Source organism: Mesoplodon densirostris, chromosome X (genome assembly GCF_025265405.1).
Source record: "Mesoplodon densirostris isolate mMesDen1 chromosome X, mMesDen1 primary haplotype, whole genome shotgun sequence".
In the NCBI taxonomy this organism is placed as follows: Eukaryota; Metazoa; Chordata; class Mammalia; order Artiodactyla; family Ziphiidae; genus Mesoplodon; species Mesoplodon densirostris.
The window spans coordinates 79,079,960-79,656,675 of NC_082681.1; the positions used below are offsets into that span (position 1 = coordinate 79,079,960).

The 576,716-nt window shown below is 43.8% G+C and overlaps 16 protein-coding genes, 1 non-coding gene and 2 pseudogenes across 21 annotated transcripts; 5 read left to right on the forward strand and 14 right to left on the reverse strand.

The window, feature by feature from the left end:
• Window positions 1–242: 242 nt before the first annotated feature.
• DLG3 (discs large MAGUK scaffold protein 3) lies at window positions 243–65,860 on the reverse strand. 2 transcript variants are annotated; one of them, XM_060086356.1, is made up of 22 exons: window positions 65,660–65,860; window positions 64,504–64,586; window positions 61,215–63,242; window positions 54,583–54,633; window positions 54,038–54,162; window positions 53,658–53,827; window positions 53,225–53,361; window positions 52,732–52,876; window positions 51,961–52,120; window positions 50,141–50,297; window positions 49,627–49,729; window positions 25,350–25,464; window positions 12,395–12,571; window positions 12,073–12,148; window positions 11,156–11,255; window positions 7,391–7,432; window positions 6,047–6,097; window positions 5,351–5,452; window positions 4,392–4,564; window positions 3,887–3,996; window positions 3,460–3,551; window positions 243–2,382 (listed from the first exon to the last, which is right to left on the reverse strand). In XM_060086356.1, exons 3-22 carry the CDS (start codon window positions 61,272–61,274, stop codon window positions 2,276–2,278), a joined length of 2,253 nt encoding a protein of 750 aa, XP_059942339.1. In that variant the 5' UTR covers window positions 61,275–63,242; window positions 64,504–64,586; window positions 65,660–65,860; the 3' UTR covers window positions 243–2,275. The 2 variants fall into 2 exon arrangements, with proteins under 2 accessions (XP_059942339.1, XP_059942340.1); XM_060086357.1 differs by lacking the exon at window positions 54,583–54,633.
• On the forward strand, window positions 35,467–46,930 carry LOC132482579 (chromobox protein homolog 3-like; annotated as a pseudogene).
• A 1,608-nt stretch (window positions 65,861–67,468) lies between the features above and the next one.
• GDPD2 (glycerophosphodiester phosphodiesterase domain containing 2) lies at window positions 67,469–74,623 on the reverse strand. 2 transcript variants are annotated; one of them, XM_060087548.1, is made up of 15 exons: window positions 74,519–74,623; window positions 74,130–74,233; window positions 73,756–73,849; window positions 73,537–73,596; window positions 73,208–73,306; window positions 72,932–73,025; window positions 72,641–72,786; window positions 72,440–72,522; window positions 72,182–72,332; window positions 70,209–70,430; window positions 69,853–70,001; window positions 68,137–68,284; window positions 67,888–67,970; window positions 67,603–67,631; window positions 67,469–67,521 (listed from the first exon to the last, which is right to left on the reverse strand). In XM_060087548.1, exons 1-15 carry the CDS (start codon window positions 74,621–74,623, stop codon window positions 67,469–67,471), a joined length of 1,620 nt encoding a protein of 539 aa, XP_059943531.1. The 2 variants fall into 2 exon arrangements, with proteins under 2 accessions (XP_059943531.1, XP_059943530.1); XM_060087547.1 differs by having other exon boundaries at window positions 74,067–74,233.
• A 3,754-nt stretch (window positions 74,624–78,377) lies between these two features.
• Window positions 78,378–207,490, reverse strand: KIF4A (kinesin family member 4A). 2 transcript variants are annotated; one of them, XM_060086773.1, is made up of 31 exons: window positions 207,406–207,490; window positions 206,905–207,301; window positions 206,679–206,793; window positions 202,837–203,027; window positions 201,347–201,439; window positions 197,891–198,057; window positions 197,561–197,655; window positions 155,270–155,386; window positions 154,464–154,639; window positions 148,246–148,307; window positions 134,834–134,966; window positions 133,071–133,129; window positions 132,851–132,956; window positions 127,759–127,815; window positions 126,333–126,518; window positions 119,774–119,877; window positions 118,680–118,824; window positions 117,842–117,952; window positions 114,077–114,160; window positions 112,751–112,864; window positions 103,895–104,050; window positions 103,670–103,770; window positions 99,135–99,264; window positions 97,850–98,020; window positions 97,350–97,457; window positions 96,270–96,347; window positions 95,610–95,708; window positions 94,892–95,074; window positions 81,171–81,287; window positions 79,420–79,542; window positions 78,378–79,145 (listed from the first exon to the last, which is right to left on the reverse strand). In XM_060086773.1, exons 2-31 carry the CDS (start codon window positions 207,022–207,024, stop codon window positions 78,942–78,944), a joined length of 3,705 nt encoding a protein of 1,234 aa, XP_059942756.1. In that variant the 5' UTR covers window positions 207,025–207,301; window positions 207,406–207,490; the 3' UTR covers window positions 78,378–78,941. The 2 variants fall into 2 exon arrangements, with proteins under 2 accessions (XP_059942756.1, XP_059942757.1); XM_060086774.1 differs by having other exon boundaries at window positions 206,905–207,045; window positions 207,406–207,423.
• LOC132482826 (U6 spliceosomal RNA) lies at window positions 98,831–98,937 on the reverse strand. The gene has a single exon (XR_009530990.1). It is a non-coding gene; the product is annotated as a U6 spliceosomal RNA (small nuclear RNA).
• A 117-nt stretch (window positions 207,491–207,607) lies between the features above and the next one.
• Window positions 207,608–210,601, forward strand: PDZD11 (PDZ domain containing 11). 2 transcript variants are annotated; one of them, XM_060087063.1, is made up of 7 exons: window positions 207,608–207,691; window positions 208,205–208,304; window positions 208,724–208,807; window positions 209,074–209,130; window positions 209,426–209,524; window positions 209,753–209,813; window positions 209,964–210,601. In XM_060087063.1, exons 2-7 carry the CDS (start codon window positions 208,218–208,220, stop codon window positions 209,996–209,998), a joined length of 423 nt encoding a protein of 140 aa, XP_059943046.1. In that variant the 5' UTR covers window positions 207,608–207,691; window positions 208,205–208,217; the 3' UTR covers window positions 209,999–210,601. The 2 variants fall into 2 exon arrangements, with proteins under 2 accessions (XP_059943046.1, XP_059943045.1); XM_060087062.1 differs by having other exon boundaries at window positions 207,622–207,734.
• A 4,747-nt stretch (window positions 210,602–215,348) lies between these two features.
• On the reverse strand, window positions 215,349–227,080 carry ARR3 (arrestin 3). Its single transcript, XM_060086960.1, has 16 exons — window positions 227,064–227,080; window positions 226,340–226,370; window positions 226,129–226,189; window positions 225,883–225,927; window positions 220,738–220,937; window positions 220,557–220,616; window positions 220,331–220,398; window positions 219,557–219,692; window positions 219,288–219,372; window positions 218,962–219,034; window positions 218,430–218,567; window positions 216,846–216,929; window positions 216,557–216,580; window positions 216,333–216,385; window positions 216,013–216,022; window positions 215,349–215,445 (listed from the first exon to the last, which is right to left on the reverse strand). Exons 1-16 carry the CDS (start codon window positions 227,078–227,080, stop codon window positions 215,349–215,351), a joined length of 1,182 nt encoding a protein of 393 aa, XP_059942943.1.
• An 8,353-nt stretch (window positions 227,081–235,433) lies between these two features.
• P2RY4 (pyrimidinergic receptor P2Y4) lies at window positions 235,434–236,513 on the forward strand. The gene has a single exon (XM_060086497.1). The coding sequence runs from the start codon at window positions 235,434–235,436 to the stop codon at window positions 236,511–236,513; it is 1,080 nt and encodes a 359-aa protein (XP_059942480.1).
• Window positions 236,514–274,439: 37,926 nt separating this feature from the next.
• LOC132482425 (diacylglycerol O-acyltransferase 2-like protein 6) lies at window positions 274,440–286,592 on the reverse strand. Its single transcript, XM_060087737.1, is given in 10 exon segments — window positions 274,440–274,541; window positions 274,727–274,776; window positions 275,225–275,342; window positions 275,344–275,437; window positions 277,727–277,901; window positions 279,315–279,519; window positions 279,888–279,907; window positions 279,910–279,957; window positions 280,491–280,601; window positions 286,502–286,592. Coding segments are annotated over 10 exon segments (1,014 nt in total).
• Window positions 286,593–297,820: 11,228 nt separating this feature from the next.
• LOC132482029 (immunoglobulin-binding protein 1-like) lies at window positions 297,821–339,911 on the reverse strand. Its single transcript, XM_060087048.1, is given in 7 exon segments — window positions 297,821–298,051; window positions 327,469–327,581; window positions 328,294–328,373; window positions 330,166–330,361; window positions 338,762–339,055; window positions 339,447–339,663; window positions 339,666–339,911. Coding segments are annotated over 7 exon segments (1,185 nt in total). The 5' UTR covers window positions 339,811–339,911; the 3' UTR covers window positions 297,821–297,911.
• LOC132481943 (ferritin heavy chain-like) lies at window positions 325,881–326,643 on the forward strand. Its single transcript, XM_060086878.1, has one exon. It carries the CDS (start codon window positions 325,952–325,954, stop codon window positions 326,474–326,476), a length of 525 nt encoding a protein of 174 aa, XP_059942861.1. The 5' UTR covers window positions 325,881–325,951; the 3' UTR covers window positions 326,477–326,643.
• A 55,625-nt stretch (window positions 339,912–395,536) lies between the features above and the next one.
• On the reverse strand, window positions 395,537–407,690 carry LOC132482546 (diacylglycerol O-acyltransferase 2-like protein 6). Its single transcript, XM_060087862.1, is given in 10 exon segments — window positions 395,537–395,638; window positions 395,825–395,874; window positions 396,323–396,440; window positions 396,442–396,535; window positions 398,825–398,999; window positions 400,413–400,617; window positions 400,986–401,005; window positions 401,008–401,055; window positions 401,589–401,699; window positions 407,600–407,690. Coding segments are annotated over 10 exon segments (1,014 nt in total).
• Window positions 407,691–419,142: 11,452 nt separating this feature from the next.
• On the reverse strand, window positions 419,143–461,019 carry LOC132482026 (immunoglobulin-binding protein 1-like). Its single transcript, XM_060087026.1, has 6 exons — window positions 460,771–461,019; window positions 460,080–460,373; window positions 451,488–451,683; window positions 449,616–449,695; window positions 448,791–448,903; window positions 419,143–419,373 (listed from the first exon to the last, which is right to left on the reverse strand). Exons 1-6 carry the CDS (start codon window positions 460,959–460,961, stop codon window positions 419,234–419,236), a joined length of 1,014 nt encoding a protein of 337 aa, XP_059943009.1. The 5' UTR covers window positions 460,962–461,019; the 3' UTR covers window positions 419,143–419,233.
• LOC132481938 (ferritin heavy chain-like) lies at window positions 447,204–447,843 on the forward strand (annotated as a pseudogene).
• A 38,034-nt stretch (window positions 461,020–499,053) lies between the features above and the next one.
• Window positions 499,054–499,926, reverse strand: LOC132481661 (OTU domain-containing protein 6A-like). Its single transcript, XM_060086498.1, has one exon. The coding sequence runs from the start codon at window positions 499,924–499,926 to the stop codon at window positions 499,054–499,056; it is 873 nt and encodes a 290-aa protein (XP_059942481.1).
• A 15,868-nt stretch (window positions 499,927–515,794) lies between these two features.
• Window positions 515,795–516,667, reverse strand: LOC132481662 (OTU domain-containing protein 6A-like). Its single transcript, XM_060086499.1, has one exon. It carries the CDS (start codon window positions 516,665–516,667, stop codon window positions 515,795–515,797), a length of 873 nt encoding a protein of 290 aa, XP_059942482.1.
• Window positions 516,668–532,527: 15,860 nt separating this feature from the next.
• On the reverse strand, window positions 532,528–533,400 carry LOC132481664 (OTU domain-containing protein 6A-like). Its single transcript, XM_060086500.1, has one exon. The coding sequence runs from the start codon at window positions 533,398–533,400 to the stop codon at window positions 532,528–532,530; it is 873 nt and encodes a 290-aa protein (XP_059942483.1).
• A 15,889-nt stretch (window positions 533,401–549,289) lies between these two features.
• On the reverse strand, window positions 549,290–550,162 carry LOC132481665 (OTU domain-containing protein 6A-like). The gene has a single exon (XM_060086501.1). It carries the CDS (start codon window positions 550,160–550,162, stop codon window positions 549,290–549,292), a length of 873 nt encoding a protein of 290 aa, XP_059942484.1.
• Window positions 550,163–566,030: 15,868 nt separating this feature from the next.
• Window positions 566,031–566,903, reverse strand: LOC132481666 (OTU domain-containing protein 6A-like). The gene has a single exon (XM_060086502.1). The coding sequence runs from the start codon at window positions 566,901–566,903 to the stop codon at window positions 566,031–566,033; it is 873 nt and encodes a 290-aa protein (XP_059942485.1).
• Between the last annotated feature and the right edge of the window lie 9,813 nt (window positions 566,904–576,716).

Sequence of the window (576,716 nt, forward strand, 5' to 3'; positions counted from 1 at the left end):
ACTCGGTCAGCCGATGGCCACTAAGCAGAGAGTCTTTTGTCCCCCAAAGGTTTGGGACATGTTTCCCACCGCTGTGCCCCCACCCGCCCCTCTCAACTACTTCAAGAAGGTCTCTGAGCCACAGTTCATTGCAACTATCATTTATTAAAAAATATATGTCTCCTTGGAAGGAACACTGGTAAACCAACTAGCGTCATGCTTGCTTTGAATCTCTGCTTTTCTTCCCCGGGAGGGGTAGAGGGTTGAGCGTCACTTAACATCAGAGAAATCAAAACACCCCCAGCTCACCCCCTCCTCCCCAGAGTCATAATCGGACACCACTTTACCCCTCTTGCCTCCGATCCAGTGTACTGTGCAGGTAAAGCTGCTGCCCTTTCTTTACCCACATTCTGGGCCCCACACTTTACAGTTAGCCTCATCATGCTGGTAGGAGAACTGTTAACAGACTTCCTAAATCTGGCTAGTAGCGCTCAAAGCATCTTCGACGTGTATGCTTTGCACCGGTTGTAACACAGTGGGCTAGGAAACAACAGGCTCAACCCTGGGGCCAAGCATGTCCACGCTCTTCTCCCCTGGGTCGTGCCTCCAGCGTGGAGCTGAGGGAGGCATGGTGGCTTCAAAGGAGCATGGTGGGGTGGGGTGCGGCGGGGCGGGGCCCGGGCCACACCTGCCGCCTGCATTTCTGGTCAGAGAAAAAACCCCTTGACCACAGTCACTGCCGTCTGACTCTGGGAAAAAGCAACAAGGTCTCACATCTCAACAGTAAGTGAATTGTAGCTCTACAGCTCAAATTGACACCATGAAAGTCTACTTTCTTCTTGAAGAAACGGTAAGCTACCAGCTGTTGGTGAGGGATCGGGGTAGGTAGGGCATATGAAGCAGCTGCGAAAAAAACCCAAATCAAACTTTTCACTACGCGGCTGGCCAAGCTCAGGGCCGTCCCACTGTCCCAGCGCAGAGCTGGAAGGCAAGTGACTCCCCGTCCCTGCCAGTGGGCCCCATGACAGGGCCTCGGCTGAGCCCAGCATGTCCCTGGCAGGTGAGTGAAGGGACACGTTACAGTAGGAGGCCCAGCTCCTGTCGGTTCTCACCTGCCCCCACTTCCCTTTCCGCTGACGGGGTGGCCAAGCCCGGGTCGCCTAGTCTATCACGAGGCCTGGCTCCTCCAGAACATCATGAGCCTTTAGAACACGGTCCAATTGGATTCTACACGTTCACTTAAATAGTAAAAGTAAAATTTGGAAGAATGAAAAGGCTGACACAGTAGCACAACATGGTTTTGGTTTAACAGCAGCTTAAAAATGAACAAAAAGGAAACCTCTCATGCAGACACATCAGGTGGCATAAAACAATCGGCAATTTAATACGTTGGGAGCACCGTTAGCCATTCTCTCACTCCCCGCACGCGGGCCTAACTGTGCCCCAAGGGCAGTACTGGCTCTAGGGTCACAGCTCCAAGCCTCTGGCCCCCGGGCCAAAGCCCTTTCTCACCGTTCTCTGGCTGACCCCTCCTGAAGGAAAGCCCAGCTCTCAAGAGAATGACCGACGCGGGTGCCCTCGGTACAGCACTTACTACCACTTTCACCCCCTCCCCAACCAGTTGGGATATAAGATGCCATCTGATTGGAATATGAAAATTAAAGCATTTCTCTAATAACACAGTACCATTGATGAAGTCTCCATAGATTTTCTAGTCCAAATGCGTGTGAATATATATATATATTATATGAGAGTGTATAATATATATATATATAATAATTTCTATATATTTTATATAAATTACATATATATATCTGTATATAAATAAGATACTTTCTGTCGCCATGACCGCGCTGTCCCAAGCCGCGAGGCAGTGCACAGATCGTAGCAAAGCCTGGGAGCCTCTCCTCACGGGGTGCGCGGGGCTCGCTTCATAAGCCGCACAGCTGTCCAGTCTTGTCTTTCCATCAGTCCTCCTCTCTTCGCTTCTGCTTGGTTTTATGAAAACAATGACTCTGATGGATTTGCACCTGTGCTAGTGCTTGGGAAAGGTCCATGCAGGAATGGGCGCAGTCACATGATGAGTGAGATGGCATCATCCCCCAAAATAAACTAAAACAAAACAAAAATTTAAAAAAACAGAACAGGACTAGAAAACTCAATTTTTTGGACATATCTAAAAAAGGGGACAAGAACAGTAGTCATCTGTTCTCCCCATAGGGACAGGAATGAAGAGGGAGGAGGGAAGAGGGACTTGATTTCTTCTGTTCACAATAGAATGGTTGGAGGGGATTCTTCAGAGTTTTTCAGGGGATGGGACCCAAATGTAGTGCCCAGACTGGTCCTCAATGATTTGTTTGATTTTGTTATAAATCTCTTCCAGTGAGTCACCCTGTACAATGGCTGAAGAAGAAAACAGAATTATTACCGTGGTCCACAGCAACCCCCTGCCCCAAACCCTGACAGTCTGGCCCATCCCAACCGTCCCACAGCTCAGCCCCACTCATTCACTAGGCAGCCATCTGGGAGCCCAGGTCGCTGGGGAAACTGGCGGGCACTGCAGGCCCGGGGCTTGAAGTCAACTTGCTAAGACAGTGAGAGTGAGCAGCAATTAGTAGGAAAATGTGTTCTTCAAAAATGTTTATTGAGCACCCATTAGATGCCAGACCTTGTAGATCATGCCCCTCTTGGCTGCCATGAGGCCGGCAGCTGGTAATTCTAACGCAGCCTTACCAGAAGATGTGGAAAATCCTGGGTATCCAGAGCAAGAGCTGAAAAAGCCACAATTTCTGGCAAGGTGCCGTGCTCCTGGGGCTGTCACATCTGCTCCATGTCAGAGGTCAACCCGACAAACAAGGACATGGATGCTAACAGAAAAGGGAGCTCCAAGACCCAAGGTATGCGAGGACAGTTATGAATCCTGTCCCCTGGTAACCCTGTAGCACCACCAGCTAGCGTTTACTCAGCACCACCTTGCACGCATATGTCCCTGTACTTCAAAAGGTAAGCAACATATTACACAGAAACCTTCCCAACCTTTTAGGAACTGACCCTTCTAAAGTAGGTGACCATATAAACACACACACATGCGTGCGTGTGCACACACTGACAGACAGCCTGAACACCACGCCAGGGAATCATCATCAGCGACAAACGTTCACTCAGTACGTAAAACATGCAAAGACAAGTGCTGGATGGGGGAGCCTGGGAAGGAGGGAAACAAACTAAAACAGGGAGCCTACAATCTAGGAGGGACATGAAGACGAACAAAAACGATCAAAGGCAGCATTTGGTGATGGTGGTCGATACCAGAAACTGGCTAAACTCCTCTGGCTGGAGGGCACTTGAGTACTTTGGCAATGCTTGAGCTCAAAAGCACCAAGAAACTCTGTGCAAGGTGTCTGGGCCTCTTGGAAACACTCACAGAATAGGTGTCCAGTTGCTCCCGTGTTACCCCAGCTGTGCCACGGGGAGACTTACCTGTGAAGTATTCTCCAAACTCCTGCTCCAGTTTCATGGCTTTGTCATAGATCTTATTTGCTTGTTCATATGTCTGCCGTCGGTTCATTTCCCTGCCAAAGACACGGAAGAAAACAGTACCCAAAACTAGGTTCTATGTTTTGATTAACATAAAAGGATTGTTCCAGGCTCCCTGAAAAGCTGCTCAGCTGCCCTCTGAGAGCAGCAGCGGCCCAAGGCTCAACATTCCTCAAACCTTCCAGGTTTAAAAGCTCAACCAGGAATACACGCAAGTGCACTCGAATCCAAAGGAGCCCCCAGTGAACAGGGTGGGGCACAGACACTCCACTGAGCAACCATTGGGTCTTACCCCTGCCCAACAAAGCACCTGAGTTTTCATTTCCTTTCCAGGGCCCTCTCCTAGCCGAGAGTCTCAGCAAATACTCACATAAGCGCTTCGATGGACTTGGGCTTGATGAAAATGGCAATGGGGTAAAGTTGTGATTGCTGCAGCCTCTTGATAGCATTGCCAGAAACATCTAAGATGCAGTGCTTGCCCTGAAAAAGCAAAGACTGGCATCAGTCCACCCAGTCCCTGTCTACGCCCTGTGCTAACCCGAACATCCACCTGCGGGAAACACGGGACCACCCAGAGAGGCCTGGAAGATTCTACTTCTGAGGTACCCAGCCTCCACGCTTTGCTCCTACTACCCAGACAAGGCCACATCTGCAGCTGCAGGTGGGTGACGCTCTGGGGTGAGTTGCGCAGAGGAGACAGATGCCTCCAACCCGGGGCTGGGAACACGCGGAGCGGGCGTGGCGTTGGTCAGCACTGCCACTGGGTAGGCCACGTGCTGGAAGGATGAGGATCCACGCAGCACTTTGGCTGGAGCATTTCTGTGCTCCCTTTGAGGGTAATTTCGTAGGGCCACTGCCTCCGCCTCCCTCCTTACCCTCTCTGCAACTGCCCTCACTGACTGGATGCTGGTCCCATAGAGATTATCGTTGAATTGGCCTGCCTCGATGAACTTGTTGTCCTGAATATCCTTCTCCATCTGTTCTCGGGAGACCACAAAGTGGTAGTCTTGCCCATCCACTTCATTATCACGCCGAGGCCGGGTAGTATCTGCAGGAAGAGAGGAAACGCTCTGTGGTGCAAGGACAACGACCTGCCCCAAGCCCCCGAGAGCGGACTTGTTCCCCCCAACCACCGCTGGGCCCCAGGGCCACTCCAGTGCTTTTCAGATGAGTCGGGGGAAAGAGGCTGGGAGGAAGTTTGTCTTGCCTACATCTCTTCTAACCGCCAGGTTAGAAGCTGGGAGCTATCTGCTTTAGCTTCAACTGGACCAGAAAGGTGGGGTTTCCCGGGCCAAGGTCTGGCAGACAGAGGGTGCCAAACGTGGTACAGGAGCCAGCGAGCCTCACAAGCCGACCAGCGGGCCGCACCCACACCTCATGGGCTGGGCACCCCCAAGCGCCCAATCGTTCCCAACCACCACCGCTCAAACTCCTCTCCAAGGGAGTGAGCAGGCCGGCCTGATGTCTTAATCCTCCCCACATCAGCTTTGGGGGAATGCGTTGCTACCTAATCTCTTCCAGGGTGGGTTTTTTTCTTTTTACATTTTTTAAAACTATTTTTTCAGCTGTGCCGGGTCTTACTTGCGGCATGTGGCATCTTCGTGGCAGCATGTGGGATCTAGTTCCCTCACCAGGGATCGAACCTGGGCTCCCTGCCTTGGGAGCGTGGAGTTTTAGCCACTGGACCACCAGGGAACTCCCTCTTCCAGGGTGTTAGATGCACCCTGTTCCCAGAGAACCCTAGAACCTGGCCGCAGGCCCTTTCCATAAAACATCAGAGCAACAATTCCCAGGGCACCAACACCTCCCTCCCAAAGACGCCCTGGGCTTTTACGTGGTACACAGGATCCAAATTTATGCGGGAACTCCGAAATCAGGTCATCGTTGACTCTGTCCTTCATTGGGCCCAGGATGATGACAGGCCTTGCATAGTGAACTGGAGAGCAAGCACGGAGACAGTCAGTGAGGTCCCCACCAGACGGCCTGTTGTCCCCCCCCGTATGCCTGGAGCACTGAGGCTCTGGAGCCACCGCTCAGACGGGAGAGCACATCTTCAGCCATTCTGCCTTTTAACTACAAAGACATCAAAGAGCCTTTAATTTGAGAATATCTAAGTCCAAGGCAAGTATGAAACCAGAAGCATCTCCCTTTCCAACAGATTCCGGAGAAATCTCTGCATGGGCACCAACAGCTGAGCAAGGGTTTTCAGAGCAGCCACGGAAGGGGGGACCGGAGCCTCTCTTCTAGCAGTGGCCGCATCCGCTGAAATCGACCTTTGCTATCCTTGTCAATCTGTCCTATCCTTCGGAAAGCATCCCAGCAGCAAGCAAAGGTATAGTGAGGGGTGCACACTGGGTGGCCTTCCCTGTTCTCTCTGACGCTAGGAAGAAGTAGATGAGAAGGAGGCACCCAGGGGCTGGCTGCCCTCCTACTCCCCCACCTTTACCCCCTGCCGCCACGGCCAACCACTGGGCCGGGCCCCATGACCACCAGACTGGCTCAAAGGCAAGGCTCTCAGAAGGGGGCTTACTTTCTTGCCGTGTCACTGGCTCATATGACAAAATAGCATCCTCTTGTCCTTCTGCAACAAAAAAGGGAGACATGTTAGCACTTTATAATCTGCCTCCCTGTGTCCTCATCTCCCTACAAACCTTCACTTCACCCCCACCTCTGCCAGAAAACAGCCTTGTCAGCTGGTACCTGCTAACACCTGCCCCTGGGCCTGTCTACTTCCCATTGGCAAGAAAGCACAGGAAAACCTTCACCGCCCCTGGGACAGGAGTCAGGAGTCCTCTTGTTCAGTGAGATATAGCTGAGCAAAGGGACATGACCCAGAAGCCATGAAGCCTCCACCAAAAGCCACCTCAATTTCTCAGAACTCTTCTTATAGGTAACAGTCTACTGTGTTCAGCTGCCTTCTTGCTCTGGTGAGAATCACAGGAAAGCGTCAACTGGTCGAGACACACTGCCTGTGTCTCCTCATCTGTGGGCAAGGGAGTCAGGGCACTCATGCAGGTCCCCAGAGATGCAGCTAAACTTTGCCCCTTTTAAGGGTCTACCTATCTCCCCTTCACTGGAAGAAGCAACCAGAAAAGTGGCACAAGGCTGGGCTAAGGTCCTCAGTGCCCTTCAAGAGCAGTGCTGAGCACTGCTCTCCCCTCACGGCAGAGCTCCATCTATCCTAGCAGTGATGAGCTCTTCCTAAAACAGTCACCAAGCGACGTGGTGCTGGGTGCTAGGAGGTCCCAAAGTGGCCGACGGCAGTGCTGGGGGGAGGCAGCGATATGGGCATCAAGCCCCAGGATGCATTCTCAGGGCCTCCAGCCACAACTCCTGAGAGGCCAGTACGCCCAAAGTTCATGCGGCTTGAATTGTGGCTTCTCTGGCCTGGTCCCAGGATCTCTGAAGGAAAACTGGGCAGTCATCTGGTCATTTAGCCCAGCTAAAAGGTAAGGACACCAAGCCTTAACCCAGGAAGTACTAGTGACCTGGAAAGGCAATCGAGAACAATATCCCACAGGAGCCATTCTTCTTTTGGTCTCTGAGCAAATCTGTGAAACTGGCAGCACCTACAGCCCACAGTGGCTATGGCAGGGATTTGCTCACTGGCTGCTCAGCCTTCCCAGGGCCCAGGGAAGCTTTTAAGTCAGGTCCTGGCCGGAACTGCAGGGCTTATGCTCTCCCCTTTAACCCACAGCCTAAACCCCATCCCATAAGGACAAAATGGCCACAGCATTTCCAGGATCTCCAAGTGTACATGGCTAAAAGAAGCACTAGCCTCTGAACAGAAACGGCAGCTGTGCAACGCTGGAATGAGGATGGCTGGGACACGTGGTAGAGCTACATGACATGGGGGAGAATGACACACACTTACTGGAACTGCTTTCGCTGTCACTGGTGTTGGATGTCACTCCCTCTGCAAGCCAACAAGAAAGAGACTCCGATTCAGAACACACCACTGAGAGGTCACACGCGGCACAAAACTCAAATGCTCCAAGAGCCAGACACTGAGCTGCCAACCAAGTCAGGCCACGGGAGGCCTGCCACATCAGGCTACCAGCTGGGAAGCACAGCTCCAATCCTGAGCCCCGGCCACCTCGCACTTGTCCCCAGGGCCCTCTGGGGCTGCCAAGGCCCTCCCTACAGACTACCAGCTTCCAATCTTTGGCAGCATCCTCTTCATCTGAATCAGAAGAACTGACTTGGATGGTCTCCAAATCCTATCCCAAAATGCACCTCCCAATGCTAGACAGGCAGTGACAGTAGCAAAGAGAAGCCCAGCGACCAGGCCGCTCTTGAATTTCCTCCCCACGTAGACCCCCTGAAGTACAGAATTGTGCAGGACTAAGAGGCTAAGCACTGGGTTGGTTGAGCAGTCAGCAGGGAATGACGTGTTGGCCAATGGGTGGAACCAAGAGCCCTCCTGCTGCTGCTACCTGGAAAGAGGGCTTGGCCCCAGCGGTGAAAGGGGATGCTCCTCCGTCCAGGAGAAGACAGACACGTCACAACACAGAGACAAAAAATGAAGAAGAACACTGGGAAGACAAGACGATCCTCCTGTCTCAGACTACTGGGGCCTCCCCGCATCTGAGCGGGCACAGCAGCCGCACTCGCAGGAGGCAGAGAGCACAGTTTGGCCCAAAGAAAGCCCATCGCTCCCAAGACGACAGGCGAATGAAGATGAAACACGGAAACAACGAACTATGGAGTGAGACACTGCTCGTTTCAGCCAAGATGACACTGTTCCAGACCGTGATATGCTGTGGCCCCCAGGAAGGACTGGCTGAGTCACCGCCCATGCTAGTTCCTGAGCAACCCCCCGATGAAGCTCCTTTACCCTCATGCCTTTATTACTTATGGAAGCAGAGTATCCACTAACAGAACCTGCCCGGCACGGCCGCATGTGTGTGCACGTGCCTGTGTGCACAGCAGGGAGGCTAAGGCCCTGTCACCTAGGTCCCTTCCTTTTTCAAGTCTAGGATTATTTTCCAGAGGGGAGAGGTTGGTCAGGTTTTCCCAAGCTAAAGCACTGAATATATATAGTCCAGAAAACGCTGTCGAGGCTCCCACCCGCTCAGCCCCTTAGAGATGCTCTGTGGGGAGCCAGCCCACAGCCACCTGCTGAGGCCCCTGGACCTTCTGGGACATCCCAGATGTACGCTGGGTAAAGGGCTTCACGGTACTCTTACCCCCTGTTTAGAGAGGCTGAAACAGCTAATTCTTAAGTGCAATTCTTTAGTGCTGCGCCACTGGAAGAAGAATACAACAGGCGGGCACCCCTCACCTCAACAATAGGTTAGAGATGAGCTGAGTGCTCACCTCTGGAGAAGCACTTCTTGCCCCCCCTCACTTATAAGGTGGGATGCCAAGACGGCTCCACACCATTTCAAGGTACAAAAGGAAAAGAGACATGAACGATAAGGCTTTTATTATGGTACCAGGGATCCAGAGCAAAAGTGTGACATTCAGAGCCACTTCTAATTCACCCTGCTGTGGTACCAGTTCTCACAAATTCTCTCACTGCCCTCCCCTCCGCCCTTTGCCCTCACCCAGGTCCCCTATACCCCAACCCCAGCAACTCCACTCATGCCAGAAATAGTTAACGGTATGTAAGTTTGACTTACTCAGGTTCTTTGCTCCATAATAATCGTCACTTAACCCAGGGAAGTCCTAATTTCACAGACAGCAGGACAAAGTGGGAAGGAGGGAGGGAGGGAGGGAGGGAGGGAGGGAAGGAGGGAGGGAGGGAGGGAGGGAGGGAAAGAATTGGGGAGAAGACAGAAAATAGAGAAAAAAGACAAGGGGAAGGAAGAATACAGAGCCAGGTGAGCATAAGTGACAGAAGTATGAAATACTATGAAGACCTATAAACATAGCCAGGTTAAGAACTTTGCTACAGAAAGAACATCCCAGGTCATATATGATACCTGGACTTCATGCTGCCCAATTTGCTGCCAAAAGGGCCTGGAGTGGATGACCTTTTTGAGGTGGTCTATATATAGCCTACAGGCCGACAGGACAGACAGGTGACTTACCAAGGCTTGGAGCACCTGCTTTGACTAAATGTGTAGTTACACAGCCATCTCTGCTTTGCCCCTGAAATCACCATTTCCCTCTGAGGGTGAATGAAAAATCAAACATCTACGTGTGGCAGACAGGCCGGCAGAATTATCATCAAGGAGCTTTCGTCCAATACTGACTCACTGTGTGCAAACCCTTCAGGGAAAGCTTCATGCAGTCTGAGGTGTGGGCTTCCAAGCTGACCTGAGTTGTGCAGACCACAGGGCATGAGCTCAGCTTCTGGAGAATAAGCACTAGGCAGTTTCAACTCTTATCCAGCAGCCAATCCCCTCCCCCGTTCAGCTGGGCCACCCAACAGCAAAGCCTCCCCAGGCTGGGCTCAGCACGGAAGTTCTGGAACTTGTCTGGTGAACGAACCATGGTGACCTCACCTCAGGCCTCTGTCTCAGACCGCCTCCTACTGCACCTAGTGCTTCTTATTGAGCTACCCAGAAGTGTGAGCCCTAACCTGCATCTGGATGAGGGCACCCTTGTGATCTACTAGCTGCCACCCCAGACACTGATGACCTATGTATCCCATGACCATGAAACATGCTGGCCTAGAAAAAGGACATTCCCTATCGGAACTAGTCAGTCTCCTGCTGTCCCAACAGCTCGGGACCCCGAGACCCCTCGTTGCGAGGCAGAAGAGGAGAGGTTTACAATTCACCATGAGCCATGTGAGAAATACTTTAGCAGCCTGACCTGGTATTTAAGGTTAGGGTGAGAGCAGTTAATTGCTGAGGCACATGGTAGAAAGAGAATATTTCTCAGGATGGCAAGTTCATTTAGCCCAGCTTTATGGCCTTTTCTATCAAACCAGCTTTGTGTTGCTCAATAAACCTTTATTTGGACAATGTTTAGTAAACCCCGTTTGGTGTCAATTCCTTTCAGCAAGAAGGATTTTATTTTGAAAGCTGGCTCTGTAACACTCTGGGAAGACAGTGAGTCTGTTAGAGCTGTGTGAACATCCCTATGCATTACACGCATATGCACGTGCATGTAATTCAAGAAGTAGGCCCGACTCCAGGTGTCCAGGGAAGAAAAGGTTCTTCTCTTGACATAGATGAGAGAAGATAAGGGAAAGAAAACACAAGAGGGAGAAGCCAGGAGAGCAACACTGAGTCCCTAGACTTGGTTTTCTTGAAAAACCATTTTTCTGAACTTGACACTGTAGCTGATAATTGCTCATCACCACCACAGCAGAGCTCAGCCAGTCACTCCCAATGCCAGTGCCAGCGACTTTCTGGTGGGCAAGCCCTGGAACCAGTTCTACCTCAGAGCCTCCAACATTCTTTCAGAGCGAGGAGCTGGACAAAATAGACCCAGTGTCTCCCTGTGCAGACCAATTTCTACCCTGACTCTGCAAATAAGCAGGTACACACACACACACACACACACACACTCACACACACACTCACACGCATGCACACATGGCGGATAGATGGGGGGACCGACACACACGGACACATACACACCCACGCCCATACCAACACACACTTTCCCAGTCTTCGGTGCAAATGAGGAAGAGAGGGCGGGGCTGTGGGTGGCCTGCTCTCTGTTCCCTGCTGCTACTTACGTTCCTGTACGCTGCTCTCCTGGGCCATGTTTTCTTTGCTCTTGTAAAATGGAAACTTTCGAGAGAGGCGGAAACTCTTTTTACGTTTCGTTTTGATCGACTGTGAAAGAACATGAACATGGAGGGGAAGGACAGAAGGAAAAAAAAAAAAACAGAACAATGGATTTTAAAGCAAGAAAAACGAAAATGGAGACAATGGTGAGCTAAACAAAAGACCATCTCTCACAAATGGAGTCTATGAGATTAAATGAAAGTTGATGTAAGAGGAAAATTATGTTTACAGGAAAATGTTGTAGGGATGTTAGAGGTTTCTACCTAATCCAGACTCACAGCACTCACTGGTACTTCCTAAAGGGTAAAGGTCACTGTAGCCTCCTGGACACATGCCCTAAGGCGCCACTGATACACACACAGTCATCTACCCCGTGTCTCTCTTCCCTCTACTGCTCCGGAAGTTCTTTGGCCTGTGAAGCTCACAGAAGAAAAGGGGTGAATGGAGAGAGCCCTCATGCCTCGTTCGGTCTGAAGGGCGGTCGGAGCTCTGGGGCTGGCCTTGCCGGCTGGAGGACGAGGCCAGGCTCTGTTCAGGGTCCCCACAGCTCCGAAAGGGTCTACAGCCAGGGAGACACCCACAAGTGGTTTCATGTGCCCCAAGAAAGTCAGCCTTCCAAACAGTCCAACTCCAACACATCTTCAAGAGCCAGTTACCCAGGGGGGAGGAGTATACACTGGCTGTAGAGGTTGGGTGCCCGCTCTCTCTGCTTTGTGAAAAGCAGTCAGTATTCTGATAGGACAGAGCCAGCGCCCTGAAAAAGAGAGATTCTTTTGTGCTCGCCAGTTCTCTTATCCACCAGACAGACTTCAAGCTTCTTATGCCTCTTCACATATGGCTGACTTCCTTGGGGATCCCCACTTACCCTGTTAGACTCAATCATCCCCGTCCTGGCATGAAACTTCACGGTTTTCAATCGAGCCCTTTCTTTCTTTTCCACCCTGTTTTGGAGTCAGAAAGAAGTCCTGTTACTGCCAGTGCATGGTCTCAGCAGTGGGTTGCAGTGGGCACAGCAGCTATCTTTGACTCACTGAATCGTAACCATGTCCTGAGCACCAGCTCTCTACCAAAAAGGAGTAATAAAGCACATCCACTGCTCTCAAGCGACTTATAGTATAATAGGTAAAAAAGAAATCAATACCAGGAACAGGGTAAGGAAAACCTCTCTCATGATCATGACGACTCACCTCTTCTTACTGGGGATCACACCAATTTGCTCACTTTCTCCATGGGGGGTCACCAGTCTCGCCTGCCACCACTCATCATCAGAGGCGTTAATGACATGTAGAATGTCACCATAGGAGAAGCTGAGGCCTTGGCTCGGCAGGCAGCTGTCCCGAGTCCGGTCATAATCAAACAAGGCCCTGGAAACAAACAGTGCAAGATGAAATGGTCATCTCAACCCTAAGTAGGTGGAAGGATGGCAGAGGAAGGTCAACCCAAAGAGTCAGCACACACCCAGCAGCCTTACAGCAGACCAGAAGGAATTCTGTGGGAGACTGCAACCTTCTTTCAGTCTTGCCATTGTAAATATCCCATTCTCCCAACAAGGGGCGTGAGGGAAAAAAATCTTTCACGAGTCCCATCTCCTCCCAGCTTCTGGACATGAAGTGTGAGTCCAAAGCAGAACACCCTCGCTAGTCTTCTCCCTCAGCCACATCCTAGGGAAACAAGTTAGCTCTGCCAATGGGCTGTTTCAGTTTACAACAAATCTTTAAAAAGTAGTTGAAGATAGGACACAAAAATGTTAACTACAATCCCAAACAATGAATGGTAAATGCTGTAGAAATACAAAAGAGAAAAGGGCCGTGCATCCTGGGGCAGCAAAAGAAAAGGCTAAGGCTGATGTTGACCCGCACAAGGATAAAGTTGAAGGGGCCCCTCTAAAGAAGTCTCCCAGTTCAGTCTCTCCCTCTCATATACGGGGAAACGGAGGCTCAAGGAGGAAGAATAATTTGACTGAGGTCACACACCAAACTAACTGGGACAGAAGCCAGGTCCTCTGATAAGACATGCAGAGTAAAGATTAAAGGGGAGGGTAGGAGAAGGTGGGGAGAGAGCTATTCCATCTAGGCTTGAAAAAACGGAGGAGACCAGCTTGGTTGCAGCTGAGAGTCATGGAAAATGAGGCTGGAAATAAAGGTCTGGCGCCAATTTTGGAAGGTCTTGAATAGACCTGATCTAGTGACCCCTGAAGATTTGGGATTAAGGAAGTGACACATCAAAAGAGACTTAGGAACATTAATCTGACCTCATATATGATGAGATAGCAGGGAAAGGGGGTGGATTTGAAGGAACATTTAAACCAAAGCTACAAGCTCAATCCTTCAGGATACACCACTGACTTCGGCTCTGGTGAAGCTGGTACTTGACAGCAGAGCTCCCCTGCTCAGGGAACAAACACATCTACATGAAAGTGTCTACTTTTCTCATCCACTGGATCTCTCCTCATACGCAGTCACCACAAATGGGTGATTTCAGTGAGAAGTCTGTATTTTTCTACTTGCAATCTAAGCTCTGTCTTCTTCATATTCTTTGCTAACACCTTTGCACATACAGCCCAGCAGATTTCCCAGAACTAGTTCCAAGACTTAGACTTCTACCTGCAATACAGTGGTCTGTGGCTCAGAGGGAAGCTGCAAAGTAAAACATACTATTTTCCCATGTGCAGGCCGGCCCAAATGAAATGCAGAAGGTCATAAAACTGTGGAGCGTGAAACACCCATCTACATCTTAAACTTCTTAAAATGGAATCCTTAGGAAGTCACTGTCAGAGTATTTGAAAATGAAAATACCCAAATTCTGACAAAAAGCCCTTTATCTCCCTCAATTTACACACTCAAAGCAATAAGGAGAGAGGCTGAGGTCAGCAGATTAAGGAGGCCCTCCATCCCCAAGGTTCTTTCTGGGCTTTGTGTGATAGAATCAAATCTGAACACGTCTGCACTGCATTCGAAACTGAGTGTCCTAAAGCAAGGAAGCTATTCTGTCAGAGCTTCCTACGAACACGTGCACGGTGAAGACCTTATCTAAGTGACAATGAGAAACACTAAATGTCATTATGGGCTTCAAAGATTAAAACAAATGCATTAAGGAAAGGAACAGAGCTTGGATTCTGCACAAATTAGTTTGGGGAGAGAAGGAAGAAGATGTTGAAATGAGTTAGGAGAGATTAGGATGAGGTTGTAGAAGATTAGAAGGGAGAGTTTACTGGTTACAAGTTTAAAACATAAAAGGGACAATCCAATATATATTTTAGCACCTCACAGAACCATATTGACCTTTGGCAACAGCAGTAAGAAGCTGGAGTACATACAGGAAAGTTGATGTAAACATTTTCTGGATGAGGAATCCAATTATTGGTAATTGATTAAACATCTGAGATTTAAATAAAACTAATAGGTCAGTTTGCTTCCAAGATGAATTTTGGATACTTTACAATATTAAAACACATAATACTAGCTAAGTAAAAACAAAATAAGCACAGATCCAAGGCAACAAGAATGCCAGCAGTTCCCACTGCCTGTCAGGAATGGAACTGTTGGGTTTGTTTTTAAACCACAGGCATGTGTTCCTTTTACGACTTTCAAAAAATGTAACTCAATTTAAAAAGGAACTGCTCTCAAATATTTTAGCTGTTTCTTTTTCTTTTCTAACATATTTCTAAACAACTGCTTCTTCTTGCTTTGTTTTTTACATTTTAGACATTATGTATCAGTCTTCTATAGCACTCACCCATTCTTTTTCCCCTGCCCTCCCAATTTAGTTACATCACATTTTTTTGGTTAAACAATATTTAATTTTACATCACTATGTAAGTGGTGTTCATAGATGACTACCCCTCCTTTCCTATAAACTTTTTCTATTGTTGTTTTTTTTAAACAAATTTATTTGTTTATTTATTTTTTGGCTGCGTTGGGTCTTCGTTGCTGTGCATGGGCTTTCTCTAGTTGCCGCGAGAGGGGGGCTACCCTTTGTGGTGGTATGTGGGCTCCTCATTGCGGTGGCTTCTCTTGTTGCGGAGCACGAGCTCTAGGCGCGCGGGCTTCAGTAGCCGTGGCACACGGGCTCAGTAGTTGTGGCTCACAGGCTCTAGAGCGCAGGCTCAGTAGCTGTGGCGCACAGGCTTAGTTGCGCCGCAGTATGTGGGATCTTCCCAGACCAGAGCTTGAACCCGTGCTCCCTGCATTGGCAGGCGGATTCTTAACCACTGCACCACCAGGGAAGTCCTCTATGGTTTTTTTTCCCGGTGGAAATAAATGCCTGATTTTTCATTTGACTATATTTCTACATCCCTATTATTTTGTAACTCCCTTATTTAACACATAGGCTATTTAGATTTACTATTTCTTTTTGTTACAGTTAAAATATTTGAAAGCAGTTACCTTTGTGTAGCAAGAAAGGGGGTGAATAGGCAAGGGATTAAATTTTTTGCATATGCTATTGTAATATTTGACATTTTAAACTATCCATATGCATTAATTTCATTAAAAATTAAATTAAAATAATATAAGCTCATTATAGAATATTTGAAAAATATAAAGCCTAAAAATAGAAAAATCACATTTAATGTAACTTAGAAGTAACTCTTCATACTGTTGTGGTATTGTATAATATTGCATAATAAACACACAAATCAAAAAATACATATTTCTCTAAGTTACAAACATGGTGTGTATACACAATTTTGCAACCTTACTTGTCACTTGAAATTGTATCATTAATATTTCCCATATCATTGACTACTCTTCAAAACTAATATTTTAAATGATGATACAATAGTCTATTCTTAAGGATATTCATTAATTAAGCAAATATTTATCAGCATCTAATATGAACAGACACCACTCTTCTAGGCACTTTAAAAAAAGAAAATAAAAAGGGCTGGGGGAGTCAATAAACCAGGCACCTGACTTGAGTCATTTACTTCAGATGAGGAACCTGTTTGGCTCTAAGTTCCCTGGCAAAAAAGGTAAAAAAGGCAATTTCCCAATAAAATGTAGTACCTAAGTTTACCTACATTCTATCTGATGAATTTGTGAATGAGCAATAGTGAACAACAGAATGGACAACGCCTTTTTTAAACCATGATTTTGTTAAAAACATAGCAGCCTCAAATTTGAATCTGAAATTCTGAACTACAGTATCATTCTCAGTTGAGAGCATAAAAGGTGAATCGACAAGAATTTCCTTTTCTATCAACCGGAACAGCAAATGAGAAGAGCTCTGCAGAACACTGAAACCTCAAGGGTCATTTCACCCCACTTCCTATCTAATAAAGGAAATTCCTTTGATATTCTCTAAATTTCTTTCCAGTGCAAACATTTAATGAGTCTGAGTCCTTCCTAGGTCTTCTCTACCAGGCTAAACATTCCTAATTCCTTCAACAGTCCTTCCATTGTCATGATCATGATTTGTTTTCCAAATCTCTTCCTGCTGAAATTTTGTCTGACTAAGAGCTTGAAAAGTGCCTCATAGACAATGAAAACCAGTCCCAGAGATCCACAGGGCCTCATCTTAGAGTTGTATGATGGTTAACTCTCAGACCAGGGCTCTTAAATCTCAGAAAAATTTTGTGAGGTCTAAGTCACAGTCACATTTTTAAAAAAGAAAAAAAAAAGCTAACTGTCCACTTGGCTATGTCTGGAAAACATCTTTCTTCCATTATTTACATACTCACTGAGTCTACTTTGGGGCACTGTGTTTGACAGAAGGGAGACACAGAAGCAAAATGAGTCTTGGCCTTGTGGAGTGTGCTAGCTGACAGAGTGTGTCATAGAGAGAGGCACAAGGGCAGGACAAACCAAGGCCTAAAAGCCTTCAGAGGGCGCATAGGTCATAGCGAGCTTGGGGAATCTATGGGGAGGTGTTAACTTTGAACTGGGCCTCGATGACGGTTCAGATTTCAAAGACAGAGATGGGGAGAGAGGCCCTTCCGGCTAGAAGGAACAGCATGAGCAGAAGCTAGGAGGCAAGCAGCCCAGGGTGTGTACTGGGGTCATCAGCACCCACGTTTGGCCTCACCGCAGGGCACTCGGGAGAGCGGTTGGCCAGGTCCTGCCTGTGGACAGCCTGGAGTCCAGCTAAGGAGTGTGGCATTCATTTAGGAGGCCTTGTGTGACGGACTTCATTGCCTCGCCTTTTTTTTTTTTTAAATCATTACCAGGCTGGTGGCGCAGTGGTTAAGACTCCACGCTCCCAATGCAGGGGGCCCGGTTTGATCCCTGGTCAGGGAACTAGATCCCACACACATGCTGCAACTAAGAGTTCCCGTGCCACGACTAAGAAGCCCATGTGCCGCAACTAAGGAGCCCATGAGCCGCAACTAAGGAGCCCACGTGCTGCAACTAAGACCTGGTGCAACCAAATAAATTTTTTAAAAAACCATTACCAGGCTAAACTTTCACGTGGGAAGTAATCCAGTGAAAGAGAACAGGCCTGAGTAGTAAAGTCAAACCACCTTTCAAATGACATGTATTTCATGTAATAGGAAAAACTATGCAAATTAGACCTTAATAAATTTTGAAAAAATACTGACTACCTACCTAAGATCTTCAAGAGGCATGCTAAACTGTGGCCTTCTAGCAATAACAGTCTCTCTTAGGAACAGCCTAGAAGCCTAAGGAAGTGACAGGGGTTGGCACCTTGCTACAAATGCCTCTGGTCAGGCTTGGTAAGAGGATCAAAGAACACCTTTCTCCACAACATGAATATATCCTCCTGCCCACCCCTTTTTATCCTTAGGGCAAGCACTAAGGAAAGTCAAGGCAGTAACATATCGCTCCTTTTAAATCAGACTGAACAACTGTCCTGGAGCCAAAATCCTACACATGCAGGGCCCAGATGACACAGCAACCAACCTTTTCAACCTCTGATTCAAACCAAGGGTGAGCAGGAAAAAAAGCAATACCTATTTTCTCCGGACACCTAAAGAAAGACCATAATTAACTACTCTGTCACCTTGGTTCCATCTCATGTGTGTGAGCTTATTGACAAGATGGTGTGTTGGGAGACTAGAAGCCTCAGAAACTCCTTATCCTTCCTGGGTGTAAATATAAAGAATCTCATGGGGGCCTCCAAGTTAAGGACTGGTCAGGTCAGAAGGAAACACTGTCGGGAAAGAACAAAGCTTATGGAAATGTTACCATCCACAGCCTAAGATCACAGTGAGTGGTCTACATAAAAGATTATTGACTTCAACCCTGAATATGTTCTCCTTGGTTATGGCCATGTACCTCTGTGAAGCAAAGGAGAGCCAGATCTTGGGTTTTCCCACATCTCAAACATCATGGCCAGGCCAGAAAATACTGATTTATCTTGAGAGCAGGGTAAAGAGCATGTCCCAGGTAAAATGTGGCATGTAAAAACAGAAAGTGGGCGATGAAGCCACCTTCCAGAGCCAAGTCACAGCAGCACAAAAAGCAGGTGCCTCACTTCCCAGGGTCTGCGGGTTGGAGTTCCCAAGCTAAGTTTCAGCGCGGCAGCTTTAAATGCCGCTGCCTGTCTTTCTTAAGGAGAAAGCGTTGTCAAAGGTCTTGAAAGATATGTTGTTTAAGTGGTGACCTTTCAAATAGTATCCCCTAAGAGCTGCCCACAGGGATGATGCACCCGCTCCAGAGGACTTTGCCTAATCTTCCTTTCAGCTGGGACCTCGCTGCCAAGTGGGAAAGCAGGAATATAATCAGTTCAAAGTAAACAGATTACCAGGCCTAAAGTCTCTGCAGTTCAGATCCTAAATTTTAAAGTTTAGGGTCTGAAAGATTCAGAGAAATCATATGCATCTGGCCCAGACACCCTGGTGTCTTAGTGAACAGGAATGCAAAGAAAATGGCAAATACCGAGGAAACTGGTCAGGCAGGTTTTTCAAAGCAAAGTAAACAACAGCACTTCAGCACTACAGCCTCAAAGGCAAGTAGCTGCTTCCATGTGCTCACCTAGTAGTGTGCCCACCTCTTTGCCTGTGGACCCAGCCATCTGTCTGGCCTGGGAGGCTCTGCCTGTCCCCTTGCGCCATCAGCAGCTCCTCTGAGGCCCAACCCAAGTCCCACCCTTCTCTGTGACCCTGCCCACTCCAAATTTCCTTCTTCCAAATTCATACTACGTATTTAGCAGTGATCTTTCTTTATATTTTCCGTTTAGTGCTATTTAACTCTTGCAGTTTTCTAATCTTTCATATTATATCCCTTTGGGGAAAGCCCTTTGAGGACTGAGACCACGTATGAGGCTCGTGAATGGTGGATGAGACCAAGCTGGGGCAGGGAGCACAGAACACCCTCCCAGTTACTATCCTGCAGTGTTCTTCCACTGTATATCCCTCCCATACCAGTTGGGAGACATTGATTTCTTCCTTTGGTCAGTGTTATGGGCTGAATGTTTGGGTTCCCCCCTCCCAAGTTCGTTTGTTGGAGCCCTGACCCCCAATGTAATGGTAATTGGAGGTGGGGCCTTTGGGAGGCAATTAGGTTTAGATTAGGTCATGAGGGAGGGGCCCTCATCCTAACATTAGTCCTTTATGAGAAGAGGAAGAGACAGAGACCTGTCTCTCCTCAGAACACACCCAGGAAAGGCCACATGAGGACACAGCAAGAAGGTGGTCATCTACAAGCCAGGAAGGGGGGAGGGGGCTCACCATAACCTGAATTTGCCAGCACCTAGAGCTTGGACTTCCCAGCCTCCAGAACTGTGAGGAATAAATGTCTACTGTTCAAGCCACTCAGCCTACAGTATTTTGTTACAGCAGCCCAAGCTGCCTGAGACAGAAAGTACCAGATAAAGGGCATATATTACTTAAGAATTCAGCAGCCCCTCCCTTGCCTGGTCCATCTAAAGGATGCACAGAGAGCTGTAAAGCAGCAGTCATTCATCGGCCCTTGACCTTTGTGCGAGAGTTAAAATTTCTAGCAGCTCCTGAAGAGCAACTCAAAAGTCCAAACTTGAGTACTCAGATAGACACAAGGTGAGTCATCACAGGAGGAGCAAGTGCAGCTGGCAGCAAGTCAGGAGTCCCTTGCACACCTTGAAGAAGGGAACATGGAGAACAGGGGAGGGCACTCTTCTCCTTAGTCTACCTCAGAGTCTCAGGCCTTAGAGAGCAATTATGAAGTTAGAGGGGCATTCACAGACCCACAATGTGTGAATATTCGGGGTTCACAGCACCTGTTGGATCAGCTGAGGGGATTACAAGTCCAGGACTGGTGTCTGTATATGATCTAGCAACAGGCAGTTCCAGAATCACTGATACAGGAAACTGTCCCATCCTCTGGTAGCCGTGAACACTACATAAATTGTGGTTGCTTTTTAAGATGCGGATTATCATCACTCCCAGCTTCTGTCAGATAGTGAAGCCTGCCAACATTACCTCATTGGCATCTTAATCCACTACTGAAACTCACTAATGAGCAAGACAAAGTTGGGCTCCCCCGAGCACCACCCTGGGCTAAGCACAGAGCAGTGTACAATTAATGTCTGCTTGTTAAGAAGGAGGAGCACCTTCCAGCCTTCTTTGATGACCAAGCCAATATTTCTGACATTTTTTTTGACATGGTTTCTTGAATCGTGACTACAGATGGGGCATGATTTCCTTCCTAGAGTGGGAAGAAAACTGGGATGGCAGATGGCCAGCCAGAAGGCCAGGACTCCCAAAATGCCTGATGCTGCCCTGTGACTGCAAAGAATGTAGCCAGGCTAGCCGGAACAGACTTTCAAAAGCTATTTCTACAAATGTACTATCAAGCCTCTTGGCAAGCTTTGGAGGATAAGGTCTTTTGTTCATTCATGAAATAAATAAATAAATAAACTAAATACAAGTGTAGAACTTGGTGGTCTCTGGAACTCTAACCTACCCTGTGTCTTTTTACTACCTTCACATCAGAATGGCCTGAGTTAAACATCTAATCACCCTGACCCTGAGCAAAAGGCTCAAGAGAGGCATATTTTGTGGACTTTTCTAGTGTGGAAGGCAAATTAACCAGCAGAGCAAAGGCCCTAGACTGGGCAGAAAGAGGGGCTCTGTTCACCCTGCCTATACTATTTACGAGATGTTTCTATGGTATGGTGAAGGGTGGGGAAGGCCTTTCCATTAAGTCACTAGTGACTTTAAAACCAAGTTTCATTTTCCAAACACTGTTATCTTTCCTTCTTCCTCCTGCTCCCCGCTCCACAAATCCCATCTCTCCTGTGGTTAGTGCGGCTGCAGCTTCCTAAGGCTTCACCTGCTACAGCCTCGGTGCAGCTGCAAGAGGGTGTTATTTGCTTCAAAACAGCTTTGCAACCCCATGCACACCAGAGGAGGATAGAGATTCAGGAGCAGGGAAGGGAGGAGGAGCATGTCAGAAGGGGAAACAACAGCAAACAGAATTAGAGGTGAAATCCCACTGTAAAGGGTTCCTTCACTTTAACCACCTGCTGCGCACTATCTTCTGTGTGGATGCCAAGCTGCTGGAGGGCGGGAACCACGTCTACCGCTTCCTGGAATCTACTGCCACAACCACACACAATTTCTCAGGCCCGTGCTTTACTGCTTTCCACGTGGCAGGAGCTAAAGTAAGTGTAATGTTCAGTTGTTTGAGTGAAAATGAAATAAATGTCTATTGTGACAAACAAGTGGTCATTCCAAAGCATTATGACTGCTTGTTAAAAACATACATTTCCCCAAACCTGGTGAATGTAAATTGATAGAAGAGGAGCCTGGGAATCTGTACTTTTACTAGCATGCCAGCTGATTCCTATCAGCAAGTTTGGGAAATGATGAGAGAGCCACACTCTAGTCAGAACCAGGTTCAAATTCCAGTTTTGGAACTTCTTAGCTGTCTAACTGGAATCTCAGTTTTCTCACCTGAAAAATAAGAATAATAATGCCTACTTCGTAGCATTATTAAAAGGATTTTAAAAGCAATTTAAAGAGAATGTTTAAATGTTTGTTCCCCTAAATGTTTGTTTAAAATGTTTGTTTGTTCCCCTTCATCCTGAAGACACTGGAACTACTAAAAGCCTCTGAGCAGATCTTTAGCCTCAACCCGCTCTGCAACACTCAGACAAATGGCTGCCCAGCCTCGTGTCGGTAACACCTCCAGTGACAAAGAATCAAATTTACTATCTCCAGAAACAGTTCATTCCACTTTCAGACAGTTTTAATCATGAGCTCTTTCTTCCTTATGTTGAGTTGAGATCTGCCTTGGGTGACAGAACAAATCTAATCCCTTTTCCACATGATAGGGTGACACAATTAGTTTAGATAAGGAAAGTAAGGAGGAGGAGGAGTAGGTGTGGGGGTCCATTTGGAACACACTGCTTGTTTGAGGCACTGGGAGGGCAGTTCCAGTCACGTGTGCAACAAGTGGTTGATATGGGGGTCTGGAGTTCAGTAAAGAGATCAGAGTTGTCATTTACACAACATGATTTGAAGCTGTGAACATAAATGACATTGCCATTTATGGGGCAGAGCTAATGAAACGTATTGAGGAATGGTCAGCAAGGTAGAAAGAGAGCCTTTACAGAAGGAAGCCGGTAATTCATGTAAACAAATGTGAAGAGGTCAGACCAATGGCAGAGAATCAGCGAACCAGTCACTACTGACAGAGTTGGGCTTCTGCCCCTCTGGAGCCTTCCAGAGTTGCTTGGAACCATACCACCATGCTGACAAGCAGATGCACACTTCCTTTCCTACTGAAAGAGAAGCAATTTGAAGAAATAGCAGCAGCAAGTACAGACAACTGCAATATTTCCCAGCCTGGATGCTAAGACCAATTTCTCCAAATAAGGCTCCCATGCTCCTATCTTTGGGGGAAACACTGCCTAGTACAGTCCCTCCTGGAGATTGATCACAGTAAAGAACCCTATTTTCCTCTGTTTAATCCTGCATTTGCCCAACTTACTGAACCACTGATTTTTCACACAATACTTAACATCTTGAGGAGCTAGTGTTTCCTGGCACATAATGTGGCAAATGTGGTGAGAAGAAGAAGAGAAACAAGACAATAGTTTAAGGGACTATTGGTAATCAAAGGAATTTTTTTTCTTTCCTTTTTAAGAATGGAAGAACCTTGAATATACTTAAATGCTGAACAAAAGGAAGCTACTGTAGAGTAAAAAAAGGCCAAAAACAGGCACAAAAAGCAATAGAGCGAGCCAGGCTTCAGGCTTTGGTAGAGGGTTAGCTTAGCGAAATACCTCAGCTCGCTAATCTAGCCATAAAATATTATTTCCCTTGATGAACTCTAGTGATTACAAATGTTCACTATTCTAAACCATATTTACTTTCCTGTGAGGATACAGATGTTATCTACATAAGGTTATGGGCAGATGATATAAACTGTATAAACTGATTCACTAGAAACAAGAGTGCAGTCTCCACCCTCCTCCCCAGAGTCAGACGGAATGCGTCCCTTGCCAGGACCAGACAAGGGTGTTCCAGGTCTTCCAGGTTGAGAGCTGATGCCCCACTCCCCCTGCCCAGGCAGGGAGAGCTCTAGCACAGGATAGGCGGAGAGGGGAAATTTAGAAATAAAGCTCTCCAAAGAAACTGTCTTGCCTAAAGATCAGCTTCCCACACACACTGGAGTGCCACATCTGCGGGGGCTGGAAGCACGGGAATGGAACAATCCTGACCAAGTCACGTAACTATTACCCTTTTGCGGGAGGCGACAGCATATTTCTGAGTCCCCCCATCGGCACCCCAGTGTCTAGGCTGCAGATCCAGAGCAAGGGATTAGGGACAGAAAACAGGAGACTGAAAAGATCACCAGTGACTAGTCCAGCCTTCCTCCCGCTCTCCTCTCTTCACAACCAATGTGAAGAAAGCTGCTCTCAACACAGAGGGAGTTGAACTGAGGGTTCATTTTAGAAAAGAACCACGAAGGGTTCTAGTGGGCTTGAGGGTCAAATCTGGGCTCCCTTGGCTCTTCTCCCTGCAGGAGGGCCAGGAACTAGCTACTGAGGAAAAAAAAATCAAGCACCGAGAGAAAAACTGCAATTAGCATTTATATCGGTTGGCTATCAGTCATCTCAAACCCCAAGGACAGAGTAGATGTCACATTGCCAGGCAACTAGCAACTGTAGCCTCCCCTCCCCACCCTCCAGCTGGTATCAGAGGCCACTAGAAAAAGTTTAACCCAAGAGTCTGATACAAGCATTCACACACACACACACACACACACACACACACACACACACACACACACACACACACACACACACACACACACACACACACACACACACACACACACACACACACACACACACACACACACACACACACACACACACGGCTCAGAGGAGTAATCCTATCCTACCACCTCTTTCTCTGAGGATTTTACCCTTGGAGAGGTACAATGTACTTGCCCCAGACCGTTGGGAGTTTTGCCAAGAAGCCCAAGCAGGAAGAAGGAAACTATCCCTAATTCTAGGAGGAGTCCATAGTGTTCATTTAGCAATCCAACTCTCTAAGAGGTTTGTACTTTGACCTGACAAAGTATTATAATGTGACTCAAGGGTCAAAAGCTCAGCCTTGGACAGTATCTCAGAACAGCTTTCAGCAGCAATACACTCAATGCTATATATCCGTTCCACCCACCCTTCCTGTGGAAGATACACCATCCCATCCCATGTCCCATGATTCAGATACAGCAGACCAGTGCACAGGGAGTGAGGGAACACAATTTAAAAAAAAAAAAAAAAACCAGAAAGCAGCAACCTGTCAGTTCTTTGGTTTCTTAAAAGAGACCCTGTACCAGAACACAGTGATAGCTGATATGCTCGCATACAAATTCTGATGTCTATTATGCATATGTAGAAGGGGGGAATGCCAAGTTTCCCCTCAAATCACAGATTGCAAGCAAAGTACTTTGAACATTTGAGTGCTCTCTGAATGCTGACTAGCAACAATCACCCAACAGTCTTTTACAATTAGAGCAAAATGAAAATTTCCCATACTGAGTCATTCAGGAGCAAAAAGGAAGAAGCCAGCTCACAAAAGGGAGGAGATACTGACCATAAAGTACGCAACCTGAGCATACAGTGCAAAGTGTTGTTTTAGTACTGGGAGTACACACTCCCTACCCCACTAGTTAAACAAGAAGGGCTGGGTTGGCACAGAGCTCCCCTCGTGCAGCACAAGGCCTGGTGCTCAGAGGTGAGACTTACCTGACGTACAAGGACCTCTTCTCACTCGTTCGCAGGGACCCAGACCCAGAGCTCATACTGCTGTTCATCATTTGTTCTCGCAAGTCATGTATCTTCGATTCAAAGCGACTGTATTCTGTCAGAGAGACAAGGGAAAGGACAAGAAAAGAATGAACCCAAGGAGTTGCACCAAGCCTGTGTGCCAGCGGCCAAACAGCCAGGAGGACCCTTGGCTTCAAAGCAGCCAGAGCCAGCCCAGTCAATCTTTGCTTTGATAAGCAGAGTACCTCCTCCACGCACAGAAAGATTTCTCTCCACCCCCAGACTAGTAGAATGAAAGAATACACCTGAAAAAGGAGTAACATTTGGACATATCGAATGGAAAAAGCTCACTGATCCTTAAAAAAAATAACAACTGGAAAGAGGTTCCAGTGCAGCCTTCATTAATCTTTACAGCAGGCACTAAGGCCCAAGGAGAGCAGATGGGAAAAGAGACTTTCCCGAAAAGTGGATTGCAGAGAACAGATGGCCCTGAGATGCAGGGTGGTGGGGCAGGGAAGGACCTGAGGCCATTATATCACTGTTAGGCAAAGAAGATGATCTGTTTCTAGATGACTTTTTTTTTTGAGGGGGGACGTTGGAATGCAGTACAAAGGTAAAAACAAACCTCACAATCAGAAGAGAAGATCACAAAGCTCTCCTGAATTATTTCCCTTTTAACAAACAGGGTCTTTGGCTTCAGTAACAACTGAACATTACAATAGAAATTCTCCCAAACCCAGAAGTCTGCTGACATCTCTCCCCCAAAACCATCTAGCCAGGGGGGTCATAAGTCCATGCCCAACTTTGTAGCCCACTGACACCATTACAACAGTCTGAAAAAAAAAGCCTCATCATTCTGGAAAGGTGACTACAGGTTTACACCCGATTTAAGAAAACCTGACATAGGAAAATTAACTCTATCCATACAATTATTATAAAAGGCTTTTTACAGGGCTACTTTGCTGTGACACTCTCCTAGCACGTTTTAAATATGATTCACATTTACCACACACACACACACACACACACACACACACACACACAACACATTTTTCAGGTCTATAATTGCCAGTCTATAATTGCCACATAAAATGGGATAAATCTAAGGCACAGACTATGAAAACGGTAGAAAACAGGCATACTTCACTATGACAAGCTGATTTTAAAGGAAGTCACAATTTATACTGGGGGTTGAAGGTTGGGGAACTGCTTTAAAAAACAAACACATTTCCAGGAAAACAGAATTCCACAAAAGCATTTTCATGCACCACAGAGGGCTGGCAAGAAGCATCCCCATCTAGTCTGTATGACTCTACAGGCAGAAAACAAAACACCTGTTCTAACACCTGACACTCCCCTTCCCTCAGCAAAGCAACCTGACCTTCAGCTGGGTATAAAGGGAAACAGTAAAAAGCCTAAACAGGAGGGAATAGAGTTCTAACTCATACAAATATCCTCTTCTCAACAAAGTTTCTTTTTCTTCACTCTGGTACCAATGAAGCCAACTGGTTAAACTCATGTGCTCTTTCATTCATCACGCACTGGTGTTATGGTGATTTGTCCTCATTACTTACTCCTGTCCCTGAAATCCTGCAGGAAGCAGTTAAGTCACTGACTCACCCATTAAATATTGGGGAAAGAAACAAAGAGAGACAGCAGCTGGACAACGTCCCTATTCTGAGGGTTAGAAGGCAACACATCAATATCAATGAGGCTTCCCAATCTAAAGGCAGAAGGTGGTGACCGATCTGTCATGGCAGCCCTGGACGGCCCAAGTGCGCAGCAGCAGGGCTATCTACCTCTAGAGCCGCCCAGGCGCGGGTCCCATCCCAAGGCTCAGCCCTCCGGCCCAGCCCTCTCCAGTTGGCTCCTTTCTGGCCCTCCTCCCCACTCACCGGCTAAAAGGAGACTGGGTGAGACAAAGAGATTTCTGACCAAGCAACCCCTTCTTGAGCAAGATAAGTAAAAGGCAGATATATGCACTGAACACAGAAAAAAAAAAGAAAAAAAACCCACCACCCAATCATCCTTAAGCCATTTTCCCCCTCTCCCAACTTGTTTATATATTCTCTTCTTTGGAATTGGCTTGCCCACTGAACTCCAACTTAGCAGCCAGTCATGGCAGTTGCTTAGTAACTACATTTCTTAAAAAACCATTTAAAAACAACCACCAAACCACTATTTCCTCAAAGCTCCTAATCCAAGGTTGATAACGCTGGGCCAGAGGGCCCACTTAAAATAGACTATAGAAATAGAACCAGGCTATTGCTTTGAGGAAGCCACTTTCTGTTTTCTCTGTGCTACTAAGCTTTCAAGTCTAAGAAATAGTGTTTTATTCACTTTTTCCCCATTCAGATGATACCCTTGGAGTTCTAGCTGCTCATCGGTCTCTGCCTTTTATTTGTAGAGTTATCTAATGTCCAGGAGGCACAAAGTAGGCTCTGAATAAATGATTGTTGGGTAAATGAGGAGCAGATTAAAAAACTCTGCCCAAGTCGATGCTTCTGTTCTCACACTAATAAAGCTAATGGTTTATTTAACTGATGGCTGCCAGCTTCACTGAGGGCTTGGAAAAGTAGTTGAGAAGTATTCCCATTTGCTTTTGTTCCCAAGGTTAAAATTGTTGGGAGCAACTGGAGTATATGTTTTTTAAACACCTTTTTGAGATGTTAATAACCCACAGTGGGCATCTGATTAACAAACTTTGTGTATAACAAAGAAAAAAATAATTCTAACAAAAAGCTGTTTAGAATAGTCTTTAGATAGTACCTCATCTTAGTATTGAGGCCTCATTTTCCAAGGACAAAAGCTTCACCTAAAAAGCATCTGAATTCTAAGACCTTACAATTTGCCAAGGTCCCTCTTTTTCCCTTCCACTCATAACAAAGCTGTTGCTGGAAGGCATCTCCTAGGCCTAAGTCTTTGCCTAAGAAGCCCACCAGACCAGCCTCTATAATCCAAAAGGCCTACTTCAAACAGGTTATTTTAAAGAAACAACACTTATTACTAAAATCTCAAGTCTACTAAACTGTGTTATATTCCTTTTCTTCCCATTCATATGAACCCAACCATTTGTGATCCACAAAGATATCCATGGTGAGTCAGTCATTGCTCCCTCATTCTCTTTACTAATCACAGAGAGAAAAGGGGATGGGGTAGGGGACAATCAGACATCATTCCCCGAAACAGGATTTCTCACTGACCATCTGGGGTGCCTCTGAAAGATCAGGATTTGGGACCCTACCCCCTGATACACTGACTCAGAACCTACTGAGTGGGCCCAGGAATCTGTATTTTTAACAAGCATCAAGGTAATTCTGATGCCAAATAAAATTGGAAACTGCTGGTCTTGATTACAAAATTGAGTTTTGTTTTATTTTGTTTTGTTAGTTCAGGGAAAAAATAAGGTAAGTATCCTGCAGCCTGTCTCAAAAGGAAGTTAGGACAAGAGGGTTGGAAAGCTCTCCAAAAAAAAAAAAAAAAAAAAAAAAAAGGCAATACAACTGCAAATTCCACAGGAAAGGAAAGTGCTAAAGAAGCCTCTGTCCAATATATACACTACCAAACGTAAAATACATAGCTAGTGGGAAGCAGCCACATAGCACAGGGAGATCAGCTCAGTGCTTCGTGACCACCTAGAGGGGTGGGATAGGGAGGGTGGGAGGGAGGGAGACGCAAGAGGGAAGAGATATGGGGACATATGTATATGTATAACTGATTCACTTTGTTATAAAGCAGAAACTAACACACCATTGTAAAGCAATTATACTCCAATAAAGATGTTTAAAAAGAAAAAAGAGGGCTTCCCTGGTGGCGCAGCGGTTGAGAGTCCGCCTGCCGACGCAGGGGACAAGGGTTCGTGCCCCGGTCTGGGAAGATCCCACATGCCGCGGAGCGGCTAGGCCCGTAAGCCATGGCCGTTGAGCCTGTGCGTCCGGAGCCTGTGCTCTGCAATGGGAGAGGCCACAACAGTGAGAGGCCCACATACCGCAAAAAAAAAAAAAAAAAAAAAAAGAAAGAAAACAAAGAAACCTCTGTCCAATGTGCCTGCAAAGAAATCTAATGAGTTTACACTTTTTTAAATTATAAAAGTAGCACATGATTTTTAAAAATCTTTAACTTTTTTCTTTGGACATTCCTGTATCATTTCCCCATCCCACTACCCAGAAGTAACCAGTTAGGATTTTTAATATGTATCCTTCCAGACTTACTTCCATGTATATATCGTTTATATACATACACTCACAACTCACATTGATTCACATGCTTTTTTCATTCTCTGATATATAATGGAAACCTATTCATGTCAGTACACAGTGATCTACCTCGTCCTTTATAATAGCTGCACAGTATTGCATATTTTGGACAGACCATAATTTATTCAGTCATATCCCAACAGACCTACATTTAAATTGTTTATAATTTTTTTGTATTACAATCAATGCTGCTCTGTATATTTGTATGAGCATTTCGATAGCATAGATTCCTAGAAGTGAAAATGCAGGGTCAAATTACATGCACATGAAAAAATTTGATTGGCACTACGAAACTGAACCCCAGTATTCTGAAACCTTCATGACTGGAAGTGAGGATAAACTGCTAGTCTAAAGCTTCCAGCAGCTCTTCTGTTCCTGAAGAAGTAGAGGCAGAATTTACCTTTAAGGACAGATTGATCTTTTTGTTTGGGGGAAAAAACTCTAACAAGCCTTTTGGTTATGAAAAAGTAAAGCCAAGACTGCATTCTGGAATAGACAAAGAGGAACCTCAAAAGTTCTCTCTGCATAACCACAGAAAAGGTCCTCCTGTGGGTGGAGCTGCTGATTGAAAGGACTTGTCCTACCACCTATATGATACTTTATCTACCTCTGGAAATATCTACCTCTAGACTTCACCACTCTGCCTCCCCCTACTTAGTAATTTCATGCCAAACCTCCCTGGTACAGTAAATGACAGCCCCCTTCCTCCTGTGCACAACCAGTGTTTCCTCCCGTGCACAACCAGTGTTTGTTTCCTCAGTGTTTTGCTGATGTTCTTCCTAATTGCTTCCTCAATCCACCTCTTTCTTTCTAACTTCCATTGTCATTGCCTTTTCCTTTTCTCATGATTATTTTTATCTCTTGCCTGGATTTAGGTCACACTGTGTTATCTCTTCTCTGGACCACTGATGTATTGCTCTAGCTGGTGGTCTGCCCCCAGGCTCTCCAAACTCCAATCCAGCTTAAGATTCTTATTTGAAAAGCCTTCCTAAAATGCCAACTTGTAGCCCTCTGTCCAGGTATCTATAATAACTCAACAGCAACTAAAGAACTTTAATATCTCAACTAAAATTTCAAAGACTGCTAAAACCATCATCTTGTCACTCTCAGCCAATCTATCCCATGTCTCATTAGACAGATCCTCTTTTGATCTAACCTGCCTGGAACTCTTGAACACAATTTGTTCATTCATACCTATTATTCCCTTGTCCTGAAATTTTCCTCCCTGCCTGACACTGAACATCCTTTATGTCCTTCACCACCCAGAAGTTTTATTCATTCATTTATTTATTCAAATATTAACTAAATGTCTACAGTGTGCCAGGCATTATGAGAGCTGATGGGGATATAATGGTAATCAGTTCCTAGAAATTACAATAATGAAAAAAACAACTATTTAATTACAATTTTAATTACGATTGTGACAACTGCTATGAAGAAAATGCTACAGGGTGACCGAATCTACTGAGTGGGGGATGGGAGGTTAACAAAAGGTTTCCATGAGGAAGTGACATTTAAGCTGAGCCTTTAAGGATGAAGAGTTAGCCCGGGGAAAAGGGGTAGATAAAGAAAGCATTCCAGACAGAAGGAACAGCATATGTGAGAGTACAAAATATCTGGATCACAGGGAAGTAAGGGAATACTGGCAGGAGATCAGACTTGTAAGGTAGACAGAGGTCAGATTATACATGACCTTGTGGACTACAGTAAAGATTTCTGCTTTCATCCTAAGAGTAACAGAAAGAAGTCACTGAAAGATTTTAAGTAAAGGAATGACATGAACATGTGTGTATGTGTATCACTATGGCTATTGTGGGGAGAATAAGTGTGGTGCCTCACATGTAGATTTAAGTTTCTTGACAGCAGAGGACCATGCTTTCTCTTTTTGTCTAGGCCCTACAGCCCCTAGGGAGGCCGGCTTTACAGCATCCAAACCAGCTAGCCCCCTAGCCTCTGCTCAAAAATATCCAATGTTGGGAAGCTCTGTATTCCTTAATTATTAGACAACACTATTCAAGAGAAAATTCTTGGATTGAGGGCCATCTCTTTTGCTAGCTGGTCCTACTTTGGTGTCTAAAACAGTATAAAACATGATGGATTCCCTTCTGCATAACTGTATGAAGGAACAGTTTAAAGAAAATCAAAGAGCTGGGAAAGCCTGGAGCAGGTTCCAAGACTACTGAATAAGACGGCCAACAAACACAGGAAAGAATGCTCAACATCACTAATCATTAGAGAAATGAAAATCAAAACTACAATGAGATATCATCTCACACCAGTCAGAATGGCCATCATCAAAAAATCTAGAAACAATGAATGCTGGAGAGGGTGTGGAGAAAAGGGAACCCTCTTGCACTGCTGGTGGGAATGTGAATTGGTACAGCCACTATGGAGAACAGTATGGAGGTTCCTTAAAAAACTACAAATAGAACTACCATATGACCCAGCAATCCCACTACTGGGCATATACCCTGAGAAAACCATAATTCAAAAAGAGACATGTACCAAAATGTTCATTGCAGCTCTATTTACAATAGCCCGGAGATGGAAACAACCTAAGTGTCCATCATCGGATGAATGGATAAAGAAGATGTGGCACATATATACAATGGAATATTACTCAGCCATAAAAAGAAACGAAACTGAGCTATTTGTAATGAGGTGGATGGACTTAAGGTCTGTCATACAGAGTGAAGTAAGTCAGAAAGAGAAAGACAAATACCGTATGCTAACACATGTATATGGAATTTAAGGGAAAAAAAAGTCATGAAGAATGGGGTAAGACAGGAATAAAGACACAGACCTACTAGAGAATGGACTTGAGGATGTGGGGAGGGGGGAGGGTAAGCTGTGACAAAGCGAGAGAGTGGCATGGACATATATACACTACCAAACGTAAAATAGATAGCTAGTGGGAAGCAGCCACAGAGCACAGGGAGATCAGCTCGGTGCTTTGTGACCACCTAGAAGGGTGGGATGTGGAGGGTGGGAAGGAGGGAGACGCAAGAGGGAAGAGATATGGGAACATATGTATACGTATAACTGATTCACTTTGTTATAAAGCAGAAACTAACACACCATTGTAAAGCAACTATACTCCAATAAAGATGTTTAAAAAAAAAAAGACTGGGGCCTCCCTGGTGGCGCAGTGGTTAAGAGTCCGCCTGCCGATGCAGGGGATACGGGTTCGTGCCCCGGTCTGGGAGGATCCCATATGCCGCGGAGCGGCTGGGCCCGTGAGCCATGGCCGCTGGGCCTGCGCATCCGGAGCCTGTGCTCCGCAACGGGAGAGGCCACAACAGTGAGAGGCCCGCATACCGCAAAAAGAAAAAAAAAAAAAAGAAAAAAAAAAAAAAAAAGACTGAAGAGAAGGTGGAGTGTGAACAGGGGAAGGGGAAGTGATGGAAGGTTAGGGGGCCAGATTATAAGAGTTTGAGATAGGACTTTTCTTACTAGGCTTTGGGAACTACTGTTAAGTGTTTAAATAGGAAAGTGATACAATTAGAACTAGGTTTGGGGGAAGATTATTCTGAGAACATAATACAGAAGGGAAAACAGCGACAAAGATAACAGAGACCTGTTCTACTAGTATAGACAATGACTTGAAAGGCTTGACATAGTGTGGGGGCAACTGAGGACAGAAAGAAGAGGCAAGAATCAGGAAATACGCTGGAGCTAGAGGAGAGAAAATCTGACATCTGACTGGATGTAGGGTGAGAAAGGATCCAAGGCAGCTTCTGAGTTTCTCCCTGAAAGACCAGGAAAAGGTGGGATAATATCAGCCATAATAGAAAATGGCCATCATGTACTCCAAGTAAGTTCTCTATTCTCCAGGCTAAATATTGTTACTTCCTTAACCATTCTTCATCTAACATGGTTTCCAGGCCCTCCACTACCTCTCCCTTTTTAAAATCTAGTGCCCAGAATTTGTGGTGATGTCATTTTCTTTACAAAACTGTAAGCTCCTTGATGTGGTTTTTGTTTCCTTCTCAAAGTTTAGCATGGCAATCTGCACCCTTGTTGAGTCAACGATCTTTACTGAATGTGCTAACTCACTATAAAGATCCAACAAGACAAACCTGGACACTGTAATTATCAAATTCTGACTCCTCAGGAACTAATGTAAGAAAAAAGAATACAAAACTTTCTCCTTCCACTGACCCCAAAATGGTAAAAACTGAACAACAAAACCACAAACCAGTTCTGCAAAACACTAACATATCAGAGGTTTCAAGACCCACTTAATAGCCCAATAAAGCATCAAAGAGGACTGAAACTACAATATTCACTAATATGAAATGGACACATAACCAAGCCTCCAAATCCATCTCCCCTATAAGACTTTGATCTCAAATGCATCTACGTTCCTAATGACAGAAAAACTGTCTTCTCAGGATAAAAAAGGACATTTGTCAGTAATTTGGAAAAGCAGAAAGGGGCTCAGTTTCTCAACCCATAGAAGACTTATGTGGTTCTATTTAACTATGGGTAGGAAAATGTTGTAGAGACAGGAAACAATGGGAAGCAAAAAAGGGTACTTACTCTGCATGAAGCACTGACTACCTATGGTTTGAATGAAGATATAAAAGGTAAATGCTCCAAAATAAAATAAAAACCATGCCTACCAAATTTGGAAGTGACAATGAAGCTGGGGAGACAACTGGATGACAGACTTCAGACACACAGATTGTGACAGGTAGGAACAATGGAAAGATGGGAATACAAATAGAATGCAAAAGAGAAATGTAACTTCCTGACCTTGAGTCCCCACACAAATACTGAGTAGGGAAGACAGGGCTGAATAACAGCATGTGTCTTGGTTGGCTATCAACACAAAACAAGTCAATAGCTGCCCAAAGGTTCGTTTGTTCCTATGGAAGTGAAGGTGTTCCAATCTCAAACTCATACAGCCCTCATTTGCCATTGCTGAGCTGCCCTGAGCTCAGAGGAATCACCCGTTGCGCAAATGTACAGAACTCATGAGAGAGTCACAGATTTTGATGAGTATGAATTGTGTTTTAGGTTTCTACAGTTACCTTTGGAGTGCAAACCCTCAGGATTTGTATGAATTACAAGCATCTGTCCCAACAACATAGCTCATGTTTTCAAAAGAAATGGATGGAGCCCAAAGTAAAATAAGCCCATCAAGAAGATACCTGGGGCCTCCCTGGTGGCGCAAGTGGTTGAGAGTCCGCCTGCCGATGCAGGGGATACGGGTTCGTGCCCCGGTCTGGGAGGATCCCATATGCCGCGGAGCGGCTGGGCCCGTGAGCCATGGCCGCTGAGCCTGCGCGTCCGGAGCCTGTGCTCCGCAACGGGGGAGGCCACAACAGTGAGAGGCCCGCATACCGCAAAAAAAAAAAAAAAAAGAAGATACCTGTCAGTGTGGTGATAAGTACATGAATCGTCAAACAGCACAACATTTCTTGGAATCACAAACTTGTCTCTATAAAATAATATGAAGCCTATTACTTGGGTTAGTTTCTAATTATGGGGCCTACTATTTAAAGAATCTGACACCTCTAAGAGAAGCCGCAGACCCGGACTGGAGCAGCTCGGAGGTGGTGAATAATAGCTCTTCAAGTCTGCAATAAAAAATGGCCTCCAGGGCTTTCCTGGTGGCGCAGTGGTTGAGAGTCCGCCTGCCGATGCAGGGGACACGGGTTCGTGCCCCGGTCTGGGAGGATCCCACATGCCGCAGAGCGGCTGGGCCCGTGAGCCATGGCCGCTGAGCCTGCGTGTCCGGAGCCTGTGCTCCGCAACGGGAGAGGCCACAACAGTGAGAGGCCCGCGTATCGCAAAAAAAAAAAAAAAAAAAAAAAAAAAAAAAAAAGGCCTCCAATAAAACTACATTGCAAAATATGGGAAACAAACAGAATGGAAAGAGTAAAAAAGTCGAAGAGGCAGAACCTGAAGAATTTGTGGTAGAAAAAGTACCGGACCGACGTGAAGTGAATGGGAAGGTGGAGTATTTCCTGAAGTGGAAGGGATTTACAGATGCAGACAATACTTGGGAACCGGAAGAAAATTTAGATTGTCCAGAGTTAATTGAAGCATTTCTTAATTCTCAAAAAGCTGGTAAAGAAAAAGATGGAACAAAAAGAAAATCTTTTATCTGACAGTGAATCTGATGATAGCAAATCAAGGAAGAAAAGAGATGCTGCTGATAAACCAAGAGGTTTTGCCAGAGGTCTCAACCCAGAGCGAATAATTGGTGCCACAGACAGCAGTGGAGAATTAATGTTTCTCATGAAATGGAAATATTCAGACTTGGTGCTGGCAAAAGAGGCAAATATGAAGTGTCCTCAAATTGTAATTGCTTTTGTGTGTGTGTGGGGGGGTTGTGTGTGATTTGTGTGTGTGTGTGTGTGTGTGTGGTTTTTATTTGTAATTGCTTTTTATGAAGAGAGACTAACTTGGCATTCTTGTCCAGAAGATGAAGCTCAATAATTGTTTGCATTGCTTTTTACATATATATTTTTTTATCAAAAATCTGGGTCTTGGTTTTTTTGATTTATTAGTGTGAAGAAATAACTACATTCTAATGAAAATCAAGTTTGATATGTTCGTTTTGAAGTAGTATTGGGGAAGTTGTTGGGTTTTGGGGGGGATTTTTGGTTTTTTTGTTTTTGCTTTTTTTTGCATCTGTAGCACTGGTTACTTTGAACAAATAAAAGCTTTCTGTAGTTGCTTCCTTTAGCAGAAAAGAACGTTTGATACCACGGTATATTATTTCCTCTGCATTAGAGAACAGCTTTTCTAAATGTTGGGGAAAATCTCCATAGTCATTACTCAATCAGAATTTAGAATTTGCATTTAACTCATATATGCCTAAGGACCATTCTGGGTTTTTTGTATGTGTATACATATGTAAATGGTTTGGGGATTTTCTGGTTATTGTTTAAATACATTTACCAAAACAAAAACAGCCTTTCACAACCATGGATAAGCCCATGTTTCTGGGATTCTATCATTTTGAGCAATATAAGAAATCACTTCAACTTAAATTGAAAATTTAAGTCTTAACCTTTCAAATTAAATAATTTTGTAATTAATTAGACAAATTAATGTAAACAATTTAAATTGGGTAATTTTTTAAAGCAGCCCTACCAGAATCTGCATCCATATCTACCATCATATAAATGCAGTTTTATATGTAAAACCCCTGAAAGTAAAATTTTATCTCTGTCAACCCAAATGAAAAAACTAGAAAAATTCTGGTATGTTTTAATTAGCCAAGCAAGACTTAGTTAAATGGAGATTTAAAGCTTCCTTTTGGCAAACCATTCTTTTATAAGAAGTTGAAATCCCTGTGCTGTATTTACTGAAAGACTGTGATACATGGAATGTCTCAGACTTGTTAATGGAAACCTAATCAGATGGTTAGAGATGTTGGCAATTTAGGATCTGCAGGAATAAATGAGTGAACAAACTTTACTAATCTAAACTTGACCTGCATGTTTTTTCAAACTTTACCCCAACCCATTTCTTACATGTAGGCTCAATCTTCTCACTATTTTGGGTTACTGGTTCAGCAGAAGCCAGGAAAAACAATAACTCTGTAGTAATCAGAATGTTATTCAACTGTATATTGTTTATTTTATTGTAAATACTGGTGAACAGTGGTCAATAGTTTTATATTCAAAAAAAGAATCTGACACCTCTAAAACTAGACAATTTCTCAGTTCCCTTCTAATTTTGACATAATTATGATTTTAGAACCAAATCAATGAGGTCCATAAGAAATCAAACCTAGGACTAGTCTAATAAAAATTTTTAATATGATCTACAAGAAGGAAATCTTCACATCTGCAAATAATCCTAAACTCTTTGGGTCAAAAAAAATACCAATTTAAGGAGTATAAACTGCAAGAAAAAGAATTTAAGGCTATATGAGGGGGCAGAAAAGTTGCAAACAGACCTCCATATGGGCAAATGCTGCTTGAAGAAAAATAATTTCAGCTCTACTTTTAGAACAATGGGCTTGGAACTATGACTAACCCAGAACAGAAACTTCAGTGTCATTGTATTCTGGTCCCTGCACTGTCACAATGTGCTTCCTCATCCATACACACACATTACCAGGGTCCTGATACTGGGAATAAAACAGAAAACAAGATATGCCATAAAAAAAAATCCAGATTATCCCTACTGACTGGATGTTTCTGTCCCCTAAAGAGCTTAGTGAGGATGCAGGAGGGGCCACTGAGCAAAAGTGCTATACTATAAAAAGGTGCTATGACATTCAGCCACCTGGCCTGAAATGAGTAGAATGAAAAATGCTTTGATCTCACATCAAGCTAAGAAAAAGTTTTTCATAGGACCTGGCCATTGGCTCTCCTCACCCTGTTCTGGATCACCCAACAGATCAGGGTAAAAGCTTCAAATAGGGCCTTTTCTCTAATTCAAAAGAATTTCATATAGCATATTCAAATGCAAGATTAACAAAGCCTTTAGCTCCTTTAACCCATAAGTCAAAGTCTATGTAAGAACCACCCCAAGACAAAACACCTCATCTAGAAAACATGAGAATGAATACCTTGCCCTGAAGGTAGCAGGTACTCTTGTTCACAACAATCTTTTCCACTTAACAGAAATGCTGCAACACAGTGTCCGAAACACACAACATTTTATGACTAAGCTTGCTAACTTGAGATAATGTAACTGATTTCTATGTTTTGTTTTGTTTTTTGTGTTTTTTTTGGCCGCAGCCGGCGGCTTTCCCCCAACCAGGGATCGAACCCGGGCCCCCTGCAGTGGAAGCACAGAAACATAACCACTGGACCACCAGGGAATTCCCTGATTTCTATGTTTTACTATGTCAATTGAGAATCTAGATTCAAATGTTCTTCACAGTAGTCACTCCAATAGGATCACAAATTCTCTCACAATAGTTATTGGGGTATCAACTGAATCTCTTTTGGGTCAAGTTTCTGTGGAAGGAACCCAGAAACTGAGACCTAGAGAAAGACCCTTCTGGTTATTTGTCAAAACATCTGCGGTCATTTTTCATATTTTACTCTGATAATCCCAGAGTAAAATATTACAGAACAGAATTAAGAAACCCCAAATCCAAATTATGAGCATGTGCGTGTGGTTGTGTGTGTGCGTGCGTTAATAAAGGTGGCACGTCAAAACAGAAGGAAAATGATGGATTATCTAATAAATGGTACCAAGGTATTCCTTAAATATTTGGAGCAAAAATAAGGTAGTGTCCTATCTTACATCATAAATAAAGTCCAGGCAGGTTAAAGTTTTAAATGCAAAAAGAAAAACATTAAATAACTACAGTAAAACAAAGGCAGACATTTATTTTCTCTCAGGGTAGGAAAGGCCCTTCCAAACCTAGGGGCAGAGGTGAAATACACAAAAGAAAACACTGATAGATTTGACTACATAAAAACAAAACATCTGTACATCAAAATAAAATAATAAAGCAAAATGGGAAAAACCACTGCAATATATATGACAAAGAACTAATATTCTAACTACTTTAAAGCTTTTACGTATCAGTAAGAACTAATAAACATACGTCAACAGGGAAATGGGGAAAGGATATGAACAGGCAATCCACACACACAAAAAGAAAATGATGGACAAACACACACACAAATGTTCAATTCTATTATGAAAAAGAAATACAAATTAAGATATGAATTAAGTAACATTTTTACCTACCCAATTTGCAGAGATTTTGAATTAAGTAACATTTTTACCTATCCAATTTGCAGAGATTTTTTAAAAATAATACTCCATGTTAGCAAGGTTGGTGGAGGTGGAGAAATATACCAAAATATATCAAATATATCAAAAGTCTTAAACATGTTCATATCCTTTGGCCCAATAATTCCACTCCAAAGAATTCATTCTGAAGACACAATCACAGATTCACAAAAAGCCTCATACAAGGATATCCATCAAAGTGTTATTTATAAGATCAAAAAATTTGCAAACAACCTACAAGTCCTCCAATAAGGGAATGATTACATGAATTATGGCACACACATGATGGAATATTGTTAAATTATTAAAAACCATTTTAATAAAATATGCATGACATATGCTAAGTTAAAAGAATGGATATAAGACTGCTTAAATACAATGATCCGAGTCTCGAAAGAGATGCATACATACTATATGATATATAAAAGTTTAGAGGGATGGGCTTCCCTGGTGGCGCAGTGGTTGAGAATCTGCCTGCAAATGCAGGGGACACGGGTTCGAGCCCCGGTCTGGGAAGATCCCACATGCCGCGGAGCAACTGGGCCTGTGAGCCACAATTACTGAGCCTGCGCGTCTGGAGCCTGTGCTCCGCAACAGGAGAGGCCGCGATAGTGAGAGGCCCGCGCACCGCAATGAAGAGTGGCCCCCGCTTGCCACAACTAGAGAAAGCCCTCGCACAGAAACGAAGACCCAACACAGCCATAAATAAATAAATAAATAAAGCAAACTGTCAACAAGTAAAAGTAAACACTAAAAAAAAAAAAAAAAGTTTAGAGGGAAATATACACAAACACAAGGTTATTTCTGGAGGTAGTTTTACAGGTGATTTGAACTTTTTTTACTTTGTATTTTGTTATGTTCCAATTTTCTACAAATCTGAATGTAATATTTATATATCCAGGAAAAATATAATTTTAAAAATTATATATTTTAAAATTATATATATTATAATATAAAATATAATTTGAGGGGGATGGGGAGGCAGACTGAAAAAGACAGGCCCAAGGATGAAGCCAGGACACATGTGCACTAGAAATTCCCCTCTTCACTGCTCTTGACTCCTTCATCATTTGCCTCTGGGACGGATCACCCAACCAGTTGCAGACAAATCCACTTAAATGTATTATCACTATTATCACCTTGCCATCTTATCCAAGAGTAGACCAAAGAAGCTCTGCCAATGCATTGCTAAAATCTAGATATACCACATTTAACCTATTTCCTTGGTCTACCAGTCCAGTAACCCTGTCCATCAAGGCCATTTGGCAGTCTGACATGATTCGTTTGACTTTGGTGAACCAATACTGGTTCCAGTGCTCACCACTTCTTTTTTCTGAGTGTTTATAAAACAACCCTTGGGCCTCCCTGGTGGCGCAGTAGTTGAGAAGCTGCCTGCTAATGCAGGGGACATGGGTTCAAGCCCTGGTCTGGGAAGATCCCACATGCCACGGAGCAACTAGGCCCGTGAGGCACAACTACTGAGCCTGCGCGTGTGGAGCCTGTGCTCCGCAACAAGAGAGGCCACAATAGTGAGAGGCCCGCGCACCACGATGAAGAGTGGCCCCCGCTTGCCACAACTAGAGAAAGCCCTTGCACAGAAACAAAGACCCAACACAGCCAAAAATAAAAATAAATAAATTAAAAGAAGGCTCAACATTAAAAAAAAAAAAACAACTCTTAATAATCTAGCTTGGAATTTAACCCAAGATTTACAAAATTCTCTTTCTCCTTTTTGAAAATCTGAAGGACACCTGTGTATCCAGATCCCCAATGCACATATTTATACAAAATGTGTTAATTTCATCGTTGAAAAATCCCCAAATCTCTAGGGTCTTTGTTTTTTTAAGATATCTAAATTCAGTGAAAAGTAAACAAAGATCTATTTCAAGAGGATGAAAGCCTTATCACAGGAAAGAAGAGGGGAAGACAAGACCTTTATTAAAGCAAGACCATTATTAACTCAAGACTGTGATTCAACAACAGTCTAGGTACAAACAGGAACTTGTGAATTGAATTCACAACTCACTTACACTTACCTAACACAGAATTTGAGTTAGAAGAAACATGTGAGATCATTTTGCACAGTCCCCTCATTTTACAGATCAGAAAACTGGGGCCCATGGGGACTTCCCTGGTGGCACAGTGATTGAGAATCCACCTGCCAATGCAGGGGACAAGGGTTCAAGCCCTGGTCCGGGAAGACCCCACATGCCACAGAGCAACTAAGCCTGTGCACCACAACTACTGAAGCCCGTGCTCCATAACAAGGGAAGCCACTGCAATGAGAAGCCCGTGCACCACAATGAAGACTAGCACCGCCCCCCACCGCTGCAACCAGAGAAAGCCCACATGCAGTAACGAAAACCCAACACACCCAAAAAGAAAATATAATAAAGTAAGTTTTTAAAAAACCAATAAAACCATTACCCTATGGTGGAATATAAGTCTAAAGCTTCAAACAAACAAAGCAACAGTGTAAATACCAGGGTCAAGATCTCAACAAGCAACACATTAAATTAAAAAGAAATCCTAAAAAGCTATAAATAAATAAGAAATAATTCATTCTCTATATCATTCTAATCACTCTACCCCATCAGAAGAACCGATGTTTTACAGACACCAAAGCTCCTAGGATTTTGCCTCAAACCATGTAACAAGGACAAGAAAGCACCTGTCTAGCTAGGTTCAGAATTCTTTGCCAACTCTAGCTACCATGTCCTTAGGCTACATGCAAGACAAAAAAGCACAGTGCACACGAGTACACACACAAACACACACACACAAACACCTGTATATAAAGTTCAGCCCCAGGAGGCAAAACTGAAAAGAAAGCTAACATATTTCTCTCTTCTAAGTTTGCAAAACAGGGTGGGCCTAAAAGGGTGCAGCCACTTTGGGAAAGTCTGGCAGTTCCTCAAAAATGTTCAATGTTGTTACCTTATGACCCAGCAATTCCACTCCTAGGCATATATACCCAAAAGAATTGAGAACATATGACCACACAAAAACCTCCCATGAGGTTCATAGCAGCAGTATTCACCATAGTTGAAAGGTGGAAACAACCCAAAAGTCCATCAACAGAAGAATGGATAAACAACTTGTGGTATAACCATAGGATGGAATATCATTCAGCCTTAAAAAGGAATGAAGTGTTACATGCTACAACATGATGAACCTTGAAAGCACTATGCTGCAAGAAAGAAGACAGACACAAAAGACTACATGTTGTATGATTCCATTTATATGAACCAGCCAGAAAAGGACACTTTACAGAAACAGAAAGTAGATCAGTGGTTGCCTTGGGTGAGGGGAGGCGAGGGGAGGAGTTTGGGGGAAATGGGCAGTGACTGCTAATGGGACAGGACTTCTTTTTGGGGTGAGGAAAATGTTCTAAAATTGACTGTTGCACCACTCTGAACACTCTAAAAACCACTGAGTTGTACACTTTAAATGGGTGAATTGTACGGTATGTGAATAAGCTGGAGGGTTTTCTGTTTTGTTTTTTTTTAAAGGTGGGCCCTATCATTTTTATCAGGTCAGCATTCCTAGATAAAATGATCAGTACCCACACCCTCCAGCACACAGTGATAAGAGTGGAAAGGTAGTCCCTTATCCTCCTGGTTCCCTCTAATCACCTGAGTAATAACAGTTGGCTTGCTCTGGTCTCAAGTCAATTTATAAACAACGTGAGAATCATGGGACTAAGCAAAGCAAAACAATAAGCACATGAAAAGATGCTCAACATCATTAGCCATTGGGTAAAATGCAAATGAAAAGCACAATGAGGACTTCCCTGCTGGCGCAGTGGTTAAGAATCCGCCTGCCAATGCAGGGGACACGGGTTTGAGCCCTGGTCCAGGAAGACTCCACGTGCGGCGGAGCAGCTAGGCCCGTGTGCCACAACCACTGAGCCTGCGTGCCACAACTACTGAAGCCCGCGTGCCTAGGGCCCATGCTCCACAACAAGGGAAGCCACCGCAATGAGAAGCCCGTGCACCGCAATGAAGAGTAGCCCCCACTCGCCGTAACTAGAGAAAGCCTGCGCGCAGCAACAAAGACCCGATGCAGCCAAAAGTAAATAAATAAATAAATAAATAAATAAATAAAAATTAAAAAAGAAAGAAAGAAAAGAAAACCACAATGAGATATCGCTTCACACCCACCAGAATGGCTAGAATCAAAAAAACTGACATTAACAAGGGTTGGTGAGGATGTGGAGAAAACTGTAACCCTCACACTGCTGGTGGGAATGTGAAATGGTGCAGCCACAATGGAAAACAGCCTGGCCATTCCTCAAAAGGTTAAATATAGAGTTGCCATATGATCCAGTAGGTATATATATAACCAAAAGAAATAAAAACACATGCCCATGCAGAAAACTGCATACAGATGTTCAAAGATAGTATTCATAATAGCCAAAAGAGTGGAAATAACCCAAATGCCCATCAACTCATGAATGGATAAACAAAATGGGATATATTCATATAATAGAATAGTATTCAGTCCTGAAAAGAAATAAAGTACTGATACATGCTACAACACAGATGAACCTTGAAAACACTATGTCAAGTGAGAGCAGCCAGTCATAAAAGACCATATATGAATCCAGTTATACAAAATGTCCAGAACAGGCAAATCCATAGAAGCAGGAAGTAGATTAGTAGAACTGAGGGGGATGGGGAGGTTGGTGGGGCAGTGGGGTGGGGAGGGGGCTGGGGGGACAGCTAGAAGATTTTTCTTTTTGAGGTGGTGAAATGTTCTAAAATTGACTGCTGTAATGGTTGCACAACTCTGTGAATTTTACACCATTGAATTACACCCTTAAATGAGTGAACTGTAAGTTCATAAAAAAATGAATGACAAATACAACTCTATTTCACTTGAAGAAATGGGAAATTCCTATTTACTGCATTAGTATTCTGAGGCCTGCACACATTTGCTGTTAAGTCAAGCCAACCAATTCCCATCTTTTGGCTCCTCCTGAGGTTCCCCCCACAATATCATTCTATGGTAGTCTTCCCAAGTCCACGTTCCTTTTGCAGGAGAGGGGGCGTCTCCTTCAGGCTTCCAGCAGCCCCTCTACCCCCAGGTTACCTCCTCCTTTGGTACAGGAGTTTGTGGTCATCAAGACTTAAAAAGCTGACATTTGGGGCCTTACCTGCTGGCGCAGTGGTTAAGAATCCGCCTGCCAATGCAGGGGACACGGGTTCAATCCCTGGTCCAGGAAGGTCCAGGAAGTTGCTGCGGAGCAACTAAGCCCGTATTCCTCAACAAGAGAAGCCACTGCAATGAGAAGCCCGCGCACCGTAACGAAGAGTAGCCCCTGCTCGCCGCAACTAGAGAAAGCCTGCACACAGCAACGAAGACCCGACGCAGCGAAAAATAAATAAATAAATAAAATAAATTTATTTAAAAAAAAAAAAAGCTGACATTTGGGAGTTGGCTTTAGTCCATCTGTTAACAGCTTCTGGCACCTGAAGAGTCTCAGAGGAGTATCTTCTGGGTAGAGAGAGGGGGCTCACAGCTTCTCTGCTGTGGAGAGAGGTCGTTGTGGTCTCTTGGCAAAAGCCCTGGACACGAAGTTCTCAGGAAATCTGACTTCAAATTGTGATTATGCCCCTTACTGGCTGTGGGACCTTTAGCAGGTCACTCAACCTCTCTGATCCTCACTTTCCTCATCTGTAAAATAGGGATGATACCGCCTATCCCACAGGGATATCCTGAAGATTAATGCTTACAAAGCCATCTAGAACATAGACATACTCAATAATTCAACAAAACATGTGCCAGGCTCTGGACTAGGTGCTGGGGCACAAAGAAAAATACAGTAGTAGCTGCCTTCAAATTGTTCAGTGTAGAAATGCTGTTAACAGGAATTCATTTTCTTCCCTCCCTACATTAGCCTTCTTTTAGGATGGCAACAGGAGTTTCAGAACTTTGATTCTTTGCCTTGATAAACTTTCACCTCTGTGCTCTCAAAAGAGATCATGCTGATAGGGTGGCACCTATGTTTACATCCCTCATTCTCAAACAGGGGAGATGGGGTGGTAAACTTAAATGTTATGGGGAAAATATCCCCTTTATGCTTTCAAGTTATTACCAACACTGATCCTTACACTCTTCCAGGCCTTACCTGAAGGCGTTTCCATGGTGAAAAGTGTGCTTCTTCAGCACTTTAAAATAAGTATGGAAAACCCTAGTTCTTTCTCATTCCCTGTACCCCCAGCCTGTATGGATTTATATTCCAGTTGAAAAGACTAGTCACAAAGGATCAGTTAGTTCCCAGTTTAGCTACCTTAGTGACCAATTTCTGGCTCACTTCCTGATTTGGGGTTCAGAATCTATGCTAAAAACAAAAGGGCTTTCCAGAAAAATACTAGCTGAGTTTATAAACAGAGGCTGACACAAAGCAACTAGGGAGGAAAATGTAGGAGATAGTTTCTAAATCAAAATGTTACAACATGAAAACCATCCTTCCCTTGGTGGAGCAACTCCACAAGTCACAGAAAAATATTTTTCATTTTAGAATAGATTGGAAGAGAGCCTCTGCCAAGAGCCAGTTGTTTCAATTTTCAATTCGAATTTTAAGCAGGATTATACATGCCCAAGAACATCATGCTATTTTTAGCTAAATAGGTAGGATTGCTGTGTCCACAACAGTTTGGAGCAATCAGGAGTGAAACTATTAAACAGCATCTCTCACTGTAGTAGCTTATCATTTGGCACTTCTATATCTCTTTTAATATTTTCCAAAGCTTCATCATACAAATATTTGTAAAGCACCCATGCTTAGGCACAATACAAAGTTTAAATAGATAGACAAGGTTCCTATCTTCAGTATGGGTTCAACCCATTAAGCAACCAGATATATGAAAGAATCTCACAGTTAGAGCAAAGTCAGAGCTGCCATCCAGCCCCTAACTGCCCAGATGAGATACATCAGGAAGCAACTGTCCTACACCTATCACCCTTCCAATGCTTGCACCATCTCTATGTATTCAAAAGAGAGGGGTAATGAAAATGTTCTAAAATCGACTGTGATGATGAATGCACAATTCTGTGAATACACTAAAAAGCCACTGAATTGTACACCTAAATGGATGCATTGTATGGTGTATGAATCATATCTCAATTAAGCCGTTAAAAAAAGGAGAAAAATTGTTCTGACTCTGATTGTTCTAATTAGTCAAAGCTATCTTTTTTTAAGCTCTCGTACTAAAGGATATCTAGCTAAAGGCTGCACTGGTTTGGCAATGGTGCCTCAAGGGCCACCATGGAGACCACTCTAATCTTTCCCTCACCCTCTCTTCTATTATTTTCCCAGTTCCTTTCCTCTGCTCCAACTAGGTCTTAGGTTTCTCAGGTATTCCCAAGCACGATTTGTCCCAGCTGGTGGACTTCAGGATTAAACTGATTGCTGACCCTCAGCAACTTTCCCTTCATGACCTTAGGCAAGTCATGTCCCTGCTCTCCTATCGCTGTTCTGGTTTGCACAGTGAGGGGTTGGACTGCGTGATCCTTTCCAGCTCCCACATTCCATGTGAAAAAGATACAAATGATGAACACTTACTTGGCCAATAACATACAAAGTCTCTGCCATTTTAGCGAACAAACATATATTTGGATTATTCATTTTGTAAATGCCTATGTGATGCAATCCTCCAAAGAACAGTATTTAACATAATTATAAAATGATCAACATGGAGTCCTTATTCTTAAAACTATCACTTTATCAAAGAAAATTCAGAGCCCAACACGGAATGCTTGATAGTCTCTCCGGACCTGTTTCCAAGGGTCCATTTTTGAATGGAAAAAAAAAAAAAGCTTTTGCATGTTGGGGCCCTGTTGGATTTTCCAAACCAAAGGAAGAAATGAGACTGGGGTGGCAGAGCCTTAACAACAGTAGTTCAACTAAATCCTGAGAGAAGAAAGGCTTTGTTTGGCAAATGGTAGAGAGACCTAGCATAAGACAGCACCTCGACAAACATCAAAAATGCTCAGAAATATGCCCAGAGAGCAACGAACACTGAAGGAATCCCTTTAGCCAGGACAACTTGCAGCTTCTTATGCAAATCAATTACATTCTCCTAACAAAACTCGGAGAAACATGTAGTCACCAGTTTCCAACATACTACCACCAAATTCACAGTATTGTTTCCATGTGCCCAGCATCAGTGAGCAAAACCGAAAGAAACACATCAATTTCTCCTTCACACACACACACACACAAATATGCAAGAGAAACCATTTTCTTTGCAGAACCTACGTTGCCTAAGTTGTGGGCATGAAATGGATAAATATTGGTTGCTAATAAAAATCAGATGGTGAGCTCTACACTGAGAAGCAAACAGCACGCGCAGGCATCATAAAAACAATAACCCTAATGTGTGTTTCTTGTCATTAAGCGGGACACCCAACATGGAAAGAAATGACTCAAAGTGTCCATTTGCATCCCTCTTTCCCACTACCTCAGACCAACAAGCTCTCCTGTTAGTCACCTCCCTACACTTGTCCCCATCAAAAGGGCCTAGTGCATAAGGTTGCAGGCCCCTCTCTTGTTGGCCTTCAGGCTCCTGGCTTGAGGCGCTGAACGAGGGGTAGGGGGGCGGCGGAAAGGACAAAGGTAGGCGCTTTCGATCCCTCACGGCTTTGCAGCAGGGCTGCCGGCCTCTCCCCATTCTCATCACCGAACAGAGCACCTGCCCTAAGGGACAAAGGCCGGCCTTACAAAGAGGAGGGGGAGGCGAAAAGGAGTCGGCGACAGTCGCAAACGCTGGCAAACAAAAGCGGGCATGGGGCGGCCCGAGAACACCAAGCCCACCTCGGGGGTTCCCAGAGGTCGCCAGGTCGGGGTGGGGGGGAAAGGAGGCGTAGTAACGGATGTGGGGGAGGGGAAGACGGAGAAAATTCCTCTGAGGACCGAGATTAGGTAGCTGCTGGGGGCGCAGCCGCCGGCAGGAAGGAGACTGGGGGGCGGACAGAGGTCCCAGGCGAGAAGGGGCAGAGTTCGCGGGTGGGGAGAGGTGATGGCCAAGAGGTGGAGGCCGGCCGAGGCTCAGCCGCGCGCACTGCTCCGCGGGGCCGCGAGGGACCCTCGGGAGGGGCTCCAAAGCCGCGCGCCGCGCGGGGCTGGGGACACGCGGCCCAGGGATTCCGGGGAGAGCTCAGAGTTGGGGGCGCAGTGTGGGAAAAGAGAGAGTCTGAGAACAGAACCGTAGAGAGGCTAGGGGGGACTGTGAGGGGGCCTGACCCCCGTCCGCCCCACCTCACCTGGCGCCGGGTCGGAGTCCAGGTCTAGTGCTGAGAAAGCGCCAGCTCCGGCCGGCCCCTCTGTCCCGCGCGGGAGACCACGGACACAAAGCGGGGCACGCGGGAGGAGGGGGGGAGGAGGGGGAAGAGGAGGAGGAGGAGGAGGAGGAGGAGGGGGGGGGAGGGGGAGGGGAGAGGAGGAGGAGACGCCTGAGGCGCGCGAGGCAGGGAGGGGGGGAAGGAGGGGCGCCCGCCGCCCTCCGCCTGGGTCAGGGGGCGGGGCGTGAGGCTGGAGGCCGCGCTCGGCCGGCCAATGGCCACCCCGCCGGCCGGCTGGCTCAGGCGCGCTATCCCGCAGCTCACCTCGGCACCTGGGCCTTGGCTGGCCCCAGCCAATCAAACGCTTTCATTTGCATAACCGGCCCCTCCCACTCGCCCAAGCCGGGGGACTGCTCCCGCAGAACACAAAGGCGGCCCCCAGCAGGGAAAGGGGGGTCCACTTCCGATTCCCTACCTGGAGAGCCTAGCATCACCTTTTCTGCGCGTTTATGGCTGTTTCACGGTCACCCTGATGAGGGGAGAAGTGGGGGTCATAGAGGTTTGGCCCAAGCACTCTTAAGAGGTCGGTACTCTTCTCCCTCAAGTCCTTCTAACCGAGGACTACCCTCCTGTTCCAGGGAACACAGTTATGTTCTTCGCCTCTTGAGCCCTCCGCCTCTGCCTCCCTCCCCCTCCCCTTTTTCCAGTCGCCCCAATCTCTGCGCTTCCTCCCGTAAACTGCTGCCCACTACTGGCCTTCAGCTGCATTGCAGTCCTATTCACCAGGCTCTGAGCACAGCCTTGATTGATGCTCCCAAGCTGTCCAAACCTACCCCAGTCCAGAAGGAAAACGAGAGAGGAAGAGGTTACTGTACCAGTGTAAGAAAGGACCTACTCAAGTGGCTTTGTTACCTATGATGGCAAAAAGCCAGCAGTTAGTAATAAGTCTAATCTCCCCAAATCATCTTGTTCCACCTTCCTTCTCCTACCTTCAGGTCTGTACTGGGCCACAATAGTGACTGACTGGCCAGCCCGTTTCAGAGCAGCTGCAGCCTGCTCATGAGTTGCATTCCTCAGGTTCACGCCATTCACCTGTCCAAAGAGAGGAGTTATGAGCCACCCCAAAAGCAAGAAAGGAGCCCTCTGTTGTAGCAATTAGGAGAGGGAGATGGGTAGCCCATCTCTAAGCCTACTTGGATGCCTTTCTCAATATCCCATCCTTGCCCCTAGGATGAGACCTAAAGGATATATCTCTAGCATAATAATATCTTTGTGGGGGTCAAATGCCAGCCAGGGTTAAGATCCAAGAGATACTCACTTTCTCCTTAAGTATAAGTCTGGTTCCCTGTCCCTCACTAAGGACATCTATAAAGAGAATATGTTTTCTCCAGCTCTTAGCCTTCCCCCACTTCAAGAAGCATTCCTTGGAGACAGCCAGGTCTTCCCTCCTCCCTTTCAGACTGGCATAGCTCCCATCCTCCCACCTTGCCTTTGTCTCCTCACCGATAAGATCCGGTCTCCTCTGCGCAGCTCCCCACTCAGGTCAGCTGGGCCTCCTGCCAGGATGAAGGAGACGAAAATGCCTTCTCCATCCTCTCCTCCCACGATGTTGAAGCCCAGGCCTGTGGAGCCCTTGTGCAGGATGATCTTGCGGGGCTCTCTGGTGGGAAAGGAGTGGAAGGGTCAGGACAAAGTAGGTATAAACTGTTGTCCCTGTGAGGGCCAGCCTGGAACAAGGCCCATATGGCTGTAGAAGGACTTAGGTTCCTAGGTATGATACTCTGTTGCTCCATTTCTCTCCTGAAACCTGCTTAGCTGCTGTTTGCTGCCAGGTGCCAAGTTTCAGTTGTTCTTCCTCCCTTCTTCCTGAGGGCTTGGAGTCAACTTCCCAGTGGACAGTCCCCGACTCTCTCTGGTCAACAAACCCCTACCCTGGGCTCTACAGACCATATCTCAGAGCCCACTCACTGGTCCTCTTCTTCCCCAGATTCTCCCATCCTACCAACTGGTGTGATGTGAACCCTGGGCCACAAGAAGGGGAATCAGTTAGGGGCTGTGGGATGGCCCTGGTGTTGATTGCACTCACCACCCACAAACTGTGCATACTTACTTTATACATGCTTCTCCACAGTCTCAAAAATCCACCGACCAACTATGACCCCTCCTACTTTCCCCAACAACAGATTTAGTCCACAGCTAGCACTATGTACCCTTGCTGGGTGATGTGTGAGACAGAGATAAAGAAATCCCAGGTCCCCAGAAGAAGCTTAGGAGACTAACTGAAGAGAGGAGACAAACACATGAAAACTCCGACTCCAACTAACCGTGTCTAAGGAATCCCTCTGTAAATGGTCAGTGTCATCAAGTGAGAGCAGCTGCGGCTCCTGTATATCCATACAACCTGACTCAGCACACTTGCCCAGCCCACTGCCTTCACTTTAAGCATCTTTCATCCGAGAAGCCCCAGGTCCGAGGCTCTACCTTTCTTGCTCCCAGTCCCAGGTGCGAGGCTCCTTCCCTGAGACCCGGATGCTCTTGCTAAAGCCCTCCTCTCCTCCTACCTGGCATCCCCTCCAGGCCGCAGGGAGCGGAGCGGCCAGGCCCACCTCTGCGAAGCCCTCCTCCGCGAAGCCCTCCTCCAGGCCGAGGCCGAAGCCGAAGCCGAGCCCAAGCCCAGGGGCAAGCCGGAGCCTGAGAACTTGCGTGCCCTCTCCATGGCTCCTCCAGCTCTCCCCCCCTCCAACTCCGTCCGCCTACCCTTCCGGCTCTACTGCAGCCAGCCCAGCAGCCTCCCAGGCCCCACCCTGCAGCAAACCTGTCCCCCGGAACCCCTGCCGGCCCAACCAGTTCCGCGGCGGCAGCAGCCGCCAGAGTGGGGCGGGGCCGTTCCCTGCGTGCGAGGCCACCTGGCCCGCCAGCCTCCCAGCATCCCGGACCAACCCCACCGGCTGAACTGCTCTCTTCTCTAACGTGGAATGGTTGCAGCAGAGGGGGCTGCAACTGTCTCGGGGCAGGAAATCCCGCAGCCTCCACCTCCTCAGCCCCCTAAACACTCCCTTCTACCCTTTCTCTGCACTTTCGAACGGGGGCCACGCACTTGGCACTCCCCCTGATGGTAGAACTTGTCCCTGCAGCCACCTCTGTCTCTCCTTAGGGCCCCAAGGGCCTGAGAGGGGGCCTCAGACCCCAAAGACAGGAGCGATGAGGGCTTTATCCTCTTCTTTGCCGTACTACGAGGAGGCCTGTGGCCAGCCAGAAGCGATTCCTCTCCGCCCCATCCCTAGGTAGGATGCGGAGGGGCGGGGCGGGGGAGGGGGTCTTACCTGGTGAAGTCCTCCTCAGCCAGCATGTGCCTGGGGATAGGAGAGTAGCGGGCGGGGGGAACCTGAGGAGGAGCAGGGTAGCTGACCTTGCTCTCCACAGCCCCGAGATAACCCAGGCTGGAGTTATGGCTTATGTGGTTGTCAGCCAAGGCAGTAAAAGCTGGAATCGAGAAAGGGAGAGAAAAGTTCCGAGACCACTCCCCAGTGGTACCCTACTCCACCCGCCACCAAGGGCTGACCACCCCACCCCCACCTCAGATGTAAAGAGACCAGACCGAGGGATGCAGATTCCTCAGGCATCTCCTCCCCACTCCACCCCCTAGGGTTCCTCCTCCACAGTCCCTTTCTGAATCCTGAGCTCACTCCTGTGAGTCTTAGAAAGAGCTAAAGTCAAGGCAATCTACAAAGAAAGGCATGACTAGAGGTGTGACTAATAATAATCCCTCACATCTCTATAGCCTGATACAGTTTTCCAAGGGTTTTCTCGTCCGTGATCTCATTTGATCCTTGCAGCAGTCCTATGAGGAGGGCAGCACATATATCATTAGCTCCTTTTTGCCAAAGAGGAAACTAAAGACAGGTGAAAGGGACTTGTCCAAAGACACCCAGGTATAAGGGACAGGGCTGGGATTTGGACTCAGCTTTCCTGAGCACCAATCTTATTCTCTCTCTCTCTCCTTCTCTCTCTCTTAACAAGGAGCATAAACTTCTTCCCCTCCAGAAACCAGGGGGCAGGGCTTCAGGACAGGGACAGGGCAGACTGGTACGTACTGCTGGCGTAGTCGGGGGGTGCATACATGTCGTTGAGGTGGAGGCTGCCTGGCTTGGCCACCTTCAGATAGACCATGTCAGATGTGTTCTTCAGCGAGGCCACAGCTTCCTCGTGCCTCACATCCTGCAGATTGGTGTTGTTCACCTAGGAGAGGAGAGGCCTTAGGGCTAGCACCGGGGAGAAGAAGGGAGGGCCTCCCCAGGGAACACTGAGGGGTGCCCTTTCAGTGAAATTCAACAGTGCTCTGTCTAACAGAGGTCCAAATACGGTGCTGTGAGGGGCAGAGAAGCGGGGGGTAGGGGGGGACAGGTGAGGGAGTTCCAGCCACGAAGAGGACTAGGGCCTTGCTATCTGGGGACACACAACTCAGATGATGCTCTTGAAACTTCCCGTGATGCCTAGTCCCCGAGTGAGGTTCAGGTGGAGGGAGAGGCTACTAGAGCTCCACCTCGCCACCCCGCCATTTGGGCATCCCCAGGAAGGCTGTCTCACCGCCAGCAGCCGATCCCCGATCTGTAGGCGTCCATCCTTCTGAGCAGCACCCCCCTCAATGATCTTGGTGATGTAGATGCTGTTGTCTCCTGGGATGTGCTGGTTGCCAATCCCCCCAGCAATGCTGAAACCCAGGCCTGGGCGGGAGCCAGCAGGGAGTGGGAGAGGGACACAAGGAGAAGTTAGAGCACGCAGTCAATCCCAACCCCAATCCCCCGCACCCAGCCAAGCCACCAGCCCCATAGGAGCTCCCCCCAGGGATCCCAAACACCAGGCTGCCATCCCGGGGTCAGTACAGGTGAGATGTGAGATCAAGAAAGAAGGCTGTGAGCTGCACCGGGGAGTCAGGAAGGAAGTGAGGGTATTCCCTTCCAATTCCTACAGGGCCAACCAGGGGCCTCTGGCCAGAGCACGAGAACCCAGAGGGCCGCACCTTTGGGCCCTTTGAGCAGGTTGACCTCCATGATGGTCTCTGGTGGGGGCTGTCGCCTCCGTACCACCAACCGCACCACAGGGCCGGCCTCCTTCAGCGCCTCCACCGCCCGGCTGTGCACCACCTCTGACACATCCACCTCATTCACCCGCAGCACACAGTCATTCACCCTGTGGGGGAAGCCCAAGAGGCATGACACCCTGCCACCGCCCCTCCACCCCCTCTCCCGCCTCCTCCTCTTCCTCTCCCCTCCCCTCCCCCTCCCTCCTCACCCCTCCCCATCTCAGATCTAATGCAAGGGTCATCCTGCCAGGCGGCCCTCCTCCCCTCACCTCCATCCTGCCCCTGCCGTCCCCAGCCCTGCTTCCAGGCCACCTCACCCCAGCCTCCCGTCCATGGCAGCTGCTCCACCAGGGATAATCTTGGTAATAAAGATGCCAGGGTCATCGGGGACATGGGGGTTGTCGATGCCACCAGCAATGCTGAAGCCCAGGCCAGAATTGCCCTGCAGAAGGAAGTGGAGGGGCACAGTTTGCTCATGCAGAAGGCATGGGGGAGGGTTTCCGGGGCCCCATCTACCCCTGCCGCCAAAGAGCAGCTTCTCCAGGCCTCAGAAGGGGTCACGGCAGGCTGGGGCACATTCGTCACGAATGTGGCAGATTCCCATCCTGTGCTGACCATTCTGGCGTGGAGGCCTCAGCGAAGCCATCCCCTCCCCAATTCCCCAGGCCTCAGCGAGCAAGGTCAATGAATATTTGTTAGTCAGTTGGTTGACTGATGCAGTGATGCAGCCTCTGAGGGCCGCCGTTTCCCCATTCTCTCAATGCAGGTCCCCCACGAGTCTTGACACCAAGGTCCAGGGCCCTCCCCTCTCCCCGTTCTAACCCTGCCCTCCCATTTCGTCCTGCCCCACCTCCAGACTCACCCGCTCAAGGACTATCTCCTCATACTTGAACATGCCATCACTTCCATTCACCTAGGGGAAGACACAGGCAGGGTCCTAAGTGCCTCCTGCGCCGTTCCCCGCCCCCCGCCCCCTGGTCAGCCTGCTTGTCCCCCAGCTCCCCACGGAGTAGTAGTAGGAGAGCCCAAATTCACCCTGAGACATCCGTTGGCCACAGATGGGACAGGCTGACCCTGAGGAGGCCCCCCTCCCCTTGCTTCCAGCCATATCAGGCCCAACCCAGCTGCTCATTTAGCCCAGATCAATTGTCTGGGACCGAGCCAGCCAGTGGCGCACTGACCAAGAGGCTGGGCTCCAGGGCCTTGGGGTTCACTAGGAGGGGTGCAGGGCTGGTCTGAGGGGGATGGCACAAATGGAACATGGCAGGCCAACCATGCCACGCTCAGCATCCGTGGGGGCACCCAGTGGCCTGGACAGGGACCTGCACCCCTTCTGAACAACAGCTCTCCCTGACTTGGGATCACAGACTCCCACCATGTCAGAGCAGGAAGGTCAGCAGACACCATCTTGTTCAACCTCTCCCGTGTGACAGATAGTGACACCGAGGCCCAGAGAGGGCACAGGTTGCGCCTAAGGGCACACTGGGAGTTAGTGGCAGAGCAGGGGCTAGAACCTGGATCTCCGCACGCTCTTTTGAGTAAAGCAAGCTGCCAAGGCCATTGATGTTCTGGCCACTCATCACCTTGCCCAGCAAAGCTCATGGGAAAAAGAAAAGTTACCCCCTTCAGAGTACCTCGTGAACCCTCATTCTATCTCCTGTGTCCCCAAGAACCCAATTCCTCAAATGGGCAGAAGTCAATCCATTTTCTATCAAGGGGCTTTTGATCCCAAACCCTTTGTGTTTCCCAGCAGAGAGGGATCTGCTCGGGAGTCAGAGGCAAAGCCAGGGGTGGGACAGGAGCAGAATGGACAAGATGCCCCATGAGGAAGAAGCTGATGACCCACGGACTGACTGGCAGCAGAGTCCACAGCCTTCAACATGCAATAGCCACAGGAGGAGAAGCAAGGGAAAGGGATGGAAACACAGGGTTGGTCTGACCAACCCACAGAGATGGCCTCTCAGACGGGACTTACTTGTGGCCACTGTCAAGTGGAAATGTGATTCTGGACAGACAAGTAGCACCTGCTCCCTGGCTTTCACTCTTATCCCCAAGAATGGAGGAGCCCTCTTGCCTCTCTCCCCAGATAGCCTGGTGCCCCTCCCCCATCCTTCTCTGGCTGTGTTGCCCCTTTCCTGACCCCTGGTCTCCTCATCTGAAGAGGGAAGCTGCAAACCCAGGGTGAGGGCTCCTCTGCATGCCCTGCTCTGCTTCCCCTCCCACCTACACCCCACACAGCTTTGGCTTCGAAAAGCAGAGAGGAGGAGAGGAGGAGAGCGCTGGCTAGTCATGCCTCCACCTTTTCTGAGCCTGGCCCCAGGGCTTTTCGCCCTGCAGCCCTAGGAGTTGGTGGCAGGATTCTCGCTGCAGCCCTACTCCTGTCCCTGATCCCAGGAGGAAGAACCGATGGCTCTTAAGAGCCCTCAAACCAACACCACTGCCTGAAGTACCATGCAACAGACACATAGGCAAAAGGATTTCCATGTAGCTCTTGTATGCATCTGGTACACCATGTGTGCCCACATGTGATAGCCACGCTTCAAGTCCAGCTCTGGTGAGACCCAGCAGCTCCCAGCTTCCACTGGTCCACCCTCCAGCCTCCCACCACCCCCCTCAGGGAAACTGCTCCCAGGGCCAGGAGCCAGCCAGGGGTCAGCCCTGGCAAAGAAACCTTGACCAACTGGCCCAGCCTTGGGACTGGCACCTATCTACCAGTTGAGCAGGACAAGCACAAGAGAGTGCTTACAAGGGTAGGGCCCCAGGATGGAGGGGAATCCGCTGGAGAGGGCAAGGGGCCAAGGCAAGGGACACAGGAAACAGTCAGTGTGGACAGACAGAAGGCCTGAACCGAGGACTCCTCTCCCCAGGAAGTCCCCAACCTTTGCTTCTGAGTGAGAGCACATCTGATCCCCAGAGGGGGACGGAGGTGGCCAGAACGGTCACCAGCTTGGGGCAGCCAGCACCTGCCCTCCACAACAAAGCCTCCTCCTCCCCTCTCCCTACCCTGGGGGCTGCAGAGCCGAATAACCAGACAGGCCCTCCGCCATGCATGCCAGGGACCTGGCTCTGCCGGCCCAGCCTCCATTTTGCTGCTTCTCCCACAGATGCTCCTTCCATTTTCTAAGCTGGCGGTTTATTTAGGCTGGGAGTGGAAGCCGGAGTTGTGCCCAGCACCCAGGGGTTCCCAAGCTGTGCCAAGTCAGGACTGGGGGGCCAAGTTCTCCCACATCTTGCGGTACCCAAGGGGAAGATGCCCCACCGGGGCCAGTCCCTGCACCAGAGCAGCTGCCCCTTGCCTGGCTCCAGGCATCATGCCTGTTCTGGAGCAAGGAAGCTGGCTTCAGTCCCCCCCCCTCGCCCCCTGAGTACACATACACACTTCAGAGCTGCTTGGACAAAAGAGTCCATCCTTCTCAGCAGCCTCTCAGCCTTGCTTGGGACGTGTCTCTCGCCTCCTCCCCCTCCCCTCCCTTGCCTGTCAAGCGCCTCTCACCAGGGACACCACACACGCACGCGCACGCGCGCACACACGCACACACACACAGAGGCACACGCGTGCACACACTTGCAGCCACATGCTCACACACATATACATGTAGCCACACACACACAGGCAAACACAGCCAAACGTGCAGCCTCATCTACAGAGACACCTCCACATTCAGAGAGGCATCCCCACATGTCCATGTGCACATTCACACACAAAGGGACTAGGACGGAGAGGGACTCATGGCATCAAGGGATGAAGCTCAGCAAGCTGGGCACATGGGCTCCTCGACATAGATTCACAGGAGCTCCACTGCCTTCCTCCACACACCTCAACACACACACACACACACACACACACACACACACACACATGTCCCCCCTACACAGAGCACCATGCCCCCTCCTCCCCTCCTGTGGAGACACACACCGCACACAGCCCCCGCAGAACCTCCCGCCCCCTGCCAGACACAGAGACACTGCTAAACCCCCCCGCCCACGCTGAGGCGAACCCAATCCCCCCACACGGGAGAATGTGCCCCTCCGCCATGCCTTCGCCTCCTGACACACAGCTCCTCCCAATCCCCTCCAAATGGAGACCCCCAAACAGACACACTGGGAAGCACACGTTTCCAACCGCCTCTCTTGGCCCAGCTGCAATGCTAGGGCTCAGGGTCTGCGGGCTGGGAGCCCCGGGAACCCGTGCTGCACCCCAGGCCTCCAGGCGCCCACTCCCCAGCCCCCGTGGGTTGCCCCACCACCACCCCCTCTGCTGATCCATACCTGCTCGTACCAATCCCGGTTGGTACAGGTGCACTCGGGCCACCAGCTGGGGCCGCTGCCGTTGAGTTTGGGGGTGCTCTTGCCCGGGACTGGCTTAGGGGGCACTGGCCCCACATCCCGGCCGGTGGGGATGAGCTTGGCCTTGGTGCGGGGGGTGGGGGTGGCCCCCGCCTGCGAGGGCAGGGTCTGCGAGCTGTAGCCCCCGTAACCGGCGCTGGCTCCATTGCCCCCACCTGGCCCGTAGGGGTCGGGTACCTGCCAGTCCCCGTAGCCGGGAGGCTCGAGGCGCCGCAGGGCGGCCAGGCGGGTCACCTCGTAGCACTCGGGGCACTTACAGCAGTGCTGGTGCTTGTGCATGGCACTGCCCCCCGCGGCCCGGACCCCCCAGCCCACGCCGGTTTCCACACCGCCGCTGCCGCCGCCGCCGCTGCCGCCAGGCTCCCGGGCACACTCACACTGCTCGGACCAGGAAGGGGGGGGCACCCGTGGGGGCGCCCGGGCGGAGCGGGGCCTGGGGCCGGGCGGGCGTCCCGGGGCCTCTGCCCCCACGCTGCCCCGCACCCACGGCTCCCCCTCCAGCACTGGCGGCTCCGTGTCGCCCGTCGTGGCTCCTGGGCCGAGGCCCAGCGGCAAAGAAGAAGCGGGAGCCTGGGCAGAAGCTGGGCGCTGCGAGGACCGCTCCCGCACTGGTCCCCAGGATGGCTCTGAGTGGAGTCAAGAGCATCTCTCCCTGGCTCCCTTCTCAGTTGATTCCAGCCAATCAGCGTGCAGAGTCAGGCAGCGGCAGCGGCAGCGGCAGGAATGCTAAACAGAGGCTCCTTAAAGGAACAGAGGCAGTGGCGCCCCCAGGCTCAGCCCCAGCTCCCCAGATATCGGGGGTAGGGCCAACCCTAGGGCAGGGACAGGGGACTTGTGCCACGGGTGAGCTCAGCCCCCACTCTCGTGCCCCCTCATCTCCAATTTCAGCCTGTCCTCGGCCCACTCCACCCCACCCCACTACCAAGAGGGAGTTGCAGGGAGATGCTCAATGGGTCCCCGGGCTTGCTCTGAGCTGGGGCCACCAGAAGTAAAGACTTGAGGCGGCAGAACAGATCGAAGGGACGTTAGAGCAGGGCAAGGGAGGTGCTCTCTCCTAACGGGACCAAGGGAGAGGGCAGCTTAGGAGGCTACTCTCTTGTCAGGGCCTCTTCCTCAGGACTATTGTTCTCTCAACCTCTAGGCCCCGAAATGACTGCAACCTCACACTTGACCTGCTTCCATCACCAATGAGGGACTCAAGCCTAGAACAGAAGGAAAGGAAAGCTCTAAGCTTCTGTCCCTGGTGCACAGATTCCTGTCTCTTCAACTCCACTCCTGCATGGTTATGATGGCAGGAAGAGCTGCAGGATGCCAAGAGAGTAAAGAAAGTCCAGGGCAGAAGGAAAGGTAAGAAGAGATCTGAAGTGAAAGAAATCCGGGTGTCTGGAGAAGAAGTTGGGAATACTTATCCAAGGACATTTCCTTAGCCTCTCCTGGCTCAGTCTGTTGGCGGATGGAGGAAGGATGACATGCTGGGAAAACTCTTATCTTTCTGCTGTTCTTTTTGTCATTAGCTACCAATTATTGAGTCTTCACAAAGTCCTAAGTGCTTTACATGCAAACAAAACCCCTACCAAGGTGCTACTATTATTATCTGACTTTTACCGAGAAATTGAGGCTCAGAGGTGTTAATACAGCTAGGTTACACAGGTGGAAGTGACAGAATCAGGATGCAGATCCTGGCCATTTGACTCCAGAGTCCACGCTCTGAACCACTCAAGTCCAACAGGTCTATTCTAAGTTCTCCTGCAGATCTCAGATCTCAGTTCAACGAACATTCATTGCACACCTACTCTGTGCAAGACCTTGACCTAGGCCCTAGGGCTACAGAAATTCATTCTTAAGTCAACAAGTATTCACTGAGCACCTGCTATGTGCCAGACACTGTTCTAGGATTTGAGGATATAGCAGCAAACAGAACAAAACACAGTAAATCCCCGCCCTTGGGGTGCTCACATTCTAGTGAAAGGGCACAGACAAAAAATAGCACAATAAATAAATGAAGTATATACTACGATATATGGTGATAAGTGCTATGGGAAAAAAGAAAAAGAGCAGAGAAAGCAGGATTGGGAGTACTAGGGAAGGACATGAGGTTGTGATCATTTTTCTTCAACTTTTTTACCCCTGCATTTTAACATGAGAATTTTCAAACATACAGAAAAATTGAAGGAATTTTACAGGGAACAAACATCCAGGTGCCACCTAGATTCTCATTAACATTCTACTATACTTGCTTTATCACATGTATATCCTCCACATATCCTCTCCAACTTTTTAAAAAATGACAATTTGCAAACATACAGAAATGTTGAAAGAATAGTACAAGGGACACCTATATATCTTCCTCATAGAGCCAACAACTGGCAATGTCTTGTTACATTTGCTTTATCAATCTGTCTACAATTCCTTCTGAACCGTTCAAATGTACGTTACAGATTTCATTACACTCCTCCCCTAAATATTTCAGCATTCATCTTGTGGGAATAAAGACATTCTCCCACATAACCACAATATGATTATGACATCTAAGAAAATTAACAATAATTTCATATCATCTAATATCCAGTCTATATTCAAATTTCTCCAAACTTGCCTTTTATCTTTTTTAACATCAGAACCTAATCAAGGCTGTCACATTGCATTCGTGTCTTTAGCTACTAGAACAGCCCCAATCTTAAAAGAAAAACTTTTTATTTTGAGATAATTATAGATTTACAAGGAAGTTGCAGATAGCACAGAGAGAGCCCGTGTACCCTTCACCCAGTTTTCCTCAATGATTGCATCTTACATAATTATAGTACAATATCAAAACCAGGAAATTGACATTGGTACAGTGTGTGTATAGTTCTATACCATTTTACCACATGCGGAGATTTCTGTAACAACCACTGCAATCAAAATACAAAACTATTTCATCACCACAAAGACCTACTGGTGTCGTCATTTTAAAAGGTTGAGGAAAGTGTAAAAAAATTACCTCCCTTTAGGTCTCTTTACCATGTCTTATTTATAGTATGGTTGTCTTAAATATTTCCTCTACATATACTGAGCTTCACATCAGATGATGTTTTACTTATTGCTTCAACCATCAAACATTATTTAGACAACTCAAGAGAAGAAGGAAAGTCTGTTGTACGTACTTACGTTTTTACTCATTCTATTCTTTCTTCCTTCCCGATGTTCCAAGATTTCTTCTTTTATCATTTCCTTTCTGTTTTGAGAACTGCCTTTAACCACTCTTTTAGGGTGGGTCTGCTGGTGTCATGGTCTCGTAGCTTTCCTTTTTCTGAGGATATCTTGATTTCTCCCTCATTTCTGAAGGATATTTTCACTAGATATAGCATCCAGGCTTGGCAGTTCTTTTAACACTTGAAATATGTTGTTGCCACTTCCTTCTGGCCACCACGGTTTCTGGTGAGAAATCGCTGATACTTGAATTGTTTTTCCCCTGTTGGTAAAGTGGTGTTTCTCTCTTACTGCTTTCAAGATTGTCTCTTTGTCTCGTTTTTAAAAGTTTGATTATAACGTGTCTTGGCATGGATTTGACTTTATCCTGTGTTGGGGGTTTGTTCAGCTTCTTGAATCTGTAGGTTTATGTCTTTTGCCAGATTTGGGGGATTTTCAGCCATCATTTCTTGAGGACATTTTCGCCCCCACCCTTTCTCTTCTCCTTCTGGGACTCTGATGACATGAATGTTAGGCATTTTGTTATAGCCCCACATGTCTCTGAGGCTCTGTTCATGTTTTTGTTTTTAGTCAAGTCATCTAGTCAAGTCTGTCCTTTCCTCCTTCTTTTAGCATCTTCCTATGTTTGTTTGATATATCACATACAGAGTTTTAGCTGTCCTTAGTGGGAGAAATAGGGAGAAGCAGGTCTACTCCACTTGGGTCCAGAATTAGAAGTCTCCCATCTTTATTTTTTTTTTAATTAATGACATCGGCTTTTTGAAAAGTACAACTCAGTTGTTTTGTAGAATATCCTACTTCTGGATTTGTCTGTTGTTGTTTTTTTTTTTCCCCTCGTGGTGTCGTTTATCTTGTTCCTCTATACCCTGTATTTACTGTAAACTGGAAATTAGAATAGAGGCAATCTTAAACAGGCTGGTCAAGGTAGGCCTCACTGAGAAAGTGACATTTGAACAAAGACTTGAGGGAGGTGAGGAAGGGAGCCATGCAGAAGAGTATACCTAGCAAGGGAAGAGCCAGTGCAAAGGTCATGGGTAAGAAGTGCATCTGGCTTGTTCAAGAAACAGCAAGGAGGACCAAGTAGCTGGAGCAGAGTGAGAGGGAGAACGTACTAGGAGATACAATCAGAGATTTAGTAGGAGACCAGATTGTATAGGGCCTGTAGGCCATTGAAGGATTTTGGCTTTACCCTGAGAGAGATGGGGAGCCATTGGAGAGTTTTTGTGCTGAGAACTGACATGATCTGACTTGCGTTTAGCAGGATCACTCTGGCTTCCGTGTGGAGAATAGGCCACAGGGGACAAGGGTGAAGCAGTGAGACCAGTCAGGAGGCTACTGAGGTGATGCCAGAGAGACGTGAGTGATGGTGGTTTGGACCAGGGTGGTAGCACTGGAGGTGGTAAGTGATTGGATTCTGGATGTATTTCGAAGAGAGAGTCAACAGGATTTGCTGACAGATTGAATATGAGGTGTGGTTCCAAGGTTTTTTGGCCACAGCAACTGGAGAGGTGAAACTGCCATCGACTGAGATGAGGACCGCTTTAGGGGAGGGGTCATTTGGGCGAAAAAGATCAGGTGTCCAGATTTGGACATGTTGAGTTTGAGATGTCTATCAGACATCCAAGTGGCAATGAATAGTAAACAGACCCTGTCGCCAAGGTGCTCAAAGTTAGAGAAATGGACATATAAGAAGCATTTCATTACAGTAACTGTGAAAAGTGCTATTTCAGAGGGGGATACAAAAAAGTAAGTTATCAACTCTACTTGTGGGTGGCGAGGGGCTTACGAAAAGTTTCATAAGAGATGACATTTTGCGTTTGCTTCTGAAGGGTGACTAGGTGTTCATTAGGTAGAGAAAAGAGAGGAGTGTCTTGTTTCCTGTATTCTTAGACCCTGGCACACAGTGGTTGCTCAGTCACACCCAACCCAGTCACTAGTTGTGTGACCTTGGCCATTACTTTACTTCTTGAGCTTCAGTTTCTTTATCTGTGAAATGGAAATAATCATAGGGTTTTTGTGAGGATTAAATGTAAAACATTTAGCACATTACCTTGTAACAGTGGGTTAAGGTTAATTATTATTGTTGAATGAACAAATGAATGAATATCTTCCTTCATGACCAAGTCTAGGCTAGGCTGGTAACTCAGGAAGGACCTTAAAGTCTTTTATATGCTCAGCAGTTTGCCAATACAATAGAGTGTTAGACTCTTTTCCTACATCCTAAAACTAGCTCAGGAAAAACAAAAAACAGAAAACACCCTATAGTCTGAGCCTCTGAACTGCTCTGATTGAGGAATAAACATTGCTAAGCCTGGAGTGAATGGAGAGGTTCAAACTGCCTTCCCCACACCCCGTCCCCATTGACTGCTCTCTCCTCTCTCTCGCTCTCGCTCTCTCGCTCTCTCTCTCTCTCTCTCTCTCTCTCTCTCTCTCTCACATACACACACACACACACACACACACACGCACACGCACACACACACATTTTCATTTTTAATGAATGAGTTACATCCCTTTACATTCATAGTGAGCTTCTCCCCACTCTACAGGCTCTCTGATGCTGACTGGACTTGGTTGGCAAGTCAGCAACCTTGAGATGCTTTGACACTTGGAATCCCCTCCCAACTGCTAGAGTTCCAGCCCGAGGCCCCAGGGAGACAGGCGCCCCCTACAGGTCGAAAACAGCCCACGCCCCTGCAGGCGGTTGTGGTTGCTAGGCAACCGGGAGGCCCGCACAGAGACTGAAGTCACAGAGGAGCCTGAAGCCACAGAGGAGCCTGAGAAGGGATTTGGGAGAAGAGGAACTGTTTCTCACTCCTATCCACCGTTTCTCCAGCACCCTCCCTCAGCAAACTGATGGGGTTAGGGCAGTGCGGCCCGCTGCTGTCTGATAATCTGGGCTCATTCTTGAAAGTACAGCTTCACTGGGTGACCCCAATCTTTTTGTGTGGAGAAATAATCACCCTTGCCCCAAAGCCCTCGGGTTTCACCTGGGAGCCAGAGACTGGGATTGCTGAAAGCAGGAAGTTTCTGGTTTGCGAGTAAGGGGCATTGCTGTGGGTGTGCATCCTTGGTGGATGGTAATTCTAGCACATTGGGCGTGGGTAGGAATAATTTTGGTGATCAGTCTACTGAGGTATCAAGATTTCCCCACCATTCCCAAGGTATGGATTAGGGAACTCCTACTTTCGCCCATTAAAATAAAAAGGCCCCATAGGAACGACAATATATAAAGGATCATTCATACCTTGGTGGAGACAAGTTTCTCAGTGGCTTTCCTGAATTAGAGTTCTCTATGGAGTAGGGAGAGATCCTGAGGTCTGTTGACCCCTGTGAGTAGGGACAGAGCCCAACAAGAGGGAAAGAAACAAAAAGAAGAATGGCAGGGTGGTAACACAGAATTCGGCAGCTTCCTAGTGCTGTCTGGTTTGGGGCTAGCAAATCCTGTCAGCTCTGTGCCCTCTCTGTTAGGACCATGCTGAAGTATTCCGTCCTTATGAGGGCCTTTGGGGACCAGAAATCCACAGCTTTTCCTCCTAGTAACCTAGCATTCTGGCCCAGGAGTAGGTCCAAGCAGGCCGAAGCCGTGGGCACAATAATCCCTCCACTTGGGGGACTCATCTCTTCACTCTCAGTACAGCAGGAGCTTCACTGTGGCAGAGGCCCAAGCCATGGCAAACTTAGGGGAGAGCTGTGCCCAGAGTCTCGTCGTGGGCTTTCCCTCAAGAGTTCCAAGGTAGAGATACCAGGCTGAGGTACAGGCAGCCAGAGAGGTCCTGGTCCAGCCACTGCCCCCGTCCACATCTCCACAGCCGCACGATGGCAGGGGGAGGCTCCTTGCTCCCTGTGCTTCTAAACTGAACTGGGTCGGGGCTGTGCCTTAGCTCTATTAATAGCCCCCTAGCCCAGCCTGCTAGCCCCAAACCCGGATGCCAGAAGCTGTGAGTCAGCAGCTAAAAATAACGAGAGCAACTGCACCCAAACCCCAATGAGCAGCGCCCCTTGGTCCTCCACCCTCAAGTTTTTGTCAGTCTCAGCCTCCAGTCCAGGACCTTATAAAGGTTAAGTGCGCCATAGCTGTCCAGTCCTCCTGGGAAGAGAGGAAGGATGGACGGTGGCAGGCTCAGGGCTGAGTGCTCAAGGCTAGGGGCTAGGGGCAAGGGCTTGGGGCATTCCGGCCGAGAGTCTAGACTCTGAGGCTAGAGGACTGCGGCTGACAGCCTGGGAGCTGAGAGGTGGAGGCTGCGGGGGCTGGAGACCCTGGATGTGGTCAGGGTCAGTTCGGAATGGGAGGCGAGGAAGAGGCTGCGGGGCTGCGAGGCTGGGCGACTGGGAGGGGACAGAAAAGTAGGGATGGGGGTGGGGGGGGAGGTCCATGCTGAGAGGTGAGAGCCCGGCAGTACCTGGGCGCCCCAGAGCTGAGGCCGGCAGTCGGTCTGAGGGGCGGGATCGGGAACAGGGAAAACTACGGAAATGCAGCTTGAAAAGGTAGTGTGTGGAAGAGGCGGTCCAAGGCGGCGTGGACCCCCGAGAAGACTGGGACCAGGCAGCAGCCGCGGCGTGGGCTCCCGGCGCTCCTCCCACCTCCCAGCCCGTCGCACGCCGATGCCACCGCCCACCGCGCCTGCTGCAGGCCAGGTATGTTGGCGTGGACGGCGGCCTGTGTGTGTATGTGCATGTGTGTGCATGGCGAGGGCGGGGTGGCGAGAAGGGAAGGGGCGGGGTCTGGGAGGAGGAGGGGGCGGGAACACAAAGTCAAATTCGCTTCGGTCCATCCCGAGACCGGAAGTGGCCGTGGGGCATCCTGGGAGTTGTAGTTCCCGGGGCTGCCCTGCAACCGAGGAGGGTCTTGTCCCTAGGTGCCAGTGCCGCCCCCGGGTCCCAGGCTGGCGAGAGAGGAGGAATTGAGAACCGAACCTCCTGACCTCGTCAGACCCTTAGTTCGATTTCCCTTCGTGTGGAGACATGAACCGGGGTGAATGTGGGTGCGGTGAGGACTGAAGGGTCAGCCAGAGCCCCCTCCTGTCCTTGTGTTTGCCTTAGCCCCTCCCCCACTTCTACCAGACTCCTTATCCTAGGCCAGCTCCGCGCTGGTCATCTTAGCTGTTTATCCCAGGGACTCACGAGCAGCAAACATACCGGGGAACTTGCTCCTCGAGGGTAAGGTGGGCCCGGCAACCTGACCCTGCGCGCAGCCCAGAGAAGCGAAAACTTGTGGAAATCGGACCATGCCCTCGGGGTACGGAGTCAAGGACACAGGTCCCCAACGGGCACAAGAAACAGGTAGCATTCAGCAAATTACGTCACGGCTGACGACGGCGCGGCCCTCCTCTTGGGGCAGGTGACCACAAGGTGGAGCTACAGCGCAACTCTGCACAGCGCGCCTGGGCCACCCGGAACGCTCCCTGTGGCGGCTGCTCTCCTGCTTCCCACCTGCAGCCCTTCATTGCCCCAGGTGGACCTCTTGCCACCTCCATCCCAAGATTCTCCTCATGATGACCCCTCAATGTCATGTCACATACAACCCTAGATGGAAGGTGCATCCTCCACCCAGCCCCAGTGCTGAAAAGATTAGACTGTGCCAAATGGGCATTCAATTCATTGAATAACCGATTAACGGACAAGATTCAGGAACGAATGTGTCTTGAAGAAAAGACTGTGCACAGCAAAAAGCCACCTGTAGGCACAGAATTACATGGCTAGATGGGCTCTTTGGCCCCCAGCCTCTAGGCAGGAAATCAGATAAATTGCATATGTTAGGGGAGACAGTGAATGAAGCCAGGTCGATGTCTCCATCATCTTATCGTTCTCCAGGAAAGGCCGTTTTGTCATCTCCTTCAGTCACTGTTCCAAGCTGTCCCGTCCCTGACACCCTGTGCCTTCTACACAAGAACACGTGCACACAGATCAGAAACATTCTCTTGGCAATCTTGTCTCTTCCTCTGTTCTAGTTTCATTTGGGGAGAAATTTCTGGTGACTCAGTGTCTTCCTAACCACTTCAGGTCAAAATCCCAAGGGGAACGGATTCCATGGAAGCTTGGGGCATGCCACCATCTGGGCAGAGGGCCCTCATAGTTCAAAACCTCCTGTTGGCAAAGTTCACCCCACGCCAACCCCACCAACATTCCACCTCAGCCATTCTCTCTTCCTTGCTGTTGGCCAATGCAGACAGGCCTCAGACTTTGGCTGGTGGGGGTCCAGGACAAGGCATTCACTCCGTTATGAAAGCGTTGATCCTGGTCAGCAGCACTGCTGTTTCTAAGCCTGGGGAGAGGGGCATATAGGAAGTGAGCAAGGGGAAGGCTAGAGGAGGAGAAAAATGAGGTGAGGGGAGAAAGTTCTTACCGGTTCTCTCTCTCTCCTTAGCACATCTCCTATAGGGAGAAAAGCTTCTCATTATGAGTTCACCCAGCTTCAAGCACGACCTTTTGACCCCGAGTTCCCCCAGACTGCCTTTCCCAAAAGGTTCAAGCCAATTGGATATATAAGGAAGGGTCTAAGAATCTCCGAGGAACCAAACAGACCAAACCCCAAGCCAGCCCCAGGCAGCATTTATGAGTCTGAATCAGCCCTATCACCAGGACCCTAGGGAGAATAAAGACCCAGAAAGCTGGGGCACCAAACACTCACCGTTGGAGGAGGAAGGTCCACAAAAGCAGCAGGATGGAGACACAATTGGTAATGATCCACATCATTAGGTAGGTTTGAGGGGGCTATGGGAATAGAAAAAAGCCCCTGTCAGTGGCCAGAGCGACCCATATACAGACACAGGTAGTATATGGGCGGAGGAGGGGCAATAAGTAAGGAAGAGAGGGATAGGGTTAAGGAGAAGCAGGGATGGGAAAAGAGGAGGAGGGGTGAGAGTCCCAGAGCCCTTACAATAAGCCAGACAGGGTAACGCATCTGCTGCAGCAGCTGGCAGTCATTGGTGGTGACCGAATCCACCCCTGCACACCAGAGTAGGGAGAAGAGCCAGGGCTTGTTCACTACAAATAGGTTCACCGAGACATTATCTTGGTGCAGTGCTCTGCGGAGGAGGGGAAGAAATAGGGAACATCCAGAATCATGGCGTCCCAGGCATGGGAGGGAGACAGCCCCTCTCTGTGCTTGAATCTCCAGTGTCACTGCCCTAGAGTCATCAGTTCTGCCTTTGCATAGCAGCCCCTGACCAACTCTGTCTCCTGGTGGATTCCACCTATGGGTCCTAGCTTTGCTGTCTGGGGCCACACAAATGTGTCTCTCCTCTTTGTCTCATGACATCCCTTCAGAGGTCTGAGGGGCAGTGACCACATTCCCCTGAGTCTTCTCTTCTCCAGACCCAACAGCCCCAGTCACTTCAACTGGGGCTGGGGACCTGGCTTATAATTCCCTTCCCCATACAAACCTCTCTAATCTGATCTTACTCCAATTTACCTATGTTCCTCTTGAAGTTTGGAGCCTGCATCTGAAGGTGATATCCCGGGTGGGCTGGGACCAGCTTCGAGGAGAGCAAAACTCCTTCTGCCTTCTGGGCACTATGCCCATGTGAAGGCAGCCCAGGGTCAGGCTAGTTTTTGGCAGTGTCATTCATTATTCACAGTGTTCAATCAAAGCCCTGGTCTTTTTCACACATGCTCCTGCTAATGCCAGCGTCTCCCTCTCTTGTTTTTGTGCAGTTGGGCTTCTTTTGGACCCCAAATATAGGTCTTTACATGTATCTCTGTTGCATTTCATCCTGGTACATTTGGCCCGTCATCTTGGAGTGCTTAGACCTTTCAGGGCCTCCATTTTCCCATCAGTGTTTTCATTACCAATTCATGCCTTCTGGAAACATGATCAGCAGTCGATGTTGACCAGGACAAGACTAAGGGGAGGGCCAAACCTGATATCGTGTCTCCTCCCATGGTGACAACTTGGGGAAAGGTCCTTGAAATACTTAATATGATAACTGAGCTATCATTCAGTCCACATTTTTTTCTGTCTGACCACAAGGATATTATAAGAGACCTTGGCAACTGCATGTTTTTAAGCCTATCATGTTTCCTGGCTGGGTCAGCTTCTGGGGCCCAGCTCACATCTGGGACTCTCGCCTCTCTCCCCTGGATCCATCCTCTCTTGCACCAATCTCTTTGGTGTAGAATGAAAGCTAAAATCCTTCTGGTGGCCTACAAGGTCCTACCCAATTTGGCCCCTGCCTACCTCTCCAGCCTTGCCTTCCCCTCGCTCACAAGGCTGCTGTTCCTGTTCTTCTGCAGCTCTTCCCATTGTCCTCTCTTTGTGACCTGTCAGGTCTCAGCCCAGACACTGCCTCTTTAACCACTCTTCCTACTGTGACCCTCCCTAGCCCCTCTCTCCCAATCTCTACTACATCTTCCCAATTTTTTTGTCTTCAGATCACTTATCACTATCCAATATGCATATGTTTTGTGCCGTGGTTTATTGTCTGTCTCTTTCACCCCCAAAGCCTGCAATAAACAGTGCCTGACACATAGCAGGTGTTCAATAAATATGCGTTGTATGAGCGAATGAATGAATGGCTTTTGCCTTCCTAGCCTCGGCTCTTCCCCGCCATTAAGCCTCATGTGATCCCCTCAGCTCCTTTCCTCTGGCACTCACTTGATATCCAACAGTGGCAGGTCTTGATAGGGGAGGTTGAGAAACTGGGGCCTCTCAGTGCTGTGGCCTCCCAGATGTCCATATATCTGGCGCATTTGGGGGGCCCGTTGTTGGACATAAGCCCGATCTTCATCCGGTAGCCAGAGGACCTGTGGTTCAGGGTGGATGGGCATGAAGCTGGGGAAGGCCTAGGGATTCCGGGGGTGGGGACAGGGGCAGAGAGGTCTGACTGCGGATGGGCTGTATGAGCTGGGGTGGGGCCCTAGGGCGGGGGGAAGCCTCAGCATTATCATCATGGCCTAGGGAAGGCAGGGGAGAGGGGCACTAGGGAGCACTTGGGGTCCTGGCAACATCACCATGGCTTGGGGCACCCCTGAACTCAGCACAGTCTCCAACGTCTGGTTCACAAAAGTGTCATGGTATGTATGGTTTCGTGGGGGGCGGCGCAGGTCAAACATGACAGAAAGGTTGCGGACTTCAGCTTCTTTCAGTAGTTCTTCCAGGGCTGGCACTGTCTGATTCTCAGCGTCTTTCCGATCAGGGCCTGACAGCTGCTTAGCCCCCCAGAAGGGTCGCCTCTATAAGAAGAAGAAAATTGTTTCAAGACCAGAAGAAGCCTCCAGGCCATCCTCCCATCCTCATTATCTTCACTCATTACCCCTACTTGGTGTACAGCTTCGACCCACTGCTGAGCCAGGGTTTTTCCTTTCTCCAAACTGTGGCCTTTTCTAGACCCTCTAACGCCTTACTCTGGCCCCAACCTCCTATCCTCCCGGTTTCCTAACTTCCTCACTCTCACCACACTTTCCCTTGGGTCTCACGGAGACCTCTGGGATCTTGACCCCTTGGTTTCCTCCCAATCCATCAGCCCCTTTCTGGCCACACCTACATCCCCTACCCATGGTCCATCCGCAGCTTGAACTACTTTTCCACAGCCCCGTCAACTCCTTTCCTGCCCCACAAATCCCAGACTCTGATTGAATTCTGCAGTTGTCCGCCCCCTCCACCCCTAGAATCGGGGGGCAGAGCACACCACGTGGGCTGTTGGCATTTTAGTCCGATTTTTTGCTCTCAGTGCCACTTAGCCATCCTTTTACTTGTTCTTGATTCGCTCCCTCTCCCATTCCTCCTGGTGGCTGTTCCAAACCTCTGCCACTCTCCTCTCCTCCCCTTGAAATCAACAGATGACCTTACCTCCTAGTCACTGGCATGGAGAAAGTGAGCTATCAACACTTATTAAATGTTTGCTATGTGCCAGGCGGTATTAGAAGCACTTATGTGTATTAATTTATTTAGTCCTCCCGATAATCCTACAAGGTAGGTATTGTTATTATTCCCATGTTATAGATGAGGAAAATGAAGCACAGAGACCCTAAGGAATGTTGCCTAGGCTCACACAGCTAGGAAGTGGTGAAGTCAAGATTCAAACTCAGACGTCCTTTACTCTTAAATGCTCAGATATGTCTTAATCCCTCAGAATATGTATCCAACTGATGGGTTGGATTACGGGAGATTTTTCAATTTTAGGTTATTTCTCTGACATTTTACTTTTTAAAAAAATTTTTTATGAGGAATTACTTTGGTAATCAAGAAAAGAAAAACTAAACAAATTAAGTATCCTTTTAAATAATTTCCATCACCTGCAGGATTGAAGTCCACACTTCTAGGCCTGGCATTCAAAGTCCCCAGAGACCAAGCCTCTGCTTCCCCGGCCCCCGGCCAGTCTCATCTCCCACGACTCCCATGCATTTTTGTCTCCCACTTCCACTGAGCCACTTTTTCATTGTCTTTTTTTTTTTTTTTTGGCCTTGCCGCACGGCTTCCAGGATCTTAGTTCCTCAACCAGGAATTGAAACCGGTCCCAGGCAGTGAAAGCACCAAATCCTAACCACTGGACCGCCAGGGAATTCCCACTGAGCCACTTTTTGTTCCCTGGAAAGGCTCCTTCATATTTCTGGGCTTTACACACACTCTTCCCTCTGACCAGAATTCCCGTTCCCTGCCTTGTCCATCTTAAAAACTACCCTCACTTCATATGCTGCTCAGGCATCCTCTCCTGTGAAACCACTCCTGATCCTCTCCCGCACTCCCCCTGCCCAACAGTGACCTCTCTCTCCTCTCTACCCAGTAAAGACCTTGCTCTTGCTGGAGGTTTCATATTCTGATAGCCTGTTGCCTAGGTGCTTTCCTTACTAGGAGGGAATGACCTGAGTGCAGAGACTGTATACCTGTCGCCCAACACGGGGCTCAGCAGATGCTTATCAATGAGTGAACTCCACCCCTGAGTGCCCCTGCCCGTGGGCTGCCTCTTCCAGAAGGCTGTCCTCACCTGTAGGAACCAGGCCCCGGCATTGAGTCTCTTCAGCTCAGTCCAGGAGAAGTTGCTACTGTGGCTGTTGACTCGGTGTGGGAACACAGAGGCCACATCTGTGGTCCTGGTCAGGCGCTCATCATGCATGAGGAAGGGAATCCCGTTGGAGCTGAAGGCACAAGGGGAGTCAGAGGGCCAAGCTCTGGGGCTGGTCATCATTTCCGGAGCTTCCCTGCTGTGTCCCTCGGGTCAGGAGGGGGCCCCGGCTTCCCTCACCTGACCATCACGTCGGTCTCAAACACAGCAGCTCCACATTCAGCTGTCTTCCGCAGGGACATCAGGGTGTTCTCGGGGGCCAGCTGGGAAAGGTGAGGAGGTGGCAGGGAAGGGTTGGAGCCTGGGAACCCACAGGCCTGGTCACAGCAGCCTAGAGGAGCAGACCCTCCCTGCCCTGCCAGCATTCTGCCCAGCACTCACCATGGGGGCCCCTCGGTGTCCCATCAGCTCAGGCTTGGGGGGTAAGTCTTTGGGTTCCATGATACAGGCTGAGGAGATGAATAGGGGCACCGGGTAGATGGCCAGGGCAACTCCAAAAAATAGGAGCAGTAGCAGAATCTTGGGACCTGTGAGGAGTGGGGGACAGGCTATAGAGAAAGGACAGTGGTGGGCCCTGGGGACAGAAAGCAGAGTGCAGGTGCAGGAAACGGAGCAGCAGGAGGCAGAAGCATTGATGGCCAGTGAGGGTGTGTGGGAGGGTAGAGTTGGCACCTCTTCTGTGGATACGGTAGAAGGTATCAGCCACAGGCCAGGCCAGGAGAGTGATGCCAGCAACTGCTCCAATGTGAAGGAATGGGGCTGTGGCCTGTGGACGAGAGCTGTTGAGGAGGGCTCTTCTCCCTAGAAGCCCTCCCCTTTTCCTCCTAGGACCTGACTTTTGAGGTTGAGAGCTACCTGGAGTCTCGGGGCACCAGGGAGCAAGCTGTGTCCTGGGGTTGGCCACAGGCGAAGGTTTCCCCCGCTAAGCCCTGGATATCAGCCACTCACCTGCAGTGACAGACGTAAGCTATGCCACTCCTGCCGCCATTGGACCTCCAGCCCCACAAGGCCAGCGGCCACAAGAAGTATAATGAGGAGCAGCAGCACCTGGGGGACCAGGGATCTTCATGTCATCCTGGGCTTGTGGCTGCCTGGGCTGCCCCTCACTCTATGAAAACAGGACCATTCTCTTCTCCTGACTCAACCACTGTCCTTCTTTCACTCAGCACATATTTACTGGGCTTCAGGTACTGAGCTCGTGCCCAGGGATAGAAGAACTGGCTAAGCGCCGGGCCCAGTGTACCCCTCTCCCGCTTGCTCCCATACGCCCACTCTACCTTGTGGGTGGTGTGCAGGCACAGAGGCTGGCCACAGAGCCGCAGGAGCAGGGCCAGGAGCTGGGGGCAGAGGTGGTGGGAGTCATGAGGTGCCGAGAGGGGGGCTTTCCAGGCTGACACCTCCCTCCTCCCCTCCCCTCAGTGGCCGGGGTGAGAATGACAGGGTAGAGCTGAGAGGGAAGGAAGGGCTAAGGTTAGACCAGCTGCCCCGGGACCCACCAAGAGCAGGGATGCGTATGTGACCAGTAGAGAGATGACCAGTAGGAATGCCGGGGACCAGTCCATCCAGTGTCCCCAGTGCTGGAACAGGAATCTGTGGGAGGGGAGAGGGAGGTGTCCGAGTGGGGAAAAGGCAGCGATAGTGGCCTGAGGGGAGCTGGGCTGGGTGGCTCTAGGATGGGGGCTAGAAGGGAGTGAGGGGAAGCCCTTCAGGGGGTCAGGGGCTCCACGGACTGGGGAGACTTCACGGAGGGGTTTTCAAGGAGGCTGGGTAGGGGGCAAGCCAGGCAGGGCTGGGGATGACCGAGCACCCTGGAGTCCCGGGGTGGGGAGTAGGTTGACATGTCTGCTGAGGAAGGGGGTCCGTGACACACTCATTGAAGTTGTGCAGGTCATTGAGAAGGACGAACACGACGTACAGCCAGCCCAGGGAGAGGAGAAAGGTGAGGAAGAGCAGGCCAAACCAGATGCATTCACACTGCAAAGGGGCAGGAGAGAAGCTCACAGCCCATCCCCACTTCAGCTCAGAGTCCCCAACAGAGGGCAGCTCAAGGGGGCTTCCTGCCAGGCATGGGGGTACTCTGCTTTTGCAGGTAGTTCTCTCCATGTTTGAGGGGATTTTCCTCCTGGGGAGAGAAAGCCCCTTCCTTCCCTATCCCCTCCCCTCCGCTGTCTCTGAACACACCTGGCCTTCTTATCCCCTCCGAGTGGCCTCTGCCTTGGACTTCCGCACCAACCCCCCGACACCCCATCCGTACTTCACCTGGTTGGTTTGTGTCCTGTCTTTGGGGCATTTCTTCCAGTGGCAGCTATACAGGCAGTGGAGGCAGTGGGCCCAGACCGAGCAGCAGCCGGGAGACTCGCCCATGGTGAGGGCCTGGGGGAAGGGAAACTTGGCTATCAGGGACCCTGGCAGAAGGCAGATCCCAGCCTCCCTCCCAGTATATGTGAGGAGCCCCGGGGAGGAGCAGAGGTCACAGGGCAGGTCCCAAGTGCCAGACTGGATGAGGAGGTGAGCAAAGGGGACAGTTTCCGGGGTCTTTCTTTCCCTTTCATCTGCATACGTGGAAAGTCAGTGGGACACCCCGGAGGTCTAGCCTCCTGGCAGGCTATACACCCACTCTCTCCATCTCCTCCCCTTTCAACAGCATCCCTATCTGGGAATGGAGAGGTTGCCTGGGGTGGGGACTCAGGAGAAACTTCCCTGGGGTGGGGCAAACACGGTTTAGCAAGTTGAGGCAGATCTGGCCAAACTTCAGGCGGCCCCGTGTTGAGGCTTCCACCATAGGAACCAGGAGGAACCTGAAGGAGAGGCACCAGGCCTGACCTGGGGCTGAGGGAGGCCTGGCTAGTGGCTAGTTGGTCAGTTGCTATGGTTACAGAGATTGCACACATCGCAAAGCCCTGAACTGAAAGATTCTCTGTCTCCATCTCCCAGGGGCAAGGGGGTACTACCAATAAGAGGAAATCTTGAGAGGAACAGGTTGCCTGGGTCACTCCCTACCTTCTGAAGGAAACTTTTTCCTGCCCGCACACATCTGGAACATCTAAGCCCTCTCACCCCAGTCCTGTCGCTTCTTGCCTAGTCATCCCCCAACCTCAGCCAGGAACCCAGTCCCCGCCTTTTCCTTCTCAGGGGCCCCACCCTCTGAGGACACTGGTGAAAGTGCAACAAATACAGGGCAAAGGTGTGTATGGGGGCTGTGGTTGTCTTGGGGCAGGGGATCCCTGGACCTTGCGCTTTGAGGTCAAGCTGAGACCAAGCTGGCTTACTGATCCCCAGACTAGGCTGGGTGTGTGATTCTGATTCTATATGAGAAGGTGTGGGATTTGTGTCAGCATTTGTATGTGCATGTGCATTAGTGGCTGTCAGTAAAATGGGTTTCTAGGTGACTTGGAGTATGTAAAGGAGCCCCTGGATACACCCAAAGTGGGTGTGGTCTGAGGAACACGACCCCTTGCCTTGTCATCTGGGCTCCCCTGAAGCTGTGGAGTCTTTAGGGGGTGCACAGTGGCTGAAAGGAGGGTGTGGCTGCTCCTGAAACAGCCCTTCTTACCCTCTGCTTGCCTTGGGAAAGGAGGGTTGGGGTAGGGATGGAAGTTAGGGGGCTGAAGCTGGGGTGTGGGGGGGAAACCTCTCCCCACCCTGACACCCCTCCCAGGAAAAAGCCAACCCAGAGGGAGGTCCGCTGCCTCTTCCCATGCTGGGACAGAGCGGTCGTAGCCTGCCTCGGGCTCCAGCCGTAACTCCTGCCGTCCGGGTCCCACCTCCCTCCAGAAGCTGTCTGTAGGATGGGGTCAGGATCTGAGCAGCCAGAAAACTCCAATCAGGGGAGCTGACCAGGGGTGCTGCTCAATCCCTGGGCCCAATCCCTGCCGGCAGGAGCCGGTCTTGGCCCTGCCACTCCCGCCTGTGGCCCCCAGCCTTCCCGAGCCCTCACACCTTTTCTCAGCAGCAGGTCCGCTCTGCTCTCCGCCCTCTGCTGTGCACTGCACTGTTTCCCAGGTCCTCTCCGAGTTGTCAGCCTCCTCCCTCTTCCAGGCTCAGCCCCACCAGTCAAACAGGTGGCACTGTTGCCACCTACAGGAGGCTGTGCGGGTCCTCTCCCAGGGCCTGCAGCTGCTCTGTGGCCTGTGGTGTCCGTGCCTGGTCGGGTGGGAAGATGGGAGGGGGGCAGTGGGAGGGCGAGCAGATCTGCTTCTTTACTCGCTGCCGGTCAGGGGGCTTGGGGTGAGGAATTCCTTTGTGCAGCTTTCCCCATCCCTCTGTCCCTCCTCCTGTTCTCTTAGTCACTGCTGGGGCTTTGTCCCGGCTCAGGGAGGCGAGGGCTGAGGGCGCGGGCGGGCGGGAAGCTGGGGGGAGGTGACCACACAACTTTGCAACTTGGCAGTGAGGAGAAGGGGCCCAGCCAGCCCCCTGGAAAGGGGTGTGTACGTGTGCGAGGAAGTCTAGCATCCAGTCTCAAGCTCCCTGGGAGGATAGCCTTAATTCATCAGCCTCCCTTCCCTCTTGGGATCTTGCTTCCGCTTCTGCAAGGTGCATCTAGAAGGGAACTCAGATTTGCACGCCACTTCGTTTCACCCAGTTTCTGGACCAGGGGTCTCCGTGGGCCTTATGGGGCCTGGGTGGTACTAGCAGCCCTTCCCTTTCGCCCTCACCCCAGAAAGGAGATGCTCATTCAAGATGTGCTGAGATTTGTATCTTTTTCGCTGCTTTGACCCCAAGGCATCTACCGTCTCTTTCCAAGAATCATTTGAGGAGTGTATAGTGGTATGGTCACTGGCTTTTGGAAGATGAACACATATAAAAGGCACTTTTACCACACCATCAGAAGGGGAGGGATGGCCAGCAGGCCGTAGAGTCAGCTTAGTGCTAAAGCACAGGGCTCTGGGTGGGCCAGGGACTGGGGGCTGGCTTGATTGACCTTCCCTCTCAACCTTTTGGCTGAGACAGTGACTCGATGCCTGGGGGCTAGTGCAGTGTTGGTGGGAAAGAATGTCTTCTCTGGGGATAAGCTCATTTACCCCTCCCCCCAAACGCACTGGATTTGGAACAGTGAGAAGGAAGACCTGCTCTCTTAGGCCAAGAGCCTGCCCCCTCCTTCTCTGCCTTCCCATTGTATCCAGAGGCTCTAGTTGGCAAGGGCAAAGGCTCCCTTGCTCCCTCGGCATTAAAATGCAAAGAGAAGCAGGGCTGCTTGCTGGCAGGAGGCCAGAAAGGGCTGCAGGGTCACCTAGTCCCAAAGGCTTCGCTCTAGGCAGGTTGTCCTTCAGTTTCCTTTGCTTGGACTCTGTTGGATTCTGGAGGAGTCTCGGCTTTCATGTGCCAAATTCTGGGGTGTACTTTGGGAGCTTTGTTCGGGGCAGGGGGCTGGGATTCAGAATGCACGGATATGACGCTCAGGGCCTGTGAACTCCTGAGAAGCCTGCAGGGCCAGGGCTGGCTCCCTTTTCGCCTTAAGCAGAGATGAAGAACCCAGATGCAGAGTGAGGAGTAAGCCACGCCCATCCTCTTCCCTTTCAAAGGAGGAAGCAGGGTGTAAGTGCAGTGCTGTCCGGGGGCTGGGCAGCAGTACGATCCCATGCCCAGGCGACTCCAAATCAGGCCGCAGGCTGTCAGTAATGGCCATCACTGCCGATCTAGAGTCAGCTAAGAACTTTTGGTGTCAGACCTGGGTTCAAGTCCTAGCTCGATTACTCGTTAACTTTGTGACTTTAGTGAAGTGACTCAACGTCTTTGTATCTCAGTTTTCTCATCTGCAAAATGAGACCTATTCACCCTGAACTTTTTTGTGAGGAGCAAATAAAATTGCGGCAAGCACATGGAGATGCTTGGTAAGTATGGTTCCTTCCTCCTAGATCTGGAGGTCAGGCAGCCTCTACAGTGAAGGTCAGGCCACTGGCCTTACTAGCATTATTCTAACCTCCTGAGATAACAGAGCAACATGAAGACACATGAGTTGCTGCTCCATACTCCCCTCAGGGGATGAGGGCTGCTACAAGGCAGTGGGGGGCTTGGGCCCTTGCACTGACTTTCCTTAATAGCGTTCCCAGGGGCAGAGGAACACAGGTTGAAACTGTATTTCTCCCTCTAGCACAGAAGACTCTTTCCAAACAGCAGATGGACTAAGATTTATTTATTTACTTAACATTAACATTTAAAAAGATTTCAATTACCTCAGCAACTTGAAAGACGATGAGTGCACTATTAAAACACTTGAAATCCAGAGACAAGAAAGATCCCAGCGCCATTCTGGAGGTGGCATGAAGATCTGTGCCAGGCCTCCGACCTAGGCTAGGCTCTGCCATGAAACTGAGACAACCTAAAGATAAGACAGCCTTGGCCTCCTTCCCACTGGGAGACAGCCCTAACTGCTCATGAGTAAGAGGGAGCTAGATTGTACTGAGGACTGGTTCCTCATGAGTCATCAGGAAGGTCAGTTGGTTCTCTCTTCAGCAGGTAGCTTAGCACCCTTCTGGAGAGGAGAGTAGTCGTCAGGGGCTGGGGGGCTGGACACGAAGTTGCCAACATCCAACAAAGGTTCCCTCTTTTTCAGTAACATGCTGTTCCTTTTTTCAACAGCAAGAAACCTGAAATCAAGAGGAATCATGAAAAAAAAACCCTTTTGGCTGCAACCTGAAGGCATCTCCCAAGCCAGACCAGGGCGGATATGATGAGTCCAACTTCAGTGGGCCTCTTCTTCAATGGGGGAGCAGCCAGAGAAGAAGCTGATATTGTTGGCCAGAGCTCGTTTCTTTTTCTTCCCTGGAGCTTTATTTTCTTGGGATTCTGGTGCTGCATGTTTTGACTCTGGGAGGCCAAGGAAGGAGGCACCTGGAGCCGTGTTGTTTAATAGCACCTGCTCCACATCACACATGTCTTTCAGGATCTAGGAAGGACAGAGAGCTATATGACTAGATCTGGGGTAGGGACAGAGGCTGATGCAGCCTAGCCACTACAGATGTTTAGCACACTCCCAGTGGTATGAGGTGACCCCCCAAATAGCTCTGTTGAAAAAAACCAGACTCTAGCAGATGCCCGGTTCCCAGTTCCCAGCAAGCTGATTGTACTTTTACCTCCTTTTCTCCCACAGCTCTCTGTCAGCGCTAATGCAGAGACGGACGCTGATACATTTGGAAACACCTGGCTTTTAGGCCACCTACCTTGCTGTTGGGAGTGGCACAGACAGGGTTAAAGAAGCTCAATCCTGGGGTCACCTCTGTGGGATCCTCCAGTTTGAAGGAGCCTTCAGAATCCCGAGTCCACTCAACAGTGCCCAAGCTATCCTGAGAATCAAGCAGACAAGGATATTAGAAATTCACCTACTAGGGTTACACGATCAGTCTGCTCCTCTTCAGCCAGTGAGGTACCAGCTCTGAGGGCCTCATCAGTCAGTGTAAGCAGGTCTTAGGGTGACCCTGCTTGGGGAGATCACAGTGCTCAAAGGTAGCCTCTGAAGGCAAAGGACTGGGTAGGAGAGTGGCACAGGAGACATCATGAGGCAAGGTTTAAAACAAGGCTGAGCCCTGGTCATTTCTTTGATTAATCCTCTCCCCTCCCCAATCTACAATATACTTTTTAGCATTTCTACAGAGCGTTGCCTGTATTGGTCTTCCTTTCAGAGAGGAAGCTGAGGCCAAGAGAGAGAAGTTGCTTAGGTAACAAGGCGACTCTGTGGTAGAGCTTGGATTAGAATTATAGCCTGTTGTCATGGAAACTGAACTGGATTAAGAGTCAGGAAGCCTGAGGTCTAATCTTAGCCGCCATGACCAGCTGTATAATATCACACCGAGTCACTTAAGCTTATCTCTGGGCCTTAGTTTCCTTCTCTGTAAAATGGCAGTATTGGACTAGATCAGTGGTTTTCCAACTGAAATTCTAAGAGGAAACTCGATATATAAACAACTAAAGAGGAAGTTGCTTTGGTTGGCACCGGGTCAAACTGAGCTGAGCCACAAGCACAAGCTGTGCCTGGAAGCACTTCCATGGAGCCACTATAAGACTCTAGAACCCAAACTGAGAAAAGCATGGGCACAGAGAATCCTGAAGGTCCTTCTGCAATGCTACTTCTACAGTTCTTAGCCTGACCTCTAGCTTGCCACTTTAGTCCTCTAATGATTACCTACCTCAGAAGTTTTTTTAATGGAAGACCCAGGGCAAAACTGTGCCCATATAGATGGTTAAGAAATGCACGGTGAACTAGTCTTGTTAACATTCCTGTGTATCACACAGAGAGCAGTAGGAATGAGCTTTTGCCGTGGGCACAGGTAGGCATAAGGCAAGTTCGGGCATCTGACCTGCTTGGTGCTGCACTCCTCAGTACACATTTTGTTTCCCTGAGTTTGCTATCCCTGGGAGCAATATAAGAACGGCTACAGTTAACTTGGCTCAGAACAGTGAATATCAGAAAGACCAAGTTCCCGTGGGTCTTTTCCTAGAGCCACGGAATAGCTGGTTCCCATGGAGAAGGTCTAAGTAACTAATGTCTCAAGATGTCAGGAGGATTAACTTCCTTCCTGGAAGCTGCTACCTCAGCACGTGGCCCTTACAATTCCAGCTAAGCCTCTGGACTAGTTTGATCCTGCACGGCTGTATGCCTGTAAATGCTTGCTCTGCTGTTCCTTGCTTGTGCCTTAGACACTGTACAGAAATTTCACAGCCAAGGCTAGGGGTGGGGAATTGCATATCTGGGAATCTCCTGGGAGAGGCTGTGGCTTCTGAAGGGGTTGTGTGGACAGGCTAGCAGCAAGGAAGAAGGACTGAGAAGCGAAATGTCTTTTTCTGGTTGCAGAGGGAAGAAGGGTAGGAAGGGCTGTGCAGGAGACTCTGGCTTTCAGGAAGGAAGGTAGAAGAAAAGGGCAGAAACTGCTGGGAGATCTGAAAGGATGGTGAGGGACGATAGCACCGATCCTACCTTGCGTTGCTGACGGTTCCTACACTTTGTGGGGTCACAGCTGCAGTCCGCGCCACAGTCCAACTTCTGTCTCCTGCACCCACACTGCTTGTTCCCACACCAGCCCTTGCAGGAACACTGCAAAGCAGGTTTGTAGAAAGACACATTACTGAGTCAGAAGACTAGGTTTGAAGTACCTTCCCTTCATTCTCAGGCCATTCTAGAAAAACTGGAAAGTACCATCAACTTTACTAAGCTTCTATCTCCTCAGTCCTTTCTTTAGTGAAACAATGATCACTAAGAACCCCCATAGGTTTTCTAAGAACAAGTCATGCCACACTTTTGGGATAGTGTACTTGAAAGATGGATTGGATGGATACCATAATAATGAAGGGTAACTGACAAAGATCCTCATGGTGATTTTATGGCCAAAGTGAAGAACTATGAGGTGAATGGGAGTAGAATTAGGCATATTTAAGGACTGAGTATAATTGCTCAGTATCTTTGGATCTACCTAGCTGTACTTTCATCCAACTCACATTTCTACAGTTTGTTTAGTGTCAGCCTGGGCTTTGTCCTCAGCAGTTTAATCATTCAACATTTTAATAAATCACTGATGATATGAAATAAAATCATTTACATTTGTATAGCACTTTACAGTTTTCTGAGTACTTTCATATATAGAAATGAAAAATCTCATTTGAATCTCATAGCCAGTCTACAAGGTAGGCATATTTATCAGCTGTAACAATGACACAAAGCTGGAAGGATGATGAATATGTAAGATAATAGAATCACAATTCAAAAATATTTTGACTGGCTGGAATTATGGGCTGGAAGTAGACAGAAAAGTTATAACAGGGATAAATGTAAGTCTGGCATTAAGTTCCCCCCAAATCAGCCATATAAATATAATGTTGGGGGGGGAGATCTGGCTTAAAAGTAGTTTGGTGCAGGGAATTCCCTGGCGGTCCAGTGTTAGGACCCGGAGCTTTCACTGCCGATGGTCCAAGGGCCCAGGTTCAATCCCTGGTCGGGGAACTAAGATCCCACAAGCAAGAATGGAGCCCGCCTTTCCACAGAGCTGGAACTCCTGGCTTACGGTCTCTTCCCTCCGCCGTCACTGAACTGCCCCGGAGCCCAAGCGGAGGGTGGCCTCACTGAGGCTGCTGGCTCTACAGGGGCCTCAGCAGCCGAAGCCACGACAGTCCTGGGGACCGAGGGCCAGATCACTCATCCTGGGGTAAGCCAGCTGCCATGTCATGAGGACACTCAAGCAGCCCTAAGGAGAGATCCATGTGGCAAGGAACTGAGGCCTCCTACCTATAGCCACATGACCGTGTGGATGACAGGCTCTTGGTGCTCCAGCCAGGCATCAGGGCTGTGCCTCTGAGGTGGGAGAGGCAAGTTCAGGACACTGGTCCACAAGAGACCTCGCAGCTCCACGTAATACCAAATGGCAAAAATCTCCCAGAGATCTCCAACTCAACACTAGCACCCAGCTTCACTCAATGACCAGCAAGCTACAGTGCTGGACACCCTATGCCAAGCAACTAGAAAGACAGGAACACAACTCCACCCATTAGCAGAGAGGCTGCCTAAAATCATAAAAAGGCCACAGACATCCCAAAACACACCACCAGATGTGGACCTGCCCACCAGAAAGACAAGATTCAGCCTCATCCACCAGAAAACAAGCACTAGTCGCCTCCACCAGGAAGCCTACACAACCCACTGAACCAACCTTAGCCACTGGGGACAGACACCAAAAACAACGGGAACTACGAACCTGCAGCCTGCGAAAAGGAGACCCCAAACACAGTAAGTTAAGCAAAATGAGAAGAGAGAGAAACACACAGCAGATGAAGGAGCAAGGCAAAAAGACGAATTAGGCAGTCTACCTGAAAAAGAATTCAGAAAAATGATAGTAAAGATGATCCAAAATCTTGGAAATAGAATGGAGAAAATACAAGAAACATTTAACAAGGACCTAGAAGAACTAAAGAGCAAACAAACAGTGATGACCAACACAATAAATGAAATTAAAAATTCTCTAGAAGGATCAATAGCAGAATAACTGAGGCAGAAGAACGGATAAGTGACCTGGAAGATAAAATAGTGGAAATAACTACTGCAGAGCAGAATAAAGAAAAAACAATGAACAGAACTGAGGACAGTCTCAGAGACCTCTGGGACAACATTAAACGCACCAGCATTAGAATTATAGGGGTCCCAGAAGAAGATAAGAAAAAGAAAGGGACTGAGAAAATATTTCAAGAGATTATAGTTGAAAACTTCCCTAATATGGGAAAGGAAATAGTTAATCAAGTCCAGGAAGAACAAAGAGTTCCATACAGGATAAATCCAAAGAGAAACACGCCAGGACACATATTAATCAAACTATCAAAAATTAAATACAGGGCTTCCCTGGTGGTGCAGTGGTTAAGAATCCGCCTGCCAATGCAGGGGACATGGGTTCTAGCCCTGTTCTGGGAAGATCCCACATGCCGCTGAGCAACTAAGCCCGTGAGCCACAACTACTGAGCCCACGTGACACAACTACTGAAGCCTGCATGCCTAGAGCCCATGCTCCACAGCAAAAGAAGCCACCAAAACAAGAGGCCCGTGCACTGCAACGAAGAGTAGCCCCTGCTCGCCACAACGAGAGAAAGCCCACTCACAGCAATGAAGACCTAATGCAGCCAAAATAAATAAATAAAATAATTAATTAATAAAAAGTACTTCTTTTTAAAAAAAGAAAAAAAATTAAATACAAAGGAAAAGTATTAAAAGCAGCAAGGGAAAACCAACAAATAACACGAAGGGAATCCCCATAAGGTTAACAGCTGATCGCTCAGCAGAAACTCTGCAAGCCAGAAGGGAGTGGCAGGACATATTTAAAGTGATGAAGGAGAAAAACCTACAACCAAGATTACTCTACCCAGCAAGGATCTCATTCAGATTTGACAGAGAAATTAAAACCTTTACAGACAAGCAAAAGCTAAGAGAATTCAGCACCACCCAACTAGCTTTACAACAAATGCTAAAGGAACTTCTCTAGGCAGGAAACACAAGAGAAGGAAACGACCTACAATAACAAACCCAAAACAATTAAGAAGATGGTAATAGGAACATACATATCAATAATTACCTTAAATGTAAATGGATTAAATGCTCCAACCAAAAGACACAGACTGGCTGAATGGATACAAAAACAAGACCCGTGTATATGCTGTCTACAAGAGACCTCCTTCAGACCTAGGGACACATACAGACTGAAAGTGAGGGGATGGAAAAAGATATTCCATGCAAAGGGAAATCAAAAGAAAGCTGGAGTAGCAATTCTCATATCAGACAAAATAGACTTTAAAATAAAGACTATTAGAAGAGACAAAGAAGGACACTACATAATGATCAAGGGATCAATCCAAGAAGAAGATATAACAATTGTAAATATTTATGCACCCAACAAAGGAGCACCTCAATACATAAGGCAAATACTAACAGCCATAAAAGGGGAAATCGACAGTAATACCATCATAGTAGGGGATTTTAACACCCCACTTTCACCAATGGACAGATCATCCAAAATGAAAATAAATAAGGAAACACAAGCTTTAAATCATACATTAAAGAAGATGGACTTAATTGATATTTAAAGGACATTCCATCCAAAATCAACAGAATACACATTCTTCTCAAGTGCTCATGAAACATTCTCCAGGATGGATCATATCTTGGGTCACAAATCAAGCCTTGGTAGATTTAAGATAATTGAAATCGTATCAAGTATCTTTTCTGACCACAACACTATGAGACTAGATGTCAGTTGCAGGAAAAGATCTGTAAAAAATACAGACACATGGAGGCTAAACAATACACTACTTAATAACCAAGAGATCAGTGAAGAAATCAAAGAGGAAATCAAAAAATACCTAGAAACAAATGACAATGAAAACACGATGACCCAAAACCTATGGGATGCAGCAACAGCAGTTCTAAGAGGGAAGTTTATAGCAATACAATCCCACCTTAAGAAACAGGAAACATCTCGAGTAAACAACCTGACCCTGCACCTAAAGCAATTAGAGAAAGAAGAACAAAAAAAACCCAAAGCTAGCAGAAGGAAAGAAATCATAAAGATCAGATCAGAACGAAATGAAAAAGAAATGAAGGACACGATAGCAAAGATCAGTAAAACTAAAAGCTGGTTCTTTGAGAAGATAAACAAAACTGATAAACCATTAGCCAGACTCATCAAGAAAAAAAGGCAGAAGACTCAAATCAATAGAATTAGAAATGAAAAAGGAGAAGTAACAACTGACCCAGCAGAAATAAAAAGGATCAGAAGAGATTACTACAAGCAACTATACACCAATAAAATGGACAACCTGGAAGAAATGGACAAATTCTTAGAAATGCACAACCTTCTGAGACTTAACCAGGAAAAAACAGAGAATATGAACAGACCAATCACAAGCACTGAAATTGAAACTGTGATAAATAATCTTCCAACAAACAAAAGCCCAGGACCAGATGGCTTCACAGGCGAATTGTAGCAAACATTTAGAGAAGAGCTAACACCTATCCTTCTCAAAATCTTCCAAAATATAGCAGAGGGAGGAACACTCCCAAAGTCATTCTACGAGGCCACCATCATCCTGATACCAAAACCAGACAAAGATGTCACAAAGAAAACTACAGGCCAATATCACTGATGAACATAGATGCAAGAATCCTCAACAAAATACTAGCAAACAGAATCCAACAGCACATTAAAAGGATCATACACCATGATCAAGTGCGGTTTATCCCAGGAATGCAAGCATTTTTCAATATATGCAAGTCAATCAATGTGATACACCATATTAACACATTGAAGGAGAAAAACCATATGATCATCTCAATAGACGCAGAGAAAGCTTTCGACAAAATTCAACACCCATTTATGATAAAAATGCTGCAGAAAGTAGGCATAGAGAGAACTTTCCTCAACATAATAAAGGCCATATATGACAAACCCACAGTCAACATTGGCCTCAATGGTGAAAAACTGAAACCATTTCCACTAAGATCAGGAACAAGACAAGGTTGCCCACTCTCACCACTATTATTCAACATAGTTTTGGAAGTTTTAGTCACAGCAATCAGAGAAGAAACAGAAATAAAAGGAGGGCTTCCCTGGTGGCGCAGTGGTTGAGAGTCCGCCTGCCGATGCAGGGGACACGGGTTCGTGCTCAGGTCCGGGAAGATCCCACATACCGCGGAGCGGCTGGGCCCGTGAGCCATGGCTGCTGAGCCTGCGCGTCCGGAGCCTGTGCTCCGCAGCGGGAGAGACCACAACAGTGAGAGGCCCGCGTACCGCAAAAAAAAAAAAAAAGAAATAAAAGGAATCCAAATGGGAAAAGAGGAAGTAAAGCTGTCACTGTTTGCAGATGACATGATACTATACATAGAGAATCCTAAAGATGCTACCAGAAAACTACTGGAGCTAATCAATGAATTTGGTAAAGTAGCAGGATACAAAATTAATGCACAGAAATCTCTTGCATTCCTATGCACTAATGATGAAAAATCTGAAAGAGAAATTAAGGAAACACTCTCATTTACCATTGCAACAAAAAGAATAAAATACCTAGGAATAAACCTACCTAAGGAGACAAAAGACCTGTATGCAGAAAACTATAAGACACTGATGAAAGAAATTAAAGATGATACAAACAGATGGAGAGATATACGATGTTCTTGGATTGGAAGAATCAACATTGTGAAAATGACTCTACTACCCAAAGCAATCTACAGATTCAATGCAATCCCTATCAAGCTACCAATGGCATTTTTCAGAGAACTAGAACAAAAAATTTCACAATTTGCATGGAAACACAAAAGACCCCGAATAGCCAAAGCAATCTTGAGAAAGAAAAACAGAGCTGGAGGAATCAGGCTCCCTGACTTCAGACTATACTACAAAGCTACAGTAATCAAGACAGTATGGTACTGGCACAAAAACAGAAACATAGATCAATGGAACAGGATAGAAAGCCCAGAGATAAACTGACGCACATATGGTCACCTTATCTTTGATAAAGGAGGCAGGAATGTACAGTGGAGAAAGGACAGCCTCTTCAATAAGTAGTGCTGGGAAAACTGGACAGGGATGTGTAAAAGTATGAGATTAGATCATTCCCTAACACCATACACAAAAATAAGCTCAAAATGGATTAAAGACCTCAATGTAAGGCCAGAAACTATCAAACTCTTAGAGGAAAACATAGGCAGAACACTCTATGACATAAATCACAGCAAGATGCTTTTGGACCCACCTCCTAGAGAAATGGAAATAAAAACAAAAATAAACAAATGGGACCTAATGAAACTTCAAAGCTTTTGCACAGCAAAGGAAACCATTAACAAGACCAAAAGACAACCCTCAAAATGGGAGAAAATATTTGCAAATGAAGCAACTGACAAAGGATTAATCTCCAAAATTTATAAACAGCTCATTCAGCTCAATAGCAAAAAAACAAACAACCCAATCCGAAAATGGGCCGAAGACATAAATAGGCATTTCTCCAAAGAAGATATACAGACTGCCAACAAACACATGAAAGAATGCTCAACAGCATTCATCATTAGAGAAATGCAAATCAAAACTACAATGAGATATCATCTCACACCAGTCAGAATGGCCAGCATCAAGAAATCTAGAAACAATAAATGCTGGAGAGGGTGTGGAGAAAAGGGAACACTCTTGCACTGCTGGTGGGAATGTGAATTGGTACAGCCACTATGGAGAACAGTATGGAGGTTCCTTAAAAAACTACAAATAGAACTACCATATGACCCAGCAATCCCACTACTGGGCATATACCCTGAGAAAACCATAATTCAAAAAGAGTCATGTACCACAATGTTCATTGCAGCTCTATTTACAATAGCCCGGAGATGGAAACAACCTAAGTGTCCATCATCGGATGAATGGATAAAGAAGATGTGGCACATATATACAGTGGAATATTACTCAGCCATAAAAAGAAATGAAATTGAGCTATTTGTAATGAGGTGGATGGACCTAGGGTCTGTCATACAGAGTGAAGTAAGTCAGAAAGAGAAAAACAAATACCATATGCTAACACATACATATGGAATCTAAAAAAAAAAAAAAAAGGTCATGAAGAACCTAGGGGCAAGACAGGAATAAAGACGCAGACCTACTAGAGAATGGACTTGAGGATACGGGGAGGAGGAAGGGTAAGCTGGGACGAAGTGAGAGAGTGGCATGGACATATATACACTACCAAACATAAAATACATAGCTAGTGGGAAGCAGCCGCATAGCACAGGGAGATCAGCTCGGTGCTTTGTGACCACCTAGAGGGGTGGGATAGGGATGGTGGGAGGGAGGGAGACGCAAGAGGGAAGAGATATGGGGACATATGTATATGTATAACTGATTCACTTTGTTATAAAGCAGAAACTAACAAACCATTGTAAAGCAACTATACTCCAATAAAGATCTCAAAAAAAAAAATAAAAGATCCCACAAGCTGTGCGGTAAAGCCAAAAAAACAGTAGTTTGTGCAAAAAGGGACTATGGATTTGAGGTGTCAGCAAGCTTCATGAGTCAACAGTGTGAAATGGCTGTCAAAAGCAAGTCAGTCAGGCAGAAATTTGGAGTTCAGAAATCATAGGGAGAGTGTTTCAGTAAACTCTGGGTCAGTCAGAGTCAATTTGAAATGATATATCCTATTTTAGGGCCCCATAATTTTTTTTAGGCATATAAAAAGCATAGACAAGAAAAAAACCCCACTCATGTCCCCAACCCTCCCTTGATGAGTAAAATACAGATAGAACTGAAGCCTCCTGTCTACGCTTTCCTGATCCCATTTGCCTCCCTCCCTCCCAGGGGCAGTCTCTTGAATTAGGTGCTTATTATCCCATGCATGTCTTTTTACCACATATGAGTTCTTATTTAAAATATATGAGGAATTATCTTACACACTTTTAAACTTTATATAAATGGTATTTTATCATCCATCGATGCATGTAGCTCCTGTTCCATTCATTTTCACACTATGAGTATGCCACAATTTACCCATACTCCTCATAGTGCCATATTTCACACTTACAACAAGGCTGCAGTAGTAATAGCTGACATCACTGTGTGCCAGGCAGTGTTAAGTGCTTTCCATATATTAAGCCCATTTTATCAATAAGTATGTTTCCTTGTGCACACATTCAGGAGTCCACTGTGTGTATGTGCTTCATAAAGAGGGAATTAGGGGCTTCCCTGGTGGCGCAGTGGTTGAGAGTCCGCCTGCCGATGCAGGGGACATGGGTTCGTGCCCCGGTCCAGGAATATCCCACATGCCACGGAGCGGCTAGGCCCGCGAGCCATGGCCGCTGAGCCTGCGCGTCCGGAGCCTGTGCTCCGCAACGGGAGAGGCCACAGCAGTGAGAGGCCTGCGTACCGAAAAAAAAAAAAAAAAAAAAAAGGAATTAAACAAAAAGGGGGCGGGTGACCAGCATTATAGGAAGTGATGTTGTAAGAGAAATGGTGGAAGAAAGTGAGGATAGTTTGGCTTGGAACAAATACAGGTGACAGAGCTCACAGAATGATGGATTAGAGTCAGAGGAGACCTCAGTGACCATCTAAAGCCTGATTTGATGTATGAAGCCCCACTCAAACATCCCTGGTCTTATTATCCAATGCTCTATTTATCCTGAGATGATAACAGTTTCTATATAACTTCTGACCTCAGGACCAAATTCTGCCATCTGGAATGACATGGAATCAATTTAACCCCACTTTCACAGCATATATGTTCAAACCTTGAGCATCGTTTTCAATCCCCAGTCCCACTCTGTCCAAATCCTCTCAAAGCTAAATATACCTAGCTCCCTCAATGATTCACCACGTGACATGGTTTCCAAGAATTCTCACCACCTTGGCTAGATACCAATTTGTCCAAGTTCATCTTTAATTGTGACATCCAGAAATGAGCATAACTTTCTAAATGTGGTGTGACCATTGTGAAGCAGATTGAGACAAACACCTCCCTTGTTATGAACTCCATAGTTCTGCTAATGAGTCCTAAATCACAGTAGCTTTTTTCCCCTTGTCATATCTTTGTGGATTCATATTGCATTTACAGTTAAACTCAAGCCCTCGAGTCTGTTTCATATGGACAACCATCACCATTGTTGTGTAGTTGTGAGGGTAAAAGAAACCATTAAAACATCTTCCCCCTCGCCCCCATTATGAGAATAATATATAGTACTTTTTAAAATCTGAAAATCAAAACCATGATTTTTAATATTTAACAATTCTATATAGTCTTTCATCATGTGGAAATGTCAATTTACTTAACTAGTCACCTAACGTTAGATATTAAGATTGTTCTGAAAGAAATTGTTTGCCATTATAAATCATGTTGCAGCAAATATCCTGGTACATAAATACAATCCAAATCTTACCATGATTGACAAGGCCTCTGATTACCCCTCTGACCCGGCCTTGTACTGCACTCTCCCACTTCTCAGTATCCTCCAGCCTCACTGGCCTCTTCAGCTGTTCCTTGATAAGCCAAGCTCATTCCTGCCCTGAGGCCTTTGCATTTACTCTTTCCTTTTCCTGAAATGTTCTGATTTTTTTCTTGACTTGCTCCTTCACTTTGTTCAGATCTCAGCTTAAATATCTCCTCTTCAGAGAGGCCTCTCCCAAACACTCGTCCAAAGTACTCTTTTCCTACCCCATCATTCTCTATGATTTGACTATATTTTCTTTTTATCTCTTATCATCTAAATTTATTTTATTTGTTTTTATGGTCACTATAAGTCTCTCTCCACAAGAATGTGTTCAGTTTCATGAGGCCAAGGATTTTACCTGTCTTGTTTATTGCATCCTCAGCACCTAGAAGCAGTGCCTGATACATAGTTTGATGCTCAAAAAAGATTTATAAATCTTTTTACATATCAATGACTGTTTCCTTAGCATAAATACCTATGTGTATAATTATTGAGCCAAAGGATAGGAACATTTTTAAGGCTTTTGATGCATATTTTCAAGTTGCTTTCCAGAAAGGTATGCCAAACTATACTCCTAACAACAACAGACAGGAATGCCCACCTTAGTCACCTTTGCCAACACTGGACATAACAAAAAAAAAACCCTAACTTTGCTTCTTTGAATAAGACAGAGCAAAAGACAGAGTTCTATGACATGTCCTAGAGACACCTCGCCAGGATGACATTGATCCATTGATTGTTACAGGCTGGGTATGGTCCTCTGACCATTTACACATTTATCTATATTATATGCCTCAAAAACACTCTATTACCCTGTCCATGTGTCTTTATTTTATCCAAAGTACAAGAGTGGCATCTGAAGGGCTATCATAAGGAAGAACAATTAGACTTTACATAGCCAGGACTCATGGGGATGATTTATAGGACAGCTCAACAAGGAACAACTTTCCAACACCTACTTGGAATACAATGGGCTGCCCTGTCTCACGACTGTGAACCTCCCCCTACTAGATTGCTTGTTTTCAAGCAAGCAGAGGCTAGATAAACACCTGGGAGTGCTATTATAGAACAGTCATGACGTACATGACAGATGTATTCACACGAATGCCATGTGCACTAGCTTTAGCTTCATCCTATTTTCTCTCACACCAGGACGCAGATCAGAATATAAGAGAGGGAGCAAGATCTTGCCACAGACAAAATCTCAAATATGATGTATGTGGGGTGTGTGTGTATACGTGTGTGTGTATCACAACTGCTAGCAACCCACCAGCATGTCCCAACACCATAGCTGAGAACCACTATAATAGAGAGATTCTTTATATAAAAGAAGTGGGAAGTCGAGATGAAAGACCTCTGGGGTTCCTTTAAGCCGGTGGTTCTCAACCCTGGCTGCATATAAGAAATCTCTGGGGAGCTTTTCAAAAAGGCCAGGTCCCACCTCAGACCAATTAAATCAGAATATCTGGGGGTGGGGTCCCAGGCAACCTGTGTTTAAAAGCTCCCTGGGGGATTCTAACGTGCAGCCAGGGTTGAGAATTATTTCTTTAGAGTCTATAATTCTTCTAGCACTGATTTCAGTGTTATATTATATCCAGAATGATAAGATCTGGTAAAAATTGTAACATAAAGGATACCAGGCTAGGAATTAGGAGCCTTGGTCTCTAGTCTTATATTTAATACTTGGCATGACCTTGGACAAGTCACTCCATCCAAGTTTATCTATCTCCATTCTTCCATTACTAGAGACCAGAATACCTCCTCCCTCTTTTCTGCCAAAGGGGACAAATGGGAATATTTGTAAAAATGCTTACAGTGCTTTAATAACAATACCTGCATGATATTTTATCCTTCACAAGGTGCTCTTGCATATATTCCTTCTTTTAACTTCTCAGATACCATATAACCCCATATAAAGGTAGTATTATTAAAACCCATTTATTAAAAACAACAACAACAAAACCCATTTATACAACTTTGACTGTTACTTTGACTCAGGATATTAGTGCTGGAAGGGACCCTATATATCACTATTCTAGCCTCATCCCTTTATTACATAAATAAGGAATCTGAGGTTCAGAGAGATTAAGTGACTTGCTTAAGGCCATCCAACTAAACAGTGGCAAACTCAAGACTACAACTCATGTTTACCTGGCTTCTAAGCTATCACTTCTTTACTACAGCACATGGCCTATCCTTCCGCATCTCCTTAGTACAAATAGGAAATATGGCTGAATGAGGAAAACTAGTTTTTTCAGCATTAGCTTTGGACAAGTCATCATTTTGGTACCTGCTGCAGTCTCCTTTGCAGATACCTAGTGATTCATACCAGCCGGCTTCAGCTGGGTTGAAACAATAATAATCAGGATGGCCTTCATGCAAAGCATCAAGGTCTACAGCTGATGTGTCTACAAGCAGTCTGATCAAAGAGCAGTCCATGTACTTTGAGGCCTCCAAAAGGGAGAAACTAGATTGTATGTCAACTTGCTCCCCTTAAAGCCCAGTTATATTCTCAAGTTATAAAATCAGGGGAAAAGCCTAGAAAAGAATCATCTCTCAGTGTTTTAGAGATAGGATTTATCATTGATAGCAAATATCACTTACTTGCATTTTTGGCTATACTTCTATATTTCCTTTTTAAGCTAACAGCAACAGTGCTATTATATCTATGCTTGTGTGTGTGTGTGTGTGTGTGTGTGTGTGTGTGTATGATAAGCTTTCCTCAAGGACAAGTATACCCATATTTGCTTGCCATTTGGAAACTCCTTCCCCAGAGTTTTAGGTCCTCTACCATTTGTTTCTGTGTGTACTTCTCACCTGTGCTTCCTATTACTGACCTTTTCATCAACAATCAGCTCATGCTTACCACTTCAACCACAGTAGAGAGCATAAATGTTTGCTGAGTAAGTGAATCAAAGTCAGACATGTTCTGCCCCATTTTCTCTCAGTGTCCTAGCTCTGTGTCCTGCTACCTCTACTATCAAGTCTTTGCAATATGCTATTCATTGTGCCAGAAAATGGCTTCCCAGGTGCTCCCAAGACTGTATTTCCCTTTCTGTCTTATAATGAAGCAAGAGTCGTCTCTTTCATGGCATGTTCATAAACTATATCTATTTGGTTTGGCTTTACAGTCACTCTTAAAAGCCCCTCAGTCCATCTCCCTGAGATGAGTATGCTGAGGTCCTGTGATGTGTTCCTATTTCTTTGGCTTGTTTTCCCATTAGATTATAAGCTCTCTGAGGCTAAGGATGAGCTCTTAGTCCCACTAAGAGCACATGGTATGTTGCATGCCTGATGACTTTCCAAATGACTTAAGGCCACCACGGCTGTCTATTCCTCATGACTTGCTTCTCTCTGGTGTTGTGGCTTTACAAGGCTCAGTTCCCCATGTGGTGCACTATCAGCTAATGAAATTGGATAACCTTCCAGGAATCCAGCTAGGGTAATTTGTGAGCTGTTCTCTTTAAGAGGAATGTGGCTGCAGGCCACAGTTGGGGTAGTGATGAACTGTAATGCCTGGGAAGTTAATGTTTCAACATAGAACACCTAGGTTTGATAAATACGTAGGATTATCATTGTGTAAGTAAATAGAGCATGCCTCAAAGTCAGATTGTTTCTAACTAGCCTTAACTTTGGTGTGTTCAATCTTAAAGTTCCCACTCAGCTTCTGGTCTACAATTTTTACTGACATGACCATGATGTGGTAGAAACAAACTGGACTTGGAGTCAGAACATTTGATTTCAAGTCCTGACTGTCACTTTGTTTTATGTCCCTGGGCAAGGTCATTTCCCTCTTGTGGGTCTCAGATCCAGCTGTAAAATACAAATAATAAACACCTCACTGGATTTTCTTTGGTGACAATGAAAAGAGGTAACATATATGAGAATGGTTTATAAACTGTAAAGTGCTTTAAAAATGTGAAAGATTATTATGGTCACACTGGAACCAGTTTCAATGAGATGGTATAGAACACTACTACTTGTTCATACTGGTCAGAACTTGAAAACATGAAAAGAGCCTCCCTGTGCACCCAGGCAGCCCTCTCAACTAGCCCCCGGTTCCATACAGAGCTGGCCCAACAAGCACCCCTCAGCAGAGCCAGTGCCTCTGAACACGATCGAGGGACTGAGGTGTAGGGTCTGGGGCTGGCACACCCTCACTGTCAGTGAAAACTAATGACTAGAACCCCTGAAAGAGATGAGCTGCCTCCTACCCCTTGGATGTTCTTCTTGGACACCTTAACTAATTTTGTTGGCTTCCATTCCTCATCATCCCCATCACCACCATCACCATCACTGTCCTCAGGCTCATTCACAGAATATTCTGGACAATACTTTATATCTTTGATGTCCATGCTTTGCTCCAGGAACTTTTCTTTAAACCGGGAAGGTTTGGGCTAAGAAAAAAAGTTTGGAATGGTTATTTAATTAAAAACAACAACAACAACATGTGGATTATATCTTCCCAGTAGCTGCTGCCAGCTATATTCTCAGAGCAGAGATTTCAGATGCCCTCAAATATACCCCACTTGGCTTTACCAATCAGAAGAAATTCTGCTTTAGCCTTTGGCCTCACAGAGTCTTTGAAGGGAGAGAAACTGAAGGGATAGAGGCTGAGCAATCTGAGGGAGGAGGGAAGAACTCATGATATGATAAATATCTTTGGATGGACAGCCGAACACTGCTCTTTTCTATGTGCCTCCTCCTCAGTTGTGTTGCATAATGCCTGTACATGGTCCAAAGTCAGCCGTCTACGGAGGCAGAATGCCTATTTTCCTCAAGATTTTACTGTAGTTTTATTTGGGACTCCATAGAAAATTGAGATGCTGGAATGTGGGAATTTTAACGCTCAACCACTTCTGAAAGGTGATTTTAGTACACTCACCCCAAACCTTGGCTATGCGAAGGTATCACAGGCCCTGAGCAGTTTACCTTAGGTGGGATATATTCGAAAGAAGAGTCTGGAGATAGAAGTGTATCCTTAGGAAGATGAGATTTCTGTCTGCTGGCTACTTGGAGGAGGTTCAGTTTCTATTTGAAAAGAAGAGACAAAGTGTACATTGCAGGGCAGCTTCTGAGAGTGTTCATGGCTAAAACATAAAGATTCCTAAGTTAGCTTAATCTTAAGCCATGGTAAAGTGAGGCAGGGTAAGAGCAAAGTAGGTTGAAGGACTCCCACTTTACAAGATCAGTATTAGATTCAGAAAAGAGCAAATTAAAAAATGTGTGGGCTCCCCTGGTGGCGCAGTGGTTGAGAGTCCGCCTGCCGATGCAGGGGACACGGGTTCGTACCCCGGTCCGGGAAGATCCCACATGCTGCGGAGCGGCTAGGCCCATGAGCCATGGCCACTGAGCCTGCGCGTCCGGAGCCTGTGCTCTGCAACGGGAGAGGCCACAGCAGTGAGAGGCCCGCGTACCGCAAAAAAAAAGTGTTTATACCATCTGAAATGCACATGACTATACCACATGGAAACTAGATGTAGACCTCATAAAATTGAGCCAAGTCATTATACTCAGGGTTGTTCCCACGAGCTGGCCTCAGTTGCAAGAGGGTCTCCCAGGGCTTATTAAATGGGTGGGAAGCTGTACTACCTGCTTCATGATTTTGTTCTCTTGGAGAAGTTGCTGATTTTGCTCACACACTTCCTGCATCTTCTCAAGTTCTTCATCCTATTTCCAGATAATGCAGTGATAGGTGGGGTTATTTTGGGCACTACATGTGGGTTACCAAACAACTCACAGGGATGAAAACATACTACTGCCAAGTTGCTGGCAGCAGGTGGTTTTTGCACAGCAGGCACTGGCGCCCAGAGAAATGCCTGATCCCCGCCAACTCCTAGGTGTCCTGAGTGCCACCTCTATTCCAACACTTCCAAGCAGCCACGACCGCACTTGCAGGAACCATGGGCTCTGCTCTACATGCCTTCCTCATTCTTTTCTATTTTCTAGCCTGATATCCCTTATTCACATCAGGATGCTGATGAAGAAACCCACCCAGAGAGTCAGCTGTTTCTTTAAAGTCTACAGATGCTTTTGCCCATGCTTCTCAACACAGATTAGGCAGTTTATTTGCTACACTAATAAGCCTGATTAAATTTCCTTGGCACTTACGATAATTGGATTCATGCCTACGACCTTAACACGTTTGGTTATGTCTTTGATGGGCGGTGCCAAGGAAGCTGTAGAGACTGGTGGTTCAGGAAAAAGACTCTAAGTTGGATAAAATAGTGCTCCAACATGCTACTAAAGGGTGTGGTGTTCCCAGCCTCTGGAAGAAATGTAGACCCCAGGCATTTTACAAACAGGTCAGGTCTTAACTCAGAACAGGCACAGGAAGAGACAGCTAAATGCCCCTAGGATTCTACTGGATGATTTAACTTTCTCAACTCTTTAGAGCTCAGCGTTGAGGCAAAGAAGCAGGAGGCCTCAAAATCTGGTATGGGGTATGTACTGTCATTTCTGTACCAAAACGGAGGTTATCCTACGTGTGGCTACATCCTAAACACCCCAAAATTGATCAAACAGGGCAACAAGGCAATAGAGGCTACCATTATAAAGCTTTTTTTCAGTAGGTAATTACTCTTTCCTGCAGGTACAGTCATGTAAATCAGACAGGATTCTCAGTCAGGCCTGGGGAGCCCATCTCTGGAGACCTTTGCCTCATCTCCATACCTGACACTTCAGGATGCTCAGCAGCTGTTGTTCCTTTTCGCTGACGGACTCCTCTAGCTGCTTCTCCACCATTTGGCTTTGCTGCAGCTGGCTGAGGAGGTATAGCACCTAGAGAAAGATACAACCCAAAGGTACCAAAGGAATGAGAGGAAAAAGGAATTCTGGTTTAGTCCAAGCAGTGATCCAGTTACTCCTTTGTGATTTCAAAGTAAATTGTTCTCTTTGGCTCTCATGGCTTGAAGTATCATCATGTTCATCTTGGTATTAAAGTTGGAGGCTAAGAGCCATTGTCACTGGTATGTGTAAACTTATTAGATAAGTCGTTTTTCTCTATTTCTGATTTCTTATTTGCAAAAATTGGAAAAGACTACATGGTCTTTTGAAGGAAACTTCATACCCCCATTATTATTATTATTATTATTATTATTATTATTTTTAACTAACAACAAAGAGCAACAATGGTTTGTTTTTCAGTATAGCTTCTTGGCTTGCCAGCTTACCTTCTCTTGGTGCTGTTGCTCCACTCTCACCAGCTCTGCCTGTAACTCTGTCTCTATTTCAGCAAAATGATTTCGTTCCTCAAACAGCATCTTCTGCATATCAGCACAGCTGGCCTTGTTCTGTTTCAGGCTACTTTCAAGCTTGCTGACCTGTATTTTGGAGGAGACCAGCTGGAAGGGATAAAAGAAGATCAGTTTATTTGGAGAATGGCCACCTTTCCCCATTCATTAGGCAGGAAAGTGTCAGCTTTCTTGAAATGGACTGAGAAAAGTTCTTCAATGTCCAAGTCCATTCTTATGTTGTCATGTCATATGGATTCTACCATTGAATAGAATCACCACCACCCAAACCAAGAGCCGAGATAGATATCTGTTGAGATATGTATCTTAGAGCTGGAAGCCACTGCTGAGGTCATTTAATCTCTTGTTTTACCTCAAGGAAGAATAAATCTAACACAAACAGTATCTGACAATTTCAAATTCTGATACTCAAGTTCTTCCATAATTTTAAAGAGAAATCCATAGCACACAGCCTTATGGCTAATTATGTCCCATTTCAGAATGTCTGTTGTGGCCTCTCCCGTTGCGGAGCACAGGCTCCGGACGCGCAGGCACAGCGGCCATGGCTCACGGGCCCAGCCGCTCCGCGGCACGTGGGATCTTCCCGGACCGGGGCACGAACTCACATCCCCTGCATCGGCAGGCGGACTCTCAACCACTGCGTCACCAGGGAAGCCCTAAACTTTCTGAATATAATACATGTCAGAGGTGTTTTAAAAAGTAGTATAGTATAATATTTTACATTTGACCTGTGGCCTACTATGGCATTCTGATCTTTTCATAATAACAGTGAACATTTATTGAGCACCTGCTATGTACCAGGCATGGGTATCAACTTGCAACTCATATATATATATACATATATATATATATATATATATATATACACACATATATATATGTATATATATTTATTTTTTTTAAAATATGGAATGCTTCACAAATTTGTGTGTCATCCTTGTGCAGGGGCCATGCTAATCTTCTTTGTATCATTCCAATTTTAGTATATGTGCTGCCGAAGAGAGCACTCATATATATTTTTAAGTGACTGGCTTGTACTTGCCCACACCAACCTTTACCCATAAAACTATTTCTCTAATGTTTGTGTCATCGTGGCTTCTACCACGAACAGTGGCAATAACACTATGATAGTATTCTAGGCTAACATCTTACTTCAACCCACCAAGCCAGACCCCGAATTGCTGAGAGGAAGAGAGATGTTTACCTCTCCAATCAAGTATTTCAGGGCACACTTGGCTTCCAGAATGGTAGCAATATTCTCCCAGCGGTGTTTTGGCCTGTCTTCACTTTCTGCATCCAGCAGCTTCTGCTGTAGGTCAGCAATCTGAGCACTCCTTCAGGGAAAGAAACAGTGAGCCTTATTTGTAGTAGCCTCAACACCAAGGAGAGGGGAAGAGCTCTGAGGAGAAACTTCAAATAGTTTCACGGACAGAGGTGTCAGTTAAATACCATTTAAATAATGATTGAGTCATCTGGTTAGGGTTTTTTTTCTTTTTTTGCGGTACGCGGGCCTCTCACTGCTGTGGCCTCTCCCGTTGCGGAGCTCAGGCTCCGGACGCGCAGGCTCAGCAGCCATGGCTCACGGGTCCAGCTGCTCTGCGGCATGTGGGATCTTCCTGGACCGGGGCACGAACCCGTGTCCCCTGCATCGGCAGGCGGACTCTCAACCACTGCGCCACCAGGGAAGCCCTGGTTAGGGTTTTATACAGTATCTCAATTCTTGTTACAAAGGGATGCTAAGACTAACCAAATGGTTTTATTTTATTAAATACTGGTTGAAATAAGTGGGTCATATAGTGGGACTTGGAAAGATTTGTTTTAGTGAGGCTTTTGTTGTAGCACATTGACCATAATGTGACTTTGTCTTGAGGCCACATAAGCTGGAACTGTGACGTGGTGGCTCACCTATGCAAGGACAAGATTCAGGTTAGAGACCTTAAGGAAAAAAATCTCAGAAGAACAAACAGGTAGATGCTCTTTGCTGGAATCTAAAACCAAACTGATACCTATGGCTGGTGTCGTGAGAGGTTATCTTGGAGTACCTGTCACAGGACTGAGAAGTTTCTATGAAAACTAGATACCATGACCCTGGTTATAGCTTCCAGATACTTTACGGTCAAGTATGGCCTGAGACTGAGATGTATACAACATTTCAGTTTTGTCAATAGCTTCCTTCTCAAATTTGCTAGGTGTCCAGTAAGAGGGAGCATACCGGCATGTGTGTAACATGCAGTGCTATGTAAGGTACTATAAAGAAGATGGGTACTAAAATAATCTAAGATAGCAGTTCTAAACTTTTTGGGTCTTAGGACCCCTTTACACTCTTAAAAATTATTGAGGACCTCTAAGAAATTCTGCTCATGTATGTTATACCTATAGATATTTACAGTATTAGAAAGTAAAACTGAGAAAAACATTTATTAATTCACTTAAAATCATAACAATCCATTATACATTAACAATTACACCTGCAATGACACTATTTCCAAATAAAGTCACATTCTAAGGTCCGGAAAGGACATGAATGCAGGGTGGGGGAGTGTGTGTGTCACACACACACACAACAACATTTTCTAACACAAAAAATAATGTAGTGAGAAGAGTGGGATTGTTTTACATTTTTACAAATCTCTGTAATGTTTGGTTTAGTAGAAGATAGCTGGATTCTCATATCTCCCTCTGCGTTTAATCTTTTGTGACATGTTCTGGTTGATGTAAATGAAGGTAATCTGGCCGCACATGGATATGTAGCTGGACAAGGGAGGAGCATTTTATTTTATTTTATTGTGGCGGTGCCATGCGACTTGCGGGATCTTAGTTCCCCGACCAAGGACTGAACCCAGGCCACTGCAGTGAAAGCGCTGAGTCCTAACCACTGGACTGCCAGGGAATTCCTGGGAGAAGCTGTTTTTTTTTTAAATTTTATTTATTTTTGGCTGCGTTGGGTCTTCGTTGCTGTGCATGGGCTTTCTCTAGTTGCGGCGAGTGGGGGTTACTCTTCATTGCGGTGGCTTCTCTTTGTTGAGGAACAGGGGCTCTAGGCGCACGGACTTCAATAGTTGTGGCACTTGGGCTCGGTAGTTGTGGCTCGCGAGCTCTAGAGTGCAGGCTCAGTAGTTGTGCACAGGCTTAGTTGCTCCACGGCATGAGGGATCTTCCCGGACCAGGGCTCGAACCCGTGTCCCTTGCATTGGCAGGCGGATTCTTAACCACTGTGCCACCAGGAAAGTCCCCAGGAGGAGCTTTTTTTTTTTTTTTTGCTGTGTGCGGGCCTCTCACTGTTGTGGTCTCTCCTGTTGCGGAGCACAGGCTCCGGATGCACAGGCTCAGCGGCCATGGCTCACGGGCCCAGCTGCTCCATGGCATGTGGGATCTTCCCAGACCGGGGCACGAACCCGCGTCCCCTGCATCGGCAGGCGGACTCTCAACCACTGCGCCACCAGGGAAGCCCAGGAGGAGCATTTTAATAGTCTTTTCAGATAATTGTGGATATTCTTCTTTGAGGCTACACCACAACCCAACAAGTTCCTTAAAAGTTAGTTGAAATGTGGTTACTTGCAATCTGAATGGATCTTTTACTGAAACGTGATTTTGTATCATGTCCTTTGGACAGTCATACAGAGCCTTCAAATCAACACATTTCATTACACAATATAAAAAAGACCATAATTGTTAATATCACTACTGGTCTCATTAGAAAAGTTATGAAAAACTGTCAAGTTTACAGTGGCAGATACACATTATCCAAAATTCTAAGTTTTGCTTGAAAGCTCAAATTTTATTTTTGGTGATAAACACTGTCATTTGTTTTCCTTGACTTGACAGGCTCACTTGGTTCATTTTTGAGAAAATGTCTGTCAAGTACCCAAGTCTGAGTAACCATAGTTTGTCAGTCGTTCTTTCAAGTAAAAATGATGTCCCATGAAAAAAGAGGCCTGTTAAACTCACACCTCAAACAATTGCACAAGTGCTTTTCCTCGAGAGAAACATCATCCTTCGGCATCAGCACAAGTGGTTTATGTGTTCTTCCCATTCTGTCACACAGAATATTAAAAAGATCTGAACTCAAGGGTTGAGATTTAATAAAATTAATAATTTTTATTGCTTTATCAAAGCCAAAAGTAAAACTGACTTTTAAGTAAAACCAAGAGTGTGTGGTGGTGAAGTATTCAATGAGTGCTAGTACAGGTTTGTGCCACTGCTTTGATTCAAGCTAAGGTTTTAGCAGTTTTGTCCACTGTTGCTTTTGCAGTATCATGGCAAATGTCAGTGTAGTAAAAACAGCAAACAATGTCTTAATATTATTATAAAAACAGGGAGTCACCTAGACTCCCTGAAAGGGTCTCAGAGACCCCCCAGGAGTTTGTAGACCTCACTTTGAGAACCCTGGTCTAATATATAGTCCTTTCCTTTAACAAGCTTACAATCTGTCTAGATTGACAAGACTAATCCATGTAAAATAATTAATAAATATAAAGATAACATACATCATCTATACTACATGACCGAGTACTGTAAGTTCTGAAGGAGTTTAGAGAAGAGGAAAATTAGTGAGGGATGAAGAGTCAGGGAAGGCTTCTTGGAAGAGGTGGGCTAGAACACTTCAGAGTTGTTTTATCTATCAAATGCCCTTTCTTGTCCTTAGAGAAATTCCCTTGATTAAAGTCACCTCTGTCTAACTGCCCTCTACCTGGCACCTGCCCTACATTTAAATAATCATTTACTTATGCACAATGGTGTGCAGGTAAATGTTTAACAAACAGTACCTAAAAAACCAGATCTGATTTGTAGCTTTTGCTTGTTTCTGTAGTGTGAATACTCTCACCAAAGGAATTGTAAGCTCTCAACAGTTTACAACCGTCTTAAAATTTTAACAAACAATTCCAACACACCACTGTCAGTCATTATACTGTTTCTACTCGAGAGCGAGGACAATGTCATCTATTCTTTCTATATATCCCAACTGCATCCAGTGCAGCACAAAGCAGAAACTCAAATGTTGAGCAACTTAAAGACGTATCCAAAGATAAACAGCTAGTATGTGTTGCTAAAAACAAATTAAATGGTCTCCAAGGTCTTCTGGGCAATAAAATTCTATTACCCTAAGACACTATAAAATATCTGTCAAAGTTCTGTTTCTTCTAGATTTCACAGATACTTAAAAAGAAAGTAACAGTGATTAAAGAGAAGAGCATTCATTGAGCACTTCTAATATGCCAAGTACTGTGCTATGTACTTTACTTTCTAATCTCATTTAATGGTCATGATACTTTACTTATGCATTATATTATATCTACTTTGCTGATTATCTCTAATTCTCCTTCTCCCAGGTTGTTGATCTTCTGGTATCATTTCTTGGGTTCCTCTAAAGTTTTGTTTTTAGTCAGTTCTTGTGGTATATGATAAAGACCATAGGCTTTGGAATTAGATAAACTGAGTTTTGAATCCCAGTTCTGTATAAACTTTAGCAAATTTTTTAAGATCTTTGAACTTTAGCTTAGATCTCTAAAGTGAGAAGAATGATACTTACCTCACAAGGTATACCTCATAGGGAGAGACTGAATGAGAAAATGTATCTAACATGTCTAGTGAAGTGTATAGCTCAAAAAATCGTTACTTTCTCTTGTATCTCCTACATCACAAAGCTTCTGAAAAACAAGCTTTTGAATAACTGATTGATAGGTTCTATTTTGATTCAAGGCATAAATTTTTATAATGCCTTAGACATAGTCCCATTACCTGAGTTCCATTTCAGTCTCTAGGCTTTCAATCTGCTTTGTAATGGAATCCTCTGACTCAGAAACTTGACCACGCAGTTCAGCAAGTGAGAATGTACGCCTCTGTAAAGAAGAACATTGGGGATGAGGGTGAAGTACTACTTGGAAAGTAATTCTCCAAAGTAGTGAGGGCTTCTGGGGAGTGTGGAGTCTGATCATTGGTAACATATTTCCATAGGGCACTTACGCGGAGTTTAGGAGGTGGATTCTCCCCAGATTCCACTTTTTCTTTGAGTTGAGCCACATCCTGAGCCAGGATCTTTCTGTCTTCAAGAAGGTCACTCAGATGGCGTTTGGCTTCCTCAGTACTGACCATAACCTCAATTTCATTTCCAAGCCAACTCTAGAAGATAAATCAGTGATGTTGGGTTAGGGATGAGGAATCTCTGGCCCATGGGCTATATTCAGCTCCAGATTTAATTTCACTTGGACCAGAGCCCAAGTGACTAGAAGTGAGATTTCCATTTGTGCCTATACTGACCAAAAATCCCAATAATGCTCTAAGAGCCTTTAACAGCAATATCCCAAAAGGTCACAAGAAAAGTTTTCTGCAGAAAATCTTTCTCCAGATATCCTAGCATTTCTATGTATTCTGTCTTTACCGTCTCCACTTTCTCCTTAACCTCTGTCCTTAACAAGTCATAATATAGAACTGAAGTATATTTAGATTATCTGTTCTATTTAATAAATAGATAACTATTATTAATCTTTAAAATAGATGAATGGAATTTTTTTAAAAAGCAAACAAAATTAACTAAATTCAGTTTTTAAAAAAGTAACCATCCCTGAGAAACCTTTCACTTTTGGATGAAGATATACCATGCTAAGAGTAATCAAAGAAAGCTGGAGTGGATATATTAATATCAAATAATATAGAATTTACTTCAAAGAATATTATTAAGAAGAACAAAGACTGGAGGTATCATGCTCCTTGATTTCAAACTATACTACAATGCCACAGTAATCAAAACAGTATGGTACTGGCACAAAAACAGACACATGGATAAATGGAACAGAATAGAGGGCCCAGAAATGAACCCACACTTATATGGGTAATAAATCTATGACAATGGAGGCAAGAATACACCAATGGGGAAAAGACAGCCTCTTCAATAAATGGTGATGGGAAAACTGGATAGCTAGATGCAAAAGAATCAAACTGGACTACTCTCTCACACCATGCACAAAAATAGATTCAAAATGGATCAAAGACCTAAATGTAAGACCCAAAACGATAAATCTTTTTAGAAGAAAACATAGGCAGTAAGCTCTTTGACATCAGTCTTAGTAATATTTTGGGGGCTATGTCTCCTCAGGCAAGGGAAGAAAAGCAAAAATAAACAAATGGGATTATATCAAACTAAAAGCTCTTGCACAGTGAAGGAAACTACCAACGAAAGGCCACCTACTGAAGGGGAGAAGATATTTGCAAACGATATATCTGATATGGGTTAATATCCAAAATACACAAAGAACTCATACAATTCAACATCAAAAACAAACAAACAAACAAACAAAAATGAACAACCAGGTTTAAAAGTGGATAGAGGATCTGAATAGACATTTTTCCAAAGAAGACATACAGATGGCCAACAGGCACATGAAAAGATGTTCAACATGGCTAATCATCAGGGAAATGCAAATCAAAACCACAGTGAGGGGCTTCCCTGGTGGCGCAGTGGTTGAGAGTCCGCCTGCCGATGCAGGGGACACGGGTTCGTGCCCCGATCCTGGAAGATCCCACATGCCGCGGAGCGGCTGGGCCAGCGAGCCATGGCCGCGGAGCCTGTGTGTCCGGAGCCTGTGCTCCGCAACGGGAGAGGCCACAGCAGTGAGAGGCCCGCGTACAGCAAAAAAAAAAAAAAAAAAAAACACAGTGAGATATCACCTCACACCTGTCAGAATGGCTATTATCAAAAAGACAACAAATAACAAGTGTTGGTTATCCATTTTAAATACAGCAGTGTGTATACCTGAAACTGTCACAACATTGTTAATCAACTGTATTCTAATATAAAATAAAAAGTAAAAAAACAAAAACAAGTGTTGGTGAGGATGTGGAGAAAAGGGAACCCTCATGCACTGTTGGTGGGAAGGTAAACTGGTGCAGCCACTATGGAAAACAGTATGGAGATTCTCAAAAAATTAAAAATAGAACTTCCATATGATCCAGCAATTCCACTCCTGGGTATTTATCCAAAGAAAACAAAAACACTAATTAGAAAAGACATATGTACCTCTATGTTCATTGCAGCATTATTTACAATAGCCAAGATACGGAAGCAGCCTAAGTGCCACCAATAGATGAATGGATAAAGAAGATGTGAGATATATATATGTATATATGATGGAATATTACTCAGCCATAAGAATGAAATCTTGCCATTTGTGACAACATGAATGTACCTAGAGGATATTATGCTTAGTGAAATAAGTCAGACAGAGAAAGACAAAAACTGCATGATTTCACTTATAAGTGGAATCTAAAAAACAAAACAAATGAACATAACAAAACAGAAACAGTTATAGATATAGGGAACAAACAGGTGATTGCCAGGGGGAGGGGCATAGAGGGAGGAAAGAAATAGGTGAGGGAGATTAAGAGGTACAAACTTCCAGTTGCAAAATAAAGGAGTCAGGGGTATGAAATGTACAGTGTGGGGAATATAGTCAATAACTATATAATATCTTTGCATGGTGACATACTGCAACTAGACTTATCATGGTGATCATTTAAAAATGTATAGAAATATTGAATCACTGCTGTGTAATAGGAACTAACATAGTGCTGTAGGTCAATTATACTTCAAAAATAAACAAACTAACAAACTCATAGAAAAAAAGATCAGATTTGTGGTTACCAGAGAGGCAGTCAGAGAGGCAGTCAAAGGTACAAACTTCCAGTTATAAGATTAAGTAAGTACTAGGGATGTAATGTACAACATGATAAATATAATTAACACTGCTGTATGCTATATATAAAAGTTGTTAAAAGACTAAATCCTAAGAGTTCTCATCACAAGAAAAAGAATTCTTTTCTATTTCTCTCTCTTTTTTTTTTTTTTTTTTTTTTGCGGTACGCGGGCCTCTCACTGTTGTGGCCTCTCCTGTTGTGGAGCACAGGCTCCGGACGCGCAGGCTCAGTGGCCACAGCTCACGGGCCCAGCCACTCCGCGGCATGTGGGATCTTCCTGGACCGGGGCACGAACCCATGTCCCCTGCATCGGCAGGCGGACTCTCAACCACTGTGCCACCAGGGAAGCTCTATTTCTTTAATTTTGTATCTATATGAATGATGGATGCTCACTAAACTTATTGTGATAATCATTTCAAGATGTATATAAGTCAAATCACTATGCTGTACACCTTAAACTTTTGCAGTGCTGTTTATCAATTTATCTCAGTAAAACTGAAAGAAAAAAGAGGAATATTATCAAGGATAAAGAAAAGATAATTTCATAATGGTAAGGGAGTCAATTATTCAAGAGAACTTAATCCTTAATGTTTATGCCCCTAATATACAAAGCACCAAAATATCTGAAACAAAATCATATATAAGCCAACAAAGGAGATAATATGGAATCATAAAAATACTCAATTGATCCAAAAGAAGCCAGAAAACAAGGAAAAGGGAATGAAGAACAGATGGGACAAATAGAAAACAAATAGCAATATGATAGATTCAAATCAACCCATATCAATAATCACATTAAATGTAAATGGTCTAAATACCCCAATTAAAATGCAGATTGTCAGACTGGATTAAAAAAGCTAGACTCAACTGTATACTGCCTACAAGAAAACCACTTTAAAAACGCACAAAGGCACAAAGAGGTTAAAGCTAAAAGGATTTTAAAAAATATACCATGCGAACATTAAAAGAAAGCTGGAGGGACTATATTATTATCAGAAAAAGTAGATTTCAGAACAAAGAATATTGCTAGGGATAAAAATGATCATAATAATAAACTTTTTTTTTTTTTTTTTTAGCGGTACGTGGGCCTCTCACTGTTGTGGCCTCTCCCGTTGCAGAGCACTGGCTCCGGACGCACAGGCTCAGTAGCCATGGCTCACGGGCCCAGCCGCTCCACGGCATGTGGGATCTTCCCAGACCGGGGCACGAACCTGTGTCCCCTGCATCGGCAGGAGGACTCTCAACCACTGCGCCACCAAGGAAGCCCTAAACTTATTATTATTATAATAAACGGATCAATTAATCTTATATGTTTATGCCTCTAAAAACAGAGCTTCAAAATATATGGAGCAAAACCAGAACTATAATAAGAAAAAGACAAATCCATAATTCTAATTGAAGATTTCAATACCCATCTCTAAGTAACCGATAGAACAAGTAGGCAGAAAATCAGCAAGAATACAGTAGAAATGAATGGCACAATCAATCAAATTAACATGATTGACATTTATAGAACACTCTATCCAACAATAGCAGAATATACATTCTTCTCAAGTACACACAGTTTGAACATTTGCCAAGACCATATTCTAGGCCGTAATAAGTCTCAATAAATTCAAAGGATTCAAGTTATATAAAGGATACTCTCTAACCATAATGAAATTAAATTATAAATCATAACAGAAAGATATTTGGAAAAATCCCCTAATACTTGGAAACTAAATAACATCATTTTAAATAACTGTGGATCAAAGAAGAAATCAACAGGGAAATTAGAATGTATTTTGAATTGAATGAAAACATAACTATCAAAATTTGTGGGATGTCATTAAAGGAGTATTGAAGGGGAAATTTATAGCACTAAATGTTTATATTAGAAAAGAAAAGAACTCAAATCAATGACCTCAGGTTCCACTTTTAAGAAACTTAAAAAAAAAGCCAATTAAATCCAAAGCAGAAATAAGGAAATAATAAAGGTCAGATTGGAAATTAATGAGCTAGGGTTCTGGGGGTATTGTTTTTAATTGTGGTAAAATATACATAACATAAAATTTACTTTTTTTTTTTGCGGTACACGGGCCTCTCACTGTTGTGGCCTCTCCCGTTGTGGAGCACAGGCTCCAGACACGCAGGCTCAGCGGCCATGGCTCAGGGACCCAGCTGCTCTGCGGCATGTGGGATCTTCCCAGACCAGGGCACGAACCCGTGTCCCCTGCATCGGCAGGCGGACTCTCAACCACTGCACCACCAGGGAAGCCCTAAAATTTACTATTTTAACCATTTGTAAGAATGAGCTGGTTCCTTGATAAACCTTAGCCAAACTGATCAAGAAAAAGGAGAGGGCTTCCCTGGTGGCGCAGTGGTTGGAAGTCCGCCTGCCGATGCAGGGGATGTGAGTTTGTGCCCCGGTCCGGGAGGATCCCACGTGCTGCGGGGTGGCTGGGCCCATGAGCCATGGCCGCTGGGCCTGCGTGTCTGGAGCCTGTGCTCCGCAGCGGGAGAGGCCACGGTGGTGAGAGGTCCGCATACTGCAAAAAAAAAAAAAAAAAAAAAAGGAGAAAAGACACAAAATATCAATAACAGGAAGGAGATAGAGGACATTACTAGAGTTTTTACACACATTAGAAGGATAATAAAAGAATATTATGAATAACTTCACACCAATAAATTTGACAATTTAGACAAAACACACAAACTACCAAAGCTCACTCAAGAGGAAATATATAACCCGAACAGCCCTATATCTATTTAGAAAACTAAATTACAGTTAACCCCTCCTCCCCACCAAAAGCAACAACTAACAAAAACATCCTTCAGTTCCAGATGGCTTAACTTGTGAACTGTACTAAACTTCCTCTTCTTTTTTTTTTTAAGGATTTTTATTTTTATTTTTTAAAATATTTATTTATTTATTTATGGCGGCATCGGGTCTTAGTTGCGGCATGCCGGATCTTTTGTTGCAGCATGTGGGCTCCGTAGTTGTGGCGCATGGGCTCCAGAGCGTGTGGGCTCTGTAGTTGCGGCACGCGGGCTCAGTAGTTGCGGTGCGTGGGCTTAGCTGCCCCATGGTGTGCGGGATCTTAGTTCCCTTACCAGGGATGGAACCCGCAATCCCCTGCATTGGAAGGCGGATTCTTAACCACTGGACCACCAGGGAAGTCCCCATACCAAACTTTTAAGGAAAAAATAATATTAGCTCTATACAAACTCTTACAGACAATTGAAGAGGGGGCAATAGTTTCTAACGTATTCTAAGAGGCCTTGATACCAAAATCAGACAAAGACACTACAAGAAAACAACAGACCAATATCCCTCATGAACACAGATGCAAAAATTTCACACGAAATTTTTATTTTAGCAAAATTTTAATTTTATGTATTGTTGAATTCAACAATACATAAAAAGGATGATATATCACAACCAAGTGGAATTTATTCAAAGAATGCAAGGCTGGTTCCATATGTGAACATCAAAGTCATTCACCAAATCAACAAACTAGAGACAAAAAGTATTTGACAAAATTTATATACACTCATTGGAAATTCCCTGGTGGTCCAGTGGTTAGGACTCGGCACTTTCACTGCTGGGGGCCTGGGTTTGATCCCTGGTCAGGGAAGTAAGATCCTACAAACTGCGCGGCATGGCCAAAAAAAGAAAATTATATCCACTCAGGATAAAAACTCACAGCAAACTAAGAATAGATAAGAACTTCCTTAAGCTGATAAAGAGCCTCTATGAAAAACCTATAGCTAATGTCATACTTAATGGTAAAGACTGAATACTATTCCCCTGAGATCAGGAATAGCAGAAGGGTTTCTACTGTCACTACTCCTATTCAACATCATCCTGAATGTCCTAGCCAGTGCAACAGGGCAAGTAAAATAAATAAAAGACATATAGATTATAAAGGAAGAAATAAAACTATTTATAGATGGCATGATTGTCTATGTAGAGAGTCCCAAAGAACCTACAAAATAGCCACTAAACTAATAAAACCAGAAGATAAAAGTTAATATACAAAAATCAGTTGTATTTCTACATACCAGCACTGAACAACTAGATAAATAATTTGGCAGTTTTTCTTTTTTTTTAACTTTTTATTGTTTTGATATTATTAGATTTTTAAAAATTTTATTTTTGGCTGTGTCAGGTCTTAGTTGTGGCACGTGGGATCTTTGTTGCGGCATGTGGGATCTTTAGTTGCAGCTCTCGGGCTCTTTGTTGAGGCACAAGGGCTTCTCCCTAGTTGTGGCACATGGGCTCTGTAGTTTGCAGCACTCGGGCTCTCTAGGTGAGGTGCGCACACTCAGTAGTTGTGGTGTGCAGGCTTAGTTGCCCCGCGGCGTGTGGGATCTTAGTTCCCCTACCAGGGATCGAACCTGCGTCCTCTGCATTGGAAGGTGGATTCTTTACCACTGGACCACTAGGGAAGTCCCTTGGCAGTTTCTTATAAAGTTAAACATACACTTACCATATGACCGAGCAATCCCACTCCTAGGTATTTACCCAAGTGAAATGACTACCTTTGTTATACAGAAACCTGTATGTGAATGTCTTTATAGTGGCCTTATTCATGATCACCAAAAACTAGGAAAAAAAAAAAAGACTCCAAGATAACCTTTAACAGGCGAATAGATAAACTGTGGAACATCCATACGATGGAATAATACAGGCAACAACATGGATGAATATCAAATGCCTTATGCTAAGTGAAAGAAGCCATACTGTATGTTTCCAATTATATGACACTGATGCAATGCAAAGTGAAAATAATAATGACAGAATACAGATCAGTGTTTGTGAAGGGCCAGCATATGGATGTGGGAGAAACTGACTACAAAGTGTTATAGGGGAATATAGAACTATTCTATATTTTTATTGTGGTGGTGGTTATACACCTATATATGATGTTAAAACTTGCAGAACTACAGTAAAAAGGGTAGATCTTACTGTACATCAGTTATACCTTAATAAAATAAATTGGAAGAAAATCAATGTCATTTGCCATACTGAAGAAAAACAAACAAACCAACTATAAGATCATAAGATCACCTCAAGAAGATTATCTCAAAAAGATCAGAAACCATAAGGTCATCTCAAGAAGATTCAGAAAAAACTTTTGAAAAAACCCAACATCTATTCATCATAAAAACTTTCAGCAGGGCCTCCCTGGTGGCGCAGTGGTTGAGAGTCCGCCTGCCGATGCAGGGGATACAGGTTCGTGCCCCGGTCTGGGAGGATCCCATATGCCGCGGAGCGGCTGGGCCCATGAGCCATGGCCGCTGGGCCTGCGCATCCGGAGCCTGTGCTCCGCAACGGGAGAGGCCACAACAGTGAGAGGCCCACATAACGCAAAAAAAAAAAAAAAAAAAAGGAAAAAAAAAAAAAAAAAAACTTTCAGCAAACTAGGAATAGACAAGAACTTCTTCAACCTGATAAAGAACATATATAGAAAACCTATAGCTAATATCGTACTTAATGGTGAAAGGCTGAATGCTTTCTCTCTAAGATTGGGAACAAAGCAAGGATGCCCTCTTTTCACCTATTCTATTCGATATTTTATTGGAGGTTCTAGCAAGTACAATAAGGCAAGAAAGTTTTTTTTTTAAGGCATACAGAATGGGTAAGGATAAATAAAATTGTCCCTATGTGCAGATGATGTGATCGTCTATGTAGAAAATCCAGTGACAGAAAGCAGATTAATGGCTGCCTGGAGATGGGGCATAGAGGGATAGACTGGGGAGGGGAGGGAGGGATTACAAAGGGGTACGAAGAAAGTTTTGGTCCTGATGGACATTGACTTTATCTTGATTGTGGTGATGATTTAATGGGTGCATATCTGTGTCAAAACTTATTAAACTGTACACTTTAAATATGTATAACTTATTGTAGGTAAAGTATACCTCAATAAAACTTAAAAAATTAACTGAACAGGGGCAGGGATAGAAAGGGTTCACTACTCATGGTCTTTAACAACCGTTCAGAGACAATCATATCTTTAGGAAATAACGCTTTCAGGTAGAACTCCAGATTTTGTAGTGTTTACTTCTAAACGAAAAGACAGCTACTTCCCATTTTTTCCTATCCCCAATGTACATAAGACAAATGGCAGTTCAAGTTGTCCATACCTTCACTCGAGCTGTAGTGCCTTCCATTCCACGGCTCTGAGTCTCCTTCCGCTTTTCTGCGACCTCTCGTTGTTTTTGGAGAGCATCCTTGAGACGCTTGTTGGCAGCTGCTGCCTAAATAAAAATGGCTCATAGTAATGTTGAATTGAAGGGTAGAAAGAACATTCTTCATTAATTATGTATCTGATGATTCATACAGCTAATCACCTGAGAAATACAAATTAGAACCCAGTGAGATGCTTTTACTCAAACCCTGGAGTGGCTACGATGAAAAATAAAATGACTGACAATCCCCAGGTTAGTGAGGGTATGGAGCAACTGAAACTCTTATCCATGGCTGGTGTGAGTAAACTTTGGTACAAATACCATGGAAGATGGTTTGTCATTATTAACTAAACTTGAACATACACAATCCCTGCGATTCATCATTTCCCCACTAGGTATAACTCACCAGAAATGCTCACGTACCTGTGCCAAAAGATACTGAAATGCAAGTTCAGAGCAAACCACCCCTACGTGCAACAGCATTGGTGTTTATTACAATCCTACTACCAAATGAAAGAAACAAGATGCACTTCATTCTCTGTAATTCCCTTCAAAACCAGGAAAAATAATTTGTAGTGTTAGAAGTCAGGACAGTCGTTACCTCTGAGGAAGAGGGAAGGACTCGTCATTTGGAGAGAGAACAGGTGGGGGGTGGGGATGAAGTTCTAAGGTTCTAGTAGTGACTTGTTTGTCTTAGGTTGATGGTTGTGCAGGTTTTTTCACTTTGGAATAACTCGTGGAGATGTACACAATATTTGTGCCCTTTTTAGGTATATATATTCTACTTCAATAAAAGAATTTATATTAACATAATAAAAATAAAGACATTCTAATTTCTAGCATATTAGTCAAGAAAAATAAAAAATTCTATGGGTTTGAATTCTTATAGGAACGACATTTATAAGTCTCCATGTACATAACACTGGTGAACAGCTACTGCTTTAAAGTCTAGGGGAGGCACACAATTTCAAGGAAGCACTGCAGATTGAAAGCGTCTGGAAATGTCATATATCAGAATTACTCTGCTTTTTGTTTTGTTTTGTTTTGTTTGGAAAGAAGCAAGCCCAATTAGAAAAAAATCCTTATTTGAATAGTGCCATTTTCATCAGGTTTTTATCTGCTCACAGTTCATGACAAACAGGGATCAATACTTAGGAACTGCTGGTCAAGACTGTTATCCCTGGTTTCTCAGGACACTGGCTCATTTAAGGGATACTACTCTGCCATCATCCAAGCCTGAAAGTGATAATACACTTGACCTAGCAGATTGGATTTTCTTACCTCCTCAGTTTTACGTCTGAGCACATTAGACTGTTTCTGGAAGCATCTTTCAAGTTTGAGCAGTTCATATTGCCTCTTACGGTCCTGAGAAGAAAAGAGTCAGACTTTTCATTGCTATTCAGCTAGCTAAAATAAAACCTTATAATGTAACTGAAGAGTCTTTCAATGGTATAGTCATTATGGAAATCAGTATGGAGGTTCCTTAAAAAATTAAAAATAGAAAGACCATATGATCTGACAATCTCACTACTGGGTATATATATATCCAAAGGAAATGAAATCAGTATCTTGAAGAGATATCTGCATTCCCATATTCATTGCAGCATTATTCACAATAACCAAGATATGGAAACAACCTAAGTTGACAACCTAAGTTGACCTAAGTTGTTGACAAATGAATGGATAAAGAAAATGTGGTACGTGTGTACAGTTGATGCCTGAACAACGTGGGGTTAGGGGTGCCAACCCCCATGCAGTCGAAAATTCGTGTGTAGCTTTACAGTTGGCCCTCCATATCTGTGGTTCTGCATCCATGGATTCAACCAGCTGCGGATAGTATAGTAGTGTAGTATTTACTATTGAAAAAAATACATGTATAAGTTGACCCACGCAGTTGAAACCCGTGTTGTTCAAGGGTCAACTGTATATACAATGGAATATCATTCAGTCACATACAAGGAAATCCTGCCATTTGCAACAACATGGATGAACCTGGAGGTCACTGTGGTAAGTGAAATAAACCAGACTGAGAAAGACAAATACTATATGATCTCACTTATATGTGAAATCTAAAAAAGTCAAACTCATATAACCAGACAGTAGAATGATAGTTACCAGGTACTGGGGAGGGGATGGGGGCAGTGAGGAAAATGGGGAAAGGTTGGTCAAAGGGTACAAACTTTTAGTTATAAAATGAATAAGTTCTGGGGATCTATGTATAGCATAGTAACTATAGTTAATAATACTATACTATATACTTGAAATTTGTTAGGAGGGTAGATCTTAAGTGTTCTCCCTACACTGAAAAGAAGGGGTAACTATGTGAGGTGATGGATGTGTTGCAATCAGGAAATGTGATATCTCCAAATTTATTATTCTCTTTAAAGATTGTTATAACTATTCTGGGTCACCTGCATCTCCACATGACTTCTAGGATCAGCATGTGAATTTCTACCAATAAGCTAGAGGAAATTTGGTTGGGATTGTGTTGAATCTGTAGATCAATCTGAGGGGGTATTCCAACTTAAGAATATTAAGTCTTCCCATCCATGAGCATGGATTATTGTTCCATGTATTTAGATCTTTTTTTAAAATTAATTAATTTATTTTTTGGCTGTGTTGGGTCTTCATTGCTGCGTGTAGGCTTTCTCTAATTGCGGCGAGTGGGGGCTACTCTTCATTGTGGTGCGTGGGCTTCTCATTGTGGAGGCTTCTCTTGTTGTGGAGCACAGACTCTACGCATGCGGGCTTCAGTAGTTGTGGCGCACGGGCTTAGTTGCTCCGCAGCATGTGGGATCTTCCCAGACCAGGGCTCAAACCCATGTCCCTTGCATTGGCAGGCGGATTCTTAACCACTGCGCCAGCAGGGAAGCCCTATTTTGATCTTTAGTTAATTCAATGATGTAGTTTTTAGTGTATAAGTCTTACACCTGTTAAGCTTATTCCTAAGTATTTTATTCTTATTGATGTTATTATAAAAGGAACTTTCTTAATTTCATTTTCAAATTGTTAGTGAATAGAAACACAACCAAATTTTGTGCATTGAACTTATGTCCTGCAACCCTGCTGAACACATGTATTAGTTCTAATAGTTTTCAGTTGATTCTCTAGGATTTTCCACATACAAGATCATGTCATCTCTAATAGAGATAGTTTTGCTTTTTCCTTTCCAATCTGGATGCCTTTCATATATTTTACTTGCCTAAGGGTTCTGGCTAGAACCTCCAGGACAATGTTGAATAGAAGTGGTGAGAGTGGATACCCTTGTCTTGTTCCTGATCTGATGAGGATTCAGCTGTTAATTTTATTGGGATTTCTTTGTATGTGAGGAGTCATTTTATCTTGTTGCTTTTAAGTTTTTTGTCTTTGTCTTTCAACCATTGGACATGATGTGTCTTGGGTGTTGATCTCTTTGCATTTATCCTACTTGTAGTTGATTGAGCTTCTTATGTGTAGATTAATGTTTTTCATCAAATTTAGAAAGTTTTCAGTCATTAGAGCTTTGAATATTTTGACTGCTGTTTCATTTATTGTTCTCATGGAGCTACCAGTCTCCTCTTAATTGCTCACCACCAAAATTTCCATTGTTTTTGACAGCACCTTTAGGTTTTAACTTCCCCAGACTCTGTCCCCAAATAAAGTCAGTCCCCTTAGGGAGAGCTGTATTCCTATGGCCTGCCCCTCCCCCTGGGCAGAACCCTCTGCACCACTGCTTAGGACCTGGGGGTGGGGACAGAAGCCCACTTCTCTGAGTGACATCTCTGTTCTATGAGTAGGCTGCTGGCCAGTGGCAGCATACCCTATTTTTCTTGGCTGGTCTCCTGACATGGAACCTACATCCTATGATTAGATGGGTTATGGTAGTCAGACCCCAGTAGTCCTGGTCTTTTGCAGCATGGATACAGCTTCCACCCTCTGCATGGAGGCTAGGTGGAAGAAGGGATCCCCAGATCTCTTGGCTTCTCTTGCCTGAAACAAAGCTTCAGCAACATGGAGCTGAGGGGGATGAAGGGAGAGAGTTGGTCGTGGCTCATATGCCACAGACTATTGTTGTTCTTACTCAGATTTAGCAGATTTCCTTGAATAATTGTTTCCTTGCTGTATGCCCTTAGGACAATACATTTCACCAGTTGTGCTCCTTTTGCTGGGAAGAGAGTCCACAAAGCTCCTCATGTCACCATTCCTGAAGTACTTCTCTCATTTCTTGACCCAACATATCACATTCTGGCCAATTCTTAAAATTACCCCAAATTAATGTCCTTTCCAGTGTGCTTTCCAAGAACATTGTTACTACTCTAATTCAGGCCCTTATTATCTTTCTGGATGATGCAATATCTGCTTAACTTGTGTTCTGGCCTCCAGTTTCTCAATACTTCAGTTTGTTCTACACCTGACTCCCAGATGTATCTTTGGAAAGCAGTATTTTGCTGATAGCACTTTGTTTCTCAAAAACCTTAAAAATCTTTACACTGCTAACAAAATACAGTTCAAACTTCCTAGATCTTTAACAATCCAGATTCAACTTGTCTTTCCAATGGAATCTTCTCCTACTGTCTTTCATCCCACCTGGATCATTCGCTATTCCTTGAATATTCCTACAAAGTTGTCATCTCTGTATCTTTGTTCCTGCTCTTCCATTTATCTGGAATGCCTGCATTTATCTCTTCAAAATCCTCCCTATTCTTCAAGGTCTTTTCAGTCCAACTGGAAGTGTGCTTCCCTTTCTTAATTACATTGGTATTTTAGACTATTTGTAAAGCACAAGTCTCTTTATTTCTTGTATTGAAGAAAATCATGCTTATGTCTCATTTTCCCCTTTAGACAAGACAGTCTTCAAGAGCAAAACACATATACTACTCATCTTTCTATTTTCCATGGTATCTAGTGGATAGTATCTTGCACGTAGTAGACGTTTAATAAATAGTTGTTAAATTCATGAATGTATCATATATTTAGAGATACCAGCTGTTTGAAGAGAAGCTTTAATGTTAGTCAGCCCAGAAAAGGGTTCATTAGGTAGGACTTTGAGAAATTGTAGTTACTTACCCGTTCTTTTAACTGGATTACTTCTTTGTCTTTTTGTTGCTTCCACTGTCTAAACCTCTCAGCATCCTCTTTCATCTGACGCATTAACTGTACCCGCTGGTTCTTCATCACCTGTAGCAACAAAAACCAGCACGAATAGTAGTCATCTGCACTTATTCTGGGCTGATGTACAGATGGATAGACTAACCATTAAGAAGAGAGAAAAAAATCCAGAGCTGAGCTGAGAAGCCTGCCAACAGATTTTCTGATTACGTTTGCAATACCACTTGCTATGCTTGCATAGACTATACAAATGAATGCTCTGAATAATAGAAAAAATGTACCTACAAGCTAAATCCAGCCCTAAATTCACTGCATATAAATGAAATTTCAAGGAAGTATCTACTAAGTCTCAAGGACAAATCTACCTAGCAACCACTGTATTCGAATAGTTTCAGTACAATGACCTGTAACCACCACTTTGTACATGCCAGAAGTTGAACATTCAATGACTGAAAATTTTCTCCGTGTGTCTGTTGTTTTGCAACCACTTTGCAAAATTGTTCCACATGATCATGGAAAGTGGTCAGAATGTCACCACTAAACATTAAGGTATCCTTGCCTTTTGGTTTCAGAGAATCTAACATTAAAACTCTGAATGTCAGAGTTTTGTTATTCAGATTCTAGATGGCTAACACAATGTCCTACAAAAGGGACTTTTGTAGAGATTCAAACACTTGAAATGATGGGCCCTGCCTGCTACTTTCTCACCTGCAAACACCTCTGTAGTATAATTCTAAATAAAACACCTATGTTTGTAAGTTTCTATAGGGTAAATGCAAGGATGAGAGTTTATTACCCGTATTTCCTGGTTCAGTTTGGAGACGGTATGCTCTGTGGATTCTTTCAGCTTCAGAAGTTTAGACTGCTCGTTCAGTTTCTTCTTCAGATCAGCTATTTGACCCTCTAGCTCCTGGAGACGTTTCCGGCGGCGTTCACTCAACCTAAACACAGATGTTGTAGGAATGAGGACTAGCAGCAGCAAAGTCTGACTCCAAAAGACATAATATTAGACTCCCAGGCTCACACCCCTTATATATATAAAATAGGCGACCAGTCACATAGCCATCTTTAAATAATGAATCCCACCCAAACAACCAAAACCATCTCAACGCTGGGAGCTAAAGAGTAAAGGAAATTTTTTGCGTAAGTAACAATGTAGCTACCTCAATACACTACTCTCTCACAACTCTGCATTAAAAGGATGGTTCTTTGAAGGCATTTCACTTCACTTGAGCGTAAGGAATAATTCCGATGATTGTTACACAAGTCTGAGATAGAAAGTAAACATTCAACTTTTAAGAACATGAACTTTAGATACTATAGAGATATAACAGAATCACTAAGTAAAAAGAAGGTAGAATAGCCAATAAAGACAAAGGTCTAAGGGAGTGTAGGATATTCTGGTAATTTGTCTTGGTTTTATTCTTAACTGGCTAAGGGATGGCTAGATTGATTTTTCATTTGCTAGTCTGAATATTAATTCTATTCACAAACGAATTTACCATCAGCACAGGGACAAAGAAACTGTTGCTGTCTGGTAGGTCTGATAATCTTTCAAAATACAGCCCAAATGCTAACTTCTTATAAAGCTTTCCTTGATCATGCCAGCCTGAACTGATATCTCCTGCCTCTGAACTCTTAAAGCCATTACTGCCTAAGAAATTTATTTGGCTGCTAATCATATGCTGTGTTATGGCATTCTTTTACTGTCATCATGAGATGTTATTTAAAATCTCAGTTCCTTAGCTTTTCTTTTGTTTTAGGTCTCCTCTGCATAATTAGGTTTAAATCCTGTAGGGGCAGGAAATGGCTCTTTCACTTCTCTGTTTGGTCTATGGCTCTTCATACACGGTTTGGGACTTGAAATAATAGTATTGACTTTTTTCTTACTTGGCTTGGTTGACATCCTTCTTTGTTGTCTGAAGTTCAAGAACCAATTCTTCTTTTTCCTTTTGCAGATTGATGACTTCCAATTCTAGATTTTTTATGTTATCCTAGAAATGTTATAGGTCGAGAGAAAGAAAGCATTACAAGGCAAAGCAAGAAAATCACTTCAACATCTCATGTCTTAAGGAACTAGGCATTCAACTTTACCACTTCGATTGCACACTAAAAGCATTTGTACTTGATTTGATGGAGAATGAATTTATATAGTGGGAAAAGTACGAACTTGGAATCCAAAGGCCTGGGTTTAAACCTTGAGTCCAGCACATCCTACCTAAACAACTTAAGGAAAGCCATTTCATCTCTTTTAGCCTTAGTTTCTATGCAAACAAGAGTTAGTGTGGCAGGCCTGAGACTGATATCCTAAAAACAGACCTGGCTTGCAAGTTGGACCTCGGCTCATGTCTGGGATCTTGGATTTTGGTAGGATTCCCACCATCTCCTAACTGATAAGAGTGGCTCATTATGCATAAACTGTGTAAACAGTATGATTTATCCTGAACACATGCTTTCCTTCTGGGAGTCTAGATTTTTTTTATGTGCTAGGCAGAGAATGCCTACATGAATTACTGCTGCTAACAATCCTGGACTCCTAGGCTCAGGGGAGCTTCCCTGATAGACAACATTTCACACATGTTGTCAAAACCCATTGCTGGAGGAATTAAGTAAATACTATGTGACTCCATCGGAAGAAGACTCTTGGAAGCTTGCACCTGGTTTCCTTCAGACCTTGCCCCATGTGCTATTTCCCTTTGCTGATTTTGTTTTGTATACTTCCACTGTAATAAACCTTACACTGAGTCCTGTGAGTCCTCCTGGTGAATCATTGAACCTGGGGGTGGTCTTGGGGACCCCCGAGAGTTTTCCTATCTATGTAAACAACTAACACCACCTACCTCACAGGGTTGTTGGGAAGACTGAATAAGATAAAAAGTAAAGATATTTTGTAAACTGTAAAGAGCTGCACAAACATTCTTATATTCTGAACTTTCAAACGTATGCATTCAATAGCAACTGCAGTTCTGCATGCACTTAGAAAACAAATTCTAGAAACTGAAGTTTGGTAGTTTTTCCAAGGTTGGGAAAACTCAATGAACAGATTCCTTCTTGTTCTCATAACCAAAAGAAGATGAAAGGAAACTGGCTGAATGAGTGGTTGGTAGCCAAGAAGATTATACGAGGGCCTTAGACCAGTACTGAAATGACAAAAAGAAGCAGAGGCAGGTTAGGTGGGGCTGTATCTAAATAGGCAAGAGCTATTTTCCATGAAGTATACTTTTAGTCCTTTCAATCTAATCAATGAAGACCAATCTCACTGCTTTATATACCCTGTATATTTAAACTGGTAATAACGTGTGTGTGTGTGTGTGTGTGTGTACTTATAGAAGTAACACATGAAAACATTCTTGTAAAAAATAATCCAGATAATACATATAAAGGGCAAGTCCCCTTGACTGCCCCACCCCTGCCAAAATTCCAGTCCTCTCTCCAGAAGTAACCATTGTCATCAGCTTGGTTCAGATCTTCCAGACATTTTCTTCCTAGACACTTACATACTATGTATATGGACATGTACATATTCTAGACATTTACATAGAAATGTAAATGCCGTGTGTGTGTGTGTATTTACTAAATATATTGTGGTAAATGCCTAGAATATATAATAATATACGTAAATAAATAGATTTTAAAATAATATATATACACACGTGTGCATATATGTATGTGTATGTGTGTACTTACTGAAATATGTTAAAGACAAACAGTTACATTATATGTAGATAATATTCTGTAACTTGCCTTTTTTTTTTAAAACTTTGTCTTGGAGATTTATTTATATCAGTGCACACAGATCTATCTCATTCTTTTTGTTGCCATAATGAAACATTATTGTACATGCCTTCTGTGCACACGTGCAAGGTTTTTCTAGGGTAGAGACAAGTGGAATTACAGGGTCATGGGGGTACACATTTTCAATTTGAATAGATACTGCCAAATTGTCCCCCAAAGTGGTTATTCCAATTTACACTCTCGCTAGCTATGTATGAGAGTACTTATTTCCCTGCACCCCTGTCAACATTTGATATTGCTACACTTCAAAATTTTTACCAATGGGATGGGTAAAAAAATATTATCTTGGGCTTCCCTGGTGGCGCAGTGGTTGAGAGTCCGCCTGCCGATGCAGGGGACACGGGTTCGTGCCCCGGTCCGGGAAGATCCCACATGCCGTGGAGCGGCTGGGCCCGTGAGCCATGGCCGCTGAGCCTGCGCGTCCGGAGCCTGTGCTCCGCAACGGGAGAGGTCACAACAGTGAGAGGCCCGCGTTGACTCCTGGGCTATTATAATTCATGGTAGTCTTCACTAACAAGAACTTATACCTCCTCAGATTTTTCTATAGCAATTCTTTACAGTGACAGGAAAAATATTGTTTAGAACAAAAAACTACCTTTATTTCTTAGAAAAAGAGAGACATTTACATGTGATTAAAAGGTACTGTTAACATTAAGAATTTATTTCCTTTTAACTTTAAGGTTTGGAAGCTCAAGCATATTTGATTCCAAGGGAATAAAAGGACAAGTTATCCTACTACAGCTATAGCTATAGATCATTACTAGCACCCCCTCATAGGGTTAGAAATACACTGGGGGAACATATGTTCCTGCGTTTCTAGGCAAGAGTACAAGAAGAGAGGAATAATTTCTCAGCCTTATTGTTAATCCTTCGTTTATCCTGGAAAGGCCAAAATACGTTCAACCTAAAAAAGGCTGCATGTTATGTCCTGTTAGTATGGAGGATTGAGCTATGTATTTAACTTGCTCTCTCCTAAAACCCACTAAAATGACCTCCCAAAAGGGTATAAATCAACATGGATGAAGAGAGCAGTCAAGAGATATAAACAAACTTTTTTGGATGAGGAAAATAGTTGGGTAAGTGGTAACTGAATTAGAGTAGAAAAAACTAAACCATGACTCCTATAGGACAAATGTCAAGAAGTAACAAGCCAATTTGTACCATAGCACCACAAAGAGAAGAGGTTTCCTCTCTGGAGAGGCTGAACCTGACAGGCTGGACTCATAGGCAGCAGACACAGCAAAAGGCAGGGATAAAGTAACATACTACTGATAGGGGATTAAATAAAAGTCTGTATAGAACTGGAGAGACTTCAACTCCCTTATTTCCTCTGAGTTACCAGAAATAGGGCATATTGCTACTCTCCCCACACAACTCCAGGCAGGAGAATGAAAGATTTCTTTATTGGAAACTGACCAGCCCAGAGAAACCTATGCATACAGAACTTCCTATTGGCTATTAGTGTCTCACTGTTAAATATGAATGGACAACCAAAGATCACTGGAAATTTGAAGAAAGCTTCTTACATGAAAGACCAAATCAAACACACTAAAGAAAGGAATTTGAATGAAACAGAGGCAAGGCAGGAAGAAGAAAACTTCAACAAAATTTAATTTCTATCCTTAGAGATGAGCACTGCATCCATGAAAAAAAAGAAGAGAAGGCTATAAAAAGGAACAATTAGAGGATTTTAAAAAATCTTAGAAATAGGCAAATAAAAAAATTCACCAGAAGGAGTGCAAGGAAATCTCCCAGAGAATGGAATAAAAAGACAGAGAAATAGAAAATAGGAGAGAGGAGATAAGAAAAGCAGAGACTAAATCAAAGAGATCCAATATCTGACTAAGAGGAGTGCAAGAAAAGAAAAAAACAGGGACTTCCTGGTGGCATAGTGGTTAAGAATCTGCCTGCCAATGCAGGGGACAGGGGTTCGATCCCTGGTCCAGGAAGATCCCACATGCCATGGAACAACTAAGCCCGTGCGCCACAACTACTGAGACTGCACTCTAGAGCCCATGAGTCACAACTACTGAGCCCGCGTGCACAACTACTGAAGCCTGTGCACCTAGAGTCTGTGCTCCACAACAAGAGAAGCCACCACAATGAGAAGCCCGCACACCACAGTGAAGAGTAGCCTCCACTCGCCGCAACTATAGAGAAAGCCCATGTGCAGCAACGAAGACCCAATGTAGCCCAAAAAATAAATAAAAATAAATAAATTTACTAAAAAAAAGAAAAGAAAAAACAAAGAAAATAGAGAGATGGGCATTATTAAAGAAATAATAGAAGAAAACTTCCCACTAAAGAAGAATACAAATTTCTAGATTGAAAGGACCCACCAAGCACCAAGCACAATAAGTGAGAACAGATCCACACCAAGGCACATGATTGTGAAATTAAAGAATACTTGGGGACAAAGAAAAGATCCTGAAAGTTGCCAGAGGGGAGGAAAATACAGGTCAAATAAAAAGAATCAGGAATTATAATGGACTTCTAAACAGCAACATTGGAAATAGAAGACCATGGAGCAAAGCCTTCAAAATTCTGAAAAACGATTCCACTGTAGAATTCTAAACCCAGCCAAACTAACAAGTGTAAGAAACACCACCATCACCACCACCACCACCACAACAACAAAGAGCTATTTTCAGGCATGCAATGGTTTAAAAGATTTTCCTTTCATGTACACTTTCTCAGAAAGTTGTTTGGGTTGTACTCCACCAACACAAAGGAGTAGCCCAAGAATGAGGAAGACATGGAATCGGTTTCAACACAGAGACGAGAAGTGAAGCAGGTTCCCAGGACGACGGTCCGAGGCTGATGGCTGGGCAGTAGGCCTAGAGAAAGCAAACCAGAACAAAAGATTCCAAGAGGGTTGTCTTCAAGAAAGAAATGGATTGATAAATTACCTGGTATGTTTGACTACTGAGAGGAGCTTTATAATTCTGTTAAGAAGTTTGGAGATAAATTATTGACAGGTAAATAGCAGACTAAGTAAATGAAAAAATGAGATTATTATTACTATTGTGATTATTATTATTATTATTGGCCATGTTACGTGGCTTGAGGGATCTTAGTTCCCTGACCAGGGACTGGACCCGGGCCCACAGCAGTAAAAGCCCCCAGTCCCAACCACTGGACTGCCAGGGAACTCCCAAAATTAACTTCAGGAAATGCAAAAGGCTGTATAAGAAAGGAAATGGAATCATAGTACACTATGTGGCTCAGTTATAAAACTTACGTAATCATAAAATTTAAACACTAAATATTCATTTAATCAAAAAGTGTGATATAACCATTTTGAAAGATAGAGGTGAGGCAGTGTGCATGGGGGGATGTATAAGAGAGCTATATTCCCATCTCCCATAGTGGGAAGTCAATTGAAAATGTCCAAAAATTTTAAAGTGACATAATTATACTACCAACTCTTATCTAGAAATCTGGAGGTAAATGCCAGAAGAAACAGCTTAAAGAACTTAAACTATAAGCCTAGGGAATACGGGAGAAGGTAGTAGGGCAGGATATTGCTTTTATTTTTCTGAGCATTGTACTATTTGACCTGTAAAAATGATATACATGCATTTGTGTGACATAAATAAAAAATAAGTTTCAAAAAAGTTAAGACTGTGATAACAAAAAGGAAATAACACCTCTATTGGCAACTCAGTTATTATTTTGTGAGCAACTTCTGCCCTATGGAAAAAAAAGTGGTGAAAATGATTTAGGAGAAACACTTTTCTTGTTTTTACTCTGAAAACTTAGGGGAACTGGTGGTAGAAATGTATGAGTAATACAGGGATTTGTCGAGAACAGCATATAGGACTTTGGGGATGATAGGATATAGCTGAATGGGAAAGCAATCCACCCTTCCCCCTACCAGTTCTGCTAACATCCCTTTGTGGATGGGAAATACCGGGCTACAGGGGAAAATAAGGTCTGGAGCAAGAGTAACCTTGTGGACAACCTAAAAGCCCAAGACTTGTCTTTAAGTAAAGACCTGATTATTAATTAGCAAGGGCCACTTAGGACTACCACTAGGAAAAGCAGTTTAGCCATTTGCCAAGTCATGTGACATCCACTACAAGTGTCTTCATAATTCTCACTATAACCCAGACCGTCTACTAAGAGATGTACCTTTCTTAGAATCCCAGCATAGTTATTAGAACAAAATTTCTCTACAAGTAGGGACCACATTTATTATAACATTATCTAACTATTTATTAAATACTTGTTGCATAAGTAAGGTATTAAATGAAAGAAAATTACAGTTTCTTTATACTGAATGTATCCTTTTTTTTTTTTTTTTTGCGGTACGCGGGCCTCTCACGGTTGTGGCCTCCCCCGCTGCAGAGCACAGGCTCCGGACGCGCAGGCTCAGCGGCCATGGCTCACGGGCCCAGCCGCTCTGCGGCATGTGGGATCTTTCCAGACCAGGGCATGACCCCGTGTCCCCCGCATCGGCAGGAAGACTCCCAACCACTGCGCCACCAGGGAAGCCCGAATGTATCCTTTTTTTAACCAGCAGTACAACTCCGGTTGTACTATGCACATTATGTTGCCTTGTCATCATCAAAAACGGTGTGCCTGTTTTCTTCCCATACTACTAAAGAGAGATGGTAGACATGAACATTACGTGCCCTAGTAAATATTGTACCTGGTACTGGAACTCGATAGGCTGTAGTTGGCTGTCATTCTGAGTCATTTTCTTGGCTAGGGCCTCTTTCAGTGCAAGGGCTTTATTCAACTCAACCAGCTCCTTAGACATCTGAGCTTGACGTAGAGCATGCTGAGTGGTGAAAGCATCAGAAGACCTGCTGCTCTCTGGACTGATTTCCACTTGCTGGAAAAGATCAGGATAATGATTTGTGAGAGGAACAAGCAATTGGAGTTCCTTAGGCACTGTTTCATCAAGTCTCACAGCCACTTCTCCATTATCAGTACCTCTGTTCTTTTTTTTTTTTTAAGTACCTCTATTCTTTTAAAACTGTAGCTTCTCAAACATTTGCTTTAAACATCAGAAGTAAATTGAGCTAACCTATTTCTCTGCTCTCACAAGAACCTTATTTCTTATATCCTTTAACTGATTCTTTTAGAGTGAACCAAGTTTCTTGCTCTTTCCTTTATGCGTCTGGCCAACACTTTTTTTGTGTGTGTGGTACGCGGGCCTCTCACTGTTGTGGCCTCTCCCGTTGCGGAGCACAGGCTCCGGACGCAGAGGCTCAGCGGCCATGGCTCACGGGCCTAGCCGCTCTGCGGCATGTAGGATCTTCCCGGACCGGGGCACAAACCCGTGTCCCCTGCATCAGCAGGCGGACTCTCAACCACTGGGCCACCAGGGAAGCCCTGGCCAACACTTCTTACTTTCACCTTATTAGAGGAGAGAGGGCTCTGGAAATGGCACTTTGGTAATGGTGGAAATGGAGAAGAGGCTTCATTTATTCTCACAGAGCTGACCTCTGGCACCTGATTTACCTCCTATCTTTCTTCTTTCAGAATATAAAAAATACCAACATATATTTGTTTTAGGGAGAAAAAGCTGTCTCAAGCAAACCACTGTCATTCCTTTCATTCTGACTCTACTCTATAGCCTTCAGCAAATATCTAACACATTTTATCTATTCTTGCAACTTGAATGCTCAAAATATTTTCCTTGGTTCTTTTAGCCCTTAACCACTGCATCCACAGAAACGTATGCCGAGAAAAAATTTTCTTCCATTTCTTCTCTAATGCTTTTTTGACTTTGCCATAATTTGCTAATTTGTTTCCTTCTTTGTCTTAACGTGCTAGACAGTTGATGCAGAATACTAGCAACTAATAAGAAATCAGTAAGCCAGACTGCAAATATGGAAAGTGGCATCCCTGAGCAGCTCTGCTTAGCAGTTATACTATTAGAGAGAGATACTATCCAAGTTAGGGATTTTATAGTTAACTGAGGTTTACACTCAAGATTTCTGGATTTCCAAGGCATTCTATATTGAGGATGGTAGCAATCAGGGAGTCTCTTCCTCAGTTGAGTGATAAATCATAAGAAATGGCACAGTTAAAGTTCCTGGTTCTACACAAAGGGGCCAATTACTTACCGCTTCTGGTTCCACTGCAGTATCAATGGCTGCAGCCACACAAGCAACAGTTTCATCCTGCAATGAGAAATGATGTCTCAGTTTAGGAGCTTGCTAGTGGGTTTTATATGGGTTATTTAGTTGTTTTCAAGTGTATATAGAGACCATTTAAGGTGTTAGACCAATTCTGTAGTCACATATACCCCAAGAACCACGTTTCTACTTCCCATCTCGCAAGGGTCTGTCTTCTTTATAAAGGTTGATTGTGCAGTCTTCGTAAAAATAGGGTCATGTGGCCACTGACATATTTATTGCAGCTCTCCTGCTCTGCCAGAGTTCACTGGGCTAGAGTGAAACAGCCATTCCAGCAGGCCAAAGTTTAATCCACTTTATAGACTCTACCCTTTCTTTTTCTGTTTTTTACCACTAAGTCTACCTCTATAATGTATAGGTCTAGCCAGTTCCATAGACATACCATCCTAAGACCAGACATAGCAAATAAAGGCAATGCAGCAGAAAAGTGAATAGGATGAAGGATTATTTTTGATTTTTATCTTATATCCAGTCAAGGTAGCAAGAGCCCACTCTACAAGGAAATAAACGCCACAGGTGAATGCCCCAGAAAAATGTGCTCATGAAGTCAGACACACTTCAGACTCTGTCCCTCATATACATAGGAACCAATCATATACAGCTACTCCAGGTTGTGGTTAGTTGAAGGGAAAGGGTAAGCACTGATTCCCTCCCAGAGACGGGCACATTCCTTTTTTGGTCATTAGAACAACAACCACCTAAAAGGGAAACCTAAAACCACTTATTAGGACTAATTTATTTATAGGCTCTCATATGAGCAAGCTCTGTTCTCCCCACTGGAATTTAGGCTTTATTTGGCATTGCAACATAAAGATTACCACTTCTGTTTAAGTGATTCTGCAAAGCCCTGGGAAGAAAGGATTATTTCCAGGATGTCACATGATTAAGGTCATAGATGAAAGAGCTATTGGCTCAATAGCAAGGAAAGAATTTAGAGTTAGCACAGGGAGTCTCGGCACCAGCCCAGTGAAACATTACATAGTTGTTGAAACTTGAATCTTAGTACCTTTAAGGCAAGAAGTGAAAGAGGCCCTTAACGGGACCTCCCTGGTGGTCCAGTGGTTAAGACTCCATGCTCCCAGTGCAGGGGGCACGGGTTCAATCTCTGGCTGGGGAACTAAGATCCCGCATGCCACACAGTGTGGCAAAAAAAAAAAAAAAAAAGGCCCTTAGTAAATGCTGTTTGTAAAGCATTTCCCTTATTCTGCCCAGAAATTCCTAACCGTGAGACTCAAAGAGAATTCAAAGGAAGCCCCAGTATTCCTACATCCTTTCTCATCATGATTTACACTACTGGTGATTCTCCAAGGGCAGGACATACTAAATCCTTCTTAAAAAACAGAGCACTTCAATGTATTATAGGTTAATGGTTACCCTTTTCTCCCTCCCAGTAAGTCTCAGTAAAAGGACTAGTTATAGGCCTATCCTACATTAGTAGGGCCTATGACACTGGCTTTTGGAGACTTTTTCTAGGACCTTCCAGAGGATCAGGATCCAAGTAGATCCGATTCAACATGCCCTGAAGAAGACATGTTGTTACTGTGGGTTTACCTTTTGGCCCAGTGAAATTTCACAATGCTAAGGTTTAAGCTTTGGTGACACGTTCTACATGAACATGGCAGGATTATGCCTTTATAATCCTAAATGTAAATATATAACAATATAGGATTTATTTCAATCTAACAGCCTCTTTCTCCCTCATTCTACAGCTACTGAGAACCTCTTGTAATAAAAAGACATGATTTGCTGAAGGTGATGGTCAGGGGAATAGGACTACTACGGGAGCAGGTACGTTGAGCTACATTAACCAGTAATACCCTCCAAAATGAAGTTTGTGCTTGTAGGCTGTAGGCAATAGCATTACTGGGCATGCAAAAAGCTTTTTATGGAACTGGTCTTGGAGGAAGGGGTAAAAACAGAAAAAATTTGATTTTGTGGGAACTGAAAGGACTGCATGAATTTCCTCACAGGTAACTGCAACAAGGTTTGCCTGAATTATATTTTAAAGGAAGAAATAGTACAGTTTAGCACTTAAAGCCCTAGGAGAAAGGTCCAGGGACAATGGTTGCCTTCATAACTGAAAAGAGGGTGTTCAACCATCACTTATAATAAAAATAGTTTTAATCCAGAATGAAGGGCACAAGCACTTACATTTAAAACATTCTGCTTTCACTGTAGTGAGTCTCAATAAAAGCCACAGGATACACTGTTGTGTATTTCCAAAAAAAAAAAAATATGTAGGGCTTCCCTGGTGGCTCAGTGGTTGAGAGTCCGCCTGCCGATGCAGGGGACACGGGTTCGTGTCCCGGTCGGGGAAGATCCCACATGCCGCGCAGCGGCTGGGCCCATGAGCCATAGCCGCTGAGCCTGCGCGTCCGGAGCCTGTGCCCCGCAACGGGAGAGGCCACAACAATGAGAGGCCCGTGTACTGCAAAAAAAAAAAAAAATATGTAGCTGGGAGGGTCTCCAAACAATAGACACAGAGAACTCTGATTCAAGAGTCCAGCAGGAGCCCAGGGTAAAAGGGTTTACTCTACCTGACCATGACAGTGGATGGAAGCCAGGGACTTTATCAGCTTGTGGCAATCTTTAGCACCCTCCTGCTACGCATGCCAAGTGAATTTTAGTGACAGACACAGCAATTCTCTAGAGTTCCTCTGAGCCAGCCACCACTAGCAACTTCCTCCACAGTCATGCCAGGCACCAGTCATACTGCCAGATCCTCACTGAAGATATGCCTTCTCTTATATTGTTAACTTGGTTCCATTAGTTTCCTTCTTCATCTTTCCCACGTGACTCAAAGAGGTGGTGTGGAATCCTTTAAGATCGGTGTGGTGGCCACGAACAATGGTGCCCTGGATTACTCTTTTCTGATCTTATAAACTTTGGCTCCAGTAGGGCTCTGCAGTCTAGATTATCTGAATTCTGAGGCAGTTCACACAAAGTTTTCATATATAAGATGCTTCACCTCGATTACAGATGGTGAAATTTAACCTTGTGATAGCCATTCTCTAGCACATATTCTATACTTCAGCCACAATGAAGTTCTTACCATGTTCTAAACATTCATACCTCTTTGCTTTTGCATATACCTTTTCCTCTATATAGATCGTCCTTTCCCCTCTGTCTGTGTGGCAAACTCCTATTCATTTTTTAGGACCCAGTTTTTTCTTCCTGAATTTTCTAGGCAGTTAATCACTCCTTCCTTTGGGCTCCCACCACACTTTGCTCATATTGCTAATGTAAGAGGATTAAAACAGATATGAGAGAGGGTTTTTGCCACCTCTCCCACCTGTGAACCTTGGCAAACTGACAAACAACAAGGCTTGGAAGAACAACTCTTGAAAATAATTGGACATTTATCAGGATGGGATTGTACCAGTGTTCTTGAGCAAGAAGCATGAAAACTGGAGCACCCTCCAACCAAAAGATTCACAGCAATTAACAACAAAAGCTGCCAACTGAGACAAACCACAAGGAATCACACCCCTCCCTTCTCACTGTATGAAACTCCAATCCTATTTCAACTCGGGGAGTTATTTGGAGTTCAGGTGATCCCTGAGTACATCAGCTGAATAATGCCTTTAACCTCGATTTGAGTCACTTGGATTATTTTCTTTCAATATCAATATAGTACTTAGCAAGGTTACACAGCTAGTGAGTAGCAGAATGGGCTTCAAACCAGGGTTTGTCTGGCTTTGGAGCTCAGATTCTCAATTACTATGGCCTGTTTGTTAGGAAAATGAACTGTCATCTTGGACTACCTGTAATAATTTTGTACAGTACTACTTATTCTAAAACACTGCTTTCTAGTCTTTTGGAAGTTTACTCATTTAATTTCTTGAACTGGCCATCCTAACCATTCCCCCTACAATATTGTATGGTATGTTTTTCACTGACTCTTTAAGAGTAAAATAGAGGTGCGGATGATTTTCTGATACCCTTTTCACAACTCTAGAAAACACTGGGCAAGACCCGGGGTAGAGAATCACTGTTCTGGTAAAATTAAAACCTCTGTTTCAGACCTAGGAATTACTACCAGGCACTTCTTACATACACATTACTGCTTCAGAATAATAAACAAGAGGGTATAGATGGAACAAAACAAACCATAACCCATTTACCAACCATGACCCCATAACATAATATGATTTCAATTTTTCAAAAAAATATCTATGCTTAAGTACTAGGATAGAGAAGGAACACCAAAAATAAAAAGAGGCTTTTAGGATGGTAGGACTGTAAGAATGTTTCTTCTGGGAAAAACAACAAACAACCACCCTCCCAACAAAACCCACCCACAACTACTATACTAGTTCTATAAATAAAAATGGGAACTTAGGGCTTCCCTGGTGGCGCAGTGGTTGAGAGTCCGCCTACTGATGCAGGGGACACAGGTTCGTGTCCCAGTCCGGGAAGATCCCACGTGCCGCAGAGCGGCTGGGCCTGTGAGCCATGGCCGCTGAGCCTGAGCGTCTGGAGCCTGTGCTCTGCAACAGGAGAGGCCACAACAGTGAGAGGCCCACGTACCAAAAAAAAAAAAAAAAAAAAAAAAGGGAGGGGGGACTTATAGCGGAATGATCATTCAAACTAATTTATTACTGGTTATAAAAGAGTGCTACGGTATTCCCTGGAGGCTCTATGCTATCTGTCAGAACCCAGCTTATTTAAAATTGGGGTATGGTATAAGGCCTCTTATTAAGTTAGCCTACACCAAAAGGACAGCAAATCAATGACTGCTGCTCATGCTACCCAGGCAATTTTGCACCACTGTGTTGCTGCTTCCAGTGTTTGATTAGAATACTGAAATATTAATGTGCCATTGCACGTGTAATCTATGAGTGTTTTTGATTTAACTAATTCAATATTCAGATCATATCCAACGATCCATGATCTTTGTCCTCAAACAGCTCACAATCTAGTTGTTTCAGGAAAAGGTGCAGAGTTAGACATGTTTATATGCATCAAGAGAAACAAACGAAAGCAATATGCCTATTTACACTGCCCCTACTTGGCTTACCGATAGCTGGGTAATCACTTGCTGCAGGTTACGAATCATCTCTACATTTTCTTTTAATTCTTGGTCTTCCAAAGTCTCCACTAGCTTTTGAAGATCCACTTTGCAGCTGAAAATTCAAGCAAAGGAACCTAAGGGTTAATCATACTGCAAAGGCCAGTGGGTCCGTGATTATGTACTAAGGTGGTATAGGTCACTAACAAACATCTGGTAGGAAACTTACGCTGCATGCTTCCTGAGCTCTTCTAGCTTGGCGTTCATTTTTTCATTCGCTTGTTCTGTCTGCAACAAAGACCCAGGAGATCATCAGTGGCACTGCCTGACAGCCTCACCTAATTAGGCCCTCTCTTCTGCTCCTATGGATTAAAACCTAGGTAGAGAGGCTAACTCTTTTGCTGTAATAAAGGATTTAGTGGGCTTTGGTTATTTAGCGAGAAATGTGTTTTTTAACAGTCATGGAAATTAGCCCTTCAGTCAACATGAGCTACTAAAAATAGCATCCAAGCAGCTGGGTCTTATGCTTGCCATGAAGCTCAGACTATAGGGTGGAGCGTGAAGCCTTAATTCCATAGAGAACTTTGCAACTAGGGGAAAAAGCAATACTTCCTGGCATGCTACGCCCTGCTGCTTGCAAAAAAACCCATTTGCTTTAAAACTGCCTCCTACACTACACTGTTCCCTAGCCCCACCATAAGGACATTTAAAACATAAAAGGGCCTCACACTGAATATGAGCTGAGGGTTTTTTCAAGTTACACTATGTGATATGGTAGACTAGTTTTAGCAAAAGAAAGCAAGAAAAAGATGAGGCATAAGAATGATGGCAAAGAAGAAGAAATGGCAGAGAAGCAGCTACATTTTGGGAAGGGTTACTGATATTTTCCATTTTATTTCAGTCACAGTATCTGTAACATGCTAGATGCTGCAACAGATTTGGGAAGGACGGTTTATATAGGACAAAACTGTTGTGCTCGTTATGAAGTTCTGACAAGACATCAAACAATAAACCTATTGGGCAGCCATTGTAACAACCTTATAAAGGTCAGATGGGTACATGGCTAGAATAACAAGTACTGTCTGTTATGTGAGCCACACTGACATGTGAAGCACAGCTTCTAGAGTTACTTCAAAGACATAAAATGTAGCACTGGAGATAGAAAACTGTATATAAAAAATCCCCTAGATCCCATTTTCACCCTTCTGCTAGTAATGGACATTACAATGGACCTAGGATTTGGCCCTCTTTAAAGAAATCTTTAAGCAGCTTACCCTTCCTTGACTGGAGTACACTGATGCGTGAAGGTGTATAAATTACAGATGTTCAATTACATTTTGGTGGAAACTCATTTTCACTTCTGGCAATTGCTGTGCTATCAAAGATTGAGTTGTATTTAGACTAGTAGAACAATGTTAGTGACAAAGCCAGCACACATTGATCCAGGAGGGTACTATCACACATGTAGTAGGACACAGAACTGGTGTAGTCAGTTACATAGTGATCCACTATTTGAAAATTAACCATATGTAAAAGGAGTTAAAATTAATTTTCCAGATGTTTTCTCTCTCCATGGCAGCTGTTAGGATGGGATATGAAATATGACATTAGGGGAAGGGAGACAGAAAGGAACTAAAATCTTAGTGAGGAGAATTACTTGGTATTATGGATGATTAGGCAGAACTTAAGGTGACAGAAGGACCTGGTTCTTTCCTCTCTGATATTTTAGAATGAATCCATTTTAAAATGGGCTTCACGTAGATTCTTTGTGGTAGATATATAGGTGTTCACAGTATAAGTCTTTTAATTTTTCTGTATGTTTGATTAAACGTTCTTGGATTTTCCCTGGAGGGGGCTCCAGGGAGGATATGGTAATATTAATTCATTTCTTTCCATGTAACTTGTCTCTCATAATGAGAAGCATGTTAAGTATTTCAGAAACTAAAGTTAGTAAATGTCCAGACTGGTAGTAGTTTAGTCTTGAAGCCTCACCAAAATGATCCTCTCCAACATCTGGGCTGTCTGACCAGCAGCCTCACTTAGACCACGACTTAATTTTTCATTCTCCTCTACCAGTGACTGATTCTTCTCCATGAGGGATTGTAGATTCTCTGATGGTTCCACACTAAGACAAGGAAAGTAACATATTAGAAAAGTACTTGTGGTCTTCCCTGGTAGCACAGTGGTTAAGAATATGCCTGCCAATGCAGGGGATGCAGGTTCGATCCCTGGTCCGGGAAGATCCCACATGCCGCGGAGCAACTAAGCCAATGCGCCACAACTACTGAGTCTGCACTCTAGAGCCTGCGAGCCACAACTACTGAGCCCGCGTGCCACAACTACTAAAGCCTGCATGCCCTAGAGCCCACGTGCCACAACCACTGAGCCCACGCACTGCAACTATTGAAGCCCGCGTGCTTTAGGGCCTGTGTGCCGCAACTACTGAGCCTGTGTGCTGCAACTACTGAAGCCTGCGTGCCTAGAGTCCGTGCTCCACAACAAGAGAAGCCACCGCAATGAGAAGCCCATGCACTGCAATGAACAGTAGCCCTCGCTTGTCGCACTAGAGAAAAGCCCATGCACAGCAGTGAAGACCCAATGCAGCCAAAAAAAAAAAAAAGTACCCGATTGATAACAGTTATATCAAAGGTGGATAAAAATATATATCCCATAGGCCTTTGGGTGGGATTGGTTTAAAATTACCCCCCAGAAGTCTAGAAAAAGTGTTCATTCCAATATATACTTCCAGCCAGGTAGTATATTGGATAAATAAAAATGTATGTCTGAACTACTTTAAATTAATGGTTTAGAGGAAGGTAATAATTCAGAGCAAGAAATGGTTGCAACTAGAATGACTAACCTCTAGGTTTAGGATCTTGGTTTAAGATCTTTCTATTTATGCTATGTAGGTAAGAAGTAAAGGTTAACTAATTGCTAAGATACATGTTCTCTCCTTCTTCTCATTCTCAATCCTTCATTAAAGATTAGGGAACTAGAGAAGGAAGAGGTATGGGGGAGGTAGAAGTGACACTGCTAAGGGTCAAAATTTAAGCTAATCAACATAAGTCAATTACCTATTTGCTGTAAAGTTTAGGGAAATAGCATTTAGGAGTGAAAAAGTTGAAATGATGACCTGTGGCCACTAAGAACACATTTCACAACTCTCCATAAACAAGTACTCCCTTCTAAATGCTTGCCTCCCTTCAAACTGATGACCCACAGCCTCCTGTTCATTTGTCTATCAATTTTTAATGGTTTAGAGTGGGTGGTGGCAACAATAGTATTCATTTCAAATAGGAGTGGAAGGGACAGAAATAGCTTCAAAGAACGTTTGGCATTTATGCAGATTACTTGCTATCAGTTCCAGACTACTGAAACAGATCAATAAGAAGCAGTTTTGATTTGCTCTTTTTGTAATCCACTGGGATTAATTGCTCAAAAGAGTAGAAAATTGGACTGGCAAAAAAAGATCAGAAGAAACATGAAGATTTGATCTGAAGGAAACGGAAGGGGAAAATGAATAGTTGTCAAGGATATAATAAAGAGAAAAAAAGGAAAGGGAACAGCTGTTCTCAATCTCAAGAAAGAATAGAAAAGGATTTCAGGAATAGATGCCCTCTCACCCAGTTTAAGATTTCCATGAAGTCTTATAGAAGATCTTAGCATGTTCTTTATCAAAAAGTTAAGAGCAAGGCCACACCATAGGGTTTCATTACACTCTTGAGAATTTACTAGAACTCTTATGAAGGAATGTTCAATTAAAATGTGGATTATAAAAATAAACTATGGGTAAATTTAGTGTTAGTTTAGATTGCTCTGATTTCTTTATTGTTATTAAACTGAAAACTTCCATGCATCATTCATGCAAGTTGACAAGCTCCAAAGTAATGATATTTTTAACTCAATTGTGTTTTCCTCTAAAAATTTCCAAGGTTTCTCTAAACGGGGGAAAATACAATGTAAACCAATGTTTCCTCTTTCAGATGCTATTTAATTGCCAATGCTAGTAGGATTCCTCAGTTGAGCACGTGAAAATTGACAAACACATGCAGAAAATCTATACAAAAGCTTCAGTGACACACATTCACAAATAAAAGAATATAACCTAAGGAAAACAGCAAAAAAAAAATCATGTATATAAACTGTACATTTTGTAAAAAGCCTTAAGAAATGTCTCTAAAGATATAAATATACATTTTTTTTTTTTTTTTTTTTTTGTGGTACGCAGGCCTCTCACTGTTGTGGCCTCTCTCGTTGCAGAGCAGGCTCCGGACACGCAGGCTCAGCGGCCATGGCTCACGGGCCCAGGTGCTCCGCGGCATGTGGCATCTTCCCGGACCGGGGCACGAGCCTGTGTACCCTGCATTAGCAGGTGGACTCTCAACCACTGCGCCACCAGGGAAGCCCCTAAATATACATTTTTGAGAAAAGTAGCATCTTTATTTCTCTGTAAAACATTGAACAATTGAGTTACATTATTTCATTCATCAACTGTTTCTTAGAATCTGTTACTTTTGTAGCTAAAACTATATCCTATAGGATATTCTAGGTAGTTGGAAGTCTGGAATGGTTTTCATTAGTTTTGTCTTACATGAAACAGGTCTGTGCTAAATTGAAAGGAAAGATGGGTCAATTGCTTCTAAACTGGGTATATTAGAACAGGTCTTTAGGAGACCCTTTAAGAGATCCAAGCTTTCCTCAGTTCCTTTATCCAACATTTTAAAAATATTATCAGGAAACCAAGATTAAATGACCCAAAGAGGGAGAGTTACAAAGAGAAGGGCAGTCATTTCTGGGTGATAAAACTATGGCAAATTTTAAGATTTATTCTTTATACTTTTCTAAATGTTCTACAAGAAGCAAGGTATCACTTTTATAATCAGAAAAAATGATTGAGTCATTGAAAATAAGGATATTAAAAGAAAATAGGTCCACACCAAACACAAGTATAAACTCCAAATGGAAAAATGAAATGTAAAAAATAAAACCAACATAAGTACTAGAAGAAAACGTGGGTGATTTCCTCTTTAATCTTGGCATAGAGAAAGCTTCTTAACTATGAAGTAAAATCCAGAAACATGAGGAGAATGTAAACAGTGTAGCGACTTTGGAAAACAGTTTGGTGGTTTCTTTAAAAGTTAAACATAAGACCCAGAAATTCCACTTCTAGGTATCTACCCAATAAAAAACATATGTCCATACAAAAACTTACAAGTGAATATTCATGGAAGCATAATTCATAACAGTCCCAAAGTTGAAACAACCCAAAAGTCCATCAATTGGTAAATGGATAGACAAAATGTGGTATATCCAGACAATGGAATAGTATTTAGCAATGAAAAGGAATGAATTACTGATAATCTCAGAAACATTATAGATGAAAGAAGCCAGACAAAAAGTCCACATACTGCAAGATTCCACATATATGAAATGTCCACAATAGGCAAATCTTGTAGAAAAAGACAGCAGATTAGTGATTGCCTGGGGCTGGGAGTGGGAACAGGAGTGAGTGCAAATGGGCACGAGGGATCTTTCTGGGGTGACGGAAACGTTCCAAAATTGGATTGTGGTGATAGTTGTACAACTCTGTAAGTTTACTAAAAACCACTGAATTGTACACTTAAAATTAGTTAATTTAATGGTATGTAAATTACATCTCAATAAATCTAGAGGCTAAAAAATCTGGAGGCAATAAAAAAATGATGGATAAACTTTTTACTACATAAAAACTAATTTTTTGGCCCGCCTGAGCTGAGGTGTTGGCGGCAGCCATTCCGCACTAGGAACTCCAGTCAGAAGAGCCAGGTGAGAGGCCTCTGCACATGGCCCCTGTGAGCAAGTGAATCCCAACTAAGCACACAAAAAAAGTCAACTCAGAGCTGTGACTATTTCCAAGGCCACTGTTTTTCCCTGTGGAACACTGCCTTTGGGGCAAAACAAGGAAGGAGCAGGTGATTCTAATGTGCAGTGTAGAAGGAGAGCTATTGCAGGCCAGCTTCCCCAATTCTAAAGGCACTCCAGCCGTGTGGCTGACAGGGTCTGGGTGCTCCGGCCGGGTGTCAGGCCTGAGCCTCTGATGTGGGAGAGCTGAGTTTAGGACATTGGACCACCAGATACCTCGTAATATCAATTGGCACGAGCTCTCCCAGACATCTCCGTCTCAATGCTAAGACCCAGCTCCACTCAACAACCAGCAAGCTCCAGTGCTGGACACCCCATGCCAAACAACTAGCAAGACAGGAACACAACCTCACCCATTAGCAGAGAGGTTGCCTAAAATCATACTAAGTTCACAGACACTCCAAAACACAACACAAGATGCAGTCCTGCCCACCAGAAAGACAAGATCCAGCCTCATCCACCAGAACACAGGCACCAGTCCCTTCCACCAGGAAACCTACACAACCCACTGAACCAACCTTAACCACTGGGGGCAGACACCAAAAACAACGGAAACTACGAACCGACAGCCTGCAAAAAGGGGACCCCAAACACAGTAAGTTAAGAAAAACGAGAAGACAGAGAACACGCAGCAGATGAAGGAGCAAGGTAAAAACCCACCAGACCAAAAAAATGAAGAGGAAAAAGACAGCCTACCTGAAAAAGAATTCAGAGTAAGGATAGTAAAGATCATCCCAAATCATGGAAACAGAATGGAGAAAATACAAGAAACGTTTAACAAGGACGTAGAAGAACTAAAAAGCAAACAAATGATGATGAACAACACAAAAAATGAAATTAAAAATTCTCTAGGGGCTTCCCTGATGGCGCAGTGGTTAAGAATCCGCCTGCCAAGGCAGGGGACACAGGTTCGAGCCCTGGTCTGGGAAGATCCCACATGCTGCGGAGCAACTAAGCCCGTGCACCACAACTACTGAGCATGCGCTCTAGAGCCCACAAGCCACAACTACTGAGCCTGCGTGCCACAACTACTGAAGCCCGTGCGCCTAGAGCCTGTGCTCTGCAACAAGAGAAGCCACCGACATGAGAAGCCTGTGCACCGCAACAAAGAGTAGCCCCTGCGTGCCACAACTAGAGAAAGCCCAGGTGCAGCAACGAAGACCCAAGGCAGCCAAAAATAAATAAATAAAGAAATTTATATTAAAAAAATCTCTAGAAGGAATCAAGAGCAGAATAACTGAGGTAGAAGAACAGATAAGTGACCTGGAAGATAAAATAGTGGAAATAACTACCACAGAGCAGAATAAAGAAAAAAGAACAAAAAGAATTGAGGACAGTCTTAGAGACCGCTGGGACAACATTAAACACACCAACATTCAAATTATAGGGGTCCCAGAAGAAGAAGAGAAAAAGAAAGGGATTGAGAAAATATTTGAAGAGATTATAGTTGAAAAGTTCCCTAATATGCGAAAGGAAATAGTCAATCAAATCCAGGAAGCATAGAGAGTCCCACACAGGAAAAATCCAACGAGAAACATGCCAAGGCACATATTAACCAAACTATCAAATATTAAATACAAAGAAAAAATATTAAAAGCAGCAAGGGAAAAGTAACAAATAACATACAAGGGAATCCCCATAAGGTTAACAGCTGATCTTTCAGCAGAAACTCTGCAAGCCAGAAGGGAGTGGCAGGACATATTTAAAGTGATAAAAGGGAAAAACCTACAACCAAGATTACTCTACCCAGCAAGGATCTAATTCACATTCGACAGAGAAATTAAAACCTTTACAGACAAGCAAAAGCTAAGAGAATTCAGCACCACCAAACCAGCTTTACAACAAATCCTAAAGGAACATCTCTAGGCAGGAACCACAAGAGAAGGAAAAGACCTACAATAACAAACCCAAAACAATTAAGAAGATGGTAATAGGAACATACATATCAATAATTACCTTAAATGTAAATGGATTAAATGCTCCAACCAAAAGACATAGACTGGGGGAATGGATACAAAAACAAGACCCGTGTATATGCTGTCTACAAGAGACCTCCTTCAGACCTAGGGACACATACAGACTGAAAGTGAGGGGATGGAAAAAGATATTCCATGCAAAGGGAAATCAAAAGAAAGCTGGAGTAGCAATTCTCATATCAGACAAAATAGACTTTAAAATAAAGACTATTACAAGAGACAAAGAAGGATGCTACATAATGTTCAAGGGATCAATCCAAGAAGAAGATATAACAAGTGTAAATATTTATGCACACAACATAGGAGCACCTCAATACATAAGGCAAATGCTAACAGCCATAAAAGGGGAAATCGACAGTAACACAATAATAGTAGGGGACTTTAACACCCCACTTTCACCAATGGACAGAACAACCAAAATGAAAATTAATAAGGAAACACAGCTTTAAATGACACAATAAACCAGATAGATTTAATTGATATTTATAGGACATTCCATCTGAAAACAGCAGACTACACTTTCTTCTCAATTGCACATGGAACATTTTCCAAGATAAAGCACATCTTGGGTCACAAATCAAGCCTTGGTAAATGTAAGAAAACTGAAATCATATTAGAAATAAATTACAGAGGAAAATGTAAAAAACACAAACACATGGAGGCTAAACGATACGTTACTACATAACCAAGAGATCACTGAAGAAATCAAAGAGGAAATCAAAAAATACCTAGAGAAAAATGACAATGAAAAAAAAGACAATCCAAAGCCTATGGAATGCAGCAAAATCAGTTCTAAGAGGGAAGCTTATAGCAATACAATCCTACCTGAAGAAACAAGAAAAACCTCAAATAATCAATGTAACGTTACTCCTAAAGGAACTAGATAAATAGAAAACAAAACCCGAAGTTAGAAGGAAAGAAATCATAAAGATCAGAGCAGAAATAAATGAAATAGAAACAAAGAAAACAATAGCAAAGATCAATAAAATTAAAAGCTGATTTTTTGAGAAGATAAACAAAATTGATAAACCTTTAGCCAGACTCATCAAGAAAAAGAGGGAGAGGACTCAAATCAATAAAATTAGAAATGAAAAAGGAGAAGTTACAATAGACACCACAGAAATACAAAGCATCCTAAGAGACTACTACAAGCAACTCTATGCCAATAAAATGGGCAACCTGGAAGAAATGGACAAATTCTTAGAAAGGTATAACCTTCTGAGACTGAACCAGGAAGAAATAGAAAACATGAACAGACCAATCACAAGTAATGAAATTGAAACTGTGATTAAAAATCTTCCAAGAAACAAAAGTCTAGGACCAGATGGCTTCACAAGTGAATCCTATCAAACATTTAGAGAAGAGCTAACACCTATCCTTCTCGAACTCTTCGAAAAATTGCAGAGGAAGGAAGACTCCCAAACTCATTCTATGAGGCCAGCAACAGCCTGATACCAAAACCAGACAAAGATGTCACAAAGAAAGAAAATTACAGACCAATATCACTGATGAAGATAGATGCAAAAATCCTCAACAAAATACTAGCAGACAGAATCCAACAACACATTAAAAGGACCATACACCATGACCAAGTGGGATTTATCCCAGGATGCAAGGATTCTTCAATATACCAAATCAGTCAACGTGATACACCATATTAACAAATTGAAGAATAAAAACCATTTGATCATCTCAATAGATGCAGAAAAAGCTTTGACAAAATTCAACAGCCATTTATCATAAAAACTCTCCAGAGACTGGGCCTAGAGGGAACTTACCTCAATATAATAAAGGCCATATATGACAAACCCACAGCAAACATCATTCTCAACGCTGAAAAACTGAAAGCATTTCCTCTAATTTCAGAAACAAGACAAGGATGTCCACTCTCGCCACTATTATTCAACATAGTTTCAGAAGTCCTAGCCATGGCAATCAGAGAGAAAAAGAAAAAAAAGGAATACAAATTGGAAAAGAAGTAAAACTGTCAATGTTTGCAGATAACATGATACTATACATAGAGTATCCTAAAGATGCCACCAGAAAACTACTAGAGCTAATCAATGAATTTGGTAAAGTTGCAGGATATAAAATTAATGCACAGAAATCCCTTGCATTCCTATACACTAACAACGAAAGATCAGAAAGAGAAATTAAGGAAACAATCCCATTAACCATTGCAACAAAACATACCTAGGAATAAACCTACCTAAGGAGGTAAAAGACCTGTACTCAGAAAACTATAAGACACTGTTGAAAGAAATTAAAGACAAAACAAACAGATGGAGAGATATACCATGTTCTTGGATTGAAAGAATCAATATTGTGAAAATGACTACACTACCCAAAGCAATCTACAGATTCAATGCAATCCCTATCAAACTACCACTGTCATTTCTCACAGAACTAGAACAAAAAATTTCACAATTTGTATGGAAACACAAAAGACCCCGAATAGCCAAAGAAGTCTTGAGGGAAAAAAACTGGAGCTGGAGGAATCAGACTCCCTGACTTCAGACTGCACTACAAAGCTACAGTAATCAAGACAATATGGTACCGGCACAAAAACAGAAATACAGATCAATGGAACAGGTTAGAAAGCCCAGTGATAAACCCACGCACCTATGGTCAACTAATCTATGACAAAGGAGGCAAGGATATACAATGGAGAAAAGACAGTCTCTTCAATAAGTAGTGCTGGGAAAACTGGACAGCTACATGTAAAAGAACGCAATTAGAACACTCCCTAACACCATACACAAAAATAAACTCCAAGTGGATTAAAGACCTAAATGTAAGACCTGACACTATAAAACTCTTAGATGAAAACATAGGAAGAACACTCTTTGACATAAATCACAGCAAGATCTTTTCTGACCCACTTCCTAGAGTAATGAAAATAAAAACAAAAACAAACAGGGCCTAATGAAACTTAAAAGCTTTTGCACAGCAAAGGAAACTATAAACGAGAGGAAAAGACAACCCTCAGAATGGGAGAAAATATTTGGGAATGAATCAATGGACAAAGGATTAATCTCCAAAGTATATAAATAGCTCATGAAGCTCAATATTAAAAAAAACTAACAACCCAATCAAAACATGGGCAGAAGACCTAAGTAGGCATTTCTCCAAAGAAGACATACAGATGGCCAAGAGGCACATGAAAAGCTGCTCAACATCACTTATCATTAGAGAAATGCAAATCAAAATTACGAGGTATCACCTCACACCAGTTAGAATGGGCATTATCAGAAAATCTACAAACAACAAATGCTGGAAACGGGCTGGAGAAACGGGAACCCTCTTGCACTGTTGGTGGGGATGTAAATTGATACAGCCACTATGGAGAACAGTAATGGAGGTTCCTTAAAAAACTAAAAATAGAATTACCATATGATCCAGCAATCTTACTACTGGGCATATACCCAGAGAAAACCATAATTCAAAACGACACGTGCACCCCAATGTTCACTGTAGCACTATTTACAGTAGCCAGGTCATGGAAGCAACCTAAATGCCCATTGACACATGAATGGATAAAGAAGATGTGGCACATATATACAATGGAATATTACTCAGCCATAAAAAGGAATGACATTGGGTCACTTGTAGAGACATGGATGGACCTAGAGACTGTCATACAGAATGAAGTAAGTCAGAAAGAGAAAAACAAATATCGTATATTAACGCATATATGTGGAATCTAGAAAAATGGTACAGATGAACCGGTTTGCAAGGCAGAAATAGAGACATAGATGTGGAGAACAGACGTATGGACACCAAGGGGGGAAAACGGTGGTGGGGTGGGGATGGTGGTGTGCTGAATTGGGTGATTGGGATTGACATGTATACACTGATGTGTATAAAATTGATGACTAATAAGAACCTGCTGTTTAAAAAAAATAAATACAATAAAATTTAAAAAATATTGTGGTAAAAAGCATAATATAGGGCTTCCCTGGTGGCGCAGTGGTTGAGAGTCCGCCTGCCGATGCAGGGGACACGGGTTCGTGCCCCGGTCCGGGAAGATCCCACATGCCGCGGAGCGGCTGGGCCCGTGAGCCATGGCCGCTGAGCCTGCGCGTCCGGAGCCTGTGCTCCACAACGGGAGAGGCCACGACAGTGAGAGGCCCGCGTACCACAAAAAAAAAATAAAAATAAAACAAAAGCACTAAAGCTACAAAAAAAAAAAAAAAAAAAAGCATAATATAAAATTTACCATCTTAACCAGTAAATTTTAAGTGTACAGTTCAACAGTGTTAAGTATGTTCACATTGTTGTGCAATGGATCTCCAAAAGTTTTTCACCTTGTAAAACTGAAATTCCATACCCATTATACAACAACTCTCCACACCCACCCCCCCAGTCTATTATTTTAGTTTTCTGCCACTGCTTTTATTCATAGAATGCTCTTTAGCTTCACCTATGTGCACACAGAACTTTGCCTATATTTTCTTCTAGTTCTCTTGTAGGTTTTTTCTTTCTTAAAAATTGTGGGGACTTCCCTGTGGGCGCAGTGGTTAAAAATACGCCTGCCAATGCAGTGGACATGGGTTTGATCCCTGGTCTGGGAATATTCCCACATGCCATGGAGGAACTAAGGCCGTGCGCCACAACTCCTGAGCCTGTGCTCTAGAGCCCGTGAGCCACAACTACTGAGCCCGCATGCCACAACTACTGAAGCCCGTGCGCCTAGAGCCCGTGCTCCACAACAAGAGAAGCCACCGCAATGAGAAGCCCATGCAACGCAAGGAAGAGTAGCCCCCGCTTGCCGCAACTAGAGAAAGCCTGCATGCAGCTGTGAAGACCCAATGCAGGAAAATAAATTAATTAATTAATTTACATGAAAAAAATGTGGTAAAAAACATATAACATAAAACTTAACATCCTAACCATTTTTAAGTGCACAGTTGAGTAGCATTAAGTATATTTACATTGCTGTGAAATAGATCTCCAGAACTTTTTCATCTTGTAAAACTCAAATTATATACCCATTAAATAACAACTCCCTTTTTCCCCCCTCCCCTAGCCCCTGGTAACCACCATGCTAGTTTCCATTTCTATGAATTCAAATACTTTAAATTTCTTATATAAGTGGAATCATACAGTATTTGTCTTTTTGTGACTGGCTTATTTCACTTACATAACGCCCTCAAGTTTCATTCATGTTGTAACATGTGATAGGATTTCCTTCCTTTTTAAGGCTGAATAATATTCTGTTGTATGTATATACCACATTTTATTTATCCATTCATACACTGATGGACATCTGTATTGCTTCCGCTTCTTAGCTACTTTTTATTTTATTTATTTATTTAGTTAGTTAGTTTTTATAGAATATACGAAGGTGTTTAAGCCCTTCCTATATTCTGTTTTTAACAAATTTATTTATTTATTTATTTATTTTTGGCTCCGTTGGGTCTTCATTGCTGCATGCGGGCTTTCTTTAGTTGCAGCAAGCAGGGGCTACTCTTCATTGCAGTGCACAGGCTTCTCATTGTGGTGGCTTCTCTTGTTGTGGAGCACAGGCTCTAGGCGCACGGGCTTCAGTAATTGCAGCATGCGGGCTCAGTAGTTGTGGCTCGCAGGCTCTAGAGCACAGGCACAGTAGTTGTGGCACACGGGCTTAGTTGCTCCTCGGCATATGGGATCTTCCTGGATCAGGGCATGAACCCATGTGCCCTGCATTGGCAGGCGGATTCTTAACCACTGTGCCACCAGGGAAGCTGTTAGCTACTTTAAAAAAAATCTTTATTTACTTATTTGGCTGCATCAGATCTTAGTTGTGGCATGTGGGATCTTTTGTTGCAGCACGTGGGCTCTTTGTTGTGGTGTGCGGGCTTGTCTCTGGTTGAGGCGTGTGGGCTCCAGAGTGCAGGGGCTCAGCAGCTGCTGTGCACGGGCTTTCTAGCTGTGGCACACAGGCTCTAGAGTGTGCGGGCTTAGTTGCCCCACAGCATGTGGGATCTTAGTTCCCTAACCAGCGATTGAACTCATGTCTCCTGCATTGGAAGGCAGATTCTTAACCAGTGAACCACCAGGGAAATCCCTCTTAGCTATTATGAATAGTGCTGTTATGAACATGGGTATGCAAATATCTCTTTCAGACCTTGTTTTCAATTCTTTTGGATATATACCCAGAAGTGGGATTGCTGGATCATATGGTAGTTCTATTTTTAATTTTCTGAGGAACCTCCATACTGTTTTCCATAGCAGTTACACCATTTTACAGTCCTTTCAACAGTGCACAAAGGTTCTAATTTCTCCACATCCTCCTCATATCCTTTCCAACATTTGTTACTTTTTGTTATTTTTTGTTTTTGATAGTAGCCATCCTGACAGGTATATAGTGATATCTCATTTTGGTTTTGATTTGCATTTCTCTGCTCTGAGTATATCTTTTTGTAAAACGCTGACTCTTAGACCATGATAATGTTTCACATACCCTTCGTATACCCAAAATATAAACAAACAATTAAAACTAACCAGGCAAGATGTAGTGGGAACCCACAATGGAATACAAACAGTAACTCTGGGAAACAATATCTTGCCTGGATACTCTAAGCCTAAAGACAAAAGAATTATACATATATGCTGTAATCTAGTTCTTAAAAGTATTTCTCACAGGGGTATGGGCTAGCAATCCAAAATTATTTTACGTGTATACTAGAACTGAACAAGTAAGTAAATAGAATGCAGATAATGAGAGCTGGTTTTTCACTGCTGGAGAATGAAGTTATAAATAAGGAGAGTGGGAGGATTAGAATAAACCCTGTAGTGTTGGACTGGAATCAGAGGTATCAGTCTAAAATCATGGTTTTTAATATATACACAGTTAGACAGACATAAAAATATAGATATATGTGTGGATTACTATACATACAGATATTTCCTAGCTCTACTCACTGAGAGGGCCTAGAAGTAATGACTTCTCAGTAACAATGAGCACACCTAGCACCCAGATCTGGTTTCTAAACACCATTTTCCAAAAAAAAAAAAAAAACCCATGGCTCCTTGGACATATGGTTGATTCCAGAATTGGGGCAGGGAAAATAGAAGACGGGTGTGGAACATCTGGTGGAAATGCTTAAAAACTTGATAGCATGTTAAAGAGTACAACAGCCACCCTGAAGGAGCTCCTAGTGGACAAAGCAGAAACAACAAATAAAACAAGCAATAAAACATAATGCTAGTATTGGATGCTAATGCATAGAATAAAATAAATACCCATGAGTCTATATGGCTATAAATACATAATCAAATAAATAAATAGTGGGAGGGGAGAGACAGCTCTTCCTCATAGTAGAATTCTAATTAATAAACTTCTGAGGCCAGAACCTATGCTCTTTCTATTATACCAGGTTGTCTCAAAGCTAACTAGCTAGTCCTAAATAGACAGCAAGTTTGTTAGGTTCCCTACCTTGACACCAAGTGCTACCAGAAACTTTAGAACATCAGGGGAAAACAATCATAAGGAGAAACAGGCTCTGTTAGAATATACATTTAAAATTAGTCTATGACTCTTACTTTATAGATCCAGGCAGGGTACCTCCATGGGCTTGCAGCAACAAGACCTGTAGCTGTTGTACCTGGAAAAGGCAGAGAAAAATAGTTAGCTAGTTACCAATCAAAAGTTACTTATCGGGCTTCCCTGGTGGCACAGTGGTTGGGAGTCCGCCTGCTGATGCAGGGGACACGGGTTCGTGCCTCGGTCCGGGAGGATCCCACATGCCGCGGAGCGGTTGGGCCCGTGGGCCATGGCCGCTGGGTCTGCGCGTCCGGAGCCTGTGCTCTGCAATGGGAGAGGCCACAGCAGTGAGCCACCCGCGTACCGCAAAAAAAAAAAAAAAAAAAAAAAAAAAGTTACTTATCCCTTATCAGCAAAATTACCACGATTAGTAGTTGGGTAATTTTACTTGATACCTATGAAATCTAAGGCATATCTTAGGTATTACAGAAAGCAACATGGTAGATGATTCAATGATAAAAGGACAATCAGTATTACATGAATAACTAGTACTTAGAAGATGAGTTGTCTCTTTTACCTAAGCATCTTCATGAGTTTTTATTGAGAATCTATTTTTTAAAATTTATTTTTATTATTATTATTTTTTAAAATATTTACTTATTTTGGCTGCACCGGGTCTTAGCTGTGGCACACGGGATCTTCGCTGTGGCATGTTTAGTTGCAGCACACCGACTTATTAGTTGTGGCATGCACGTGGGATCTAGTTCCCTGACCAGGGATCGAACCCGGGCCCCCTGCATTGGGAGCACAGAGTCTTACCCACTGGACCACCAGGGAAGTTCCAGAGAACCTACTGTTTTTAAAAAAATCAAACTTAGGGACTTCCCTGGGGGCGCAGTGGTTAAGAATCTGCCTGCCAGTGTAGGGGCCATGGGTTCGAGCCCTGGTCCGGTAGGATCCCACATGCCACGGAGCAGCTAAGCCCGTGTGCCACAACTACTGAGCCTGTGCTTGAGAGCCTGCAAGCCACAACTACTGAGCCTGTGTGCCACAACTACGGAAATCCACGCGCCTAGAGCCCATGCTCTGCAACAAGAGAAGCCACCACGATGAGAAGCCTGTGTGCCACAACAAAGAGTAGCCCCTGCTCACTGCAACTAGAGAAAGCCCGTGCAGCAACAAAGACCCAACACAGCCATAAGTAAGTAAGTAAGTAAATAAATAACTTAATTAATTAATTTTAAAAAATCAAACTTAGCATTGGGCTATGCAATGTGGGGGGGGTACAAGAATAAACTCTTGTGGTTTATTATCCAGTTTACAATCTAGTTGATGAAGACAAGGCTAAGGCCTGAAAATGTAAGAAATAACACAAGATAGAAGATGCTAGTCATCAAGTATAGTTAAGTACTTTAGGGTACTGAGAAGAAGCAAATTAATGAAATTCCAAAATAGTCCAAAGGAGGCTTCATGGAGACGGATCTTAAACCAAAGTGAATGTGTAATCAACCTCTCCATTCCCTCTTATGATAAAAGAGGAGCTGTTCTCCTTGAGCTTTGGATCCCAACTCTTCTTGCCTTCTGATAAATCCTATTCTAGGGACTTCCCTGGTGGTCCAGTGGTTAAGACGCCACGCTCCCATTGCAAGGGGCCCAGGTTCAATTCCTGGTCAGGGAACTAGATCCCACATGCCACAACTAAAAGCCTGCATGCCGCAACTAAGACGTGGTGCGGCCAAATAAATAAATAAATAAACAAAAATTTTTAAAAAATCTTATTCTATTTGTTATCCGTTCTCTCTTCTATATCTTTGACTTCTCCCTTTTTACAGAATCCTTCCTACTAAGATTAAAACATGTTCAAATCTCTCCCATCTTAAAATAAAACAAAACAAAAGCACCTTTCCCAATCCCACTTCCTATCTTTTTTGCCCAATTTCTCTCCTTCACAAAGTTTGACAGAATAGTCTACACCCACTGCCTCCATTTCCTTTTGCTCTTCTCTCACTTGCTCTTTAACCTATTCTCACCTGATTTGTGCCCACAACATTCCTCTGAAATAACTCTTGATAACGTCACCAATGACCGGCGTGTCACTACATCCCATGGGCATTTTTCAGTCTTCATTTTGTTTGACTGTTTGGTAGCATTTGAGTTACCAGATGCCACACTTTCTTGCTTTTCCTTCTATTCTTCAAGCTGATCTTCTAAGTCTCTTAGTTCATCTTTGCTCCAACTGTCCTTTAAATGATAAAGTTCCTCAAAGCTCACTCACTTTCTATTCTCTCCTTAAAGTCTCATCTCTGACTATGGTTTCAATTACCATCTATAAACTGGTGACTCCCAAATTTATCTCAAACACAGATCTTTCTGAATTTAGAACCCTTTTTTAATGCAATAACACTAGTATTTTACATTTATTATCACATCATTATTTCCAAAGCATGACTACACATGTGATTTCATTTGGTCCACATAGATTTCTAAAGCATTTACAGGGAACAAGGCTGTTTGATAGGGAGAAACTGGCATTTTATCTCCATTTTATGAAAAGGAGCCTTCAGGCAGAAAGCTTAGGGGGGATTTGCTGGCCATCAGTGAAGGAATTGCTGGTAGGGGGGCGCTCTTCCCTCCAATCCAGCTATCTCTCCCTTGCAACCTGCAAGTAAGGCTTATCAGAGTTACTATACCACTGCAGGGAGAAGAGCTTTCTCTGTTCCTTGATAAGCCACTACTGCTCCATCTTGGAGAGACAGTGGGAAAAGTCAAGGGCAGGATATCAGGAGACCTGGTTCCTCCATCAGCCTGCCCTGAACCACCTATATTCATTTCTTAGACCCCAGTGTCTTAAAATGGGAATAAGGATATCTGCTGTGTTCACTGGCTTATTATGATCATAAAATTAAATAATGAATATAAAAGGGCTTTTTTTTGAACCATAATCATATATGAATGTCAAGGTGAGACAGGAAATCTGAAAGGAAGGGAGCTTCTTTGAGGCCTGAGTCTAGCCCCTGGAGCCAGACACTATGCAAGATGGTTTAGACATAATATCCTGTTTAATCCTCAAATCAGCCCAGGGAGCTGAGTAATACTATTATTAGATCCCGTTAGTTTTTCTGAATTTAGAACCTTTATATTCAAATATCTACTTAATATTTCTGCCTAGTTTTCTGCTGTCCCAAACCTGGTCCTTCTCCAGTATACTCTAGGTCAGTGAATATGCAGTTTCACATGCCAGAAAGCTGGGTGTCATACCCTCACCCCCTTATCTAATCCACTGGTCACTTCTTTCTATCACTTTCTAAGCCACCATTTCTCTCTCTGGACCACTGCAGTAACTTCTTAAGTGGTCTCTATGAGTCTATTTTTGCTCCACTATAATCCATTTCCACACAGCAGCCATATCATTTTTTAAAAGTGGAAATGATCAATGTTGCCACCTTGCTTAAAATCATTTTTAACATAGTACATGAGGCCTTGATCAGGCCTCTGCTTCTTCTCTAGTCTCAGACTGGAACACCCTTTCCTTGCTCTCTCCACTCTAGCCACACTGGCATTCTGAGTTCTTCAAATGCACTGTATTCCTAACTCAAGATCTTTGCAGACATGCTATATGCCTGGCACTGTTCTAAGTGCTTTACATGTATTAACTCATTTAGCCCTCACAAAAACCCTATGAAGCAGGTACTATTATTATTTCCATTTTACAGATAGGGAAACTGAGGCACAGAGAACTTGCCCCGGGTAAATAGCTAATGAGGTATAGAGCCAGGATTTGAACCCAGGCAGCCTGGCTGCAGTGTCAATGCTGTTTCCCATCATACTGTGCTACACATGCTATTTCTTCTTCCTGGAATCCTCTTCTTTCTTTTCTGCATAGATGATTCCTACTCAGTCCCTCAGATCTCAGCTCAAATGTAGCCACTTCAGGGAAGGCTTCTCAGATTAGATATTTAACAGAAGATCAGAAGATCCTGTTCCATACTTTCACAGTGCCCTATAGCACACTATCCCAGTTTATAATGATATGTTGATATGATTGTGTGTTTAATGTTTGTCTCCCCCACTAGGCAATAAATTTCATGAACGCAGAAACTGTGTCTGCTTTGCTTAACAACGTATCCCAGCACAGTACCTGGCACATAACAGTGTTCAGTAAATATTTATTATTGGAATGGATGAACAAATAAATGACCAGGAAAAAGAGCATTTTTGGCAATAGGAATACACATGAAAGAAAATAGAGGAGCAGGACTGAATAAGGTATTTTACAATTGAGATGATTCTGTGAACAGGTAAATTATTTATATTTTCTATAGTGAACCCTAGGAGGGAAGGAAATAAAGGAGGATAAGGGGAAGGAAGACAACAGATTGAATGAATGGTAATTATTATCACTGAGGAGGAAGGCCAGAGATGGAGTGAACACTAGACAGTTGGGAAACACTAGATTCCCATTGGGAAGAGTGCTACACCAAGAAAACCTGACCCCCCCAAAGGGGTCAACCCAACCACCTGCCCTCTCAGCTCCTCTGCCAGAGCTACTGAGCTGCTGCACAGTCATACTGATACCACCACAAATTCATGTTTAAGCCTTCTGTGGTTACCTCAGTCCCTCTACCCTATCATCATCTGCTTGCTTGCTCTTAGAAGATGACCATGCCTCCTACTTCACTGAGAAGATAAAGATTGTCAGGCTGAAAATTGCTCAATTTCCCTTCTTCTTCCTCTAAATTAGTATCACTGTATTCTTCCTATCCTAACCTCTTTTTTATAGTCCTGGGGGCAAGTATCCCCTCTACTGTCTAAAGCAAAGCCCTCTTTATTTGTGCTCAGTATCTCAACTAAGAGATGACCCCTTATCAACTCATCCCTATTCTCAGTTTTAGTCTCTCCCAACTGGTTCTTTCACATGTTCAAGCCTCTTCCATATTTTAAAAACAAACAGATTTACACCCCTTGACACTTGACTACCAGCTATTGTCTTCTTTCATCTTGCCTTCTTGAAAGAAGAGCCTAACAACTTCCTCCACTTCCTTATCTAGCATTCACTGTCCATCCCATAGCAATCTGCTCCTATCATTCCCCTGACCCTCTTCTCACTCCTTGTTGATTAAAAAAAAAATCAATGGACACTTTTCAACCCTTATCTTACTTTACACTTCTTTATAAATTTATACTTTCAGTAGCCCTCCTTGAAACTTTCTTCTCTTGTCTTCCATGAACCACTGATTTTCTTCCTGCCTGTTTGCTCCTTCTTCATCTCTCTTGTCTTCTACTCCTTTCCCCCTTCCTTAAATGCTGCTGTTACCCCTGAGTTCTGTCTAGGCTTCTTCTCTCTTCTTGTCCATTTGCTCATTCAGCCAATAATGAGGAAGTGCCTTTAATGTGCCGGGCACTCTTTGATCTCATCCACTCCATAACTTCAGATACCAGCTAAATGCTGATGACTCTCAAATCTGTATCTTCAGTTCAGACCTCTCTACATTAAACCCACATACCCAACCATGTTTGAACAACTCTACTTAGATGTCCCATAAGCCCTTCAAATTCAAAATGCCCCAGACTGAATTTCATCATTTCCATTTCCCTACCTGACCCTGTATTTCCTCCTATATTCCCTGACGCAATGATTATTACTACCATTTATTCAGTTGTCCAAGCAAGAAACCTGGGAATTAACTTTGATTCTCCCTACCTACCCTTCCACGTCACACGTGTCACCACATTTGTAAGCTCTATACATTCTACCTCCTTGTTTTTTGTTTCTAATTTGTCCCCCTTTCTTCATCTCTATAGCTACTGTCTTTAGTTCAGGCCATAGTTCTCACCTGAGTTATTATAATACCCTAATTTATTTTCTTACTTCTAGTCATGCCCACTTCTAATTCACTTTCTATATACTTGCTAGAGTAATCTCATTTCAACGTTACCCTCTTACTTAAATCTTGCAGTGGCCCCCTACAGCTTTCAGGTTGAATTCCAAATCCTTTAACAAGTCATATAAGGACCTTTGGGATCTGACTCCTGCCTACCTCTCTTGCCTCATCTCTCACTGCTCACTTCTTTATCAGTGAAATCTCCAGTGCCACTCCCTAATCTTAAATATGACCAAAAACCTGTTAATAGGAGTTACTTTAAGATTTCCCCAAACTAACATAATGCTTAACCAACATCTCTAAACTTCTGGTAGAGAAGAAGCTGAGAAATAGGAGCTCTATCATTCCACTCACACACTTGTAATTTTTCCCATCAAATGTCAAGTTTCTTCTACCTGTTGCTTCAGATGATTAAGTTCAGCTCTCTGGGGATCAATATTAACAACAGGTTTGTTCTTGATTTTTCTTGCTCTGTCAGCATAGCGAAGAGTATTTAATGTTTCCTCTAGATTGGAGTCAGCAGGACTCACACAGGCTATCATAAGAGTGTGGCTATTACCTCCTAGAGAATCTGAAAAAGAACAAGGGAAGGAAATGAAATCAAACAAGTAGGATGCAAGTAAAACTGTCTGTTTGGGTTGGTGACTTCAATCTCAGAGCTGTAAGAAAAAAATTCTTAAGTATCTACAAGTTTCCTATTGTGTCAATATAAAAACATTAAGATTTTTGTTGTATAAAATGATATAGTTTAGAATCCTATTGCATGTGTCCTCGTTCTTAAGAGAGACTGTGACTTCAGCAGTTAATCAGGTTAAAACAAACAAAAAAAACTTACTGGGCCAAGTTAGGAGTCACTATTAGGATTAAAATTTCTTTGGATGCCCCCTCTAGGTAGATCTTAACTCCTTAGGGAATTCTTATCATCAGTAATAAAGGCAGTAACTAAGTTCATTTTCAGGTACAAAGTACTAAGTACAGCTGACACGCTACATACAGATTTTTTGGCTCTCAAAGCCATATATGAAGACATTTTTCCATTACCTTAGAAGCCTGCTTGCCAACAGGTCTCTCTCCTGTTTATCAACTAGACAGCTCTGTATGTAATAATCCAAAAATCTGGCTTTCTACCTGTTCTATCTTTGCTTTCTCAGCACTATCATTCTGAGTTACTCTCTTATTTTTAGAGGCACTTTGGGCTTACCTTGAAGCAGTCGAGTCAACTTGGAATCTCTGTAGGGCACAAAGCCACCCTTTTTGTCATCTCCAAGAGCACTGATTACATTTCCCAAGCATAGGAGGCCTCGGTTAATATTAATACCTAATAGCAGGAAACAAAATTTAAATTGCTTGGTAACATATACCCATGTTACCTGGGTAACATCTAACATATACCTATCCTGAGAAAGAGATAAGAAATAAAGACCCTATAGAAATATTAAGTCAGCAATCTTAAAGAAACCTCTTAATCTTGTTCACTTTTCTGAGAGTGCCTCTTTTTTTTTCAAACAGAAAGCTTCATAGAAATGAAAAACAACAGTATTTAAAAGTCTTTAGTGTTCTTATCATATATTCTTATGCTCTTTGGGAAACAGGCCATATTTTTCCTAGGTGGTATGGGTAGAAATGGGAATAAACATGATGCTGGTAGAAGTTGGTGATATCCACTCTGATATTTTACTTTCTTTCCATCTCTTCCTCTTTCAAACAGTTGGTCTTCCAGTTAAGCAAAGTTCAAAGGACAAAGGTGAATGCACAATTGAGTCTGTTGGCACTTCTTGCCCTTTCCCATGGAAGCAAAGCAGAGAGACAGATAACGATCACCATGACAATAACCACTTGTATAGTTATTTACAAGTGGTTATATACATTATCACACTTTTAATATACATTATCATACTTAATGCTTAAATTAATGCTGTGAAGTTACATTAAAAGCTATTTTTTATTATTATCATTATTTTAACTATCATTTTCAGTTTATTGATGACAGAACTAGCTCAAAGGTTAAATGACTTGTCTAAGGTCAAGTGGTACCACTAGCGGGTAAGTGGTAGGCCTGAGATTCCATCTCAGGATTGCAGTCAAATCCTATGCTCTTTCTATTATACCACAATGAAATACCTTTCCTCTTATTGCTTTAAATAGAGTAAAGGTTCTTTTCCACTTCTTAAATTCCAAGGTTTACTTTTTAAAAATTGTAATAATCTCTGAGGTCCCTTGAAAGCCCCTGACCCTCCCATGGTTATGTTTATCATGGAAAGTCTATGTAGTATAATGGTTAAGTGCATGGGCACTGGTGTCAGATAGACCTAGGTTCTAATCCTGGCTCTGTCACTGATTAGCTATGCGATTTTGGGTAAGTTCCTCTATAAAATGAGGCAAATCTACCCACCTCATTAGGTTGTGGTGGGGAGTTAATAAGATACTTTACACAAAACAAAGTTAAATGATATACAAATGGCATCATTATTGTTAGTGCTGTACTACTTTACTTATTCAGCTGTACTTTGGACTCCCTTATAACCTAAAACAATTATATCTACAAGATCCTGAACTCCAAAATTCCTCTCTGCATCCTACTACTATCCTTCCAATTCTTTCATGGATCCTGTTCTTCACCCTTATTGTGGCTACAAATTTACTGATGCCTTCTTTCTTTTTTCTTTTTTCAGCTGCACCATGTAGTATGTGGGATCTGAATTTCCCGACCAGGGATCGAACCCGTGCTCCCTTAAGTGGAAGAGTGGAGTCTTAACCATTGGACTGACAGGGAAGTCCCTACTGACACTTTCTAATACTCCCAGTAGATCATCCTTCCTGGGCCTTAAACTACCTATTCCCTGCAGTCAATCATTTCAGTTATGTTTTCCCAAGGGCTCACTAGACCCATGACCTTCTGCCATTCCCACCATGTCAATTCCCAGGCCTAGGTTAAACCAACTGTGTGTGTGTGTGTGTGTGTGCACGTGCGCGTGTGTGTAAGTTTCTGAAAGTCACATAACGAAATGGAATGGATCCATCCATTATAAAACACGCTATCTGACCTTGGCTGAACCCTTGGTCAATAGACAATCTTCTCTTCTTCATTCTTCCTTCACCACAGCAGCTATTCTAAACACTCATCATTTCCAAGGCTGGAAATCTACCTTCACTCTACTAGTAGATGATTTCAACAAATACATTATGGTGATCAATTATTCACAAGGGCTCCCTAACCTTCCCTCTCCTCACTTCACAGTCTTTCCTTTGCTGTTACTGATTCCTTTGTCCTTCTCCTTGTTTCAGAGGAGGAAATAACTACCTTTATTTTCCCTTCAGCCTCTGCCAGTGTTTCTATTCCCTCCATTTTCCCAGGGACCCTGGATCCCTTGATCTTCCCCCTCCCTCTTAGATCTTCAATTTATTTTTCCTTCACGAATTCCTTCTTTTCAGTCTATACACATGCTCAAATCTCCCCAACCTAAAACAAAAACAATTCCCTCAAGCAACTATCTCTTTCTTTTCCCTTTATTGCAAGTTGGAAGGGGTACCATTTTTCAGGGCCAGTTATCCCATCCAGGATGTGAAGGAGATCCTGCTGAGATTGATCAAACCTCACCAATGCCTGTACTAATCCTCATATTAGTTCACTCCTTTCTCTTCTTTCCCCCTTTTAGCCAAATAGAACATTGTGCCATCTTATTGGCCCATATCCCATGTAGGATGTGAAGGTGAGACTGCTGAGGTTTTTCAAACCTGCTGAGCAAAATGTCCATCTATAGTTCCATAGGAACAACAATAAAAGTCCAGATGAGCCCTGAGAAGAAATTATGGCTACTGTGATCTAAGCAAGAAGCATAGACTTAAGGATAAAAAGGCTGATTTTTCTTTCTTCAAATGAGAGTTGGAGTTTTGGAATAGATAGGAGCAAGGGAAATGAATATCTTTTTGGAAAGAAATCATCACAAAACAGCATGTGATTTCCTGTTGTTAAGAGAAAATTCTTGACATGGTTGGAGATTATATATTATAAAGACTGGGAAGAACATGTCTGCAGAGACTTAAAAGTTCTAATCAAGGATGGCTATGGAGAAAATGCCCAGATAAAATTATAAGACCAGAAGTTCCTCTTCTCTCTAAAAGACTGAGAACAGACCAAGTGAGGAGAGGATCAAGAATACTACTTAACAGCTTCGGGTATTTGTTCACTAGGGCAACAAATAAATAATAAAGTAGAGATTTTAACTTTAAAAAGGGACTAGAACTTCACAAGTATCATGGAGGCACGTTACAATTGGTTTCACAACTAGAATGAAAGGGTATATTGGTAACAGGAGAGAAAAATGAGGCAGAAGAGAAACTAAGCAGCTCTATATGCAGCAGCTCTCAACTGGGGACAATTTTGCTTCCTGCAGGACATTTGGCAATATCTGGAGACATTTTGGTTGTCACAACCTGTGAGGTCAGGGGGAGTGCTACTGGCATCTAGTGGGTAGAGGGCAAGGATACCACTAAACACCCTACAATGCCCTGGACAGTCCCTGCCCCCCAACATTGTTTGACCCAAAATGTCAATAGTGCCACAGCTGAGAAACCCTGCTCTATATGTGAAGAAAATATGTATGAGCCTAAGGCAGGTAGCACAGCCAAGAAGATTAGGGTGAAAAACAGAAGTAATATGATAGTATAGATATGGTCTGCCTAGCTAGAAGGGGAATGATCTATTACTGCACTAGATCACAAGATTTACAGGAGTAACTACTAAGAGGGGATAGAGTGGAAAGGAACTTGATTGGGAGATAGAATCTTTTTTTTTTTTTTTTTTGCAGTACGCGGGCCTCTCACTGTTGTGCCCTCTCCCGTTGTGGAGCACAGGCTCCGGACGCACAGGCTCAGCGGCCATGGCTCATGGGCCCAGCCACTCCGCGGCATGTGGGATCTTCCCAGACCGGGGCACGAACCCGCGTCCCCTACATCGGCAGGCGGACTCCAACCACTGCGCCACCAGGGAAGCCCATGGGAGATAGAATCTTAGTTCAAATTCTGCCTCTCCCACCTATCAATGTGTGTGACCTTGGACAAGCCACTAAAACTTTCCTTTATCCATAAAACAGGTGTAATACATACCTTACCTCATGAGGCTATGATAAAAATCAAATGTGATCTATAAAGTGCTACCTACATGTAAGTTATTATTAATAGGATAGAGGAACTTAGATAATCTGGATATTTGCTAAGTTACATGACAGTGAAAGCAGAGTACCCAATAAATTCCTTATCTACTCTGATGACAATTTCTTCACCCAAAAGATACTGCAAGTAAAGAAGGAAATGGCAGTATCTTGAAGTTGGCCTTCAAGTTGACACACATGGAAGAACTGATTATGTAAGTAAAATGATGAGAATCTGGTTGTAGGGGACCGAGGTGCATGGTCAGACATCAGTATACTAGATGGTAAGAAAACGTATCTCTAAAATTCAGGAAAAAAGATAGTTAAGTTTCTGGTACAGAAAGTCTAAAGGGGGAAAAGTATGAAAGGCTTTCAAAAAATAAAATTGTAATTATCTAGGCACATATTATTCCAATAAAAAATTGATACAGCTTCATAGGAACCAATGTAACAAATAAAATTATACACAAAAAGAACACAGAGAGCATTAGAGGAAATTCTGTTCAAACACAGGAGACTGACCACCAGCATTTCTTTCCCCCCTAAGATACCACTAAAAGGAATTTAGAAAGTAATAACCCATAAGATGACAGAGCACAGGAGAGGAAATATCCGTAGACAAGAGGTTTCAATGTGTTTTTAGAGCACAGGTAGAGAAGCAATAACTGACTCAGCAAGATGGAGGAGCCTCAATCTAAAGTGCCTGCAGAGGAACAATAATGACCATGACAGTGATAATAACAGCTAAGTTTATATAGTGTTTACTATGAGCCAGATACTGTTCTAGGAACTTTATGCTTATTACCTTACTTAATCCTCACAATAGTCCTATAAAGTGTGCATCAAGTATGATTATCTGTGCTGACAGATATGAGAGCTGAGGCACAAAGAGATTAGGTAACTTGCCTAAGGTCACATAGCTAATAAGTGGCAGAGTCAGGATTCAGATGGAGGCAGCCTGGCTCCCAAATCCATGATCTTAACCTCTATGCTCTATGGAAATGAGCAAATTTGCTCACTTAGAGGCACCAGGTACCTTGGAAAGAGGAGAGACTTGAGGCTGAAAAGACGGAGTTGGTAGAAAATATATTTAAAGAAAGCTTGAACTCTCACATCGCCCCTCCAGAGCCATGTGACTACTGTGTCCCCCATTCTCAATCATTCCCAGTCTACTTAATGGGGTAGTTTTTCCAATACCCTCCCATTAAACGTTGGTATTCTCTTGGGACTGTCTTAGGCTCTTTGCTTACTATATATACTCTTCCTGGGCTATCTCATCCTTGCCTAGAGTTCCAGTAAACACCTATATTAATGACTCCCTCAAATTCCCATCTCCAAACCAGACCTCTTTCCTATTGTCCAAAGCTATATTTTGTCTGCCTACTGAATAACCTCCAGTGGGCTGTGCCCACGTGGCATTGCATAACACAGACTTGAACAACACAGAATTCATCTTTCAGTGCAAATCTATTTCACTTCCAGCACTGTTCCTTTTCATTGTCTCACCACCTAACCAGTCATCCAACAAACAACAAACCTGCGACATCCTGGACTCTCCCTCTTTTCTCACCCCACACATCTGAGTCCTTATCATTTAGTGAATATGTTCAATATTCTAGGCACTGTGCTAGGCATTAGAAGTAGAAAGATGAATAAGTCACAATCCTTACTCTCGAGGAGTTAAAAATCTAAAGGGAGACAGACACACCAACAAAAACTATTTGCAAATATAATGTTAAAGGAAAAGGTAAGTATAGTAAAAATGGGTTCTCATAGGAGTGGGAATTGAAAATTTGAGCTGAACTGTGAAGAATGACTAGGACAATGCTGATGGAGGAGGGAAGAGTAGGAAAGAAGAATGTAAGGTTATTCCAGGCAGAGAAGTAACATATGTCAAGGCACATATTTGTGAGAGAGCGTCATACATTTAGGAACTACAGGGAGTTCAACAGGAAAATAATGCAAGTTATGAGATAGAGAGTAACAAATAATGAGGCCAGAGGACAGTTAGGGACAGATCATAAAGAGCATGAAAGATATGTCATGCTCAGGTATTTGTGTTTATCCTGTAGGACAGTGGTTTTCAAATTGTGTTCCTCAGAACCTTAGGGATACTTTAGGGAACCACAAAAATACTGCAGAGTTTCTGCAATTGTAATTTGGATTTTGTTTTAAAAATTACTTCTATTGTGGTAAAATATATATAACATAAAATGTACCATTTTAACAGTTTTTAAGTGTATAGTTCAATGGCATTAAGTACATTCACACTGTTGTGCAACCATCACCGCTATTTAACGTTATTTTAACTATTTTAAAAACTGCATTTAAGGGACTTCCCTGGTGGTCCAGTGGTAAAGAATCCACCTTTCAATGCAGGGGACATGGGTTCGATCCCTGGTCGGGGAACTAAGATCCCACATGCCATGGGGCAACTAAGCCCGCACGCCACAACTACTGAGCCCCCGTGCCTCAATCAGAGAGCCTGACTGCTGCAAACTACAGAGCCCATGTGCTCTGGAGCCCACACGCCACAACTAGAGAGAGAAAAACCTGCACGCCACAACTAGAGAGAAGCCTGCGTGCCGCAACGAAGATCCCGCATGCCACAACTAAGACCCGACGCAGCAAAAACAAAAAACAAAAAAGCCCTATATTGTTTTTTTTTAAAAACTGCATTTAAATGGCTCATTCTAATGTTCTATAAAGCAAATCTTTTTTTTTAAATAGATCTTTATTGGAGTCTAACTGCTTCACAACACTGTGCTAGAATCTACTGACACATTATCTTGTGCCGCAAGGTTAATTAATTTTTCTGCAGTCTTTGAAAATTCCTCTATTATCTGTACATATGTTCGAAGTTTTTGCAAATGTGTAATTTAAGGTTGTGGCTTTGCACGAGACCTTTGCCCAGTTCACATGCACACTCATGGAAAACTGTACAGATAATTATACCACTGTAGCACATGAGCTTGTACTGAAACACCAGACAGAGGCAGTTACTCAATTCATGTGCTCATCACTGCATCATAGTCGGTTGTGTGGTACCAAATCAATAGGGAACTCAACATGTTATGATATACTATTAAAGATGGTTTCACAATCTAATTGTCCATTGATGGATGAATGAATAAAGAAAATGTGGTACACACACACAGAGAAATATTATTCAGCCACAAAAAAGAAGAAAATCCTGCCTTTTGCAACATAGATGGACCCTGAGGGCATCATGCTGAGTGAAATAAATCAGATGGAGAAAGACAAATACTGTGTGTCCTCACCTTATATGTGGAATTTTAAAAAAGCTGAACTCATAGCAAGAGAGTAGAATAGTGGCTGCCAGAGGCTGAGGGGCGGGGGAACTGGGAAGATGCTGGTCAAAGAGTACAAACATCCAGCTATTAGATGAATAACTTCTGGGTATCTCAAGTACAGCATGGTGACTATAATCAACAGTACTGTATTATGTACTTGATGGTTGTTAAGAGACTAAATCTTTTTTTAATTAAAAAAGTTTATTGAGATAACATTGGTTTATATCATTATATGTTTCACGTGCACATCACATTTCTACTTCTATATGTCCTACAGTATGCTCACCACCAAAGTTTTAGTTTCCATCTATCACTATACAGTTGATTCCCTTTACCCATTTCATCTTTCCCCAACCCCATCCCCTCTGGTAACCACTACTTTGTTCTAAGGGAGTAAAGCTTAAATGTTCTCACCACACACACACAAAAATGGTAATCATGTGAGGGGATGGAGATGTTAACCAACCTTATTGTGGTAATCATTTCACAACATATACGTGTGTCAAATCATCACACTGTACACCCTAAACGTAACATATGTTATATGTCAAGAATATCTCAATAAAGTTGGGAAAAAAAAGAAAATGTGATGGTGCATATGAAGCACTTAGCTAATGGCACTCAAAAAAAAAAAAAGATGGTTTCAGTGCTTCTTGTAAGCTTTGTGTCTTGTTAGACATTTATAGTTATCATATAACATATTAGGAAATATATTGTTAGTGATCCAACATTGAATTTAAATGTCCTATTACTCCTCAATGAAGCTCCTAGTTCAGTTTAATAATTGAAGAGATTGTAAAGTGGGCTGTTAAAAAATGTTTATAACTCATAATTATGTATTAGTATGAATCAGGATTTTCTTGATAATGTGTGACAAGAAAAAAATATAGAAAAAATAGATACAAAACCTTAAATAAGATTGTTGCCGTTATCCAGAATCCCCATCATGTTATATACTAAGAACTATGTTCACTGGAGCTAGTGTGTAATAGCAAAAGTCTGGAACCAACCTAAATGTTTATCAATAGGGGAATGGTATAATAAATACAGTGGCATATCTATACAATATATGGACATGAAAAAGAATACAGTAGAGATGTATATACTGATATGGAACAATCTCCATAAATACAGGGTAGATTAGAACAGAGTGCATAATATGCTTCCATTATACAGAAAGAGAGAATGTCTAAAGACATAGACTAGGGACTTGGGGAAAGAGAAAAAGTTACTTTTCATTATACTGCATTAAAAAAAACTTTTTATTTTGAAATAATTATAGACTCACAGGAAGCTGCAAAAGCAATGTACAGCAAGGTCTTGTGCACCATTCACCCAGCCTCCCCCAATGGTAACATCTCACATAACCATAGTACAATATCAGAACCAGGAAATTAACATTGGCACAATCCCCAGATGTTATTCAGATGTGACCAACTTTTACACGTACTCTGTGTGTGTGTGTGTGCGTGTAGTTCTGTGTAATTTTATCACATGTATAACTCCATGTAATGATCACCAAAATCAAGATATAGAACTGTACTATCATCATCACAAGGCTCTCTTGTGCTGCCCTTTATAGGCACACCTACCTCTTCAATCTCCAATCCCTAACCCCTGGCAATCATTAAGCTTTCTCCCCTATAATTTTGTTATTTCAAGAATGTATAAATGGCATATACAGTATGTAACCTTTTGAGACTAGCCTTTTTTTTTTTCACTCAGCATAATAATAACCCACCCAAGGAGTCTGTTTTAATAGTTCATTCCTTTTTACTGCTAAATAGTATTACACGGCCTGGATGTACCATAGTTTGTTTAACCATTCATTCACCTGTGGGTAGACATCTGAGTTGTTTCCAGTTTTTGGTTATTACAAATAGAGCAGCTATGAACATTTGCATACTGGTTTTTGTGTGAACATAAACTTTTTCTGGAATAAATGTCCAATAGTGCAATGTATGAAAAATTCAATTTCACCACATTCTTGCCAGCATTTGATATTATTACTATTTCTTCTTTTAGCTATTCTGAGAGGTATACAGTGAAATCTCCCTGTGGTTTTCACTTGTATTTCCTTAATGACTAAGGATGTTGAACATCTTTTCATGTGCTTATTGCCATTTGTATATCCTCTTCAGTGAAATATCTGCTCGTGTCTTGCTCATTTTCTAGCTGGATTATTTTTTACTATTGAGTTTTGAGAGTTCTTCACATATTCTAGACACAAGTCCTTTGCTGGATGTACTGCATTTTTTTACCATGAAAAATTTTATGATATGCAATATACAGAAAGAAATTGTGATCATAAAATAGCTATAATATTCTTATTGTTTGAAGATTGACCTACTCAATGTTATAAATTTGAACTTACAAAATAAATTTATGTGAATTTAAAATCTGTTTTTTAATTTATTTCAACTGTTAGAATTTGTTTTAAGACTTCATTTTAAAAAGAGTTCCTCTGCTTTAAAAAGAAGGCAGATTAAAAACATCTATTGTAGATGATGGACACAAATGAAAGGTTTTAAAGAAGGAATAAACATGATCAAATTTAGATTTCAGAAATATTACTTTGGTAGTCATTTGGAAGGTAGATTTGGGAGTAAAAAACTGGTGTTTAAGAAACCATTTAGGAGGTTATTATTTTTTTTTTTGAGGAAAAGATGGACAATTTAATATATTCTGTTGGGGAAGATGGCTATCCATATGGAAAAACATAAAACTAAGTTGCTACCTCACACCACACGTAGTTATAAATTCCAGACAGATTTAAGACCTTTTTTAAAGAAGAAAACATAGGAGAAATGCCTTTATATCTGTATGACTACACTGAAATTCTATTTATATAAAAAACCCAACACTTTATATGACAAAAGACATCATACACTTAGTAAAAAGATGTGCCACAGATGGGGACAAAATATTTGGAACTCATAAAACTGACCACTTACGTCCAGAATATATGAACTCCCTCTCCCAATTAATTTTCTAAAAAGTCAACAGAAAAACAAGCACAGTATTTGAGTTGGCAATTCACAGAATTTAACAGATAAAAATATATGACATATAAAACACAAATAAGTTTTTAGTATAAGTATGTCCTGTGTTTCCTGTCTTCCTAGTATATCCATGTCCTGGGCTTCCTGTGGTTTACTTGGCAACTTTACTGAAAAGACACTCAACCTTACTAGAAATCAAAACATACAAATTACAACAATAAAATTTTGCATCCATCAATTTAGCAAAAATTATCAAATTAATAATATTTGCTGGTGGGTGTGTAAAAGGGTACAAGCTCCTTAGAGAGGATTTTGCAATACCTACTAAAGTAAAAAACGTTCATTACAATATGAGCCAATAACTCTACTTCTGGGTGTCTATCAAGAAACTTTCTCATCAGTGCATAAAGAGACATGTACAAGGATGTAATTTTAATAGTTCAGTTGAGTGATCTCTAAGGACTGGAACCATGGGAGAGGAATGAAGTAGATAGAAGGTGTTTAAGACATAAATATGACATGACCAAAAGACCTTTTGGATGTGGGAGACGAGAAAGAAAGAGGATGAATACAACATGTACTCATATTCCAGGAATGAGGCAGATATTCATTTATCCGGCCAGACAACAGTTATGGAATGCCTACTGTGTGTCAGACATAGTCTTAGCATAGGTGGCAAGAAAATACGAACTGGTCACTACCTTCAAGGAAATAAAAGTTTAATGAGAAAAAAAAGAAATATAATTACAGTGAAAAGGGAGAATGCTGTGAGACGTGGTAGGGTGACAACTGACTGGGAAGGGAGATAATCTTCTATATCATGATAAGGCTTTTGATTACAGGCTTTTAGGTAAATGCATTTGTCAAAATTCAGCTACAATACACTTAAAATTTGTGCTTTTCATTGTAAATTTTATATTAAAAATCTAAAGAAATATTAAACTCCAGTTAATAATATGTAAGCTTAAGAATCTGGGAGAAAGTGCACTAATGTGTGCAATTTACTTTAAAAATGCGTTTTAAAAAAGAATGTGGATTAATGAGTGGATAAATGGACAGATATAAAGCAAATATAGTAAAATATTAATGGCGGAATCCAGATGCTAGGTGTAGGGATGTCCCTGTATAATCTTTCAACTTTGTTGTATCTTTGAAAATTTTCATAATAAAGTGTTAGGAAAAAACACTATGGGAGCACCCACTGATGGAAAGACTTGGACCCAAAGTAAAGGTTTCATAGGTGGGTGACATCTGAACTGTGAATTGAAATATTAGTAGGCATTACCAGTCAGACCAAAAGGGAAAAAGAACTCAGGCATTCAATGAGGGCCAATGATGACATGTCAGGCACTATGCCAGGTCCCTGGGGTTCAAAGATGAATAAGACATAGTTCCCCCTTTTGATTAGCCTGCTGTCTACTGGGAGTCAGCCAGGCAAGGTGATGACTGTAGTACAAAGTTGGGGTAGTGTTAGTGTAGGAAAGAGGTAAGCACTAGATGAGGGAGGTGGGAGTGGAAGGAAATGGAGGGGGTCAAAGAACTGGAGGTGGTTCAAGGGGATGAAATTGGAGCTGAGTAGTGAAGGGCGAAATAGAATTAGCCACGTGAAGACAGGGAAGGCATTTATAGCAGAAGGAGCAAGATGTACAAAGGTGCACAGACAAGCAAGAACGTAGCACACTTAGTATGGCTAGGCAGATTCTGACGAAGGGCTGAGGAGAGGGGAAGCTAGCCAGGTAGGCAAGGCTAGAGCACAAAGGCCTTGCTAAGCAGCGTGGCACAAAGTGAGGAGCTCTGAAAAGAGCTCTAAGCAGGGATATCCCGTTTAGGGAGGACATGCTGCTGCTGGTTGGTAGATAACTTGAACAGGTGCCTGACTGAAGATAAGGAATCCAGTTGGAAAGCGTGCTATAAGCTAACGATGAAGGCCTGAACGAAGGTAGTGGTAGTAGGGTTAGAGAAATGAAAGTGACTTGAGAGATGAGAAAGTAAGACTGACAGGACTTGGTGACTGATGGGATTGGGAAGAGGAGTCAGAGTGAAGAAAGAGTATGGAGTGATGCCCTGGTTTCTGGCTTGGGTGACTGGGGGAATGTTGATATTACTGAATACAGGTAATGGAGGGGCAGGTTTAACAGAGGCAGGGAAGGATGGAGAGTTCAGCTTCAGATACGTGGAATGGGAGGTACCTGTGGGACATTCACGAGATGCCCCACAGGCAACTACATTTATAGGCTGAAATGTAGATGCAAGATATGGGCAGGAGATAGAGGTTTGGGATCAGCAGCACATGGGTAGGAGCTATAAGCATCTAAGTGAGCGAGACCACTTAAGGTGGTGTGGAGGGAGCAAGGTGATGGGCTTGAACAGCGGGAAGAGAAAGAAAAAAATCCCAGGACAGAACCTGGGCTATGTTTCAAGTATGGGTGGGTGGAATAAGAGGAGCCCGAGAAGGAGTCCTCAGAAATGTAAGAGGAAACCCAGGAGAGGGTAGTGTCATAGATCCACGGGAGGAATGAGACTGTCCAGAAGAAGGGGGAGGGTGTGAGACACAGTGGAGTCACCAATTAAGAGGAGGACTGAAAAGAGCCTAATGGATTCAGTTATTCAGGTCATTGGTTGATCTCGGCAGGGACAGTTTCAATGGGATGAGGATGGAGTGCTGACAAAAAAGCAGAGTGAAAGGAAAAGGGAAAAGAGCAGTAGTATGAGGAGGATCAAGGATTTAGTTTGTTTTAAAATGGGAGAAACGGGCTTCCCTGGTGGCGCAGTGGTTGAGAGTCCGCCTGCCGATGCAGGGGACACGGGTTCGTGCCCTGGTTTGGGAAGATCCCACGTGCCACGGAGCGGCTGGGCCCGTGAGCCATGGCCACTGAGCCTGCGCGTCCGGAGCCTGTGCTCCGCAACGGAAGAGGCCACAACAGTGAGAGGCCCACGTACCGCAAAAAAAAAAAAAAAAGCAGTCTAAAATGGGAGAAACACATTGGTGTGCTTCTATGCTGAGGGGGAAAAGCCAGTAGAGAGGGAAAGGTTAAAAACACAGGAGGAACAGGGGTGCTTGATGAAACCAGGTTTCTGAGGCAGTAGGGAAAAGAAAACCCCAGCATATACAACAGCACAGAGATCTGAAACAACAGTACTGTTTGGAAAGCAATGAGTAGACTGCTGTGGCTGGATCCCTTTAGTTTGTGGGGAAGTGTTGGGAGATGAAGCTGGAAATACAGAGGGGCCAGGAAATGACCAGACAGCCCCCTGGTACTACCGAATTTTAGAGGAGAAGAAATACATTAGAAGATGAAATGGTTCTAAATACATTAGAAGATGAAATGGTGACATCAAAAACCTCAAGACTTGGGCTTTCCTGGTGGCGCAGTGGTTGAGAATCTGCCTGCTAATTCAGGGGACACGGGTTCGAGCCCTGGTCTGGGAGGATCCCACATGCCGCGGAGCAACTAGGCCCGTGAGGCACAACTACTGAGCCTGCGCATCTGGAGCCTGTGCTCCGCAACAAGAGAGGCCACAATAGTGAGATGCCTGTGCACCGCAATGAAGAGTGGCCCCTGCTTGCCACAACTAGAGAAAGCCCTCGCACAGAAACAAAGCTGCAACACAGCAAAAATACATAAATTAATAAACTCCTACCCCCAACATCTTCTTTAAAAAAAAAACGCATACAGCCTTTAAAAAAAAAAAAAAAAAACCTCAAGACTTAAGTTGGACCTTGAAAGATGGCTATGTTGTAGATAGTTTGATGGGGGATGGGGAGAATGACTTCATTCTGGGAGAGAAGAGGAGACAGCTGTGATGAAAGTACACAGAAGCCAGAATTAGCAGGACATGTTGTGGAGGCCATGTAGCTGGAGAGGAGAGTATGGGCAGGAAAGCTGTGAAAGACAGCTGAGGAGGTAACATGGGATCAGGGTACAAAGGTTCTGGAAGGCCTAGCTACGGTTTTTCAACTTCATCCTATAAGCAGTGATGAGCCACTTAGTTTCTAAGCAGGGGAGGTGTCATGGACAAAGTGGTATTTTAAGAAGATTAACATGGCTATGGTACTTAGAAGGAATGCCTCCTAGGAGTGAAAGAGTTAGGAGGCTCCTGACCAGGTGTGCTGGGCAAGGCAAGGACTTTGCAGAGGCAGGAGGAACAGACTGGAAGTGGGTGAACCTCCACAATATTGCTAAGGAAGAATTAACAGCAGGTGATGGGTACTCATTCCTCGTCAAGGAAATCATGCTGAGTACAAAATTAGCATATTATTAGAAACAGGAAGAAGAAAAGCAAAAGAGACTGAAAAGGAATAGTTTGAGTTAAGAAAAGAACTAGGAAAGTGAACATTCACAAACCAGAAGAGTTTCAAGAAGGGTATGTTCAAGTGTCAATGCCACAGAGAAGTCAGGTAAGATGGACACTAAAAATAACCAATTCGTTTTGGTAATTAAGATATCAGTGGTGGAGGAGACCTTCAAGATGGCAGAGGAGTAAGACGTGGAGATCACCTTCCTCCCCACAAATACATCAGAAATACATCTACATGTGGAACAACCCCTACAGAACACCTACTGAACGCCGGCAGAAGACCTCAGACCTCCCAAAAGGCAAGAAACTTCCCACATACCTGGGTAGGGCAAAAGAAAAAAGAAAAAACAGAGACAAAAGAATAGGGATGGGACCTGTACCTCTGTAAGGGAGCCGTGAAGGAGGAAAAGTTTCCACACACTAGAAAGCCCCCTCACTGGTGGAGATGGGGGATGGGCGGGGGGAAGCTTCAGAGCCACAGAGGAGAGCACAGCAACAGGGGTGCAGAGGGCAAAGCAGAGAGACTCCTGCACAGAGCATCGGTGCCGACCAGCACTCAGCAGCCCGAGAGGTTTGTCTGCTCACCCACTGGGACGGGTGGGAGCTGGGAGCTGAGGCTCGGGCTTCAGAGGTCAGACCCCAGGGAGAGGACTGGGGTTGGCTGCGTGAACACAGCCTGAAGGGGGCTAGTGCGCCACAGCTAGCCATGAGGGAGTCCAGGAAAAAGTCTGGAACTGTCTAAGAGGCAAGACACCATTGTTTCGGGGTGCACAAGGAGAGGGGATTCGGAGCACCACCTAAAGGAGCTCCAGAGATGGGCACAAGCTGCGGCTATCTGCGTGGACCCCAGAGAAGGGCATGAAATGCTAAGGCTGCTGCTGCAGCCACCAAGAAGCCTGCGTGCAAGCACAGGTCACTATCCACACCTCCACTTGCAGAAGCCTGTGCAGCCTGCCACTGCCAGGGTTCCCTGATCCAGGGACACCTTCCTCGGGAGAACACATGGCGTGCCTCAGGCTGTTGTAATGTCATGCTGCCCTCTGCCACTGCAGGCTCACCACACATTCTGTACCCCTCCCTCTCCCCGGCCTGAGTGAGCCAGAGCCCTCTAATCGGCTGCTACTTTAACCACGTCCTGTCTGAGCGAAGAACAGATGCCCTCAGGAGACCTACATGCAGAGGTGGGGCCAGATCCAAAGCTGAACCCCAGGAGCTGTGCAAACAAAGAAGAGAAAGAGAAATCTCTCCCAGCAGCCTCGGGAGCAGCGGATTTAAATCTCCACAATCTACTTGATGTACCCTGCATCTGTGGAATACCTGAATAGACAACAAATCATCCCAAAATTGAGGTGGTGGACTTTGGGAGCAACTGTAGACTTGGGGTTTGCTTTCTGCATCTAATTTATTTCTGGTTTTATGTTTGCCTTAGTTTAGTATTTAGAGTTTATTATAATTGGTAGATTTGTTTATTGATTTGGTCGCTCTCTTCCTTTATTTTTTTTTACATATAGATATATATATTTTTTCCCTTTTTCTCTTTTTGTGAGTGTGTATGTGTATGCTCCTTCGAGTGATTTTCTCTGTATAGCTTTGCTTTTACCATTTGTCCTAGGGTTCTGTCTGTCTGTTTTTGTTTTTTTTCTAGTAAAGTTTTTAGCGCTTGTTATCACTGGTGGATTTGTTTTTTGGTTTGGTTGCTCTCTTCTTTCTTTTTTTATTATTTTTCAATTTTTAAAAAATAATTCTTTAAAATATTTTATTTTAATAACTTTCTTTTCCTCCCTCCCTCCCTCCCTTCCTTTCTTTTCTTCTCCCTTTTCTTCTGAGCTGTGTGGCTCACAGGGTATTGGTGCTCTGGCCAGATGTCAGGCCTGTGCCTCTGAGGTGGGAGAACCAAGTTCAGGACATTGGTCCATCAGAGACCTACTGGCTCAATGTAATATCAAATGGCGAAAACTCTCCCAGAGATCTCCGCCTCAACCAGCTCCACTCAACAACCAGCAAGCTACAGTGCTGGACACCATATGCCAAACAACTAGCAAGACAGGAACACAATCCCATCCATTAGCAGAGAGGCTGCCTAAAATCATAATAAGTTCACCATCACCCCAAAACACACCACTGGATGCAGTCCTGCCCACAGAAAGACAAGATCCAGCCTCATCCATCAGAACACAGTCACCAGTCCCCTCCGCCAGGAAGCCTACACAACCCACTGAACCAACCTTAGCCACTGGGGGCAGACACCAAAAACAACAGCAACTACAAACCTACAGCCTGCGAAAAGGAGACCCCAAACACAGTAAGTTAAGCAAAATGAGAAGACAGAGAAACACACAGCAGATGAAGGGGCAAGGTAAAAACGCACAAGACCACACAAATGAGGAGGAAATAGGCAGTCTACCTGAAAAAGAATTCAGAGTAATGATAGTAAAGATGACCCAAAATCTTGGAAACAGGACGGAGAAAATACAAGAAACGTTTAACGAGGACCCAGAAAAACTAGACAGCAAAAAAACAATGATGAACAACACAGTAAATGAAATTTAAAATTCTCTAGAAGGAAACAATAGCAGAAAAACTGAGGCAGAAGAACAGATAAGTGACCTGGAAGACAGGATGGTGGAATTCACTGCTGTGGAACAGAATAAAGAAAAAAGAATGAAAAGAATTGAGGACAGTCTCAGAGATCTCTGGGACAACATTAAACTCACCAATATTCGAATTATAGGGGTCCCAGAAAAAGAAGAGAAAAAAAAAGGGAATGAGAAAATATTTGAAGACATTATAGTTGAAAACTTCCCTAATATGGGAAAGGAAATAGTCAATCAAGTCCAGGAAGTGCAGAAAGTCCCACACAGGATAAATCCAAGGAGAAACACGCCAAGACACATATTAATCAAACTATCAAAAATTAAATACAAAGAAAAAATATTAAAAGCAGCAAGAGAAAAGTAACAAATAACATACAAGGGAATCCCCATAAGGGTAACAGCTGATCTTTCAGCAGAAACTCTGCAAGCCAGAAGGGAGTGGCAGGACATATATAAAGTGATGAAAGGGAAAAAACTACACCAAGATTACTCTACCCAGTAAGGATCTCATTCAGATTAGACAGAGAAATTAAAACCTTGAGAGACAAGCAAAAGCTAAGAGAATTCAGCACCACCAAACCAGCTTTACAACAAATGCTAAAGGAACTTCTCTAGGCAGGAAACACAAGAGAAGGAAAAGACCTACAATAACAAACCCAAAACAATTAAGAAAATGGTAATAGGAACATACATATCGATAATTACCTTAAATGTAAATGGATTAAATGCTCCAACCAAAAGACATAGACTGGGGGAATGGATACAAAAACAAGACCCATATATATGCTGTCTACAAGAGACCTACCTCAGACCTAGGGACACATACAGACTGAAAGTGAGGGGGATGGAAAAAGATATTCCATGCAAATGGAAGTCAAAAGAAAGCCGGAGAAGCAATTCTCATATCAGACAAAATAGACTTTAAAATAAAGACCATTAGAAGAGACAAAGAAGGATGCTACTTAATGATCAAGGGATCAATCCAAGAAGAAGATATAATAATTGTAAATATTTATGCACCCAACATAGGAGCACCTCAATACATAAGGCAAATGCTAACAGCCATAAAAGAGGAAATCGACAGTAACACAATCATAGTAGGGGACTTTAACACCCCACTTTCAACAATGGACAGATCATCCAAAATGAAAATAATTAAGTAAACATAAGCTTTAAATGATACATTAAAAAAGATGGACTTAATTGATATTTATAGGACATTCCATCCAAAAGCAACAGAATACAGTTTCTTCTCAAGTGCTCAGGGAACATTCTCCAGGATACATCATATCTTGGGTAACAAATCAAGCCTTGGTAAATTTAAGAAAATGGAAATCGCATAAAGTATCTTTTCCGACCACAATGCTAGGAGACTAGATATCAACTACAGAAAAAAACTATAAAAAATACAAACACATGGAGGCTAAACAATACATTACTAAATAACCAAGAGATCACTGAAAAAATCAAAGAGGAAATGAAAAAATACCTCGAAACAAATGACAATGAACAAACGACAACCCAAAACCTATGGGACGCAGCCAAAGGAGTTCTAAGAGGGAAGTTTATAGCAATAAATCCTACCTCAGGAAATAATAAACATCTAAAATAAACAACCTAAACTTACACCTAAAGCAATTAGAGAAAGAAGAACAAAAATACCCCAAAGCTAGCAGAAGGAAAGATCATAAAGATCAGATCAGAAACAATGAAAAAGAAATGAAGGAAACGATAGCTAAGATCAACAAAACTAAAACTGGTTCTTTGAGAAAATAAAAAAAATAGATAAACCATTAGCCAGACTCATCAAGAAAAAAAGGGAGAAGACTCAAATCAATAGAATTAGAGGGCTTCCCTCGTGGCGCAGTGGTTGAGAGTCCGCCTGCCGATGCAGGGGACACGGGTTCGTGCCCCGGTCCAGGAAGATCCCACATGCCGCGGAGCGACTGGGCCCCTGAGCCATGGCTGCTGAGCCTGTGCATCTGGAGCCTGTGCTCCGCAACGGGAGAGGCCACAACAGTGAGAGGCCCACATACCGCAAAAAAAAAAAAAGAATTAGAAATGAAAAAGGAGAAGTAACAACTGACATTGCAGAAATACAAAGGATCATGAGAGATTACTACAAGCAACTACATGCCAATAAAATGGACAACCTGGAAGAAATGGACAAATTCTCAGAAATGCACAACGTTCTGAGACTGAACCAGGAAGGAACAGAAAATATGAACAGACCAGTCACAAGCACTGAAACTGAAACTGTGATAAATAATCTTCCAACAAACAAAAGCCCAGGACCAGATGGCTTCACAGGCGAATTGTATCACACATTTAGAGAAGAGCTAACACCTATCCTTCTCAAACTCTTCTAAACTATAGCAGAGGGAGGAACACTCCCAAACTCATTCTACGAGGCCACCATCATCCTGATACTAAAACCAGACAAAGATGTCACAAAGAAAGAAAACTACAGGCCAATATCACTGATGAACGTACATGCAAAGATCCTCAACAAAATACTAGCAAACAGAATCCAACAGCACATTAAAAGGATCATACACCATGATCAAGTGGGGTTTATCCCAAGAATGCAAGGATTCTTCAGTATATACAAATCAATCAATGTGATAAACCATATTAACACATTGAAGGAGAAAAGCCATATGATCATCTCAATAGATGCAGAAAAAGCTTTTGACAAAATTCAACACCATTTATGATAAAAACCCTCCAGAAAGTAGGCATAGAGGTTACTTACCTCAACATAATAAAGGCCATATATGACAAACCCACAGCCAACATCATTCTCCGTGGCGAAAAACTGAAATCATTTCCTCTAAGATCAGGAACAAGACAAGGTTGTCCACTCTCACCACTACTATTCAACATAGTTTTGGAAGTTTTAGCCATAGCACTCAGAGAAGAAAAAGAAATAAAAGGAATCCAAGTCAGAAAAGAAGAAGTAAAGCTGTCACTGTTTGCAGATGACATGATACTATAGAGAATCCTAAAGATGCCACCAGAAAACAACTAGAGCTAATCAATGAATTTGGTAAAGTAGCAGGATACAAAATTAACACACAGAAATCTCTTTCATTCCTATACACTAATGATGAAAAATCTGAAAGAGAAATTAAGGAAGCACTCTCATTTACCATTGCAACAAAAAGAATAAAATACCTAGGAATAAACCTACCTAAGGAGACAAAAGACCTGTATGCAGAAAAGTATAAGACACTGATGAAAGAAAGTAAAGATGATACTAATAGATGGAGAGATATACCATGTTCTTGGATTCGAAGAATCAACATTGTGAAAATGACTCTACTACCCAAAGCAATCTACAGATTCAATGCAATCCCTATCAAACTACCAATGGCATTCTTCACAGTACTGGAACAAAAAATTTCACAATTTGTATGGAAACACGCTCCCAGACTTCAGACTATACTACAAAGCTACAGTAATCAAGACAGTATGGTACTGGCACAAAAACAGAAATATAGATCAATGGAACAGGATAGAAAGTGCAGAGGTAAACCCACGCACATATGGTCACCTTATTTTTGATAAAGGAGGCAAGAATATACAATGGAGAAAAGATAGCATCCTGAATAAGTGGTGCTGGGAAAACTGGACAGCTACGTGTAAAAGAATGAAATTAGAACACTCCCTAACAGCATACACAAAAATAAACTCAAAATGGGTTAAAGACCTAAATGTAAGGCCAGACACTATCAAACTCTTAGAGGAAAACATAGGCAGAACACTCTATGACATAAATCACAGCAAGATCCTTTTTGACCCACCTCCTACAGAAGTGGAAATAAAAACAAAAGTAAACAAATGGGACCGAATGAAACTTAAAACCTTTTTCACAGCAAAGGAAAACCTAAACAAGACGAAAAGACAACCCTCAGAATGGGAGAAAATATTTGCAAATGAAACAACTGACAAAGGATTAATCTCCAAAATTTACAAGGAGCTCCTGCAGCTCAATATCAAAATAACAAACAACCCAATCCAAAAATGGGCAGAAGACCTAAATAGACATTTCTCCAAAGATATACAGATTGCCAACAAACACATGAAAGGATGCTCAACATCATTAATCATTAGAGAAATGAAATCAAAACTACAATGAGGTATCACCTCACACCAGTGAGAATGGCCATCATCAGAAAATCTACAAACAATAAATGCTGGACAGTGTGTGGAGAAAAGGGAACCCTCTTGCACTGTTGGTGGGAATATAAATTGATATAGCCACTATGAAGAACAGTATGGATGTTCCTTTAAAAACTAAAAATAGAACTACCATACAACCCAGCAATCCCACTACTGGGCATATACCCTGAGAATACCATAATTCAAAAAGAGTCATGTACCAAAATGTTCATTGCAGCTCTATTTACAGTAGCCAGGACATGGAAGCAACCCAAGTATCCATCGACAGATGAATGGATAAAGAAGATGTGGCACATATATACAAGGGAATATTATTCAGCCATAAAAATAAATTAAACTGAGTTATTTGTAGTGAGGTGGATGGACCTAGAGTGTGTCATACGAGTGAAGTAAGTCAGAAAGAGAAAAGCAAATACCGTATGCTAACACATATATATGGAATCAAAAAAAAAAAAAAAAAAGGTTCTGAAGAACCTAGGGGCAGGACAGGAATAAAGACGCAGATGTAGAGAATGGACTCGAGGATGCGGGGAGTGGGAAGGATAAGCTGGGACGAAGTGAGAGAGTGGCATGGACATATATACACTACCAAATGTAAAATGGATAGCTAGTGGGAAGCATCCACATAGCACAGGGAGATCAGCTCGGTGCTTTGTGACCACCTAGAGGCGTGGGATAGGGAGGGTGGGAGGGAGACGCAAGAGCGAGGAGATATGGGAATATATGTATATGTATAGCTGATTCACTTTTTTATAAAGTAGAAACTAACACACCATTGTAAAGCAATTATACTCCAATGAAGATGTTAAAAAATATATATATCACTGGTGATGTTTTCCATAGTGGTTTTAGTAAGGTGGATAAAGATAGACTACAGAGAGAGTGAATCAGGTTCCTAGAGACAAAGTCAATATTAGAAAATAAATTTTATTTCCATATGCCAAAAACAAAGTTAGAATATAAAATTTTAAAAGATTCTATTCATGCTGGTTACATGAGTTTATTCAGTTTGTGAGAATTCAGCAAGGTATTCACTTATATGTACTTTTCTGTTTGTATATTATACTTTACTAAAAAGATTTTAAAATATCACTTCCAATACAGTCAAATTACAAATTACTGAAGAATAGAACAAAGGATGTATAAGATGTCTACAAGGAAAATTATTGAGAGATATTAAAGAAGTCCTAAATAAGTGAGGAGATATACATAGATTTGGAAAACTTAATTTGACTTAAAAGAATAGAGTGCCCAAAAACAGACCAAGCTACATTTGGGTACTTAATAAATGACAGAATTGGCACTGCTCATCAGTGATAAAAGTATGGACTTTTCAATAAGTAGTGCTAGGACAAATGCGTATTTACATGGAAAACCAAAATTGGACCCCTACATCATTCTGTGTACAGAAAACATTTGCAGTTGAATTAAAGACTTAAATGTGAAGGCAAAATTGTAAAGCTTTTATTAGGTAATAAAGAATAATTTCAAGAATATCTTGGTGGTACTGAAGGATTTCTTAAAGAAGACATAATATAAAGGAATCATAAATGAAAAGAGAGTGAAAAGACAAGCCAGAGATGAAGGAGAATATATCTGCAAAACATGTGGGGGCAGGGAGGTTTGCAATAAATATAACTGAACAGTGACTAGAATCTACAGTATATAAAGAAGTACGTTTTAAAACCAGTCAGAGACAGACACAATAGGAAAATGGGCAAGACTAGAACAGGAATTTCACAGAAAAGAAAATATACATGGCCAATAAACACATGAAAAAGTGATCAACCGGTCATCCAGGTAATGAAAATTAAAACCACATGAAGTTTATCACTCCACACCCACTAGATTGGCAACTATTTAAAATTCTGACAGAACATGGGGAATATAACTACATGGGGACCACTCAGCAACAGGACTCTCACACATTGGAATACTTTGGAAGACAGTTGGGTGTATATGTACCCTATGACCAAGTAATTCTAGGTATATACCTTAGAAAATTCTTATGCATCAGGATACATGAACAAGAATGTATTGTTGATAATAGCTAAAAACTGGAAACAACTGAAACTGTTGTTCCATCAACAGTAGAAAGAATAAATAGTGGTATAGGGCTTCCCTGGTGGCACAGTGGTTGAGAGTCCGCCTGGTGATGCAGGGGACACGGGTTCGTGCCCTGGTCCGGGAAGATCCCACATGCCACAAAGCGGCTGGGCCCGTGAGCCATGACCGCTGAGCCTGCGTGTCCGGAGCCTGTGCTCCACAATGGGAGAGGCCACAACAGTGAGAGGCCCGTGTACCGCAAAAAAAAAAAAAAAAAAAAAAAAATAGTGGTATAATCATACCAATGGAAAACTATACTGAAATGGAAATAAAAGAACTACAGCTATATGCAACATACAAACTTTTCACACACAATGTTGAATGGAAGATGTAAGACACAAAAGATTACGTACAGTATGATTCCACTTATATAAAGTTTAAAAGTAAAGAAAACTATTGGGTTGGCCAAAAAATTCATTTGGGTTTTTCCATAACATCTTACCAAAAACCCAAATGAACTTTTTGGCCAGCCCTATAAATTATGCTGTTTAGAGATGCATACACAGGTGGCACTACTATCAAGGAAAGCAAAGTACTTGCTACCACAAGAGTCAGGAGTGGTTACCTCTAGAGGGAAGGGAGGGGATCGTGACCTGTGAGGGCTATATATGGGTGCTAGAAATGTTCTGTTTTTCAACCTAAGTGTAACTACATGGGTGTTCACTTTATAATTATTAATAAACTATATACATGATTTATGCAATTTTCTGTAGGTATGCTATATCTCACCAAAAAATGTATGAGTGAATCACATGTGTTGCTAAGCAGTGTAAACATTTTTGAGGAGCTTAACTCTAAAGGGAAGCAGATAGGGTAGCAGTTACAGGAGAATTCAGGATTGAAGGAATTTGTGTACATATGTTCAACAAAATACAGGTACAAGAATATTCATAGCAGCACTATTCATAATAGCTCCAACCTGGAAATTACCCAAATGCCCATCCAACAGTACAAAGAATAAATAAATTGTGGCATATTCACCAATGGAATATGTATAGTAATGAAAATGAATGAACTACAACTACATGCAATAATATGGATGAATCTCACAAGCATAATGTTGAGTTAGGGTTACTAGATTTAGCAAGAGAAAAAAAATACAGGGCATCTAGTTAAATTTGAATTTCAGATAAATGATGAATCATTTTTAATATATATATATATATATATATGCTCCATGCAAAATGATTCACTGTTTATCTGAAATTCAAATTTAACTGGGCATCCTGTAATTTCTTTGGCAACCTTACATTGGATGAAAGAAGTCAGACACAAAGGTTACCCTCTGGGGAAGATAGAGACTGGAAGTGGGCACGGTGGTAATTCTGGGATGCTTGTAATATTGTTTCTTGATCTGGGTGCTAGTTACATGGGTATATTCATGCTGTGAACATCCACCAAACTGTATAATTATGATTTGGGCAACTTTCTATATGTATATTATTCTTCAATTGAATAATCTATCTGTTATCCATCGGTAATCTATTTATAATCTATCTGGCATGTTTTATATTCAAAGTCACAACAAAAAGTAGGGATAAACTTAACAAGAAATATACAGCACCCAAACTGACTAAAGGGAGAGAAATGCCTTGAATGGGTAATTTAATCCAGAATATAAATGGTCTATAAATATAAAAGTATATTCAATTCACTAGTAACTACAGAAATGAAAATGAGATACCACATTTCACTTATCAAATTGGTAATAATGCTTAGTAGAAAAGTAAAAAAACTTTAGAAAAATAAATAATCTCATGCCTTCATGGGAATTTTAAAAATGTAGAGGGATTTTAGGAAGATGGTAGGTTAAAGACATTCCAGATCCCCTCTATTCCCAAGTCGGAGCCATCTACTCTGTTCTTGAGCCAAGTAGGTACTGCAGTCAGCCAAGAGAATGAGGTCACAGGATGGGTCTGAGACCTGAGACTAAGGGGTGATGCAGGGTTTTTCATCTCTGGAACAGATGAGAGCTCTGGGCTACTGGCCTGGGGTCTGATGTAGGAGAGCCAAAGTGCAAGGATGGGAACATAGTTCCTGGTGAAGACTTGGCCTGCAGGACTCTATGAACTCCTAGGGGACAGGTGATATTACCTATGTGAGTGTGCCAGGTTTTCCTGGATCTGAAAATGCTGAGAAGAAACTGAAGAGTTGGATTGGGTCCTCCCTACCTTGAGACAAGGACAGCACCAGGGAACAAGAGTATAGAGAGGCCCCTCTTGATGCCTCCCAAGAGTGTGACAAGCTGACTGACAACATGCCTGCTGCTACAGTCCTGGCTCATGGGCAGAAATCACTGCGGCTTTTCCACTCAACATAGCTGTTACAATGTAAGGCACCCCAGCATTAGACTTGAGCCCTAATGAGCAGACAAAAGAAAATAACAATACACGTAAGGAGACCCAGAAACCAATAAAAGAAAGAAGCAGAACGCTTAGAATAGGCCTTTTATAAAATAGAGTTGCTGAAAGGAAGCAGACAACTTGAGCTTAAAAAAGATCTCTCAAGGAGATTAAAGTACAGCTTTACTTTCTGGAACTAAAAGAATTAGATACAATTTACCAAAACCAGTAGCAATTATCATTCCAAATATAAAAACACTAAAACTATTCCAATTAAAATCAGAAACTAGATTCCTCCCAAGGAAAGCAACTTTACAAGCCCAGGATGTGTCCTTCATCATGTTTCTTGCTAATAAACAAAAAATAAGAGAATTAAATAACAGGAATAAATATTGGCAAAGAGATAATTTTCTTTTTACTGATATGACTTTATACTAAGAAAATTTAAGACTTTTGTTTTAAAAAAAAGCTTAGAACAGAGCTATATGGATCAAGATGGATGAATCTCACAAACATAACACTGAGGAAAAAATCAGTGATGAAAAAACAAATACATTATGAAACCACTTATGAAAAGTTTAGAAACAGGCAAAATACCACTACATATCATTAAGGGATACAAGAATAAGGAAATTAATGGAAAAGATAAACACCATATTCAGAATGGTAGTTACATTCACACCTCAATCTGATGCAACCTGCCCCGATTCCTTACCACTCAACTGATCACCAAAACCTCAGTGGACAAATCCGTTTCTTTTCAGTCCTCATCTTATGTAACCACTCTGAAACATTTGACACAGGTAAGAATCCCTTCGTCCTAGAAACTCTTACTTTGGTTTTTTAACTACTACTATCCTGTGTCCCTTGAACCTCTTTAACTGGCTCCTTTACTCTTGACTCTTAAATATTAGTGCTCCTCACTAATATTTAGTGCTGGCTCTCTTAATATCTAGTCTTTCTCTATAAAACTCTCTCTGGGCAACCTCACCCTTAGATTCCAAATATTTATCTCCAGCCCAGACGTTGCTTTTCAGTTCTAGTTCTGAATTTCCCCTTTCTTCCTGGACTTTTCTAATATGCATTCCAAATCTGACACATCCAAAATCAAACTCGTTATCGTTCTCTCTGCTGTCTGCTTCCTATATACCTGTGTCTTGCTTTCTCACTAGCTTCCCTTTCAGCTAATGGCATCTCCCACTTGATCTAAGACTCAATTGTGATTTTGTCATAAACTTCTTTGCCTCATAAATCAAACCTGGCACTTGAGTACACCTCCTTCCTCCACCCCCAGTAATGCAATATGCAACAAAATTCTGATGAGCCATATCCACCCTCTGAAAATATCCTAGAGGGGCTAGCAACCTTCTTAGCTCTTGATAGGTAGAAAATGATTCCCTCTAACAGTGGGGGGCTTGGCTTTGGGAATGATATTTTGTTAGCTAAAGAAAACTTAATTCCGCTGGTACAAGTCACATTCCCACAAGCCTCTTCCACCCTCAAAAATCTACCTCAAATGATGACAAGCACCCTAGCAAGCTCCTAGGGGGTCTTAGTTCATCTGAGCTTGTTTATAAATATCAGTAGGGCCCCTATATTCCTTATTAACCACCACTCAGAGCAAGTGAAACCACAGAAGATGGAATTAATAATTATTAAGAGGCTAATATATACTAGGAATTATGTTACATTTTTTTACAATATGAGTTCACTTAATCCTCACATCTTTGTGGGGGTATATATTCAAATCCTATTATACAAATGAGGAAATTGAAGCTCTGAAGTTAAAAAAAGGAACCTGGAATGTAGGGGCAAAACTCTCTAATGAAATTGAGTTAAATTCCTTTGAGAGCTCCTAAAAGTCTTTGAAAATGCTGCCAAGTGAGAAAGCCGGCAGCCACTTTTTTTTTTCTTTTACTGTATGATATCATTTATAGGTGGACATACAAAAAAAAATTGAACTCACAGAAACAGAGAGCAGAAAAGTGGTTGCCAGGGGCTTGGGGATGGGGGAAACAGGAAAAGGTTGGTAAAAAGGTACAAATTTTCAGTTATAAGATTAATAAGGTCTGAGAATCTAATGTATAGCATGGTGACTAAAATTGATTATACTGTATTGTATAATTGAAAGTTACCAAGAGTACAACTTAAATGTAGATACTCTCACCAAAAAAAAAAGGGATCAATGTGTTAATTAACTCAAGGGGGGTAATCCTTCCACAATGTATAAATATATCAAAGTATCACATTGTACACTTTAATATCTTACAATTTTATTTGTCAATTAAACCTCAATAAAGCTGAAAAATAAGGGTAATTATTTTGATAATCCACACATTATATAAGGCACCTACTAAGTTCCTGCAATTGATTAGGCTGGAGGACACAGATATGAAAAATAGTGAGGCAGTAGAATTGGGGGAACTTTTTCACAAGTTCACACTTGTTCAAGCACAGAGAGATAGATAGAAAGATCTGAAATGATTTTAGATTTCAAGCTTTTGTAATTAAGTCCAAACACACAAGGTGGTGTAATATATTAAATTGATATTTAGAAAAAGAAACAAACTTTGGAGAACTGGTAATGCGTTCAGTTTTAAACATTCTGAACTAGTGAGAAAACTAGTCTAAAAGGAAAGTTTCATTATGGTTAAGATGTTCAGAGAAGCAGTTAAGGCAGGAGATTTAGGTATATTATTTATCACCATACATAGAATTGTAATACAGAAATTAGTTTAAAATTCTGAGAGTGGATAAGAAAGATAAGATGTAAGATTAGATTGAAAAGTTTTGTGTGGTATCTCACAGGGACTGATAATTAATTGTTCAAGTCAGTTACATTAACTCCAATCAGCAAATATATTATGCAGTCATTCTGTGCCAGGTACCATTCTAAGTTTTGAGGATACAATGGTAAAAAATATAAACTCACTGCCTTTCATCTAAAAGCCTATAGAATTCTTTGAGAACAGATCTTTATATCCATGATTAATAGTTTCCTATTACCTAGAACATACAATTTCAACTCCTACTTTTGGCATTTAATTATCTAAATGACTTGAATGAACCATTATTTACTGCTAATAGGCACATATACTTTTTGTTTACTCAGTGTAGTTTGACCCTTCTTCTGGAAACAGCACGTTTTACTTAAAATTATTCTCTCCCCAACCCTCAATCTATGGGTTTACTTGGAGAGAGGGTGGAGTATTTGACCCCACCTGTAGTTCAGAGTGGGCATGTGACTGAAAGCCAGCCCATCTGAGCCTTTTATATCAAAGACCACAGTTCAGAAGGGGACAATTGGCCCTAATCACACCATCCAGACCTGAAGAGACTTCTGGAGAAGGATGGTAATGTTGGAGGAGGTCATGGTGTAATGGGGAAGAACAAATCTGATTCCATAACGGATCTGTTTCTTTTACTTTAACCTTTGTATTCTATTGCTTTTGCTACAAGTTAAGAATGTTGCTTGTAGCCTGAAATATACAGGATAGCCCATTCTCAAGGCTCTGCCCTTTAAAGATGTAACACTTTTCCATTCATATAGAGATAAAATGTTGCAGAACAGAGAATACCATTTGTCTTATTGGAGGTTTATAGGAACACTGTGACCAGACCTACTTAGACAGCTACAAGATCAATGGATTCTGGCACCAAGAAGTTTGTAGCAACAACCATACACACGCACCCCTTTTAGTATAAGAGAAGCTTGAATTCTAACTCCGGGAAGATGGTTCTTTGGGATACTAGTCCACCGTCTTCTTGATCTGCTGGCTTTCCGAATAAAGTCACTATTCTTTGCCCCAACAATGCATCTTTCTATTTATTGGCCTGTTGTGCAGCGAGCAGTTCAAGCTTGGACTCAGTAATACTGGAGAGGATATTACCACAGATTGATCCATGAAATGGACCTGGGCATTTGGGGGCTCCTCATCCCCTTCCCTGTCCTTGCAACTTATGTGCTGTCCACCATTCCCACAGCTAGAGCCATTTTCAAGAATGCAGTCTCGAGAGAGTAAGGTCGTATTGAGGCCATATGGACAGTGTACATGACTAAACTCAGTTAAGCCTCTATATAAACTTTAAGATTCTGGTGGGCAGGTGTGGAGATCCACTTGTCTTGCAGCTGCCCAACACAAGCCTCATGTTAAGTTCCCTTGCTTATTAAATCTGCCACCTACCAATCTGGAATGGCCCAGCAGCCACTTCTGAATCTATCACTGGTGGATCAGAAATGGCAAAATCCTTGAGACTGAAAGCAGGTGAATTGGACTAACAGAAGAAAAAATATACAGGAGAACTGCTATGAAAAGGTGGCACCAACTCTAGGGGTAGTGTAGACTTGAAGGTAGTGGATCCAGCAAACAAGAGGGAGCCTTCGGACAACAATCAAGGTAATTGGTTGTAGTACCAAAGTAGGAGTAGGCCATTGGGCTAGTAGCCAATGATATGGCAGGCATAAGTCCAAGCACAAACATAAAAACATGTAGAATAAAACCTTCTGTTAAAAGAGAACACCCGATTGGGCATAAATGAATGAATGAATGAATGAACTCAAGATACATGGTTTCAATTAAGGGACGCAAAAAGACATACCAAGCAAGGGCTAACAAAGAGAAAGTAGGTGAAGATATATTAATCAGACAAAATAGACATAATCATCTAAGAAGATATATGCCATGACACTTAACGCAGCTAGCAACATAGCTTAAAAATATATAATACAGGGGGCTTCCCTGGTGGCGCAGTGGTTGAGAGTCCGCCTGCCGATGCAGGGGACACGGGTTCGTGTCCCAGTCCGGGAAGATCCCACATGCCACGGAGCGGCTAGGCCCATGAGCCATGGCTGCTGAGCCTGCGCATCCAGAGCCTGTGCTCCGCAACGGGAGAGGCTACAACAGTGAGAGGCCCGCGTACCGCAAAAAAAAAAAAAAAAAAAAAAAAAAAAATATATATATATATATATATATATATATATAATACATAAAGAAATACAAGGAGAAATTGACAAATCCTTGGTCATAATGTAAGAAAATAGCATATTAAGTAAATAACAAGACAGGACATGGAGACTCTGAATAATACAATTAATGAGTTTATCTAATAGGTATACATAGAACTATATACCTAACAAAAAACACACTCTTTTCAAATATACATGGAATATTAACAAAGCTCAAACAAGAGTCAGACAAAATTTCAAAAAACAGAAATCACACACATTCACTGATCATAATGCAATAAATCAGAAATTAACAACAAAAGAATACACAGAGACACCTTCTACCTAACTCTTAGGTTAAAGAGGAAATTAAAAAGGAAATCTCCTATTTAAAAATGAACAGTTAGAGTACTATTTCTCAAAATTATACGATTATATCCAAGTGGTACTTAGAGGAAAATGTATAGTTTTAAATAGACCTTTTGGGACTTCCCTGGTGGCATAGTGGTTAAGAATCCGCCTGCCCATGCAGGGGACACAGGTTCAATCCCTGGTCTGGGAAGATCCCACATGCCGTGGAGCAACTAAGCCCGTGTGCCACAACTACTGTGCCTGTGCTCTAGAGTCCGCGTGCTGCAACTACAGAAGCCCGTGTGCCTAGAGCCCATGCTCTGCAACAAGAGAAGCCACCGCAATGAGAAGTCTGCGCACCGCAACGAAGAGCAGCCCCCGCTCACCACAACTAGAGAAAGCCTGCACACAGCAACGAAGACCAGATGCAGCCAAAAATAAATTAAATATATATATATATATATATATATATATATATATATATATATATATATATATATATATATATATATAAACTTGGCAAAATCTTCGAACCAAAACAAGGAGAGCATACATACAAAAAAAAATTATAGGTTACTCTCTCATAGGAACAGATATATAAATACCCTAAATTGGAAACTAGTATGTGAATCCTGCAATGTACAGAAAGAGTAATTTATCATGATCAATTGGGGATGATTCAATGACAGAAAATTTATTTTTACAATTTATTCTATCAATAGGTTGAAAAAAAGAAAAACTACATGTTCATTAATTCCCAAACAATGATAAAATTCAATACTCATTTCTTATTTTAAAAATATATAATTCTTAGCAAACTAGGACTAAAAGGTCACTTCCTTAACTTGATAAAGGCTATCTGCCAGTAGATTAAGGTGAAACACTAGCAATGTTCTGGTTAGAGCAAGAAAAAAGAAAAAAAAAGATGAGAATGGTTACTATCATTGGTACTATTCAACCCTACACTGAAAAAGATATGAAAAGAAATAAGATATAAATGTTGGAAAGGAAGAGGCCAAAGTATGTACTTGAAAATAATGTGAATACCTACCTAGAAAATCCAAGAAACACAACTGACAAATTATGAGAAACTAAGAATGCAATTCAGACATGTGGTTAGATATAAGATGGAAATTTGAAAATTAATACTTTTCTTAAACAGGATTAGAAAATAAAAATAGAAAAAGAGGTATTCAAATAGCAACAAAAACTATAATATTCCAGAATAGGCCTACCAGGATATGTGGTGTAAGAATTACATTAAGAAAACTACAAAGCTTACTGAAAGACATAAAAGAAGACTTGAATAAATGCGGAGAGATCATGCTCATGGATGGGTAGGCTCAGTTATACTTAATCTATAAGCTGAATTTAAGTTCTCAATAAAAATCCCAAAAAGATTTTTCACAGAACCTGACAACTTGATTCTAAAATTCACCTGGACAAGAAAATAATCAAAACAGTTCTGATAAAAGAAAAGTGAGGTGAAACTTGCCCTCCCAGAGATTAAAATATACTGTGATGAACTGTATTTATTAAAAGGTTTGGGACTTCCTTGGTGGCGCAGTGGTTAAGAATCCGCCTGCCAATACAGGGGACACGGGTTCGAGCCCTGGTCCGGGAAGATCCCACATGCCGCGGAGCAACTAAGCCCGTGTGTCACAACTACTGAGCCTGCACTCTAGAGCCTGTGAGCCACAACTAGTGAGCCTGCGTGCCACAACTACTGAAGCCTGTGCGCCTAGAGCCCGTGCTCCGCAACAAGAGAAGCCACCGTCATGAGAAGCCCACGCACTGCAACAAAGAGTAGCCCCCACTCGCAGCAACTAGAGAAAGCCCTCATGCAGCAACAAAGACCCAACGCAGCCAAAAATAAATAAATAAATAAATAAATGATAAATAAATAAATAATAAAAATAAAAAAATAAATAAAAGGTTTAAGAATAAACAAATTCACTAATAGGGCAGAATAGTGTCCAGAAATAGACACACACACATATGGTCAACTCAATACACTAAGATACTAAGTCAATTCAGTAGGTAAAGGACCTTCTTTTTAATAAACGGTGCTAAAAGAACTGGATATTCATGGGGGGTGGAGGATGATCTTCACCCCCTATCTCACTTTATAACCAAAAACTAATTCAAGATAGATTATACAACTAATGTAAAAGCTAAAACTATAAAGCTTCAAGTAGAAAACATAGGAAATTATTGTCATCACTTTGGGTATGCAAAGGTTTCTTGGATAGGATACCAACAGCTCTAAGCATTAAAGAAAAAAAACGATAAACTGAACTTCATCAAAATTAAAATTTTTGTGCAAATCAAAACTACAATGAGATACCACCTCACACTGGTCAGAATGGCCATCATTAAAAAGCCTACAAATAACAAATGCTGGAGAGGGTGTGGAGAAAAGGGAACCCTCCTACACTATTGGTACAAATGTAAGTTGGTACAGCCACTATGGAAAACAGTATGGAGGTTCCTCAAAAAACTAAAAATAGAGTTGCCATATGATCCAGCAATCCCACTCCTGGGCATATATCCAGACAAAACTATAATTCAAAAAGATACATGCACCCCTATGTCCATAGCAGCACTATTCACAATAGCCAAAACATGGAAACAACCTAAATGTTCATTGATGGATGAATGGATAAAGGAAATGTGGTACATATATATAATGGAATACTACTCAACCATAAAAAAGAATGAAATAATGCCATTTGCAGCAACATGGATGAGCCTAGAGATTATCATACTAAGTGAAGTAAGTCAGAAAGAGAAAGACAAATAACCATATGATATCACTTATATGTGGAATCTAAAATACGACACAAATGAACATACCTATGAAAGAGAAACAGACTCACAGACATAGAGAACAAACCTGTGGTTGCCAAGGGGGAGGAGGGAGTAGGGGAGGGAAGGATTGGGAGTTTGGGATTAGTAGATGTAAGCTATTATATTAAACAACAAGGTCCTACTGTATAGCACACTATAGTCAATATCCTATGATAAACCATAATGGAAAAGAATATGAAAAAGAATATATATATATATGTATAAACTGAGTCAGTTTGCTGTACAGCAAAAATTAACAAAACATTGTAAATCAACTATACTTTAATAAAATTTTTTTAAAAAGCTATGATGGGGAATTCCCTGGCGGTCCAGTAGTTAGGACTCAGCGCTTTCACTGCCGTGGCCCAGGTTCAGTCCTTGGTCTGGGAACTAAGATCCCACAAGCTGCGTGGCGCAGCAAAACAAAACAAAACAAAACAAAAACAAAAACAAACAACAAAAAACTATGATGAGATGTATTTGACACCCACTAGAATTTCTAAGACACCATCTTTATTTATGAAGCTGTGATAAGATGGAACTTTCAATAACATTGCTGGAGTATAAAACAGTACAAACCATATTACAGAACTGTTAGGCACTTTCTTATAAAATGAAGCATATATCTACCTCTTCCACTCCTAGGTAATTACCCAAGAGAAATGAAGATGTATGTTAACAAAAAGACCTGTACACGAATGTTCAGGGCAGCCTTATTCATAATAGCTAAAAACTGGAAATAACCCTAATTTCCATCAATAGGAAACTTGAAGAACAAATAGTGGTATAATCATATAATGGAATACTACTCAGCAGTACAAAGGAACACATTATTTTTTTTTAAAGATGTTGGGGGTAGGAGTTTATTAATTAATTTATTTATTTTTGCTGTGTTGGGTCTTTGTTTCCGTGCAAGGGCTTTCTCTAGTTGTGACAAGCGGGGGCCACTCTTCATCGTGGTGCACGGGCCTCTCACTATCGCGGCCTCTCTTGTTGCGGAGCACAGGCTCCAGACGCGCAGGCTCAGTAGTTGTGGCTCACGGGCCCAGCCGCTCCGCAGCACGTGGGATACTCCCAGACCAGGGCACGAACCCGTGTCCCCTGCATTAGCAGGCAGACTCTCAACCACTGCGCCACCAGGGAAGCCCAAGGAACACATTATTAATCAAAGCAAGAACATGAAAAAAATCTGCCCAAAAAATCTTAAGTTGAGCAAAAGAAGCCAGACACATGAAAAAATTATATTATTCCATTTATATGAAGTCTAAGAACATGTAAAATTAATCTATGGTGACAGAAGTCAGAAAGTGGTTGCTTAAACTGGAATGTGGGAAGGGTGGATTGACTGGAAAGAGCACAAGAGAACTTTCTAGGGGAGATGGAAATGTTTTTTATCATGTTTTGGTTGGTAGTTACATGAGGGCATACAACTATCAAAACTCAAGAAATTGAGCATTTAAAATATGTGCATTTTATTGCGTATAAACTTTACCTCAAGAAAAAAGTATATAGGAAGAAATACACACATAAGACATGAATCAAAAGATTAACAAAGTTAAAAAATGAGACTAAGAAAAATATATGCAACAAGGGATTAATATCTAGAATACAGAAACAACTCCTAAAGTCAACAGGAAAAATAACAAGAAAAACAAGAAAAAGTCAACCTGAAAGAAAAAAACCAAATCAAAACAAAGGGTATGAGCAGGGAATTCACAGAAATGGAAAGAGAAATGGCCAGTAACATAAAAAGATGCTTAATTTCATAAGTAATTGGGGAAATACAAGTTCTAAAAAAATAACATGCAATGTTCAAGATAGGGGAAAATAAAAAAAGGTCAATAATATCCAATATTGTCAACGGTACAGTGAAACAGTCTCATATATTGTAGGTATGTGCATACTGGGACAGACATTTTAGAGGACAATATTTAGCAGTATTTAAAAATCTGAAATGTGCACACCCTTCAAACTAGCAATTCCTCTTCCACGTATATAACCTAGAGAATACTCTCACTTGTATATCACATACAAGGCTATTGACTGAGGCATCATTTTGCAATAGCCAGAAACTGAACAACCTAAATGTCAGTCAAAATAGGAATAGTTAAACTAAAGGTAGACTTTGTATACTGTGGAATCCTAGATAGCAGTTGTAAAAATGAGGTAGACTTATATACTAATACAAAAAGATTTCAAACATATATTGCTGAGATAAAAGCAAGCTGAAAAACAATATATGAAGTGTGATAGCATCTATCTTTAAAAACAAGAGGAAAGGGCTTCCCTGGTGGCGCAGTGGTTGAGAGTCCACCTGCCGATGCAGGGGACACGGCTTCCTGCCCCGGTCCAGGAAAATCCCACATGCCACAGAGCAGCTAGGCCCGTGAGCCATGGCAGCTGAGCCTGCGCGTCCAGAGCCTGTGCTCCGCAACAGGAGAGGCGCATACCGCAAAAAAAAAAAAAACCCAACAGGAAACACCAATAAAAATATATACATAGAAAAACTTGAATGCTACCCACCAAGCAGGTAAAAGTAGTTACCTCTAGATTAGGATTAGGTGGTAAATCAAGGGGGATTTTATCTTCATCCATATTGCTTATGTTTGTATACCAGGAATTGATTCATGTATTACTTGTGTAATTAAAAGGAAATAAATTGATTTAGCAATGCCAAAATTTTAAAAGGCATATAACAAATGTATTACTAAATGTGCATATATATATACGTATATAGAAAAATATCTGGTGATGATACACACCCAACTTAATAGCCATGGTCAAACAAGAGCTTGGCTGAAAACTTAAAAGGAAGATCTGGGGAGTGAAATGTCCACTGGGGACTTTATTTTTTTATAATTTTTTTAAAAATAAATTTATTTATTTATTTTTGGCTGTGTTGGGTCTTTGTTGCTGTGTGCGGGCTTTCTCTAGTTGCAGCAAGTGGGGGCCACTCTTCGTTGTAGTGCACGGGCTTTTCATTGTGGTGGCTTCTCTTGTTGCAGAGCATGGGCTCTAGGCACTCGGGCTTCAGTAGTTGTGGCACGTGGGCTCAGTAGTTGTGGCGCACGGGCTTAGTTGCTCCACGGCATGTGGGATCTTCCCGGACCAAGGTTCGAACCCATGTCCCCTGCACTGGCAGGCGGATTCTTAACCACTGCACCACCAGGGAAGTCCCTCCACTGGGGACTTTATTTTATTTAATTTATTTTTTAACATCTTTATTGGCGTATAATTGCTTTACATTGTTGTATTAGTTGCTGCTCTATAACAAAGTGAATCAGCTATACGTAAACATATATCCTCATATCCCCTCCCTCTTGCGTCTCCCTCCCACTGTCCCTATCCCACCTCTAGTCCACTGGGGACTTTAAAAAGCTCTGATATATTGCTGGAGAAAGCCATGTGCATGCTCAGGAAAGACCTAAAAATGTCAGTAAAGACCTAAAAGGCCCTCATCTTGTACCTCTGGCTGACTCTGAGACCCTGCTCAAGAAGTAAAGACTAAGACAGATTGTAAAGAACCTTAGCATTGAAGGTAAGCCGCAACACAAACTCAGAGCCCTAGACAAATGGTGGCAGAGTTATAGGTTCAAGGCATTTAAGGAAATGAGACCAATCACTAGCTAACTACTAAAATAACTGAGCAGACACTTCTGTGACCACAAACTATGGGGAGTTGTAGAATTAGTCCAGTAAAGTCATTAAAGGTATAAAAACAGTAAGTTAGATTTATTTTAGGAATACAAGATGGTTTAGCATCCAAAAAGCAATTAATGTAATATACCAACAGAAGAACCAAAATAACGTGATCATGTCAATAGATGATGAAAAAACATTTGACAAATTCATGATAAAAACGCTCAATGAACTAGGTATAGAAGGGAATTTCCTCAACCTGATAGGGGCATCTGTGAAAACCCCCCAGCTAACATCATACTTAATAGTAAAAGACTGGGGCTTCCCTGGTGGCGCAGTGGTTGAGAGTCCGCCTGCCGATGCAGGGGACACGGGTTCATGCCCCGGTTCGGGAAGATCCCACATGCCGCAGAGTGGCTGGGCCCATGAGCCATGGCCGCTGAGCCTGTGCATCCGGAGCCTGTGCTCCGCAACGGGAGAGGCCACATCGGTGAGAGGCCCGCGTACCGCAAAAAAAAAAGAAAAAAAAAAAGACTGAATGCTTTTCCCCTAAGGTCAGGAACAAGACAACAACATCCACTCACGCCACTTCTATTCAACACTGTACTGGAGGTTCTAGCCAGGACAGTTAAGCAAGAAAAGGAAATAAAGGTATCCAGACCAGAAAGGAAGAAGTAAAACCATCTCTGTTCAAAGATGACATGATTTTGTAAACAGAAATCCTGAAGAATCCATCAAAAAACTATTAGAAATAACAAGCTTAGCAAGCTTGCAGGCACAAGATCAATATACAAAGCTCAATAAATAGTTAGAAAATGAAATTAAGTAAAAACAATTCCATTTACAAAAGCATTGAAGAGAATAAAATATTTAGGAATAAATTTAACAAAAGAAGTGTAAAACTTGTACTCTGAAAATTAAAAAAAATTCTATTGAAAGATATTAAAGAAGACCTAAATAAATGGAAAGACATCTGATGTTTATGAATTGAAGGACTTGAAAGAACTGAAAGATGCCAACACTCCCTAAATTGACCTACAGATTCAACACAATCCCTGTGAAAATCCCAGCTGGCTTCTTTGCAGAATATGACAAGCTGACCCTAACATTCATATGAAAATGCAAAGGACCCAGAACAGCCAAAACAATCTTGAAAAAGAACAAAGTTGGAGCCCTCACGCTTCCCCATTTCAAAATTTATTACAAAGCTACAGTAATGAGGACAGTGTAGTAATGGCATAAGGATACACATATAGATGAATGGAATAGAACTGAGAGTCCAACTGCTTCTTGACAAGGATGCCAAGACAATTCAATGGGTAAAGAATAGTCTTTTCAACAAATGATGCTGGGATAACTGAATATCTACATGCAAAAGATTAAAGTTTGGACTGCCACTCTACACTATATACAAAAATTAACTCTAAATGGATCTCCAACCTATATTTAACATTGAAAACTATAAAACTCTTAGAAGAAAACAGAGACGTAAATCTTTGTGACCTTGGATTAGGCAATGATGTTTTAGATATGATGCCAAACACCAAGCAACAAGAGAAAAAACAGATGAATGGAATTCATCTAAAAATTTTAAATGTGTGCTTCAAAGGACACCATCAATAAAGTGAAAAAGCAACCCAAAGAATGGAAGAAAACATTTGCAAAGCATAATATAACTGATATGGGGCTAGTATCCAGAATGTGTAAAGAACACACACAACTCAACAATAAAAAGATAAATAACCCAATTTAAAAAATGGGCAATGAATCTGAATAGACATTTTTCCAAAGAAGATACACGAATTGCCAAGAAGCGCATGAAACATTATTAGCCGTCAGGGAAATGCAAACCAAAACCACAATGAGGTACCACTTCATACTCACTAGGATGGCTATAATTAAAGACATAATAAAACTAAGAATATGGAGAAATTACAATCCTTTATATATTGCTGGTAAGAAGGTAGAATAGGTACAGTTGCTATGAAAAACAGTCTGACAGTTCTTCAAAAAGTTAAACATAGAGTTATCATTTGACTGAGCAATTCCACTTAGGTGTATACCCAAGAGAAATAAAAATACACATCCACACGAAAACTTGTACATCAGTGCTCATAGCAGCATTACTATAAAAACCAAAAGTGGAAACAACCCAAATGTCCGTCAACAAATGAATGGATAAATAAAAACTTAATATATTCATGTAGTGGAATATTGTTTGGCAATAAAAAGGAATGAAGTACTGATACATGTTACAACATGATGAACCTTGAAAAGATGTTAAATGAAAGAATCCAGTCACAAAAGATCACATATTGCATGATTACATTTATATGAAATGTCCAGAATAGGCAAATCCATAAAGACAGAAGAATTAGTCACTGCCTGGAGGTGGGGTGGCAGGGGGTGGACAATGGAAAAACATGAGTGACTGCTAATGGGTATAGGTTTCTTTTGGGGGTGATGAAAATATTCTAAAATTTATTGTGGTGATAGTTGTACAACTTTGTGAATATACTAAAAAATCACTGAATTGTACACTTTAAAAAAGTGGGTTTTATGGTATATTAATTACATATTAATTTTTTTAAAAGAAATTTAAACAGCTACCATATGACCCACGTATAACACTCCTCGGTTATACCTAAAGAGAAATTAAAACACTTGTCCACACAAAAACTTATATATAGATGTTCACAGAGCAATATTCAAAATAGTCAAATTGGATACAACTGATGAATGGGCAAACAAAATGTTGTATATCTGTACAATGGAATATGATTTAGCAATAAAATGAAGTGATGATATGCACTGCAACATGGATGATCCTTGAAAACCTTATATTAAGTGAAATAAGACAGTCACAAAAGACCATAAATTATAGGATTCCATTTGTATGAAATATAGGTTAGTGGTTGCCTAGGGCTAGAAAAGGGGGCTGGGATGGGGAGTGACTGCTAATGGGTATGAGTTTCTTTTTGGAGGTGATGAAAATGTTCTAAAATTAGATTGTGGTGATGGCTGCGCAACTCTGAATATACAAAAGTCCATTGAAATGTACAGTTTAAACAGGTGAATTTTATGGCATGTGAATTATATCTCAATAAAGCTGTTAAAAAAAACTCAGAGGGCTTCCCTGGTGGCGCAGTGGTTAAGAATCCGCCTGCCAACGCAGGAGACACGGGCTCGAGCCCTGGTCTGGGAAGAGCCCACATGCGGCAGAGCAACTAAGCCCGTGTGCCACAACTACTGAGCCTGAGTGCCTAGAGCCGTGCTCCACAACAAGAGAAGCCACTGCAATGAGAAGCCCGCGCACCGCCATGAAGAGTAGCCCCTGCTTGTCGCAACTAGAGAAAGGCTGCGTGCAGCAACAAAGACCCAACACAGCCAAAAATAAATATATAAATTAATTAAAAAAACAAAAAATCCTCAGACTGTACACCTAAAAAAAGATAGAGGAGGCAAAAGAACCTTTAAAACTAGTCTTAGAAGGATAAATCTCAAAGTACAAACATAGAACAAAAAGGGCACTTTTAAATACATTCGGAACAAAAAGCTGAATGAGGAAGAAATAGGTCTCTGCCCTGTGCCAGCAGTATAATAATGATAAATGACAAAGAGGTAAAATTCCTCAATTACTATTTCTGCTTCTGCCTTCTCAGTTCCCAAGAGGGAACTGAAGCCCAATATGAGTAAAGAACTCATTGTAGTAAGGTAGTAAGCAAGAACTCAACTACTTTAATAAGAGTTCAAATGTCTTGTACCAGATGAATTATAGCTGAGGGAACTGAGAGTAATTTCAAACAAGAACACTGAAGCTATGTCAATGATATTTGAGGAATCACAGAGAAGGATGTTCCGGAAGACTGGGCAGATGTAACTTCAATTTCCGAAAAAAGAGAGGTAAATTAATTCCATAAATTACAGACCAGTCAGTTTGATATGTCTTCTAGATTATTATAGGGATGGCTTGCAAGAACCTAGAAATGGAAGAATAAGCACTAGATGCCAGCTTGAATTCACTTAGAAAAAGTCAATTTAGGCTAATCCTTATTTCTTTTTTGTACTGTTACTAAGCTGGTAGCTATGAAAAATATGGTAGACATATAGTATATCTGGACATTAGCAAGGCATTTGACAAAATCTTTTATGAGATCCTTAAGCACAAAATTGAGAAATGGGAGCTGGTTGTTAATTTTTGTTAGCTAGATTAATAACTGCTTGAAAGACCATTCCCAAAGCATGCAGATTACCAGGTCATTATCATGCTAGACGCAGGTTTCTAATAGCATATACCATGGGGTTCTCCTAGCCTTAGGAGCTTCATCATTTATATCCAACCACTTAAATGAAGATATGGAAACCATGCTGATGAGGTTTATAAGTGACAACATCTGGGAAGGATAGTGAATACTTGGGATGACAGAATCAGGATATTGATTTTAATTATAAGTAGTTGGGGGTAAAACAAAACAAAACTAAAACTTGCCTGGGCCAGATGAAACCAAACCAAGGACCAGATCCAAATCTCATACCTAAATTAGAAAATGAGTGCAAGGGAGAGAAACAATTTTTCACTGTTTCTGAAATCAGCCTCAAACTTGAATTGTAGCTACTGTTAGAATGTGACCTGAAATATTCCAGTCAAGACACCAACAATAGCAATGAGAGTACTAGAAGTTTTTATCTACGACTGTAGCCTTAATTATTCTTACCCTCTTTTAGACGATCCCCTTCGGCCTTGGTTTTCTTCTGTCTTTCTGATCCAGCAAGGTCTACAAGATGCAGCTTGGAGCGAAAGCTGCTATTCCTGTGATGATAACAGGACACAAGTGAGAATGGTACACAAGCTTGAGAGTAGGTTGAGTATCAAAGCTCACATGCCGGCTCTCATTTTCTTTCATGTCAGTCCAAATGGCTCCATTCATTACTCATGCTCAGAGTACTAATGTCTGGTTATTTTTCAAATCAAGAAGCAACCTATTATTCAACTTTAGTAGAACTAATGTTAAAAATCTTGACTCTTACTTGTAACTTGAACTTACTTGTCACTTTTCTTTCTTTGCTCTATGGAAATTGTAAAGATGGCATGAGATCGGGATGACTGGGAGTTCATAGCTGTGGAGGCCACAGTCCTACAGTTGTTGCCCTGCTCCAAACAGGAAACAGTATCCAGGGCGACTAAAACAGTCTTCTCAGTGAGTCCCACAATCTAATTCAGAGAAAGAAAAAACTCTCTTATGATTCGACTTCAAATACTTCATCAGAAATATAAGGATTGGTGGTTTAAATAATAATGCCTTGGGCTTCCCTGGTGGCGCATTGGTTGAGAATCTGCCTGCTAATGCAGGGGACACGGGTTCGAGCCCTGGTCTGGGAAGATCCCACATGCCGCGGAGCAACTAGGCCCGTGAGCCACAACTACTGAGCCTGCGCGTCTGGAGCCTGTGCTCCGCAACAAGAGAGGCCACGACAGTGAGAGGCCTGCACACCGCGATGAAGTGGCCCCCGCTTGCCACAAATAGAGAAAGCCCTCGCACAGAAACGAAGACCCAACACAGCCAAAAATAAATAAATAAATACATTTATTAAAAAATAAAATAAAAATAAATAAATAAAAAAAAATAATGCCTTGATGTTCCAGTAGAACCTTAATAAATAGTCATGGTAATAAGGGCTGGGTTGTTTTAAATTTTTATTTTATTTATTTTTGGCTACGTTGGGTCTTCATTGCTGTGTGCGGGCTTTCTCTAGCTGTGGCTGGCGGGGGCTACTCTTTGCTGTGGTGCACGGGCTTCTCATTGCGGTGGCTTCTCTTGTTGTGGAGCACGGGCTCTAGGTGTGTGGGCTTCAGTAGTTGTGGCTCGCAGGCTCTAGAGCGCAGGCTCAGTAGTTGTGGCGCACGGGCTTAGCTGCTCCATGGCATGTGGGATCTTCCTGGACCAGGGCTCGAACTCATGTCCCCTGCATTGGCAGGCAGATTCTTAACCACTGTGCCACCAGGGAAGTCCCATAAGGGCAGTTTTAACTAGCAACTCTGTGATCACTGCAAACCAAGGTCTCCAATCTTTGCTGGGGACCTCCAAAACAAGGATGCCAGTCAATACTAGAGCTACAAAAGACCTCTAGATTTTATGGTAGCAATGGATATGTGCCTTCCAGGGAGCCCCAAGTGAAGGTAAGTTTTGGCCCTAAGGACAGCAAGGGCAACACAAATAGCTATGGTATTTCTCTTTGCTACATTCTCCTCCATGTGGCCTTGTGTTCCTCCCTATATCTTGGACCCATTTTATACCTCATATTCACTAGGGAAAATAGCATGGTACACTTTCCACTGGATTAGGAAGCCAGGAAAACAGGGTCTTAGGCTTGGTACTGTATCTACCCAGGAGAATTTGTACAAGTTAAAATCTCTTGGAGCCTCTGGAGATTGAACTAGATGATTATGAAGTCCCTTCTAGCCTCAATATGCTATGATTTTATTACCCCATAGCTCCCAAATCTATATCTGTGGCCCTAATTTCTAGTCTTATACTTCAAATTGCCTGCTACTTACACTTTGACATCAGCAAATTATAAAACTAAACTCATCTTCCTTCCACCAACACTGATTGTCTCCACTACTTCTTCGTTTCTACTAAGATCTCTATTCTCAAAACCTCAGATTCGCCTTTAATTCCTGCTATTCCCCCATATCTCACCTATCACCAACTCCCAGTCATTCTTCTTTTGTATCCATTGTTTCCTTCTCCTTTCCACATCTACCTGCCTAATCCAGGCCCATATTACTTCATGCCTGAAAAATAAGGCAAAGTTTCCCTAAATTTTCCTTCCTCATCCTAGTTTTTCTCCTTTTCAATCCATTCTTGTTTAGCCTTCCGAAAATCCTGCCTCCTAAAATGTCACCAAACTCCTAAGCCCTATGCTAGATAATGAGGGTACAAAGAGATTTTAAGATACTCTCCTAACCTCCCGGGAGCTAACCTAGTCAGAGATATACATAAGATAAAAACTTGGTAAAAGTAGCCAGTGCAGTCCTTCATTTGGAAGTATTAAGTAGCTTACATACTATTCACAGGGAAAGAAACTAAGCTCTTTAGCCTGGCTTCATAATCTGGTCCTAACATATCTCCTATTACTTCCCAACCCATATCCTCTAATGCAGACAGACCAATCTAGTCTTATTACCCCCAGGAATATATTTTCTGCTTTCCTGCTTAAGCTATTCCTTACTACAAGAATAACCTTACTTCTTTACTTACTTATATTCCATCCATCCCAACTGAAGAGTGCTCACAAACTTGTCCTTACCCTTCCCAATTTGAGTCAGAAACTTAACACTTCTCTGTATTGCAAATTTTCCCTCAAATAGTGCTTGGGATTTAATTCCTGCCTTGGTATAGGACATATAAAAGATCTTAGTACTGGGTCAAGAGCCGGCTCAGTACCAACATTCTTTCTGGTGACAGCATGCATTTTACCCAGGTTTCTTATCCCCACTATCCAAACTGTCTTTCTGTATCCCACGCTTATCAGGCTTTCAAAATTAAGTCTTGATTCTTCAAGCCTTGCTTTAGTGCCTGGCTAATGACTTAACGACCCAGAAGGAAAAAAATTTCAGTAGCATAGGCATCTGCCCCTCAAGCACCTGCACCCTAAATTTCAGCTTTCTCTGCAGGGAAGAGAAGGAGAGAAAGATGGATAAGGTATTATTTTACCAAGTTTTCCTAAGTCTGTACTACCCTATTCTCATCCACTTTCCACCTCAAATTCTCCCACTCCTGAATACTCAAGCTGCTGCTAGAACCAAGCTCTGCCTGTTTTCAACACTGGCTCCTGGATTTGGTCCACTCCCATATACAATACTCCCAACCTTGCCTCAAACTTTGTTCAGCTACAGCTCCTCAGCCTACATCTATACCATGTGATGGAAGCCTCTCAAATAAGCGATCTCTTCTTCCTATGGTACTTATAAATTTAAAATTTTTGTATTGTTTTACTTTCTAAATATCACTCCAGAGATCTAGCACAATGTCTATTACAGTGTTGTCTAACAGAATTTACTATGACCATGTTTTATATCTGTGCTATCCAATACAGTAGCCACTAGTCACGTAGCTATTGAGCACTTGATATGTGGCTGGTAACTGAGGGACTGAATTTCGAATTATATTCAACTTTAGTTCATTTAAGTTTAAATAGCCATTTGTGGCTAGTGGCTACCATACTGGACAGCCCAGTCTCAGAACTCTGTAAATAGCCAATAAATATTTAATTGATATTAGCATTCCCTCAAGAGGTAATAGGAAGGTGATAAAACTTCCTTCCCCACAAAATTTCCCATCTAGGAATTCTAGGTTAACAAAGGGAATTAGGACCACACAAAATCTGAAAGACTGAGATGTTAGTAGTCATTTAAAACCACAGTGGCAAATAAAAGGAGTGTGAACTTTAGTAGTGGCCAACATTTTAAAATAACATCAAATCAGAGAAAAACACACCTTTATGCCTTCCTTAGGATCCTCCCGTATATTTATTTGAGGGGCTTTCTCACGAGATGGGCACAGAAGATCCAAGATTTCTTCATTGTAAATCTGGTATTGTTGAAAACAAAGTGGTAAAAACAAGATGTTAACAGTGGTAATTGAGGAGTGGTGGGACCACAGGTGATTTTTAAAATTCTTTATGACTTTCTGTATTAAAAAAATTTTTTGCAACAAACATTATTTTTATAATTAAGAAAAGGATTTTAACCCTACATGTAACCATTTGATACTCATAGGAATAAATTCACATATTACTTGTAACAAAACTGAGACTGCTCTCTTGAGAGAATGTTTCTCAGGAATAGCAGACACAATGAAAGCTACATGGGTGCCCAAATTCAGTTCTTTGATGGTGTCATGACAACATCACCTTCACCAATTTTGTTAAAATGTAAGCAATGGGTCCTTAGTGGAGGGTGGAAGTGGGAAGCAAAAGGGAGAGGTAGCAACCAATATTTCAACAACAACCAGAACTTTAAGTACTAAAACAGTGTTTGCACATAGTAAGCACCATGTTTGTTTGCTATTATTGCTGTTGCTACTATTTAATATAGCAGGTTCCTAGGTTATTTTTACATTTGGTCACCTTGGCCACAACTGGGTTAATCAAGAGTTTCAAGAAGGTTAATCTTAATGATGTTTAACTCCCCACCTTCCACCTCTATACCTCCTATACCAACTAACATATTGAGATTCAACTTCAGGATGAAGTATTCACATACTATTTATAATTGCATGTTTAAATTATATACATTTATTTATTGCTCCTTAAAGATAAGACATCTTATCACTGCTACGGAATCAACCAGCTAGTTTCCCAGAAGCCATAAATTCCCTAACTATGTGCTTCTGGTGTCATGAGGTTAGATATAACTGGTCAGTCTACTTGTATACTGATATATAATAGAATGAAAATACCCGCAAAGGCAGGGACTTCTATCTGTTTTGTTCACTGATATATCCCAAATACCTAGAACAGGGCCTGTAACATGTAGGTACTCAATAAATATCTGTTGAATACACACTCTGTCATCATTTACACAGCTCAATACTTCACCCAATTTTTATAACATTCTTCATAGAGTAGCAGCATTATCACTCAAGCCTCGAAACACTAAAGGGATATCAAATATTTTTCTACAGACTCTACAGGGAATCAATAATAGAGGCCAAACTGGAATTAAAGGATTCCTATTATCTTTTTATATGGGAATGCCAACTCCTCTAACAATCAGATTAAACAGACTATTCTGACAACAGGGAAGGAACTGGGTGGGAGCCAGATCCAACTGAGCCAGTAAGTTTTCTCTATCAATTTATTAAAATGCAACTTACTAAAAATGCAATTTATTAATTTGAGTCATGCCAGGAAAAACCTGATTTGTATTTATTTTTCTACCCAAAGATAAATTTGAATTCAGAATAATTAAAGATAAATCATTTACCTCCAAGTATGATACTTTCAGAGTAAATTCGAAGTCACTCTTTTTATCAATTTCTTGGAAGAGCAGCTGTATTACTCTAGGAATGACCCCAACTGTTGGTTCATTTTCTTGCTCTGCAGTGTATGCACCTCCCATCGAATAGGTTTTTCCAGAGCCAGTTTGCCCATAGGCCAGGACGGTTGCATTGTATCCTGACAAAATAGAAGTCACATGCGCGGTGATGCTCAAATATTTTCATCCCATCAATACACTCTACTTCCTTCAGCAATTACTTGTAACAAAATTGAGACTGCTCTCTAAACACAAGGGTCTCTTAGGAATGTCAGACACAAAGAAAAGTTATTTGAGTGCCATGACTTTGCACTACTCCAAATAAGCAAAGAAGAAAAATATCAAACCTGAATGTGTGCCTCTCTTGATAGCCCTTAAAAGCTAGGAAGTAAAACACTTAAAGATATGACTGAGATAATGAAGGTGGCCAAGTCACTGTCTAAAAGCCATTCAGAGTTTTATAATTCTACTTTCTCTCTACTTGGAACAATTCTAAATTAGGGCAATTAAATGAAAGTTTTAGAAGCTGCATAAATAGAAGGGTTTCCAACGTGTATTTCTTTGGTTAACAGAGTCTTCATTTGAAAAGGCAACTAAGTTGCTTTTTACAGTCAATGAAAGCATCCTTGCCTATATGAATTCTCAGACTGCATTTGGACCGTATTATCAGGCTCCTCATAGAAATGTCATCATTTAAGTATGATTCAATGTGATATATGTCCTTTGCTTTTTTTTCTTTTTTTTTCTTTTTTTTTTTTTTTTGTGGTATGCGGGCCTCTCACTGTTGTGGCCTCTCCCGTTGCGGAGCACAGGCTCCGGATGCGCAGGCCCAGCGGCCATGGCTCACGGGCCCAGCCGCTCCGCGGCATATGGGATCCTCCCAGACCGGGGCACGAACCCGTATCCCCTGCATCGGCAGGCGGACTCTCAACCACTGCGCCACCAGGGAGGCCCTTTTTTCTTTTTGAAAGAACTTATTCACCTAAATGAAGACCCTGATGTTCTGGAAGATCTTAAGATGTTAAATTGATATTTTCACTGTAATAGATTGCTAATATCACCTGGCATGACTCTGGGACAAGAGAATAACATTCCATAATCTTCTGTAATACCACAGATATGTATATATAGTAATAAATGGGGAAACCAAGTTTCAGTACTTTTTACAAAAACTCAGGGTGCTGTTGACCTGACTGAAAAATACTGGCTTTATCTCTGCAACTGAGAGCAATGTTAACAAAACACATAGATATTGGAATCACTTTCTACTTTATATTGCCTCTAAAGATTATCATTCTCATAGTTTCCCAAGTCAAGAATACTAAAGTAGAACTATAGTGTTCTTACTAAGCTGTGAAAGGTACATTCTGAGGAAGATAACAAGATAATGAAGGGTCTGGATACCATATTTTTTTTAGGAATGGCTAAAGGAAAGGAGGGATGGTTAAGTAGAAGAGACTTAGAATCAAATAATGGTCCTCCAAATATGTAAATAGGAAAAAGATTAACTTTATAGTGGAGAAGTCTGGCAGACACCACCTTAATCAAATGATCAAAATGAACATCAATAGTAATGGAACAAATCAAAATCGTGTGCTGCCTGATAGAATTCAATGAGAAGAATACAGCATCACTTCTGTGATATTCCTGCTAAAGATATATTGATACAACCTGAATCTAATCATAAATAAACTTCAGACAAAACAAAATTGAAAAACAGTTTACAAAATAACTGGCCTGTGATCTTCAAAAGTGTCATGATCATCAAAGTCAAAAGAAGACTGAAGGAGTTTTATAATAAAGGAGACTATAGAAGTAGTACAACTAAACGTAACATATGATTTTGAACTAGATCCTTTTGCAACAAAGGACATTATTGGAACAACTGGTGAAACTTGAATGAGGTCTGAGGACCAGATGGTAGTGAGGTAGCAATGCTAATTTCATGATTTTGATGGTCGTATTGTAGTTATGTAGGACAGTAGGACGAAGTTCTTGTTTGTAGCAAATATACACTGAAGTATTCAGGGGGCCATCAGGTCAACAACTCAAGTCAGATGGTTCAGGAAAAAAAAGTTCTTTATGCTGTTCTTGCAACATTTCTGTAAGTTGGAGATTACTGCTTTAATAGTTAAAAACTTTGAAACAGAGTATTCAATGTATCCTGAGCCATGACATCATTTTTTTTCCACTTCTTTTGTTTTTGTTTTTGTGTTTTTTTTGCGGTACGCGGGCCTCTCACTGTTGTGGCCTCTCCCATTGCAGAGCACAGGCTCCGGACGCGCAGGCTCAGCGGCCATGGCTCATGACATCATTTTAAGAAGTGAAAAAGGGGCTTCCCTGGTGGCGCAGTGGTTGAGAGTCCACCTGCCGATGCAGGGGACACGGGTTCGTGCCCCGGTCCGGGAGGATCCGACATGCCGCAGAGCAGCTGGGCCCGTGAGCCATGGCCGCTGAGCCTGCGCGTCCGGAGCCTGTGCTCCGCAACGGGAGAGGCCACAACAGTGAGAGGCCCGCGTACCGCAAAAAAAAAAAGAAGTGAAAAAAAATGTGAAGAGCTGTTGCTTGGAAGAAGGCTTCTGTTTGCCTAGAGGGATGAACTAACATCACTGGGTAGAAATTACAGGGAAGCAAATTTCATCTCAATATAATCTAAAACAATTAGAGTTGTCCAAAACCAATCAACAGGACTACCCTATGAGCCAGTGATATCCCTGTCAAAGAAAAAAATTTTAACCAGATGCTGGAAGTTCACTTAAGAGATATTGCTAGAAAGTATTTTTCTTTGGATGGAAAGTTAGACCAGATGATGTACAAATATCCCTTTCAACTTTAAGGGACTAGTATGCCATGGTTCTACTTCTTTTAAATAGCCCTCTGCTTTGAATCCTGAATAACCACTGTACTAGAATAACAATTAGACACCTCTCAGGCACTGCTCCCTTCTTCAGAACTTTGCCATGGTCTTCAATAATACTAAAGCCTTAGCTTCTGTAATCAAGATTATTAACTGGCCAGGGTATTCGGGGGCTTTAGGAAATCTCAAAGGTTTTAACTTTAAAAATATTTTTTCTTAAAGATAGGAGCAAAAAGTTTAACATTTCTAATGTATTTAAAAGTATGGGGACTTCCTTGGTGGTCCACTGGCTAAGACTCCATGCTCCCAATGCAGGGGGCCCTGGTTTGATCCCTGGTCAGGGAACTAGATCCCACATGCTGCAGCTAAGAGTTCGCATGCTGCAACGAAGATCCTGCACGCAGCAATGAAAATCCCGTGTGCTGCAACTAAGACCTGACGCAGCCAAATAAATAAATAAATAAATAAACTTAAAATTCACAAAAGAAAAAACACAAGTGATAAATGTCAATAAAATATAAAAAGATTTTTTAAAAGTATGTATGTAGTCATCTATTTCCATTCCTACGCCTGGACTTTGAACTCTTCCAGGGCCCAGAAGCTATGTTATTTATCTCTGAATCCCTCAACAGGCTTTGCAGTGCCTGGGCCTCAAGTAGGTCCTCATCAGCACCCATCAAACAGCTTAGAATCTAATGAGGTTCCAGGACAAACAAATAGAAACATATACAAGTCAAAGATGAGCAGAACCATAGAAAGCAAATATAGTATAAAATTAGCTTCAAGGGTACAAGTGATATTGGGTTAGTTCTTAGGCTGTGGGCTTTCTGAAGGCAGGACTCATGCTTCATCCATTCCTGTATTGGCAGCACCCAATCACAGTGCCTAACACAGTGTATGCTCAAGAACCGTTTGAAGAATCAAACAGCCTCACCTTTAAATACGCCTTTTATGAGTGGTGCTACTGCTGTATTGAATACTTCCTCTTGTTCAGTAGAGGGGTCAAACACAAAATCGTAGGTAAAGGATTTGTCAGTACCAACCACCACCTAGAGAAGGCAAGGGACAAGGAGTAAGAAAAAAAATGAAAGGCCAGACCACGCCCCTCACTGCCATTTGGCCCCAGCTGTTCAGAGGCAGGCCCAGGACTCGCTACGCACCTGAGGTTCCTCGGGTACGAAGGAAAGGCACATCTGGCAGCCCTCATTAATCTCTTTGGGGACCAGAGGGCGACATCGCAGTGCCACTCTTACAGGAATGCCCTTCACCTCTTCCTTCATGATCCTACCTCGGCACCGTCTCTGCGGCGGGGGGGGGGGGGGGGTGGGGAAAGATGATCGCTGATTAAGTTTGGTAGGTCGGCAGGGGTGGGAAGGCTTTCTTCCTCAGTTCTGGCCTTCCTCGGAGGGTGTGGTGGGTTAGGGAAGTCAGCGGTAGCTTACGGTGGCAGCCTCCCGCTCCCGGCGGGATCGCTGCCTCGGGAAAGTCACTGTCCCTCAGACTTTGCCACGACAGGACTGCCAGTCAGCCGACCCTCTGAAGAGAGCGAAGTGGCGTCTGAAATGAAAAGGAGAAGCCCAACGGAGACGACAACAAAGAACCAAAGCCCCAGGGTACCGGGAAAGGCAGATCCTGAGCTAAGGTGTGCCCCCTTAACTCACCAAACTAAACGTCCTTTCCCGGTCTCCCGGCGCCCTGTCCCAACCGCAGCTTTAACCGCCAAGTTTCAAATCACTCTCGGAGGCGCCAGCCAATCGGAGCACAGACAAACTGTGCGCGAAGCACGCAAGCGGCGCGCGCAGGAAGACGCATTGGGGAGGAGGAGGGCCTGCGCGCCGCACCCTGACCCCGCCCTTTTTCCACAGCTGAGCATCCGCTTCCGGGTCCCAGGCTGAATTGATGGTGAGAGGAGTACGGCGCTCCTGGGGCCTGCCGGCGGGAGAGGTGGTACGACGATTTTTTTTTACAGCGCCGTGGGCGCAGGACTCAGGCACGATGCGGGACGGGTATCTGGAAGGTGGCTGGTGGTAAAGGAAGGGCCGATCTGGGGACCCCCACCATTACTGATCAAATTAGGGAGTGTGGGGCGGTACCTTGCCCCGAGTCCCTGTGGATAGTTGGAGTCAGCACTCCTTTGAATTTCCAAAGTAGTCAGATCTTTCTAGACGCGTTCCTGATTTCCTCTTCTCTAGAACGAAGACGGTACATCTATTTTGCAGGATTGTTGTGAGAAAGGAGATCATTTCTATAGTGTACCTAACAGGTTGCTTGGAGTCCATATATTCAGCTAAGTTGATAGTTTTCTTCCTTCTCTCCCAAAATGTTTATCACCTACCTAGAAGTGGGCCGGGCCTAGAGACTGACAGCCTTGGAATGGGTTGGGGTTGTTTTCTGAAACTCGCTGGGCTACTATCCCTTTTGAACCATTTTCGTCAGCTTTGACTCACCCTTCCATTTCAGGGCCTTGCTGGAGATGGACAGCCGGATTCCTTATGATGACTACCCGGTGGTTTTCCTGCCTGCCTATGAGAATCCCCCAGCATGGATTCCTCCTCATGAGGTGGGAACCATCCGTACAAGGGATTTTTTTCCCCCATAGGCAAGGGATGATATATGAAAGGTAGGATGGCAGGGTTAGAAAGCTCAATGGACAGTGAATCTTAGCCAGAAGTTAGATTCTGAGCAACTGGGCCCATTGGGAACTTCTTATGGAATCCTCCTGCCAGAGTCCACTTACACCAGAGAATTCTGGAAATTCAGAGCCCTGATTTCCATTTTGTCGAGGTAAAGAAGTGGGAAGCTACTGGGTGGCTAGCATTTCCCCACTGCTATCCGTCTACCTATTTGGACAGTGTTATCTGTTCTACTTAAACTAAGTCCATGACTTCACCTTCTCCTGGCTTCAGGGTGATGCAGTTGTGTTCTAGATGAAGGTAGTAAGACCGGTAGTAAGATTTCTGGGGCTGCTGTGTCTTGCAGAGGGTATACCACCCAGACTACAACAATGAGTTGACCCAGTTTCTGCCCCGTATCATCACACTGAAGAAGCCCCCTGGAGCTCAGGTGAGTTTATGGAACAGTTGCCTCTTATTCCAGGCGAGATTTGTCTGTACCAGGCCCAGAAGTTAGCCACAGTTGGGGGGACGGATTGGGAAGCAGGTAAGGAGGTAAAGAAACTTACTTTTATGGGCAGAAAAGCTGAGATGCCACTTCCACAACTTCTGACTTCTCTCTGAGGGACACAAGGCAAGCTGTCATACAGTGATGCTACTAGATGTCTTGTGTTTGTGGTCTGTATTGAGCCCCCATTCTGTGCTCTTGTCTTACAGTTGGGATTTAACATCCGAGGAGGAAAGGCCTCCCAGCTAGGCATCTTCATCTCCAAGGTGCGTGTGCCTGGTAGGCAATATGGATAGCTACTTCCCTTTGTTAAGTTATCAGGTTGCAGAACCCTGATGCCCCAAGGCTTGGGGAGAGGGATGATTTAGTAGACTCATAGAAGGGGCATAGTGGGGATACCCTTGCCCACTTAAAACTTCCCACCTGGCAAGCCACCGTTTCCCTGCATTGTCTCACACACACACACAGCCGATAGTACCTTACGTTTGAATAGCACTTAATTCACTTACATTCTTTGAAATTATCCCACCTTGATCATGTATATTCTCTCCTTACCAACAGGTGATTCCGGACTCTGATGCACATCGAGCAGGACTTCAGGAAGGGGACCAAGTCCTAGCTGTGAATGATGTGGATTTCCAAGATATTGAGCACAGCAAGGTGAGCACAGCACCCTGGGCTGTGGTGAGGCAAGAAGCCATCCCAGGTAGGACACAGTGGATAAGATTAGCCTGATGTGTAACTTGATAAGAAAGAATTTCTTCTTGGTTAAGGGGGAAGCAGCTATTAGTGACCCAGAAGGTTGGAATGGCAAACTACATTCCTTCTGTTATGATTCTGTCCTGGGTTGTATCTCTTCATTTGTACAAGCTGCTGTGTTCCTTCCAGGCTGTTGAGATCCTGAAGACAGCTCGAGAAATCAGCATGCGTGTCCGCTTCTTTCCCTATAGTAAGTGCCGCTCTCTTTTTTGCTTACCTGGCAGGGCCTTCGGTAGGAACTCTTTAAATACCAATTACTAGAGGCCCCACAAGTTGGAGATGGGGAGTTGGGAGCTCAGGCTGGAAAATAACCTGCTCTTTTCCTCCTTCTTTCCCCCAGATTATCACCGCCAGAAAGAGAGGACTGTGCACTAGAGAGTTGCAACCCACAGCCCTCCACATGGAATCTTCTAGGACGAGCTAGCTAGGCCTCAGGGAAGCCACTTGGGAAACTCTACTCTCAGCCCCACCCTGGCAGAGTGGAGTAGGGAGGATGGGGAGACAGCGAGGCCCTGCCCTGAGCCAGCTGGCCAACTGCATTATCCCACCTGTACTGCACTTTGAGTTCCCTAGTTTTCTAGGTGGGCTTCATTCCCTGGAAGGAGAAGGATGATGCTGTCTAGGTATCGCTTAGCCTGTGGAGAACCCTGCTAGAGAAGGCAACTGACGTTTATTGAATACCATGTGCGAGGCAGTTCCACATATGTCGTGTCATTTTCATTAACGTCTACAAATCTTGGGGGCCTCCCACCTAATCTGCCTGGCCATCTCATCCCATCCTTATGCTACCAGTCATACACTTTGGAGATTCCAGTGGAACCCCATTTTCCCCCACTCCCTCGTTCTATCTTCTCCCTCCAAAAAAGTAAAACAATGCTGAGGAAATGTTGCTTGACACTGATTTGGATGATACTGGTTGGGTGTTAAATGCCTTCGAGATAAAAATAAAAGCTCTTCCAAAGAGAGGAGCCACTAGAAGCAGCAGAGCAACACTGTATGTACTTCACAATTCTCTCTCTCAGAACATTAGGGAGACCCAGGAAGCTTATCTGCAGTATCACTGAGGAATGGTATAGGGTGAGGGGGTACTGGAGGAAACAGTACCCCTTCCCCCATGAGCTGTGGCCATTTCTCTGCAGGGGGCAGTATTAATATAGTTCTGTCTTCTCTTTTCCCAGATTCTTTCATCGGGAACATAAACTAAGGGAGAGGCTTGGATGCATTTCTTTTCAGGGACAGCAGTAAGAAATTGCTTCCTAATTTCCACCTGGTTGGTTGAGCAGTACTGACTGCTGATTTCCCCCTTGTCTTCACCCCAGCCCCCAAATAACCTTCTGCTATGTTCTTAGCAATCCATTGTTAGAGATTCCAGGCCACGCCTTACGCCATTTCCATTGGCGTGTTCACAATACCCGTTCAGAATAGAAAGTTGTCTAATGAGGTATGGGGCGAAGTTGTACCCCATAATGAAAGTCCCGAATTTGCCTTGAAAGAATCCTGGGGAGCTTCAATATATATTTTGAGGCCCTTGCCCCCATTGAGTAATTCTGTTGATCTGAGGTGGAGCCTGGATGTCTGAATTTTGATTTTTATTTATTTTTATTTTTTTGTACTTAAAGATCTTTTTATTCAAAGTCACAATACAATTATGTACATCAACTATACCTCGATTTAAAAAATCACAATACAGGCTTCCCTGGTGGCGCAGTGGTTGGGGGTCCGCCTGCCGATGCGGGGGACACGGGTTCGTGCCCCGGTCCGGGAGGATCCCGCGTGCCGCGGAGCGGCTGGGCCCGTGGGCCATGGCCGCTGGGCCTGCGCGTCCGGAGCCTGTGCTCCACAGCAGAAGAGGCCACAGCAGTGAGAGGCCCGCGTACTGCAAAAAAAAAAAAAAAAAAAAAAAAATCACAATACAATTAGGAGGCTGCCCCTCTGCACTTTCAGTGCCACTTCTACTCATGTTGCCACAGTTAACTCACTTTGCCACTCTACTCTCTTCTCTCCAAATTTTGCACAAACCAACCAATTTACTAACTCTGCGAAGCACTAATCACCCAGGGTTTCCATGCTTCTTTTTTGTTTTTAATGGATTTTAAAATAAGGGGAATAAGTCTTCAAATATGGGAAACAGTTCTAAATAGTAGTAACATATCTCTGTGAGGAAGTTCTGGTTCTTCCTTTAAAACCCACCCCAGCTGTACTATGGTACCTCTTCCAGAGGCTCGCTGCTATTGTCAGGTAGCAACATCCTAGTGAGCAGAGCTGGAGGTACAATCAATCCAGCTGTCTCTGTGTTTCCTGGGAAATCCCCCCCATATAGAATATATGCTCCTGTTTGCTCTGCTGCCCCCCAATGGCCATCTGAGTAAAAAAATAGAGGCTGAGATACTTGCACAAAGGCATATTGGCTGAGTCTACTGAATGTTGAGGTCCAAGACTCTCCCAACTGTCTGTGGTTAAAAGGTTTTAAATCAACTCATCGAAGAAGTGTGGTAAACAGGGTAAAAAGTCCAAGCCAGGTGCCACGGGCCTAAGAGGCAAAAATCCTGCCCTAAATTGGTTCTTTGAGGTATTTAGAATGGTTCTGTGTTGGGACACCAGCATGATGCAACTGCATTGTGGAGGTGTAGGTAGAGCATGGAGAAGGTGCAAACGATAAGAGGCTGAGGTGAAAGGACCAGTCATTTATTGAGGGTGAGATAAGAAAACAGTGGAGAAGGAACTGTATCAATCTTTGAGGTATCCCAGCTGCTGTAGAACTGCATCCCCTATAGATGTGTTTTAGCAGTCATAGACGGCCAGGTGGGATTCCTGGACTCTGCCAGAACTTTCCACCCTGTAAGTGTGAGAAGTGGTCAAGAGAAAGTGATAGCATTTTCAGAGGTTCCGTTTTACTCCTAAGCCTAGGAATTGAACAAGAGCTTAGTAAGTGGCCAAGTATTTAAACCAAAAACATGAGGTTGGGGGAGAAGGACTGGTACTGGGAAGCCCAAATGCAGTAAGTTGATCATATTAGGCAGAGAGATAACCTAAGCTATCAACAGGAACAATGGTTTTTGATGCCTAACTCATTGGAGGGTTCCAGTTGGATTTTAGCACTGAAGTGTGTGGTAAGGAAGGAAGGTAATAAAGTGGCTGGGGTCAAATCTCAACTTCCAGGGGCATCTTCTAGGACATACAAAAAAGGAATTTTTATCTTATGATCCCTTTCACCTAAAGGCAAACCAGGGAGCTGCTTTGGGCTGAAGTTAGTCCCATTTTCCCTTCAGTATCAGTCAGGCAGAAAAATTGGCCTGGCCATCAAAGCAAAGGAAGTTTGCCTTTTCTGCTTGTACCCTCCCTACCCCAGCAAAGCTGGGAGAAAGGATAGTCTCGTCTTCCTTCAGTGGAGCTATGGAATAGCCGTGTGTGTGTGTGTGTGTGTGTGTGTGTGTGTGTGTGTGTGTGTGTGTGTGTGTGTGTGTGTGTGTGTGTGTGTGTGTGTGTGTGTGTGTGTGTGTGTGTGTGTGTGTGTGTGTGTGTGTAAGAAAGAAAAAAGGTCAGGTTTAGAGATATGATTCCAGGCCTTTGCACTGCATGATGGGGAGATGAACCTTACCCCCACCCCTCGATAGGACAAGCCAAGGTTATCCAAAAGAATAAGCAGTGGTGAATTTGGCACTGGTCTCAATAAACATCACATTGAGGTCTCTGGACTTTTCTTCTGCCTCCTCGGTAGAGACTTGTCTGGGCAAATGAGAAATGATACAAAGGGCCAGATAATGGTAAGACCCCCTTCTGACCCAGAGTTAGTGGATACGGATAGATCCTTCTGAGGCATAAAGATGCATCCCTACGACCAGGAACCCTCGAAGCCCTGAACCCATGACCTTTCTGATCCCTGACACAGGTAACTCCTCCCAAGTAAATAGAGCACAGTAGACCCTCCCCATTGGGATTGAGCTCTAGGTATGCCAGAAGCAGTTGCAGTTATACCTTTCCTTTTGTTGTTCAGATCAATCTTGTTACCCACCAACATGATGATGATATACTCTGCCCGTACATCTTCTACCCACTTATCTGTTTCCTTGAAAAAGTTGATGTCTACAGGACAATGTGTTGCAGAGAGTTGAAACATTTAGTAGAGATTTGGAGAAAATAACGTACCTGTCTTTCTCTCCTAGTCTTTTTTTTTTTCTTATGCTCTAATGCTTGTATTTTTTAATCCTCTCTGCTAGTCTTACCAACCTCTCTATTGCTTCCCTCAATCCCCTTTTCGAGTAAAACATGGCATAACTCCCACTTGTGATGTCATAGACAACCACAGCAATAGTTGAATCATGAATGTTGCTAGAATTAGGCTGCAAAAGTTCTGGCCAGCTGCATTCCATAGCTGCAGCTGAACCTGCATAAAACAAATGTTTAGAAAGAAGGTGGAGAGAGATAGAAAAGAAACTAGCTTTTTAAAGGCTAGAACTTAATAAAGGCATAAAAAGAGTCAAGGAAATTGGGTTCCTGAAAAGTCGCTGCTATGGCCACAAACCAAGTGCCTACCATCCTAGGACAGGTCCGATCTCAATACACTATTTTGATTAAGGAAGACCCTACAGAGCGGCAGATTTAAGGATTCAAGGCTACTTGGACTTTGTTACAGCTGGAGATTAGATGAGGGCAGACAGAATAAGAAACAGCACAGGATTTGGTAGTTTGGGGAGGTTTCACTTTTTATTTCTCCTTCTTTATCCACAGGTAATGTGGGGTGGTGCTACCCTACTGTGATGAATAGGCCTAAGTGATTGAGGTACCGGATTAGTGGCATGAGAGTGAACACTCACTATTCAGTCCTCCAAGTACATGATCTTAGAAAGTCAATTCCAAAGGTCTCCCGCAGACCCCTCCTCTACCCCCAATACCAGGCAGTGTTAGACCCGGAAGTGGAGAATAGCACTTGAAAAGTGTCCTGGCTCAGCTTTTCAACACTTACAATAGGTAACTTTGAGGAGAAGAATCCCTGGGTAAGTTGACCAAAGAAGGGGGCAAAAATGTACTGTGTGATGCCTTGGCAGTGGGCTCACCCAGCAGGCGCCTTCGAAGCTGTTGTACATAAAGTGGGTGATGATAAGTAGGCCAAGTGTCACCCTGGGCGAGGAGGAAATTGATTCCCCAGAGAACACCCCATTCCATTCCATACCATCACAACTTCCTGTTCCCAAAGCCCAACCCAGACCCCCACTGCTCTGACCCCCAAGGATTGCAGTGTTTGGATTTGCGCAGAGACTGGTGCTTGGGTGCCTCGGCTGTGGGCCTTGTGGTGTGCTGTATGCTTGGCAGGTGGGTGGCACTTGTTGCCTGGGGTCACATGGCACTCTCTGTCCAACCATCAGCGTCACCCTCAGGCCTGGTCTCAGGGCCGTGTCCCCTCAGGCGCTGCCCGCAGCTCCGAGGTGGGAGTGGGATAGTTGGGGTGGGGGCAGAGGTGACCAGGGCCCAGAAGGAAAGTTGAAGGACTCAGGGGTGGGTGGCCTTGCCGGAGGGAAGTCAGGGTTGTTTAGAGGAAAAGCACATGCTGCAGGAGATCTAATCACTGATGTGGGGTGGCGGGTGGGGAGGTGGCTCATTCCAGGTAGTTCCATTACCCTCCTCCAGGAGGAGGAGATACCAAAGCGATCAGTGGGCACATCTGGACAAGCTGATTTATTAGAGTGTTACAGTGGGGCTTCCACACAGAGGCACCCGAGCCAGGCACTCAGGTGCCCTCATTCCCCTCGGCCGCCAAAGCCTCCTGGCTCTCCTCTCTGCCGGGCTGCTGCTGAGCGAACTCCTCGATGACTATGTCCTCAGAGCTTGCAGAAGCAGGAGAGGGAAATGGAGGGTTAGGAGCAGCTGTCTGAGCGTCTTCCACATCCACTCCCGTTTCCTGATCCCAGAGAAGGGATCCCTTCCCTGCTTCCCAACTCCGATCCTCACCCCCTCTCAGCTGCCCCCGCCCCACTTGGATCCCACTGGCTTGTTTCCTTTGTTCCCTCCCCAGTCTGCCAACACAAAAGCCCCCATGAGGGCCAGAGGGGAAATAAGAATGGAGGGTGGGAAGGAGGGAAGGGATGGGAGAATGAAAGACGGGAGAAGTTAGGGTGAGGAGGCGCGGGGGGAAGGAAAAAGAAAACTGGAAGGGATGAGGGGGATGGACGATTGGGAGAAGAGCAGGAGGTGGAGGGCGGGGGACGCAAAAAGGGAAAGAGGGGGGCGTATGAAAAGCACTGAACTATGACACGAAGCTAAACCACATGTTTCCACTGCACACCTATTGAAAGCAACACTCCAGGGAAGCTTTTTTCCATTTCCATTGTCATAAAATGGAGAGTGGCAGTGGGGAAAGGGGGGCGAGGTTTCCAGGCCTCACATTTTCTTACCTAGCAGCCTCTGTAGCAAGCATGGAGAGGGAAGGAAATATGGATCGAAGCTGATAAGTTCCCTGAAGAAATGTCCTGTTACTCATTCCTCTCCCTTTTTAACCCTCTCCCTCCCATATACACAACACACACACACACACATACATACACACACACACACACACACACACAACCGACTTCCTCTGAAAACCTAGACACCCAACCTACCTATTGCTATTCAATCCCTACCCAAACTGCCAGTCCTCGATTCATGAGGTCAGAACTGCTTGGTCCCCAACCCTCCGGACCACTGTTCCTGTGAGTCCCACCTGGTCACTCACCGTTCGATGGCTTTGGATGCATCAGGATCAAGGGCAGCTCCACGCCAACATCACTGCAAGGATCCCAAGGTAGAGTCACAGATTTCCCTGCAAGGCCACTCCCTGAACCTCTCCCTCAATTTTTCAGTCCCGGGATGCCCTTAGATTCTCTCGTGTCATTCTTTTGGTCTCCTGATCGCATCCTCCCCTTCTTGCCCCAGTTCCCCCTCCCCACAGTGTCTTACCTGGCTGTCAGGTCGCCTAGGATGCTGAGGGTAGAATGACACCCTAAAATTAGCAGCTGGAAATGGTTAGTAGCAACCTAATTTTGCGGGGGAATGAAGGATTGTAAGGCCAACTCAACCACAGAATGGGTTTCTGGAAGGGAAGGTGGCTTGTTCGTGGAGCTCACAGGTTTGGGAAACTGGTCCAGGTGAAGGGGTGGGGAATAGCTGGAGTGGGTCAGTCCAACTGGGAGGAAAACAGAAGTGGCTCCCCAGCCCCTGCCCAGACAGACCCTGCACTCTTACTCACCCTCCACAGGACACCATCAGGTTGACTCTGCCTTTGTAGGACACCAGGATCCCCAGCAGTTCCTTGTCCATTCCTGGTCGAAGACTGGAGGTGGTAGTATTCGTTGTTGTGTGTTTGGAGGGGAGGGTCTGGGGGTTAATTCATTCAGTGCACCTTTTGTCATCTGACAGGGCTCCCAGGCTCTGATCTCCTACTCATTGGGACCACACTTCTGTTCCTCAGATCCAGTTTTACCAGGTCACCCTCTGCTCAGGAGCCTACCTCTCTGAATATGACTACTACACTGCTTGGCTTTCATGACCCTTAACAATCTAACCTTCCTGCCCTAACTCCCTAACAGCTGGGATACAACCTAAGTGGACCCATGCTCTCTCCATGCTCAGAACGTGCCATGCAGATTCCTACCTTCTAGCCTTTGCCCAGGCTATGTTCCCAACCCGGAACACTCTTTTCTTCCTCTGTTGCTATCCAGATCCAACACCTTCGAGCTCTAGCTCCTTCTGTCTCCTCTAGGAAGCCCTCTCCAGCTGTGCTGGCTTCTATTAACTTCTATCGGATTTGTAGTCTGAACCACACGTACTAACATTTAACTGTTAGATTGCATTTAAATTCCTCTTTGTTCTCCGTTTAGGCTGTAAATTGACTGAAGGCAGAGACCATCTTAAACGTCTTTGTATCCTCCCACATTGCTTAGCATAGGAATAAGCATGTAACAGGTGTTCAGTGAAAACCCACTGATTGAAAAATAAGGCACAGAAAACTATGATCTTGGGAAAGTCTCTTCATTGCCCTGGGATGCTGATCCTCTATCTGTAAAATAATGCTGTTTGTATGATTTCTCAGGCTCTTTCAAGCAATAATAGTCCATAGCTACATGATTGATAAGGCATAGGGAAAGGCAGTGGGAATTAATGCTTGTTAGATGGTGGCAGATGGCTTTTGGTGGGAGACACATCTTACACTAGGGCCTCCAAGTGTTAGGCATAGGACCAAATGAACGATTTGATAGAATTATATCAATTCCTATCATATTTTTCTTCTTTTTGTCCTCTTTTCTCTCCATTTCTCATCTGTCTTCCATTGAACTTCTATCTTCACTAGAGAGTAGCTGCTGTAGTGATCGCAGTGTTAGAGCCAGATGACATGTGATAGAATCTTTTCCATCTCTGCCACTTATTAGCTACGCAAGCTTGGAGAAGTTCCTTCATCTCTCTGAGCCTCAGGGTCGTTAAGTGTAAAGTAGAATAAGAATACATATCCAGCCTACTTTAATGGGATTCTTATGAAGATAACAGTACCATACGTAAGACCTTTATGAGCTGTAAAATATTATACAACATAAGGAATTTTTCCTTTCCGCTTTTTCCTTTCTTGTTGCCTATGACCTAAGCCTGCCATTGGTCCCATGGGTATTATTTAGCTTACTGTCAGCCCTCTTGCCTGGAGGCAGCTCTGAACACTGACCTAGGGACATTTTTAAAAACAGGTGGGCCTCATTGAAGGTGAAACCTCAGAACGGTATATATAGCACACAGAATGGGTTGGTGGTAGAAAATGAAGGTTGGGAGCTACATTTGAGCTTACATCGTGCTAGAGGCCAGATTGGTATCACCATGCTTGAATTTGCCATCCAGTGCCAGGCCCTGTTTCTGGCAGTTGGCAGCCAGGAGTGGGGTTACTGCAAAGCTCTTGGAGAAGGTGGAGTTAGCAGCTATAGTCTCCCTTTCAAAGGAAAAGAAGAGATGAACTTAAGCTAGGCTTGCCAACTAAGTGATTCTCATTCCCAAGAGTTTTTTGCACGATTCCATGAAACTACTGGAGTATCCAAGAGAGCTGGCATGTCTGACTGTGGAGAGTGGGAACAATTTACTCTGGTGGGAAATCCTTATGCCTCTGCCCTCTCTCAGGACTTGATGATCCTCTTGTGGTATCCCCCCTCCAGCTCTCTTGAGAATCCCTCCCTCTTTCCACATCAACCCTCACCTTGATGTTCCTCAGTCCTGGGCTCTTCTCCACTTCCTTCTTTCCCCAACCCCCTCCTCTGCCTCCAGACACCGGCCCTCTTCCCACCACCCTATCCCTTGGCTCTCTGACCCAGGCCCCAGCGCCAGCTCACATGAACTCCTGAACGAACACAGTCTTGGTGTACTTGTCTAGTGAATACAGGACGACATCTGTGATCTGGTCAACTGAAGAGCCAGGAAAAACACATGACTACAATTAGTCAGTCATCCTCGAGACCCCAACTTGCTGCCCTTGTACACGGGCACACTACTCATGATATACTAAGATGTACATATGGACAAAGAGAGATACGTGTCCTGATAAGCCTGCAATGGAGGGAAAGCTTAGGTGAAAGCAGACTGGGTAAGTGGGGCAGAGTTCTGGAAAAAGACCTCTGCATTTGGGACCAGGTGCAGGGGGATAGGAAAAGAGGCTCACCTGAAATCTTAATATTTTTGATGGCCTTGTTGGTGCAGTTGTTGATGGGAACGTTGACAGTGATGGATTTGCTGTGGTAGTGAACCTGAAGCAGGAGGAGAGGCCCATTATAAGACTGGAGGGGGAACACCCAGATCAAGACCTAGAATTTGTTTCCTCAGTGCTTTTGCCACCCTGGCTTCCACCCTTGTCTTCCCAAGTAGGAGATAAATGAAGAAAGGGTGTCAGAGGGTTTGCATGGTAGGGGTCAGGAAATGGGGGTCACAAACCTCCCTGTCCATCCAGGCCTGGAGTTGTAGGGGCTGAGCTGACAGAAGGAAGCAGCGAACAGTCTGGGCCCAGGGGCCAGGGCCTGGCTCCAGGGGTGCAAACTGGATTTTCCGAATCACCAGCCGCACAGAGTCTCTAAGTAGAGGCCAAGGGGACAGCCAGAATGTCTCCTTAGGACCCACAGACCTTTCTCATGCTAACCCTGTAGCGCAGTCCTTGCTTGGGGCGGGGAGGTGGTGGGAGGCCTCTGTCAGAGAACTCCTCTGGACCCTCAAGGTAGGTATCTAGACCACAGGTCAGCAAACTATGGCTCAATGGCCAAATCTGGCCTGCTGCCTGTTTCTGTATGGCCTGCAAACTAAGAATGGTTATTACATTTTTTAATGGTTGAAAAAAAATCCACAATAATATTTCATGACGTGGAAATTATGTAAAATTCAAATTTCAGTGTCCATAAATAAAGCCACACTCGTGCATTTACGTACTGCCTATGGCTGTTTTCACGCTACAGTGGCACAGCTGAGTAGTTACAACAGAAACTACGTTGCTCACAAAGCCTGAATATTTCTTTTTTTTTGGCCTTTTACAGGAAAGTTTGCTGACCCTTGCCCTAGAGCAAAGAAGAGAAGTCAGAGTGAAATCAGAACTGGGCATCTGAGTTGGTGGTGACTGTGCTATAGAGGTTAGAAGTAGGGCTGTTTCTGTCCTGAGAGCAAGATTTGTTTTCTGGTGCAGGCCGGAGGCAGGGATTTTGGAGAGGACGAAAGAAATACCTCTTGGAGACTTTCTCCTCCAGGTTTTCAGCACAGAAACTCTTCACTTCAAAGTCAACACCACAGGCCTGCAAAGGGGCAGGAGCAAGGAAAACTCATTTCTGACACTACCCCTCCCTTCCTCATGGGTTTATAAGGAAATGTCTGATCCCGTCCCTTAGCTGTCCCTTTTTCTAGTCTTGTCCATTTATCCCCCTGTCCCTCTTTCTCAGAACCCACACCTCACCTTCCCTGTATCATCAGGACCTGGCTGCAGTGTCACCGAACAGGGCAGGTTGACAACCATCTAAAAGATCAGAAGGAGGTCAGCAAACAGAAGAAACAGGGACCCCTTTCCTCTGTTCTCCTTCTTTAGCTTCCTTTCTTAATCTTCCCTGGAAGCCTTACCTGGGACTTGGGGTTAGTACCTGCAGGGTAAAAGGGTAGGCATTGTCCCCCAGCTTGTGCAGCAGTTGCTCCTGCAGGGCTGTGAGGGGCCCCTGGGGGCTGCTGTGCTCAGCTGGGACCACTTGCTGGACCTGTACATACAGATCTTTGCGGAACGTCAGACCAATCACATCCAAGTCATCATGGCCATAGCGAAAGGCACACATCAACATGGCAAACACTGAAGGCAAAGGAGGAAGAGAGTGGCCTGTCAGACCCGAGGGGGAAAGGAGATCTTAAATAGCTCAGAGGAAGACATGGAGAGACAATGTAATATGATCAAAACAGTATGATCATAAAGAAAAGAATCAATACATTTGACTATAGTAAATTTAAAACTTCTTTACATTAAGAATCTTTATAAATAATGAAACAAGCAAAAGCCTGAGAGGAAATATTTGCAACACATATAACAAACAAAAGTTTAGTGTTCGTAATATATAAAGAACTCCCACAAATCAGTAATAAAAATAAAAACAGCCCAACATAAAAGTGTGCAAAGTTTATGAATAGGCTCTGCACAGAAGAGCAAAACAGAATGGCCAATAAGGTATGAAAACATGTCCAATCTAATGATAATCAGATAAGTGCACATTAAAACCACAATGAGAGGCCTTCCCTGATGTTCCCATGGTTAAGGCTCTGCACTCCCAATGCAGGTGGCCTGGGTTCGATTCCTGGTCAGGGAACTAGATCCCACATGCTGCAACTAAGAGCTCACATGCCGCAACTAAAAGATCCTGCATGCTGAAACTAAAAAAAAATCCCGCATGCCACAACAAAGATCCTGCATGCCGCAACTAAGACCCAGCACAGCCAAATAAATAAATAAATACTTTTTAAAAACCCACAATGTGATAACACTTCACACCCATCATATTGTCAAAAACTTTAAAGTCTGACAGCACTATGTGTTGAGCAGTGCTCCAGATGTGGAGCAATATGGTTCATTACACACTGTGGTGGGAATATACATTAGTACAACCACTTTTTTTTTTCTGTCAGAGTCCCTAGGTTTATTTATTTATTTTTTTACAGAGGGCAATTCAATTAATGAGGAAACCAGTAAGATGTTAAGACAGATACAAGAGAAAATTCAGGGACCTGGAGATTTGTAGTTGGTCAAAGGAATGCAGAAAAAAATTTGCTAACAAATGAGTACAACCACTTTGGAAAACTGTTGGGCACTATCCAGTAAAGCTGAATCTTCTCATATCTTATGACCTAAGACAAATTTAGAGGAAGTCTTGCTCATGTCTATAAGGAGATACCTATGAGAATGTTCATTGTGTCAATGTTTGTCATAGCATAAGATTGGAAATGATTTAAATACCTATCAATGGGAGAATGGGTAAACAGTTGTGGTATATTCATATCATGGAATACTAAACTGAGGTTAAAGTAAATGAACTAAACTCCATGTATTAACATGGTTAAGTCTCAAAAACTATTGAGTAAAAAATGCTAGCTGCAGGATGATATGCACAATCTGATACCATGTACGTAAAGTTGAAAAGCATGTAGAACAGTACCAAAGTTGCTCATTGATATATAAATATAGAGTAGAAGTATAGAAACATCATGGGAGTAATAAACATCAAATTCAGGATAGTAATTATCTGCGGTGGAGGCAGGAAGAAAAGGAGGGAGGGAGGAAGGAGTATGGGATTAGGGAAGGATACACAGGAGACTTCAGTTTGATTCTGTAATTCTTTTTAAAGCTAGGTGGTGAGTACAGGGTATTCATTACATAATTCTCTAGGGTCAGAATACTTGGGCTTGAATATGACTTGCATAAATCCCTCGAGTTGTCTGAGCCTCAGTTATTTCACCTGTCAATAATAGGACTGCACTGAGAGCTCTATATATGTTATTTGGACCTCACAGTAATCCTCTGAAGTATTATTATCTCCACTTTACAGGTAGAGAAAATGAGCTCAGAGCAGCTAAGTGACAGCCCAGGATTTCAACTCAGGCCTGACTCCAAAGCCCAGTCTCGTATGTGCCCAACTTAACTCATGGTTGTAAGGAGTTGACGTATGAGAAATCCCTTTGGAAATTTAAATTAGATGTGGATGATGATGATGATGATGATCATGGGAATATTAGAAAAGTGGAACAGTTATAAATGAACTTATACATTGCAGCTAGTGCCTAAGATTATGGGCAAATAGAAAGTCACTTGAGTGCACTAGTGGTGTGGGATGGGGTACAGAAAGATAGCTGTCCAAGGACAGTGACAGAGACTGAGGGAAGGAAAGATTTAGAACAGGGGTGGAGAATCTTACTTTTAATCAGGAGCCCTGACCCAAAGAAAAGAAAACTACCAAGAGCCACACACTAGTAGAAAGCAAGTAATTTTTGTATTTTTAAGAGATCAAAATATCAAACAGCCAGATTATCTGCTTTTAAAATTACGAGCAAGCAAAGAAAATGAATCTATATTCAAAAGATACAATAAAGACTGAAAGTAATGATAATGGTAGTGTTTATAATGACTGGGGCAATGGGCAACCTCATATACCCTGCAGGAGGGAGAGTTAATTGGTACAACCATTTTGAAGGGCAATTTGGCAATAGAAACCTTTAAAAATGTGTGACTGCCCTTTGGCCCTTCATTCCTTTTCTAGGCATTTAGTCTAAAGAAATAATTGGACAAGTATGAAAAGAAATACATACAAACATGTACTTTATGGGGTTGTTTATCATAGCAAAAAATGTCCAACGATTGAAGTTGGCTAAATATATTATGGTACACCCATACAATATACTACTAGGCAACTTAAAACTTTATAGATTTTAACATATTGCATAGGTAAAAAAGATTAGAAAATGTTATTTATAACATAGCATTTTTAATAAAAATATAGATATTTTTGCTCAGAAAATATGAATAAATATGAAGTGAAATATTAGTGATTATCTCTGGGTGAGAGGATTACAGTCTTTTTCTCCTTCATCTGTACTTTCTAATATTTCTACAATGAAGACAAACTTAACAATTTTCAAAAGGTACAACAAATTAAATTCACCTTGGTTCCCAATCATGCCAATAAAATTGGGAAAGGGAGAGAGAAAGAAAAGGAAAAGGAAAGAGGGGGCAAAGGAAAAGAAAAAACAGAGAAGATAAGAAAAAGAGGAAAAGAGGTGGCTGGAAGGAAGCAATGGAAGGGAGGAAATGAAAGAGATGAGAAATAAGACAGAAAAAGATCAGGCGAGGCCAGGCAGAAGAAGGGTATCTAATAGCCCCTGAGGTAAAGGTGTTAATCAAATGAATTGTTCTGTCACGTCCCGCTGTGGCATGTGGGAAGGGCATCACCCCACCCCCAAGATCTTATTGGCTCTCTGGCAGTTTAGAATCATCCTTTTTTAGTGTGTTAGGAAATAGCTTGTTTTTATTTTTTTTAATTCAACATCTGTTCTAAAGTTATTAATCTATATTTGTGTTTATTATATAAACAATACATATTAATTGTGTGGCAATCAGAAAACACAAAGAGAATCAAAGCCCTGCCATCATACATCATATTCCAGAGATAACTGCTGTTAATTTCTGTTGCATTTGCTTCCAACTTTGTTTCTATAATTAAACATAAGGCCACCTTAGCTATTGGCTTCTCTCTCATTGCCTTTTTGAAATGAAACATTTTATTTTGAGATCATCACATGCGGTTGTAAGAAATAATACAGAGAGATCCCACATCAATTTTTGTTAAACCGCACTTCATTCACACAACCGCATATATTGCCCTACAACCAGCCTTTTTCATTCAAGGTGTAGCGTAAGCATATTTCACATCAACAAATGCACCTCAAAAGGAAAAAAAAGCATATTTGAAAATATGATGCAAATAAGATTATCTTCATAAAAGTAACAAAACATATAAAGTAGCTAAGGAATAAACTTAAATCTATACAACTTAAATGAATAATAATATAAAACTACTAAGGGACATGAAGAAGATTAGAATTAAAGGAAAAAACACATCTTATTCCTGGATTGACATGCATTTTTTCAACGAAAGATTTCTTTCTGTCGGTTATTCTGAAGACTTTGTAGGACTGTGAACAAATGATTTAGGTTTTAGAACTACAGAGTAATTGAGAGTCTTAAATAAATTGGTTAATTTACTGGCCATACCCCAAAGTTCCTCTGATATTTAAAACTGGGTGGACTGCTTATCCGCACTGTTTAATCTGAGCGACTAAGTCTGGTGTATTCCACAATATCTAAAGGTTGCATCTGAACTAGTATTCATCAATTTGTTCTGAGCCTTTTTCACATCAAAGTCAATTTGCAGTCTAATTGGATCACAGAGTAAGAATTAAAAGAAAAAAAAGTGGCAAGACAATATTTCAGTGTAATCTGGATATATAATACTGTAGCCAGAGCAATGTCGCTTGCTGTTACTTGCTGTAGTTATTGTTTTGTTTGTTTCTTTGTTGGGGATTTTTTTAATGGAAAAACTGGGTTTCCCTACACAAAGGAGATATGGAAAGACATATGCAATTAAAGGAAAAAGCAAATGCAAAGTGGCAGGCTGAAGATCACATCCAGCCTATGGAAAAATAAAGTTTTTTGATTTATCCAGGCCTTTAAAAATCTTTTAATTAGTTGCCAACATTTGAAAATCAGGAAATTTGCATTAAAATATGGATTTCTGGTGTACTGGATCTTTCCATGGGCAGCCTAAGCAGAGGCACCACCAACAGTAATGGAGAAAATCAGAAATTTTAGGAAAAGACTTAATTTCAGCACACATGTAAATTTTGTGTGATCTTGAAAAACAAAATTTCATTTATGCTTTAGAAATGTATCTATTTTGAATATCATTTGGGGAAGGGGCACTAGAATCTTTTCAGACTTTGGGCCTCTCAAGGTCGTATTCTGAGCTTCATTTCCAGTTCCTCTTTAACAATTGGAAAATCTGGCCACACTGGGCTGAAATTCTCAGTGGTTAGCCTCCACCAGACAAGACATTCACAGTTCCCACTACTTTTATATTTTCTTATACCCCTCTGGTCCACTCGTCCACTCCGCTCATTCAGGTTACTTGTCTGGCATGTGTGACATTTTAGGTTGGGGTCCCTGGCACATACACAGACCAACAAGGATTTTTACTTACTCTTTCGATCTTTTAAGTAATCAGGGTCAACCAGGACTACACCATCTGTGGAGAGGGGGAGAGATGGCCCTCTGGTCAGGAAAGGTCCTCAGACTATGAAACAGAAGTTGACCCCTGAATGGTTCCTCCCAGAATGGTTTCTCTTTAATTGGCCTCTTCTTCTGCATGGTCCTTTCTTGGCTTTCTTTTACTCCCTCACACCCATTCCCTTCTCCCCAGGTTCTTTCCCTTTTTGGACTCACTGACCAATGGGTTCCACCATGTCCACATGGTCCACGAAGTCCCATTTCCCCAGGTAGATGGAGAGCTGTTGTGGAACAACCTCCCATGTTATTCTCATAATCACCTTTGAATGGATTCCCCTGAAGCCCCCAACCCAAACCCCTGAGACCGTGAAGGACGTACCAACCTATCCCTTTTGCCCTCTTATTTGCCCAGCTGGGCCAGGCTCTCTCACCTTGCCATTGGAGCAGGTCTTCTTAAACACCCTATGAGGAGAAAATCAGAGGATAGGGAGGGGGATTTGAAGAGAAGGGAAGGGGAGAAGAAGAGAAAGGGAAGTGGGGAGAAAAGGAAATATTTCTAGGATTAGAAGAAGAGGCCCAGGGACTTCCCTGGAGGTCCAGTGGTAAAGAATCCACCTTACAATGCAGGGGGCGCAGGTTCAATCCCTGGTGAGGGAACTAAGATCCCACATGCCTGGGGGCAACTAAGCCTGCATGCCACAACTACTGAGCTCTCGGGCCTCAACAAGAGAGCCCGAGTGCCACAAGCTACAGAGCCCACGCACTCTGGACCCCGTGCACCACAACTACAGAGCCCATGTGCCCTGGAGCTTGCACTCCACAACTGGAGAAGAGAAAACCCACACGCCACAACTAGAGAGAAGTCCGTGCGCCGCAACCAAGATTCCGCGTGCCGCAACTAAGACCCAACGCAGTCAAAAATAAATAAAATAAATAAATAATAAATAAATCTTACTGGTGGGATTGGGGAGGAGCCGGAAAAAAAAAAAAGAAGAGGCCCAAGGAGAGCGAAATGACACAAAGGTGGAGGCAGTTGGGATAGAGCCCAAGACACAAGTTGGGGAGAGGTTGCAAACCCCTTCCCCCAAAAGGCAAGTACTTGGGTTTGGGTAAGTGACAAGTCACAGATTCAGAGAATTAGGAGTTCTTACTTACCTGGATATGTTGGCCATGGCATTGATGTTGAGCCTTTTCTGGCAAAAGGGAAAGAACGGGGAAGGCTCAATCATTTGGTCCCTATTCTCCTTACCTGGCTCTGGTATACCATCCAGACACACCTAGTGGGATGTAACCTTTTCTTCTTAGATAGACACCTCACCACGATCCACGCCTCCTATTCTCCCTCGTGTCAAGGTTACTTATTCAGCCATAATCTCAACTATCCTGGACATGGGAAAAAACCTTCCCTAGTTTTTATGAATTGTTGACTAACCATATTGTCTATTCTCCAGAAAGAGTGAGGCTTTTTGAAATAGCTGGGGTGCTCTTGAGAGCCTTTTGAGAGAAGAAGTTTGTCTGGAGAAAGGCCTCCATCCAGGAAAGTATGAGGAGAATTGGACTGGATGAATCTGAACATCACCTGGCACACGGTAGGCACCAAGACATGTTTGTTAGATATACGAATGAATGAATGAATGAATGAACAAAACCCAGACTCTGGCTTTGCTCCTGCAATGGATTCTGAGCCTGAGTTCACCTCACAGTGGCCTTAATACTCAGCTAAGAAAGGAGAAGGGTGTGGGAGAGAAAAGGTTGGTACCCTCATGCTCGTGGTTGTTGGTGGCAGAAACCTGTATGGAGGTTGAAAGCCTTCCTTGAACCTATTCATCGCTCTCATCACCCTCCCCAGATTTTCCCACCCTTATCTCCATCCATGTCCCCAGGTGCTAAGCCTTGGAGTAGGGATACTTAGAGAGAGGAAGACGTCTCTCTAATGCTTTTCTTTGATGTGTATTAGATCTGGCTTGAGGGGTGAACTTAGGGGAGCTTCCAGAGGTCTCTCCCAGGGTCTCTCAGCCTGAGTGCCTGTCAGCTGTGTCGGGAAAGGTGCCCTTCAAGTGCTTCTTGATATATTGATGGGGGTGCTAAGGGCAGGGGATATGGGACCGAGTATGGGCTGGAAATAGAGGACTTTGGACTATTACCTGGAGAGGAAGATGAAGCTCACATCTGTCTCCAGCTCTGGTCACTATGCTCGCCTCCCCAACCTCTTATACCCAAGGTCCTCTGAGTATTTAGATTGGTGGGAGTCAGGGGAGAAGAATAGGGTTCTGGGGGGGCATGAAATACTGCTTTCTAAATAGCTCAGGTGCCAAGAGTTTGGAAAGCAGATTAGTGGCTAAAAGATTAGTGGCTAAGGATTACCAGGCTCTTGCTGCTGGGACAGGGCGGGAGTCAGGGGTTGAATCTGATATTGTTAAAATCAGGGGAGTTTGAGAAAGGGAACTACAAGGTTTTGGCCTTGTGAGGCCTTGAACCTGAGGACCGGGATCAAAGGGGACTCTGGGACATTAAAAGAAAAGCAATGTGAGGGATAGAAATAGGAGGGCTCAAAGTATAGGCCTTTGTGATTCTGAAAGGAGAGCCTTGTGTCACATTCCAGTCTTTCTGTATCTCTTTTTTTTTTTTTTACAACTTTATTGGAGTATAATTTCTTCACAATGGTGTGTTAGTTTCTGCTTTATAACAAAGTGAATCAGTTATACATATACATATGTTCCCATATCCCTTCCCTCTTGCATCTCCCTCCCTCCCACTCTCCCTGTCCCACCCCTCCAGGCGGTCACAAAGCACCGAGCTGATCTCCCTGTGCTGTCCGGCTGCTTCCCACTAGCTATCTACCTTACGTTTGGTAGTGTATATATGTCCATGCCTCTCTCTCGCTTTGTCACAACTTACCTTTCCCACTCCCCATATCCTCAAGTCCATTCTCAAGTAGGTCTGTGTCTTTATTCCTGTTTTACCCCTAGGTTCTTCATGACATTTGTTTTTTTCTTAAATTCCATATATATGTGTTAGCATACAGGCCACACAAAAGCCAAGGGTATGGGAAAGAGCACCCCTTCCCCAGCCCCCCACTACGTGGGACTTGGGACTCTTGAAGTGATGTTTAGAGACCCGATTATCCCAGCTTATGTGCACAGCAGGAGTCAATCTCCCGTACATGGGGGTGGGGTAGGGCAGGGGAGGCTGAGTGTGTTGAGCTGTGTGCACGTATCTGTGAGCCTTGAACTTCTTTTCCTGTTGGAGAGGAAGGTAACAAAAGATTCTTGGCCCAGGGGCAGGTTCTCTGGGCAGGATGTTGCCTGTGGAGGGAAAAAGCAATTGACATCTATATCACCCCCACCTGAAGTAAACCTTTCCTGCCCCCCAGCCCTTGACTCTCTCCAATCCCTAAAACTAAGTCCACGCTATAGGCTCTAAGCAGCTTCCCTCACCTCATATGACCACTCATGGAATTAGAGATATTTCTGTCCTGCAGCTGCCAGGACCCCCCACAATGGTAGCAACAAAAGTAATCTTCCTTTCTTGGCTGTTCTTCCCATAAGGCCCAGGCCCAGGCTTCATGGACATGGGGGATGTAGAGACAGGATATCCAAGCTCTGGGGCTACAGGACCCTACACCACCTCACCTCACCATAGTGCCGGCTGCGCTTTAGTATCTATCCATAGATGCAGCCCTCAACCCTCCACGACAGCATGTCTGTTCCTCAGAGGGTGACTATGTCTGTGGCTCAGGGGGCTGGGCCTTCCCTATCTCCCACTCCCCACTGTGGGCACTGGAGAGCTAGCTGTCCTGTAATCTCTTTGCCCAAATAACCAAGTTAGCCATTGCCATTCCTTGTTAGTATGCACCCCAGGGCCTTGGCTTTTAGTCATTGTAACTCTCTCCTTCTCAGGGATTTTCAGCTACAGCTAGAAGCCCAGGCTCTGTGGAGAAGGTTGGTGTCTATGGAGAAGGTGAAAAGTCAGAATGAATGTACTTTTGGACTAGCCTTCAACCCATTTTTGTCTTCAGACCCACACTTGAAGCTTAGCCCCTCTTTCAACTCAGGTCCATGGTACTCTCAACAGGAAGTAGATCTCGTAGGCCTTTAATTCAGTATTATGATTGAACTTAAATCATTCTCTCTTTTCCTGGAGTATGTGCATTTCTTGCCGGAGGTATAATTTAGCAAAAGTAAAATGCACAAATTTTAATTGCACAGCTTGATGAATTTTTACCTACTGTGGAAGGCTGAATAATGCGTCCTCAAGGATATCAGGTCCTAATCCCTGGAACCAATAAATGTTACCTTATATGGCAAAATAGGACTTTGCAGATGTGATTAAATTTAGGATCTTGAGAGGGGAAGACTATTTTGGATCATCCGGGCGGGCCCTAAATGTAATCACTAGTCTGTTTATAAGAGGGAAGCAGAGGGATATAGAGGGAGATTTAACTGCAGAGACAGAAGGCAATATGAGGACTGCAGCCAGATGCTATGCTCTGGGCTTTGAAGATGGAGGAATGCAGCTCTAGAAACTGGAAAAGGCAAGGGCACATATTCTCCCCTATAGTCCCTCATGGTTGCAGGGTGGCTGTCACAGTTCAGGCATAGCCCTGATGATACCTTGATTTTGGCCCAGTGAACCTGATCTTGGACTTCTGACCTCCAGAACTGTAAGAGACTAAATGGTGTTTTAAGGCACCAAATCTGTGGTAATTTTTTACAGCAGCAATAAGAAATTACTACACCTATGTATACATACATGTAACCACCACCCAGATAGAGATATAGAACATTTCTAGCTCCCCAGAAAATTCCCTTGTGTCCCTTTCCAGTTAGTAATCTCCCAAAGAGAGACACCATAGTTTTATTTTGATCAAGAGTACTTGCATTTTATGAGGAGGCAAGAGTAAGAAGGCAAAGGAGTGCATCTCTAAAGGTGAAGTGTCTGGCCCCTGTGGTAGATTGATGGGAGAGGTATCTTCAGGTCCTTACCCACCCTCACTCTGCACACCCCAGTGATATTCCCAACCAGTCCTTCCAGTTTGGAAGTGATGACCGGATAGCTGAGTGAGGAAGGGCTGGTTATTCCATAAGGGATCCTAGCAGACAGGATTGTTTATCGACTCAATAGGCATCTCTCCCTTCTTTCTTGTGGGCAGAATCCCCACTTTTTTATGTACCCCTCCCTCCTCCACCTGGCTCTCTGCTCCTCTCAGCCAGTCATGGTCATTTCATCCCCTTTGCCGGTGGTTGGTTTAGTTATAGGCATGATGAAACTCAGGCCACTGAGACATGAGGGGAAGCATGCTAGGGAGATTCTGGGAAAGGTTTCCTGAGTGATAAAAATAAACACACAGGAAGAGAGGCCTTCCTCTCCTTTTGTCAATGGTATTTCCATGTTTGGATGCAATGCCTAAAATGCAACAGCCACCTTGTGACCATGAGAGTTGCTGAGCAGCAGGCTGAGGCGTGCAGATCAGAAAGATGGAAAGAATCAGGTTTTTTTAATGACATTGTTGAACTGTTGAATTAATCAACTCTAAAGCTCCCTGCTCCTGGACTTAGATGCTAGATAATACATTTCCTTATTTTAAAGTCAACTGAGTTGGCATTTTCTGTTATTGCAGCTGACAGCATACCAGCAGACTTAATTGGGATCTGCACAATGGCACTGGCTCAGTGCGGGAGGATGGAGAGGAGGCAGACAAATCAAATGGTAGAAGCAGAGACTTCCCCTGCTGTCCTAGGTACCGGACACAGTGGTACTGGTCTCTAGTCTAAAGTTGTTAACAGCCTTGTTGGAGCTAAAGAACAGACATTTAGAAAGACTAAAAGGGAACGCTATAGAAAAGACACCTGGACAACACTAACTTGGGTACAATTATATGGAACCAGTCACTTTCCCATGATCTTATTAGTAAATTTGGATTGTCCAGGATTTCAGGTTACTGCTCCTTTCCATCAAGCCTGTGGGGATTGTCTTATTCCACTCCACACTGCACCTTACTTTCAGCAGGCGACCTCGTCTTTTCCCTTCATAAAGAAAACCTAGGCAACTGAAGAGAAATTTTGATTGGAGGGAGATTTGTATGCTGGAATCTCATTGGTCATTATAATTATTCATAACTTGTAAGTTAAATCATGAGAGTGGATGGAGAGAGAGAGGGAGAGAGAAAGAAACAATGCAGGAATGGAGAGTGAGGAGAGGAGAGAAGAGATCTGGAAGTAAGTGTTGCGGAAGGGTCACATTTGGAGGAAGGAGGACAAAAAGGAGCCAGGGAAGGGGTCAGAAGGAACATCCAGAGGAATAGGAGAATCAGAGTAAAGTCACAGAAATGAAAGTGAGGAAGAGTTTCACAGGAGAGAGGGGTCTGGTCTGCAACCTTTCAGAAGGCGTGCATTCCTTTTGGCCCAGGTGACGTCAGCGGAAGCTAGCTTCTGGTTGGGGAATGTTGGGAGGCAGTGGTGGCGGCGTTGGCAGCTGCAGCTGCATCCAGGGACCGGCAGAAACCTGGCAGAGCTAAGCCAGCTTGAAGCAGTAGGAGCAGGAAGCTGGCTCCTGCTGGGGCTTCTCTAGTTCAGTAGACACTGGGATGTCCCCTTGGGTGTATGCCAAGCTTCAGGTCACACTTGTCCTCCTCTGAAGAGGCCAGCTTCACCCCTGGGAGCAAAGTAAATAATACAAAGTACTTTGCAGATTAGCAGCATTTTACGGTTTACGAAGTGTTTTCACATCTATTAACCAATTCAGTCTTCAGAAAACCCTGAAAGGTTGGTATTATGGACCCCATTTCACTCATGAGGAAATTCAGTCATGAAGAGGTATCCAGGGTGACACAACTAATACGTGGAAGAACAAGGGTTTGAATTCAGGTCTGGCTCCAAACACCTGAGCCTTTTGTGCAAAATCACAGTGATCAGCTGTCCAGGACTCAGGCTATGACTGCTTTCTCCACGCCTACCTTCTATCCACCACACCCCCACTGGGCAAGGAACTCCAAGTTTCCCCCATCTAGGTTTCTCAGTCTTGCAGGAGATCTAGATTCTAGATTCTAGAGCCTCCCCTACAGCCCTGCTTCCTCCCCTCACTCCCAGAATCCAGCTGGGCAACATTCTCAGGATCTGAAGATCAGTTCAGAGTCCCCGTTGCTTCCCAGCTCCCTTCAGAGTGGATTCTGCTTCAGCCTGCTCCCTCTCCCCAGGAGCACTACCCACCTTAACCTCAGAGTCCTCCAGGCCCAGAGCTTGCTTCCTGTGCCTAAGACTTCCATAATCACGGAGACTTAGTTAGCCCCAGGAGCCTTAGGCCCAGAGCTCCTGACAATTCCATGTTCCCTAGCACTAGGCTCTCAAACATCTAGGCGTGGTGTCCGTACTGTCTTGGCTGTATTCAGACCAGGGTCTCCTGGGGTGATAGAGACGAGGGGTAGTATGTAGGAGGGGGTGGAGCCTGTAAGGGAAGCAAGTGGGCTAGCATCCCTGGGGAGGAGTGAATCACCTCCTCACCACCTCCTCTTACATGCGTAATAGGCATCTTGAAATTGGCAGGTGGAAAAATGAGCTCCTCATCTTTCCCCACACCTACTCCTCTCACAGCCTTCCCCGTCTTTGTCAATGGTGTAAGTCCATTCTTCCAGTTGCTCAGGCCAGAAATCCTGGAGTCATTCGTGACTCCTCTCTTTCTCTTATACCCCTTATCGGTAAATATTGTTGTCTCTACTTTCAAAAGCTAGCCAGAATCTGCCACTTCTCACCACCTTCACCGGCCTGGTCCAAGCCACCATCATCTCTATTGGCAATGGCCTCTGATCTGCTCTTCCTCCTGTGTCCCTAGCCCTGTAGTCTATTCTCAACATAGAGCTAGCCAGGGATCTTTCTAAAATGTGAATCAGATCCTGATACTTGTCTCTTCTAAACTCTCAGTGGCTTCCCAGTCGCTGAAAGTAAAAGCCAAGATGTCCTCACAATGGCTTCCAAGGACCTTCATGATCTGGTTTGTGCCAAACTCTCTGACCTCCTCTCTATGTTTCCTCTTCCTCACAACCATCTGGTCCTTATTCAAAAGTCACCCTAATATTTAAAACAGAAACCCTCTCTATTCCCTTTCCCTCCTTTACTTTTTTCCGTAACAATGATCATGATCTATATATTTTACTTGTTAATTTTATTATCTTTTCCCTCCCACTGGTATGTAAGCTCCATTAGCATAGGAGGTTTTGCTTGTTTTGTTTACTATTAGTGAACTACCAGTGCCTAGAACTGGTCCAAGCACATAAGAGGCTCTCAGAACATGTTTGCTTATCCTTTCCTGGATTATGGCCAGTGGTTTAGAGAGGCCACTAAGCATAGCAATTATGGTTTGCTAAAGCCTGGTTCAAAGGCTGGCCTTCCTGGGTTTGAAATCTTGACTCTACCACTAATTAGCAAAATACTTCAACTTTCTGTGCCTTCGTTTTCTCATCAGTGAAGTAGGGACAATCATGATACTTACATCATAGAGAGCCTGTGGGGCCATTAATAAGTACAAAGCGCTTAGAACAGTGCCTTGCATGTAGTAAGTGCTATATACAGATTTCTTATAATTATATGCACATGGAGTTAAGATTTATATCAGTAGTTTAGATTTCCTAAAATCTTTCGATGTGTTATCCATGCTAACATTCATTTTCCGTGTTTCTGCTCATACAGATTTCTATGATCTTCCTGCAGTCTTAGTTACCTCCAGTGGCCTGGCTCTTCATCTGTCAACTTGGACGTTTCCTTGTGTACTCTCTCCTACAGTCATTTAGGAGCCGTTAAATAATAATCTCACTGGGCCCCAGTTTCCCAATCGGTGCACTGAGTGGGTGGGACTAGATAATCTTGATGGGCCTTTCTAGCTCTAATTTCCCAGGACTGGAGGAGGTACAGGTCCCACGCCCAACCCCGCCCCCTTGGATATGCCCTCTGGCTGCCAAGGGGAAGGGTGACAGAGTCAGCTGGGCTCAGCTTCAAGGGGAGCAGGTAGGAGACGTGCCAAGTTTCTTGGGTAAGGGTGGCGATGGGGTTCCTGGGCTGGCCCAGGCTGGGGGAAGGTATCAGAGATCACTGTAGTTCAGAGACACTGGGACCAGGGGAGAGAAGTTACTGTATGGAGAGATGTCCTCTTCACAGGGACACAGCTGTTGTGATAAGCTGGGAGATAATTTGGGTCTGGGTATCTTCCTACATTGGATAGTCCTGGTAGGCCTTGACCCCCTTTAGCTAACCAAGCTCTGAAGGACAGAGTCAGCTTCAGAAGAAAGACCCAAACCCACTGACTGCCCTCCTGAGCCCCGGCACTGCCTGCTGCCTACTATTCCCCAGGCTGGACCGAGGGAGCTCTGGCAGGAGCCAGGCTGGCCCGGGTTACTCCCAGATGCATCCTCTCAACTCCCCCTTGTGCTTCAACCATCGCCCTCCCCATTCTCTGCATTTTTGCCTCAGGTCAGGGCTGGGGGGCCAGGGAAATCTGGCCACACTCACTTCTGCCCTTTCCACCCCTAGGGGGACCATGACTAGTACGGAGTCCTCACTGTTCACAGCCTTAGGCCCCCACTCAGATCCTGACGACAGTGAGTTGGAGCTGGACTGCCAGTTTAATGAGGAGTTCAAGTTTATCCTGCTGCCCGTGAGCTATGCAGTTGTCTTTGTGCTGGGCCTAGGCCTCAATGCCCTGACCATCTGGCTCTTCCTCTTTTGCCTCCGACCGTGGGATGCGACAGCCACCTACATGTTCCACTTAGCTTTGTCAGATACTTTGTATGTCCTGTCGCTGCCCACCCTCGTCTACTATTACGCAGCCCGCAACCACTGGCCCTTTGGCACTGGGCTCTGCAAGTTCATCCGCTTTCTCTTCTATTGGAACCTCTACTGCAGCGTCCTTTTCCTCACCTGCATCAGTGTACACCGCTACCTGGGCATCTGCCACCCTCTGAGGGCGCTGCGCTGGGGCCGCCCGCGCCTTGCTGGCCTTCTCTGCCTGGCAGTTTGGTTGGTCGTAGCTGGCTGCCTCATGCCCAACTTGTTCTTTGTCACCACCAGCCCTAAGGGGGACATCATCTTGTGCCATGACACCACCCAGCCTGAGGAGTTTGACCACTACGTGCACTTCAGTTCGGCAGTCATGGGGGTGCTCTTTGGCGTGCCCTGCCTGGTCACTCTTGTCTGCTATGGGCTCATGGACCGGCGCCTGTATCGGCCCTTGCCAGGGGCTGCCCAGTCATCTTCCCATCTGCGCTCGCTGCGCACCATCGCTGTGGTATTGACTGTCTTTGCCGTCTGCTTCGTGCCTTTCCACATCACCCGCACCGTTTATTACATGGCAAGGCTGTTGGAAGCTGACTGCTGGGTGCTGAACATCGCCAACATGGTCTATAAAGTAACTCGGCTTCTGGCCAGTGCCAATAGCTGCCTGGATCCTGTACTCTATTTGCTCACTGGGGACAAGTATCGACGTCAGCTCCGGCAGCTCTGCAGGGGTGGCAGGCCCCGTCTCCCCACAGCTGCCTCTTCTCTGGCGCTGGTGTCCCTGCCTGAGGACAGCAGCTGCAGGTGGACAGCCACCCCCCAGGATGGCGGCTTGGGCAGATAGATTGTAAAGGAAGCTGGGAAGTGAGAGAAAGGGGGTGAGTGCAGGGCAGAGGGGAGGGAACCTTATAGTGACACCGGATCTGGCTGCTTTCTCCTCTTTTTTGAGCTCTGGAGAGAGGCCCTCACCCTGAGATTTAGGAGGAGCCAGAGAAATCACGTGTGACCCCATCGCTCCTAAACCCTTCAGTTGCCCTTTCCTTTTTAGCCAAAGACACTAGCAGCCACTCTTCGTCCTCGACTTCTTTCTCTTTGTTTCTGTCCCCTTCCTGGGGCCACTGGTCCTGTTTCTTGGTCCTACAAGGCTGCTGGAAATCTTCCCCAGCCCTCCTTCTCCTGCCCTCTCCCCCCATATCCTTGTATAGCATGCGTTCCTTCAGCCAGACCAGAGCATTTAACTGGAGGGGTGAAGAAGCTGGAGTGATCTCAGGATTGGCCTGACTCATCTGACCAGTGATAGCCAGAATCAGGAAGTGGGGTCACCAGCATATCACAAATGCCTGGGAAGTGATATATGTAGTGCCCACACCCACTCCCTGGTTTCCCCTGGAAGACAGGATAGTCTTGTCTACCAAGGTGCTGAACTAGGGCACCATCCCGGAGAGCCTGCCTGTCAGGGTCCCCATGTGCAGCTAGAGGCATGGCCCTGTTGAATGGTGGGTAGCCATGAGGTAGAGAGGGAGCCCTGAGTCTTCTCATGGGGTGGGGACCTTGAGGAGCCTCAGGGGGCAGGACCCAAGCTGATAATGGCCTTTGGAACAGGAATGGGACTGGCCCTTCTGTATGAGGTTTGCTGAGAACATATTTGACAGCTCTCCTGTACTTAATGAAAGGCAGAGTGCATGACTCAGAACGCAAGGGAGGAGCTCTCATGTCTATGGCATAAGTTCCAGCACCAAAGGGTGGAGAAGGTTTGTGCAGAGATTGGGGTGGTGACAGGGACCGAGGCCCAGAGCTGACTCTCCACTGGTCTCTCCCCTTTCTCTAGCTCCTGCCCTAGATAAATGATAAATCTGTCACCAGCTCTTTCAGATCAGGTTTTAGGACTTCGAGGACAGGGCAGGGCACTGGGACTAGGACAGCTCCCCTCAGAGTTTCCCATAGAGTCACTCCTCTCCAGCACTATCTTAGTGCTTACAGACTTCCAGGAGTGGGGGTGGGGTGTGGAATTTGGGGAGCTAACTCCCAAGCCTTGGGAAGTAAGAGTTTCTGGGAAGGCATTCGTGAGAAGAGTAGGCTTACACTTCCAGGCACCCTCTCTAAAATTGCCTTGCAGTCCTTTTGTCTCTTGAGTCTCTAGCCTTCCTTTCCTTTTGCCCCACTCTTGCTGACCTAGCTCTGATCCCTTGCTTGTCTCCTGGCTCCTAAGGGGTCTCTCTTGAGAGTAAGGTTAGGGCTGGTCTGCAGAAAAATAAAATGATTTCACTGCCCCTGAGTCCCCCTTTGCATTCTTGTAAGTGCTCCCTCTTCCTCTCTAGACATCAAGGACCCCTTCCACTAGGAGTTAATGAACTGGCCTTCTTCTTACTAGCCTCCCAGTCTCATGGCCACTGCCTAGACTGTTTCATATGCTGTTCCTCATCGGCACTCGCTCCCTTTTATTCTGATGACCAGAGTCTCCTCACGTATCACCTCTCCTACCCACCAGCCCCACTTAACAAAGTTGCTCTCTTCATCACAGCTGACCCAGGCTCTTCCATTTGTCCAGTCCATTGAAGTCCCCTATGCTTAACTGAGACTAACTGCCCAGACTTTGTGGTCTGCTACTTTTGGGCCACCTTCTCTCACACTCTAATTTTAAACACCTTGACTTTCACCTTGGGCCAGTCTTCTCCCCCCTAGGACTAGAGGAGATTGCAGGTGAAGTCAGAGCCCAAGGCTGGCTTGACCCACTGAAACTTGATGTGTTAGGACTTCATCTAAGCTCCCATTCCCCTTAGCCTGATGAGTTCCTAGTGAACATTCCAGGGCAACTCTTTCCTGTCTTTTCTACCTTCTCAAGACCCCAACTTCATCCTCCCCTATGACCTCTTAAGAGTTACCTTGCCTCCTATTTGTAGTTTTTTAAGGAACCTCCATACTGTTCTCCATAGTGGCTGTATCAATTTACATTCCCACCAGCAGTGCAAGAGTGTTCCCTTTTCTCCACACCCTCTCCAGCATTTATTGTTTCTAGATTTTTTGATGATGGCCATTCTGACTGGTGTGAGATGATATCTCATTGTAGTTTTGATTTGCATTTCTCTAATGATTAATGATGCTGAGCATTCTTTCATGTGTTTGTTGGCAGTCTGTATATCTTCTTTGGAGAAATGTCTATTTAGGTCTTCTGCCCATTTTTGGATTGGGTTGTTTGTTTTTTTTGTTATTGAGCTGCATGAGCTGCTTGTAAATTTTGGAGATTAATCCTTTGTCAGTTGCTTCATTTGCAAATATTTTCTCCCATTCTGAGGGTTGTCTTTTGGTCTTGTTTATGGTTTCCTTTGCTGTGCAAAAGCTTTGAAGTTTCATTAGGTCCCATTTGTTTAGTTTTGTTTTTATTTCCATTTCTCTAGGAGGTGGGTCAAAAAGGATCTTGCTGTGATTTATGTCATAGAGTGTTCTGCCTATGTTTTCCTCTAAGAGTTTGAGAGTTTCTGGCCTTACATTTAGATCTTTAATCCATTCTGAGCTTATTTTTGTGTATGGTGTTAGGGAGTGTTCTAATCTCATACTTTTACATGTCCCTGTCCAGTTTTCCCAGCACCACTTATTGAAGAGGCTGTCTTTTCTCCACTGTATATTCTTGCCTCCTTTATCAAAGATAAGGTGACCATATGTGCGTGGGTTTATCTCTGGGCTTTCTATCAAACAGAACTTCCATACGACCCAGTAATCCCACTACTGGGCACATACCCTGAGAAAACCATAATTCAAAAAGAGTCATGTACCAAAATGTTCATTGCAGCTCTATTTACAATAGCCAGGAGATGGAAGCAACCTAAATGTCCATCATCAGATGAATGGATAAAGAAGATGTGGCACATATATACAGTGGAATATTACTCAGCCATAAAAAGAAATGAAATTGAGTTATCTGTAGTGAGGTGGATGGGACTAGAGTCTGTCATACAGAGTGAAGTAAGTCAGAAAGAGAAAAACAAATACCGTATGCTAACACATATATATGGAATCTAAGGGGGAAAAAAGGTCATGAAGAACCTAGGGGTAAGACGGGAATAAAGACACAGACCTACTAGAGCATGGACTTGAGGATATGGGGAGGGGGAAGGGTAAGCTGTGACAAAGTGAAAGAGCGGCATGGACATATATACACTACCAAACGTAAGGTAGATAGCTAGTGGGAAGCAGCCGCATAGCACAGGGAGATCAGCTCGGTTCTTTGTGACCGCCTGGAGGGGTGGGATAGGGAGGGTGGGAGGGAGACGCAAAAGGGAGGGGATATGGGAACATATGTATATGTATAACTGATTAAATTTGTAAAATAAAAAAAAAAAGACACAGACCTACTAGAGAATGGACTTGAGGATATGGGGGGGGGAAGGGTAAGCTGTGACAAAGTGAGAGAGTGGCATGGACATATATACACTACCAAACGTAAAATAGATAGCTAGTGGGAAGCAGCTGCAAAGCACAGGGAGATCAGCTAGGTGGTTTGTGACCACCTAGAGGGTTGGGATAGGGAGGGTGGGAGGGAGACGCAAGAGGGAGGCGATATGGGGATATATGTATATGTATAACTGATTCACTTTGTTATAAAGCAGAAACTAACACACCATTGTAAAGCAATTGTACTCCAATAAAGATCTTTAAAAAAAAAAGTTACCTTGCCTCCTGAAAAACAGAGAAAATCTAATATCTCAGCTTCCCTCTGTTTCATTCATGATAACTCTACTTCTATATTCATTTTGTCTTTCTCTCTTTCTTCCCTGCAGTTCCAGAATAAGAAGTGGCCCTCTTTCCTTTTCCTTTGTTTATCCCTCTTCATTTTCAGTCTCTTCTGTAACTGATTACATCTAGTTTTAAAAAACAAACTCTAGGACTTCCCTGGTGGTTCAGCGGTTAAGAATCCACCTACCAATGCAGGGGACACGGGTTTGAGCCCTGGTCCAGGAAGATCCCACATGCCGCGGAGCAACTAAGCCCGTGCACCACAACTACTGAGCCTGTGCTCTAGAGCCCGAGAGCCACAACGACTGAAGCCCGCATGCCTAGAACCCATGCTCTGCAACAAGAGAAGCCACTGCCATGAGAAGCCGGCACACCACAAGAAAGAGTAGCCCGCACTCACCACAACTAGAAAAAGTATGCGTGCAGCAACAAAGACCCGACACAACCCAAAAATAAATAAATTAAAACAAACAAACAAACAAAAAACAAATTCTAGTCATCTTGTTCATTTCACTCTCAAATATCTGGAAAGAGTACCATGAATCCCATTTCCTCACCACAAAGTCACCCCTTAACTCTCTGGGTCTGGTTTCCTTCCTACACGTTTCTGTACCTAGAACACAAATTGCCTCATAAGCAAAACCTTTAATGATCTTTTCTCTGCCTTCATCCTTTTTGACTTCTCTGCTTCACTTGACCCTGTTGCATATCTTCTTTAAAACTTTTTATAAAAACCACATTAATAAATTCCACTATGACAACATTAAAGCAAAATTTGAAAGAAAATATTTACCTCAACTTCCCAACCCTAGACAATTGTTTTCATATTTCCACATTCTGTGCTTTTCCAATTTGTATAATACATATATATATATATTTTATATATAAGTGCAATCATAATGTACATATATTTTTTAATTCTTCTTTTAAAAAACTTAATTGCAGGTACTCTCCTTGTGTTACAGTCTTTCATATTTATCATTCCAATGGCCACATAAAATTACATCCATCAGGGCTTCCCTGGTGGTGCAGTGGTTGAGAGTCCGCCTGCCGATGCAGGGGACACGGGTTCGTGCCCCGGTCCAGGAAGATCCCACATGCCGCAGAGTGGCTAGGCCCGTGAACCATGGCCGCTGAGCCTGTGAGTCCGGAGCCTGTGCTCTGCAACGGGAGAGGCCACAACAGTGAGAGACCCATGTACTGCAAAAAAAAAAAAAAGAAAAAAGAAAAAAAAATTACATTCATCAGTAGATTATATTTTATTTGATTATTCCCCTATTACTGGACATTTAGGTGACTCCCAATTTTTCTGTGCTTTGAATATTTTAATGCATATAGCTTTTTTCTTCTTTGTAATCCTCTTCCTAGGACAAGTTCCCAGGGGTGAGATTACTAGCTCAAAGAGCATAAATGTTTTTATAGAGCTTGATTTCCCGATTTCCCAAAGGACTGCACAGTTTTCAACACCACAGTGACATGCGAGTGTTCCAGTTCCCTTGCAGCCCCAGCATTGGACTTGATTAGAAATCTTTTTGGATGGCTTAAACATTAACTTATTAATTCCTTTCTTTGATTACTCATAGGATTGAATACTTTCCCATATGTTTACTATTTGCACTTTCTCTTGGGTGAACTCTCTGTTCATATCCTCCTCCAGTTGGTATCTTAGTGGTATTCTTATCTATCTAAATGTACTTTTATTTAACATACATGTTAACCCTTTGTCATATTTTTTTTTCAGTATGCGGGCCTCTCCCGTTGCGGAGCACAGGCTCCAGACGCGCAGGCCCAGCAGCCATGGCTCACGGGCCCAGCCACTCCGCGGCATGTGGGATCCTCCCGGACCGGGGCACGAACCCGTGTCCCCTGCATCGGCAGGCGGACCCTCAACCACTGCGCCACCAGGGAAGCCTCCTTTGTCATATTTGATATAACTATTTCTTCCATTTATTGTAATACTTTTAACTTTAGTTTCTTATTTTATCCCCTTGCTTTAAAGTTTCTCTCTTCCTACTTTACTCTCTCTTATTACTTATTCTTTTTCTCTTTTACTGCCTAAGTAAACAGAGTTCCAAGATGTGTCATAGTCATAGCATTTGGGGATTATTTAATCCCCTCCCCTCCTCTGAGCCTTGACTTTTCTCTTGGAGAGAACATACATGCATGTGAATACAATTCAGTTGACTCATAGTCCTTGAGAGTATCTCAGAAATCTTCTAGGGCCGGGGCACCCCATCACTTTACAAAGGAGGAAACAGGCCCAGAGATATGACTTGCCCATAATTTAGTAATTTAGGGGCAGAGCAGAGACGAGGCTCCAGGACCCCTGAATTCCAGAGCTCCTTCCATTACACCAGGCCAACTCAGTTCTATGTCTGACCTTTCTCCCAAGCTCCACCTCTATGTCTTCAGTTGCCCACTAGATAGTTTCACTGGATCTTCCATTGTTACTTCCAACTGAAAATGTCAAAAACTAAACTCCCTGAACCAGTTTCCCTACCTGTCTTGCTCATTTGTGTTCATGGCATCTTCTTTTCTCAAGTCACTTAGGCTTGAAAACACTCAGGCAACTTTGACTCTTTGCCTTCCCTATTTCACAAGATTCTGACATTTCTTCCTTCATCATGTCAATTACAATTGGCCTTCCTTTATGGTCCCAGTGCTACCATTCTAATACTGGCTCTTGTCACCTTCTCCCTGACTGACTGTCACTGCCTCCCAACTGGTCTTCCTTGCCACCAGTCTTTCCTAGCACGATATATACAGTGCATATTGCCAGATTAATCGGCCCCAAAACTGCTTTCAGTTTCACTCTCTCACTCAAAACTCTTTCATGGTTCCCCATTGTCTACAAGACATGCTGAAATCCTTTTGTCAGAAATTCAAGAGCACTAATGCATATGCCTCCCCATCATTAGCCTCACTTCTGCTCTTTAAATTTAAATCCCTCTTGCCAGGTGGATGAGAAGTTGATCTGTGAACTTAGTTCTCATTTCTCCATTCTTTAGTCAAAGCTTGTGCTGTGTCCAAAAAAAAAAAAAGAAGAAATTCAAGAGCGCTTTTTCAGTTTTATTTTCCATTCCTCCCCAGTACAAATCTCTCTTCTCCAGCTACTTTGATCTCCTCATTATTTTTCCAAATAAGACTTCCGCTTTCTCACCTCTCCACCTTTATTCTTCCTTTCCCATACTCTAGAATGCCCTCCCTTTATTTTCCCACTGTCTTTTTCCTACCCAGTGTCAAAGGCCAGGCTTAAGTCCCACTTCCTCTTTGAGGCCTTCTCTGCTGACTCTTACCCACAGTGACAGTGACCTTCCTGGTCACTCCTACAGTAATTATTATCTATATCAGTCATTTGACACTTTTATTTTCTTTTGATATTGCTTATACTATTATCCTGAATTGTTATTTAAGTTTTTATGTGTCTTTGTTTTGAGTTCCTACCTGTAAACCCCTTGAGTTACTGTGATAGAGAGGAAAGAGCATAGAACTGAAAATCAGAAGAACGAACTTGGAGCCCTAGTTATCAAGGTGGGGCTCAGGTATGTCACTTGGGTGAGTCACTCAGACTCTGAGCCACAGTTTCATCATCTGTAAAATGAAGATCATAATCTCAGCTTTAGGTACTCCAGATTGTGGCAAGACTCTGCAAATCTAGACAGCTAAGCAAATATAAATATTTGTTATTTTATCATCCCATTTGCTTAATAAATGGTGCTTAATAAGTATTTTCTGAATAATTACATGTCAGTAATTCAGCTTAATGTTTCTTCTCCTGGGAATATTTCCATGTTAAGAGGCCACAGAGCTCAAGGAGCCTAAAGATCTAGGGGTACTTCAGGAGCAGTGGAGGCTGGGAGGGCATTGGAAAGATATTTTGAAGGAAAGTAGGCCTGTCCAGCATATCTCACATCCTACTACACTGGCTACTCACTGCTTGGCTTACCTGTAAGGGTAACCTGGATGTGAAGTGAAGGAGATGGTACATCTGAGCTTCTGCTTTCCCCACATTTTCTACTACTGCATCCCACAATCCATAACTGGTTATGCTAAATGCTTCACCTGAGACCTCTGTTCTCTTTCATTCATGTGATGAAAGCGAGTGTTTTGGTGAAGGAGGTGATGAGGAGTAGTAGAGAGAATAGCAGTTTTAGTCATATAACCAGATGTGGCTTTGAATCCTTGATCTGCTACTCACTAGCTGCATGATTTTGTACACGTTATTTAATCTCTCTGAGCTTCAGTTTCCTCATTGATAAACTGGAGATAGTAATACCTATTTGGCAGGGCTGTTGTGAAGTGTCAATGGAGTAATGGATGAAAAAACATCAGTTATAGTTCCTGTGGGTGGAAACCCCTTCTCAAAAGTTCTCAACTTTAGTGTAGCTGGACAAGGAACCAGAATTCTACATTTGGATTTGGTGCTGCTTAGAAGTGATAGTTAAGTACTAGCAAGGTAGTGAGAGCCCAGTAGCAATGTTGGACCCTGAAGTCTGTCTAGCCTACACTGAGATTTCTCTGGGATGCTCATTTTCCTTATGGACAGCCCTAGTCATCTGGCATCAATGCTTAGTATCTGGGGAACTGTGAGAGACGCTGGGGAAGAGACACTTACGGAAATGGGAAAATAGTCCCTGATGTGGGTCCAGGCACACCAGTTCCTTACCCAGGCTGATCGCCTGCCACCTGAGATAGAAATATCTGTAGGGGATGGTGTCTGTGTGTGCCAAGCCCACCCCTCCCGCTCACCCAGTGCTTCCCTAGCAGCCTGGAGGGATCGTGGCTCTGCTAGGGAAAAGGAAGAGACCCCAGGATGGTCCTGGCTGGCCTAGCTCCTGTGGCTCTGAGAATTTGGATGAGAGGCCTGTGGCATGGTAAGTGGGACTGCCTGGTTACAGGTTGAGGTGGAACATTCTTCAGTCCTGTTCTTTCTAGGTCCATGAATCTTACCTTGCTCTGGGGTCTTCCAGTCCAGGAAAAACCAGGCAAAGTAAAGGGCTGGTAGTGGCCACTAGGATGTAAACAGCAGGTAAAGGGACAATGGTTGCAAGATCCAAACTGATGAGGGAGCAGATCAGACCAAATTTGTGCTGCCAGCCGAACTTGACCATGTCCAGCCCTATTAAGAGTCCTCCAAACTCTCCAAATGCCCTGGTCCTGGCCTTCTGCACAATCCAGCCTGTCCATCAGCCATGTCCACTTGTCCTTCAAACTTTCCCTCTATCATTTACCATACATTCCAGATCTATTTCTCTGCTTACCTGTCATCCCCGTCCACCTGCCCGCTCACCACCCCACTACTCCTGCTCCCTGCCTGCTACCAGCTTTTCCCCCACTGCTTGCATTCATCCACCATCTTTTCCCTCTTGTCTCCTGTCTCCCTCCGTATTCATCATCCTTGAACTCTTGTTAAAACACTAGCTCACCCTCCCTTGTCCATATACTCTCTATATCTCCCCATACTCCGTGCATACAGCATCTGCAGCCTTCTACTGTTCCCCGTACACCATTCTTATACCCTTGCCCATTCACCATTCCTTCCATTATCTCTGTCTCCCCTCATCCCCACCTTGCTACTACCACTCCCTTCCCAGAATGGAAAATTCTATGGTTCAAACACAGGCGATACTTCTCTAAGTCTGTAATGCTAATGCTTCCTCTGCCCCACTCCCCATGCTTCCTTAAGATTTTGGACAGATCACACTTATTCCATGGCCCTCATTTCTCCTCTCCAGATAGTGAGGGTTAGGAAGTGGCTGAAACTAGCTAGATCTACTCATAAGCAACATGACCCTGTTCCACCTCCCACCTCCACCTGTCCTTTCTGCCCCTGAGACTCTATGTCTTCCTTCTCCAGGGCACTCAGGGAACTTGAGACTCCTTGGCTTTACTCTGTAGTACCAACTGAGATGATCAAAGGCCAGAGATGAGACTTCCCATGAACACAAAAGTCACCCCAGATCTGGTCCTGGCCTCTGACTCTGGCTTCTTGCCATGCTGTCTTGAATCAGTACATACATATGGCAAGGTCGCTCAGGGGCCAGTGCAGAAATACCAGACTCTGGAAGTGCTTAAGCTGCTTGAAACAAGGCATGATGCCCAGGAGCCTGAAGGAGATGAAGATCCCAGAATGGTGTTCCAACCAAAGGTACCACTAGCCTCTGGAAGCTCGCCAATATTGAATGCATATAGTTATGAGGATTTTCATCTCCCTGTCCCATCCTTGTCCAGCCCCACATCTACCACCCACTGAAGGGGGCAGGCTCTGGAGTGGCAAGGACTGCCCCATTAGGTCTGAGTCCTGGGCCTTGCCCATTTGCCCTTTGATTCCCTTTCCTGGTATTACTAGAACATAATGATGAAGAAAAGGTGAGAAGGGCTGCTATCCGGTCCTAGTGACGCAGAGGTCCAGAGAAGGGAAACACCCCTCACATCACAGGCCACTCTGAGACTGCTGGGGTTGTGACCTCTGGGAGATGGCTGGTGGGAAGGGAGCGCTGTGGGTTTCTGGAGGGGGGGCACCTGGTATTAGATATCTGTTGCGACCGTTGCCCTGAGGCAGCCTGGTTCGAGGCTGTCCCCCTCTTTTAATTTTCTATTATAAAAATTTGCCCCCGCACACAAAACTAGAGAACGCAAGAAATTTTCATTTTTGTGTTCATGTTTTATGTTCATCTTCAACAACTATTAACATTTTGCCATACTTGTTTCATATATCTCCCAGCTCTTTTTTTTCCCCCTTGAAGTATTTTAAAGCAATTCTAAGACATCATGTCATTTCACCCCTAAATTTCACTATGCATCTACAAAAATTTGGATGTTTTCTTTGATAATAACAATGCCATTATCACCCTTAACAAAATTAATACTCCTCTAATAATATCTAATATCCAGTCCATATACAAATGTCTTTTTATACTTGTTGGCCAAAAAGTTCCTTCAGTCTTTAAGTAAAAATAAAAGACACATTTTTCATTTTCACCAAGAACTTTATTGAACAACGTATTCACCGTTTTGTTCCACTACCTTCTGCCATTTTTCAGGCAACTTCATAATTCCATCTTCCCCAAACTTTTTATCTTTTTGAGCAATGAACTGTTCCAGGTGCCTTTTACAGTCTTCCAGGGAATTGAAATTTTTTCCATTAAGAGAATTTTGTAAAGACTGAAATAACTGGAAATCCGAAGTTGCAATGTCTGGTGAATACGGCGGATGAATCAGAACTTCCCAGCCAAGCTGTAACAGTTTTTGCCTGGTCATCAAAGAAACATGCAGTCTTGGGGTATCCTGATGGAATATTATGCATTTCCTGTTGACTAATTCCAGACGCTTTTTGTTGAATACTGCTTTCAGTTGGTCTAATTGGGAGCCGTACTTGTTGGAATTAATCATTGGTTTTCTGGAAGGAGCTCATAATAGAGGACTCCCTTCCAATCCCACCATATACACAGCATCACCTTCTTTGTATGAAGACTGGCCTTTGGTGTGGTTGGTGGTGGTTCATTTCTCTTGCCCATGATCTCTTCCATTCCACATTATTGTACAGTATCCACTTTTCCTCGCCCATCCCAATTATTTTTTTTAATTTATTTTTTTAATTATAATCATTTTATTTTATTTTATTTTAAATTTTTATTGGTGTATACTTGCTTTACAATGTTGTGTTAGTTTCTGCTGTACAATTTGTTTTAGAAACAGAACGTTTTTGTTACATTTAAGTAGAGAATCGCATGCGGAAATACGGTCAAGAAGGTTTACGTCACTTAACTCACGTGGAACCCAAACATCAAAGCGATTAACATAACCAAGCTGGTGCAAATGATTTTCAACGCTTGATTTGGATATTTTGAGTATGTCGGCTATCTCCCGCGTTGTATAAGGGTGACTGTTCTCAATTAATGTCTCGATTTGATCGCTATCAACTTCAACTGGTCTACCCGACCATGGAGCATTGTCCAGTGACAAATCTCCAGCACGAAACTTCACAAACCACTTTTGACACGTTCGACCAGTCACAGCACCTTCTCCATACACTGCACAAATCTTTTTTTGTGTTTCAGTTGCGTTTTTACCTTTCTTGAAATAATAAAGCATAATATGCCAAAAATGTTTTTTTCCTTCCATCTTCAATATCAAAATAGCTACACAAAAATTCACCAATTTTGGTAAGTTTTTTTTAATGCACGCTGATATGACAGCTGTCACAATACAATCTAACAAAATTGTTTCGAATGAAGTTAAAGACAACTAAGTGCTACTAGAGCCATCATATGGAAAAAACCGAACGAACTTTTTGGCCAACCCAATAGTTGGTTAATTTGAATCAGTATCTAAACAAGGTCCACTGATTTTATTTGGATGTTATGTCTGTTAAGTCTCTCTCTTTAATTGTTCATTGTAAAATAAAACCCAGATACAGAAAACCGCCTAAAACAAATATGGCTTAATGAATTATTATAAGACAAATACCTCGTGGTCACCGTTAGGTCAAGAAATAGAAGTTTTCCACCCACCCCAGAAGCCTCCCATGTGCCCCATTACAGTCACAACTCTCTTTCTCCTCCCAAAGTAACCATTATCTTTGACATTTAGAAGAATCGTTCCCTTGCATTTCTATGGTTTTATTACCCAAACACACTTCCCTAATGACTATGGTTTAGTCTTGTCCATTAAAAGTATTATTATAACCCTTAAAATTTCTTTTTTGTAAACGTTTTATTTGAGAATAATTTTAGATTGATAGGAGAGTTGCAAAGATAGTGCAGAGAGTTCCTTATACCCTTCACCCCACTTCCCCTTATGTTACCATCTTATGTAACCATAGTACAGTTATCACAGCTAGGAAACCAATATTGTAACATTACTGTTAACTCCAGACTTTATTCGAATTGCACTAGTTTTTTTCTACTAATGTTCATTTCTGTTCCAGGGTGCCATCAAGTCCCATGTTGTATTTAGTCATCGTGTCTCCTTAGTCTTCTCCAGCCTGTGACAGTTTCTTGGTCTTCCCTTGTCTTTTATGACCTTGGCATTTTGTAAGAGTTTAGGTCTGTTTTAGTTCCCAGCTTCCCCCTCCATCCCTTTCTTTTCCTGATCATTTATCTGTTGAACAACCCACATTTGACCTGGAGAGTCTCCCACAGCCTGGACTCCGCTTGCTGCGTGTCTGTATTTCCCCCAGATTGGCAGTTCTGGATTGGATTCAAACACTGGATCAGACTCAGGTTTGAGCCCTTCAGCAAGATCTTCATTTACTTTTTTTTTTTTTTTTTTTTTTTTTTTCCGGTACGCGGGCCTCTCACTGTTGTGGCCTCTTCCGTTGCGGAGCACAGGCTCCGGACGCGCAGGCTCAGTGGCCATGGCTCACGGGCCCAGCCGCTCCGCGGCATGTGGGATCTTCCCAAACCAGGGCACGAACCCGTGTCCCCTGCATCGGCAGGCGGACTCTCAACCACTGCACCACCAGGGAAGCCCTTCATTTACTTTTAATACAGAACAATCACACTTCCTACCCTCCTTTTTCCCCTGCCATTGACCTGTCAAAGACTGTTCTCCCTTGGAGTTAGCCTGTCTTCCAGACCTCAGCACCACCTCCCATGAGCAGTGGTGAGCCCCACGTACAGGCCAAAGTGAGGGGGGAGGGCAGCAAAGCCCTCATTCTCCTTTCTGACTCCCATCTCTTACCTTGTTATAACTTCATGCCCAATGAAGCAAATTGAGTTGTTGGTTTTTTTGTTTTGTTTTGTTCTTTGTTTTTGTTTGATTTTCACACCTGAAGTCGGTATGCTTCTAAAGGGATACGGACCATATCTTATTTTTAAATGCATCTTCCTATAATGCCTGGAAAGTCCTAGGCCCTCAGTATTAAATAAACAATCAGTAGGTGAGTATCTTAGTTTGTGGTCTGTGGTTTCTTCTGGGTAATGAGATCACAGGAGTCCTATGGAGGAGTGTGTCCTGGGGACATGAGTGGGGGGACAAAAGGCTGTACAGAAATAGAGGACAAGGGGCACGTTGCAAAACAGGAAAAGAAGAATGAGAGGAAGGAAGGCAAGTGTTGACCTTTGAGTTGGTTTGGCAAAAGACAGAGTTCTGCATACTTTGCCTTCTCTGCACCTGGAGGGCTGTCCCCACTCCAGCTCTTCCTGCTAATTGAATATCAGCCCAGCCCTGTAGCAAGCTTGAGCATTCAGGCATTATAGCAACTCCTGCAATCTGTGTTGACATCCCTGTGCTTGAAGGTGAGGACTAGCCCCTGGCAATACAGGGGAGATTAGCATTCTGTCTTTCCAGAATAGGATTTTCTGGGGTGACATTAACTCCCTCTCCATGCCCTCTTGTCCTTGTAAATTGTCTTCCTCAGGACTGCTCCTAGATTAACTTTTAATAATTTGTGCATTTTCAGTTTTTCCCCTTTATTTCCTCCCACCCCCCTCACCCCCCCATAAAAAGAGGTCAGTTGTTGAGAAGACACTCAAGCTACAGAGTGTTGATCTGTACACATATTTTTTCGTTTTAACAGCAGATCGCATCCTCTGTTTTCATATTTTAATATTTAAAATGTCATAGACTTCCGTATAATAATAGGTGTATTTTTAATATCCATTGATTGAGAAATATATAACAAATGAAAGCACTATGGCTATACATCATGACAGTATACATCGTGACATTTGAAAAAAAAATATGTGTAAGCATATTTTTTATTCATTCTAGGCAGTGCCTGGGCCATATAGGAATTTCCAGAACGCTTGTAATAATTAAGTTACTCCCTGCCCCCCACAGTGGTCTGCTGCTTACAGGTTAGAAACAATGGCTTGTTTGCTCTTTTCAAATTGGAAGTTGATTTATTATTTTTCCTATTATAAAAATAATCCATGTAATTCATAAAAATTTCAGACTACGCAAGGAAACATAAAGGAAACAAAAGTGACTCATAATCTCACAATCCAGAAATAACAACTGTTAACTGTTCACATCCTGGTATCTCTCTTTCTTGACTTTTTCCTGTATGAATATAGAGTTAAATATTGTGTCACTGTGAAGAGTTTGGGCTCTTGAGTCCAACATATCCCAGTCTGTACCTCAGCTCTGCCACTTAAGTGAACTATGGCAAATTACTTAAATGCTTAGTGCCTCAGTTTCCTCATCTCTAAAAGATGAATATAATACCTACCGATACCATTGGGTTGTCATGAGGGTAAGTAATTAATGTAAAGTTTTTTCTTCAGTGCCTTGTTTATTTATATGCTCATATTTAAAGCTCAATAAATGTTAGTTATATGTATAATTTCTTAATCAAAATGAAATCATATTCTCTGTACTGTTTTGTAACCTGTTTTTTCACCTAAGAGTATATGATGGACATTTTTTCATGTCAATTTTCTTCTATCACATCATCATTTCATTGTATGGATATGCCATGGTTCATTTAACCAATCTCCTATCATGGAGGAAGCACTAATTTTTAGACATGCCTCTTTCACTATCTGGTCAGACTTCTAGGTCTTTTAATGGTAGGTGAAAGGTCACTGATCAGAAAGCGTCACTTACCCTCAGCCCCTTCAGTGGGCACTGCTGTTTCCTCTTTCCCAGCAGTTTTTAGGATTTACTGGTGCAAAAAGCGGACCACTTCCTCAAGCCTCAGTTAACCCAGGTAAGGTCCAGGGACCAGGTAGTGTGGTCAGCAGAGTCGGCATCTCTCTGCCAGGAAATGACTAGGTCTGAAGAAAGGGCTTGAACCTCTTCTCCAAACAGCTCAGGAAACAGGTTTCTTGAAGGCCCCCTATATACTAGACCTGGCAGGGCTGCTGCTTAGTTTCACCTTCGCTCAAGCTCAGGAACGTTTAAACAGAAGCCAAGTCAGGGGGCTGAGGTGAAGTGTAGAAAAATGGGTCTTGGGGCTTCCCTGGTGGCACAGTGGTTGAGAGTCCGCCTGCCGATGCAGGGGACATGGGCTCGTGCCCCGGTCCGGGAAGATCCCACATGTCGCAGAGCGGCTGGGCCCGTGAGCCATGGCTGCTGAGCCTGCGCGTCCATAGCCTGTGCTCCACAACGGGAGAGGCCACAACAGTGAGAGGCCCGCGTACCGCAAAAAAAAAAAAAAAAAAAAAAAAAAAAAAAAAGAGTCTTGAAAGGTGTGGATCACTGAGATCAGCCTGTACCCAGGAAAGATCAGTACAAGAAATCTGTTGTATCAATACGTTGGTTTCTATGCTTTCATACTGTTTTCTTTTCTTTTTGAGAAAAAAAAATTTTAATCTAGTCTCATCTGAACTGAGAATGAGAGTGATTGCAGTTCCCTAGGCCAGAGACTTCCTTGGTATGTGGGTGGTCCTGGTCACCATGAATTGTATCAGAGAAAATGGAGTGATGGCCAAAAGAAATTAGGAAGCCTGGGAATATGAGAACTGATTGCTAGTAAGTACACTGATCCTTTTTTTTCTTCCCCCACCTTTTTTTTTTAACATGACCTCACAGAATTGTACTAATTGCAATCCTTGGTTGATGACACACTCTCATTGTTTATGGATGTCCCCCTTCCCTCTTATCTATCTATCTATCTATCTACCTACCTATCATCTATTTATCTACCTATCATCTATCTATCTATCTATCTGTCTATCTATGTATTTATCTATCTACTTTTGCAGTAGGAATTGCCCTCTTAAGCACTACACATGAGAAGTACTGTCTTGCCCCTGTGTCACAACTTAGCAGCTACTTGTCTGGTCTTGGCCTTCACTTCCTTCTCAGACATCTGAAGGTATCTTCTTCTTCTTCTTCTTCTTTTAGTTTATTTTATTGAAGTGTAGTTGATTTACAATGTTGTGTCAATTTCTGTTATACAGCAAAGTGATTCAGTTATACATATATATTCTTTTTCATATTTTTTTCCATTATGGTTTATCACAGGATATTGAATATAGTTCCCTGTGCTACACAGTAGGACCTTGTTGTTTATCAATTCTATATATTGAAGGTATCGTCTTGATGCTACAGCTTTGGTAATAGAGTTCTTCTTTTCCTTATCTTCAGTCCCTGACCTGGTAAGAATTCATGACAGCAGCATCAAATCCTTAGGTGGGTTCTGTCACAATAGGATGTGGATGGCAAATAGCCAAAGCAGGTCATGGGGAAGGATGGACAGGCATCAGTAGTCCCTAAAGCTGATGTCTGGTCCTATGGAGAGGTAGATATCAGAAACGAGTTGAAGTTCTAAGATCTGGGAAGTCAGCAAGGTGTGGAGGTCAGGGCAAGAATAAACCAAAAGGCAAGTCCATTTCAAACTGGCCTTATCCCCCAAGTGGCATGGCCTGCCTCTGGCTATCTGCCTATTCCTTTCTAAGCCTGTTTTGCTGCTAAACAATTGGATGAATTCATGCTGTGTGGTGTGTGCAGAAATAGCCAAACTGTGGGTGGCAGGAATCAAAGATTTGTTTAGTGCAGTGGGAGTGAAAACCAGAGTTTGCAAAGAAAGAACCTGTCATATCACCGAACATGGCTGGGCAGATGCTAACTAGGAAGCTGCTTCAGTTTCCCCGATGCCACTGGACTCTGAGGGACTAAGCACTGATCAGTCTGAAGAGGAACGGTTTATTGGTTGTAAACTGGTGCCTAAGCACCCTCAAGGGATTCTTTCTAACTTGTAAGTCCAGGCACATTTATCTCATACTTCACATTTATCTCATACTTTATATCCCTGATATAGTTGTTTACCTCGAAGGCCCCCTGATGTTGCTGGAAGATTTTCCTTCCCCATCCTTTTCACCTTTGATGCCAGAGAGTCATAAAGAATCATCAAATTCTTCATCTTATCTTCTAGGAGAAGCTAACTGGTGTGGCTTGACTTTTTCAAGGCCCCACCTTTGTCTTATAAGGTAGAGTACACTTGCTGAAGTTTCTGTAGCTACTGGGAGGTGGGTGAAGAGGGCTTCCCTCCCTACTGCAGGGTAGTGGGGAATTACATCAGCTTGTGTTGTCCTTTCCTGTTCTAAAAACAAAACTTTGCATAAGGTTTGTTCGGCCTGTGGGAACGGCCGAACAAACCACGTACATGCAGGAGACATGGAGATGCAAGAGGGGCCAAGCCCTCCAAGCTGAGCTACCAGTTGCAATCTCAAATGTCTCTAGGGACCAGGGGTACTAGAAATGAGGGAACAGGCTGAGAGTTAGAATAGGGAATGGTGGGGATTGTGGTGACCTAGAGAGGGCATGCTCCTTGTAAAGGCCTTCAAAGTTAGTTTTTCCAACTTTTTCTTGTAAAAAAAATTCAAGCATACAGGAAAGTTGAAAGAATAGTATAATACACACCTGTATATCATCTACCTCTTCAAGTCAACAATTGTCAGTATTTCACATATTTATTTTATCTGTATCTCTCTATAGGAATTATGTACATATGTATGTATATATGTATGTGGGTTTTCTTTTTCTAAACGATTTAAAATTTTTAAAATGACACTAACTGGACTGTCTAAACAAAACACAACTGCAGACAGATTTGGCCCAAGGGCTGCTCATTTGTGACCAGTGGGGAAGGACTGGACACAGACCAAGTGTGGGGAGCCAAGAGGAAGTCTTCGGAGTCCAGTTAACACCCAATTAACACTGAGAGCTCCTACACGGAGCAACGCGGGGACCAGCAGAAATGGGCATGGCCTTCCCACTCCTCCCCTACCTTCTTGTTTCTGAAAAGAATATATAATCTTTTTCAGATCGGCTAGGGGGTCTACTTTTTCTTTTCTTCGTGTTTTTGTGAGATGTATCATATGTATAAAAGATTTGAAATAATAATGAAGACATTATTATGATATATTGTTCTATATTATTCATTTTTATAATTATAATATATAATAACTAATATTTATATAATAATGCGGACACACGTGTATTTACCACCCAGCTAAAGAAATAATATGCTACCAGTAGCTTTGAAGGCCCCTGAGTGGCTCTCCCTAATCTCCTTCCCCTCATCTCCTCCCCTACCTGGAATAACCTCTATGCTGATGTGTTTGTCTGTCATTCCCTTTCTTTTATCTGTAGTTTTATCACGTATGTTGTTTAGTTTTGCCTACTTTTGTGTATATATGTGTGTGTATATATGCACACATACACACATATACATGGTATTTCTCTCTAACTTGATTGTTTCCACTGAACACTAAGATTTTGAGTTTCATCTTTGTTGACATATGTAGCTTTGCTTTTTGTATTCCATTGTATGAATATGGGTGGATGTACCATGGTTTATTCATCCATGGTCTTATTTATGGACATTTGGGTTGTTTCCAGCTTGTTTTTGCTATTATGAACCCTGTTTCTAGGACATTCTTCTCCATGTCTTGTAGTGCTCATGCGTAAAAGTTTCTCTAGGGTATATGCCTAGGAGTGGAACTCCTGAGTCATAGGTTCTGTGCAGATTCGGTTTTACTAGGACATGCTAAATTGTTTCCCAAAGTGATTATATCATATGCTTTCAGCAGAGTGTGGATACACATTGCTCCATATCCTAACACTTGGCTTTAACTGACTTTTAAATTCTTGCCAATCAGTTTAGTGTCAAATGCTACCTTGTTGCAGTTTTAATTTGTATTTCCCTAATTACTAAAGAAGTTGAGCATCGGTTCTTATACTTATGGGCCATATTTCTTCTGGAAAATATCTGCTTACATCTTTTACTCATTTTTTTATTGGTTATCTTTTACTTAATGATATGTAGGAGCTCTTGACACAGTCCATATACTAATCCTTTGTCAGTTGGCTGCTGTGAATGTCAGTATACCAATTTACAATAAGGAATAGAGTACCTGGCCTCTAGGGCCAGACTGGGTTCAAATCCCAGCTCCACCCTTCACCAACTGTGTGATCTCAGGCAGTTAACCTCTCTGTGCCTCAGTTTCCTTAACCTCTTTGAGCTTCATTTTTCTCATCCGTGGAGTACCTAACCCACAGAGTTACTGTGCCAATTAAATGAGTTAATATATGTAAAGTACTTAGGATGGTACCTGGCCCCTTTTAATCAACATATGCATTTCAATAGAATGTCCCTTAGGGCAGGGATTTTGTTTTGATTCATCTGCTAATTTATCCTAGGGACCATTAACAGTGCCTGGCACATAGTAGGTGCTCAATAATATTTGTTGAATGATCTTTCTCCTCGTTTGTAGATTGTCTTTTCTCTTTCTTTAGAGATTTTAAAAAGTTCTTAGTTTTAATGTGAATGTATCAATCCTTTGTGTGTTGTTTTAATAAAAATTTCCCCATCTGAGAACATGAAGATATTTTTCTATACTTTCTTCCAAAATTTTAAAAGTTTGTTGTTCTTAAAATTTTTTTAATAACTTTGGGAAAAAGACAGAGATGCAAAAATAGCAGGTTTAGTTACTTACAGAAAACGTTAAAATCGCCACAAAAGTCGATTTGAGTGCTTTTCAGTCTGTAAATGGGATTAGGCTAAGCCTCTTAGCTCCTCTTCAAGCTCATTCCTCCATGTTCTTAGCCTCAGGGCTGAGTGTTCCGTTCTAGGCCTTCCCTCCTCACCTTTTTTTTTTTTTTTTTTTTTTTGTGGTACGCGGGCCTCTCACTGTTGTGGCCTCTCCCGTTGCAGAGCACAGGCTCCGGACACGCAGGCCCAGCGGCCATGGCTCACGGGCCCAGCCGCTCCGCGGCATGTGGGATCTTCCCGGACCAGGGCATGAACCCGCGTCCCCTGCATCGGCAGGCGGACTCTCAACCACTGCGCCACCAGGGAAGCCCCCTCCTCACCTCTTTAGCCTCATGTTTTCTCTAAAATTTCTTAAAGTCAATTACTCATAGAAGGACATAAGTAAAATCTATTTTATATCTCATTCATTCATTCAACAAATACTTATTGCGTGCCAACTATTGCATACAGTGTTCTAAGTGCTGGGATTTCAGCAGTGTACTAAACAAGGCCCCTGTCCTCATGATGCTTATATTCCAGGGAGGGATGACAACAACAAAAAAATAAATATATAATTACAAATGGTGATATATTCTGTGAAGTAAAAGAAATCAGAGTAAGGGGGATGGGGATGGGGCTGCCATTTTAGGTAGATTGGTCAGGGAAGGCATGTGACTATCAAAGGGAAGAGCCATTCCAGAGAGAGGGAACAGCAAATACAAAGGCCCTGAGGCAGGAGCATACTTGTTCAAGGAATTTATTCAAGGAACAGCAAGCAGATCCTGTGGCTGGAGTGGAGTTAACAACAAGTAGAGAAAATAGTAGGAAGTGGAGTTAGAGAGATGGTGGTAAGGTTAACCATGGTAAGTCACTGAGGAAATAAGTTATCTTGGATCATCAATGGCTGTGTGTTGTGTAGAAGCAAGACCTAGGGCTGGCTTCCTATTCTGGTCTCCTGGTCTCTGGTTTCTCTTCCCTTCTATACTACTACCCACTTAATCTTTTGAGAATTCCTTCTGTACTACCACTTTCAGGGGTCCTCTATTGCTTATGAGATAAGAGCCAAATTACACAGCCTCTGAAACCTCACTCATGCTGTTCCTCTATCCAGAACACTCTCTCACCTGTTCTTTGCTCAAGGTCACATGATCAATACAGTCAAGACAAGAAGCCAGTTGTCTTGACTCCAGTCATAATAATCAGAGCATGTTAGAATAAGAATGATTTGTTACTTAGGATGTAGGTTCAGTGAATGTGACAGAGATCCAAAATAAAATGTAGTTTACATAAGATAAAGATCTATTTCTCTCTCTTTCAGACCCAAAGATGAAGTGGCTATTTCAGACCCAAAGATGAAGTGGCTATTGTGCCAGGCTACTCGGTGAAGTTGTCAGGGGCCCAGGCCCCTCCATCCCTAGGGTGTTGCCTTTATTTGCATGATCCAAGATGGCAGCCTCTAAATGACCTCTCTGCTTTGGTATTTGTCCATTTATTAAAAATATTATTTTATTTTATTTTATTTTATTTATTTATTTATTTATTTATTTATTTCTTTAGTCTGTGTTGGGTCTTCATTGCTGCGTGCAGGCTTTCTCTAGTTGCAGCGAGTGGAGGCTACTTTTCCTTGTGGTGCGTGGGCTTCTTATTGCGGTGGCTTCTTTTGTTGTGGAGCGTGGGCTCTAGGCACATGGGCTTCAGTAGTTGCAGCACACAGACTCAGTAGTTGTGGCATGCGGGCCCCCTAAAGCGCGTGGGCTTCAGTAGTTGCGGTGTGTGGGCTCAGTATTTGTGGTGCACAGGCTTAGTTGCTCCACGGCATGTGGGATCTTCCCAGACCAAGGATTGAACCCGTGTCCCCTGCATTGGCAGGCGGATTCTTAACCACTGCACCACCAGTGAAGTCTGGTATTTGTCCTTTTAAATTCTATTTTTTACAAGGCAGCTAAAGGAAGGCTTCTAAAATATAAGTCAGATTTTGTCATTCCCTTGCTCAAAACCAATAATGAGGAAGAGCTCGAGACAGACATGAAGTGATTTCCAGGATATACCTTAAGTGAAAAAAGTAAGATACAGAATAGCATATACAGCTATGCAACCTTTAGTCAAGAAGAGGAGGAATATGAATATATATCTGTGTACATACAAATGTATCATATAAATGCTTCTAATTGGAAAAAGAACTCTAGAAGGAAAAAAAAACCAAATTAACCTTCCCCGTAGAGACAGGGAAGGAAAAGTTTAGAGGGGGTGGAGTTGGAAGTGAAGCTTATCAGTACACTGCATTATGTGAGCTAATAAGTGTGGAGGGGATGATAGAAATAGAAAAACATCCTTGTACAACTTCTGATGAAATAATTGTGACATGTCATGATCATCACTGACTGCTATAACCATGAGGTGAAGGTTGATGTGGAATGTTACAATGAAAAGATCAGGCTATCGCCACTCACACTTCAGATTAATCTCTGAAGCACTAAAAGGGGGATAACCTCAATGTGAAGCATGCACCCATCAAGTACTCTTACCTTCAAAATTGAACCTGAATCTAAACAAGCCTCTGGCTAACTTCCAGTTCACAGAAAATAGGAAGGATAAAGGAACAACTTAAAAGACGCCATGAGGAAGCTAACAGACAAATCCAGAACATGGGACTTTTTATAAGACAATGGTCTAGTTTCTTCAATAAGTCAATGGTTTGAAAAAAGTGGGGGGTTGGGCCTCCCTGGTGGCGCAGTGGTTAAGAGTCCGCCTGCCGATGCAGGGGATACGGGTTCGTGCCCCGGTCTGGGAGGATCCCATATGCCGCGGAGCGGCTGGGCCCGTGAGCCATGGCCGCTGGGCCTGCGCATCCGGAGCCTGTGCTCCGCAACGGGAGAGGCCACAACAGTGAGAGGCCCGCATACCGCAAAAAGAAAAAAAAAAAAAAAAAAAAAGTGGGGGGTTGGGGGAGAGGACCACTCTAGATTAAAATAATTGATGGAACATCATAAACCAACTGTAAAAAAAACTATTTTGAAGGCAAGGAGGGAAATGTGACTATGGACTGAGTATTAGATGATACTAAGGAAGCATAGTTAAATTTTTGATGTGATAATGGCTTTATTGTTATATAATGGTCATATTTTTTAGATGTGCCATACATAAGGGTGAAATTTGCTTTAAAGCACTTCAGCTTAAAAAAAAAAAGAAAAGTTGGGATAGATGAAGCAAGTGGTATTATCTTAATAGTTGTGGAATCCAGAACTTCCATGGAAGTTCATGATTACTATTCTCTGTAGTTTTGTATGTGTTTAAAATTTCTCATACAAAAAAAAATTAAACCTTCCAACAACTCCTCACCTCACTTAGTAGAAAATCCAATGCTATCACATTGTCTTATGAAGCCCTACTTGATTAGCCCCTGTCTACCTCTGTCACCTCACCTTTCATTCTCCTGTTGTTCATTCCACTTCAACCAGTTACCAGGCAATCTTTCTAAAAAAATTTTTAAATTGAACTATAGTTGATTTACAATGTTGTGTTAGTTTCAAGTGTACAGCAAAATGATTCAGTTATATATACATCTATATCTATTTTTTTCAGATTCTTTTCCCTCATAGGTTATTACAAAATATTGAGTATAGTTCCCTGTGCTATACAGTAGATCCTTATTAGTTATTTATTTTATATAGAGTAGTGTGTATCTGTTAATACCAAACTCCTAATTTATCCCTACCCCCTTCCCGCTAACCCCGCTTTCCTCTTTGGTAACCATATGTTAGTTTTCTATGTCTGCCAGGCAATCTTGTTATTCCCTGAACATGCCAGGCTCTTTGTCCTTGCTGGTCCCTCTATTAGAACTGTTCTCCCCCCATGCTAACGTGACTGGATGCCTCACTTCATTCAAATGTCTGTTCCAACAACACCTTTCCAGGGAAGGCCTCCCTCACCACCCTAGCTGAAATAGGACTCCCTATCACACACTGGTCCCTTATTGGCTTTATTTTTCTTCATGGCACTTACCACTATCTGAAGATGATTGCTTGCTTGCTTAATCTGCCTCCCCTAACTAGAATGTAAATTCTGTGAAGGCAAGGTCTCTGTTTTACTCAGGGCTCCAATCCTAGCATCTAGAACAGTGCCTGTCACATAGTAGGAACTCCATAAAACATTTGTTGAAATGGCAAAAGAATAGTGTCATGACAGTTTAAAAGCCCTGAGTGATGTGGCACAGATAGCAATTCATGCTGACACATTTGCTGAACTGCTAATCCTCTAGGAACAGCGTGTGCTGTGATGCTCTGTATATGTCATATGGTGGGAGAGATCTTGGGGATAAGGAGTGAGGCATCTCCCAGACTCTGCCTGTCTTCAGGGAGAACTTGTTTGCACAGATGTTTTGGGGCTGTGTCTCCAGGCTGTTGGGTTTGTCAAGGGGGTGGAGTCCCCCTCCAGCTATCAGCATGACTGCTCTGTTTTCTGACTCACCAGTTCCCAGTTCTGGGCCATCCCTAAACTCAGTTTTCTTCCAATTACTGGGGAAAAAAGGCAAACTGCCTATTGAGAAAAAGCACCAGGTCCTGAGAGCCAGAGATTAGGTTCTAAAAATTTCTTAGTTTTTCCTCAGTCATTATGCCTTGACACTGTGGTGGTTTTTGTGGAGGCATAAAAAGTGGGAGGCTCCATGTGATAGCCTTGCTTGGACCTGGAGGCAGCAGTGAGTCTGAGGGTCTCTTCCTACCCCCAACAAGGAAACCTGCCCCTCATCTGTATTCCCTCTGACCTCTTTGCATTGTCCCTCTTGATACCCTCTTGTTATGCAGCCACAGGAGAGACGTGAGCTTGGGCCTGTGGTACTCTTGAACAAAGCTTGTTCAGAGATGTCTGTGCAGAGACCCCATTCAATTCTTCAGCTCAACAAATTCTGAGGGACCTTGGCCACTGATTTTGCTGCGCACTCAGACAATAGTGTTTTGCCATTGGGTCAAGGTCTTGCTTTGGCCTAGAAAGCACCACTGTCAAGGACAAATCTTCGTAGGCCCTGAGGAAACCCCCTCCATTTTCTCCCAAGGGAAGAGACCATGAGGGAACTGTAAGCAGAGAGACTCTAAATCCTGTCAAAAACCAAAATTCAACCCAGTAGATTTGAAGATCTAATTTGCTTTATTAGATGATTCATGAATCTGTCAGCATCCCATCTAGCAACCAGAAGGAACCTCCCAGGAGCCGTACAAGATGGAAGGCTTTTATAGAAAGGAAGTTGGGGAGAGGAAGTCATTAGCAAAAGAAAAGAAAGGGTGGGGACTTCCCTGGTGGTCCAGTTGCTAAGACTCTGCACTCCCAATGCAGGGGGCCTGGGATCAATCCTTGGTCAGGGAACTAGATCCTGCATGCAGCAATGAAGATCCCGCATGCCACAACTAAGACCCAACACAGCCAAATAAATAAATAAATATTTAAAATAAGAAAAGAAAAGAAAGGGTTATTTTGGGCCAAGGCATCTTCTTCTTTTTTTTATATAAATTTATGTATTTATTCATTCATTCATTCACTCATTTATTTATTTATTTTTGGCTGCAGTGGGTCTTTGTTGCTGCGAGTGGGCTATCTCTAGTTGTGGCAAGCGGGGGCTACTCTTCGTTGTTGTGCGCGGGCTTCTCACTGTGGTGGCCTTTCTTGTTGCGGAGCACAGGCTCTAGGTGCACGGGCTTCAGTAGCTGTGGCATGTGGGCTTCAGTAGTTGTGGCATGTGGGCTTCAGTAGTTGTGGCTCACGGGCTCTAGAGCGCAGGCTCAGTATTTGTGGCACACAGGCTTAGTTGCTCCGCGGCATGTGGGATCTTCTTGGACCAGGGCTCGAACCCGTGTCCCCTGCATCGGCAGGCAGATTCTTAACCACTGTGCCACCAGAGAAGCCCCCAAGACATCTTTTTTTTTGTGAGGAAGGGAACTAGCAGATTGCCTCTTCCTACTCTTGGGGGTTGTGGGGCAGATAGAGAGGGCCCACGTGACGGGTTACCTCATTGGTGCAGGCCAGAAAGTTCTGGACTGGTTGATTAAGATTACATTCCTGGGGAAGGTCAAAACTGCAATTAGGTTAACTATCATGGGTTTAGGTTAGTTTTGGCATCGTGGGCTTTAGCACAAGTGATGCCATTTTGGGTCTGTGGTTTTTCTCTTTAACATTTCTAATTAGTTATTATTAGTATACAGGAAAATTTGATTGTTGCATGTATTATCTTGTATTTAGCCACTTGACTGAACTCTCATCAATTCTAACAATTTCTTAGTTTATTCTCTTGAGTTTTTAAATTAAACAATCATATTGTTTGCAAATAACTTGTAACTATTGGTTCCTGGACCAAGTTCAGTCATTAAGCTGTCATAAGGTAGATTCTTATCCTACTGGTGCAGTATAATACATTCTAATTTGTTCCTGAAAACTCATCTGACACTAAAAATACCAAAATTGATAATGAAAATAAATGAAAAAAAAAAAAGAAAATCCAAATATATGGGGTTTTGCTGTTGTTTTTGTTTTGTTTTGTTTTGCTTTTGCCGTATGCGGGCCTCTCACTGTTGTGGCCTCTCCCGTTGCGGAACACAGGCTCCGGACGCACAGGCTCAGCAGCCATGGCTCACAGGCCCAGCCGCTCCACGGCATGTGGGATCTTCCTGGACTGGGGCACGAACCCGTGTCCCCTGCATCGGCAGGCGGACTCTCAACCACTGCGCCACCAGGGAAGCCCCCAAATATGTTTTTAAAAGATCCTTATGAACTATGTAATACAAAACACTAAAAAATGCTACATTATAAATGCTTTAAATGCTACATTAACACATGAAAGAATGCTCAACATCATTAATCATTAGAGAAATGCAAATCAAAACTACAATGAGATATCATCTCACACCGGTCAGAATGGCCATCATCAAAAAATCTAGAAACAATAAATGCTGGAGAGAGTGTGGAGAAAAGGGAACCCTCTTGCACTGTTGGTGGGAATGTAAATTGATACAGCCACTATGGAGAACAGTATGGAGGTTCCTTAAAATACTACAAATAGAACTACCATATGACCAGGCAATCTCACTACTGGGCATATACCCTGAGAAAACCATAATTCAAAAAGAGTCATGTACCACAATGTTCATTGCAGCTCTATTTACAATAGCCAGGACATGGAAGCAACCTAAGTGTCCATCGACAGATGAATGGATAAAGAAGATGTGGCACATATATAGGATGGAATATTACTCAGCCATAAAGAGAAACAAAATTGAGTTATTTGTAGTGAGGTGGATGGAACTAGAGTCTGTCATACAGAGTGAAGTAAGTCAGAAAGAGAAAAACAAATACAGTATGCTAACACATACATATGGAATCTAAGGAAAAAAAAAAAAAGGTCATGAAGAACCTAGGGGTAAGATGGGAATAAAGACACAGACCTACTAGAGAATGGACTTGAGGATATGGGGAGGGGGAAGGGTAAGCTGTGACAAAGTGAGAGAGTGGCATGGACATATATACACTACCCAACGTAAAATACATAGCTAGTGGGAAGCAGCCGCATGGCACAGGGAGATCAACTCGGTGCTTTGTGACACCTAGAGGGGTGCGATAGGGAGGGTGGGAGGGAGGGAGACGCAGGAGGGAAGAGATATGGGAACATATGTATATGTATAACTGATTCACTTTGTTATAAAGCAGAAACTAACACACCATTGTGAAGCAATTATACTCCAATAAAGATGTTTAAAAAATGCTACATTAAAAATGCTTTTAATGCTACATTAAAAATGCTCCATTATAAATGCTTCTTTCTGTGGGAGGTTATTTTTACTCATGGGCTGGGCTAAGATGACCATCGTGAATATATGAAAAAACCACTAAATTGTACACTTTAAAAGGGTAATTATGTGGTATGTGAAGTATATCCCAATCTTTTAAAAAAGAAAATATAGTTCTTGAAGTTTGGAATGAAGATGTCATATTTTTCTGTTAAATATCAAGTGAACATAGGCATTCTTTATTACTCTTATGACCTTCCAAGTGCATTTTAAAGTAGGGTCATCTTTCTGGAAAGTTTTTGTTGCCAATGAGCTGCATATTGACACATGGTAAATGTCTAGAGAGGGGTAATTTCTATGGCAACTTGAACAGTGACCCCTTGCTCTCCTATTTCAATAAAATCTTCATGGTTGAGTTCCTTTGAGGACCTAACAATTCAACCACCTCTGCTTTATAGCCAGGTCTTGATTTATATTTCTTGACACTGGAGATTTGTGACAGCATTAGATTACAAAAATTCCTGCTTTATTGATATTAGACACCTATATGGAAATAGTAGCCTTCCTCTTCAATGATTTCAATTAACTTTTCCGGAACTCCTTCAATGCTTCTGTGCCAGGACCTGCAGATTACCTCTCCCCCAATTCTGATATCGTAGTAAAATTTCTCTTGTTGTAGCTATTAAAACAGAAGTGTACTTTGTTCAGGATGAAATGTTTTCTTTTGATCTCTCTGCCTATTTTTATGTGTTCTTAAGAGGGACAATGTTTTTGTCAAAATTATTGCTTGGCTCATTTTGCATTAATGGAGTCAAAATATCATACTTCAATTTTAAGTTATAGTCTCTCAATTCTTTATTGATTTGGCATTTCTTTTCTCATATATTGGGGAAAGTGAAATTTTTTTCAAATTTGAAAAATAAAATGATAAAGGGGATCAGATATTGTCACTTCCTCATTCAAAACTTTTCAGTGGTTTCCCATCTCACTCAGAATATTTACCATGACCTCCAAGACCTTATGTAATTGAATCCCTGCCTACCACTCCCACCCTGTTCTTATTTTTCTCCTTGTTTACCCACACCTCAGCTTATTATCAATTGAATTTGTATCAGTGTAAATAGCAGTTTAGGTATTACAGTGGGGATTTTAGTCGTGATAAGAAAGGAATCACCTCTAAACATAATTCTGTCGCCTTCTTTCCCATATTTATTCCTCTCAATTCTGTTTTACTTGTTATTGCTTTGGCCAGGAATCTGAAAATAGTAGTAAGTAACTGTGTTGATAAAAGACATTCTTGGTTTGTTTCTGATTTTAAAGGAAATGTCTATAGGGTTTCATTTTATGATGCTGGCTATTGACCTGAGATAGGTAGCATTTATGATATTACAGAAGTATCTTGTATTCCTGGGTTTTAAAGAGGTTTAATCAAGAATGGACATTTAATTTTATTTTATGCTTTTTAAACACGTATTAAGATGATCATACAGTTTTTCTCTGTTGACCTATTGTTGTGTCCTAGGAATAGATTTCCTAATATTTAGCCATATTCGCATTCCTGGGATAAATCTTTCTTGGCGGTGGAGTGTTCTGTTGAGGGTACTCTGAATCCAATTTATTCTTATTTTATTTAAGAGGTTTACATCTTTGTTTGTAAGTGATATTATTCTGTAGTTTCCTTTTTTGGCGTGTGTGCTGTCTCTGTTTTTAATCAGGTACTATCAATGAAAACACTTGCAAGAGATGGACCATTTTGGTGGCCTTCTCTGAGTAGGTACAATGGTTCTATTTGCTCAGGGTGGCATTTTATACATAATCAAAATTTATTAATCCCTCATACTTTGCACAAAAATTAATTCCAAATGGATCATGGGCTTAAATATAAAATGTAAAGTTAGAAAAATGTTAGAAAAACACATGGGAGAAAATCTTGGGGACCTAGAGCTTGGTGAAGGACTCTTAGACATGACACCAAAAACAAGATCCATGTAGTAGGCTGAATAATGGTTAACCCTAAAGTGTCCACATCCTAATCCTTGGAACTTGTGAATTTGCACCTTATGTGGCTGAGGACTTTGCAGATATGATTAAGAGATGGGAAGATTATCCTGAATAATCTATGTGGGCCCAATGTAATCACAGGGCTCCATATAAGAGGGAGGCCGGAAGGTAAGAATCAGAGAAATAGATGTGATGCCAGAAGCAGGGGTTGGAATGACACCTTTGCTGGAGGAGGGTCATGAACCAAGGAATTCAGACAGCCTCTAAAAGCAGGAAAAGGCAAGGAATGAATTCTCTCCTAGAGCCTCCAGAAGGAATGCAACCTTGCCAACACCTTGATTTTAGCCTGATGAGAGCCTTTTTCAGGCTTCTGACCTCCAGAACTGTAAGATAATATATTAGTTGTTTTAAGTCACTATGTTTGTGGTAATTTGTTATAGCTGCAATAGTAAACTGATACAATTCATAAAAGAAAAATTTGATAAATTGGACTCTACCAAAACTAAAAATATTTTCCCTGCAAAAGACTCTGTTAAGAGGATGAAAAGACAAGCTATAGACTTGGAGAAAACATCTGTAGACCATGTATCCAACAAAGGACTAGTATCCAGAATATATAAAGAACTCTCAACAGCAAAAAGCTAATCAACCCAATTAGAAAATGGGCAAAAGTCTTCATTTCACTGAAGAGGAGAGATAGATGGCAAATAAACACATGAAAAGATGTTCAACATCATTAACCATTAGGAAAATTGTAGTGTAAGTGCTTAATAATTAGCTTTTTTATTGTAATGTAATTGCCTGTCATTAAGCTTTTGATTGCTGAGGCATCTGTTTCAAAAACATTCATCTTGAATAAACATATTGCCAGCTACACAATGAAATAAAGAGCCAGGCTGTCCCACTCCTGTAGTTCCCCTTTTAGAAAGCTCTGGGTGACCTAGATAACTGAAAGGATGTGTGACCCTGCTTTTCCCTTCCTATACTTTAATTCCCACTCTTATGTTTTAAATTCATCAATAAAAAATGAACTCGTGAAATCCTGGGCACCCCACCCTCAACCCCAATAAAGGCAGAACCCCAGGTTTACATGCTCTCTCTCTCTCTCCCCATGACCTCTCTGTGTGGCCCTCAGAGTGCTATGTACCATCCAGGACTTATGAGTAATGAACCTCGTTTTTCTATATTTCCTTGATGGTCTTGCAATCATAATAAGAACCACAAGAGCCGGTCCAGCCACAACATTGGCTCTGGTTAGGGAAATGTCCTTGGGGCTCGCCCACAAGTAGTAGGGCCCAGGTGAGTGCCCCCAGGCATTTCTAACTAATAGCATCATCATTGGTAGGCTGAGACTGACCCCCCCAAATGCAAATTAAAACTATAACGAGATATCACTACACGTGTATCAGAATGACTAAAATAAAAACAGTGACAATACCAAATACTGGCTAAGATGCAGAGAAACTTGCTCCCTCATATATTGCTGATGGGAATGTAAAGTGGTACAGTCACTCTAGAAAATAGTGTGACTGTTTCTTATAAAACTAAACATGCAATTACTTATATAGCCCATTAATTGCACTCCTAGGCATTTATGCCAGAAAAATAAAACATGTTCACACAAAAACTTGTACATGGATGTTTATAGAAGCTTTACTTGTAATAGCCAAAAACTGGAAACAATCCAGATGTTTTCCATTGGATGAGTGGTAAAATGAACTTTGGTACATCCAGACCATGCAATACTACTCAGAAATAAAAAGGAATGAACTATTGATATACGACACCTTGGATGGATCTTAAGGACATTATGCTTAGGGAAAAAAGCCAATTTCAAAAGATTACATACTGTGTGATTCCATTTGTATACAGTTGTCCCTTGGTATCTGAGGGATATTGGTTCCAGGACCCCACCTGCCTCGCTGCAGATACCCAAATCTGCAAATATTCAAGTCCCTTATATAAAATGATGTAGCATTTGCATACAACTTTTGCATATCCTCCCTTATATTGTATTATTTTGTTTCATTTTATTTATTTATTTTATTGAAGTATAATTGATTTATAATATTATATTAGTTTCAGGTGCACAACATAGTGATTCAAAATTTTTATACATTATATTCCTTTTATAGTTATTATAAAATATTGGCTATATTCCCTGTGCTGTACAATATATCCTTGTAGCTTATTTATTTTATGCATAGTAGTTTGTACCTCTTAATCCCTTACACTATCTCTCTTCCCTCTCCCCACTTGTAGGCACTACTTTGTTCTCTATATCTGTGAGTCTGTTTCTTTTTTGTTATATTCACTAGTTTGTTGTATTTCTTAGATTCCACATATAAGTGATAACATACAGTATGTGTCTTTCTCTGTTTGACTTATTTCACTAAGCATAATACCTTTCAGGCCCATCCACGTTGTTGCAAATGGCAAAATTTCATTCTTTTTTTATAGCTGAGCAGTATTCCATTGTATATAAATATATCACATCTTCTTTATCCATTCATCTGCTGATGGACACAGTTTGCTTCCATATGTTGGCAATTGTAAATAATGCTGATATGAACATTGGGGTGCATGTAACTTTTCGAATTCGTGTTTTCTTTTTCTTCAGATATATACCCAGAAGTGAAATTGCTGGATCATATTTAGTTATATTTTTAGTTTTAGTTTTTAGTTTTTAGAGGAACTTCCATACTATTTTCCATAGTGGCTGCATCAATTTGCATTTCCACTAACAGTGTATGAGGGTTCCCTTTTCTCCACATCCTCACCAACATTTGTTATTTGTGGTCTTTTTGTTTTTTTTGTTTTTTTTGTTTTTTTGTGTGGTACGCAGGCCTCTCACTGCTGCGGCCTCTCCCGCCGTGGAGCACAGGCTCCGATTTGTGGTCTTTTTGATGATAGCTCTTCTGACAGGTGTGAGGTGATAGCTCATTGTGGTTTTAATTTGCATTTCTCTATTGGTTAGCAATGTTGAGCATCTTTTCATGTACCTGTTGACCACCTGCATGTCTTCTTTGGAAAAATGTCTGTTCGGGTCTTCTGCCCACTTTTAAATTGGGTTGTTTGTTTTTTGATATTAAGTTGTATTAGCTGTTTATATATTTTAGGTATTAATCCCTTATGGGTCATATCATTTGCAAATATTTTCTCCCATTCAGTAAGTTGTCTTTTTGTTTTGTTGACGGTTTCCTTTGCTATGCAAAAGCTTTTAAGTTGAATTAGGTCCCATTCTCATATATTTAAAAATCATCTCTAGATTACTTATATTATAATGCCTAATACAATGTGAATGCCATGTAAATAATTGCTGGCTTGTGGCTAATTCGAGTTTTGCCTTTTGGAACTTTCTGGAATTTTTTTCTGAATACTTCGAATATTTTTGATATGACAATATTTTTGATGAAATATTTTTGATCCATGGTTGAAACTGTGGATGCAGAACCCTTGGCTACAGAAGGCTGAGGGTAATATCCTTGAAATGACAAAGCAACAGAAATGGAGAACAGGTCAGTGATTGCCAGGAGACAGGGACGAAGGTGGAGGTATGTGATTATACAGGTGTAGTATGAGGGAGTTCCTCTATGGTGATGAAACAGTTCTATATCATGACGGTCATGGGGGCTACACAAATCTATATATGGGATCAAATTGTATAGACACACACACATGCACACATACACACACACACAAATGAGTGTGTATAAAGATGGTGAAAACTGAATAAGGCCTGTAGTCTAATTAACGGTATTGTACCAGTGTAAATTTCCTGTTTTGATATTGTACTTCAATTATATAAGATGTCACCATTGTGGGAGGCTGGGTAAAGGGTCAGACGAGCTCTATTTTTGCAACTTCCTGTGAATCTACAATCATTTCAAAATAAAAAGTGTTAAAATTTTTTATTGTGATTTTGAAACTTTAATATAGCTCACACTTTTTCCCTTAAACTAAAAGGCTAATTTTTCTTTGAGGTATAATTCATATTGTAACAAAGCAGAACTGTTTGGGCCCTCTTGGGGACAGACACCCCTCCCCACGATGTCCCCTGCCTGCATCTTATTTGTAGAAGAAGCTTGGCATCTTTGACTCCATAATGTATCTATCTCTTCTGCTGCTTTAATCTCTGAGTCATAAACCTCTGCTTAGCTCTACATGTAGACATGTTAATCACTAAAGGAATTTTGCTTACAGCTTAAGATTTGTGCAAACAGCCCCTCACCTGAAACTTGTCTCCCACAGGGAGATAAGGAAGTATGAACAAAAAATTAACGATTGCCTTGTCCAGATTTAAAGGAACATTGTGACCAGACTCACATCAATGCAAGTCAGCTGACCAAGAACAAAGTTTTCACAACCATCCTTGGACCTTTGCTGGTGACCACATGTCACTTCCTGATCTTAACCCCTTCTTGCTTCCTTCTTTCCTACAATAAAACAAGCTTGAATTCTACCCTGAATTAAGATGGTTCTTTAGGACATTAGTCCACCATCTTCTTGGTTTGCTAGCTTTCTGAATAAAGTCGTTTTTCCTTGCCCCAACACCTTGTCTCTCAACTCAGTGGCCTCTTGTGCAGCAAGCAGTATGAGCTTGATCTCGGTTACAATATATCATAAAATGCACCATTTTAAAGCATACAATTTAGTGGGTTTTAACATATTCACAAGGTTGTGCAGCCGTCACCACTATCTAATTCCACAACATTTTTATCATCTCAGAAAGAAACCATGGACCCATTAGCAGTCACTCCCCATCACCTCTTTCCCCAGTCCCTGACAATGACTAATCTACTTCCTGTCTCTCTCTTTCTCTTTATCCACATATTTGCCTATTCTGGACATTTCATGGAAATGGAGTCATGCAATATATGGCTTTGTGTTTCTGGCTACTTTTACTTAGCATAAGGCTTGTAAGGTTCATCCTGTTGTGGCATGTACCAGTACTTCATTCTTTTTATGGCTGAATAATATTTCATTGTATAGATGTACCACATTTTGTTTCTCCATGCATCATCTGATGAATCTATGGGTTGTTTCCACTTTTTTGCTATTAGAGGCTTACTTAGAAGATGTTGTGGGTTCAGTTCCATACCACTACAATAAAGCAAATGTTGCAATATAGTGAGTCATGTGAATTTTTTGGTTTCCCAGTGCATATAAAAGTTATGTTTACACTATACTGTAGTTTATTAAATATTCATTAGCACTGTGTCTAAAAAAACAATGCACATACCTTAATTAAGAAATGCTTTATTGCTAAAAAAATGCTAACTATTATCTGAGGCTTCAGTGAGTTTTTGTAGTAACATCAAAGATCACTGATCACAGATCACCATAACAAACATAATAATAAAGAAAAAGCTTGAAGGATTGCAAGAATTACCAAAAAAGTGATTCAGAGACACGAAGTGAGCAAATACTGTTGGGAAAATGGTGCTGATAGATTTGCTCCACAGAGGGTTGCCACAAAATTTCAATTTGTAAAAAATGCATTATCTGCAAAGCAAAATAAAGTGAAGCACAATAAAACCAGGCATGCCTGTGTAAATAATTGTGCCATGGTCATCCATATACAAATTTTTGTGTGACTGTGTGTTTTCAGTTCTTTGGGTATATATGTAGGAGTGGAATTGCTAGATCATATGATAACTTTAACTTTTTGAGGAACTGCCAAGCTGTTTTCCAAAGGGGCTGTACCATTTTATGTTCCCATCAGCAATGCCTTAAGAGTTCCAATTTCTCCATATCCTCACCAATACTTGTTATTGTCTGTCTTTTTTATTATAGTCATCCTAGGGGGTGTGAAATGGTATCTCATTTTAGTTTTGTATTATATTTCCCTAATGGTTAACTGACCATTTTTCATTTGTATATCTTCTTTGTAGGAATGTGTCTATTCAAATCCTTTGCCCATTTTTAATTGGGTTGTCTTTTTGTTGTTGAGTTGTAAGTTATTTATATATTCTGGACACTAGACTCTTATCGGATGCATGATTTGCAAATTTCTCCTGTTCTCTGTGTTGTCTTTTCACTTTCTTGATAGTGTCCTTTGAAGCACAAAAGTGTTTAATTTTAAGGAAGTTCAACTTACCTATTTTTTCTTTTGTTGTTTGTGTTTTTGGTGTCATATATAAGAAACCATTGCCAAATCCAAGGCCAGCAAACTACCCTACTTTTTCTTCTAAGAGTCTTACAGTTTAAGCTCTCACTATAGGTCTTTGATCCTTTTTGAATTAATTTTTGTATGTGGTATGAGGTAGGGTTCCAACTTCACCCTTTTGCATGTGAATATCCAGTTGTCCCTGCATCATTTATTAAAAAGACTATTCTCCCCTCCCCCCATTGAATTATCTTGGCACCCTTGGCAAACATCAATTGACCATAAATGTAGAGTTTGTTTCTCGACTCTCAATTCCATTCTGTCGCTATAAAAAGTTTATTTAATTAATACCTTATTTTCCATGAGGCCTAACCTGGGACCACTTGGAGTAGAATCCATGTCATTTTTACCCACACTTATGAACTAATTTAAGTAGGGTGCCACAGGACCACATTTAGGAAAATGAAGCTAATTAATAGGTCTCCAAGAAATGAGGAATGGGAAGTGTGGTGGTTTTTTGAATTAGAAAGAGCTTTGGAATGGAACTAGCAAAATCTGGATTTTGTGGCTTTGGGCAAGTTACTTCACCTCTAGGAGTTTTAGCTATTGTGAAATGGAGATGATGGCAATCTCATGGGGCTGTGTTAGCATTCAGAGACAGAGGCTGTGAAAACGATGGCATAGTCTCTGGTACGCAGTAGGCTCTTTTATTATTATTATTGTTGTTGTCATTATTATTTTGTCTGAACCACGCAGCTTGTGGGATCTTAGTTCCCTGACTATGGATTAGACCCGGGCCCTCAGCAGTGAAAGCACTGAGTCTTCACCACTGGACCACCAGGGAATTCCCTGCAGTAGGTTTTTGACATAAAGTAGACTCACAGCTGGTACGTGGTCTTGTAGGTGCCCTCCCTCCTCACCCAGGGTGGTTATGTGGGATCAGGAGAGATGGGCTACTCAGGGCATGCCTGTGCCAGTTCCCATGGTCCTGTACTGTCTCCTACACTGTGCAACAGTTCTGGTTCCACTCCTCCACCTTTTCTGTCAGCTACAGAGTAAAGGGTGGGTAAAGAAGAGGAAAATGGCTCTCCACAGACCAGCTTTCTGGCTAGGTTTCAGGGAAGCCCAGTAGTGAACCACACAGTAATTAGGAAATAGTCATATCCTGTTTTATATATCTAGAGCTTTATTTTTTATAGAAGAAATGGCGTAATTATTTTTAGTAAAGTTTTTGCCAGTGTAGAACTGTATCACAGCTGAGGGAATCGTGTCTGCTTTGGATCAGGAAAGCATAGCTCAGGTCCCTGGTTTACCTTGTGGTGGCCTCCAAATTGTAAGGAAAGGGCCAAGGGCCTAGGAGAAAACAAACCATCCTTGTTCTCAACAAGGCTTCTAAGCTTCAACCTAAATAGTGATGGTGTCAATAAGGCTCAGGAGGAAAGGGCATGGTGTTCTTTAACTTCTCATTCCTCTGATCAGAGTTGGCTGGAGTCAGGGGGCAAAAAAGATCTGTGGACTCACAAGACTCTGCTTACTAAACTGGGTTGTTGCCCACTCTTCCCCATCCCTCTGGTTCCTTCCTCTAAGCTGGACTCTTTAAGTACTTTCTGGCTTGGTTGGCCTCCTCACTCAAGCCTGAGATCTCCCCCTCTGTCCAGATTCTTCTTTCCATGTGGCTCTACTTGGATTCCTTAATGCCTTTGGGGGTTCGATAATGGGGAAATCCAGCTCATGTTATATGATTGTCAGCTCCTGGGTCTCAGGGATGCCATACTGTACTTTGTCAAACAGCTTGCAAAGGGCGCTGATGTAGAGTGCATGGTACTTGTCCACCGTCTTTTTTTTTTTAACATCTTTATTGGAGTATAATTGCTTTACAATGGCGTGTTAGTTTCTGCTTTATAACAAAGTGAATCAGTTATACATATACATATGTTCCCATAGCTCTTCCCTCTTGCGTCTCCCTCCCTCCCACCCTCCCTATCCCACCCCTCTAGGTGGTCACAGAGCACCAAGCTGACCGTCTTTTTGTTTGGCTTCTTAATCTTGGGAATTGGCAGGGGCTCCCCAACTGTGGGAAAGGAGGAGAGACAAGCATCAGACCTTTCCCCCCACCCAACTCAAATTACCTATTCCTCAGAGGGAGCCACATACTGAAACTCAGTATCTGGGTCCCCTCCCCTTCCTTTGTTCTTTCCCTCTGCTCCAACCCCATCCTGTCCCATGTTCTCCAAATACCTAATCTCGTGCATGCTTAAGAGAATGAGAGTAAACTCAGAGAGTGCTGAAGGAATGTATGTGAATAATGATGCCCTCATGGCAGCTGCTGAACTGTGTCCCTCCAGTGAATGGCCACAACTCTGATCTGTTTAGTTGTCCTCCCCACCCTGCCCTCAACCACAGCCACTGGAATTCTCATTGCCTGTCCCAGCTGTGTGCCGGGTCCCCTGAGACTTGAGGGATGACCTGGGTGGGGGGAATCAAGGACCTGAGTGGTCCAAAGATGCTGGAAAACTTACCAACAGTGGTAATGGGCCGATTGAAAGGCAAGAAGCCCCAGGATCCTCGAGTGAGGCCCCGGCCGAGGAAGGTACAGAAACTTAGTCTCAGGGTTTTTTTGATTCTGTCCTGCAAGGTTTATTTGGAAGAACCTTAGCCACGTGCCCTCAGGGAAGGTCTCTTGATTGTGAACCTCATTCTCTCCAAAGGAATAGGAGGGGACAAGGTATGATCTGCAAAGAGAGGGGCAGGAGTGTGAGTTCTCCCAGGAAGCTCCCCGCAGTGAAACCCTCTCCAAGGTAGGAAACCTCTACAATCTCCCCATTATAGGACAAGAGTCCAAGCACCCAAGCATCTCCAGCCTTGTGTCTCATTCTTGCTATGCTCCACACCCACCTCCCACAAGTGAACCCTTTGAGGGGAGTTGCTGCACCTTGTCTTGTGATGGGAGGAAAGTAATCTCAGGAAATCTAATAGCCCTTATTGTACCCAGCATCCAGAGTGATCGTCCTAGACTGTGTATCTGGACATGTCACTCTTCTCTTTAAAACTCTTCCAGAGCTCCTCACTTTGTGCCACGCTGCTTAGCAAGGCCTTTGTGCTCTAGCCTTGCCTACCTGGCTAGCTTCCCCTCTCCTCAGCCCTTCGTCAGAATCTGCCTAGCCATACTAAGTGTGCTACGTTCTTGCTTGTCTGTGCACCTTTGTACATCTTGCTCCTTCTGCTATAAATGCCTTCCCTCTGTCTTCACGTGGCTAATTCTATTTCACCCTTCACTACTCAGCTCCAATTTCATCCCCTTGAACCACCTCCAGTTCTTTGACCCCCTCCATTTCCTTCCACTCCCACCTCCCTCATCTAGTGCTTACCTCTTTCCTACACTAACACTACCCCAACTCTGTACTACAGTCATCACCTTGCCTGGCTGACTCCCAGTAGACAGCAGGCTAATCCAAAGGGGGAACTATGTCTTATTCATCTTTGAACCCCAGGGGCCTGGCATAGTGCCTGACATGTCATCATTGGCCCTCATTGAATGCCTGAGTTCTTCTCCCTTTTGGTCTGACTGGTAATGCCTACTAATATTTCAATTCACAGTTCAGGTGTCACCCACTTATGAAACTTCTACTTTGGGTGAAAGGCTTTCCATCAGTTGGTGCTCTCATAGTGCTTTACACATATGTCCATTATGGCACATCTTTCATTCAACAAATATGTATTGAGTTCTTTCTATGTGCCAGCACTTTTTTAAGCCCTGGGGACACATCAGTGAACACAGTGGATTAAAAAAAATCTCTGTCTTCATGGAGCTTACCTTTTATTAAGAGAAGACAGACAATAAACAATAATAATGAACAAATAGAAAACCATATATGTAAAGAAATAAAATTGATGACATATGAGGAGATGATAAGTGCAATGGGAAAAAGATCCAGCAGGATGGTCAGGATAGACTTATTGAGAAGAGACATTTGAGCAAAGACCTGGAGAAGGTAAAGGAATAAGCCAAAGAGTTATTTGTAGGAATAATGTCCCAGACAGAGGGGACAGCTAGAGCAAAGGCCCTAAGGGAGGAGTGTGTGGCTTGTTTGAGGGACAGCAAGGAGGCCAGTGTAGCTCTAATGGAGTGAGCAAGGGGGAGGGCAGTGGCTGATGAGATCAGAGACGTGGAAAGATCATTTAGGGTCTTGCAGGCCCTTGTAAAGACTTTGGTTTTGCTCGGAGTGAAATGGGAGCCACTGGAGCATTTGGAGTAGTGACATGATCTGACTCACGCTGAATAGGATCATCCTGGCCACGGTTGAGAATAGACTCTTGGATGTGAGGGAGGCAAGGATAGAAGAAGAGAGAGCACTTAGGAGACTGTCATAAAAATCCAGGGGAGAGACGATGGGGTGGTAAACCAGGGGGCGATAGTTGAGATGCTAAGTGGTTGGCTTCTGGATATATTTTGTAATTATATGTGAATATGTCTGTCTTCCATTGGACTGCCATTCCTTAAAGGCAAGTACCAGGTCGTATCTATTTTTATACCCTTAATGCCTAGTACTATGCCTGACACACAGTAGCTGTTCAGTAACTGCTGAATGAATGCATTCTATTTCTCAAACCAGATTATATGCTCTTTGGGGGCAGTATCCATGTCTTTTGCATCTTTGCAATCCCCACAGCATCAAGCCCAGTGCCTTCCTTGCCCTGGGTAAGTTCTCTGGGCCTCGCAGTTCATGGGTTGATATAGACTGAAGCCCCACTTCCCCAGACCCCCAGCCTACCAGGCTAATGGTCAGAAGGTAAAGGCCTTTTACTGTGTTTTCTCCAACTTCAGGCTTTAAAAGTACCCACCAGAATGTGTCTGGAGGCCCAAACACCCTTAAGGCACAGTGTGAGCGAGTAGAGAGAAGCAATCAGAATGAAGAGGGAACCCCCTCTAACAGGTTTCCAAGGAAGGGCACCATTCTGGAGAGGTGCTACAGAGGACCTATGGCACCCTGAAGATAGGGCATCAGAACCTAGGGACCCACCCTGTCTTCAGTGCCAACCTCACAAAACCTTTATGCTGTTTAAGGAGGACAGTAGAGGCTCCTGGGTGGCACAAGAGGGCTTCAGCAGCTCCACCCACCACAATAGCCACAGCATTGCCCGAGCCTTTCTTGGTCAGCAAATACTTCAAGGCCAACTCACTCACTGGGCACACACCTGTGAAACCAAAGAGTCAAGTGGTATAACAAAGTTGGTGCTTGAGGACGGGGTAAGGGGTTCCTCCAGGGTCTTCCTGCTGGCGACAGTTCTTCTGTCTCCTGACTGTGCTTGTTTCCACTCTTCTGTCTTTAACCTCCACATCCTGGGTTAGCCCTGAGGTTGGTCCTTAGGGTCAGCTGCTTGCCTTGCAGCTCTGTGCTACTACAGTTGGGGTTACATTGAGTTCTTCTGCCTACTTTCTCTTAGCTCTATAGTATATAAGCCCATCACTTCCTTCTCTACCCAGGAACCACAGCTGTCTTCCACTCTCCCAAGGCTGATGGCAATTGAGGCTCTCCAGAGTTCTCTTCCCTAGGAGTAGTGAGGAATAGCCACCACCATCCTGCTTCCTCCTTAGAGCAACCTGGCAAAGGGAAGCCATTGGCTGGGGGTTCTGGAGAGTAGGCAGACCCAGGATCCTGTCCAAGCCAAATTGAAATGTGGATGAACCATGGAATGAGGATGACATCTTGCTGCTCTACAACAGTCACAGAGTCTTTCCTCACCTCTGCTTCCCAACTTTGCCCTGTGCTCACCTTCTGCTCTCTCCTGGGATGGCAGACATTGGCTCCAGGCCACAGTCCTTGAGATCCAGGTTCATACCAACCTCAGAGGGGAGCAGAACCATCCTCTGGGACTCTAGTGGTCTCACCTGGCCCCTCCAGGTATCAATGTATCTTACCTTTTAATGTTTGGCTTCAGTTGTTTTCTGGTGTCCAGAAGGATGGATATTCATCCAAAGAGAAGGACATTTGGCACAGTACCCCGGCTTGAAGCCTGGCATGGGGAAGTTGTCCTGGATTCTGACGGACGCTTATCCTTTATCCCTTGATGTCTTATGCAAGTTCAAAGGGGTTCTCAGGAGGTGAGGGTCATGGGCCAGGAGGGTACCAGCTAGTATGAAAGACTTAAAAGTGTTTTTGAGACGCCCTGAGATGAGAGTTGCTATATAAATGACTGGCCAAAAGAAGCCAGTTGACATCCCCCAAAAGTCAGGCAAAGTTCATCTGAGCTGTCCCATTCCTGCCTCATTTTCCCTATATTTGGTTTTGATATTTGGCTTTTGCTTTCTGCTTTCCACTTTGGCTTTGATCCTGAACTCCAGGCTTCTGCTTCCTCTTCTGAAAGGATCCTTGGCAACTCTTATGAATGCTTATAACTTATCCTGCTGTCTAATCAAACGCTGCCTCCCAGATCTTGGACAGAACCTGAGGCTTGGCCACATATTCCTGTTATTGGCCCAGTGTGTTCTGGACTCATTTTCTACTAAGTCTTCTTCCAGCAGGGAGTGAGAACTGGACTGACTGTCAAGGCTTATAGAAGTTGGAGCCCTGAGGTAGGTCAGAGAATGGAATGATTTCTTATACTCACCCACTGACATTACATAATCTCGCACAATTGGGATCCAGAAGATCCCTTCCAAGGTCCCTACATAAGGAGTGATGGCTGGGAAAATCCGAGCAAAGCCAGTGGCCTCAGTGGGAAAGATGATGAAGACACCATAAGAGAGAATGCCATGGGGGTGGTTGGCAATGATATAGTTGTGTTTGGGACAGAGGTCATGAGTCTTCACCAGCTGTTAGAGGGAGATTGAATCAGAGTAGTGGATAGAAGGAAGAGAGGACATGTGGACTGAGATCCCAGTAGGTAGCCTGTGTTTCCCTTGGGGAGCCCCAAATCCCTATTCACTGGGATGTCTTCACTGTCACAGGATTGCCAGGGGTTATGATGCTCAGAGAGGCTGACCTGGGTCTGCCACTCTGAGGCAAGGTGCTATCCATTTGTCTCCCCACCTGCCCATCCATCTTGGGTCCCTGCTCTGCATTATGCCTCTGGGCCTTGATGTCCACTGCTGGCCACCAAAGCCTTTGAAAACATGGGGCTGAATGGGGAGGGACAGTCTGGGCAACAGGGAGTGAGGGCACCCAGAGGAAGTGTAGTCACCTTTACTGGGAAGTAATTTGGAAATACTTCCAGAGGGTCCAGTTTCGTACCCAAGTTGAACACCTACCACCTGCAGGTACGGAAGGGAAGGGAAGACTGGGTGAGAGCTTGCCAATCCCTCTACTTCTCCCAGAGGTGGAGGATGCTTCCTAAAATCTTCAGGTCACTAGAGGGGCCTCATTCTCACATTTCCATATCTTGGGCACAGAGCTATAGGTACTGTCCCTGAATCCAACCCCCAAGGAGACACAGGAAGCCCCTGCTCCTCTGGAGCAGTCAGAAAGTTGGGAGAGAAATAGCAGGAGGCTGGGAGCACCCACCCAGAAACCAGCCTCAATTCTTCCTGGGCAGCCTGGCAGAGACCTCTGTTACTTGCTGAGCTTTGCCCTCCTGTCTCCCTCCCCTTCCCTCTACCTTCCTGTGCTCCTCTCCCTCTCTCCCTCGCTTCGCCTCCCTGACCTCCTTTCCTTTCCCTTTCCTCTTCTTTCCTCTCCCCACCTCTTCTCCCTCTGTCTCTCCCACTCTCTCCTTCCACCCCCACCCCAGCCCTGTGGTTCCATCCTTGGTACCGACAGGGACCACCACTCTTCCCCTGTTTCTTACCTTGACTGTGGGTGTTCCAGTCATAGGTGAGCCAGGCTAAGGCGAGCACGGACAGCATCCCAAACTTAGTGAACACCAGAAAGTAGGGTATAAGAAGAACAGGAATAGCTCCTGAGGGGACACAAAGGGTTTGTGTCCTTCAGTTCCCTTCAAGTTTAATACACCTCTCATAACCCCAATCTCTGCTCTGTAGTGAAGGAGCAGGTCGAGGCCGGTGTGAGACTCTTCTCTCCTCATCCCTCCCAACCCCCTACCCCCCTCCTAGCTCTGCTGTGGTCCGGGAGGACCTCTGAGTCCCTGGATCTGGGTCCCCTTGATGGCTGAGATCTTAACTGAGGACAGCAGAACCATGACGTTCTCAGAGTAGGTCCTCAGCTGGGGTCAAAGGACAACACTACTTGGCAATTGGAAGGAAACAGCATCTTGAGCCGGTGGCTTACATCCCCATTCTGGGACCTCAGGAAGTCCTTTCTGAAAGCTCAACCCTCCTTCCTTTGTGGAACTGCTCTGTCAGCACATTCCAGTGGAGAGGGGCGGCCTGCAGTGTACGGGCTGTTTGATGCTGAGAAGAAAACACATATTAGAAACTGCTTTACTTTGTTCGATTTTGTCCCATTCAAAATGTCTCAAAAGTTCAGAAGGGGGAAAAATCATCTCTGTTAGCAAAGAAAGGGTCACAGCAGGCTGTGAAATGCAGACGTGGTACATCTTACAGCAGTGGGAGTTGAATTCCATTTTAAAATCTGCATTCATGAGAAAGAGGGGCTCAGCACACATATTGTGAATTTAAAAATACCCAGCTAAAGGAATGACTTCTTTGACCAGATAACATCATAGTAGATAAAAGTTTCAGAGAAGGGGAAGAAACTCAAGAGTTACCTGCCAGCAGGTTTGTCTCTCGCATTTTGGGCTTAGATGAAAATAACAGGAAAAAGATGGAATGGGCATTAAAAAAAAAAGTCGTGTTATGGAGTAGAAGAAACCTTAGTGATAGGCTGAATTCCCCTTACAAGAGCTGGCTGAAGTGGTTGTTGTAAGCATACTAATTAAATAGGAAATAGCAGGGGGAGGAATTTTATGGGAAGATTGCCATGGATACAAATCTTGCTACCTCTGACCCTCATAAAAGATGAGAGTAGGGGGCTTCCCTGGTGGCGCAGTGGTTGAGAATCCGCCTGCCAACGCAGGGGACACGGGTTCGAGCCCTGGTCTGGGAAGATCCCACATGCCACAGAGCAGCTAGGCCCGTGAGCCACAACTGCTGAGCCTGCGCGTCTGGAGCCTGTGCTCCGCAACAAGAGAGGCGGCGACAGTGAGAGGCCCGCGCACCACATGAAGAGTGGCCCCCACTTGCCGCAACTAGAGAAAGCCCTTGCACAGAAACGAAGACCCAACACAGCCAAAAATAAATAAATAAATAAATAAATTTATTTTTTTAAAAAAGATGAGAGTAAATTTGCTGGGTAAGCTTCAGAAGAAAACTCAGATAAAGTTAAATACGAATCATTATTAATTTTTTTCAACTTCTTTATTGGAGTATATTGGCTTTACAATGGTGTGTTAGTTGCTGCTGTATAACAAAGTGAATCAGCTATACATATACATATATCCTCAGATCCCCTCCCTCTTGCGTCTCCCTCCCACCCTCCCTATCCCACCCCTCTAGGTGGTCACAAAGCACTGAGCTGATCTCCCTGTGCTATGTGTCTGCTTCCCACTAGCTATCTATTTTACATTTGGTAGTGTATATATGTCTATGCCACTCTCTCACTTCGTCCCAGCTTATCCTTCCCACTCCCCGCATCCTCGAGTCCATTCTCTACGTCTGCGTCTTTATTCCTGTCCTGCCCCTAGGTTCTTCAGAACCTTTTTTTTTTTTTTTTTTAGTTTCCATATATATGTGTTAGCATATGGTGTTTGTCTTTCTCTTTCTGACTTACTTCACTCTGTATGACAGACTCTAGATTCATCCACGTCTCTACAAATGACCCAATTTCATTCCTTTTTATGGCTGAGTAATATTCCATTGTATATATGTGCCACATCCTCTTTATCCATTAATCTGTTGATGGACACTTAGATTGCTTCCATGTCCTGGCTATTGTAAATAGTGCTGCAATGAACACTGGGGTGTATGTGTCTTTTTGAATTATGGTTTTCTCCAGATTTATGCCCAGGAATGTGATTGCTGGATCATATGGTAACTCTATTTTTAGTTTTTTAAGGAACCTTCATACTGTTCTCCACAGTGGCTGTATCAATTTACATTCCCACCAACAGTGCAAGAGGGTTCCCTTTTCTCCACACCCTTAGAGGGATTTTTTTAAGTAGATTTTAAAAGTATTTAATTTAATGGGATTTTCTACACAGGTAATCATGTCATCTGTGAATTAGGACAGTTGTATTTCTTACTTTTCAATCTGTATGCTTTTCTTTCTTTTTTTTTTCTTCTTGCTTTATTGCACTTGCTAGGACTTTTAGTATGATGTTGAATACAAATGGTGAGAGTGAACATCCTTGCTTTGCTCCTCATCTTAGGGAGAAAGCTTTCAGTCTTTCACCGTTAAGTGTGATGTTACCTGCAGGTTTGTTTGTTTTTTTTTTTTACAGATGCTCTTTATCAAGTTGAGAAAGTTGCCTTCTACTCCTAGTTTGCTGAGAGATTTTACCATGGATTAAAGTTTGTCAAATGCTTTTTCTACATCAATTGATATAATTGTGTGTGTTTTTTCTCCCTTAGGTGGTTAATATGCTAGGTTACATTGATTGATTTTCAAATATTTACACTTGCATTCTGGGATAGAGCCCACTTGGTCATGGTATATTTGTTTGATTTGCTAGTTTTTTGAGGATTTTTGCATTTATATTAATGAGGGATATTGGTCTGTAGTTTTCTTTTTTGTACTGTTTTGTCTGGTTTTGGTATCAGGGTCTGGCCTCATAAATGAGTTAGCAAGTGTTCCTTCCTCTTCTATTTTCTGAAAAAGATTGTGTAGAATTTGTGATATATCATCTTTAAAATGTTTGGAAGAATATGCCGTTGAAACTAACTGGTCTGCAGATTTCTGTTTTGGAAGGTTTATAACCTTCCAGAATTAAAATTTAATTTAGTTAATAGTTACAGGTTATCTATTTCCTTTTGGGTGAGTTTTGGTTGTTTGTGGTTTTCAAGGAAGTCTTCAAATGTAATTGTTAATTTGTCTATTTTTTTTCCAGTTCTGTCAGTTTTCACTTCATATATCTTAAAGCTCTATTGCTAGGTGCACAGACATTTAGGATAGTTATGTCTTCTTGGTGAATTGACCCTTTTACCATTATGTAATATCCTTTTTCACCCTTGCTCTTGACTTAAAAAAAATAAATTTAAACCTGTACACCCTCAAATTACTAATGATTACTAGCTTAAGTTAAAGATGGTACCAATATGAATCTAAGCGGGTCCTTTCTTCAAATCATTTCTGATTCACCTTGCTTGCTCACTTTCCCCATATAGTAATAGCCAAAATTTACTGTACACTCATCATGTAAAACTAAGTATTTTACATGTGTATTTTATTTAATCTTCATAAAGCCCCCATTAGGACAATAAGCATTCTCATTTTGTGAATGGGGAACCCAGGTTCAGAGAAGTTAAATAACCACTTAAGGTCACGCAGCCAGCTAGTGGGTGAGCCAGAGTTGAGAACTCACACTCTTCCTCCAGAGACTGTACTCTTCGCCACTGAGCTCTAATTATTGCTTTCCTTTAGTCAATTGTTAATTCCTATCAGTTCTGTCCCCCAAACATCTTTCAAATTATTCTATTCCCCACCTCCATGCTACCATCCGGTCCAAGCCACCATTCTCTCTCTCTAAGCCGACTGCCAATATCTTCTAAACAGGTTACCTGCTTCGATTTGAGCCATGATGCAGCCAGCATGCTAAATGCAAATCTCTGTCCTTCTATAGCATATAACCAAGAACATGGCTGGTTTGTCAAAGAGACATTTCTGTGGCTCTGTGATTACTTAATGGATCAAAATTAATGATAAATATGAGAACCTATGGGGGTTAATGGTAATTCAATAATTCAACAACTCACATGGCTTCCCATGACTTTTAGGATCCAGTCCAGTCTCATAACCTTGGTTCTGAAGGTCCTTGGTGATGGAGCCCCTGGCCACCCCCTAGTTCTCTGCATGCCACCATACTGTTCTTCTGTCAGTTTCTTCAACTCATTCTGTTCCCCAGCCTCCGGGCTTCTGTGCATATTGTCCCTTTTGCCTGGAAGACTCTTTCCTCAGCTCGTTGCCTGGCTAGCTCCTATTCATATTTCAGGCCTCAGGATAAATGTCACAGTTTCAACATTTTGGAGCTATCTTTAACTTCTCTCCCTTTCCGAAAAAAAATCTCTCCCATTCATCCTCCTGCCTCTATCTCCACTGCCACTGCTGTGGTCCAGAACTTGATCTCCTCTGGTCTGGACTGCAGCCTTTTGTCTATTCTTGTCTGCTGGTCTCTTCCCCTCCAGTCTGTTTTCCATGCCACAGATATATTTTTAAGGCACAGTCATAACGTTGTTTGCCTCCTCTGAAGCCTTCAGTATTTTCCCACTGCTGACAGGATAAAGCCTGAACATGTTAGCCTGGTGTTTTTTGTTTTTTTTTTTAGCCGTACGTGGGCCTCTCACTGCAGCGGCCTCTCCCGTTGTGGAGCACAGGCTCCGGACGCACAGGCTCAGGGGCCATGGCTCACAGGCCCAGCCGCTCCGCGGCACGTGGGATCTTCCCGGATCGGGGCACGAACCCGTGTCCCCTGCATCGGCAGGCAGACTCTCAACCACTGCACCACCAGGGAAGTCCATAAATGAACTTTTGAGATGACTGCAACAACTGGCATGTGAAATGTAAATCTCTGTGATGTCTATTACCGACAAATTCACAGGTATTTCTGTGGTTTGCTGCCTACATTCATCATTACAATATGAGGTTAGTGAAAATAAGCAGGTAATTTTTTCCATCCAAATTCAACGTTGTCCCTCCCTGTCTCATTCTAGGTCTATTGGTCCCTAGTTAAGAACCACTGCTCTAGGGCTTCCCTGGTGGCGCAGTGGTTGAGAATCTGCCTGCCAGTGCAGGGGACACGGGTTCGAGCCCTGGTCTGGGAAGATCCCATATGCCACAGAGCAGCTAGGCCCGTGAGCCACAACTGCTGAGCCTGCGCATCTGGAGCTTGTGCTCCACAACAAGAGAGGCCGCGACAGTGAGAGGCCTGCGCACCGCGATGAAGAGGGGCCCCCGCTAGCTGCAACTAGAGAAAGCCCTCGCACAGAAACGAAGACCCAACATATAGCCAAAAATAAATTAATAAATTTATAAAAAAAAAAAAGAACCACTGCTCTAGAGGGTCATATAGCCTCCCACAGATTGGACTTGGCAGCCTCCTAACCTGTCCCATCCTTCAGGATGACATTTCTCCACGTCCAGTTTCCAAACTTGCCCCTGTAATTGGCTGCTCACAAAGCCCTGGTTTCTGACTGAGAAAATCTTCAAGCTCTCAGCCCATTTGCCCAGCACCGATGACTGTCATTCTCTGAGTCCATTGTAGAACTGGCCCTTTCTCAAAATTCTGTCTAATGAGTCACTCACGCAGCCCGCAGATTTTCCATAATTCTCTCATCATAGTCTTATACTGGAAAACCACCTTACATCTACCCAGTAACACCAACTCTGCCCCTGCCCCCGAATAGGACTCTTTTCAGCTAGTTCACAGGGGGCAGTCCTGAGAGAAGGCTGGGGTGATCTTTAAACCAGGAAACCTGCAGCCTCACTCCTGGCCTTCATGCCCCTCAGATGGGAGGAGAGAAATCTAATGAACTCAACAGTAGCCATCTCTCTGGGTGGAGAGGCACAGTCTTTCCCAGAGAGAGGGGACCAACCAAATGATCTCTTTGGAGTCCTCCTCATCTGGAGATTCCTGGTCTCTTTCTTCATCTGTTCCCTTGTGCTCTCCAGCTCCTGGGGTTCACTCACCTAAAAAGACATCGCCTGGGATCCACTGCAAAACAGAGAGTGTTTGGAGGCTTTCCTGAAGATCCAGATGGGAGAGGAAGGCCATGGCCATGGTGCTGTTCTGTTGTGGTAAGAAGGCTGGTGCCTCCAAAGCTGAGCTGATTGCAGGTGCTTTGCTTTAATCTCATCACTGAGTCCCTTTATCTGCTGGAGGTTTTAGCCTTTTCTCCAGTCTTCCCTATTCTCTCCCCACCTCAACTTCCTATGCACACACCAGGATTTAGATCATACTTTCTAATCTCTCTAATACGCATCCTTTCCCCACAGGTGCTCAATTGCCTCAGGCTGGTTCTAGCTGTGTGTGTGTGTGTGTGTGTGTGTGTGTGTGTGTGTGTGTGTGTGTGTGTGTGAGGATGGGTCCCTGATAAATTAGTACAGGAAAAGGGAATGGCTTAGGTCTCAAATAGGATCTCTGAAAAGCAGTCTGCCCTGGTGGATGCTCTTTGACTCCTCCTGTCTTCTGCTGAGAGCCACCTAGTCGACCAGAGCCTTCTCTGCATGAATATCTAGACTTCTCAGATCCCTCCTTGTGCCTCTGTTCCCAGGGGTTCTGTACCAGTGGCCAGTGGGAGAAGCATTGCACAGACAGCAGACCTGGCTTTCGGTCCTGGCTCCGCCAAGTTCCTCCCCGGACGCTGTGGGGGAATCGCTCTGTGTCTCTAGATCTGTTGTTGGGAGGCAATCTAGCGGCTAAAGGCATGGACTTTAGAGCCAGATAGCTGGGGTTCAGATCTCAGCTCTGCCACTTACAAGTTGGCAAACTGCCGTGCCTCGGTTTCCCCAACTGTAAAATGGGGATAATAATAGTACCTGCTTCATAGGGTTGTTCTGAGGGTTGAGTGAGTGAATGTAAAGCACTTAGCACAGGGCCTGGCACACAGGAGGTATTACTGTAAGTGTTTCCTATTATTATTCTTCGTTTAATTAAATGAATGTCTACTGAACACCTATTATGTTTCAGGCTAAAAGGCTTGCTTCTGCACACCAGCCTTTTCAAAATTAAAGATTGTCTCCAGGTCCCAGGCTTGTGGATTCCTTTTTTCGGTAACTATCTGTTGAGTGATTACCGTTTGCCAGGTGCTGTTCTAGGTGTTGAGGATTCATTGGGGAAGAAGATGGGCATGATTCCTGCCTTTATTGAACTCACGGTCTAGTGGAGGAGACAGACATTAAAAACTTACAAAACTGTCTATACACTTGAATTTCTGGTAAGTGTCCTAAAGGAAAAGGCCAGTAATTCTCAGCATAAGGCCTCTAATGTAGGTGCTCAAAAAAATCTTCTGAATGTAATCAAAAAGGTTGCTAGGAAAATCAAATACAAAAAGGTATCAAGTGTCTGACAAGTACAAGGAAATATGATTCCTTAGCCTTTTCCAGGAATATTAGTGGAACTCTCTCTCCCTCCCTACCTCCCACTCTGGCTTGGGCCTCCTCGATTAGACTGACTAATATGAATCTTCAGAGTTGAGCTTAGGGGACGGTTTTGGTGCACCGTGGGATGTACTGTCCTCCCCCAATGTACCCTCCATGGCCACTTGACATGCCTCCCCTCCTCCTCATCCTCTTTCTTTTCTTCCCCCTGGCTAGCTGGGGTTACCAAGCTGCTTCTTGGGGGCTAGTTGGCCACATACAGGGTGAGACGTATTAGAGCACGTCTGCTCAGAATCTGCAGGGGAGAAGGGAGAGAGGTAAGAGGTGGGCCTGGGCCCTTCCAGGGCAAAGCACAGATGTGGGGAGGGCGAGAGTATCCCGGATAGACGAGTTCCACAATGCTGCCAGCGCCAAGGCCGCTTACAAATCAGGTCTCTACCCTGCTTAACTTTCAGATGGGTAAATGGAAGAGGCCTAGAAAGGGCTCACACAGGGTGCTAGATGCAGGGCAAGGACACACGGATTTCCATTTCTGCCTTCCTAATGTCTGGCTCAGGGCCTGATACAGTGTAGGCATTCAAGTAAATGCTTGTGGAACAAATAATGAGGTCTGGTCTCCTGGTTCCTTAAGCAAGATGGACTTGCAGGGGGCTTCCCTGGTGGCGCAGTGGTTGAGAGTCTGCCTGCCGATGCAGGGGACACGGGTTCGTGCCCTGGTCCGGGAAGATCCACATGCCGCGGAGTGGCTGGGCCCGTGAGCCATGGCCGCTTAGCTTGCGCATCTGGAGCCTGTGCTCCGCAATGGGAGAGGCCACAACAGTGAGAGGCCCACGTACCACAAAAAAAAAAAAGAAAAAAAAAAGATGGACTGGCAGGGCTGGGTCATGACCCTGATTTGCCAGCCCTTTCCCCTCCAAAACAAAGATCATACTGTCTGAGCTGGAGCCTTCCTGAGCCAACTGGACAAATATAACATGAACACCGGTGAATGTAGTAAAAGCAGGAAGAAGAGAAGTAGGTGAGCAGACAAATCCTGAATAACCAGCACTCATGATTTCCCAATTACAATCCAACCAACCAACAAGCAAACCCTTAGCTGCCTCGGAGTAAGCAGTACCAAAGGAGAGGTGGCCGAGAAGCACAAAAGGGTCTGGTAATTTCATTCATAGACATTTAGGGCTGATATGATCCTAACCCTCAAGAAACTCACAGTCCAGCATGTGAGGTGGATGGAATCACAGACACCCATATGGGGTGCCGTGGGGTGTGCAGACGCAGATGAGAGAAGCATCCGCCAGCCTGAGGAGGGCAGGGAAGCCTCTATGGAAGCGGGGGTGCTGTGGTGAGAAGAAAGGGTGCAAAAGGCATGGAAGGACAGCAAGGGGAAGACTGCACTTAGCTCGCCAAACCAGAAGCTAAGAAGCTTTGCAGGAACAACAGAAAACCAAAGAAGACTGGAAGGAAAAGGAGAGCGAGGGGACCGGGGAGCTCAGAAGAAGTGGGTGGAAGTGAGGGAAACGCTGAGAAAGAAGCAGCCCTAGGATTCTTCTTCCTGGATTCTGAAGGTTCACCCTCAGCCTTCAGAATGACTCATTTCTAGAAAGCTTTGGATAGCTGAGGTTTTGCTATAATGTGTTTTCTTCTGATCGTCCCCCTTCAATCATACCCTTACTTGGTTCGGTACTGCAATTTCAGCAATACCTGAATAGGAGAACCTATTTAATGCCAGTCAATGGGCTAGGTACTATACAAGGGACATACATAGTCCCTTCTTTCACCAAATTTTTATTGAGGTTCTACTACAAGCCTGGCATTATTCTAGGTTGACAATTGTGTGTGTGGTGGGTCAGGGGGCTGGCAGGGAGTGAAAGAAGTACACACATCATCAATACAAGGATTGGGGCCATCAGAGAAGTACAAAGAAGATGGAGGGGAAGGCTAGTAGCTGTGTGATCTTGGACAAGACACTTCCCTTCTCTGAGTCTCGGTTTCCTCCTCTGGAAAAAGGGACTAATCATATTTATTTGCTGTGAGGAGTAGTGGTAATGTTTGAAAAGTTCTCGGGCAGTGTCTGCCACCCAGGAGCTTTTCTTTTTTTTTTTTTTTTTTTTTTTTTTTGCGGTACGCGGGCCTCTCACTGCTGTGGCCTCTCCCGTTGCGGAGCTCAGGCTCCGGACTCACTCCCTATCCCAACCCTCTAGGCGGTCACAAAGCACGGAACTAATCACCCTCTGCTATGCGGCTGCTTCCCACTATCTATTTTACATTTGGTAGTGTATATATGTCCATGCCACTCTCTCACTTTGTCCCAGCTTACCAAACCCCTCCCCATGTCCTCAAGTCCATTCTCTACGTCTGCATCTTTATTCATGTCCTGCACCTAGGTTCTTCGGAAACATTTTTTAAAAAATACCATATATATGTGTTAGCATATGGTATTTGTTTTTCTCTGACTTACTTCACTCTGTATGACAGACTCTAGGTCCATCCACTTCACTACATATAACTCAATTTCGTTTCCATTTATGGCTGAGTGATATTCCATTGTATATATGTACCACATCTTCTTTATCCATTCGTCTGTTGATGGGCATTTAGGTTGCTTCCATGACCTGGCTACTGTAAATAGTGCTGCAATGAACATTGGGGTACATGTGTCTTTTTGAATTATGGTTTTCTCTGGGTATATTCCCAGTAGTGGGATTGCTGGATCATATGGTAATTCTAGTTTTAGTTTTTTAAGGAAGCTCCATACTGTTCTCCATAGTGGCTATATAAATTTACATTCTCACCAACAGTGCAAGAGGGTTCCCTTTTCTCCACACCCTCTCCGTCATTTATTGTTTGTTTGTATTGTTTGTAGATTTTTTGACGATGGCCATTCTGACCAGTGTGAGGTGATACCTCATTGTAGTTTTGACTTGCATTTCTCTAATGATTAGTGATGTTGAGCATTCTTTCATGTGTTTGTTGGCAATCTGTATGTCTTCTTTGGAGAAATGTCTATTTAGGTCTTCTTCCCATTTTTGGATTGAGTTGTTTGTTTTTTTGATATGGAGTTGCATGAGCTGCTTGTATATTTTGGAGATTAACCCTTTGTCAGTTGCTTTGCTGGCAAATATTTTCTCCCATTCTGAGGGTTGCCTTTTTTTTTTTTTTTTTTTCTGGTACGCGGGCCTCTCACTGTTGTGGCCTCTCCCGTTGCAGTGCACAGGTTTCGGACACACAGGCTCAGCGGCCATGGCTCACAGGCCCAGCCGCTCAGTGGCATGTGGGATCCTCCCGGACCGGGGCACGAACCCGTGTCCCCTGCATCGGCAGGCGGACTCTCAACCACTGCGCCACCAGGGAAGCCCACCCAGGAGCTTTTCCATGGTACTGGTACTCAGCTGTGCGGGGTGGGTGGCATTTGAAATGGGCTTCAACAGGCAGAGAAGTAGGGAGAGTGATCTGTCTTGTGATGGCTGGGGAGACACAAAAGTCTGCAGGTTTGCTTTGGCACAGGGACTAGTTTCATTTGACGGGAGCCTCAGGTTTGTGGAGGGGAGCAGAGGGAAAGAAGACTGGACGCTGGTAAGTGGGGATGTCTTCCTCATAAATCCCTTTATGTCTGCAGATCAGCAGCTCTAGAAAGAACCTACAGAAAGTAAATGAACCCAGGAGTAGTGGCTGGAGGTGGGGACCGAGGAGGTGGAGTGTGGGACAGAACAGGGTGAGTATTTCAAAATCTCTTGGAAGTCACTGGATCACTTCTCAGGGCAGGCAGGCTCTGGGGAACAGCAGCATCTAGCGCCTTGGTTCAGGCTAGAATGACGGACTATGTCTATTTGCCAGGGGCTGAGGAGTTGCCCGGGACGCAGGACTTTCAGTGCTAAAACCAGGGTGGCTTGGGGCTCATTGGGACAGCTGGTCCCCTAGTTCAGGCCTTTGTCACTGTCTCCTGGACTCCAGCAGGCTGCTTCTAGCTGCTCTACCTTCCTTTGGTCCTTTGCTGCTAGAGGATTGGTATCAAACACAGCTCTTACCCTCTGCCCTGTTTCTAACCCTCCAAAGGTTCCCATGGCCTCCGGGATCAAGTGCGAAGCCCAGAGCCTGGCCTCCAGAGCCCTTTTGCTCCACTGGTTTCTGCCCTCCTTGAAAGTCTCACTTCCCATAACTTTCACACCACACCAGATACAGCCTCCTTTCCCAACAAGGAAGTGCCCTTTGCTATTCTGGGCCTTTGCCCACGGTGGTCTCTTATCAGCCTAAGTCCTACGCATGCTTCAAGTTACTGTGAAAATGTCATTGTCTGAGATTCTCCACCCTGCTCTCTCCTCTGGATTCCCAAGGTACATTATACATACTTTTGGGAGAGCACATATTAGGAAGTTAGTTTGAGAGTGTAGACCCCACTGCTATATCCAGCTTCTAGTGAGATGCTTCACGTACAGTAAGCTTTTGGTATATATATCTTGAATAGTCAGCATATTCACATGATTCAAAATTCAAAAGGGTCTATAGGGAAATTCAGTGAAAAGTCTCCTTCCCACTCCTGGCCTCTAACAATCCCACACCCCTCCTCCTCCTCCAGGGAAATTTTATGCGTGCCCAGGCAAATAAGGTAATTTGCTTTGTTAAATGAATAAAGGAAATAACAGTAGAAACCTGGAAACAATCCAAATGTTCAAAATCTGGGCCTGGCTAAAAGTAAGCTATTATATAGCAATCTTATAGACAATCTGCAGTCATTAAAAGTCATTAAAATTATTATAAGGTAGACTCTGTAGTATATGATATGGTAAGCTTCCAAAGCAGAGTATAAAGCAGACCTCTCCACTGAATACACATTGTGAAAATGTGGTCCCTTCAGTGATAGGATGAAAGGGGGTCTGAGAGAGAAATGATTGCTGCTTTAAGGTGAGGGATTCTGGGTTTCCTTTTATGTAAAGTTGTTTGAATATGAAAAGAAAGAGGCTGCATTATTGTGAATCTGCCTGACGAAGAAGCATGATTCATGATGGAACTCATTCATTCAGTAATTCATTCTGCAGACACTGAATGCCGGCTTTGTCAGGAGAAGGCCAGAAACAGTGCTGAGCTTCCCAGGAAGAGCACTAAGTAGGCGACAGGCCCTGAGAAACTCTAATGGAGTCAGAGGGGTGAGGAGTGTGATGAGTTCATTGCCATGCTGTTGAATTTGAATTTTTGTTCATCAAGAGGAGCGGTGTGGTAGATGATAGGATATGGGTCAGGGAGCTCAGCAGAAAGGTCAGGGCTAGAGCTGGCCATCAGCATACATGTGGTGAGTCATGGAAGCTGGAGGTGGGGTGAGCTCACCCAGGCAGAAGGTAGACAAGGAAAGGAGAAGACAGGTTCCATAAAGCGGGTGACGAGTCTTTCTGCCAATCTCTCAATGTCTCTGAGCCGGGGACAAGGGCACCAGGGTAGCAGAGGCGGTATCTTGTCGCCGAGTGTGGGAGGTCCTCAGAGTTCAGGCAGAAATCCTCCCTCCCAGCCCCTGGCTGCCAAGTCTCATGCGCACACAACCTGGGTCTGGTCTTAGTTGTCCAGGAGGGCCTGGTAGATCAAGAGGGGGGGCTTTGACGGGCTCAGAAAATGTGTAGAAACCCTTAAGTGAGAGGGTGGAATAGAGAGAGGGTTTAAAAGATTCACTTGTACCAAGATCGGATAGGGCTGGAAACACGTGGGCCTGGCACTGGGAGCAGGAATGTTCTACAGGTTGAGGGATGTAGGGCCCCAGGAAGGGGAGAGTTCTGAGTCCGGGGTATTCCCCTAGTGAGCAGGTCTCAGATGTGCCCTTAAAGGGCCTGGCCGGCAAAGCTGATAGAATCGTTGCTCAAAATTTAGACAGAGAAAGGGGAGGGGTGATCCGCAGAGCAGTGTGCCAGCGGGGTATCTCGCCCACCTTCCTATGTCCCCCGTGCTTTGTGCTTCCCGGGGAGTGTGGCAGACTGGAAGGACGTGGCCTGTGGAATCAGGCCCACCTGGAATCCAGGCCCAGCTCGACACTTAGGGCTGAGTGATCTTTGGGAAATCCCTTCTCTGAGCCTCAAGTTCCTCATTTACAAATTGAGGCAATAATAATATCTACCTTGGGACGTTGTTGTGAGGATTAGAAATAGTCAACTCCTAGTATACAGTAGGTGCTCAATACACGAATTCTTGTTATTTGTGCTACCACACGGGAATAGGATGGCCTAAGTCATTGCTGAGTTGTACTCTCTTGGAGGGATTTATTGCCAATTGGGACAAGAAACTGAAATCTTTTGTTTACCATCTTTTCATATACATTTGTCAAAGGCGGCCTGGTGGGCAGATAAGTAAAAACCGGTTCTCAATTTCCACTGCATGTAACAATTCTCTCCTGTGCCTGTGCTGGTCATCTCCAGCACAAAAAGAAAAGCATGTTCACAAACCTTTTCGCTGGTGGTGATATATATAGAAGACTGAGAAAGCAATAGGGGGGCAGGGGTTAAAATAAGTTGTGAAATACTGAATTTAAAAAACAATGCATCCCCTCCTCTGGCCGCCAAACTTACATTTGTGCCATGTTTTCTAATTGTTCAAAGTGCTTTTCCATATTTGACTTCATTTGCTCCTTACTCTGGCCTGTGAGGTAAGTAGGCCAGATGTTGTCAGCATCTGGGAGGGGCTAAAACTGACAGAGCTGGTATTAGAACCCATACCTCCTTGCTATGGAGCATGAGTGAACTGAGCCAGGTTAAACCTTGGATGAATGGGTGAAAAGCAATCTGTGAGGAAATGATGTGCAGCTGTTGGAGGGAGCTGTTTTGCAAGGAGACAAAGGTCACAGTGCCGTCTTGTTGTTGGGTGTCTGAAAGAGCCGGGTGGCAGTGTATCTGTTGTGCTGATGAGCAAACCGGAGGCCCACAGTAAGCAGAGGAGGACTTTGGAATTCAGTTGACATAAGAGAGGTGAATTTAGGTTCAAAAGTTTTATCCTTTGCACGTTGTTTTAAATGACAGCAGTGACCCCCGTGACCTGGGTGGCCCTGGGTCACCCAGCTAGGGAGGGGCAGAGCCCTGAGGATTGAGACTCAATTCAGAACCCTTAACTCCAACTTCTTGGGCTTGAAATCAGCTCATTCAGTCCCCTGCCCTGTCTTTCTTACAGGGGTGTTGAAAAGAATAAGAGTGGAAAGGACAAATCACCACATGATGGCATTAAAAGAAGTAGTGCCCAGCGTTCACCTTTTCCAAATAACTAATTGGCCTCCACGTGAGAGCTACAGAGGGCAAATATTTTGGCCACACTGATATGTTTGCACGGTCTATGTATTAGCTGTGTGCTGAAGTAAGTCACTCACTGCATTTCCCCAAGGCAGTTTCCTTCGCTGTAAAACGAAGGCATCATCTCCTGCCTGACGGGTTGTGAGAATGAAATATGCAGCATATGTGAAATAAGCATAGTGCAAACGATGAAGCAGTACTGTTATCTGTGGAATGCTTTGAGTCCTAGCTTCCCGGGGAGTCCACCAAACCCAGCTCACTCTAGGACCCTGAAACGCCTTGTTCTGGTGGGAGTAGAGAAGGTGGTTCTCTTTTTTTTTTCTCTAGCCGCCAGACAGGCAGACTGAACTGGGGAGGAAAATGGAGGGAGATGGGTTTGCTCACTGCCTCTGTCTTATCCCCCAGCTGAGGGGGAAATGGCAGTGGGGAAGAGGGCTGGCATAACCTTTTCTTCGGTGAGTCAGCTAAAAAGAAATTTCTATAGCTCCAATAACGTATAAGTGGTGGTTTGGGTTTGGATTTTTCAAGCTGCTCCCTCTTTTTAAGCTGCTTTAAGATGCAGAACTAAAAGCACACGCAAATGGGAAGCACATGGAAAATGACAGAAGCACAGCTTGTTACTAATGTGAACTTGAAGAAATCACTCAGCTCCTCCGGGCCTGTTTTCTCATCTGTAAAATGGGGACAATGCTACCTATTTTGCAGGGTCACTGTGAGTATTAATAGCATGTGAAAGTGCCGGGTCTGCTGCCTGGCACAGAACAGAGTTTCCAACACCTACCTGTCCATTTCCTTTCCCTTCCTAGTGGACAGACCATAGTCACTGAGCTCAGACGAAAACACTTATTCTTTAGCCTATTATAATGGCTGCCATTATTCATTTAATTCTCAAAACAACCCTATGAAACAGCTCATCTATAAACATGGAGAAAACAGAGCAGTTCAGAGAAGTTATATTGCCCACGGTCACACAGCTTTCAACTTTTAAAGCCAGGATTCAAACCCACTTTGTCTAGTTTGCCTCTCAGATATCAGAATGTGAGGGGGCTTCATCAGGCTGGATCTTCTGAAAGGACCATCTTTAAATAGACTCAGACCAAGGGGATAACCCCAACCTGGCCCATCTGGGGAATGAGCTCAGGGTGGAGTTTCAAGGGCACGAAATAGGCCATTGCTAGAGGCAGCCTGGCAATAACTGGAAGAGAACTACAAATGAATGTTTGCTTCCCAAATCTGTGGGGAAGTTAATCTGTGCTCTACCAGTTTCAGGAGCTTATGTTGTGAGGGTGACATGAATCCTTTATTAAGCAGTATATATTTAGCAATAAATATATTATTGGTAGTCTTCTGTCATCTCCCACTAAACATAACGTCCTACTCATCGTCTGACAGCCCTCCACTTACCACCCTACAAAGGAGAGGGATCTGAGTCTCCTTTTCAAACCCCTGTCCTAAGCTAGGCTGCAGAAGCTAGAATAGGAAGGCTGAGTCATCTTCTTAAAAGAAAGTGAAGTGTACCAAAGCCACATAGAACAAAAGTATGTTTTCTAGATCATTCGTTTTCACACATGGCTGCTTTTCTAGGGTATCAACCCGGAAGCTGAGGACGTGTCTTCTCTTTACTGCAGAAAGTAGGTACCTTTCCTTGACATCTGTGCTGTCCCCGCTCCCCCACTCCCAGTTATTGGCATGACTGCAGGTACCTTATTAACTAGCAAAATGACTGCCATGGCACAGCACAGGCAAAGAGGGCCAAAATGGTCTTCCAGCAGCTCACTTAAGAGCTAGGCTACGGCCTGAGCTGCTCTTACCCTCAGGGTTCTAGAGAGTTCCAGAGTAAAGGCCCTGGCCTCAGATGCTCACACAAGGGTGGCTCTCATAGTGCCTTATCGGTTTCCTCATTTCTCATGGCTGAAGCAAGGAAGATTGGGTAGATAGGACTGTTCTGTTCATTTACAGCTGTAATTCCTGAAAACAGAGCCGTGTGGCAAGACAAGTCCTGGCTTTTGTGCTTGTCCCTTGTAAAGCAAGTGTTGGGTTAGTTCACAGCACTGGGGTAGAAAGGAGAAAGCAAGCTCCAGCCAGTCTGGGCAGCTCTGATGCTGGGTAAGTCACTGCCCACATCAAAGGGAGATGACTAGGATCGCTCCATAAGCCCAGGGACCCACAGCTGACCCCCTCCCCTCCCCCTCTGGAAGAAAGCAGCTGATACTCATATTTCTGCACAGGCTCACATGATAGAGGGGACTTTTATTTTTCAAAGAGAATTCATACAGCCATTGATTATACAGAACCATTTCTCAGTACTCTTTGCTTTCCACTTAAGAAAAGTGGCATATACCATGATGAGGATTATAATTCCAAGACAAGATTGCTGGCTCATCATCTAGGGTACAAATACACACTTAGGGCTTCCCTGGTGGTGCAGTGGCTGAGAGGCTGTCTGCCGATGCAAGGGACACGGGTTCGTGCCCCGGTCCGGGAAGATCCCACATGCCGCGGAGCGGCTGGGCCCGTGAGCCATGGCCGCTGAGCCTGCGCGTTCGGAGCCTGTGCTCCGCAACAGGAGAGGCCACAACAGTGAGAGGCCCGCGTACCGCAAAAAAAAAAAACACAACAAAAATCAAAAACAAAACGAAACAAAACAAATACACACTTAATTGTTTGATATTTTAATGAGAAGACTGCACAGCTTTCCTTGGTGGGGAAGACAGAAGCCCCTGTAGTCCCGTCTTGTTGTGGGGAGACTAACCCATGTTCTGTCGGTTGCCATAACCCCTAGGATGGGTGTCCTTCCAGTCATCCCACTCCCGAGCTCTGTGGACTGCCTGTTCATCATCCTCTTCCTCCTGTTCCTGATCTTGTTGCTGAGCTGCTGTTCTGAACTCTGCCCAAGTGGAAAAATGAGAAAGCAGGGGTGAGGGAAAGAGCGACTGTCACGGGCCCCAGGTCCACTCTGAATACGACCACATAACAAGAGAACAAGGAATATATACCTAGCTGCCTACCCTGGGGCCAGCAGAACTGGGGAGAGTACTTACTATTACTTAACAGGTGACATGTCAAATAATAGTAAGACAGGATCCTCTGAGTGGTTTTCACGAGAAGGCAAAAACATAAAAGTTGCCCCTCAAAATGAATTCTGTTTTGGGAAAGAATTCTTGCTAAAATGGCCAACCCCTCACAACAGAAAACAAAAACACCAACTGACAAACAGAACCCCAGCAAACCAAAAACACTGAAGTGTTTCCATAGTATATAGTGGTTATCACACTCGCCTGACAAAAACACTAAAGTAAAAAATATTTATGATTTTATGATTTGTGATTTGCCGGGGAGGTGGGAATATAGGTGAATTCTCCTCCTTCATCCATTTCCTTTATTACAGTTCTACAATTCTGTGTGTGTATAAAATTGGAAATCACGGGGCAGTTGAACCTACCAGAAAAGAATGTGTGTTATTTTGCACGTTTGGAACAGGGTCTGAGGTCCAAATGGCACCTGTCATGCAGTGTACCAAATACTAGGTCTCTTTTGCACTATTTTTTTCTTTCCTTTGTGAGGTAAAGGAACATTTCCTAGCTATCTTGAATTTGCCCACGAGAAACACTCTCATTACCATGATAAAGAATGAAATATGTGGGGAATCTGATCTCTCCTTACAGCTTAGGAGTCTTGTGTTCTGTTTTTTTTTTTTTTAACCCTTTTATTGTAAAATAAAAGATACTGGAAATCACACAAAAATATATATAACTTAAAATTTGATAAGGAGGCTATACCTTTATAGCCTTCACTTGGGTCAAGATACAGATTTTCTGTACCCATCCCCAAAGCTTCTCCATGAGCATCTACCAAATGACACCCTGTGCTCACTAGCAGTTAATTCCCATTACTCCCCTCCCTGGAAATCACCAATCTACCTTCTATCTCTATAGATTTGCCTATTCTGAACATTTCCCATAAATGGAATCAAATAACATGTGGTCTTTTGTGTCTGACTTCTTTCACTTAGCATAATGCTTTTGAGGTTAGTCTTATCCATTTTCAAATATTTTGATATATTTTTAATCTACAGGTTTCTTCTTCCATCCCTTTTTTCCCTTACAAGTTCTCTATTGAAGAGGCTGGGGCATTTGACCTGTAGTTTCCCCAAATCTGGATTTTGCCGACCGCATAGTCATGATGGAGTCCAACATGTTCTTCTGTATTTCTGCAGATTGGCAAGTGGACACAGAGCTTGATATGACTCAGGGTTGATCCCTTCTCATGAATAGAGGTGGTGCTGTCCTCCCCCAGCAGGTGGCACATAGTATCTGTGTCTCGTATGTTGTGATGTTAGCAGCTGTTGATGCTCAATGCCTAGATTCATTAATTTTCCCAGGATTTCAAAATGGTGATACTCTTTAACATTTCTTTTTTTATTAAGTAGAATGCTTTTATAAAGAGAGGCTTTCCCTCATCTACTACTATTTAGTCACCCAGGAAAAGAAAACAAGATTAATGCTTGATTCTTCTGCTTTAATTTACCATTTCTCAAGGTAATAAATTGGTTCCTTATCATCCTCTGAAATTGAACAATTTTTGTTTTAACTATAGTTATGAACTCATGGATTTAAACATATTTGATGGGTTTCAATGAATTGCAATGATTTCTAAAAAATATTCAAATAAGCTTTCTAACTTTAGTTTTAATTTGCAGAAAAATTGAGAAGATAGTACAAGAGTTCTTATACATCGTACCCAATTTCCCTTATTGTTAACGTCTTACGTTACTATAGTTTGTGCGTCATAACTAATGAACCAATACTGATACATACATAACTAACAACTAAAGTTCATACTTTATTCAGATTTCCTTAGGTTTTACGTAATGTCCATTTTTTTTGGTTCCAGGATCCCATCAAATATTCCATATTACATTAGTCCTCTGGCTCCTTCATCTCCTCTTGGCTGTGAGAATTTCTCACTTTCCTTGTTTTTGATGACCTGGACAGTTTTAAGGGGTACTCATCAGGTATTCTGCAGAATGTCCCTCAACCTGGGGTTGCCTCATATTTTTCTCATAATTAGACTAGGGTTATGACTTTTGGAAGAGAATAACAGTGAAGTTTCCTCCTTATCACATCAAACCAAGGCTACAAACCACCAACATGACTTACCACTGCTGATGTTAACTGGGATCACTTCAGGTAGTGTTTGTAGGGTTCCCAACTGCTCCCCCTCCTTCTATACTATAGTCTTTGGAAGCAAGTAACTAAACATAAACTACACTTAAGGGGTGAGGAGTTATGCTGCACCTCCTTGAGACAGGTGTATATACACAAATTATTTAGAATTTTTCTGTAGGGGAGATTGGTCTCTTCACCCCCATCTATTTATGTAATCATTTATTTCTATCACGATAGACCCACGGACACATTTTATTCCTTGTGTTATAATCCAATACTGTTATTTTCCTGCTCACATTCTTCCAGTTTTGGCCAGTAACAGTCCTTTCAGAAGGCTCTGTGTCACATTAACATACCTCAATAGTTTTTTGTTTGCTGTTGTTGTTTTTTGAGTACTTCTTTATTTTCTAGTACTACAAGATATTTCAGGTTCATCTTGTATATTCCCTGTCCAGACCTCGAATTATCCATTTCTCTAAGGAGCCCTTTAATTGGAGAATAGTATTAGAAACCAAGATTTGGGCACTAGATGTGCTCGTTGCTACTGGCAATTATCCTTTTTCAAGCCAAACTGTCTTTGGCCAGTGGAAACGTCTTCAAAGTGGCTTCTGAGTCCTTCTGATATGACCATAGTAGTCTTTGAAAGCTTCTTTCCTATCCTTTATGACAAGATTTTCCAAGCTCATCTTATTTATTTCCTGCTGCAAACTTGGAATTAGCTATTTCTCTAAGACACCCTGGTTTCTTTTAATGGGAATGGTATTTCAAGAACAGAACCTGGGTTACTAGGTGTGCTCATTGCTTCTGGGCTGGTCATTGTTTCTAAGCCTTTTCAGTGGATAAAGCAAAAGTGTGTGTGTGTGTGTGTGTACTTTTCGATAAAATTTCTCATGAGTTCATATTCAGGACGACAGGGGTGTTTTGTTTCTAACTCAAATTCTTTTGAATTACATCTGTATTCTTCCACACTAAAAGTCTTAGCTCTCAAAGACAGAGAATGATGGAATTTGAATATCTCATAATTACTCAGTTAATATTATCTCACATTACACAGTCCTGGAATAACACTAATACTGTTACCAATATAATTGCTGAGAACATTTCTTTTTTTTGCATATTCTTTCCCCATTTCTCCATTAAAAGTAACACTATATCTACATTACCAGAGCACTAGGCATATAAGCATTAATACTTTCTCTCTTTCAAATCTCATTTAGTCTTAGTTCTACAAGTAACTATATATTTAATGCTGACTGACAGTCCTTATATCAATGTCTCTCTCATCACTTTGGTTGTCTTAAGCTCATTCTCTAGCAAATTTCTCAGAAAGGGATCATGGGATGAATATTTCCTGAGTTCCTGCATGTTGATAAATACCTGTACCCTCTATACCTAAAAGTCAGTTTTACCAGATATAATGTCCTTGGCTCACATATTTTTCCCCTTGAGTATCTTAAATGTTACTCCATTTTCTTCTGGCATAAAGTGTTGGTGTCAAAAAGTTTGAAGATGATCTAATTTTCCTTCCTTTACAACCCACCTGCTGTTTTTGCTGAAGTATCCAAGGCATTTCTTTTTTTAAAAAAAGTCTAGTAATTTTATTAGAATGTGTCTTGCTGCTGGTAATTCTGGGTCAAAATTCTTAGGTACACGGTGTGCTTTTTAAAAGCAAATCTAAAGTTTCCTCAATATTAGTTTTTTCTTTAAATATCTTTATTGGAGTATAACTGCTTTACAATGTTGTGTTAGTTTCTGCTGTACAACAAAGTGAATCAGCTATATGTATACATATATCCCCATATCCCCTCCCTCTTGCATCTCCCTCCCACCCTCCCTATCCCACCCCTCTAGGTGGTAACAAAGCACTGAGCTGATCTCCCTGTGCTATGCGGCTGCTTCCCACTAGCCATCCATTTTACATTTGGTAGTGTATATATGTCCATGCCACTCTCTCACTTCATCCCAGCTTACCCTTCCCCCTCCCCGTGTCCTCAAGTCCATTCTCTACATCTGCATCTTTATTCCTGCCCTGCCACTAGGTTCATCAGTACCGTTTTTTTAGATTCCATATATGTGCGTTAGCATATGGTATTTGTTTTTCTCTTTCTGACTTACTTCACTCTGTATGACAGTCTCTAGGTCCATCCGATATTAGTTTTAACCATTTTTTTCTTTTTCCTTGCTTCGGTATTCTTCTTCAGATAATCTTATTATCCATATGTCAGGTCTTCTTTGCTATCTTTCATATTTGTCATTTTTTCTAGAAATCTGTTCATCTTTGTTTCTTTTTGATTTAAAACATTTTCCTTTTTACTTTAGAAAGGCATTTTCTGTTATATTCATTCATTCTTGTTTTCTTCTAGTTTAGCCTTCATTTCTTTTCTTTTATTCAAATTGAAGTCTAATTGATTTACAATATTAGTTTCAGGGGTACATGTTGATTTAATATTTTATATATTATATTCCATTTAGAGTTATTATAAAATATTGGGAAGACGGTGGAAGAGTAAGAAGTGATCACCTTCCTCCCCACAAATACATCAGAAATATATCTACATGTGGAACAACTCCTACAGAGCACCTACTGAATGCTGGCAGAGGACCTCAGACATCCCAAAAGGCAAGAAACTCCCCACATACCTGGGTAAGACAAAAGAAAAAAGAAAACACAGAGACAAAAGAATAGGAATGGGACCTGCACCAGTGGGAGGGAGCCGTGAAGGAGGAAAGGTTTCCACACACTAGGAAGACCCTTCACTGGCAGAGACAGGGGTGGAGTGGCGGGAAGCTTCGGAGCCACGGAGGAGAGCGCAGCAACAGGGGTGCAGAGCACAAAGCGGAGAGATTCCCGCATAGAGGATCGGTGCCCACAAGCACTCATCAGCCCGAGAGGCTTGTCTGCTCACCCGCCGGTGTGGGCGGGGGCTGGGAGCTGAGGCTCAGGCTTCGGAGGTCAGATCGCACAGAGAGGACTGGGGTTGGCTGCGTGAACACAGCCTGAAGGGGCCAGTGCACCACAGCTAGCCAGAGGGAGTCCGGGAAAAAGTCTGGAGGTGCCGAAGAGGCAAGAGACTGTTTCTTGCCTCTTTGTTTTGCAGTGCGCGAGGAGAGGGGATTAAGAGCGCTGCTTAAAGGAGCTCCAGAGACGGGTGCGAGCCGGGGCTATCAGTGCGGACTCCAGAGACGGGCATGAGACGCTAAGGCTGCTGCTGCCGCCATCAAGAAGCCTGTGTGCAAGCACAGGTCATTAGCCACACCTCCCTTCCGGGGAGCCCGTGCAGCCTGCCACTGCCAGGGTCCCCTGATCCAGGGACAACTCCCCCGGAAGGACGCACAGCGCGCCTCAGGCTGTTGCAATTTCACGCGGGCCTCTGCCGACGCAGGATCGCCCCGCATCCGTACCCCGCCCTCCCCATGGCCTGAGTGAGCCAGAGCCCCCGAATCAGCTGCTCCTATAACTCCGTCCTGTCTGGGCAGGAACAGACGCCCTCAGGTGACCTACACACAGAGGCGGGGTCAAATCCAAAGCTGAACCCCAGGAGCTGCACAAACAAAGAAGAGAAAGGGAAATCTCTCCCAGCAGCCTCAGGAACAGTGGATTAAATCTCCACAATCAACTTGATGTATCCTGCATCTGTGAAATACCTGAAGAGACAACGAATCATCCCAAAATTGAGGTGGTGGACTTTGGGAGCAATGATATACATATACTTTTCCTTTTTCTCTTTTTGTGACTGTGTATGTGATTTTGTCTGTATAGCTTTGTTTTACCATTTGTCCTAGGATTCTGTCCGTCCGTTTTTTTTGGGGTTTTTTTAGTATATCTTTTAGCGCCTATTATCATTGGTGGATTTGTTTTTTGGTTCAGTTACACTCTTCTTTTTTTTTTTACTACTTTTTACATTAAAATGTTTTTTAATAATTATTTTTTATTTTAATAACTTTATTTTATTTTTTCTTTCCTCCCTCCCACCCTCTGTTCTTCTTTCTTTCTATTTCTTTCTTTTTCTTTCTTTCCTTCCTTCCTTCTTTCTTTCTTTCTTTTCTTTCTTTCTTTCTTTCTCTCTTTCTCTCTTCTACTAATTCTTTCTTTCTACTTTTTCTCCCTTTTATTCTGAGCCAGGTAGATGAAAGGCTCTTGGTGCTGCAGCCAGGAGTCAGTGCTGTGCCTCTGAAGTGGGAGAGCCAACTTCAGGACACGGGTTCACAAGAGACCTCCCAGCTCCACATAATATCAAGTTGTGAAAATCTCCCAGAGATCTCCATCTCAACACCAGCACCCAGCTTCACTCAACGACCAGCAAGCTAGAGTGCTGGTCACCCTATGCCAAGCAAACAGCAAGACAGGAACACAACCCCACCCATTACCAGAGAGGCTGCCTAACAACATAATAAGGCCACAGGCACCCCAAAACACACCACCAGACGTGGACCTGTCCACCAGAAAGACAAGATCGAGCCTCATCCACCAGAACACAGGCACTAGTCCCCTCCACCAGGAAGCCTACACAACCCACTGAAACAACCTTAGCCACTGGGGACAGACACCAAAAACAATGGGAACTACGAATCTGCAGCCTGCAAAAAGGAGACCCCAAACACAGTAAGATAAGCAAAATGAGAAGACAGAAAAACACACAGCAGGTGAAGGAGCAAGATAAAAACCCACCAGGCCTAACAAATGAAGAGGAAATAGGCAGTCTACCTGAAAAAGAATTCAGAATAATGATAGTAAAGAGGATCCAAAATCTTGGAAATAGAATAGACAAAATGCAAGAAACAGTTAACAAGGACCTAGAAGAACTAAAGATGAATCAAGCATCGATTAAAAACACAATAAATGAAATGAAAAATACTCTAGATGTGATCAATAGCAGAATAACTGAGGCAGAAGAACGGATAAGTGACCTGGAAGATAAAATAGTGGAAATAACTGCTGCAGAGCAGAATAAAGAAAAAAGAATGAAAAGAACTGAGGACAGTCTCAGAGACCTATGGGACAACATTAAACGCACCAACATTCGAATTATAGGGGTTCCAGAAGAAGAAGAGAAAAAGAAAGGGACTGAGAAAATATTTGAAGAGATTATAGTTGAAAACTTCCCCAATATGGGAAAGGAAATAGTTAATCAAGTCCAGGAGGCACAGAGAGTCCTATACAGAATAAATCCAAGGAGAAATAAACCAAGACACATATTAATCAAACTGTCAAAAATTAAACACAAAGAAAACATATTAAAAGCAGCAAGGGAAAAACAACAAATAACACACAAGGAAATCCCCATCAGGTTAACAGCTGATCTCTCAGCAGAAACTCTACAAGCCAGAAGGGAGTGGCAGGACATATTTAATGTGATGAAGGAGAAAAACCTGCAACCAAGATTACTCTACCCAGCAAGGATCTCATTCAGATTTGATGGAGAAATTAAAACCTTTACAGACAAGCAAAAGCTGAGAGAGTTCAGCACCACCAAACCAGCTTTACAAAAAGTGCTAAAGGAACTTCTCTAGGCAAGAAACACAACAGAAGGAAAATACCTACAATAACGAACCCAAAACAATTAAGGAAATGGGAATAGGAACATACATATCAATAATTACCTTAAATGTAAATGGACTAAATGCTCCCACCAAAAGACACAGATTGGCTGAATGGATACAAAAACAAGACCCATATATATGCTGTCTACAAGAGACCCACTTCAGACCTAGAGACACATACAGATTGAAAGTAAGGGGATGGAAAAAGATATTCCATGCAAAGGGAAATCAAAAGAAAGCTGGAGTAGCAATTCTTATATCAGACAAAATAGACTTTAAAATAAAGACAATTAGAAGAGACCAAGAAGGACACTACATAATGATCAAGGGATCAATCCAAGAAGAAGATATAACAATTGTAAATATTTATGCACCCAACATAGGAGCACCTCAATACATAAGGCAAATACTAACAGCCATAAAAGGGGAAATCGACAGTAACACACTCATAGTAGGGGACTTCAACACCCCACTTTCACCAATGGACAGATCATCCAAAATGAAAATAAATAAGGAAACACAAGCTTTAAATGATACATTAAACAAGATGGACTTAATTGATATTTATAGGACATTCCATCCAAAAACAACAGAATACACATTTTTCTCAAGTGCTCATGGAACATTCTCCAGGATAGATCATATCTTGGGTCACAAATCAAGCCTTGGTAAATTTAAGAAAATTGAAATTGTATCAAGTATCTTTTCTGACCACAATGCTATGAAACTAGACATCAATTACAGGAAAAGATCTCTAAAAAATACAAACACATGGAGGCTAAACAATACACTACTTAATAACGAAGTGATCACTGAAGAAATCAAAGAGGAAATAAAAAAATACCTAGAGGGCTTCCCTGCTGGTGCAGTGGTTGAGAGTCCGCCTGCTGATGCAGGGGGCACGGGTTCGTGCCCCGGTCCAGGAAGATCCCACGTGCCGTGGAGCGGCTGGGCCCGTGAGCCATGGCCGCTGGACCTGCGCGTCTGGAGCCTGTGCCCCGCAACGGGAGGGGCCGCAGCAGTGAGAGGCCCGCGTACCGCAAAAAACAACAACAACAACAAAAAAAACCTAGAAACAAATGACAATGGAGACACGACAACTCAAAACCTATGGGACGCAGCAAAAGCAGTTCTAAGGGGGAAGTTTATAGCAATACAATCCCACCTTAAGAAACAGGAAACATCTCGAGTAAACAACCTGACCTTGCACCTAAAGCAATTAGAGAAAGAAGAACAAAAAACCCCCAAAGTTAGCAGAAGGAAAGAAATCATAAAGATCAGATCAGAAATAAATGAAAAAGAAATGAAGGAAACAATAGCAAAGATCAATAAAACTAAAAGCTGGTTCTTTGAGAAGAAAAACAAAATTGATAAACCATTAGCCAGACTCATCAAGAAAAAAAGGGAGAAGACTCAAATCAATAGAATTAGAAATGAAAAAGGAGAAGTAACAACTGACACTGCAGAAATACAAAAGATCATGAGAGATTACTACAAGAAACTCTATGCCAATAAAATGGACAACCTGGAAGAAATGGACAAATTCTTAGAAAAGTACAAACTTCTGAGGCTGAACCAGGAAGAAACAGAAAATATAAACAGACCAATCACAAGCACTGAAATTGAGACTGTGATTAAAAACCTTCAAACAAACAAAAGCCCAGGACCAGATGGCTTCACAGGCGAATTCCATCACACATTTAGAGAAGAGATAACACCTATCCTTCTCAAACTCTTGCAAACTATAGCAGAGGGAGAAACACCCCCAAACTCATTCTACGAGGCCACCATCACGCTGATACCAAAACCAGACAAAGATGTCACAAAGAAAGAAAACTACAGTCCAATATCACTGATGAAGCTAGATACAAAAATCCTCAACAAAATACTAGCAAACAGAATCCAACGGCATGTTAAAAGGATCATACACCATGATCAAGTGGGGTTTGTCCCAGGAATGCAAGGATTCTTCAATATGTGCAAATCAATCAATGTGATACACCATATTAACGAATTGAAGAATAAAAAACATATGATCATCTCAGTAGATGCAGAAAAAGCTTTCGACAAAATTCAACACCCATTTATGATAAAAACCCTTCAGAAAATAGGCATAGAGGGAACTTTCCTCCACATAATAAAGGCCATATATGACAAACCCACAGCCAACATCGTCCTCAATGGTGAAAAACTGAAACCATTTCCACTATGATCAGGAACAAGAGAAGGTTGCCCACTCTCACCACTATTATTCAACATAGTTCTGGAAGTTTTAGTCACAGCAATCAGAGAAGAAACAGAAATAAAAGGAATCCAAATGGGAAAAGAAGAAGTAAAGCTGTCACTGTTTGCAGATGACATGATACTATACATAGAGAATCCTAAAGATGCTACCAGAAAACTACTGGAGCTAATCAATGAATTTGGTAAAGTAGCAGGATACAAAATTAATGCACAGAAATCTCTTGCATTCCTATGCACTAATGATGAAAAATCTGAAAGAGAAATTAAGGAAACACTCTCATTTACCATTGCAACAAAAAGAATAAAATACCTAGGAATAAACCTACCTAAGGAGACAAAAGTCCTGTATGCAGAAAACTGTAAGACACTGATGAAAGAAATTAAAGATGATACAAATAGATGGAGAGATATACCATGTTCTTGAATTGAAAGAATCAACATTGTGAAAATGACTCTACTACCCAAAGCAATCTACAGATTGAATGCAATCCCTATCCAACTACCACTGGCATTTTTCACAGAAGTATAACAAAAAATTTCACAATTTGTATGGAAACACAAAAGACCCCGAATAGCCAAAGCAATCTTGAGAACGAAAAACGGAGCTGGAGGAATCAGGCTCCCTGACTTCAGATTAGACTACAAAGCTACAGTAATCAAGACAGTATGGTACTGGCACAAAAACAGAAAGACAGATCAATGGAACAGGATAGAAAGCCCAGAGATAAACCCACGGACATATGGTCACCTTATCTTTGATAAAGGAGGCAGGAATGTACAGTGGAGAAAGGACAGTCTCTTCAATAAGTGGTGCTGGGAAAACTGGACAGGGACATGTAAAAGTATGAGATTAGATCACTCCCTAACACCATACACAAAAATTAGCTCAAAATGGATTAAAGACCTAAATGTAAGGCCAGACACTATCAAACTCCTAGAGGAAAACATAGGCAGAACACTCTATGACATAAATCACAGCAAGATCCTTTTTGACCCACCTCCTAGAGAAATGGAAATAAAGACAAAAATAAACACATGGGACCTAATGAAACTTCAAAGCTTTTGCACAGCAAAGGAAACCATAAACAAGACCAAAAGACAACCCTCAGAATGGGAGAAAATATTTGCAAATGAAGCAACTGACAAAGGATTAATCTCCAAAATTTATAAGCAGCTCATGCAGCTCAATAGCAAAAAAACAAACAACCCAATCCAAAAATGGGCAGAAGACCTAAATAGACATTTCTCCACAGAAGATATACAGACTGCCAACAAACACATGAAAGGATGCTCAACATCTTTACTCATTAGAGAAATGCAAATCAAAACTACAATGAGATATCATCTCACACCAGTCAGAATGGCCATCATCAAAAAATCTAGAAACAATAAATGCTGGAGAGGGTGTGGAAAAAAGGGAACACTCTTGCACTGCTGGTGGGAATGTGAATTGGTACAGCCACTATGGAAAACGGTATGGAGGTTCCTTAAAAAACTACAAATAGAACTACCATATGACCCAGCAATCCCACTACTGGGCATATACCCTGAGAAAACCATAATTCAAAAAGAGACATGTACCAAAATGTTCATAGCAGCCCTATTTACAATAGCCCAGAGATGGAAACAACCTAAGTGTCCATCATCGGATGAATGGATAAAGAAGATGTGGCACATATATACAATGGAATATTACTCAGCCATAAAAAGAAATGAAATTGAGCTATTTGTAATGAGGTGGATGGACCTAGAGTCTGTCATACAGAGTGAAGTAAGTCAGAAAGAGAAAGACAAATACTGTATGCTGAGACATATATATGGAATTTAAGAAAAAAATGTCATCAAGAACATAGGGGTAAGACAGGAATAAAGACACAGACCTACTAGAGCATGGACTTGAGGATATGGGGAGGGGGAAGGGTAAGCTGTGACAAAGTGAAAGAGCGGCATGGACATATATACACTACCAAATGTAAGGTAGATAGCTAGTGGGAAGCAGCCGCATAGCACAGGGAGATCAGCTCGGTTCTTTGTGACCACCTGGAGGGGTGGGATAGGGAGGGTGGGAGGGAGACGCAAAAGGGAGGGGATATGGGAACATATGTATATGTATAACTGATTAAATTTGTAAAATAAAAAAAAATAAAAATAAAAAAAAAAAAAGAAAACTGTAAGACACTGATGAAAGAAATTAAAGATGATACAAATAGATGGAGAGATATACCATGTTCTTGAATTGAAAGAATCAACATTGTGAAAATGACTCTACTACCCAAAGCAATCTACAGATTGAATGCAATCCCTATCCAACTACCACTGGCATTTTTCACAGAAGTATAACAAAAAATTTCACAATTTGTATGGAAACACAAAAGACCCCGAATAGCCAAAGCAATCTTGAGAACGAAAAACGGAGCTGGAGGAATCAGGCTCCCTGACTTCAGATTAGACTACAAAGCTACAGTAATCAAGACAGTATGGTACTGGCACAAACACAGAAATACAGGTCAATGGAACAGGATAGAAAGCCCAGAGATAAACCCATGCACATAGGTCACCTTATTTTTGATAAAGGAGGCAAGAATATACAATGGAGAAAAGACAGCCTCTTCAACAAATGGTGCTGGAAAAACTGGACAGCTACATGTAAAAGAATGAAATTCGAACACTCCGTAACACCATACATAAAAATAAACTCAAAATGGATAAAAGACCTAAATGTAAGGCCAGACACTATAAAACTCTTAGAGGAAAATACAGGAAGAACACTGTTTGACATACATCACAGCAAGATCCTTTTTGACCCACCTCCTACAGAAATGGAAATAAAAACAAAAATAAAATAAATGGGATCTAATGAAACTTAAAATCTTTTGCACAGCAAAGGAAACCATAAACAAGACAAAAAGACAACCGTCAGAATGGGAGAAAATATTTGCAAATGAAGCAACTGACAAAGGATTAATCTCCAAAATTTACAAGCAGCTCAATATCAAAAAAACAAACTCGGGCTTCCCTGGTGGCACAGTGGTTGAGAATCTGCCTGCCAATTCAGGGGACATGGGTTCGAACCCTCGGCTGGGAAGATCCCACATGCCGTGGAGCAACTAGGCCCGTGAGCCACAACTACTGAGCCTGCGCATTTGGAGCTTGTGCTCCGCAACAAGAGAGGCTGCAACAGTGAGAGGCACACACACCGCGATGAAGAGTGACCCCCACTCGCTGCAACTAGAGAAAGCCCTTGCACAGAAACGAAGACCCAACACAGCCATAAATAAATAAATAAATAAATAAATTTCTATCACAATTATACATATTAAAAACAAACAAAAAAAACCAAACAACCCAATCCAAAAATGGGCAGAAGAGGTAAATAGACATTTCTCCAAAGAAGATATAGTTTGCCAACAAACACATGAAAGAATGTTCAACATCATTAATCATTAGAGAAATGCAAATCAAAACTACAATGAGATATCACCTCACAGCAGTCAGAATGGCCATCATCAAAAAATCTACAAACAATAAATGCTGGAGAGGGTGTGGAGAAAAGGGAACCCTCTTTTTTTTTTTTTTTGCTGTACACGGGCCTCTCACTGTTGTGGCCTCTCCCATTGCGGAGCACAGGCTCCGGACGCGCAGGCTCAGGGGCCATGGCTCACGAGCCCAGCCGCTCCACGGCATGTGGGATTCTCCCAGACCGGGGCACGAACCCGTGTCCCCTGCATCGGCAGGCGGACTCTCAACCACTGCGCCACCAGGGAAGCCCGGGAACCCTCTTGTACTATTGGTGGGAATGTAAATTGATACAGCCACTATGGAGAACAGTATGGAGGTTCCTTAAAAAACTAAAAATAGAACTACCCAGTGACCCAGCAATCCCACTACTGGGCATATACCCTGAGAAAGACATAATTTAAAGAGTCATGTACCACAATGTTCACTGCAGCTCTATTTACAATAGCCAGGACATGGAAGTAACCTAAGTGTCCATTGACAGATGAATGGATAAAGAATATGTGGCACATATATACAATGGAATATTACGCAGCCATAAAGAGAAACGAAACTGAGTTATTTGTAGTGAGGTGGACGGACCTAGAGTCTGTCATACAGAGTGAAGTAAGTCAGAAAGAGAAAAACAAATACCACATACTAACACATATATATGGAATCTAAAAAAAAAGTGTCATGAAGAACCTAGGGGCAGGATGGGAATAAACATGCAGACCTACTAGAGAATGGACTTGAGGACATGGGGAGGGGGAAGGGTAAGCTGGGACAAAGTAAGAGAGTGGCATGGACATATATACACTACCAAATGTAAAACCGATAGCTAGTGGGAAGCAGCCGCATAGCACAGGGAGATCAGCTCGGTGATTTGTGACCACCTAGAGGGGTGGGATAGGGAGGGTCGGAGGGAGGGAGATGCAAGAGGGAAGAGATATGGGGACATATGCATATGTATAACTGATTCACTTTGTTATAAAGCAGAAACTAACACACCATTGTAAAGCAATTATACTCCAATAAAGATCTTAAAAAAAATTGGCTATATTCCCTGTGCTGTACAATGTATCTTTGTAGCTGACTCATTTTATACATAGTAGCTGGTTCCTCTTAATCCCCTACCATCTTGCCCTCCCCTCCCTTTTCTCTCCTCACTGGTATCCACTAGTTTGTCCTCTGTATCTGTGAGTCTGGTTCTGTTTTGTTATATTTTTATTAGATTATTTTTTAGATTCCGCATATAAATGATACCATACAGTATTTGTCTTTCTCTGACTTATTTCACTAAGGATTAATACCCTCTAGGGGCCGTCCATGTTGTTGAAAATGGCAGAGTTTCACTCTTTTTAGGGCTAATACTCCACTGTATATATATATATATACACCACATCTTCTATATCTTTTCATCTACTGATGGACACCTTTGGTTGCTTCCATATACTGGCTAATGTAAACAATGATTCTATGAACACTGGGGTGCATGTATCTTTTTGAATTAGTGTTTCCATTTTCTTTGGATAAAAACCCAGGGGTAGAATTTCTGGATCATACAGTAGTTCCATTTTAATTTTTTGACAAACTGCCACACTGCCTTCCATAGTAGCTACATCAATTTATATTCCTACCAACAGTGTACTAGGGTTCCCATTTCTATACATCCTCGCCAACATTTGCTATTTGTAGACTTCTTGATGATAGCCATTCTGACAGGTGTGAGGTGATATCTCATTATGGTTTTGATTTGCATTTCTCTGATGACTAGCAATGTTGAGCCTCTTTTCATGTTCCTGTTGGCCATCTGTATATCTTCTTTGGAAAGATGTCTACTCAGGTCGTCTGCCCATTTTTAAGTTTTTTTTATATTGAGTTATATGAGCTATCTATATATTTTGGATATTAACCCCTTATTGGGCATATCATTTGCAAAATATTTTCTCCCATTCTGTAGGTTGTCTTTTCATTTTGTTGTTGGTTTCCTTTGCTGTGCAGAAGTTTTTAAGTTTAATTAGGTCCCATTTGTTTATTTTTGCTTTTGTTTCCTTTGTCTGAGACAGATCCATAAAAATATTGCTACGATTTATGTCAAGGAGTGTTCTGCCTTAGCCTTCATCTCTATTTTTTTTTATTTTTATTTTTTGACCACACCACATGGCATGTGGGATCTTAATTCCCCAACCAGGGATCAAACCTGCGCTCCCTGCAGTGGAAGCATGGAGTCTTAACCACTGGACTGCCAGGGAAGTCCCAGCCTTCCTTTCTTTTTTCTTTTTTTTTTTTTTAATTTACTTGGCTGCATTGGATCTTAGTTGTGGCACGCAGGCTCTTTGTTGCGGCACATGGGCTCTCTAGTTGTGGCTCGTGGGCTCTAGAGTGCATGGGCTTAGTTGCCCCACGGCATGTGGGATCTTCGTCCCCTGACCAGGGATCGAACTTGCATCCCCTGCATTGGAAGGCGGATTCTTAACCACTGACCACCAGGGAAGTCCCTCAGCCTTCACTTCTGAAGTGATTCTTTCTTCTTACTTCCCCCAAGTTGTCACTACATTTCTGAGTTTTTCTAATCCTGCTTTGTTTTGTTCTTCCATGTCTTATTTAATTTTCTTAATGTCTTCCAACTCATTTTTAAACAGTATATTTTAAATTTGTTGTTTTTTGAGTGTGTCTTTCTGGAATGTTTTTTCCCCCCTTTTTCTCTTTTTTTTAAAAATTGAAGTATAGTTGATTTACAATACTGTGTTAGTTTCAGGTGTACAGCAAAGTGATTCAGTTATATATATATATTTTTTCAGTTTATATCCTTTATATCACTTACATGCGGAATCAAAAAAAAATACAAATGAATCTATATACAAAACAGAAACTGACTCACAGACAGAAAATAAATTTATGGTTACCAAAGCAGAGAGGGAGGGAGGGAGGGAGGGAGGGACAAATTAGCAGTATGGGATTAAAAGATACAAACTACTATACATAAAATAGATAAGCAACATGGAATGCTTTTGATTCTCTCCTCTTTCTCCTTATAATAATTTTGTGTGGGATCTGACCTTGATTATTTTTCCATTCATTTTTCTCACAGCTTTATTGAGATATTTTTCACATACCATAAAATTTACCCATTTAAAATGTACAGTTCAGTGGTTTTTAGTATATTCAGAACTGTGCAACCATCATCACAATCTGTTGCTCATTCTTATGTGTACTAAGCTTTCCTGAACTTTTAGAAAGAAGTATGGGGCTTCCCTGGTGGCGCAGTGCTTGGGAGTCCGCCTGCCGATGCAGGGGACGCGGGTTCGTGCCCCGGTCCGGGGAGATCCCACATGCCTTGGAGTGGCTGGGCCCGTGAGCCATGGCCGCTGGGCCTGCGCATCCGGAGCCTGTGCTCCGCGGCGGGAGAGGCCACAGCAGTGAGAGGCCCGCGTACCACAAAAAAAAAAAAAAAAAAGAAAGAAGTATGGTTCAGGGTGGCTTTTCTAACTTCACAGAGGCTCCCTTTCTGCTGTTTTTATGTATGTTAAAGGAATATGATGACTTGCTTGATTAGAGTTCTTGGTTCTGGTCCTCTCTCCCATTCTTATCTAGACCTTTTCTTTCCTTATTCTTTATTGTCCCTGTTCTGCTCAATTTGAATTCTATTCTCAGCAATTTCTCCTCAGTGTGGGACCGTGTATGAGTAGGGAGATCTGGTGGCTCATTTTCAAGAGTTCATTAAGGGTTAGCCTGCTCCATCCCTTTCAGACCTGACCACAGGTTCCTTGTATTCATTCAGTTTTTATTGGAGGGCAAAACCCCTCCCCATTTCAATTAATGTTCTTAAACTGAACTGCCACACTTTTATTTTTTTCATTAAAAATGTTTAATTGAAGTATAGTTGACTTACAATATAATATTTGTTTCAGATGTACAACATAGTGATTCTATATTTGTATCAATTATGTGCCATAAAAAGTTATTATAATATTATTGACTATATTCCCTGTGCTGTGCATTACATCCCTGTGACCTATTTATTTTATAACTGGTAATTTGTATCTCTTAATCCCCTTCATCTATTTCACCCATCCCCCCATTCTCTCAACCACTAGTTTGTTCTCTGTATCTATGAGTCTGTTTCTGGGTTGTTTAGGACTCATTTATTTTGTTTGTTTGTTTGTTTGTTTTTTGTGGTACGCGGGCCTCTCACTATTGTGGCATCTCCCGTTGTGGAGCACAGGCTCCGGACGTGCAGGCTCAGCGGCCATGGCTCACGGGCCTAGCCGCTTTGCGGCATGTGGGATCTTCCCGGACCGGGACACGAACCCATGTCCCCTGCATCGGCAGGCAGACTCTCAACCACTGCGCCACCAGGGAAGCCTAGGACTCATTTGTTTTATCTTTCTCTGTCTGACTTATTCACTTAGCATAATACCCTCCAGGTCCATCCATGTTGTCACAGATTGCAAGATTTCATTCTTTTTTATGGCTTAGTGGTGTTGGGAAAACTGGATAGCTACAAGTAAAAGAATGAAACTAGACCATTTTCTCACATCATTTACAAAAATAAACTCAAAATGAATTAAAGACTTAAATGTAAGACCTGAAACCATAAAACATCTAGAAGAAAACACAGGCAGTATGCTCTTTGAAACTAGTCTTAGCAATATTTTTTTTTGATCTGTCTCCTCAGGCAACAGCAACAAAACCAAAAATAAACAAACGGAACCATATGAAGCTAAAAAACTTTTGCACAGCAAAGGGAACCATCAGTAAAACAAAAAGGCAACTTAACTGAATGGGAGAAGATATTTGCAAATAATATGTCTGTTAAGGGGTTAATATCCAAAATATATAAAGAACTCATACAACTCAGTACAAACAATCTGAATAAGAAATGGGCAGAAGACCTGAATAGCCATTTTTCCAAAGAAGACATAGAGATGGTCGTGGCACATGAAAAGCTACTCAACATCACTAATCATAAGGGAAATGTAAATCAAAACCACCTCAAATGCAGTGAGATACCACCTCACACTTGTCAGAATGCCATGCTTTTTAGTGAATACCTGTTTGCTGTTTCAAAATTCTCCTGTTTGTCAGGTCTTTCACATGGTCTGTCAATTCCTTCTGCTTTCTCCTACACAGATGTCCATTCCTTGTTGATCTTGTGGCTATGAATGATTTGCCCTTACCTGTTTTTATTTTGAGTTTCATGGGGATACACTGTCACTTAGTTTTGCTGTAAATATTATCCATGAATTTTTTCTTTTGTCTTTTTACTGAAATGTAACATACATGCAGAAAAATACACAAACACAGTATAGCTCAATCAATTTTCACATCTGAACACATCCATGTAATCGGTACCCAGATTAAGATACAAAACATCACTAACTCTTCAGAAGTCCCCCTCAGGTCCAGTTCCATTCATGATCTCCCACTAAGGGTGAGCACCATACTGGCTTTTAACCAGCATATACAAGTTTCAGCTATGTCTGAACTTTATGCTCTTTTGTGTCTGACTTTTTTTTTTTTTTTCTTTTTGCGGTATGCGGGCCTCTCACTGTTGTGGCCTCTCCCGTTGCAGAGCACAGGCTCCGGATGCGCAGGCCCAGCGGCCATGGCTCACGGGCCCAGCCGCTCCGCGGCATATGGGATCCTCCCAGACCGGGGCACGAACCCGTATCCCCTGCATCGGCAGGCGGACTCTTAACCACTGCGCCACCAGGGAGGCCCTGTGTCTGACTTTTTTTACTCAAATTATGTTTGTAAAACTTAGCTATATTTGTTACTTATAAGTAAAGAACTATAGTCTGCTTAACCTTATTGCTAAATAGTATTTCACTCTGTGAATATGCCAAAATTTATTTATCCATTCTACTATCTATGGGCATTTAAGTAGTGTTCAGTTTGGGGTATTACAAATGCTGCTGCTATGAGCATTCTTGTACAAGCCTTTTGAGGAAATATGGTCTCAGTCCCCTTAGGTATATACCTGGGAGTGAAACTGCCAGGTCATAAGGGTATACATATGTTTGACTTTTGTGCAACACTACGACCACCAACCCCCCCGAGGTTCTCCATCTTTATTGTTTCCTTTCTTCCATATACTTTAAGCTTATTTTGTTCTTGTTTTCTCCAACTTCTTAAGTTAGTACCTTAGTAACTGATTTTACCTTTCTTTTTTCTAATATAACTGCTGAAAGTTATACCTTTCCCTCTCAGTACTGCTTTAGTTGTATCCCACAAGTTTTAATGTATTTCATTATCATTCAGTTAAAAATACTTCTCAATTTTCTTTGTGATTTCTTCTTTGACTGATGGGTTATTTATAAGTATGCTGTTTAATTTAAAAATATTTAGGGACTTCCTACATGTCACTGATTGCTAACTGAATTAGATTGTGGTCAGAGAACATAGTGCAATTTCAATCTCTGAAAGTTTATGGAGGGACTTCCCTGGTGGTCCAGTGGTTAAGAATCCGTCTTCCAATGCAGGCGACAAGAGTTCAATCCCTGGTTGGGGAAATAAGAACCCACCTGCCACGGGGCAACTAAGCCTGTGCACCACAACTCCTGAGCCCGCGTGCTCTAGAGCCCATGCGCCACAACTAGAGAGAAGCCCACACACTGCAATGAAGAGCCCACACGCCGCAATGAAAGATCTCGCGTGCCGCGACGAAGATCCCATGTGCCACAACTAAGACCCAATGCAGCCAAATTAATTAACTAATTAATTTTAAAAATTAATTAATTAATTAAGAAAAAGAAAGTTTATGGACACTTATTTGGTGGCCCAGAATATGGTCTAAGTTAGTGAACATACCATGTGCATTTGAAAAAAGGTGTATTTTGCAGTTATTAGATATATTTTTCTATAAATGTCAAACAGGTTAAGGTGGCTGCAAGTTTTCTCCAGATCTTTTATGTCCTTACTGATTTTTTGTCCAGAAATTCTTTCAGTTACTGAAAGAGAAGTATGAAAATCTCTAACTATGGCTGTAGATTTGTCTATTTCTCCATTTAATTCTGTCAATTTTTTCTTCATGTAATTTGAAGGTTGTTATTAGTCACAAATATGTTTATGATTGCTACGTCTTCCAGATAAATTGCCCCTTTTATCAGCATTAAATGTCCCTTTGAAAGTCCAGTAACACCTTTTGTCTTGAAGTCTACTTTATCTGACATTATATAGCTACTGCAGCTTTCTTATGTTTACTGTTAGCATGGTATATTTAAAAAATCTTTTTACGTTCCACCAATCTGTACCTTTATATTTAAATGCATCTCTTGATAGGAGATCAAGATGGTGGTGTAAGATGTGGAGTTCACCTCTCCCCATGAACACATCAAAAATATATCAACGTGTGGAACAATTCTCACCGAAAACTAACTGGAAATTGGCAGAAAGACTCCTGTACAACCAAGGTTGTAAGAAAGATACACAGAAGTCCACAGAGAAGGCTGGGCTCCACTCATGAGTACTGCGTGGGTAGACTGCCCCCAGGTAGGGTAGAGAAACCAGTAGTCTGCTGTCCTAGGCTACTGGTTTCATGCAACAGCCATGCTGTGCTCTCCAGCCAGAGCTGAAAGAATGTTCTATCCCTGCTCACTTCATGTCACAAGCATGGCACTGGATCTAGGGTGGCCAGGACCTGGGAAGAGACTTGACCTTGAGATGGAGAGGTGACCCAGCTCTGGGGTGGAGCCCAGGTTGGGCAGCAGTGGTGACCATTGCTGGAATTTACTCAAGAGGTGCCCCAGAAGCAGCCCAGACTTCTGATGGCACCAGAGCTGCTGGGTTTCCCACAGCCGCTTTGCTGTATGTGTACACCAGCCCAAGCTGAATGTTTTGGCCCTGCTCACTCCATGCCACAGTGTGGCACTACAAAAAAAGGAAATTACAGGCCAGTATATTTGATGAATATAAATGCAGAAACCCTCAACAAAATATTAGCAAACCAAATCTAAAAATATATAAAAAGGATCATATACCACGATCAAGCTGAATTTATTCTAGGGTCACAAGGGTAATTCGATATATGCAAATTAATCAATGTGATACACCACATTATCAAAAGGAAGGATAAAAATCACATGATCATCTCAATAGATGCAGAAAGACCAATGGGATAAAATTCAACATCCATTAATAATAAAAACTCTGAAAGTGGGTATCGAGGGAACATATCTTAACATAACAAAGGCCATTTAGGACAAACCCACATCCAATGTCATACTTAATGGTGAAAAGCTGAAAGCCTTCCCGCTAAATTCTGGAACAAGACAAGGATGCCCATTCTCGCCACTTCTATTCAACACAGTATTAGAAGTCCTAGTCACAGCAATCAGACAAGAAAGAAATAAAAGGCATCCAAATCGGAAGGGAAGAGGTAAAACTGTCATTACTTGCAGGTGATGTGGTACTATATCTAGAAAACCCTAAAGTCTCCACCCAAAAACTATTAGAACTAATAAATGAATTCAGCAAGGTTGTAGGATACAAGATCAATATACAGAAAGCTGTTGCACTTCTATACACTAACAATAAAATATCAGAAAGAGAAAGTAAAAAAAAAAAATCCTGCTTAAAATTGCATCAAAAAGAATAAAATACCTAGGAATAAACTTAATTAAGAAGGTGAAAGACCTATATTCTGAAAACTATAAAACATTTATGAAGGAAACTAAAGATGATACAAAGAAATGGAAAGATATCCTGTGCTCTTGGATTAGAAGAATTAATGTTATTAAAATGGCCATGCTGGGGCTTCCCTGGTGGCGCAGTGGTTGAGAGTCTGCCTGCCGATGTGGGGGACACAGGTTCGTGCCCCGGTCTGGGAAGATCCCACATGCCGCGGAGCGGCTGGGCCCGTGAGCCATGGCTGCTGAGCCTGCGCATCCGCGCATCCGGAGCCTGTGCTCCGCAACGGGAGAGGCCACAACAGTGAGAGGCCCGCGTACTGCAAAAAAAAAAAAAAAAAAAAAAAAAAAAAATGGCCATGCTGTCCAAAGCAATCTACAGATTTAATGCAATCCCTATCAAAATACGCATATTTTTCACAGGACTAGAGCAAATAACCCTAAAATTCATATGGAACCACAAAAGATCCTGAATTGCCAAAGCAATCTTGAGGAAAAAGAACAAAGCCAGAGGTATAATGCTCCCAGACTTCAGACTATACTACAAAGCTACAGTAATCAAAACAGCATGGTACTGGCACGAAAACAGACACACAGATTAATGGAACAGAACAGAGAGCCCAGAAATAGGCTATGGTCAATTAATCTATGACAAAAGAGGCAAGAATATACAATGAAGAAAAGGCAGTCTCTTCAACAAGTGGTGCTGGGAAAATTGGAGAGCTACATGTAAAACAATGAGATTAGAACATTCCCTCACACCATATACAAAAATGAACTCAAAATGGATTAGGAGACCTAAATATAAGACCTGAAACCATAAAACTCCTAGAAGAGAATATAGGCAGAACACTCTGACATAATTGTAGCAATATTTTTTTTGGCTCTGACTCCTAAGGCAAAAGAAGTAAAAGCAAAACTAAACAAATGGACATAATTAAACTTAAAAGCTTTTACACAGCAAGGGAAAATATTGACAAAATGAAAAGACAACCTACACAGTGGGAGCAAATATTTATAACTGATGTGACCCATAAGGGATTACTATCCAAAATATTATGAACAGCTCATACAATTCATCATCAAAAAAACAAACAACCCAATAAGTGGGCAGAAGACCTGAAGAGACAGTTTTCCAAAGACATACAGATGGCTAACAGGCACATGAAAAGATTCTCAACATCACTAATTATTAGAAAAACGCAAATCAAAACCACAATTAGGTATTACCTCACACCTGTCAGAATGGCTATCATCAAAAAGTCTATAAATAACAAACGTTGGAGAGGATGTGAAGAAAAGGGAACCCTCGTACACTGTTGGTAAGAATGTAAATTGGGGCCTCCCTGGTGGCGCAAGTGGTTGAGAGTCCGCCTGCCGATGCAGGGGATATGGGTTCGTGCCCCGGTCTGGGAGGATCCCATATGCCGCGGAGCGGCTGGGCCCGTGAGCCATGGCCGCTGAGCCTGCGCGTCCGGAGCCTGTGCTCCGCAACGGGGGAGGCCACAACAGTGAGAGGCCCGCATACCGCAAAAAAAAAAAAAAAAAAAAAGAATGTAAATTGGTGCAGCCACTATGGAAAACAGTATGGAGGTTCCTCAAAAAACAAAAAATAGAACTACCATATGATCCAGCAATTCCACTCCTAGGTATATATCTAGAAAAAAAGGAAAACACTAATTCGAAAAGATACATGCACCCCAATGTTTATAGCAGCACTATTTACAATAGCCAAGAGATGGAAGCAACCCAAGCGTCCATCAACAGACGAATGGATAAAGACGATGTGGTATATATATATGTATACATACATACACACAGAGAATGAACTATTACTCAGCCATAAAAAAGAATGAAATTCTGCAATTTGCAGCAACATGGACGGACCTAGAGGGTATTATGCTTAGTGAAATAAGTCAGACAGAGAAAGACAAATACTGTGTGATATCACTTATATGTGGAATCTAAAAAGTAATACAAATGAACGGATATGAAAAACAGACTCACAGATACAGAAAACAAACTTGTGGCTACCAAAGGGGGCAGAGGAAAGTGGGGAGGGACAAATTAGGGGTATGGGATCAACAGATACAAACTACTATGTATAATATAGATAATCAAGAAGGATATACTATATAGCACAGGGAATGATACTCATTATCTTGTAATAACTTATAATGGAGCGTAATTTACAAAAATACTGAATCATTTTGCTGTATACCTGAAACTAATATTGTAAATCAACTATACTTCAATTAAAAAACAAGTAGAATGCACCTCTTGTAGACAGCATGCAGTTGAGTCTGGTAATCAATCTCTGATTTCTAATTTGAAGGTTTACTCCATTTATATATATATATATTTTTTTCCCATTTATATTTAACATAATTACTGACATGGCTGGATTGGGATTTACCATTCTGCTATTGGTTTTCTGTTCATCTCATCTGTTTTTTGTTTCTCCATTCTTTCTTGCCTTCCTCCCTTTTAATTTCTCCATTGACTTTATAGCTTTCTCTCTTTGCATTATTTTTAAAAAATAGACCTTAGTTTTAGAGCAGTTTTAGGTATACAGTAAAACTGAATGAAAAGAACACAGCATTCCTATATACCCCCTGCCCCACACAGACACAGCCTCCCCCCACTATCAACATCGAGCCGCAGTGGTACATTTGTTATAATCAATGAACCTACACTGATGCATCATTATCATGCAAAGTCCACAGTTTACATTAGGGTTCACTCTTGGTGTTGTACATTCTATGGATTTGGGCAAATGTATAATGACATATATTCACCATTACAGCATCATACTAATAGTCTACCTGCCCCCCAAATCCTCTGTGTTTTACCTATTCATCCCTCCTTTTCCTCTAATCCCTGGCAACCAATGACCCTTTTACTCTCTCCATAGTTTTGCATTTTCCAGAATGTCATGTAGCTGGAATCATACAGTATGTAGCCTTTTCAGATTAGCTTCTTTCACTTAGTAATATGTATTTAAGGTTCCTCCATGTCTTTTTATGTCTTGATAGCTCATTTGTTTTTAGCAATGAATATTATTCCATTGTCTGTATGTACCACAGTTTATTCATTTGCCTACTGAGGGCATCTTGGTTGCTTCCAAATGTTGGCAATTATGAATAAAGCTGCTATAAACATTTGTGTGCAATTTTTGTGTGGACCTAACTTCAACTCATTTGGGTAAATACCAAGGAGCATGACTGCTTGATAGTATGGTAAGAGAATGTTTACTTCTGACAAACTGTCTTCCAAAGTATCTGTACCATTTTACATTCCCACCAACAATGAATGACAGTTCCTGTTGCTCCATTAGCCATGCCAGCATTTGGTGTTGTCAGTATTTTGGATTTTGGCCATTCTTATAGGGGTGTAGTGGGATCACTGTTGTTTTAATTTGCAATTCCCTAATGACATATGATGTTGGGCATCTTTTCATATGCTTATTTCCCCTCTATATAATCTTCTTTGGTGAGGTGTCGAAGGTCTTTTACTCATTTTTAAATTGGGGTGTTTAGAGACTTCCCTGGTGGCTCAGTGGTTAAGAATCTGCCTGCCAACACAGGGGACACGGGTTCGAGCCCTGGTCTGGGAAGATCTAACGTGCCGCAGAGCAACTAAGCCCCTGTGCCACAACTACGGAGCCGGTGTGCCACAATTACTGAAGCCCAAGCGCCTAGAGCCTGTGCTCCGCAACAAGAGACGCCACCGCAATGAGAAGCCCATGCACCGCAACAAAGAGTAGCCCTCACTCAATGCAACTAGAGAAAGCCCACGCACAGCAACGAAGACCCAACACAATGAAAAATTAAATAAATAAATAAATAAAATTGGGGTGTTTAATTGAGGCATTACTTCACTATCTCTGGGACCCACTGTTTCAAATGGCAAGGTGACAACAATTCATATCACTGTTCTTCTGTGTGTAATATGTACTTTATCTCTGGCTGCTTTTAAGATTCTCTTTTTCTTTTGTTTTCGGCAGTTTGACTATGATGTCCCTAGGCTTGGTTTTCACTGTATTTAAAACCTGCTTAGTTAGGGCTTACTGCTATTTCTAAATTTCTAAATTTGTGTTTCACAGATTTGGGGAACATTTCAGCCATCATTCCTTCAATTTTTTTTAATGGCCCCTTCTCTCTCTTTCTTCTCTCCTACTGGTATTCCAATTGTACATATGGTAGACCTTTTTACATTGTTCCACAGGTCATTGAGGCTCTTCGTTTTTAACCAGTCTTTTTTTTTTTCCTTCAGATTGGCTTATTTCAAGTTAACCAACCTTTTCTCCTGTCATTGCCAATCTGCTATTAATCTCATCCAATTTTTAAGAATTGAAATATAGTTGATATACAATGTTATGTTAGTTTCCGGTGCATTACAGTGGTTTGACATTTGCATACATTATGAAATGATCACCACCATAAATCTGGTAACCATCTGTCCCTACACAAAGTTATCACAATATTATTGACCACATTTCTTATGCTGTATATTACACCCCTATGGCTTTATTTATTTTATAACTAGAGGTTTATAGCTCTTAATCCCCTTCACCTATTTCCCCTCTCCAACCTCCCACTCCTGTGGCAACCACCCATGTTTTTGTCTGTATCTATGAGTCTGGTTTGATTTTTAAACTTCAGATATTGTATTTTTCAGTTCCACAATTTTTTGTGCATAGTTTCTACTTCTCTGAGATTTCTTACCTTTTCATTCATTACAAGTATACTTTCCCCTATGCCCTTGAGCATAGAAATAAGCTGCTTTAAAGTCCTTATCTGCTAATTTCAACATCTGAGTCATCTTGGGGTTGGTTTTCATTGATTGCTTTTCCTCTTGAGTATAAGTCACATTTTCTTTCTTTTTTTTTCCTGTACGTATAGTAGTTGAGGACTGAATCCCAGACTTTGTGAATGGTTATGTTGTAGAGATTATGAATTCTGTTTTGTTCCTCTAAAAAGTACTGATTTTTCATTTCAGTTAGTTTTTATTTGTCTAGAACGAAAATTCCAAATTCTGTTTCCTCTGCATTGGGCAGTAGCTGGATTATCCATTCAGTTATTTTAGCTCTATCGAGGGTGCTTGGAGTCAATCCTGTATAGCTTAGTAGTCTGCCAGAGATTTGGACAGGCTTTATACAATTAGGGCTCCTCCTCTGTGGTTCTCTCCTGGGATATCTTCTCAGGTTTCAGTTGCTACAGTCACCCTGAACTCAGTTCTCTCCTTCCTCATCCGATAAGACTGGTTTCTATCCAAGTTTTACCTACCTCCATATTACAGCAAGTGCAGCCTGCCCATGGGTGAAAAGCTATAAAAAAAACAGGAAACCTTTTCAAATGACCACTCTTCTCTTTGCTACAGTGGAAACAGCATTGGAAGTGGGAATTTTAGGGCCTGTATTAACATCCTAGCCTGTCCACTTTCTAGCTATGTTTACTTTGGGTTAGTTCTCAGACACCATTTCCTCATTCTAAAATGGGAGTAAACACAGTCCTCGCAGACAGTCGCCGTGGTTTCCTGCTTCAACAGTGCTTGGATGGAACCCGGCGCTCATCTCCCGCTCCGGCCGGCCGCTCAGAGCCAGCCCTCGCCACCACCTCACAGCACCCTCCGACCGCCCCAAGGTCCCCGCCGCCGTTACAGCGCCGTGCAGCCACCGCCACCGCTTCACCTCAGCCGCCCGCCATGACGACCGCGTCCCCCTCGCAGGTGCGCCAGAACTACCACCAGGACTCGGAGGCCGCCATCAACCTCCAGATCAACCTGGAGCTCTATGCCTCCTACATCTGCCTGTCCATGTCGTACTATTTTGACCGTGATGATGTGGCTTTGAAGAACTTTGCCAAATACTTTCTTCACCAATCTTGTGAGGAGAGGGAACATGCTGAGAAACTGATGAAGCTGCAGAACCAACGGGGTGGCCGAATCTTCCTTCAGGATATCAAGAAACCAGACTGTGATGACTGGGATAATGGGCTGAATGCAATAGAATGTGCGCTACACTTGGAAAAAAGTGTGAATCAGTCACTACTGGAACTGCACCAACTGGTCACTGAGAAAAATGACCCCCATTTGTGTGACTTCATTGAGACTCATTATCTGAATGAGCAGGTGAAATCCATTAAAGAATTGGGTGACCACGTAACCAACTTGTGCACGATGGGGCCCCCCCCCCCCCCCCGCATCTGGCATGGCACAGTATCTCTTTGATAAGCACACCCTGGGAAATAGTGATAATGAGAGCTAAGCCTTAGGCTGGCTTCTCGTAGCCACAGGGGTGACTTCCCTGGTCACCAAGGCAGTGCATGCATGTTTGGGTTACCTTTATCTTTTCTGTAAGTTGTACCAAAACATCTACAAGTCCTTTCCTTAGTACCATTCCTTCAAATAAAGCAATTTGGTACCCCCGCCCAAATAATAAATAAATAAATAAAATGGGAGTAAGAATGTTTGCTTCATGGGGTTGTTAAGAGTATCAAGTGAGATAATACATGAGATAAGGAAAATAGGCTCAGAGGGGCTAGATGATGTCCTATCTAAGTGGTAGGAGTCATTGGTTACTCCAGATCTGTCCGTGCTTTTTCTGCTGTGCCATATTGCTTACATCTTTCTAACGACTACCAGCTCCACCTTTCCCTCCCAAACACACCTCCAAGTACCTACCATGATCTAATTACCAAACTGAGCACCAAGAACACAGTAAGCCAAAGTCCTTGCCCTCAAGAAGTTCCAAGTACCATTCCCTTCTTATTTAAGTGTTGACTGCCCTACAGTCTATGTCTGATTTTGGTCACTCTCAGGGCCTTCAGATAGCTGTTTTGTTATATTCTGTTCAGTCTGTAATTGTTATCTATAGGAGGGGTTGGCCTGATACAACCTACCCTGCTGTTACCAGAAGCAGAACTGCTATTTATGGATTTTTGGCTTTGCTATCTAGCTGCTCAGTATGTTTTTATGCCATGATATTTGGAGAAATTAAAAAACTATGCTGTCCCACTGCCCCCATCCTCCCAAAATCATGTGCTATTTATTTTAATAATAAATGAAATAAAATACTGACTAGAATCTTTCTATTACTCAGAATCTTTGTCCAGATTTCTTTTGCTTCTAAAGGGCAGCAATACTTGGTCTGAATTTAATTGCTCGAGAGTTAGGGACCAGTAGTGTAGTAGTATAACTACTCTCCTCCCACCCCTCCATACCTGATGTTTTCCTGGCTATACCCTGATCAGGTAATGCTCCAAATTTCCGATGCTGTTCATACCAGTCATTCACTGTCATAGATGCCAGACTTGGATAACCAGCTCCAAATACTCTGCAAGAATAACACTGCATTTAGAAAAGTAAACATAAATAGCTCTATTAAAAAGCCTCTTCTCTTTAGTGATAAAGCCTGTGTCTGTTTCATCCTTGTTCCCCTACCCAGCTATCTTCTGAGGATTTGTGCAAACTCCTGTTAGGATATGTAAAAAGAGGCATCCAGGAAGGAGAATTAAAGGCAAGAGCTTTCATGAGAAGATAAATAGCCCAGAATCATCTCCCAGTAAGCAATCCTGGAGGCTAATGCCCCACAGAGGAGTGATGATACGATGGAAGGAGTATTTATACTTGGAGGGTATAAAAGATACACAGAGGAAGAAGACTCTTCTGCCACCCTATGGAAAAGCATCCCCAAACTCAGAATTAAAACCTAGATAGGCAAACATGTCCTTTTGAGAACTGTAGCTGAAGGAAACAGTGGGAAACAATTTTAAGGTCTACAATTCTCCCTTAGATTCTTTTCTTCTTTCTGTTTTTAATTAGTTAATTAATTAATTTTTGTTGGTTTCCTTTCTAGCCTATTTTTAAGCTCGAGTTTGTGAGGGAAATGTCTGATGAAGACAGACAGAGAAAGTATCAGAGGAGATACCTCTGATGAAAGAACAGCCTCCCCAGGTGAAGCCATTACCTTCTGGTACTCATGCACTGTAAATGAACCATAAAAGCAGGGGGCTTGCAAAGGCAACCCACTTTTTAATACTACCTACTTGGCTTGGGCCATGTTCCGAGTGAGAACAAACGGTTTCATTGGAGGCCTGTCCCGACGAGATGAGTGAGAAGTTGATGCCTAAAAAGGAAATTAATTATCAGAAGTGTACTTGTCATTCTGCCCACCCTACTATGCAGGCTCTTATGTCTTTAGGTGCTTAAAAAGCCCTATTTATCAGTCTCTAAGATATATCTGCAGAATACTAATGGTGGAGGTTGGTTAGCTCTCCTGAGGTGGCCCAAGTATCTTGCTGGAAAGGGAGGAAGAGAAAGCTCTCCCAGGAATCATTTCACCACAAGTGAAAAATTACTTGACTTTAAAATACTCCCCTCCAAAGAGGAAGATTCCAAAGCCTTCTTCCCTGTTCCATCTAAAACCCTTGAGCTCAATTTGAAGCCCCTTTCCTTAGCCTGGCCTTCAGTGCTAAAGTTGAATTATGAAGACCCTTCTGCTAAAACCCTGTCCAATGTAATTTTGCTATTAATTGTCATGAGCTCCCTAGGGTGTTTTAGAAGTGGATGTTCCTAAATGCAAAGGGGGGAAGAATGGGTTAGTATTTTTCATATATAGGTGCACAGAAATGTTTCAAGGAAACTTGGCTGTCCAGGGGCACACCAAAACAAACTATGGTCAAGAAAAGATGTTCACTTGGTTCTAAACTCCATCACTTCCAGAGCCAATCCCAATACCAAATGAGAAAGTATAAAAACAAAAAACTGGCGGGCTTCCCTGGTGACGCAGTGGTTGAGAGTCCGCCTGCTGATGCAGGGGTCACGGGTTCGTGCCCCGGTCCGGGAAGATCCCACATGCTGCGGAGCGGCTAGGCCCATGAGCCATGGCCGCTGAGCCTGCGAGTCTGGAGCCTGTGCTCCGCAACGGGAGAGGCCACAACAGTGAGAGGCCCGCGTACCACAAAAAAAAAAAAAAAAAAAAACTAAGGAGATGGGAGGATCCAGAGGAGTCCAGCCTCATGATGCTTGAAAACCACTCATCTAGATATGCCCAAGGGGCCTTAAGGCTTTAGAATACTAATTGTTCATTCTTTGATCCCTTCACAGGAGAAACTAGGTTGATGTTACCCTGAGGCAAAAGCTCCTGGGCTAATTAGTGGAAATCGAATTAGCAAGAGGTTTCTCTGAGGACTTAAATGCCTGAGACTAACTGATAAATTCAACTCAATTCATGTTATATTCTGAACCAAAAAATAAGTGGCAGCAGAGTCTAATATTTTGAAGTAGCAGCTCCAAAACACAGTTATGATCTTCAGAGACAGCCAAAGTGGGGTTACACCAAGTTTTCTTTACCAATATGCCTGGCATTTTGTGCAGAGATGTCCTTGCTGTGTTTCATACTTGGGTGACCTAAGGTGTGAGAGTGTATCATTGTGTAAGGTTAAATCCTGGTTTCTCCCCCAGCCTAAACACATTCCATGTCTTTTGCTTTATCTTCTTTTTACTCTTTTCTCTCTTTTCCAGTTACACTCTTCTTCTTCATTCCCATCCTATCCCTCTTCCTGTTTATTACAGTCAAGCACAGGTTTTCAAGGCCCACCTCCCTATGCCTTCCTTCAGCAGTCATGACTGCTCACAGCCCAAACCAATTTTCACTTCAGAGAAGCCTCCCTCCCTCCTGGCATGGCACAAAATTACAAAAGACTGGAAGTGTGTTACAGGTTAGAAAGCACTGGGAAACAATACTATAAACTAGAAAGAAAGCTATCCTAGTGAACCTTCAGCCTTCTTCCACTAATCTTAATAAGAACAATGATTTTATGGAGACTTAAAAGGATTTTAATTCGATTACTCTCCTGTAGAAGATTCAAATCTCTGACAGTAGCTTTTTCAGCGATATAGGCAGTGACCAGGCTTACCTCTTTTGAAGAGTCTTTTCCTCTCAAGATCTTTATCTCCTGGTCAATGCTCTCAATCTCTTCTAAGCTGATACCAATCCACCTTCGAAGGTGAAGGAGGTAATATTCACGAACACGCTCATCATCTACTTGACCACTTTCCACAGCATATTTCAGTGCAGACAACCTATGCTCCACCTCCTTCTTCTGCTTGTATCTGTTCCACAGAAACACATTAGCCATGAACTTAAAAATAAAGAGGTGTTCCTTCAAAAGAAGGCCACAATACAATGTTACCTTTACAAATGACCAGGTACACCGATTTCCATTTAGGCAAAAATACAGATTCTATACCTCAGAATTTGCCACCAAGGCAGTTCTCTCAAGACTACAAGGCAAGGAAAGGATCAGCAGAAGCTGAGAAATACATCCTGAAACCAGAAAAATATCGAGGTAACCTGATCTGAGCAACTCTTCCCATATTTTGAGATGGGAGAGCCTTAGTAATTTTATGACATCAACCTTTACTAGGTCGGGTGCTTAGTATATACAATGTCCATTTGGGAATTACAGCTTCAAATAGTCATAGAATCTTAGGGGTCATTTACCTGACATTGATGCAGGAATTCCTTGTGAAACAGCTTAAAAAATGGTAATCTCTTCTTTTCTTCTGGGCAAAACATTTCCAGCTCCTCTAACTCATCCTAGTATAATTTGAAGACTCATATCCACCCTGCCTGCCCTTTTCAAGATGTATTCTAGTGTGTCATCTATCACTCATTGGATTATTTACTGAGTACCTATTGTGTGACAGGTACTGTTCTCAGTGCTTGAGACACAACAGTGCATACAAGGAAGTCCTTGCTCTCCTGAAGCTTTCATTCTAGTGTGAGAAGACAGACAAAAAGAAATAGATGAGTCAGGTGGTGGTGAAGTGCTCTGAAGAAGCAAAAAAAGCAAGGTAAAGTGGATAGAGTGATGGTGCGAAAGTAGGGGTGATCAGGAGAGACTTCTTTGAAGAGATGACATTTGAGCAAAGACTTCAAGGAAATAAGGATGGAAGCCATGCCAGTATCTGAAACAGTGTTCTAAGGGGGAAAAGCAAATATGAAGGTCCTGGGGTGGGAGAGTGTTGGCCTGACATGTTTGAGAAATAGCAAGGAGGTCAGTGTGGCTGGCATGACGTGAAGAATAATAGGAAGTGAGGTCAGAGAGATAGCCAGGGCCATAATTTGTAGAACGCTGTAGGCCAAGAATACACGAAATATCAAATGTCATGATATTTTGAGAAGAGAAAGCCACTGGAAGCTTTAAAATAGAATACATGAAATGAACTTTTTTTTAATGGACTACTCTGTTGTGTGTAGACTGTGGGCAGGGGAGGCAAGGGTGGAGCAGGAAAATCAATTAAGAGGATATTGCCACAATCCAGGCGAGAGACAGTGACTTGAAATAGGGAGGTGGTGAGATGTGGACATAATTAAAATATAACAGTATTTGATTTATTGGATGTAAGGTCTTGAGGCAAAGAGAGGAATCAAGGGAAAACTCCACAACTTCCAAGAGAAGTATCTTGAAATATCTATGTCTGGAACCCCACTCTAGACCTCCAGAATCAGACGCTCCTCTGTGGATGTTCACCCAAATCTGAAGTTCTTAACCTGAGGTCCACGGACAGAGTTTGGAGGGGGGGGTGTTCTTGAACTCCCCCAAATTTTGTATAGAGTTCTACGTGTATGCTTCTTCTTCTTTTTTTTTTTTTTTACTGGGGAGAGGTTAAGGAGGTCCATGACCCACAAAAAGTCAAGAACCTCTGCTCTGGAATCATTCTTTATTATAAAAACTTTTAGGCTCTTCTGATCTTTTTAATCAACAAGTGGGCACTTTATATAATGTTACAAATAACTGTCACAGCACCATCACAGGTGGCCTTCTGAGTAAAACACTACACAGGTCAATTCCTAGTTCATGAATGCTATTACAAATATCACTTGAGAACATTTAACTCTGGTGCCACTTCTACCCCCACCCTCTTTCCTGGATGTACCTAAGTCAGGAAAAAAAAATACACGCACACACACACACACACACACACACACATATATATGTATCAGGGCCTTAGAATGTATGTAATCCAGGGTAAATTCTTGGTTAGTCTACTGGGCCTCTGAATAAGGTTCCTGTGCTTCCTTCCCCATCCTCTGCATGCAAGCGGTCTAGTCACACTCTCTGGTCTTTCCTTCTTCTCTACTTCCTTTGCTTCTATGACTTTGCTCCTAGTCATCTTTGGGACTTCTAAGTTCCTGAACTCCTATTCTTTGAGGCCAGTGTTTTTTAAACCTTTCTGTCTTAGCAGAAGAGCCCTTTCTTCTTATGAGAGCTTATTTGGAACTCCAGAAAGTAATAAAAGATAAAATCCGCCTTGGTTAAATCAGAGGAGGGCTCCCAACATGCCCCCTACCCAGGCACTGTGGTAGAATCTTAGGGCTCGAAGGAACAGATTGTAAACCACTGTCCTAGACCTTTGTCACTGTTCTAGATTTCCTATGGTGAGCCATTGCATGCAAACACTCCCTATCACACTAGAATTCCCCAGTGCCTGTCACCCTTCTGACTCTGGGCCACTTTCATCATTCATTCCCCTTTTCTGTTCCCAAGCTGCTCAAGAGAGGTAACGAATTACAAATTTGTGTCAAATGAGTCAACTACAAATTCATATGATCAAACTTCAGCGGAACGGTCACTCTTGTTCAGCTATCTTTTTGCTCATCTTTTGTGGATTCCATGCCAACATCATGCTCACCAGATGGCCAGCCAATGTAGAAATTCAATTTCCCTTTTTACCTTAAAATCTCTATAGCTTCACCTTTCCTCCTCTCCTCTTGCCTTTAAGGAGCTAATGTTGTCTTTACCATTCCACTTTGGCTATCAATCCTGTCCCCACCCACATTCTTCCAAGCCTCACTCAATCATCCTCCCTGTCATTAGCAGTTACAATTTTTCACCCTACTAGTGCCTTTCCCCTATCCTAGAAACACCTTCCCTCAATCCATGTTCTGCCTTTTCAAATGACCACTCTTCTCTCTTTTCTAAACAGCACTAGAACTGGGAATTTGAAGACCTGAGTTGAAAGCCTGGCCACTTACCAGCCATGTAACTTTGGACAAGTCAGTACTCAGAGCCCATTTCCTTATTTCTAAAATGGGATAATATCTGCTTCATGGGGCTGTCAAGAGGATCAAATGAACAATACTCATGAAAGTGCTTTGTAAGCAGCAATATATTGTTATCTGATGGGAAAAATTGAGGTTAAGGGGGGCTAGATGATGCCCCATCTACTAGGTGGCAGAAATTGGACTGGTCACCCCAGGTCTGACTCCAAAGCCCAGGCTTTTTCTGCTATACCATATTGTTTCCATCTTTCTGATGACCACTCTATCTGTCCTTCCCAAAGATACCTCAAGTACCTACTATGATCCAGTTACTGGTTGGGTACCAAGGATATGATGATATAATTAGGATACTAAGGATATAATTAGTCAAGATCTCTGACCTTTAGAAGTTCCAAGTCTAGAAAATAACAGACTGTTATGGCCTGATAAGTAACATAAACTAAGTGCTACAGTATCTGGGAGGGGAGACAGGTAGAGAGAAGCTTCAAAGAGGACATGACATTTGTCCTCTCTCTTCCCCAGGCTTCTTTCTATAAGTACTTTTACCTGTACCTTGTTGAGTCTCTTACCTCTGCTCTTTCTTTCCTCTTCCTTCTCCCTTAATTTGCCCCAAGGTTTTATCCTTGGCTTTTTTGTTCTCTCTACATGTTTTTTCTTGGCAAACTGTCCACACCCAGTGACACTCCTGAATTTTTAGCACTAGCAGCAAAACAGTCTGATAAGTTTTAGTTACACATTTCCATCTGTCTATGGACATGGCTGTCCAGTTGTCACTTTAGTACCTAAATTCAGTAAATCTAAAACTAGACTCATTACTTACCCAGCTTCTACTTCTCCATTTTTGTCAAAAGAATGTAGGTACAGTTAATCAAGACTTACACTCACGCTTCAAAGATGGGAATTAGAGTAGAGAAGATATGTGAAGAAACAGGTTTTGAGGGAGAGAGAGGACATACCATTTAGGTGTTTTATGTAGGATGGCCTCACTGTGTAAAGTCATGAGGTGGGGGATGGAGGACTTACAGAAATTAAATAAGGATTTGAACAATTTGTTTTCTAATCATATAAATGCTTCTTGCAAAAGTAATATCTCTGATAGTTGTTAACTTCATTTTTATCACTTCTTCCCAGTTGAAGTACTATTATAACACGTTAACTTGTCTTTCTGCCCCTCTCTTCCTTTTCAATGTTCCATACACATCACTTCCTTACAGTCCTCCAACCATACTACTCTTAGCTTCTGCCAAATCAGACTATTCTCCATTTCCTGTACATACCTCCAGCTACCCTGCCTTGGGCTTTTGCTCATGTTGTTCCCCCCTACTTGTCAAAAATAAATATTTTTTGAGCACCTTCTATATACCAAGCCCTGTGCTAGACATACCACAGAGAACAAGAGAGAAATGGCTACCGCTCTCATGGAGTATACATTCTAGTAGGGGAGAAAGACAAAGCCCAGAAAGACAGATAAATGAAGAGCATTCCATGCAAAGAGAACAACATGTACAAAGACTCTGTAGAAGGAAAGAACTGGATCTGTTCGGAACTGAAAGAAGGCTATTATGGCAGCAGTCTAGTGAACAAGGGGAGTATGATATATGACGAGATTGGAGAGAGGCAGATGCCAGATCATCCAGGTCTTTATAGTTAATGGCTTGGATATTTCAGGTGAGAGATGCTGGTGGCCTAGATGAAGGTATGATAGTGGAGAAAGAGAGAAACAGAAGGACATAAGGTACATTTTGTAGCTAGAACTGGCAGGCCTTGTTGATGGACTGGATGTGGCAATTCAGAAGGGAGGAACTGAAGCTAACTCCTAGGTTTCTAGCTTAAAACCTGGGTGAGTGGTGGTCTGTTTATTGAGGTGGTAAAGACATGAGTGCGGGGGCACATTTGGGGATTAAAAAGCAAGCAGTTCGGGCTTCCCTGGTGGCACAGTGGTTGGGAGTCCGCCTGCCGATGCAGGGGACACAGGTTCGTGCCCCGGTCTGGGAGGATCCCACATGCCGCGGAGCGGCTGGGCCCGTGAGCCATGGCCGCTGAACCTGCGCGTCTGGAGCCTGTGCTCCGCAACGGGAGAGGCCGCAACAGTGAGAGGCCCGTGTACCGCAAAAAAAATAAAAAATAAAAAGTTCAAAGATCAAGCTTTCTAACCAAAGAAATATAAATCAAAACAATGAGGTATCTTTCCTGCTTGCCCATCTGGATTTTCTAAGCACTGCCATTCAATACTGTTGCAGTGGGACATACTTTGAAACTTTGTTATTGTGGAAAGCAATATAATTACCATCAAGAGTCAAAATATTCAAACCTTTTGATTTAGGCACTGGTCCTTCTAGAAATCTGTCCTACAGGAACAGTGACAGATGCAGTTATGTTTCCTCATAACATTACTTAGAATAGCAAATAAAAAATCAACCCATAGGGCTTCCCTGGTGGCGCAGTGGTTGAGAGTCCACCTGCTGATGCAGGGGGCACGGGTTCGTGCCCCGGTCCGGGAGGATCCCACATGCCGCGGAGCGGCTGGGCTCGTGAGCCATGGCCACTGAGCCTGTGCGTCCGGAGCCTGTGCTCCACAACGGGAGAGGCCACAACAGCGAGAGGCCCGCGTACCGCAAAAAAAAAAAAAAAGAAAAAGAAGAAAAAAAAAATCAACCCATAGACAGGCTAAGCATTTGACAATAAAAGATTAGTTTGAATAATATTATGATATGACTGTAAGCTGGAATACTATTTAACCATTAAATACCATGGCTTCAAAAGACATAGGGAAATCAAAACAGGATGTTAGGTTTAAAAAAAAGGATAAAAAAACTATATTTATGGTATTCTTCCAAAGTTATTAACTAAAATAACTATGTATCTGGAAGGAAATGCATCAGATAGTTTAAAAAGCTCATCTCTGAGTGCTAGGATGAAGACTTATTTTTAATTTAAAAAATGTTCTGTTATCCAACTTTCTACAATGAGTATTATTACTTTTACATTCAGGCTAACCTGTAATTTGCATTTTTAATTTGCATCCTTCTAGTCTCACCTCAAATGCTACTACATTCGGAAACCTTTTCCTTAACCCTCCAACAAGATGTGATCACTCCCTGGTCTTTGTCCACAACACCATTTGTATCTCTCTAGTGCATTTACAGTCTTTTTTTTTTTTTGGATATATTACGACTATTTGGATATCAAATTCACTGTTTAAACTACCTGTTATATGCCAACAGGCTGCCCCTACCTTCTTACAAAGGACATGATACTGAATTCCACTTCACACCAGTCTATCCCATTTCCTCAAAAATCATTCTCTGTCACTCACTAGCTCTTAACCATACTTTATTATTCTTTAAAGCCCTTACCACCTAAAATCACATTTTTATTTACTAGCTTACTGTTTGTCTCCTCCACCAAAACAAGAGCTCCATGAGGGCATGGACTTTGTCTGGGTCTCCATTACTTAGCACACAGTAAAGGCTCAATAAATATGTTAAATGAATCAATCAATTTTCAGCTCTCTAGACCAGGCCTCTCCACTGAGCTTCATGCTACAGATACCTTGACTTGGATGTCTCCTAGGCACCTTAAATGCAACATGTCTCAATATACAATTCATACTCTCCCCTATCTGTTCTTCCTCTTCTATTCCCCCATCTCAATGAGTTCCACAGCCACCCACCACCTACCTCAGAAACATGGACATCTTCCTTGCTGCTTCATTCTACCCTACCTGTCACAACCAATTGATCGTTTTCTGCAGATTCAACCCTATAAACAAATATATCCCCTCCATCCCTTCTGCCATTGTAGTAGTAAAGTCTCATCACCTCTGTGACCTAACTGGATCTAATCTTCTCCCTCACAATACTTCCTAACTGCTGCTAGAGTATGCTAGTTAAAATGCAAATATGACCTTGCTACTCTTTAAGGAAAAAAAAAAAAAACCTCCAGTGGATCCCTAGTCACCAAACAAATCTCAGGCTCTTCAGCATGGCCTAATAATAGGTAACATTTATAGAATATTTACTATGTAACAGATACTGTGCTAGCTGTTTTATGTGGTTTATTTTATTAATGCCTCTTAACCCTATGATAGGTACCACTGTTACTTAGACTTCACATATGAGGAAACCTGAGGCTCAGACAGGTTACATAAGCTATCCAAAGTCCAATGGCTTATAAGTAAAGCTGGATCTCAAACCCAGGTCTCTCATTCCACGACCTGTACTCAGCTACAAAGATATGACAATAGCTGACTTTAAGTGCTTACTGTATCAGACAATGTGGTAAGAGCTTTTTATGCATTTCTCTTCTATTTTATAGGACCTATTATTATCCAATTTGACATCTGGGGAAGTTAAGGCACTGAGGGATTAAGCAACCTACCCAAAATCAGAATGATTAAATTTTGGAGCTGGGATTCAAACCCCCTTCCCAAGTTCTCAGGAACAAGGTCGTCCTTTCACCTTCCCCACACCCCAAGCTCTCCTTGGTCTGAACACTACAACATTCTTCAGCATCATTCTTTCCCCTTCTTCACCACCCACTTTGTGTTCTAGCATCACCTAATTGCTTACAGTTGTTCCCCACCCCAGCACTGTGGTCTTTAATGTCCCTGTAGCTTTACTAATGCTATTATCTCTGCTGGCTAAAGCCCTCCTTTCCTCTTCCTCTAGATGATACTCCAATGCATCCTTAAACAACTCATCACAGGAGTCACCTCGTCCAGGGAGCCTTCTCCTCTCTCCTGCTCCCTCTTTGGTTAGGTGCCCCTCCTGTCTGCTCTCCTGATACCTTGTGCATTTCCCTATCACATCATTTTGTAATTTATACTGTTTCTATGCCTCTTTTCCTCACCACACTGTATGCTCCTCCAAGGCAGAGACCACCCATATCCATACAAACGCCCATACTCAGTTTGAATCCCCGGTGCCTAGCATAGCTCCTAAACACTATGAGCACTCTTTTTAAAAAACTAAACTAAGAGAGTAAGCAAGGTGTTCAAGGTCACATAATGAAGCTATGCCAGTACTAAGATTAGTTCAGGACGTTACACACCTGATCCACTATTGTTAGAACAGAGCTTCTCAATCAATTGACCATAAATGGACTATAGCTACAAGATATTTGTGCCCTTCAGAGATACTTACCTCACTGTACCATGTGAGTATTGCTATGCTGTGATGTGGGAGAGACTGGGAAACACTGTGCTAAACTACATTGCTGTTGTTGGCAACCATAAGGTGTTAGGGGTCTGACAGTTAGGTATGATCATTTCAACCAAGGCAGAGGCTTCTTGAAAAACTCAGGAGTTTGCTCTCGCCAGGGCCTATGCTAAATAAGAACCCAAAGAGTGACACACACCATTTTTTCCCACCCTCCCCCAGAAAAAAAACATGCACCCCTCCCCGCCAACAGCACTGCCATTGGGCAGTCTTCAAATGACCCACCTCTGTATTTTAGCCTGTCTCTGAGATGCCATAGAAACGAGGCTAGGATAGGCCACGGAGGAACCAGCAGTGTTATTTTCAGCAGAGTTGGTCTTGGTTTTGGGCAGCTCAAACTCTGCGACATGATAGTATTGGCACTGAGTTAAGTAGTTTAAAAAGTGTTCTCGAGCCCACTGCAAATGATCTAGACGCTTGCTGGGGTTGACTTGTTTCATGGCGAATGCTCCTTGAAATGCTGGCACCATCAGGTACTTCAGATCGGTGGAAGCAATCTCTTCCAAATCTTCATTTCGGCTGGAAAGAGCAAAGAGGAGGCTCTGAAGTCTGCCTGGGTATTCAAACTGTGGCCCTGGGGGAGGGAAGGGCTGGGGTGGGGGTGGGGGTGGGGGTGGGGGTGGGACAAAGGGAGGAGGCACCGGGAACAGCTGCCAGTTTTCTTCACTGACAGTGGCTGAGCGCTCACACCCACTGCCTATACAAATAGCCAACACTAGGGAGCAGAGTTGTGTGATATTAAGTATCTCGGAAGAGAGGTGGAGAATGGAAACAATGTACACAAGATCGTAGTGGGACGTAGGAAAGAAAGGCTCCGGGTTTTAAAGGTCTCCTGCACCCAGGATCAATGGTTCCGCCCTTGGTAACTATTATTACCTACATTCTCAGTCATACTACCCTCTCCCCGTACCTGAACAAGTCGAGCTCCAATAACATTTCGGCAGCCTTCTTCAGGAGGTCCAGCCCCTTGAACACCTTATCTTGGATGATCCGGGAGCCGGTGGGTTCAGTCGCGACTTCCACTTCGTCCAGAAGCTGCTTGCTGGTTTCGAACAGCTCGGGGAGCCGCGGCAGCAGTAAGTCGTCTTCGGCTGTTGCCATCTTGGGGCAGGGAAGAACACGGAAAACCTCACTTCCGACCCTGGGACGGATGGGCTGGGCTGCCAGCAACGAAACCGGAAGGGGCGCAGCATTGGTCCAGCGGCTCCATTGTTACCTAAGCGTCGGACAGCTGCCAGAAGCGGCTGTAAGCTAAACCTAGCAACCGTTTCCATAGACTCATTTTACCAGGCTGCCTATTAACAGTAGTAGGCATCTGTTACAGACACACAACGCGCAAACAAGCAAACCCTAGGTGCTGCTTTTCGCGTGGCTACTCGTCGCCGATCCGGGTCTGGGCAGTGCCGTAGGCTCTGAAGCGCGGGTGTGACGAGGCTGAATTTGGAGCTAGGGCGGGCGCGAGAGGGTAGGCGCGGGCGCGCCTCCGGAGTCGGCCAGGCGTGCGCCTTACCTCGCAAGGCTCTCCCTGGCCTGAAGGGCCGGGGCGGCCACGGTCGTGCAAGTAGCGCCCCCCTCCGGCTTCCGTCCACCCAGCAGCTGGAGCTCTGGGTTCCTCCCAGCCAATCCTCGCCTGCTCTCTTTCCGGTCGCTTCACCCCTCCACACACACATTTAAAAGTTACTGTTACCAACCCCTTTTACACACACACACACATTTAAAAGTTACTGTTACCAACCCCTTTTACACACACACACACACACACACATTCAAAAGTTACCGTCACCCCTCCTACACACACACACACACACTTTGAAAAGTTACTTCCTCTGTGAAAGCTTCCTTGAGCCCCTCTCCCCCGCCAAATGAAAATTTTCTGTGCATCTCTATCAGAACACCTACCACATTGTATTACAGCTAGTGACTTACAAATCTATCTCCCTTACCACTATAAGTCTGATTAACTTTTGCACCTCTCCGGCTAGCCCAGTGCCTGGTACTTACTAAGTGCCCAGTGTCATTATATCAATAGAAAAATAAGTGATCGGTTTGGAAAGCAGCTTAATTACGCAGAACTGCGCTGTTCAACACGGTAGCCACTTGCCAACATGGGGCTATTGAGCACTTGAATGTGGCTATTTTGAATTGAGATGTGCTTTCAATGTAAAATATACACCGGATTTTGAGAACTTATTACGAAAAAATAATGTAAAATATCTCAATAATTTTTACACTGACTACATGTTGAAATGCTAATGTTTTGTATATATTGGGTTAAACATATGATTAAAATTTCACTTGTGTCTTTTCACTTTTTTAATGTGCCTACTAGAAAACTTAGAATTACATTTTGGGTTCACGTTTGTGGCTAACAGCTACTGTACAGCGCTGATGTAAAAATATAATTCCAGGACTTTGAAAGAAGGGACCTCATTGCTTTGAACAAATCAATATAAATATGTACTGATTACCATAAGACACACCCCGAGTTGTCCTAGGAGATTTAATTTAAGTAAAATGCATGTTGCCTGCCCTGGAAAATAAGCTTTTAAACTAAATGTAGTTTACACTATCATTGAGAAGAAAAAACTTTTCATGTAAAAACAACTAGAGGGCAATATAGGACAGTATATAACTAAGGGATATGTTGTACTGCATAGGTTGTTGGAAACCCAAGAAATGACAAGTCATTTTATGTTAGTAGTCAGAAAGCTTCTTAGACATGACATTTCATTTCATGAAATTCATGAAATTCCATGAATTTCAAAGTTGGAAGAGGATCTCAAAAATCATAGGAAAAAAACCTGAGACCAGATAAGTGACTTGCCCAACGAGTTGTGACAAAGCCAGTGTCTTCTAAGTTCAATTGTTTTTACTCCATCTATCTTAAATTGAGTAGGATTTTAAAAGATGGAGAGGCCTTTCATGTGGGACAGAATGAAGCCCCAAGCTAAACCAGTGCTTGGCAAGAAGGAGAGGAGAGTGGGGCCTAAGTGTGGGTGGAAAAAGCTTCCCAGGTGATTCTAATATGCCTTCCCTTGCAACCTGCTTTAGAAGCTGAGGAGGAAAGGAAGCTCTGGTGAATCACCAATTTGATTTGCCTGGCACCTCTAATGAGTCTTGTAAACTGAAATTTCAGGGTCAGCCTTGGCCAAGAATACAAAGAAGAAAGATAGTACTTGTGAAGGAGACTTAGAAACAGTAATTGTGAGACTAAAGATAATTTGTTCCTGCACATTTGCTTGGATTAAGACATAGCTTTACTGTTGCCTAAGAGAAAAAAAAAATACGCAGAATTTGAATCTGGTCTTGAACTTTGTAAGCCATTTTTCTATGGCTTTCAAAATGACAGTCTTCATGAGAATCGCCAGTTACTTTCAGAGTGCATATCATATATTCACATCATCATTTTAAATATTGAATTGCATCTTACTGAGATAATACCAAGATTAAAAAGTGGTTAGAAAAAAAGTAATAATAAAAATGAGTCATTTATTGTGTTTCTGTGTGTAAACACTTTATCACATTTAATCCCAGTTGTGTATGAGAGATTTTTTTTTTTTTAAATCCTAGTTTAGGGCAACCAGAAGGGCCCTTAGAAATCTTGTAAGTATAATGTCACTTAAACTTTTTGTAGTAGCAGAACTCTTTTTCCAAACCAAATTTTAGACAGGCCCATAGTTTTTAAAAGGGCTGCTGTGTTTGAAGTAGATACACAGAAGCCTGCCAACTCAGCCCATCTTTTCCCCAACTTGTGCAGTGGCACCCAAGGCACCAAAGCACTTCTGAGGGACTCGAGGGCTCTAAGTAACACAGTATAAAAAGCACTAATCTAGCACAGCCCCCTCATTTAGCAGATGAAGAAACTGAGGCCCTGAGAAGTTAGGTAACTTGCCCAAAGTCATAGAGCTAGGATGACTAACAGGTCAACAGTATATAGAGTGAGTCGGAATGGGGAGAAACTAAAGTCCAGGAAAATAGTAGAAAGCATTTTAAGTAATCTGTGCATAGCTATAGAAATGAGATGACCTTTCAAGTATTTCCTGTTGTGACTCCCCGATCGAAATGATGGATGTTCATTTGTCATGTTTGGATCAGCACAGATTTGTTCTCTGAGATAAATTTTGTGAGTCATGAGAGAAATGGTATAGTAGACCTTTTCCTGCCTGTCTGAATTGAGGTGCTTGGCAATTTAGACCTTCTTTGGCCTACTGCTGTTTTGTCTTCAGTGAGTAATATTCTACTGATATTTGTACCTGTAATGCCAGCAATAACACTAGATGAGATCAAATTGTGCACAGTGTAAAGCCAAGAGCAGGCTGTAACTTACCAAAAATTATATATGGAATAATGACTTAATCCCTAGTGTTCAAACTATCTTCACTAAGTATTTCTGAGATTTGAATTTGCCTGACTAGTAGCAAGAAGTTCATTAAGCCATGAAAGGAAAAACTCCAGTACAATGAAGACTGAATTAAATGAAAGATTTAAATTCCTACTTTTATATCCAACTCTGAGGAATGTGGTAAAACAGTTAAAAACACTCTGGAGACTGATATTGAGTCCTACCTCTGCTACTGAGTAGCTGTGTGACCTTGCAGAAGTCCCTTCCTTTCCACATTAGTTATGTGCTACCTAAATTCTAGGCACTGGAAATTCAAAGAACAAGACACTGGGTTTGAGCCCTTAAGGGGCCCACAGTTCAATGGGAAAGACCAGTGAACAAATAGTCAAATAGGAATTTGGTAAGAATGGAGGGAATAACTTTAGCCCTGAGGGGGGCATTCTGTTAAAGGTCAAACTCCATACCTGACTTTCTGATCCTTTCTGACCTGCTGCTGACATCCTTTTCATTCTGTTCATTCTGTTCACCCATGGATCCTAAGCTCCACCTTTAGCGGACTCTCCTAGTTCTCCAAACTATCATGTCCTCTTAGGCCTTCATGCATTTACATGGGTCGTGCCTTCTGCCTGCAATGTCCTTCTTTCCCTGTCTGCCTGGCAAATTTGTATTTAGTACTGACAACTTAGCTGAAGGATCACTTCCTCCAGGAAGCATTTCCTGATCGTTTACCTGCAGGTGAGGTGCCCTCCTCTTAGCTCTTACAGCACTTTATTCATCTCCCTATGACAGTACTGGACTATGGTTTTCTTTATCCACAGCTGTCTCTCAGTAGCCTGAGAGCTCCTTGAGGTCAGGGAGAGTGTCTTGTTCGACTTTACCTCAGCACAGCACCTGACACTGTGGGGTCATTAGGTAGGGACTCAATGTTAAATGAATTACAAAACAATAATACCTTACCTTCTCTGAGTGCTCATTTCCTGCCAGATGACTGTGCTAAGTATTTTATATGCATTTTCTCAATGAACCTCTACAACTGCCGTAAGAAATAGGTGTTGTTATATCCTTATTTTACAGATGAGGAAATTGTGGCTCAGAGAGGTTAAAGTAACTGGCCCTTCAGTGTCCCCTTACCACGGGATTTGAACCCAACTCCATTGAATCCAGATCCTATTCCAGAGCCCATGCTTTTAACCACTATACTATACTACAAAAGAGGGGGGAAATTACAGACCTAGTGAAGAATGAAAGGGGAAATGAACATGTAACAGATAGTGCTAAAAAGTAAAAGGAAGCAAGGCTGAATCAGTAGGCTGGCCCACATTATGGAGGATGTGGAGTCAGCCAGAAGTGTGTAGACTTGATGTGCTGTAAGCAATAGGGAGGCATTTGGTTTAATTCAATATTTATTAAGGACCTATTATGTGCCAGCCACTGTGCTAGCTGCTGGGATATAAATATGCATAGTCTTTGCTCCCGAAGCTCTAACTGCCAGGTGAGGGAGACAGACAAGTCAATGTAAAGTGGTATATGATTTTATAGTGATACATTGAGAGTGACACATCTCAAAGGAGATGATGCCAAAACTGAGTCTTGAATGGTGATAGGATGTGTAGGGAACTTGAAGCATTTCACTATTATTGGAACTTACAGTTGGAAGCAACAAAAGGTAGGTAATTAATTCATTCAACATGTATTTATTGAATGCCTGCTATGTGCAAGACACCGTTCTAGGCGCTGAAGTGAATGAGACAGACAAAACCCCTGCCCTTGTGGATCGCAAGGCAAGCAGGAGCTACTACTGCATGCCCATTTGTATAGCACTTATTTCCAAAGAACTTAGATAATGTCTTAACTGCGCCCCACAGTAGCTCTGAGAGAGACTACAGTAGGTATACTGGTCAGTCTTTCCAAAATGTGGAGGCATACTGGTGATATGAGAGATGAATTTAGGTGGTACATGGAGGACCACTTATAACATTTAAATAGCTCTAAGTGGGGCTTCCCTGGTGGCACAGTGGTTGAGAGTCCGCCTGCCGATGCAGGGGACACAGGTTCGTGCCCCGGTCCAGGAGGATCCCACATGCCTCGGAGTGGCTGGGCCCGTGGGCCATGGCCGCTGAGCCTGCGCTCCGCAACGGGAGAGGCCACAGCGGTGAGAGGCCCGCATACCGCAAAAAAAAAAAAAAAAAAAAAAAAAGCTCTAAGCGATACGCCTAGCAACCTTCTAGCATCACAGATAGAAAGCTTCACCTCCCACTGTTCCCTAGGTGACTCCACCCCTTCCCCATCTGTTGCCATGGAGATGAGTGGCTTCACTTCTCTAATTCCCCTACCTCCACCCCTAGGTGAGGCTCAGAGAGCCCCCTCCCCATCTCCATGGAAAGAACTCCATGCTCCCCAACCTTTCTTCCAAATCACATCCTGCTTCTCAGGCTGTCACCATAGAAACAGAAATGTCGTCCCCATCCCCCCAGGCATCTCCATGGTGACCCTAAACCTTACCCCCAGGACATAACCAGGATCAATCCCTACCAGAGGTCTAGAAATCAGGGGGCGCTGGAAGGAAGGTGAGGGTGACTCCCTGCTGTGGCTGCAGTCTTTGTCTCTTTCCCTCTGGCTTTGAATGAAGGCATTGGGGCCCCTCTCTCAACAAAGGGGGTAGGGAAATTACAGTTTATAAGTACCATAGGTGCCAGGCACTGGGCTAGGCACTTTACATACTCAAATCAGACATTTTACAGAGTTTAAGGGAGAAAGGCTCACAGAGGGGGAGGCACTTGACCTTGTTTCCCCTGCTGAGCCTCTTATCATCCTCACTGAAACCGGGAACCAAGAGGATTTTATTTCCACCATTCTTCTTTGCTGTATGACCTTGGGCAAGTAGCCTCCTGTCTCTGAGCCTCATTTTCCCCATATGTAAAATAACAGTATTGGACTAATTGTCACCTTGAATATCCCCTTATTAATGTCAGATCATAAGTAGTTCTGATCTTCTCTTGAGGAACTGACTTTTTTTAGGTATGAATGCTAGTAAATCTGTTAAGGTGTTTTTGTTTTTTGAAACTGACATAGTGGAGGTCTTCAAAATTTTATGATTGAATACTCTATAAGTTTATTGCTTAGAATCTCTAATGGTTTCTTCTAAGGTTTTTTGTTTGTTTTGAAATTTCTATTTTGGAGTAATTCACAGGAAGCTGCAGGGAGGTCTTGTGCATCCTTTACCTCACCTCTGCCAATGTTGGCATCCTAACTACCAGTATAATATCAAAACCAGTCAACGGACACTGATACAATCCACAGAGCTTATTCAGATTTCACCAGTTTTACATGAACTCATTTGTGTGTGTGTGTGTGTGTAGTTCTAATGTAATTTTATCGCATGTGGAGATTCATGTATCCACAGCCTCAGTCAAGACACAGAGCTGTTCAATCACCACAAGGAATTCCTTGTGTTGTTCCTTTATAACCACACTCACCTACTTCCCTCCCTTCATCCCTAATCCCTGGCAACCATAAATCTGTTCTCTATGTCTTACAGTTTTGTTCTTTCAAGAATTTTATAAAAATGGAATCATATAGTATATAACCTTTTGGAATTGGTTTTTTCACTCAGCATAATTCCCTGGGGATTCATCCAAGTTGTCGCATATATCAAGAGTTCATCTTTTTATTGCTGAATGGTAAGTATCCGATGGTATGGATGCACCAGTTTGTTTAACCATTCACCTAATGAAGGACATCTGGATTGTTTCCAGTTTTAGGCTGCTATGAACATTCATGTATTTTTGTGTGCGTCAAACATGTCTTTCACAGAGCAAAATGTTTAATTTTGATGAGGTCCAATTTATCAATTTTTACTTTTATGGACTGTGCTTTTTGAGTCAAGCCTAAAAACTCTTTGCCTAGCCCTAGGTCCAAAAGATGTTCTCCTATTTTTTTCTAAGAGTTTTATAATTTTATGTTTTAAGTTTAAGTCTGTAATCCATTCTGCGCTCATTTTTGTGTAAGGTTGGGGTTTATGTTTTGCCTATGGTTGTCCAATTGCCCTACTACCATTTGTTGGAAAGACTATCCTTCCTCCATTGAATTGCTTTGTACCTTTGTCAAAACTCAGTTGGGCAGATTTGTATGGGTCTATTTCTGGGTTCTCTTTTCCACTGGTCTATGTGTATATCCCTGTCAATGCAGAGCACAGGCTTTTGAGACAGAATGCCTAGTGCCAGTTGCTAGCTTGGGTGATCCTAGGCAGGTTACCCTTCCATAACTTCCCATCTCACTCAGTATGTAAGAAGGCCTTCAGAGCTCCGCCTGATCTAACCCCAGCCTACCTCTCTGTGCTTATCTCCTATTACTCCTCCCCTTATTCACTCTGCCACACTGGCCTCCTGACTGCTCCTTAATCACATCACATATGTTCCCACCTTAGAATCTTTCCTGGGCTATTTCCTTATCCCAGAACCTTCTTTCCACAGACATCTCCATTGCTACCTCCCTTACCTCCTTCAAGTCTTTTCTGAAATTTCATCTTCTCAGCGAGGCTTTACTTAAAATGGCAAAGCCTTTGCCTCTCCCCTTTCCCATGTGTTTTTACCTCCACAGCATTTATCACTGTCTAATACACAATGTCATCTACGTATTTATTCTTTGTCTGTCTCCCACTACGAGCTCAAGGAGAGCAGGCATTTTTGTTCACTGCTGTATTCCCAATGCCTACACTGTGCCTGGTACAATACACCTTTGTTGAATGAATGAAGAAATGAGTGGATAGATGGATGGATGAATGAGTGAGTGAAAGAATGCTGTGAGCCAGGGCCAGCTCACTTGAGCAGTCTCTCTGCCCTGTAGCTTGTGCCAAGACAGGGCTCCAGCCAGCCCCCATCCACTTGTCTTTCTAAGGCTGACCACCAGGTGGCAGTTGGAGCCTGAACTCTGGCTTCATTTGCTTGCACGCGCGCGCGCGCACGCACGCGCACACACACACACACACACACACACACACACACACACACACACCCGCCCCCGCCCCCCACCTCCAGCTTTCTCCCTGCCGTCTGTCAGTCTTGCCCAGGACTGTTTGACCTTCTCTGCCAAGGCTTGGCCAGGGGATTTTGTGTGAGCTGTTGAAGTAGGCAGCGTTAGTACCTGAAGCTTTGCATCTTTTTCTCCTTAGAAAGGTACTAGTTTCTTTCCTATCCCCCTCTGCTTTCTGTCTCAAATGGAAGAAACCATAGATAGCAGCCACTGGGCTGCTCCAAGGTCACTGTCTGCAGCCCTCTAGGACATCAGGGGACATGGATCTAAAGAGATTTCATCTCCACTCTGCCCAGCCCAGCAAGCCTCTCCCTTAAGGGGTGTTACTACACTCCTTAAAGGGGTAAAGGCTAGGTACTTTAGTGCCAGGGTTAAGCCTTTTGAGTCAGCCTGGGTTTCAATCTCTACTGTGCTGCTTATTAACCCTGTATCCTGGGTGATGTTGGGTAACTGACCCAGATTCTTCAAGCCTTAGTATTTTCAGCTGCAAAATGAGGATGATAATGGTTCCAAACTCACTGGGAGATAGGAAGATTCAATGGAATAATGTATGTATACAACATTAGCAGGGTGCCTGGTATGGAAGAAGGCTCAATTGAAGAAAAATCAGGGGCAGGGGTGGGGATAAATAAGACCTGACATGACAAGAACTGACTAGGGAGTATGAGGAGGGTGCCACTTAGATGACTAGAAGGCTGAAGCCAAGAAAAGGTTGCGAGATCCAGGAAGCCTTTGCATAAGAGACCACGTTTCAGCTGTAGCTCACAGGTCAGGTCAAAATCTGCCAGACAGTCAAGCTGGAAGGAGAATCCCAGGAAGAAAGAATGGTATGTGCAAATAAAGAAAGGGGTGAAACAGTATGTGTATATCCCTGACTAACTGTAAGTAGTTAATATGGCTGAAATGCATGTTTCCTGTGGGGAAGTGACAAGAAATAAAGACAGGGGCCAGATCACAAAGGGTCTCATGGAGAAGAAGATTGGGACCTGATCTGGCATGCAGTGGGGAGCCATCAAAGAATTTAAAGCAAGGAAATGATGGTTACACTTGCTGGCTTGGAGATTCAGCTGCCTTGAAGGAGGGCAGAGACTGGAGGCAGGTGAGAGATTAGCTGGGCTTAGATTGGAGAAGTAGTGGGGATAGAGAACAATGGATGAAGACCATGGATTTTTTTCAGAGGGAGAAATCAGCAACCAAGGTTTTCTAAAAGCTTGCCTGAAAAAGGAAGGAGTGCTAGGTCCAGAGAAGGAAATTATGGTACAGTTGTTATTGTTTTTTAATACAGGTGAGACTTGAGGCTCTTCCATTCCCCGTAGCACCTGGCACCAATTAACTGAATGACTGGAGGGAGGGGCACCTAGCCCAATACCCGCCAAGTGGTGGGGGCCTATCCCAGATTCAGCGTGGACCTCATCCTCTGACTTCCCTCTCATCTCTAAGCCGGAGACCCATGACCCAAGTGCTGAGAGGCTGGTGAATTTACTCAGAACCTGGATTTCCCTTCCACTTAAGGGATTTCCCTATAATGGTCCCCAAGGACTGAGGGAAACTTATAAGCGAGTCAGAGAAGGTATCCCAGTTTGTTCATTTCCTGGCACGCCAATATGTTAGGAAAGCCCAGCAATTCTCCTCTATTTCCTTTTCACTTTCAAAGACCTTCACCCCCTTCTCTGCATTGTCTTTCCCCAGGGAGAATTGTTGGTTCTTGCTTTTCCCATCTTTTATCAGTATTTCCTACTCGGCATGGGACTATTTAAAACTACCCAAGGTCCAGCCCAGGCCCACAGTTTGGAAGAAAACTAAAGGAGTCCAACAGCAAGGGCCATTCAGAACTCAGCCTGCTTTTGGCCTTGCTGTCTGTGCGCCTCATGGGCAGTAGTAGAAATTCTGCCCCAAGGCTGCTATCTTCTCCATGCTGGGGACTTTTGCCTTCCTGGCAAATCTGGGGTGAAAATATAGGAGTTTGTGGTGGGTAAGAAAGGGACAAATGAATACTTATATACGGGTACTTTGTGTTAAGTGCTTTGTAGATATCATTGTATTGCATCTCCACAACAACCCAATGAGGGAGGTATTAGTGTCATTACTTTATGGATGAAACTGAGGCTCAGGGAAATGGTAGAATTTGCCCAAGATTATTAGGTTAGTTAGTGGGAAGTCAGGAATTAGACCCATGTGTTTTTAACCTCAAAATGCATTTGTACCCAGTAAGTTATTTTGGGGGGGGGGAGTGGGGGGGGTTGGGGGGGAGGAGGAGAACCCCCCCTGGTTGACCTTTTTTCCAAGAGAAAAGGCTAGAAATAGGTTTCTCCTGTCCTGGGTGGGTGCCCCATCTCCAGAAAAACAAAAAGAGTAACCAGGGGTAGGCAGTGTCTACCTAAGGAATCTATACATGGATTCATTGTTGCCTCTCCCTCCTTTCTTCACCCCCACTTGGTGAGCTCCTGGGGAACAGGGTGAGTGAGCAGACTCAGACTCAGGTTTGCTGTCCCCTCGGACAAGCCTCTTTCCCTCTCCGAGCCTTTTGTTGTTCCAGCTATAAAGTGAGAGTATTGTCAGAGGGAAATGGTCTTCCAGCTCTAACATTCAAGGATTGTATTGACTGTACTGTACTGTAGGATTGCCTGATTCATTCATGTATAGAAACAAATTTCCTGTTGCCATAGAGAACAAGGGCTTTTTGAACTAGAAAAAGATACGCTCAAGGAGGCAAGATAAATAGTGGAAAGGGCATAGGCTTTGAGTCAGCCAGACTTGGGTTAAAATCCTGTACACTGGGCAGGTCACTTTGCTTCTCTGCACTTCTTTCATCATCTATAAAGCAGGAAAAACTACTCCTGTTTCTTGGAGTGACGTAATGTATATGACAGTGCCAAGGGAGGTACTCAAGACCTTGTGTGTGTGTGTGTGTGTGTGTGTGTGTGTGTAAATGGGGTTTGGCTCTTCCTCCCCAACTCCACCCCACTCTGTCTAGCTCACAGGATATTCTTTTCTCTCCTCCTCCCTGACAGCCAGGCTGAGCGTTTCCTGCCAGGGCCTCGACTTCCAAAGTTTTCTGGCAGGGTTATCAGGGAGTGTGGAACAACTCGACCTCTCTCACAACCTTGTAAAAACCCTAGAGGGGATGGTGCAACTGAGACCCGACCAAAGCCTGGACTTTAGGTGTAGCCAGCTGGAGGTTCTGGCCTCAGAGGCCCTCGACCAGCTTTGTTGGCTCAGCTCCCTCACCCTGGCATCCAGTCTCCTGGACCATAACTGCCTGACTAAAAACAGAGCGCTCCAGTTCTTGTGTCACCCTCAGGTTCTGGACCTCTCAGCCAATTGCCTCATCAGTGACATGACTGCTTACCAGGTGACCAAACTCAGCTCACTGGAGAGCCTAAATCTCTCAGACAACCACATGACTCACCTGGCTTGGGGTGCCTTCTTGGATCCCCTTTTCTGTTGGGCATCAACCTGAGCAACAGCTAGCTACATTCTGGAAATTTGCTGGCTTGTCCGTGCTGTAGGAGCTCATCTCAGCCAGGAATTCTCTTCATTGCATCTCCACCTTCAGCCTCCCAACCTGTGGCAGCTCCACTTGGGCCCAGTGGCCTGCAGTTATCCATACTGAGGGCATACCAGTTTCAGGTATTAGACCCGAGTCATAACTGACTGAGTACCTTCCCACTTCTACCCACCTAATACCATCTCCTCTATTTTAACCTCTCTGACAACTCCCTGGCCTTCCTAGAATCAAATCCCCTATCCCCAGCTTTGGGGGTTGCAGTTGGTACCATGATATAACATCCAACCTGAACGCATTATCTTGGCATATCCCACTTGACCTAAGTAGGCAGCATTCCCAGGAGACTTGCTTGGTCGGCTTCCTGGCCTTCAGCGCCTCATAATGGCCTGGAACTGTTTCCAGAATGTGACAACCCACTGCCCCATGGCATCACCATTTCTGAGGCTGGCCCCTACTTTTCCACTGTCCTTCTGCCCTTGACATCTCTGGATCTCTGGGGGAATATTATTTAGTCATTGCCCACCTGGTTCTTTGAGATTATGCCCAGGCTGGGAGCCATGGACTTGGGGAACAAGGGGTTGCACCTGTGTTGGAGGCATGGGGCCATAGGGGAAGAGCCCCTCAAAAGCCCCACCGCCCAAAGTCTTTTCAGGGCAGTCTTCCTAGTGAAGCATCTGGGCCTTCGTGGAAGAAGCCCAGGGTCTTACATTCAGGAATCTGCCCCTGCCACCCTTTGCTCCCTGGATCTCTCGGGTAATACGGGGCTGACTTTAACTGCAGGGACATTCTGAAGCCTGCACTTCTCTTCATGGAAGCTCTCTCTGTATGGCAATAGCATGAGGGACTCCCAGGCACAGCCTCCCTGCCTACAGGAGCTCAGTGCCTTGACTTCTCTGGCTACAAGCTGAGCAGCCTTCCCAACCAAGGGCCTTGGCTGCTATCCCTTGGCCAGTCTGGACCTTCATTACCAGAGCCTGCAAGCTGTGAAAGGGGTGACCCTGAGGGTCGTGCCTGATCACCTCACGAGCTTGACCACTTCTAGCAATCTTCTCCACTGCTGGATGCTCTGCTTAGGGCCACACTTAGAGGAAGGCCAGAGTATTTATCTTGGTAGCAGAACAGCTGCTGGGCTTGACTAATGGGTGACCATAGTTTACCGTGTATGAGGCATGGGAGCCTTTGGGCTATGTGGACCTGGCTGGTGGTGACTGGCCTGTTGGTCATCCGGTGTGGTCTGACTACCCTATTGAGAAAGAGTCATTGCTTGGCTCTTGGTCTGCAGTTCCACAGCAACAATATCAGCCCAAGGCTTGAGTAGAAAACTATGGGGAAAGACTGTGGGTGGGATTCTTTTGCAAGGCATGGCCTAAACCTCTTGGAGGTGGGTAAGAGAATTGAGAAACATGTGACGGAAGATAACCATAAGCAGGCCACAGGTGGCTTCCTGTGTACAGAGGGAGACATGTTTCTCTCTAGCAGCTGAAGTGTGGATTCCTAGAGGACTTTAAAGGTATCACATTTGGGTCTTTTTTTTTTTTTTTTTTTTTGTCTGCATTGGGTCTTCATTGCAGTGCATGGGCTTCTCATTGCGGTGGCTTCTCTTGTTGCGGAGCACGGGCTCTAGGCACACGGGCTTCAGTAGTTGTGGCATGCGGGCTCAGTAGTTGTGGCTCGCAGGCTCTAGAGCGCAGGCTCAGTAGTTGTGGTGCACGGGTTTAGCTGCTCCGCGGCATGTGGGATCTTCCCAGACCAGGGATCGAACCCGTGTCCCTTGCATTGGCAGGCGGATTCTTAACCACTGCACCACCATGGAAGTCCCCACATTTGTGCAGCCAGAAAATGGAGATGTACCAGCCTGCTGGCACTACAAGAGAACTTTAGACACATCCTCCCCTCCCCCCTTCCTGAATGGCCATGCAGCTTCTGCTTAGACATCCCTCTCCCTCCCCAGGAAGCCTGTTCTAGCCACGAACCACTCTGATTCCTAAGACAGGTGTTTTTCCTTGTATTGAGTCCAAGTCTGCTTCCATTCCTGGGTTCCAGCTCTGCCCTCTGGGGCCACATCCAAATTCTCTTGGACTCTGACAGAAGTCTGAAGACAAGAGACCCATGAATCCTCTCTTCTCCAGGCTAGACAGCCCTAACTCTTTCAATAAATCTTCAGGTACTAAACTGTCACCACATGTAACTTCTCTGTGTCTCAGTTTCCTCACCTGTAAAATGGGGACTAAACCAGATAATACATGCAAAAATCTTGTAACAGTGTCTGGCATATAGGAAGCAGTTGGTGAGTGTGGGCTGTTATTATTCAACTCATATTGCTAGATTGGGTCACTCTGTGAAGTCAAAAGGCTGCGCCTCATTAATCTCTGTATGGCCAGTGCTTAGTCCAGCGTCTTGCACACAGTAGACACTTAATTCACATCAGCTGTGAGATGGTGACATGGTCTCGAGTCCCTGTTCCAGTCTACTCACTCTCCTCTGGACATATTCTAGTTTGTTCCTCTTAATGTATGAAGCCCAGAACTGAATACCGTTGGATTATTTCAGGTTCAAGTAAGTTACAGGCATAAAATCACAGAATCCCAGAATCTCACATCAGGGATGGACTTTAAAAGTCTGTTATCTACTCCATCTAGTCTACCTTCATCTCCCAACTCCTCCATCTGATCCTACCGGCCCCAGGAAGTTGTCATCCAATGTGTGAATACCCCAGGGAGCCAGGTTCTGGGAGGACAGCAGTTTCTGTGGGAGCTCAAGCCCTGTGATCTCAACACACACCAGAAGAAGAGTTGGGGACTTCCCTGGTGGCGCAGTGGTTAGGAATCCGCCTGCCAATGCAGGGGACACGGGTTTGAGCCCTGGTCCGGGAAGATCCCACATGCCGCGGAGCAACTCCAAAGGTCAGTTGCAGACCCTGTAACTGGCTAGTTTCTGGTCTCCCTACTATCAGCCACCTGCCCCCCTGCCCCAAGTGTGATTCCTTCAGGTCTTGGTCAGTGGGTTGGGAATCATAGGGAGCACCCAGATGGTCCTTTCTCCAGCCACCCTATGGCAGAAAAATATACACAGGCATCTCTAGTGATGGTGGCCCACAAGGAGTGTGCCAGTCTCCCAGACCAGAGTGATGCTAAGGTGCTTGGACCCAATGCCCAGACAGAAATTACCTACGCCTACATTCTGGGGAGCTTGGACTCACTGCCACGTATTGGCCCAGACACCACCTGGTCTGATCTATGGCTCCTAGAGCTTTCATTCTCAAAGAACCCTTATTAAACACCTGGGCAGGGCTGGGGCTGGGGCAAGCCCTGCATGAAAGGAATCCAAAGCCAGGCCTAGGCTCACAGAGGGGAACCAGAAACAAACATCCGAAAGGCTGCTCAGGCATAAAGGGCATGTGATTAACCAAGCAAACAGGTAACCAGGGCAGAATGAATAATCGACAAACACATCTACATTATGTACAAGAATAAGGATAAATGCATACCTGACAGCAGAGAGAGAACAAGAGAATAGGCAGGGCAGAGCCAGCAAATTGGCCACTCTTCTAACTAACCAGGAGAGGCTCTCTGGATAAGGTGGAATTTCAGATTTCTGCGCACGTCTGCCCTCTCTGTAATGTGATTAAAATTGGTTTAGAAATTTGTGCTATATTTCAAGTGAGTGCTGTGCTTAAAGTGTAATTGTGTTTGGCCGAATATTTGACATTCTTGAAATTAGAGCAGCTTGCATGCAATAAGGAAATTTGTCTAGAATGGAATTTGAGTTTTTAAGCCAACGCACAGAAGAGCAGTTTCAATCTGAGCCTCTGATGGATGGCTCCTTCAGGGCTGCCTCTCGGCTGGCTCTGTGCTGAACTTCCTGTTCATTCTGGAACTCTCCTCCAGTTCTCAGCGGGAGGGAAGCTTCTTGACCTCTGACTCCAGAAACCACATTTCTCCTGGCAGTCAGAGTCTGAGCTATCGTGACTCTCCGATCCAGGCCTCTCCTACACATCTGCCAGCCTCAGACTGTATGCCAGGTTGGGCAATTAGGGACTTTATCTTTGTCACCCAGGACTTAGGACCTTGATCTGGGATCTGAAACACCCAGAGCTGGTGCTATGTGTATCCTGGCTTGCTCTCCTTTGTCAGAACTCAAAAGAGCTGTTAGGATTGCTGGCTAATTCTCCCTCTCCACTGTGGCAGAGGCTGAATGGCTGCTCAAGATTCTGTCACCACCCCAATAGAGATGGTGACGAGAAAGGAGAGAAAAAGGGGGAAAAAAGATGTCCTATTTCAGGGTATCCCAAATCCTTCTCAGATTTGACTCTGGCTAGTTAGCCATGGCCTTGCTATTGCGGGTTACAGAGGAACAGCCTACCTGTGTGACCCTAGAATCCTAAGACTGAGACGGACTGCAGGCATCATCTAGTCAGTCAACAAATATTTTGAGCACATACCATGATGCTGGGGTTATAGAGCTGAACAAAACAGGCCTTGTCCCTCCCTCAGGAGCTTCCAGTCTAGCGGGGAAAACAGTCTTTATACAGAAATGTGCAATTGTTTCATTACTTGTCAGTGTGCAAAGTGCTCAGGGGAAGTACAGCTACTCGGCCTAGTTTAGTAGTCTGGAAGGCTTCCCTGCAGAATTAGTGTTTCAGGTCAAGGCCAGCAGGAGGAGGGGTTAACTAGGAGAAGGGTGTGGGGTGGGGCTTTGTGGGGGCTCAATGCAGGAGGGAGCAAAGTTCCAACTATTTCATGGACTAATTAACTTCACATAGAAAAGCCGCTCCTCAGGCCAGCTGTCTTGCAAATGACTGCTTTTGGTCACCAGAAGACCAGACTATAACAAGCCTGGCATAGAGGTATTACTCCCTCAAACATGCCCATGGATGGATCCAAGAGGATCAACTATGGATTTGATGGACAGGACACTGTTATGCTGGCAGGCAGGCAGACAGCAGCTTTATTTAACCTTCTTCTGGTCTTATTTTTGTTTATTGGGCATGGTATCTAGAGGCCTCCAGTTTGACACCAGTCCAAGGGATAGGGCGGGCCACTGTGGATCTCACCTGTCCTCAATAAACATATTCTGCCAAGCCAAGGAAAGGGAAGAAACACTTATTGAGCACATGCTCTGTGTCAGGTGCTTTTACAAATACCTCATTAAATCCTCACGGTACACTTAAGAGGTAGGTACCTCTTTGTTTTCACACATGGGGAGACTGAGGCACAGAGCAGTGAAGTAACTTGGTCAAGGTTGCAGAGCTAGAAAGTGGGGGAGCTGAACTGCAACCTAATGGGATTGATTCCCAAAGCAAGCTTTTCCACAGTTCAACTCAGTCTCTCTGCAACAGCTGGACGTTCCTACCAAGCAGCAGTCCACCTGGGAGTAGACCCAACTGGGTCCTTCTGGCTCTCCATCCTGGGGCCTACCTTCATGCCCAGCTGGGGCTGCCATCAGTATTCTCATCACACCTGTGAAGGGCCAGCTGGCAGAGACCTCGGCTCCTCTAAGTTCTAATCAGCCTTGATCCAGCACAGAGGTGCAATTTAAGGGGGGGGGGTGTGGAGAGACAGGCTGGTAGAGGTCTCACTTGATGTCCCTGGGGGGATAGACACCCCCTATGTGTCCAGAGCAAAGCATGAGAGGCATAGGCCGTAGAGCCTTGGAAGCAGCTTTCCTTCTCCTCAGGGGAGGCAGCTAATTCTCCGAGTACTTCTCCCTTCTTGTCATCCTCCATATTTCCCACTCTTGGCTCATTTGGCTCTGTGCCCAAGTCATGTGCAATGATGAGCTGCCCACTCTTGAAAGTTAGCACAATCTCTTTTGGGGAGGTATTGGTGCTTGCATCATGAAAGAGGGTTGGGGGCTGTGTGAGAAAATGAAGCACAACATCCTGTCTCTTCTGTAGAATAAGCTGGGTTTTACTCTCCAGGGCCACTTCCCAAGGGTGCCAAGGGGGTTGAGGTGGGGTTTCCTATCCCTGATTATACACCTGGGCTTAAGTCTTTTGCCCTACTGCCATTTTTCTTACTGGATGGGCCTCTTGTGGAAGAACAATACTTTCACTGAGAACTGTGACTTCCAGCACCTGACCCTGACGGAGACATTAGGCCCTGAAATCTTAAAGAGCTCACACTCCCTGAAGACTAACTTATACCCAAGAACTGAGCCCAAGAACAGTGTTTTCCTGGCAGATAAAATTCTGTCTGGGGAAGAAAGCTCACTCAGGAAAATAAAGGCCAACTCAAAAATATGCTTGGGGAACAGAGAAGACATTAAGGTGTTGCTGGGTGGGAGGTGGCAGTGGTGAGCTGGACTAAATGGCACTCTCTAAGATCTCCATCTGGGACATTCAGAGCAAAGGCAAATGTTCACAGGGATCCTTTGATCTGGCTTGAGTGACAGCTTGAGAAATCATCATGTCCCTTTCCAAAGGAGTTTCTCTTCCCAAACCTAGGGACAGAGTACTGGTCTGGGACTCTCCTGTGGCCCAGAGCCTGACTCTGGCCTTTGCCCAGTTCGCCTCTTAGCCCTCTGACCTAGGCTCTATCCTGTAGTCTACTGGCTAAAAATGACTGCAGCAAACCTTCTGTTTAATGTACGTGTAGGAGGGGGAGGGCTTGAAATAGAGACACCCATTGCTAATTGTGTTGAAAGAAGAAAAATGAGCCCTCTGTTTCAAAGGGAGGAATTTGAGCAAAGTACCAGGGAGGCCTTCACTTGGGCAAAAAAGGGGGTGGTCTAGGCCCCAGGGAGTCCAGTGGCACCTGAAGAGCAACTGATTTCACTTTTTGTTCCCCTCTCAGAACCCCTGGGACCTCTACCAAACTGACATCAAGATGAGAAGCTTCTCACAAAGAATTACACACACATGCAGAGTGGATGTAGACTCACAGAGCTCCTGGACTGGTGGCTGCTAGGTGTCTACCCTCTGTATTTGGTGCTATGCTGGGTCTCAATCCAAATACTTTAGAATTCATTGTCTTACATCTGCCTTCTCTCACCCATTTATATTAATGCTGATGGGCATTTGAGTTTGCAACTCTTATTATACCTCTGCCACAGAACAATGAATGATAATCACAATGATAACTATAACCACAGCAACAACCCTCCTATTTGTATAATGATTTAGATCCATGGACCGGCAGCATCAGCAGCACCTGGAAGCTTGTTAGAAATGCAGAATCTCAGGTTCCCTGAACCAGAATCTGCATTTTATTTATTTAATTTTGGCTGCGTTGGGTCTCTGTTGCTGCACACGGGCTTTCTCTAGTTGCGGCGAGCGGAGGCTACTCTTCGTTGCAGTGCGCAGGCTTCTCATTGCGGTGGCTTCCCTTGTTGTGGAGCCCAGGCCCTAGGTGCACAGGCTTCAGTAGTTGTCACATGCGGGCTCTAGAATGCAGGCTCAGTAGTTGTGGCGCACGGGCTTAGTTGCTCCATGGCATCTGGGATCTTCCTGGACCAGAGATTGAACCCGTGTCCCCTGCATTGGCAGGAGGATTCTTAACCACTGCGCCACCAGGGAAGTCCCAGAATCTGCATTTTAACAAGATCCCAGGTGATTCGATGCACACTAAAGTTTGAGAAGCACTTGTTTAGTAGACCCTTACTGCCATGGGAACTTGGTCAAAGTTCTTGGGCCTCTGGATTACCTGCCATGTTTCCTGTTTTGTCACCTTCTATCATTGACTCTATACCCTAAATCCTAAAGGGCCTATGAGTCTGTGTCAGGGACAGCAAAAAAGCTGGGAACTAGAGCAATGTATCTGACTTTGTAGGCAGTCTAGGTGGGGAGAGGTGATGGTAGCTAGAAGGGAGAGACACGCATGGACCCACATGGGGCCTACGAGAAACTCAAGAGTGCTCCCCAATAACCATTCCCTAGTATATTTAGATATGACCTGGTTACCAGATACTAAAGCAGGGTTAAGAACACCAATGGTTATGGAATGAAATCAGGCTGTTGAACACAAGCACAGAACAAGTGTTTTAGCTATAAAGATTAACCAGACATTTCAGTGTTCTCTGCTATCAACCTGTCATCCAATCTCAGCTTGCACTCCAGTGACAGGGAGCTCATTACCTCACAAGGTATCTATTCTGATTCATGGGTGACCAGTTCTGTTAGAAAGTCAATTCCTTGTGTTGAGCTGAAATATGCTTTCCCACGGTTTCTATCCATTTATGGGTCCTGGCTCTGCCCCTTGGGGCCTGTACCCCATCTGCTCTTGCTGTCCTATAACGGCCCTTCAGAGGTATGGAAACCACACTGCCTTCGGTCTTCTCTTCTCCAAGCTAAACAGCTCCAGCTCCTTCAACTGCTCCTCATGGGACCTGGGTTCCAGTTCTCTCCCCAGCCGTCTGGGCTCCCCTTAACTGGAACCCTAGCAAGATTAAGTGCAAAGGTGCAAAAAGAGAGATCAAGATGCTAAGCAGGGCTTCCCTGGTGGCGCAGTGGTTGAGAGTCTGCCTGCCGATGCAGGGGACACGGGTTCGTGCCCTGGTCCGGGAAGATCCCACATGCTGCAGAGCGGCTGGGCCTGTGAGCCACGGCCGCTGAGCCTGCGCGTCCGGAGCCTGTGCTCCGCAACGGGGGAGGCCGTAACAGTGAGAGGCCCGCGTACCGCAAAAAAAAAAAAAGAACAAGACCAAAAGACAACCCTCAGAATGGGAGAAAATATTTGCAAATGAAGCAACTGACAAAGGATTAATCTCCAAAATTTATAAGCAGCTCATGCAGCTCAATAGCAAAAAAACAAACAACCCAATCCAAAAATGGGCAGAAGACCTAAATAGACATTTCTCCACAGAAGATATACAGACTGCCAACAAACACATGAAAGGATGCTCAACATCGTTACTCATTAGAGAAATGCAAATCAAAACTACAATGAGATATCATCTCACACCAGTCAGAATGGCCATCATCAAAAAATCTAGAAACAATAAATGCTGGAGAGGGTGTGGAAAAAAGGGAACATTCTTGCACTGCTGGTGGGAATGTGAATTGGTACAGCCACTATGGAGAACGGTATGGAGGTTCCTTAAAAAACTACAAATAGAACTACCATATGACCCAGCAATCCCACTACTGGGCATATACCCTGAGAAAACCATAATTCAAAAAGAGACATGTACCAAAATGTTCATAGCAGCCCTATTTACAATAGCCCGGAGATGGAAACAACCTAAGTGTTCATCATCGGATGAATGGGTAAAGAAGATGTGGCACCTATATACAATGGAATATTACTCAGCCATAAAAAGAAATGAAATTGAGCTATTTGTAATGAGGTGGATGGACCTAGAGTCTGTCATACAGAGTGAAGTAAGTCAGAAAGAGAAAGACAAATACTGTATGCTGACACATATATATGGAATTTAAGAAAAAAAAATGTCATCAAGAACCTAGGAGTAAGACAGGAATAAAGACACAGACCTACTAGAGCATGGACTTGAGGATATGGGGAGGGGGAAGGGTAAGCTGTGACAAAGTGAAAGAGCGGCATGGACATATATACACTACCAAACGTAAGGTAGATAGCTAGTGGGAAGCAGCCGCATAGCACAGGGAGATCAGCTCGGTTCTTTGTGACCGCCTGGAGGGGTGGGATAGGGAGGGTGGGAGGGAGACGCAAAAGGGAGGGGATATGGGAACATATGTATATGTATAACTGATTAAATTTGTAAAATAAAAAAAAAAGACACAGACCTACTAGAGAATGGACTTGAGGATATGGGGGGGGGGAAGGGTAAGCTGTGACAAAGTGAGAGAGTGGCATGGACATATATACACTACCAAACGTAAAATAGATAGCTAGTGGGAAGCAGCTGCAAAGCACAGGGAGATCAGCTAGGTGGTTTGTGACCACCTAGAGGGTTGGGATAGGGAGGGTGGGAGGGAGACGCAAGAGGGAGGCGATATGGGGATATATGTATATGTATAACTGATTCACTTTGTTATAAAGCAGAAACTAACACACCATTGTAAAGCAATTGTACTCCAATAAAGATCTTTAAAAAAAAAAGTTACCTTGCCTCCTGAAAAACAGAGAAAATCTAATATCTCAGCTTCCCTCTGTTTCATTCATGATAACTCTACTTCTATATTCATTTTGTCTTTCTCTCTTTCTTCCCTGCAGTTCCAGAATAAGAAGTGGCCCTCTTTCCTTTTCCTTTGTTTATCCCTCTTCATTTTCAGTCTCTTCTGTAACTGATTACATCTAGTTTTAAAAAACAAACTCTAGGACTTCCCTGGTGGTTCAGCGGTTAAGAATCCACCTACCAATGCAGGGGACACGGGTTTGAGCCCTGGTCCAGGAAGATCCCACATGCCGCGGAGCAACTAAGCCCGTGCATCACAACTACTGAGCCTGTGCTCTAGAGCCCGAGAGCCACAACGACTGAAGCCCGCATGCCTAGAACCCATGCTCTGCAACAAGAGAAGCCACTGCCATGAGAAGCCGGCACACCACAAGAAAGAGTAGCCCGCACTCACCACAACTAGAAAAAGTATGCGTGCAGCAACAAAGACCCGACACAACCCAAAAATAAATAAATTAAAACAAACAAACAAACAAAAAACAAATTCTAGTCATCTTGTTCATTTCACTCTCAAATATCTGGAAAGAGTACCATGAATCCCATTTCCTCACCACAAAGTCACCCCTTAACTCTCTGGGTCTGGTTTCCTTCCTACACGTTTCTGTACCTAGAACACAAATTGCCTCATAAGCAAAACCTTTAATGATCTTTTCTCTGCCTTCATCCTTTTTGACTTCTCTGCTTCACTTGACCCTGTTGCATATCTTCTTTAAAACTTTTTATAAAAACCACATTAATAAATTCCACTATGACAACATTAAAGCAAAATTTGAAAGAAAATATTTACCTCAACTTCCCAACCCTAGACAATTGTTTTCATATTTCCACATTCTGTGCTTTTCCAATTTGTATAATACATATATATATATATTTTATATATAAGTGCAATCATAATGTACATATATTTTTTAATTCTTCTTTTAAAAAACTTAATTGCAGGTACTCTCCTTGTGTTACAGTCTTTCATATTTATCATTCCAATGGCCACATAAAATTACATCCATCAGGGCTTCCCTGGTGGTGCAGTGGTTGAGAGTCCGCCTGCCGATGCAGGGGACACGGGTTCGTGCCCCGGTCCAGGAAGATCCCACATGCCGCAGAGTGGCTAGGCCCGTGAACCATGGCCGCTGAGCCTGTGAGTCCGGAGCCTGTGCTCTGCAACGGGAGAGGCCACAACAGTGAGAGACCCATGTACTGCAAAAAAAAAAAAAGAAAAAAGAAAAAAAAATTACATTCATCAGTAGATTATATTTTATTTGATTATTCCCCTATTACTGGACATTTAGGTGACTCCCAATTTTTCTGTGCTTTGAATATTTTAATGCATATAGCTTTTTTCTTCTTTGTAATCCTCTTCCTAGGACAAGTTCCCAGGGGTGAGATTACTAGCTCAAAGAGCATAAATGTTTTTATAGAGCTTGATTTCCCGATTTCCCAAAGGACTGCACAGTTTTCAACACCACAATGACATGCGAGTGTTCCAGTTCCCTTGCAGCCCCAGCATTGGACTTGATTAGAAATCTTTTTGGATGGCTTAAACATTAACTTATTAATTCCTTTCTTTGATTACTCATAGGATTGAATACTTTCCCATATGTTTACTATTTGCACTTTCTCTTGGGTGAACTCTCTGTTCATATCCTCCTCCAGTTGGTATCTTAGTGGTATTCTTATCTATCTAAATGTACTTTTATTTAACATACATGTTAACCCTTTGTCATATATTTTTTTCAGTATGCGGGCCTCTCCCGTTGCGGAGCACAGGCTCCAGACGCGCAGGCCCAGCAGCCATGGCTCACGGGCCCAGCCACTCCGCGGCATGTGGGATCCTCCCGGACCGGGGCACGAACCCGTGTCCCCTGCATCGGCAGGCGGACCCTCAACCACTGCGCCACCAGGGAAGCCTCCTTTGTCATATTTGATATAACTATTTCTTCCATTTATTGTAATACTTTTAACTTTAGTTTCTTATTTTATCCCCTTGCTTTAAAGTTTCTCTCTTCCTACTTTACTCTCTCTTATTACTTCTTCTTTTTCTCTTTTACTGCCTAAGTAAACAGAGTTCCAAGATGTGTCATAGTCATAGCATTTGGGGATTATTTAATCCCCTCCCCTCCTCTGAGCCTTGATTTTTCTCTTGGAGAGAACATACATGCATGTGAATACAATTCAGTTGACTCATAGTCCTTGAGAGTATCTCAGAAATCTTCTAGGGCCGGGGCACCCCATCACTTTACAAAGGAGGAAACAGGCCCAGAGATATGACTTGCCCATAATTTAGTAATTTAGGGGCAGAGCAGAGACGAGGCTCCAGGACCCCTGAATTCCAGAGCTCCTTCCATTACACCAGGCCAACTCAGTTCTATGTCTGACCTTTCTCCCAAGCTCCACCTCTATGTCTTCAGTTGCCCACTAGATAGTTTCACTGGATCTTCCATTGTTACTTCCAACTGAAAATGTCAAAAACTAAACTCCCTGAACCAGTTTCCCTACCTGTCTTGCTCATTTGTGTTCATGGCATCTTCTTTTCTCAAGTCACTTAGGCTTGAAAACACTCAGGCAACTTTGACTCTTTGCCTTCCCTATTTCACAAGATTCTGACATTTCTTCCTTCATCATGTCAATTACAATTGGCCTTCCTTTATGGTCCCAGTGCTACCATTCTAATACTGGCTCTTGTCACCTTCTCCCTGACTGACTGTCACTGCCTCCCAACTGGTCTTCCTTGCCACCAGTCTTTCCTAGCACGATATATACAGTGCATATTACCAGATTAATCGGCCCCAAAACTGCTTTCAGTTTCACTCTCTCACTCAAAACTCTTTCATGGTTCCCCATTGTCTACAAGACATGCTGAAATCCTTTTGTCAGAAATTCAAGAGCACTAATGCATATGCCTCCCCATCATTAGCCTCACTTCTGCTCTTTAAATTTAAATCCCTCTTGCCAGGTGGATGAGAAGTTGATCTGTGAACTTAGTTCTCATTTCTCCATTCTTTAGTCAAAGCTTGTGCTGTGTCCAAAAAAAAAAAAGAAGAAATTCAAGAGCGCTTTTTCAGTTTTATTTTCCATTCCTCCCCAGTACAAATCTCTCTTCTCCAGCTACTTTGATCTCCTCATTATTTTTCCAAATAAGACTTCCGCTTTCTCACCTCTCCACCTTTATTCTTCCTTTCCCATACTCTAGAATGCCCTCCCTTTATTTTCCCACTGTCTTTTTCCTACCCAGTGTCAAAGGCCAGGCTTAAGTCCCACTTCCTCTTTGAGGCCTTCTCTGCTGACTCTTACCCACAGTGACAGTGACCTTCCTGGTCACTCCTACAGTAATTATTATCTATATCAGTCATTTGACACTTTTATTTTCTTTTGATATTGCTTATACTATTATCCTGAATTGTTATTTAAGTTTTTATGTGTCTTTGTTTTGAGTTCCTACCTGTAAACCCCTTGAGTTACTGTGATAGAGAGGAAAGAGCATAGAACTGAAAATCAGAAGAACGAACTTGGAGCCCTAGTTATCAAGGTGGGGCTCAGGTATGTCACTTGGGTGAGTCACTCAGACTCTGAGCCACAGTTTCATCATCTGTAAAATGAAGATCATAATCTCAGCTTTAGGTACTCCAGATTGTGGCAAGACTCTGCAAATCTAGACAGCTAAGCAAATATAAATATTTGTTATTTTATCATCCCATTTGCTTAATAAATGGTGCTTAATAAGTATTTTCTGAATAATTACATGTCAGTAATTCAGCTTAATGTTTCTTCTCCTGGGAATATTTCCATGTTAAGAGGCCACAGAGCTCAAGGAGCCTAAAGATCTAGGGGTACTTCAGGAGCAGTGGAGGCTGGGAGGGCATTGGAAAGATATTTTGAAGGAAAGTAGGCCTGTCCAGCATATCTCACATCCTACTACACTGGCTACTCACTGCTTGGCTTACCTGTAAGGGTAACCTGGATGTGAAGTGAAGGAGATGGTACATCTGAGCTTCTGCTTTCCCCACATTTTCTACTACTGCATCCCACAATCCATAACTGGTTATGCTAAATGCTTCACCTGAGACCTCTGTTCTCTTTCATTCATGTGATGAAAGCGAGTGTTTTGGTGAAGGAGGTGATGAGGAGTAGTAGAGAGAATAGCAATTTTAGTCATATAACCAGATGTGGCTTTGAATCCTTGATCTGCTACTCACTAGCTGCATGATTTTGTACACGTTATTTAATCTCTCTGAGCTTCAGTTTCCTCATTGATAAACTGGAGATAGTAATACCTATTTGGCAGGGCTGTTGTGAAGTGTCAATGGAGTAATGGATGAAAAAACATCAGTTATAGTTCCTGTGGGTGGAAACCCCTTCTCAAAAGTTCTCAACTTTAGTGTAGCTGGACAAGGAACCAGAATTCTACATTTGGATTTGGTGCTGCTTAGAAGTGATAGTTAAGTACTAGCAAGGTAGTGAGAGCCCAGTAGCAATGTTGGACCCTGAAGTCTGTCTAGCCTACACTGAGATTTCTCTGGGATGCTCATTTTCCTTATGGACAGCCCTAGTCATCTGGCATCAATGCTTAGTATCTGGGGAACTGTGAGAGACGCTGGGGAAGAGACACTTACGGAAATGGGAAAATAGTCCCTGATGTGGGTCCAGGCACACCAGTTCCTTACCCAGGCTGATCGCCTGCCACCTGAGATAGAAATATCTGTAGGGGATGGTGTCTGTGTGTGCCAAGCCCACCCCTCCCGCTCACCCAGTGCTTCCCTAGCAGCCTGGAGGGATCGTGGCTCTGCTAGGGAAAAGGAAGAGACCCCAGGATGGTCCTGGCTGGCCTAGCTCCTGTGGCTCTGAGAATTTGGATGAGAGGCCTGTGGCATGGTAAGTGGGACTGCCTGGTTACAGGTTGAGGTGGAACATTCTTCAGTCCTGTTCTTTCTAGGTCCATGAATCTTACCTTGCTCTGGGGTCTTCCAGTCCAGGAAAAACCAGGCAAAGTAAAGGGCTGGTAGTGGCCACTAGGATGTAAACAGCAGGTAAAGGGACAATGGTTGCAAGATCCAAACTGATGAGGGAGCAGATCAGACCAAATTTGTGCTGCCAGCCGAACTTGACCATGTCCAGCCCTATTAAGAGTCCTCCAAACTCTCCAAATGCCCTGGTCCTGGCCTTCTGCACAATCCAGCCTGTCCATCAGCCATGTCCACTTGTCCTTCAAACTTTCCCTCTATCATTTACCATACATTCCAGATCTATTTCTCTGCTTACCTGTCATCCCCGTCCACCTGCCCGCTCACCACCCCACTACTCCTGCTCCCTGCCTGCTACCAGCTTTTCCCCCACTGCTTGCATTCATCCACCATCTTTTCCCTCTTGTCTCCTGTCTCCCTCCGTATTCATCATCCTTGAGCTCTTGTTAAAACACTAGCTCACCCTCCCTTGTCCATATACTCTCTATATCTCCCCATACTCCGTGCATACAGCATCTGCAGCCTTCTACTGTTCCCCGTACACCATTCTTATACCCTTGCCCATTCACCATTCCTTCCATTATCTCTGTCTCCCCTCATCCCCACCTTGCTACTACCACTCCCTTCCCAGAATGGAAAATTCTATGGTTCAAACACAGGCGATACTTCTCTAAGTCTGTAATGCTAATGCTTCCTCTGCCCCACTCCCCATGCTTCCTTAAGATTTTGGACAGATCACACTTATTCCATGGCCCTCATTTCTCCTCTCCAGATAGTGAGGGTTAGGAAGTGGCTGAAACTAGCTAGATCTACTCATAAGCAACATGACCCTGTTCCACCTCCCACCTCCACCTGTCCTTTCTGCCCCTGAGACTCTATGTCTTCCTTCTCCAGGGCACTCAGGGAACTTGAGACTCCTTGGCTTTACTCTGTAGTACCAACTGAGATGATCAAAGGCCAGAGATGAGACTTCCCATGAACACAAAAGTCACCCCAGATCTGGTCCTGGCCTCTGACTCTGGCTTCTTGCCATGCTGTCTTGAATCAGTACATACATATGGCAAGGTCGCTCAGGGGCCAGTGCAGAAATACCAGACTCTGGAAGTGCTTAAGCTGCTTGAAACAAGGCATGATGCCCAGGAGCCTGAAGGAGATGAAGATCCCAGAATGGTGTTCCAACCAAAGATACCACTAGCCTCTGGAAGCTCGCCAATATTGAATGCATATAGTTATGAGGATTTTCATCTCCCTGTCCCATCCTTGTCCAGCCCCACATCTACCACCCACTGAAGGGGGCAGGCTCTGGAGTGGCAAGGACTGCCCCATTAGGTCTGAGTCCTGGGCCTTGCCCATTTGCCCTTTGATTCCCTTTCCTGGTATTACTAGAACATAATGATGAAGAAAAGGTGAGAAGGGCTGCTATCCGGTCCTAGTGACGCAGAGGTCCAGAGAAGGGAAACACCCCTCACATCACAGGCCACTCTGAGACTGCTGGGGTTGTGACCTCTGGGAGATGGCTGGTGGGAAGGGAGCGCTGTGGGTTTGTGGAGGGGGGGGCACCTGGTATTAGATATCTGTTGCGACCGTTGCCCTGAGGCAGCCTGGTTCGAGGCTGTCCCCCTCTTTTAATTTTCTATTATAAAAATTTGCCCCCGCACACAAAACTAGAGAACGCAAGAAATTTTCATTTTTGTGTTCATGTTTTATGTTCATCTTCAACAACTATTAACATTTTGCCATACTTGTTTCATATATCTCCCAGCTCTTTTTTTTCCCCCTTGAAGTATTTTAAAGCAATTCTAAGACATCATGTCATTTCACCCCTAAATTTCACTATGCATCTACAAAAATTTGGATGTTTTCTTTGATAATAACAATGCCATTATCACCCTTAACAAAATTAATACTCCTCTAATAATATCTAATATCCAGTCCATATACAAATGTCTTTTTATACTTGTTGGCCAAAAAGTTCCTTCAGTCTTTAAGTAAAAATAAAAGACACATTTTTCATTTTCACCAAGAACTTTATTGAACAACGTATTCACCGTTTTGTTCCACTACCTTCTGCCATTTTTCAGGCAACTTCATAATTCCATCTTCCCCAAACTTTTTATCTTTTTGAGCAATGAACTGTTCCAGGTGCCTTTTACAGTCTTCCAGGGAATTGAAATTTTTTCCATTAAGAGAATTTTGTAAAGACTGAAATAAATGGAAATCCGAAGTTGCAATGTCTGGTGAATACGGCGGATGAATCAGAACTTCCCAGCCAAGCTGTAACAGTTTTTGCCTGGTCATCAAAGAAACATGCAGTCTTGGGGTATCCTGATGGAATATTATGCATTTCCTGTTGACTAATTCCAGACGCTTTTTGTTGAATACTGCTTTCAGTTGGTCTAATTGGGAGCCGTACTTGTTGGAATTAATCATTGGTTTTCTGGAAGGAGCTCATAATAGAGGACTCCCTTCCAATCCCACCATATACACAGCATCACCTTCTTTGTATGAAGACTGGCCTTTGGTGTGGTTGGTGGTGGTTCATTTCTCTTGCCCATGATCTCTTCCATTCCACATTATTGTACAGTATCCACTTTTCCTCGCCCATCCCAATTATTTTTTTTAATTTATTTTTTTAATTATAATCATTTTATTTTATTTTATTTTAAATTTTTATTGGTGTATACTTGCTTTACAATGTTGTGTTAGTTTCTGCTGTACAATTTGTTTTAGAAACAGAACGTTTTTGTTACATTTAAGTAGAGAATCGCATGCGGAAATACGGTCAAGAAGGTTTACGTCACTTAACTCACGTGGAACCCAAACATCAAAGCGATTAACATAACCAAGCTGGTGCAAATGATTTTCAACGCTTGATTTGGATATTTTGAGTATGTCGGCTATCTCCCGCGTTGTATAAGGGTGACTGTTCTCAATTAATGTCTCGATTTGATCGCTATCAACTTCAACTGGTCTACCCGACCATGGAGCATTGTCCAGTGACAAATCTCCAGCACGAAACTTCACAAACCACTTTTGACACGTTCGACCAGTCACAGCACCTTCTCCATACACTGCACAAATCTTTTTTTGTGTTTCAGTTGCGTTTTTACCTTTCTTGAAATAATAAAGCATAATATGCCAAAAATGTTTTTTTCCTTCCATCTTCAATATCAAAATAGCTACACAAAAATTCACCAATTTTGGTAAGTTTTTTTTAATGCACGCTGATATGACAGCTGTCACAATACAATCTAACAAAATTGTTTCGAATGAAGTTAAAGACAACTAAGTGCTACTAGAGCCATCATATGGAAAAAACCGAACGAACTTTTTGGCCAACCCAATAGTTGGTTAATTTGAATCAGTATCTAAACAAGGTCCACTGATTTTATTTGGATGTTATGTCTGTTAAGTCTCTCTCTTTAATTGTTCATTGTAAAATAAAACCCAGATACAGAAAACCGCCTAAAACAAATATGGCTTAATGAATTATTATAAGACAAATACCTCGTGGTCACCGTTAGGTCAAGAAATAGAAGTTTTCCACCCACCCCAGAAGCCTCCCATGTGCCCCATTACAGTCACAACTCTCTTTCTCCTCCCAAAGTAACCATTATCTTTGACATTTAGAAGAATCGTTCCCTTGCATTTCTATGGTTTTATTACCCAAACACACTTCCCTAATGACTATGGTTTAGTCTTGTCCATTAAAAGTATTATTATAACCCTTAAAATTTCTTTTTTGTAAACGTTTTATTTGAGAATAATTTTAGATTGATAGGAGAGTTGCAAAGATAGTGCAGAGAGTTCCTTATACCCTTCACCCCACTTCCCCTTATGTTACCATCTTATGTAACCATAGTACAGTTATCACAGCTAGGAAACCAATATTGTAACATTACTGTTAACTCCAGACTTTATTCGAATTGCACTAGTTTTTTTCTACTAATGTTCATTTCTGTTCCAGGGTGCCATCAAGTCCCATGTTGTATTTAGTCATCGTGTCTCCTTAGTCTTCTCCAGCCTGTGACAGTTTCTTGGTCTTCCCTTGTCTTTTATGACCTTGGCATTTTGTAAGAGTTTAGGTCTGTTTTAGTTCCCAGCTTCCCCCTCCATCCCTTTCTTTTCCTGATCATTTATCTGTTGAACAACCCACATTTGACCTGGAGAGTCTCCCACAGCCTGGACTCCGCTTGCTGCGTGTCTGTATTTCCCCCAGATTGGCAGTTCTGGATTGGATTCAAACACTGGATCAGACTCAGGTTTGAGCCCTTCAGCAAGATCTTCATTTACTTTTTTTTTTTTTTTTTTTTTTCGGTACGCGGGCCTCTCACTGTTGTGGCCTCTTCCGTTGCGGAGCACAGGCTCCGGACGCGCAGGCTCAGTGGCCATGGCTCACGGGCCCAGCCGCTCCGCGGCATGTGGGATCTTCCCAAACCAGGGCACGAACCCGTGTCCCCTGCATCGGCAGGCGGACTCTCAACCACTGCACCACCAGGGAAGCCCTTCATTTACTTTTAATACAGAACAATCACACTTCCTACCCTCCTTTTTCCCCTGCCATTGACCTGTCAAAGACTGTTCTCCCTTGGAGTTAGCCTGTCTTCCAGACCTCAGCACCACCTCCCATGAGCAGTGGTGAGCCCCACGTACAGGCCAAAGTGAGGGGGGAGGGCAGCAAAGCCCTCATTCTCCTTTCTGACTCCTGTCTCTTACCTTGTTATAACTTCATGCCCAATGAAGCAAATTGAGTTGTTGGTTTTTTTGTTTTGTTTTGTTCTTTGTTTTTGTTTGATTTTCACACCTGAAGTCGGTATGCTTCTAAAGGGATACGGACCATATCTTATTTTTAAATGCATCTTCCTATAATGCCTGGAAAGTCCTAGGCCCTCAGTATTAAATAAACAATCAGTAGGTGAGTATCTTAGTTTGTGGTCTGTGGTTTCTTCTGGGTAATGAGATCACAGGAGTCCTATGGAGGAGTGTGTCCTGGGGACATGAGTGGGGGGACAAAAGGCTGTACAGAAATAGAGGACAAGGGGCACGTTGCAAAACAGGAAAAGAAGAATGAGAGGAAGGAAGGCAAGTGTTGACCTTTGAGTTGGTTTGGCAAAAGACAGAGTTCTGCATACTTTGCCTTCTCTGCACCTGGAGGGCTGTCCCCACTCCAGCTCTTCCTGCTAATTGAATATCAGCCCAGCCCTGTAGCAAGCTTGAGCATTCAGGCATTATAGCAACTCCTGCAATCTGTGTTGACATCCCTGTGCTTGAAGGTGAGGACTAGCCCCTGGCAATACAGGGGAGATTAGCATTCTGTCTTTCCAGAATAGGATTTTCTGGGGTGACATTAACTCCCTCTCCATGCCCTCTTGTCCTTGTAAATTGTCTTCCTCAGGACTGCTCCTAGATTAACTTTTAATAATTTGTGCATTTTCAGTTTTTCCCCTTTATTTCCTCCCACCCCCCTCACCCCCCCATAAAAAGAGGTCAGTTGTTGAGAAGACACTCAAGCTACAGAGTGTTGATCTGTACACATATTTTTTCGTTTTAACAGCAGATCGCATCCTCTGTTTTCATATTTTAATATTTAAAATGTCATAGACTTCCGTATAATAATAGGTGTATTTTTAATATCCATTGATTGAGAAATATATAACAAATGAAAGCACTATGGCTATACATCATGACAGTATACATCGTGACATTTGAAAACAAAATATGTGTAAGCATATTTTTTATTCATTCTAGGCAGTGCCTGGGCCATATAGGAATTTCCAGAACGCTTGTAATAATTAAGTTACTCCCTGCCCCCCACAGTGGTCTGCTGCTTACAGGTTAGAAACAATGGCTTGTTTGCTCTTTTCAAATTGGAAGTTGATTTATTATTTTTCCTATTATAAAAATAATCCATGTAATTCATAAAAATTTCAGACTACGCAAGGAAACATAAAGGAAACAAAAGTGACTCATAATCTCACAATCCAGAAATAACAACTGTTAACTGTTCACATCCTGGTATCTCTCTTTCTTGACTTTTTCCTGTATGAATATAGAGTTAAATATTGTGTCACTGTGAAGAGTTTGGGCTCTTGAGTCCAACATATCCCAGTCTGTACCTCAGCTCTGCCACTTAAGTGAACTATGGCAAATTACTTAAATGCTTAGTGCCTCAGTTTCCTCATCTCTAAAAGATGAATATAATACCTACCGATACCATTGGGTTGTCATGAGGGTAAGTAATTAATGTAAAGTTTTTTCTTCAGTGCCTTGTTTATTTATATGCTCATATTTAAAGCTCAATAAATGTTAGTTATATGTATAATTTCTTAATCAAAATGAAATCATATTCTCTGTACTGTTTTGTAACCTGTTTTTTCACCTAAGAGTATATGATGGACATTTTTTCATGTCAATTTTCTTCTATCACATCATCATTTCATTGTATGGATATGCCATGATTCATTTAACCAATCTCCTATCATGGAGGAAGCACTAATTTTTAGACATGCCTCTTTCACTATCTGGTCAGACTTCTAGGTCTTTTAATGGTAGGTGAAAGGTCACTGATCAGAAAGCGTCACTTACCCTCAGCCCCTTCAGTGGGCACTGCTGTTTCCTCTTTCCCAGCAGTTTTTAGGATTTACTGGTGCAAAAAGCGGACCACTTCCTCAAGCCTCAGTTAACCCAGGTAAGGTCCAGGGACCAGGTAGTGTGGTCAGCAGAGTCGGCATCTCTCTGCCAGGAAATGACTAGGTCTGAAGAAAGGGCTTGAACCTCTTCTCCAAACAGCTCAGGAAACAGGTTTCTTGAAGGCCCCCTATATACTAGACCTGGCAGGGCTGCTGCTTAGTTTCACCTTCGCTCAAGCTCAGGAACGTTTAAACAGAAGCCAAGTCAGGGGGCTGAGGTGAAGTGTAGAAAAATGGGTCTTGGGGCTTCCCTGGTGGCACAGTGGTTGAGAGTCCGCCTGCCGATGCAGGGGACATGGGCTCGTGCCCCGGTCCGGGAAGATCCCACATGTCGCAGAGCGGCTGGGCCCGTGAGCCATGGCTGCTGAGCCTGCGCGTCCATAGCCTGTGCTCCACAACGGGAGAGGCCACAACAGTGAGAGGCCCGCGTACCGCAAAAAAAAAAAAAAAAAAAAAAAAAAAAAAGAGTCTTGAAAGGTGTGGATCACTGAGATCAGCCTGTACCCAGGAAAGATCAGTACAAGAAATCTGTTGTATCAATACGTTGGTTTCTATGCTTTCATACTGTTTTCTTTTCTTTTTGAGAAAAAAAAATTTTAATCTAGTCTCATCTGAACTGAGAATGAGAGTGATTGCAGTTCCCTAGGCCAGAGACTTCCTTGGTATGTGGGTGGTCCTGGTCACCATGAATTGTATCAGAGAAAATGGAGTGATGGCCAAAAGAAATTAGGAAGCCTGGGAATATGAGAACTGATTGCTAGTAAGTACACTGATCCTTTTTTTTCTTCCCCCACCTTTTTTTTTTAACATGACCTCACAGAATTGTACTAATTGCAATCCTTGGTTGATGACACACTCTCATTGTTTATGGATGTCCCCCTTCCCTCTTATCTATCTATCTATCTATCTACCTACCTATCATCTATTTATCTACCTATCATCTATCTATCTATCTATCTGTCTATCTATGTATTTATCTATCTACTTTTGCAGTAGGAATTGCCCTCTTAAGCACTACACATGAGAAGTACTGTCTTGCCCCTGTGTCACAACTTAGCAGCTACTTGTCTGGTCTTGGCCTTCACTTCCTTCTCAGACATCTGAAGGTATCTTCTTCTTCTTCTTCTTCTTTTAGTTTATTTTATTGAAGTGTAGTTGATTTACAATGTTGTGTCAATTTCTGTTATACAGCAAAGTGATTCAGTTATACATATATATTCTTTTTCATATTTTTTTCCATTATGGTTTATCACAGGATATTGAATATAGTTCCCTGTGCTACACAGTAGGACCTTGTTGTTTATCAATTCTATATATTGAAGGTATCGTCTTGATGCTACAGCTTTGGTAATAGAGTTCTTCTTTTCCTTATCTTCAGTCCCTGACCTGGTAAGAATTCATGACAGCAGCATCAAATCCTTAGGTGGGTTCTGTCACAATAGGATGTGGATGGCAAATAGCCAAAGCAGGTCATGGGGAAGGATGGACAGGCATCAGTAGTCCCTAAAGCTGATGTCTGGTCCTATGGAGAGGTAGATATCAGAAACGAGTTGAAGTTCTAAGATCTGGGAAGTCAGCAAGGTGTGGAGGTCAGGGCAAGAATAAACCAAAAGGCAAGTCCATTTCAAACTGGCCTTATCCCCCAAGTGGCATGGCCTGCCTCTGGCTATCTGCCTATTCCTTTCTAAGCCTGTTTTGCTGCTAAACAATTGGATGAATTCATGCTGTGTGGTGTGTGCAGAAATAGCCAAACTGTGGGTGGCAGGAATCAAAGATTTGTTTAGTGCAGTGGGAGTGAAAACCAGAGTTTGCAAAGAAAGAACCTGTCATATCACCGAACATGGCTGGGCAGATGCTAACTAGGAAGCTGCTTCAGTTTCCCCGATGCCACTGGACTCTGAGGGACTAAGCACTGATCAGTCTGAAGAGGAACGGTTTATTGGTTGTAAACTGGTGCCTAAGCACCCTCAAGGGATTCTTTCTAACTTGTAAGTCCAGGCACATTTATCTCATACTTCACATTTATCTCATACTTTATATCCCTGATATAGTTGTTTACCTCGAAGGCCCCCTGATGTTGCTGGAAGATTTTCCTTCCCCATCCTTTTCACCTTTGATGCCAGAGAGTCATAAAGAATCATCAAATTCTTCATCTTATCTTCTAGGAGAAGCTAACTGGTGTGGCTTGACTTTTTCAAGGCCCCACCTTTGTCTTATAAGGTAGAGTACACTTGCTGAAGTTTCTGTAGCTACTGGGAGGTGGGTGAAGAGGGCTTCCCTCCCTACTGCAGGGTAGTGGGGAATTACATCAGCTTGTGTTGTCCTTTCCTGTTCTAAAAACAAAACTTTGCATAAGGTTTGTTCGGCCTGTGGGAACGGCCGAACAAACCACGTACATGCAGGAGACATGGAGATGCAAGAGGGGCCAAGCCCTCCAAGCTGAGCTACCAGTTGCAATCTCAAATGTCTCTAGGGACCAGGGGTACTAGAAATGAGGGAACAGGCTGAGAGTTAGAATAGGGAATGGTGGGGATTGTGGTGACCTAGAGAGGGCATGCTCCTTGTAAAGGCCTTCAAAGTTAGTTTTTCCAACTTTTTCTTGTAAAAAAAATTCAAGCATACAGGAAAGTTGAAAGAATAGTATAATACACACCTGTATATCATCTACCTCTTCAAGTCAACAATTGTCAGTATTTCACATATTTATTTTATCTGTATCTCTCTATAGGAATTATGTACATACGTATGTATATATGTATGTGGGTTTTCTTTTTCTAAACGATTTAAAATTTTTAAAATGACACTAACTGGACTGTCTAAACAAAACACAACTGCAGACAGATTTGGCCCAAGGGCTGCTCATTTGTGACCAGTGGGGAAGGACTGGACACAGACCAAGTGTGGGGAGCCAAGAGGAAGTCTTCGGAGTCCAGTTAACACCCAATTAACACTGAGAGCTCCTACACGGAGCAACGCGGGGACCAGCAGAAATGGGCATGGCCTTCCCACTCCTCCCCTACCTTCTTGTTTCTGAAAAGAATATATAATCTTTTTCAGATCGGCTAGGGGGTCTACTTTTTCTTTTCTTCGTGTTTTTGTGAGATGTATCATATGTATAAAAGATTTGAAATAATAATGAAGACATTATTATGATATATTGTTCTATATTATTCATTTTTATAATTATAATATATAATAACTAATATTTATATAATAATGCGGACACACGTGTATTTACCACCCAGCTAAAGAAATAATATGCTACCAGTAGCTTTGAAGGCCCCTGAGTGGCTCTCCCTAATCTCCTTCCCCTCATCTCCTCCCCTACCTTGAATAACCTCTATGCTGATGTGTTTGTCTGTCATTCCCTTTCTTTTATCTGTAGTTTTATCACGTATGTTGTTTAGTTTTGCCTACTTTTGTGTATATATGTGTGTGTATATATGCACACATGCACACATATACATGGTATTTCTCTCTAACTTGATTGTTTCCACTGAACACTAAGATTTTGAGTTTCATCTTTGTTGACATATGTAGCTTTGCTTTTTGTATTCCATTGTATGAATATGGGTGGATGTACCATGGTTTATTCATCCATGGTCTTATTTATGGACATTTGGGTTGTTTCCAGCTTGTTTTTGCTATTATGAACCCTGTTTCTAGGACATTCTTCTCCATGTCTTGTAGTGCTCATGCGTAAAAGTTTCTCTAGGGTATATGCCTAGGAGTGGAACTCCTGAGTCATAGGTTCTGTGCAGATTCGGTTTTACTAGGACATGCTAAATTGTTTCCCAAAGTGATTATATCATATGCTTTCAGCAGAGTGTGGATACACATTGCTCCATATCCTAACACTTGGCTTTAACTGACTTTTAAATTCTTGCCAATCAGTTTAGTGTCAAATGCTACCTTGTTGCAGTTTTAATTTGTATTTCCCTAATTACTAAAGAAGTTGAGCATCGGTTCTTATACTTATGGGCCATATTTCTTCTGGAAAATATCTGCTTACATCTTTTACTCATTTTTTTATTGGTTATCTTTTACTTAATGATATGTAGGAGCTCTTGACACAGTCCATATACTAATCCTTTGTCAGTTGGCTGCTGTGAATGTCAGTATACCAATTTACAATAAGGAATAGAGTACCTGGCCTCTAGGGCCAGACTGGGTTCAAATCCCAGCTCCACCCTTCACCAACTGTGTGATCTCAGGCAGTTAACCTCTCTGTGCCTCAGTTTCCTTAACCTCTTTGAGCTTCATTTTTCTCATCCGTGGAGTACCTAACCCACAGAGTTACTGTGCCAATTAAATGAGTTAATATATGTAAAGTACTTAGGATGGTACCTGGCCCCTTTTAATCAACATATGCATTTCAATAGAATGTCCCTTAGGGCAGGGATTTTGTTTTGATTCATCTGCTAATTTATCCTAGGGACCATTAACAGTGCCTGGCACATAGTAGGTGCTCAATAATATTTGTTGAATGATCTTTCTCCTCGTTTGTAGATTGTCTTTTCTCTTTCTTTAGAGATTTTAAAAAGTTCTTAGTTTTAATGTGAATGTATCAATCCTTTGTGTGTTGTTTTAATAAAAATTTCCCCATCTGAGAACATGAAGATATTTTTCTATACTTTCTTCCAAAATTTTAAAAGTTTGTTGTTCTTAAAATTTTTTTAATAACTTTGGGAAAAAGACAGAGATGCAAAAATAGCAGGTTTAGTTACTTACAGAAAACGTTAAAATCGCCACAAAAGTCGATTTGAGTGCTTTTCAGTCTGTAAATGGGATTAGGCTAAGCCTCTTAGCTCCTCTTCAAGCTCATTCCTCCATGTTCTTAGCCTCAGGGCTGAGTGTTCCGTTCTAGGCCTTCCCTCCTCACCTTTTTTTTTTTTTTTTTTTTTTTTTTTGTGGTACGCGGGCCTCTCACTGTTGTGGCCTCTCCCGTTGCAGAGCACAGGCTCCGGACACGCAGGCCCAGCGGCCATGGCTCACGGGCCCAGCCGCTCCGCGGCATGTGGGATCTTCCCGGACCAGGGCATGAACCCGCGTCCCCTGCATCGGCAGGTGGACTCTCAACCACTGCGCCACCAGGGAAGCCCCCTCCTCACCTCTTTAGCCTCATGTTTTCTCTAAAATTTCTTAAAGTCAATTACTCATAGAAGGACATAAGTAAAATCTATTTTATATCTCATTCATTCATTCAACAAATACTTATTGCGTGCCAACTATTGCATACAGTGTTCTAAGTGCTGGGATTTCAGCAGTGTACTAAACAAGGCCCCTGTCCTCATGATGCTTATATTCCAGGGAGGGATGACAACAACAACAAAATAAATATATAATTACAAATGGTGATATATTCTGTGAAGTAAAAGAAATCAGAGTAAGGGGGATGGGGATGGGGCTGCCATTTTAGGTAGATTGGTCAGGGAAGGCATGTGACTATCAAAGGGAAGAGCCATTCCAGAGAGAGGGAACAGCAAATACAAAGGCCCTGAGGCAGGAGCATACTTGTTCAAGGAATTTATTCAAGGAACAGCAAGCAGATCCTGTGGCTGGAGTGGAGTTAACAACAAGTAGAGAAAATAGTAGGAAGTGGAGTTAGAGAGATGGTGGTAAGGTTAACCATGGTAAGTCACTGAGGAAATAAGTTATCTTGGATCATCAATGGCTGTGTGTTGTGTAGAAGCAAGACCTAGGGCTGGCTTCCTATTCTGGTCTCCTGGTCTCTGGTTTCTCTTCCCTTCTATACTACTACCCACTTAATCTTTTGAGAATTCCTTCTGTACTACCACTTTCAGGGGTCCTCTATTGCTTATGAGATAAGAGCCAAATTACACAGCCTCTGAAACCTCACTCATGCTGTTCCTCTATCCAGAACACTCTCTCACCTCTTCTTTGCTCAAGGTCACATGATCAATACAGTCAAGACAAGAAGCCAGTTGTCTTGACTCCAGTCATAATAATCAGAGCATGTTAGAATAAGAATGATTTGTTAATTAGGATGTAGGTTCAGTGAATGTGACAGAGATCCAAAATAAAATGTAGTTTACATAAGATAAAGATCTATTTCTCTCTCTTTCAGACCCAAAGATGAAGTGGCTATTTCAGACCCAAAGATGAAGTGGCTATTGTGCCAGGCTACTCGGTGAAGTTGTCAGGGGCCCAGGACCCTCCATCCCTAGGGTGTTGCCTTTATTTGCATGATCCAAGATGGCAGCCTCTAAATGACCTCTCTGCTTTGGTATTTGTCCATTTATTAAAAATATTATTTTATTTTATTTTATTTATTTATTTATTTATTTATTTGTTTATTTAGTCTGTGTTGGGTCTTCATTGCTGCGTGCAGGCTTTCTCTAGTTGCAGCGAGTGGAGGCTACTTTTCCTTGTGGTGCGTGGGCTTCTTATTGCGGTGGCTTCTTTTGTTGTGGAGCGTGGGCTCTAGGCACATGGGCTTCAGTAGTTGCAGCACACAGACTCAGTAGTTGTGGCATGCGGGCCCCCTAAAGCGCGTGGGCTTCAGTAGTTGCGGTGTGTGGGCTCAGTATTTGTGGTGCACAGGCTTAGTTGCTCCACGGCATGTGGGATCTTCCCAGACCAAGGATTGAACCCGTGTCCCCTGCATTGGCAGGCGGATTCTTAACCACTGCACCACCAGTGAAGTCTGGTATTTGTCCTTTTAAATTCTATTTTTTACAAGGCAGCTAAAGGAAGGCTTCTAAAATATAAGTCAGATTTTGTCATTCCCTTGCTCAAAACCAATAATGAGGAAGAGCTCGAGACAGACATGAAGTGATTTCCAGGATATACCTTAAGTGAAAAAAGTAAGATACAGAATAGCATATACAGCTATGCAACCTTTAGTCAAGAAGAGGAGGAATATGAATATATATCTGTGTACATACAAATGTATCATATAAATGCTTCTAATTGGAAAAAGAACTCTAGAAGGAAAAAAAAACCAAATTAACCTTCCCCGTAGAGACAGGGAAGGAAAAGTTTAGAGGGGGTGGAGTTGGAAGTGAAGCTTATCAGTACACTGCATTATGTGAGCTAATAAGTGTGGAGGGGATGATAGAAATAGAAAAACATCCTTGTACAACTTCTGATGAAATAATTGTGACATGTCATGATCATCACTGACTGCTATAACCATGAGGTGAAGGTTGATGTGGAATGTTACAATGAAAAGATCAGGCTATCGCCACTCACACTTCAGATTAATCTCTGAAGCACTAAAAGGGGGATAACCTCAATGTGAAGCATGCACCCATCAAGTACTCTTACCTTCAAAATTGAACCTGAATCTAAACAAGCCTCTGGCTAACTTCCAGTTCACAGAAAATAGGAAGGATAAAGGAACAACTTAAAAGACGCCATGAGGAAGCTAACAGACAAATCCAGAACATGGGACTTTTTATAAGACAATGGTCTAGTTTCTTCAATAAGTCAATGGTTTGAAAAAAGTGGGGGGTTGGGCCTCCCTGGTGGCGCAGTGGTTAAGAGTCCGCCTGCCGATGCAGGGGATACGGGTTCGTGCCCCGGTCTGGGAGGATCCCATATGCCGCGGAGCGGCTGGGCCCGTGAGCCATGGCCGCTGGGCCTGCGCATCCGGAGCCTGTGCTCCGCAACGGGAGAGGCCACAACAGTGAGAGGCCCGCATACCGCAAAAAGAAAAAAAAAAAAAAAAAAAAAAAGTGGGGGGTTGGGGGAGAGGACCACTCTAGATTAAAATAATTGATGGAACATCATAAACCAACTGTAAAAAAAACTATTTTGAAGGCAAGGAGGGAAATGTGACTATGGACTGAGTATTAGATGATACTAAGGAAGCATAGTTAAATTTTTGATGTGATAATGGCTTTATTGTTATATAATGGTCATATTTTTTAGATGTGCCATACATAAGGGTGAAATTTGCTTTAAAGCACTTCAGCTTAAAAAAAAAAAGAAAAGTTGGGATAGATGAAGCAAGTGGTATTATCTTAATAGTTGTGGAATCCAGAACTTCCATGGAAGTTCATGATTACTATTCTCTGTAGTTTTGTATGTGTTTAAAATTTCTCATACAAAAAAAAATTAAACCTTCCAACAACTCCTCACCTCACTTAGTAGAAAATCCAATGCTATCACATTGTCTTATGAAGCCCTACTTGATTAGCCCCTGTCTACCTCTGTCACCTCACCTTTCATTCTCCTGTTGTTCATTCCACTTCAACCAGTTACCAGGCAATCTTTCTAAAAAAATTTTTAAATTGAACTATAGTTGATTTACAATGTTGTGTTAGTTTCAAGTGTACAGCAAAATGATTCAGTTATATATACATCTATATCTATTTTTTTCAGATTCTTTTCCCTCATAGGTTATTACAAAATGTTGAGTATAGTTCCCTGTGCTATACAGTAGATCCTTATTAGTTATTTATTTTATATAGAGTAGTGTGTATCTGTTAATACCAAACTCCTAATTTATCCCTACCCCCTTCCCGCTAACCCCGCTTTCCTCTTTGGTAACCATATGTTAGTTTTCTATGTCTGCCAGGCAATCTTGTTATTCCCTGAACATGCCAGGCTCTTTGTCCTTGCTGGTCCCTCTATTAGAACTGTTCTCCCCCCATGCTAACGTGACTGGATGCCTCACTTCATTCAAATGTCTGTTCCAACAACACCTTTCCAGGGAAGGCCTCCCTCACCACCCTAGCTGAAATAGGACTCCCTATCACACACTGGTCCCTTATTGGCTTTATTTTTCTTCATGGCACTTACCACTATCTGAAGATGATTGCTTGCTTGCTTAATCTGCCTCCCCTAACTAGAATGTAAATTCTGTGAAGGCAAGGTCTCTGTTTTACTCAGGGCTCCAATCCTAGCATCTAGAACAGTGCCTGTCACATAGTAGGAACTCCATAAAACATTTGTTGAAATGGCAAAAGAATAGTGTCATGACAGTTTAAAAGCCCTGAGTGATGTGGCACAGATAGCAATTCATGCTGACACATTTGCTGAACTGCTAATCCTCTAGGAACAGCGTGTGCTGTGATGCTCTGTATATGTCATATGGTGGGAGAGATCTTGGGGATAAGGAGTGAGGCATCTCCCAGACTCTGCCTGTCTTCAGGGAGAACTTGTTTGCACAGATGTTTTGGGGCTGTGTCTCCAGGCTGTTGGGTTTGTCAAGGGGGTGGAGTCCCCCTCCAGCTATCAGCATGACTGCTCTGTTTTCTGACTCACCAGTTCCCAGTTCTGGGCCATCCCTAAACTCAGTTTTCTTCCAATTACTGGGGAAAAAAGGCAAACTGCCTATTGAGAAAAAGCACCAGGTCCTGAGAGCCAGAGATTAGGTTCTAAAAATTTCTTAGTTTTTCCTCAGTCATTATGCCTTGACACTGTGGTGGTTTTTGTGGAGGCATAAAAAGTGGGAGGCTCCATGTGATAGCCTTGCTTGGACCTGGAGGCAGCAGTGAGTCTGAGGGTCTCTTCCTACCCCCAACAAGGAAACCTGCCCCTCATCTGTATTCCCTCTGACCTCTTTGCATTGTCCCTCTTGATACCCTCTTGTTATGCAGCCACAGGAGAGACGTGAGCTTGGGCCTGTGGTACTCTTGAACAAAGCTTGTTCAGAGATGTCTGTGCAGAGACCCCATTCAATTCTTCAGCTCAACAAATTCTGAGGGACCTTGGCCACTGATTTTGCTGCGCACTCAGACAATAGTGTTTTGCCATTGGGTCAAGGTCTTGCTTTGGCCTAGAAAGCACCACTGTCAAGGACAAATCTTCGTAGGCCCTGAGGAAACCCCCTCCATTTTCTCCCAAGGGAAGAGACCATGAGGGAACTGTAAGCAGAGAGACTCTAAATCCTGTCAAAAACCAAAATTCAACCCAGTAGATTTGAAGATCTAATTTGCTTTATTAGATGATTCATGAATCTGTCAGCATCCCATCTAGCAACCAGAAGGAACCTCCCAGGAGCCGTACAAGATGGAAGGCTTTTATAGAAAGGAAGTTGGGGAGAGGAAGTCATTAGCAAAAGAAAAGAAAGGGTGGGGACTTCCCTGGTGGTCCAGTTGCTAAGACTCTGCACTCCCAATGCAGGGGGCCTGGGATCAATCCTTGGTCAGGGAACTAGATCCTGCATGCAGCAATGAAGATCCCGCATGCCACAACTAAGACCCAACACAGCCAAATAAATAAATAAATATTTAAAATAAGAAAAGAAAAGAAAGGGTTATTTTGGGCCAAGGCATCTTCTTCTTTTTTTTATATAAATTTATGTATTTATTCATTCATTCATTCACTCATTTATTTATTTATTTTTGGCTGCAGTGGGTCTTTGTTGCTGCGAGTGGGCTATCTCTAGTTGTGGCAAGCGGGGGCTACTCTTCGTTGTTGTGCGCGGGCTTCTCATTGTGGTGGCCTTTCTTGTTGCGGAGCACAGGCTCTAGGTGCACGGGCTTCAGTAGCTGTGGCATGTGGGCTTCAGTAGTTGTGGCATGTGGGCTTCAGTAGTTGTGGCTCACGGGCTCTAGAGCGCAGGCTCAGTATTTGTGGCACACAGGCTTAGTTGCTCCGCGGCATGTGGGATCTTCTTGGACCAGGGCTCGAACCCGTGTCCCCTGCATCGGCAGGCAGATTCTTAACCACTGTGCCACCAGAGAAGCCCCCAAGACATCTTTTTTTTTGTGAGGAAGGGAACTAGCAGATTGCCTCTTCCTACTCTTGGGGGTTGTGGGGCAGATAGAGAGGGCCCACGTGACGGGTTACCTCATTGGTGCAGGCCAGAAAGTTCTGGACTGGTTGATTAAGATTACATTCCTGGGGAAGGTCAAAACTGCAATTAGGTTAACTATCATGGGTTTAGGTTAGTTTTGGCATCGTGGGCTTTAGCACAAGTGATGCCATTTTGGGTCTGTGGTTTTTCTCTTTAACATTTCTAATTAGTTATTATTAGTATACAGGAAAATTTGATTGTTGCATGTATTATCTTGTATTTAGCCACTTGACTGAACTCTCATCAATTCTAACAATTTCTTAGTTTATTCTCTTGAGTTTTTAAATTAAACAATCATATTGTTTGCAAATAACTTGTAACTATTGGTTCCTGGACCAAGTTCAGTCATTAAGCTGTCATAAGGTAGATTCTTATCCTACTGGTGCAGTATAATACATTCTAATTTGTTCCTGAAAACTCATCTGACACTAAAAATACCAAAATTGATAATGAAAATAAATGAAAAAAAAAAAAGAAAATCCAAATATATGGGGTTTTGCTGTTGTTTTTGTTTTGTTTTGTTTTGTTTTTGCCGTATGCGGGCCTCTCACTGTTGTGGCCTCTCCCGTTGCGGAACACAGGCTCCGGACGCACAGGCTCAGCAGCCATGGCTCACAGGCCCAGCCGCTCCACGGCATGTGGGATCTTCCTGGACTGGGGCACGAACCCGTGTCCCCTGCATCGGCAGGCGGACTCTCAACCACTGCGCCACCAGGGAAGCCCCCAAATATGTTTTTAAAAGATCCTTATGAACTATGTAATACAAAACACTAAAAAATGCTACATTATAAATGCTTTAAATGCTACATTAACACATGAAAGAATGCTCAACATCATTAATCATTAGAGAAATGCAAATCAAAACTACAATGAGATATCATCTCACACCGGTCAGAATGGCCATCATCAAAAAATCTAGAAACAATAAATGCTGGAGAGAGTGTGGAGAAAAGGGAACCCTCTTGCACTGTTGGTGGGAATGTAAATTGATACAGCCACTATGGAGAACAGTATGGAGGTTCCTTAAAATACTACAAATAGAACTACCATATGACCAGGCAATCTCACTACTGGGCATATACCCTGAGAAAACCATAATTCAAAAAGAGTCATGTACCACAATGTTCATTGCAGCTCTATTTACAATAGCCAGGACATGGAAGCAACCTAAGTGTCCATCGACAGATGAATGGATAAAGAAGATGTGGCACATATATAGGATGGAATATTACTCAGCCATAAAGAGAAACAAAATTGAGTTATTTGTAGTGAGGTGGATGGAACTAGAGTCTGTCATACAGAGTGAAGTAAGTCAGAAAGAGAAAAACAAATACAGTATGCTAACACATATATATGGAATCTAAGGAAAAAAAAAAAAAGGTCATGAAGAACCTAGGGGTAAGATGGGAATAAAGACACAGACCTACTAGAGAATGGACTTGAGGATATGGGGAGGGGGAAGGGTAAGCTGTGACAAAGTGAGAGAGTGGCATGGACATACATACACTACCCAACGTAAAATACATAGCTAGTGGGAAGCAGCCGCATGGCACAGGGAGATCAACTCGGTGCTTTGTGACACCTAGAGGGGTGCGATAGGGAGGGTGGGAGGGAGGGAGACGCAGGAGGGAAGAGATATGGGAACATATGTATATGTATAACTGATTCACTTTGTTATAAAGCAGAAACTAACACACCATTGTGAAGCAATTATACTCCAATAAAGATGTTTAAAAAATGCTACATTAAAAATGCTTTTAATGCTACATTAAAAATGCTCCATTATAAATGCTTCTTTCTGTGGGAGGTTATTTTTACTCATGGGCTGGGCTAAGATGACCATCGTGAATATATGAAAAAACCACTAAATTGTACACTTTAAAAGGGTAATTATGTGGTATGTGAAGTATATCCCAATCTTTTAAAAAAGAAAATATAGTTCTTGAAGTTTGGAATGAAGATGTCATATTTTTCTGTTAAATATCAAGTGAACATAGGCATTCTTTATTACTCTTATGACCTTCCAAGTGCATTTTAAAGTAGGGTCATCTTTCTGGAAAGTTTTTGTTGCCAATGAGCTGCATATTGACACATGGTAAATGTTTAGAGAGGGGTAATTTCTATGGCAACTTGAACAGTGACCCCTTGCTCTCCTATTTCAATAAAATCTTCATGGTTGAGTTCCTTTGAGGACCTAACAATTCAACCACCTCTGCTTTATAGCCAGGTCTTGATTTATATTTCTTGACACTGGAGATTTGTGACAGCATTAGATTACAAAAATTCCTGCTTTATTGATATTAGACACCTATATGGAAATAGTAGCCTTCCTCTTCAATGATTTCAATTAACTTTTCCGGAACTCCTTCAATGCTTCTGTGCCAGGACCTGCAGATTACCTCTCCCCCAATTCTGATATCGTAGTAAAATTTCTCTTGTTGTAGCTATTAAAACAGAAGTGTACTTTGTTCAGGATGAAATGTTTTCTTTTGATCTCTCTGCCTATTTTTATGTGTTCTTAAGAGGGACAATGTTTTTGTCAAAATTATTGCTTGGCTCATTTTGCATTAATGGAGTCAAAATATCATACTTCAATTTTAAGTTATAGTCTCTCAATTCTTTATTGATTTGGCATTTCTTTTCTCATATATTGGGGAAAGTGAAATTTTTTTCAAATTTGAAAAATAAAATGATAAAGGGGATCAGATATTGTCACTTCCTCATTCAAAACTTTTCAGTGGTTTCCCATCTCACTCAGAATATTTACCATGACCTCCAAGACCTTATGTAATTGAATCCCTGCCTACCACTCCCACCCTGTTCTTATTTTTCTCCTTGTTTACCCACACCTCAGCTTATTATCAATTGAATTTGTATCAGTGTAAATAGCAGTTTAGGTATTACAGTGGGGATTTTAGTCGTGATAAGAAAGGAATCACCTCTAAACATAATTCTGTCACCTTCTTTCCCATATTTATTCCTCTCAATTCTGTTTTACTTGTTATTGCTTTGGCCAGGAATCTGAAAATAGTAGTAAGTAACTGTGTTGATAAAAGACATTCTTGGTTTGTTTCTGATTTTGAAGGAAATGTCTATAGGGTTTCATTTTATGATGCTGGCTATTGACCTGAGATAGGTAGCATTTATGATATTACAGAAGTATCTTGTATTCCTGGGTTTTAAAGAGGTTTAATCAAGAATGGACATTTAATTTTATTTTATGCTTTTTAAACACGTATTAAGATGATCATACAGTTTTTCTCTGTTGACCTATTGTTGTGTCCTAGGAATAGATTTCCTAATATTTAGCCATATTCGCATTCCTGGGATAAATCTTTCTTGGCGGTGGAGTGTTCTGTTGAGGGTACTCTGAATCCAATTTATTCTTATTTTATTTAAGAGGTTTACATCTTTGTTTGTAAGTGATATTATTCTGTAGTTTCCTTTTTTGGCGTGTGTGCTGTCTCTGTTTTTAATCAGGTACTATCAATGAAAACACTTGCAAGAGATGGACCATTTTGGTGGCCTTCTCTGAGTAGGTACAATGGTTCTATTTGCTCAGGGTGGCATTTTATACATAATCAAAATTTATTAATCCCTCATACTTTGCACAAAAATTAATTCCAAATGGATCATGGGCTTAAATATAAAATGTAAAGTTAGAAAAATGTTAGAAAAACACATGGGAGAAAATCTTGGGGACCTAGAGCTTGGTGAAGGACTCTTAGACATGACACCAAAAACAAGATCCATGTAGTAGGCTGAATAATGGTTAACCCTAAAGTGTCCACATCCTAATCCTTGGAACTTGTGAATTTGCACCTTATGTGGCTGAGGACTTTGCAGATATGATTAAGAGATGGGAAGATTATCCTGAATAATCTATGTGGGCCCAATGTAATCACAGGGCTCCATATAAGAGGGAGGCCGGAAGGTAAGAATCAGAGAAATAGATGTGATGCCAGAAGCAGGGGTTGGAATGACACCTTTGCTGGAGGAGGGTCATGAACCAAGGAATTCAGACAGCCTCTAAAAGCAGGAAAAGGCAAGGAATGAATTCTCTCCTAGAGCCTCCAGAAGGAATGCAACCTTGCCAACACCTTGATTTTAGCCTGATGAGAGCCTTTTTCAGGCTTCTGACCTCCAGAACTGTAAGATAATATATTAGTTGTTTTAAGTCACTATGTTTGTGGTAATTTGTTATAGCTGCAATAGTAAACTGATACAATTCATAAAAGAAAAATTTGATAAATTGGACTCTACCAAAACTAAAAATATTTTCCCTGCAAAAGACTCTGTTAAGAGGATGAAAAGACAAGCTATAGACTTGGAGAAAACATCTGTAGACCATGTATCCAACAAAGGACTAGTATCCAGAATATATAAAGAACTCTCAACAGCAAAAAGCTAATCAACCCAATTAGAAAATGGGCAAAAGTCTTCATTTCACTGAAGAGGAGAGATAGATGGCAAATAAACACATGAAAAGATGTTCAACATCATTAACCATTAGGAAAATTGTAGTGTAAGTGCTTAATAATTAGCTTTTTTATTGTAATGTAATTGCCTGTCATTAAGCTTTTGATTGCTGAGGCATCTGTTTCAAAAACATTCATCTTGAATAAACATATTGCCAGCTACACAATGAAATAAAGAGCCAGGCTGTCCCACTCCTGTAGTTCCCCTTTTAGAAAGCTCTGGGTGACCTAGATAACTGAAAGGATGTGTGACCCTGCTTTTCCCTTCCTATACTTTAATTCCCACTCTTATGTTTTAAATTCATCAATAAAAAATGAACTCGTGAAATCCTGGGCACCCCACCCTCAACCCCAATAAAGGCAGAACCCCAGGTTTACATGCTCTCTCTCTCTCTCCCCATGACCTCTCTGTGTGGCCCTCAGAGTGCTATGTACCATCCAGGACTTATGAGTAATGAACCTCGTTTTTCTATATTTCCTTGATGGTCTTGCAATCATAATAAGAACCACAAGAGCCGGTCCAGCCACAACATTGGCTCTGGTTAGGGAAATGTCCTTGGGGCTCGCCCACAAGTAGTAGGGCCCAGGTGAGTGCCCCCAGGCATTTCTAACTAATAGCATCATCATTGGTAGGCTGAGACTGACCCCCCCAAATGCAAATTAAAACTATAACGAGATATCACTACACGTGTATCAGAATGACTAAAATAAAAACAGTGACAATACCAAATACTGGCTAAGATGCAGAGAAACTTGCTCCCTCATATATTGCTGATGGGAATGTAAAGTGGTACAGTCACTCTAGAAAATAGTGTGACTGTTTCTTATAAAACTAAACATGCAATTACTTATATAGCCCATTAATTGCACTCCTAGGCATTTATGCCAGAAAAATAAAACATGTTCACACAAAAACTTGTACATGGATGTTTATAGAAGCTTTACTTGTAATAGCCAAAAACTGGAAACAATCCAGATGTTTTCCATTGGATGAGCGGTAAAATGAACTTTGGTACATCCAGACCATGGAATACTACTCAGAAATAAAAAGGAATGAACTATTGATATACGACACCTTGGATGGATCTTAAGGACATTATGCTTAGGGAAAAAAGCCAATTTCAAAAGATTACATACTGTGTGATTCCATTTGTATACAGTTGTCCCTTGGTATCTGAGGGATATTGGTTCCAGGACCCCACCTGCCTCGCTGCAGATACCCAAATCTGCAAATATTCAAGTCCCTTATATAAAATGATGTAGCATTTGCATACAACTTTTGCATATCCTCCCTTATATTGTATTATTTTGTTTCATTTTATTTATTTATTTTATTGAAGTATAATTGATTTATAATATTATATTAGTTTCAGGTGCACAACATAGTGATTCAAAATTTTTATACATTATATTCCTTTTATAGTTATTATAAAATATTGGCTATATTCCCTGTGCTGTACAATATATCCTTGTAGCTTATTTATTTTATGCATAGTAGTTTGTACCTCTTAATCCCTTACACTATCTCTCTTCCCTCTCCCCACTTGTAGGCACTACTTTGTTCTCTATATCTGTGAGTCTGTTTCTTTTTTGTTATATTCACTAGTTTGTTGTATTTCTTAGATTCCACATATAAGTGATAACATACAGTATGTGTCTTTCTCTGTTTGACTTATTTCACTAAGCATAATACCTTTCAGGCCCATCCACGTTGTTGCAAATGGCAAAATTTCATTCTTTTTTTATAGCTGAGCAGTATTCCATTGTATATAAATATATCACATCTTCTTTATCCATTCATCTGCTGATGGACACAGTTTGCTTCCATATGTTGGCAATTGTAAATAATGCTGATATGAACATTGGGGTGCATGTAACTTTTCGAATTAGTGTTTTCTTTTTCTTCAGATATATACCCAGAAGTGAAATTGCTGGATCATATTTAGTTATATTTTTAGTTTTAGTTTTTAGTTTTTAGAGGAACTTCCATACTATTTTCCATAGTGGCTGCATCAATTTGCATTTCCACTAACAGTGTATGAGGGTTCCCTTTTCTCCACATCCTCACCAACATTTGTTATTTGTGGTCTTTTTGTTTTTTTTGTTTTTTTTGTTTTTTTGTGTGGTACGCAGGCCTCTCACTGCTGCGGCCTCTCCCGCCGTGGAGCACAGGCTCCGATTTGTGGTCTTTTTGATGATAGCTCTTCTGACAGGTGTGAGGTGATAGCTCATTGTGGTTTTAATTTGCATTTCTCTATTGGTTAGCAATGTTGAGCATCTTTTCATGTACCTGTTGACCACCTGCATGTCTTCTTTGGAAAAATGTCTGTTCGGGTCTTCTGCCCACTTTTAAATTGGGTTGTTTGTTTTTTGATATTAAGTTGTATTAGCTGTTTATATATTTTAGGTATTAATCCCTTATGGGTCATATCATTTGCAAATATTTTCTCCCATTCAGTAAGTTGTCTTTTTGTTTTGTTGACGGTTTCCTTTGCTATGCAAAAGCTTTTAAGTTGAATTAGGTCCCATTCTCATATATTTAAAAATCATCTCTAGATTACTTATATTATAATGCCTAATACAATGTGAATGCCATGTAAATAATTGCTGGCTTGTGGCTAATTCGAGTTTTGCCTTTTGGAACTTTCTGGAATTTTTTTCTGAATACTTCGAATATTTTTGATATGACAATATTTTTGATGAAATATTTTTGATCCATGGTTGAAACTGTGGATGCAGAACCCTTGGCTACAGAAGGCTGAGGGTAATATCCTTGAAATGACAAAGCAACAGAAATGGAGAACAGGTCAGTGATTGCCAGGAGACAGGGACGAAGGTGGAGGTATGTGATTATACAGGTGTAGTATGAGGGAGTTCCTCTATGGTGATGAAACAGTTCTATATCATGACGGTCATGGGGGCTACACAAATCTATATATGGGATCAAATTGTATAGACACACACACATGCACACATACACACACACACAAATGAGTGTGTATAAAGATGGTGAAAACTGAATAAGGCCTGTAGTCTAATTAACGGTATTGTACCAGTGTAAATTTCCTGTTTTGATATTGTACTTCAATTATATAAGATGTCACCATTGTGGGAGGCTGGGTAAAGGGTCAGACGAGCTCTATTTTTGCAACTTCCTGTGAATCTACAATCATTTCAAAATAAAAAGTGTTAAAATTTTTTATTGTGATTTTGAAACTTTAATATAGCTCACACTTTTTCCCTTAAACTAAAAGGCTAATTTTTCTTTGAGGTATAATTCATATTGTAACAAAGCAGAACTGTTTGGGCCCTCTTGGGGACAGACACCCCTCCCCACGATGTCCCCTGCCTGCATCTTATTTGTAGAAGAAGCTTGGCATCTTTGACTCCATAATGTATCTATCTCTTCTGCTGCTTTAATCTCTGAGTCATAAACCTCTGCTTAGCTCTACATGTAGACATGTTAATCACTAAAGGAATTTTGCTTACAGCTTAAGATTTGTGCAAACAGCCCCTCACCTGAAACTTGTCTCCCACAGGGAGATAAGGAAGTATGAACAAAAAATTAACGATTGCCTTGTCCAGATTTAAAGGAACATTGTGACCAGACTCACATCAATGCAAGTCAGCTGACCAAGAACAAAGTTTTCACAACCATCCTTGGACCTTTGCTGGTGACCACATGTCACTTCCTGATCTTAACCCCTTCTTGCTTCCTTCTTTCCTACAATAAAACAAGCTTGAATTCTACCCTGAATTAAGATGGTTCTTTAGGACATTAGTCCACCATCTTCTTGGTTTGCTAGCTTTCTGAATAAAGTCGTTTTTCCTTGCCCCAACACCTTGTCTCTCAACTCAGTGGCCTCTTGTGCAGCAAGCAGTATGAGCTTGATCTCGGTTACAATATATCATAAAATGCACCATTTTAAAGCATACAATTTAGTGGGTTTTAACATATTCACAAGGTTGTGCAGCCGTCACCACTATCTAATTCCACAACATTTTTATCATCTCAGAAAGAAACCATGGACCCATTAGCAGTCACTCCCCATCACCTCTTTCCCCAGTCCCTGACAATGACTAATCTACTTCCTGTCTCTCTCTTTCTCTTTATCCACATATTTGCCTATTCTGGACATTTCATGGAAATGGAGTCATGCAATATATGGCTTTGTGTTTCTGGCTACTTTTACTTAGCATAAGGCTTGTAAGGTTCATCCTGTTGTGGCATGTACCAGTACTTCATTCTTTTTATGGCTGAATAATATTTCATTGTATAGATGTACCACATTTTGTTTCTCCATGCATCATCTGATGAATCTATGGGTTGTTTCCACTTTTTTGCTATTAGAGGCTTACTTAGAAGATGTTGTGGGTTCAGTTCCATACCACTACAATAAAGCAAATGTTGCAATATAGTGAGTCATGTGAATTTTTTGGTTTCCCAGTGCATATAAAAGTTATGTTTACACTATACTGTAGTTTATTAAATATTCATTAGCACTGTGTCTAAAAAAACAATGCACATACCTTAATTAAGAAATGCTTTATTGCTAAAAAAATGCTAACTATTATCTGAGGCTTCAGTGAGTTTTTGTAGTAACATCAAAGATCACTGATCACAGATCACCATAACAAACATAATAATAAAGAAAAAGCTTGAAGGATTGCAAGAATTACCAAAAAAGTGATTCAGAGACACGAAGTGAGCAAATACTGTTGGGAAAATGGTGCTGATAGATTTGCTCCACAGAGGGTTGCCACAAAATTTCAATTTGTAAAAAATGCATTATCTGCAAAGCAAAATAAAGTGAAGCACAATAAAACCAGGCATGCCTGTGTAAATAATTGTGCCATGGTCATCCATATACAAATTTTTGTGTGACTGTGTGTTTTCAGTTCTTTGGGTATATATGTAGGAGTGGAATTGCTAGATCATATGATAACTTTAACTTTTTGAGGAACTGCCAAGCTGTTTTCCAAAGGGGCTGTACCATTTTATGTTCCCATCAGCAATGCCTTAAGAGTTCCAATTTCTCCATATCCTCACCAATACTTGTTATTGTCTGTCTTTTTTATTATAGTCATCCTAGGGGGTGTGAAATGGTATCTCATTTTAGTTTTGTATTATATTTCCCTAATGGTTAACTGACCATTTTTCATTTGTATATCTTCTTTGTAGGAATGTGTCTATTCAAATCCTTTGCCCATTTTTAATTGGGTTGTCTTTTTGTTGTTGAGTTGTAAGTTATTTATATATTCTGGACACTAGACTCTTATCGGATGCATGATTTGCAAATTTCTCCTGTTCTCTGTGTTGTCTTTTCACTTTCTTGATAGTGTCCTTTGAAGCACAAAAGTGTTTAATTTTAAGGAAGTTCAACTTACCTATTTTTTCTTTTGTTGTTTGTGTTTTTGGTGTCATATATAAGAAACCATTGCCAAATCCAAGGCCAGCAAACTACCCTACTTTTTCTTCTAAGAGTCTTACAGTTTAAGCTCTCACTATAGGTCTTTGATCCTTTTTGAATTAATTTTTGTATGTGGTATGAGGTAGGGTTCCAACTTCACCCTTTTGCATGTGAATATCCAGTTGTCCCTGCATCATTTATTAAAAAGACTATTCTCCCCTCCCCCCATTGAATTATCTTGGCACCCTTGGCAAACATCAATTGACCATAAATGTAGAGTTTGTTTCTCGACTCTCAATTCCATTCTGTCGCTATAAAAAGTTTATTTAATTAATACCTTATTTTCCATGAGGCCTAACCTGGGACCACTTGGAGTAGAATCCATGTCATTTTTACCCACACTTATGAACTAATTTAAGTAGGGTGCCACAGGACCACATTTAGGAAAATGAAGCTAATTAATAGGTCTCCAAGAAATGAGGAATGGGAAGTGTGGTGGTTTTTTGAATTAGAAAGAGCTTTGGAATGGAACTAGCAAAATCTGGATTTTGTGGCTTTGGGCAAGTTACTTCACCTCTAGGAGTTTTAGCTATTGTGAAATGGAGATGATGGCAATCTCATGGGGCTGTGTTAGCATTCAGAGACAGAGGCTGTGAAAACGATGGCATAGTCTCTGGTACGCAGTAGGCTCTTTTATTATTATTATTGTTGTTGTCATTATTATTTTGTCTGAACCACGCAGCTTGTGGGATCTTAGTTCCCTGACTATGGATTAGACCCGGGCCCTCAGCAGTGAAAGCACTGAGTCTTCACCACTGGACCACCAGGGAATTCCCTGCAGTAGGTTTTTGACATAAAGTAGACTCACAGCTGGTACGTGGTCTTGTAGGTGCCCTCCCTCCTCACCCAGGGTGGTTATGTGGGATCAGGAGAGATGGGCTACTCAGGGCATGCCTGTGCCAGTTCCCATGGTCCTGTACTGTCTCCTACACTGTGCAACAGTTCTGGTTCCACTCCTCCACCTTTTCTGTCAGCTACAGAGTAAAGGGTGGGTAAAGAAGAGGAAAATGGCTCTCCACAGACCAGCTTTCTGGCTAGGTTTCAGGGAAGCCCAGTAGTGAACCACACAGTAATTAGGAAATAGTCATATCCTGTTTTATATATCTAGAGCTTTATTTTTTATAGAAGAAATGGCGTAATTATTTTTAGTAAAGTTTTTGCCAGTGTAGAACTGTATCACAGCTGAGGGAATCGTGTCTGCTTTGGATCAGGAAAGCATAGCTCAGGTCCCTGGTTTACCTTGTGGTGGCCTCCAAATTGTAAGGAAAGGGCCAAGGGCCTAGGAGAAAACAAACCATCCTTGTTCTCAACAAGGCTTCTAAGCTTCAACCTAAATAGTGATGGTGTCAATAAGGCTCAGGAGGAAAGGGCATGGTGTTCTTTAACTTCTCATTCCTCTGATCAGAGTTGGCTGGAGTCAGGGGGCAAAAAAGATCTGTGGACTCACAAGACTCTGCTTACTAAACTGGGTTGTTGCCCACTCTTCCCCATCCCTCTGGTTCCTTCCTCTAAGCTGGACTCTTTAAGTACTTTCTGGCTTGGTTGGCCTCCTCACTCAAGCCTGAGATCTCCCCCTCTGTCCAGATTCTTCTTTCCATGTGGCTCTACTTGGATTCCTTAATGCCTTTGGGGGTTCGATAATGGGGAAATCCAGCTCATGTTATATGATTGTCAGCTCCTGGGTCTCAGGGATGCCATACTGTACTTTGTCAAACAGCTTGCAAAGGGCGCTGATGTAGAGTGCATGGTACTTGTCCACCGTCTTTTTTTTTTTTAACATCTTTATTGGAGTATAATTGCTTTACAATGGCGTGTTAGTTTCTGCTTTATAACAAAGTGAATCAGTTATACATATACATATGTTCCCATAGCTCTTCCCTCTTGCGTCTCCCTCCCTCCCACCCTCCCTATCCCACCCCTCTAGGTGGTCACAGAGCACCAAGCTGACCGTCTTTTTGTTTGGCTTCTTAATCTTGGGAATTGGCAGGGGCTCCCCAACTGTGGGAAAGGAGGAGAGACAAGCATCAGACCTTTCCCCCCACCCAACTCAAATTACCTATTCCTCAGAGGGAGCCACATACTGAAACTCAGTATCTGGGTCCCCTCCCCTTCCTTTGTTCTTTCCCTCTGCTCCAACCCCATCCTGTCCCATGTTCTCCAAATACCTAATCTCGTGCATGCTTAAGAGAATGAGAGTAAACTCAGAGAGTGCTGAAGGAATGTATGTGAATAATGATGCCCTCATGGCAGCTGCTGAACTGTGTCCCTCCAGTGAATGGCCACAACTCTGATCTGTTTAGTTGTCCTCCCCACCCTGCCCTCAACCACAGCCACTGGAATTCTCATTGCCTGTCCCAGCTGTGTGCCGGGTCCCCTGAGACTTGAGGGATGACCTGGGTGGGGGGAATCAAGGACCTGAGTGGTCCAAAGATGCTGGAAAACTTACCAACAGTGGTAATGGGCCGATTGAAAGGCAAGAAGCCCCAGGATCCTCGAGTGAGGTCCCGGCCGAGGAAGGTACAGAAACTTAGTCTCAGGGTTTTTTTGATTCTGTCCTGCAAGGTTTATTTGGAAGAACCTTAGCCACGTGCCCTCAGGGAAGGTCTCTTGATTGTGAACCTCATTCTCTCCAAAGGAATAGGAGGGGACAAGGTATGATCTGCAAAGAGACGGGCAGGAGTGTGAGTTCTCCCAGGAAGCTCCCCGCAGTGAAACCCTCTCCAAGGTAGGAAACCTCTACAATCTCCCCATTATAGGACAAGAGTCCAAGCACCCAAGCATCTCCAGCCTTGTGTCTCATTCTTGCTATGCTCCACACCCACCTCCCACAAGTGAACCCTTTGAGGGGAGTTGCTGCACCTTGTCTTGTGATGGGAGGAAAGTAATCTCAGGAAATCTAATAGCCCTTATTGTACCCAGCATCCAGAGTGATCGTCCTAGACTGTGTATCTGGACATGTCACTCTTCTCTTTAAAACTCTTCCAGAGCTCCTCACTTTGTGCCACGCTGCTTAGCAAGGCCTTTGTGCTCTAGCCTTGCCTACCTGGCTAGCTTCCCCTCTCCTCAGCCCTTCGTCAGAATCTGCCTAGCCATACTAAGTGTGCTACGTTCTTGCTTGTCTGTGCACCTTTGTACATCTTGCTCCTTCTGCTATAAATGCCTTCCCTCTGTCTTCACGTGGCTAATTCTATTTCACCCTTCACTACTCAGCTCCAATTTCATCCCCTTGAACCACCTCCAGTTCTTTGACCCCCTCCATTTCCTTCCACTCCCACCTCCCTCATCTAGTGCTTACCTCTTTCCTACACTAACACTACCCCAACTCTGTACTACAGTCATCACCTTGCCTGGCTGACTCCCAGTAGACAGCAGGCTAATCCAAAGGGGGAACTATGTCTTATTCATCTTTGAACCCCAGGGGCCTGGCATAGTGCCTGACATGTCATCATTGGCCCTCATTGAATGCCTGAGTTCTTCTCCCTTTTGGTCTGACTGGTAATGCCTACTAATATTTCAATTCACAGTTCAGGTGTCACCCACTTATGAAACTTCTACTTTGGGTGAAAGGCTTTCCATCAGTTGGTGCTCTCATAGTGCTTTACACATATGTCCATTATGGCACATCTTTCATTCAACAAATATGTATTGAGTTCTTTCTATGTGCCAGCACTTTTTTAAGCCCTGGGGACACATCAGTGAACACAGTGGATTAAAAAAAATCTCTGTCTTCATGGAGCTTACCTTTTATTAAGAGAAGACAGACAATAAACAATAATAATGAACAAATAGAAAACCATATATGTAAAGAAATAAAATTGATGACATATGAGGAGATGATAAGTGCAATGGGAAAAAGATCCAGCAGGATGGTCAGGATAGACTTATTGAGAAGAGACATTTGAGCAAAGACCTGGAGAAGGTAAAGGAATAAGCCAAAGAGTTATTTGTAGGAATAATGTCCCAGACAGAGGGGACAGCTAGAGCAAAGGCCCTAAGGGAGGAGTGTGTGGCTTGTTTGAGGGACAGCAAGGAGGCCAGTGTAGCTCTAATGGAGTGAGCAAGGGGGAGGGCAGTGGCTGATGAGATCAGAGACGTGGAAAGATCATTTAGGGTCTTGCAGGCCCTTGTAAAGACTTTGGTTTTGCTCGGAGTGAAATGGGAGCCACTGGAGCATTTGGAGTAGTGACATGATCTGACTCACGCTGAATAGGATCATCCTGGCCACGGTTGAGAATAGACTCTTGGATGTGAGGGAGGCAAGGATAGAAGAAGAGAGAGCACTTAGGAGACTGTCATAAAAATCCAGGGGAGAGACGATGGGGTGGTAAACCAGGGGGCGATAGTTGAGATGCTAAGTGGTTGGCTTCTGGATATATTTTGTAATTATATGTGAATATGTCTGTCTTCCATTGGACTGCCATTCCTTAAAGGCAAGTACCAGGTCGTATCTATTTTTATACCCTTAATGCCTAGTACTATGCCTGACACACAGTAGCTGTTCAGTAACTGCTGAATGAATGCATTCTATTTCTCAAACCAGATTATATGCTCTTTGGGGGCAGTATCCATGTCTTTTGCATCTTTGCAATCCCCACAGCATCAAGCCCAGTGCCTTCCTTGCCCTGGGTAAGTTCTCTGGGCCTCGCAGTTCATGGGTTGATATAGACTGAAGCCCCACTTCCCCAGACCCCCAGCCTACCAGGCTAATGGTCAGAAGGTAAAGGCCTTTTACTGTGTTTTCTCCAACTTCAGGCTTTAAAAGTACCCACCAGAATGTGTCTGGAGGCCCAAACACCCTTAAGGCACAGTGTGAGCGAGTAGAGAGAAGCAATCAGAATGAAGAGGGAACCCCCTCTAACAGGTTTCCAAGGAAGGGCACCATTCTGGAGAGGTGCTACAGAGGACCTATGGCACCCTGAAGATAGGGCATCAGAACCTAGGGACCCACCCTGTCTTCAGTGCCAACCTCACAAAACCTTTATGCTGTTTAAGGAGGACAGTAGAGGCTCCTGGGTGGCACAAGAGGGCTTCAGCAGCTCCACCCACCACAATAGCCACAGCATTGCCCGAGCCTTTCTTGGTCAGCAAATACTTCAAGGCCAACTCACTCACTGGGCACACACCTGTGAAACCAAAGAGTCAAGTGGTATAACAAAGTTGGTGCTTGAGGACGGGGTAAGGGGTTCCTCCAGGGTCTTCCTGCTGGCGACAGTTCTTCTGTCTCCTGACTGTGCTTGTTTCCACTCTTCTGTCTTTAACCTCCACATCCTGGGTTAGCCCTGAGGTTGGTCCTTAGGGTCAGCTGCTTGCCTTGCAGCTCTGTGCTACTACAGTTGGGGTTACATTGAGTTCTTCTGCCTACTTTCTCTTAGCTCTATAGTATATAAGCCCATCACTTCCTTCTCTACCCAGGAACCACAGCTGTCTTCCACTCTCCCAAGGCTGATGGCAATTGAGGCTCTCCAGAGTTCTCTTCCCTAGGAGTAGTGAGGAATAGCCACCACCATCCTGCTTCCTCCTTAGAGCAACCTGGCAAAGGGAAGCCATTGGCTGGGGGTTCTGGAGAGTAGGCAGACCCAGGATCCTGTCCAAGCCAAATTGAAATGTGGATGAACCATGGAATGAGGATGACATCTTGCTGCTCTACAACAGTCACAGAGTCTTTCCTCACCTCTGCTTCCCAACTTTGCCCTGTGCTCACCTTCTGCTCTCTCCTGGGATGGCAGACATTGGCTCCAGGCCACAGTCCTTGAGATCCAGGTTCATACCAACCTCAGAGGGGAGCAGAACCATCCTCTGGGACTCTAGTGGTCTCACCTGGCCCCTCCAGGTATCAATGTATCTTACCTTTTAATGTTTGGCTTCAGTTGTTTTCTGGTGTCCAGAAGGATGGATATTCATCCAAAGAGAAGGACATTTGGCACAGTACCCCGGCTTGAAGCCTGGCATGGGGAAGTTGTCCTGGATTCTGACGGACGCTTATCCTTTATCCCTTGATGTCTTATGCAAGTTCAAAGGGGTTCTCAGGAGGTGAGGGTCATGGGCCAGGAGGGTACCAGCTAGTATGAAAGACTTAAAAGTGTTTTTGAGACGCCCTGAGATGAGAGTTGCTATATAAATGACTGGCCAAAAGAAGCCAGTTGACATCCCCCAAAAGTCAGGCAAAGTTCATCTGAGCTGTCCCATTCCTGCCTCATTTTCCCTATATTTGGTTTTGATATTTGGCTTTTGCTTTCTGCTTTCCACTTTGGCTTTGATCCTGAACTCCAGGCTTCTGCTTCCTCTTCTGAAAGGATCCTTGGCAACTCTTATGAATGCTTATAACTTATCCTGCTGTCTAATCAAACGCTGCCTCCCAGATCTTGGACAGAACCTGAGGCTTGGCCACATATTCCTGTTATTGGCCCAGTGTGTTCTGGACTCATTTTCTACTAAGTCTTCTTCCAGCAGGGAGTGAGAACTGGACTGACTGTCAAGGCTTATAGAAGTTGGAGCCCTGAGGTAGGTCAGAGAATGGAATGATTTCTTATACTCACCCACTGACATTACATAATCTCGCACAATTGGGATCCAGAAGATCCCTTCCAAGGTCCCTACATAAGGAGTGATGGCTGGGAAAATCCGAGCAAAGCCAGTGGCCTCAGTGGGAAAGATGATGAAGACACCATAAGAGAGAATGCCATGGGGGTGGTTGGCAATGATATAGTTGTGTTTGGGACAGAGGTCATGAGTCTTCACCAGCTGTTAGAGGGAGATTGAATCAGAGTAGTGGATAGAAGGAAGAGAGGACATGTGGACTGAGATCCCAGTAGGTAGCCTGTGTTTCCCTTGGGGAGCCCCAAATCCCTATTCACTGGGATGTCTTCACTGTCACAGGATTGCCAGGGGTTATGATGCTCAGAGAGGCTGACCTGGGTCTGCCACTCTGAGGCAAGGTGCTATCCATTTGTCTCCCCACCTGCCCATCCATCTTGGGTCCCTGCTCTGCATTATGCCTCTGGGCCTTGATGTCCACTGCTGGCCACCAAAGCCTTTGAAAACATGGGGCTGAATGGGGAGGGACAGTCTGGGCAACAGGGAGTGAGGGCACCCAGAGGAAGTGTAGTCACCTTTACTGGGAAGTAATTTGGAAATACTTCCAGAGGGTCCAGTTTCGTACCCAAGTTGAACACCTACCACCTGCAGGTATGGAAGGGAAGGGAAGACTGGGTGAGAGCTTGCCAATCCCTCTACTTCTCCCAGAGGTGGAGGATGCTTCCTAAAATCTTCAGGTCACTAGAGGGGCCTCATTCTCACATTTCCATATCTTGGGCACAGAGCTATAGGTACTGTCCCTGAATCCAACCCCCAAGGAGACACAGGAAGCCCCTGCTCCTCTGGAGCAGTCAGAAAGTTGGGAGAGAAATAGCAGGAGGCTGGGAGCACCCACCCAGAAACCAGCCTCAATTCTTCCTGGGCAGCCTGGCAGAGACCTCTGTTACTTGCTGAGCTTTGCCCTCCTGTCTCCCTCCCCTTCCCTCTACCTTCCTGTGCTCCTCTCCCTCTCTCCCTCGCTTCGCCTCCCTGACCTCCTTTCCTTTCCCTTTCCTCTTCTTTCCTCTCCCCACCTCTTCTCCCTCTGTCTCTCCCACTCTCTCCTTCCACCCCCACCCCAGCCCTGTGGTTCCATCCTTGGTACCGACAGGGACCACCACTCTTCCCCTGTTTCTTACCTTGACTGTGGGTGTTCCAGTCATAGGTGAGCCAGGCTAAGGCGAGCACGGACAGCATCCCAAACTTAGTGAACACCAGAAAGTAGGGTATAAGAAGAACAGGAATAGCTCCTGAGGGGACACAAAGGGTTTGTGTCCTTCAGTTCCCTTCAAGTTTAATACACCTCTCATAACCCCAATCTCTGCTCTGTAGTGAAGGAGCAGGTCGAGGCCGGTGTGAGACTCTTCTCTCCTCATCCCTCCCAACCCCCTACCCCACTCCTAGCTCTGCTGTGGTCCGGGAGGACCTCTGAGTCCCTGGATCTGGGTCCCCTTGATGGCTGAGATCTTAACTGAGGACAGCAGAACCATGACGTTCTCAGAGTAGGTCCTCAGCTGGGGTCAAAGGACAACACTACTTGGCAATTGGAAGGAAACAGCATCTTGAGCCGGTGGCTTACATCCCCATTCTGGGACCTCAGGAAGTCCTTTCTGAAAGCTCAACCCTCCTTCCTTTGTGGAACTGCTCTGTCAGCACATTCCAGTGGAGAGGGGCGGCCTGCAGTGTACGGGCTGTTTGATGCTGAGAAGAAAACACATATTAGAAACTGCTTTACTTTGTTCGATTTTGTCCCATTCAAAATGTCTCAAAAGTTCAGAAGGGGGAAAAATCATCTCTGTTAGCAAAGAAAGGGTCACAGCAGGCTGTGAAATGCAGACGTGGTACATCTTACAGCAGTGGGAGTTGAATTCCATTTTAAAATCTGCATTCATGAGAAAGAGGGGCTCAGCACACATATTGTGAATTTAAAAATACCCAGCTAAAGGAATGACTTCTTTGACCAGATAACATCATAGTAGATAAAAGTTTCAGAGAAGGGGAAGAAACTCAAGAGTTACCTGCCAGCAGGTTTGTCTCTCGCATTTTGGGCTTAGATGAAAATAACAGGAAAAAGATGGAATGGGCATTAAAAAAAAAAGTCGTGTTATGGAGTAGAAGAAACCTTAGTGATAGGCTGAATTCCCCTTACAAGAGCTGGCTGAAGTGGTTGTTGTAAGCATACTAATTAAATAGGAAATAGCAGGGGGAGGAATTTTATGGGAAGATTGCCATGGATACAAATCTTGCTACCTCTGACCCTCATAAAAGATGAGAGTAGGGGGCTTCCCTGGTGGCGCAGTGGTTGAGAATCCGCCTGCCAACGCAGGGGACACGGGTTCGAGCCCTGGTCTGGGAAGATCCCACATGCCACAGAGCAGCTAGGCCCGTGAGCCACAACTGCTGAGCCTGCGCGTCTGGAGCCTGTGCTCCGCAACAAGAGAGGCGGCGACAGTGAGAGGCCCGCGCACCACATGAAGAGTGGCCCCCACTTGCCGCAACTAGAGAAAGCCCTTGCACAGAAACGAAGACCCAACACAGCCAAAAATAAATAAATAAATAAATAAATTTATTTTTTTAAAAAAGATGAGAGTAAATTTGCTGGGTAAGCTTCAGAAGAAAACTCAGATAAAGTTAAATACGAATCATTATTAATTTTTTTCAACTTCTTTATTGGAGTATATTGGCTTTACAATGGTGTGTTAGTTGCTGCTGTATAACAAAGTGAATCAGCTATACATATACATATATCCTCAGATCCCCTCCCTCTTGCGTCTCCCTCCCACCCTCCCTATCCCACCCCTCTAGGTGGTCACAAAGCACTGAGCTGATCTCCCTGTGCTATGTGTCTGCTTCCCACTAGCTATCTATTTTACATTTGGTAGTGTATATATGTCTATGCCACTCTCTCACTTCGTCCCAGCTTATCCTTCCCACTCCCCGCATCCTCGAGTCCATTCTCTACGTCTGCGTCTTTATTCCTGTCCTGCCCCTAGGTTCTTCAGAACCTTTTTTTTTTTTTTTTTTAGTTTCCATATATATGTGTTAGCATATGGTGTTTGTCTTTCTCTTTCTGACTTACTTCACTCTGTATGACAGACTCTAGATTCATCCACGTCTCTACAAATGACCCAATTTCATTCCTTTTTATGGCTGAGTAATATTCCATTGTATATATGTGCCACATCCTCTTTATCCATTAATCTGTTGATGGACACTTAGATTGCTTCCATGTCCTGGCTATTGTAAATAGTGCTGCAATGAACACTGGGGTGTATGTGTCTTTTTGAATTATGGTTTTCTCCAGATTTATGCCCAGGAATGTGATTGCTGGATCATATGGTAACTCTATTTTTAGTTTTTTAAGGAACCTTCATACTGTTCTCCACAGTGGCTGTATCAATTTACATTCCCACCAACAGTGCAAGAGGGTTCCCTTTTCTCCACACCCTTAGAGGGATTTTTTTAAGTAGATTTTAAAAGTATTTAATTTAATGGGATTTTCTACACAGGTAATCATGTCATCTGTGAATTAGGACAGTTGTATTTCTTACTTTTCAATCTGTATGCTTTTCTTTCTTTTTTTTTTCTTCTTGCTTTATTGCACTTGCTAGGACTTTTAGTATGATGTTGAATACAAATGGTGAGAGTGAACATCCTTGCTTTGCTCCTCATCTTAGGGAGAAAGCTTTCAGTCTTTCACCGTTAAGTGTGATGTTACCTGCAGGTTTGTTTGTTTTTTTTTTTTACAGATGCTCTTTATCAAGTTGAGAAAGTTGCCTTCTACTCCTAGTTTGCTGAGAGATTTTACCATGGATTAAAGTTTGTCAAATGCTTTTTCTACATCAATTGATATAATTGTGTGTGTTTTTTCTCCCTTAGGTGGTTAATATGCTAGGTTACATTGATTGATTTTCAAATATTTACACTTGCATTCTGGGATAGAGCCCACTTGGTCATGGTATATTTGTTTGATTTGCTAGTTTTTTGAGGATTTTTGCATTTATATTAATGAGGGATATTGGTCTGTAGTTTTCTTTTTTGTACTGTTTTGTCTGGTTTTGGTATCAGGGTCTGGCCTCATAAATGAGTTAGCAAGTGTTCCTTCCTCTTCTATTTTCTGAAAAAGATTGTGTAGAATTTGTGATATATCATCTTTAAAATGTTTGGAAGAATATGCCGTTGAAACTAACTGGTCTGCAGATTTCTGTTTTGGAAGGTTTATAACCTTCCAGAATTAAAATTTAATTTAGTTAATAGTTACAGGTTATCTATTTCCTTTTGGGTGAGTTTTGGTTGTTTGTGGTTTTCAAGGAAGTCTTCAAATGTAATTGTTAATTTGTCTATTTTTTTTCCAGTTCTGTCAGTTTTCACTTCATATATCTTAAAGCTCTATTGCTAGGTGCACAGACATTTAGGATAGTTATGTCTTCTTGGTGAATTGACCCTTTTACCATTATGTAATATCCTTTTTCACCCTTGCTCTTGACTTAAAAAAAATAAATTTAAACCTGTACACCCTCAAATTACTAATGATTACTAGCTTAAGTTAAAGATGGTACCAATATGAATCTAAGCGGGTCCTTTCTTCAAATCATTTCTGATTCACCTTGCTTGCTCACTTTCCCCATATAGTAATAGCCAAAATTTACTGTACACTCATCATGTAAAACTAAGTATTTTACATGTGTATTTTATTTAATCTTCATAAAGCCCCCATTAGGACAATAAGCATTCTCATTTTGTGAATGGGGAACCCAGGTTCAGAGAAGTTAAATAACCACTTAAGGTCACGCAGCCAGCTAGTGGGTGAGCCAGAGTTGAGAACTCACACTCTTCCTCCAGAGACTGTACTCTTCGCCACTGAGCTCTAATTATTGCTTTCCTTTAGTCAATTGTTAATTCCTATCAGTTCTGTCCCCCAAACATCTTTCAAATTATTCTATTCCCCACCTCCATGCTACCATCCGGTCCAAGCCACCATTCTCTCTCTCTAAGCCGACTGCCAATATCTTCTAAACAGGTTACCTGCTTCGATTTGAGCCATGATGCAGCCAGCATGCTAAATGCAAATCTCTGTCCTTCTATAGCATATAACCAAGAACATGGCTGGTTTGTCAAAGAGACATTTCTGTGGCTCTGTGATTACTTAATGGATCAAAATTAATGATAAATATGAGAACCTATGGGGGTTAATGGTAATTCAATAATTCAACAACTCACATGGCTTCCCATGACTTTTAGGATCCAGTCCAGTCTCATAACCTTGGTTCTGAAGGTCCTTGGTGATGGAGCCCCTGGCCACCCCCTAGTTCTCTGCATGCCACCATACTGTTCTTCTGTCAGTTTCTTCAACTCATTCTGTTCCCCAGCCTCCGGGCTTCTGTGCATATTGTCCCTTTTGCCTGGAAGACTCTTTCCTCAGCTCGTTGCCTGGCTAGCTCCTATTCATATTTCAGGCCTCAGGATAAATGTCACAGTTTCAACATTTTGGAGCTATCTTTAACTTCTCTCCCTTTCCAAAAAAAAATCTCTCCCATTCATCCTCCTGCCTCTATCTCCACTGCCACTGCTGTGGTCCAGAACTTGATCTCCTCTGGTCTGGACTGCAGCCTTTTGTCTATTCTTGTCTGCTGGTCTCTTCCCCTCCAGTCTGTTTTCCATGCCACAGATATATTTTTAAGGCACAGTCATAATGTTGTTTGCCTCCTCTGAAGCCTTCAGTATTTTCCCACTGCTGACAGGATAAAGCCTGAACATGTTAGCCTGGTGTTTTTTGTTTTTTTTTTTAGCCGTACGTGGGCCTCTCACTGCAGCGGCCTCTCCCGTTGTGGAGCACAGGCTCCGGACGCACAGGCTCAGGGGCCATGGCTCACAGGCCCAGCCGCTCCGCGGCACGTGGGATCTTCCCGGATCGGGGCACGAACCCGTGTCCCCTGCATCGGCAGGCAGACTCTCAACCACTGCACCACCAGGGAAGTCCATAAATGAACTTTTGAGATGACTGCAACAACTGGCATGTGAAATGTAAATCTCTGTGATGTCTATTACCGACAAATTCACAGGTATTTCTGTGGTTTGCTGCCTACATTCATCATTACAATATGAGGTTAGTGAAAATAAGCAGGTAATTTTTTCCATCCAAATTCAACGTTGTCCCTCCCTGTCTCATTCTAGGTCTATTGGTCCCTAGTTAAGAACCACTGCTCTAGGGCTTCCCTGGTGGCGCAGTGGTTGAGAATCTGCCTGCCAGTGCAGGGGACACGGGTTCGAGCCCTGGTCTGGGAAGATCCCATATGCCACAGAGCAGCTAGGCCCGTGAGCCACAACTGCTGAGCCTGCGCATCTGGAGCTTGTGCTCCACAACAAGAGAGGCCGCGACAGTGAGAGGCCTGCGCACCGCGATGAAGAGGGGCCCCCGCTAGCTGCAACTAGAGAAAGCCCTCGCACAGAAACGAAGACCCAACATATAGCCAAAAATAAATTAATAAATTTATAAAAAAAAAAAAGAACCACTGCTCTAGAGGGTCATATAGCCTCCCACAGATTGGACTTGGCAGCCTCCTAACCTGTCCCATCCTTCAGGATGACATTTCTCCACGTCCAGTTTCCAAACTTGCCCCTGTAATTGGCTGCTCACAAAGCCCTGGTTTCTGACTGAGAAAATCTTCAAGCTCTCAGCCCATTTGCCCAGCACCGATGACTGTCATTCTCTGAGTCCATTGTAGAACTGGCCCTTTCTCAAAATTCTGTCTAATGAGTCACTCACGCAGCCCGCAGATTTTCCATAATTCTCTCATCATAGTCTTATACTGGAAAACCACCTTACATCTACCCAGTAACACCAACTCTGCCCCTGCCCCCGAATAGGACTCTTTTCAGCTAGTTCACAGGGGGCAGTCCTGAGAGAAGGCTGGGGTGATCTTTAAACCAGGAAACCTGCAGCCTCACTCCTGGCCTTCATGCCCCTCAGATGGGAGGAGAGAAATCTAATGAACTCAACAGTAGCCATCTCTCTGGGTGGAGAGGCACAGTCTTTCCCAGAGAGAGGGGACCAACCAAATGATCTCTTTGGAGTCCTCCTCATCTGGAGATTCCTGGTCTCTTTCTTCATCTGTTCCCTTGTGCTCTCCAGCTCCTGGGGTTCACTCACCTAAAAAGACATCGCCTGGGATCCACTGCAAAACAGAGAGTGTTTGGAGGCTTTCCTGAAGATCCAGATGGGAGAGGAAGGCCATGGCCATGGTGCTGTTCTGTTGTGGTAAGAAGGCTGGTGCCTCCAAAGCTGAGCTGATTGCAGGTGCTTTGCTTTAATCTCATCACTGAGTCCCTTTATCTGCTGGAGGTTTTAGCCTTTTCTCCAGTCTTCCCTATTCTCTCCCCACCTCAACTTCCTATGCACACACCAGGATTTAGATCATACTTTCTAATCTCTCTAATACGCATCCTTTCCCCACAGGTGCTCAATTGCCTCAGGCTGGTTCTAGCTGTGTGTGTGTGTGTGTGTGTGTGTGTGTGTGTGTGTGTGTGTGTGTGTGTGAGGATGGGTCCCTGATAAATTAGTACAGGAAAAGGGAATGGCTTAGGTCTCAAATAGGATCTCTGAAAAGCAGTCTGCCCTGGTGGATGCTCTTTGACTCCTCCTGTCTTCTGCTGAGAGCCACCTAGTCGACCAGAGCCTTCTCTGCATGAATATCTAGACTTCTCAGATCCCTCCTTGTGCCTCTGTTCCCAGGGGTTCTGTACCAGTGGCCAGTGGGAGAAGCATTGCACAGACAGCAGACCTGGCTTTCGGTCCTGGCTCCGCCAAGTTCCTCCCCGGACGCTGTGGGGGAATCGCTCTGTGTCTCTAGATCTGTTGTTGGGAGGCAATCTAGCGGCTAAAGGCATGGACTTTAGAGCCAGATAGCTGGGGTTCAGATCTCAGCTCTGCCACTTACAAGTTGGCAAACTGCCGTGCCTCGGTTTCCCCAACTGTAAAATGGGGATAATAATAGTACCTGCTTCATAGGGTTGTTCTGAGGGTTGAGTGAGTGAATGTAAAGCACTTAGCACAGGGCCTGGCACACAGGAGGTATTACTGTAAGTGTTTCCTATTATTATTCTTCGTTTAATTAAATGAATGTCTACTGAACACCTATTATGTTTCAGGCTAAAAGGCTTGCTTCTGCACACCAGCCTTTTCAAAATTAAAGATTGTCTCCAGGTCCCAGGCTTGTGGATTCCTTTTTTCGGTAACTATCTGTTGAGTGATTACCGTTTGCCAGGTGCTGTTCTAGGTGTTGAGGATTCATTGGGGAAGAAGATGGGCATGATTCCTGCCTTTATTGAACTCACGGTCTAGTGGAGGAGACAGACATTAAAAACTTACAAAACTGTCTATACACTTGAATTTCTGGTAAGTGTCCTAAAGGAAAAGGCCAGTAATTCTCAGCATAAGGCCTCTAATGTAGGTGCTCAAAAAAATCTTCTGAATGTAATCAAAAAGGTTGCTAGGAAAATCAAATACAAAAAGGTATCAAGTGTCTGACAAGTACAAGGAAATATGATTCCTTAGCCTTTTCCAGGAATATTAGTGGAACTCTCTCTCCCTCCCTACCTCCCACTCTGGCTTGGGCCTCCTCGATTAGACTGACTAATATGAATCTTCAGAGTTGAGCTTAGGGGACGGTTTTGGTGCACCGTGGGATGTACTGTCCTCCCCCAATGTACCCTCCATGGCCACTTGACATGCCTCCCCTCCTCCTCATCCTCTTTCTTTTCTTCCCCCTGGCTAGCTGGGGTTACCAAGCTGCTTCTTGGGGGCTAGTTGGCCACATACAGGGTGAGACGTATTAGAGCACGTCTGCTCAGAATCTGCAGGGGAGAAGGGAGAGAGGTAAGAGGTGGGCCTGGGCCCTTCCAGGGCAAAGCACAGATGTGGGGAGGGCGAGAGTATCCCGGATAGACGAGTTCCACAATGCTGCCAGCGCCAAGGCCGCTTACAAATCAGGTCTCTACCCTGCTTAACTTTCAGATGGGTAAATGGAAGAGGCCTAGAAAGGGCTCACACAGGGTGCTAGATGCAGGGCAAGGACACACGGATTTCCATTTCTGCCTTCCTAATGTCTGGCTCAGGGCCTGATACAGTGTAGGCATTCAAGTAAATGCTTGTGGAACAAATAATGAGGTCTGGTCTCCTGGTTCCTTAAGCAAGATGGACTTGCAGGGGGCTTCCCTGGTGGCGCAGTGGTTGAGAGTCTGCCTGCCGATGCAGGGGACACGGGTTCGTGCCCTGGTCCGGGAAGATCCACATGCCGCGGAGTGGCTGGGCCCGTGAGCCATGGCCGCTTAGCTTGCGCATCTGGAGCCTGTGCTCCGCAATGGGAGAGGCCACAACAGTGAGAGGCCCACGTACCACAAAAAAAAAAAAGAAAAAAAAAAGATGGACTGGCAGGGCTGGGTCATGACCCTGATTTGCCAGCCCTTTCCCCTCCAAAACAAAGATCATACTGTCTGAGCTGGAGCCTTCCTGAGCCAACTGGACAAATATAACATGAACACCGGTGAATGTAGTAAAAGCAGGAAGAAGAGAAGTAGGTGAGCAGACAAATCCTGAATAACCAGCACTCATGATTTCCCAATTACAATCCAACCAACCAACAAGCAAACCCTTAGCTGCCTCGGAGTAAGCAGTACCAAAGGAGAGGTGGCCGAGAAGCACAAAAGGGTCTGGTAATTTCATTCATAGACATTTAGGGCTGATATGATCCTAACCCTCAAGAAACTCACAGTCCAGCATGTGAGGTGGATGGAATCACAGACACCCATATGGGGTGCCGTGGGGTGTGCAGACGCAGATGAGAGAAGCATCCGCCAGCCTGAGGAGGGCAGGGAAGCCTCTATGGAAGCGGGGGTGCTGTGGTGAGAAGAAAGGGTGCAAAAGGCATGGAAGGACAGCAAGGGGAAGACTGCACTTAGCTCGCCAAACCAGAAGCTAAGAAGCTTTGCAGGAACAACAGAAAACCAAAGAAGACTGGAAGGAAAAGGAGAGCGAGGGGACCGGGGAGCTCAGAAGAAGTGGGTGGAAGTGAGGGAAACGCTGAGAAAGAAGCAGCCCTAGGATTCTTCTTCCTGGATTCTGAAGGTTCACCCTCAGCCTTCAGAATGACTCATTTCTAGAAAGCTTTGGATAGCTGAGGTTTTGCTATAATGTGTTTTCTTCTGATCGTCCCCCTTCAATCATACCCTTACTTGGTTCGGTACTGCAATTTCAGCAATACCTGAATAGGAGAACCTATTTAATGCCAGTCAATGGGCTAGGTACTATACAAGGGACATACATAGTCCCTTCTTTCACCAAATTTTTATTGAGGTTCTACTACAAGCCTGGCATTATTCTAGGTTGACAATTGTGTGTGTGGTGGGTCAGGGGGCTGGCAGGGAGTGAAAGAAGTACACACATCATCAATACAAGGATTGGGGCCATCAGAGAAGTACAAAGAAGATGGAGGGGAAGGCTAGTAGCTGTGTGATCTTGGACAAGACACTTCCCTTCTCTGAGTCTCGGTTTCCTCCTCTGGAAAAAGGGACTAATCATATTTATTTGCTGTGAGGAGTAGTGGTAATGTTTGAAAAGTTCTCGGGCAGTGTCTGCCACCCAGGAGCTTTTCTTTTTTTTTTTTTTTTTTTTTTTTTTTGCGGTACGCGGGCCTCTCACTGCTGTGGCCTCTCCCGTTGCGGAGCTCAGGCTCCGGACTCACTCCCTATCCCAACCCTCTAGGCGGTCACAAAGCACGGAACTAATCACCCTCTGCTATGCGGCTGCTTCCCACTATCTATTTTACATTTGGTAGTGTATATATGTCCATGCCACTCTCTCACTTTGTCCCAGCTTACCAAACCCCTCCCCATGTCCTCAAGTCCATTCTCTACGTCTGCATCTTTATTCATGTCCTGCACCTAGGTTCTTCGGAAACATTTTTTTTTTTTTTTTTTTTTTTCGGTATGCGGGCCTCTCACTGTTGTGGCCTCCCCCGTTGCGGAGCACAGGCTCCGGACGCGCAGGCTCAGCGGCCATGGCTCACGGGCCCAGCCGCTCCGCGGCATATGGGATCCTCCCAGACCGGGGCACGAACCCGTATCCCCTGCATCGGCAGGCGGACTCTCAACCACTTGCGCCACCAGGGAGGCCCCGGAAACATTTTTTAAAAAATACCATATATATGTGTTAGCATATGGTATTTGTTTTTCTCTGACTTACTTCACTCTGTATGACAGACTCTAGGTCCATCCACTTCACTACATATAACTCAATTTCGTTTCCATTTATGGCTGAGTGATATTCCATTGTATATATGTACCACATCTTCTTTATCCATTCGTCTGTTGATGGGCATTTAGGTTGCTTCCATGACCTGGCTACTGTAAATAGTGCTGCAATGAACATTGGGGTACATGTGTCTTTTTGAATTATGGTTTTCTCTGGGTATATTCCCAGTAGTGGGATTGCTGGATCATATGGTAATTCTAGTTTTAGTTTTTTAAGGAAGCTCCATACTGTTCTCCATAGTGGCTATATAAATTTACATTCTCACCAACAGTGCAAGAGGGTTCCCTTTTCTCCACACCCTCTCCGTCATTTATTGTTTGTTTGTATTGTTTGTAGATTTTTTGACGATGGCCATTCTGACCAGTGTGAGGTGATACCTCATTGTAGTTTTGACTTGCATTTCTCTAATGATTAGTGATGTTGAGCATTCTTTCATGTGTTTGTTGGCAATCTGTATGTCTTCTTTGGAGAAATGTCTATTTAGGTCTTCTTCCCATTTTTGGATTGAGTTGTTTGTTTTTTTGATATGGAGTTGCATGAGCTGCTTGTATATTTTGGAGATTAACCCTTTGTCAGTTGCTTTGCTGGCAAATATTTTCTCCCATTCTGAGGGTTGCCTTTTTTTTTTTTTTTTTTTTTTCTGGTACGCGGGCCTCTCACTGTTGTGGCCTCTCCCGTTGCAGTGCACAGGTTTCGGACACACAGGCTCAGTGGCCATGGCTCACAGGCCCAGCCGCTCAGTGGCATGTGGGATCCTCCCGGACCGGGGCACGAACCCGTGTCCCCTGCATCGGCAGGCGGACTCTCAACCACTGCGCCACCAGGGAAGCCCACCCAGGAGCTTTTCCATGGTACTGGTACTCAGCTGTGCGGGGTGGGTGGCATTTGAAATGGGCTTCAACAGGCAGAGAAGTAGGGAGAGTGATCTGTCTTGTGATGGCTGGGGAGACACAAAAGTCTGCAGGTTTGCTTTGGCACAGGGACTAGTTTCATTTGACGGGAGCCTCAGGTTTGTGGAGGGGAGCAGAGGGAAAGAAGACTGGACGCTGGTAAGTGGGGATGTCTTCCTCATAAATCCCTTTATGTCTGCAGATCAGCAGCTCTAGAAAGAACCTACAGAAAGTAAATGAACCCAGGAGTAGTGGCTGGAGGTGGGGACCGAGGAGGTGGAGTGTGGGACAGAACAGGGTGAGTATTTCAAAATCTCTTGGAAGTCACTGGATCACTTCTCAGGGCAGGCAGGCTCTGGGGAACAGCAGCATCTAGCGCCTTGGTTCAGGCTAGAATGACGGACTATGTCTATTTGCCAGGGGCTGAGGAGTTGCCCGGGACGCAGGACTTTCAGTGCTAAAACCAGGGTGGCTTGGGGCTCATTGGGACAGCTGGTCCCCTAGTTCAGGCCTTTGTCACTGTCTCCTGGACTCCAGCAGGCTGCTTCTAGCTGCTCTACCTTCCTTTGGTCCTTTGCTGCTAGAGGATTGGTATCAAACACAGCTCTTACCCTCTGCCCTGTTTCTAACCCTCCAAAGGTTCCCATGGCCTCCGGGATCAAGTGCGAAGCCCAGAGCCTGGCCTCCAGAGCCCTTTTGCTCCACTGGTTTCTGCCCTCCTTGAAAGTCTCACTTCCCATAACTTTCACACCACACCAGATACAGCCTCCTTTCCCAACAAGGAAGTGCCCTTTGCTATTCTGGGCCTTTGCCCACGGTGGTCTCTTATCAGCCTAAGTCCTACGCATGCTTCAAGTTACTGTGAAAATGTCATTGTCTGAGATTCTCCACCCTGCTCTCTCCTCTGGATTCCCAAGGTACATTATACATACTTTTGGGAGAGCACATATTAGGAAGTTAGTTTGAGAGTGTAGACCCCACTGCTATATCCAGCTTCTAGTGAGATGCTTCACGTACAGTAAGCTTTTGGTATATATATCTTGAATAGTCAGCATATTCACATGATTCAAAATTCAAAAGGGTCTATAGGGAAATTCAGTGAAAAGTCTCCTTCCCACTCCTGGCCTCTAACAATCCCACACCCCTCCTCCTCCTCCAGGGAAATTTTATGCGTGCCCAGGCAAATAAGGTAATTTGCTTTGTTAAATGAATAAAGGAAATAACAGTAGAAACCTGGAAACAATCCAAATGTTCAAAATCTGGGCCTGGCTAAAAGTAAGCTATTATATAGCAATCTTATAGACAATCTGCAGTCATTAAAAGTCATTAAAATTATTATAAGGTAGACTCTGTAGTATATGATATGGTAAGCTTCCAAAGCAGAGTATAAAGCAGACCTCTCCACTGAATACACATTGTGAAAATGTGGTCCCTTCAGTGATAGGATGAAAGGGGGTCTGAGAGAGAAATGATTGCTGCTTTAAGGTGAGGGATTCTGGGTTTCCTTTTATGTAAAGTTGTTTGAATATGAAAAGAAAGAGGCTGCATTATTGTGAATCTGCCTGACGAAGAAGCATGATTCATGATGGAACTCATTCATTCAGTAATTCATTCTGCAGACACTGAATGCCGGCTTTGTCAGGAGAAGGCCAGAAACAGTGCTGAGCTTCCCAGGAAGAGCACTAAGTAGGCGACAGGCCCTGAGAAACTCTAATGGAGTCAGAGGGGTGAGGAGTGTGATGAGTTCATTGCCATGCTGTTGAATTTGAATTTTTGTTCATCAAGAGGAGCGGTGTGGTAGATGATAGGATATGGGTCAGGGAGCTCAGCAGAAAGGTCAGGGCTAGAGCTGGCCATCAGCATACATGTGGTGAGTCATGGAAGCTGGAGGTGGGGTGAGCTCACCCAGGCAGAAGGTAGACAAGGAAAGGAGAAGACAGGTTCCATAAAGCGGGTGACGAGTCTTTCTGCCAATCTCTCAATGTCTCTGAGCCGGGGACAAGGGCACCAGGGTAGCAGAGGCGGTATCTTGTCGCCGAGTGTGGGAGGTCCTCAGAGTTCAGGCAGAAATCCTCCCTCCCAGCCCCTGGCTGCCAAGTCTCATGCGCACACAACCTGGGTCTGGTCTTAGTTGTCCAGGAGGGCCTGGTAGATCAAGAGGGGGGGCTTTGACGGGCTCAGAAAATGTGTAGAAACCCTTAAGTGAGAGGGTGGAATAGAGAGAGGGTTTAAAAGATTCACTTGTACCAAGATCGGATAGGGCTGGAAACACGTGGGCCTGGCACTGGGAGCAGGAATGTTCTACAGGTTGAGGGATGTAGGGCCCCAGGAAGGGGAGAGTTCTGAGTCCGGGGTATTCCCCTAGTGAGCAGGTCTCAGATGTGCCCTTAAAGGGCCTGGCCGGCAAAGCTGATAGAATCGTTGCTCAAAATTTAGACAGAGAAAGGGGAGGGGTGATCCGCAGAGCAGTGTGCCAGCGGGGTATCTCGCCCACCTTCCTATGTCCCCCGTGCTTTGTGCTTCCCGGGGAGTGTGGCAGACTGGAAGGACGTGGCCTGTGGAATCAGGCCCACCTGGAATCCAGGCCCAGCTCGACACTTAGGGCTGAGTGATCTTTGGGAAATCCCTTCTCTGAGCCTCAAGTTCCTCATTTACAAATTGAGGCAAGAATAATATCTACCTTGGGACGTTGTTGTGAGGATTAGAAATAGTCAACTCCTAGTATACAGTAGGTGCTCAATACACGAATTCTTGTTATTTGTGCTACCACACGGGAATAGGATGGCCTAAGTCATTGCTGAGTTGTACTCTCTTGGAGGGATTTATTGCCAATTGGGACAAGAAACTGAAATCTTTTGTTTACCATCTTTTCATATACATTTGTCAAAGGCGGCCTGGTGGGCAGATAAGTAAAAACCGGTTCTCAATTTCCACTGCATGTAACAATTCTCTCCTGTGCCTGTGCTGGTCATCTCCAGCACAAAAAGAAAAGCATGTTCACAAACCTTTTCGCTGGTGGTGATATATATAGAAGACTGAGAAAGCAATAGGGGGGCAGGGGTTAAAATAAGTTGTGAAATACTGAATTTAAAAAACAATGCATCCCCTCCTCTGGCCGCCAAACTTACATTTGTGCCATGTTTTCTAATTGTTCAAAGTGCTTTTCCATATTTGACTTCATTTGCTCCTTACTCTGGCCTGTGAGGTAAGTAGGCCAGATGTTGTCAGCATCTGGGAGGGGCTAAAACTGACAGAGCTGGTATTAGAACCCATACCTCCTTGCTATGGAGCATGAGTGAACTGAGCCAGGTTAAACCTTGGATGAATGGGTGAAAAGCAATCTGTGAGGAAATGATGTGCAGCTGTTGGAGGGAGCTGTTTTGCAAGGAGACAAAGGTCACAGTGCCGTCTTGTTGTTGGGTGTCTGAAAGAGCCGGGTGGCAGTGTATCTGTTGTGCTGATGAGCAAACCGGAGGCCCACAGTAAGCAGAGGAGGACTTTGGAATTCAGTTGACATAAGAGAGGTGAATTTAGGTTCAAAAGTTTTATCCTTTGCACGTTGTTTTAAATGACAGCAGTGACCCCCGTGACCTGGGTGGCCCTGGGTCACCCAGCTAGGGAGGGGCAGAGCCCTGAGGATTGAGACTCAATTCAGAACCCTTAACTCCAACTTCTTGGGCTTGAAATCAGCTCATTCAGTCCCCTGCCCTGTCTTTCTTACAGGGGTGTTGAAAAGAATAAGAGTGGAAAGGACAAATCACCACATGATGGCATTAAAAGAAGTAGTGCCCAGCGTTCACCTTTTCCAAATAACTAATTGGCCTCCACGTGAGAGCTACAGAGGGCAAATATTTTGGCCACACTGATATGTTTGCACGGTCTATGTATTAGCTGTGTGCTGAAGTAAGTCACTCACTGCATTTCCCCAAGGCAGTTTCCTTCGCTGTAAAACGAAGGCATCATCTCCTGCCTGACGGGTTGTGAGAATGAAATATGCAGCATATGTGAAATAAGCATAGTGCAAACGATGAAGCAGTACTGTTATCTGTGGAATGCTTTGAGTCCTAGCTTCCCGGGGAGTCCACCAAACCCAGCTCACTCTAGGACCCTGAAACGCCTTGTTCTGGTGGGAGTAGAGAAGGTGGTTCTCTTTTTTTTTTCTCTAGCCGCCAGACAGGCAGACTGAACTGGGGAGGAAAATGGAGGGAGATGGGTTTGCTCACTGCCTCTGTCTTATCCCCCAGCTGAGGGGGAAATGGCAGTGGGGAAGAGGGCTGGCATAACCTTTTCTTCGGTGAGTCAGCTAAAAAGAAATTTCTATAGCTCCAATAACGTATAAGTGGTGGTTTGGGTTTGGATTTTTCAAGCTGCTCCCTCTTTTTAAGCTGCTTTAAGATGCAGAACTAAAAGCACACGCAAATGGGAAGCACATGGAAAATGACAGAAGCACAGCTTGTTACTAATGTGAACTTGAAGAAATCACTCAGCTCCTCCGGGCCTGTTTTCTCATCTGTAAAATGGGGACAATGCTACCTATTTTGCAGGGTCACTGTGAGTATTAATAGCATGTGAAAGTGCCGGGTCTGCTGCCTGGCACAGAACAGAGTTTCCAACACCTACCTGTCCATTTCCTTTCCCTTCCTAGTGGACAGACCATAGTCACTGAGCTCAGACGAAAACACTTATTCTTTAGCCTATTATAATGGCTGCCATTATTCATTTAATTCTCAAAACAACCCTATGAAACAGCTCATCTATAAACATGGAGAAAACAGAGCAGTTCAGAGAAGTTATATTGCCCACGGTCACACAGCTTTCAACTTTTAAAGCCAGGATTCAAACCCACTTTGTCTAGTTTGCCTCTCAGATATCAGAATGTGAGGGGGCTTCATCAGGCTGGATCTTCTGAAAGGACCATCTTTAAATAGACTCAGACCAAGGGGATAACCCCAACCTGGCCCATCTGGGGAATGAGCTCAGGGTGGAGTTTCAAGGGCACGAAATAGGCCATTGCTAGAGGCAGCCTGGCAATAACTGGAAGAGAACTACAAATGAATGTTTGCTTCCCAAATCTGTGGGGAAGTTAATCTGTGCTCTACCAGTTTCAGGAGCTTATGTTGTGAGGGTGACATGAATCCTTTATTAAGCAGTATATATTTAGCAATAAATATATTATTGGTAGTCTTCTGTCATCTCCCACTAAACATAACGTCCTACTCATCGTCTGACAGCCCTCCACTTACCACCCTACAAAGGAGAGGGATCTGAGTCTCCTTTTCAAACCCCTGTCCTAAGCTAGGCTGCAGAAGCTAGAATAGGAAGGCTGAGTCATCTTCTTAAAAGAAAGTGAAGTGTACCAAAGCCACATAGAACAAAAGTATGTTTTCTAGATCATTCGTTTTCACACATGGCTGCTTTTCTAGGGTATCAACCCGGAAGCTGAGGACGTGTCTTCTCTTTACTGCAGAAAGTAGGTACCTTTCCTTGACATCTGTGCTGTCCCCGCTCCCCCACTCCCAGTTATTGGCATGACTGCAGGTACCTTATTAACTAGCAAAATGACTGCCATGGCACAGCACAGGCAAAGAGGGCCAAAATGGTCTTCCAGCAGCTCACTTAAGAGCTAGGCTACGGCCTGAGCTGCTCTTACCCTCAGGGTTCTAGAGAGTTCCAGAGTAAAGGCCCTGGCCTCAGATGCTCACACAAGGGTGGCTCTCATAGTGCCTTATCGGTTTCCTCATTTCTCATGGCTGAAGCAAGGAAGATTGGGTAGATAGGACTGTTCTGTTCATTTACAGCTGTAATTCCTGAAAATAGAGCCGTGTGGCAAGACAAGTCCTGGCTTTTGTGCTTGTCCCTTGTAAAGCAAGTGTTGGGTTAGTTCACAGCACTGGGGTAGAAAGGAGAAAGCAAGCTCCAGCCAGTCTGGGCAGCTCTGATGCTGGGTAAGTCACTGCCCACATCAAAGGGAGATGACTAGGATCGCTCCATAAGCCCAGGGACCCACAGCTGACCCCCTCCCCTCCCCCTCTGGAAGAAAGCAGCTGATACTCATATTTCTGCACAGGCTCACATGATAGAGGGGACTTTTATTTTTCAAAGAGAATTCATACAGCCATTGATTATACAGAACCATTTCTCAGTACTCTTTGCTTTCCACTTAAGAAAAGTGGCATATACCATGATGAGGATTATAATTCCAAGACAAGATTGCTGGCTCATCATCTAGGGTACAAATACACACTTAGGGCTTCCCTGGTGGTGCAGTGGCTGAGAGGCTGTCTGCCGATGCAAGGGACACGGGTTCGTGCCCCGGTCCGGGAAGATCCCACATGCCGCGGAGCGGCTGGGCCCGTGAGCCATGGCCGCTGAGCCTGCGCGTTCGGAGCCTGTGCTCCGCAACAGGAGAGGCCACAACAGTGAGAGGCCCGCGTACCGCAAAAAAAAAAAACACAACAAAAATCAAAAACAAAACGAAACAAAACAAATACACACTTAATTGTTTGATATTTTAATGAGAAGACTGCACAGCTTTCCTTGGTGGGGAAGACAGAAGCCCCTGTAGTCCCGTCTTGTTGTGGGGAGACTAACCCATGTTCTGTCGGTTGCCATAACCCCTAGGATGGGTGTCCTTCCAGTCATCCCACTCCCGAGCTCTGTGGACTGCCTGTTCATCATCCTCTTCCTCCTGTTCCTGATCTTGTTGCTGAGCTGCTGTTCTGAACTCTGCCCAAGTGGAAAAATGAGAAAGCAGGGGTGAGGGAAAGAGCGACTGTCACGGGCCCCAGGTCCACTCTGAATACGACCACATAACAAGAGAACAAGGAATATATACCTAGCTGCCTACCCTGGGGCCAGCAGAACTGGGGAGAGTACTTACTATTACTTAACAGGTGACATGTCAAATAATAGTAAGACAGGATCCTCTGAGTGGTTTTCACGAGAAGGCAAAAACATAAAAGTTGCCCCTCAAAATGAATTCTGTTTTGGGAAAGAATTCTTGCTAAAATGGCCAACCCCTCACAACAGAAAACAAAAACACCAACTGACAAACAGAACCCCAGCAAACCAAAAACACTGAAGTGTTTCCATAGTATATAGTGGTTATCACACTCGCCTGACAAAAACACTAAAGTAAAAAATATTTATGATTTTATGATTTGTGATTTGCCGGGGAGGTGGGAATATAGGTGAATTCTCCTCCTTCATCCATTTCCTTTATTACAGTTCTACAATTCTGTGTGTGTATAAAATTGGAAATCACGGGGCAGTTGAACCTACCAGAAAAGAATGTGTGTTATTTTGCACGTTTGGAACAGGGTCTGAGGTCCAAATGGCACCTGTCATGCAGTGTACCAAATACTAGGTCTCTTTTGCACTATTTTTTTCTTTCCTTTGTGAGGTAAAGGAACATTTCCTAGCTATCTTGAATTTGCCCACGAGAAACACTCTCATTACCATGATAAAGAATGAAATATGTGGGGAATCTGATCTCTCCTTACAGCTTAGGAGTCTTGTGTTCTGTTTTTTTTTTTTTTTAACCCTTTTATTGTAAAATAAAAGATACTGGAAATCACACAAAAATATATATAACTTAAAATTTGATAAGGAGGCTATACCTTTATAGCCTTCACTTGGGTCAAGATACAGATTTTCTGTACCCATCCCCAAAGCTTCTCCATGAGCATCTACCAAATGACACCCTGTGCTCACTAGCAGTTAATTCCCATTACTCCCCTCCCTGGAAATCACCAATCTACCTTCTATCTCTATAGATTTGCCTATTCTGAACATTTCCCATAAATGGAATCAAGTAACATGTGGTCTTTTGTGTCTGACTTCTTTCACTTAGCATAATGCTTTTGAGGTTAGTCTTATCCATTTTCAAATATTTTGATATATTTTTAATCTACAGGTTTCTTCTTCCATCCCTTTTTTCCCTTACAAGTTCTCTATTGAAGAGGCTGGGGCATTTGACCTGTAGTTTCCCCAAATCTGGATTTTGCCGACCGCATAGTCATGATGGAGTCCAACATGTTCTTCTGTATTTCTGCAGATTGGCAAGTGGACACAGAGCTTGATATGACTCAGGGTTGATCCCTTCTCATGAATAGAGGTGGTGCTGTCCTCCCCCAGCAGGTGGCACATAGTATCTGTGTCTCGTATGTTGTGATGTTAGCAGCTGTTGATGCTCAATGCCTAGATTCATTAATTTTCCCAGGATTTCAAAATGGTGATACTCTTTAACATTTCTTTTTTTATTAAGTAGAATGCTTTTATAAAGAGAGGCTTTCCCTCATCTACTACTATTTAGTCACCCAGGAAAAGAAAACAAGATTAATGCTTGATTCTTCTGCTTTAATTTACCATTTCTCAAGGTAATAAATTGGTTCCTTATCATCCTCTGAAATTGAACAATTTTTGTTTTAACTATAGTTATGAACTCATGGATTTAAACATATTTGATGGGTTTCAATGAATTGCAATGATTTCTAAAAAATATTCAAATAAGCTTTCTAACTTTAGTTTTAATTTGCAGAAAAATTGAGAAGATAGTACAAGAGTTCTTATACATCGTACCCAATTTCCCTTATTGTTAACGTCTTACGTTACTATAGTTTGTGCGTCATAACTAATGAACCAATACTGATACATACATAACTAACAACTAAAGTTCATACTTTATTCAGATTTCCTTAGGTTTTACGTAATGTCCATTTTTTTTGGTTCCAGGATCCCATCAAATATTCCATATTACATTAGTCCTCTGGCTCCTTCATCTCCTCTTGGCTGTGAGAATTTCTCACTTTCCTTGTTTTTGATGACCTGGACAGTTTTAAGGGGTACTCATCAGGTATTCTGCAGAATGTCCCTCAACCTGGGGTTGCCTCATATTTTTCTCATAATTAGACTAGGGTTATGACTTTTGGAAGAGAATAACAGTGAAGTTTCCTCCTTATCACATCAAACCAAGGCTACAAACCACCAACATGACTTACCACTGCTGATGTTAACTGGGATCACTTCAGGTAGTGTTTGTAGGGTTCCCAACTGCTCCCCCTCCTTCTATACTATAGTCTTTGGAAGCAAGTAACTAAACATAAACTACACTTAAGGGGTGAGGAGTTATGCTGCACCTCCTTGAGACAGGTGTATATACACAAATTATTTAGAATTTTTCTGTAGGGGAGATTGGTCTCTTCACCCCCATCTATTTATGTAATCATTTATTTCTATCACGATAGACCCACGGACACATTTTATTCCTTGTGTTATAATCCAATACTGTTATTTTCCTGCTCACATTCTTCCAGTTTTGGCCAGTAACAGTCCTTTCAGAAGGCTCTGTGTCACATTAACATACCTCAATAGTTTTTTGTTTGCTGTTGTTGTTTTTTGAGTACTTCTTTATTTTCTAGTACTACAAGATATTTCAGGTTCATCTTGTATATTCCCTGTCCAGACCTCGAATTATCCATTTCTCTAAGGAGCCCTTTAATTGGAGAATAGTATTAGAAACCAAGATTTGGGCACTAGATGTGCTCGTTGCTACTGGCAATTATCCTTTTTCAAGCCAAACTGTCTTTGGCCAGTGGAAACGTCTTCAAAGTGGCTTCTGAGTCCTTCTGATATGACCATAGTAGTCTTTGAAAGCTTCTTTCCTATCCTTTATGACAAGATTTTCCAAGCTCATCTTATTTATTTCCTGCTGCAAACTTGGAATTAGCTATTTCTCTAAGACACCCTGGTTTCTTTTAATGGGAATGGTATTTCAAGAACAGAACCTGGGTTACTAGGTGTGCTCATTGCTTCTGGGCTGGTCATTGTTTCTAAGCCTTTTCAGTGGATAAAGCAAAAGTGTGTGTGTGTGTGTGTGTACTTTTCGATAAAATTTCTCATGAGTTCATATTCAGGACGACAGGGGTGTTTTGTTTCTAACTCAAATTCTTTTGAATTACATCTGTATTCTTCCACACTAAAAGTCTTAGCTCTCAAAGACAGAGAATGATGGAATTTGAATATCTCATAATTACTCAGTTAATATTATCTCACATTACACAGTCCTGGAATAACACTAATACTGTTACCAATATAATTGCTGAGAACATTTCTTTTTTTTGCATATTCTTTCCCCATTTCTCCATTAAAAGTAACACTATATCTACATTACCAGAGCACTAGGCATATAAGCATTAATACTTTCTCTCTTTCAAATCTCATTTAGTCTTAGTTCTACAAGTAACTATATATTTAATGCTGACTGACAGTCCTTATATCAATGTCTCTCTCATCACTTTGGTTGTCTTAAGCTCATTCTCTAGCAAATTTCTCAGAAAGGGATCATGGGATGAATATTTCCTGAGTTCCTGCATGTTGATAAATACCTGTACCCTCTATACCTAAAAGTCAGTTTTACCAGATATAATGTCCTTGGCTCACATATTTTTCCCCTTGAGTATCTTAAATGTTACTCCATTTTCTTCTGGCATAAAGTGTTGGTGTCAAAAAGTTTGAAGATGATCTAATTTTCCTTCCTTTACAACCCACCTGCTGTTTTTGCTGAAGTATCCAAGGCATTTCTTTTTTTAAAAAAAGTCTAGTAATTTTATTAGAATGTGTCTTGCTGCTGGTAATTCTGGGTCAAAATTCTTAGGTACACGGTGTGCTTTTTAAAAGCAAATCTAAAGTTTCCTCAATATTAGTTTTTTCTTTAAATATCTTTATTGGAGTATAACTGCTTTACAATGTTGTGTTAGTTTCTGCTGTACAACAAAGTGAATCAGCTATATGTATACATATATCCCCATATCCCCTCCCTCTTGCATCTCCCTCCCACCCTCCCTATCCCACCCCTCTAGGTGGTAACAAAGCACTGAGCTGATCTCCCTGTGCTATGCGGCTGCTTCCCACTAGCCATCCATTTTACATTTGGTAGTGTATATATGTCCATGCCACTCTCTCACTTCATCCCAGCTTACCCTTCCCCCTCCCCGTGTCCTCAAGTCCATTCTCTACATCTGCATCTTTATTCCTGCCCTGCCACTAGGTTCATCAGTACCGTTTTTTTAGATTCCATATATGTGCGTTAGCATATGGTATTTGTTTTTCTCTTTCTGACTTACTTCACTCTGTATGACAGTCTCTAGGTCCATCCGATATTAGTTTTAACCATTTTTTTCTTTTTCCTTGCTTCGGTATTCTTCTTCAGATAATCTTATTATCCATATGTCAGGTCTTCTTTGCTATCTTTCATATTTGTCATTTTTTCTAGAAATCTGTTCATCTTTGTTTCTTTTTGATTTAAAACATTTTCCTTTTTACTTTAGAAAGGCATTTTCTGTTATATTCATTCATTCTTGTTTTCTTCTAGTTTAGCCTTCATTTCTTTTCTTTTATTCAAATTGAAGTCTAATTGATTTACAATATTAGTTTCAGGGGTACATGTTGATTTAATATTTTATATATTATATTCCATTTAGAGTTATTATAAAATATTGGGAAGACGGTGGAAGAGTAAGAAGTGATCACCTTCCTCCCCACAAATACATCAGAAATATATCTACATGTGGAACAACTCCTACAGAGCACCTACTGAATGCTGGCAGAGGACCTCAGACATCCCAAAAGGCAAGAAACTCCCCACATACCTGGGTAAGACAAAAGAAAAAAGAAAACACAGAGACAAAAGAATAGGAATGGGACCTGCACCAGTGGGAGGGAGCCGTGAAGGAGGAAAGGTTTCCACACACTAGGAAGACCCTTCACTGGCAGAGACAGGGGTGGAGTGGCGGGAAGCTTCGGAGCCACGGAGGAGAGCGCAGCAACAGGGGTGCAGAGCACAAAGCGGAGAGATTCCCGCATAGAGGATCGGTGCCCACAAGCACTCATCAGCCCGAGAGGCTTGTCTGCTCACCCGCCGGTGTGGGCGGGGGCTGGGAGCTGAGGCTCAGGCTTCGGAGGTCAGATCGCACAGAGAGGACTGGGGTTGGCTGCGTGAACACAGCCTGAAGGGGCCAGTGCACCACAGCTAGCCAGAGGGAGTCCGGGAAAAAGTCTGGAGGTGCCGAAGAGGCAAGAGACTGTTTCTTGCCTCTTTGTTTTGCAGTGCGCGAGGAGAGGGGATTAAGAGCGCTGCTTAAAGGAGCTCCAGAGACGGGTGCGAGCCGGGGCTATCAGTGCGGACTCCAGAGACGGGCATGAGACGCTAAGGCTGCTGCTGCCGCCATCAAGAAGCCTGTGTGCAAGCACAGGTCATTAGCCACACCTCCCTTCCGGGGAGCCCGTGCAGCCTGCCACTGCCAGGGTCCCCTGATCCAGGGACAACTCCCCCGGAAGGACGCACAGCGCGCCTCAGGCTGTTGCAATTTCACGCGGGCCTCTGCCGACGCAGGATCGCCCCGCATCCGTACCCCGCCCTCCCCATGGCCTGAGTGAGCCAGAGCCCCCGAATCAGCTGCTCCTATAACTCCGTCCTGTCTGGGCAGGAACAGACGCCCTCAGGTGACCTACACACAGAGGCGGGGTCAAATCCAAAGCTGAACCCCAGGAGCTGCACAAACAAAGAAGAGAAAGGGAAATCTCTCCCAGCAGCCTCAGGAACAGTGGATTAAATCTCCACAATCAACTTGATGTATCCTGCATCTGTGAAATACCTGAAGAGACAACGAATCATCCCAAAATTGAGGTGGTGGACTTTGGGAGCAATGATATACATATACTTTTCCTTTTTCTCTTTTTGTGACTGTGTATGTGATTTTGTCTGTATAGCTTTGTTTTACCATTTGTCCTAGGATTCTGTCCGTCCGTTTTTTTTGGGGTTTTTTTAGTATATCTTTTAGCGCCTATTATCATTGGTGGATTTGTTTTTTGGTTCAGTTACACTCTTCTTTTTTTTTTACTACTTTTTACATTAAAATGTTTTTTAATAATTATTTTTTATTTTAATAACTTTATTTTATTTTTTCTTTCCTCCCTCCCACCCTCTGTTCTTCTTTCTTTCTATTTCTTTCTTTTTCTTTCTTTCCTTCCTTCCTTCTTTCTTTCTTTCTTTTCTTTCTTTCTTTCTTTCTCTCTTTCTCTCTTCTACTAATTCTTTCTTTCTACTTTTTCTCCCTTTTATTCTGAGCCAGGTAGATGAAAGGCTCTTGGTGCTGCAGCCAGGAGTCAGTGCTGTGCCTCTGAAGTGGGAGAGCCAACTTCAGGACACGGGTTCACAAGAGACCTCCCAGCTCCACATAATATCAAGTTGTGAAAATCTCCCAGAGATCTCCATCTCAACACCAGCACCCAGCTTCACTCAACGACCAGCAAGCTAGAGTGCTGGTCACCCTATGCCAAGCAAACAGCAAGACAGGAACACAACCCCACCCATTACCAGAGAGGCTGCCTAACAACATAATAAGGCCACAGGCACCCCAAAACACACCACCAGACGTGGACCTGTCCACCAGAAAGACAAGATCGAGCCTCATCCACCAGAACACAGGCACTAGTCCCCTCCACCAGGAAGCCTACACAACCCACTGAAACAACCTTAGCCACTGGGGACAGACACCAAAAACAATGGGAACTACGAATCTGCAGCCTGCAAAAAGGAGACCCCAAACACAGTAAGATAAGCAAAATGAGAAGACAGAAAAACACACAGCAGGTGAAGGAGCAAGATAAAAACCCACCAGGCCTAACAAATGAAGAGGAAATAGGCAGTCTACCTGAAAAAGAATTCAGAATAATGATAGTAAAGAGGATCCAAAATCTTGGAAATAGAATAGACAAAATGCAAGAAACAGTTAACAAGGACCTAGAAGAACTAAAGATGAATCAAGCATCGATTAAAAACACAATAAATGAAATGAAAAATACTCTAGATGTGATCAATAGCAGAATAACTGAGGCAGAAGAACGGATAAGTGACCTGGAAGATAAAATAGTGGAAATAACTGCTGCAGAGCAGAATAAAGAAAAAAGAATGAAAAGAACTGAGGACAGTCTCAGAGACCTATGGGACAACATTAAACGCACCAACATTCGAATTATAGGGGTTCCAGAAGAAGAAGAGAAAAAGAAAGGGACTGAGAAAATATTTGAAGAGATTATAGTTGAAAACTTCCCCAATATGGGAAAGGAAATAGTTAATCAAGTCCAGGAGGCACAGAGAGTCCTATACAGAATAAATCCAAGGAGAAATAAACCAAGACACATATTAATCAAACTGTCAAAAATTAAACACAAAGAAAACATATTAAAAGCAGCAAGGGAAAAACAACAAATAACACACAAGGAAATCCCCATCAGGTTAACAGCTGATCTCTCAGCAGAAACTCTACAAGCCAGAAGGGAGTGGCAGGACATATTTAATGTGATGAAGGAGAAAAACCTGCAACCAAGATTACTCTACCCAGCAAGGATCTCATTCAGATTTGATGGAGAAATTAAAACCTTTACAGACAAGCAAAAGCTGAGAGAGTTCAGCACCACCAAACCAGCTTTACAAAAAGTGCTAAAGGAACTTCTCTAGGCAAGAAACACAACAGAAGGAAAATACCTACAATAACGAACCCAAAACAATTAAGGAAATGGGAATAGGAACATACATATCAATAATTACCTTAAATGTAAATGGACTAAATGCTCCCACCAAAAGACACAGATTGGCTGAATGGATACAAAAACAAGACCCATATATATGCTGTCTACAAGAGACCCACTTCAGACCTAGAGACACATACAGATTGAAAGTAAGGGGATGGAAAAAGATATTCCATGCAAAGGGAAATCAAAAGAAAGCTGGAGTAGCAATTCTTATATCAGACAAAATAGACTTTAAAATAAAGACAATTAGAAGAGACCAAGAAGGACACTACATAATGATCAAGGGATCAATCCAAGAAGAAGATATAACAATTGTAAATATTTATGCACCCAACATAGGAGCACCTCAATACATAAGGCAAATACTAACAGCCATAAAAGGGGAAATCGACAGTAACACACTCATAGTAGGGGACTTCAACACCCCACTTTCACCAATGGACAGATCATCCAAAATGAAAATAAATAAGGAAACACAAGCTTTAAATGATACATTAAACAAGATGGACTTAATTGATATTTATAGGACATTCCATCCAAAAACAACAGAATACACATTTTTCTCAAGTGCTCATGGAACATTCTCCAGGATAGATCATATCTTGGGTCACAAATCAAGCCTTGGTAAATTTAAGAAAATTGAAATTGTATCAAGTATCTTTTCTGACCACAATGCTATGAAACTAGACATCAATTACAGGAAAAGATCTCTAAAAAATACAAACACATGGAGGCTAAACAATACACTACTTAATAACGAAGTGATCACTGAAGAAATCAAAGAGGAAATAAAAAAATACCTAGAGGGCTTCCCTGCTGGTGCAGTGGTTGAGAGTCCGCCTGCTGATGCAGGGGGCACGGGTTCGTGCCCCGGTCCAGGAAGATCCCACGTGCCGTGGAGCGGCTGGGCCCGTGAGCCATGGCCGCTGGACCTGCGCGTCTGGAGCCTGTGCCCCGCAACGGGAGGGGCCGCAGCAGTGAGAGGCCCGCGTACCGCAAAAAAAAACAACAACAACAAAAAAAACCTAGAAACAAATGACAATGGAGACACGACAACTCAAAACCTATGGGACGCAGCAAAAGCAGTTCTAAGGGGGAAGTTTATAGCAATACAATCCCACCTTAAGAAACAGGAAACATCTCGAGTAAACAACCTGACCTTGCACCTAAAGCAATTAGAGAAAGAAGAACAAAAAAACCCCAAAGTTAGCAGAAGGAAAGAAATCATAAAGATCAGATCAGAAATAAATGAAAAAGAAATGAAGGAAACAATAGCAAAGATCAATAAAACTAAAAGCTGGTTCTTTGAGAAGAAAAACAAAATTGATAAACCATTAGCCAGACTCATCAAGAAAAAAAGGGAGAAGACTCAAATCAATAGAATTAGAAATGAAAAAGGAGAAGTAACAACTGACACTGCAGAAATACAAAAGATCATGAGAGATTACTACAAGAAACTCTATGCCAATAAAATGGACAACCTGGAAGAAATGGACAAATTCTTAGAAAAGTACAAACTTCTGAGGCTGAACCAGGAAGAAACAGAAAATATAAACAGACCAATCACAAGCACTGAAATTGAGACTGTGATTAAAAACCTTCAAACAAACAAAAGCCCAGGACCAGATGGCTTCACAGGCGAATTCCATCACACATTTAGAGAAGAGATAACACCTATCCTTCTCAAACTCTTGCAAACTATAGCAGAGGGAGAAACACCCCCAAACTCATTCTACGAGGCCACCATCACGCTGATACCAAAACCAGACAAAGATGTCACAAAGAAAGAAAACTACAGTCCAATATCACTGATGAAGCTAGATACAAAAATCCTCAACAAAATACTAGCAAACAGAATCCAACGGCATGTTAAAAGGATCATACACCATGATCAAGTGGGGTTTGTCCCAGGAATGCAAGGATTCTTCAATATGTGCAAATCAATCAATGTGATACACCATATTAACGAATTGAAGAATAAAAAACATATGATCATCTCAGTAGATGCAGAAAAAGCTTTCGACAAAATTCAACACCCATTTATGATAAAAACCCTTCAGAAAATAGGCATAGAGGGAACTTTCCTCCACATAATAAAGGCCATATATGACAAACCCACAGCCAACATCGTCCTCAATGGTGAAAAACTGAAACCATTTCCACTATGATCAGGAACAAGAGAAGGTTGCCCACTCTCACCACTATTATTCAACATAGTTCTGGAAGTTTTAGTCACAGCAATCAGAGAAGAAACAGAAATAAAAGGAATCCAAATGGGAAAAGAAGAAGTAAAGCTGTCACTGTTTGCAGATGACATGATACTATACATAGAGAATCCTAAAGATGCTACCAGAAAACTACTGGAGCTAATCAATGAATTTGGTAAAGTAGCAGGATACAAAATTAATGCACAGAAATCTCTTGCATTCCTATGCACTAATGATGAAAAATCTGAAAGAGAAATTAAGGAAACACTCTCATTTACCATTGCAACAAAAAGAATAAAATACCTAGGAATAAACCTACCTAAGGAGACAAAAGTCCTGTATGCAGAAAACTGTAAGACACTGATGAAAGAAATTAAAGATGATACAAATAGATGGAGAGATATACCATGTTCTTGAATTGAAAGAATCAACATTGTGAAAATGACTCTACTACCCAAAGCAATCTACAGATTGAATGCAATCCCTATCCAACTACCACTGGCATTTTTCACAGAAGTATAACAAAAAATTTCACAATTTGTATGGAAACACAAAAGACCCCGAATAGCCAAAGCAATCTTGAGAACGAAAAACGGAGCTGGAGGAATCAGGCTCCCTGACTTCAGATTAGACTACAAAGCTACAGTAATCAAGACAGTATGGTACTGGCACAAAAACAGAAAGACAGATCAATGGAACAGGATAGAAAGCCCAGAGATAAACCCACGGACATATGGTCACCTTATCTTTGATAAAGGAGGCAGGAATGTACAGTGGAGAAAGGACAGTCTCTTCAATAAGTGGTGCTGGGAAAACTGGACAGGGACATGTAAAAGTATGAGATTAGATCACTCCCTAACACCATACACAAAAATTAGCTCAAAATGGATTAAAGACCTAAATGTAAGGCCAGACACTATCAAACTCCTAGAGGAAAACATAGGCAGAACACTCTATGACATAAATCACAGCAAGATCCTTTTTGACCCACCTCCTAGAGAAATGGAAATAAAGACAAAAATAAACACATGGGACCTAATGAAACTTCAAAGCTTTTGCACAGCAAAGGAAACCATAAACAAGACCAAAAGACAACCCTCAGAATGGGAGAAAATATTTGCAAATGAAGCAACTGACAAAGGATTAATCTCCAAAATTTATAAGCAGCTCATGCAGCTCAATAGCAAAAAAACAAACAACCCAATCCAAAAATGGGCAGAAGACCTAAATAGACATTTCTCCACAGAAGATATACAGACTGCCAACAAACACATGAAAGGATGCTCAACATCTTTACTCATTAGAGAAATGCAAATCAAAACTACAATGAGATATCATCTCACACCAGTCAGAATGGCCATCATCAAAAAATCTAGAAACAATAAATGCTGGAGAGGGTGTGGAAAAAAGGGAACACTCTTGCACTGCTGGTGGGAATGTGAATTGGTACAGCCACTATGGAAAACGGTATGGAGGTTCCTTAAAAAACTACAAATAGAACTACCATATGACCCAGCAATCCCACTACTGGGCATATACCCTGAGAAAACCATAATTCAAAAAGAGACATGTACCAAAATGTTCATAGCAGCCCTATTTACAATAGCCCAGAGATGGAAACAACCTAAGTGTCCATCATCGGATGAATGGATAAAGAAGATGTGGCACATATATACAATGGAATATTACTCAGCCATAAAAAGAAATGAAATTGAGCTATTTGTAATGAGGTGGATGGACCTAGAGTCTGTCATACAGAGTGAAGTAAGTCAGAAAGAGAAAGACAAATACTGTATGCTGAGACATATATATGGAATTTAAGAAAAAAATGTCATCAAGAACATAGGGGTAAGACAGGAATAAAGACACAGACCTACTAGAGCATGGACTTGAGGATATGGGGAGGGGGAAGGGTAAGCTGTGACAAAGTGAAAGAGCGGCATGGACATATATACACTACCAAATGTAAGGTAGATAGCTAGTGGGAAGCAGCCGCATAGCACAGGGAGATCAGCTCGGTTCTTTGTGACCGCCTGGAGGGGTGGGATAGGGAGGGTGGGAGGGAGACGCAAAAGGGAGGGGATATGGGAACATATGTATATGTATAACTGATTAAATTTGTAAAATAAAAAAAAATAAAAATAAAAAAAAAAAAAGAAAACTGTAAGACACTGATGAAAGAAATTAAAGATGATACAAATAGATGGAGAGATATACCATGTTCTTGAATTGAAAGAATCAACATTGTGAAAATGACTCTACTACCCAAAGCAATCTACAGATTGAATGCAATCCCTATCCAACTACCACTGGCATTTTTCACAGAAGTATAACAAAAAATTTCACAATTTGTATGGAAACACAAAAGACCCCGAATAGCCAAAGCAATCTTGAGAACGAAAAACGGAGCTGGAGGAATCAGGCTCCCTGACTTCAGATTAGACTACAAAGCTACAGTAATCAAGACAGTATGGTACTGGCACAAACACAGAAATACAGGTCAATGGAACAGGATAGAAAGCCCAGAGATAAACCCATGCACATAGGTCACCTTATTTTTGATAAAGGAGGCAAGAATATACAATGGAGAAAAGACAGCCTCTTCAACAAATGGTGCTGGAAAAACTGGACAGCTACATGTAAAAGAATGAAATTCGAACACTCCATAACACCATACATAAAAATAAACTCAAAATGGATAAAAGACCTAAATGTAAGGCCAGACACTATAAAACTCTTAGAGGAAAATACAGGAAGAACACTGTTTGACATACATCACAGCAAGATCCTTTTTGACCCACCTCCTACAGAAATGGAAATAAAAACAAAAATAAAATAAATGGGATCTAATGAAACTTAAAATCTTTTGCACAGCAAAGGAAACCATAAACAAGACAAAAAGACAACCGTCAGAATGGGAGAAAATATTTGCAAATGAAGCAACTGACAAAGGATTAATCTCCAAAATTTACAAGCGGCTCAATATCAAAAAAACAAACTCGGGCTTCCCTGGTGGCACAGTGGTTGAGAATCTGTCTGCCAATTCAGGGGACATGGGTTCGAACCCTCGGCTGGGAAGATCCCACATGCCGTGGAGCAACTAGGCCCGTGAGCCACAACTACTGAGCCTGCGCATTTGGAGCTTGTGCTCCGCAACAAGAGAGGCTGCAACAGTGAGAGGCACACACACCGCGATGAAGAGTGACCCCCACTCGCTGCAACTAGAGAAAGCCCTTGCACAGAAACGAAGACCCAACACAGCCATAAATAAATAAATAAATAAATAAATTTCTATCACAATTATACATATTAAAAACAAACAAAAAAAACCAAACAACCCAATCCAAAAATGGGCAGAAGAGGTAAATAGACATTTCTCCAAAGAAGATATAGTTTGCCAACAAACACATGAAAGAATGTTCAACATCATTAATCATTAGAGAAATGCAAATCAAAACTACAATGAGATATCACCTCACAGCAGTCAGAATGGCCATCATCAAAAAATCTACAAACAATAAATGCTGGAGAGGGTGTGGAGAAAAGGGAACCCTCTTTTTTTTTTTTTTTGCTGTACACGGGCCTCTCACTGTTGTGGCCTCTCCCATTGCGGAGCACAGGCTCCGGACGCGCAGGCTCAGGGGCCATGGCTCACGAGCCCAGCCGCTCCACGGCATGTGGGATTCTCCCAGACCGGGGCACGAACCCGTGTCCCCTGCATCGGCAGGCGGACTCTCAACCACTGCGCCACCAGGGAAGCCCGGGAACCCTCTTGTACTATTGGTGGGAATGTAAATTGATACAGCCACTATGGAGAACAGTATGGAGGTTCCTTAAAAAACTAAAAATAGAACTACCCAGTGACCCAGCAATCCCACTACTGGGCATATACCCTGAGAAAGACATAATTTAAAGAGTCATGTACCACAATGTTCACTGCAGCTCTATTTACAATAGCCAGGACATGGAAGTAACCTAAGTGTCCATTGACAGATGAATGGATAAAGAATATGTGGCACATATATACAATGGAATATTACGCAGCCATAAAGAGAAACGAAACTGAGTTATTTGTAGTGAGGTGGACGGACCTAGAGTCTGTCATACAGAGTGAAGTAAGTCAGAAAGAGAAAAACAAATACCACATACTAACACATATATATGGAATCTAAAAAAAAAGTGTCATGAAGAACCTAGGGGCAGGATGGGAATAAACATGCAGACCTACTAGAGAATGGACTTGAGGACATGGGGAGGGGGAAGGGTAAGCTGGGACAAAGTAAGAGAGTGGCATGGACATATATACACTACCAAATGTAAAACCGATAGCTAGTGGGAAGCAGCCGCATAGCACAGGGAGATCAGCTCGGTGATTTGTGACCACCTAGAGGGGTGGGATAGGGAGGGTCGGAGGGAGGGAGATGCAAGAGGGAAGAGATATGGGGACATATGCATATGTATAACTGATTCACTTTGTTATAAAGCAGAAACTAACACACCATTGTAAAGCAATTATACTCCAATAAAGATCTTAAAAAAAATTGGCTATATTCCCTGTGCTGTACAATGTATCTTTGTAGCTGACTCATTTTATACATAGTAGCTGGTTCCTCTTAATCCCCTACCATCTTGCCCTCCCCTCCCTTTTCTCTCCTCACTGGTATCCACTAGTTTGTCCTCTGTATCTGTGAGTCTGGTTCTGTTTTGTTATATTTTTATTAGATTATTTTTTAGATTCCGCATATAAATGATACCATACAGTATTTGTCTTTCTCTGACTTATTTCACTAAGGATTAATACCCTCTAGGGGCCGTCCATGTTGTTGAAAATGGCAGAGTTTCACTCTTTTTAGGGCTAATACTCCACTGTATATATATATATATACACCACATCTTCTATATCTTTTCATCTACTGATGGACACCTTTGGTTGCTTCCATATACTGGCTAATGTAAACAATGATTCTATGAACACTGGGGTGCATGTATCTTTTTGAATTAGTGTTTCCATTTTCTTTGGATAAAAACCCAGGGGTAGAATTTCTGGATCATACAGTAGTTCCATTTTAATTTTTTGACAAACTGCCACACTGCCTTCCATAGTAGCTACATCAATTTATATTCCTACCAACAGTGTACTAGGGTTCCCATTTCTATACATCCTCGCCAACATTTGCTATTTGTAGACTTCTTGATGATAGCCATTCTGACAGGTGTGAGGTGATATCTCATTATGGTTTTGATTTGCATTTCTCTGATGACTAGCAATGTTGAGCCTCTTTTCATGTTCCTGTTGGCCATCTGTATATCTTCTTTGGAAAGATGTCTACTCAGGTCGTCTGCCCATTTTTAAGTTTTTTTTATATTGAGTTATATGAGCTATCTATATATTTTGGATATTAACCCCTTATTGGGCATATCATTTGCAAAATATTTTCTCCCATTCTGTAGGTTGTCTTTTCATTTTGTTGTTGGTTTCCTTTGCTGTGCAGAAGTTTTTAAGTTTAATTAGGTCCCATTTGTTTATTTTTGCTTTTGTTTCCTTTGTCTGAGACAGATCCATAAAAATATTGCTACGATTTATGTCAAGGAGTGTTCTGCCTTAGCCTTCATCTCTATTTTTTTTTATTTTTATTTTTTGACCACACCACATGGCATGTGGGATCTTAATTCCCCAACCAGGGATCAAACCTGCGCTCCCTGCAGTGGAAGCATGGAGTCTTAACCACTGGACTGCCAGGGAAGTCCCAGCCTTCCTTTCTTTTTTCTTTTTTTTTTTTTTAATTTACTTGGCTGCATTGGATCTTAGTTGTGGCACGCAGGCTCTTTGTTGCGGCACATGGGCTCTCTAGTTGTGGCTCGTGGGCTCTAGAGTGCATGGGCTTAGTTGCCCCACGGCATGTGGGATCTTCGTCCCCTGACCAGGGATCGAACTTGCATCCCCTGCATTGGAAGGCGGATTCTTAACCACTGACCACCAGGGAAGTCCCTCAGCCTTCACTTCTGAAGTGATTCTTTCTTCTTACTTCCCCCAAGTTGTCACTACATTTCTGAGTTTTTCTAATCCTGCTTTGTTTTGTTCTTCCATGTCTTATTTAATTTTCTTAATGTCTTCCAACTCATTTTTAAACAGTATATTTTAAATTTGTTGTTTTTTGAGTGTGTCTTTCTGGAATGTTTTTTCCCCCCTTTTTCTCTTTTTTTTAAAAATTGAAGTATAGTTGATTTACAATACTGTGTTAGTTTCAGGTGTACAGCAAAGTGATTCAGTTATATATATATATTTTTTCAGTTTATATCCTTTATATCACTTACATGCGGAATCAAAAAAAAATACAAATGAATCTATATACAAAACAGAAACTGACTCACAGACAGAAAATAAATTTATGGTTACCAAAGCAGAGAGGGAGGGAGGGAGGGAGGGAGGGACAAATTAGCAGTATGGGATTAAAAGATACAAACTACTATACATAAAATAGATAAGCAACATGGAATGCTTTTGATTCTCTCCTCTTTCTCCTTATAATAATTTTGTGTGGGATCTGACCTTGATTATTTTTCCATTCATTTTTCTCACAGCTTTATTGAGATATTTTTCACATACCATAAAATTTACCCATTTAAAATGTACAGTTCAGTGGTTTTTAGTATATTCAGAACTGTGCAACCATCATCACAATCTGTTGCTCATTCTTATGTGTACTAAGCTTTCCTGAACTTTTAGAAAGAAGTATGGGGCTTCCCTGGTGGCGCAGTGCTTGGGAGTCCGCCTGCCGATGCAGGGGACGCGGGTTCGTGCCCCGGTCCGGGGAGATCCCACATGCCTTGGAGTGGCTGGGCCCGTGAGCCATGGCCGCTGGGCCTGCGCATCCGGAGCCTGTGCTCCGCGGCGGGAGAGGCCACAGCAGTGAGAGGCCCGCGTACCACAAAAAAAAAAAAAAAAAAGAAAGAAGTATGGTTCAGGGTGGCTTTTCTAACTTCACAGAGGCTCCCTTTCTGCTGTTTTTATGTATGTTAAAGGAATATGATGACTTGCTTGATTAGAGTTCTTGGTTCTGGTCCTCTCTCCCATTCTTATCTAGACCTTTTCTTTCCTTATTCTTTATTGTCCCTGTTCTGCTCAATTTGAATTCTATTCTCAGCAATTTCTCCTCAGTGTGGGACCGTGTATGAGTAGGGAGATCTGGTGGCTCATTTTCAAGAGTTCATTAAGGGTTAGCCTGCTCCATCCCTTTCAGACCTGACCACAGGTTCCTTGTATTCATTCAGTTTTTATTGGAGGGCAAAACCCCTCCCCATTTCAATTAATGTTCTTAAACTGAACTGCCACACTTTTATTTTTTTCATTAAAAATGTTTAATTGAAGTATAGTTGACTTACAATATAATATTTGTTTCAGATGTACAACATAGTGATTCTATATTTGTATCAATTATGTGCCATAAAAAGTTATTATAATATTATTGACTATATTCCCTGTGCTGTGCATTACATCCCTGTGACCTATTTATTTTATAACTGGTAATTTGTATCTCTTAATCCCCTTCATCTATTTCACCCATCCCCCCATTCTCTCAACCACTAGTTTGTTCTCTGTATCTATGAGTCTGTTTCTGGGTTGTTTAGGACTCATTTATTTTGTTTGTTTGTTTGTTTGTTTTTTGTGGTACGCGGGCCTCTCACTATTGTGGCATCTCCCGTTGTGGAGCACAGGCTCCGGACGTGCAGGCTCAGCGGCCATGGCTCACGGGCCTAGCCGCTTTGCGGCATGTGGGATCTTCCCGGACCGGGACACGAACCCATGTCCCCTGCATCGGCAGGCAGACTCTCAACCACTGCGCCACCAGGGAAGCCTAGGACTCATTTGTTTTATCTTTCTCTGTCTGACTTATTCACTTAGCATAATACCCTCCAGGTCCATCCATGTTGTCACAGATTGCAAGATTTCATTCTTTTTTATGGCTTAGTGGTGTTGGGAAAACTGGATAGCTACAAGTAAAAGAATGAAACTAGACCATTTTCTCACATCATTTACAAAAATAAACTCAAAATGAATTAAAGACTTAAATGTAAGACCTGAAACCATAAAACATCTAGAAGAAAACACAGGCAGTATGCTCTTTGAAACTAGTCTTAGCAATATTTTTTTTTGATCTGTCTCCTCAGGCAACAGCAACAAAACCAAAAATAAACAAACGGAACCATATGAAGCTAAAAAACTTTTGCACAGCAAAGGGAACCATCAGTAAAACAAAAAGGCAACTTAACTGAATGGGAGAAGATATTTGCAAATAATATGTCTGTTAAGGGGTTAATATCCAAAATATATAAAGAACTCATACAACTCAGTACAAACAATCTGAATAAGAAATGGGCAGAAGACCTGAATAGCCATTTTTCCAAAGAAGACATAGAGATGGTCGTGGCACATGAAAAGCTACTCAACATCACTAATCATAAGGGAAATGTAAATCAAAACCACCTCAAATGCAGTGAGATACCACCTCACACTTGTCAGAATGCCATGCTTTTTAGTGAATACCTGTTTGCTGTTTCAAAATTCTCCTGTTTGTCAGGTCTTTCACATGGTCTGTCAATTCCTTCTGCTTTCTCCTACACAGATGTCCATTCCTTGTTGATCTTGTGGCTATGAATGATTTGCCCTTACCTGTTTTTATTTTGAGTTTCATGGGGATACACTGTCACTTAGTTTTGCTGTAAATATTATCCATGAATTTTTTCTTTTGTCTTTTTACTGAAATGTAACATACATGCAGAAAAATACACAAACACAGTATAGCTCAATCAATTTTCACATCTGAACACATCCATGTAATCGGTACCCAGATTAAGATACAAAACATCACTAACTCTTCAGAAGTCCCCCTCAGGTCCAGTTCCATTCATGATCTCCCACTAAGGGTGAGCACCATACTGGCTTTTAACCAGCATATACAAGTTTCAGCTATGTCTGAACTTTATGCTCTTTTGTGTCTGACTTTTTTTTTTTTTTTCTTTTTGCGGTATGCGGGCCTCTCACTGTTGTGGCCTCTCCCGTTGCAGAGCACAGGCTCCGGATGCGCAGGCCCAGCGGCCATGGCTCACGGGCCCAGCCGCTCCGCGGCATATGGGATCCTCCCAGACCGGGGCACGAACCCGTATCCCCTGCATCGGCAGGCGGACTCTTAACCACTGCGCCACCAGGGAGGCCCTGTGTCTGACTTTTTTTACTCAAATTATGTTTGTAAAACTTAGCTATATTTGTTACTTATAAGTAAAGAACTATAGTCTGCTTAACCTTATTGCTAAATAGTATTTCACTCTGTGAATATGCCAAAATTTATTTATCCATTCTACTATCTATGGGCATTTAAGTAGTGTTCAGTTTGGGGTATTACAAATGCTGCTGCTATGAGCATTCTTGTACAAGCCTTTTGAGGAAATATGGTCTCAGTCCCCTTAGGTATATACCTGGGAGTGAAACTGCCAGGTCATAAGGGTATACATATGTTTGACTTTTGTGCAACACTACGACCACCAACCCCCCCGAGGTTCTCCATCTTTATTGTTTCCTTTCTTCCATATACTTTAAGCTTATTTTGTTCTTGTTTTCTCCAACTTCTTAAGTTAGTACCTTAGTAACTGATTTTACCTTTCTTTTTTCTAATATAACTGCTGAAAGTTATACCTTTCCCTCTCAGTACTGCTTTAGTTGTATCCCACAAGTTTTAATGTATTTCATTATCATTCAGTTAAAAATACTTCTCAATTTTCTTTGTGATTTCTTCTTTGACTGATGGGTTATTTATAAGTATGCTGTTTAATTTAAAAATATTTAGGGACTTCCTACATGTCACTGATTGCTAACTGAATTAGATTGTGGTCAGAGAACATAGTGCAATTTCAATCTCTGAAAGTTTATGGAGGGACTTCCCTGGTGGTCCAGTGGTTAAGAATCCGTCTTCCAATGCAGGCGACAAGAGTTCAATCCCTGGTTGGGGAAATAAGAACCCACCTGCCACGGGGCAACTAAGCCTGTGCACCACAACTCCTGAGCCCGCGTGCTCTAGAGCCCATGCGCCACAACTAGAGAGAAGCCCACACACTGCAATGAAGAGCCCACACGCCGCAATGAAAGATCTCGCGTGCCGCGACGAAGATCCCATGTGCCACAACTAAGACCCAATGCAGCCAAATTAATTAACTAATTAATTTTAAAAATTAATTAATTAATTAAGAAAAAGAAAGTTTATGGACACTTATTTGGTGGCCCAGAATATGGTCTAAGTTAGTGAACATACCATGTGCATTTGAAAAAAGGTGTATTTTGCAGTTATTAGATATATTTTTCTATAAATGTCAAACAGGTTAAGGTGGCTGCAAGTTTTCTCCAGATCTTTTATGTCCTTACTGATTTTTTGTCCAGAAATTCTTTCAGTTACTGAAAGAGAAGTATGAAAATCTCTAACTATGGCTGTAGATTTGTCTATTTCTCCATTTAATTCTGTCAATTTTTTCTTCATGTAATTTGAAGGTTGTTATTAGTCACAAATATGTTTATGATTGCTACGTCTTCCAGATAAATTGCCCCTTTTATCAGCATTAAATGTCCCTTTGAAAGTCCAGTAACACCTTTTGTCTTGAAGTCTACTTTATCTGACATTATATAGCTACTGCAGCTTTCTTATGTTTACTGTTAGCATGGTATATTTAAAAAATCTTTTTATGTTCCACCAATCTGTACCTTTATATTTAAATGCATCTCTTGATAGGAGATCAAGATGGTGGTGTAAGATGTGGAGTTCACCTCTCCCCATGAACACATCAAAAATATATCAACGTGTGGAACAATTCTCACCGAAAACTAACTGGAAATTGGCAGAAAGACTCCTGTACAACCAAGGTTGTAAGAAAGATACACAGAAGTCCACAGAGAAGGCTGGGCTCCACTCATGAGTACTGCGTGGGTAGACTGCCCCCAGGTAGGGTAGAGAAACCAGTAGTCTGCTGTCCTAGGCTACTGGTTTCATGCAACAGCCATGCTGTGCTCTCCAGCCAGAGCTGAAAGAATGTTCTATCCCTGCTCACTTCATGTCACAAGCATGGCACTGGATCTAGGGTGGCCAGGACCTGGGAAGAGACTTGACCTTGAGATGGAGAGGTGACCCAGCTCTGGGGTGGAGCCCAGGTTGGGCAGCAGTGGTGACCATTGCTGGAATTTACTCAAGAGGTGCCCCAGAAGCAGCCCAGACTTCTGATGGCACCAGAGCTGCTGGGTTTCCCACAGCCGCTTTGCTGTATGTGTACACCAGCCCAAGCTGAATGTTTTGGCCCTGCTCACTCCATGCCACAGTGTGGCACTACAAAAAAAGGAAATTACAGGCCAGTATATTTGATGAATATAAATGCAGAAACCCTCAACAAAATATTAGCAAACCAAATCTAAAAATATATAAAAAGGATCATATACCACGATCAAGCTGAATTTATTCTAGGGTCACAAGGGTAATTCGATATATGCAAATTAATCAGTGTGATACACCACATTATCAAAAGGAAGGATAAAAATCACATGATCATCTCAATAGATGCAGAAAGACCAATGGGATAAAATTCAACATCCATTAATAATAAAAACTCTGAAAGTGGGTATCGAGGGAACATATCTTAACATAACAAAGGCCATTTAGGACAAACCCACATCCAATGTCATACTTAATGGTGAAAAGCTGAAAGCCTTCCCGCTAAATTCTGGAACAAGACAAGGATGCCCATTCTCGCCACTTCTATTCAACACAGTATTAGAAGTCCTAGTCACAGCAATCAGACAAGAAAGAAATAAAAGGCATCCAAATCGGAAGGGAAGAGGTAAAACTGTCATTACTTGCAGGTGATGTGGTACTATATCTAGAAAACCCTAAAGTCTCCACCCAAAAACTATTAGAACTAATAAATGAATTCAGCAAGGTTGTAGGATACAAGATCAATATACAGAAAGCTGTTGCACTTCTATACACTAACAATAAAATATCAGAAAGAGAAAGTAAAAAAAAAAAATCCTGCTTAAAATTGCATCAAAAAGAATAAAATACCTAGGAATAAACTTAACTAAGAAGGTGAAAGACCTATATTCTGAAAACTATAAAACATTTATGAAGGAAACTAAAGATGATACAAAGAAATGGAAAGATATCCTGTGCTCTTGGATTAGAAGAATTAATGTTATTAAAATGGCCATGCTGGGGCTTCCCTGGTGGCGCAGTGGTTGAGAGTCTGCCTGCCGATGTGGGGGACACAGGTTCGTGCCCCGGTCTGGGAAGATCCCACATGCCGCGGAGCGGCTGGGCCCGTGAGCCATGGCTGCTGAGCCTGCGCATCCGCGCATCCGGAGCCTGTGCTCCGCAACGGGAGAGGCCACAACAGTGAGAGGCCCGCGTACTGCAAAAAAAAAAAAAAAAAAAAAAAAAAAAAAATGGCCATGCTGTCCAAAGCAATCTACAGATTTAATGCAATCCCTATCAAAATACGCATATTTTTCACAGGACTAGAGCAAATAACCCTAAAATTCATATGGAACCACAAAAGATCCTGAATTGCCAAAGCAATCTTGAGGAAAAAGAACAAAGCCAGAGGTATAATGCTCCCAGACTTCAGACTATACTACAAAGCTACAGTAATCAAAACAGCATGGTACTGGCACGAAAACAGACACACAGATTAATGGAACAGAACAGAGAGCCCAGAAATAGGCTATGGTCAATTAATCTATGACAAAAGAGGCAAGAATATACAATGAAGAAAAGGCAGTCTCTTCAACAAGTGGTGCTGGGAAAATTGGAGAGCTACATGTAAAACAATGAGATTAGAACATTCCCTCACACCATATACAAAAATGAACTCAAAATGGATTAGGAGACCTAAATATAAGACCTGAAACCATAAAACTCCTAGAAGAGAATATAGGCAGAACACTCTGACATAATTGTAGCAATATTTTTTTTGGCTCTGACTCCTAAGGCAAAAGAAGTAAAAGCAAAACTAAACAAATGGACATAATTAAACTTAAAAGCTTTTACACAGCAAGGGAAAATATTGACAAAATGAAAAGACAACCTACACAGTGGGAGCAAATATTTATAACTGATGTGACCCATAAGGGATTACTATCCAAAATATTATGAACAGCTCATACAATTCATCATCAAAAAAACAAACAACCCAATAAGTGGGCAGAAGACCTGAAGAGACAGTTTTCCAAAGACATACAGATGGCTAACAGGCACATGAAAAGATTCTCAACATCACTAATTATTAGAAAAACGCAAATCAAAACCACAATTAGGTATTACCTCACACCTGTCAGAATGGCTATCATCAAAAAGTCTATAAATAACAAACGTTGGAGAGGATGTGAAGAAAAGGGAACCCTCGTACACTGTTGGTAAGAATGTAAATTGGGGCCTCCCTGGTGGCGCAAGTGGTTGAGAGTCCGCCTGCCGATGCAGGGGATATGGGTTCGTGCCCCGGTCTGGGAGGATCCCATATGCCGCGGAGCGGCTGGGCCCGTGAGCCATGGCCGCTGAGCCTGCGCGTCCGGAGCCTGTGCTCCGCAACGGGGGAGGCCACAACAGTGAGAGGCCCGCATACCGCAAAAAAAAAAAAAAAAAAAAAGAATGTAAATTGGTGCAGCCACTATGGAAAACAGTATGGAGGTTCCTCAAAAAACAAAAAATAGAACTACCATATGATCCAGCAATTCCACTCCTAGGTATATATCTAGAAAAAAAGGAAAACACTAATTCGAAAAGATACATGCACCCCAATGTTTATAGCAGCACTATTTACAATAGCCAAGAGATGGAAGCAACCCAAGCGTCCATCAACAGACGAATGGATAAAGACGATGTGGTATATATATATGTATACATACATACACACAGAGAATGAACTATTACTCAGCCATAAAAAAGAATGAAATTCTGCAATTTGCAGCAACATGGACGGACCTAGAGGGTATTATGCTTAGTGAAATAAGTCAGACAGAGAAAGACAAATACTGTGTGATATCACTTATATGTGGAATCTAAAAAGTAATACAAATGAACGGATATGAAAAACAGACTCACAGATACAGAAAACAAACTTGTGGCTACCAAAGGGGGCAGAGGAAAGTGGGGAGGGACAAATTAGGGGTATGGGATCAACAGATACAAACTACTATGTATAATATAGATAATCAAGAAGGATATACTATATAGCACAGGGAATGATACTCATTATCTTGTAATAACTTATAATGGAGCGTAATTTACAAAAATACTGAATCATTTTGCTGTATACCTGAAACTAATATTGTAAATCAACTATACTTCAATTAAAAAACAAGTAGAATGCACCTCTTGTAGACAGCATGCAGTTGAGTCTGGTAATCAATCTCTGATTTCTAATTTGAAGGTTTACTCCATTTATATATATATATATTTTTTTCCCATTTATATTTAACATAATTACTGACATGGCTGGATTGGGATTTACCATTCTGCTATTGGTTTTCTGTTCATCTCATCTGTTTTTTGTTTCTCCATTCTTTCTTGCCTTCCTCCCTTTTAATTTCTCCATTGACTTTATAGCTTTCTCTCTTTGCATTATTTTTAAAAAATAGACCTTAGTTTTAGAGCAGTTTTAGGTATACAGTAAAACTGAATGAAAAGAACACAGCATTCCTATATACCCCCTGCCCCACACAGACACAGCCTCCCCCCACTATCAACATCGAGCCGCAGTGGTACATTTGTTATAATCAATGAACCTACACTGATGCATCATTATCATGCAAAGTCCACAGTTTACATTAGGGTTCACTCTTGGTGTTGTACATTCTATGGATTTGGGCAAATGTATAATGACATATATTCACCATTACAGCATCATACTAATAGTCTACCTGCCCCCCAAATCCTCTGTGTTTTACCTATTCATCCCTCCTTTTCCTCTAATCCCTGGCAACCAATGACCCTTTTACTCTCTCCATAGTTTTGCATTTTCCAGAATGTCATGTAGCTGGAATCATACAGTATGTAGCCTTTTCAGATTAGCTTCTTTCACTTAGTAATATGTATTTAAGGTTCCTCCATGTCTTTTTATGTCTTGATAGCTCATTTGTTTTTAGCAATGAATATTATTCCATTGTCTGTATGTACCACAGTTTATTCATTTGCCTACTGAGGGCATCTTGGTTGCTTCCAAATGTTGGCAATTATGAATAAAGCTGCTATAAACATTTGTGTGCAATTTTTGTGTGGACCTAACTTCAACTCATTTGGGTAAATACCAAGGAGCATGACTGCTTGATAGTATGGTAAGAGAATGTTTACTTCTGACAAACTGTCTTCCAAAGTATCTGTACCATTTTACATTCCCACCAACAATGAATGACAGTTCCTGTTGCTCCATTAGCCATGCCAGCATTTGGTGTTGTCAGTATTTTGGATTTTGGCCATTCTTATAGGGGTGTAGTGGGATCACTGTTGTTTTAATTTGCAATTCCCTAATGACATATGATGTTGGGCATCTTTTCATATGCTTATTTCCCCTCTATATAATCTTCTTTGGTGAGGTGTCGAAGGTCTTTTACTCATTTTTAAATTGGGGTGTTTAGAGACTTCCCTGGTGGCTCAGTGGTTAAGAATCTGCCTGCCAACACAGGGGACACGGGTTCGAGCCCTGGTCTGGGAAGATCTAACGTGCCGCAGAGCAACTAAGCCCCTGTGCCACAACTACGGAGCCGGTGTGCCACAATTACTGAAGCCCAAGCGCCTAGAGCCTGTGCTCCGCAACAAGAGACGCCACCGCAATGAGAAGCCCATGCACCGCAACAAAGAGTAGCCCTCACTCAATGCAACTAGAGAAAGCCCACGCACAGCAACGAAGACCCAACACAATGAAAAATTAAATAAATAAATAAATAAAATTGGGGTGTTTAATTGAGGCATTACTTCACTATCTCTGGGACCCACTGTTTCAAATGGCAAGGTGACAACAATTCATATCACTGTTCTTCTGTGTGTAATATGTACTTTATCTCTGGCTGCTTTTAAGATTCTCTTTTTCTTTTGTTTTCGGCAGTTTGACTATGATGTCCCTAGGCTTGGTTTTCACTGTATTTAAAACCTGCTTAGTTAGGGCTTACTGCTATTTCTAAATTTCTAAATTTGTGTTTCACAGATTTGGGGAACATTTCAGCCATCATTCCTTCAATTTTTTTTAATGGCCCCTTCTCTCTCTTTCTTCTCTCCTACTGGTATTCCAATTGTACATATGGTAGACCTTTTTACATTGTTCCACAGGTCATTGAGGCTCTTCGTTTTTAACCAGTCTTTTTTTTTTTCCTTCAGATTGGCTTATTTCAAGTTAACCAACCTTTTCTCCTGTCATTGCCAATCTGCTATTAATCTCATCCAATTTTTAAGAATTGAAATATAGTTGATATACAATGTTATGTTAGTTTCCGGTGCATTACAGTGGTTTGACATTTGCATACATTATGAAATGATCACCACCATAAATCTGGTAACCATCTGTCCCTACACAAAGTTATCACAATATTATTGACCACATTTCTTATGCTGTATATTACACCCCTATGGCTTTATTTATTTTATAACTAGAGGTTTATAGCTCTTAATCCCCTTCACCTATTTCCCCTCTCCAACCTCCCACTCCTGTGGCAACCACCCATGTTTTTGTCTGTATCTATGAGTCTGGTTTGATTTTTAAACTTCAGATATTGTATTTTTCAGTTCCACAATTTTTTGTGCATAGTTTCTACTTCTCTGAGATTTCTTACCTTTTCATTCATTACAAGTATACTTTCCCCTATGCCCTTGAGCATAGAAATAAGCTGCTTTAAAGTCCTTATCTGCTAATTTCAACATCTGAGTCATCTTGGGGTTGGTTTTCATTGATTGCTTTTCCTCTTGAGTATAAGTCACATTTTCTTTCTTTTTTTTTCCTGTACGTATAGTAGTTGAGGACTGAATCCCAGACTTTGTGAATGGTTATGTTGTAGAGATTATGAATTCTGTTTTGTTCCTCTAAAAAGTACTGATTTTTCATTTCAGTTAGTTTTTATTTGTCTAGAACGAAAATTCCAAATTCTGTTTCCTCTGCATTGGGCAGTAGCTGGATTATCCATTCAGTTATTTTAGCTCTATCGAGGGTGCTTGGAGTCAATCCTGTATAGCTTAGTAGTCTGCCAGAGATTTGGACAGGCTTTATACAATTAGGGCTCCTCCTCTGTGGTTCTCTCCTGGGATATCTTCTCAGGTTTCAGTTGCTACAGTCACCCTGAACTCAGTTCTCTCCTTCCTCATCCGATAAGACTGGTTTCTATCCAAGTTTTACCTACCTCCATATTACAGCAAGTGCAGCCTGCCCATGGGTGAAAAGCTATAAAAAAAACAGGAAACCTTTTCAAATGACCACTCTTCTCTTTGCTACAGTGGAAACAGCATTGGAAGTGGGAATTTTAGGGCCTGTATTAACATCCTAGCCTGTCCACTTTCTAGCTATGTTTACTTTGGGTTAGTTCTCAGACACCATTTCCTCATTCTAAAATGGGAGTAAACACAGTCCTCGCAGACAGTCGCCGTGGTTTCCTGCTTCAACAGTGCTTGGATGGAACCCGGCGCTCATCTCCCGCTCCGGCCGGCCGCTCAGAGCCAGCCCTCGCCACCACCTCACAGCACCCTCCGACCGCCCCAAGGTCCCCGCCGCCGTTACAGCGCCGTGCAGCCACCGCCACCGCTTCACCTCAGCCGCCCGCCATGACGACCGCGTCCCCCTCGCAGGTGCGCCAGAACTACCACCAGGACTCGGAGGCCGCCATCAACCTCCAGATCAACCTGGAGCTCTATGCCTCCTACATCTGCCTGTCCATGTCGTACTATTTTGACCGTGATGATGTGGCTTTGAAGAACTTTGCCAAATACTTTCTTCACCAATCTTGTGAGGAGAGGGAACATGCTGAGAAACTGATGAAGCTGCAGAACCAACGGGGTGGCCGAATCTTCCTTCAGGATATCAAGAAACCAGACTGTGATGACTGGGATAATGGGCTGAATGCAATAGAATGTGCGCTACACTTGGAAAAAAGTGTGAATCAGTCACTACTGGAACTGCACCAACTGGTCACTGAGAAAAATGACCCCCATTTGTGTGACTTCATTGAGACTCATTATCTGAATGAGCAGGTGAAATCCATTAAAGAATTGGGTGACCACGTAACCAACTTGTGCACGATGGGGCCCCCCCCCCCCCCCGCATCTGGCATGGCACAGTATCTCTTTGATAAGCACACCCTGGGAAATAGTGATAATGAGAGCTAAGCCTTAGGCTGGCTTCTCGTAGCCACAGGGGTGACTTCCCTGGTCACCAAGGCAGTGCATGCATGTTTGGGTTACCTTTATCTTTTCTGTAAGTTGTACCAAAACATCTACAAGTCCTTTCCTTAGTACCATTCCTTCAAATAAAGCAATTTGGTACCCCCGCCCAAATAATAAATAAATAAATAAAATGGGAGTAAGAATGTTTGCTTCATGGGGTTGTTAAGAGTATCAAGTGAGATAATACATGAGATAAGGAAAATAGGCTCAGAGGGGCTAGATGATGTCCTATCTAAGTGGTAGGAGTCATTGGTTACTCCAGATCTGTCCGTGCTTTTTCTGCTGTGCCATATTGCTTACATCTTTCTAACGACTACCAGCTCCACCTTTCCCTCCCAAACACACCTCCAAGTACCTACCATGATCTAATTACCAAACTGAGCACCAAGAACACAGTAAGCCAAAGTCCTTGCCCTCAAGAAGTTCCAAGTACCATTCCCTTCTTATTTAAGTGTTGACTGCCCTACAGTCTATGTCTGATTTTGGTCACTCTCAGGGCCTTCAGATAGCTGTTTTGTTATATTCTGTTCAGTCTGTAATTGTTATCTATAGGAGGGGTTGGCCTGATACAACCTACCCTGCTGTTACCAGAAGCAGAACTGCTATTTATGGATTTTTGGCTTTGCTATCTAGCTGCTCAGTATGTTTTTATGCCATGATATTTGGAGAAATTAAAAAACTATGCTGTCCCACTGCCCCCATCCTCCCAAAATCATGTGCTATTTATTTTAATAATAAATGAAATAAAATACTGACTAGAATCTTTCTATTACTCAGAATCTTTGTCCAGATTTCTTTTGCTTCTAAAGGGCAGCAATACTTGGTCTGAATTTAATTGCTCGAGAGTTAGGGACCAGTAGTGTAGTAGTATAACTACTCTCCTCCCACCCCTCCATACCTGATGTTTTCTTGGCTATACCCTGATCAGGTAATGCTCCAAATTTCCGATGCTGTTCATACCAGTCATTCACTGTCATAGATGCCAGACTTGGATAACCAGCTCCAAATACTCTGCAAGAATAACACTGCATTTAGAAAAGTAAACATAAATAGCTCTATTAAAAAGCCTCTTCTCTTTAGTGATAAAGCCTGTGTCTGTTTCATCCTTGTTCCCCTACCCAGCTATCTTCTGAGGATTTGTGCAAACTCCTGTTAGGATATGTAAAAAGAGGCATCCAGGAAGGAGAATTAAAGGCAAGAGCTTTCATGAGAAGATAAATAGCCCAGAATCATCTCCCAGTAAGCAATCCTGGAGGCTAATGCCCCACAGAGGAGTGATGATACGATGGAAGGAGTATTTATACTTGGAGGGTATAAAAGATACACAGAGGAAGAAGACTCTTCTGCCACCCTATGGAAAAGCATCCCCAAACTCAGAATTAAAACCTAGATAGGCAAACATGTCCTTTTGAGAACTGTAGCTGAAGGAAACAGTGGGAAACAATTTTAAGGTCTACAATTCTCCCTTAGATTCTTTTCTTCTTTCTGTTTTTAATTAGTTAATTAATTAATTTTTGTTGGTTTCCTTTCTAGCCTATTTTTAAGCTCGAGTTTGTGAGGGAAATGTCTGATGAAGACAGACAGAGAAAGTATCAGAGGAGATACCTCTGATGAAAGAACAGCCTCCCCAGGTGAAGCCATTACCTTCTGGTACTCATGCACTGTAAATGAACCATAAAAGCAGGGGGCTTGCAAAGGCAACCCACTTTTTAATACTACCTACTTGGCTTGGGCCATGTTCCGAGTGAGAACAAACGGTTTCATTGGAGGCCTGTCCCGACGAGATGAGTGAGAAGTTGATGCCTAAAAAGGAAATTAATTATCAGAAGTGTACTTGTCATTCTGCCCACCCTACTATGCAGGCTCTTATGTCTTTAGGTGCTTAAAAAGCCCTATTTATCAGTCTCTAAGATATATCTGCAGAATACTAATGGTGGAGGTTGGTTAGCTCTCCTGAGGTGGCCCAAGTATCTTGCTGGAAAGGGAGGAAGAGAAAGCTCTCCCAGGAATCATTTCACCACAAGTGAAAAATTACTTGACTTTAAAATACTCCCCTCCAAAGAGGAAGATTCCAAAGCCTTCTTCCCTGTTCCATCTAAAACCCTTGAGCTCAATTTGAAGCCCCTTTCCTTAGCCTGGCCTTCAGTGCTAAAGTTGAATTATGAAGACCCTTCTGCTAAAACCCTGTCCAATGTAATTTTGCTATTAATTGTCATGAGCTCCCTAGGGTGTTTTAGAAGTGGATGTTCCTAAATGCAAAGGGGGGAAGAATGGGTTAGTATTTTTCATATATAGGTGCACAGAAATGTTTCAAGGAAACTTGGCTGTCCAGGGGCACACCAAAACAAACTATGGTCAAGAAAAGATGTTCACTTGGTTCTAAACTCCATCACTTCCAGAGCCAATCCCAATACCAAATGAGAAAGTATAAAAACAAAAAACTGGCGGGCTTCCCTGGTGACGCAGTGGTTGAGAGTCCGCCTGCTGATGCAGGGGTCACGGGTTCGTGCCCCGGTCCGGGAAGATCCCACATGCTGCGGAGCGGCTAGGCCCATGAGCCATGGCCGCTGAGCCTGCGAGTCTGGAGCCTGTGCTCCGCAACGGGAGAGGCCACAACAGTGAGAGGCCCGCGTACCACAAAAAAAAAAAAAAAAAAAAACTAAGGAGATGGGAGGATCCAGAGGAGTCCAGCCTCATGATGCTTGAAAACCACTCATCTAGATATGCCCAAGGGGCCTTAAGGCTTTAGAATACTAATTGTTCATTCTTTGATCCCTTCACAGGAGAAACTAGGTTGATGTTACCCTGAGGCAAAAGCTCCTGGGCTAATTAGTGGAAATCGAATTAGCAAGAGGTTTCTCTGAGGACTTAAATGCCTGAGACTAACTGATAAATTCAACTCAATTCATGTTATATTCTGAACCAAAAAATAAGTGGCAGCAGAGTCTAATATTTTGAAGTAGCAGCTCCAAAACACAGTTATGATCTTCAGAGACAGCCAAAGTGGGGTTACACCAAGTTTTCTTTACCAATATGCCTGGCATTTTGTGCAGAGATGTCCTTGCTGTGTTTCATACTTGGGTGACCTAAGGTGTGAGAGTGTATCATTGTGTAAGGTTAAATCCTGGTTTCTCCCCCAGCCTAAACACATTCCATGTCTTTTGCTTTATCTTCTTTTTACTCTTTTCTCTCTTTTCCAGTTACACTCTTCTTCTTCATTCCCATCCTATCCCTCTTCCTGTTTATTACAGTCAAGCACAGGTTTTCAAGGCCCACCTCCCTATGCCTTCCTTCAGCAGTCATGACTGCTCACAGCCCAAACCAATTTTCACTTCAGAGAAGCCTCCCTCCCTCCTGGCATGGCACAAAATTACAAAAGACTGGAAGTGTGTTACAGGTTAGAAAGCACTGGGAAACAATACTATAAACTAGAAAGAAAGCTATCCTAGTGAACCTTCAGCCTTCTTCCACTAATCTTAATAAGAACAATGATTTTATGGAGACTTAAAAGGATTTTAATTCGATTACTCTCCTGTAGAAGATTCAAATCTCTGACAGTAGCTTTTTCAGCGATATAGGCAGTGACCAGGCTTACCTCTTTTGAAGAGTCTTTTCCTCTCAAGATCTTTATCTCCTGGTCAATGCTCTCAATCTCTTCTAAGCTGATACCAATCCACCTTCGAAGGTGAAGGAGGTAATATTCACGAACACGCTCATCATCTACTTGACCACTTTCCACAGCATATTTCAGTGCAGACAACCTATGCTCCACCTCCTTCTTCTGCTTGTATCTGTTCCACAGAAACACATTAGCCATGAACTTAAAAATAAAGAGGTGTTCCTTCAAAAGAAGGCCACAATACAATGTTACCTTTACAAATGACCAGGTACACCGATTTCCATTTAGGCAAAAATACAGATTCTATACCTCAGAATTTGCCACCAAGGCAGTTCTCTCAAGACTACAAGGCAAGGAAAGGATCAGCAGAAGCTGAGAAATACATCCTGAAACCAGAAAAATATCGAGGTAACCTGATCTGAGCAACTCTTCCCATATTTTGAGATGGGAGAGCCTTAGTAATTTTATGACATCAACCTTTACTAGGTCGGGTGCTTAGTATATACAATGTCCATTTGGGAATTACAGCTTCAAATAGTCATAGAATCTTAGGGGTCATTTACCTGACATTGATGCAGGAATTCCTTGTGAAACAGCTTAAAAAATGGTAATCTCTTCTTTTCTTCTGGGCAAAACATTTCCAGCTCCTCTAACTCATCCTAGTATAATTTGAAGACTCATATCCACCCTGCCTGCCCTTTTCAAGATGTATTCTAGTGTGTCATCTATCACTCATTGGATTATTTACTGAGTACCTATTGTGTGACAGGTACTGTTCTCAGTGCTTGAGACACAACAGTGCATACAAGGAAGTCCTTGCTCTCCTGAAGCTTTCATTCTAGTGTGAGAAGACAGACAAAAAGAAATAGATGAGTCAGGTGGTGGTGAAGTGCTCTGAAGAAGCAAAAAAAGCAAGGTAAAGTGGATAGAGTGATGGTGCGAAAGTAGGGGTGATCAGGAGAGACTTCTTTGAAGAGATGACATTTGAGCAAAGACTTCAAGGAAATAAGGATGGAAGCCATGCCAGTATCTGAAACAGTGTTCTAAGGGGGAAAAGCAAATATGAAGGTCCTGGGGTGGGAGAGTGTTGGCCTGACATGTTTGAGAAATAGCAAGGAGGTCAGTGTGGCTGGCATGACGTGAAGAATAATAGGAAGTGAGGTCAGAGAGATAGCCAGGGCCATAATTTGTAGAACGCTGTAGGCCAAGAATACACGAAATATCAAATGTCATGATATTTTGAGAAGAGAAAGCCACTGGAAGCTTTAAAATAGAATACATGAAATGAACTTTTTTTTAATGGACTACTCTGTTGTGTGTAGACTGTGGGCAGGGGAGGCAAGGGTGGAGCAGGAAAATCAATTAAGAGGATATTGCCACAATCCAGGCGAGAGACAGTGACTTGAAATAGGGAGGTGGTGAGATGTGGACATAATTAAAATATAACAGTATTTGATTTATTGGATGTAAGGTCTTGAGGCAAAGAGAGGAATCAAGGGAAAACTCCACAACTTCCAAGAGAAGTATCTTGAAATATCTATGTCTGGAACCCCACTCTAGACCTCCAGAATCAGACGCTCCTCTGTGGATGTTCACCCAAATCTGAAGTTCTTAACCTGAGGTCCACGGACAGAGTTTGGAGGGGGGGGTGTTCTTGAACTCCCCCAAATTTTGTATAGAGTTCTACGTGTATGCTTCTTCTTCTTTTTTTTTTTTTTTACTGGGGAGAGGTTAAGGAGGTCCATGACCCACAAAAAGTCAAGAACCTCTGCTCTGGAATCATTCTTTATTATAAAAACTTTTAGGCTCTTCTGATCTTTTTAATCAACAAGTGGGCACTTTATATAATGTTACAAATAACTGTCACAGCACCATCACAGGTGGCCTTCTGAGTAAAACACTACACAGGTCAATTCCTAGTTCATGAATGCTATTACAAATATCACTTGAGAACATTTAACTCTGGTGCCACTTCTACCCCCACCCTCTTTCCTGGATGTACCTAAGTCAGGAAAAAAAAATACACGCACACACACACACACACACACACATATATATGTATCAGGGCCTTAGAATGTATGTAATCCAGGGTAAATTCTTGGTTAGTCTACTGGGCCTCTGAATAAGGTTCCTGTGCTTCCTTCCCCATCCTCTGCATGCAAGCGGTCTAGTCACACTCTCTGGTCTTTCCTTCTTCTCTACTTCCTTTGCTTCTATGACTTTGCTCCTAGTCATCTTTGGGACTTCTAAGTTCCTGAACTCCTATTCTTTGAGGCCAGTGTTTTTTAAACCTTTCTGTCTTAGCAGAAGAGCCCTTTCTTCTTATGAGAGCTTATTTGGAACTCCAGAAAGTAATAAAAGATAAAATCCGCCTTGGTTAAATCAGAGGAGGGCTCCCAACATGCCCCCTACCCAGGCACTGTGGTAGAATCTTAGGGCTCGAAGGAACAGATTGTAAACCACTGTCCTAGACCTTTGTCACTGTTCTAGATTTCCTATGGTGAGCCATTGCATGCAAACACTCCCTATCACACTAGAATTCCCCAGTGCCTGTCACCCTTCTGACTCTGGGCCACTTTCATCATTCATTCCCCTTTTCTGTTCCCAAGCTGCTCAAGAGAGGTAACGAATTACAAATTTGTGTCAAATGAGTCAACTACAAATTCATATGATCAAACTTCAGCGGAACGGTCACTCTTGTTCAGCTATCTTTTTGCTCATCTTTTGTGGATTCCATGCCAACATCATGCTCACCAGATGGCCAGCCAATGTAGAAATTCAATTTCCCTTTTTACCTTAAAATCTCTATAGCTTCACCTTTCCTCCTCTCCTCTTGCCTTTAAGGAGCTAATGTTGTCTTTACCATTCCACTTTGGCTATCAATCCTGTCCCCACCCACATTCTTCCAAGCCTCACTCAATCATCCTCCCTGTCATTAGCAGTTACAATTTTTCACCCTACTAGTGCCTTTCCCCTATCCTAGAAACACCTTCCCTCAATCCATGTTCTGCCTTTTCAAATGACCACTCTTCTCTCTTTTCTAAACAGCACTAGAACTGGGAATTTGAAGACCTGAGTTGAAAGCCTGGCCACTTACCAGCCATGTAACTTTGGACAAGTCAGTACTCAGAGCCCATTTCCTTATTTCTAAAATGGGATAATATCTGCTTCATGGGGCTGTCAAGAGGATCAAATGAACAATACTCATGAAAGTGCTTTGTAAGCAGCAATATATTGTTATCTGATGGGAAAAATTGAGGTTAAGGGGGGCTAGATGATGCCCCATCTACTAGGTGGCAGAAATTGGACTGGTCACCCCAGGTCTGACTCCAAAGCCCAGGCTTTTTCTGCTATACCATATTGTTTCCATCTTTCTGATGACCACTCTATCTGTCCTTCCCAAAGATACCTCAAGTACCTACTATGATCCAGTTACTGGTTGGGTACCAAGGATATGATGATATAATTAGGATACTAAGGATATAATTAGTCAAGATCTCTGACCTTTAGAAGTTCCAAGTCTAGAAAATAACAGACTGTTATGGCCTGATAAGTAACATAAACTAAGTGCTACAGTATCTGGGAGGGGAGACAGGTAGAGAGAAGCTTCAAAGAGGACATGACATTTGTCCTCTCTCTTCCCCAGGCTTCTTTCTATAAGTACTTTTACCTGTACCTTGTTGAGTCTCTTACCTCTGCTCTTTCTTTCCTCTTCCTTCTCCCTTAATTTGCCCCAAGGTTTTATCCTTGGCTTTTTTGTTCTCTCTACATGTTTTTTCTTGGCAAACTGTCCACACCCAGTGACACTCCTGAATTTTTAGCACTAGCAGCAAAACAGTCTGATAAGTTTTAGTTACACATTTCCATCTGTCTATGGACATGGCTGTCCAGTTGTCACTTTAGTACCTAAATTCAGTAAATCTAAAACTAGACTCATTACTTACCCAGCTTCTACTTCTCCATTTTTGTCAAAAGAATGTAGGTACAGTTAATCAAGACTTACACTCACGCTTCAAAGATGGGAATTAGAGTAGAGAAGATATGTGAAGAAACAGGTTTTGAGGGAGAGAGAGGACATACCATTTAGGTGTTTTATGTAGGATGGCCTCACTGTGTAAAGTCATGAGGTGGGGGATGGAGGACTTACAGAAATTAAATAAGGATTTGAACAATTTGTTTTCTAATCATATAAATGCTTCTTGCAAAAGTAATATCTCTGATAGTTGTTAACTTCATTTTTATCACTTCTTCCCAGTTGAAGTACTATTATAACACGTTAACTTGTCTTTCTGCCCCTCTCTTCCTTTTCAATGTTCCATACACATCACTTCCTTACAGTCCTCCAACCATACTACTCTTAGCTTCTGCCAAATCAGACTATTCTCCATTTCCTGTACATACCTCCAGCTACCCTGCCTTGGGCTTTTGCTCATGTTGTTCCCCCCTACTTGTCAAAAATAAATATTTTTTGAGCACCTTCTATATACCAAGCCCTGTGCTAGACATACCACAGAGAACAAGAGAGAAATGGCTACCGCTCTCATGGAGTATACATTCTAGTAGGGGAGAAAGACAAAGCCCAGAAAGACAGATAAATGAAGAGCATTCCATGCAAAGAGAACAACATGTACAAAGACTCTGTAGAAGGAAAGAACTGGATCTGTTCGGAACTGAAAGAAGGCTATTATGGCAGCAGTCTAGTGAACAAGGGGAGTATGATATATGACGAGATTGGAGAGAGGCAGATGCCAGATCATCCAGGTCTTTATAGTTAATGGCTTGGATATTTCAGGTGAGAGATGCTGGTGGCCTAGATGAAGGTATGATAGTGGAGAAAGAGAGAAACAGAAGGACATAAGGTACATTTTGTAGCTAGAACTGGCAGGCCTTGTTGATGGACTGGATGTGGCAATTCAGAAGGGAGGAACTGAAGCTAACTCCTAGGTTTCTAGCTTAAAACCTGGGTGAGTGGTGGTCTGTTTATTGAGGTGGTAAAGACATGAGTGCGGGGGCACATTTGGGGATTAAAAAGCAAGCAGTTCGGGCTTCCCTGGTGGCACAGTGGTTGGGAGTCCGCCTGCCGATGCAGGGGACACAGGTTCGTGCCCCGGTCTGGGAGGATCCCACATGCCGCGGAGCGGCTGGGCCCGTGAGCCATGGCCGCTGAACCTGCGCGTCTGGAGCCTGTGCTCCGCAACGGGAGAGGCCGCAACAGTGAGAGGCCCGTGTACCGCAAAAAAAATAAAAAATAAAAAGTTCAAAGATCAAGCTTTCTAACCAAAGAAATATAAATCAAAACAATGAGGTATCTTTCCTGCTTGCCCATCTGGATTTTCTAAGCACTGCCATTCAATACTGTTGCAGTGGGACATACTTTGAAACTTTGTTATTGTGGAAAGCAATATAATTACCATCAAGAGTCAAAATATTCAAACCTTTTGATTTAGGCACTGGTCCTTCTAGAAATCTGTCCTACAGGAACAGTGACAGATGCAGTTATGTTTCCTCATAACATTACTTAGAATAGCAAATAAAAAATCAACCCATAGGGCTTCCCTGGTGGCGCAGTGGTTGAGAGTCCACCTGCTGATGCAGGGGGCACGGGTTCGTGCCCCGGTCCGGGAGGATCCCACATGCCGCGGAGCGGCTGGGCTCGTGAGCCATGGCCACTGAGCCTGTGCGTCCGGAGCCTGTGCTCCACAACGGGAGAGGCCACAACAGCGAGAGGCCCGCGTACCGCAAAAAAAAAAAAAAAGAAAAAGAAGAAAAAAAAAATCAACCCATAGACAGGCTAAGCATTTGACAATAAAAGATTAGTTTGAATAATATTATGATATGACTGTAAGCTGGAATACTATTTAACCATTAAATACCATGGCTTCAAAAGACATAGGGAAATCAAAACAGGATGTTAGGTTTAAAAAAAAGGATAAAAAAACTATATTTATGGTATTCTTCCAAAGTTATTAACTAAAATAACTATGTATCTGGAAGGAAATGCATCAGATAGTTTAAAAAGCTCATCTCTGAGTGCTAGGATGAAGACTTATTTTTAATTTAAAAAATGTTCTGTTATCCAACTTTCTACAATGAGTATTATTACTTTTACATTCAGGCTAACCTGTAATTTGCATTTTTAATTTGCATCCTTCTAGTCTCACCTCAAATGCTACTACATTCGGAAACCTTTTCCTTAACCCTCCAACAAGATGTGATCACTCCCTGGTCTTTGTCCACAACACCATTTGTATCTCTCTAGTGCATTTACAGTCTTTTTTTTTTTTTGGATATATTACGACTATTTGGATATCAAATTCACTGTTTAAACTACCTGTTATATGCCAACAGGCTGCCCCTACCTTCTTACAAAGGACATGATACTGAATTCCACTTCACACCAGTCTATCCCATTTCCTCAAAAATCATTCTCTGTCACTCACTAGCTCTTAACCATACTTTATTATTCTTTAAAGCCCTTACCACCTAAAATCACATTTTTATTTACTAGCTTACTGTTTGTCTCCTCCACCAAAACAAGAGCTCCATGAGGGCATGGACTTTGTCTGGGTCTCCATTACTTAGCACACAGTAAAGGCTCAATAAATATGTTAAATGAATCAATCAATTTTCAGCTCTCTAGACCAGGCCTCTCCACTGAGCTTCATGCTACAGATACCTTGACTTGGATGTCTCCTAGGCACCTTAAATGCAACATGTCTCAATATACAATTCATACTCTCCCCTATCTGTTCTTCCTCTTCTATTCCCCCATCTCAATGAGTTCCACAGCCACCCACCACCTACCTCAGAAACATGGACATCTTCCTTGCTGCTTCATTCTACCCTACCTGTCACAACCAATTGATCGTTTTCTGCAGATTCAACCCTATAAACAAATATATCCCCTCCATCCCTTCTGCCATTGTAGTAGTAAAGTCTCATCACCTCTGTGACCTAACTGGATCTAATCTTCTCCCTCACAATACTTCCTAACTGCTGCTAGAGTATGCTAGTTAAAATGCAAATATGACCTTGCTACTCTTTAAGGAAAAAAAAAAAAAACCTCCAGTGGATCCCTAGTCACCAAACAAATCTCAGGCTCTTCAGCATGGCCTAATAATAGGTAACATTTATAGAATATTTACTATGTAACAGATACTGTGCTAGCTGTTTTATGTGGTTTATTTTATTAATGCCTCTTAACCCTATGATAGGTACCACTGTTACTTAGACTTCACATATGAGGAAACCTGAGGCTCAGTCAGGTTACATAAGCTATCCAAAGTCCAATGGCTTATAAGTAAAGCTGGATCTCAAACCCAGGTCTCTCATTCCACGACCTGTACTCAGCTACAAAGATATGACAATAGCTGACTTTAAGTGCTTACTGTATCAGACAATGTGGTAAGAGCTTTTTATGCATTTCTCTTCTATTTTATAGGACCTATTATTATCCAATTTGACATCTGGGGAAGTTAAGGCACTGAGGGATTAAGCAACCTACCCAAAATCAGAATGATTAAATTTTGGAGCTGGGATTCAAACCCCCTTCCCAAGTTCTCAGGAACAAGGTCGTCCTTTCACCTTCCCCACACCCCAAGCTCTCCTTGGTCTGAACACTACAACATTCTTCAGCATCATTCTTTCCCCTTCTTCACCACCCACTTTGTGTTCTAGCATCACCTAATTGCTTACAGTTGTTCCCCACCCCAGCACTGTGGTCTTTAATGTCCCTGTAGCTTTACTAATGCTATTATCTCTGCTGGCTAAAGCCCTCCTTTCCTCTTCCTCTAGATGATACTCCAATGCATCCTTAAACAACTCATCACAGGAGTCACCTCGTCCAGGGAGCCTTCTCCTCTCTCCTGCTCCCTCTTTGGTTAGGTGCCCCTCCTGTCTGCTCTCCTGATACCTTGTGCATTTCCCTATCACATCATTTTGTAATTTATACTGTTTCTATGCCTCTTTTCCTCACCACACTGTATGCTCCTCCAAGGCAGAGACCACCCATATCCATACAAACGCCCATACTCAGTTTGAATCCCCGGTGCCTAGCATAGCTCCTAAACACTATGAGCACTCTTTTTAAAAAACTAAACTAAGAGAGTAAGCAAGGTGTTCAAGGTCACATAATGAAGCTATGCCAGTACTAAGATTAGTTCAGGACGTTACACACCTGATCCACTATTGTTAGAACAGAGCTTCTCAATCAATTGACCATAAATGGACTATAGCTACAAGATATTTGTGCCCTTCAGAGATACTTACCTCACTGTACCATGTGAGTATTGCTATGCTGTGATGTGGGAGAGACTGGGAAACACTGTGCTAAACTACATTGCTGTTGTTGGCAACCATAAGGTGTTAGGGGTCTGACAGTTAGGTATGATCATTTCAACCAAGGCAGAGGCTTCTTGAAAAACTCAGGAGTTTGCTCTCGCCAGGGCCTATGCTAAATAAGAACCCAAAGAGTGACACACACCATTTTTTCCCACCCTCCCCCAGAAAAAAAACATGCACCCCTCCCCGCCAACAGCACTGCCATTGGGCAGTCTTCAAATGACCCACCTCTGTATTTTAGCCTGTCTCTGAGATGCCATAGAAACGAGGCTAGGATAGGCCACGGAGGAACCAGCAGTGTTATTTTCAGCAGAGTTGGTCTTGGTTTTGGGCAGCTCAAACTCTGCGACATGATAGTATTGGCACTGAGTTAAGTAGTTTAAAAAGTGTTCTCGAGCCCACTGCAAATGATCTAGACGCTTGCTGGGGTTGACTTGTTTCATGGCGAATGCTCCTTGAAATGCTGGCACCATCAGGTACTTCAGATCGGTGGAAGCAATCTCTTCCAAATCTTCATTTCGGCTGGAAAGAGCAAAGAGGAGGCTCTGAAGTCTGCCTGGGTATTCAAACTGTGGCCCTGGGGGAGGGAAGGGCTGGGGTGGGGGTGGGGGTGGGGGTGGGGGTGGGGGTGGGACAAAGGGAGGAGGCACCGGGAACAGCTGCCAGTTTTCTTCACTGACAGTGGCTGAGCGCTCACACCCACTGCCTATACAAATAGCCAACACTAGGGAGCAGAGTTGTGTGATATTAAGTATCTCGGAAGAGAGGTGGAGAATGGAAACAATGTACACAAGATCGTAGTGGGACGTAGGAAAGAAAGGCTCCGGGTTTTAAAGGTCTCCTGCACCCAGGATCAATGGTTCCGCCCTTGGTAACTATTATTACCTACATTCTCAGTCATACTACCCTCTCCCCGTACCTGAACAAGTCGAGCTCCAATAACATTTCGGCAGCCTTCTTCAGGAGGTCCAGCCCCTTGAACACCTTATCTTGGATGATCCGGGAGCCGGTGGGTTCAGTCGCGACTTCCACTTCGTCCAGAAGCTGCTTGCTGGTTTCGAACAGCTCGGGGAGCCGCGGCAGCAGTAAGTCGTCTTCGGCTGTTGCCATCTTGGGGCAGGGAAGAACACGGAAAACCTCACTTCCGACCCTGGGACGGATGGGCTGGGCTGCCAGCAACGAAACCGGAAGGGGCGCAGCATTGGTCCAGCGGCTCCATTGTTACCTAAGCGTCGGACAGCTGCCAGAAGCGGCTGTAAGCTAAACCTAGCAACCGTTTCCATAGACTCATTTTACCAGGCTGCCTATTAACAGTAGTAGGCATCTGTTACAGACACACAACGCGCAAACAAGCAAACCCTAGGTGCTGCTTTTCGCGTGGCTACTCGTCGCCGATCCGGGTCTGGGCAGTGCCGTAGGCTCTGAAGCGCGGGTGTGACGAGGCTGAATTTGGAGCTAGGGCGGGCGCGAGAGGGTAGGCGCGGGCGCGCCTCCGGAGTCGGCCAGGCGTGCGCCTTACCTCGCAAGGCTCTCCCTGGCCTGAAGGGCCGGGGCGGCCACGGTCGTGCAAGTAGCGCCCCCCTCCGGCTTCCGTCCACCCAGCAGCTGGAGCTCTGGGTTCCTCCCAGCCAATCCTCGCCTGCTCTCTTTCCGGTCGCTTCACCCCTCCACACACACATTTAAAAGTTACTGTTACCAACCCCTTTTACACACACACACACATTTAAAAGTTACTGTTACCAACCCCTTTTACACACACACACACACACACATTCAAAAGTTACCGTCACCCCTCCTACACACACACACACACACTTTGAAAAGTTACTTCCTCTGTGAAAGCTTCCTTGAGCCCCTCTCCCCCGCCAAATGAAAATTTTCTGTGCATCTCTATCAGAACACCTACCACATTGTATTACAGCTAGTGACTTACAAATCTATCTCCCTTACCACTATAAGTCTGATTAACTTTTGCACCTCTCCGGCTAGCCCAGTGCCTGGTACTTACTAAGTGCCCAGTGTCATTATATCAATAGAAAAATAAGTGATCGGTTTGGAAAGCAGCTTAATTACGCAGAACTGCGCTGTTCAACACGGTAGCCACTTGCCAACATGGGGCTATTGAGCACTTGAATGTGGCTATTTTGAATTGAGATGTGCTTTCAATGTAAAATATACACCGGATTTTGAGAACTTATTACGAAAAAATAATGTAAAATATCTCAATAATTTTTACACTGACTACATGTTGAAATGCTAATGTTTTGTATATATTGGGTTAAACATATGATTAAAATTTCACTTGTGTCTTTTCACTTTTTTAATGTGCCTACTAGAAAACTTAGAATTACATTTTGGGTTCACGTTTGTGGCTAACAGCTACTGTACAGCGCTGATGTAAAAATATAATTCCAGGACTTTGAAAGAAGGGACCTCATTGCTTTGAACAAATCAATATAAATATGTACTGATTACCATAAGACACACCCCGAGTTGTCCTAGGAGATTTAATTTAAGTAAAATGCATGTTGCCTGCCCTGGAAAATAAGCTTTTAAACTAAATGTAGTTTACACTATCATTGAGAAGAAAAAACTTTTCATGTAAAAACAACTAGAGGGCAATATAGGACAGTATATAACTAAGGGATATGTTGTACTGCATAGGTTGTTGGAAACCCAAGAAATGACAAGTCATTTTATGTTAGTAGTCAGAAAGCTTCTTAGACATGACATTTCATTTCATGAAATTCATGAAATTCCATGAATTTCAAAGTTGGAAGAGGATCTCAAAAATCATAGGAAAAAAACCTGAGACCAGATAAGTGACTTGCCCAACGAGTTGTGACAAAGCCAGTGTCTTCTAAGTTCAATTGTTTTTACTCCATCTATCTTAAATTGAGTAGGATTTTAAAAGATGGAGAGGCCTTTCATGTGGGACAGAATGAAGCCCCAAGCTAAACCAGTGCTTGGCAAGAAGGAGAGGAGAGTGGGGCCTAAGTGTGGGTGGAAAAAGCTTCCCAGGTGATTCTAATATGCCTTCCCTTGCAACCTGCTTTAGAAGCTGAGGAGGAAAGGAAGCTCTGGTGAATCACCAATTTGATTTGCCTGGCACCTCTAATGAGTCTTGTAAACTGAAATTTCAGGGTCAGCCTTGGCCAAGAATACAAAGAAGAAAGATAGTACTTGTGAAGGAGACTTAGAAACAGTAATTGTGAGACTAAAGATAATTTGTTCCTGCACATTTGCTTGGATTAAGACATAGCTTTACTGTTGCCTAAGAGAAAAAAAAAATACGCAGAATTTGAATCTGGTCTTGAACTTTGTAAGCCATTTTTCTATGGCTTTCAAAATGACAGTCTTCATGAGAATCGCCAGTTACTTTCAGAGTGCATATCATATATTCACATCATCATTTTAAATATTGAATTGCATCTTACTGAGATAATACCAAGATTAAAAAGTGGTTAGAAAAAAAGTAATAATAAAAATGAGTCATTTATTGTGTTTCTGTGTGTAAACACTTTATCACATTTAATCCCAGTTGTGTATGAGAGATTTTTTTTTTTTAAATCCTAGTTTAGGGCAACCAGAAGGGCCCTTAGAAATCTTGTAAGTATAATGTCACTTAAACTTTTTGTAGTAGCAGAACTCTTTTTCCAAACCAAATTTTAGACAGGCCCATAGTTTTTAAAAGGGCTGCTGTGTTTGAAGTAGATACACAGAAGCCTGCCAACTCAGCCCATCTTTTCCCCAACTTGTGCAGTGGCACCCAAGGCACCAAAGCACTTCTGAGGGACTCGAGGGCTCTAAGTAACACAGTATAAAAAGCACTAATCTAGCACAGCCCCCTCATTTAGCAGATGAAGAAACTGAGGCCCTGAGAAGTTAGGTAACTTGCCCAAAGTCATAGAGCTAGGATGACTAACAGGTCAACAGTATATAGAGTGAGTCGGAATGGGGAGAAACTAAAGTCCAGGAAAATAGTAGAAAGCATTTTAAGTAATCTGTGCATAGCTATAGAAATGAGATGACCTTTCAAGTATTTCCTGTTGTGACTCCCCGATCGAAATGATGGATGTTCATTTGTCATGTTTGGATCAGCACAGATTTGTTCTCTGAGATAAATTTTGTGAGTCATGAGAGAAATGGTATAGTAGACCTTTTCCTGCCTGTCTGAATTGAGGTGCTTGGCAATTTAGACCTTCTTTGGCCTACTGCTGTTTTGTCTTCAGTGAGTAATATTCTACTGATATTTGTACCTGTAATGCCAGCAATAACACTAGATGAGATCAAATTGTGCACAGTGTAAAGCCAAGAGCAGGCTGTAACTTACCAAAAATTATATATGGAATAATGACTTAATCCCTAGTGTTCAAACTATCTTCACTAAGTATTTCTGAGATTTGAATTTGCCTGACTAGTAGCAAGAAGTTCATTAAGCCATGAAAGGAAAAACTCCAGTACAATGAAGACTGAATTAAATGAAAGATTTAAATTCCTACTTTTATATCCAACTCTGAGGAATGTGGTAAAACAGTTAAAAACACTCTGGAGACTGATATTGAGTCCTACCTCTGCTACTGAGTAGCTGTGTGACCTTGCAGAAGTCCCTTCCTTTCCACATTAGTTATGTGCTACCTAAATTCTAGGCACTGGAAATTCAAAGAACAAGACACTGGGTTTGAGCCCTTAAGGGGCCCACAGTTCAATGGGAAAGACCAGTGAACAAATAGTCAAATAGGAATTTGGTAAGAATGGAGGGAATAACTTTAGCCCTGAGGGGGGCATTCTGTTAAAGGTCAAACTCCATACCTGACTTTCTGATCCTTTCTGACCTGCTGCTGACATCCTTTTCATTCTGTTCATTCTGTTCACCCATGGATCCTAAGCTCCACCTTTAGCGGACTCTCCTAGTTCTCCAAACTATCATGTCCTCTTAGGCCTTCATGCATTTACATGGGTCGTGCCTTCTGCCTGCAATGTCCTTCTTTCCCTGTCTGCCTGGCAAATTTGTATTTAGTACTGACAACTTAGCTGAAGGATCACTTCCTCCAGGAAGCATTTCCTGATCGTTTACCTGCAGGTGAGGTGCCCTCCTCTTAGCTCTTACAGCACTTTATTCATCTCCCTATGACAGTACTGGACTATGGTTTTCTTTATCCACAGCTGTCTCTCAGTAGCCTGAGAGCTCCTTGAGGTCAGGGAGAGTGTCTTGTTCGACTTTACCTCAGCACAGCACCTGACACTGTGGGGTCATTAGGTAGGGACTCAATGTTAAATGAATTACAAAACAATAATACCTTACCTTCTCTGAGTGCTCATTTCCTGCCAGATGACTGTGCTAAGTATTTTATATGCATTTTCTCAATGAACCTCTACAACTGCCGTAAGAAATAGGTGTTGTTATATCCTTATTTTACAGATGAGGAAATTGTGGCTCAGAGAGGTTAAAGTAACTGGCCCTTCAGTGTCCCCTTACCACGGGATTTGAACCCAACTCCATTGAATCCAGATCCTATTCCAGAGCCCATGCTTTTAACCACTATACTATACTACAAAAGAGGGGGGAAATTACAGACCTAGTGAAGAATGAAAGGGGAAATGAACATGTAACAGATAGTGCTAAAAAGTAAAAGGAAGCAAGGCTGAATCAGTAGGCTGGCCCACATTATGGAGGATGTGGAGTCAGCCAGAAGTGTGTAGACTTGATGTGCTGTAAGCAATAGGGAGGCATTTGGTTTAATTCAATATTTATTAAGGACCTATTATGTGCCAGCCACTGTGCTAGCTGCTGGGATATAAATATGCATAGTCTTTGCTCCCGAAGCTCTAACTGCCAGGTGAGGGAGACAGACAAGTCAATGTAAAGTGGTATATGATTTTATAGTGATACATTGAGAGTGACACATCTCAAAGGAGATGATGCCAAAACTGAGTCTTGAATGGTGATAGGATGTGTAGGGAACTTGAAGCATTTCACTATTATTGGAACTTACAGTTGGAAGCAACAAAAGGTAGGTAATTAATTCATTCAACATGTATTTATTGAATGCCTGCTATGTGCAAGACACCGTTCTAGGCGCTGAAGTGAATGAGACAGACAAAACCCCTGCCCTTGTGGATCGCAAGGCAAGCAGGAGCTACTACTGCATGCCCATTTGTATAGCACTTATTTCCAAAGAACTTAGATAATGTCTTAACTGCGCCCCACAGTAGCTCTGAGAGAGACTACAGTAGGTATACTGGTCAGTCTTTCCAAAATGTGGAGGCATACTGGTGATATGAGAGATGAATTTAGGTGGTACATGGAGGACCACTTATAACATTTAAATAGCTCTAAGTGGGGCTTCCCTGGTGGCACAGTGGTTGAGAGTCCGCCTGCCGATGCAGGGGACACAGGTTCGTGCCCCGGTCCAGGAGGATCCCACATGCCTCGGAGTGGCTGGGCCCGTGGGCCATGGCCGCTGAGCCTGCGCTCCGCAACGGGAGAGGCCACAGCGGTGAGAGGCCCGCATACCGCAAAAAAAAAAAAAAAAAAAAAAAAAGCTCTAAGCGATACGCCTAGCAACCTTCTAGCATCACAGATAGAAAGCTTCACCTCCCACTGTTCCCTAGGTGACTCCACCCCTTCCCCATCTGTTGCCATGGAGATGAGTGGCTTCACTTCTCTAATTCCCCTACCTCCACCCCTAGGTGAGGCTCAGAGAGCCCCCTCCCCATCTCCATGGAAAGAACTCCATGCTCCCCAACCTTTCTTCCAAATCACATCCTGCTTCTCAGGCTGTCACCATAGAAACAGAAATGTCGTCCCCATCCCCCCAGGCATCTCCATGGTGACCCTAAACCTTACCCCCAGGACATAACCAGGATCAATCCCTACCAGAGGTCTAGAAATCAGGGGGCGCTGGAAGGAAGGTGAGGGTGACTCCCTGCTGTGGCTGCAGTCTTTGTCTCTTTCCCTCTGGCTTTGAATGAAGGCATTGGGGCCCCTCTCTCAACAAAGGGGGTAGGGAAATTACAGTTTATAAGTACCATAGGTGCCAGGCACTGGGCTAGGCACTTTACATACTCAAATCAGACATTTTACAGAGTTTAAGGGAGAAAGGCTCACAGAGGGGGAGGCACTTGACCTTGTTTCCCCTGCTGAGCCTCTTATCATCCTCACTGAAACCGGGAACCAAGAGGATTTTATTTCCACCATTCTTCTTTGCTGTATGACCTTGGGCAAGTAGCCTCCTGTCTCTGAGCCTCATTTTCCCCATATGTAAAATAACAGTATTGGACTAATTGTCACCTTGAATATCCCCTTATTAATGTCAGATCATAAGTAGTTCTGATCTTCTCTTGAGGAACTGACTTTTTTTAGGTATGAATGCTAGTAAATCTGTTAAGGTGTTTTTGTTTTTTGAAACTGACATAGTGGAGGTCTTCAAAATTTTATGATTGAATACTCTATAAGTTTATTGCTTAGAATCTCTAATGGTTTCTTCTAAGGTTTTTTGTTTGTTTTGAAATTTCTATTTTGGAGTAATTCACAGGAAGCTGCAGGGAGGTCTTGTGCATCCTTTACCTCACCTCTGCCAATGTTGGCATCCTAACTACCAGTATAATATCAAAACCAGTCAACGGACACTGATACAATCCACAGAGCTTATTCAGATTTCACCAGTTTTACATGAACTCATTTGTGTGTGTGTGTGTGTGTAGTTCTAATGTAATTTTATCGCATGTGGAGATTCATGTATCCACAGCCTCAGTCAAGACACAGAGCTGTTCAATCACCACAAGGAATTCCTTGTGTTGTTCCTTTATAACCACACTCACCTACTTCCCTCCCTTCATCCCTAATCCCTGGCAACCATAAATCTGTTCTCTATGTCTTACAGTTTTGTTCTTTCAAGAATTTTATAAAAATGGAATCATATAGTATATAACCTTTTGGAATTGGTTTTTTCACTCAGCATAATTCCCTGGGGATTCATCCAAGTTGTCGCATATATCAAGAGTTCATCTTTTTATTGCTGAATGGTAAGTATCCGATGGTATGGATGCACCAGTTTGTTTAACCATTCACCTAATGAAGGACATCTGGATTGTTTCCAGTTTTAGGCTGCTATGAACATTCATGTATTTTTGTGTGCGTCAAACATGTCTTTCACAGAGCAAAATGTTTAATTTTGATGAGGTCCAATTTATCAATTTTTACTTTTATGGACTGTGCTTTTTGAGTCAAGCCTAAAAACTCTTTGCCTAGCCCTAGGTCCAAAAGATGTTCTCCTATTTTTTTCTAAGAGTTTTATAATTTTATGTTTTAAGTTTAAGTCTGTAATCCATTCTGCGCTCATTTTTGTGTAAGGTTGGGGTTTATGTTTTGCCTATGGTTGTCCAATTGCCCTACTACCATTTGTTGGAAAGACTATCCTTCCTCCATTGAATTGCTTTGTACCTTTGTCAAAACTCAGTTGGGCAGATTTGTATGGGTCTATTTCTGGGTTCTCTTTTCCACTGGTCTATGTGTATATCCCTGTCAATGCAGAGCACAGGCTTTTGAGACAGAATGCCTAGTGCCAGTTGCTAGCTTGGGTGATCCTAGGCAGGTTACCCTTCCATAACTTCCCATCTCACTCAGTATATAAGAAGGCCTTCAGAGCTCCGCCTGATCTAACCCCAGCCTACCTCTCTGTGCTTATCTCCTATTACTCCTCCCCTTATTCACTCTGCCACACTGGCCTCCTGACTGCTCCTTAATCACATCACATATGTTCCCACCTTAGAATCTTTCCTGGGCTATTTCCTTATCCCAGAACCTTCTTTCCACAGACATCTCCATTGCTACCTCCCTTACCTCCTTCAAGTCTTTTCTGAAATTTCATCTTCTCAGCGAGGCTTTACTTAAAATGGCAAAGCCTTTGCCTCTCCCCTTTCCCATGTGTTTTTACCTCCACAGCATTTATCACTGTCTAATACACAATGTCATCTACGTATTTATTCTTTGTCTGTCTCCCACTACGAGCTCAAGGAGAGCAGGCATTTTTGTTCACTGCTGTATTCCCAATGCCTACACTGTGCCTGGTACAATACACCTTTGTTGAATGAATGAAGAAATGAGTGGATAGATGGATGGATGAATGAGTGAGTGAAAGAATGCTGTGAGCCAGGGCCAGCTCACTTGAGCAGTCTCTCTGCCCTGTAGCTTGTGCCAAGACAGGGCTCCAGCCAGCCCCCATCCACTTGTCTTTCTAAGGCTGACCACCAGGTGGCAGTTGGAGCCTGAACTCTGGCTTCATTTGCTTGCACGCGCGCGCGCGCACGCACGCACACACACACACACACACACACACACACACACACACACACACACACCCGCCCCCGCCCCCCACCTCCAGCTTTCTCCCTGCCGTCTGTCAGTCTTGCCCAGGACTGTTTGACCTTCTCTGCCAAGGCTTGGCCAGGGGATTTTGTGTGAGCTGTTGAAGTAGGCAGCGTTAGTACCTGAAGCTTTGCATCTTTTTCTCCTTAGAAAGGTACTAGTTTCTTTCCTATCCCCCTCTGCTTTCTGTCTCAAATGGAAGAAACCATAGATAGCAGCCACTGGGCTGCTCCAAGGTCACTGTCTGCAGCCCTCTAGGACATCAGGGGACATGGATCTAAAGAGATTTCATCTCCACTCTGCCCAGCCCAGCAAGCCTCTCCCTTAAGGGGTGTTACTACACTCCTTAAAGGGGTAAAGGCTAGGTACTTTAGTGCCAGGGTTAAGCCTTTTGAGTCAGCCTGGGTTTCAATCTCTACTGTGCTGCTTATTAACCCTGTATCCTGGGTGATGTTGGGTAACTGACCCAGATTCTTCAAGCCTTAGTATTTTCAGCTGCAAAATGAGGATAATAATGGTTCCAAACTCACTGGGAGATAGGAAGATTCAATGGAATAATGTATGTATACAACATTAGCAGGGTGCCTGGTATGGAAGAAGGCTCAATTGAAGAAAAATCAGGGGCAGGGGTGGGGATAAATAAGACCTGACATGACAAGAACTGACTAGGGAGTATGAGGAGGGTGCCACTTAGATGACTAGAAGGCTGAAGCCAAGAAAAGGTTGCGAGATCCAGGAAGCCTTTGCATAAGAGACCACGTTTCAGCTGTAGCTCACAGGTCAGGTCAAAATCTGCCAGACAGTCAAGCTGGAAGGAGAATCCCAGGAAGAAAGAATGGTATGTGCAAATAAAGAAAGGGGTGAAACAGTATGTGTATATCCCTGACTAACTGTAAGTAGTTAATATGGCTGAAATGCATGTTTCCTGTGGGGAAGTGACAAGAAATAAAGACAGGGGCCAGATCACAAAGGGTCTCATGGAGAAGAAGATTGGGACCTGATCTGGCATGCAGTGGGGAGCCATCAAAGAATTTAAAGCAAGGAAATGATGGTTACACTTGCTGGCTTGGAGATTCAGCTGCCTTGAAGGAGGGCAGAGACTGGAGGCAGGTGAGAGATTAGCTGGGCTTAGATTGGAGAAGTAGTGGGGATAGAGAACAATGGATGAAGACCATGGATTTTTTTCAGAGGGAGAAATCAGCAACCAAGGTTTTCTAAAAGCTTGCCTGAAAAAGGAAGGAGTGCTAGGTCCAGAGAAGGAAATTATGGTACAGTTGTTATTGTTTTTTAATACAGGTGAGACTTGAGGCTCTTCCATTCCCCGTAGCACCTGGCACCAATTAACTGAATGACTGGAGGGAGGGGCACCTAGCCCAATACCCGCCAAGTGGTGGGGGCCTATCCCAGATTCAGCGTGGACCTCATCCTCTGACTTCCCTCTCATCTCTAAGCCGGAGACCCATGACCCAAGTGCTGAGAGGCTGGTGAATTTACTCAGAACCTGGATTTCCCTTCCACTTAAGGGATTTCCCTATAATGGTCCCCAAGGACTGAGGGAAACTTATAAGCGAGTCAGAGAAGGTATCCCAGTTTGTTCATTTCCTGGCACGCCAATATGTTAGGAAAGCCCAGCAATTCTCCTCTATTTCCTTTTCACTTTCAAAGACCTTCACCCCCTTCTCTGCATTGTCTTTCCCCAGGGAGAATTGTTGGTTCTTGCTTTTCCCATCTTTTATCAGTATTTCCTACTCGGCATGGGACTATTTAAAACTACCCAAGGTCCAGCCCAGGCCCACAGTTTGGAAGAAAACTAAAGGAGTCCAACAGCAAGGGCCATTCAGAACTCAGCCTGCTTTTGGCCTTGCTGTCTGTGCGCCTCATGGGCAGTAGTAGAAATTCTGCCCCAAGGCTGCTATCTTCTCCATGCTGGGGACTTTTGCCTTCCTGGCAAATCTGGGGTGAAAATATAGGAGTTTGTGGTGGGTAAGAAAGGGACAAATGAATACTTATATACGGGTACTTTGTGTTAAGTGCTTTGTAGATATCATTGTATTGCATCTCCACAACAACCCAATGAGGGAGGTATTAGTGTCATTACTTTATGGATGAAACTGAGGCTCAGGGAAATGGTAGAATTTGCCCAAGATTATTAGGTTAGTTAGTGGGAAGTCAGGAATTAGACCCATGTGTTTTTAACCTCAAAATGCATTTGTACCCAGTAAGTTATTTTGGGGGGGGGGAGTGGGGGGGGGTTGGGGGGGAGGAGGAGAACCCCCCCTGGTTGACCTTTTTTCCAAGAGAAAAGGCTAGAAATAGGTTTCTCCTGTCCTGGGTGGGTGCCCCATCTCCAGAAAAACAAAAAGAGTAACCAGGGGTAGGCAGTGTCTACCTAAGGAATCTATACATGGATTCATTGTTGCCTCTCCCTCCTTTCTTCACCCCCACTTGGTGAGCTCCTGGGGAACAGGGTGAGTGAGCAGACTCAGACTCAGGTTTGCTGTCCCCTCGGACAAGCCTCTTTCCCTCTCCGAGCCTTTTGTTGTTCCAGCTATAAAGTGAGAGTATTGTCAGAGGGAAATGGTCTTCCAGCTCTAACATTCAAGGATTGTATTGACTGTACTGTACTGTAGGATTGCCTGATTCATTCATGTATAGAAACAAATTTCCTGTTGCCATAGAGAACAAGGGCTTTTTGAACTAGAAAAAGATACGCTCAAGGAGGCAAGATAAATAGTGGAAAGGGCATAGGCTTTGAGTCAGCCAGACTTGGGTTAAAATCCTGTACACTGGGCAGGTCACTTTGCTTCTCTGCACTTCTTTCATCATCTATAAAGCAGGAAAAACTACTCCTGTTTCTTGGAGTGACGTAATGTATATGACAGTGCCAAGGGAGGTACTCAAGACCTTGTGTGTGTGTGTGTGTGTGTGTGTGTGTGTGTGTGTGTGTGTGTGTAAATGGGGTTTGGCTCTTCCTCCCCAACTCCACCCCACTCTGTCTAGCTCACAGGATATTCTTTTCTCTCCTCCTCCCTGACAGCCAGGCTGAGTGTTTCCTGCCAGGGCCTCGACTTCCAAAGTTTTCTGGCAGGGTTATCAGGGAGTGTGGAACAACTCGACCTCTCTCACAACCTTGTAAAAACCCTAGAGGGGATGGTGCAACTGAGACCCGACCAAAGCCTGGACTTTAGGTGTAGCCAGCTGGAGGTTCTGGCCTCAGAGGCCCTCGACCAGCTTTGTTGGCTCAGCTCCCTCACCCTGGCATCCAGTCTCCTGGACCATAACTGCCTGACTAAAAACAGAGCGCTCCAGTTCTTGTGTCACCCTCAGGTTCTGGACCTCTCAGCCAATTGCCTCATCAGTGACATGACTGCTTACCAGGTGACCAAACTCAGCTCACTGGAGAGCCTAAATCTCTCAGACAACCACATGACTCACCTGGCTTGGGGTGCCTTCTTGGATCCCCTTTTCTGTTGGGCATCAACCTGAGCAACAGCTAGCTACATTCTGGAAATTTGCTGGCTTGTCCGTGCTGTAGGAGCTCATCTCAGCCAGGAATTCTCTTCATTGCATCTCCACCTTCAGCCTCCCAACCTGTGGCAGCTCCACTTGGGCCCAGTGGCCTGCAGTTATCCATACTGAGGGCATACCAGTTTCAGGTATTAGACCCGAGTCATAACTGACTGAGTACCTTCCCACTTCTACCCACCTAATACCATCTCCTCTATTTTAACCTCTCTGACAACTCCCTGGCCTTCCTAGAATCAAATCCCCTATCCCCAGCTTTGGGGGTTGCAGTTGGTACCATGATATAACATCCAACCTGAACGCATTATCTTGGCATATCCCACTTGACCTAAGTAGGCAGCATTCCCAGGAGACTTGCTTGGTCGGCTTCCTGGCCTTCAGCGCCTCATAATGGCCTGGAACTGTTTCCAGAATGTGACAACCCACTGCCCCATGGCATCACCATTTCTGAGGCTGGCCCCTACTTTTCCACTGTCCTTCTGCCCTTGACATCTCTGGATCTCTGGGGGAATATTATTTAGTCATTGCCCACCTGGTTCTTTGAGATTATGCCCAGGCTGGGAGCCATGGACTTGGGGAACAAGGGGTTGCACCTGTGTTGGAGGCATGGGGCCATAGGGGAAGAGCCCCTCAAAAGCCCCACCGCCCAAAGTCTTTTCAGGGCAGTCTTCCTAGTGAAGCATCTGGGCCTTCGTGGAAGAAGCCCAGGGTCTTACATTCAGGAATCTGCCCCTGCCACCCTTTGCTCCCTGGATCTCTCGGGTAATACGGGGCTGACTTGAACTGCAGGGACATTCTGAAGCCTGCACTTCTCTTCATGGGAGCTCTCTCTGTATGGCAATAGCATGAGGGACTCCCAGGCACAGCCTCCCTGCCTACAGGAGCTCAGTGCCTTGACTTCTCTGGCTACAAGCTGAGCAGCCTTCCCAACCAAGGGCCTTGGCTGCTATCCCTTGGCCAGTCTGGACCTTCATTACCAGAGCCTGCAAGCTGTGAAAGGGGTGACCCTGAGGGTCGTGCCTGATCACCTCACGAGCTTGACCACTTCTAGCAATCTTCTCCACTGCTGGATGCTCTGCTTAGGGCCACACTTAGAGGAAGGCCAGAGTATTTATCTTGGTAGCAGAACAGCTGCTGGGCTTGACTAATGGGTGACCATAGTTTACCGTGTATGAGGCATGGGAGCCTTTGGGCTATGTGGACCTGGCTGGTGGTGACTGGCCTGTTGGTCATCCGGTGTGGTCTGACTACCCTATTGAGAAAGAGTCATTGCTTGGCTCTTGGTCTGCAGTTCCACAGCAACAATATCAGCCCAAGGCTTGAGTAGAAAACTATGGGGAAAGACTGTGGGTGGGATTCTTTTGCAAGGCATGGCCTAAACCTCTTGGAGGGGGGTAAGAGAATTGAGAAACATGTGACGGAAGATAACCATAAGCAGGCCACAGGTGGCTTCCTGTGTACAGAGGGAGACATGTTTCTCTCTAGCAGCTGAAGTGTGGATTCCTAGAGGACTTTAAAGGTATCACATTTGGGTCTTTTTTTTTTGTTGTCTGCATTGGGTCTTCATTGCAGTGCATGGGCTTCTCATTGCGGTGGCTTCTCTTGTTGCGGAGCACGGGCTCTAGGCACACGGGCTTCAGTAGTTGTGGCATGCGGGCTCAGTAGTTGTGGCTCGCAGGCTCTAGAGCGCAGGCTCAGTAGTTGTGGTGCACGGGTTTAGCTGCTCCGCGGCATGTGGGGTCTTCCCAGACCAGGGATCGAACCCGTGTCCCTTGCATTGGCAGGCGGATTCTTAACCACTGCACCACCATGGAAGTCCCCACATTTGTGCAGCCAGAAAATGGAGATGTACCAGCCTGCTGGCACTACAAGAGAACTTTAGACACATCCTCCCCTCCCCCCTTCCTGAATGGCCATGCAGCTTCTGCTTAGACATCCCTCTCCCTCCCCAGGAAGCCTGTTCTAGCCACGAACCACTCTGATTCCTAAGACAGGTGTTTTTCCTTGTATTGAGTCCAAGTCTGCTTCCATTCCTGGGTTCCAGCTCTGCCCTCTGGGGCCACATCCAAATTCTCTTGGACTCTGACAGAAGTCTGAAGACAAGAGACCCATGAATCCTCTCTTCTCCAGGCTAGACAGCCCTAACTCTTTCAATAAATCTTCAGGTACTAAACTGTCACCACATGTAACTTCTCTGTGTCTCAGTTTCCTCACCTGTAAAATGGGGACTAAACCAGATAATACATGCAAAAATCTTGTAACAGTGTCTGGCATATAGGAAGCAGTTGGTGAGTGTGGGCTGTTATTATTCAACTCATATTGCTAGATTGGGTCACTCTGTGAAGTCAAAAGGCTGCGCCTCATTAATCTCTGTATGGCCAGTGCTTAGTCCAGCGTCTTGCACACAGTAGACACTTAATTCACATCAGCTGTGAGATGGTGACATGGTCTCGAGTCCCTGTTCCAGTCTACTCACTCTCCTCTGGACATATTCTAGTTTGTTCCTCTTAATGTATGAAGCCCAGAACTGAATACCGTTGGATTATTTCAGGTTCAAGTAAGTTACAGGCATAAAATCACAGAATCCCAGAATCTCACATCAGGGATGGACTTTAAAAGTCTGTTATCTACTCCATCTAGTCTACCTTCATCTCCCAACTCCTCCATCTGATCCTACCGGCCCCAGGAAGTTGTCATCCAATGTGTGAATACCCCAGGGAGCCAGGTTCTGGGAGGACAGCAGTTTCTGTGGGAGCTCAAGCCCTGTGATCTCAACACACACCAGAAGAAGAGTTGGGGACTTCCCTGGTGGCGCAGTGGTTAGGAATCCGCCTGCCAATGCAGGGGACACGGGTTTGAGCCCTGGTCCGGGAAGATCCCACATGCCGCGGAGCAACTCCAAAGGTCAGTTGCAGACCCTGTAACTGGCTAGTTTCTGGTCTCCCTACTATCAGCCACCTGCCCCCCTGCCCCAAGTGTGATTCCTTCAGGTCTTGGTCAGTGGGTTGGGAATCATAGGGAGCACCCAGATGGTCCTTTCTCCAGCCACCCTATGGCAGAAAAATATACACAGGCATCTCTAGTGATGGTGGCCCACAAGGAGTGTGCCAGTCTCCCAGACCAGAGTGATGCTAAGGTGCTTGGACCCAATGCCCAGACAGAAATCACCTACGCCTACATTCTGGGGAGCTTGGACTCACTGCCACGTATTGGCCCAGACACCACCTGGTCTGATCTATGGCTCCTAGAGCTTTCATTCTCAAAGAACCCTTATTAAACACCTGGGCAGGGCTGGGGCTGGGGCAAGCCCTGCATGAAAGGAATCCAAAGCCAGGCCTAGGCTCACAGAGGGGAACCAGAAACAAACATCCGAAAGGCTGCTCAGGCATAAAGGGCATGTGATTAACCAAGCAAACAGGTAACCAGGGCAGAATGAATAATCGACAAACACATCTACATTATGTACAAGAATAAGGATAAATGCATACCTGACAGCAGAGAGAGAACAAGAGAATAGGCAGGGCAGAGCCAGCAAATTGGCCACTCTTCTAACTAACCAGGAGAGGCTCTCTGGATAAGGTGGAATTTCAGATTTCTGCGCACGTCTGCCCTCTCTGTAATGTGATTAAAATTGGTTTAGAAATTTGTGCTATATTTCAAGTGAGTGCTGTGCTTAAAGTGTAATTGTGTTTGGCCGAATATTTGACATTCTTGAAATTAGAGCAGCTTGCATGCAATAAGGAAATTTGTCTAGAATGGAATTTGAGTTTTTAAGCCAACGCACAGAAGAGCAGTTTCAATCTGAGCCTCTGATGGATGGCTCCTTCAGGGCTGCCTCTCGGCTGGCTCTGTGCTGAACTTCCTGTTCATTCTGGAACTCTCCTCCAGTTCTCAGCGGGAGGGAAGCTTCTTGACCTCTGACTCCAGAAACCACATTTCTCCTGGCAGTCAGAGTCTGAGCTATCGTGACTCTCCGATCCAGGCCTCTCCTACACATCTGCCAGCCTCAGACTGTATGCCAGGTTGGGCAATTAGGGACTTTATCTTTGTCACCCAGGACTTAGGACCTTGATCTGGGATCTGAAACACCCAGAGCTGGTGCTATGTGTATCCTGGCTTGCTCTCCTTTGTCAGAACTCAAAAGAGCTGTTAGGATTGCTGGCTAATTCTCCCTCTCCACTGTGGCAGAGGCTGAATGGCTGCTCAAGATTCTGTCACCACCCCAATAGAGATGGTGACGAGAAAGGAGAGAAAAAGGGGGAAAAAAGATGTCCTATTTCAGGGTATCCCAAATCCTTCTCAGATTTGACTCTGGCTAGTTAGCCATGGCCTTGCTATTGCGGGTTACAGAGGAACAGCCTACCTGTGTGACCCTAGAATCCTAAGACTGAGACGGACTGCAGGCATCATCTAGTCAGTCAACAAATATTTTGAGCACATACCATGATGCTGGGGTTATAGAGCTGAACAAAACAGGCCTTGTCCCTCCCTCAGGAGCTTCCAGTCTAGCGGGGAAAACAGTCTTTATACAGAAATGTGCAATTGTTTCATTACTTGTCAGTGTGCAAAGTGCTCAGGGGAAGTACAGCTACTCGGCCTAGTTTAGTAGTCTGGAAGGCTTCCCTGCAGAATTAGTGTTTCAGGTCAAGGCCAGCAGGAGGAGGGGTTAACTAGGAGAAGGGTGTGGGGTGGGGCTTTGTGGGGGCTCAATGCAGGAGGGAGCAAAGTTCCAACTATTTCATGGACTAATTAACTTCACATAGAAAAGCCGCTCCTCAGGCCAGCTGTCTTGCAAATGACTGCTTTTGGTCACCAGAAGACCAGACTATAACAAGCCTGGCGTAGAGGTATTACTCCCTCAAACATGCCCATGGATGGATCCAAGAGGATCAACTATGGATTTGATGGACAGGACACTGTTATGCTGGCAGGCAGGCAGACAGCAGCTTTATTTAACCTTCTTCTGGTCTTATTTTTGTTTATTGGGCATGGTATCTAGAGGCCTCCAGTTTGACACCAGTCCAAGGGATAGGGCGGGCCACTGTGGATCTCACCTGTCCTCAATAAACATATTCTGCCAAGCCAAGGAAAGGGAAGAAACACTTATTGAGCACATGCTCTGTGTCAGGTGCTTTTACAAATACCTCATTAAATCCTCACGGTACACTTAAGAGGTAGGTACCTCTTTGTTTTCACACATGGGGAGACTGAGGCACAGAGCAGTGAAGTAACTTGGTCAAGGTTGCAGAGCTAGAAAGTGGGGGAGCTGAACTGCAACCTAATGGGATTGATTCCCAAAGCAAGCTTTTCCACAGTTCAACTCAGTCTCTCTGCAACAGCTGGACGTTCCTACCAAGCAGCAGTCCACCTGGGAGTAGACCCAACTGGGTCCTTCTGGCTCTCCATCCTGGGGCCTACCTTCATGCCCAGCTGGGGCTGCCATCAGTATTCTCATCACACCTGTGAAGGGCCAGCTGGCAGAGACCTCGGCTCCTCTAAGTTCTAATCAGCCTTGATCCAGCACAGAGGTGCAATTTAAGGGGGGGGGGGTGTGGAGAGACAGGCTGGTAGAGGTCTCACTTGATGTCCCTGGGGGGATAGACACCCCCTATGTGTCCAGAGCAAAGCATGAGAGGCATAGGCCGTAGAGCCTTGGAAGCAGCTTTCCTTCTCCTCAGGGGAGGCAGCTAATTCTCCGAGTACTTCTCCCTTCTTGTCATCCTCCATATTTCCCACTCTTGGCTCATTTGGCTCTGTGCCCAAGTCATGTGCAATGATGAGCTGCCCACTCTTGAAAGTTAGCACAATCTCTTTTGGGGAGGTATTGGTGCTTGCATCATGAAAGAGGGTTGGGGGCTGTGTGAGAAAATGAAGCACAACATCCTGTCTCTTCTGTAGAATAAGCTGGGTTTTACTCTCCAGGGCCACTTCCCAAGGGTGCCAAGGGGGTTGAGGTGGGGTTTCCTATCCCTGATTATACACCTGGGCTTAAGTCTTTTGCCCTACTGCCATTTTTCTTACTGGATGGGCCTCTTGTGGAAGAACAATACTTTCACTGAGAACTGTGACTTCCAGCACCTGACCCTGACGGAGACATTAGGCCCTGAAATCTTAAAGAGCTCACACTCCCTGAAGACTAACTTATACCCAAGAACTGAGCCCAAGAACAGTGTTTTCCTGGCAGATAAAATTCTGTCTGGGGAAGAAAGCTCACTCAGGAAAATAAAGGCCAACTCAAAAATATGCTTGGGGAACAGAGAAGACATTAAGGTGTTGCTGGGTGGGAGGTGGCAGTGGTGAGCTGGACTGAATGGCACTCTCTAAGATCTCCATCTGGGACATTCAGAGCAAAGGCAAATGTTCACAGGGATCCTTTGATCTGGCTTGAGTGACAGCTTGAGAAATCATCATGTCCCTTTCCAAAGGAGTTTCTCTTCCCAAACCTAGGGACAGAGTACTGGTCTGGGACTCTCCTGTGGCCCAGAGCCTGACTCTGGCCTTTGCCCAGTTCGCCTCTTAGCCCTCTGACCTAGGCTCTATCCTGTAGTCTACTGGCTAAAAATGACTGCAGCAAACCTTCTGTTTAATGTACGTGTAGGAGGGGGAGGGCTTGAAATAGAGACACCCATTGCTAATTGTGTTGAAAGAAGAAAAATGAGCCCTCTGTTTCAAAGGGAGGAATTTGAGCAAAGTACCAGGGAGGCCTTCACTTGGGCAAAAAAGGGGGTGGTCTAGGCCCCAGGGAGTCCAGTGGCACCTGAAGAGCAACTGATTTCACTTTTTGTTCCCCTCTCAGAACCCCTGGGACCTCTACCAAACTGACATCAAGATGAGAAGCTTCTCACAAAGAATTACACACACATGCAGAGTGGATGTAGACTCACAGAGCTCCTGGACTGGTGGCTGCTAGGTGTCTACCCTCTGTATTTGGTGCTATGCTGGGTCTCAATCCAAATACTTTAGAATTCATTGTCTTACATCTGCCTTCTCTCACCCATTTATATTAATGCTGATGGGCATTTGAGTTTGCAACTCTTATTATACCTCTGCCACAGAACAATGAATGATAATCACAATGATAACTATAACCACAGCAACAACCCTCCTATTTGTATAATGATTTAGATCCATGGACCGGCAGCATCAGCAGCACCTGGAAGCTTGTTAGAAATGCAGAATCTCAGGTTCCCTGAACCAGAATCTGCATTTTATTTATTTAATTTTGGCTGCGTTGGGTCTCTGTTGCTGCACACGGGCTTTCTCTAGTTGCGGCGAGCGGAGGCTACTCTTCGTTGCAGTGCGCAGGCTTCTCATTGCGGTGGCTTCCCTTGTTGTGGAGCCCAGGCCCTAGGTGCACAGGCTTCAGTAGTTGTCACATGCGGGCTCTAGAATGCAGGCTCAGTAGTTGTGGCGCACGGGCTTAGTTGCTCCATGGCATCTGGGATCTTCCTGGACCAGAGATTGAACCCGTGTCCCCTGCATTGGCAGGAGGATTCTTAACCACTGCGCCACCAGGGAAGTCCCAGAATCTGCATTTTAACAAGATCCCAGGTGATTCGATGCACACTAAAGTTTGAGAAGCACTTGTTTAGTAGACCCTTACTGCCATGGGAACTTGGTCAAAGTTCTTGGGCCTCTGGATTACCTGCCATGTTTCCTGTTTTGTCACCTTCTATCATTGACTCTATACCCTAAATCCTAAAGGGCCTATGAGTCTGTGTCAGGGACAGCAAAAAAGCTGGGAACTAGAGCAATGTATCTGACTTTGTAGGCAGTCTAGGTGGGGAGAGGTGATGGTAGCTAGAAGGGAGAGACACGCATGGACCCACATGGGGCCTACGAGAAACTCAAGAGTGCTCCCCAATAACCATTCCCTAGTATATTTAGATATGACCTGGTTACCAGATACTAAAGCAGGGTTAAGAACACCAATGGTTATGGAATGAAATCAGGCTGTTGAACACAAGCACAGAACAAGTGTTTTAGCTATAAAGATTAACCAGACATTTCAGTGTTCTCTGCTATCAACCTGTCATCCAATCTCAGCTTGCACTCCAGTGACAGGGAGCTCATTACCTCACAAGGTATCTATTCTGATTCATGGGTGACCAGTTCTGTTAGAAAGTCAATTCCTTGTGTTGAGCTGAAATATGCTTTCCCACGGTTTCTATCCATTTATGGGTCCTGGCTCTGCCCCTTGGGGCCTGTACCCCATCTGCTCTTGCTGTCCTATAACGGCCCTTCAGAGGTATGGAAACCACACTGCCTTCGGTCTTCTCTTCTCCAAGCTAAACAGCTCCAGCTCCTTCAACTGCTCCTCATGGGACCTGGGTTCCAGTTCTCTCCCCAGCCGTCTGGGCTCCCCTTAACTGGAACCCTAGCAAGATTAAGTGCAAAGGTGCAAAAAGAGAGATCAAGATGCTAAGCAGGGCTTCCCTGGTGGCGCAGTGGTTGAGAGTCTGCCTGCCGATGCAGGGGACACGGGTTCGTGCCCCGGTCCGGGAAGATCCCACATGCTGCAGAGCGGCTGGGCCTGTGAGCCACGGCCGCTGAGCCTGCGCGTCCGGAGCCTGTGCTCCGCAACGGGGGAGGCCGTAACAGTGAGAGGCCCGCGTACCGCAAAAAAAAAAAAAGAACAAGACCAAAAGACAACCCTCAGAATGGGAGAAAATATTTGCAAATGAAGCAACTGACAAAGGATTAATCTCCAAAATTTATAAGCAGCTCATGCAGCTCAATAGCAAAAAAACAAACAACCCAATCCAAAAATGGGCAGAAGACCTAAATAGACATTTCTCCACAGAAGATATACAGACTGCCAACAAACACATGAAAGGATGCTCAACATCTTTACTCATTAGAGAAATGCAAATCAAAACTACAATGAGATATCATCTCACACCAGTCAGAATGGCCATCATCAAAAAATCTAGAAACAATAAATGCTGGAGAGGGTGTGGAAAAAAGGGAACACTCTTGCACTGCTGGTGGGAATGTGAATTGGTACAGCCACTATGGAGAACGGTATGGAGGTTCCTTAAAAAACTACAAATAGAACTACCATATGACCCAGCAATCCCACTACTGGGCATATACCCTGAGAAAACCATAATTCAAAAAGAGACATGTACCAAAATGTTCATAGCAGCCCTATTTACAATAGCCCGGAGATGGAAACAACCTAAGTGTCCATCATCGGATGAATGGGTAAAGAAGATGTGGCACCTATATACAATGGAATATTACTCAGCCATAAAAAGAAATGAAATTGAGCTATCTGTAGTGAGGTGGATGGACCTAGAGTCTGTCATACAGAGTGAAGTAAGTCAGAAAGAGAAAGACAAATACTGTATGCTGACACATATATATGGAATTTAAGAAAAAAAATGTCATGAAGAACATAGGGGTAAGACAGGAATAAAGACACAGACCTACTAGAGCATGGACTTGAGGATATGGGGAGGGGGAAGGGTAAGCTGTGACAAAGTGAAAGAGCGGCATGGACATATATACACTACCAAACGTAAGGTAGATAGCTAGTGGGAAGCAGCCGCATAGCACAGGGAGATCAGCTCGGTTCTTTGTGACCGCCTGGAGGGGTGGGATAGGGAGGGTGGGAGGGAGACGCAAAAGGGAGGGGATATGGGAACATATGTATATGTATAACTGATTAAATTTGTAAAATTAAAAAAAAAATGTGGTGAAAAAAAAAAAAAAAAGAAAGAAAGAAAGAAAAAAGATGCTAAGCATCAGCCTGAACCCATGGCTGAAGATAGGGATGCAAGTGCACGTCCAAGAGGCTCGACTTAGAATCTAACAGCAGGCCTTTAGTCAGTTGAATAATAAAGGACTTTTGTTCTTTTGAGAACATTTTTAGAACCTGGTACTTCCCACCAGAGGCAAAACAAGGCAGGTTTTAAGTAGTTAGTCCTTGATGCAGTACTGGTTCCTATCCACCTGGAGAGGGTATACCAGCACTTTTATCTCTCTGCCACTCCCACTATCCCCACTGCGCCTTCCTTCACTACCTCTGTAGGATGTAGCTCCAGTACACCTGGTCAGTGACTGTCTTTGCCAGCCAGGAACCCTAGTAAGACCAGCCAGGAGAGGGTAGAGCCCTCATTTTGCCACCATTCTCCTGTCTCCTCGTGAGCTCTTCTCTGGTCACAAGACTGTCTTTTCTACTATCTGGGTGATTTTCATGAATCTTCTTGAACATCCCATTGCCTGTTACTTTTCATAGATCATACTTTCAGTGGCCTTGGGCACCACCAACTACGGTGAATAATAAAAATAGCAACATTAATAGCTAATATTTATTGAGCATTAAGTGTTTATTATGTTTCAAGCATTTTATATACATTAACTTATTTAATCCTCACAACAACCCTACGAAGTGGGTACTATCTATTATTAGCCCCATTTTCCAGATGAGTAAACTGAGGCATGGAAAGGTTAACTAACTTGCCAAAGGTGGCATGGGAGATATATAGTAGTATGTAGAATCTAGCTCCAAAGCCCACATGCTTAGTCACTGTCACTATAGAGGCAAAATTTCCCCAGTGTATCCACAGACCACCTATATCAGAATCACTTGGAGAGCCTATTAAAAAGTTCCAATCCCAGGGAAAACTATGCCTTCATGCTGTCTCACAAGGTGGATGGACCCATCTTTCCTTCATCTTCTGAGGCCTGTGGATCTCATAAGCCAGTATGTCTCTCAAATTCAGGGGTTATCAGAACCCCCTTCAGAGCTTGTTAAAAACACAGGCACTGGGGCTCCACCTCCAGAGAGTCTGATTCAGCAGGCGTGAGGTGGGATCCAGAAATGAGCAATTGCCATCATTTTAACTGTCATAAATACTGAGTAATCCTCACTGCAGGTTTTCTCCAGCTTTCTTTACCCACTCTGGGCCTTCTTCTGGCTCAGCAAAGGCTCTCACCATCTCCTGATGTGAGGCTCTCTCGGCTCTCCACTGTACAGACCTCTCCTTTCTTCAGATCTTAGAAGGTGTCTTTCCCTGGGCAAAACTGTACAAATATGGGTTCTTGATCCATCCCCTTCTGGCCTCCTGGGGAGGATCAAGCACTTTTGCTCTCTTTCCCCTACTCTCTCTGGCTTCTCTCCTTGAACCATAAATGCACTCAACCTTGCCTAGAACAACAGAAAAACAAAAAACAAACCTTTCTGCTTTCTGCATGAATTACTGTTCTCTTCTCATTCACTATACAATTCTAGAAAGAGTACTTTATAACCTCCTTGGACAAGTCACTTAACCACTCTTTACATTAGTATTCTCATCTGTAAAATGAGGATTATGATAGTACATAACTCACAGGATAAGGAAGGATTAAATTTAAGAATATATGCAAAGTGCTCTGAGTAATTCCTGGCACATGGTAAGTGTTCAATATAATAATTATCAGCCATGTACACGCTAGCTATTATGATTATTCACAATAGCGAACAATTTAGTCTCAGTCCTCATCCTGAAATTCTGTGACCTTCAATTTTGTTTGACTTCCCGCTTTTTGTTTTTAATATTATTTACAGAAGAATAACACACATACAGAAAAGTGCCCATTTCATAAGGGCACAACTCCATGAGTTTTTTCAAGTGAATATACCTGTATTACTAGTGCTCAGATTAAGAAATACAGTAGCAGTATCATTACCATCAGAAGCCTCCCCACTCTCTTAGACACTTATCCCATTGTAAAAATTTATTTTTAACGTTTTTGGTTTTTATACGACACCTAAAAATTTAGAAGGACAATTAATTATTTTGTAAATTACCTATTTACTTCTAAGCTCTCATTTTACAAATTACTTTGCAGCTTCGTTTTTCTAATGAGAACTTAAAATATGAAGCTACTGTTAGGAAAACACTGAATTAAAAATTTTTTTTAACTTGCATTATTCATTATAATGATTTTCTGTGTTTCAAGAAAGATTTTAACTTTTAATCAGGCTAGCTATTGTGTATGGAGGTAGCGCTACCATACTGAAATTTTTAAAATTTAACATTTAGAGCAAGCCTGTTAGGGAAATTTTTATTCACTGGAGAAAAGTCATGGCTAATTGTTTTTTCATTAAAAAAAGAAAAGCATTTGCAATTTTAAATGATGTTTTTCTTAATTTAAAAAGGTCTTTTGTTTGCAGAAAAGAATACTACAAAATGATTTTAATGAGTCTCACAGTATCTAGGAATCTTTACACTGATTGATTTTTATTGAAATACAATATAAAATAAAACTGTAATATATGCTCACTGTCAATAATCTGGAGAAATTAAATTCCATAATTCTCCTGGGAGAAAACCCCAGTTAACCCTTTTTTTTTTTTTTTTTTTTTTGCGGTACACGGGCCTCTCACCGTTGTGGCCTGTCCCGTTGCGGAGCACAGGCTCCGGACACGCAGGCTCAGCGGCCATGGCTCACGGGCCCAGCCGCTCCGCGGCATGTGGGATCTTCCCGGACCGGGGCACGAACCCGTGGCCCCTGCATCGGCAGGCGGACTCTCAACCACTGCGCCACCAGGGAAGCCCTCTGTTAACATTTTGTGTTTATTCTTGCCATGCCTATTCTACTCAAATAGAACTGTTAAACAAAGAAACAACAGACCCAAAATGAAGTCACGTGTGCTATGCCCCACATCAGTAAACCAAGACTTAATACGTAACCAAATTGCAGTTTTAGCCCATCCCATGAAAGTGACTTTAACCAGTCAGTCTGGAATTTCCTGGCCAGCACTAGTGAGGTAGTCTGCCACATAGACCCCTGCCTTCCCCAAAAGGAAGGTGACCTCTGTCTGAAATAACCCCTTATTTTGTTGATGACTTCTCTGTCCCACCCCTTCTCTGCCTTTCAAAACCTTCCGTTTTGTACAGTTCCTTGGAGCTGCTCTCTGCTTGCTAGATGGGATGCTGTCCGATTTGTGAATTGCTGAATAAAGCCAATTGATCTTCAAATTCACTCAGGTGAATTTTGTTCTTTAACAGAACTCTAAGCGGTGCTCCCTGCCATCCTGTCTGCCTATCGCCCTCCCCACCTTGGCCTCTGGGGACCTCCCTTCTCTCTTCAAAGATCAGTGAGGGAAATACATCAAGGCTAAAAATTTGACCTGGCTCAAAGTAAAAAGTCAAAACAACAAACAACGAAGCAAAACAGAAAGTTCTTAAATTTCAAAGTTTCTGCGGCAATTTCTTTGTGTCACCAAGGTTTAGTGGTTCTGCTTTTAGACAAGGCATTGTAGTGGGCCTCAGGTCTCTGCATCAGTAGAAGCAGAAGAAAGAAACAGAAACTGCTTTGCAAATGATGCAAAACTCAAAATCCATTGTGGGTCCGATTTCAGGAAAAAATTATACTGCTTTTAATGGAATTAATGATCCCCTCATCTTAGCAATGAAGGAAGGAAGGGCCAGAGAGGGGGAGTGTTGGGCTGATGGTCACACTGCAGAATTCCACGGCTGACTCATCTGTGTCACGTTTCCCACCGCACTGTGCTGCTGCCACACGCAGCCTTGACATGACTCTTGGCTGTAAGTCAGGCAGAACAGTCCCAACATAGCTTCTGGGGCCATCGGGAGGAATCCCTCATGAAACGGTTGTAAATTCATCTATGAGATTCAAAGAGACCTTGTACGTGCCCTCCGACAATGCCCACGTGTGAGCGAGAGACTCTTCATGAGCTCTGCAAGCCTGAAATCGCCTTGTAAAGGTGGAGGGCAGGCCTGGAGAGGAGAAATTCCTGCGGTGGAACACACGTGCATCTGCCCCTAGGGCCTGCCTCCTCCTTGGCCAAAGCAAAGAGCCTGTTCAAGCAAACTCAAGTGGGTTTAAAGAAACACACTTATTTTTCCCTGAAAAAGTAATGTGTTCGGGCTTCCCTGGTGGTGCACTGGTTAAGAATCCACCTGCCAATGCAGTGCACACAGGTTCAAGCCCTGGTCCAGGAAGATCCCACATGCCTCGGAGCAACTAAGCCCGTGTGCCACAACTACTGAAGCTCGCGCGCCTAGAGCCCGTGCTCCACAACAAGAGAAGCCACCGCAATGAGAAGCCCGCACACTGCAACAAAGAGTAGCCCCCGCTCAGGGCAATTAGAGAAAGCCTCGTGCAGCAACAAAGACCCTACAAAGCCAAAAACAAAAAAAAGAAAGTAAAAATCTCATAATCTCACAATTCAGACTTCACAAGTCACTGCTGACATTTGGCTTGTAGCTTTTTAGTGTTTCATTTATGTATGCATGTATCTGTATGTATATTACTGTATAAATGTATATGTATACATATGTATATATAATATGATTCTTATTATAGTAAAATAAATACAATTTACCATTTTAAGCAAAAGATGTGGAATTTAGACTTTACTGTCTCTGAGGATTATTTGCTTTCCTTGAAAGCAGTGGGATGTGTGTATGACAAAGAGACAGGCTGTGAACTGTGGTCAAATAGTTACCTACTAGAGAACTACAGGAGGAAGGGTGTAGAGCCCTCCCTGCACTGTCCTGCTGAAGCTCCTGTCTTATTATTATCAACTGAAAAAATCTGAGCTTGGTGACTACTGATGGGTGACACACTCTTGTCTTGCTACTGCTGTTATTTATTTATTTATTTGGCTGTGCCATGTGGCTTGTGGGATCTTAGTTCCCTGACCAGGGATTGAACTCGGGCCCTTGGCAGTGAAAGCGTGGAGTCCTAACCACTGGACCACCCGGGAAATCCCGTACTGCTTTCATTCTTAAAATTTGATTATATACTTAAAATTTTAAACTCTATTTATATTTTGAATAATCAGTGCTTTTACACCCTATTCTCAGCTGCTGAGTTGGACTCCTTGAGTTTCTTGTGTATCCTTTCTAAGATAGTCTGTGCTCACTCATATGCTCCTTTCAGTTTGGCTCAGAGGTACAAAAAGCTTTAGTGTACAAAGGTTGTATATGTGAAACTGGGGACACTCTACTTGATTGGTAATTGAAGGGATTTTTAAGGGCCTATCTCAGTGGACCTTTTCCTGGGATACTCCAGCCAGAAACCAGGGAATAACCTCTGATCCTGTCTTTGTCTTTACCCTCCTCATAAAACAAATGTTAATTCTACTCCCAGCGTCCATCACTTTGGTCCCCTGTTCTCTCCCTGCTGCCACAGCCCCAGGCCACGTCAGCCGTTGTCTGTCATGGATGAAAAGACAGCCTCTCAAATCAGCTTCTTGCCTCCAATCTCTCTCCTTGCAATCCATTCTTTCCCCTAAGATTCCTTATCTCTAAAGCATAGCTCTGATGTCTCATTCCTTCTGAAAAACAAACTTTTAACGGATTCTACTGCCCCTAGGGTAACATTCTAACTCCTGAGTACAGAAGATTTTTTTCCACAAAGGACGGAGCAAGTGGCAGAAATATTCTCTCTTCTCGGGTGTGGCTGGTCTCTGAATCTGGGCCCTACGGGAAGGCAGCTCATGATCAGAAACTCATGACTGGGATCAGAACCCGGTTACTCCCAGGACCCCTCAGGGATGCTTGCATTCCTGGGAATGGACAAACACTCATTCACATCAGACTGCCACAGGCCCCCGAGTTCTCACTTACTCCTTAGAGAGCCCACTCCCCAGGGGCTAGAATACCCCGAGTAGCCCGTTCTTGGTTTCAAGGTAGCTGAGAAGCCCAGATAAAGCGGCTTCGTGGACATGGGAAAACACCGCTGCCGCTACCCATTTCCTTCCGCTTTTGTTTCAAACAAAATTCTGACGTGATTTTGCAAGAACTTTGAACTCACCTCCAATTCCAGGAAAGCCTTATTAGCCTCTTCCTAGGAGGTGACTCAATTTGGTGATGAACCTTGGTGGCTTCACCTCGGCCACCCTGGTCAATGCAGTCCCTCCCCCGCCAGCTCCCACAGATGCAAGATGGCAGGGGCTCCGGATTTTGTTTCTCACAGGTTCAAAGGAGCAACAGAGCGCGTGTGCTCATGGGCTTCACTCTGATTGGGCAGGCCCAAGCCATAGATTCCCCTGGAGCCAATCACTGTGGCCCGGAAGAATCGGTGCTTTGATTGGCAGACCTGAAAGGGGAGGGTCCTGGAGGTGAACCGCTGTCACCCCAACAGAGTGACAGGGGTTCGCACCCCCAAAAAGGAGATTGGAGGCTTTTGTGGTAATGGAGGGAAACAGACGCTGGAGATGCGAACAACCCTTCTTTACTCGTGTCTCGCCCACTGCCACCTCTGGTGTTTGCCCCCTGGGGACCTCACAGCCTGGGACTCTCTTCCCTTGAGGGCTTCCCCCCTAAATCTGAGATGAACTTTCCGAGCTTCCCGTTCCCTCTTCCTCCCTACTCCAAGCTGGCCCAGAGCATTCCCACTTCACTTCCTCATCTTCTTAACTGGACCACAGCACTTAAGGGTGGGCCTTGGGTTGGCAGTCACTTGGATTTGTGTGCTTCTCATCTCCGAGGCCGTGAGGCTGCCATGGAGAGCACAAACTCAGTCTTAATTATTTTGGGGCCCCTACCCAGCCAGCAGTGCCTGCTAGTAGAGATACTCAGTGTATTTGGTTGAACTGATTAGGATACTTAAACTGTTTTCAAGCCCCCTCAAATATGTCAGAAGCACTATTTACACACTTGAGAATGTATTCCAGTGTTTCTAGGCTATTCATTAGAACAGGTCCCTTGGGCAACTCTGCAAGCCCGCTCAACCGGTAGTTTTGCACTTAGGAACAAGGGCTGGAGTCAACATTGCAGTTGTGGTGTCTCCACCTTAGGCTATTCCTGCAGCTCCACAATACTGTTGTGTTTCCAAACTCAAGACTCATCAGGGCCATCCCTGGGGGAGGGATGAACATTTCTGTGCTTGTAGAAAGAGGACTCAACTGAGTAAAAGAGGCCTGGCAAATCTCCTTTAGTGCTCCCCCAGCTCCCAGCCCAGGCCTTCCCCATGCCCAGGGGCTTCTGTGGTTCTCTTCTGGCTCACTCCCCACCTCTAAGTAAAAGAAACCTCTTTTGTTTTCAAATTTCTTCTAAATCCCCATTAGACGCTTGAATGGCCTGAAAACCTCTGAGGTGGTGGTTATCCAGCCTGGGCTTACACATCTCCAATAACAGAGAACTCACCACCTTGTGAGATGGTTTTTCATATCTTTGAATAGCTCTGATTATCAAAACATTTCTTTCTTACGCCAAACCAAGACTGCTTCCCTATTGTTTCTGCCATGTAGTGCTGTGGGGTCATACACAATGTTCAGAGACAGGTCCTAGATATGTGTGTGTGTGTGTGTGTGTGTGTGTGTGTGTGTGTGTGTGTGTGAAGGAGAGAGACAGAGACAGAGACAGAGAGATAGAGAGACAGAGAAACCAAGACAGGCACAGAGGGAGCTAGAAGGGCCTACAGAGATCATCTAGGTCAATGGTTAACGCAGTGTTTTGGCAAGATTAATTCAGGAGCAGTAAACATATTTAAGGGGCACATTTTTCCTATTCAAAGTCAAGTTGGGACTTGATGGCTGAGTTAATGAGCGTATGCATAATCCCCCTAGGAGATACCCAACGAAATAAAACAGAATCAAAATGAGATAAGAAGATGTCTTCTTTTTCCAACTAGGAACAGGCCACAGACGCAGAGCACAGCCTTGGTATCTCCATATGCAAAATAATTTAAACCAAAGTAAAAATGAAGACGCCAGGAAAAAAAGGCATAAGCTACCTGCCTCCTCCCACGCCCTCCCCGACCCCATGACAGAAGGCCAGTTCACTATTTCTGTTTCCCTTGTTTTCTATCTGTTGCTCCAAGGGCTAGGTTTTCTCTTTCCTTTATTCTTTTTTTTTTAATCTTCTAAATGGGAGCATAGGCAATCCGCTTTTAGTTCTACTGGTGGTTATTTTTATGACGGTAAGCCCCACGCTTAAGCCTACAATTCTCAATTTTTCAACTGCAAAACTGAAATGGTATCTTTGATTCACCCTCTGAGAGATAAGAAAAATTTCACATTTACTCTTTACCTCCTGACTTTTTTGTCTAATTTCTGTCCCTATCTAGTTTAGATAAATTATGGTTGTTTTACACAGCATAGCTTTTCTTCCAAGGACTCTACCTGACTGTCAGACTCTCACTTCAAACAAAGGCCCAGGCGCAGTTTCACAAGTGAATGGACTATTTCAAACTTTCAAGGAGCAGATAATTCCTATGATATTTAAATTATCCCAGAGGAAGAGGAAGAAAGGAAATAGTGTTTTGAAATCATTTTTTTCTAGTTTTTAGATGATACATAGATACAACTTTCTACTTAAAAATTCAATGATATAATGGATAAACAAAATGTGGTATATACACACGATGGACTATTATTCAGCTTTAAAAAGGAAATTCTGACACCTGCTACAACGTGGATGAACCTTGAAGACATTATGCTATGTGAAATAAGCCAGTCACAAAAGGACAAATATTGTATGATTCCACTTATATGAGGTACATAGAGTAGTCAAATCGAGAGACAGAGAGTAGAATGTTGGTTGCCAGGGGCTGGCAGGAGAGAGAATGAGGAGATATATAGCCTTGCAATAAAAAAAAATCCAACTCTATCGAAGGACATAGTTTAAAAGGAAAAAGCTCAACACCTTCCTCCTTCCACCCACCCATTTCTTTCCCTCTCCCTAGAGGAAACAATGCATGTGGATGATCCAAAATTTACTCAGCTAGTCCTCACTGAGGATATTTAGGTTGTATCTAGAGTTTTACTTGCACAAACAACACTCTAATGAATAGCCTTGAAATATACTGCCGTATAATACGTATACCTGTAGTATAGGTCCCTGGATAGAGACTGCCAGTTCAAAAGCTATGTGCGTTTTATTTAGTGAGTTAGTTAGGTTTAGATTTATTTATTAACTCATATAGTTCAAAATATCAGCCATTTAAGAGATCACACAGTGCAAAGCTCCGTCCCATCCTTTTCCCCCAGCAACTTGGTTCCCCTCCTCAAAAGCAACCAATAGTATCATTGAAAATATATTCTTTAGTCATGTACAAGGGAAACAGTATGTTTGAGAATGCCTGTTTCTGCATTCTCCCATCAACACAGCGTATTATCAAACTTGACTTCTTTGCTAATCTGACTGATGAAAAATGGTATCTCAGTCAATGTGTATTTATTTCATTTGTAATATTATGAGTAAAACCGATGGTTACTAAAGCTGGGAGACCACGCCAGCCTCCCTCTGCAGCTTCTTTCCCACAGCTCCCTCACCTGTCACCTCTATCCTCCAGCTCCACTGAACACGGACACACCATGTTCTTTTTTTTTTTTTTTAAATGTGGACCATTTTTTTTTAAAGTCTTTATTGAATTTGTTACAACACCGCTTCCGTTTTGTGTTTTGGTTTGTTGGCCTCAAGGCACGTGGGATCCCAGCTTCCCGACCAGGGATCGAACCCTCACCCCCTGCATTGGAAGGCAAAGTCCCAACCTCTGGGCCACCAGGGAAGTCCCGACACCTTGTTCTTTCACTCCTGCCTTTGCTCTGGCTGTGTCCTCTGCGAGCTCCTCCTAAGCCTCCCTGCCACCCCAGGTCTGATGAAGTGTCCTTCCTCTGTGCTTCCTTTCATCACAGCACTGGTCATGCTGCCTTCTGTTTATTTCTGTCTATTTTCCCATCTGCCATTTCTACTAGATGGCGAGCGCTGGGACTGGATCTTTATCTCTCTACCTCTACTGTTTATCACCATTCTCTTCAGTAAATATGGAGTGAATGGATGAATGGACAGCTGGCAGTTTCACATGGAGGTCACTGGAATGCAGTTATTCTGTGTGACTGGCTGAAACGAGATTTACCCTCTCATAAGAATGTCATATATGTGGAAGGTGGCACTTGAAATCAGTGGTGAAATGGTGGATTATTCAGTAAGTGGTGTTCGGCTAACTGGTTAATTACCATAATTGGAGAAAATCAATTTATGTCCTTGTCTTCCACCCAAGTAATTTCCAGGTGGATATGTTAAATAGTGTTAAATATAAAGAGAAAGCATAAAAAACTTGAAAGTATATACGAATATTGATCCAACCTCGGGATGGGGAAGCCCTTTCTAAGCAAGATACCAAGACAGAAACCATAAAGAAAAAGATCGATAGATAGACTCCATTACAATTTTAAACTTGAGCACACGCAAAAAGTCAGAAACAACACTGAGAGCCTAATAATGTACGGGAAAAACTATTTTTAAAAAATATCCGAATGAAAAGTGGAAGGACTTATTAAAAATCCGTAAGAAGAAGACAAACTTACCCATAAAAAATTAAGCAAATGTCAGGGACAGGCAATAAATTAAGAATTATTTGTTCCAGCATGAATGAAATAGACATACTAACAAATACTTAGAGGAATATTCTACCTTACTAGTAATCAACAAAGGGTCAACTAATACAGCATTTTTCACCTAACAAATGAGCAAAGATGATAATTTTCAGTGTTTGTAACTATATGGGAAAATAACACTCTCACACCCTGAGAATGTACATTGGCTCACTCTTTCTGGAGGGCAATTTACCAGTATGCATTAAAAGCCTCTCCTTTGGACCTAGATCACTTCTAGAAATCTTATCAAAGGGGAATAATCAGAAATATAGACAAAGACTCAGCTACAAGGATATTACAGTCGCATATTTGTAGCAGTGGGAAACTGAAAGCAATCTAAATGTCCAGCAATAGAATAGGACAAATAAATTGTGGCACATTCACAGGCTAGAATGCAGGCATTAAAATCATCGTATTGAAGACTGAGGAGAGAAGGAAATGCTTATAATGTATTGTTAAGTTAAAAAAAAAAAGTAGTTCAAATAGAATGATACCAGTTTCGTTTTTTTTAAATACGCATGTCTATGTGTGTGTGTAGAAAAAGGGTGGAAGGAAGGAAGATACTGACTGGCCTGAGGAGTCCCCGCACACAGGCCCCCCTGTCCCCAAGAGGACACTCTGGTAAGCCCCAGTGGGATTTGCTTTCACGCTGCAGCCCAAGAAGTTTTGGCTTCCACTGTAGGACCTGCGGGAAGAGGCCGAGTGGCTCCAAAATTACTGTAGACAGAATGAAGGGGTGGTTGCTGCCACAGCTGATAGTGTTATAGTGTTAGGCCCCTAGGTAATGATACATTTATTGCACATTTTATACATATTTTCATTTAATGTACCTAACATCCCAAGAGATACCTCTAAGACGGGCATTAACTGTCCCATGTTACTGATGAGGTAACTGAAGCCCAGAAAGATTAGATGACTTAATCCAAGTCACAAAGCTAGGAAGCGGGTATATGAGCTGGGCTTCAAATCCAGATAGGTGTCCTTGTCTTTGGCTGCTAAGGCAAAAGTGCATGATCATGAGGAGTAAATGAAGAATGGTAAGTAAATGAACGAAAGTTGCTTCTGGAATTGAAGCCCTTTGGGAACAGTACCCCATGGCTTTTGCACACACAATTGCCCAGAACAGTCAACTGTCCTCAGTGACTGTGGTCACTGTTACAAAATGGAACAGACTGCAAATCCCTCATGTCCTGCCAGATCCCACAGCGAAGGCCCCTTCTTGGCTTGTGCTCTGGGCCTGGTTGGAATCTGGCCTGGGTTTACTCTTCCCCATCCTTCCAGCTGAAGGCAAACCCAGTGGAGGAAGCTGGGACAGGCCCAGTGAGATCTTAAGGGTTCCCTAGACAGAAATAGTTATTTCTCTTGTATTTAGGGAGAAAGAAGCCTGTAAAATGGGACTCTGCTGGTTTGTTTGCTGCCTTCTGCTGGGCAGAATTCCGTGGGCAGCACCAGGCCCTCCCCCCACTCCCAGCAAGGCCCACATTATCCAGGCAGTGCCCTCTTCACCAACCTATGCCCTCTTCCGCGGCCATGCCCCCTTCCTTGGCCAGTGCACCCTGCCTTCACAACAGTGCCCCCTCTGCATCCAGCCCCTCCCAACTTTATGTGCAGATAACTTCCCTAGCGAGTGCCTCCTCCCCTAGCCAGGTGCCACTCCCTAGCCCTTCCCCATGCAAAAGCCAGGAATCCCTTTTTCACCTTATACCAATTCATACCCTATACCAACCAGGCCCCTGGTCCTTGTCACCAGCCTATTCCCTCTTCCTCACTTCCCTAACCCTGCTCCTCAGTCTATAGCCCCTGGAGCCAGGCCCCCTTCCCCAGGGAGTCCCATTTCCCCACATTATGCACCCTGCCCCAGCAGATAAGCCCATCCCCCATCAGAAGCCCTTAACCTGCCTGTGCTTCCAAGCCAGCCAGGCCCTCTTCTCAGCCGGGCTCTCTTTGTCCGTTTATACCTGCCTCCCCAGCTACCTATGCCCCCTTCCCTGGCCAAGGCTACCTCCCCAGCCTGGTTCCCTTCCCCTCCTAGGCAGGCTTCCCCTATACCCACCTAGACCCTCGCCCCAGCGGAGTCACATTCCCAGCCAGTATCCTCTTTTGCAGTAACCCTACCCAGGCCCCTGCCTCGGCCCCTGCCCCAGCTTCTTACCCACCCACCCACCCCCGCCAGCCCGTGCCCAGGCTCCCTGACCCAACTTGCTTTTCCTTCCCCAGCCTATGTCCCCTTGCCCGGCCAGGCCCCTTTCCCCAGCCAGAGCCTCTTCCTCAGCCTATGCCTCCTTCTTTGGATTGGCCCCCTTTCTAAACCAGCCATCTTACCAGCCTGTGTCCAACTCTCCAGCCTCTAGCCACTTGCCTGGAAGTTTTCCCACCCTGGGCCACAGCCCAGCCTCTTTACCGTCCTATGCTGCCAGCCTCCCCTCCCCAGGCAGGCCTCAACCCCAGCCTGTGTTATTCCCCATGCAGGACCCTTCTGCTCGCAGGCCCCTCACCCAGCCAGGGCCTGTTCCCCGACCTGAGACCCTGTTGACAGCCTCCTTAGCCAGGCTACCCTTCCCCAGGCAAAGCCCCTTTTCAACCCTTTGTCCCCTTGCCCTCACGGGACCCCTTCTCCAGAAAGGGCCTCCTTCTGATAGCCAGGTGCTTGTGCCCAGCCTTTTCCCTTTTCAGCTGGACCACTTTTCCAAGGAGTTCCCCCTCCACTGGCCTTTCATAGCCAGTGCCAAGTCGCATGATGCTCGACCACCTCAAGCTCCACTCCTACGCCACCTCCATCCGCAAGGCCGTCTTGGCACCCATGGACAATGAAAATATGCACACCCCAGACATCGGGGGCCAGGGCGCCACGTCAGAAGCCATCCACGACATCATCCGCCACATCCGCATCATCAACGGCCGGGCCGTGGAGGCCTAGGCCGTCCCCGGGACTGTCTCGGCCCACCCTTTACATCCGCTTCGCACCCCCAGCACCCTAATTGGCTCGGTGGGTGGACCCAGAGCAAACACACTTCTGCCACCCCCAGAAAAAAAAAAAAAAAAGGCCTCCTTCCCTGGCCAAGCATCCTCCTCTCTCAGCTCTCCACCACCAGTAAAGTCCCCTCCCCAACCATGTGACATTTCCCTGCCGGGACCCCTTCACACACACATGCCCCCAGCTGGGAAGTCTTTCCCAGCCAGACTCCTCCCCACAGCCAGGCTCTCTTCACCCAGGGACCTAACAGCCTCTCCCCCAGTCTAAGCTCATTTCCCTAGGCGGGCCTCCTTCCCACTAAGGTACCTTTCCTCAACCGGTATACCCCTTCCTCAACCAAACCCCTCCCCTAGCTTATTCCCCCTCCTCAGCCAGACCTTTGCCCCATCCCTAGCCTGTGCCCCCAGCTAGGTCCCTTTCCTCAACCATGTGCCCTCCCTCAGCCAGGACACACGCCTTCCTTCCCAGGCAGGATCCCTGCCCTAGCAGGCCCTCCCCACCTGCTAATCCCCCTCTTCCAGGCAGGTCCATCAACCCACCGATTATCCCATGCCCAGCCTATGTTGGTCTTAGCATTCGAACCTCTCCCGCCACCAGCTTCCTTTCCTTGCCTGTGCCTCCTTCCCAGGCCCCATTCCCCTGCCAGAGCCCCTCCCCAGGCAGGCCACCTTTCCCTGCCAGGATATTTTCTCCCCCCAATCTCCCCCAGCCCAGCCGGCCTCCCATCCTCAGCTTGTGCCACCCTATCAAGTCTCTGCTCCTTTTACAAGACAGGCCCCTTCCCACATCCAGGCCCCTTCCCCAGCCTCACCCTCTTCCCCAGCTTAAGCCTACTTTCCCAGCCAGGTCTCTTTCCCTGGTCAGGTGCCATTCCCCAGGATTTTTCCCCTTTAACACTCAAGGATTCCTCTCTCATCCTTTGCCTCCTAACTCAACTAAGCCTCTTTCCCTTGACCAGCCGAGTCCTCCTTCCCTAAGCAGCCCCCGCTCCATTATCCCCTTCCTAGCCTGGCCTCCTTCTTCACCCTGTGCCCCAGTCCACACAGGTGTCCTTACCTCGCCGTCTCCCCTTCTTCTGCCTGTTCCCCTTTCCCCTGCCACGGCCCATTCATCCTCCTAGACTGACCCCTTCCCCAGTTTTCACCCTTTGCCCCAGCCAGGCCCCCTTCTATAGATTACGCCTCCCTTCCTGGCCTATTCTTCCTTCCCCAGCCAGCATTCTCATCCCTATAAAAGGCGCTCTTCTCACAATGCGTCCAAATACCTAGTTTTCTCAGGGACTTCCTCTTCTCAGACAGCTGGCTATCTGAAAATGTATCTGATGCACACATTTACACAGTGAGCTATCTGGCAGGATTTCTATATTTGCATTTTGAAAAGAGATTCCCCCCAACACACACCCTGCCTTCAAAAAAAAGAAAAAGAAAAAAACAGTGGCACTTCTTTCCCTCCTGCAACTAGCCCTGGACTGGCAAGTTTTTGAAAGTGCAAGTACTTTGTCATGCATAGCAATGAGAACATCCTTAACTGGAGCCATTTCATGATGTCGTCACTGAGTGAAACATCAACTCAGGATAGCTTCAACTATCTTGTTCCTCCCTATATCCTTCCCTGGGAGATATTCCACTCCAGACCACCATCAGGACTGCAGGCCCATTCCTCCTTCCAAAAGCCTCATCTGTCACTGTGTCCTCCCCCTTCACTCCTGCTCCCTAACCCTCCAGGATTCCTTTGCTGAAGTCGATCCTGGGATACAAACTCTATATGAACTCAGTCAGCTATACAAAAATAGAAAACCAGGTATTTTTTTAAACTGCTTTTATTCTTTAAACAAACTACTGCTCGCCTTTTCCCCTTCGTATGTTTTAGTTTAGAACATTTGGTGTGTACAAAGAATTTTTAAATGAATTTAAGTAATCTCACTGAAATACAGGACCTAAAGGTTAAATTTTTTTAAATTGTTTACTGCAAATCATTTCACTTTTACTTTTTTTTGGCAAATTCAAGATATCAACAAGTCTCAAATATCAACAAAAGTATATTGCTCATTTTTTGTGCTTCATAGCAGTTGCAGATTTAACAAAATGAATCAACTACTTTAATACTTTTTAAAATCTCTCTTTAAATACTTTTTATCTCTAAGAATTAAGGAAAACGACTAAGTTCAGATCTTTCACACTCATACCAGTTGTAGATAGAACAAAGTGGACCAAGTGCTTGAACAACGTTATACCCTTTTATGTCTGAGAATAAAGGAAACTTACTAGTTGATGTCACCCCCTCACAGTAAGTTAAACTACCTATCAGTTTGTCTCTTCTTACTTCACATCAATTGCAGATATAATGAAATGAATCAACTACTTGAATAAAGTCATGTCCTTTCTTATATTCAATAAAGGAAATTAAATTGAGATCTTTCACATCTTAGAGCAAGCCTTATCTAGCCTATCAGTTTAGGTAAATCTACTTTCTACATTTAACGCTTACATTTAACTTCTAAAGTTAACAAACATTATTTAGAATTCAGAAAACGTCTAAACAACTGTAATTAATTTGCAACCACACAAGGTTTTATGAAAAAACAAAACAAAATACTAGGGCTTCCCTGGTGGCTCAGTGGTTAAGAATCCTGGGGACACGGGTTCCAGCCCTGGTCGGGGAAGACCCAACCCCACATGCCGCGGAGCAAGAAAGGTGGGAACTTGGCATAGTCACTCCGCTAGGGTAGGACGGTGCAGATGTCTTCCTGGTCACCGGCCTCCGGTTCCCCTAACCCCGTGAAAGAAGCAACCCAGGGACGATCGAGGAGGATAGAAGAGTGAGGGAGGAAGAAGGGGGGGCGGGGGTGGAGAGAGGGGGTGAACTCTGAGTAAAATGAATCAACAAAACCCTGAGAAAACCGAAGGAAAAAAGCGGAGCCTGCTGAGGAGACGCGGCGGCGGCAGCTTCGGCTTCAACGGCAGCCGCCATGGCGATGGCGGCAGCGGGCCTACAAGAGACGGCAGGCCGGGCACCTGACGGAGCCGGTGTCGAGCGGCTTCACCGAGTTGTAGTGCTCCCCGCACATGGAGTAGCTCCTGTAGACCAGGGTGAGCGGCTTCTTGGTGTACTCCTCTCCGAAGACGACGGCGGGCGAGTTGCCCTGGATCACCTCGATGGGGGTCTGCAGGACGTGCGACAGGGCCCTCAGCTCGAGCTGGCCTCCACACGACGCGCTGAACACGATGTCGTCGCAGTAGCTCAAGAAGTCGTCGCGGCTGCAGGCGTCGCCGGTTTCGGGGTCGCTGTAGAAGGGCAGGAAGTCCTCGACATGCTTCCGCATGTACTCGGCGGTGCACCTCCGCAGGCCCTCCACGGTCACGGAGAACACCAGCTGGTCTTGGATGGCGCGGTACATGCAGTGGCCGTCGGCCGGGATATCCTTCATCTCCAGATTCCTGGCCCACAGGATGGCGTCGAGCTTCATTTCCTCGTCATGGCGGAAGCTGGCCAGATGCTCCATCTCAGCCTTGGCCATCCTCTCCTGCCTTTCTCTCTCGAGGGCCACCTTTCTTTCGCGCCTTCTCTGTGCCCTCGAGAGGTGAGGAGGCTTGTCCTCGAGATCCAGCTTGCCCAGATCTTCAGTGACTGAATCGAGGTTGCTCTTATCAGGGAAACTCTCCTGGAACTTCTGCAGCTCCTGCTGGTGCTTCTGCTCCATCTCGGCCTCGAGGCGGGCCACATCGAGGAGCAACTGCTTTCTTCTCTTCTTGTCGCTCTTGGGGACCGAGCTCTTCATGCCCTGAATGTGGGCCTGCAGCTCTGCCTTCTCGCGCTTGTGGCGTCGTAACATCCGCTGATGCTCACTCTGTGAATCTTCCATGATGTTTAAGGGCAGGCGAGAATCGAAGTTTGGTGGCTGAAGTACCGCTACAGTTCGCGTCAACAGTCGAACCACCCAACTGGCTAGGGCTCCTCAGCCTCCCGTGGCGGCTGTACTCTCTTCCCCTCACCCGCGGTTGCCCTCACTCTATTAACGGCCCTCTCTGCCATTGGCCACTGTCTCTCCACGGCTACGCCTCCTAAACACTCCTGGCACTAGGATTGGCTGTTGGGAGACACTACGTATGCCCCCATTAGACCCCGTAGCAAGGGGTGCTTCCGGTTTTAGCGGGGTTCCTGTCCCGGATGTAAAATCCCGCCTTGGTGCATTATGTGCAGCAACTGAGCTTGTGGAGATTTTCGTGGGCTCTGAACTGCGTACTTCACTTCCTAGCCTGAACACAGTGCAGACACTGGTCGTGCTTGAGAATCACATGACAAATACTGCTACACCAGATGAATGTGCTCTGACACCGGACTTCCCATTGCTCCCAGTGTTCAGGAGGCAATGTGGCTCTCTCCAGTTCTTTAGTTGCCTTGACTGATGAACCCTTAATTTTGTGTATCAGAACAAGATATTTCCTTATGTTCCTGGGAGCACAGAATCCTTTCAGTTTAGGCCTCAAATCCACCCTGTCCCATCTCAGTGTGAGAAAGCAACAACCTTAAAGTTCACTACAGCTGAGCAGACTTCGTCTTGTGCCAACAGAATGCACCTACCCTAAACTCCCCTTCTCCTGGGTTCCCAGCTTCCAAAATGGGCTCCCATGAAGCATGACAGTTGGCCTTCATCAAGCCACTTCCTTCTGATTATTCTGAATCTCTAAAAGTTCTAAAACATAAAAGAAAGTAAAATAAAATCCCTAAGCTCTTTCAAACATGCTCTCATCCTGCCCCACTCTGCTCATCTGTATCGTGAATTCCCAAACAGGAAGGCTCTTGAGACAACCTCCTCCCTGTTACAAATGAGGAAAGTGGACATTTGTCCAAGTTTTTACATATATCAAAACTTCAGTCGTTTTTATTGCTAACTAGGATTCCATGATATGGATGTACTGTAGTTCACTTAACCATTCACCTGTTGAAGGACATCTGGGCTGTTTCCAGTTTGGGGTTGTTACAACCCCTGCTATAAACATCCATATACAGGTGTTTTGTGTGAGCACAAGGCTTCATTTCTCTGGGAAAAAAATGCCCAGGAGTGCAATTTCTGGGTCATATTATAAGTGTATGTTTAGTTTGTGAAGAAGCTATTTTCCACAGTGGTTGTACCATTGTGCGTTCTCACCAGCAGTGTATGCGGAATCAGGTGTCTCTGCATCCTCACCAGCATTTGGTGTTGTCATCATTTTTTATTTTTAGTCATTCTGATAGATGTGTAGTGGTCTCATTTTACAAATTACTTTGCAGCTTCGTTTTTCTAATGAGTACTTAAAATATGAAGCTACTTTTAGGAAAACACTGAATTAAAAATTTTTTTTAACTTGCATTATTCATTATAATGATTTTCTGTGTTTCAAGAAAGATTTTAACTTTTAATCAGGCTAGCTATTGTGTATGGAGGTAGCGCTACCATACTGAAATTTTTAAAATTTAACATTTAGAGCAAGCCTGTTAGGGAAATTTTTATTCACTGGAGAAAAGTCATGGCTAATTGTTTTTTCATTAAAAAAAGAAAAGCATTTGCAATTTTAAATGATGTTTTTCTTAATTTAAAAAGGTCTTTTGTTTGCAGAAAAGAATACTACAAAATGATTTTAATGAGTCTCACAGTATCTAGGAATCTTTACACTGATTGATTTTTATTGAAATACAATATAAAATAAAACTGTAATATATGCTCACTGTCAATAATCTGGAGAAATTAAATTCCATAATTCTCCTGGGAGAAAACCCCAGTTAACCCTTTTTTTTTTTTTTTTTTTTTGCGGTACACGGGCCTCTCACCGTTGTGGCCTGTCCCGTTGCGGAGCACAGGCTCCGGACACGCAGGCTCAGCGGCCATGGCTCACGGGCCCAGCCGCTCCGCGGCATGTGGGATCTTCCCGGACCGGGGCACGAACCCGTGGCCCCTGCATCGGCAGGCGGACTCTCAACCACTGCGCCACCAGGGAAGCCCTCTGTTAACATTTTGTGTTTATTCTTGCCATGCCTATTCTACTCAAATAGAACTGTTAAACAAAGAAACAACAGACCCAAAATGAAGTCACGTGTGCTATGCCCCACATCAGTAAACCAAGACTTAATACGTAACCAAATTGCAGTTTTAGCCCATCCCATGAAAGTGACTTTAACCAGTCAGTCTGGAATTTCCTGGCCAGCACTAGTGAGGTAGTCTGCCACATAGACCCCTGCCTTCCCCAAAAGGAAGGTGACCTCTGTCTGAAATAACCCCTTATTTTGTTGATGACTTCTCTGTCCCACCCCTTCTCTGCCTTTCAAAACCTTCCGTTTTGTACAGTTCCTTGGAGCTGCTCTCTGCTTGCTAGATGGGATGCTGTCCGATTTGTGAATTGCTGAATAAAGCCAATTGATCTTCAAATTCACTCAGGTGAATTTTGTTCTTTAACAGAACTCTAAGCGGTGCTCCCTGCCATCCTGTCTGCCTATCGCCCTCCCCACCTTGGCCTCTGGGGACCTCCCTTCTCTCTTCAAAGATCAGTGAGGGAAATACATCAAGGCTAAAAATTTGACCTGGCTCAAAGTAAAAAGTCAAAACAACAAACAACGAAGCAAAACAGAAAGTTCTTAAATTTCAAAGTTTCTGCGGCAATTTCTTTGTGTCACCAAGGTTTAGTGGTTCTGCTTTTAGACAAGGCATTGTAGTGGGCCTCAGGTCTCTGCATCAGTAGAAGCAGAAGAAAGAAACAGAAACTGCTTTGCAAATGATGCAAAACTCAAAATCCATTGTGGGTCCGATTTCAGGAAAAAATTATACTGCTTTTAATGGAATTAATGATCCCCTCATCTTAGCAATGAAGGAAGGAAGGGCCAGAGAGGGGGAGTGTTGGGCTGATGGTCACACTGCAGAATTCCACGGCTGACTCGTCTGTGTCACGTTTCCCACCGCACTGTGCTGCTGCCACACGCAGCCTTGACATGACTCTTGGCTGTAAGTCAGGCAGAACAGTCCCAACATAGCTTCTGGGGCCATCGGGAGGAATCCCTCATGAAACGGTTGTAAATTCATCTATGAGATTCAAAGAGACCTTGTACGTGCCCTCCGACAATGCCCACGTGTGAGCGAGAGACTCTTCATGAGCTCTGCAAGCCTGAAATCGCCTTGTAAAGGTGGAGGGCAGGCCTGGAGAGGAGAAATTCCTGCGGTGGAACACACGTGCATCTGCCCCTAGGGCCTGCCTCCTCCTTGGCCAAAGCAAAGAGCCTGTTCAAGCAAACTCAAGTGGGTTTAAAGAAACACACTTATTTTTCCCTGAAAAAGTAATGTGTTCGGGCTTCCCTGGTGGTGCACTGGTTAAGAATCCACCTGCCAATGCAGTGCACACAGGTTCAAGCCCTGGTCCAGGAAGATCCCACATGCCTCGGAGCAACTAAGCCCGTGTGCCACAACTACTGAAGCTCGCGCGCCTAGAGCCCGTGCTCCACAACAAGAGAAGCCACCGCAATGAGAAGCCCGCACACTGCAACAAAGAGTAGCCCCCGCTCAGGGCAATTAGAGAAAGCCTCGTGCAGCAACAAAGACCCTACAAAGCCAAAAACAAAAAAAAGAAAGTAAAAATCTCATAATCTCACAATTCAGACTTCACAAGTCACTGCTGACATTTGGCTTGTAGCTTTTTAGTGTTTCATTTATGTATGCATGTATCTGTATGTATATTACTGTATAAATGTATATGTATACATATGTATATATAATATGATTCTTATTATAGTAAAATAAATACAATTTACCATTTTAAGCAAAAGATGTGGAATTTAGACTTTACTGTCTCTGAGGATTATTTGCTTTCCTTGAAAGCAGTGGGATGTGTGTATGACAAAGAGACAGGCTGTGAACTGTGGTCAAATAGTTACCTACTAGAGAACTACAGGAGGAAGGGTGTAGAGCCCTCCCTGCACTGTCCTGCTGAAGCTCCTGTCTTATTATTATCAACTGAAAAAATCTGAGCTTGGTGACTACTGATGGGTGACACACTCTTGTCTTGCTACTGCTGTTATTTATTTATTTATTTGGCTGTGCCATGTGGCTTGTGGGATCTTAGTTCCCTGACCAGGGATTGAACTCGGGCCCTTGGCAGTGAAAGCGTGGAGTCCTAACCACTGGACCACCCGGGAAATCCCGTACTGCTTTCATTCTTAAAATTTGATTATATACTTAAAATTTTAAACTCTATTTATATTTTGAATAATCAGTGCTTTTACACCCTATTCTCAGCTGCTGAGTTGGACTCCTTGAGTTTCTTGTGTATCCTTTCTAAGATAGTCTGTGCTCACTCATATGCTCCTTTCAGTTTGGCTCAGAGGTACAAAAAGCTTTAGTGTACAAAGGTTGTATACGTGAAACTGGGGACACTCTACTTGATTGGTAATTGAAGGGATTTTTAAGGGCCTATCTCAGTGGACCTTTTCCTGGGATACTCCAGCCAGAAACCAGGGAATAACCTCTGATCCTGTCTTTGTCTTTACCCTCCTCATAAAACAAATGTTAATTCTACTCCCAGCGTCCATCACTTTGGTCCCCTGTTCTCTCCCTGCTGCCACAGCCCCAGGCCACGTCAGCCGTTGTCTGTCATGGATGAAAAGACAGCCTCTCAAATCAGCTTCTTGCCTCCAATCTCTCTCCTTGCAATCCATTCTTTCCCCTAAGATTCCTTATCTCTAAAGCATAGCTCTGATGTCTCATTCCTTCTGAAAAACAAACTTTTAACGGATTCTACTGCCCCTAGGGTAACATTCTAACTCCTGAGTACAGAAGATTTTTTTCCACAAAGGACGGAGCAAGTGGCAGAAATATTCTCTCTTCTCGGGTGTGGCTGGTCTCTGAATCTGGGCCCTACAGGAAGGCAGCTCATGATCAGAAACTCATGACTGGGATCAGAACCCGGTTACTCCCAGGACCCCTCAGGGATGCTTGCATTCCTGGGAATGGACAAACACTCATTCACATCAGACTGCCACAGGCCCCCGAGTTCTCACTTACTCCTTAGAGAGCCCACTCCCCAGGGGCTAGAATACCCCGAGTAGCCCGTTCTTGGTTTCAAGGTAGCTGAGAAGCCCAGATAAAGCGGCTTCGTGGACATGGGAAAACACCGCTGCCGCTACCCATTTCCTTCCGCTTTTGTTTCAAACAAAATTCTGACGTGATTTTGCAAGAACTTTGAACTCACCTCCAATTCCAGGAAAGCCTTATTAGCCTCTTCCTAGGAGGTGACTCAATTTGGTGATGAACCTTGGTGGCTTCACCTCGGCCACCCTGGTCAATGCAGTCCCTCCCCCGCCAGCTCCCACAGATGCAAGATGGCAGGGGCTCCGGATTTTGTTTCTCACAGGTTCAAAGGAGCAACAGAGCGCGTGTGCTCATGGGCTTCACTCTGATTGGGCAGGCCCAAGCCATAGATTCCCCTGGAGCCAATCACTGTGGCCCGGAAGAATCGGTGCTTTGATTGGCAGACCTGAAAGGGGAGGGTCCTGGAGGTGAACCGCTGTCACCCCAACAGAGTGACAGGGGTTCGCACCCCCAAAAAGGAGATTGGAGGCTTTTGTGGTAATGGAGGGAAACAGACGCTGGAGATGCGAACAACCCTTCTTTACTCGTGTCTCGCCCACTGCCACCTCTGGTGTTTGCCCCCTGGGGACCTCACAGCCTGGGACTCTCTTCCCTTGAGGGCTTCCCCCCTAAATCTGAGATGAACTTTCCGAGCTTCCCGTTCCCTCTTCCTCCCTACTCCAAGCTGGCCCAGAGCATTCCCACTTCACTTCCTCATCTTCTTAACTGGACCACAGCACTTAAGGGTGGGCCTTGGGTTGGCAGTCACTTGGATTTGTGTGCTTCTCATCTCCGAGGCCGTGAGGCTGCCATGGAGAGCACAAACTCAGTCTTAATTATTTTGGGGCCCCTACCCAGCCAGCAGTGCCTGCTAGTAGAGATACTCAGTGTATTTGGTTGAACTGATTAGGATACTTAAACTGTTTTCAAGCCCCCTCAAATATGTCAGAAGCACTATTTACACACTTGAGAATGTATTCCAGTGTTTCTAGGCTATTCATTAGAACAGGTCCCTTGGGCAACTCTGCAAGCCCGCTCAACCGGTAGTTTTGCACTTAGGAACAAGGGCTGGAGTCAACATTGCAGTTGTGGTGTCTCCACCTTAGGCTATTCCTGCAGCTCCACAATACTGTTGTGTTTCCAAACTCAAGACTCATCAGGGCCATCCCTGGGGGAGGGATGAACATTTCTGTGCTTGTAGAAAGAGGACTCAACTGAGTAAAAGAGGCCTGGCAAATCTCCTTTAGTGCTCCCCCAGCTCCCAGCCCAGGCCTTCCCCATGCCCAGGGGCTTCTGTGGTTCTCTTCTGGCTCACTCCCCACCTCTAAGTAAAAGAAACCTCTTTTGTTTTCAAATTTCTTCTAAATCCCCATTAGACGCTTGAATGGCCTGAAAACCTCTGAGGTGGTGGTTATCCAGCCTGGGCTTACACATCTCCAATAACAGAGAACTCACCACCTTGTGAGATGGTTTTTCATATCTTTGAATAGCTCTGATTATCAAAACATTTCTTTCTTACGCCAAACCAAGACTGCTTCCCTATTGTTTCTGCCATGTAGTGCTGTGGGGTCATACACAATGTTCAGAGACAGGTCCTAGATATGTGTGTGTGTGTGTGTGTGTGTGTGTGTGTGTGTGTGTGAAGGAGAGAGACAGAGACAGAGACAGAGAGATAGAGAGACAGAGAAACCAAGACAGGCACAGAGGGAGCTAGAAGGGCCTACAGAGATCATCTAGGTCAATGGTTAACGCAGTGTTTTGGCAAGATTAATTCAGGAGCAGTAAACATATTTAAGGGGCACATTTTTCCTATTCAAAGTCAAGTTGGGACTTGATGGCTGAGTTAATGAGCGTATGCATAATCCCCCTAGGAGATACCCACCGAAATAAAACAGAATCAAAATGAGATAAGAAGATGTCTTCTTTTTCCAACTAGGAACAGGCCACAGACGCAGAGCACAGCCTTGGTATCTCCATATGCAAAATAATTTAAACCAAAGTAAAAATGAAGACGCCAGGAAAAAAAGGCATAAGCTACCTGCCTCCTCCCACGCCCTCCCCGACCCCATGACAGAAGGCCAGTTCACTATTTCTGTTTCCCTTGTTTTCTATCTGTTGCTCCAAGGGCTAGGTTTTCTCTTTCCTTTATTCTTTTTTTTTTAATCTTCTAAATGGGAGCATAGGCAATCCGCTTTTAGTTCTACTGGTGGTTATTTTTATGACGGTAAGCCCCACGCTTAAGCCTACAATTCTCAATTTTTCAGCTGCAAAACTGAAATGGTATCTTTGATTCACCCTCTGAGAGATAAGAAAAATTTCACATTTACTCTTTACCTCCTGACTTTTTTGTCTAATTTTTGTCCCTATCTAGTTTAGATAAATTATGGTTGTTTTACACAGCATAGCTTTTCTTCCAAGGACTCTACCTGACTGTCAGACTCTCACTTCAAAAAAAGGCCCAGGCGCAGTTTCACAAGTGAATGGACTATTTCAAACTTTCAAGGAGCAGATAATTCCTATGATATTTAAATTATCCCAGAGGAAGAGGAAGAAAGGAAATAGTGTTTTGAAATCATTTTTTCTAGTTTTTAGATGATACATAGATACAACTTTCTACTTAAAAATTCAATGATATAATGGATAAACAAAATGTGGTATATACACACGATGGACTATTATTCAGCTTTAAAAAGGAAATTCTGACACCTGCTACAACGTGGATGAACCTTGAAGACATTATGCTATGTGAAATAAGCCAGTCACAAAAGGACAAATATTGTATGATTCCACTTATATGAGGTACATAGAGTAGTCAAATCGAGAGACAGAGAGTAGAATGTTGGTTGCCAGGGGCTGGCAGGAGAGAGAATGAGGAGATATATAGCCTTGCAATAAAAAAAAATCCAACTCTATCGAAGGACATAGTTTAAAAGGAAAAAGCTCAACACCTTCCTCCTTCCACCCACCCATTTCTTTCCCTCTCCCTAGAGGAAACAATGCATATGGATGATCCAAAATTTACTCAGCTAGTCCTCACTGAGGATATTTAGGTTGTATCTAGAGTTTTACTTGCACAAACAACACTCTAATGAATAGCCTTGAAATATACTGCCGTATAATACGTATACCTGTAGTATAGGTCCCTGGATAGAGACTGCCAGTTCAAAAGCTATGTGCGTTTTATTTAGTGAGTTAGTTAGGTTTAGATTTATTTATTAACTCATATAGTTCAAAATATCAGCCATTTAAGAGATCACACAGTGCAAAGCTCCGTCCCATCCTTTTCCCCCAGCAACTTGGTTCCCCTCCTCAAAAGCAACCAATAGTATCATTGAAAATATATTCTTTAGTCATGTACAAGGGAAACAGTATGTTTGAGAATGCCTGTTTCTGCATTCTCCCATCAACACAGCGTATTATCAAACTTGACTTCTTTGCTAATCTGACTGATGAAAAATGGTATCTCAGTCAATGTGTATTTATTTAATTTGTAATATTATGAGTAAAACGGATGGTTACTAAAGCTGGGAGACCACGCCAGCCTCCCTCTGCAGCTTCTTTCCCACAGCTCCCTCACCTGTCACCTCTATCCTCCAGCTCCACTGAACACGGACACACCATGTTCTTTTTTTTTTTTTTAAATGTGGACCATTTTTTTTTAAAGTCTTTATTGAATTTGTTACAACACCGCTTCCGTTTTGTGTTTTGGTTTGTTGGCCTCAAGGCACGTGGGATCCCAGCTTCCCGACCAGGGATCGAACCCTCACCCCCTGCATTGGAAGGCAAAGTCCCAACCTCTGGGCCACCAGGGAAGTCCCGACACCTTGTTCTTTCACTCCTGCCTTTGCTCTGGCTGTGTCCTCTGCGAGCTCCTCCTAAGCCTCCCTGCCACCCCAGGTCTGATGAAGTGTCCTTCCTCTGTGCTTCCTTTCATCACAGCACTGGTCATGCTGCCTTCTGTTTATTTCTGTCTATTTTCCCATCTGCCATTTCTACTAGATGGCGAGCGCTGGGACTGGATCTTTATCTCTCTACCTCTACTGTTTATCACCATTCTCTTCAGTAAATATGGAGTGAATGGATGAATGGACAGCTGGCAGTTTCACATGGAGGTCACTGGAATGCAGTTATTCTGTGTGACTGGCTGAAACGAGATTTACCCTCTCATAAGAATGTCATATATGTGGAAGGTGGCACTTGAAATCAGTGGTGAAATGGTGGATTATTCAGTAAGTGGTGTTCGGCTAACTGGTTAATTACCATAATTGGAGAAAATCAATTTATGTCCTTGTCTTCCACCCAAGTAATTTCCAGGTGGATATGTTAAATAGTGTTAAATATAAAGAGAAAGCATAAAAAACTTGAAAGTATATACGAATATTGATCCAACCTCGGGATGGGGAAGCCCTTTCTAAGCAAGATACCAAGACAGAAACCATAAAGAAAAAGATCGATAGATAGACTCCATTACAATTTTAAACTTGAGCACACGCAAAAAGTCAGAAACAACACTGAGAGCCTAATAATGTACGGGAAAAACTATTTTTAAAAAATATCCGAATGAAAAGTGGAAGGACTTATTAAAAATCCGTAAGAAGAAGACAAACTTACCCATAAAAAATTAAGCAAATGTCAGGGACAGGCAATAAATTAAGAATTATTTGTTCCAGCATGAATGAAATAGACATGCTAACAAATACTTAGAGGAATATTCTACCTTACTAGTAATCAACAAAGGGTCAACTAATACAGCATTTTTCACCTAACAAATGAGCAAAGATGATAATTTTCAGTGTTTGTAACTATATGGGAAAATAACACTCTCACACCCTGAGAATGTACATTGGCTCACTCTTTCTGGAGGGCAATTTACCAGTATGCATTAAAAGCCTCTCCTTTGGACCTAGATCACTTCTAGAAATCTTATCAAAGGGGAATAATCAGAAATATAGACAAAGACTCAGCTACAAGGATATTACAGTCGCATATTTGTAGCAGTGGGAAACTGAAAGCAATCTAAATGTCCAGCAATAGAATAGGACAAATAAATTGTGGCACATTCACAGGCTAGAATGCAGGCATTAAAATCATCGTATTGAAGACTGAGGAGAGAAGGAAATGCTTATAATGTATTGTTAAGTTAAAAAAAAAAAGTAGTTCAAATAGAATGATACCAGTTTCGTTTTTTTTAAATACGCATGTCTATGTGTGTGTGTAGAAAAAGGGTGGAAGGAAGGAAGATACTGACTGGCCTGAGGAGTCCCCGCACACAGGCCCCCCTGTCCCCAAGAGGACACTCTGGTAAGCCCCAGTGGGATTTGCTTTCACGCTGCAGCCCAAGAAGTTTTGGCTTCCACTGTAGGACCTGCGGGAAGAGGCCGAGTGGCTCCAAAATTACTGTAGACAGAATGAAGGGGTGGTTGCTGCCACAGCTGATAGTGTTATAGTGTTAGGCCCCTAGGTAATGATACATTTATTGCGCATTTTATACATATTTTCATTTAATGTACCTAACATCCCAAGAGATACCTCTAAGACGGGCATTAACTGTCCCATGTTACTGATGAGGTAACTGAAGCCCAGAAAGATTAGATGACTTAATCCAAGTCACAAAGCTAGGAAGCGGGTATATGAGCTGGGCTTCAAATCCAGATAGGTGTCCTTGTCTTTGGCTGCTAAGGCAAAAGTGCATGATCATGAGGAGTAAATGAAGAATGGTAAGTAAATGAACGAAAGTTGCTTCTGGAATTGAAGCCCTTTGGGAACAGTACCCCATGGCTTTTGCACACACAATTGCCCAGAACAGTCAACTGTCCTCAGTGACTGTGGTCACTGTTACAAAATGGAACAGACTGCAAATCCCTCATGTCCTGCCAGATCCCACAGCGAAGGCCCCTTCTTGGCTTGTGCTCTGGGCCTGGTTGGAATCTGGCCTGGGTTTACTCTTCCCCATCCTTCCAGCTGAAGGCAAACCCAGTGGAGGAAGCTGGGACAGGCCCAGTGAGATCTTAAGGGTTCCCTAGACAGAAATAGTTATTTCTCTTGTATTTAGGGAGAAAGAAGCCTGTAAAATGGGACTCTGCTGGTTTGTTTGCTGCCTTCTGCTGGGCAGAATTCCGTGGGCAGCACCAGGCCCTCCCCCCACTCCCAGCAAGGCCCACATTATCCAGGCAGTGCCCTCTTCACCAACCTATGCCCTCTTCCGCGGCCATGCCCCCTTCCTTGGCCAGTGCACCCTGCCTTCACAACAGTGCCCCCTCTGCATCCAGCCCCTCCCAACTTTATGTGCAGATAACTTCCCTAGCGAGTGCCTCCTCCCCTAGCCAGGTGCCACTCCCTAGCCCTTCCCCATGCAAAAGCCAGGAATCCCTTTTTCACCTTATACCAATTCATACCCTATACCAACCAGGCCCCTGGTCCTTGTCACCAGCCTATTCCCTCTTCCTCACTTCCCTAACCCTGCTCCTCAGTCTATAGCCCCTGGAGCCAGGCCCCCTTCCCCAGGGAGTCCCATTTCCCCACATTATGCACCCTGCCCCAGCAGATAAGCCCATCCCCCATCAGAAGCCCTTAACCTGCCTGTGCTTCCAAGCCAGCCAGGCCCTCTTCTCAGCCGGGCTCTCTTTGTCCGTTTATACCTGCCTCCCCAGCTACCTACGCCCCCTTCCCTGGCCAAGGCTACCTCCCCAGCCTGGTTCCCTTCCCCTCCTAGGCAGGCTTCCCCTATACCCACCTAGACCCTCGCCCCAGCGGAGTCACATTCCCAGCCAGTATCCTCTTTTGCAGTAACCCTACCCAGGCCCCTGCCTCGGCCCCTGCCCCAGCTTCTTACCCACCCACCCACCCCCGCCAGCCCGTGCCCAGGCTCCCTGACCCAACTTGCTTTTCCTTCCCCAGCCTATGTCCCCTTGCCCGGCCAGGCCCCTTTCCCCAGCCAGAGCCTCTTCCTCAGCCTATGCCTCCTTCTTTGGATTGGCCCCCTTTCTAAACCAGCCATCTTACCAGCCTGTGTCCAACTCTCCAGCCTCTAGCCACTTGCCTGGAAGTTTTCCCACCCTGGGCCACAGCCCAGCCTCTTTACCGTCCTATGCTGCCAGCCTCCCCTCCCCAGGCAGGCCTCAACCCCAGCCTGTGTTATTCCCCATGCAGGACCCTTCTGCTCGCAGGCCCCTCACCCAGCCAGGGCCTGTTCCCCGACCTGAGACCCTGTTGACAGCCTCCTTAGCCAGGCTACCCTTCCCCAGGCAAAGCCCCTTTTCAACCCTTTGTCCCCTTGCCCTCACGGGACCCCTTCTCCAGAAAGGGCCTCCTTCTGATAGCCAGGTGCTTGTGCCCAGCCTTTTCCCTTTTCAGCTGGACCACTTTTCCAAGGAGTTCCCCCTCCACTGGCCTTTCATAGCCAGTGCCAAGTCGCATGATGCTCGACCACCTCAAGCTCCACTCCTACGCCACCTCCATCCGCAAGGCCGTCTTGGCACCCATGGACAATGAAAATATGCACACCCCAGACATCGGGGGCCAGGGCGCCACGTCAGAAGCCATCCACGACATCATCCGCCACATCCGCATCATCAACGGCCGGGCCGTGGAGGCCTAGGCCGTCCCCGGGACTGTCTCGGCCCACCCTTTACATCCGCTTCGCACCCCCAGCACCCTAATTGGCTCGGTCGGTGGACCCAGAGCAAACACACTTCTGCCACCCCCAGAAAAAAAAAAAAAAAGGCCTCCTTCCCTGGCCAAGCATCCTCCTCTCTCAGCTCTCCACCACCAGTGAAGTCCCCTCCCCAACCATGTGACATTTCCCTGCCGGGACCCCTTCACACACACATGCCCCCAGCTGGGAAGTCTTTCCCAGCCAGACTCCTCCCCACAGCCAGGCTCTCTTCACCCAGGGACCTAACAGCCTCTCCCCCAGTCTAAGCTCATTTCCCTAGGTGGGCCTCCTTCCCACTAAGGTACCTTTCCTCAACCGGTATACCCCTTCCTCAACCAAACCCCTCCCCTAGCTTATTCCCCCTCCTCAGCCAGACCTTTGCCCCATCCCTAGCCTGTGCCCCCAGCTAGGTCCCTTTCCTCCACCATGTGCCCTCCCTCAGCCAGGACACACGCCTTCCTTCCCAGGCAGGATCCCTGCCCTAGCAGGCCCTCCCCACCTGCTAATCCCCCTCTTCCAGGCAGGTCCATCAACCCACCGATTATCCCATGCCCAGCCTATGTTGGTCTCAGCATTCGAACCTCTCCCGCCACCAGCTTCCTTTCCTTGCCTGTGCCTCCTTCCCAGGCCCCATTCCCCTGCCAGAGCCCCTCCCCAGGCAGGCCACCTTTCCCTGCCAGGATATTTTCTCCCCCCAATCTCCCCCAGCCCAGCCGGCCTCCCATCCTCAGCTTGTGCCACCCTATCAAGTCTCTGCTCCTTTTACAAGACAGGCCCCTTCCCACATCCAGGCCCCTTCCCCAGCCTCACCCTCTTCCCCAGCTTAAGCCTACTTTCCCAGCCAGGTCTCTTTCCCTGGTCAGGTGCCATTCCCCAGGATTTTTCCCCTTTAACACTCAAGGATTCCTCTCTCATCCTTTGCCTCCTAACTCAACTAAGCCTCTTTCCCTTGACCAGCCGAGTCCTCCTTCCCTAAGCAGCCCCCGCTCCATTATCCCCTTCCTAGCCTGGCCTCCTTCTTCACCCTGTGCCCCAGTCCACACAGGTGTCCTTACCTCGCCGTCTCCCCTTCTTCTGCCTGTTCCCCTTTCCCCTGCCACGGCCCATTCATCCTCCTAGACTGACCCCTTCCCCAGTTTTCACCCTTTGCCCCAGCCAGGCCCCCTTCTATAGATTACGCCTCCCTTCCTGGCCTATTCTTCCTTCCCCAGCCAGCATTCTCATCCCTATAAAAGGCGCTCTTCTCACAATGCGTCCAAATACCTAGTTTTCTCAGGGACTTCCTCTTCTCAGACAGCTGGCTATCTGAAAATGTATCTGATGCACACATTTACACAGTGAGCTATCTGGCAGGATTTCTATATTTGCATTTTGAAAAGAGATTCCCCCCAACACACACCCTGCCTTCAAAAAAAAGAAAAAGAAAAAAACAGTGGCACTTCTTTCCCTCCTGCAACTAGCCCTGGACTGGCAAGTTTTTGAAAGTGCAAGTACTTTGTCATGCATAGCAATGAGAACATCCTTAACTGGAGCCATTTCATGATGTCGTCACTGAGTGAAACATCAACTCAGGATAGCTTCAACTATCTTGTTCCTCCCTATATCCTTCCCTGGGAGATATTCCACTCCAGACCACCATCAGGACTGCAGGCCCATTCCTCCTTCCAAAAGCCTCATCTGTCACTGTGTCCTCCCCCTTCACTCCTGCTCCCTAACCCTCCAGGATTCCTTTGCTGAAGTCGATCCTGGGATACAAACTCTATATGAACTCAGTCAGCTATACAAAAATAGAAAACCAGGTATTTTTTTAAACTGCTTTTATTCTTTAAACAAACTACTGCTCGCCTTTTCCCCTTCGTATGTTTTAGTTTAGAACATTTGGTGTGTACAAAGAATTTTTAAATGAATTTAAGTAATCTCACTGAAATACAGGACCTAAAGGTTAAATTTTTTTTAATTGTTTACTGCAAATCATTTCACTTTTACTTTTTTTTGGGCAAATTCAAGATATCAACAAGTCTCAAATATCAACAAAAGTATATTGCTCATTTTTTGTGCTTCATAGCAGTTGCAGATATAACAAAATGAATCAACTACTTTAATACTTTTTAAAATCTCTCTTTAAATACTTTTTATCTCTAAGAATTAAGGAAAACGACTAAGTTCAGATCTTTCACACTCATACCAGTTGTAGATAGAACAAAGTGGACCAAGTGCTTGAACAACGTTATACCCTTTTATGTCTGAGAATAAAGGAAACTTACTAGTTGATGTCACCCCTCACAGTAAGTTAAACTACCTATCAGTTTGTCTCTTCTTACTTCACATCAATTGCAGATATAATGAAATGAATCAACTACTTGAATAAAGTCATGTCCTTTCTTATATTCAATAAAGGAAATTAAATTGAGATCTTTCACATCTTAGAGCAAGCCTTATCTAGCCTATCAGTTTAGGTAAATCTACTTTCTACATTTAACGCTTACATTTAACTTCTAAAGTTAACAAACATTATTTAGAATTCAGAAAACGTCTAAACAACTGTAATTAATTTGCAACCACACAAGGTTTTATGAAAAAACAAAACAAAATACTAGGGCTTCCCTGGTGGCTCAGTGGTTAAGAATCCTGGGGACACGGGTTCCAGCCCTGGTCGGGGAAGACCCAACCCCACATGCCGCGGAGCAAGAAAGGTGGGAACTTGGCATAGTCACTCCGCTAGGGTAGGACGGTGCAGATGTCTTCCTGGTCACCGGCCTCCGGTTCCCCTAACCCCGTGAAAGAAGCAACCCAGGGACGATCGAGGAGGATAGAAGAGCGAGGGAGGAAGAAGGGGGGGCGGGGGTGGAGAGAGGGGGTGAACTCTGAGTAAAATGAATCAACAAAACCCTGAGAAAACCGAAGGAAAAAAGCGGAGCCTGCTGAGGAGACGCGGCGGCGGCAGCTTCGGCTCCAACGGCAGCCGCCACGGCGATGGCGGCAGCGGGCCTACAAGAGACGGCAGGCCGGGCACCTGACGGAGCCGGTGTCGAGCGGCTTCACCGAGTTGTAGTGCTCCCCGCACATGGAGTAGCTCCTGTAGACCAGGGTGAGCGGCTTCTTGGTGTACTCCTCTCCGAAGACGACGGCGGGCGAGTTGCCCTGGATCACCTCGATGGGGGTCTGCAGGACGTGCGACAGGGCCCTCAGCTCGAGCTGGCCTCCACACGACGCGCTGAACACGATGTCGTCGCAGTAGCTCAAGAAGTCGTCGCGGCTGCAGGCGTCGCCGGTTTCGGGGTCGCTGCAGAAGGGCAGGAAGTCCTCGACATGCTTCCGCATGTACTCGGCGGTGCACCTCCGCAGGCCCTCCACGGTCACGGAGAACACCAGCTGGTCTTGGATGGCGCGGTACATGCAGTGGCCGTCGGCCGGGATATCCTTCATCTCCAGATTCCTGGCCCACAGGATGGCGTCGAGCTTCATTTCCTCGTCATGGCGGAAGCTGGCCAGATGCTCCATCTCAGCCTTGGCCATCCTCTCCTGCCTTTCTCTCTCGAGGGCCACCTTTCTTTCGCGCCTTCTCTGTGCCCTCGAGAGGTGAGGAGGCTTGTCCTCGAGATCCAGCTTGCCCAGATCTTCAGTGACTGAATCGAGGTTGCTGTTATCAGGGAAACTCTCCTGGAACTTCTGCAGCTCCTGCTGGTGCTTCTGCTCCATCTCGGCCTCGAGGCGGGCCACATCGAGGAGCAACTGCTTTCTTCTCTTCTTGTCGCTCTTGGGGACCGAGCTCTTCATGCCCTGAATGTGGGCCTGCAGCTCTGCCTTCTCGCGCTTGTGGCGTCGTAACATCCGCTGATGCTCACTCTGTGAATCTTCCATGATGTTTAAGGGCAGGCGAGAATCGAAGTTTGGTGGCTGAAGTACCGCTACAGTTCGCGTCAACAGTCGAACCACCCAACTGGCTAGGGCTCCTCAGCCTCCCGTGGCGGCTGTACTCTCTTCCCCTCACCCGCGGTTGCCCTCACTCTATTAACGGCCCTCTCTGCCATTGGCCACTGTCTCTCCACGGCTACGCCTCCTAAACACTCCTGGCACTAGGATTGGCTGTTGGGAGACACTACGTATGCCCCCATTAGACCCCGTAGCAAGGGGTGCTTCCGGTTTTAGCGGGGTTCCTGTCCCGGATGTAAAATCCCGCCTTGGTGCATTATGTGCAGCAACTGAGCTTGTGGAGATTTTCGTGGGCTCTGAACTGCATACTTCACTTCCTAGCCTGAACACAGTGCAGACACTGGTCGTGCTTGAGAATCACATGACAAATACTGCTACACCAGATGAATGTGCTCTGACACCGGACTTCCCATTGCTCCCAGTGTTCAGGAGGCAATGTGGCTCTCTCCAGTTCTTTAGTTGCCTTGACTGATGAACCCTTAATTTTGTGTATCAGAACAAGATATTTCCTTATGTTCCTGGGAGCACAGAATCCTTTCAGTTTAGGCCTCAAATCCACCCTGTCCCATCTCAGTGTGAGAAAGCAACAACCTTAAAGTTCACTACAGCTGAGCAGACTTCGTCTTGTGCCAACAGAATGCACCTACCCTAAACTCCCCTTCTCCTGGGTTCCCAGCTTCCAAAATGGGCTCCCATGAAGCATGACAGTTGGCCTTCATCAAGCCACTTCCTTCTGATTATTCTGAATCTCTAAAAGTTCTAAAACATAAAAGAAAGTAAAATAAAATCCCTAAGCTCTTTCAAACATGCTCTCATCCTGCCCCACTCTGCTCATCTGTATCGTGAATTCCCAAACAGGAAGGCTCTTGAGACAACCTCCTCCCTGTTACAAATGAGGAAAGTGGACATTTGTCCAAGTTTTTACATATATCAAAACTTCAGTCGTTTTTATTGCTAACTAGGATTCCATGATATGGATGTACTGTAGTTCACTTAACCATTCACCTGTTGAAGGACATCTGGGCTGTTTCCAGTTTGGGGTTGTTACAACCCCTGCTATAAACATCCATATACAGGTGTTTTGTGTGAGCACAAGGCTTCATTTCTCTGGGAAAAAAATGCCCAGGAGTGCAATTTCTGGGTCATATTATAAGTGTATGTTTAGTTTGTGAAGAAGCTATTTTCCACAGTGGTTGTACCATTGTGCGTTCTCACCAGCAGTGTATGCGGAATCAGGTGTCTCTGCATCCTCACCAGCATTTGGTGTTGTCATCATTTTTTATTTTTAGTCATTCTGATAGATGTGTAGTGGTCTCATTTTACAAATTACTTTGCAGCTTCGTTTTTCTAATGAGTACTTAAAATATGAAGCTACTTTTAGGAAAACACTGAATTAAAAATTTTTTTTAACTTGCATTATTCATTATAATGATTTTCTGTGTTTCAAGAAAGATTTTAACTTTTAATCAGGCTAGCTATTGTGTATGGAGGTAGCGCTACCATACTGAAATTTTTAAAATTTAACATTTAGAGCAAGCCTGTTAGGGAAATTTTTATTCACTGGAGAAAAGTCATGGCTAATTGTTTTTTCATTAAAAAAAGAAAAGCATTTGCAATTTTAAATGATGTTTTTCTTAATTTAAAAAGGTCTTTTGTTTGCAGAAAAGAATACTACAAAATGATTTTAATGAGTCTCACAGTATCTAGGAATCTTTACACTGATTGATTTTTATTGAAATACAATATAAAATAAAACTGTAATATATGCTCACTGTCAATAATCTGGAGAAATTAAATTCCATAATTCTCCTGGGAGAAAACCCCAGTTAACCCTTTTTTTTTTTTTTTTTTTTTGCGGTACACGGGCCTCTCACCGTTGTGGCCTGTCCCGTTGCGGAGCACAGGCTCCGGACACGCAGGCTCAGCGGCCATGGCTCACGGGCCCAGCCGCTCCGCGGCATGTGGGATCTTCCCGGACCGGGGCACGAACCCGTGGCCCCTGCATCGGCAGGCGGACTCTCAACCACTGCGCCACCAGGGAAGCCCTCTGTTAACATTTTGTGTTTATTCTTGCCATGCCTATTCTACTCAAATAGAACTGTTAAACAAAGAAACAACAGACCCAAAATGAAGTCACGTGTGCTATGCCCCACATCAGTAAACCAAGACTTAATACGTAACCAAATTGCAGTTTTAGCCCATCCCATGAAAGTGACTTTAACCAGTCAGTCTGGAATTTCCTGGCCAGCACTAGTGAGGTAGTCTGCCACATAGACCCCTGCCTTCCCCAAAAGGAAGGTGACCTCTGTCTGAAATAACCCCTTATTTTGTTGATGACTTCTCTGTCCCACCCCTTCTCTGCCTTTCAAAACCTTCCGTTTTGTACAGTTCCTTGGAGCTGCTCTCTGCTTGCTAGATGGGATGCTGTCCGATTTGTGAATTGCTGAATAAAGCCAATTGATCTTCAAATTCACTCAGGTGAATTTTGTTCTTTAACAGAACTCTAAGCGGTGCTCCCTGCCATCCTGTCTGCCTATCGCCCTCCCCACCTTGGCCTCTGGGGACCTCCCTTCTCTCTTCAAAGATCAGTGAGGGAAATACATCAAGGCTAAAAATTTGACCTGGCTCAAAGTAAAAAGTCAAAACAACAAACAACGAAGCAAAACAGAAAGTTCTTAAATTTCAAAGTTTCTGCGGCAATTTCTTTGTGTCACCAAGGTTTAGTGGTTCTGCTTTTAGACAAGGCATTGTAGTGGGCCTCAGGTCTCTGCATCAGTAGAAGCAGAAGAAAGAAACAGAAACTGCTTTGCAAATGATGCAAAACTCAAAATCCATTGTGGGTCCGATTTCAGGAAAAAATTATACTGCTTTTAATGGAATTAATGATCCCCTCATCTTAGCAATGAAGGAAGGAAGGGCCAGAGAGGGGGAGTGTTGGGCTGATGGTCACACTGCAGAATTCCACGGCTGACTCGTCTGTGTCACGTTTCCCACCGCACTGTGCTGCTGCCACACGCAGCCTTGACATGACTCTTGGCTGTAAGTCAGGCAGAACAGTCCCAACATAGCTTCTGGGGCCATCGGGAGGAATCCCTCATGAAACGGTTGTAAATTCATCTATGAGATTCAAAGAGACCTTGTACGTGCCCTCCGACAATGCCCACGTGTGAGCGAGAGACTCTTCATGAGCTCTGCAAGCCTGAAATCGCCTTGTAAAGGTGGAGGGCAGGCCTGGAGAGGAGAAATTCCTGCGGTGGAACACACGTGCATCTGCCCCTAGGGCCTGCCTCCTCCTTGGCCAAAGCAAAGAGCCTGTTCAAGCAAACTCAAGTGGGTTTAAAGAAACACACTTATTTTTCCCTGAAAAAGTAATGTGTTCGGGCTTCCCTGGTGGTGCACTGGTTAAGAATCCACCTGCCAATGCAGTGCACACAGGTTCAAGCCCTGGTCCAGGAAGATCCCACATGCCTCGGAGCAACTAAGCCCGTGTGCCACAACTACTGAAGCTCGCGCGCCTAGAGCCCGTGCTCCACAACAAGAGAAGCCACCGCAATGAGAAGCCCGCACACTGCAACAAAGAGTAGCCCCCGCTCAGGGCAATTAGAGAAAGCCTCGTGCAGCAACAAAGACCCTACAAAGCCAAAAACAAAAAAAAGAAAGTAAAAATCTCATAATCTCACAATTCAGACTTCACAAGTCACTGCTGACATTTGGCTTGTAGCTTTTTAGTGTTTCATTTATGTATGCATGTATCTGTATGTATATTACTGTATAAATGTATATGTATACATATGTATATATAATATGATTCTTATTATAGTAAAATAAATACAATTTACCATTTTAAGCAAAAGATGTGGAATTTAGACTTTACTGTCTCTGAGGATTATTTGCTTTCCTTGAAAGCAGTGGGATGTGTGTATGACAAAGAGACAGGCTGTGAACTGTGGTCAAATAGTTACCTACTAGAGAACTACAGGAGGAAGGGTGTAGAGCCCTCCCTGCACTGTCCTGCTGAAGCTCCTGTCTTATTATTATCAACTGAAAAAATCTGAGCTTGGTGACTACTGATGGGTGACACACTCTTGTCTTGCTACTGCTGTTATTTATTTATTTATTTGGCTGTGCCATGTGGCTTGTGGGATCTTAGTTCCCTGACCAGGGATTGAACTCGGGCCCTTGGCAGTGAAAGCGTGGAGTCCTAACCACTGGACCACCCGGGAAATCCCGTACTGCTTTCATTCTTAAAATTTGATTATATACTTAAAATTTTAAACTCTATTTATATTTTGAATAATCAGTGCTTTTACACCCTATTCTCAGCTGCTGAGTTGGACTCCTTGAGTTTCTTGTGTATCCTTTCTAAGATAGTCTGTGCTCACTCATATGCTCCTTTCAGTTTGGCTCAGAGGTACAAAAAGCTTTAGTGTACAAAGGTTGTATACGTGAAACTGGGGACACTCTACTTGATTGGTAATTGAAGGGATTTTTAAGGGCCTATCTCAGTGGACCTTTTCCTGGGATACTCCAGCCAGAAACCAGGGAATAACCTCTGATCCTGTCTTTGTCTTTACCCTCCTCATAAAACAAATGTTAATTCTACTCCCAGCGTCCATCACTTTGGTCCCCTGTTCTCTCCCTGCTGCCACAGCCCCAGGCCACGTCAGCCGTTGTCTGTCATGGATGAAAAGACAGCCTCTCAAATCAGCTTCTTGCCTCCAATCTCTCTCCTTGCAATCCATTCTTTCCCCTAAGATTCCTTATCTCTAAAGCATAGCTCTGATGTCTCATTCCTTCTGAAAAACAAACTTTTAACGGATTCTACTGCCCCTAGGGTAACATTCTAACTCCTGAGTACAGAAGATTTTTTTCCACAAAGGACGGAGCAAGTGGCAGAAATATTCTCTCTTCTCGGGTGTGGCTGGTCTCTGAATCTGGGCCCTACAGGAAGGCAGCTCATGATCAGAAACTCATGACTGGGATCAGAACCCGGTTACTCCCAGGACCCCTCAGGGATGCTTGCATTCCTGGGAATGGACAAACACTCATTCACATCAGACTGCCACAGGCCCCCGAGTTCTCACTTACTCCTTAGAGAGCCCACTCCCCAGGGGCTAGAATACCCCGAGTAGCCCGTTCTTGGTTTCAAGGTAGCTGAGAAGCCCAGATAAAGCGGCTTCGTGGACATGGGAAAACACCGCTGCCGCTACCCATTTCCTTCCGCTTTTGTTTCAAACAAAATTCTGACGTGATTTTGCAAGAACTTTGAACTCACCTCCAATTCCAGGAAAGCCTTATTAGCCTCTTCCTAGGAGGTGACTCAATTTGGTGATGAACCTTGGTGGCTTCACCTCGGCCACCCTGGTCAATGCAGTCCCTCCCCCGCCAGCTCCCACAGATGCAAGATGGCAGGGGCTCCGGATTTTGTTTCTCACAGGTTCAAAGGAGCAACAGAGCGCGTGTGCTCATGGGCTTCACTCTGATTGGGCAGGCCCAAGCCATAGATTCCCCTGGAGCCAATCACTGTGGCCCGGAAGAATCGGTGCTTTGATTGGCAGACCTGAAAGGGGAGGGTCCTGGAGGTGAACCGCTGTCACCCCAACAGAGTGACAGGGGTTCGCACCCCCAAAAAGGAGATTGGAGGCTTTTGTGGTAATGGAGGGAAACAGACGCTGGAGATGCGAACAACCCTTCTTTACTCGTGTCTCGCCCACTGCCACCTCTGGTGTTTGCCCCCTGGGGACCTCACAGCCTGGGACTCTCTTCCCTTGAGGGCTTCCCCCCTAAATCTGAGATGAACTTTCCGAGCTTCCCGTTCCCTCTTCCTCCCTACTCCAAGCTGGCCCAGAGCATTCCCACTTCACTTCCTCATCTTCTTAACTGGACCACAGCACTTAAGGGTGGGCCTTGGGTTGGCAGTCACTTGGATTTGTGTGCTTCTCATCTCCGAGGCCGTGAGGCTGCCATGGAGAGCACAAACTCAGTCTTAATTATTTTGGGGCCCCTACCCAGCCAGCAGTGCCTGCTAGTAGAGATACTCAGTGTATTTGGTTGAACTGATTAGGATACTTAAACTGTTTTCAAGCCCCCTCAAATATGTCAGAAGCACTATTTACACACTTGAGAATGTATTCCAGTGTTTCTAGGCTATTCATTAGAACAGGTCCCTTGGGCAACTCTGCAAGCCCGCTCAACCGGTAGTTTTGCACTTAGGAACAAGGGCTGGAGTCAACATTGCAGTTGTGGTGTCTCCACCTTAGGCTATTCCTGCAGCTCCACAATACTGTTGTGTTTCCAAACTCAAGACTCATCAGGGCCATCCCTGGGGGAGGGATGAACATTTCTGTGCTTGTAGAAAGAGGACTCAACTGAGTAAAAGAGGCCTGGCAAATCTCCTTTAGTGCTCCCCCAGCTCCCAGCCCAGGCCTTCCCCATGCCCAGGGGCTTCTGTGGTTCTCTTCTGGCTCACTCCCCACCTCTAAGTAAAAGAAACCTCTTTTGTTTTCAAATTTCTTCTAAATCCCCATTAGACGCTTGAATGGCCTGAAAACCTCTGAGGTGGTGGTTATCCAGCCTGGGCTTACACATCTCCAATAACAGAGAACTCACCACCTTGTGAGATGGTTTTTCATATCTTTGAATAGCTCTGATTATCAAAACATTTCTTTCTTACGCCAAACCAAGACTGCTTCCCTATTGTTTCTGCCATGTAGTGCTGTGGGGTCATACACAATGTTCAGAGACAGGTCCTAGATATGTGTGTGTGTGTGTGTGTGTGTGTGTGTGAAGGAGAGAGACAGAGACAGAGACAGAGAGATAGAGAGACAGAGAAACCAAGACAGGCACAGAGGGAGCTAGAAGGGCCTACAGAGATCATCTAGGTCAATGGTTAACGCAGTGTTTTGGCAAGATTAATTCAGGAGCAGTAAACATATTTAAGGGGCACATTTTTCCTATTCAAAGTCAAGTTGGGACTTGATGGCTGAGTTAATGAGCGTATGCATAATCCCCCTAGGAGATACCCAACGAAATAAAACAGAATCAAAATGAGATAAGAAGATGTCTTCTTTTTCCAACTAGGAACAGGCCACAGACGCAGAGCACAGCCTTGGTATCTCCATATGCAAAATAATTTAAACCAAAGTAAAAATGAAGACGCCAGGAAAAAAAGGCATAAGCTACCTGCCTCCTCCCACGCCCTCCCCGACCCCATGACAGAAGGCCAGTTCACTATTTCTGTTTCCCTTGTTTTCTATCTGTTGCTCCAAGGGCTAGGTTTTCTCTTTCCTTTATTCTTTTTTTTTTAATCTTCTAAATGGGAGCATAGGCAATCCGCTTTTAGTTCTACTGGTGGTTATTTTTATGACGGTAAGCCCCACGCTTAAGCCTACAATTCTCAATTTTTCAACTGCAAAACTGAAATGGTATCTTTGATTCACCCTCTGAGAGATAAGAAAAATTTCACATTTACTCTTTACCTCCTGACTTTTTTGTCTAATTTCTGTCCCTATCTAGTTTAGATAAATTATGGTTGTTTTACACAGCATAGCTTTTCTTCCAAGGACTCTACCTGACTGTCAGACTCTCACTTCAAACAAAGGCCCAGGCGCAGTTTCACAAGTGAATGGACTATTTCAAACTTTCAAGGAGCAGATAATTCCTATGATATTTAAATTATCCCAGAGGAAGAGGAAGAAAGGAAATAGTGTTTTGAAATCATTTTTTTCTAGTTTTTAGATGATACATAGATACAACTTTCTACTTAAAAATTCAATGATATAATGGATAAACAAAATGTGGTATATACACACGATGGACTATTATTCAGCTTTAAAAAGGAAATTCTGACACCTGCTACAACGTGGATGAACCTTGAAGACATTATGCTATGTGAAATAAGCCAGTCACAAAAGGACAAATATTGTATGATTCCACTTATATGAGGTACATAGAGTAGTCAAATCGAGAGACAGAGAGTAGAATGTTGGTTGCCAGGGGCTGGCAGGAGAGAGAATGAGGAGATATATAGCCTTGCAATAAAAAAAAATCCAACTCTATCGAAGGACATAGTTTAAAAGGAAAAAGCTCAACACCTTCCTCCTTCCACCCACCCATTTCTTTCCCTCTCCCTAGAGGAAACAATGCATGTGGATGATCCAAAATTTACTCAGCTAGTCCTCACTGAGGATATTTAGGTTGTATCTAGAGTTTTACTTGCACAAACAACACTCTAATGAATAGCCTTGAAATATACTGCCGTATAATACGTATACCTGTAGTATAGGTCCCTGGATAGAGACTGCCAGTTCAAAAGCTATGTGCGTTTTATTTAGTGAGTTAGTTAGGTTTAGATTTATTTATTAACTCATATAGTTCAAAATATCAGCCATTTAAGAGATCACACAGTGCAAAGCTCCGTCCCATCCTTTTCCCCCAGCAACTTGGTTCCCCTCCTCAAAAGCAACCAATAGTATCATTGAAAATATATTCTTTAGTCATGTACAAGGGAAACAGTATGTTTGAGAATGCCTGTTTCTGCATTCTCCCATCAACACAGCGTATTATCAAACTTGACTTCTTTGCTAATCTGACTGATGAAAAATGGTATCTCAGTCAATGTGTATTTATTTCATTTGTAATATTATGAGTAAAACCGATGGTTACTAAAGCTGGGAGACCACGCCAGCCTCCCTCTGCAGCTTCTTTCCCACAGCTCCCTCACCTGTCACCTCTATCCTCCAGCTCCACTGAACACGGACACACCATGTTCTTTTTTTTTTTTTTTAAATGTGGACCATTTTTTTTTAAAGTCTTTATTGAATTTGTTACAACACCGCTTCCGTTTTGTGTTTTGGTTTGTTGGCCTCAAGGCACGTGGGATCCCAGCTTCCCGACCAGGGATCGAACCCTCACCCCCTGCATTGGAAGGCAAAGTCCCAACCTCTGGGCCACCAGGGAAGTCCCGACACCTTGTTCTTTCACTCCTGCCTTTGCTCTGGCTGTGTCCTCTGCGAGCTCCTCCTAAGCCTCCCTGCCACCCCAGGTCTGATGAAGTGTCCTTCCTCTGTGCTTCCTTTCATCACAGCACTGGTCATGCTGCCTTCTGTTTATTTCTGTCTATTTTCCCATCTGCCATTTCTACTAGATGGCGAGCGCTGGGACTGGATCTTTATCTCTCTACCTCTACTGTTTATCACCATTCTCTTCAGTAAATATGGAGTGAATGGATGAATGGACAGCTGGCAGTTTCACATGGAGGTCACTGGAATGCAGTTATTCTGTGTGACTGGCTGAAACGAGATTTACCCTCTCATAAGAATGTCATATATGTGGAAGGTGGCACTTGAAATCAGTGGTGAAATGGTGGATTATTCAGTAAGTGGTGTTCGGCTAACTGGTTAATTACCATAATTGGAGAAAATCAATTTATGTCCTTGTCTTCCACCCAAGTAATTTCCAGGTGGATATGTTAAATAGTGTTAAATATAAAGAGAAAGCATAAAAAACTTGAAAGTATATACGAATATTGATCCAACCTCGGGATGGGGAAGCCCTTTCTAAGCAAGATACCAAGACAGAAACCATAAAGAAAAAGATCGATAGATAGACTCCATTACAATTTTAAACTTGAGCACACGCAAAAAGTCAGAAACAACACTGAGAGCCTAATAATGTACGGGAAAAACTATTTTTAAAAAATATCCGAATGAAAAGTGGAAGGACTTATTAAAAATCCGTAAGAAGAAGACAAACTTACCCATAAAAAATTAAGCAAATGTCAGGGACAGGCAATAAATTAAGAATTATTTGTTCCAGCATGAATGAAATAGACATGCTAACAAATACTTAGAGGAATATTCTACCTTACTAGTAATCAACAAAGGGTCAACTAATACAGCATTTTTCACCTAACAAATGAGCAAAGATGATAATTTTCAGTGTTTGTAACTATATGGGAAAATAACACTCTCACACCCTGAGAATGTACATTGGCTCACTCTTTCTGGAGGGCAATTTACCAGTATGCATTAAAAGCCTCTCCTTTGGACCTAGATCACTTCTAGAAATCTTATCAAAGGGGAATAATCAGAAATATAGACAAAGACTCAGCTACAAGGATATTACAGTCGCATATTTGTAGCAGTGGGAAACTGAAAGCAATCTAAATGTCCAGCAATAGAATAGGACAAATAAATTGTGGCACATTCACAGGCTAGAATGCAGGCATTAAAATCATCGTATTGAAGACTGAGGAGAGAAGGAAATGCTTATAATGTATTGTTAAGTTAAAAAAAAAAAGTAGTTCAAATAGAATGATACCAGTTTCGTTTTTTTTAAATACGCATGTCTATGTGTGTGTGTAGAAAAAGGGTGGAAGGAAGGAAGATACTGACTGGCCTGAGGAGTCCCCGCACACAGGCCCCCCTGTCCCCAAGAGGACACTCTGGTAAGCCCCAGTGGGATTTGCTTTCACGCTGCAGCCCAAGAAGTTTTGGCTTCCACTGTAGGACCTGCGGGAAGAGGCCGAGTGGCTCCAAAATTACTGTAGACAGAATGAAGGGGTGGTTGCTGCCACAGCTGATAGTGTTATAGTGTTAGGCCCCTAGGTAATGATACATTTATTGCGCATTTTATACATATTTTCATTTAATGTACCTAACATCCCAAGAGATACCTCTAAGACGGGCATTAACTGTCCCATGTTACTGATGAGGTAACTGAAGCCCAGAAAGATTAGATGACTTAATCCAAGTCACAAAGCTAGGAAGCGGGTATATGAGCTGGGCTTCAAATCCAGATAGGTGTCCTTGTCTTTGGCTGCTAAGGCAAAAGTGCATGATCATGAGGAGTAAATGAAGAATGGTAAGTAAATGAACGAAAGTTGCTTCTGGAATTGAAGCCCTTTGGGAACAGTACCCCATGGCTTTTGCACACACAATTGCCCAGAACAGTCAACTGTCCTCAGTGACTGTGGTCACTGTTACAAAATGGAACAGACTGCAAATCCCTCATGTCCTGCCAGATCCCACAGCGAAGGCCCCTTCTTGGCTTGTGCTCTGGGCCTGGTTGGAATCTGGCCTGGGTTTACTCTTCCCCATCCTTCCAGCTGAAGGCAAACCCAGTGGAGGAAGCTGGGACAGGCCCAGTGAGATCTTAAGGGTTCCCTAGACAGAAATAGTTATTTCTCTTGTATTTAGGGAGAAAGAAGCCTGTAAAATGGGACTCTGCTGGTTTGTTTGCTGCCTTCTGCTGGGCAGAATTCCGTGGGCAGCACCAGGCCCTCCCCCCACTCCCAGCAAGGCCCACATTATCCAGGCAGTGCCCTCTTCACCAACCTATGCCCTCTTCCGCGGCCATGCCCCCTTCCTTGGCCAGTGCACCCTGCCTTCACAACAGTGCCCCCTCTGCATCCAGCCCCTCCCAACTTTATGTGCAGATAACTTCCCTAGCGAGTGCCTCCTCCCCTAGCCAGGTGCCACTCCCTAGCCCTTCCCCATGCAAAAGCCAGGAATCCCTTTTTCACCTTATACCAATTCATACCCTATACCAACCAGGCCCCTGGTCCTTGTCACCAGCCTATTCCCTCTTCCTCACTTCCCTAACCCTGCTCCTCAGTCTATAGCCCCTGGAGCCAGGCCCCCTTCCCCAGGGAGTCCCATTTCCCCACATTATGCACCCTGCCCCAGCAGATAAGCCCATCCCCCATCAGAAGCCCTTAACCTGCCTGTGCTTCCAAGCCAGCCAGGCCCTCTTCTCAGCCGGGCTCTCTTTGTCCGTTTATACCTGCCTCCCCAGCTACCTATGCCCCCTTCCCTGGCCAAGGCTACCTCCCCAGCCTGGTTCCCTTCCCCTCCTAGGCAGGCTTCCCCTATACCCACCTAGACCCTCGCCCCAGCGGAGTCACATTCCCAGCCAGTATCCTCTTTTGCAGTAACCCTACCCAGGCCCCTGCCTCGGCCCCTGCCCCAGCTTCTTACCCACCCACCCACCCCCGCCAGCCCGTGCCCAGGCTCCCTGACCCAACTTGCTTTTCCTTCCCCAGCCTATGTCCCCTTGCCCGGCCAGGCCCCTTTCCCCAGCCAGAGCCTCTTCCTCAGCCTATGCCTCCTTCTTTGGATTGGCCCCCTTTCTAAACCAGCCATCTTACCAGCCTGTGTCCAACTCTCCAGCCTCTAGCCACTTGCCTGGAAGTTTTCCCACCCTGGGCCACAGCCCAGCCTCTTTACCGTCCTATGCTGCCAGCCTCCCCTCCCCAGGCAGGCCTCAACCCCAGCCTGTGTTATTCCCCATGCAGGACCCTTCTGCTCGCAGGCCCCTCACCCAGCCAGGGCCTGTTCCCCGACCTGAGACCCTGTTGACAGCCTCCTTAGCCAGGCTACCCTTCCCCAGGCAAAGCCCCTTTTCAACCCTTTGTCCCCTTGCCCTCACGGGACCCCTTCTCCAGAAAGGGCCTCCTTCTGATAGCCAGGTGCTTGTGCCCAGCCTTTTCCCTTTTCAGCTGGACCACTTTTCCAAGGAGTTCCCCCTCCACTGGCCTTTCATAGCCAGTGCCAAGTCGCATGATGCTCGACCACCTCAAGCTCCACTCCTACGCCACCTCCATCCGCAAGGCCGTCTTGGCACCCATGGACAATGAAAATATGCACACCCCAGACATCGGGGGCCAGGGCGCCACGTCAGAAGCCATCCACGACATCATCCGCCACATCCGCATCATCAACGGCCGGGCCGTGGAGGCCTAGGCCGTCCCCGGGACTGTCTCGGCCCACCCTTTACATCCGCTTCGCACCCCCAGCACCCTAATTGGCTCGGTGGGTGGACCCAGAGCAAACACACTTCTGCCACCCCCAGAAAAAAAAAAAAAAAGGCCTCCTTCCCTGGCCAAGCATCCTCCTCTCTCAGCTCTCCACCACCAGTAAAGTCCCCTCCCCAACCATGTGACATTTCCCTGCCGGGACCCCTTCACACACACATGCCCCCAGCTGGGAAGTCTTTCCCAGCCAGACTCCTCCCCACAGCCAGGCTCTCTTCACCCAGGGACCTAACAGCCTCTCCCCCAGTCTAAGCTCATTTCCCTAGGCGGGCCTCCTTCCCACTAAGGTACCTTTCCTCAACCGGTATACCCCTTCCTCAACCAAACCCCTCCCCTAGCTTATTCCCCCTCCTCAGCCAGACCTTTGCCCCATCCCTAGCCTGTGCCCCCAGCTAGGTCCCTTTCCTCCACCATGTGCCCTCCCTCAGCCAGGACACACGCCTTCCTTCCCAGGCAGGATCCCTGCCCTAGCAGGCCCTCCCCACCTGCTAATCCCCCTCTTCCAGGCAGGTCCATCAACCCACCGATTATCCCATGCCCAGCCTATGTTGGTCTCAGCATTCGAACCTCTCCCGCCACCAGCTTCCTTTCCTTGCCTGTGCCTCCTTCCCAGGCCCCATTCCCCTGCCAGAGCCCCTCCCCAGGCAGGCCACCTTTCCCTGCCAGGATATTTTCTCCCCCCAATCTCCCCCAGCCCAGCCGGCCTCCCATCCTCAGCTTGTGCCACCCTATCAAGTCTCTGCTCCTTTTACAAGACAGGCCCCTTCCCACATCCAGGCCCCTTCCCCAGCCTCACCCTCTTCCCCAGCTTAAGCCTACTTTCCCAGCCAGGTCTCTTTCCCTGGTCAGGTGCCATTCCCCAGGATTTTTCCCCTTTAACACTCAAGGATTCCTCTCTCATCCTTTGCCTCCTAACTCAACTAAGCCTCTTTCCCTTGACCAGCCGAGTCCTCCTTCCCTAAGCAGCCCCCGCTCCATTATCCCCTTCCTAGCCTGGCCTCCTTCTTCACCCTGTGCCCCAGTCCACACAGGTGTCCTTACCTCGCCGTCTCCCCTTCTTCTGCCTGTTCCCCTTTCCCCTACCACGGCCCATTCATCCTCCTAGACTGACCCCTTCCCCAGTTTTCACCCTTTGCCCCAGCCAGGCCCCCTTCTATAGATTACGCCTCCCTTCCTGGCCTATTCTTCCTTCCCCAGCCAGCATTCTCATCCCTATAAAAGGCGCTCTTCTCACAATGCGTCCAAATACCTAGTTTTCTCAGGGACTTCCTCTTCTCAGACAGCTGGCTATCTGAAAATGTATCTGATGCACACATTTACACAGTGAGCTATCTGGCAGGATTTCTATATTTGCATTTTGAAAAGAGATTCCCCCCAACACACACCCTGCCTTCAAAAAAAAGAAAAAGAAAAAAACAGTGGCACTTCTTTCCCTCCTGCAACTAGCCCTGGACTGGCAAGTTTTTGAAAGTGCAAGTACTTTGTCATGCATAGCAATGAGAACATCCTTAACTGGAGCCATTTCATGATGTCGTCACTGAGTGAAACATCAACTCAGGATAGCTTCAACTATCTTGTTCCTCCCTATATCCTTCCCTGGGAGATATTCCACTCCAGACCACCATCAGGACTGCAGGCCCATTCCTCCTTCCAAAAGCCTCATCTGTCACTGTGTCCTCCCCCTTCACTCCTGCTCCCTAACCCTCCAGGATTCCTTTGCTGAAGTCGATCCTGGGATACAAACTCTATATGAACTCAGTCAGCTATACAAAAATAGAAAACCAGGTATTTTTTTAAACTGCTTTTATTCTTTAAACAAACTACTGCTCGCCTTTTCCCCTTCGTATGTTTTAGTTTAGAACATTTGGTGTGTACAAAGAATTTTTAAATGAATTTAAGTAATCTCACTGAAATACAGGACCTAAAGGTTAAATTTTTTTAAATTGTTTACTGCAAATCATTTCACTTTTACTTTTTTTTGGCAAATTCAAGATATCAACAAGTCTCAAATATCAACAAAAGTATATTGCTCATTTTTTGTGCTTCATAGCAGTTGCAGATTTAACAAAATGAATCAACTACTTTAATACTTTTTAAAATCTCTCTTTAAATACTTTTTATCTCTAAGAATTAAGGAAAACGACTAAGTTCAGATCTTTCACACTCATACCAGTTGTAGATAGAACAAAGTGGACCAAGTGCTTGAACAACGTTATACCCTTTTATGTCTGAGAATAAAGGAAACTTACTAGTTGATGTCACCCCCTCACAGTAAGTTAAACTACCTATCAGTTTGTCTCTTCTTACTTCACATCAATTGCAGATATAATGAAATGAATCAACTACTTGAATAAAGTCATGTCCTTTCTTATATTCAATAAAGGAAATTAAATTGAGATCTTTCACATCTTAGAGCAAGCCTTATCTAGCCTATCAGTTTAGGTAAATCTACTTTCTACATTTAACGCTTACATTTAACTTCTAAAGTTAACAAACATTATTTAGAATTCAGAAAACGTCTAAACAACTGTAATTAATTTGCAACCACACAAGGTTTTATGAAAAAACAAAACAAAATACTAGGGCTTCCCTGGTGGCTCAGTGGTTAAGAATCCTGGGGACACGGGTTCCAGCCCTGGTCGGGGAAGACCCAACCCCACATGCCGCGGAGCAAGAAAGGTGGGAACTTGGCATAGTCACTCCGCTAGGGTAGGACGGTGCAGATGTCTTCCTGGTCACCGGCCTCCGGTTCCCCTAACCCCGTGAAAGAAGCAACCCAGGGACGATCGAGGAGGATAGAAGAGCGAGGGAGGAAGAAGGGGGGGCGGGGGTGGAGAGAGGGGGTGAACTCTGAGTAAAATGAATCAACAAAACCCTGAGAAAACCGAAGGAAAAAAGCGGAGCCTGCTGAGAAGACGCGGCGGCGGCAGCTTCGGCTCCAACGGCAGCCGCCACGGCGATGGCGGCAGCGGGCCTACAAGAGACGGCAGGCCGGGCACCTGACGGAGCCGGTGTCGAGCGGCTTCACCGAGTTGTAGTGCTCCCCGCACATGGAGTAGCTCCTGTAGACCAGGGTGAGCGGCTTCTTGGTGTACTCCTCTCCGAAGACGACGGCGGGCGAGTTGCCCTGGATCACCTCGATGGGGGTCTGCAGGACGTGCGACAGGGCCCTCAGCTCGAGCTGGCCTCCACACGACGTGCTGAACACGATGTCGTCGCAGTAGCTCAAGAAGTCGTCGCGGCTGCAGGCGTCGCCGGTTTCGGGGTCGCTGCAGAAGGGCAGGAAGTCCTCGACATGCTTCCGCATGTACTCGGCGGTGCACCTCCGCAGGCCCTCCACGGTCACGGAGAACACCAGCTGGTCTTGGATGGCGCGGTACATGCAGTGGCCGTCGGCCGGGATATCCTTCATCTCCAGATTCCTGGCCCACAGGATGGCGTCGAGCTTCATTTCCTCGTCATGGCGGAAGCTGGCCAGATGCTCCATCTCAGCCTTGGCCATCCTCTCCTGCCTTTCTCTCTCGAGGGCCACCTTTCTTTCGCGCCTTCTCTGTGCCCTCGAGAGGTGAGGAGGCTTGTCCTCGAGATCCAGCTTGCCCAGATCTTCAGTGACTGAATCGAGGTTGCTGTTATCAGGGAAACTCTCCTGGAACTTCTGCAGCTCCTGCTGGTGCTTCTGCTCCATCTCGGCCTCGAGGCGGGCCACATCGAGGAGCAACTGCTTTCTTCTCTTCTTGTCGCTCTTGGGGACCGAGCTCTTCATGCCCTGAATGTGGGCCTGCAGCTCTGCCTTCTCGCGCTTGTGGCGTCGTAACATCCGCTGATGCTCACTCTGTGAATCTTCCATGATGTTTAAGGGCAGGCGAGAATCGAAGTTTGGTGGCTGAAGTACCGCTACAGTTCGCGTCAACAGTCGAACCACCCAACTGGCTAGGGCTCCTCAGCCTCCCGTGGCGGCTGTACTCTCTTCCCCTCACCCGCGGTTGCCCTCACTCTATTAACGGCCCTCTCTGCCATTGGCCACTGTCTCTCCACGGCTACGCCTCCTAAACACTCCTGGCACTAGGATTGGCTGTTGGGAGACACTACGTATGCCCCCATTAGACCCCGTAGCAAGGGGTGCTTCCGGTTTTAGCGGGGTTCCTGTCCCGGATGTAAAATCCCGCCTTGGTGCATTATGTGCAGCAACTGAGCTTGTGGAGATTTTCGTGGGCTCTGAACTGCATACTTCACTTCCTAGCCTGAACACAGTGCAGACACTGGTCGTGCTTGAGAATCACATGACAAATACTGCTACACCAGATGAATGTGCTCTGACACCGGACTTCCCATTGCTCCCAGTGTTCAGGAGGCAATGTGGCTCTCTCCAGTTCTTTAGTTGCCTTGACTGATGAACCCTTAATTTTGTGTATCAGAACAAGATATTTCCTTATGTTCCTGGGAGCACAGAATCCTTTCAGTTTAGGCCTCAAATCCACCCTGTCCCATCTCAGTGTGAGAAAGCAACAACCTTAAAGTTCACTACAGCTGAGCAGACTTCGTCTTGTGCCAACAGAATGCACCTACCCTAAACTCCCCTTCTCCTGGGTTCCCAGCTTCCAAAATGGGCTCCCATGAAGCATGACAGTTGGCCTTCATCAAGCCACTTCCTTCTGATTATTCTGAATCTCTAAAAGTTCTAAAACATAAAAGAAAGTAAAATAAAATCCCTAAGCTCTTTCAAACATGCTCTCATCCTGCCCCACTCTGCTCATCTGTATCGTGAATTCCCAAACAGGAAGGCTCTTGAGACAACCTCCTCCCTGTTACAAATGAGGAAAGTGGACATTTGTCCAAGTTTTTACATATATCAAAACTTCAGTCGTTTTTATTGCTAACTAGGATTCCATGATATGGATGTACTGTAGTTCACTTAACCATTCACCTGTTGAAGGACATCTGGGCTGTTTCCAGTTTGGGGTTGTTACAACCCCTGCTATAAACATCCATATACAGGTGTTTTGTGTGAGCACAAGGCTTCATTTCTCTGGGAAAAAAATGCCCAGGAGTGCAATTTCTGGGTCATATTATAAGTGTATGTTTAGTTTGTGAAGAAGCTATTTTCCACAGTGGTTGTACCATTGTGCGTTCTCACCAGCAGTGTATGCGGAATCAGGTGTCTCTGCATCCTCACCAGCATTTGGTGTTGTCATCATTTTTTATTTTTAGTCATTCTGATAGATGTGTAGTGGTCTCATTTTACAAATTACTTTGCAGCTTCGTTTTTCTAATGAGTACTTAAAATATGAAGCTACTTTTAGGAAAACACTGAATTAAAAATTTTTTTTAACTTGCATTATTCATTATAATGATTTTCTGTGTTTCAAGAAAGATTTTAACTTTTAATCAGGCTAGCTATTGTGTATGGAGGTAGTGCTACCATACTGAAATTTTTAAAATTTAACATTTAGAGCAAGCCTGTTAGGGAAATTTTTATTCACTGGAGAAAAGTCATGGCTAATTGTTTTTTCATTAAAAAAAGAAAAGCATTTGCAATTTTAAATGATGTTTTTCTTAATTTAAAAAGGTCTTTTGTTTGCAGAAAAGAATACTACAAAATGATTTTAATGAGTCTCACAGTATCTAGGAATCTTTACACTGATTGATTTTTATTGAAATACAATATAAAATAAAACTGTAATATATGCTCACTGTCAATAATCTGGAGAAATTAAATTCCATAATTCTCCTGGGAGAAAACCCCAGTTAACCCTTTTTTTTTTTTTTTTTTTTGCGGTACACGGGCCTCTCACCGTTGTGGCCTGTCCCGTTGCGGAGCACAGGCTCCGGACACGCAGGCTCAGCGGCCATGGCTCACGGGCCCAGCCGCTCCGCGGCATGTGGGATCTTCCCGGACCGGGGCACGAACCCGTGGCCCCTGCATCGGCAGGCGGACTCTCAACCACTGCGCCACCAGGGAAGCCCTCTGTTAACATTTTGTGTTTATTCTTGCCATGCCTATTCTACTCAAATAGAACTGTTAAACAAAGAAACAACAGACCCAAAATGAAGTCACGTGTGCTATGCCCCACATCAGTAAACCAAGACTTAATACGTAACCAAATTGCAGTTTTAGCCCATCCCATGAAAGTGACTTTAACCAGTCAGTCTGGAATTTCCTGGCCAGCACTAGTGAGGTAGTCTGCCACATAGACCCCTGCCTTCCCCAAAAGGAAGGTGACCTCTGTCTGAAATAACCCCTTATTTTGTTGATGACTTCTCTGTCCCACCCCTTCTCTGCCTTTCAAAACCTTCCGTTTTGTACAGTTCCTTGGAGCTGCTCTCTGCTTGCTAGATGGGATGCTGTCCGATTTGTGAATTGCTGAATAAAGCCAATTGATCTTCAAATTCACTCAGGTGAATTTTGTTCTTTAACAGAACTCTAAGCGGTGCTCCCTGCCATCCTGTCTGCCTATCGCCCTCCCCACCTTGGCCTCTGGGGACCTCCCTTCTCTCTTCAAAGATCAGTGAGGGAAATACATCAAGGCTAAAAATTTGACCTGGCTCAAAGTAAAAAGTCAAAACAACAAACAACGAAGCAAAACAGAAAGTTCTTAAATTTCAAAGTTTCTGCGGCAATTTCTTTGTGTCACCAAGGTTTAGTGGTTCTGCTTTTAGACAAGGCATTGTAGTGGGCCTCAGGTCTCTGCATCAGTAGAAGCAGAAGAAAGAAACAGAAACTGCTTTGCAAATGATGCAAAACTCAAAATCCATTGTGGGTCCGATTTCAGGAAAAAATTATACTGCTTTTAATGGAATTAATGATCCCCTCATCTTAGCAATGAAGGAAGGAAGGGCCAGAGAGGGGGAGTGTTGGGCTGATGGTCACACTGCAGAATTCCACGGCTGACTCGTCTGTGTCACGTTTCCCACCGCACTGTGCTGCTGCCACACGCAGCCTTGACATGACTCTTGGCTGTAAGTCAGGCAGAACAGTCCCAACATAGCTTCTGGGGCCATCGGGAGGAATCCCTCATGAAACGGTTGTAAATTCATCTATGAGATTCAAAGAGACCTTGTACGTGCCCTCCGACAATGCCCACGTGTGAGCGAGAGACTCTTCATGAGCTCTGCAAGCCTGAAATCGCCTTGTAAAGGTGGAGGGCAGGCCTGGAGAGGAGAAATTCCTGCGGTGGAACACACGTGCATCTGCCCCTAGGGCCTGCCTCCTCCTTGGCCAAAGCAAAGAGCCTGTTCAAGCAAACTCAAGTGGGTTTAAAGAAACACACTTATTTTTCCCTGAAAAAGTAATGTGTTCGGGCTTCCCTGGTGGTGCACTGGTTAAGAATCCACCTGCCAATGCAGTGCACACAGGTTCAAGCCCTGGTCCAGGAAGATCCCACATGCCTCGGAGCAACTAAGCCCGTGTGCCACAACTACTGAAGCTCGCGCGCCTAGAGCCCGTGCTCCACAACAAGAGAAGCCACCGCAATGAGAAGCCCGCACACTGCAACAAAGAGTAGCCCCCGCTCAGGGCAATTAGAGAAAGCCTCGTGCAGCAACAAAGACCCTACAAAGCCAAAAACAAAAAAAAGAAAGTAAAAATCTCATAATCTCACAATTCAGACTTCACAAGTCACTGCTGACATTTGGCTTGTAGCTTTTTAGTGTTTCATTTATGTATGCATGTATCTGTATGTATATTACTGTATAAATGTATATGTATACATATGTATATATAATATGATTCTTATTATAGTAAAATAAATACAATTTACCATTTTAAGCAAAAGATGTGGAATTTAGACTTTACTGTCTCTGAGGATTATTTGCTTTCCTTGAAAGCAGTGGGATGTGTGTATGACAAAGAGACAGGCTGTGAACTGTGGTCAAATAGTTACCTACTAGAGAACTACAGGAGGAAGGGTGTAGAGCCCTCCCTGCACTGTCCTGCTGAAGCTCCTGTCTTATTATTATCAACTGAAAAAATCTGAGCTTGGTGACTACTGATGGGTGACACACTCTTGTCTTGCTACTGCTGTTATTTATTTATTTATTTGGCTGTGCCATGTGGCTTGTGGGATCTTAGTTCCCTGACCAGGGATTGAACTCGGGCCCTTGGCAGTGAAAGCGTGGAGTCCTAACCACTGGACCACCCGGGAAATCCCGTACTGCTTTCATTCTTAAAATTTGATTATATACTTAAAATTTTAAACTCTATTTATATTTTGAATAATCAGTGCTTTTACACCCTATTCTCAGCTGCTGAGTTGGACTCCTTGAGTTTCTTGTGTATCCTTTCTAAGATAGTCTGTGCTCACTCATATGCTCCTTTCAGTTTGGCTCAGAGGTACAAAAAGCTTTAGTGTACAAAGGTTGTATACGTGAAACTGGGGACACTCTACTTGATTGGTAATTGAAGGGATTTTTAAGGGCCTATCTCAGTGGACCTTTTCCTGGGATACTCCAGCCAGAAACCAGGGAATAACCTCTGATCCTGTCTTTGTCTTTACCCTCCTCATAAAACAAATGTTAATTCTACTCCCAGCGTCCATCACTTTGGTCCCCTGTTCTCTCCCTGCTGCCACAGCCCCAGGCCACGTCAGCCGTTGTCTGTCATGGATGAAAAGACAGCCTCTCAAATCAGCTTCTTGCCTCCAATCTCTCTCCTTGCAATCCATTCTTTCCCCTAAGATTCCTTATCTCTAAAGCATAGCTCTGATGTCTCATTCCTTCTGAAAAACAAACTTTTAACGGATTCTACTGCCCCTAGGGTAACATTCTAACTCCTGAGTACAGAAGATTTTTTTCCACAAAGGACGGAGCAAGTGGCAGAAATATTCTCTCTTCTCGGGTGTGGCTGGTCTCTGAATCTGGGCCCTACAGGAAGGCAGCTCATGATCAGAAACTCATGACTGGGATCAGAACCCGGTTACTCCCAGGACCCCTCAGGGATGCTTGCATTCCTGGGAATGGACAAACACTCATTCACATCAGACTGCCACAGGCCCCCGAGTTCTCACTTACTCCTTAGAGAGCCCACTCCCCAGGGGCTAGAATACCCCGAGTAGCCCGTTCTTGGTTTCAAGGTAGCTGAGAAGCCCAGATAAAGCGGCTTCGTGGACATGGGAAAACACCGCTGCCGCTACCCATTTCCTTCCGCTTTTGTTTCAAACAAAATTCTGACGTGATTTTGCAAGAACTTTGAACTCACCTCCAATTCCAGGAAAGCCTTATTAGCCTCTTCCTAGGAGGTGACTCAATTTGGTGATGAACCTTGGTGGCTTCACCTCGGCCACCCTGGTCAATGCAGTCCCTCCCCCGCCAGCTCCCACAGATGCAAGATGGCAGGGGCTCCGGATTTTGTTTCTCACAGGTTCAAAGGAGCAACAGAGCGCGTGTGCTCATGGGCTTCACTCTGATTGGGCAGGCCCAAGCCATAGATTCCCCTGGAGCCAATCACTGTGGCCCGGAAGAATCGGTGCTTTGATTGGCAGACCTGAAAGGGGAGGGTCCTGGAGGTGAACCGCTGTCACCCCAACAGAGTGACAGGGGTTCGCACCCCCAAAAAGGAGATTGGAGGCTTTTGTGGTAATGGAGGGAAACAGACGCTGGAGATGCGAACAACCCTTCTTTACTCGTGTCTCGCCCACTGCCACCTCTGGTGTTTGCCCCCTGGGGACCTCACAGCCTGGGACTCTCTTCCCTTGAGGGCTTCCCCCCTAAATCTGAGATGAACTTTCCGAGCTTCCCGTTCCCTCTTCCTCCCTACTCCAAGCTGGCCCAGAGCATTCCCACTTCACTTCCTCATCTTCTTAACTGGACCACAGCACTTAAGGGTGGGCCTTGGGTTGGCAGTCACTTGGATTTGTGTGCTTCTCATCTCCGAGGCCGTGAGGCTGCCATGGAGAGCACAAACCCAGTCTTAATTATTTTGGGGCCCCTACCCAGCCAGCAGTGCCTGCTAGTAGAGATACTCAGTGTATTTGGTTGAACTGATTAGGATACTTAAACTGTTTTCAAGCCCCCTCAAATATGTCAGAAGCACTATTTACACACTTGAGAATGTATTCCAGTGTTTCTAGGCTATTCATTAGAACAGGTCCCTTGGGCAACTCTGCAAGCCCGCTCAACCGGTAGTTTTGCACTTAGGAACAAGGGCTGGAGTCAACATTGCAGTTGTGGTGTCTCCACCTTAGGCTATTCCTGCAGCTCCACAATACTGTTGTGTTTCCAAACTCAAGACTCATCAGGGCCATCCCTGGGGGAGGGATGAACATTTCTGTGCTTGTAGAAAGAGGACTCAACTGAGTAAAAGAGGCCTGGCAAATCTCCTTTAGTGCTCCCCCAGCTCCCAGCCCAGGCCTTCCCCATGCCCAGGGGCTTCTGTGGTTCTCTTCTGGCTCACTCCCCACCTCTAAGTAAAAGAAACCTCTTTTGTTTTCAAATTTCTTCTAAATCCCCATTAGACGCTTGAATGGCCTGAAAACCTCTGAGGTGGTGGTTATCCAGCCTGGGCTTACACATCTCCAATAACAGAGAACTCACCACCTTGTGAGATGGTTTTTCATATCTTTGAATAGCTCTGATTATCAAAACATTTCTTTCTTACGCCAAACCAAGACTGCTTCCCTATTGTTTCTGCCATGTAGTGCTGTGGGGTCATACACAATGTTCAGAGACAGGTCCTAGATGTCTGTGTGTGTGTGTGTGTGTGTGCGCGCGCGCGTGTGTGTGTGTGTGTGTGTGTGTGTGAAGGAGAGAGACAGAGACAGAGACAGAGAGATAGAGAGACAGAGAAACCAAGACAGGCACAGAGGGAGCTAGAAGGGCCTACAGAGATCATCTAGGTCAATGGTTAACGCAGTGTTTTGGCAAGATTAATTCAGGAGCAGTAAACATATTTAAGGGGCACATTTTTCCTATTCAAAGTCAAGTTGGGACTTGATGGCTGAGTTAATGAGCGTATGCATAATCCCCCTAGGAGATACCCACCGAAATAAAACAGAATCAAAATGAGATAAGAAGATGTCTTCTTTTTCCAACTAGGAACAGGCCACAGACGCAGAGCACAGCCTTGGTATCTCCATATGCAAAATAATTTAAACCAAAGTAAAAATGAAGACGCCAGGAAAAAAAGGCATAAGCTACCTGCCTCCTCCCACGCCCTCCCCGACCCCATGACAGAAGGCCAGTTCACTATTTCTGTTTCCCTTGTTTTCTATCTGTTGCTCCAAGGGCTAGGTTTTCTCTTTCCTTTATTCTTTTTTTTTTAATCTTCTAAATGGGAGCATAGGCAATCCGCTTTTAGTTCTACTGGTGGTTATTTTTATGACGGTAAGCCCCACGCTTAAGCCTACAATTCTCAATTTTTCAACTGCAAAACTGAAATGGTATCTTTGATTCACCCTCTGAGAGATAAGAAAAATTTCACATTTACTCTTTACCTCCTGACTTTTTTGTCTAATTTCTGTCCCTATCTAGTTTAGATAAATTATGGTTGTTTTACACAGCATAGCTTTTCTTCCAAGGACTCTACCTGACTGTCAGACTCTCACTTCAAACAAAGGCCCAGGCGCAGTTTCACAAGTGAATGGACTATTTCAAACTTTCAAGGAGCAGATAATTCCTATGATATTTAAATTATCCCAGAGGAAGAGGAAGAAAGGAAATAGTGTTTTGAAATCATTTTTTTCTAGTTTTTAGATGATACATAGATACAACTTTCTACTTAAAAATTCAATGATATAATGGATAAACAAAATGTGGTATATACACACGATGGACTATTATTCAGCTTTAAAAAGGAAATTCTGACACCTGCTACAACGTGGATGAACCTTGAAGACATTATGCTATGTGAAATAAGCCAGTCACAAAAGGACAAATATTGTATGATTCCACTTATATGAGGTACATAGAGTAGTCAAATCGAGAGACAGAGAGTAGAATGTTGGTTGCCAGGGGCTGGCAGGAGAGAGAATGAGGAGATATATAGCCTTGCAATAAAAAAAAATCCAACTCTATCGAAGGACATAGTTTAAAAGGAAAAAGCTCAACACCTTCCTCCTTCCACCCACCCATTTCTTTCCCTCTCCCTAGAGGAAACAATGCATGTGGATGATCCAAAATTTACTCAGCTAGTCCTCACTGAGGATATTTAGGTTGTATCTAGAGTTTTACTTGCACAAACAACACTCTAATGAATAGCCTTGAAATATACTGCCGTATAATACGTATACCTGTAGTATAGGTCCCTGGATAGAGACTGCCAGTTCAAAAGCTATGTGCGTTTTATTTAGTGAGTTAGTTAGGTTTAGATTTATTTATTAACTCATATAGTTCAAAATATCAGCCATTTAAGAGATCACACAGTGCAAAGCTCCGTCCCATCCTTTTCCCCCAGCAACTTGGTTCCCCTCCTCAAAAGCAACCAATAGTATCATTGAAAATATATTCTTTAGTCATGTACAAGGGAAACAGTATGTTTGAGAATGCCTGTTTCTGCATTCTCCCATCAACACAGCGTATTATCAAACTTGACTTCTTTGCTAATCTGACTGATGAAAAATGGTATCTCAGTCAATGTGTATTTATTTCATTTGTAATATTATGAGTAAAACCGATGGTTACTAAAGCTGGGAGACCACGCCAGCCTCCCTCTGCAGCTTCTTTCCCACAGCTCCCTCACCTGTCACCTCTATCCTCCAGCTCCACTGAACACGGACACACCATGTTCTTTTTTTTTTTTTTTAAATGTGGACCATTTTTTTTTAAAGTCTTTATTGAATTTGTTACAACACCGCTTCCGTTTTGTGTTTTGGTTTGTTGGCCTCAAGGCACGTGGGATCCCAGCTTCCCGACCAGGGATCGAACCCTCACCCCCTGCATTGGAAGGCAAAGTCCCAACCTCTGGGCCACCAGGGAAGTCCCGACACCTTGTTCTTTCACTCCTGCCTTTGCTCTGGCTGTGTCCTCTGCGAGCTCCTCCTAAGCCTCCCTGCCACCCCAGGTCTGATGAAGTGTCCTTCCTCTGTGCTTCCTTTCATCACAGCACTGGTCATGCTGCCTTCTGTTTATTTCTGTCTATTTTCCCATCTGCCATTTCTACTAGATGGCGAGCGCTGGGACTGGATCTTTATCTCTCTACCTCTACTGTTTATCACCATTCTCTTCAGTAAATATGGAGTGAATGGATGAATGGACAGCTGGCAGTTTCACATGGAGGTCACTGGAATGCAGTTATTCTGTGTGACTGGCTGAAACGAGATTTACCCTCTCATAAGAATGTCATATATGTGGAAGGTGGCACTTGAAATCAGTGGTGAAATGGTGGATTATTCAGTAAGTGGTGTTCGGCTAACTGGTTAATTACCATAATTGGAGAAAATCAATTTATGTCCTTGTCTTCCACCCAAGTAATTTCCAGGTGGATATGTTAAATAGTGTTAAATATAAAGAGAAAGCATAAAAAACTTGAAAGTATATACGAATATTGATCCAACCTCGGGATGGGGAAGCCCTTTCTAAGCAAGATACCAAGACAGAAACCATAAAGAAAAAGATCGATAGATAGACTCCATTACAATTTTAAACTTGAGCACACGCAAAAAGTCAGAAACAACACTGAGAGCCTAATAATGTACGGGAAAAACTATTTTTAAAAAATATCCGAATGAAAAGTGGAAGGACTTATTAAAAATCCGTAAGAAGAAGACAAACTTACCCATAAAAAATTAAGCAAATGTCAGGGACAGGCAATAAATTAAGAATTATTTGTTCCAGCATGAATGAAATAGACATGCTAACAAATACTTAGAGGAATATTCTACCTTACTAGTAATCAACAAAGGGTCAACTAATACAGCATTTTTCACCTAACAAATGAGCAAAGATGATAATTTTCAGTGTTTGCAACTATATGGGAAAATAACACTCTCACACCCTGAGAATGTACATTGGCTCACTCTTTCTGGAGGGCAATTTACCAGTATGCATTAAAAGCCTCTCCTTTGGACCTAGATCACTTCTAGAAATCTTATCAAAGGGGAATAATCAGAAATATAGACAAAGACTCAGCTACAAGGATATTACAGTCGCATATTTGTAGCAGTGGGAAACTGAAAGCAATCTAAATGTCCAGCAATAGAATAGGACAAATAAATTGTGGCACATTCACAGGCTAGAATGCAGGCATTAAAATCATCGTATTGAAGACTGAGGAGAGAAGGAAATGCTTATAATGTATTGTTAAGTTAAAAAAAAAAAGTAGTTCAAATAGAATGATACCAGTTTCGTTTTTTTTAAATACGCATGTCTATGTGTGTGTGTAGAAAAAGGGTGGAAGGAAGGAAGATACTGACTGGCCTGAGGAGTCCCCGCACACAGGCCCCCCTGTCCCCAAGAGGACACTCTGGTAAGCCCCAGTGGGATTTGCTTTCACGCTGCAGCCCAAGAAGTTTTGGCTTCCACTGTAGGACCTGCGGGAAGAGGCCGAGTGGCTCCAAAATTACTGTAGACAGAATGAAGGGGTGGTTGCTGCCACAGCTGATAGTGTTATAGTGTTAGGCCCCTAGGTAATGATACATTTATTGCGCATTTTATACATATTTTCATTTAATGTACCTAACATCCCAAGAGATACCTCTAAGACGGGCATTAACTGTCCCATGTTACTGATGAGGTAACTGAAGCCCAGAAAGATTAGATGACTTAATCCAAGTCACAAAGCTAGGAAGCGGGTATATGAGCTGGGCTTCAAATCCAGATAGGTGTCCTTGTCTTTGGCTGCTAAGGCAAAAGTGCATGATCATGAGGAGTAAATGAAGAATGGTAAGTAAATGAACGAAAGTTGCTTCTGGAATTGAAGCCCTTTGGGAACAGTACCCCATGGCTTTTGCACACACAATTGCCCAGAACAGTCAACTGTCCTCAGTGACTGTGGTCACTGTTACAAAATGGAACAGACTGCAAATCCCTCATGTCCTGCCAGATCCCACAGCGAAGGCCCCTTCTTGGCTTGTGCTCTGGGCCTGGTTGGAATCTGGCCTGGGTTTACTCTTCCCCATCCTTCCAGCTGAAGGCAAACCCAGTGGAGGAAGCTGGGACAGGCCCAGTGAGATCTTAAGGGTTCCCTAGACAGAAATAGTTATTTCTCTTGTATTTAGGGAGAAAGAAGCCTGTAAAATGGGACTCTGCTGGTTTGTTTGCTGCCTTCTGCTGGGCAGAATTCCGTGGGCAGCACCAGGCCCTCCCCCCACTCCCAGCAAGGCCCACATTATCCAGGCAGTGCCCTCTTCACCAACCTATGCCCTCTTCCGCGGCCATGCCCCCTTCCTTGGCCAGTGCACCCTGCCTTCACAACAGTGCCCCCTCTGCATCCAGCCCCTCCCAACTTTATGTGCAGATAACTTCCCTAGCGAGTGCCTCCTCCCCTAGCCAGGTGCCACTCCCTAGCCCTTCCCCATGCAAAAGCCAGGAATCCCTTTTTCACCTTATACCAATTCATACCCTATACCAACCAGGCCCCTGGTCCTTGTCACCAGCCTATTCCCTCTTCCTCACTTCCCTAACCCTGCTCCTCAGTCTATAGCCCCTGGAGCCAGGCCCCCTTCCCCAGGGAGTCCCATTTCCCCACATTATGCACCCTGCCCCAGCAGATAAGCCCATCCCCCATCAGAAGCCCTTAACCTGCCTGTGCTTCCAAGCCAGCCAGGCCCTCTTCTCAGCCGGGCTCTCTTTGTCCGTTTATACCTGCCTCCCCAGCTACCTACGCCCCCTTCCCTGGCCAAGGCTACCTCCCCAGCCTGGTTCCCTTCCCCTCCTAGGCAGGCTTCCCCTATACCCACCTAGACCCTCGCCCCAGCGGAGTCACATTCCCAGCCAGTATCCTCTTTTGCAGTAACCCTACCCAGGCCCCTGCCTCGGCCCCTGCCCCAGCTTCTTACCCACCCACCCACCCCCGCCAGCCCGTGCCCAGGCTCCCTGACCCAACTTGCTTTTCCTTCCCCAGCCTATGTCCCCTTGCCCGGCCAGGCCCCTTTCCCCAGCCAGAGCCTCTTCCTCAGCCTATGCCTCCTTCTTTGGATTGGCCCCCTTTCTAAACCAGCCATCTTACCAGCCTGTGTCCAACTCTCCAGCCTCTAGCCACTTGCCTGGAAGTTTTCCCACCCTGGGCCACAGCCCAGCCTCTTTACCGTCCTATGCTGCCAGCCTCCCCTCCCCAGGCAGGCCTCAACCCCAGCCTGTGTTATTCCCCATGCAGGACCCTTCTGCTCGCAGGCCCCTCACCCAGCCAGGGCCTGTTCCCCGACCTGAGACCCTGTTGACAGCCTCCTTAGCCAGGCTACCCTTCCCCAGGCAAAGCCCCTTTTCAACCCTTTGTCCCCTTGCCCTCACGGGACCCCTTCTCCAGAAAGGGCCTCCTTCTGATAGCCAGGTGCTTGTGCCCAGCCTTTTCCCTTTTCAGCTGGACCACTTTTCCAAGGAGTTCCCCCTCCACTGGCCTTTCATAGCCAGTGCCAAGTCGCATGATGCTCGACCACCTCAAGCTCCACTCCTACGCCACCTCCATCCGCAAGGCCGTCTTGGCACCCATGGACAATGAAAATATGCACACCCCAGACATCGGGGGCCAGGGCGCCACGTCAGAAGCCATCCACGACATCATCCGCCACATCCGCATCATCAACGGCCGGGCCGTGGAGGCCTAGGCCGTCCCCGGGACTGTCTCGGCCCACCCTTTACATCCGCTTCGCACCCCCAGCACCCTAATTGGCTCGGTGGGTGGACCCAGAGCAAACACACTTCTGCCACCCCCAGAAAAAAAAAAAAAAAGGCCTCCTTCCCTGGCCAAGCATCCTCCTCTCTCAGCTCTCCACCACCAGTGAAGTCCCCTCCCCAACCATGTGACATTTCCCTGCCGGGACCCCTTCACACACACATGCCCCCAGCTGGGAAGTCTTTCCCAGCCAGACTCCTCCCCACAGCCAGGCTCTCTTCACCCAGGGACCTAACAGCCTCTCCCCCAGTCTAAGCTCATTTCCCTAGGTGGGCCTCCTTCCCACTAAGGTACCTTTCCTCAACCGGTATACCCCTTCCTCAACCAAACCCCTCCCCTAGCTTATTCCCCCTCCTCAGCCAGACCTTTGCCCCATCCCTAGCCTGTGCCCCCAGCTAGGTCCCTTTCCTCCACCATGTGCCCTCCCTCAGCCAGGACACACGCCTTCCTTCCCAGGCAGGATCCCTGCCCTAGCAGGCCCTCCCCACCTGCTAATCCCCCTCTTCCAGGCAGGTCCATCAACCCACCGATTATCCCATGCCCAGCCTATGTTGGTCTCAGCATTCGAACCTCTCCCGCCACCAGCTTCCTTTCCTTGCCTGTGCCTCCTTCCCAGGCCCCATTCCCCTGCCAGAGCCCCTCCCCAGGCAGGCCACCTTTCCCTGCCAGGATATTTTCTCCCCCCAATCTCCCCCAGCCCAGCCGGCCTCCCATCCTCAGCTTGTGCCACCCTATCAAGTCTCTGCTCCTTTTACAAGACAGGCCCCTTCCCACATCCAGGCCCCTTCCCCAGCCTCACCCTCTTCCCCAGCTTAAGCCTACTTTCCCAGCCAGGTCTCTTTCCCTGGTCAGGTGCCATTCCCCAGGATTTTTCCCCTTTAACACTCAAGGATTCCTCTCTCATCCTTTGCCTCCTAACTCAACTAAGCCTCTTTCCCTTGACCAGCCGAGTCCTCCTTCCCTAAGCAGCCCCCGCTCCATTATCCCCTTCCTAGCCTGGCCTCCTTCTTCACCCTGTGCCCCAGTCCACACAGGTGTCCTTACCTCGCCGTCTCCCCTTCTTCTGCCTGTTCCCCTTTCCCCTGCCACGGCCCATTCATCCTCCTAGACTGACCCCTTCCCCAGTTTTCACCCTTTGCCCCAGCCAGGCCCCCTTCTATAGATTACGCCTCCCTTCCTGGCCTATTCTTCCTTCCCCAGCCAGCATTCTCATCCCTATAAAAGGCGCTCTTCTCACAATGCGTCCAAATACCTAGTTTTCTCAGGGACTTCCTCTTCTCAGACAGCTGGCTATCTGAAAATGTATCTGATGCACACATTTACACAGTGAGCTATCTGGCAGGATTTCTATATTTGCATTTTGAAAAGAGATTCCCCCCAACACACACCCTGCCTTCAAAAAAAAGAAAAAGAAAAAAACAGTGGCACTTCTTTCCCTCCTGCAACTAGCCCTGGACTGGCAAGTTTTTGAAAGTGCAAGTACTTTGTCATGCATAGCAATGAGAACATCCTTAACTGGAGCCATTTCATGATGTCGTCACTGAGTGAAACATCAACTCAGGATAGCTTCAACTATCTTGTTCCTCCCTATATCCTTCCCTGGGAGATATTCCACTCCAGACCACCATCAGGACTGCAGGCCCATTCCTCCTTCCAAAAGCCTCATCTGTCACTGTGTCCTCCCCCTTCACTCCTGCTCCCTAACCCTCCAGGATTCCTTTGCTGAAGTCGATCCTGGGATACAAACTCTATATGAACTCAGTCAGCTATACAAAAATAGAAAACCAGGTATTTTTTTAAACTGCTTTTATTCTTTAAACAAACTACTGCTCGCCTTTTCCCCTTCGTATGTTTTAGTTTAGAACATTTGGTGTGTACAAAGAATTTTTAAATGAATTTAAGTAATCTCACTGAAATACAGGACCTAAAGGTTAAATTTTTTTTAATTGTTTACTGCAAATCATTTCACTTTTACTTTTTTTTGGGCAAATTCAAGATATCAACAAGTCTCAAATATCAACAAAAGTATATTGCTCATTTTTTGTGCTTCATAGCAGTTGCAGATATAACAAAATGAATCAACTACTTTAATACTTTTTAAAATCTCTCTTTAAATACTTTTTATCTCTAAGAATTAAGGAAAACGACTAAGTTCAGATCTTTCACACTCATACCAGTTGTAGATAGAACAAAGTGGACCAAGTGCTTGAACAACGTTATACCCTTTTATGTCTGAGAATAAAGGAAACTTACTAGTTGATGTCACCCCTCACAGTAAGTTAAACTACCTATCAGTTTGTCTCTTCTTACTTCACATCAATTGCAGATATAATGAAATGAATCAACTACTTGAATAAAGTCATGTCCTTTCTTATATTCAATAAAGGAAATTAAATTGAGATCTTTCACATCTTAGAGCAAGCCTTATCTAGCCTATCAGTTTAGGTAAATCTACTTTCTACATTTAACGCTTACATTTAACTTCTAAAGTTAACAAACATTATTTAGAATTCAGAAAACGTCTAAACAACTGTAATTAATTTGCAACCACACAAGGTTTTATGAAAAAACAAAACAAAATACTAGGGCTTCCCTGGTGGCTCAGTGGTTAAGAATCCTGGGGACACGGGTTCCAGCCCTGGTCGGGGAAGACCCAACCCCACATGCCGCGGAGCAAGAAAGGTGGGAACTTGGCATAGTCACTCCGCTAGGGTAGGACGGTGCAGATGTCTTCCTGGTCACCGGCCTCCGGTTCCCCTAACCCCGTGAAAGAAGCAACCCAGGGACGATCGAGGAGGATAGAAGAGCGAGGGAGGAAGAAGGGGGGGCGGGGGTGGAGAGAGGGGGTGAACTCTGAGTAAAATGAATCAACAAAACCCTGAGAAAACCGAAGGAAAAAAGCGGAGCCTGCTGAGGAGACGCGGCGGCGGCAGCTTCGGCTCCAACGGCAGCCGCCACGGCGATGGCGGCAGCGGGCCTACAAGAGACGGCAGGCCGGGCACCTGACGGAGCCGGTGTCGAGCGGCTTCACCGAGTTGTAGTGCTCCCCGCACATGGAGTAGCTCCTGTAGACCAGGGTGAGCGGCTTCTTGGTGTACTCCTCTCCGAAGACGACGGCGGGCGAGTTGCCCTGGATCACCTCGATGGGGGTCTGCAGGACGTGCGACAGGGCCCTCAGCTCGAGCTGGCCTCCACACGACGCGCTGAACACGATGTCGTCGCAGTAGCTCAAGAAGTCGTCGCGGCTGCAGGCGTCGCCGGTTTCGGGGTCGCTGCAGAAGGGCAGGAAGTCCTCGACATGCTTCCGCATGTACTCGGCGGTGCACCTCCGCAGGCCCTCCACGGTCACGGAGAACACCAGCTGGTCTTGGATGGCGCGGTACATGCAGTGGCCGTCGGCCGGGATATCCTTCATCTCCAGATTCCTGGCCCACAGGATGGCGTCGAGCTTCATTTCCTCGTCATGGCGGAAGCTGGCCAGATGCTCCATCTCAGCCTTGGCCATCCTCTCCTGCCTTTCTCTCTCGAGGGCCACCTTTCTTTCGCGCCTTCTCTGTGCCCTCGAGAGGTGAGGAGGCTTGTCCTCGAGATCCAGCTTGCCCAGATCTTCAGTGACTGAATCGAGGTTGCTGTTATCAGGGAAACTCTCCTGGAACTTCTGCAGCTCCTGCTGGTGCTTCTGCTCCATCTCGGCCTCGAGGCGGGCCACATCGAGGAGCAACTGCTTTCTTCTCTTCTTGTCGCTCTTGGGGACCGAGCTCTTCATGCCCTGAATGTGGGCCTGCAGCTCTGCCTTCTCGCGCTTGTGGCGTCGTAACATCCGCTGATGCTCACTCTGTGAATCTTCCATGATGTTTAAGGGCAGGCGAGAATCGAAGTTTGGTGGCTGAAGTACCGCTACAGTTCGCGTCAACAGTCGAACCACCCAACTGGCTAGGGCTCCTCAGCCTCCCGTGGCGGCTGTACTCTCTTCCCCTCACCCGCGGTTGCCCTCACTCTATTAACGGCCCTCTCTGCCATTGGCCACTGTCTCTCCACGGCTACGCCTCCTAAACACTCCTGGCACTAGGATTGGCTGTTGGGAGACACTACGTATGCCCCCATTAGACCCCGTAGCAAGGGGTGCTTCCGGTTTTAGCGGGGTTCCTGTCCCGGATGTAAAATCCCGCCTTGGTGCATTATGTGCAGCAACTGAGCTTGTGGAGATTTTCGTGGGCTCTGAACTGCGTACTTCACTTCCTAGCCTGAACACAGTGCAGACACTGGTCGTGCTTGAGAATCACATGACAAATACTGCTACACCAGATGAATGTGCTCTGACACCGGACTTCCCATTGCTCCCAGTGTTCAGGAGGCAATGTGGCTCTCTCCAGTTCTTTAGTTGCCTTGACTGATGAACCCTTAATTTTGTGTATCAGAACAAGATATTTCCTTATGTTCCTGGGAGCACAGAATCCTTTCAGTTTAGGCCTCAAATCCACCCTGTCCCATCTCAGTGTGAGAAAGCAACAACCTTAAAGTTCACTACAGCTGAGCAGACTTCGTCTTGTGCCAACAGAATGCACCTACCCTAAACTCCCCTTCTCCTGGGTTCCCAGCTTCCAAAATGGGCTCCCATGAAGCATGACAGTTGGCCTTCATCAAGCCACTTCCTTCTGATTATTCTGAATCTCTAAAAGTTCTAAAAAATAAAAGAAAGTAAAATAAAATCCCTAAGCTCTTTCAAACATGCTCTCATCCTGCCCCACTCTGCTCATCTGTATCGTGAATTCCCAAACAGGAAGGCTCTTGAGACAACCTCCTCCCTGTTACAAATGAGGAAAGTGGACATTTGTCCAAGTTTTTACATATATCAAAACTTCAGTCGTTTTTATTGCTAACTAGGATTCCATGATATGGATGTACTGTAGTTCACTTAACCATTCACCTGTTGAAGGACATCTGGGCTGTTTCCAGTTTGGGGTTGTTACAACCCCTGCTATAAACATCCATATACAGGTGTTTTGTGTGAGCACAAGGCTTCATTTCTCTGGGAAAAAAATGCCCAGGAGTGCAATTTCTGGGTCATATTATAAGTGTATGTTTAGTTTGTGAAGAAGCTATTTTCCACAGTGGTTGTACCATTGTGCGTTCTCACCAGCAGTGTATGCGGAATCAGGTGTCTCTGCATCCTCACCAGCATTTGGTGTTGTCATCATTTTTTATTTTTAGTCATTCTGATAGATGTGTAGTGGTCTCATTTTACAAATTACTTTGCAGCTTCGTTTTTCTAATGAGTACTTAAAATATGAAGCTACTTTTAGGAAAACACTGAATTAAAAATTTTTTTTAACTTGCATTATTCATTATAATGATTTTCTGTGTTTCAAGAAAGATTTTAACTTTTAATCAGGCTAGCTATTGTGTATGGAGGTAGCGCTACCATACTGAAATTTTTAAAATTTAACATTTAGAGCAAGCCTGTTAGGGAAATTTTTATTCACTGGAGAAAAGTCATGGCTAATTGTTTTTTCATTAAAAAAAGAAAAGCATTTGCAATTTTAAATGATGTTTTTCTTAATTTAAAAAGGTCTTTTGTTTGCAGAAAAGAATACTACAAAATGATTTTAATGAGTCTCACAGTATCTAGGAATCTTTACACTGATTGATTTTTATTGAAATACAATATAAAATAAAACTGTAATATATGCTCACTGTCAATAATCTGGAGAAATTAAATTCCATAATTCTCCTGGGAGAAAACCCCAGTTAACCCTTTTTTTTTTTTTTTTTTTTTTTTTTTGCGGTACACGGGCCTCTCACCGTTGTGGCCTGTCCCGTTGCGGAGCACAGGCTCCGGACGCGCAGGCTCAGCGGCCATGGCTCACGGGCCCAGCCGCTCCGCGGCATGTGGGATCTTCCCGGACCGGGGCACGAACCCGTGGCCCCTGCATCGGCAGGCGGACTCTCAACCACTGCGCCACCGGGGAAGCCCTCTGTTAACATTTTGTGTTTATTCTTGCCATGCCTATTCTACTCAAATAGAACTGTTAAACAAAGAAACAACAGACCCAAAATGAAGTCACGTGTGCTATGCCCCACATCAGTAAACCAAGACTTAATACGTAACCAAATTGCAGTTTTAGCCCATCCCATGAAAGTGACTTTAACCAGTCAGTCTGGAATTTCCTGGCCAGCACTAGTGAGGTAGTCTGCCACATAGACCCCTGCCTTCCCCAAAAGGAAGGTGACCTCTGTCTGAAATAACCCCTTATTTTGTTGATGACTTCTCTGTCCCACCCCTTCTCTGCCTTTCAAAACCTTCCGTTTTGTACAGTTCCTTGGAGCTGCTCTCTGCTTGCTAGATGGGATGCTGTCCGATTTGTGAATTGCTGAATAAAGCCAATTGATCTTCAAATTCACTCAGGTGAATTTTGTTCTTTAACAGAACTCTAAGCGGTGCTCCCTGCCATCCTGTCTGCCTATCGCCCTCCCCACCTTGGCCTCTGGGGACCTCCTTTCTCTCTTCAAAGATCAGTGAGGGAAATACATCAAGGCTAAAAATTTGACCTGGCTCAAAGTAAAAAGTCAAAACAACAAACAACGAAGCAAAACAGAAAGTTCTTAAATTTCAAAGTTTCTGCGGCAATTTCTTTGTGTCACCAAGGTTTAGTGGTTCTGCTTTTAGACAAGGCATTGTAGTGGGCCTCAGGTCTCTGCATCAGTAGAAGCAGAAGAAAGAAACAGAAACTGCTTTGCAAATGATGCAAAACTCAAAATCCATTGTGGGTCCGATTTCAGGAAAAAATTATACTGCTTTTAATGGAATTAATGATCCCCTCATCTTAGCAATGAAGGAAGGAAGGGCCAGAGAGGGGGAGTGTTGGGCTGATGGTCACACTGCAGAATTCCACGGCTGACTCGTCTGTGTCACGTTTCCCACCGCACTGTGCTGCTGCCACACGCAGCCTTGACATGACTCTTGGCTGTAAGTCAGGCAGAACAGTCCCAACATAGCTTCTGGGGCCATCGGGAGGAATCCCTCATGAAACGGTTGTAAATTCATCTATGAGATTCAAAGAGACCTTGTACGTGCCCTCCGACAATGCCCACGTGTGAGCGAGAGACTCTTCATGAGCTCTGCAAGCCTGAAATCGCCTTGTAAAGGTGGAGGGCAGGCCTGGAGAGGAGAAATTCCTGCGGTGGAACACACGTGCATCTGCCCCTAGGGCCTGCCTCCTCCTTGGCCAAAGCAAAGAGCCTGTTCAAGCAAACTCAAGTGGGTTTAAAGAAACACACTTATTTTTCCCTGAAAAAGTAATGTGTTCGGGCTTCCCTGGTGGTGCACTGGTTAAGAATCCACCTGCCAATGCAGTGCACACAGGTTCAAGCCCTGGTCCAGGAAGATCCCACATGCCTCGGAGCAACTAAGCCCGTGTGCCACAACTACTGAAGCTCGCGCGCCTAGAGCCCGTGCTCCACAACAAGAGAAGCCACCGCAATGAGAAGCCCGCACACTGCAACAAAGAGTAGCCCCCGCTCAGGGCAATTAGAGAAAGCCTCGTGCAGCAACAAAGACCCTACAAAGCCAAAAACAAAAAAAAGAAAGTAAAAATCTCATAATCTCACAATTCAGACTTCACAAGTCACTGCTGACATTTGGCTTGTAGCTTTTTAGTGTTTCATTTATGTATGCATGTATCTGTATGTATATTACTGTATAAATGTATATGTATACATATGTATATATAATATGATTCTTATTATAGTAAAATAAATACAATTTACCATTTTAAGCAAAAGATGTGGAATTTAGACTTTACTGTCTCTGAGGATTATTTGCTTTCCTTGAAAGCAGTGGGATGTGTGTATGACAAAGAGACAGGCTGTGAACTGTGGTCAAATAGTTACCTACTAGAGAACTACAGGAGGAAGGGTGTAGAGCCCTCCCTGCACTGTCCTGCTGAAGCTCCTGTCTTATTATTATCAACTGAAAAAATCTGAGCTTGGTGACTACTGATGGGTGACACACTCTTGTCTTGCTACTGCTGTTATTTATTTATTTATTTGGCTGTGCCATGTGGCTTGTGGGATCTTAGTTCCCTGACCAGGGATTGAACTCGGGCCCTTGGCAGTGAAAGCGTGGAGTCCTAACCACTGGACCACCCGGGAAATCCCGTACTGCTTTCATTCTTAAAATTTGATTATATACTTAAAATTTTAAACTCTATTTATATTTTGAATAATCAGTGCTTTTACACCCTATTCTCAGCTGCTGAGTTGGACTCCTTGAGTTTCTTGTGTATCCTTTCTAAGATAGTCTGTGCTCACTCATATGCTCCTTTCAGTTTGGCTCAGAGGTACAAAAAGCTTTAGTGTACAAAGGTTGTATATGTGAAACTGGGGACACTCTACTTGATTGGTAATTGAAGGGATTTTTAAGGGCCTATCTCAGTGGACCTTTTCCTGGGATACTCCAGCCAGAAACCAGGGAATAACCTCTGATCCTGTCTTTGTCTTTACCCTCCTCATAAAACAAATGTTAATTCTACTCCCAGCGTCCATCACTTTGGTCCCCTGTTCTCTCCCTGCTGCCACAGCCCCAGGCCACGTCAGCCGTTGTCTGTCATGGATGAAAAGACAGCCTCTCAAATCAGCTTCTTGCCTCCAATCTCTCTCCTTGCAATCCATTCTTTCCCCTAAGATTCCTTATCTCTAAAGCATAGCTCTGATGTCTCATTCCTTCTGAAAAACAAACTTTTAACGGATTCTACTGCCCCTAGGGTAACATTCTAACTCCTGAGTACAGAAGATTTTTTTCCACAAAGGACGGAGCAAGTGGCAGAAATATTCTCTCTTCTCGGGTGTGGCTGGTCTCTGAATCTGGGCCCTACAGGAAGGCAGCTCATGATCAGAAACTCATGACTGGGATCAGAACCCGGTTACTCCCAGGACCCCTCAGGGATGCTTGCATTCCTGGGAATGGACAAACACTCATTCACATCAGACTGCCACAGGCCCCCGAGTTCTCACTTACTCCTTAGAGAGCCCACTCCCCAGGGGCTAGAATACCCCGAGTAGCCCGTTCTTGGTTTCAAGGTAGCTGAGAAGCCCAGATAAAGCGGCTTCGTGGACATGGGAAAACACCGCTGCCGCTACCCATTTCCTTCCGCTTTTGTTTCAAACAAAATTCTGACGTGATTTTGCAAGAACTTTGAACTCACCTCCAATTCCAGGAAAGCCTTATTAGCCTCTTCCTAGGAGGTGACTCAATTTGGTGATGAACCTTGGTGGCTTCACCTCGGCCACCCTGGTCAATGCAGTCCCTCCCCCGCCAGCTCCCACAGATGCAAGATGGCAGGGGCTCCGGATTTTGTTTCTCACAGGTTCAAAGGAGCAACAGAGCGCGTGTGCTCATGGGCTTCACTCTGATTGGGCAGGCCCAAGCCATAGATTCCCCTGGAGCCAATCACTGTGGCCCGGAAGAATCGGTGCTTTGATTGGCAGACCTGAAAGGGGAGGGTCCTGGAGGTGAACCGCTGTCACCCCAACAGAGTGACAGGGGTTCGCACCCCCAAAAAGGAGATTGGAGGCTTTTGTGGTAATGGAGGGAAACAGACGCTGGAGATGCGAACAACCCTTCTTTACTCGTGTCTCGCCCACTGCCACCTCTGGTGTTTGCCCCCTGGGGACCTCACAGCCTGGGACTCTCTTCCCTTGAGGGCTTCCCCCCTAAATCTGAGATGAACTTTCCGAGCTTCCCGTTCCCTCTTCCTCCCTACTCCAAGCTGGCCCAGAGCATTCCCACTTCACTTCCTCATCTTCTTAACTGGACCACAGCACTTAAGGGTGGGCCTTGGGTTGGCAGTCACTTGGATTTGTGTGCTTCTCATCTCCGAGGCCGTGAGGCTGCCATGGAGAGCACAAACTCAGTCTTAATTATTTTGGGGCCCCTACCCAGCCAGCAGTGCCTGCTAGTAGAGATACTCAGTGTATTTGGTTGAACTGATTAGGATACTTAAACTGTTTTCAAGCCCCCTCAAATATGTCAGAAGCACTATTTACACACTTGAGAATGTATTCCAGTGTTTCTAGGCTATTCATTAGAACAGGTCCCTTGGGCAACTCTGCAAGCCCGCTCAACCGGTAGTTTTGCACTTAGGAACAAGGGCTGGAGTCAACATTGCAGTTGTGGTGTCTCCACCTTAGGCTATTCCTGCAGCTCCACAATACTGTTGTGTTTCCAAACTCAAGACTCATCAGGGCCATCCCTGGGGGAGGGATGAACATTTCTGTGCTTGTAGAAAGAGGACTCAACTGAGTAAAAGAGGCCTGGCAAATCTCCTTTAGTGCTCCCCCAGCTCCCAGCCCAGGCCTTCCCCATGCCCAGGGGCTTCTGTGGTTCTCTTCTGGCTCACTCCCCACCTCTAAGTAAAAGAAACCTCTTTTGTTTTCAAATTTCTTCTAAATCCCCATTAGACGCTTGAATGGCCTGAAAACCTCTGAGGTGGTGGTTATCCAGCCTGGGCTTACACATCTCCAATAACAGAGAACTCACCACCTTGTGAGATGGTTTTTCATATCTTTGAATAGCTCTGATTATCAAAACATTTCTTTCTTACGCCAAACCAAGACTGCTTCCCTATTGTTTCTGCCATGTAGTGCTGTGGGGTCATACACAATGTTCAGAGACAGGTCCTAGATATGTGTGTGTGTGTGTGTGTGTGTGTGTGTGAAGGAGAGAGACAGAGACAGAGACAGAGAGATAGAGAGACAGAGAAACCAAGACAGGCACAGAGGGAGCTAGAAGGGCCTACAGAGATCATCTAGGTCAATGGTTAACGCAGTGTTTTGGCAAGATTAATTCAGGAGCAGTAAACATATTTAAGGGGCACATTTTTCCTATTCAAAGTCAAGTTGGGACTTGATGGCTGAGTTAATGAGCGTATGCATAATCCCCCTAGGAGATACCCACCGAAATAAAACAGAATCAAAATGAGATAAGAAGATGTCTTCTTTTTCCAACTAGGAACAGGCCACAGACGCAGAGCACAGCCTTGGTATCTCCATATGCAAAATAATTTAAACCAAAGTAAAAATGAAGACGCCAGGAAAAAAAGGCATAAGCTACCTGCCTCCTCCCACGCCCTCCCCGACCCCATGACAGAAGGCCAGTTCACTATTTCTGTTTCCCTTGTTTTCTATCTGTTGCTCCAAGGGCTAGGTTTTCTCTTTCCTTTATTCTTTTTTTTTTAATCTTCTAAATGGGAGCATAGGCAATCCGCTTTTAGTTCTACTGGTGGTTATTTTTATGACGGTAAGCCCCACGCTTAAGCCTACAATTCTCAATTTTTCAACTGCAAAACTGAAATGGTATCTTTGATTCACCCTCTGAGAGATAAGAAAAATTTCACATTTACTCTTTACCTCCTGACTTTTTTGTCTAATTTCTGTCCCTATCTAGTTTAGATAAATTATGGTTGTTTTACACAGCATAGCTTTTCTTCCAAGGACTCTACCTGACTGTCAGACTCTCACTTCAAACAAAGGCCCAGGCGCAGTTTCACAAGTGAATGGACTATTTCAAACTTTCAAGGAGCAGATAATTCCTATGATATTTAAATTATCCCAGAGGAAGAGGAAGAAAGGAAATAGTGTTTTGAAATCATTTTTTTCTAGTTTTTAGATGATACATAGATACAACTTTCTACTTAAAAATTCAATGATATAATGGATAAACAAAATGTGGTATATACACACGATGGACTATTATTCAGCTTTAAAAAGGAAATTCTGACACCTGCTACAACGTGGATGAACCTTGAAGACATTATGCTATGTGAAATAAGCCAGTCACAAAAGGACAAATATTGTATGATTCCACTTATATGAGGTACATAGAGTAGTCAAATTGAGAGACAGAGAGTAGAATGTTGGTTGCCAGGGGCTGGCAGGAGAGAGAATGAGGAGATATATAGCCTTGCAATAAAAAAAAATCCAACTCTATCGAAGGACATAGTTTAAAAGGAAAAAGCTCAACACCTTCCTCCTTCCACCCACCCATTTCTTTCCCTCTCCCTAGAGGAAACAATGCATATGGATGATCCAAAATTTACTCAGCTAGTCCTCACTGAGGATATTTAGGTTGTATCTAGAGTTTTACTTGCACAAACAACACTCTAATGAATAGCCTTGAAATATACTGCCGTATAATACGTATACCTGTAGTATAGGTCCCTGGATAGAGACTGCCAGTTCAAAAGCTATGTGCGTTTTATTTAGTGAGTTAGTTAGGTTTAGATTTATTTATTAACTCATATAGTTCAAAATATCAGCCATTTAAGAGATCACACAGTGCAAAGCTCCGTCCCATCCTTTTCCCCCAGCAACTTGGTTCCCCTCCTCAAAAGCAACCAATAGTATCATTGAAAATATATTCTTTAGTCATGTACAAGGGAAACAGTATGTTTGAGAATGCCTGTTTCTGCATTCTCCCATCAACACAGCGTATTATCAAACTTGACTTCTTTGCTAATCTGACTGATGAAAAATGGTATCTCAGTCAATGTGTATTTATTTAATTTGTAATATTATGAGTAAAACCGATGGTTACTAAAGCTGGGAGACCACGCCAGCCTCCCTCTGCAGCTTCTTTCCCACAGCTCCCTCACCTGTCACCTCTATCCTCCAGCTCCACTGAACACGGACACACCATGTTCTTTTTTTTTTTTTTAAATGTGGACCATTTTTTTTTAAAGTCTTTATTGAATTTGTTACAACACCGCTTCCGTTTTGTGTTTTGGTTTGTTGGCCTCAAGGCACGTGGGATCCCAGCTTCCCGACCAGGGATCGAACCCTCACCCCCTGCATTGGAAGGCAAAGTCCCAACCTCTGGGCCACCAGGGAAGTCCCGACACCTTGTTCTTTCACTCCTGCCTTTGCTCTGGCTGTGTCCTCTGCGAGCTCCTCCTAAGCCTCCCTGCCACCCCAGGTCTGATGAAGTGTCCTTCCTCTGTGCTTCCTTTCATCACAGCACTGGTCATGCTGCCTTCTGTTTATTTCTGTCTATTTTCCCATCTGCCATTTCTACTAGATGGCGAGCGCTGGGACTGGATCTTTATCTCTCTACCTCTACTGTTTATCACCATTCTCTTCAGTAAATATGGAGTGAATGGATGAATGGACAGCTGGCAGTTTCACATGGAGGTCACTGGAATGCAGTTATTCTGTGTGACTGGCTGAAACGAGATTTACCCTCTCATAAGAATGTCATATATGTGGAAGGTGGCACTTGAAATCAGTGGTGAAATGGTGGATTATTCAGTAAGTGGTGTTCGGCTAACTGGTTAATTACCATAATTGGAGAAAATCAATTTATGTCCTTGTCTTCCACCCAAGTAATTTCCAGGTGGATATGTTAAATAGTGTTAAATATAAAGAGAAAGCATAAAAAACTTGAAAGTATATACGAATATTGATCCAACCTCGGGATGGGGAAGCCCTTTCTAAGCAAGATACCAAGACAGAAACCATAAAGAAAAAGATCGATAGATAGACTCCATTACAATTTTAAACTTGAGCACACGCAAAAAGTCAGAAACAACACTGAGAGCCTAATAATGTACGGGAAAAACTATTTTTAAAAAATATCCGAATGAAAAGTGGAAGGACTTATTAAAAATCCGTAAGAAGAAGACAAACTTACCCATAAAAAATTAAGCAAATGTCAGGGACAGGCAATAAATTAAGAATTATTTGTTCCAGCATGAATGAAATAGACATGCTAACAAATACTTAGAGGAATATTCTACCTTACTAGTAATCAACAAAGGGTCAACTAATACAGCATTTTTCACCTAACAAATGAGCAAAGATGATAATTTTCAGTGTTTGCAACTATATGGGAAAATAACACTCTCACACCCTGAGAATGTACATTGGCTCACTCTTTCTGGAGGGCAATTTACCAGTATGCATTAAAAGCCTCTCCTTTGGACCTAGATCACTTCTAGAAATCTTATCAAAGGGGAATAATCAGAAATATAGACAAAGACTCAGCTACAAGGATATTACAGTCGCATATTTGTAGCAGTGGGAAACTGAAAGCAATCTAAATGTCCAGCAATAGAATAGGACAAATAAATTGTGGCACATTCACAGGTTAGAATGCAGGCATTAAAATCATCGTATTGAAGACTGAGGAGAGAAGGAAATGCTTATAATGTATTGTTAAGTTAAAAAAAAAAAGTAGTTCAAATAGAATGATACCAGTTTCGTTTTTTTTAAATACGCATGTCTATGTGTGTGTGTAGAAAAAGGGTGGAAGGAAGGAAGATACTGACTGGCCTGAGGAGTCCCCGCACACAGGCCCCCCTGTCCCCAAGAGGACACTCTGGTAAGCCCCAGTGGGATTTGCTTTCACGCTGCAGCCCAAGAAGTTTTGGCTTCCACTGTAGGACCTGCGGGAAGAGGCCGAGTGGCTCCAAAATTACTGTAGACAGAATGAAGGGGTGGTTGCTGCCACAGCTGATAGTGTTATAGTGTTAGGCCCCTAGGTAATGATACATTTATTGCGCATTTTATACATATTTTCATTTAATGTACCTAACATCCCAAGAGATACCTCTAAGACGGGCATTAACTGTCCCATGTTACTGATGAGGTAACTGAAGCCCAGAAAGATTAGATGACTTAATCCAAGTCACAAAGCTAGGAAGCGGGTATATGAGCTGGGCTTCAAATCCAGATAGGTGTCCTTGTCTTTGGCTGCTAAGGCAAAAGTGCATGATCATGAGGAGTAAATGAAGAATGGTAAGTAAATGAATGAAAGTTGCTTCTGGAATTGAAGCCCTTTGGGAACAGTACCCCATGGCTTTTGCACACACAATTGCCCAGAACAGTCAACTGTCCTCAGTGACTGTGGTCACTGTTACAAAATGGAACAGACTGCAAATCCCTCATGTCCTGCCAGATCCCACAGCGAAGGCCCCTTCTTGGCTTGTGCTCTGGGCCTGGTTGGAATCTGGCCTGGGTTTACTCTTCCCCATCCTTCCAGCTGAAGGCAAACCCAGTGGAGGAAGCTGGGACAGGCCCAGTGAGATCTTAAGGGTTCCCTAGACAGAAATAGTTATTTCTCTTGTATTTAGGGAGAAAGAAGCCTGTAAAATGGGACTCTGCTGGTTTGTTTGCTGCCTTCTGCTGGGCAGAATTCCGTGGGCAGCACCAGGCCCTCCCCCCACTCCCAGCAAGGCCCACATTATCCAGGCAGTGCCCTCTTCACCAACCTATGCCCTCTTCCGCGGCCATGCCCCCTTCCTTGGCCAGTGCACCCTGCCTTCACAACAGTGCCCCCTCTGCATCCAGCCCCTCCCAACTTTATGTGCAGATAACTTCCCTAGCGAGTGCCTCCTCCCCTAGCCAGGTGCCACTCCCTAGCCCTTCCCCATGCAAAAGCCAGGAATCCCTTTTTCACCTTATACCAATTCATACCCTATACCAACCAGGCCCCTGGTCCTTGTCACCAGCCTATTCCCTCTTCCTCACTTCCCTAACCCTGCTCCTCAGTCTATAGCCCCTGGAGCCAGGCCCCCTTCCCCAGGGAGTCCCATTTCCCCACATTATGCACCCTGCCCCAGCAGATAAGCCCATCCCCCATCAGAAGCCCTTAACCTGCCTGTGCTTCCAAGCCAGCCAGGCCCTCTTCTCAGCCGGGCTCTCTTTGTCCGTTTATACCTGCCTCCCCAGCTACCTACGCCCCCTTCCCTGGCCAAGGCTACCTCCCCAGCCTGGTTCCCTTCCCCTCCTAGGCAGGCTTCCCCTATACCCACCTAGACCCTCGCCCCAGCGGAGTCACATTCCCAGCCAGTATCCTCTTTTGCAGTAACCCTACCCAGGCCCCTGCCTCGGCCCCTGCCCCAGCTTCTTACCCACCCACCCACCCCCGCCAGCCCGTGCCCAGGCTCCCTGACCCAACTTGCTTTTCCTTCCCCAGCCTATGTCCCCTTGCCCGGCCAGGCCCCTTTCCCCAGCCAGAGCCTCTTCCTCAGCCTATGCCTCCTTCTTTGGATTGGCCCCCTTTCTAAACCAGCCATCTTACCAGCCTGTGTCCAACTCTCCAGCCTCTAGCCACTTGCCTGGAAGTTTTCCCACCCTGGGCCACAGCCCAGCCTCTTTACCGTCCTATGCTGCCAGCCTCCCCTCCCCAGGCAGGCCTCAACCCCAGCCTGTGTTATTCCCCATGCAGGACCCTTCTGCTCGCAGGCCCCTCACCCAGCCAGGGCCTGTTCCCCGACCTGAGACCCTGTTGACAGCCTCCTTAGCCAGGCTACCCTTCCCCAGGCAAAGCCCCTTTTCAACCCTTTGTCCCCTTGCCCTCACGGGACCCCTTCTCCAGAAAGGGCCTCCTTCTGATAGCCAGGTGCTTGTGCCCAGCCTTTTCCCTTTTCAGCTGGACCACTTTTCCAAGGAGTTCCCCCTCCACTGGCCTTTCATAGCCAGTGCCAAGTCGCATGATGCTCGACCACCTCAAGCTCCACTCCTACGCCACCTCCATCCGCAAGGCCGTCTTGGCACCCATGGACAATGAAAATATGCACACCCCAGACATCGGGGGCCAGGGCGCCACGTCAGAAGCCATCCACGACATCATCCGCCACATCCGCATCATCAACGGCCGGGCCGTGGAGGCCTAGGCCGTCCCCGGGACTGTCTCGGCCCACCCTTTACATCCGCTTCGCACCCCCAGCACCCTAATTGGCTCGGTCGGTGGACCCAGAGCAAACACACTTCTGCCACCCCCAGAAAAAAAAAAAAAAAAAAGGCCTCCTTCCCTGGCCAAGCATCCTCCTCTCTCAGCTCTCCACCACCAGTAAAGTCCCCTCCCCAACCATGTGACATTTCCCTGCCGGGACCCCTTCACACACACATGCCCCCAGCTGGGAAGTCTTTCCCAGCCAGACTCCTCCCCACAGCCAGGCTCTCTTCACCCAGGGACCTAACAGCCTCTCCCCCAGTCTAAGCTCATTTCCCTAGGCGGGCCTCCTTCCCACTAAGGTACCTTTCCTCAACCGGTATACCCCTTCCTCAACCAAACCCCTCCCCTAGCTTATTCCCCCTCCTCAGCCAGACCTTTGCCCCATCCCTAGCCTGTGCCCCCAGCTAGGTCCCTTTCCTCCACCATGTGCCCTCCCTCAGCCAGGACACACGCCTTCCTTCCCAGGCAGGATCCCTGCCCTAGCAGGCCCTCCCCACCTGCTAATCCCCCTCTTCCAGGCAGGTCCATCAACCCACCGATTATCCCATGCCCAGCCTATGTTGGTCTCAGCATTCGAACCTCTCCCGCCACCAGCTTCCTTTCCTTGCCTGTGCCTCCTTCCCAGGCCCCATTCCCCTGCCAGAGCCCCTCCCCAGGCAGGCCACCTTTCCCTGCCAGGATATTTTCTCCCCCCAATCTCCCCCAGCCCAGCCGGCCTCCCATCCTCAGCTTGTGCCACCCTATCAAGTCTCTGCTCCTTTTACAAGACAGGCCCCTTCCCACATCCAGGCCCCTTCCCCAGCCTCACCCTCTTCCCCAGCTTAAGCCTACTTTCCCAGCCAGGTCTCTTTCCCTGGTCAGGTGCCATTCCCCAGGATTTTTCCCCTTTAACACTCAAGGATTCCTCTCTCATCCTTTGCCTCCTAACTCAACTAAGCCTCTTTCCCTTGACCAGCCGAGTCCTCCTTCCCTAAGCAGCCCCCGCTCCATTATCCCCTTCCTAGCCTGGCCTCCTTCTTCACCCTGTGCCCCAGTCCACACAGGTGTCCTTACCTCGCCGTCTCCCCTTCTTCTGCCTGTTCCCCTTTCCCCTGCCACGGCCCATTCATCCTCCTAGACTGACCCCTTCCCCAGTTTGCACCCTTTGCCCCAGCCAGGCCCCCTTCTATAGATTACGCCTCCCTTCCTGGCCTATTCTTCCTTCCCCAGCCAGCATTCTCATCCCTATAAAAGGCGCTCTTCTCACAATGCGTCCAAATACCTAGTTTTCTCAGGGACTTCCTCTTCTCAGACAGCTGGCTATCTGAAAATGTATCTGATGCACACATTTACACAGTGAGCTATCTGGCAGGATTTCTATATTTGCATTTTGAAAAGAGATTCCCCCCAACACACACCCTGCCTTCAAAAAAAAGAAAAAGAAAAAAACAGTGGCACTTCTTTCCCTCCTGCAACTAGCCCTGGACTGGCAAGTTTTTGAAAGTGCAAGTACTTTGTCATGCATAGCAATGAGAACATCCTTAACTGGAGCCATTTCATGATGTCGTCACTGAGTGAAACATCAACTCAGGATAGCTTCAACTATCTTGTTCCTCCCTATAACCTTCCCTGGGAGATATTCCACTCCAGACCACCATCAGGACTGCAGGCCCATTCCTCCTTCCAAAAGCCTCATCTGTCACTGTGTCCTCCCCCTTCACTCCTGCTCCCTAACCCTCCAGGATTCCTTTGCTGAAGTCGATCCTGGGATACAAACTCTATATGAACTCAGTCAGCTATACAAAAATAGAAAACCAGGTATTTTTTTAAACTGCTTTTATTCTTTAAACAAACTACTGCTCGCCTTTTCCCCTTCGTATGTTTTAGTTTAGAACATTTGGTGTGTACAAAGAATTTTTAAATGAATTTAAGTAATCTCACTGAAATACAGGACCTAAAGGTTAAATTTTTTTTAATTGTTTACTGCAAATCATTTCACTTTTACTTTTTTTTTGGCAAATTCAAGATATCAACAGGTCTCAAATATCAACAAAAGTATATTGCTCATTTTTTGTGCTTCATAGCAGTTGCAGATATAACAAAATGAATCAACTACTTTAATACTTTTTAAAATCTCTCTTTAAATACTTTTTATCTCTAAGAATTAAGGAAAACGACTAAGTTCAGATCTTTCACACTCATACCAGTTGTAGATAGAACAAAGTGGACCAAGTGCTTGAACAACGTTATACCCTTTTATGTCTGAGAATAAAGGAAACTTACTAGTTGATGTCACCCCTCACAGTAAGTTAAACTACCTATCAGTTTGTCTCTTCTTACTTCACATCAATTGCAGATATAATGAAATGAATCAACTACTTGAATAAAGTCATGTCCTTTCTTATATTCAATAAAGGAAATTAAATTGAGATCTTTCACATCTTAGAGCAAGCCTTATCTAGCCTATCAGTTTAGGTAAATCTACTTTCTACATTTAACGCTTACATTTAACTTCTAAAGTTAACAAACATTATTTAGAATTCAGAAAACGTCTAAACAACTGTAATTAATTTGCAACCACACAAGGTTTTATGAAAAAACAAAACAAAATACTAGGGCTTCCCTGGTGGCTCAGTGGTTAAGAATCCTGGGGACACGGGTTCCAGCCCTGGTCGGGGAAGACCCAACCCCACATGCCGCGGAGCAAGAAAGGTGGGAACTTGGCATAGTCACTCCGCTAGGGTAGGACGGTGCAGATGTCTTCCTGGTCACCGGCCTCCGGTTCCCCTAACCCCGTGAAAGAAGCAACCCAGGGACGATCGAGGAGGATAGAAGAGCGAGGGAGGAAGAAGGGGGGGCGGGGGTGGAGAGAGGGGGTGAACTCTGAGTAAAATGAATCAACAAAACCCTGAGAAAACCGAAGGAAAAAAGCGGAGCCTGCTGAGGAGACGCGGCGGCGGCAGCTTCGGCTCCAACGGCAGCCGCCACGGCGATGGCGGCAGCGGGCCTACAAGAGACGGCAGGCCGGGCACCTGACGGAGCCGGCGTCGAGCGGCTTCACCGAGTTGTAGTGCTCCCCGCACATGGAGTAGCTCCTGTAGACCAGGGTGAGCGGCTTCTTGGTGTACTCCTCTCCGTAGACGACGGCGGGCGAGTTGGCCTGGATCACCTCGATGGGGGTCTGCAGGACGTGCGACAGGGCCCTCAGCTCGAGCTGGCCTCCACACGACGCGCTGAACACGATGTCGTCGCAGTAGCTCAAGAAGTCGTCGCGGCTGCAGGCGTCGCCGGTTTCGGGGTCGCTGTAGAAGGGCAGGAAGTCCTCGACATGCTTCCGCATGTACTCGGCGGTGCGCCTCCGCAGGCTCTCCACGGTCACGGAGAACACCAGCTGGTCTTGGATGGCGCGGTACATGCAGTGGCCGTCGGCCGGGATATCCTTCATCTCCAGATTCCTGGCCCACAGGATGGCGTCGAGCTTCATTTCCTCGTCATGGCGGAAGCTGGCCAGATGCTCCATCTCAGCCTTGGCCATCCTCTCCTGCCTTTCTCTCTCGAGGGCCACCTTTCTTTCGCGCCTTCTCTGTGCCCTCGAGAGGTGAGGAGGCTTGTCCTCGAGATCCAGCTTGCCCAGATCTTCAGTGACTGAATCGAGGTTGCTGTTATCAGGGAAACTCTCCTGGAACTTCTGCAGCTCCTGCTGGTGCTTCTGCTCCATCTCGGCCTCGAGGCGGGCCACATCGAGGAGCAACTGCTTTCTTCTCTTCTTGTCGCTCTTGGGGACCGAGCTCTTCATGCCCTGAATGTGGGCCTGCAGCTCTGCCTTCTCGCGCTTGTGGCGTCGTAACATCCGCTGATGCTCACTCTGTGAATCTTCCATGATGTTTAAGGGCAGGCGAGAATCGAAGTTTGGTGGCTGAAGTACCGCTACAGTTCGCGTCAACAGTCGAACCACCCAACTGGCTAGGGCTCCTCAGCCTCCCGTGGCGGCTGTACTCTCTTCCCCTCACCCGCGGTTGCCCTCACTCTATTAACGGCCCTCTCTGCCATTGGCCACTGTCTCTCCACGGCTACGCCTCCTAAACACTCCTGGCACTAGGATTGGCTGTTGGGAGACACTACGTATGCCCCCATTAGACCCCGTAGCAAGGGGTGCTTCTGGTTTTAGCGGGGTTCCTGTCCCGGATGTAAAATCCCGCCTTGGTGCATTATGTGCAGCAACTGAGCTTGTGGAGATTTTCGTGGGCTCTGAACTGCGTACTTCACTTCCTAGCCTGAACACAGTGCAGACACTGGTCGTGCTTGAGAATCACATGACAAATACTGCTACACCAGATGAATGTGCTCTGACACCGGACTTCCCATTGCTCCCAGTGTTCAGGAGGCAATGTGGCTCTCTCCAGTTCTTTAGTTGCCTTGACTGATGAACCCTTAATTTTGTGTATCAGAACAAGATATTTCCTTATGTTCCTGGGAGCACAGAATCCTTTCAGTTTAGGCCTCAAATCCACCCTGTCCCATCTCAGTGTGAGAAAGCAACAACCTTAAAGTTCACTACAGCTGAGCAGACTTCGTCTTGTGCCAACAGAATGCACCTACCCTAAACTCCCCTTCTCCTGGGTTCCCAGCTTCCAAAATGGGCTCCCATGAAGCATGACAGTTGGCCTTCATCAAGCCACTTCCTTCTGATTATTCTGAATCTCTAAAAGTTCTAAAAAATAAAAGAAAGTAAAATAAAATCCCTAAGCTCTTTCAAACATGCTCTCATCCTGCCCCACTCTGCTCATCTGTATCGTGAATTCCCAAACAGGAAGGCTCTTGAGACAACCTCCTCCCTGTTACAAATGAGGAAAGTGGACATTTGTCCAAGTTTTTACATATATCAAAACTTCAGTCGTTTTTATTGCTAACTAGGATTCCATGATATGGATGTACTGTAGTTCACTTAACCATTCACCTGTTGAAGGACATCTGGGCTGTTTCCAGTTTGGGGTTGTTACAACCCCTGCTATAAACATCCATATACAGGTGTTTTGTGTGAGCACAAGGCTTCATTTCTCTGGGAAAAAAATGCCCAGGAGTGCAATTTCTGGGTCATATTATAAGTGTATGTTTAGTTTGTGAAGAAGCTATTTTCCACAGTGGTTGTACCATTGTGCGTTCTCACCAGCAGTGTATGCGGAATCAGGTGTCTCTGCATCCTCACCAGCATTTGGTGTTGTCATCATTTTTTATTTTTAGTCATTCTGATAGATGTGTAGTGGTCTCATTTTACAAATTACTTTGCAGCTTCGTTTTTCTAATGAGTACTTAAAATATGAAGCTACTTTTAGGAAAACACTGAATTAAAAATTTTTTTTAACTTGCATTATTCATTATAATGATTTTCTGTGTTTCAAGAAAGATTTTAACTTTTAATCAGGCTAGCTATTGTGTATGGAGGTAGCGCTACCATACTGAAATTTTTAAAATTTAACATTTAGAGCAAGCCTGTTAGGGAAATTTTTATTCACTGGAGAAAAGTCATGGCTAATTGTTTTTTCATTAAAAAAAGAAAAGCATTTGCAATTTTAAATGATGTTTTTCTTAATTTAAAAAGGTCTTTTGTTTGCAGAAAAGAATACTACAAAATGATTTTAATGAGTCTCACAGTATCTAGGAATCTTTACACTGATTGATTTTTATTGAAATACAATATAAAATAAAACTGTAATATATGCTCACTGTCAATAATCTGGAGAAATTAAATTCCATAATTCTCCTGGGAGAAAACCCCAGTTAACCCTTTTTTTTTTTTTTTTTTTTTTTGCGGTACACGGGCCTCTCACCGTTGTGGCCTGTCCCGTTGCGGAGCACAGGCTCCGGACGCGCAGGCTCAGCGGCCATGGCTCACGGGCCCAGCCGCTCCGCGGCATGTGGGATCTTCCCGGACCGGGGCACGAACCCGTGGCCCCTGCATCGGCAGGCGGACTCTCAACCACTGCGCCACCGGGGAAGCCCTCTGTTAACATTTTGTGTTTATTCTTGCCATGCCTATTCTACTCAAATAGAACTGTTAAACAAAGAAACAACAGACCCAAAATGAAGTCACGTGTGCTATGCCCCACATCAGTAAACCAAGACTTAATACGTAACCAAATTGCAGTTTTAGCCCATCCCATGAAAGTGACTTTAACCAGTCAGTCTGGAATTTCCTGGCCAGCACTAGTGAGGTAGTCTGCCACATAGACCCCTGCCTTCCCCAAAAGGAAGGTGACCTCTGTCTGAAATAACCCCTTATTTTGTTGATGACTTCTCTGTCCCACCCCTTCTCTGCCTTTCAAAACCTTCCGTTTTGTACAGTTCCTTGGAGCTGCTCTCTGCTTGCTAGATGGGATGCTGTCCGATTTGTGAATTGCTGAATAAAGCCAATTGATCTTCAAATTCACTCAGGTGAATTTTGTTCTTTAACAGAACTCTAAGCGGTGCTCCCTGCCATCCTGTCTGCCTATCGCCCTCCCCACCTTGGCCTCTGGGGACCTCCCTTCTCTCTTCAAAGATCAGTGAGGGAAATACATCAAGGCTAAAAATTTGACCTGGCTCAAAGTAAAAAGTCAAAACAACAAACAACGAAGCAAAACAGAAAGTTCTTAAATTTCAAAGTTTCTGCGGCAATTTCTTTGTGTCACCAAGGTTTAGTGGTTCTGCTTTTAGACAAGGCATTGTAGTGGGCCTCAGGTCTCTGCATCAGTAGAAGCAGAAGAAAGAAACAGAAACTGCTTTGCAAATGACGCAAAACTCAAAATCCATTGTGGGTCCGATTTCAGGAAAAAATTATACTGCTTTTAATGGAATTAATGATCCCCTCATCTTAGCAATGAAGGAAGGAAGGGCCAGAGAGGGGGAGTGTTGGGCTGATGGTCACACTGCAGAATTCCACGGCTGACTCGTCTGTGTCACGTTTCCCACCGCACTGTGCTGCTGCCACACGCAGCCTTGACATGACTCTTGGCTGTAAGTCAGGCAGAACAGTCCCAACATAGCTTCTGGGGCCATCGGGAGGAATCCCTCATGAAACGGTTGTAAATTCATCTATGAGATTCAAAGAGACCTTGTACGTGCCCTCCGACAATGCCCACGTGTGAGCGAGAGACTCTTCATGAGCTCTGCAAGCCTGAAATCGCCTTGTAAAGGTGGAGGGCAGGCCTGGAGAGGAGAAATTCCTGCGGTGGAACACACGTGCATCTGCCCCTAGGGCCTGCCTCCTCCTTGGCCAAAGCAAAGAGCCTGTTCAAGCAAACTCAAGTGGGTTTAAAGAAACACACTTATTTTTCCCTGAAAAAGTAATGTGTTCGGGCTTCCCTGGTGGTGCACTGGTTAAGAATCCACCTGCCAATGCAGTGCACACAGGTTCAAGCCCTGGTCCAGGAAGATCCCACATGCCTCGGAGCAACTAAGCCCGTGTGCCACAACTACTGAAGCTCGCGCGCCTAGAGCCCGTGCTCCACAACAAGAGAAGCCACCGCAATGAGAAGCCCGCACACTGCAACAAAGAGTAGCCCCCGCTCAGGGCAATTAGAGAAAGCCTCGTGCAGCAACAAAGACCCTACAAAGCCAAAAACAAAAAAAAGAAAGTAAAAATCTCATAATCTCACAATTCAGACTTCACAAGTCACTGCTGACATTTGGCTTGTAGCTTTTTAGTGTTTCATTTATGTATGCATGTATCTGTATGTATATTACTGTATAAATGTATATGTATACATATGTATATATAATATGATTCTTATTATAGTAAAATAAATACAATTTACCATTTTAAGCAAAAGATGTGGAATTTAGACTTTACTGTCTCTGAGGATTATTTGCTTTCCTTGAAAGCAGTGGGATGTGTGTATGACAAAGAGACAGGCTGTGAACTGTGGTCAAATAGTTACCTACTAGAGAACTACAGGAGGAAGGGTGTAGAGCCCTCCCTGCACTGTCCTGCTGAAGCTCCTGTCTTATTATTATCAACTGAAAAAATCTGAGCTTGGTGACTACTGATGGGTGACACACTCTTGTCTTGCTACTGCTGTTATTTATTTATTTATTTGGCTGTGCCATGTGGCTTGTGGGATCTTAGTTCCCTGACCAGGGATTGAACTCGGGCCCTTGGCAGTGAAAGCATGGAGTCCTAACCACTGGACCACCCGGGAAATCCCGTACTGCTTTCATTCTTAAAATTTGATTATATACTTAAAATTTTAAACTCTATTTATATTTTGAATAATCAGTGCTTTTACACCCTATTCTCAGCTGCTGAGTTGGACTCCTTGAGTTTCTTGTGTATCCTTTCTAAGATAGTCTGTGCTCACTCATATGCTCCTTTCAGTTTGGCTCAGAGGTACAAAAAGCTTTAGTGTACAAAGGTTGTATATGTGAAACTGGGGACACTCTACTTGATTGGTAATTGAAGGGATTTTTAAGGGCCTATCTCAGTGGACCTTTTCCTGGGATACTCCAGCCAGAAACCAGGGAATAACCTCTGATCCTGTCTTTGTCTTTACCCTCCTCATAAAACAAATGTTAATTCTACTCCCAGCGTCCATCACTTTGGTCCCCTGTTCTCTCCCTGCTGCCACAGCCCCAGGCCACGTCAGCCGTTGTCTGTCATGGATGAAAAGACAGCCTCTCAAATCAGCTTCTTGCCTCCAATCTCTCTCCTTGCAATCCATTCTTTCCCCTAAGATTCCTTATCTCTAAAGCATAGCTCTGATGTCTCATTCCTTCTGAAAAACAAACTTTTAACGGATTCTACTGCCCCTAGGGTAACATTCTAACTCCTGAGTACAGAAGATTTTTTTCCACAAAGGACGGAGCAAGTGGCAGAAATATTCTCTCTTCTCGGGTGTGGCTGGTCTCTGAATCTGGGCCCTACAGGAAGGCAGCTCATGATCAGAAACTCATGACTGGGATCAGAACCCGGTTACTCCCAGGACCCCTCAGGGATGCTTGCATTCCTGGGAATGGACAAACACTCATTCACATCAGACTGCCACAGGCCCCCGAGTTCTCACTTACTCCTTAGAGAGCCCACTCCCCAGGGGCTAGAATACCCCGAGTAGCCCGTTCTTGGTTTCAAGGTAGCTGAGAAGCCCAGATAAAGCGGCTTCGTGGACATGGGAAAACACCGCTGCCGCTACCCATTTCCTTCCGCTTTTGTTTCAAACAAAATTCTGACGTGATTTTGCAAGAACTTTGAACTCACCTCCAATTCCAGGAAAGCCTTATTAGCCTCTTCCTAGGAGGTGACTCAATTTGGTGATGAACCTTGGTGGCTTCACCTCGGCCACCCTGGTCAATGCAGTCCCTCCCCCGCCAGCTCCCACAGATGCAAGATGGCAGGGGCTCCGGATTTTGTTTCTCACAGGTTCAAAGGAGCAACAGAGCGCGTGTGCTCATGGGCTTCACTCTGATTGGGCAGGCCCAAGCCATAGATTCCCCTGGAGCCAATCACTGTGGCCCGGAAGAATCGGTGCTTTGATTGGCAGACCTGAAAGGGGAGGGTCCTGGAGGTGAACCGCTGTCACCCCAACAGAGTGACAGGGGTTCGCACCCCCAAAAAGGAGATTGGAGGCTTTTGTGGTAATGGAGGGAAACAGACGCTGGAGATGCGAACAACCCTTCTTTACTCGTGTCTCGCCCACTGCCACCTCTGGTGTTTGCCCCCTGGGGACCTCACAGCCTGGGACTCTCTTCCCTTGAGGGCTTCCCCCCTAAATCTGAGATGAACTTTCCGAGCTTCCCGTTCCCTCTTCCTCCCTACTCCAAGCTGGCCCAGAGCATTCCCACTTCACTTCCTCATCTTCTTAACTGGACCACAGCACTTAAGGGTGGGCCTTGGGTTGGCAGTCACTTGGATTTGTGTGCTTCTCATCTCTGAGGCCGTGAGGCTGCCATGGAGAGCACAAACCCAGTCTTAATTATTTTGGGGCCCCTACCCAGCCAGCAGTGCCTGCTAGTAGAGATACTCAGTGTATTTGGTTGAACTGATTAGGATACTTAAACTGTTTTCAAGCCCCCTCAAATATGTCAGAAGCACTATTTACACACTTGAGAATGTATTCCAGTGTTTCTAGGCTATTCATTAGAACAGGTCCCTTGGGCAACTCTGCAAGCCCGCTCAACCGGTAGTTTTGCACTTAGGAACAAGGGCTGGAGTCAACATTGCAGTTGTGGTGTCTCCACCTTAGGCTATTCCTGCAGCTCCACAATACTGTTGTGTTTCCAAACTCAAGACTCATCAGGGCCATCCCTGGGGGAGGGATGAACATTTCTGTGCTTGTAGAAAGAGGACTCAACTGAGTAAAAGAGGCCTGGCAAATCTCCTTTAGTGCTCCCCCAGCTCCCAGCCCAGGCCTTCCCCATGCCCAGGGGCTTCTGTGGTTCTCTTCTGGCTCACTCCCCACCTCTAAGTAAAAGAAACCTCTTTTGTTTTCAAATTTCTTCTAAATCCCCATTAGACGCTTGAATGGCCTGAAAACCTCTGAGGTGGTGGTTATCCAGCCTGGGCTTACACATCTCCAATAACAGAGAACTCACCACCTTGTGAGACGGTTTTTCATATCTTTGAATAGCTCTGATTATCAAAACATTTCTTTCTTACGCCAAACCAAGACTGCTTCCCTATTGTTTCTGCCATGTAGTGCTGTGGGGTCATACACAATGTTCAGAGACAGGTCCTAGATATGTGTGTGTGTGTGTGTGTGTGTGTGTGTGTGTGTGTGTGTGTGTGAAGGAGAGAGACAGAGACAGAGACAGAGAGATAGAGAGACAGAGAAACCAAGACAGGCACAGAGGGAGCTAGAAGGGCCTACAGAGATCATCTAGGTCAATGGTTAACGCAGTGTTTTGGCAAGATTAATTCAGGAGCAGTAAACATATTTAAGGGGCACATTTTTCCTATTCAAAGTCAAGTTGGGACTTGATGGCTGAGTTAATGAGCGTATGCATAATCCCCCTAGGAGATACCCACCGAAATAAAACAGAATCAAAATGAGATAAGAAGATGTCTTCTTTTTCCAACTAGGAACAGGCCACAGACGCAGAGCACAGCCTTGGTATCTCCATATGCAAAATAATTTAAACCAAAGTAAAAATGAAGACGCCAGGAAAAAAAGGCATAAGCTACCTGCCTCCTCCCACGCCCTCCCCGACCCCATGACAGAAGGCCAGTTCACTATTTCTGTTTCCCTTGTTTTCTATCTGTTGCTCCAAGGGCTAGGTTTTCTCTTTCCTTTATTCTTTTTTTTTAATCTTCTAAATGGGAGCATAGGCAATCCGCTTTTAGTTCTACTGGTGGTTATTTTTATGACGGTAAGCCCCACGCTTAAGCCTACAATTCTCAATTTTTCAACTGCAAAACTGAAATGGTATCTTTGATTCACCCTCTGAGAGATAAGAAAAATTTCACATTTACTCTTTACCTCCTGACTTTTTTGTCTAATTTCTGTCCCTATCTAGTTTAGATAAATTATGGTTGTTTTACACAGCATAGCTTTTCTTCCAAGGACTCTACCTGACTGTCAGACTCTCACTTCAAACAAAGGCCCAGGCGCAGTTTCACAAGTGAATGGACTATTTCAAACTTTCAAGGAGCAGATAATTCCTATGATATTTAAATTATCCCAGAGGAAGAGGAAGAAAGGAAATAGTGTTTTGAAATCATTTTTTTCTAGTTTTTAGATGATACATAGATACAACTTTCTACTTAAAAATTCAATGATATAATGGATAAACAAAATGTGGTATATACACACGATGGACTATTATTCAGCTTTAAAAAGGAAATTCTGACACCTGCTACAACGTGGATGAACCTTGAAGACATTATGCTATGTGAAATAAGCCAGTCACAAAAGGACAAATATTGTATGATTCCACTTATATGAGGTACATAGAGTAGTCAAATCGAGAGACAGAGAGTAGAATGTTGGTTGCCAGGGGCTGGCAGGAGAGAGAATGAGGAGATATATAGCCTTGCAATAAAAAAAAATCCAACTCTATCGAAGGACATAGTTTAAAAGGAAAAAGCTCAACACCTTCCTCCTTCCACCCACCCATTTCTTTCCCTCTCCCTAGAGGAAACAATGCATATGGATGATCCAAAATTTACTCAGCTAGTCCTCACTGAGGATATTTAGGTTGTATCTAGAGTTTTACTTGCACAAACAACACTCTAATGAATAGCCTTGAAATATACTGCCGTATAATACGTATACCTGTAGTATAGGTCCCTGGATAGAGACTGCCAGTTCAAAAGCTATGTGCGTTTTATTTAGTGAGTTAGTTAGGTTTAGATTTATTTATTAACTCATATAGTTCAAAATATCAGCCATTTAAGAGATCACACAGTGCAAAGCTCCATCCCATCCTTTTCCCCCAGCAACTTGGTTCCCCTCCTCAAAAGCAACCAATAGTATCATTTAAAATATATTCTTTAGTCATGTACAAGGGAAACAGTATGTTTGAGAATACTTGTTTCTGCATTCTCCCATCAACACAGCGTATTATCAAACTTGACTTCTTTGCTAATCTGACTGATGAAAAATGGTATCTCAGTCAATGTGTATTTATTTAATTTGTAATATTATGAGTAAAACCGATGGTTACTAAAGCTGGGAGACCACGCCAGCCTCCCTCTGCAGCTTCTTTCCCACAGCTCCCTCACCTGTCACCTCTATCCTCCAGCTCCACTGAACACGGACACACCATGTTCTTTTTTTTTTTTTTTAAATGTGGACCATTTTTTTTTTAAGTCTTTATTGAATTTGTTACAACACCGCTTCCGTTTTGTGTTTTGGTTTGTTGGCCTCAAGGCACGTGGGATCCCAGCTTCCCGACCAGGGATCGAACCCTCACCCCCTGCATTGGAAGGCAAAGTCCCAACCTCTGGGCCACCAGGGAAGTCCCGACACCTTGTTCTTTCACTCCTGCCTTTGCTCTGGCTGTGTCCTCTGCGAGCTCCTCCTAAGCCTCCCTGCCACCCCAGGTCTGATGAAGTGTCCTTCCTCTGTGCTTCCTTTCATCACAGCACTGGTCATGCTGCCTTCTGTTTATTTCTGTCTATTTTCCCATCTGCCATTTCTACTAGATGGCGAGCGCTGGGACTGGATCTTTATCTCTCTACCTCTACTGTTTATCACCATTCTCTTCAGTAAATATGGAGTGAATGGATGAATGGACAGCTGGCAGTTTCACATGGAGGTCACTGGAATGCAGTTATTCTGTGTGACTGGCTGAAACGAGATTTACCCTCTCATAAGAATGTCATATATGTGGAAGGTGGCACTTGAAATCAGTGGTGAAATGGTGGATTATTCAGTAAGTGGTGTTCGGCTAACTGGTTAATTACCATAATTGGAGAAAATCAATTTATGTCCTTGTCTTCCACCCAAGTAATTTCCAGGTGGATATGTTAAATAGTGTTAAATATAAAGAGAAAGCATAAAAAACTTGAAAGTATATACGAATATTGATCCAACCTCGGGATGGGGAAGCCCTTTCTAAGCAAGATACCAAGACAGAAACCATAAAGAAAAAGATCGATAGATAGACTCCATTACAATTTTAAACTTGAGCACACGCAAAAAGTCAGAAACAACACTGAGAGCCTAATAATGTACGGGAAAAACTATTTTTAAAAAATATCCGAATGAAAAGTGGAAGGACT

What these genes read in the sequence shown, in the direction of transcription:
- PDZD11 (XM_060087063.1), top strand. Translation starts at nt 208,218, where the DNA reads ATGGACAGCCGGATTCCTTATGATGACTACCCGGTGGTTTTCCTGCCT. An exon ending in CATGGATTCCTCCTCATGAG is followed by an intron (nt 208,305 to 208,723) that starts GTGGGAACCATC and finishes TGTGTCTTGCAG; the next exon opens with AGGGTATACCACCCAGACTA. An exon ending in TGTCCGCTTCTTTCCCTATA is followed by an intron (nt 209,814 to 209,963) that starts GTAAGTGCCGCT and finishes TCTTTCCCCCAG; the next exon opens with ATTATCACCGCCAGAAAGAG.
- ARR3 (XM_060086960.1), bottom strand. An exon ending in TTACTTAAAAGATCGAAAGA is followed by an intron (nt 220,938 to 225,882) that starts GTAAGTAAAAAT and finishes CTTTGCCTTCAG; the next exon opens with TGTTTGCCATGTTGATGTGT. An exon ending in AATCTGGCCTCTAGCACGAT is followed by an intron (nt 216,930 to 218,429) that starts GTAAGCTCAAAT and finishes TACCACCTCCAG; the next exon opens with TCTTCGACCAGGAATGGACA.
- DLG3 (XM_060086356.1), bottom strand. Translation starts at nt 61,274, where the DNA reads ATGATAAAAGAAGAAATCTTGGAACATCGGGAAGGAAGAAAGAATAGA. An exon ending in GGATGATTGAGTCTAACAGG is followed by an intron (nt 11,256 to 12,072) that starts GTAAGTGGGGAT and finishes GTTCTTTCACAG; the next exon opens with TCGATCAAAACGAAACGTAA. An exon ending in AAGTCCATCGAAGCGCTTAT is followed by an intron (nt 3,552 to 3,886) that starts GTGAGTATTTGC and finishes TGTCTTTGGCAG; the next exon opens with GGAAATGAACCGACGGCAGA.
- LOC132481666 (XM_060086502.1), bottom strand. Translation starts at nt 566,903, where the DNA reads ATGGAAGATTCACAGAGTGAGCATCAGCGGATGTTACGACGCCACAAG.
- LOC132481665 (XM_060086501.1), bottom strand. Translation starts at nt 550,162, where the DNA reads ATGGAAGATTCACAGAGTGAGCATCAGCGGATGTTACGACGCCACAAG.
- LOC132481664 (XM_060086500.1), bottom strand. Translation starts at nt 533,400, where the DNA reads ATGGAAGATTCACAGAGTGAGCATCAGCGGATGTTACGACGCCACAAG.
- LOC132482026 (XM_060087026.1), bottom strand. Translation starts at nt 460,961, where the DNA reads ATGGCAACAGCCGAAGACGACTTACTGCTGCCGCGGCTCCCCGAGCTG. An exon ending in AGACAGGCTAAAATACAGAG is followed by an intron (nt 451,684 to 460,079) that starts GTGGGTCATTTG and finishes TCTGTGGAACAG; the next exon opens with ATACAAGCAGAAGAAGGAGG. An exon ending in GAAAAGACTCTTCAAAAGAG is followed by an intron (nt 449,696 to 451,487) that starts GTAAGCCTGGTC and finishes TTTCCTTTTTAG; the next exon opens with GCATCAACTTCTCACTCATC.
- KIF4A (XM_060086773.1), bottom strand. Translation starts at nt 207,024, where the DNA reads ATGAAGGAAGAGGTGAAGGGCATTCCTGTAAGAGTGGCACTGCGATGT. An exon ending in AGGGGATCGTCTAAAAGAGG is followed by an intron (nt 155,387 to 197,560) that starts GTAAGAATAATT and finishes TCCTGCTATTAG; the next exon opens with GTATTAATATTAACCGAGGC. An exon ending in TCAGACGTAAAACTGAGGAG is followed by an intron (nt 112,865 to 114,076) that starts GTAAGAAAATCC and finishes ATTTTTATTTAG; the next exon opens with GCAGCAGCTGCCAACAAGCG.
- GDPD2 (XM_060087547.1), bottom strand. Translation starts at nt 74,623, where the DNA reads ATGGGCGAGTCTCCCGGCTGCTGCTCGGTCTGGGCCCACTGCCTCCAC. An exon ending in GCTTACGTCTGTCACTGCAG is followed by an intron (nt 73,026 to 73,207) that starts GTGAGTGGCTGA and finishes TCTCGTCCACAG; the next exon opens with GCCACAGCCCCATTCCTTCA. An exon ending in CAGGGGTGCCCCAAGCCATG is followed by an intron (nt 70,002 to 70,208) that starts GTGATGTTGCCA and finishes CCTGAACCACAG; the next exon opens with GTCCTCTGGCTACCGGATGA.
- LOC132481943 (XM_060086878.1), top strand. Translation starts at nt 325,952, where the DNA reads ATGACGACCGCGTCCCCCTCGCAGGTGCGCCAGAACTACCACCAGGAC.
- LOC132481662 (XM_060086499.1), bottom strand. Translation starts at nt 516,667, where the DNA reads ATGGAAGATTCACAGAGTGAGCATCAGCGGATGTTACGACGCCACAAG.
- LOC132481661 (XM_060086498.1), bottom strand. Translation starts at nt 499,926, where the DNA reads ATGGAAGATTCACAGAGTGAGCATCAGCGGATGTTACGACGCCACAAG.
- P2RY4 (XM_060086497.1), top strand. Translation starts at nt 235,434, where the DNA reads ATGACTAGTACGGAGTCCTCACTGTTCACAGCCTTAGGCCCCCACTCA.